General features: G+C 45.8%; 1 protein-coding gene across 1 annotated transcript; it reads right to left on the reverse strand.

Annotated features, from left to right (window-relative positions):
* Positions 1-12,095: 12,095 nt before the first annotated feature.
* On the reverse strand, positions 12,096-456,100 carry LOC145352298 (regulator of G-protein signaling 6-like). The gene is made up of 18 exons (XM_080202050.1): positions 456,028-456,100; positions 455,327-455,434; positions 121,102-121,201; positions 54,254-54,304; positions 51,424-51,530; positions 48,887-48,938; positions 46,684-46,748; positions 46,435-46,511; positions 41,746-41,827; positions 39,797-39,871; positions 36,848-36,946; positions 35,825-35,886; positions 31,233-31,343; positions 29,742-29,867; positions 24,404-24,590; positions 19,071-19,160; positions 15,169-15,222; positions 12,096-13,139 (listed from the first exon to the last, which is right to left on the reverse strand). Exons 2-18 carry the CDS (start codon positions 455,408-455,410, stop codon positions 13,092-13,094), a joined length of 1,470 nt encoding a protein of 489 aa, XP_080058176.1. The 5' UTR covers positions 455,411-455,434; positions 456,028-456,100; the 3' UTR covers positions 12,096-13,091.
* Positions 456,101-576,716: the final 120,616 nt, after the last annotated feature.

Here is a 576,716-nt window from a genome sequence, read left to right on the forward strand (position 1 = left end):
TGAGGAGAACATGAGGTGGCACAGTGGCACAGTGATTAGCTCTACTGCCTCACAGCACCAAGGTTTCCTAGGTTCGATTCCTGGCTTGGGTGACTGTCCGTGTGGAGTTTGCACATTCTCAGTCTAGTTTTCCTCCGGGTGCTCCAGTTTCCTCCCACAGTCCAAACACGTGTTGGCTAGGTATGTTAGCCATGCTAAATTCTCCCTCAGTGTACTCAAACAGGTGCCAGAGTGTGGCAACTAGGGGGTTTTCACAGTAACTTCATTACAGTGTAAGCCTACTCGTGGCTAATAAATAAACTTTTTACTTTAACTTTAACATGGACAGACAGTGACCCACACCAGGAATTGAACCTGGGTCCTTGGCGCTGTGAGGCAGCAGTGCTAACCACCGTGCCACCCACTGAGACACTAAGGGGCAATTTAGCATGGCCAATCCACCTAACCTGAACATCTCTGAAAATTCCTTTCATTCAAATTGGCAAAATGACAAAACCTCCCTTTCCTCCTGCCCATTGCAAAGTCTTTAAGATAACAGCACAAAATGCCAGCTTAGGCTTCACAAACTGTAGGCCATGAGCTGAGCCACATTAGCAGATATTAGAGCAGGTGCCTGGAAGCTCGATCAAAGAGGTTAAGGAACATCAGAAAGGACGTGAGACACTTGAAGAGTTGGAGAGATGAACGCCTGGAGCCAAGAGTCTGCGACACCCACCGAGAGACAACCAGAGGCAACAGCTGCCAATGGCAGAGTGATGGCAATCGGTGATGCGCCCAAAGGCCAGATTCGGAGAACTACTGGGATAGCGGAGACTCATCCGAGCCTTACACAACCAACACACCTTCCATCGCCTCATATTGTGGCCTTCTTCAATTTTTCCCTCTGCAGTGGTTAAGATCCCAGCCATAGCATTAATTCCAGTTCTGAGCAGCACACTCACAAAGAACCCATGAGGTGGAGATGCCGGTGTTGGACTGGGGTGGGCACAGTAAGAAGTCTCACAACACCCAGGTTAAAGTCCAACAGGTTTATTTGGAATCATGAACCTTGGGAGCCCTGCTCCTTCATTAAGTGAGTGTAGAAACTTAATGTCTGTGTTGATATGTGCAATCTTGTTGGAGATCCTCTCCACTTTGAGCTGGCAGTCTGTGGTGTGGCCATGATGTGGGGATGCTGGCATATCACTGGGTTGGGCACAGTAAGAAGTCTCACAACACCAGGTTAAAGTCCAACAGGTTTATTTGGTAGCACGAGCTTTTGGAGCGGTGTTCCTTCCTCAATCACTTGATGAAGGGGCAGCACTCTGAAAGCTTGTGGTTCCAAATAAAACTTTAACTGCGTGTTGTGAGACTTCTTACCCTGTCCAATGCCAGCATCTCCACATCATGGCTACACCGCAAACTGCCGGCTCAAAGTGGAGAGGGTCTCCAAGAAGGTTGCGCATATTGACATTAAGTTCACTTGACGAAGGAATAGCGCTCCGAAAGTTCGTGGTTCCAAATAAACCTGTTGGACTTTAACCTGGTGTTATGTGCCCACAAAGAATCCATTAGCCTTGGAGGGGGTGGGAGGGTGGGGAGAGGGGGTGGTGTGCAAATTCATTAGAATGATTACGGGGCTTAAAGAGTTAAGACAAGAGAGTAGACTTGGCTTTTTTCCCTCTAGATTATGAAAGATTAAGGGGTGGACTAATTGAAGCGATTAAGGTGATTAAAGGATTTGATAGGGCGTCTCCGACTGGCAACATTCGCTCCAGTCACCAGCTGTCTCAACAGTGGAAAGTTCTGGCATGCAAATTCTTTTCCAGACAAACAGGAGGGGGTCCACCCAACGGGAGAAAAGGGAGTTGTGCCTGGATCTGGATGGGATGGGGACAGGAAACCGGCTGAGGAGCCAAGCAAGGAGAAATCTCATCATCATTACCACGGGATTGGCAATAGAGGGGCGAGGGGTGAGGGTGGCAATGCACTGGCTTTACATGGTCTAACCAAATGTAGATCATCAGTTGTGTTCACGGGCCTAGGGAACGCACCAAGAGGACTCAGTGAATCCTGCGGAGTGCCCAATGCCCTGGCACAAAGGGGAGTACAGGGTGGTTGACATGAGGTGGGGGGGGGGAGGGAGGGAAGGAGGCAACTTGTCAGCAAATCTCCTTTGTTCAGGCCACTGTTGTCCCAGGAAACTCAGCCAGCGGGATTAGACAGACAACGCATTCCACTCTCAGATTCAGAAAGACTATGTCGTTGCCATGGTGACCAGAAAATATGCGGGAAGCAGAGGAGAGAATAGGCCAAGGCACAAAGGAAAATCACCACGCACAGAATGATGGGCACACAATAAGCACTCACCAGCAATAGGGATCAGACAGTTGCCACATCTTGCCAATACAGGGTCACATCTGCATTAGTAATAACAGGAGAAAGTGTAGGAGGAAGAGGAGATGAATGTATGAAACACAATGTTACAGGAGATCTATATATACTGAAAATTGTGTTACTGGTGAAAGATTGGGTGTATCAGACAATGCATTACAGAGGGGAGTGTGTATACTGAACAGTGTGTTACGCACAGGGAGAGCTGTATATAATGAACAGTGTGTTACACACAGGAGGGAGAGCTGTGTATACTGAACAGTGTGTTACGCACAGGGAGAGCTGTGTGTACTGAACAGTGTGTTACGCACAGGGAGAGCTGTGTGTACTGAACAGTGTGTTACGCACAGGGAGAGCTGTATATAATGAACAGTGTGTTACACACAGGAGGGAGAGCTGTGTATACTGAACAGTGTGTTACGCACAGGGAGAGCTGTGTGTACTGAACAGTGTGTTACGCACAGGGAGAGCTGTGTGTACTGAACAGTGTGTTACACACAGGGAGAGCTGTGTATACTGAACAGTGTGTTACACAGGGAGATGTAAAGAGTCATATGATGTGTTGGTGGATTTGAAGCTCTGGGCACCATTTTTTGGGACAATGGTTGCGAAGAACAAAGTCAGCTCAAGGCCAGGAAAGAAGTTATGCCGTTTATAGAAAAGGATGTTGTAGAGCTTTATTTCAAGGCTTTATTTTACATAGCTGGATTCAGCACTGAGGGAGTGGAATTCTCACTCGGACCCCGTTATCCAGCCCTGCTCTGTTTCATACTACCATATTTGGCTCCAATATGTTTTCTGGGTCAGGGCAGTGGTGTGTGGAGTCTACCCTTCCTGTATCATTCAACTCTCAGAGTGGCAGTGTAGCAAACTGCCTTTGAATGAATCTATATACCAAGTTCCATCTGAGGTGGAGATATTAGATCCCGTGGGGTATTTCACAGCAGAGTAGAAAGCGTTCCTAATAGCTAATATTCGTCTCTCTGCATCACTAAAACTCTTGATCCGATCTCTTTTATCACTTGTGGGAGCTTATTGAGTGCAGATTGGCTGTCAGTGTTCCCGACATAACCAGAGTAACTAAAATTCAGAAGTAGTGTATTAACTGTGAAGTGCTTTGGCAGATCGTGGAAGGCCCCAGAGAAATGCAAGATTTCTCTTTCTTGCTACGCTTAGAATGTTATGTTGCTGTTTCTTGCCCCAGTTGTGGATGAAGATCCTTGCAATTTCACAGTGGCACAGTGGTTAGCCTCACCGCGCCACAGACCGGGTTCATATCCAGCTTGGGTCACTGTCTGTGTGGAGTTTGCACATTCTCCCTGTGTCTGTGTGGGTTTCCTCCACGTGCTCTTGTTTCCTCTCACGGTGTAAAGTTCATAGAATTCTACAGTGCAGAAGGAGGTCATGTGGCCCATCGAGTCTCCACTGACTACAATCCCGCCCAGGCCCTATCCCCATAACCCCATGCATTTAACCTAGCTAGTCACCCTGACATTAAGGGACAATTTAGCACGGCCAACCCTCCCAACCCGTACATCTTTGAACTGTGGGAGGAAACCGGAGCACCCGGAAGAAACCCACACAGACACAGAAAGAATGTACAAACTTCGCACAGACAGTGACCTGAGGCCAGAATTGAACCCAGGTCCTTAACACTGTAAGGCAGCAGTGCTAACCACTGTGCCACCATGCCGTCCAAAAGATATGCTGGTTAGGCGCATTGACCATGCTAAATTCTCCTTCAGTGTATCTGAATAGGCCTTGGGTGTGTTTCCCCATAACCGCTGATTCCCTTCTTAATCAAGAACTTCTTTATCTCTGCCTTAAAGACACTCAATGACCTGGCCTCCATAGCCTTCTGCGGCAAAGAGTTCCACAAATTCACCCTGTGGCTGAAGAAATTCCTCCTCATCTCTGTTTTAAAGGATTGTCCCTTTAGCCTGAGGTTGTGCCCCTCTGGTTCTAGTTTTGCCTATTAGTGGAAACATCCTCTCCACATCCACTCTATCCAGGCTTCACAGTATCCTGTAAGTTTCAATAAGATTCCCCCCTCATCCTTCTAAACTCCAATGAGTGCAGACTCAGAGTCCTCAACCGTTCCTCATACAACAAGCTCTTCATTCCAGGGATCATTCTTGTGAACCTCCTCTGGATCCTTTCCAAGGCCAGTGCATTCTTCCTTAGATACAGGGCCTAAAACTGCTCACAATACTCCAAGTGGGATCTAACCAGAGCCTGTCACTTGAAGCTAGTGACAGATGCAGGGTCTTGATTATATTGGGGTTCGCAGAACTCACAGCTATTCTTCTTGAGTTAAGGCTCCATTGGGTTGTGTTGTCTGTGGCAGGGCAGCTGCCCAGCGGCTGAGATCAATTGAATTCGGGAAGCCCAGGCAAGCTTTAATTGAAACAGCAGGCAGGCTTAATTTTAGGTGTGCAAGGTACAGGCTGCCAGCAGCCTGTGGAGATCCCCAAGATGTCACGTGGTGGTCAAGTGACCATCCGCTTAAAGGGGCCACAGTAATTCCCCAAATGCACAGCACATTGTAAAAACAGTCAGAGCCAAGTACAATCCCGCCTCCATCTGACACCCTCTCGCACACTTCCCACTTCCAGTGAGCAATGGTCAGATAACTCTCCTTAACTCAAATCAACCACGAACAATCCCGGTGACTCTATGGGTCTTGAGGCTGACAGCAACTCACTCAGTACAGACATAGAATCCCTACAGTGCAGGAGGAGGCCATTCAGCCCTTTGAGTCTGCACCAACCATAATCCCAGCTAGGCCCTATCCCCCTAACGGCACGGTAGCACGGTGGTTAGCACCGCTGCTTCACAGCTCCAGGGTCCTGGGTTCGATTCCTGGCTCAGGTCACTGTCTGTGTGGAGTTTGCACATTCTCCTCGGGTCTGCATGGGTTTCCTCCGGATGCTCCGGTTTTCTCCCACAGTCCAAAGATGTGTGGGTTAGGTTGATTGGCCGTGCTAAGAAATTGCCCCTTAGTGTCCAGGGTAGCGGGATTAGTGGGTATAATATGTAGGGATATGGGGGTAGGGCCTGGGTGGGATTGTGTCCAGTGCAAACTCGATGGGCCGAAGGGCCTCTTTCTGCACTGTAGGGTTCTATGATCTATATCTAACCACTCGTACTTATCCTGCTAATCCCCGTGGCACTAAGGAACAATTTAGCATGGCCAATCAACCTAACCCACATATCTTTGGACTGTGGGAGGAAACCGGAGCACCTGGAGGAAACCCACGCAAACATGGGGAGAATGTGCAAACTCTACACAGACAGTGACCCAAGGCCGGAATTGAACCCGGGTCCCTGGCCCTGTGAGGCAGCAGTGCTAACCACCGTGCCACCCCAGGACCATTCACCCCTATGACCATTCTGCTCTTGTGCAACACTGGGTGCTACACTTACCCATTGAACCAACACAGGGAGAAGTTGATGGATCACACTGGAGGGTTCTCTCCTCCTCTCACTTGAGCTAACATTACAGAGGGACCCAGCCTGTTCCAATGGGCTTGATGAGAACAGCAAACACACCATATATTGCCATTTTCAGTCATGTTTATTCATAAAAAAAATCACAGAGTGATACAGCAATTGCTCAGATTTTGGTGCATTCAACTAAATTACCAAACAATCAGAAAGCTTTGAAGTGCCAAACTTTTGCAATCTTTCCATCCATCAGTAAACTGTTATTCCAGAAATCTGGAAGAGCTCCTGTACATATTTTACATGCATAGTTTTGTGCTCGCGTTTTTGTGCTTTCAAATGGAGTGATAAGCCCACTGGGGAGGTAATGTCATGAACGAACGCTACATTAACTTGCGGTATTTCTGAATCCAGGAATAGAGACAGAGCACTGCTTCAGTGTAAGGCTCAGCTGAAGAGCTTTGTCTGTCCTCATGGATAAGAGGCCCACCATTAGTGTGACTGGAGTTCCCTCTCACAACGCCCGTGCCTTCTCTTTTCTCTGGGTTTGTTCATAATGGAAACTGTAATGAGGGCCCGTCAGGTAGGCCTCTTGGAGTATGAGCTCTCTGATTGAGGTCACGATTGCCTGCCCAATCTGGGACTCTCAGCTGTGTTGTGTACATATTGAGGAATGTCAGGGCTACCGGCACTCCAGATTCTGCCTTTGTACCTGAAGTGCTCTTAGGAGTGGAATCGAGTTTGTAAGTCAAGGGAATCTGGTGACGGTCCAAGAGATCCTTAGACACCTGTGAGGGTCCTCCAGAACAGGCTTTCAGGCCTAGTGCGCCTGCTCCGCCAACCTGATTTTTCCTGCCCTCGCTTGCCAACAAAAATCTGTCAATGTCAGTCTTGAAAATTTCAGGTGACCCCCCCCTTCCCTGCCACCACCCTCACATCCACAGCCTTTGAGGGAGAGATTCCAACTCCTCTTTGTGGGTGGGGAAAGGTGCCTAAAATATAAGACATGACCATCCTAACTTGTGGGGTTCGATTTTAACTCTGTAAAGACGGATGGAATTTAGATTGAGTTAAATTCTCCCCCTCACTGATTGGCAGTTGTAATCATTTTCCTCTTCTTCGTTCAACGTATCAAATCATTCAATTTTTCTCTCAAGTCCCCGTTGGTCTCTCTGAGGCTGAACATGACTCCCAATGTTCTGAGTCTATAGTAGCTAAACAATAGCATCCTGGGATCTTTCTACCTAGTGGGAAACCCTGGTCTCTATGTCTCTTTGGCAGCCTGGAATTCTCTGGAGAGAGGGGTCCGGTAGGTGGGGGATTGCGGTGAGTCTTGCTTGATATTGCCCATGGCGTCTGAATGAACTTTTCCACTATACCACTTATTGCTAGTTTCATCCCACCCGGACCAGTTCACTGACTCACAGAAGTCCTACAGTGCAGAAGGAGGCCATTCAGCCCATCGAGCCTGCACCAACAACAATCCCACCCAGGCCCTAGCCCCGTAACCGCATATATTTACCCGGCTAATCCCCCATCCTGGGACACTAAAGGGTAACTTAGCATGGCCAATCCTCTAAACCTGCACAGTGGGAGGAAACTGGAGCACCCGGAGGAAACCCATGCAGATACAGGAAGAATGCGCAGATTCCGCACAGTCACCCGAGGCCGGAGTCTAACCCGGGTCCCTGGCGCTGTGAGGTAGCAGTGCTAACCACTGTGTCACCGTGCTGCCCATAATGTGCAACCAGTGCCCAGTTATTGAGAGACTAAGGGCTGATTGAGACAGTTGAGTACAACAGAGTGAGTTGAACGCTTGCTTCATGAAGGCAAAATTGAGAGGAGGACCAATTCACCTTTGCCGAAGTGTTTTAATCAGGTTTTCTTTGGAGTTAGTCTCTGCTGACAAACTGCCCAACCCCTTTTCAAGACCAGAGTTACCTCTTGGCTTTAACTCAACGTTCCGCCATCTTGCTGCTTCTGACTGAACGTCCAACACCTTCAAACACTCATTTTACTACAGGTCCTAGAATCTAAATTTCTGAAGAAGTTATCACTTCAGAAGAAGGGTGAGATTCTCTGGTCTCCCAGCCGTGTTCACACCCCCACCTCTTTCCCAGTGGGAGGTGGAGCGTTGTTTGCCCGCGGCGGGGTTCTCCAGACCCGCCACTGTCAATGGGAATTCCATCTGCCATCACCCCACACCGGCGGGTAACCCACGGATTGTGGGTGGTGAGGGGGCAGGGGCGCTGCTGGAGGGGATGGAGAATCCCGCCGGCATGAACTGCTGGAGAATCCCAGCTCGTGTACTTCTCTTTGGCTGGAATTTTGTTTGTTTAAATTTGCGGAAAAGTGTTTAGATGATGGAAATTTTCCTGACTATAGTTACAATGACACCTGTAGCTCGGAGCTAAGGTGCACAGAATCGCTACAGTGCAGGAAAAGGCCATTCGGCCCACTGAGTCTGAACCATCACAATCCCTCCCAGCCCCTATCCCCATAACCCCACGCATTTACCCTGCTAATCCCCCTAACACTAAACAGCAATTTAGCACAGCCAGTCAACCTCAGCCACACATCTTTGGACTGTGGGAGGAAACCAGTGCATCCAGAGGAAACCCATGCAGACACGGGGAGAACTCCACACAGACAGTAACCCAAGCCGGGAATCGAACTCGGATTCCTAGTGCTCTGAGGCAGCAGTGCTAACCACTGTGCCACCATACCAGCCCAAGGGCATGATTCAATATATCGAGATAGGTTTCCCTACATTACACTGTCTGCCTTGCTGCCTCCTCATGGTTACAATGCACAATGAATGTCCTAGACAGAAAATGTGCTAAAAAATATGATGACAGGTTATCTCTATAACATGCTTAACTGCGACAATGATCATAGGACAGACCGTTGACATAATTTTAACTGGAATTGCTAATTGTGCATTGAACTGTACAACTCTGTCTCCTGTCCCCCTGTTAAATTGACACAAACAAGCAAGATAAAACAAATAAGTTTTTCTCCAGTTTTGTTATAAATATGTACATGCTTCAATTTATAATATGTTTTTACAAGTTTTTCTACATATATACGCATGTGGAAATTTTGCTGCCATGTGATTTTCAAGAACGCAACCAATGATGAAACTTTCTTCCTGGCCTGTCAGTGAGACTGAGAGCACCTAGCTCCCTCCGTTATATAAGATGCTGCACCGTGACAATACTTCCTTCCTAATTTACCGAAACGTAGTCGTTCATAATTCGATGATGTTCTCTGCTGGACCGGTATTGCGTTGGGTGTCATGAGAACGCATTCGCCTCTTCAAATATCGGCGATGATGCTTCAGTTTAAATCCCCGAGGGCACCAAACAGCAATGCAGCTCTCCCTCGGTACTCTGCTGGAGCATTAGCCCAGACTGTGTGAAGAAAATTTGAGCTGATAGGTGGGCTCCTCAGTCTATCATTCTTGGGAGAAGTGCACAGCACCAGAAGGGCAGTTAATATATTTCAAGATAGCTTCTACTTTCCCCGTTACAGCCAATCTCGAAGGCAAAGCTTGAATTATAATATCAAACCTGGGGTTCAAAAGTCCTCTTCTAAAGAGCTGGAATCACCTTGAGTGTATTTCCCAAATATCTCATCGACTGTACCAAACTAGTGGTAGGTGTAAAACCAAATATTTTATCTTTCATAGAATCATAGAACCCTACAGCGCAGAAGGAGGCCATTTGGTCAATTTAGGGTGTACTGACTACCTGACAGAGCATCTAACCCAGGCCTGTCCTCTTTGTTGTCTTTGAGTTTTGTGATTGATACAGTGAATCATCTACAATCATGCAAAAGTAGAATTTATTTGATTTAATTCATTGGGCTGGCACGGTGGCACAGTGGCTAGCACTGCAGTCTCACAATGCTAGGAACTCGGGTTCAATTCCAGCTTTGGCTTCACTGTGTGGGATTGATGGGCAGCTATATTTAACAAGAGAGATAAAGCAAGTCCAGAGAGCTATCAACCATTTGGCTTAATACTGATGATAGGATAGATAATGGAACCTTTACTTAAAGTTGCAATTGGAAAACATCCAGAAAATATAAGGAGTTTATAACTATCAGAGCTCTAAGATGTGGGCAGCACAGTGGCATAGTGGATAGCAATGCTGCTTCACAGCGTCAGAGACCCAGGATCAATTCCGGCCTTAGGTCACTGTCTGTGTGGAGCTTGCACTTTCTCCTCCTATCTGCGTGTTTCCTCTGGTTTACTCCCACACTCCCAAGATGTGCAGGTTAGGTGGTTTGCCCATGTTAAATTGTCCATTAGTGTCAGGGCAGGGTAGCAGAGTAAATACATGAGGTTACAGGGATAGGGCCCTGTGAGATTGTTACCAGTGTAGGCTCGAAGGGCCAATGAAGTTACTGCGAAAATCCCCTAGTTGTCACACTCCGGCCCCTGTTCGGGCACACTGAGGGAGAATTTAGCATGGCCAATGCACCTAACCAGCACGTCTTTCGGACTGTGGGAGGAAACCGGAGCACCCGGAGGAAACCCATGCAGAGACGGGGAGAATGTGCAGACTCTGCACAGACAGTGACCCAAGCTGAGGATCAAACCTGGGTCCTTGGTGCTGTGAGGCAGCAATGCTAACCACTGTGCTACCATGCCGCTCACACTGAAACTGAAGAATAAGAGGTACTTCAAGTTCTTGGGCAATTAAGGCAAAGATGACATATTGGCTGGAATTCTACCACCACGCCCAACACGGAATTGGAATGGGTGAGGGTCCAACAATGGAAATCTCCCACCTAAGCGAGCCCGTAAAATCCAGCCCATGGGAATATGAAGGTGTAAGGAAAGAAATTGATAAGAAAAACTGAGGGCGGCACGGTGGCATGGTGGCTCGCACCGCTGCCTTATAGCGCCAGGGACCCAAGTTCAATTCCTGCCTTGGGTCACTGTCTGTGTGGAGTTTGTACATCCTCCCCGTGTCTGCGTGGGTTTCCTCCGGGTACTCTGGTTTCCTCCCACAGTCTGAAAGACATGCTGATTAGGTGCTAAGTTCTCCGGCTGTGTACCCGAACAGACGCCAGAGTGTGGTGACTGGGGTATTTTCACAGTGACTTCATTGCAGTGTTAATGTAAGCCTAAATGTGACACTAATAAATAAATTTTAAACAATGAGGAACTGAAAAAAATGAAATTATCAAGGAACATAAAAATAAATAGAGAAATACTTGACAAGGACTAAAACGACAGGATAGGGATACAGCCACAAAGGTATTCACAGATAAGGACAGGGAAAAATGATCAAAACATTGAATGCCTCTTCATTTAACTCTGGGAAGGATCGGGGGGCTGGGGTGCAACATCATTAGCTGATATAAAGAGAGTAAAGGGAGAGATCATTAATAAACTACTTAAACTGAGAGAGGATAAAACTCCAGATTCAGATGGAGGCCACCATTGCATATTGAAAGAAGTTAGGGATGGCAGGTCTGTCATATGAGGAGAGATTAAATTGGTTGGGATTATTTTCATTGAAGTTTATAAGAGTGAGAGAGGACCTCATAGAAATGTCTAAAATTCCAACCGGGTTAGACAGGGTAGATTCAGAAAGAACATTCCCGATTGTGGGGGAATCTAGAACTAGCGGTCATAGTTTGAGGATATGGATAAATTGAGGTGAGGAGAAATTTCTTCACCCAGAGGGTGGTGAATGTGTGGAATTCGCTACCACAGAAAGTAGTTGAGGCCAGAACGTTGTCTGATTTCAAGAAGAAATTAGACATAACTCTTGGGGCTAAAGGGATCAAGGGATATGGTGGGGAAGAGGGGATTTAATAATTAGCCATGATCAATTTGATTGGCAGAGCAGACTCAAAGTGCCAAATGACCACCCCCAGCTTCTGGTTTCTATGTTTCTAAATAAATAAATTCATTAGAAAATTGTATAGCACTAAAGGATTGGTGGACTGCTAATACAATTCCTACACTTAACAAGAGAGATAAAACATGTCCCGAGAACTATAGACCATTTGGCTTAATATTGATGGTCAGAAAGATAGTGGAACATTTACTGGAAGTTGTAATTGGAAAACATCTAGAAAATATAAAGAGCTTGTAACTATTGGAGCTCTAAGATGTGGGCAGCATGGTGGCATAATGGTTAGCGCTGTTGCCTCACAGCGCCAGAGACCAGAGTTCAATTCCAGCCTCGGGTCATTGTCTGCGTGCAGTTTGCACGTTCTCCCACTGTCTAAGTGGACTTCCTCTGGGTGCTCCAGTTTCTTCCCACAGATGTGCAGGTTAGGTGGATTAGCCATGCTAAATTGATCCCTCGTCAGGGGGATTAGCAGGGTAAATATGTGGGGTTGTGGCAATAGGGCCTGGGCGGGATTGTGGTTGGTGAAGACTCGATGGGCCGAGTGGCCTCCTCCTGCACTGTGGGGATTCTATGATTCTATGTAGCAACGTGAATATGAACTACTATCGCAGAAGCTCGTAACAATGAGGTTATGCTGCCACGTAGCTGGTTGGTGCTTGCGGGTACAATGTGTAAGTGGCTCTCTGATGAATCCTGAGGCTGAGGGTCGATTCGTGCAATGGTTCTGCCTGCCTTCTCTCCCTGCCCACGCCCTCATCCGTTTAGAGTTTGCTTTAAAGCCAGCCAACGTTGAACTAAAGGTCCTTTCAGCCCTGGGGCTAGCGTCAGTGCTTGTTCCCTTTTGGCTGACAGAAGGTGTGTTAATTACCTGATTCCTTGAGATGCTTAAAGACGGAGGAAGGAAGTGCAACAGTTGAGTTGAAGGGTAAAGCAGCCAGCAGTCTACCTGTTGAGAGATACTGTCTGCCTTGAAGAGGAGACCGCAGTAGAAGGAAATGCCCCAAGTGGTCAGGCCAGCATGCAGTTCATAAATCTCTTGCTAACGTGTATTGCTTAACTAAACAGCGACTGGGTACAAAGTGGACCCATGAATTTATGAGTGTTTCACAATCCCCACTATTCAGATGGTCGAAAACTATTTCACTGACAGACAGCCGTTCCATTTCTCATCTCCATGCCTCCGCTGCTCTTGAATAATAAAAGGGAGGTTTTCTTTTTCAATGACATTTGCGGTAACTCAAATTCATTCTGCACAGAGGAGAGGTTAAAATGTTCAATGATGATCCTTGTGACTAATTGTACAGTGTGGCCCTTCACAGTGGCTCCCTCAGATGGTGACTCCCAGGAGTGCAGGTATAAGCCCCTTCTCGTTCTGCAGCAGGCAGCCCTGGATGAGTGTCAGGAGGACTGCATGAGACCAAGACGTTTAGCAGTCAGCGACTTACCCTGCAAAAGACAAGGTCACGTTTCAAAACATTTAACACAAAGTATTAAGATTCATTTATCACCAATGGATACACTAATGGGAACATAGAAATTAGGAGCAGAAGTAGGCAATTCAGGCCTTCGAGCCTGCTCCGCCATTCAATTATAGAGTCATAGAGGTTCACAGCATGGAAACAGACCCAACTTGTTCATGTCACCCAGCTTTTACCACTAAGCTATTCCCAATTGCCCACATTCCGGGGAAAAATGTCCCAGTCTATCCAGCCTTTCCGTATAACTCAAACCATCATGTCCCAATAGCATCTTAATAAATCTTTTCCGCACTCTTTCTAGTTTAATAATATCCTCTCTATAACAGGGCGACCAGGGCTGTATGCAGTATTCCAAGTGTGGCCTTACCAATATCTTGTACAACTTCAATCAGATCATGGCTGATCTCTCCGTGGTCTCAAATCCACCTCCCCACCTGTTCCCCATATCCCCTTATCCCTTTTCAAAACTAGAAACGCATCTATCTCTTCCTTGAAATGATTCAACGATTGAGACTCCACCGTGCGACAGGGCAGCAAGTTCCACACATTCACCATCCTCTGAGAGTAGTAGTTTCTCCTCATCTCAGTTTTAAATTTACCGTCTCGCAACCGATACCTGTATTAACCATTGATATCGGTAGAGGTGTCAGAGGAGGTCGTAGAGAGGGGCACAATGACAATATTTAAAATACATTTGGATACGTACATGGATGGGAAAGGTTTAGAGGGTTTTGGGCCAAATGGAGGCAAATGGCACTAGTTCAGCTGAAGAAACTTGGTCAGCATGGATGAGTTGGGCCGAAGGGCCTACTTCAATGCTGTGTAGTTCTATGACTCTATTCAATGTTGCACATGAATATTTCATACCATCCTCACTTCCATCATCTACCGCACTACAACTACAGTTTCTTCTCTTGTAATTTTGGGTTGTCTTGGGGAAGGGTTTTTTTCTGTAATAAGGGAGGGTTGCATTTCTGTTAAAATTTACCCTATTGCAGGAATTCTACCACCCCGCCCGCCACGGGTATCGGAGCAGCCAGGGTGGGGGAACAATGGGAGGGTCCATTGACCGCAGGCAGGATTTTCTGGTCTCGGGTTGAGCGAGACCATCTTGAAATGCTGTCACATTTTCGGTGCCGGCTCGGTGGGCTGAATGGCCTCTTTCTGCCACTGTAGGAGTTCTATGTTTCTAGTCTATGATTCCATACATGGGACACTAAGGGACAATTTTGCATAGCCAATCCACTTAAACTGCACGTCTTTGGACTGTGGGAGGAAACTGGAGCACTCGGAGGAAACCCACACAGACATGGGGACAACGTGCAAACTCCACACGGACAGTGACCCAAGCCAGGAATCGAACCCAGGTCCCTGGCGCTGTAAGGCAGTTGTCCTAACCACTGTGTCACCGTGCCTGAAGATTAGCCATGTTTGTACAGAATAGCGGAGCAGGCTTGGCGGACCAATTGACCTATTCCAATTGCTATTACTTTCTTCTCCTGATGAAGGGCAGCGCTCCAAAAGCTCATGATTCCAAATAAACCTGTTGGACTTTAACCTGGTGTTGTGAGACTTCTTACTGTGTCCACCCCAGCATAATACACGCATCCTCACATCATTTCTTCTCCTGAAAGTGCTAATGCTTCTAAGAGTCTGTGTTTACTAAGGATGCTGTCCCAAGCAGCCTACCTTCATGTGTAGGGCTAGACTGTGGGTGCCGCTGTTTGACAATGACGCTATTTGCCTTTAGCTTGGAGTGTAGAGTTTTGACAGCAATTACCTAATTCCGTGTACACAAGGTACTTACAGTCGTGCCTGGCCCAGTTCCACATCGAGTGGAATGTCCGGTATCCATCACATTAGTCAAGCATGGTGTTTTACAAAGAATATCATTGACACCTTATTTACCCGGCATTCAGCTTCTCCCGCTCGGGGGATGTTTATTGGCCTGTTGGCACGCGTTTCGCATCGACAGGGCTGCGAAGCTCTCAACTTACCACACTGCGAGTGAACTTTTCCAACGAGGTTCTGCGGCCCTGCTCGTTCTCAGGCTGGAGAGGGGATGTGGAGAAAATAAAGCAGAAAGAATCACGACAGGAAAACCAACGTGATGGGAAGCAAAACGATGCAGAAATGATGAACAGAGGGGAAGTTAGGCCTGAGGTGCACAGAGCTCCAGGGGAGTGGTGACACTAATTGCCGTTTCAAATGACGGGGGGTTTGAGCTGCTTTGAGGGATCCTGTGTATGTTTAGTTAGTCCTGTTTGCTTTAGTCTATGTAAAGACTTCATTTTAAGATATTTCTATCTAACTCTGCTAAACTTAACAATTGTAGCTAACTTGACCCCGTGTAGAATCGGAAGGTTAAAGGTTAGCTAAAAGTTGACTGCATTCCTAAAGGGTACACAATGCAGGCAAACATGTTTTTCAGAACAGCAGCTGCGAGGATTGTTTTTCTAGATGGGAGACAGACTGTGAGAAACATTTCCAATAATGAGATAAGGGTTGAAATATAGTTTGGCTTTAGTGTGTGTGTTTTTCAGCGTTTGTTTTTGAGATCCGTTCAGTGTGATCAGTGCAGGGCTGGCAGTGGAAGCCAGTCTCCAAGTTCACTTTTGCTTTTCACTCCTGTCATGTAAATTTTAAGTTCTGTTCAATAAAAGAAAACCATTTTAAAACTTGTATCAGTGCTGTCCCCTCGTCTATTCAAACGAATGAATGGACCCAAGATGCTTAAAGCCCCACTGGAATAACATAGCACAGCAAAAGAAAATGTCTCCTCTCAGCTAAAGAGGGCGTATCTTATTAACTTATCAGTTTCACAATAGGCTTACATTAACAATGCAATGAAGTGACTGTGAAAATCCCCTAGTCACTACACTGTTCGGGTGCACTGAGGGAGAATTTAGCACAGCCAGCGTACCTAACCAGCATGCCTTTGGGATTGTGGGAGGAAAGCAGAACAGCCGGAGGAAACCTACGCAGACACGGGGAGAACATGCAGACTCTGTACAGACAAGTGACCCAAGCTGGGAATCGAACCTGGGTCCCTGGCACTGTGAGCCAGCAGTGCTAACCACTGTGCCGCCATGCCACCCTACTGTGCCAGAACTAGACACATTTCTGTGCGTTGAGGAAGGGTAAGATGAGCCTTCGTATCTCTCCCTGATTGGCAACCAGTCACAAGTTGGAAGTGCACACACGGCTATTGTGTGATGCCTCCTGCAGTCGAACAACCTGCTGACTCTCGAGCCTCACCCATGAATAAAAATCAATTGGAAATCGGGCTAGGTGTCTGGCTCCTGGGTGAAATAAAAAGTTGCCCTCACTGAGGGAGGAGGGCAGAAAATAAAAGATTGAAGCACCTACTTAATTAAAAATTCCTGGCTATGATAATTCCCGATGCCCTCACTTTGTGGGGAAAATGGAAGTGTTTTTTAATTGCTGCTTGCTCTGCAGACCCGAGAGTTAATGTCCAGCTCTACTCACCAGATGGTGGTAAGCTGCTTATAGAGAGCAGGCAGACAGAGTTCTGTATCCCGACCTCTCATTTTCTTTTATTTCACTGCTGATCTCTCAGGACTTGTACCCCCCCACGGGGTGGTCTCCCCATGACAGCTACATCAAAGTTCCTCTGGGATAATGCCCAAAAGCCGATGAGCCCACTCCACAGCAGAACAGCTACAAATGTGCCCAGTGCAGTCTCACAGCTCAAGCTGAGGACCATTAAGGACCTAATCCACCAGATTCTACCTTAGAATCATCGAATCCCTACAATGCAGAAGGAGACCATTTGGCCCATCGAGTCTGCACTGACTGCGATAAAGCATTTTACCCAAGCCCTATTCCTGTAACCCCACATATTTACCCCACTAATTCCCCTAACATATCCCATCTTGAGACCACAAAGAATAATTTAACATGGTCAATCCACCTAACCTACACCTTTTGGGACACTAAGGGGCAAGTTAGCAATCCACCTAACTTACACATCTTTGTACTGTGGGAGGAAACCGGAGCACCCGGAGGAAACCCACACAGACACAGGGAGAATGTGCAAACTCCGCACTGGTGGACAGTCATCTAAGACCAGAATTGAACCTGGGTCCCTGGCGTTCTGAGGCAGCAGTGCTAACCACTGTGCCACCATGCTCAAATGAATTTTTAATTTTCCTATTGTTTCATGCCCCTGTGTCCTAACTCTTGCCGAGGTGCCGTTCCACAAGCCCTCGCACTCTCACCCATGTATCATTTCTTCTTTACTCTTGTCTGGGACATGGGCATCACTGGAAAATCCAGCATTTATTGCCCATCCCTAATTGCCCCGGAACCGTGTGGCTTGCTGGGCTGTTGCAGGGGACAGTTAAGAGTCAACCACATTGCTGTATACCAGGAGTCACAAGCAGGCCAGACCAGGTAAGGAGGGCAGATTTCCTTCCCTAAAGGAGATGTGTGAACCAGATGGGTTTTTACAACAATCGTTTCATGGTCACCATTACTGATGCCTTGCAATTTTTTGAACATTTCAGATTTTATTGATTGAATATAAATTCCATTAGTTGCCATATTGGGATTTGATTCCATGTTCCCAGGGCATTGGCCTAAACCTCTAGATTACAAGCCCAGTGACATTAGCATTATTGGTTTTCCCTTTCTCTTAAGGAATCTTTGAATACCTGTGATGAGCTTGGTGGGGGATGAACAGATCTGAGGTTTTGGGCCTTAGTAATGCATCAGCATGGCCGGTATCCATTCTGCCGGTGGAGTCAGCCCACTATTGGCTGGCGGTGGGATCTTCTGTTCTCGCTGAGAGATCCTGTATTTGCTTAGCTCTGTTTGCTTCAGTTGACACAAATACTTCATTTTAAGATATTTCTTAACTAACTAACTCTGCTAAGCTTAACAAGCGTAGCTGGCTTCTCTACACATAGAATCAGAAGACATGATCGGTTAGGTAAATATTGACTGCATTCCCGAAGGGTACACGATGCAGGCAAACAACAGCATTACGGCATCTACAAGGATTGTTTTTATGGACGGAGACAGTCTGCGAAGGATACTTCCAATAATGAGATCAGGGTTGAAATATAGTTTGGATTTTAGAATGTTTCAGTTCAGTGCTTTCAAGTTCAGTACAGGGCCTGGCTGAGAAGCCAATCTTCACTTTTCTTTTGCATCTGTCATGTTAATTTTTTTAAAAGTTCCGTTCATTAAAGGAAAAGTCATACCAACTGTTGTCCTCTTGTCTCTTCAAATGAATGAATGGACGCAACACCGACAATATTTGTGGGGTTTTGCATGCCCCGTGCCCTCCAGTGCCAGGAAATGCACTGTCAAGGGCTCACCATCGGTGGGACTGGAAGATCTCGCTGGCCGGAAAGGTTGGAAAATTTCAGTCCCAGGTCCGGACAGCTGACAATGAACTTTACTGGGCAGCAAACCAAAACTGGGAAGGCGATGGCCTGGTGATATTATCACTAGTCAATTAATCTAGAAACTCAGCTCATGTTCTGGGGACCCGGGTTCGAATCCCACCATGGCAGATGGTGGAATCTGAATCCAATAGAAAAAAATAGCTGGAATTAAGAAGCACAAAACCATTGTCAATTGTGGGAAAAACCCATCTGGTTCACTAACGTCCTTTAGGGAAAGAAACCTGGTGTCCTCACCCGGTCTGGCCTATATGTGACTCCAGAGCTACTGCGGTGTGGTTGACCTTTAACTGCCCTGTGAAATGGCCAAGCAAGACACACAGTTCAAAGTTAACGAGGGATGGGCAATAAATGCTGGCCCAGCCAGCGACACCCATGTCCCATGGGTAAATAAAAAAAGAAATCACAAAAAGAGATTCTCAAATATTACTTGGCAATATCAGTAGGTCAGGAATCTGGGACATTACCTTCTTTTTAGCTTGTAAAAGCTCCTGATACCCATTGGAACGCAGGAAACGAGCGTAGCTGTCACTTTTCATCAGCTTATAGATGTGTTCCTGAAAAGCAAGGTGAATGCAATTTTAGCTGTTTCCCCATCACTCACTGTTGATGACATTGTTGCTCACCTAGGACATCTCTCAGCATATACCCACTGTGGAGGCAAACTCACCCGATCTTATCAGTGCGACGTCTGAGACATTTTAGTTCATAGGATAGAATCCCGACAGTGCAGAAAGAGGCCATTCAGCCCATCGAGCCTGCACTAACAACAGTCCCATCCAGGCCCTATCCCCATAACCCCACATATTTACCCTGCTAGACACCCTGAAACTAAGAGGCAGTTTAGCATGGCCAATCCACCCTAACCCATACATCTTCGGCTGTGGGAGGATACCAGAGTACCCGGAGGAAACCTATGCAGACATGGGGAGAATGTGCAGTCACCTGAGGGTGGAATCGAACCCGGGTCCCTGGCTCTGTCAGGCAGCAGTGCTGACCACTGTGCCACCCGTACTGTCCACTCATTGCGATAGCCGTCTACCTAAAGTTAGGGTGAAGGAAGTCACGGGGGCCAGGTTTGGACAGGTTAGAGTTGTATGGAAAAAGCACCAAGGTAAATCGGGGGTGGGCAGAGGGAGGTGAGGGGTCATTAAAATGTTGGAGGGGGTGCCCTCAATGACAGGAGAGGGTCCCGGTTACCATGCACTGGCTACACACAAAACAGACCGCGAGAAGGAACAGGATCTTCCAGTCCTGTCAATGGTGACACCCCCCCCAACCCACCCTCCCCCACCCCCCCACCACTCTGACACTGTGAGCCCCCCTCATCCCCGCACATTGGTTACCCCTCTCGCACTGTGGTTATGCCCCCCTGCATTGTGGGATTCCCCCCCTCGCACTGTAGGTTCCCCCCCCACTGTGGTTACCCTCTCCTGCACTGTGGGATTCCCCTCCCCTCCACACTGTGGATCTCCCCCCCATGGCCGCACTGTGGGTCCCCCACCACACACAATGGGCTCCCCCTACCCCATTCTTCAACCCCCTGCACTGTGGGTTCCCCCTCTCTGCACTGTGTCTCCCCCCTCCCCCCGCCCCACTGTGGGTCCCCCCCCCCCACCCCGCATTGTGGGTCCACTCCCCCGCCATGTGGGTTCCTCCCCTGCACTTTGAGTTCCTCCCCACCTGCCCTGTGGGTCCCCCTCCTACCGCATTGTGGATGCCCCCTGCACTGTGGGATCCCCCGCTCCGCACCATGGGTTCCCCCCCCCGCACTCTGGGCTCCAACCCCTTGCCGCCCTACACTGTGGGTTCCCCGATGGGGGAGGGTGCAAACAATGGAAAGCTTCACTGACAGCAGTGGGATCTACAAATCCTGCTGGTGTCCAATGGCAGATCACCTCTGCTGTGGCAAAATACATCATGCGGGCAGGCAGGGGGTGGGCGGCGGGGTGGGGGTGGGTGGCGGGGTGGGGGGTTGTTCGGGGCTGGGGGAGGTCGGGGGGGTTGGAGGGCTGTGGGGGAGGTGGCAGTGCAGGGCTCGGGGGAGGGAAAGTCTAGTTGAAGATGGCAGTATTGGGCAGACACAGGGGTAGGAAGTCTTTGCTTGACAAGCTGAATTCCTGTTTCATTAAGATTCTTCCCATGGCATGCTTACCAGCATAACCTAGAGCAGTGGGGACTGTAATCCCTCAATCTGTTTCAGCAGAGAGCAGCAGTATCACATCTTTTGCATTGGTGAACCCAAATGATTTCATTTCTAACTAACTCTGTTACAGAAGCATGTGATCATAGGATAGAATCCCTACAGTGCAAAGAAGCCATTCGGCCCATCGAGTCTGCACTGTCCACAATCCCATCTGGGCCCCAACCCCTCAACTGCATGTATTTACACTAGCTAGTTCCCCTGACATTAAAGGGCAAATTAGTATGGCCAATCCAGCTAACCTGCACATCTTTGGAGGAAACGGGAGCATGCGGAAGAAAGCCACGCTGACACGGGGAGAATGTGCAAATTCCATACAGACAGTGACCCAAGCCGGGAATCGAACTCGGGTCCTTGGTGCTGTGAGGCAGCAGTGCTAACCACTGTGTCACTGCGCTACCCACACACTATTGGGGTGCTGTGGAAGACTCTGAGAACAGCGGCAGCACTGAAGGAGCCTTTGTGTTCAGGCCAGTTTCCTACATGAGCAACTCAGCCAGTCCCACTCCAACCATGCTGCCACCCCACCTGCCCCATCCCCCCACCCCACCCCCACCCCACCCCACCCCACAAGTTCCCCCCTACACCACCCTTTTCCCAACTGGTCTAATTGATAGGACACATATTTAGTACCTTATGTCTTGTGGCAAGCAATTTATCACAATCAATGTTCAATGTTACCTGAAGATTACATTAACCCAGACAGTAAGAGAGTTAACAGGAGTCACAGTCTTCTCAAGGAAACAGTTCTCAAGCCTTTCACAGGAATAACTGGGCTTGAAAAAAATGCCTCAGCTGTAGCAGAGGGTAGATTATCCTGGCTTCAGGTGTCTCAAGAATGGCCACATTAATACGTGGAATTGTGCCAACACTCAAATATTTCTATTCATTCAGAGTACATATACAATTCTTCCTTTCTGGTTGTATCACAGCTTGGTCTGGCTCCTGCTCTGACCAAGACCACAAGGAACTACAAAGAGTTGTGAATGAAACCCAGTTGATCACTCAAGCCAGCCTTCCGTTCATTGACACCATTTACACTTCCCATTGGCTCGGAAAAGCAGCCAGCACAATCAAGGACCCCACGCACCCTGGACATTCTCTCTTCCACCTTCTTCCATTGGGAAAAAAATACAAAAATCTGAGATCACGTACCAACTGACTCAAGAACAGCTTCTTCCCTGTTGCCATCAGAGTTTTGAATGGGCCCACTTCCCATTAAGTTGATCTTTCTCTACACCCTAGTTATGGCTGTAATACTACATTTTGCACTCTCTCATTTCTTTCTCCCTTGTGTACTCTATGAATGGTATGCTTTGTCTTTACAGTGTGTAATGAACAATACTTACCACCGTATCTCTTTACATGACAATAATAAATCAAATCAAATCAATTCAACTCACGTTCAGTTGTTATACATTCTATTTTCACTTTGATATACTCCAATGTCGATGATGCAATGCCAATAGTAACATTCAGGCAACTGCATGGGTTGATGGTGGTGGAGTGGGGGATGAGGGTGGGGTGGGGGATGCACACAGGGGATAAGGGAATAGTTGACTGAGACTTCCATTTGATTTGATTTATTATTGTCACATCTATTAACATACAGTGAAAAGTATACAGACAAAGCATACCGTTCATAGAGAAGGAAAGGAGAGAAGGCAGAATGTAGTGTTACGGTCATAGGTAGGGTGTAGAGAAAGATCAACTTAATGCGAGATAGGTCCATTCAAAAGTCTGACAGCAGCAAGGGAGAAGCTGTTCTTGAGTCGGTTGGTTCGTGACCTCAGACTTTTGTATCTTTTTCCCGACAGAAGACGATGGAAGAGAGAATGTCTTGGGTGCATGGGGTCCTTAATTATGCTGGCTGCTTTTCCGAGGCAGTGGGAAGTATAGACAGAGTCAATGGATGGGAGGCTGGTTTGCGTGATGGATTGGGCTACATTCATGACCCTTTGTAGTTTTGGCGAATCAGTTGAGTAAAATCTCTGTGTTGTATGCAGTTTTCTCCCCTCAAGTAAGTCCCTGTTGGTTTATCATAGAATCACAGAATGTCGACAGTACGGGAACAGGCCATTCTGCCTATCAAACCTGCATCAAGAACAATCCCACCCAAGCCCTACTCCCATGACCCCCACATATTTACCCTGCTAATCCCTGCTGTCACAAAAGGGCAATTTAGCATGGCCAATCCATCGAATCTTTGGAGTGTGGGAGGAAACCTGAGGAAACTCACATAGACACGAGGCGACTCCAAGCGGTGCCAGATACTGGGCCTCCCTTCCTACCAAACAGATCCACCCCCCACAGAGCAGCTCAGTTGTACACTGTAGTTAACTTAGAATCATAGAATCCCTACAGTGCAGAAGAGGCCATTCAGTCCATTGAGTCTGCACCGACTCTCTGATGGAGTATCTTTCCCCACCCCCCCACCCCCTCCCCACCCTCTACACCTCCCCCAGCCCCTACCCCCACTCCCTTACCCCCAACCCCCCCACCCCCACTCCCCCAACCCCCATTCCCTACCCCCACATCTTTGGACACTAAAGGGCAATTTAGTATGGCCAGTCTGCCTAACCTGCACATCTTGGGACATTAAAGGACAATTTACCACGTCCTATCTGCCTAACCTGCACATCTTGGGACATTAAAGGACAATTTACCACGTCCTATCTGCCTAACCTGCACATCTTGGGACATTAAAGGACAATTTACCATGTCCTATCTGCCTAACCTGTACATCTTTGGACACTAGGCACAATTTAACATGGCCAATCCACGTAACCTGCATATGTTTGGACACTAAGGGACAAATTAGCTTGCTAATCCACCTAACCTACACATCTTTGGACACTAAAGGACAATTTAGCATGGCCAATCTGCCTAACCTGTACATCTTGGGACACTAGGGGCAATTTAACATGGCCAATCCACCTAACCTGCACATCTTTGGGCACTAAAGGGCAACTTAGCATGGCCAATCCACCTAACCTACACATCTTTGGACAGTAAAGGGCAATTTAGCATAGCCAATCTACCTAACCTACACACCTTTGGAGGCTAAAGGGTAATTTAATATGGCCAATCCAGCTAACCTGCACATCATTGGACATTAAAGGGCAGTTTAGGATGGCCATCCACCTAACTTGCAGCATGAATATCACACACTGTCTGAGCCAACACTCACAACAGGGTGCAGTGTCTAAATGACTCATCATGCGAGCAGCCCCATCCCTTGCCCATCCCTCTCACCTGATTCCCCCCAACCTCTTGATCATCCTGCCACTGTGCACCCATCCCTAGGCCCTGCCCAAGTGCCCCAACCCCATTATCCTGCCTCCTTGATCATGGCACTCCTATGCGTTCCTCCTCCTGCCTCTTTGGCACTTTACCAAGTGCCTCTCCCCCTCAGTGTGCCACACCCTGAGTCCACCATCCCCTATACTGGACAGCAAAACAGACTGGAGGGATTGAGTGTCCAAAGGTAAACTCTCAGACATGACCAGCTCTAACCATCTATCAGGCTGCCAGAACTTAAAAAATAACCCTATGTTTGTTTTGCCATGAGTGACTGAAAAATGAACTTGAACAAACCTGCGCATCCTCAAACGTGTACCTCCCGGGATCCTTGACATTCTGGCTGGTTATTTCGTATGAATGGGAATCTAGGTTGATGGCACTAGGTGCCCCTGGGGCAAGGAACTCCTGCCAAGTTTCTTGAACCTTGTCCGGGACTTCCAGAAGTGGACGCTTCTTCAGATCCTCTGCAGCCAACCAGAACCTGCAGAGGGAAGGAAAGGACATGGATTGAAACTGGGCGAAAAAGATAATTATCTAAAGCAGTTGGTGAATCCAATCTTTTGCTAACAGACAAGCAACCTCAACATGTTAGTTTATTTACAAGTGTCACAAGGAGGATTACATTAACACTGACACTGAAGTTCTCTCTAGAGCAAGTCCACCATCAGTCCACACACTGTTGATGAGAGTGCAGACCCAAGGGGGGCAGGTCATGTCATCCGTATGTCAGACGAACACATACTCAAGCAGCTCCTTTTTGGGGAACTCTCTGCTGGAAGGCGCTCGCATAGAGGACAGAAGAAACATTTCAAAGACACATCCAAAGCCTCCCTGAAGTCGCTTGACATGGACACCACCACCTGGGAAACGCTGGCACAAAACCGCCCTACCTGGCGCTGCCTCATCCACAAAGGCCATCAAGTTTACAAAGCAAGGTATATTGCTGAAGCACAACTTAAGCGCGAGCTGCGCAAGTCCAGTGCCACCAGCGCAACAACTACAGTGTCTACACAAGTCTGTCCAATATGTGCCAGGACATTCCGTGCCTGAATTGGCCTGATCAGTCATCTTCGGACACACTGCAACCAGCCTCAAAATGATATCAAGGTCCTCACTGATGATGGTGGACGAACAACACATTAACACTGCAATGAAGTTACTACGAAAATCCCCTAGTTGCCACATTCCTGTTCGGGAACACTGGGGGAGAATTTGAGAATGGCCAATGCACCCAACCCACACATCTTTTGGACTGTGGGAAGTATAGGTGGCACAGAGGCACAGTGGCCGCCTCAGAACGCCAGGGACCCATGTTCATTGTCTGCGCAGAGTCTGTACATTCTCCCTGTGTCTGCATGGGTTTCCTCTGGGTGCTCCAGTTTCCTCCCACAGTCTGAAAGACGTGCTGGTTAGGTGCATTGGCCATGTTAAATTCTCCCTCCATGTACCCAAACAGGCGCTGGAGTGTGGCGACTGGGGAATTTTCACAGTAATTTCATTGCAGTGTTAATGTAAGCCTACTTGCGACTAATAAATAAACTTTAAAACAGGAGCGCCTAGAGGAAACCCACGCAGGCACAGGGAGAATGTGCAGACTCTGTATAGATAATGACCCAAGCTGGGAATCGAACCCAGGTCCTTAGCGCTAAGGCAGCAGTGCTAATCACTGTGTCACTGTGCTACCGTGACAACAAGAGGTTACAGCTTTGAAGAAAGGCGTGAGGATGAAAAAGTTTTCAATAGGTCGGAGAATGGGGTGTTAAAAATAGAAAACAATTTCGATCTAACAAGGACACTCTGAACACAGTTCCCTGGTCTTGTTGAAGGAATCTTGGTAAAGTCAAGACTTTGCTTGGGTTACTCAAATTGTAAATGAAGGTAAGACTGCCCTCAAGTGGTCACAAATCTTTTGGCAGATTGACAGAAATATTTTAACATGAATTTCCCCAAGTTCTCCAGTGCTCTATGTACACCAGCAGTGTGGTGGGAACGCTGTCAGCGTGGGTTGATGTGGGCTGCGCCGTAGTGCAGGAAGGATTGGAATATACAGTGGCAGAGTGTCAAATGAGACTCATGACCCTGCAAGGATCTTCTTAATGTTAGGACTGGGATCTTGCTGGCTTGGCACAGCGGTCAGTTGGTGTTGCGAGAGGGTAAGATAGGGCGAGAGGTGAAAAATCAGGTTGGCACCTGGTTTCTCGCCTTTCACGAGCTTGCCGGCCCTGTTTTGCTGGCTGGTTTCAATATTAACAATGTCATGAACAGGCCCGGGATGTGATAGCCCAGCCTCACTTATCTAAGTCCCCTCACCAGCTACATCCTGTGCCAATCAGCAATGTGACAAGGCAGCAGTTGGCTTTCTTCCGGGTCAAGGACCCCTGGAAGGCAGATTCCGCCTGCTGAGAGCTTCTGGCCAAACAGAAACTGGCAACTGCCCCCCCCCATACATCAGCAGCACCACCCCCGGCTTGTGGATGGAATCAGGAACAAGTGACTGATGGCAGGGTGGGGGGATCGTGGCATGGGGGACGCAGGGGAGGGCCGGCATCTAGAACAGGGTGGCATGGTGGCATAGTGGCTAGCCCTGCTGTCAAAGACCTGAGATCGATTCCAGGCTTGGGTCAATGACTGCGTGGTGTCTGCACATTCTCCCTATGTCTGCATGGATTTCCTCTGGGTGGTTTGGTTTCCTCCCACAGTTCGAAAAATGTGCTGGTTTGGTGGATTGGTCATGCTAAGTTGCCCCTTAGTATTTAAAGATGTGCAGGATAGGTGGATTTCATCGTGCTAAATGTGTGGGGTGTTGGTGATAGAGCATGGATGGGATGCTCTAAGAGACAGTCAGTGTAGACTCGATGGGCTGAAGGGCCCCTCTTCTGTGAGTACTCGATGGTTCTATGACAGATGATCATTTGATTTTTTTTATTTGTTCATGGGGTGTGCCCGAATATCTTTCGTGCTCTGACATGGTTTTGAACCTGATTAAATATCCCCCGGTACCAAACTTGCCATGGGGGAGGGCACAAGAATGTGCCCTCCATCTGCAGACTTAGTACTTGCAGTTTTGGTTCCAAAGTCTAAATCATCAATATAATTGTTTCTCAGTTATTTAACAACACAAACCAAGCCCCCATCTGTCTGCAACACAAACCTTTAATCATCATAACATTCGAGTAATTACACTGGGTAATTACACCTTGTGAACATAATAGGCAGAGACAAAGGAGCAGTGATGTTGTTGCTGGGCTCGTAATCCAGAGACCCAGGGTAGTGATCCGGGGACCCGGGTTCGAATCCCACCACCACAGATGGTGAAATTTGAATTCAATACAAAATCTGGAATTAAAAAACTAATGATAACCATGAAACTATTGTTGATTGAAGGAAAAACCCATCTGGTTCACTAATGTCCTTTAGGGAAGGAAATCTTGCCGTCTTATCTGGATTACATGTGACTCCAGGGCCACAGCAATGTGGTTGACTCTTAAATACCCTCAGGGACAGGAATAAATGCCTGTCATCGCTCACAACCCGTGAACAAATTAAAAAAAGAATGAGTAGGGTCTGTGTGGATTTTTGCCGCATTCACTGATTGCTGACATAGTTACTGTAAAGTTTATTTATTAGTGCCACAAGTAGGCTTACATTAACACTGCAATGAAGTTACTGTGGAAATCCCCTCGTCGCCAATGCAGTGACATTACTGTGAAAATCTTCTAGTCACCACACTCCAGCACCTGTTCGGGTACACTGAGGGAGAAACTAGCACAGCCAATGCACCTAACCAGCACATCTTACGGACTGGGAGGCAACCGGGGCATCCCGAGGAAACCCATGCAGACACGGGGAGAACGTGCAGACTCCACAAAGGCAGTGACCCAAGCCAGGAATCAAACCCAGGGCCCTGGCACGGTGAGGTAGCGGTGCTAACCACTGTGCCACCGAGCCCCATGGGGTTGATGCTGACAATGAACCAATGGGGTTTTTATTGAGTAAGAAGCAGGGAAGATTCGCAGCTTGACTGAAGTATTCAGCAGAAAATTCAGGCAGATCCGTGCTGTACACTCCTGCTGGACTCATCACGAAAGCGATTGGTTGGAATTGTCATTGATGTTCACAATATAGAATTTGCAGCCCTCTTCACAGTTTGTTACATCAAGGCCCCAGACTGAAATTTAAACCTGGTAAAGTATCTTGAAGTGTACACTTGTCTTTTCAAGCAATGGATGAAAGAAGCTTATTGCAGTTATTAAATATTGAACACCATGCCTCTGTAACAGCACGAATGACAATTTTGGGTTTGGCAGCAGCCACATACTCTCATCAATTCAATGCTGATTCTTTCATCTCAGCGGTTTATCAAATAAATCCCCTCCCCTCTCAAAAAATATAATGATCGGCTTAGTCTGGAAGCTCGGGGGTTAGTTCACATTTCCATCAACGGCAGCGCACAATGTTAAAGGACACTGGGGGTAGAATAGAGGCGAGGGAAGGTATGGAGGTGAGGGAAGGTATGGAGATGAGGGAAGGTATGGAGATGAGGAAAGTATGAAGGTGAGGGAAGGTATGGAGGTGAGGGGAGATATGGAGGTGAGGAAAGGTATGGAGGTGAGGGAAGATATGGAGATGAGGGAAGTATGAAGGTGAGGGAAGGTATGGAGGTGAGGGAAGATATGGAGGTGAGGGAAGTATGAAGGTGAGGGAAGGTATGGAGGTGAGGGGAGATATGGAGGTGAGGAAAGGTATGGAGGTGAGGGAAGATATGGAGATGAGGCAAGGCATGGAGATGAAGGATGGTGATGAGGGAAGGTATGGAGATGAGGGAAGATTTGGAAATGAGGGAAGGCGTGGAGGTGAGGGAAGGTATGGAGATGTAGTGGACCAGGATGTCATGGAGGAAGCTGTATTAATGGAGAAGATGAGGCAAAGATGTGTTTTGTGGGGGCAGAACCATGATTGGGTCTCCCTTGTCCTCACTTTCCATCCCACCACCCTCCACATTCACAAGGATCACCCTCCACCATTTCCACAAACTCCGACATAATGGCACCACAACCAGTCCATTTTGGCACTTATTCCCCACAGGAGCACTCATCCTAATGTATATTTCAACACCCATTTATTTCTGCTTTCTAATATACCTAACATATTCTGAAATGTAGATATTTTCCTTACATCTGATTGAGAATTCCACAGTTTCAAAACCCCCTGCGTTAATAAAAAAACTCTCTCGTACTCTGTGTTAAATATTTTAGATTTCATCTTTTATTTTTTTAACCCACTGGGATGTTTGCATTCCCAAACTGATGTTGGGTGCAGCACAGTGGTTAGCAGTGCTATCTCACAGTGCTAGGGACCCGGGTTTGATTCCCGGCTTGCGTCAGTCAGTGTCTGTATGAAGTTTGCACATTCTCCTTGCGTCTGTTGTGGGTTTCCTTTGGGTGCTCCAGTTTCCTCCCACACCCTGGTTAGGTGCATTGGCCATGCTAAACTCCCTCCTCAGTGTACCTGAACAGGCGTCGGAGTGTAGCGACTAGGGGGCTTTCACAGTAACTTCATTGCCGTGTTAATGTAAGCCTACTTGTGACACTGATAGATAAACTTTACTTTAACGCAGAGATGAACACCTTACCTTAGATTCTCAGAGCTGAATTCAGATTCTAGAAACTTCAGAAATTGCTCCCGACCCGCAGGATCCTTTAGCATCTCATCGAAGGAGAATCCCCATCTCTTCACGCGCTGCTGGTTCAGCTCTTTGCTTAACACACACAAGAAAGAGGGGAGAGAAATTCTTTATTGCAACAGGAACTGTATCATTACATTGGGCGGGATTTTCTGCCCTCTTCCCCTATTATGGCATGTTTTCCATGGAGATACCTTGGCCACCAGTGGGACCTCCTGTTTGTGTTACACTTCATTGGACCATCGCAGAAGGCCAAAGATGGATAGGTGGGTTATGAGGGCAAGGTTCTGAGTTAAAATGGCACGCAACAGGAAGCTTAGCATCATGCTTGCAGACTGAGCGAAGATGTTCCATAAAGTGGTCACCCAGTGTCGGGTCCATTCATTCCTTGGAATAGACAAGGACAGTACTGGTACAATGAAACCAAATGAGAAAATGTTGGGAAATCTCAGCAGGTCTGGCAGCATCTGTAAGGAAAGAAAAGCGCTGATGTTTTGAATCCAGATCTGAGATTTTCCAGCGTTTTCTCTTCTGATTTCAGATTTCAGCATCCACAGTAATTTGATTTTAACTGGGACAAAAAATTTCTTTCATTGAACAGAACTTAAAGAAAATTAAACCATTGCAGAAGCAGAGAGAGAGAGAGCAAACATCAAGATTGCCCGTGAAGCCAGTCCCTGCACTGTAATGGACAAGATCGCAAAAAACAAACTGTCCACTGATCACACACTGAAACCAAAACATATCTTAACTTTTATCTTGTTGCTGGAAATGTTTTTTGCAAGCTCTCTCTGTCTAGAGAAAACAGGTTTCGTGGCCGTGTTATCAACATTTGTTTTGCTTGCTGTGTACTTGTCAGGAAAGCGGTCAATTTTCAGCTAACCCAGCATGCCTTCTGAGTTTTAAAATGTAGTGAATTTAGCTTTGTAAGTTAGTAGTGTTAGTTACCCCCGGCATTTAAATATAATCGCAGGGACACACATGTCTTAAAATGAAGTCTTTGCATAATTAAGCAAACAGAGTTAAGCACACACAGGATCCCTCACCCGATGTTTAGTCTCCCCAGTGTAGAGGATACTACATTGGGAGCAGCGAATGCAGTAGGCCAAATTGTAGGAGGTGTAAATAAAATGCTGCTTCCTCTGAAAGGAGGCCAATGGTGACTCTCACACACCAGAGGTACTGCAGAGGCAGAGGGTGCAATCGATAGGAATCCCTGTTGACAGAGATGGGACTGAAAGATCCCATCACCGGCCAATATCTTCTTCCACAGAACTGCCGCGGAGATGGGGCGGCAGTGACCCGAGTCCAGAATTGAACCCTGGTCCCTGGCACTGTGAGGCAGCAGTGCTAACCACCGTGCCGCCATAACTGGTATCATGCACGTTCCACTTAATCGCCAGTTTCTTTCAACAGCAAACAACAGGCTTCCTTTCTTACCTGGCTTCCATATCCCAGAACGTGGTGTCCTCACTGATCCAGGGGTTCGGTGGTTCCTGTGGTGTCAACAGTGGATCATATTCCAGATACTGCTCTGCGTAACCAACCAAGCTGGAAAGCAGAGCACCGACAAGTGTAAGGACAAGGGCTCAAGGCTGCAGCTGTTGCATGGCCAATCCACCTAAACCAGTACGTCTTTCAGACTGTGGGAGGAAACTGGAGCACCCGGAGGAAACCCACACAGATACGGGGAGGATGTACAAACTCCAACACAGACAGTGACCCAGCCGGGAATCAAACCCGGGTCCCCTGTTCGGGTACACCGAAGGAGAATTTAGCCCAGCCAATCCACCTAACCAGTACGTCTTTCAGACTGTGGGAGGAAACCGGAGCACCTGGAGGAAACCCATGCAGACACGGGACAGCAATGCTAACCCCTGTGCCAACTGAAAACAGGAAATATCCAGCAGGTCTGGCCTTATCTACGGAGAGTGAAACAAAACTAATACTTCAAGTCATTGAGTTTTTGACAGAACTGGAAGAAGTTAAAGATATAACATTTAACTTTAAACACGTACAGGACCAGGAAAGGAAGTAATAAAAGGAACGGCCAGTGATTTGGATTAAAAACAGCAATGCTTTAATTACTCTAATGGTTTAATGAATCTAGAAGCTGTTAGTTATGGGGTGGTGCAATGGCACAGTGGTTAGCACTGCTGTTTCACAGCATCAGGGACCCGGGTCCAATTCCTGGCTTGGGTCACTGTCTGTGTGGTGTTGGCACATTCTCCTCAGCCATAATTTTATTGCCCTGTCCACCAGGAATTGGAGTGGGTGAGAGGAAGATCATGGAAAGGTCTGTTGACCATGGATAGGATTTTATGGTTTCAGGATGGGCGAGGCTGGAAAATTCCACCCTCTGTGTCTGTGTGGGTTTCCTCTGGGTGCTCCGGTTTCCTCCCACAGTCTGCAAGATGTGCAGGTTAGGGTGCATTGACCATGCTAAATTCTCCCTCAGTGTACCCGAACAGGCACCGGTGTGTGGTGACTAGGGGATTTTCACAGTAACTTCATTGCAGTGTTAATGTAAGCCAACTTGTGATTAATAAATAAACTTTAAACTGGTTAAAAATCACGTGTCGCTCATTTAAGGCAGAGATGCGGAGAACTATTTTCTCCCAGAGGACCAGGTACGTCTCTGGAAATCTCCTCCTGGAAAGAGGACATTCTTGATTAACAAGGTCAGGATGAGGGTGAAAGGTTATCAGGAAGAGGCAGGAACGTGGGATTGAGTTAGGTTAAATCGGCCATGATCTTATTGAACGGTGGAGGAGGCTCAAGGGGCTGAGTGGCCTACTCCTGAACGTCATTTGTATCTTTGGTGGAATTTATCCGTCCTGCCTACCACAGGAATCGTGGCGGGCAGGGGCAGACTATGCAAATGTCCTTTAATTTCAAGCAGGCATTTCCGGGCTTGGGGCAAGTGTGGCCAAAAAGTTAGCTGATGGGCAGAAGGCAGAGAGTGGGGATAAAGGGGTCTTTTTCAGGACAGTAGCCAGTGATTAGTGGTGTGCCTCAGAGATCAGTGCTAGGACCACAACTTTTCACTATATACATTAACAGTTCGGAAAAGGAACTGGAGGCACTGTTGCTAAGTTTGCAGATGATACAAAGATATGTAGAGGGACAGGTAAAATTGAGGATGCAGGGGGACTTCAGAAGGGCTTGGGCAGGTTGGGAGAATGGGCAAAGAAGTGGCAGATGGATTACAATGTGGAAAAGTGTGAGGTTATGCACTTTGGGAGGAGGAATGGAGGGACAGACGATTTTCTAAATGGAGAAATGCTTAGGAAATCAGAAACACAAAGGGATTTGGGAGTCCTTGTTCAAGATTCTCTTCAGGTTAATGTGCAGGTTTAGGTGGCATTTAGAAGGCAAATGCAATGTTAGCATTCACGTAGAATACAAGAGCAGGGATGTACTTCTGAGGCAGTATAAGGTTCTGGTCAGACCCCATCTGGAATATTGTGAGCAGTTTTGGGCCCCATACCTAAGGAAGGATGTGCTGGCCTTGGAAAGGGTGCACAGGAGATTCACAAGAATGATCCCTGGAACGAAGAGCTTGTCGTATGAGGAACAGTTGAGGACTCTGGGTCTATACTTGTTGGCGTTTAGAAGGATGAGGGAGGATCTTATTGAAACTTACAGGATACTGCGAGGCCTGGATAGCGTGGAGAGGATGTTTCCACTAGTAGGAAAAACTAGAACCAAAGGGGCACAACCTGGTTCTGGTTCAGAGGGGGACAATCCTTTAAAACAAAGATGAAGAGGACTTTCTTCAGCCAGAGAGTGGTGAATTTGTGAAACTCTTTGCCGCAGAAGGCGTGGAGGCCAGGTCATTGAGTGTCTTTAAGACAGGTTCTTGATTAATAAGGGGTTATGGGGAAAAGGCAAGAGAATGGGGATGAGAAAAATATCAGCCATGATTGAATGGCAGAGCAGACTCGATGGGCAGAGTGGCCTAATTCTGCTCCTATGTCTTATGGTCTAAATGGTACTTTGTGCAATCTCCTCTTCACTGGGGAGACCAAACACAGATTGGATGACCAATTTGTTGAACAGGGGAGGGTTAGGGTAGGGCACAGTTGGTTGTGAATTAAATTATTTTAAGAATGACTATCATCACATTTACCTTGATGGAAAACATATTGTGTGAATGTACTATTTTGTAGAGGCAAGACACTTCATTAGGACACTTAAGTTAGTGACCCATTTGAGGAGGCCCTGAATTTAACTTATCTGCTGCTGGCCAAGATGTCCCAGGCTCAGGAAAAATGGCAACGAAATGAAGAGTGGAATTTATTGGAAGGCGATGGCCTAGTGGTATTATCGTTAGACTATTAATCCAGAAACTCAGCTAATGTTCTGGCGACCCAGGTTCGAATCCCACCACGGCATGTGGTGGAATTTGAATTCAATAAAAAATATCTGGAATTAAGAATCTACTGATGACCATGAAACCATTGTCGAATGTCGGAAAAACCCAGCTGGTTCACTAATGCCCCTTAGGGAAGGAAATCTGCTGCCCTTACCTGGTCTGGCCTACATGTGACTCCAGAGCCACAGCAGTGTGGTTGACTCTTAACTGCCCTCTGAAGAAGGGTGACCAGGGATAGGCAATAAATGCTGGCCAGTCAATGATACCTCTGTCCCACAGCTGATTTAAAAAAAATTAATATAGCCCACTAGAGGGGGCATGGGACCAAGAAAATAGAAAAGGAATATGCACATCACATTCCGGTGTCAGGAAAACTATGCTCAGTAAGTCACTCAGACAGTTCCAGTGGGTGGTGACCAAAGTTCCATATCAGACGTCCACATTAACATCTAGAAGGAAAGCATGAATTGTCTCCATCTTTCATTTGATGGGGGTCTCATAGAATACCAGGCCAACTAACAAGTGTTAAAATGTTTTCAATCATAAGAGAAGCCTGTCAGTCTTCAAATACACACGTAGAATCCATAGCATAGAAAGAGGCCATTCAGCCCAATTGATCCATGCTAGTATTCATGCTTCACATGAACCTCTTCCTATCTCACGTCATCTCATCTCACCTACTCTTCCTACCATGATCTCCCTCATGCATTTATCCAACTTTCCATTAAATGCTCTTAGTCTACCCATGCTTTTTGTTTCTTTATTCATTCGTGAGACATGGGCATCGCTGGTTGGCCAGCAATTTTTTCACACAGAGGATAGTGAGTGTCTGGAACAAGCTGTCAGAGTTAGTAGTAGAGGCAGGTACAATTTTGTCTTTTAAAAAGGGTTTAGACAGTTACATGTGTAAGATGAGGATAGAGGGATCTGGGCCAAACAGGGCAACTGGGAATAGCTTAGGGCTTAAAAAAAAGGGGGCACAGACAAGTTGGGCCAAAGGCCCTGTTCCATGTTGGAAACATCTATGACTCTACCCTTAGTTGCCCTTGTTGGAAAGGCAGTTGAGAGTTAACCACATTGCTGTAGCTCCAGAGTCACATGTAGACCAGACCAGGTAAGGACGGCAAATTTCCTTCTCTAAAGGACATTGGTGAACCAGATGAGTTTTTCCTGAAGATCGATAATGGTTTCATGGTCATCAGTAGATTCTTAATTCCAGATATTCTTTACTGAATTCAAATTCAGCCATCCGCTGTGGCGGGATTCAACCCCGGGTTTCTGGATTAATAGCCTCGCAATAATACCACTGAGCCATCACCTCTCTGCTAGCACCTTCCACATTCTCACTGGACAATGATGTTTTTCCTGAATTTCATGTTGGATTTATTGTGGCCACCTTATATCCATGTCCAATCACTTTGGACTTGCCCACCAATTGAAACCTTTTACTTATATCGACCCTATTAAACACCTTCATAATTTTTAAAGACCTCCAATAGTTACTGCTCCATCTTCTCACTTCTAGAGGAAACAGGGCAAGTTTGTTCAATCTTTCCTGATTTTTTCAATACCTTCATGGCATCAGCCTTCCCCACAAATGTAAAAATGTTGAACAGAAAATCCACCTTAGCTCATTACTGAATGAATCCCTTACCCTTCCGCAACTTTGGACATTTTCAAACAATGTCTCTCAAGCTGGATATTTAATAAGGTTATCTGAAAATAGAAGGAGATAATGTTTAAGATATGTATAAGATCAGCTGTAGCTGCATGCTTGCTCAATCGATTTATCCAACATACTGTGCATACATTAAATCTGTCCTGGTCCCTCCATACCAACGCTATTGTTAAGAAAGCCCTTACTTTCTCGGGAGACTAAGGAAATTTGGCATGTCAATGACAACTCTCACCGACTTTTACAGATGCATTCTTTCCAGATGTATCACAGCTTGGTATGGCTCCTGCCCTGCCCAAGACCACAAGAAACTACAAAGGGTCGTGAACGTAGCCCAGTTCATTATGCAAACCAGTCTCCAATCCATTGACTCTGGCCGACATTTTACGATGTCGCGAGGCTCATAAAATCCCGCCTGAGGCAAACGGAGAATTCTGGACTCTGCCTACACTTCTCGCTGCCTCAGAAAAGCAGCCAGCATAATCAAGGAACCCACGGACCCCGGACATTCTCTCTTCCATCTTCTTCCACTGGGAAAAAGACACAAAAGCCTGAGATCACGTACCAGCTGACTCAAGAACAGCTTCTTCCCTGCTGCCATCAGACTTTTGAATGCACTTACCTCGCATTAAGTTGATCTTTCTCTACACCCTAGCTATGACTGTAACACTACATCCTGCACCCTCTCCTTTCCTTCTCCCCTATGTACTCTATGAACAGTACGCTTAATATGTATAGCACGTAAGAAACAATGCTTCTCATTGTATGTTAATACACGTGACAATAATAAATTAAACCAAAGTCCAGCAATGTAAGCATCACATTCAAAATGCATGTCACAGTTCACAACATTCTACAGGATCATGATCAGAGCCATAGTTGGCAGATAAGTAAGCAAAGACAATTCAATGATTAAGTTATGAAGTGACAAGGTTTACAATGCAATATTATGCGATGAAGCACAATGAAGTATGCAATAAAGTGCCTTTAGTCTTACGTTACCTGTTTCTTCAGCTCTTCTTTTGCAGGTTGCTTTGTTACTGGTGTTATTGTATGTACAGGACTGTGTGTCTGTGATTCTTCTGAAATCCCGTACACTGACTGATTACAAAAAAAAAGCCACTTCAGAAATGCACCATCAATCTCTATTTCCTGTTCAAATTCTGCCACAGTACATGCACCATGCGGTCTAAACATGCACCTGAAAATGTAGGGTACTACCCTGCAGGAAGTCTACCACGATTGGTGTTTCTCTAAAGCACATCAGGCGAGATTTTCCGTCCCGCTCCATCGGCACACTTGCTGGTGGCGGAGACATGGCGGGACGTTCTGGTCCTGCCAATGTCAACGGCAGTTTGTGTTGTCCGCCTGCCACTATGCCAGGGAGCCTACCATTGGGTTTTGCCATCAGCGGGACTGGAGGATCCTGCTGGTGGGATGGGCTGGAAAACTCAGACCATCATCACAAAAAAAATGGGCGGGGTTTTCCGACTGTGCATGCCTGAAGACTGGAAATTTCCACTTGAGGTCTGCCAAATATTCTGTCCTGCCCGCTGCGCTTCCCTGGCGGGTGGGATGAGAGATTTCAGGCCAAGGTATCTTATCATGAGTCACTTACAGTGAATTATTGATGAAGTTTATTGTGGGTGGCATGGTGGCAGAGTGGTTAGCACTGGGTTTGATTCCCAGCTTGGGTCACTGTCTGTGTGGAGTTTGCACATTCTCTACGTGTCTGCATGGGTTTCCTCTGGACGCTCTGGTTTCCTCCCACAGCGCAGAGGTGCACGGGTTAGGTTGATTGGCCGTGTTAAAATTGACCCTTAGCATCTGAGTAAATGTGTGGGGTTACAGGAACAGGGCTTGGATGGGATTGTGGTCAGTCCAGACTTGATGGGCCGAATGGCCTCCTTCTGTACTGCATGGTTTCTATTAGGACAATTTTTGTCAAATTAAAGGCAGCAGTGCTGACTGACCAGTTCACCTTTAATTGTTTGTCTTTGGCAGAGGGAGGAACGTTGGCCCGGACTGAGAGAAAATGCCTCGTACCATCATGGTCCATCAGAAGAAGCAGATGGGAGTTTCGTTTGGCACCTCATCTGAGTGTTGGCTTTAGTATTCAGTCCAGCATGCAATGCCAACCTGGAGTGTGTGCTCAAGCCCAGCACAGCTGAACAGCTAAACCAGCCAACATGCAATCCATACACCCAATCCCTCCAGCCCAGATGGAGAGTCTGGCATGCAGAGATATCGTGGGTGCAAAATAGATGCACATTATTGGAACACCAGTTGTTGACATGGCAATGCACCATGTCTCTGACAGTGCCACCTTGTCCCAGGCTATTCCTGATTCAAAGGTAAGGCATTAGCCATCCTGATTTGTGGTTATTGAACTTGCACTGTTCTTTTCTAACCCCAACAAATGTGAGTCAGGTGGGTCAAAGTATAGAATCCCTACTGTGCAGAAAGAGACCATTTTGCCCACTGAGTCTACGCCAACTCTCCAAAAATACATCTTACCCAGGCCCTTCTCTCTGTCCATAACCCTGTGCATTTACCCTGCTAGTCCTCCTAACCTGTACATCTTGGGACACTAAGGGGCAATTTAACACCACCTAACCTGCACATCTTTGGCATGTGGGAGGAAACCAGAGCCCCAGAAGGAAAACCCATGCAAACACAGGGAGGACGTGCAAGCTCCACACCGACAGTGACCCAAGGCCGGAATTGAACCCAAGTCCCTGGTGCTGTGAGGCAGCAGTGCTAATTAGTGCCATTGTGCCTCCAGTGATTCACCCTAGTCTTCTTGCCATATGACTCACTTCTGAGCTAGCCAAGGCTTTGTCAATTGTAATATAAGTAGGCCGAGGCTTTTATGCTGGATCCAAAAACCAAAGTTACCTGAGATCTAAAATGCAATTGGCCCCGAAGCTTTCGGGTAAAGGATAATCGAACTGTATCCACGTGTATACAGGTAGTTCCAATTGCTGGAGACTGGAAAACGATGAGCAGTGGGGATACCTTGTCAATTCAGGAGGATGCTGAAGCAACATTTTAATGCTAATTCAGCAGAAACTGGGGACTGAGTTATGGACCTTATGCCTGGTATTTTACGGCCACTCCCCCGCCCAGGCCAATGGACAATGCCATTCTGTGAGCCTCGCCCAATCCCCCCGATTCTAGGGCGGGCAAGGTGGTAAAATTCTGCCCGATATGTCTGAATGACATTACAGTATGACAGGCAGTGCATTGACTCTGCCTACACTTCCCGCTGCCTCAGAAAAGTAGCCAGAATAATTAAGGACCCCACGCACCCCGGACATTCTCTCTTCCATCGGGAAAAACATACAAGGTCTGAGGTCACGTAGCAACTGACTCAAGAATAGCTTCTTCCCTGCTACCATCAGACTTTTGAATGGACCTACCTTGCATTAAGTTGATCTTTCTCTGCACCCTAGCTATGCCTGTAACACTACATTCTGCACTCTCTTCTTTCCTTCTCTATGAACAGTATGCTTTGTCTGTGTAGCACACAAGAAACAATGCTTTTCACTGTATCCCAATACGTGTGACAATAATAAATCTCATCAAATAAAAAATTACCAGCTAAGAGCCTTTTATTTGTTTCAAAAAAATGAAAACAAGTTTTCTGAGATGAATTGATCTTATTGTTTGGCCGGCTCTTTCGTTATAGTTGTTCTATTTACATTTTAATTCCCGGAATAAAAGGCTGCTGTCTGTTTTCATAGAATCATACAATCCCTGCAGTGGAGAAAGAGGCCATTCAGCCCATCAAGTCCGCACCAATCCCACCCCAGACCCATCATCATTCTCTTTCACCATCAACCAGAATTCAATCCAGAGGTGCCACGGCAGTGATTTGTTTTGTGAGATTTCTGCCATATATCGAGTATTTCCGCAAGAACGGATTAAAGGGAGGATGCTTGTACGCACCTTCTTCACTTTGTTGGGGTTTTTCATCCTGCGACACTTCCTGATGTCCATTTCCGTGGTGTTCACACAGCCAGGCTGCAGGGAGGACGAGATAGAAAGATTTTAAAGAGAGACCGTGAGAATCTCGATGGCTTACTAATCTAATCCACCACTGCTCGTGACAAGAGTTTATTTCCAATTGTTAGCCTGGGCAATTTACTCTTCTACGTACCTGAGACACAATATCATGGGTGAACCCCAGTCCCTCCCTCAATAGCCATTATTCATATGTGAGACTTGACAATGAGTGCTAGCTGGTGGCACAGTGGTTAGCACTGCTGCCTCGCAGTGCTGGGGACCTGGGTTCAATTCCAGCCTTGGATGACTGTGTAGAGTTTACACGTTCTCTGTCTGGGGTGCTCCGGTTTCCTCCCATACCTACAGTTTAGGTGAACTGGCCATGTTTGTCCAAAGATCCATATTCCAATTCCCACGACTGAGAAAAACGCTGAGGGGAGGTCAGAGAATCTCACTCCAAAGTAATTTTCTACACTTGTGTTGCTTATTTTATTTATTTAGTAGTCACAAGTAGGCTTACATTAACACTGCAGTGAAGTTAATGTGAAAATCCCATAGTTGCCACACTCCGGCACCTGTTTGGGCCAACACACCTAACCAGCACATCTTTCAGGCTGTGGGAGGAAACTGGAGCACCCAGAGGAAACCCACATGGACACGGGGAGAATGTGCAAGCTCCACACAGACAGTGGCTGAAGCCAGGAATCGAGCCTGGGTCCCTGGTGCTGTGAGGCAGCAGCGCTAAACCACTGTGGCACCTTACTGCCCCCGCATATGTGAAGATGTATTCAGTCATTTTTGAATAAAATGGTTTATAAAACATCATGGCAAATGTGTGAATATATAGAATTCACTTTGCTGGAGAGCAAGTGAATTCTTTTAACATGTTACTTTTACCCAAGTTGTTTTGGTAATTGTAGATTTGAACTTTGATTTCTTGTTCTTCCTGAGGTTCAAATATTTTGTGCTATGTTTCTGTCTCCTCCCTGAATCTGTTATGTATCATCTCAGCGTGGCCTATTCCAGCTCAGAAATCACCAGAGTATAAATCTGTTGAGTTCTATAAAGGGTTCCAGCCTCGGGTCACCAGAGGATGCTCTGTGTCAGAGCGCCTATTTCTGCTTTTTTTCTCTTTCCTGACCCGGCACGCTTTTTCAAACTTTTTTCTAACTGTGCATGCGCAGTTCAGAGCTCCGATCCTTCCGGCAGCACTAAGTCCTGCCCATAGCGCGAATCGGACTGTAGTCGGTAAAAAGCGAATGGGTGCGCTGCAAAGAGGATTCCGAGCTCGGATCTGTATTACACCCAAATCTGGCCCTTAGACTCCAAATGGTAAAATCGGGCCCTTAGTGCCAGGGGGATTAGCAGGGTAAATGTTTGGTGTTATGGGAATAGGGCCTGGGTGGGATTGTGTTTGGTGCAGATTCGATGGGCTGAATAGCCTCCTGCACTGTTAAAAAAAAGAGATTAAAAGAACTCAGGCACAAAAACCGTCGTTTCAACAAAAGCAATTGAGAAATCATGAATCTAGCATCCAGTCTGCACCGAGGCAATCCACCCCAGGCCGTATCCCCGTGACCCCACTAATCCCTCTAACCTATGCATCCCGGGACACTAAGGGTCAATTTACCATGACCAATCAAACCCAGGTCTCTGCCACTATGAGGCAGCTGTGCCAACTGCTGTGCCACCATGCCATCCTAAACCTGGGTACCTTTTTTTTCATGGGACATGGGCATCGCTGGCTGGCCAGCATTCATTGCCCACCCCTAGTTATCTGGGGGCTGTTGGTTATTCAGCCGCACTGCAGTGGCTCTGGAGACACATGTAGGTCTGACCGGGTAAGAACGGCATATCAAACATGTCTGTGCTTACGGTCGAACGATACTCACAACGGGTCGATGAACATCCCAAAAAGCTCTTTCTTGGCTGTCCAGAATCTTCCGTTCTGTCTTGTCCTTTTTCCTGTCAATTCTAAAAGAAGATGATATCAACTTCCAAAGACACACTGAATTCACAGAGCTGTTAACGTTCTCATACCATGCATTGCAAAGAGTCTGCAAGCTGCAATAGTGTTTCTTCTTATCAATGCATTTTTTGCCCTTTACAATGCAGGCTGTGTACATTGCAATCCAACACTTTCTATGCAATGCAAAGAACGAGCAATCCCAATGTTCTTTTGCACTGTTCAACTGGCACCCACTGACTTAATTTACTAACTCAAAGAGAACATTGCTTCCTTAACACCGGAGGACTGTGTAATCAGTCCTCAGAGGCAGAAGTCCATTCACCAAAATCAACTTTTTTTACAAGTCTGACAACAGCATACAGAACACTTTCAGTTTGGAGTCTACACTAGGAGTCCCAGAGGAACTGACACGCCTGGCTAAATACAAAGTAAGAGGCTCCCTGGTTAGCCCATCAATTTGGCCCTTAATCAGGAAGCTTATATTCCAACAGGACAACCTCAATAGCCTAATTGAAGTCACTACGGACTGTCAAGTCCAACACTGAATGTCAGCAGCACTGGAATGGGTCAAGGCAATGGCTTTGCACTCCAGTTTTGCTGGCTGCTTTACTAATCCTGTGAGCTAACTGAAAACTTCAGCTAATAGCAAGACTAGTTTTCTTATATCGATGGGCTGGAGGGTCCTTTGTTCACTATAAGATTCTCAATTCTATGATAAAACCAGAAACTCTTTGATCCAAAATCAGATGGCACACTTTTTGACGTAGTTTCCAAGCAAGATGAATGCATTATTCATTGATTCCTACAAAAGCAAATGGTGTTCCTCTGCTTAGACCCCTTCTGTAGGGGAGCGTAACCCAATATGGAGCTAAAGCCTAAAGGTTGAGTTTGGACAGATTTCAGGAAAGAAGATTTTGGGAATCCCACACATGTTGAAAGCCTGGATATTTCCCTCAAAGGGAAAATGTAATTACAGAGGATGGCCCTGGTTAAAAAAACTGGCACAGCACAACACAAATGTGCGGGTTAGGTTGATTGGTCATGTTAAACAAAAATTGCCCTTAGTGTCCTGAGATGCATAGGTTAGAGGTATTAGTGGGTAAATCTGTAGGGATGTGGGGGTGAGGCCTGGGTAGGATTGTGGTCGGTGCAGACTCGATGGGCCGAATGGCCTCTTTCTGCACTGTAGGGTTTCTATGATCTATGATTTATAACACAGCCGTATTAGACTGTCTGGTCTTCTGCACATTTTATAATACAAGCTTAAATATTCCAATTCCAATGCTCTTCCCGCATCTAGTGATGCACTAAGGTAGACTTTCACTTCCATAGTTAGATATTCCTGGGACAGGTTGCTAGTCTATCACCAGGGTCTTCTAACTCGAGGGACGCCATTCCACATCAAACATGGCTGATCAGGAGTCCCGCCCACTTTTATTTAAAAGGTTTGCAGGTTGCTTTAAGAGCTGAGTACACGATTTGATGCTGATGTCATTAGGGTGTTGCTTCAGCCTGCTATATTACTTTCAACTTGCACTTGGTGCAGTGCAGAGACCAGCTGTTCAATAAATAGGGTGTTGTTACTTTGAATCCACATGTGTTATCTATGGGGGTGATTCTCCCAGCTCGCTGCACTGCTCTAACAGTACAGTAGGCTGGGAGATATCAGCAGAGTCCGTTCAGTGGGCTCGCCACTGGGCGCCATGGCGTCCACAAGTCTCCAGTTGCTCAAAAATGATTTAAATTGCTGTTTGAATCTGATTAGTGGGCCCATGGAAACCAAGGAGGTTGCGGGTAAGGGGGGCTGACCCCCCTCAGCATTGCCAGCCTGGCAATATCAGCTTGGCCCCCTGGCAATGCCCAAGGGGAAAGATGGCAATGCCCAGGGGGCACCTTGACACAGCCCACTGGGCATTGGGCAATGCCAAGGAGGTGGGGCCTGCTGGGGCAGAAGGGCCTGTCCCACTGCCATTCCAGACATGGGATCAGTGGCAGAGGGAGGGTGGACAATGATTGTGTCTGCCGGGGGTTTGGGGCAGTGGAAGGGGGGATCGGGGCAGCAGGACGAGTGTGTGGGAGGTGTTGAAGTGGGCTAGGGGGGACTATTGGGACTGGCCAGGAGACATCCAGAAGGTCAACGATCGGGGGATTGGGGGGGGGGGTTGCTGGGTCCCGGGTCTGGCCAGTGATTAGGAGGCCGGCAGTACGGGACTACTGCGCAAGCGCCGATCTTGATGCTGACAGATCAGCACATGCGCAGTGGCCCACTCAGCTGGTCTCTCCAGCAGGAATTGGCCCCACTCCCAGATTTACATTGTGAATCTTGCTAGGGCACCCTGCAGTGTGGGAGATTCATTTTGAAAATCCCGCTGAAGAAAGCAGCAGGATTCACTCCAGTTTTTCTACAAATTCTAGAATTTTTCTGGGAGAATTCCGGCCCAGGTCTTATCTTTTTGTGAAGAGCCCACAAGCCCTTACATCATTTGGACAACACAGCTCTCTTAGATGTGAGCAATAGAAGGCACAATATGGCCCCTCCTGGTAACTTTCCATCCATCTAAATAGTTCAAGTTGAGACATGGAAAACCCAGAAGAAAATAATATATATATTTATCAAGTTAGCATCAGGAATAAATCGCAGTCTCTATAAATATCACATCTCACAGGAGATGCCTCCCTTTCAAATGCAATAGGGATACATACATTATAAGTACGTACTGTACTTGTCACAAACAGCAGACAAGATAATAAAACATAATTTATGCTTATGTTAATATTTAAGTTAAGTATCTTAAATATTGAAGCAAGTTTTTTACTCAGAGTGCCTGCTAGGGGAAATAATGGAAGCAGATAGGATGGTCATTTTTAAGGGGCATTTGGACAAATATGTGAATAGGATGGGAATAGAGGGATACAGTCCCCAGAAGGGTAGGAGGTTTTAATTCAGTCGGGCAGCGTGGTCAGTGCAGGCTTGGAGAACTGAAGGGCCTGTTCCCGTGCTATAATTTTCTTTGTTCTTTAAGAAAGGGTTCATCTCATTTAGCGTCTGGTAGAAGCTCAGATCTAGGGCGGTGCTAAAAATATTTACCTACAGCTTTAAAATGACTTTTTCCAATAACGTTTTGAAAATGCCCATCATTTTCCAAATATCGCTTTGCATAATTCATCACTAAATTGTAACTATACAATCCTGAAAAAGAAAGGACAGCTCAATTACTTTGTTTAGATGTATAAACAGGAAAGGAATTAAAAACCTGCCAATCTAGGGGCTTAAAACAATATTATTTTCTCAGAGTTACGCAGGCAATGCGCGGAGGAGACGGAGCAAGCCCTTAATCCATCTGCTTACTTACTCCAAAAACCGATTCGAATTGAATCCAATTAAGAACAGTGTGACAGTGGTTAGCACTGCTGCCTCACAATGCCAAGGTATCAGGCCTTGGCTAACTGTGTGGAGTTTGCACGTGGGTGGATTTGTACAGTGACTCTAGTAAAAATTTCAAACCTGACTTCAATCCATTCGCTTCTAGTGTTTTGCCAGAACAGGGGAGGGTGGTTGACAACACAGCCACTCGCAGATGGCACCTTGACAGGTAACAAGTGAGTATAGAAACAGGAGGTTAAAATAGATGAATGTGTGGTTGGAGAAAAGGTGCAGGAGGGAGAGCTTCACATTTTTGGGATACTGGAGGAACAGTGCTTAGCACTGCTGACTCACAGCACCAGCGACCCAGATTTAATTCCATCTCAAGTGGCTAGAATCATAGAATTTCTACAGTGCAGAAGGAGGCCATTTGGCCCATCGAGCTTGCACCAACCACAATCCCACCCAAGCCTTATCCCCACATATTTACCCTGATAGTCCCCCAGACACTAAGGGGAAATTTAACATGGCCAGTCCACGTAACCTGCATATCTTTGGGCTGTGGGAGAAAACCAGAGCAACTGGAGGAAACCCACGCAGACACGGGGAGAATGTGCAAACTCCACACAGGCAGTGACCTGAGGCTGGAATTGAACTTGTGTCCCTGGTGCTGTGAGGCAGCAGTGCTAACCACTGTGCTGTCGTACCGCCCCTACCTGTGTGGAGTTGCACGTTCTCCCCATGTCTGCGTGGGTTTCTTCCGGATGCACTGGTTTCTTCCCACACTCCAAAGATATGTAGGTTAGAGGGATTGGCCATGTTAAATTGCCTCTAAAGCCGGATTTTCCTGGCACATCTGCCCCGATTCCGGGGGCGGGTGAGTCTCGGGGAATGGCATTATCTGTTGGCCTTGGGCAGGATCGTATGGAACCTGAGCAGATGTGCTGGTAAAATTCTGCCCTTAGTGTCCCAAGATGTGTAGGTTAGGGGGAGGGGAGGTTAGTGGGGTAAGTACATGGGAATAAGGGCTGGGTGAGATGACCAGTTGGAGAGTCAGTGAAGACTCGATGGGCTGAATGGCCTCCTTCTGGACTGTAGGAATTTTATGATGAAATATTACAATCCTGTTCCAGAATGTGATCTGTTAAGCCACGTGAGATCACCCCCACACACACAGACAGAAAGCAAAGTCCCACTCTTTCCTATGGTTTCTCTTTTTATACAGTGGTAAGGTTATCGGTTACGTACTTCACTTGGGCTTCCGCTTGCAAAAAGATGAACTCCCATTTTCGTGCAAATGCTCTTTGCAACCTGGCCAAATTCTCCTGCAGAAGGAATAGCTTTGTGTTAAAACAGAAAACAGGTTTCTGCTTTCCTTTCTAAAAATCATTGAGCTACGATCGTGCGAGCACAGACTCGAATCCATGTTGCATCTTTCAAAATGACAAGTGCGGTATTACAATGGTGTGCCATTGATTAGAAAATTAGTATACCTACGGCTTCATAATCCGCAAGTTCCAATCTTGCTTTATTCTGCATTGTCCGCTTGCACAGGTAGATGGCTGTGATAGTGAGAAAAAGATCAAGTGATTAACTCCACTGTTCAAATACTCTCCCTTTCCAAGCAATGAATGGGCTTTTCACTTTAGCAATAGTGATGACAAGATCAGTATGTGGGGAAGTGGTGGTGTAGTGGTATATTAACACTGCAATAAAATTACTGTGAAAATCCCTGAGTTGCCACGCTCCAGCGCCTGTTCGGGAACACTGAGGGAGAATTTACCATGGCTAATGCACCTAACCAGCACATCTTTCCGACTGTGGGAGGAAACCGGAGCACCCAGAGGAAACCCACGCAGACATGGGAAGAACGTGTAGACTCTGCACAGGCTGGAATCAAACTCGATCAAAGACCCAATGCCACGCGCAAGGGTTCAAATCCCACCGCGGCACACGGTGAAATTTGAATTCAATTTGGACTGACAGTGAAAGGTGCTGCATGGTGGCACAGTGGGTAGCACTGCTGCCTCACAGCATCTGGGACCCAGGTTTGATTCCCGGCTTGGGTCACTGTCTGTGTGGAGTCTGCACATTCTACCCATGTGTGTATGGGTTTTCTCCGGGTGCTCTGTTTTCCTCCCACAGTCCGAAAGACATGTTGGTTCGGTGCATTGTCCATGCTAAATTCTCCCTCAGTGTATCCATACAGGCCCCGGAGTGTGGCGTCTAGGGGATTTTCACAGTAACTTCATTGCGGTATTAGTGTAAGCCTAGTTGCGACTAATAAATAAACTTTACTTATAAACCATTGTTGATTATCGGAAAAAGCCACCTGGTTCATAAATGTCCTCGAGGGAAGGAAATCTGCTGTCCTTACCTGGTCTGGCCTACATGTGACTCTAGAACCACAGCAATGTGGTTGACGTTTAAATACCCTCTCAAATGGTCAGGCGAGTCCACTTATTCAAGGGCAAATGGGGATGGGCAACAAAAGTTGGCCTTATCAGTGGTGCCAACATCCCATGAATGAGCCAAGCGGCCTCCTTCTGTACTGCATGGATTCTATGAATTAAAAAAAGATGCATATTCCTGTTCCTTCTCATCCACTCGAACCAAGATAGTCGGGTGGTTAACAGTGAGGCTGAGTGTCTTAGGCTATAAGAAGATATAGAGGGATTGGCCAAATGGGCAGGTAAGTGGCAGATGGAATTTACCCCTGCAAAAGTGTGAGGTGGTACACTTTGGAAGGAGTAATTTGACAAGGACGTACTCAATGAATGGTAGGACACTAGGAAGTTCTGTGGAACAAAGGACTTTGGCCTGTTTGTCCACAGATCTCTGAAAATGGAAGGGCATGTTAGTAGTGTGGTGAAAAGGGCATGTGGGACACTTGCCTTTATCGATTGAGGCATAGATTACATAAGCACAGAAGGCACTTAGAGTTGTACAGAATTTAGTGAGGCCACTGTGTGCAGTTCTGGTCACCACATTATCGTAAGGATGTGATCACACTGTAGGGGATAAAGGAAGCCAGTGTCCCTTCACCAGATTCCTTTTACTTTACAAACCTATCTCCACTCCTAAGGGTGCTTTGGGTATAAAGTCAGAATCCAGAGTGCCAGTAGTACTATTGCCTCACAGCGCACGGGACTGGGGTTTGATTCGCAACTTGGATCACTGTCTGTGTGGAATCTGTACATTCTCCCCGTGACTACATGGTTTTCCTCCGGGTGCTCCAGTTTCCTCCCACAGTCCAAAAGTGCTGGTTACATGCATTGGCTGTGCTAAATTCTCCCTCAGTGTACCCAAAGAGATGCAGAGTGTGGCGACTAGGGGATTTTCACAGTAACTTCATTGCAGTGTTAATGTAAGCCTACTTCTGACACTAATAAGTAAACTTGGTAGCCCTGACATTCCTCCTTATACACTTGGGTGAGACTCCCTGATTGGGCAGGCAATCATTACCTCAATCAAGGAGCTCATACTCCAAGAGGCCAACCTCATGGGCCTCGTAAAGGCCACAACACCCAACTGTGCAGAAATTAGACAAGATGAATGGAATATAATAGAGTCAGTGGGAACCTTGCTGCCCTATATCCACTCTGCTTGTGCCTGACTAAACAATATGCAAGGAGTTAATACACTGAGATGTTACGTACTTTATCAGCACTGTGGCAAAGGAAATGAGAGATTCACTTACCATAGTCTGTGTTTTCTGGCTCCCAGCAGTTCGATGGCCAAAAATATGGAGCCTGTAATAAAGATTTATTTGTTACTTTACTGAATCTGGCAACAGTCCAGGCATTCGAGGTGGCACGGTGGCACAATGGTTAGCACTGCTGCCTCACATTGCCAGGGACCCGGGTTCAATTCTAGCTTTGGGTCACTGTCTGTGGAGTTTGCACGTTCTCCCCGTGTCTGCATGGCTTTTCTCCAGGTGCTCCGGTTTCCTCCCACATTCCAAAGATACGCGGGTTAGGTACATTGACCGTGCTACATTGACCCTTCATGTGCCAGCGTGTGTAAATGCCCTCCAAGAGCAACTAGGGATGGGCAATAAATGCTGGCCAGCCAGTGATGCCCATATCTCATTAATGAATGAAAGGAAAATCTTTCCTTACACTATATCAAATTGCACAATAAAGACAAGGGCAGTTGTTTCAAATTTTCCTTTGAAGATTTGGAATAACCCAACATTAACCATTAGCCGTACTGTCCTTGAATCATAGAATCCCTACAGTGCAGAAGGGACCCATCTAGTCTGCATCGACCACAATCCCATTGAGGCCCGATCTCCATAACCCCACATACTTATCCTACTAATCCCCCTTACACTGAGGGCGAATTTATCATGGCCAATACACCTAACCCACACATCTTTGGAATGTGGGAGGAAACCAGAAGAAACCTACACAGACATGGGGAGAGCATGCAGACTCCACACAACTAGTGACCCAAGCCGGGAATCGAACCAAAGTCTTTGGCGCTGTGAGGCAGCAGTGCGCGACTGTGTTGTCCCCAAATTGAGTCTGAATCAGTTAGTTCACAACCCTGAAGTCTAGTTTGACTCTGAGCTGAGCTTCCAACTTTGGATTCACGCTATTACTAAGACTGCTTACTTCTGACTATGTAACTGTCTCCACCCCACTGATACTGAAAGCCCTCATTCATGACCTGCTATCTCTAGACTCGACTATTCCTATCCTTTTCTTGTCAATATCCAATTTTACTCACTTCATAAAATCTTTACTGTCTGAACCCTACTGCATGTAAGATGCAGCCAAGAATGGGGGTGAAAGAATGGCTAATTTCAAATGACCACATTTCCAACAGTCTGAAACATCCTTGATTGGATTTGACAAGTTATCAATCTCCTATAATTAGCAGCTATCAACCTTCCACCATATCTCATGTAGGGCAGCACAGTGGTTAGCACTACTGCTTCACAGCACCAGGGACACAGGTTCGATTCCGGCCTCGGGTCACTGTCTGTGTGGAGTTTTTACATTCTCCCCGTGTCTGTGTGGTTTTCCTCTGGGTGTTCTGGTTTCCTCCCACAGTCCAAAGATGTGCAAGTTAGGTGGATTGGCCGTGCTAAATTGATCCTTCATGTGACAGCGTGTGTGGGTTAGGAGGATTAGCAGGGTAAATATCTGGGGTTACTGGGATAGGGCCTGGATAAGATGCTCTATTGGAGAGTCAGTGCAGATTTGAAGGGCTGAATGGAGATACAGTGGAGATTCTATAAAGAATGTGAACCAAGGTAAGGTATGAAACAATATAAGAAGTTCTGCTTGGTGACCTGGGGCCATTTAAATTATCATTGCATGGGTTTGCTTGATCTCCTAAAGTGTCTTTATAGCAGTCCTTGTGGGCCAGAAGGAGAAGAAGTGTTACCCAATAAACTGGGTTTCCTCCGGGTGCTCCGATTTCCTCCCATAGTCCAAAGATGTACGGGTTAGGCTGATTGGCCATGCTAAATTGCCCCTTAGTATCCTGAGATGCGAAGGTTAGGGGGATTAGTGGGTAAATATGTTGGGATATGGGGATAAGGCTTGGGTGGGATTGTGGTCAGTGCAGACTTGATGGGCCAGATGGACTCTTTCTGCACTGTAGGATTTCTATGATTTCTATAAACTAACCCCTTCTACCACTGCAAACAGCCCAACCCCAGTATTACCTCTACAATTTACTCCCAGATCACACCTCACTATCATCAACCTTCCCCCAACCTTGAACATTGCTGAAAAAGAGACATGTTGCTGAAGTTTTTCATCTTGCACTCATCAGGACAAATCCAAAAATGCCAAATTTCGAATGATCACACCTACTTGTACTGCAGGAGAAAAGGGTTGTGATTGGTTGACAAGTCAATTCTGATTGGTTGAGGTGTTGCCATGCAGAAAGAAACAGGGTACAATAGGCTCCCCATGCACCTCCTAAAGAGAGGAGCAAGACTTGCACATTCTGACCCCCTGATCCTTCCGTGATACCCAATTCCATCATCTCGTCCCTCTCAAGGTCTGGTGCAGAAGCTCTTGACACTGATTCTTTGACAGATGGGTCAAATGGAATTCCCAGTTACCTGAACCCTGCCCTATTTTCCTGGTAGATTCATTATAGTCACTTTGGAGGAACGCAGGAAAGGTGTTAAACAATGGCAGGTTATCTTCTTAAGTTTTAAGTGTCTTGTGTAAAGGTTTTCCGGTTCTGGCAAAGAAGACATTGTTGACTCACCTGAAACCTGTAAAATGTCCCATCATCCTTTAACGTCAGCACATGATCTGAGATAGGAAACAGGTATCCTTGAGCGGCAATGAGGCTCCCCAAGTGTATCGCTTCACCTATGAATAGGGGGAGAAAAACATTACAAATGGAGTTATTTTTCTGTTACCAAATCCATTTAAAGTTTTCCCCATCTCCCGTACCTATTTATTTGGTTTGAAAGTACCTCATCATTTCTTTTGTATCCATTTATGGGACATGGGCATTGCTGGCTGGCTAGCATTTTTGTCAATTGGTTCACTAATATTCTTCATAGAATCATAAAAACCCTCCAGTGCAGAAAGAGGCTACTTGGCCCATGGAGTCTGCATTGACCACAATCCCACCCAGGCCCCATCCCCATATCCCTATCATTTATTGCCCATCCCTAGTTGCCCAAAGCCAGTTGAGAGTCAACCACATTGCTGTGGCTCTGGAGTCACATGTAGGCCAGACCGGGCAAGGACAGCAGATTTCCTTCCCTAAAGGACATTAGTGAACCATTGCAATCAGCAATGGTTTCACAGTTATCATTAAGTTTAAGTTTATTTATTAGTGCTACAAGTAGGCTTACATTGCCACTGCAATGAAGTTACTGTGAAAATCCCCTAGTCATCACTCCCTGTTGAGGTACGCTGAGGGAGAATTTCGTATGGCCAAGGCACCTAACTAGCACGTTTTTTTGGACTGTGGGAGGAAACCAGAGTAGCCGGAGCAAACCCATGCAGGCATGGGGAGAATGTGCAGGCTCTGCACAGACAGTGGCCCAAGCCGGGAATCAAACCCAGATCCCTGACGCTGTAAGGCAGCAGTGCTCACCACTGTGCCACCGTGCTTAATTCTAGATATTTTTTATTGAATTCATATTCCACCAACTACTGTGGCGGGATTCGAAGCCGGATCCCCAGAACATTAACTGAGTTTCTGGATTAATAGTCTAACAGATAATACCATCAGACTTTTGAATGGAGCTACCTTGTTTTAAGTTGGTTTATCTCTACACCCTAGCTATGACTGTAACACTACATTCTGCACTCTCTCATTTCCTCCTTGATGAACGGTACAGCATGCAAGAAACAATACCTTTCACTGTATGTTAATACATGTGACAATAACAAATCAAATCAAATCAAACTAGGCCATCACCTCCTCGCTGTTCCATTCTATGCTATGTGTACTGATATCTTTCATGAGTGAAATACACCAGATGGACATGGAGATACAGAGTTATCAGAACAATTCTTGCTGGGAGCAAGAGTAAATTCTGTTGTCTTTTTTCAGTTAATTTTTTCTCCCTCTGAAGACTGACCATGATGGGTCCAAACTGTTATCCCTTGGTTACTGAACCAAGGCAGTGAGCCGCTAAGGTTGAGCAGGGTGAGAGAGATAAAAGCAAAAGTGACTATTATGTGACTATGGGTTATCCTAGCGGAAACTTACAACACAGGCAGCTAAAGGATTATGAGGTGTTAGGCCAAAATGGAATACCATTTGTGGCTTGATTCACTCGAATGGAGATGCAAAGGTGAGTCGGAGTATGGCCGGTGCACTTATAGGGGAAAAAAATAAATTTTCTTTCGACTGTAACAGTTGGGGTCGGACTCTCCGACCTTTCCCGTGGCTGGGATTCTCCAGTCCCGCTGCAGTGAATGGAGTTTTGGCTGAGTGACAAATTCTCCTGACACTAGCATTACGAGACTGGAAATTCTTTCTGCAGTACCAGATCGAAAGAGACAACCTAGGCAGTGGGAGGTTGGAGACAGGAAGTGAGGTAGGAACATCCATTAAACTGCAAGACCCACTGCAGTAACTCACGAAGCCTCCTTAGACAGCACGTTCCAAATCTAGCACTATGTGCCGCTACTGGGGGTATCCCTAAGAACTGACTCTACAGACAGATATTGGTTTTATTTGCAGGTCTCATTCTCTCCACACTCCAACTCCTACTGCCCTCCCAGGACAGTCTCCAGCAGATCACCAGACAACCAGAATTACATGACTCATTCCCTTAAAGGAAGGTTCACCCCCCCACCCCTCTATCCCCACCATATATAACAATAACCACGACCATCTAGAAAGCAGCAGATATCTGGGAACACCACTACCTGCAAGTTCCCCTTCAAGCCACTCACTTCCCGACTTGGAAATATATCGGCCGTTCCTTCACTGTCACTGGGTCAAAATATGGAACTCCCTCCCTAACAGCACTGTGGTGTATCAGGGAATGCAACAGCTCAAGATGGTGGTTCAACACCACCTTCACCAGGGCAATTAGGGATGGACAATAAGTCAGTGATAAACACATCCCATGAATGAATTAGCTATTCTGATTCGCCAAGTCTGAACTCAGCTTTTGAATTGGTTTAATCTTAGAATCATAGAATTTTTACTGTGCAGAAGGAAGCCATTTGGCCCATCGTGCCTGCACCGACAACAATCCCACCCAGGCCCACTCCCCGTAACCCCATATATTTCCCCTGCTAATCCCCCTGACTCAAATGGACAATTTATCATGGCCAATCCACCAAACTCGCACATCTTTGGAGTGTGGGAGGAAACCAGAGCACCTGGAGGAGAACGTGCAGACTCTGCACACAGACAGTGACCCAAGGGTGGAATTGAACCCGGGTCCCTGGCGCTGTGAGGCAGCAGTGCTAACCACTGTGCCACCGTGCCGCCCCCTTGTCACAGCATTGAGGTGCTTGGTGAAAGTGTTTGCAAGTTGGCCTGGGGGAAGTAGGGTGTTAGTGCAGAATTCTGCCTTCCCATAATTAAACCCATAACCATCACACACTTCTTTTACCTTGATCTTCAATGTTCAGGCTTTTCATTAGCCACTGCACAATGTCAGCACCTGCAAGGGAAATGTAATGAAAAGAAATGATTGAGGCCAGAACCCAAAGCAGCCGAACGGTTATTTTTAACAAGTCTGTCACAGTGAACGATCTGGGAGCATTGGTAAAAATTATTCTTATGCTCAGTCTGAGTCTAAGGCCAAGTTCTGAGTTAGAAAGTAACACCGACACAATTTAAATCAAAACCAAACACATCTGCCTGCTTAAACCCATGCTCGCTGCAGGAGAATGGTATCCTTGCAGTGTTACAGAGAGAGAACAGTTTCTGTATTACAAACACATCCACCATTGCTGTTTTAAAGTTTATTTATTCATGTCACAAGTAGGCTTACATTAACACTGCAATGAAGTTACTGTGAAAATCCCCTAGTCGCCACACTCCTGTTCGGGTACACTGAGAGAGATTTTAGCACAGCCAGTGCACCTAACCTGCACATCCTTCGGATTGTGGGAGGAAATCGGAGCTCCCGGAGGAAACCCACACAGACACAGGGAGAATGTGCAGACTCAAGCTGGGAATCGAACCCGTGTCCCTGGCGCGATGAGGCAGTAGTGCTAACCACTGTGCCACTGTACCACTCACAAAAGACTTGTTTAGGATCTTGTTTTAAATCAATGTCCATGGCTTAACGTTGAGCTGTGAAGGAAATGATGATAGGAAACATTCGAGGTTTCACAGAATTTTTAAAAAACATTTTTCAAGAAATATGAATCAGGAATGTTTCAATTACTAGGGGGTATAGGTTTAAGGTGTGAGAGGCAAGCTTAAAGGAGATGTATGAGGCAGATTTTTTATGATGTAGAGATGCCGGCGTTGGACTGGGGTAAACACAGTAAGAAGTCTCACAACACCAGGTTTAAGCCCAACCAGTTTATTTGATAGTAATCCCACAAGCTTTCAGAAACGGTATTCCTTCGTTAGGTATGTGGAAGGTTCTGATCAGAGAAAGGCATATAAAGTCACACACAGTTTACAGAATACTGATTAGAATGCGAGTCTTTACAACTAACTTGCTATTCAAGTCTTAAAGATGCAGACAATGTGAGTGGAGATAGCATTAGCATAGGTTAAAGAGATGTGTATTGTCTCTAGACAGGACAGTAAGTGAGATTTTACAAGCCCAGGCAATTCATGGGGGTTACAGGTAGTGTGACCTGGGGTTCATGTCACCCTCCAGTGTGCTGGGACCCATGCAATCTTTGTCCCTTGCCCTGACTGTAGGGTACTTGTACTCAGTATCTCACCACTTGCAGAGCCCACCTATCGTTATTCTCCCCTTTTCTGAGGTTGGGTCTCTCCACTGGGCACAATACCTGTTAACAAGCCCCTTCCTCACTCCCTCCAACACCTGGAGGGCTGATGGCAAAGGGCTGGTCACTCCCAGGCCTACCACTGGTGGAAAACTAGCTGCTTTTGAACTTTAGGGGGGCACAGTAGCACAGTGGTTAGCACTGCTGTCTCAATTCTGACCCTGGGTCATTGTGTGGCGTTTGCACATTCTCCCTGTGTCTGCATGGGTTTCCTCTGGGTGCTCTGGTTTCCTCCCACAGTCCAGAGATGTGCGGGTAACTGGATTGATCATGCTAAATTGCACTTTAGTGTTACATATGTAGGTTAGGGGGATTAGTGGGATAAAAGTGTGGGCTACAGCAAAGGGTCTGGGTGGCATGTTCTATCGCAGAGTCCCCCACAGTGCTGGTTAGGTGCATTGACCCGAACAGGCGTCGGAGTGCGGCGACTTGGAGAATTTCACAGTAACTTCATTGCAGTGTTAATGTAAGCCTTGTGACTAATAAATAAACTATACTTTAGAGTTGATGGGCCAAATGACCTCCTTCTGCACTGTGGGGATCCGATGATTCTAAGTAATTGGCAACAACTATTTGCCATTTCTGAGAAGCTAATTAAAATGGAGCGACTCCCCATTAATTCTTGGTTATTGGACGTCAACAATTGTCCCCATTTAAATAATATATGAGAAAAACATGCATTTCTCATTTTCATGTAGCATTATACTTTATTCTAATTTCATATGGCTTCATGAATCATAGGCCATCTGGTTTGCAGTTTATTCCATCTTGATATTCATTAGTTCTTTCATGGAATTTCTCTTTCCAGTCATGCCATATTTCATCGTTTGGGTTACGTTCAATTCTTTCCCCCATCTGTTTCCTGATATTATCAGCCTCCTCCGGCCTAGTCCTCAGCCAGACCTCCTGCAGGGTGAGAGTTAATCAAACGGCCGGCTGCCCTTTCGTTGGGGGTTTCAACTTATCGGTGTAGGTACGGCGATGATCCAAAGATCAGAGCGATGCTAGGCACGGGTCTACAACAATGTGCAATTTGTAGAGAAAGCAATGATTCATCCACAAATCAGAACTTAGGACTTCTCCCAGTCAGGAATGGAGAAAGCAGCAATAAAGAAGCAAAATTATTCCAGTTTGGCAGGCGATTTTTGACTTGGCTGTTGTCTTATTGTTTATTTAATTTATTCCTGTTGTGTTCCTTCTCCCTTACTTAAAATTTATTTATTAGCGTCACAAGTAGGCTTACATTAACACTGCAATGAACTTACTGTGAAAATTCCCTACTCGCCACACTCCTGTTCGGAAATGCTGAGGGAGAATTTAACCTTGCCAATTCACTTAACTTGCACATCTTTGGAGTGTTGGAGGAAACTGGAGCATCCGGACGAAACCCACGCAGACACGGGGAGAACGTGTGGATTCCGCACAGACAGTGGCCCAAGTGGGAATCGAACCCGGGTTCCTGGCGCTGTGAGACAGCAGTGTTAACCACTGTGCCACCAAGCATCAGCATACCTGAAAGCTCACCATTTATTCAACCCAAGTTTCCTTTTGTTTCAATCCATAGTCTGATTTCTCCTCTTATGAAGGTTGTTCATCTCCTGCAGGGATTCAGATCATCACAGCTGGCTGTCCACTGAGCTGCGATTTCAGTTTGCTCACCCAGACATGCATCTGATGTTCGCCTCACTCAACGGGTGGGATTTTACAGCCTCACTCGCCCCAAAACCGTAAAATAAAGAGAGACTGCCACCTCCAGTCACAGCAATCAGATTTATCCATCTATTCACCCTCCAGGATGGTAAACCATTCTCACCTAGAGTCACATAGTCATACAACGTGTAAACAGGTCCTTCGGCCCAACTTATCCATGCAGATCAGGTTCCCTGAACTGAACTAGTCCCATTTGCCTGCATTTGGCCCATATCCCTCAAAACCTTTCCCATCCATGTACCTGTCCAAATGTCTTTTAAATGCTCTAATTGTGCCTGCCTCTACAACCTCTTCTGGCAGCTCATTCCATACACGCACACCTTCTGCATTAAAAACTGCCCCTCAAGGCCCTTTTAAATCTTTCCCCTCTCAGTTTAAACCTTTTCACTCTAGTTTTGGTCTCCCCGACCCTGGGGAAATACCTTGTCTATTCACCTTATCTTTGCCCCTATGATTTTATAAACCTCTATAAAGTCTCCCTTATAATCCTACACTCCAGGGAAAAAAGTCCCAGCCTCTCCTCATAATTCAGGCCTTCCAGTCCCAGTAACATCCTTGTACTCTTTCCAGTTTAATAACATTCTTCCTACAGCAGGGTGACCAGAATTGTACGCAGTTCTCCAAATGTGGCCTTACCAATGTCTTGAGCAGTTGCAACATGATGTCCCATCTTCTGTACTCAGTGCTCTGACCAATGAGAGTAAATGTGTCAAACGCCTTCTTCTACCTGTGACACTTTCAAGGAACTGTGCACCTGCACCCCTAGGTCTCTCTGTTTGACAACACTCCTCAGGACCCCACCATTAATTGTATAATCACGGGGTCATCTGCTTTTCCTGTCTAGGTAACTTATGTATCTTAATTAACCTGTCGCTATGTAATAAACCTATCTAATGAATTACTCTAAAATCGCTTATGAATGTGACCCCCCCCGCCTCCCTCCCTTTGTTGGACAATCTCAAATCTCACAAATCCTGACTGATAGCAGAATGAAATATCAGGCATGCTGGTGTTCAAATGGAACCAGTAACAACTTTGTATTGGATGTAATGTGACCAATGGTAATAAGCTGTAAGAGTCAGCTGACCCAGTAAACCATGGAACCAATTACAGAATGATGTGAAGGTCAGCTGACCAGCTGACTCACTATAAATAAGAATCTGTTGGGAATTGTGAGGAATTTCGAATGGGCGAGGGCCCAAGTTTGGAGTAATGAAGTTTCTTAATTCGACACTTTCTTTGATTTATAAGTTGGAGCGAGTTTTGTTGTCTGCATTCAAAGAGTTCTTTCCGATGGAACAGTTGGCATGGGATTCTCCAACCTCGCCCATGGCTGGGATTTTCCAGTCCCGTTGCTGTGAATGGTGATGTGGCTGGGCACCAAACTTTCCATCCTCCCTGGCAGCGGCAGCAGGGCATGCGAGATCAGAGAATCTCCAGCTATTGTGTAATGGATGGGCAGCAACATTTGGCCCACTGGGCCGAATGGCCTCCTTCTGCACTGTGGGGATTCTATGGATTCTACATATTAATTCTATCTGCATTGTCTCCACTCTGGGGACTTGTTTGCCCAAGTCATGAACTGTCAGACAGCACCTGTCCAATATTTTAAGCAGTAAGGTGCCTCATTGATTCCCTAAGGAATTCTGTTCCCTATCCCCTCTCACTGATGGATATTTGCCAAGTGGAAAATTAAACAGGGAGATCTCTGGGGCCTTGATGCAGGGGACAGATCAAGTGGATCAAACATCTTACATAGAATGATTGAAATGCATTTTGATCGGAACATACAAGCTGCCAAGCCTCGAATAACAAGGCAAAGTGATAACTAATAAATAATACATTACATCATAGATTTGTGCAGGCAGATTTAAATACCTTAGTTCAATCTAAGGTATTCCCTTGGTGCTATTTCAGTCCAAGATCATTTCCACTCAGTACATTCGGAAACATTAGAGATCTTTTTTTACCTTCAATGATACCCTGGAGGTTGGGTACATTATCTTACTGGAAGCTGACAGGGCAATTTAGCTGAGACCTTCAAGTTTTTAGGTATCCAGATCACCTGCACTAGCCCCTCTATGTCGACATTATAGCTAAGAAAGCCCATCAACGCCTCTACTCTCTCAGAAGACTAAGGAAATTTGGTATGTCCACTATATGACCCTCATCAACTTTTATAGATACACCATAGAAAGCATTCTTTCTGCTTCTATCGCAGCTTGGTCTCTATCCAAGACCACAAGAAACTACAAAAGGTCATGAACAAAGCCCAGTACATCACTCAAACCAACCTCCTTCCTATTGACTATCTACACTTCCCGCTGCCTCAGAAAAGCAGCCAGTATAATTAGGGACCCCATGCACCCTTGACATTCTCTCTTCTACCTTCTTCCATCAGGAAAAGGATACAAAATTCTGAGGACAGGCACCAACCGACTCAAAAACAGCTTCTTTGCTGCTGCCATCAGACTTTTGAATGGATCTAACTCACATTAAATTGATCTTGCTCTACACTCTAGCTATGACTGTAACATTACAGTGTGCAGTCTCTCCTTTCCTTCCCTATGAAAGGCATGCCTTGCATAGTGTACAAGCAACATGCTTTTCACTGTACACCAATACATGTGGCAATAATAAATCAAATCAAAATTTGTTGAAATCAATTGCAGAAAATGCTGGCAATGGATGGCAATTTTTGTCACATTAGCAAAGAGAAGGGGTGGCTTAACATTCTGAGATTAGCACTGAGCCGGAGTTGAGTTCAGGCAAACATTGGCCAACTTTCTCCTGATGGTCGTTGCAGAGGTTCCGCAGCAATCCAGGAACTTTTGTCTTTTTCAGACCGATAGAATTTGCAGGTTTTTAAAAATTTTTTTGTGGGAGCAATTCATTTAATATGAGGGAACAGCGGGAAGGGTAAGCTGGGGAGACAAAACATATTAAAGAAGCTCAGTAATACGCTGGAGCGTAATTTTGATGCAGAGCAAGAGAGAAATGGTCACTTTCTCAAGAACCTGAGTAGGCCTTTGGGATAATTAAATCTTTCTGGAATTGGCATGACAACACAAAGAAATCCAGGCGTTTTAGCACCAAATTTGAGAGGTTTCCTGAGAATTCGATCGTTCTTGGATTGCAAAAAGAACGATGAGACTTTCTCAAGGAATTAAAGCTTCCACTTCCGTCAAGTGAAAAAGGAAGACATTGGTTATTCTTTTTCCCACCTCCAGGTCAGCTGAGATGAAAGCAAATGGACCTCAGAGCCAGACGCTCCTGGCTTCTGGCTCCCAATCCAGAACTTTCAAGCATCATCTTGGTTGATATTTCAGTGCAGAACTCAGGGGATGTTGTGTGGTTAGTGTTTTGTTATGTGGTCAGGGGTTAGAAGCAGTTTCGTGGCTGTCTAGTCTTCCAAAAGTACACTACTCACATCTATGATCTCTTTAACCCGACCTATTAAGGGCGGCACAGTAGCACAGTGGTTAGCACTGCTGCTTCACAGCTCCAGGGACCTGGGTTCGATTCCCACACTGTCTGTGTGAAGTTTGCACATTCTCCTCGGGTCTGCGTGGGTTTCCTCCGGGTGCTCCAGTTTCCACCCACAGTCCAAAGATGTGCAGGTTAGGTTGATAGGCCATGCTAAAATTGCCCCTTAGTGTCCTGAGATGTGTAGCTTAGAAGGATTACTGGGTAAAATATGTAGGGATGTGGGGGTAGGACCTGGGTGGGATTGTGCAGACTTGATGGGCCAAATGGCCTCTTTCAGTACTGTAGGGATTCTATTCAATGATTAAGGGAGGCACAGTGGTTAGCACTGCCGCCCTACAGTGCCAGGGACCCAGGTTCAATTCCAATCTTGGATGACTATCTGTGTGGAGATTGCATGTTCTCCCCATGTCTGCATGGGTTTTTGTCTGGCTGCTCTGATTTCCTCCCACATTCCAAGGATGGACATGTTAAGTGGATTGGCCATTCTAAATTGGTGTCACAAGACGTGTAAGTTTGGGGGGTAAGCTGGTTGCATTGGCCATGCCAAATTCTCCCTCAGCGTACCCGAACAGGTGCCAGAGTGTAGGGGCTAGGAAATTTTCATGGTAACTTCATTTCAATGTTAATGTAAGCCTACTTGTGACTAATAAATAAACTTTAAGTGCATGGAGTTAGTGGAAAAGACCTGGGTGGCATGTTCTGTCAGAGAATTGGTGCAGACTTGATGGGTTGAATGATCTTCTGCACTGTTGGCATTCTATGACTCTAAGTAATTAATCGTTTCTGGGATTAGCAGGGTAAATACATGGGGTTACGGGGATAAGGCCTGCGTGGGATTGAAGACTCGCTGGGCCGAATGGCCTTCTTATTCATTGTAGGGATTCTTCTGTGGTATTTGCTTGCAGCAAGCATTTACACATTTGGACCTTCACACAAAGAAAGAGTTTCTATTCTCTTCAAGGGGGCGAGATTTGCGGTGGCTGGAGACAATGCATCATTCCTCTAGTCCTGTCACTCGCTGTCAATTGGAATTCCCATTGTACCACCATCACCATAGGGAAATCCTGGCCTGCAGTACAGATGGGACCAGAAAATCCCACTGGCATGAACGGCTGGAGAATCCCAGCCAAGAGCTCACTCTCTCAGTCATGTGATCTAATATTATTATATCAGCATCAGGGGCAATTAAGGATGGGTAATAAATGCTGGCCTGGGTCCCTTATTGTTAAACTGCATCCCCTGTTCATAGCCTCTCCCACAATGAAAGCATCCTCTGGGTATCTATCCTATCAAATCCCCTCAGGATCTTATAAGTTTCAATAAAATCACCTTGCATTCTTATTAGAGTCATAGAAACCCTACAGTGCAGGCAGAGGCCATTTGGCCCATTGAGTATGCACCGACCAGGCCCTACCCCCATATCACTACACATTTTACCCACTAATCCCTCTAACCTATGCATCTCAGCATATTAAGGGGCAATTTTAGCATGGCCAATCAACCTAACCCGCACATCTTTGGACTGTGGGAGGACACCAGAGTACCCGGAGGAAACCTACGCAGACACGAGGAGAATGTGCAAACTCCACACAGGCAGTGACCTGAGTCGGGAATCGAACCCAGGTCCCTGGAGCTGTAAAGCAGCAGTACTAACCACTGTGCTACCGTGCCGCCCATAACAGCGGAGCCATTTTCCAGATGAGGCAATGAATTAAAGATTTGAACGTTAGGCACCAAATAACATGGCCATGGTGGGAGTGCCCACTTGTGCCTGCCAATCATATGAGGGTTATGCTGCCATGCCTTCATCGGGCACACCCTGCCATAGTTAGTGAAACATGGGTTAGGGTTAGAAGAGAAAAATAATGGATCAGGTATCATAGAATCCCTACAGTGCAAAGCAGGCCATTCGGCCCATCGAGCCTGCATCTACAACAATCCCACCCAGGCCCTATCCCCATAACCCTATGCATTTACCCTGCTAATCCCCCTGACACTTAGGATCAATTTTGCATGGCCAATACACCTAACCCGCACATCTTCGGAGTGTGGGAGGAAACTGGTGCGCCCAGAGGTAACTCATGCAGACACGGGGAGAATGTGCAAACTCCACAGGGACAGTCACCCAAGGCCTGGTTTGAACCCAGATCCTTGGAGGTGTGAGCCCCTTAGTTTCCCAAGATTTATATCTTAGATGGAATTAGCCATATCATAGAATCTACAGTGCAGAAGGAGCCCATTGAGCCCGCACTGACAACAATCCCACCTAGGTCCAATCCCTATAACTCCACATATTTACAGTCCAAATCCCCTGACACTAAGGGGCAATTTAGCATGGCCAATCAACCTAACCCGCACGTCTTTGTAGTGTGGGAGGAAACCTGAGCACCTGGAAGAAACCCACACAGACATGGGGAGAATGTGCAAACTCCACAGAGTTACCCAAGGCCTGATTTGAACCCGGATCCCTGGAGCTGAGGGCCCTTTAGTCTCCCAAGAGTTATAGGTTAAATGGGATTAGCCATAATAAGTGTGTGTAGGATTACATGGATAGGGCAGGGGAGAGATCCTGGGGAAAATACTCTGTCAGAGAATCGGTACAGATGCGATGGGCTGAATGGCCCCTTCTGCACTATAGGGATTCTATGAATCATAGAGTCATAGAGGGATAGAGGATGGAAACAGGCCCTTTGGCCCAACTTGTCCATGCTGCCTTTTTTATAAGCACTAAGCTAGTCCCAATAACTCTACTCTATGTGACTATTTAAACACACGGTCCCTGCCTCATTTGTCACCACTCTCTGGATGCAATCAGTGATGACCTGCAAAACATCCCTCAGGGAGATGAATTATTCATTCTGTGAACCACTTTTGCTTTAAGAGTAGTAGAGTTGGCGTAAATATTCAGCTCTGGGGCACAAAGGCGAAGTGATTAAATTCTCAGTCGATGGTGGTGCTAGTCAAAATGTAATCATATTACGATGTGATAAATTTTGGACCACGTTTCAAGATACCTCACTAATTGCACAGCACCTTTCAAAGCAAGAGGTGCATAAACTCAAGGGGTTTATTTTGGTGGAAAGGTGAAAACAGCTGCTTATAATGAGTACTTGTAGTAATAAGAATAATTCCGTGGTCTTTGATAACATACAGGCAGTACATACAGGTTTTGTTCCCTAGTAAGAAAGATATAGAGAGGAACAAAGTTTAGAGAGGATATAGGATGAGTTAAGAGTTAAACATAATAAAGAGACAGCAAGTGGAATAAGAAGAGGGAAAGGGATTCAACTGTAAGGGGGAAAAAAAGACAGAAAAGTATAAATAAACACAAAGAGTAAATGTGAAAATGATACAAAAGTCTGAGGTCACATACCAACCAATTCAAAAACAGTTTCTTCCCTGCCGCCATCAGACTTTTCATACAATCAAAGAATCCTACAGTGCAGAAGAGGTTATTCGGCCCATCGAGTCTGCACCGATCATAGTCCCACTCAGGCACTTTCCCCATAATACCATGCATTTACCTTGGCTAGTCCCCCCTGATTCTAAGAATCAATTTAGCATACACAATCAACCTAACCCACACATCTTTGAAGTGTGGGAGGAAGCCGGAGCACCCGGAGGAAACCCATGCGGACACGGGGAGAATGTGCAAACTCCACACAGACAGTGACCCAAGCCGGGAATCGAACCCGGGTCCCTGGCGCTGTGAAGCAGCAATGTTAACCGTGTCACCATGCCACCCTACAGGACCTTCTTTATATTAAGTTGATCTTCCTCTACACCCTAGCTATGAGTGTAACACTACGTTCGGCACTCTCTCGTTTCCTTCTCGATGAACGGCGTGCTTTGTCTGTATAGTGCGCAAGAAACAATACTTTTCAGTGTATACCAATACATGTGACAATAATAAATCAAATCAAAATGTAATTCTGAACTTTTGTGTTGGCTTTTGCAAAGTTACTGAGTGAAAGGTAGGACAACGCTAAGGATGGAATTCATAGAATCCTACAGTGCAGAAAGAGGCCCATCGGCCCATCGAGTCTGCACTGAACACAATCCCACGCAGGCCATACCCCCATATCCCTACATATTTTACCCACTAATCCCTCTAACCGACGCATCTCAGGACACTAAGGGGCAATTTTTTAACCATAGGGCAATCAACCGAACCCACACATCTTTGGACTGTGGGAGAAAACCGGAGCACCTGGAGGAAACCCACGCAGACACGAGGGGAATGTGCAAACTCCACACAGACAGTGACCCGAACCAGGAATCAAACCCAGGACCCTGGAGCTGTGAAGCAGCGGTGCTAACCACTGTGCTACCGTGCCGCCCAATTCTCCAGCCATTCACATCCCACCATCACTGCCAGCGAGGATGGAGAATCTGATGCTCAGCCAACTCTCCGTTCACTGCAGCGGGACAGGAGAATCCCGGATGCAAGTGAGGTTGGAGAAGCTGACCCTAAATCTATGATGAAAGGAAGTTGGATGGGCTTGGGTTGTTTTCATTGGAGCAGAGGGGACTATGGAGCGATCTGATCGAGGTGTACAAGATTATGAGGGGCAGGGACAGAGCGGATAAGAAGCTACTGTTCCCTTTAGTTGAAGGGTTAGTCATGACGGGACAGTGATTCAAGGTGAGAGGCAGGAGGTTTATGAATCATGGAATCATAGAACCCTACAGTGTAGAAAGAGGCCCTTCGGCCCATCGAGACTGCACTGAACACAATCCCACCCAGGCCCTACCCCAATATCCCTACATATTATACCCACTAATCCCTCTAACTTACACATTCCTATGCACTAAGGGGCAATTTCTTAGCATGGTCAATCAGCCTAACCGGCACATCTTTGGACTGTGGGAGGAAACCGGAGTACCCGGAGGAAACCCACACAGACACGAGGAGAATGTGCAAATTCCACACAGACAGTGACCCGAGCTGGGAAGCGAACCCAGGACTCTGGAGCTGTGAAGCAGCAGTGCTAACCACTGTGCTACCGTACCCCCAGATGTGGATAAAAACCTCTTATACCCAGAGAATGGCGATGGTCTGGAATGCGCTGCCTGGGAGGGCGGTAGAGGCCTCACATTGTTTAAAAAGCATCTGGACGAGCACTTGGCACACTATAACGTTCAGGGCCATGGGCCAAGTGCTGGCAAATGGGATTAGGTGGGGGTTCAGGTTTTTCTCATGTGCAGGCGCAGGCTCGATGGGCTGAAGGGTCTCTTCAGCACCGTATGAGTCTATGAATGTCCATGAATACTGAGCCATCAGCTCTGGTCATCTTGCACAAGAGCAGTGGAATGCATGGTATGTACGTGATGACACTCTTTTCCCCCTTTCCTGTAGTGTTGAAACAGCTTTGCATTCAAATAATGGATGCCTTCCAATACTAAGAAGGGTGTGGAAGGCAACCGACCAAAAGAAAGAAACATTTCTCGAGCAACCTGTAACAACTTTAATCAGGCAATTGAGGTGGGCCTGTTAGAATATGAATAAAGGCCAATCAGGGAGCCTCTTGCTTTGTACTTAACCAGGCGTGTCAGTTCCTCTGGGACTGTAGACTGCTAACTGATAGCACTCTGTATGCTGCTGTCCGACTTGTGAATGAAGGGATTTTGGTAGAGGAACTTTGTGCCTCTGCGGGCTTTTTACGGAACCATTCGCTAGCCACTGGAGTGAGCTTCCACAGCTTCATTGGCCCTTTTCTGGGCCCTCATAGATCAGCTCAAACAAAGACCATAATTTTCACTCCATTAACAGATCCCTCTACCACAATGGCTATAATGATGTGACATTAGCAATTGGGGTTCAGTTCAGTGGGTGATACTCACAGTGAAGGTAAACCTGTTTTCAGCTTTGGACAATGTTGGAGCAGATCTGTTGTCCAACAGATCAGAACTCATTGCTTATCCCTTTTACCCTGAACATTGCTGGATTTGCAAGTGGTCATATCCCAAGACATATTTATTTGTCTAATTCTCGAGTAGATGCAAAGATTTAACAGGACAATGCTGGTGTCTGAATACGATAGCAGACTCAACTGGATGGCTGGAGCTTTCTCCTGGTTTGTCAGAGTGTCGGAGGGAAAATTGCCGTGTTTCTCGCCAGATGCCCAGCTCAGATTTCAGATCTTCAGCCACTCAGACAAAAATAAATCAGGGATGTGGTTTACGCTGGTGGGGCGGGGCCTGATAGAGTCAGCAAGGCTGTCTCCACGGAGATCAGGGTGCCATCTTCGAAGGGCGCCTCGATCAGTGCTGAAGTTGAACCTCCCACCCCACCATGGGCACAGTGGATCACCACCACCCCCCCCATCACCCACAAACATCAGGGTAACCCCCCACCCTGATGGCGCAAAGGTGCTGAGGGCTCTCTCCCACTCTTCAATATCACACAAGATATCCCCTTCACTGATAGGTTCTCCCCATTCACTGCCAAGTTGGGGGTGGGGGGAGATAGAAAATCGCGCCCTGAGAATTCATGCCCTCTACTTTACCAAGGGGGTCCTGCAAAGCTGCACCTCCTTCAGCGGCTTTAATATTTATTCCGGGTTGTGGTTGTTACCCTTGGTCTGCAGTGAGGCTCCATGTTAACCGTACTTCATAGCGAGGGGGATTGAATATAAAAGTAGGGAGGTCTTGCTGCAGCTGTATAGGGCATTGGTGAGGCCGCAGCTGGAGTACTGTGTGCAGTTTTGGGCGCCGCACCTGCGCAAGGATATTTTAGCCCTGGAGGGAGTGCAGAGGAGGTTTACTAGGCTGATACCGGAGTTGAGGGGATTGAGCTATGAGGAGAGGCTGAATAAACTGGGCTTGTACTCGTTAGAGTTTAGAAGAATGAGAGGAGATCTCATTGAGACATATAAGATGATGAATGGGATGGATAGGATAGAGGTGGAGAGACTCTTCCCGCTCAAAAAAGACAGTAGGACTAGGGGGCACAGCCTCAAGATAAAGGGGAGGCGGTTTAGAACGGAGTTGAGGAGGAACTTCTTCACTCAAAGGGTGGTGAATCTCTGGAATTCTCTGCCCGTTGAAGTGGTGGAGGCTGCCTCGCTAAATATTTTTAAGAAGTGGGTTGATGGGTTCTTGATAAGAGAGGGGATTAAGGGTTATGGGGAGAGGGCGGGAAAGTGGAACTGAGCCACGACAGATCAGCCATGATCTTATTGAATGGCGGGGCAGGCTCGAAGGGCTAGATGGCCTACTCCTGCTCCTATTTCTTATGTTCTTATGTTCTTATGTACTCCTCTGATGCACTCTGCTGTTTTTGAAAATGTTATTCCTAATGCACACGATCACTTTCATGCGATTCAGTGGCATCGATTAACCGATTTCACCTCAGTGACGTGCTCTGTTCCTTTGATTGAAGGGAGAGCGGTGCAAAGGCTAAAATCCTGTCTGTTCACTAATTAACCTTTCCGCCACCCTTCCCAAACCCTCCAGGGACCGGTTGCTATTGGCTCAGTCTCCCTCCGACGCTTTGCCGCATGTTAGATTTGGAGTAAGCTGCTCGCTCCTGATCATTTACACATCATTACCAACATGTTGAGAACTAGAATCATAGCATCAGTGCAGAAGGAGACCATTCGGCCCATCGAAGCTGCACCTACCACAATCCCATTCAAGCCCTATTCCTGTAACCCTTCATGTTTACCCTGCTGATCCTCTGACACTAGGATAAATTTAGCACGGCCAACCAGCCTCACCCACACATCCTTGGAGTGTGAGGGGAAACCGGAGCACTCAGAGGAAACCCACGCAGACACGGGGAGAACGTGCAAACTCAGACAGCTGGGGGGAGTTCTCTCTCAGGCAGAATCATCAAGCAGCCCTGCAGCAAGCTTGTAAGAACTGGAGCTCTGCCCCAAGGCATGGCACGGTGGCACAGTGGTTAGCACTGCTGCCTCACAGTGCCAGGAACCCAGGTTCGATTCCTGGCTTGGGTCACTGTCTGTGTGGAGTTTGCACATTCTCCCTGTGTCTGCGTGGGTTTCCTCCACGTGCTCCAGTTTCCTCCCACACTCCAAAGGTGTGCGGGTTAGGTTGATTGGCCATGGTAAATTAACATTGGTGTCAGGGGATTCACAGGGTAAATATGAGGGTTTACGGGAGTAGGGCTTGGGTGAGATTGTGGTTGATGCAGTATTGAGTGGCCTCCTCCTGCACTGTAGGGAATTGCTGTGCTGCATTTCCCTGTAGCTGATTTCTCTTGATCAATAACACCTTCTGCTTCTTTCGAAGCCTGAAATGTCTCGCTATCTCCCAAGGGGTGCCAAGCTGGTACACTAATGTCCTCAATGATGACTGCAGATCTTTATTATTCCATTAAAAATATCGGTATTTATCTCTGTTGAGTCTATGTATGGTTTACTTCATTCAAGCAAAGACTTCATTTTAAGGTATTTCTGCCTATGTACAACTACACTTAAATGTTAAGCTTAAAAAATTAACTAACTCAGCCATAACCTGACCACGTTTGGTGTGGACTCAGAAAGCACGTTGGATTTGTTAAAATTGGCTGCATTACAGTGCTGTAGGCAACAGCTTTTCATGGCTGCAGCTGCGAGGATTGTTTTGGTAGGCAGAGACAGCATGTGCCAAACAGTTTCAATAATAAAGATAGCAAATCACATATATTGTAGCTTCAGCTCAATGTGTGCGACCTTGCTTTTCTTTATGTGGGATGTGGGCATCGCTGGCTGGCCCAGCGTTTATTGCCCACCCCTGAGGGCATTTAACAGTCAAACACATTGCTGTGGCTCTGGAGTCACATGTAGACCAGGCCAGGTAAGAACAGCAGATTTCCTTCCCTAAAGCACATTAGTGAACCAGATGGGATTTTCCAACAATTGATTCACATCCATCATTGGATTTTGAATTCCAGATTTTTATTGAATTCAAATTTCAATTTGAAGGGGTAGCACAGTACCACAATGGTTAGCAGTGCTGCTCCACAGCTCCAGGGACCTGGGTTCGATTCCCGACTTGGGTCACTGTCTGTGTGAAGTTTGCACATTCTCCTCGTGTCTGCGTGGGTTTCCTCCGGGTGCTCTGGTTTCCTCCCACTGTCCAAAGATGTGCGGGTTAGGTTGATTGGCCATGCTAAAAATTGCCCCTTAGTGTCCTGAGATGTGTAGGTTAGAGGGATTTAATGGGTAAATATGGGGGTAGGGCCTGGGTGGGATTATGGTTGGTGAAGACTCGATGGGCCAAATGGCCTGTTTATGCACTGTAGAATTTCTATGATTTACCATCTGCCATGGCTGGATTCGAACCCAGGCCCCCAGCACATTAACCCTGGGTTGTAGGAATGCTAGTCCAGCAACAATACCTCTACACCACTGCCTCCCTAAACTTTCAGTTTAGTTTAATCTCTTTTGGGAGTTCTGATTTGATCAGTACAGGAACTGGCAGGAAAAGTCAGTTCTCTCTCTCTCTCTGGTTTCTTTCTCTTTCTGTTTGCTTTTGTAATGAATTAATTTTAAGTTCTGTGCAATAAAAGAAATTCTTTGCACCAGTGCCATCTCCGTCTATTCAGAGGAATGAATGGACCCTGCAATTTCCTAGTAGCTCGCTTGAAAAGCACACCGCTCAGAGTTGGGTTAAGTCATACCGATCGGAAAGGTTCCAGTGCTGAGTCTCCACTTTGTGCTGAGTTAGCTGCTTTACGCTTTGGGCAATGGGTTCCGCTCCGACTGGTTTTCTGCCTTTGGCAAGAAAAAAACCAAACACAGCCAGAGCTACTGTTCCTGTTTATTTCTCAGCAGTCATCCCCCACCCCCCTACAAAGTGCACGGGCAGGCACCAAGTGAGACCACCCCCTGTCCATTGCCGCTCATAGACTAGATTCACACAAACAACTCGCCAGAGAACTGGGCAGCTACAGTAAAAGGATTCAGCTTGGAATGGAATGAGTTGCAGAGGTGTATAAAGAGGAACCGTGAAACATAGCAACAGGAGTAGGCCATTTGGCCCCTCAAGCCTATTCAATAGGATCATGTCCATTTACTTGCCCTTTTCCCGTAACCCTTGATTCCCTTACTGATCAAGAATCTATCTATCTCAGCCTTAAATATAAACAAGGACTCTGTCCCCCACAGCTCCCAGGGGCGAGGAGTTCCAAAGATTCGCCAACCCTCTGAGTGAAGAAATTCCTCCTCATCTTAAATTGTTGCCCTTTTATTCTGAGACTGTGCCCTCTTATCTGAGACTCTCCCATGAGGGGTAAAATCCTTCAGCATTTACCCTGTCAAGCCTCTTAAGAATTCTTGGGTGCGATCTTACCAACCATTCATGCCACATTCCTGCTGCAGCACAGCTGGAGAAGATGGCGGCCAACCCAATCTCTGTTCACTGCGGCGGGATGGGAAAATCCCACCAGGGTGAAGGGTGATAAGATTCTGGCTTATATGTTTCAGTGAGATCACCTCTCATTCTTCTAAATGGCAGTGTGTAGAGTCCCAACCTGTGTAACTTTTCCTCAGAAGACAATCCCTCCACACTGGGGATCATCCCATCAACCGTCTCTGAACTGCCTCCAACGATATAACATCTTTCCTTAGATATGGGGTCCAAAACTGTTCAATCATCCTGTCCCTTCTCATCGGCAAATAGTTTCGTCCCTAGCTTTAGTTCAACTTAACACCAATTCCTCTGGTATCCAATGTGATCACTGCATATGTAAATCAGACACAGATGAGGCAAATCTATGTCTTCATCAGCTGAGACCTTTTAATCAGATGGACACCTAGACCGTCAGGGGCGGCACAGTAGCACAGTGGTTAGCACTGCTGCCTCACAGCACCGGGAATCCAGGGTTCGATTCCCAGCTTGGGTCACTGTTTGTGCTGAGTTTGCACATTCTCCCCATGTCTGCATGGGTTTCCTCTGGATTCCTCCTACAGTCTGAAAGACGTGCTGGTTAGATGCACTGGCCATGCTAAATTGTCCCTTAGTACACCTGAACAGTTGCTGGAATGTGGCGACTAGGGGTTTCGCAGTAACTTCATTGCAGTGTTAACGTAAGACTTACCTGTGGCTAATGAATAAACTTTTACTCTACTGTAACTAAATTGCCCCTTGGTGTCCTGAGATGTTCAGGTTACGTGGATTGGCTGTGCTAAAATCCCCTTTGGTGTCCAAAGATGTGTAAGTTAGGTGGATTGGCCATGCTAAGTTACACCTTAGTGTCAAGGGATTAGCAGGGCAAGTGAGGGTGGTGGGTGGGATCGTGGTCGGTGCAGACTCGATGGGCCGAATGGCCTTCTTCTGTACTGTAGGGATTCTATGATTCTAGGACCTCAGGGCAGCCCATTCCACTGAGAAGGCATTTGTAGGCCCTGACACACTCTGTGACCTTGTCAGTAGTAAGTAGAAAGTCCTGCAGGGTACACAATCCTCAGTGTTAAAGAGCTGTAGCCTAGCTCCATTGCAATGTGTTGTGAAGAGATTCCCCCGCTGGAGGATGTGTGAAATATTTTAGCCGCTACACCACGACAGGCTGTTGTGTCGCGAACAGTTCCTGCAATTAAAAAATATTCTTTGACAAGATCTGTTGTCACAGTGCGGTCCTGAGATCCCAAATCGCCTCTGAGAGTTTGTTTATCCAGCCTTTATTTAGATTTTGGACCACGAGGTGAATATCAGCTGATTGCCACAAACATGGCGAGCATCAAGTTCCTTCTGGACAACGTTTCTCATAGAATCCCTACAGAGCAGGAGAGGCCATTCAGCCCATTGCGTCTGTACTGACTCCCTGACAGTGTAACTTACACAGCCTGTGTCTCCCGCCCTATCCCTGTGACTCCGTGCATTGAACACGGCTAATCCATCTATCCGACGCATCGTGGGACACACTCGGAGCAATCACCTATTCACGCCACGCTCCCGCTGTGGTGAATATGGAAAATTTGGCAACAAGCCAAATTTCCGTTTACTGCAGCAGGATGGGAAAATCCTGCTGCCATGATCGGTTAGCAAATTCTACCGAAAGGGCATTTGAGCATTTGATTTGATTTATTATTGCCACATGCATTAACATACAGTGAAAAGTATTGTTTCTTGCGCGCTATACAGACAAAGCATACCGTTCATAGAGTACACAGGGGAGAAGGATTTGATTTGATTTATTATTGTCACATGTATTGGGATGCAGTGAAAAGCATTGCTTCTTGCGTGCTATACAGACAAAGCATACCATTCATAGAGTACATCGGAGAGAAGGATTTGATTTATTATTGTCATATGTATTGGGATACAGTGAGAAGTATTGTTTCTTGCAAACTATACAGACAAAGCACACTGTTCATAGAGAAGGAAATGAGAGAGTGCAGAATGTAGTGTTACAGTCATAGCTAGGGTGTAGAGAAAAGTCAACTTAATGCGAGGTAGGTCCATTCAAGTCTGACAGCAGCAGGGAAGAAGCTGTTCTTGAGTCAGTTGGTACGTGACCTCAGACTTGTGTATCTTTTTCCCAAAGGAAGAAGGTGGGAGAGAGAATGTCCTGGGTGTGTGGGGTCCTTAATTATGCTGGCTGCTTTGCCAAGACAGGAGAAGCGTAGACAGAGTCAATGGATGTGAGGTTGGCTTGAGTGATAGATTGGGCTACATATCCTTCTCTCCTACGTGCTCTATGAACGGTATGCTTTTGTAGTTTAAAAAAAGTAAAGGTAAAAGTAAAGTTTATTTATTAGTGTCACAAATAGGCTTACATTAACACTGCAATGAAGTTACTGTGAAAATCCCTTAGTCAGCACACTCTGGCACCTGTTCGGGTACACTGAGGGAGCGTTTAGCCTGGCCAGTGCACCTAACCAGCACACCTTTCAGACTGTGGGAGGAAACCGGAGCACCCGGAGGAAACCCACACGGACACAGGGAGAACGTGCAGACTCCGCACAGGCAGTGACCCAAGCCGGGAATCAAACTCGGGTCCCTGTCACTGTGAGGCAGCAATGCTAACGATCGTGTTACCTATAGTGGGAAAGGGAGCGGGAAAAGTGGTGGGGTAGAATAGAAGACTGGGGAGAGGTTGGGGAAAAGGGGATCTGGACAGATGTATCCCTGGATATGAGACAAAGGCGAGTGTTAATGGTGCTATTTCGACATGAAGAGTGTTAATAGTGGTGGGAAGTGAGCTATCAGATTGTGGATCTAGTTGGCTGGGATATTTTGGTGAACAGCTTGCCAATGTTCGGGATACTTTTTACGGTCAATGTTCATTTCACTGATTTAGCAAGTGTCAGAGTGCTGTCTGTACCCGTGCCATGACAGTCCCACACCAATGGGACTTAGTCACTTCTCCGTGAAATGATTATATTTAGCTCTCCACCTGTCATTGGAAGTGGAGAGGAGATGAAGGAAAAGGTAAATCAGAAAGCTAACACCTCACAATTAGACCAATGAAGGATTTCAGAAATAAGCTTCCCCCACACCACCGAACCCTCTCAATAATCATTGTAAAAATTACACATTTTTAAAATTGCTGAGGGAATCACAGGATTCCACACATACTGGGAAATCGTCTCAGTCTCTGTCCCTGGCAAAGTCAATAACAGCAGTGTTTGTGTTTCACTGCAGGCAGTGTTGTGGCAGTGATTTTCTTCCCCTCCAATGTTAAATGTCACGGAACATTAATTTATTTGTTGGCATCGCTCTGCTCCCTCTCTGGCTTCCCTCAAGCCTCCCTCAGTCCACATCTCAACATTACCCACCCACCCACAGGGTGGCGCGGTGGCACAACGGTTAGCATTGCTGCCCCACGCGCTGGGGCCCCGGGTTCGATTCCCGGCGTGGGTCGCCGTCGGTGTGAAGTTTGCACATTCTCCCTGTGTCTGCATGGGTTTCCTCCCACGGTCCAAAAGACTTGCTGGTTAGGTGAATTAGCCATGCTAAATTGCCCCTTAGTGTCGGGGGAACCAGCTAGGGTAAATGAATGGGGATAGGGGCTGGGTGAGATTGTGTTCGATGCAGGCTCAATGGGCTGAATGGCCTCCTTCAGCACTGTAGGATTCTCTTTCTTCCACTTCCAATCTTACCTTCAATTTCTCCTTCAGTTGTTGCCAAGACACGGTTGTCAGACCCTTGTTTCCAAAGGCCATCCCTGACAATCTTTTTCAAACGGTTCTTCACAGCCCTTTTGTTTCCTGGGTGAATGATCCCCTTGCTCTAACCCACTCGCTTGCCTTTCTGTCCATCCAATTGATTATCAGCACCCTCCTCCACTCGTAGAGTCATAGAGATACACAGCACTGAAACAGGCCCTTCGGCCCAACTTGTCCATGCTGGCCAGGTTTCCGAACTCGTCCCATTTGCCTGCGTTTGGCCCATATCCTTCTAAACCTGTCCCATCCGCGTACCTGTCCAAATATATTTTAAATGATGTAATTGTACCCACCTCTACCACTTCCTCTGAAGCTCATTCCATACTCGCACCAACCTCTGTGTGAAAAAGTTGCCCTTCAGGTCCCTTTTAAATCTTTCCCCTCTCACCTTAAACCTATGCCCTCTAGTATTGGATTCCCTCACCCTGGGGAAAAGACCTTGTCTATTCACCTTACCTATATGCCCCTCAAGATTTTATAAAACTCTATAAGATCACCCCTCATCCTCCTACGTTCCAGGGTAAAAAAGAGTCCCAGCCTATCCAGCCTCTCCTTATAATCCAAACCTTCCAGTCCCAGTAACATCCTTGTAAACCTTTTTTTGCACCCACTCATCTCTTTTGTTTAGAATCCAGCTCTGCATATCCATGGAATTCAAGACTCCCCACTCGAGACTGGACCACGCATTTTGTTTGCAGCTTCCCTGTTGATGCTTTTGGATTTCCAGGTACTATTTGAATGGCTGGTCATGCCTTTTCCCAGAGCCAATATGGATTTAATTTATTCATCGAGCCAAGGTAATTGTCACGTAGCATTAGCAGCCAAAAACATCAGTGGCTCAGTTGTCGAGTTTAAAGTTAAATGTGCTTGTAGTTACAGACTATGGCCACTGAGTGTCACCATGGACCTGCTGTAGTCATCCACCCTTTAAGATTTTCAAAGTTACTTTTGAACTTTTTTGTCAATATTTTGCCCCTCCCAGCCCTGATTCATTCCCACCAGTTACTCCTTCTTTCCCACTCTCATCTAGAGCTCCACTTGATGCCCTCGCTCTGTTAAGAAAGCCCATTAATGCCTCTACTTTCTCAGAAGACTAAGGAAATTTGGCATGTCAGCTGCGACTCTCACCAATTTTTACAGATGCACCATTGAAAGCATCCTTTCTGGTTGTATCACAGCTTGGTATGGGCTCCTGCTCTGCCCAACGCCATAAGGAACTACAAAAGGTTGTAAATGCAGCCTAGTCCATCACGTAAACCAGCCTCCCATCCATTGACTCTGTCTACATTTCCCGCTGCCTTGGGAAAAGCAGCCAGTATAATTAAGGACCCCACGCACCCCAGACATTCTCTCTTCCACCTTCTTTCATTGGGAAAAAGATACAAAAGTCTGAGGTCATGTACCAACCAACTCAAGAACAGCTTCTTCCCTGCTGCTGTCAGACTTTTGAATGGATGTACCTCGCACTAAGCTGATCTTTCTCTGCACCTTAGCTATAGCTGTAACACTACATTCTAAACTCTCTCCTTTCCTTCTCCTCTGTGTACTTTATGAACAGTATGTTTTGTCTGTATAGTGCACAAGAAACAATACTTTCACTGTATCCCAAAATGTGACAATAATAAATCAAATCAAAGCAAAATCAAATCCTACTCTCAATTCTGACAGACTAATCACAGAACCTAGCATGGTAGCACAGTGGTTATCACTGCTGCCTCACACCCGGTTTCAATTTCCGGCCTGGGTCATTATCTGTGCGGAGTCTGCACGTTTCCCCTGTATCTGCGTGGGTTTCTTCCCATACTCCAAAGATGTGCAGCTTAGGTGGATTGGCCAGTTTAAATTAGCCCTTAGTGTCAGGGGAACTAGCAAGGTGGGGTTACAGGGATAGAGCCTGGCTGGGATGGTGGTCAGTACAGACATGACGGGCTGAATGGCCTCCTTCTGCACTGTAGGGATTCTATGAAGGGAGGAAGGTCAGACATCGCCAGTGATTAAGTTTGAGGCCTACTTACAGCTATAAAGAGACCACAAGGTAAGTAGAAGTAAATCAAACAGGAAGGGTTTATTCTGCATCGTAATAATGGCTCAGCTGGCAAAAGACTGAATGAGCAAACTCCACCCAAGGGAGGTTTGTATCCTGGGTCATCTGACCCATTCTCTTAAAGGGGAATGCATCCAACTACATACATACACGAACCATTGAATAACCACTCTTATCATAGTCCCATAGAGCAGCCAAGATTGACATCCCATTCTCCAGCTTAATCATTCATTCCTTCCACCATCCACATAAAGTGGCACCCTGTGTGCTATCTTGAAGATGCACTGTAATGATTCACCAAGGCACCTTCCACAGCACTTACCAAACCTGTGACCACTTCCAAGGACAGCAAGATACCTGGGAACACCAGCACCTGGAGGTTCCCCTCCATGCCACTCACCATCCTGACTTGGAAATATCGTTCACTGTTGCTGGGTCAAAATCCCTCCCTGACAGCACTGTGGGTGTACCTACACCACAGGGATTGCAGCGATTCAAGAACCAGCTCACCACCACCTTCTGGAGAGCAATGAAGGCTGGGCAATAATTGCTGGGCCGAACTAACCATGTCCACGTCGCAAACTGAATTAAAGATGCCCCATTCAGCATCCAAGAACGGATCAAAGCCTCATTCCCATTCCTACATCAGAGCTCCTCGTCCAGTTATCGATCTCAAAATCAGCCGCATTGCCAATTTAGAAACCACAATTTGCAAAAGCAAGTAGGCAGCGATCGCTGAAAACTGTGCTGTTTGGCTTGAGTAGAATCATTGGCCCAGATTTTCAACACGAGAAACAGCCTCACCAGTGAGACATTAATGAGAGAGGGACTCGGAAATCCAAATCCCGCCCTCGAATATAAAACTTCCTCTTTTTGCAGGGACAGGTATGGAGATTTTGCACGTCTGCAGCATAGAAAGGGCATTTAAATCATCAGCTGCCTCCACTGAAGTGGGATTTTGGTGAAATCGGTAGTGTGTAGATTTGGCCAAGATGAAGCTGGTCAGAACTTAGTGGATTTATCTGGATACCCCTTGCAGCGGTAAGGTACTCCTTTGGTTATCACCACCTTTTGGAGAGGTAAAGCCCCCTTTGGGAACGTGAACGTGATTGTGTGCAAAACTGTCAGAACTGTCAAAGAACTGTCAAAGCTGTCAAAGAATTGTCAAAGGATAGCAGATGAATTGGCATGGAGGGTGTAAGCGAAAAGGATGGTCGCTGGGATGTTGGCAAAGATTACCACTAAATTAGCACGGGAGCTGTATAAAGAGCCTTGGGATGTGGGAGGCATAGGAAGTGTGAGTGACCATAGGAAATTGGGAGAGCAACAGGGATTGGAATGGAAGCATGTGGGGCAATGAGGGGGAGATGGTGGGAGGCATGGGGGGGCATAGGTTGGCATGAGTTATCACTAAATTGGCATAGGAGCTATAAAGGACCATGGGTATGTGGAAGGCACAGAGATGTGAGGGGTCATGGGGGAGAGTGGGTAGTGGGGGTGTAAGTTGAAATGAAAGTATGTAGACGTACGTTGGCACAGAAGGGGCATGAGGAGTATGTGGAGAGGAGAGGGCTGCTTTATTTTGGTTTTAATCTTTATTTTGTTGCATTCAGGGGAGTGCCAGAGATTAGAGGCAAGTCTTCTGGCCTGTCTGTCTCTGCATCCGTCAACCTCCACACTCAGTTCCAGGGCCAGTGAGCCCGACTTCTAAAACAGTCCCTACTCCCTCCAACCACCCCAACCCCACCCCCACCCCCAACACCACCAAACCCCCACAGCACCATCTGCCCCTGAAATTCTGGTTTTTGAAACATAGATAAGAATTTTTCCACTTGATCCAGGAGTAGAAATCCGGGGCCCCTTTATCTATAATTCGTTCCTGACATTTGTCTGCAAAGCTTTTGTTCCGGCTTCTCAATGTTGTTTATGATGTTCTTCCATGATTAGTTCATTCTTGACGGAGTTATGATTTTGGCTCTGTTGTGGTAAATCCCTCCTGCCACAGAGTGCCGCCTCCGGGTGTTAGAGCAAGTGACTCACCCCATCTCTGAGCTCTGCTCAGTAAGGAGCTTGTCCGAGGGCACACAGACTGGGTACACACTCCGGAGAGAGTGCGGCTTGGATGTTTTTTATATCACACTGAAACATCCAAAAACGCACAAATAGTTAATTCCGTTTGGAACATTATGGGGCGGGATTTTCCAGCAGTGTTCACCTCGAAACTGGAAATCCGAGGTCAACGGACTTTCACATGGTCCGTGTCCTGCCTGCTACAGGTGGGTGGGAAGGGAAAATCCCCTCCAACGACTGCTCACACGTTGTGGAAATACAACATCCACTGTGTCCGCCCACAGCACACGCACAGACTGCAACAAGACTATCTTCTGGTGGCCTCACAGCGCCGGGGACCCAGGTTCAATTCCTGGCTCGGGTCACTGCCTGCGCGGAGTCTGCACGTTCTCCCCGTGTCGGCGTGGGTTTCCTCCGGGTGATCCTGTTTCCTCCCACAGTCTGAAGATCTGCGGGTTAGGTGGATTGGCCGGGCTAAATTGATCCTGGTGTCAGGGGGACTAGCTAGGGTGAACGCATGGGGTTATGGGGATAGGTGGGATTGTGTTCAGTGCAGACCCGATGGGCTGAATGGCCTCCTTTTGCATTGTAGGATTCTATGATTCGATTCTATGATAACTGATAAAGGGATGTGGTCAAAACACCATGAGAATGCTTTGGAGGTTTACTCACAGGATGGTACTTCCAAAGATGCACTGAGTGCCCTAATGGGCTGCCAATTTAAATTACAAGCTTGGCCTGTTGGGTGGCACTCCCTACCTGATGCCCCTGAGGCAGGAGTTTTCCCTCGAGGAGGTTCCTGACTGGTTAACTGCCCGAGCAGAATCAAACATCACGCTCACCTTCAGACCACCCACTCACACTTTGTTCAATTTGGCCCAGTGCATTCGCAGCTCACGGTGCGCTCTCCCCTACACTGGGGGGGGGGCCAAATGCAGATTGAGTGACCTCTCCAAGGGACGCTTCTGCCCCCTCACCCGAGACTGACCCCTCGCGAGGGGTGACGGGTGCACGACACCGCATGACCCTCCCGCTCACATGTTTGCCCTCCGCTGGTGACAGGGTTCCAGTGAAGCTCAACACAAGCTCGAGGATCAGCATCTCGCCTTCCGATCAGGCACCTTACCACCATCTGCAGTCAAGCCACGTGCTCTATCCCCCATTTTAAATCTGTTTTCATGCCAGTTTAAATCTTTGTCCTTCACGGTTTCTGCTTTCAGACAGAGCTGTTCATTATTCTGCTGTGAACACTCACTCAGGGCCAATAGAACATGGAACAGTACAGCACAGGAACAGACCCCTTTCGGTCCACGAACTGTGCCAAACAGGACGCCAAATTTAACTAACCCCTTCCGCCTGCCTTTGGTTCATATCCCCCTAGGGCACACTGGTTAGCACTGCTGCCTCACAGCGCAAGAGACCCGGGTTTGATTTCCGTCTTAAGTCACCGTCTATGCAGAGTCCGCATGTTCTCCCCGTGTCTGCGTGGGTTTCCTCTTGCTGCTTCAGTTTCCTCCCACAGTCCGAAAGATGCGCTGGTTAGGTGGATTGGCCGTGCTGAATTCTCCCTCAGTGTACTAAGAGGAGAGGTTGGAGGAACTTGGTTTGTTCTCACGGGAGCAACGGAGGTTGAGGGGAGACCTGATAGAAGTCGACAAGAGGCATGGACAGATTGGATAGTCAGAAGTTTTTCCTCAGGGTGGAAGAGTCAATTATTAGGGGCATAGGTTTGAGGTGCGAGGGACGAGGTTTAAAAGAGATGTATGAGGCAGATTTTTTACACAGAGAGCGGTGGGTGCCTGGAACTCGTTGCTGGGGGAGGTAGTGGAAGCGGATACGGTAGTGACTTTTAAGGGGCGTCTTGACAAGTACATGAATGAGATGGGAATAGAGGGATATGGTTCCCGGAAGCATAGGAGGTTTTAGTTAAGTCGGGCAGTGTGGTCGGTGCAGGCTTGGAGGGCCGAAGGCCCTGTTCCTGTGCTATAATTTTCTTTGTTCTTTGTACCCGAACAGGCGCCAGAGTGTGGCAACTAGGGGATTTTCACAGTAACTTCATTGCAGTGTTAATGTAAGCCTACCTGTGACACTAATATTTAAACTTAACTCCCACTCGTGTGCTTATCTAAATGCCCCCATTGTATCTGTTTCGTTTTCTCTGACGCAAAGTCTTAACTCCATTCCTCTCTCAGTGGACGCTGCCAGATTTGGTGAGGATTTCTGCTTTAATTCCACAAGTTCTTACGCCGGCACTCAACAACTCAATTCAGTCGCTCGAGCCCAGTCCATGGCTGGAAGCTATTTTTATTGCGATTAATGAGATCAGTGTTAAATAGGCTCCAGTGCCTAATGAGTCCTTGTGATAACAGTTAACCATATTTTGAAAGGAATGTGTCAGAATGTACAAAGCTTCTCTCCCCACTCCGTTCATCATTCAATTTGTGCCTTGTACCCACCACAGAAATCAGGAAGTGAAAATTTAATCATCTAATCTCTTCTAACTGGCTCATCATTCACAAATAGGCAGTGGTCTTTGCCACTGGCGCTCATCCATGTAAATAACCAAGGGAAAGCCAGGGTGGGAAAAGGCCATTCGGTCCATTATAGCAGAATCCTGGAGTATTGTTCCTCCCCCATTGTAGCATTCAGCAATATTTTGAACAGCACGGAATATTTCTGCCACTTTTGACATGTTATTCCAAATCTTTAGCTTGGTGTGTGTCTACTTCATCCTTCATGAAGGGTGGCACAGTGGTTAACACTGCAGCCTCACAGCGCCAGTGTCCCAGGTTCAATTCCAACCTCAGGTGACTGTCTGCGTGGAGTGTCCCCGTGTCTGCGTGGGTTTCCTCCCACAGTCCCAAGATGTGTAGCTTAGATGGATTGGCCATGCTAAATTGTCTCTTAGTGTCCCAAGATGTGTAGCTTAGATGGATTGGCCATGCTAAATTGTCTCTTAGTGTCCCAAGATGTGTAGCTTAATGGATTGGCCATGCTAAATTGTCTCTTAGTGTCCCAAGATGTGTAGCTTAGATGGATTGGCCATGCTAAATTGTCTCTTAGTGTCCCAAGATGTGTAGCTTAGATGGATTGGCCATGCTAAATTGCCCCTTAGTGGCAAGGATGTGTAGGTTAGGTGGATTGGCCATGCTAAATTGCCCCTTAATGTCCAAAGATATGCAGGTTAGGTGGATTGGCCATGCTAAATCGCCCCTTAGTGTCCAAAGATGTGCAGGTTAGGTGGATTGGCCATGCTAAATCGCCCCTTAGTGTTCAAAGGTGTGCAGGTTAGATGGATTGGCCATGCTAAATTGCCCCTTAGTGTCCCAAGATGTGTAAGTTAGGTGGATTGGCCATGCTAACTTGCGCCTTAGTGTCTCAAGATGTGTAAGTTAGGTGGATTGGCCATGCTAAATTGCCCCTTGGTGTCCCAAGATGTGTAAGTTAGGTGGATTGGCCATGCTAAATTGCTCCTTAGTGTCTCAAGATGTGTAAGTTAGGTGGATTGGCCATGCTAAATTGCACCTTAGTGTCTCAAGATGTGTAAGTTAGGTAGATTGGCCATGCTAAATTGCCCCTTGGTGTCCCAAGATGTGTAAGTTAGGTGGATTGGCCATGCTAAATTGCTCCTTAGTGTCCAAAAATGTGCAGGTTAGATGGATTGGTCAAGCTAAATTGTCCCTTAGCACCCCAAGATGTGCAATTAGATGGATTGGCCATGCTAAATTGTCCCTTAGCATCCCAAGATGTGCAGGTTAGTTGGGTTGGCCATGGTAAATGTGTGGGGTTTTGTGATAGAGTGGGGGAAAGGCTAAGGTAAGATACTCTGTCCGAGAGTCGGTGCAGATTTGATGGGCCAAAAGGCCTCTTCTGCTCTTAAAGGATTCTATGATAAGGCGCTTTGCAGCTCATGAAATTCTTTTGAAGATCTTTTTTATTTATTCGTGGAACATAGGTGTCGCTGGCTGACCAGCATTTATTGTCCAACCCTAGTTGCTGAGGACAGCTGCAAGTCAACAACATCGCTGTGGCTCTGGAGTCACATGTAGGCCGGACCAGATAAGGATGGCAGATTTCCTTCCTATTGTGGTTGCCATGTAGGCAATGCGCACAGCAGGATCCCGCAGACAACAGTGCGGTAACAAACAGATCTTCTGCTTCCATGGTGTTGGTTAAGAGATGAACATTGGCCAAGCCAGCAAGATGGCTCCAACTGCTCGTCTTCAACACAGTGCCAGGGGATCGCTCACCCCAACCAGAGAGGCAAGGCAGGGTCTTGGTGTAACATCGCGGGCCCCTCCCCAGACTATGCTGCACTGCAGTGCACTGTCAAACCATTTTCTTGCGTTCAGGCCCTCAGGGTGAGATTTGGACATACATTCTTCCGATTCGGAGTTAAGAGCATGCCCAAACTAAGTCACGGGAGACAAGTATATACGAGATAAAGACTACAATTGTGAATATCGTCTTCCATTTACTTCAGTGGCCTATGGCTTCGAGCTGGTTGACAGGGTGGCCCCAAACAAACCCCAGCAGAAATAGCCAGACTCACCATTCATTCACCTTGCTGCTCGTGGGATCTTGCTGTGCCCAACAGGGATGTCACATCTTCCATGTACTGCGTTTCACAGTATTCTATTGTGTGTGAAACACTTCCAAGAGAGGTGATAACCCAGAAGGGAAAAAAAGCAGTCCAGACCAGTATTATCATCTGCCGGTTTTACTGGTGTCGCATTTTAGAATCAGAGAATCCCTACGGTGCAGAAGGAGGCCATTCAGCCCAACGAGTCTGTACTGATCACAATCCCAACCAGGCCCTATCACCACAATCCCATGTATTTACCCTCGCTGGTCCCCTCGCACTAAGGGGCAATTTAACATGGCCAATCTTTGGAATGTGGGAGGAAAGCGGAGTAACCAGGAGGAAACACCTGCAAGACACGGGGAGAAGGTGCAGACACCAGACAGACATTATCCAAACCAGGAATCGAACCTGGGTCCCTGACGCTGTGAGGCAGCAGTGCTAACCACTGTGCCACCGTGCCGCCCACCTCAGTGCAAGACCAGTTTGGATCAGTATTCTCATTTCCCCATTTTGCTGGTGTTCCATTTTAAAGTATACAAGACCAGTTCAGGCCAGTATTTCTATTTCCCCGTTTACTGTTCTTTTTCCTTGCAGGAAAATACAATATAAATGTGACTTCGTTTGCCTAACTCTGTCTGCAATTTGCCCAAGGACATAAATAATTTATGTGGCTCCTAGAGAAAAAAATTGTGCCTAAACCTAATGCTTCTCAGTCTTTTGGCTAAGATCAAGTGTAGCTTTAGGTCCTGCACTTGATAGAAGTCAATGGGGTTACACTGAGGCTTCACTTGAAGCAATTTTTTAAACTGGGATCTGGACCTTTTGGCTAAAATGCAAATGAGATCACGCACTGGAGGGGGCGCAATGCCTGCTCCAATCAGCTTAGGTCACATAGATCAAGCCCCAAAGCAGGAAGGGGGCAACCTGAATTGTCAGCTTGGATCGGGAATGTCTCACTGGTAGGGACTTTGATTGGATTTTGGTTGCACTGAATTTGATATAAACAAAACAAACAAAAAAAAATTTCACCTAAACCACCTTTCTGTCTGTTTTTAAACCTGATGGATTGTTGGCACAATCACCCTGTAATTGAAAATGAACCAAGCTCTTCAGTATTCTCATGTGCTAGCACGCAACAGCACCTTCCACCAGTAAAAATAAATCCAATTTTAATGCTGGCAGCTCATCTCTCTCTTGAGAAAAGAACATTGACCACAATCATCATTAAATATCTGCTTTCAAATGTTGCTCTTCAAGTTTCACAGAAACATAGAAAAACTACAGCGCAACACAGGCCCTTCAGCCCACAAAGTTGGGCCGAACATGTCCCTACCTTAGAGATTACTAGGCTTACCTATAACCCTCTATCTTACTAAGTTCCATGTACTTATCTAAAAGTCTCTTAAAAGACTCTATCGAATTTGCCTCCACCGCCGTTGCCGGCAGCAGACTCCACACACCCACCACTCTCTGAGTGAAAAACTTACCCCTGATATCTCCTCTGTACCTACTCCCCAGCACCTTAAACCTGTGTCCTCTTGTGGCAGCCATTTCAGCCCTGGGAAAAAAGCCTCTGACTATCCATTCGATCAATACCTCTCAACATCTTATACACCTCTATCAGGTCACCTCTCATCCTTCGTCTCTCCAAGGAGAAAAGACCGAGCTCCCTCAACCTATCCTCATAAGGCATCGTCCCCAATCCAGGCAACATCCTTGTAAATCTCCTCTGCACCCTTTCAATGGCTTCCACATCCTTCCTGTAATGAGGCAACCAGAACTGAGCACAGTACTCCAAGTGGGGTCTGACCAGCGTTCTATATAGCTGCAACATTATCTCTCGACTCCTTTCGTTTTATGTATATGTTTCACTTATACTTTCACGCTACTTTATCAATTTCCTCATTCATGCATCTTACCCCACTGAGTATCACGCTCGCAGTATCACAAAAATCACCCTCAGAAGATCATAGCAAATACATTTGGGCCATATTGGAGTGGCACTGTGGTTTGCGCTGCACAGCATTTAATTGGCGGGTTACATTTGGCCTATTTCTAAGTTTAAACTTTATTTATTTGTCACAAGTAGGTTTACATTAACACTGCAATGAAGTTACTGTGAAAATCCCCCACACTCCGGCGCCAGTTCAAGTACACTGAGGAAGAATTTAGCATGGCCAATGCACCTAGTCTTTCAGACTGTGGGTGGAAACTGGAGCACCCGAAGGAAACCCATGCAGACATGGGAAGAACATGCAGACTTCGCACAAACCCAAGCCTGGAATCGAACCTGGGTCCCTGGCGCTGTGAGAAAGCAGTGCAAACCACAGTGCCACCTCAATATAGCCCAAAAGTGTTTGCTAAGGTCTTCTGAAAGAGTTACCCATTTTATCCCTCTCTGTTAACCAAAATAAAGACGTATGGAATTGGACACAATCTATTGGTTTAGATCGAGATTTGCCAATAGGATAGGAGTCAAAGAGTAAGGATAATGGTCATTGACTCAAATTGGGACTGAGGCCTTAGCTTTTCCCCGTATTTACATTGATGGGCTGAATGGTCTCCTTCTGTACTGTGGGGATTCTAGGATTCAATGATTCATGATGCTCTGATTAGGATGAAGGAAAAGAAAACAATCCATCTAAGTTTGCTAAAAATCTAAGTTAGTGAACAACATGGATGGGTGCGGAAATGATACATTGATAGATGAAATGAGTGGGGGAAGCAGTGGTAGATGAAGTCCAACGTGGGGAAGTCAAAGGCCATCCTCAGTGGGCCACCAGATCATTAGAATATTTCTAATATTGAGAAGTGAGGAACCGTGCAACAATCAAGATACTTAATTGTCCAAGGTAAAAGAAATCATTCTCAAATCACCACAACTAGTGGACAGGCACAAAACAGATCATCAGAAAGGCTCATGGGATCACAGAATCATAGAAACCCTATAGTACAGAAAGAGGCCATTCGGCCCATTGAGTCTAAACCAACCACAACCCCACCCAGGTCTTATTCCCATAACTCCAGACATTTACCCTCCAATCTCCCTGACACTAATGTCAATTTAGCATGGCCAATCAACCTAACCCGCACATCTTTGGACTGTGGGAGGAAACAGGAGCACCTGGAGGAAACCAACGCAGACACGGGGAGAATGTGCAGACTCCACACAGACAGTGACCCAAGGCTGGAATCAAACCCAGGTTCCTGGCGCTGTGAGGCAGCAGTGCTAACCACGATCATTGGTATTTATTTCAAAGAGTTGGAAGTTATGTTGATATTTGTATGACGCTCTGATTTAATGCTATCTGGAGTACTACAGATCTGGGCAGCATATCTTAGGAAGACTGTTCTTGACTTCAGGAGGCTGATACCAGAGTTAAATGGATTAAATTATAAAGAGGTATTACACATAGGACCCTTGAACAACGGATTAAGAGATGATCCATTTGAGGGGATTATGGTGATTAAAGGATTTGAAAGTGGAGATACAGAGGGGATCTCTTTCACCTGGTGTGGGAGGAACTAGAACAAGGCAGATAACCTGTGATTGAAGCTATATGATATACGGGTGATATTTGACAGATTTTCTTCACTCACAGGGGAATTCGAAGCGGTTCCCCATGGAGAAACACAGGAAATCAGGGACGTTGACTTAACTTGTACGACCAAGGCAGAAAGTGCTGGAAAAACTCTGCAGGTCTGGCAGCTACTGTGGAGAGGGAAACAGAGTAACTGGGTGGTATTTTACAACCTCGCTTGGGTGAGGTCCATTAAATTTTGCCCGAGGCCAACACAGAATTACGTCCTGTGAATCGTGCCCACCCTGGCCCCAGGGCGGGCTTGCTGGCAACATTCCGGCAAATGGGTGCAATCTTACCAGAAAATGGCAGGTTGTTGTTTCCGGCAAGAAAACAGGTGCGTTTCTCTCCAAATATTACCACACTCTATCACAGAAAAACTCAACAAAGAGTGTTTCACACTCTCAATGCAGAGGGGCGACCTCTCGGCATGCAGGCAAACCGCCATTTCTAAAGGCGTCCCAATCAGAGCTCCAATAAATGTCCCCCATCACGGACGTCTCAGAGGCTCCTCCCATCCCACTGGTTGGAGCCAAATTTGCCCCCCCCCCACCCCCAATGGGTGCCGACATTCACTTTGACACTCTGACTCTGCCTCCACGTTCATTGGTCCCACCCCCCCCCCCCGCTTTATCATCGGCCCTTACCCCCAATTACACCCCACCCCATGATCATTGGCCCCTTCCCCCAACATAGTTGGAACCAGCACCCACCCCCACTTCCCCCTTGCACCCGCCCGCCCCCGCCGCAGTCACAGCTGGCACCACCCCCCCCCGCACCCCCACCCTCCCCCCCCCACCCCCCCCGATGTGATCAGTGGCCCATTAATCACCCGTGATCATCGACCATCTCCCCCATGACCATCGGTCCCCTCTCCCCTTTCTCCACATCATCAGCCCCTTCACACCATCCCCTCCCAAAGTCAGACCCAGCACCCATATACCGTCCCCAGCTCTGAAACGACCACTGCCAGCATCCCGAGCTCTCCCATCTGCTCCGGCACACCACCCCAAATAAATGCCCCCTCCTGCCCAAGGGGCTCTCCCTGGGACCCATCTCTGATACTGCCCCCTGACACAGGTTGGCAAAACCAGGTGGGCATGGGCACGACAGTTTCACGTTTGGGTGAACCTGTTGTAAACCTCGCCAATGTGATGTCACGGAGGTGGTGAATATCTGCCAAGGTAATGTGTTAACCTGATGATGTCTCCAGCAAGGGGCAGGGAAGATTCAAAATCCTAAACTCACTGATAAAATTTTGACTTGTTTGATTTATTACTGTCATCTATATTAGTATACAATGAAAAGTATTGTTTCTTGCAGGCTATATAGACAAAGCATACCATTCTTGGAGAAGGAAAGGAGAGGGTGCAGAATATAGTGTTACAGTCATAGCGAGGGTACAGAGAAAAATCAACTTAATGCGAGGTAGGTCCATTTAAAAGTCTGACAGCAGCAGGGAAGAAGCTGTTCTTGAGTCAGTTGGTACGTGACCTCAGACTTTTGTATCTTTTTCCTGAAGGAAGAAGGTGGAAGAGAGAGTGTCTGGGGTACATGGGGTCCTTAATTACGCTGGCTGCTTTGCCAAGGCAGTAGGATGTGTAGGCAGAGTCAATGGATGGGAGGCTGGTTTGCGTGATGGATTGGGCTACATTCATCACCTTTTGTAGTTCCTTGTGGTCTTGGGCAGAGCAGGAGCCCATACCAAGCTGTGATATACCCAGAAAGAATACTTCCTATGGTGCATCCATAAAGGTTGGTGAGATGCCAAATTTCTTTAGTCTTCTGAGAAAGTAGAGGTGTTGGTGGGCTTTCTTAACTACAGTGTTGGCATGGCAGGGACCAGAAACAGGTTGTTGGTGATCTGGATATCTAAAAATCTGATGCTCTCGACCATTTTCTACTTCGTCCCCATTGACGTGGACAGGGACACGTTCTCCTTTATGTTTCCTGAAGTCAATGACTATCTCCTTCGAGATCTGCGATGACCGGATCTTGAGCCCCCACCAGCATTCGCACGGAGAGCAGGAATGGGCTCAAGATCGCCCCCTTCTGAGCCCGTATGACTCTTCTTCAGAACTGTCATTAACTCGGTTTCTCGCCACAGTAATTGCCAGACCTGCAGAATTGTTCCATCGTTTTCAGTTTTTATTTCAGATTTCCAGAATATTTTGCTTATATTTTTATCTTATTTTATCTCTGGCTGTTAAATTCTGAGCAATTTTGATTCAGACCGATCACCAGGGGCAATGTAAAGCATTGCAGCATTTTTAACACATCTAACATTTGGCTGGGCTCCAAACAGAACTATCAAAACTGGCACTTAAAAAAGAACAAGTCGAGGATGATTCAATATTCTTTTGCCCATTTTGGTGAGTGGCAGTTTCATTTGAGCCACTCAAATGAACAGGCAAAGCCCATCACCCTGTGGGTTTCAATATCATTACCGAATCCTCCACTATCAACATCCTGCAGGTTACCATTGACCAGAATCTGAACTGGACCAGTTCACTATGGCGACAAGGTCAGAGGTTGGGAATTCGATGATGACTATCTCATCCTGAATTCCCAAAGCCTGTCCACCATTTACATAGGGACGAATCAGGAGTGTGATGGAATGCTCTCCCTTTGAGTGCAACTCCGACACACAAGAAACTCGGCACTGTCTGGGACAAAGCAGCCCACTTGATTGGCACCCCATCCACATACATTCACTCTTTTCACCACTGACGCAAGTGGCAGCAATGTGTACCATCTAAAAGATGCACTGTAGCAAATCATCTGAACTTAACCTGGACAATTTTATGGTTCAGGTCAGAAACTCAAAAGGGTTTTAACATAGAACATAGAACACTACAGCACAAACAGGCCCTTCGGCCCACAAGTTGCACTGATCACATCTATACCTACCAAGCCATAGAACTATCTGTAACTCCCAATCCCATTAGATCCCATATACTCATCCAGAAGTCTCTTAAAAGACCCCAGTGAGTTCGCCTCTACCACCACCGACGGCAGCCAATTCCACTCACTCACCACCCTCTGAGTGAAAAACTTTCCCCCAACATCTCCTCTGTACTTGCTTCCCAGCACCTTAAACCTGTGTCCTCTCGTAGCGACCATTTCAGCCCTGGGAAATAGCCTCCGAGAATCCACCCTATCTATTCCTCTCAACATTTTGTAAACCTCTATCAGGTCGCCACTCAACCTTCATCTCTCCAGGGAGAAGAGTCCCAGCTCCCTCAACCTATCTTCATAAGGCATGTCTCCCAATCCAGGCAACATCCTTGTTAATCTCCTCTGCACCCTCTCAATAGCCTCCACATCCTTCCTGTAGGAAGGCGACCAGAACTGCACACAGTACTCCAAGTGGGGTCTGACAAGGGTCCTATAAAGTTGCAGCATTACCTCCCTACTCCTAAACTCAATCCCTCGATTAATGAAGGCCAGTACACCATATGCCTTGTTGACCATATCCTCCACCTGCGAGGCCGATTTAAGAGTCCTATGGACCTGGACCCCAAGATCCTTCTGCTCTTCAACCCAGCGAAGACTCCCACCCTTGATATTGTACTCCTGCATCCTGTTGGTCCTGCCAAAATGGACCACTACACATTTATCCGCGTTGAAGTCCATCTGCCACTTCTCCGCCCAGTCTTGCATCCTATCTATGTCACACTGCAACTTCTGACACCCCGTCAGACTATCCACAACACCACCAACCTTTGTATCGTGACGAACTTACTAACTCATCCCTCTACCTCCTCATCTACGTCATTTATGAAAATGACCAACAACAAGGGTCCTAGAACAGATCCCTGGGGCACTCCACTGGTGACTGACCTCCGTGCAGAAAAAGACCCATCCACAACCACCTTGTTGAAGTCCATGTAAACCACGTTCACTGCTTTTCCTTTGTCAATGTGTTCAGTCACATTTTCAAAGAACTCAACTAGGCTCGTAAGGCGCAACCTGCCCTTGACAAAGCCGTGCTGACTATTCCTGATCATTCTAAACCTCATAAATCTTGTCCCTCAGAATCATCTCCAGCAACTTACCAACCACTGAGGTTAGACTCACTGGTCGGTAGTTTCCTGGGCTATCCCTGTTCCCTTTCTTGAAAATAGGAACCACATCCGCAATCCTCCAATCCTCCGGAACCTCTCCCGTCTCCATCGATGATGCGAAGATCATCGCCAGGGGCTCTGCAATCACTTCCCTCACCTCCCACAATAACCTGGGGTACATCCCATCTGGTCGCAGCAGCTTATCTATCTTGATAGAATGTAAAAGTTCCAACACTTTTTATGAAGTTTATGAAGTTTTTATGAAGTTTTATACACTTTTTATGAAGTTTTATGAAGCCTGCCTGGATCATAAGTTTTGTATCTTGAATTTGGCTAGGATAAGCAATGATATGTTCCACTTTAGGTATGATACCAATGACCCACTAGGGAGCTTTTATCAAACAAAGCTTATTTAAGAATATAGTTAACATGTATACTAAGAAAATTGGCAAGAACCTTTATCCGTTACAAACAAGGAACAAACCAACCATTATTATGTATAACCCTTAATGGATATCTCTAAAATGTTCCAGTCAAAACTAAAACCTTCCATAGACAAAACCCTTTAAACAAGTTCGATACAACAAAGTCTACTGCTCATGTGATATGGGAATTGATTTCTTTTGTTGAAGTCTGCAGTTCTCTGGATTCACTCTGAACAGTCTGAAGGAAAACAGCTTCTCAGAACCCCAGGGAGAGACACTCTGGTCAAGCCACCAACCACAAAATCTTTATGGCAGGAAGGCAAGACCTTGCTTTCAGATAACCAGCAGAATTTCCAAAATAAACAGGGAGAGAGGAAACACTTACTTTCAGCTGACTGTCCCTTTTAAAAACCAAACTGTAGCTCAGAACTGAAAACAAAAGAGCTTCTGTCGCCTGACCTGCCAGCCAGACTCCCCCAACCCCCCAACAATGCAGAGTTATAAAAATTCCCAACGTAAAAATAACTCCCATCCAAGCCACAGCGAAGGCTGTGAACTGATTAAACGCTGACTGTGAGAGCTGCAGAGATCATGATTTAAAAAAAACCTTTTCTTAAAGGTACACTAATGTCACAACAGGCTTTGGCTCCATAGGCAGCACTTTCCAAGCCCATGACTGCTACCACCTAGAATGACAAGGGTAGCAGGTACATGGGAATAGCACCATCTGCAAGTTTCCCATCCAAGCCAATCACCATTCTGACTTGGGACTTAATTCCATCACTGCCACAATCCTGGAACTCCCTCCCTAACAGTGCACCCGCTACACCATGTGGACTGCAGCAGTTCAAGAAGGCAGCTCACCACCAGCTTGTCAGGGTAATTAGGGATGAGCAATAGATGTTTCTCTGGCCAGTGATCAGCACGTCCCTAAAACGAATAGAATAAGTGTTGGTACAACTGACCCCAGAATTGGAAAAGGGGACTGAGGAGCTTTACTCCTTGCGTGAGTGTGCAAGAATTCATTTTTATCGAGGAACGTTTGGGACGTGAAAACACGGTTAAAACCAATTTACATGTTTTTGGCCAGTGTTGAATTACTTAATAAGCATTTACAGATTTTCCCCCCCCCGTAAACAAGATTGTAATTGAAAACATTTGCTGACACAAGTAAAATGTTGAATGACGGAAACAAAGAGTATGCAAATCATGAAAATCGCATGGAACATAGTGGTCAAAACTGCTAAGTTTAAGTTTGAATTTTAAATTTATTTATTAATGTCACAAGTAGGCTCACAATAACACTGCAATGAAGTTACTGTGAAAATCCCCTCATCACCACACTGTGGCACCTGTTTGGGTACAATGAGGGAGAATTTAAGTTTTTGAATTTATTTATTAATGTCACTAGGAGGCTCATATTAACACTGCGATGAAGTTGCTGTGAAAATCTCCTATTCACCACACTCCAGCGCCTGTTCGAGTACACTGAGGAAGAATTTAGCATGGCCAACGCACCTAACCAGCCCATCTTTCGAACAGATAGAGGAAACCGAAGCACCCGGAGGAAACCCACGCAGACATGGGGAGAACATGCAGACTCCACACAGGCAGTGGCCCAAACCGGGAATCACACCAGGGTCCCTGGCAGTGTGAGGCAGCAGTGCTAACCACTGTGCTACCTTATGCTATGTGTCGTACCTGCTTTTCAAGGCAGAAATTGTCGCAAATCATTCTAAGCTAGCAATAGCATGGCCTGCGCTCAACGTGGACAGGCTTTGATTCCACGATTGAGTAGCTGTGAGCAGTTTTCATTGACAAATTTGCTGCTGGTAATTGGTGTAGGTGTGTGAGGAAGAACGGAAGTTTTCTTCCTGCACGCTCCAATCACCACCGATTTCATTGTTGTGCCCGAACTGCTTATACCCAGCCCTGACAGAAAGCAACTTGTTCATGCCAAAACTCATGGGAGAGCCCCAGTTCGTGTTTGGGTAAAAATAGAAGTTCCATTAAAAATCCAGACGACCGCAGACTCTTCAATATGAGGAGGCAATGGCCGAGTGGTATGACGCAAGACTATTAATTCCGAAGCTCAGCTCCTGTTCTGGGGACGTGGGTTCGAATCCTGTCACAGTGGAATTTTAATTCAATATAAAAAGAAATGTGGAATTAAGAACCTACTGATGACCATGGATCCATGATCGATTGTTGGAAAAACTCGTCTGATTCATTAATGTCCTTAAGGGAGGGAAATCTGCCATCCTTACCCTGGTTCTGTCCTACATGTGACTCCAGAGCCACAGCAATGTGTTTGACTCTCAACTGCACTCCAAGGGCAACTAGGGATGGGCAATAAATGCTGGCCAGCCAGCGACGCTCATGTATCATGAACGAATAAATAAAAGTTGGCCAAGCCCCATACCATTTAACCACCTTATCCACACTCTCGTGCATTAATTGCATACGCACCAGAAATTGCCAGGTGGGTTTTTAAAATGGAGAATAAAGACAAATAAAGCATATTCCAGTGAACTTCGGGCCTTGTGGTTCAGGCTGATGATGCAGTACTTCAGGCCTTGTGTTTTAGGCTGATGATGCAGTACTTCAGGCCTTGTGTTTTAGGCTGATGATGCAGTACTTTGGGCCTTGTGTTTTAGGCTGATGATGCAATGCTTCAGCTTAGACTCATTTCTTGGCTATTGCGTTGGAACTTGCATTTCAAATTTGGAATTTGAAAGCAAAATTTGCACCTTTTGAAAAATTAATAAAATCTTTCGGGAATCAAAGGAGATGGGATTATAAAATCAAAAGGTTTTTAATGCCAGTTTGGTCAATCATCACATCATCATGAGTTCCACATTTCACAGAATCATAGAATCCTACAGAGCAGAAGGAGGCCATTCAGCCCATCGAGTCTGCACTGTCAACAATCCCACCCAGGCCCTATCCCCATAACCCCGTGTCTTTACCCCAATAATCGCCCTAACCTACATATCTTGGGACACTAAGGGTCAATTTAGCATGGCCAATTTTCTTTTAGGTTTAGTTTTGTTTTATTTATTAGTGTCACAAGGAGGCTTACATTAGCACTGTAACAAATCTCCGAGTTGCCACACTCCAGCATGTGTTCAGGTACACCGAGGGAGAATTTAGCATGGCCAATGCACCTAACCAGCATGTCTTTCGGACTGTGAGAGGAAACTGGAGCAGCCGGAGGAAACCCACACCGACACAAGGAGAATGTGCAAACTCCACACAGACAGTGATCCAAGCCGGGAATTGAACCTGGATCCCTGGCACTATGAGGCAGCAGTGCTAACCACTGCGCCACCATGCCGCCCACATTTATGTCTGGATTTCACTGGTCAAAGATGCTGGATTAAATTATTGCTTATTCCATTGTAAATGAAGTATCTCCTTTCCATCCCCAATTCAGAGCAACGTGAAATTTTATTGCTGTGATGGCACGGTGGCACAGTGGTTAGTGCTGCTGCCTCACAGCGCCAGGGACCCAGGTCTGATTCCCAGTTTGGGTCACTGTCTGTGCAGAGTTTGCACATTCTCCCCATGTCTGCGTGGGTTTCCTCTGGGTGCTCCAGTTTCCTTCCACAGTCTGAAAGACATGCTGGTTCGGTGCATGGGCCATGCTAAATTCTCCCTCAGTGTACCCGAACAGGCGCTGGAGGCTGGCGACTAGGGGATTTTCACAGTAACTTCATTGCAGTGTTAATGTAAGCCTACTTGTGACACCAATAAATAAATATTAACTTTAAACTGAAGTAGGAGAGCTGGGCTGGGGATTTTGGGCTGCTGCTGACATGAAACTGCTTGATACGGACATGGAGTGCGCTTTTCCAGCTGCATTCACCCTGGATCTGGAAAATCCCACCTGAGGGCAACAGACCTTTCCGTGGTCCGCTCCTCACCTGGTACGATTTCTGTGGCAAGCAGGATGGGAAAATTTGCCCCACCAGCCCCTAAAAATATTGGCATGCTCTATTCTTTCGAAACACCAACAAGAAATAAAATACCCCTCATCATTAAAATTTTAAGATGTCAGTGTTAGCACGGGAGCTGCACTGAGCGTAGTCTGCCACTATCTGATACATACTCACAAACCGCTCAGGAGATGAAACAGTGAGGGGGATAAGACCCAGTCTAGTAATTATGGAGGTGAATCATTACCATATTAATAGCTGTGTCCAGTAAAAGGGTTAAACCACAGAAAAGCCTGCACACAGTTTAACAGCACAGACATGCATGTCAGGGTCGTAAGCTGCTGGTTCCAAACAAAGGACACTATCTGAATTACAGACCTTACAGGTAAGCAGAAGAGGAGGAAGGCGTCTTAGTCTGGGAGAGGCCATTAAAGCAGACATTTGGAACGGGAAGCTTGATTTGTGTTCTAACATTCAGACACACCTGGGGCGTCCAAAGAGTGTTGGAACAATAACCTACTGATGCAATTAAAGCCTCACGCTGACTGACTGAATATTATAATTAAACAGGCATTAGGTGATTGCAATTGCTATCAATATATGTACCTTATGAATGACATAATCTTAATCAATAATTGTGAGTGGATAGAGATAACTCCTGTACCTTGATTGGTATATGTTCATTACTTGATCTCTAATTTGAAACTATAACTGCTTACGTATTTCTGAATTCTCTACTCTGGCTGGCCTTGATGACCTAAGGTGGAGTCTTATAGCCATACCGTCATAGATTCATAGATCACAGAACCTCTATAGTGCAGAAGGAAGCCAATTCAGCCATTGAGTCTGTACTGACCACACTCCCACCTAGGCCCTATTTCAGTAACCCCACATATTTACCCTGCTAATCCACTGACACTAGGATCAATTTACCATGGCCAATCAACCTAACCTGCACATCTTTGGACTGTGGGAGGAAACCGGAGTACCCATGCAGAGATGGGGAGAACGTGGAAACTCCACACAGACTTGAGCTGGCATTGAACCAGGTCCCTGCTGCTGAGAGGCAGCAATGCTAACCATTGTGCCGTCCTTGAATAAATCATTTTGAATCACTCTGCCTTTTTCTGGCTACCTGAGGGGAATGGTAGTTATAACTACATTAACAAGTGAAAGATTAAAGAAACCCTACAACAGTCAGTATTTTAAATGCCATGTTAAAACTCAGAGCTGTGATTTGCTTTGTGCAGTAGAGGGATGATAATGTTTATGGCCATTCCTGTGTTCCTCTGAACTGTGTGTTGGTGTCCTTTATATTGATAGGGTTGGGGTGGGGTGTGGTGAGCCTAGGCCCATAGATGTTCGCCATACACCTATCACTCAATTATGGAATGATGCAATGTTTCCAGAGTTCAGATGCTGGAACAAGGAATCACTGCATTATTTACTCCTTCCATCCACTTACCATGTGTTTCTGGGCTTGTCATCCTCATTGTTAGCTCTGCAGATGTCAGAGTTACAAATCAATTATTTCCAAATAAGTAACATTTTTACTAAAAAGAAAGAGGCATACTGTGGAAGCTTTTCATCTTGTATTCATTGGTGGCACAGAGGCACAGTGGTTAGCACCGCTGCCCCACAGCAGGACCCAGGTTCGATTCAGGCCTTGGAAGACTGCCTGTGTCTACCTGGGTTTCCTCTGGGTGCCCTGGTTTCCTCCCACGCTTCAAAAATGTGCAGGCTAGGTGGACTGGCCGTGCTAAATTGCCCCTTAGTGTCCAAAGATGTATTTCTGGTCGATTAGCCATCATAAATGTGTGGGGTTACTGGGATAGAGAAGGGGAGTGGACCTGGTAAGATGCTCTTTTAGAGAGTGAGTGAAGACTCAATGGGCCAAATAGCCTCCATCTGCACTTTAGGGATTCTATGGCCAGTTTCACAAAAATACTGAATATAAGTTAAGACTTTATTCCCTGGGTTGCAGAAGAATGAGGGGAGATTTGATAGAGGTGTATAAGATTTTGATGGGTATAGATAGAATGAATGCAACCAGGCTTTTTCCACAGAGGCTAGGGGAGAAAAAAACCAAAGGGCATGGGTTAAAGGTGAAAGGAAAAAGTTTAAAGGGAATATTAAGGGGGGCTTCTTCAAGCAGAGAGTAGTGGGAGTGTGGAATGAGCTGCCAGATAAATGTGGTAAATGTGGGGTCACTTTTAACATTTAAGAAAAACTTGGACAGGTACATGGATGAGAGGGGTGTGGAGGGATATGGTCCAACTGCAGGTCAGTGGGACTAGGCAAAGTATGGTTCAGCACAGACAAGAAGGGCCAAAGGGCCTGTTTCTGAGCTGTAAATTTTCTATGGTTCTATCAAAGGGAACAACAATGTATTCTGCAAGAGAAGAGAGTGCTGATTGGTTGGCAAGTGGATTCTGATTAGTAGGGGCATTGCCATGGAAAATGCACCAGGGTATAGTTAACTGCCAATCAATGTGTTCAACACCTCCACCTAAGCATAGGAATTTTTTCCCATAGAGTTATTCCAATTGCATCATTAAACTTAACAAAACATTTTATACCTTTCCTTGGGTTTCTCCTATTTCGCCAATTTCATTTAATGTTTATTTCTACTCACTCTTTTTTTTAATGTTTTCATGACATTTCTTTCGAGGAATGAAGGTGTCCTATTTAATTGTCAAACCAATGCCAACTGTTTGGAGATGTTGATGAAATCCAGCAGAATCCTTGGCATGTTACCATGGAAACCCACCTACATCCTTCCAACTCACCCAGGAACAGTTCCATTCAGGAGCCAGCCAGTTGGCATGCACAGGGATTCTTGATTTGATTTGATTTGATTAGTATACACTGAAAAGTATTGTTTCTTGCACACTACACAGACAAAGCATTCCATTTATAGAGAAGGAAAGGAGGGAGTGCAGAATGTAGTGTTACAGTCATAGCTAGGGTATAGAGAAAGATCAACTTAATATGAGGTAGGTCCATTCGAAAGCCTGACGCAGCAGGGAAGAAGCTGTTCTTGAGTCAGTTGGTACGTGACCTCAGACTTTTGTACCTTTTTTCCAATGGAAGAAGGTGGAAGAGAGAATGTCTGGGATATGTGGAGTCCTTGCTTATGCTGGCAGTGGGAAATGTAGACAGAGTCAATGGATGGGAGGCTGGTTTACGTGATGGACTGGGCTACGTTCAAAACCCTTTGTAATTTCTTGCGTTCTTGGTCAGAGCAGGAGTCATACCAAGCTGTGATACAACCAGAAAGGGTGCTTTCAATGGTGCATCTGTAAAAGTTGGTGAGAGTTGTAGTGAACATGCCAAATTTCCTTAGTCTTCTGAGAAAGTAGAGGCGTTGGTGGACTTTCTTTATTATAGCATCAGTGTGGAGGGACCAGGACAGATTGTTGGTGATCTGGACACCTAGAGACTTGAAGCTTTTAGCTCTTGATTGTCTTAGTAATGAGGGCAACCCTCATTGTAATTAGCATAGGAACCATCGCCCGCATGAGAATGATGTGTCCCAGCTTACTCAACCTCATTGTGTTACCTTAACTCCCATTTGTAGTTAAACAGATAAAATAATAATTTGCAAAGCTGCTTTCACTCTTACTGACAAAGCACAGCGAGGCATACTTCATTGTCGAATAGCATTGCCGAAATTTTCCAACTGTTCACGCCAATGGGATCTTCTGATCCCACTAACGGTGCCCCCCCGCTGCCCCACTGCTGTGGGTTCCCAGCGGTAAGTGTGCATTCAACGGGAAACCCCATTGGTGGTGGTGGTGGGACCAGCCGATCCCTGCCTTAGCCAATAGTGGAAATCCTGCCCTTTGAGACTAAGTAGAAACAACACCAACTTGCATTTGTCTGGCATCTTAAATCTAACAAGTACATTCCCCTGGGTACTTTGCAAACATTCTCATGTCAAGTGTAACACCAAGCACACAGAAGGTCACATAGTTAATAGTTTCCTCAGATACGTAGGTCTTAAGCAGGGCCTTAAAGGAGGAAGGAAAGTGACGTTTTTTTGTGTGAATGCACAGGTAAGTCCTGTGTTTTGAGCTTAAATCTCTGCCCTAAGCTCAGGTTCAGAGACACTCTCAGGGGACCGTGGGCAGCAGGGAATCACCCCCATGGGAAGTTTAAACTTCCTTGGGAATTCCCACACATGTCTGCAAGTCAGGAATTCCACAGAGTCCCCGATGAGTTTCTCCCAACGTGCGCCCAATCTCTGACATTCCGGACAGAGGAGGATTTGAGCCAATTTCTACTGGCAGTAGTGCTATGTGGATATGGGAGCTGTGTCCAAAGTACAGCCTGTAGACCGACAAATGGATTTTTCATTAGGCCAGAGTAAAATGATACATAAGAACATAAGAAATAGGAGCAGGAGTAGGCCATCTAGCCCTTCGAGCCTGCCCCGCCATTCAATAAGATCATGGCTGATCTGTCGCTGCTCAGTTCCACTTTCCCGCCCTCTCCCCATAACCCTTAATCCCCTCTCTTATCAAAAACCCATCAACCCGCGTCTTAAAAATATTTAGCGAGGCAGCCTCCACCACTTCAACGGGCAGAGAATTCCAGAGATTCACCACCCTTTGAGTGAAGAAGTTCCTCCTCAACTCTGTTCTAAACCGCCCCCCTTTTATCTTGAGGCTGTGCCCCCTAGTCCTACTGTCTTTTTTGAGCGGGAAGAGTCTCTCCACCTCTATCCTATCCATCCCATTCATCATCTTATATGTCTCAATGATGACAGCTCACTTTGAGAAACATTGAGGATATTGCCAGAATTTGGGCCAATCTTATTTACTATTTATTTGTGTCACAAGTAGGCTTACGTTAACTGCAATTACTGTGAAAATCCCCTAGGTGTCACACTCCAGCGCCTGTTTGGGGGGTAAACTGAGGGAGAATTTAGCATGGCCAATGCACCTAACCAGCACGGCTTTCGAACGGTGGGAGGAAACCAAAGGAAACCCATGCAGACACAGGGAGAACGTGCAGTCTCTGCATAGACAGTGACCCAAGCCAGGAATCGAACCCGGGTCACTGGTGCTGTGAGGCAGCAGTGCTAACCACCGCGCCGCATGATGTCTAATATACTTGCATTCGGGCTGCTTTGTGTTGACACGTGATGGCTGAAATTCTCTGGCTGTTCACGCCAGCGGGTCTCTCTGGTCTTGTCGGCAGCGTACCCCCGGCCTGCGGATTTCCTGATGGTGTGGGGTACCTTCAATAGGAAATCCCATTGACAGCAACAGAACCAGTGAACCTCATCACTAGCAAACAGCACGCTGCTTTCCAAGGCAGCCAAGAACCATGCGATTGGGAGGCCAGGGTACCTCACCCGATATCTTTGCTCCATCAGAGATCAGGCAGGTGTTAGATCTTAGATTGTCCTTCACAGTGTGGGTGAAGGGAGTTATGCAATCAGTTTCTGCTTCTAGACTTCATGATAAGAGTTACCTCAAATTCTACCAGAGGTACCAGAGGATTGGAGAGTCGTTAACCTTGTTTCTCTGTTTAAGAAGGGCAGAAGAAACAATCCAGGAAATTACAGGCCTGTGAGCCTTACATCAGTGGTGGGGAAATTATTGGAAAAGATTCTGAGGGACAGGATGTACTCACATCAGGACGACAATAGGCTTATTAGCAATAGGCAGTATGGTTTTGTCATGTCTCACAAACGTGATTGAGTTCTTTGAGGAAGTGACAAGAAAAATTGACCTCGGCAGGGCAGTGGATGTTGTTTACATGGAGATAAGAACATAAGAAATAGGAGCAGGAGTAGGCCATCTAGCCCTTCGAGCCTGCCCCGCCATTCAATAAGATCGTGGCTGATCTGAAGTGGATCAGTTCCACTTTCCCGCTTTCTCCCCATAACCCTTAATTCCCCTGTCTATCAGAAATCTATCTACCCGTGACTTAAATATATTTAGCGAGGCAGCCTCCACCGCTTCAATGGGCAGAGAATTCCAGAGATTCACCACCCTTTGAGTGAAGGAGTTCCTCCTCAACTCTGTTCTAAACTGCCCCCCTCCTTATTTTGAGGCTGTGCCCTCTAATTCTGGTTTCCTTTCTAAGCAGAAAGAATCTCTCTACCTCTACCCTATCTAGTCCCTTCGTAATCTTGTAAGTCTCTATAAGATCCCCCCTCAGCTTTCTAAACTCCAACGAGTAAAGGACTTCAGTAAAGCCTTCGATAAGGTTCCTCATGGCAGACTGATACAGACGGTGAAATCATCTGGGGTCCAAGGTGTGCTGGTAAGATGGATACAAAACTGACTTCAGCATAGAAAGCAGAGAGTGGCAGTGGAAGGGTGCTTTTCTAACTGGAGCTCTGTGAGAACTGGTGTTCCACAAGGATCAGTGCTGGAGCCCTTCTTGTTTGTAATATATACAAATGATTGCAGGAAAATGTAAATGGTCTGATTAGTAAATTTTCACTGATAAAAAAATTGAGGGAGTAGCGGATGGTGAGGAGGATTGTCAGAGGATACGGCAGGGTATAAAATGGCTGGAGAACTGGGTCGAATGATGGCAGATGGAATTTAACCTGGACAAATGTGAGGTGATGTGATTTGGAAGGTCTACTGCAGATGGAAAGTATACAGTAAATGGGAGAGCCCTTAGAAATATTAGCATACAGAGGGATCTAGGTGTGCAGATCCACAGTCCCCTGAAGGTGGCAACTCAGGTGGACAAGGTAGGCAAGCAGGTATATAGAATGCTGGTCTTCATCGGTCGGGTTGTTGAATACAGGAATTGGAAAATCATGTTGCAGCTGTATAAGACTTTGGTTCGGCCACATTTGGAGTATTGTGTACAATTCTGATTGCCGCACAACCAGAAGGATGTTAATGCATTGGAAAGGGGGCAGAAGGGATTTACCGGGATGTTGCCTGGTTTGGAAGAAATGGACTAAGAAGAAAGCTTGAACAAACTTGGATTGTTTTCATTGGAATGTCAAAGGATGAGGTAGGGAACCTGATAGAAGTCCAGAAGATTGTGACAGGCTTGGATAGAAGTGGATAGTCAGAGTTTGTTTCCTGGGGTCAAAGGGTCAATTACTCAGGGGCATGGGTTGAAAGTGAGAGAGGGAAAGTTTAAAAGAGATGTAAGGGGCAAGTTTTTCACACAGAGGGTGGTGAATGCTTTGAATGCACTGCCAGAGAGGTCATGGAAGCAGATTCTATAACAATTTTCAAGAGGCATCTGGATAGATATATAAATAGGCAGGGAATTGAGGGATATGGACCACATAGAGGCAAGAAAATATTAGATTCGATCAATCAGACCACAATCAGTAAGGATAGGCAACAAACACCTCCTCCACAATCATCCTCAACACCAATGCCCCACAACGCTGTGTCCTCATCCCCTTACTACACTCCTTATACACATATAACTGTATTCCCCTCCAACTCAATTTTCAAGTTTGCTGAAGACATCACCATAGTGGGTCACATCTCAAACAATGAAGAGACAGAGTACAGGAATGAGATAGAGAATCTGGTGAACTGGTGTGATGACAATAATCTCTCCCTCAATGTCAACAAAATGAGGGAGATAATCATCAACTTCAGGAAGCATAGTGGAAATTGTCGAGAGCTTCAAATTTTTAGGTCAAGTTTTCAAATCACCGACAACCTGTCCTGATTCCCTCCATGCCAACATTAGTCTTCTGAGAAAATAAAGGCATTGGTTGGCTCTTAAGAAAGCCCACCAATGCCTGTACTTTCTCAGAAGACTAAGGAAATTTGGATGTCAGCTATGACTCTCACCAACTTGTGCACCATAGAAAGCATTCTTTCTGGGTGTATCACAGCTTGGTAAGGCTCCTGCTCTGTCCAAGACCCCAAGAAACTACAAAAGGTTGTGAACGTAGCCTAATCCATCACACAAACCAGCCTTCCAACCATTGACTCTGTCTACAAACCCCACTGACTCGGAAAAGCAACCAGCATAATTAAGGACTCCGGACACCCTGGACGTACTCTCCTCACCTTGGGAAAAAGATACGAAAGTCTGAGATCAAGTACCAACTGATTCAAGAACAGCTTCTTCTCTGTTGCCATCATACATTTGAATGGACCTAACTTGCGCTAAATTAATCCTTCTCTACATCCTAGCTATGACTGTAACATACATTCTGCACTGTCTTTTTTCCTTCTCTATGAACAGTATGCTTTGTCTGCCTAGTACACAAGAAATGATACTTTTCACTATATGTTAATACAAGTGACAATAATAAATCAAATCAATTCTGTGTTGGCACAGACTTGGTGGGCCAAAGGGTCTGTCCCGTGCCGTACTGATCTTTGTTCTTTGAATGAAACACGAGAGGTGAAACTAAGCTGTCCAGGCACAGAACTCCAGGGGTGCGACAACTGAACCTCCTCCCCTCGAACGAGCTGCCAGTTGAGGAGGCGACGAGAACCAGGAGGAGGTGAGAGGGGGGAGGAAAAGGGTGAAAAGTTTACCCTGGTTCACAATCAAACACATGTAAACGCATCCTTTGAAGCTGGCACAGGTTGGCAGAGATCTGCTCAGCAGCAGCAACAGACCAGAGCTATCAATACCGACCACTCAACAACACAGTGCCAAGTTAGAATGACTGACCTCACCAGAACAGCCAAGATAAGAGGAGCTACCAAGATTGCAAGTCCTAAGCATGACGAGCACTTACAAAATCCTTTCATCTTACATGTTGAATTGCTTACTATCTATACACTGGATAAAACAAAGTGTTCTTAAGCTCCATACCCTCAACTGGAAGCCTGCCTCCCCTCACTACCTCACATTTGAAAGCCATCTGGAATAGGAGGCTGCCAATTTCTAATCTGCTTAAAACCCGATTTAGTCCAAGTTAATTATTCAGCAGCTTGTCATTGTTTATTAATAATGTACCTCTAATGTACCTTTAATAGCCACAACCTGAATAAGGCCAGGGTTTTGAAACATACTCCTCTTATAGGGGTGTTGTCAGTAAAGAACGCTCTTCCTTAACACAGCAGATAAAGCTCTTCATCGACTTAGTCACTGAAAATAAGAGGTTTTATTAAAACAGATGTTGCATAAGGAGCACTGACACATACCGATAGAACAGAATCATAGAATCCCTACAGTGCAGAAGGAAGCCATTTGGCCCATTGAATCTGCTCCGACAACAATCCCACCCAGGCCCTATTCTCGCAACATCACATATTTACTCTACTAATCCCCCTGACACTAGGGTCAATTTTAGCATGGTCAATCAACCTAACCCACACATCTTTGGACTGTGGGGGCAAACCGGTACACTCGGAGAAAACCCACACAGACAAGGGGAGAACACGCAAAGATGTGCCGGTTAGGTTGCTTTGATCCACACAGGCACCGGAATGTGGCAACTAAGTTAAAGTTTATTTCTTCGTCACAAGTAAGGCTTACATTAACACTGCAGTGAAGTTACTGTGAAATTCTCCTAGTCGCCACAGTCTGGCACCTGTTCGGGCCAACGCACCTCACCAGCACATTTTTCAGATTGTAGCAGGAAACCCACACAGACACAGGGAGAATGTGCAAACTCCACACAGACAGCGATCCGAGCTGGAAATCGAACCTGGATCCCTGTCGCTGTGAAGCAGCACCACTAACCACTGTGCTACAGTGCTAATTAGGGGAGCTTCACAGTAACTTAACTGCAGTGTTAATGTAAGCCTTACTTGTGATTAAAAATAAACCTCAAAGCTCAACACAGACAATTACCCAGGCCAGGCTTTGAACCCAGGTTGCTGGTGCTATGAAGCAGCAGTGCTAACCACTGTGCCACCATGCTGCTTTTGTAAAAATTGGAGCTTAAATCCAGTGCTCCTTAGACCGCATGGCCACACTACCACATTACAGACTAATAACTGATCCACCATGCAAACCAACCTTCCATCCATTGACTCTATCTATACTTCCTGCTGCCTCAGCAAAGCAGCCACCATAATTAAGGACTCCACGCATCCCGGACACTTTCTCTTCCACCTTCTTCCATAGTGAAAAAGATACAAAAGTCTGAGGTCATGTACCAACCGACTCAAGAACAGCTTCTTCCCTGCTGCTATCAGACTTTTGAATGAACCTACCTTGCATTGTTGATCTTTCTCTACACCCTAGCTATGACTGTAACACTACATTCTTCACTCCTTCTCTGTGAACGGTATGCTTTGTCTGTATAGCATGCAAGAAACAATACTTTTCGCTGTTATGTTAATACATGTGACAATAATCAAATTAAATCAAATCAATTTTCTTATCACCTTTCTTGCCTGTGTTAATTTTTCTCTCCCAACATTTGGTGCACCACATTAGGAGTTTGGTAGTGATCCAGAACATGATCCGTGGCGGACATTGTTCTCCTTAACTCAGGAGGATTGAACCCAGTTGAAATGGCTCTACATGTAGCCTGTTAAGATTAGTTCACTCAGCACAAACTTGGCTTCACACCTCTGGCCCGATTTGATCAACGTGGCTCAACAACACCCTCGATAATCTCATTTAACCAATACTGAGGCAGCTGGATTGGTCAAATTCAGAACAGCAATTCTGTCTTCTTTGATCCACAACAGATGACCCACACCTCTCTGCTTCATTGTCCAGTCTACTGGTAATCCCCTTCCCCCATCTTCTCCTAAGTGTCATGAATGTACAACTTTCTATTCCTTCATTCAAATCATCGACAGTTAAAAGTCTGAGGCCTGGGTACAGATTCCCAAGAACACCATTCCTCCAATCCGATAACATTGCCACATTCTGTTCCCTCTCTCCCAAGCTGAAGAATCCAGCCTCAGACACCATAAAGTAGCCTTCCTGTCTAGAATATGTCAACAACAAGTCTTCATTAACAACTCACAACCATGTACATATTTACAATGGAATTTAAAGGTGTGGAGCTGACCCCACTCTAAGCCTCAAAACAATTGTGACTATCTACCAGACTGACCCTCAGTCCAAGTGGAGAGGGTCACCACGAAGATCACAAATAGCGACACAGAAATCAAGTTTCTACAAAGATGCAAGAAAGCAGACAAGATACCGAAAGGACTACAGATCATGAACCCACTCAGGTCAAGCTATAACACAGACTACGCTGAGAGACTTTGCCGTCACACCTCTCTCACCCACCTCTTACACCAGCTCTACAGCAAACACCATATCCTGAAAACCAAGATAGAGTCCATATCCTCAACTTGCACTCGAGACGCAGACCAGCTGCAAAACACTGCCAAGCAGACGAGACAAAGGAACTACACCATCTACAAGGAGTGTTCTCTTCCTGTTGGGGAACACTTCAGCAGTCACGGACATTCAGCCCCTGATCTTTGGGTAAGCGTTCTCCAAGGCGGCCTTCACGACACACAACGCACTGAGCAGAAACTGAAAGCCAAGTTCCGCACACATGAGGACGGCCTCAACCGGGATCTTGGGTTCAAGTCACACCATCTGTAACACCCACAACTTGCCTGGGCTTGCAAAATCTCACTAACTGTCCTGTCTGGAGACAATACACATCTCTTTAACCTCTGTTTAACCCTCTCTCCATTCACATTGTCTGTACCTGTAAAGACTTGATTACTTGTAAAGACTCGCATTCCAACCATTATCTTGTAAATTGAGTTTGTGTCTTTATATGTCCTGTTTGTGAACACGACTCCCACTCACCTGATGAAGGAGTAGTGCTCTGAAAGCTTGTAGCTTGTGCTACCAAATAAACTTGTTGGACTTTAACCTGGTGTTGTGAGACTTTTTACTATCTCATTCAGTACCATGTAGAAGGAGGCCATTCATCCCATTGGGTTTGCAGCCATTCTCCAAAAGAGCATCTTACCCAGGCCCTTCATTTCGCCCTATCCCCAAAACCTTGTGCATTTACTATGGCTAATCCACAAAGCCTGCACACCTCTGGACACTAAAGGGCAAGTTTTCATGACTAATCCACCAAATCTACACACTCTAACCTCAGCGTGGGTTAGGTGGATTAATCATGAAAACACTAAGGGGCAATTTAGAATGGCCAATCCACCTAACCCACGCATCTTTGTATACTAAGAGGCAATTTAGCATGGCCAATCCACGTAACCCACATATCTCTGGTTTTCATGGCTAATCCACCAAATCTACACACTCTTGGACACTAAGGGGCAATTTAGCATGGCCAATTTACCTAACCTGCATATCTTTGTATACTAAGGGGCAATTTAGAATGGCCAATCCACCTAACTTGCATATCTTTGTATACTAAGAGGCAATTTAGCTTGACCAATCCACCTAACCCACACATCTTTGTATACTAAGAGGCAATTTAGCATGGCCAATCCACGTAACCCACATATCTCTGGTTTTCATGGCTAATCCACCAAATCTACACACTCTTGGACACTAAGGGGCAATTTAGCATGGCCAATTTACCTAACCTGCATATCTTTGTATACTAAGGGGCAATTTAGAATGGCCAATCCACCTAACTTGCATATCTTTGTATACTAAGAGGCAATTTAGCTTGACCAATCCACCTAACCCACACATCTTTGGACACTGCGGGGCAATTTCACATGGCCAATCCATCTAACCTATATATCTTGAGAAACTTAGGGGCAAATTAGCGTGACCAATCCTGTGAGGAAACCGGATCACCCGAAGGAAACACACGCAGTCACCCAAGGCTGGAATTGAACCTGGATCCTTGGTTGTGAGGCAGCTGTGTTAACCTCTGTGCCACCACAATGTGAAAAGTCTGACAACACCAGGTTTTAGTCCAACCTATTTATTTGATAATATACTCACAAGCTTTCGGGGTTAGCCCCTTCGTCAGGTGAATGGAGAGTTCTGGCCTCAGACAGAGCATATAAAGCACAGACAGTTTAGAGATTACTGATTAGAATGCGAATCCTTACACCTAACCTGCTGTTCAAGACCTGAAGTGGCTGATAATGTGAGTGGAAGGAGCACTGATCACAGTTTAAAGAGATGTGTATTGTCTCCAGACAGTACAGTAAGTGAGGTTTTGCAAACCCAGGCAAGTCACGGGGGTTACATCGTATCGGGCAATGGAACTCTGTGTGAGAACCTCTCCGGCTACGTCGAGGGCATCCTGAAACCCATTGTACAAAGAGCCCCCAGCTTTTGTCGCGACACTACGGACTTCCTACTGAAACTCAGCACACACGGAGCAGTTGAACCAGGGACACTCCTCGTCACAATGGATGTCTCAGCGCTCTACACCAACATCCCCCACGACGATGGCATTGCTGCGACTGCCTCAGTACTCAATACAGACAACTGCCAGTTTCCAGATGCAATTTTACAACTCATCCGTTTTATCCTGGACCACAATGTCTTCACCTTCAACAACCAGTTTTTCATCCAGACACATGGAACAGCCATGGGGACCAAATTTGCACCTCAATATGCCAACATCTTCATGCACAGGTTCGAACAAGACTTCTTCACTGCACAGAATCTTCAACCGATGCTGTACACTAGATACATCGATGACATTTTCTTCCTTTGGCCTCATGGTGAACAATCACTGAAACAACTATATGATGATATCAACAAATTCCACCCCACCATCAGACTCACCATGGACTATTCCCCAGAATCAGTTGCATTCTTGGGCACACGCATCTCCATTAAGGACGGTCACCTCAGCACCTCACTGTACCGCAAGCCCACAGACAATCTCACAATGCTCCACTTCTCCAGTTTCCACCCTAAACATGTTAAAGAAGCCATTCCCTATGGACAAGCCCTCCGTATACACAGGATTTGCTCAGATGAGGAGGATCGTGACAGACACCTCCAGACCCTGAAAGATGCCCTCATAAGAACAGGATATGGTGCTCGACTCATAGATCGGCAGTTCCGATGCGCCACAGCAAAAAACCGCACCGATCTCCTCAGAAGGCAAACACGGGACACAGTGGACAGAGTACCCTTCGTCGTCCAGTACTTCCCCGGAGCGGAGAAGCTACGACATCTTCTCCGGAGTCTTCAACATATCATTGATGAAGACGAACATCTCGCCAGGGCTATCCCCACACCCCCACTTCTTGCTTTCAGACAACCACACAACCTCAAACAGACCATTGTTCGCAGCAAACTACCCAGCCTTCAGGAGAACAGTGACCACAATACCACACAACCCTGCCACAGCAACCTCTGCAAGACATGCCAGATCATCGACATGGATACCATCATCACACGTGAGAATACCATCCACCAGGTACATGGTAAATACTCTTGCAACTCGGCCAACATTGTCTACCTGATACGTTGCAAGAAAGGATGTCCCGAAGCATGGTACATTGGGGAGACCATGCAGACGCTACGACAACGGATGAATGAACATCGCTCGACAGTCACCAGGCAAGACTGTTCCCTTCCTGTTGGCGAACACTTCAGTGGTCACGGGCATTCAGCCTCTGACCTGCGGGTAAGCATTCTCCAAGGCGGCCTTCACGACACACGACAGCGCAGAGTCGCTGAACAGAGACTGATAGCCAAGTTCCGCACACATGAGGACGGTCTCAACAGGGATCTTGGGTTCATGTCGCACTATCTGTAACCCCCATGACTTGCCTGGGTTTGCAAAACCTCACTTACTGTACTGTCTGGAGACAATACACATCTCTTTAAACTGTGATCAGTGCTCCTTCCACTCACATTATCAGCCACTTCAGGTCTTGAACAGCAGGTTAGGTGTAAGGATTTGCATTCTAATCAGTAATCTCTAAACTGTCTGTGCTTTATATGCTCTGTCTGAGGCCAGAACTCTCCATTCACCTGACGAAGGGGCTAACCCCGAAAGCTTGTGAGTTTATTATCAAATAAATAGGTTGGACTAAAACCTGGTGTTGTCAGACTTTTCACTCTGTTTACGCCAGTCCAACGCCGGCACACCCACACCATGACCACCACAATGTCCCAGGGCCACAAGGCCTCTGTAATTTCGGCGTCCCACTTGTCAAATGGAGATTGCACTGTAGCAGTATGGCTACAGGAAGCAAGACAATTCCCAACATTTCGAATCAATGATCCGTCATTCAGCTCTCTGCATGGACAAACACCACAAATCAGTCAAGCAACATTTAATTAAACCCCGAGGCTGGCACTATTTGGAATATAAAAGAACTCAGAAAGCAAATTTTTGAAAAAAAAAGTCTCCGGACAACATTTGCAGTGGCTGTCATTGCATCGCTCTGCCTAGTAGCGCATGTATCTACCGCGCACCAGGTGCTTGGCTTTGTGACATCAATTTATTTCTTGCTAGAAGCACATTTATATGCTGCTTGCTTAAGGAGACTTGTTCTCCCATAAAATAGGCAACTAATTTCCAGCTGCTCCAGGGAAGAATAAATCTACTGACAGGTCAAGCATCCAGGTGGAAAATTGAGCCAAGCAACGTCATTGTATCAAAGGCAAGCTGGCATTGTAACAGGTTATCGCTTCACATTATTGTTTTTCTCTTATTTTCGGAATATATGTGATTTTCTATTTTGTAAATAATTTTTGCAGATTAAAAAAATGGACTTGGATGAGTTTGACCCAAGAGCTTGACTGATAGAATCCGACAGTGCAGACGGAGGCCATTCGGCCCATCGAGCCTGCACCGACAATTATCCCACCCAGACCGTTATCTCCATAACCCCCACCCAGCCAATCTCCCGGTACTAAGGGGCAAATTTAGCTTGGCCAATCAACCTAACTCACACATCTTTGGACTCTAATGAAAGGAATTAAGAAGTAGGAAGAGTGCAGAAGGAGGCATTAGGCCCATCGAGTCTGCACCAACTCTCTAACAGAGTATCTTACCCCTCCCCATGTATATATCATGGTTAATCCCCTAATCTATACATCTTGTGACACTAAAGGATCATTTATCATGGCCAATCCACCTAACCTGCACATCTCTAGACAGTGGGAGGAAACAGGAGCATCCAGATGAAACCAATGCTGACACGGGGAGAATGTCCGCACAGACAGTCACTCAAGGCCTGAATCAAACCTGGGTCCCAGGCACTGTGAGGCAGCAATGCTAACCACTGTGCCACTGTGCTATTGTTTGGGGAGGACCAGTTATATTTTAAAGTTTGAAGGCATTCTAGCATCTCTGGTCTAACGGGAGCTCCTCAGGGTGCTCCTATTCCACTTGCCAGCGCTGGGTCACACCAGAGAACAACAGCAACTCTAAGCACTTGACAGCTTTCAGTTCTGTGAGGGCCATGAAAGGGGGCAGTCCATCAAATTTGGGCAGAGCTCAGTCTAGACAGGCATAGATCACTTCAGTAATTCTGAATCCGACTAGCAGTCGGGGAAATATGGTGATCCGTAATTCGGAGGACATGGGTGTCACTGGCTGGCCAGCATTTATTGCCCATCCATAGTTGCCCAAGGGCAGTTGAGAGTCAACCACATTGCTTTGACTCTGGAGTCACGTGTAGCCCAGACCAGGTAAGGATGGCAGATTTCCTTCTCTAAAGGGCATTAGTGAACCAGATGGATTTTTCCAACAATCAATTCATGGTCATCAGTAGATTCTTAATTTCAGATTTTTTTATTGATTCAAATTCCATTGTCTGCCATGGCCGGATTCGAACCTGGGTCTCCAGAACATTAGCTGAGTTTCTGGATTAATAATTCAGCATTAACACATCAGAGAACCCTACAGTGCAGAAAGAGGCCCTTCGGCCCATCAAGTCTGTGCCACAGCCCCACCCAGGCCCTACCCCCATATATTATACTCACTAATCCCTCTAACCTACGCATCCCTAGACACTAAGGGGCAATTTCATAGTATGGCCAATCAACTTAACCCGCACATCTTTGGACTGTGGGAGGAAACCGGAGCACCCGGAGAGAACCCACGCAGATACAAGGAAAACATGCAAACTCCACACAGACAGTGACCCGAGCCAGGAATCGAACCCAGGACCCTGGAGCTGTGAAGCAGCAGTGCTAACCACTGCGCTACCGTGCTGCCCATACCACGAAGCATTTTTCTTAATCAACAAGATCAAAGCATTACCTTATTTTGTAAGTGGCTCCAAATCCTTCATTTGTTGTTGGCGTGAAGGGTTAAGCTCTGTTGCAATTGTGTACTGGTGTCATCAGTCAAAAGATATCCGTGCTTTGTCTACTGACACCATGGAGGATTAAGTGTTGTGAATGACACTTTGTCCAGAATATCACTTGACTAATAATGTCTCAGCTCTTGGCTGCCACATTAGATGTTAAAGTGACCTTGGGACAATACTCAACATTATTTAATGAACATGTGAGATTTAGTTCGATTTCATTGTGATTTATATTCATTTCTCTGATATTCCTTTGTAACGATAAATGAGCTGAATTGAGAAGCCTGCATTAGCAATGGTGTTGTCAAGATTCAAGTTGATGGTCACGTATTTGTTTGGATGCATGCCAATGTGGTAAGGTGGCACAGTGGTCAGCACTGCTGCCTCACAGTGCCAGGGACCTAGGTTCAACTCCTAGCTTGGGTCACTCTCTGTGCGGAGTTTGCACGTTCTTATGAAGAGAGATTGAATAGATTGGGCCTGTACTCGTTAGAATTTAGAAGGCTGAGGGGGGATCTTATAGAGACTTACAAAATAATGAAGGGGCTAGATAGGGTAGAGGTAGAGAGATTCTTCCAGCTCAGAAAGGATAACAGAACTAGGGGGCACAACCTCAAAATAAGTTGTGGGGGGGAAGTTTAGAATGGAGTTGAGGAGGAACTTCTTCACTCAAAGGGTGGTGAATCTCTGGAATTTTCTGCCCATTGAAGTGGTGGAGGCTACCTCGTTGAATATATTTAAGTCACGGGTAGATAGGTTTCTGATAGACAAGGGAATTAAGAGTTATGGGGAGAGAGCGGGAAAGTGGAACTGATCCACTTCAGATCAGCCATGATCTTATTGAATGGCGGGGCAGGCTTGAAGGGCTAGATGGCCTACTCCTGCTCCTATTTCTTATGTTCTTATGTTCTTCCAGTGCTTGTGTGGGTTTCCTCCAAGTGCTCCGGTTTCCTCCCATTGCCCAAAGATTTGCAGGTTAAATGGATTGGCCATACTCAATTGCGTCCTAGTGTCAGGGGGGCAAGCTAGGGTAAATAGGGTTATGGGAATAGGGCCTGGGCGGATTGTGGTCGGTGCAGATTTGATGGGCCAAATAGTGTCCTTCTGCACTGTAGGGTTTCTATGATTCAATGCAAAAGGTTCAATGTCCAACACTTCCGTTCTTCACACCCCATCTATTGCATCGCTAATGCTGTTGTTTGCCTCCTCTTTCGAGGCTCCCATTCCCTATCAATATGTAGCTTTATCTGTGCTTAATAATGCGATTATTCTAACAGTTTCCATCCTTGAAGTGGGTGGCAAGAGTTCTGAAGATTCCCAGGTCAGCCTGCCCTCATTACACATTCTTGGCTGACAACCCAGAAATCCAGTAGGACTAAAACACCTAAACTCCCCGGGAAACATTGCTTGATTCACAGCTCTCTGATCTCCTCTGTCAACTGCACAATGTTTATTCACACAAGGTAAAGATGTTTCAAGTGCTTGCAATCTTTTTCAAAGAAAGTTGAAAATTATTAATGAAGACTGTTTGGCTTATAAGTTTTATTTACACATCTTATTGTTACTGTAGGATACGTGGGTTCTATACCGTGCATAATGGGTGAATGGGCATGGAGATGCAATAGCTTGGCATGGGGGCATTAGAACATAAGAACATAAGAAATAGGAGCAGGAGTAGGCCATCTGGCCCTTCGAGCCTGCCCCGCCATTCAATAAGATCATGGCTGATCTGTCGTGGCTCAGTTCCACATTCCCGCCCTCTCCCCATAACCCTTAGGGGCCATGGTAGCTAGATGGGGGGCATGGCGTGGTATGGATGGGACATGAAGGGGATATTTTGCACTTAGCTTTTGAAGGGTCCCTCTTGAAGAATGTGGTCCACGAAACCTCTGTGACACCATGTACCACAAGACTTCCAAAAATCTGAACCAACTCTCTGAAAGTTGCAGAAGGCCATCGCTGAAATGGAATCGGCCAGATTGGGAGTGCAGGGTACGTGACCCGAACCAACACGCACCCTTAACAGGCTCTCCTGCAAATCAGAAACCCTGGGAATGGGGCTGGGAATCACAGAATTAGCTGCCATTTCTACCACTCCACAGAGTATTCAGGGTGGTGCTGAGAGAATGGTACAAACTTGGCTCATTGGCTGAGATGTGGCACTATATTGTAATGATATTCGAGGAAGGTTAAGAAACTCATTGGCCAACGAAAAAATTGCTGGAAATCAATGTCACCAATGGCTGGTGAACAATTATTTATTGCCATGTGTAGAGAACAAAGTGACTGCTATATTTAACTATCTTGCAACAGGCTCTGCCTTTCAAGGTAACGTATCGATTGTGAATTGTGTTGAGATATTGTAAAGAAACTTCATAAAGACAGGTCTTTTATATTTTGTTTCTTCTTAAAATTGTTAATGTGCACCAGTGTAGATTCATAGGTAAGGTTTTTATTTATACATTTGTGGGACATGGCGTCACTGGCTAGCCAGCATTTATTACCCATCCCTAGTTGCCCTTGGAGGGCAGTTGAGAGTCAACCACATTGCTGTGGCTCTGGAATCACATGTAGGCCAGACCAGGCAAGGATGGCAGATTTCCTTCCCTAGAGGGCATTAGTGAACCAGATGGATTTTTCTGACAATCGACAATGGTTTCATGGTCATCAGTAGATTCTTAATTCCAGATATTTCTTGTTGAATTTAAATTCCACCAACTGCTGTGAGCGGGATTCGAACCTGGTTCTCCAGAATACTAGCTGAGTTTCTGGATTAATGGTCTAGCAATAATACCACAAGGCCACTGCCTCCCCAAGCGAATAATGCTCATGTATTAGCCTTCGTACTAAATGCTACTAAACCAGTCAGCTGTGATAAAAAATGTAGCCAACCCTGTCCTCACATCTTCCTGACACCTCCCTGCAGAAGCCAACTGATTAATTGCAGAATCCAGTGCTAATTTATTATTTCCCGGGGGAGACGCACAGTGGCCAATTGTAACATCTCTGCTGTCACCTGAGTTGAGGTCAGCCAACTCAGTGCAAACTGGGATTAAAACTGCATCGCTCATGCTTTACATTATTCAGCACCAAGGGGAAATGCATATGTGGCACTATCCCAACATAAAAGCTTGCTGCCAGCTTTTAAGCCTTACTGAAAATACACAAAGCAATGAACAACCCAGTATCCCACTATGAAAATCGATAACGCAACACTCAATATCATTCACATGATAGCATATCCTGCGTGTTATAATGCTGGAATACCACACTTATTGCAATCATCCGAAATCACGCACGTTACAATCTTTCCTCGGCACACCCTTGTGAAAGTTCATCAATATATTTTAACCCAAACCACCATTTAAATGAATTATCTTGGTTATAAAATAATAAGTGGAGGATAGAACTGAAGGACAGAACCTTCTCTGTTTCTATAAGTTACGGGGAGAAAGCAGGATCAGGCTATTGAGTTGGATAATCCGCCACGATCGTGTTGAATGGCGGAGCAGGCTGGAAGGGCCAAATAGCCTCCTCCTGCTCCTGTCTTTTATGTTTCTGTGAGAGAGAGAGTAAAGCCTACGGCACCAGGGACTGAGTTTGATTCTATCCTCGGGTCACTGACTGTGTGGGGCTTGCACGTCCTCCCTGTGTCTGCGTGGGTTTCTTCCAGGTGCTCCGGTTTCCTCCCGCAGTCCAAAGATGTGCCAATTAGATGGATTGGCAATGCTAAATTGCCCCTTGGTGTCCAAAATTGTGTCAGGTAGGGGGATTAGTGGGGTAAATACGTGGGATTATGAGAATAGAGTGGGGGGGATGGTGGAACTATGTATGATGCTCAGTTGGAGAGTCAGTGCAGACTTGATGGGCCAAATGACCTCCTTCTGCACTGTTGGGGTTCTGGTTTGGGGTTTAAAAGATTTGCAAAAGACAACCCGCTTTTCTCCCTCAACTTCTATTCTGTGATCCCAGTGAGTATGTTACTACGGCTTGCTTTGCTGTATTTCTGCTCCACACCCATCATTGCTTTTCAATAGGGTTTATCACTAAGAAATGAGATCTGATCTGCACCACCTGAGAGGAAAGTTATTTGAACAGCACACAGATGGTACAGCAGTCGGTGAGCTAGGTCTAGTTAGCTCTCCAAGCCATGACGCTCACCTTATTTCACTGCTCTCAGCCACTTATTCAAGCAGATAACCTTGCAACATATTTATGGCTACAACTGATCAATGAACATAGCTTTGTACATGTTTAGAGTCATGGCATCATAGAATCCCTACAGTAGAGAAAGAGGCCATTCAGCCCATCAAGTCTGCACTGAACACTATCCCACCCAGGCCCTATCCCCATAACCCCTCATATTTACCCTAGCTAGATTCCCTGACACTAGGGTGAATTTGGCATGGCCAATCAACCTAACCCGCACAACTTCGAAAAGAAGAAGGATGTATTATCTGGACATGCTATTTTGTTGAAGTGATATTGGAAATCTGATTTTATTGAATGTTTAGCTTATTTATTAGTCTCACATTAACCCTGTAATGAAGTTACTATGAAAATTCCACGCTCCGGTGCCTGTTCAGATACGCTGAGGCAGAATTTAGCATGATCAATGCATCGAACCAGCACGTCTTTCAGACTGTGGGAGGAAACTGGAGCATCTGGAGGAAACCCACGCAGACACGGGGAGAATGTACAGACTCTGCACAGACAGTGACCCAAGCCAGGAATTGAACCAGGGTCCCTGGCGCTGTGAGGCAGCAGTACTAACCACTGTGCCACATTGCAAGGGACAATCAAAAGCAATGAACAACCCAGTATCCCACTATGAGTGGCTTTGAGTGACCAGCTTGGTGCCTTCTTGGTGCATTTTGTGTTAATTCAGGTGACGAATGTCAATGCTGCAATATGAAACCCATCTTTCACAGAATAGCTATTAGAAAATTGAAGCAGGAGTAAACCATTCAGCCCTTTGAGTCTGCTCTTCCATTCATGTGGATCATGGCTGACAATCAAATCCAATATCCCGATCCTGCCATAGAGACAGAGAGGAATACCCAGTGTCAGCAACAAACATTCTTGTCTCAGGTATGGTTTGACCACAGCAGTGGGCAGTGAGTGCCAACTGCACTGCAAGCTGTTCTTGTGATTTCCCAGAGTGAAATTATCCAAGTTGCGATCAGTTTTGGGCCATTGGGTCTGTACCTACAAGTGCTGTAATTTAGCTCTGACGAAGGGTCATCTAGACTCGAAACGTTGGCTCTATTCTCTCCCCACAGATGCTGTCGGACCTGCTGAGATTTTCCAGCATTTTCTGCTTTTGTTTCAGATTTCAGTATCCACATTTTATTTTTGCTTTTATCTTAGCGTTTTAGTCGGAATGGTCCAAATTAATTTCACATCAAGTCCAACACACGTTTGAATGAAACCAGGTACCAAAATGAATAGATGAGTGTGTTAAGTCACACCACCAACCATTGCAAATGGAAGGAATCAAACTTAGTCAGTCGTTGTTAATCAAAATCCATGCGTGAGGACAGAGCACTGGGGCAAACATAGAGAGATGATTTTAAACTAGCCCATCCAGCAGTCTTCCATATAAAGTAATATTGAGCAGGTTACATCTTGTCAGAAATTATCCATTTCTAATGGATGGGTTAATTTCAAATTACCCTTGTGCACTTTATCCTCCAAAAGCACGAAGATTTCTAATGTTCTCCAGTGACTAGCGGAGAGCCATAAAAGTAAGCACACATGAAACTATAAGGCAGTAATGAAGGAACAGTATAACCTTCAGTTGATTATCATTGCTTTATTCAGTTATGAATTCTGAGGCCAAACAGTTTTATTTACAGAGATACTCAGGTTCAAAACAATTGCCACATGTCTCACCTCGCTTTCTGTCACGACGTATGCCAAAATACAAATCATATTTGATTATCCATGTTAAATATTCATAGCACTTCTCCCACACATGTCCCAACCCACTTCATGTTGGAAGGGTAGCATGGTGGTGCCTCACAGCACCAGGGGCCTGGGTTCAATTTGGGTCACTGTCTGTGTGGCGTTTGCACATTCTCCCCGTGTCTACGTAGGTTTCCTCCCACACTCCAAAGATGTGCGGGTTAGGTAGATTGGCCATGATAAATTGCCCCCTGGTGTCAGGGACACTGGGTGGGGGGGAGGTAAATGTTGTCTGAGTCTCTCAATGCTGCAGAGTAAAGGAGACCTGCTTCTTCATAAAGCACCTTTATTTCTTTGATCTGACTCCACACTACAATCTCCACCAAGTAACAGTGCCATCTTTGGTCCCTTTACAACCTGGTTTAACAAAGAGAATGAAGATTGATGGTTATCAGTGAGTAAATGAGGGGCAGGAGGTATTGTTGGAGCACATGGCAGAGTGGAACCTGGGACATCTTTGAGCACACAAAACAGTTCTATTATCCAAGTTGAACTCCAGTACACCCGAGAACAAATGTCAGTGAGTACTGTAGAAACACAGCTATACACAGATGTGTTTCACTGCAGGCCCTGGGGTTGGATTTTATGCCACCTCCTAGGGTAGGGTAGGACTGCGGTGGGGGAGGTTGGGGGGGGGAGAGTGGATTTTTGAGGCCAGAAGGGGAAGTGGGTATGAGTGTGAACAAAATGGTGTCTAATCTTGGAAAGATTCTTAGGTTCACAGAATCATAGAATGCCTACAGGAGGCCATTTGGCCCATCGAGCCTGCACCGACAACAATCTCATCCAGGCCCATATCCCCACGTATTTGCCCTGCTAACCCCGCAGACACTAAGGCTCTATTTAGCATGACTAATCGACCTAACCTGCATATCTTTTGGACTGTGGGAGGAAACCGGGGCACCTGGAGGAAGCATATGCCACACAGGCAGTGACCCCAGGCCGGAACTGAACCTGGGTCCTTGAAGGTGTGAGGCAGCGGTGCTAACCATTCTGTCACATGTGCAAACTCCACACAGACAGCGACCCCAGTTGGGAATCAAATCCGGGTCCCTAGTGCTGGGAGGCATCAGTGCTAACCACTGTGCCACCCTTCCAAGTCAAACGCCATCCTATAAACATACACCCCTTCTTTGACTTGGCACAAAAGCAAGTATACTCATGTCACGTGATGTCGGGTTCTGCAGCTTTTTAACACTTGCAGTGAATTGGTCATTTGGAATGTTGGATTACAACTGAGACTTCCCAATCCTAGAATTTTCAGTACACTTCGAGGGACAGAGTGAGAGAGAGAGCCAGAGGCACTGCTTGGCTGTAGCTTCTAGCTAGCAACCCACACACAACAGGATTTTCAACACCAGGGAGAGGGAAACAATAAACAATGTTTCCTGTCCACATTCCAGTTTCTGAGCCAAACTAAACCCTTGGACTTTGCTGCGGACAACAAAAAACTGTCCCTCAGACATCACCTGACCCGTCAATCATTCACCACCAACAATTCAAAAGGGTCATCAAACCCCCAGGACACTGCATTAGGCCATATTAAAAATACAGATGGCTTCAATTATCCTGCTTCAGCAACAATATAATGATACCAGTTACAGACAGCAGGATGCCAAAACAAAAATGCAAGGGCTACTTGAGAAAATATAGAAACATAGAAGATAGGAGCAGGAGGAGGCCATTCGGCCCTTAGAGCCTGCTCTGCCATTCATCACGATCATGATCGTCCAACTCAATATCCTAATTCTGCTTTCTCCCCATAACCTCTGATCCTCTTTGCCCCAAGTGCTGTATCCAGCCGCCTCTTGTTTTGGCATCAACTACTTCCTGTGGTAATGAATTCCACAGGCTCATCACTCTTTGGGTGAAGAAATGTCTCCTCATTGCCATCCTAAATGGTCTACCCCAAATCCTCAGACTGTGACCTCTGGTTCTGGACTCCCCCAGCATCAGGAACATCCTCCCTGTATCTACTCTGTCTGGTCCTGTCAGAATTTTATAAGTCTCTATGAGATCCTCCCCTCATTCGTCTGAACTCCAGCGAAGACAATCCTAATTTAGTCAATCCCTCCTCGTACACCAGACCTGCCATCCCTGGAATCAGCCTGGTAAACCTTCGCTGCACTCCCTCGAGAGCAAGAACATCCTTCCTCAGAAAAGGAGGCCAAAACTACACACAACAGGCCTCACCAATGCCCTGTATAATTGCAACAACACATGCCTGCAAACGCTGCAGAGAATATGATTAAAATACATTTCTTAAAGGTACAGTGCCATCACAGAAACACCAGTGGTGTTTGTTATGTAAGAGTGGGGGCACCAAGTTTGGGGAGATTTGGTCCACAGATTCAACTGAAATATCAACTTGCCTGTGATGACGCTGGGAATCTTTGACAGGAAGCTCTTCACCGTACGGATCGGCACCCCGCCTGCTTTGTCATCCTGCATCCGCATAATGATGTTTTCAATCTGTCAGGGAAAGAAACAACAGTGTTTATTACTTACTTTTTTCCAGTCATCTTTCTTTCCTGTGCTCATCAAGACAAGAGACATCCTGGCGAACTGTCTCAATGTCTAATCTCCAGAACAAAGCTTGTTATCAAAGAACCAATGATAACATGCGGTGAGGGTCAGCTGACCAGGCAGCCAATGTAACCAATGGTAAAACGATGTGGTGGTCAGCTGACCTGGTGTAAATAGAAAGCAGATGGGGACTGTGGGAAACGTTTAAGTTTAGGTTTATTTATTAATGTCACAAGTAGGCTTACATTAACACTGCAATGAACTTTGCAGAATTACAGAATACTAAGTGCAGAAGAGGTCCTTCAGCCCATCGAGTCTGCACTCACGAGAGGCCCTGACCTGCCCACCCAATCCCACTTGCCAGCACTTGCCCCATAGCCTTGAATGTTATGGCGTGTCAAGTACTCATCCAAGTTACTATGAAAATCCCCTAGTCGACACTCTCTGGCGCCTGTTCGGATACACTGAGGGAGAATTTAGCATGGCCAATGCACCCAACCAGCACGTCTTTCAGACTGTGGGCAGAAACCGGAGCACCTGGATATTGTACAAACTCCACACAGACAGTGACCAAGTCGGAATTGAACCCGGGACCCTGACGCTTGTGAGGCAAGCAGTGCTAACCACTCTGCCACTGTGCCATCCCTGGGTCATTTGTGATTTGGCTTAGTTTGTGAAGTTAGTTAGTTCATTTGCCTGCTGCTGAAGCATCCTTACCGCCAGATGGATGAAGCTCTCTTTTTGCGAAGCAGAATCCCACTTCAGGTAAGGCGCCATTTTCATTTCTGCCACATTGAATAATGTTCAAATTGTGCTTTTTGTGTCGATGCCACTCACAGGCCGGGAGGAGATGGCCCAGACCAATGCCACTTTTAGTCCTTCACAACTGTAGTGATGCCAGCTATGTCTCAGCGGGTAGCACACCTCCTTCTGTATCACCAAGTTCAGGTGTCAAGCCTCAACCCAGCGCTCCAGCACACAACAAACATCAATGCTGACGCCCCAGCGCAGTACTGAGGGAGTGCTGCACTGTCGGAGGTCCTGTCTCTCAGATGAGACATAAACCAAGGCCCTCTCTGCCAACTCAGGTGGATGATGATGTGGAGAAGATCCCATGGCATTCTCTTGAGTGAATGCTTTATGAGTGGCACAGTGGTTAGCATTGCTGCCTCACAGCATCTGGGACCCGGTTCGATTCCCGGCTTGGGTCACTGTCTGTGAGGAGTCTGCACGTTCTCCTTCAGGTGCTCCGGTTCCCTCCCACAATCCAAACGATGTGCTGGTTAGGTGCATTGGCCATGCTAAATTCTCACTCAGTGTACTCGAATAGGCATAGTAACTTCATTGCAGTGTTAATGTAAGCCTACTTGTGACACTAATAAATAAAGAAAAGCAGGGGGAATCAGAGAGTTGCCCTGGGCAACATTTATCCCTCAACCTTTGTCACCATCTGGTCATGGTCACATTGCTGTTTGTGGGATCTTGCTGTGCACAAAGAGACAGATGTGTCCCCCACATTACAACAGTGACTGTACTTTAAGGTATTCCATTGGTTGCAAAATGATTCAAAGCAGCCAGTGGAAAGTGCTATAAAAATGCAAATATTTCTATTATGTGAGCGAGTGCGCATATATGAGCAGAATAAATTGCAGAAGTTATTTCTTTAACAAGATTACTGTATCCACCTTTATTACTATTTAAATTCTCGTTTCAGGAGCAATAATTTAACAGATTATTGATTCTCTAACTCCCAGCCAGAAGGTTTCTATGACTAACCGTGTCTGCTGGGTGTATTTGCAATTAGGTGTATTAGTCTTCAACATGACAAGCCAGCAGAGTAGGGAGAAATTTCCTTCGCCTTGGCAGGATTCGAACCCAGGTGTCAGAGTGAAAGGGAAGCTATCTTATCAACTGAACCACTTAGCCCCGGCCATTGAACTGACACCACCTTGCGGTGAAAATTCCAAATACACACAGCCATTTCAAAACTGCAGTGTTGTAAGGCCACAATAAAACCATAAGACATAGGAACAGGAATAGGCTCTTCAGCCCATCGAGGGTGCTCCACGAGATCATGACTGATCTGATATGCTCCTCAACTCCAACTTTCCTGTCTTACTCCATAACAATTGTGGGTTGATTCAGAGGAATACAACAAGAAGCCACGAGCATTCCAAACTAAATCACAGTGACACTCAGAAAATGGCCCAGAGCAACTCAAAAGGCTTTCGTTTAACCCACAACTGCAGGTGATGCTGACGTTATTGAAACTCTTTGATCTTCAAATCTGTTTCTTTTTAAAGACAGAATTCAAGCGAGCTAGTCCAGTACCAACACTCTTTTTGGTATAGCCCAGTAGCCACAGAGCCAACAAGAATGGACCTTTCCCAATGATCCAATAGCTTTGTCCCATACCCACAGAACCAATGGGAGTGGAGCTAGTCCCGTACCCACAGAACCAATAGGAGTAGAACTCACCTCATATCCGCAGAACCAATGGCAACAGAGCTCTATTGTACCCACAGAACCAACAGGAACAGAGCTTGACTGTACCCACAGAACCAATGGGGACAGAGCTCAACATTACCCACAGAACCAATGGGAACAGGGCTCAACCGTACCACAGAACCAAGGGGGACAGAGCTCAACCATAGCCACAGAACCAATGGGGACAGTGCTCGACCATACCCACAGAACCAATGAGGACAGAGCTCGACCATACCCACAGAACTAATGGGGACAGAGCTCAACCATACCCACAGAACCAATGGGAACAGAGCTTGACCGTGCCCACAGAACCAATGAGAACAGAGCTCGACTTTGTCCACAGAACCAAAGGGAACTGAGCTTGACCATGCCTATAGGTCCAATGGGAACAGAGCTCACTCTGTACCACAGGACCAATGGGGACAGAGCTTGACCGTGCTCACAGGACCAATGAGAACAGAGCTCGACTTTGTCCACAGAACCAAAGGGAACAGAGCTCAACTTTGTCCACAGAACCAAAGGGAACAGAGCTCAACTTTGTCCACAGAACCAAAGGGAACAGAGCTCGACTTTGTCCACAGAACCAAAGGGAACAGAGCTCAACTGTACCCACAGAACCAAAGGGAACTGAGCTTGACCATGCCTATAGGTCCAATGGGAACAGAGCTCACTCCGTACCACAGGACCAATGGGGACAGAGCTTGACCATGCTCACAGGACCAATGGGAATAGCGCTCACTCTATACCACAGAACCAATTGGAATAAAACTCATCCCTCAGAACCAATAAGGGTGGAGCTCCCCCACTATCCATGGAACAAGTGGTTAAAAGGCCAATGGTTTCAGAGGAGCAATTAGATCTTTAAAATGAAGACACTGCCATTGAAATTAGCATTCAATCAGGCCACATCAATCTAGGACACATCACTATTGCTGGAGTGAATCTCAAGGAAAACTTTCCCTGCTGATTGTGGTCTTCAATAAAATGTCAGCTGAAAACATGTTTAGTTTATAGCCAAAGCTGTAATTTAATTGTATTAATCATTTGCAACAGAACTACCGTAAAAGCCATGGGCATCTGTACTTTTTTCACCATTGTCCTGCCAGGGGAAGTGTGTGCCCTGTCCTGGAATACCATACTGGTGACTAACGAGTAGTGGGCAACAGATATATCACTTGGAGTAAATGGGATCAAAGGTTATGGGGAAAAAGCAGGATTAGGCTATTGAGTTGGATGATCAGCCGTGATCATAATGAATGGCGGAGCAGGTTCGAAGGGCCAGGTGGCCTCCTCCTGCTCCTATTTTCTATGTCTATTTCTATGAATTTCTAGTTAACATTATAGTATGGATATTTGTTCACAGTTAACACACTGGAATTGCCTTTATTTACCTTCTGCTAAATTCCAGTGCCAATCTACTGATGAGATGTGTAATAATACAGGGAGGAAGGCCTGTGTCAACATGCACCATAAGAATAAAAATCCCCGGAGCCTTTTGTATCCCCGACTTTTGTTTATGCTTAATTGGAATTTAATGTTAAACAGATGTCACAGGAGGATAGATTTGAAGAGGGTGCCAATTTCAGCGTTCGATTCTTTGACAGAAAATTACTTGCCATAAGAATCAACAGATGTTGCCACAAAAGCAAAGTGTCAGCGCTTCAGTATAAATGGTCAGCACTCAAGCAAATCTACCCTGTTAAACAGCATCCTACTCGCAAAGATTAGTTTAAACACTACTCGTACTGCAAGTGCTCCTGTGCAATCATCGCTTCGAAGAACATTGAGTCTTAACTCTGCGAGGAAACAGGGCAGTGATGTGTGTGTTGGCACTAAACTCCTGAAAGAACAATACTGATTGAGGTGCACTATATACGGATTTGCAGATGCCTTCAATAACGCGAGTGTGAAATTGGCAGATAGATAAGAGACAGAGGATTAGGGTTAACAAGTGTTGCTTGACAGGTGGAAGGGATGTCATGCTAACTAAAACACCCCAGCCCAGGCAAATCATCTAGTAAATCAGATGATTTGATGCACAATTTACACAATCAATAATCATAACGATACAGTGGGCTAGATTAAATTGCGTTCTTCGATATATTTGATAAAGAGGCCAGTAGGTCACATTTTCCTTGGGTTGGGCCAGGGGTAGGAGGGGTGGGGTTCCAGTTTTGGGGCTGAATTAGAAGTTGCCCCCAGAAAGAGGTTGTTGGGTGTAGAGGTGGACAAGACCTAGGGCCTGTTCTGGCACTTTGATGAGTTCACCTTTGTAATTAATTATTAAATGAAAGACAGCATTCCCTCAGTTCTCACCACTCACACTCACTCACCTATCCTTCACCATTCCCTCACTCAACTCAATAGCTCCTCATATCTTCCTATGCCATCCACCTGCTAGGGCCCTTCATACTCCCCATGCTGCCACTCAACCCAATGGCCTTTTATAGCTCCTATGCCAACTAAGCATCAATTCATGCCAACCCATTCCCCTACATCCACTACCCTTTGTCCTTACCCTCTCCATGCCAACTCACCTAGTATCCACCATGGGCAAACCTCATCACCCATGCTGGCATAAAAGAAAGTGTCTTGTGATGGTGTCACAATTTTAATAACATTAACATTTGATTAAAAAAAGAGTCTAGAAATTTGGGTTAGGCTGATTGGGAATGCAAAGCAACAAATGTGCTCCCTGTCCCCACCAAAGCAGGTCGTCTGGCGACCAGATCATTTCGAAATTGTCTCTGCTGTGTTACGTCCTCCTTGTGACCAATGCTTTCTGACTGCCTGTTAAGCTGAGTGCCAGGTATACGTCCCTCAGTGACAGATCTCTCTTTGTAACTTGTCAGAAAGTAAGGGCCAACAAGATCTCATGCCAAGTATGTGCATCTCCTCACGACCATGGCTGGAATTTTACCATCCCGCCTGCCACAGGAATTGGAGCGGGCGAAGGGCAGATCATGGAAAGGTTGGCCTTGGGCAGGATGTTTTGGTTTGGGGGCGAGTGAGGCTGGAAAATCTCATCCAATAAGCGGTGCACTGTTTGTTGATTTGATTTATTATTGCCACTGGTATTAACATATATTGAAAAGCATTCTTTCTTGCGCGCTATACAAAGCATACCATTCATAGAGAAGGAAAGGAGAGAGTGCAGAATGTAGTGTTCCAGTCATAGCTAGAGTGAGAGAAAGATCAACTTAATGCAAGGTAGGTCCATTCAAAAGTTTGACAGGAGCAGGGAAGAAGCTGTTCTTGAGTTGGTTGATGTGTGACCTTAGACTTTTGTATCTATTGTATCTCGGGGTCCTTGTGCATGAGTCGCAAAAACCCAGCTTGCAGGTGCAGCAGGTGGTCAGGAAGGCGAATGGGATGCTGGCCTTCATAGCGAGGGGGATTGAATATAAAAGTAGGGAGGTCTTGCTGCAGCTGTATAGGGCATTGGTGAGGCCGCAGCTGGAGTACTGTGTGCAGTTTTGGGCGCCGCACTTACGCAAGGATATTTTGGCCCTGGAGGGAGTGCAGAGGATGTTTACTAGGCTGATACCGGAGTTGAGGGGATTGAGCTATGAGGAGAGGCTGAATAAACTAGGCTTGTACTCGTTAGAGTTTAGAAGAATGAGGGGAGATCTCATTGAGACGTATAAGATGATGAATGGGATGGATAGGATAGAGGTGGAGAGACTCTTCCCGCTCAAAAAAGACAGTAGGACTAGGGGGCACAGCCTCAAGATAAAGGGGAGGCGGTTTAGAACGGAGTTGAGGAGGAACTTCTTCACTCAAAGGGTGGTGAATCTCTGGAATTCTCTGCCCGTTGAAGTGGTGGAGGCTGCCTCGCTAAATATTTTTAAGAAGCGGGTTGATGGGTTCTTGATAAGAGAGGGGATTAAGGGTTATGGGGAGAGGGCGGGAAAGTGGAACTGAGCCACGACAGATCAGCCATGATCTTATTGAATGGCGGGGCAGGCTCGAAGGGCTAGATGGCCTACTCCTGCTCCTATTTCCTATTTCTTATTTCCCAATGGAAGAAGGTGGAAGAGAGAATGTCTGGGATGTGTGGGGACCATAATTATGCTGGCTGTTTTTCCGAGGCAGCGGGAAGTGTAGACAGATTTTACCATTTTGATTCTAAGTGCTGAATGTGGGCGTGATTCGGATCTGACTTGGAAACCTGCTCTCAGGCGCCCCCATACGCACTCAGCCTGAGAAAAAAGGACGCAAATCTGAATCGTGGTGTGGGCAGGGCTTATCCCACCCAAAATGCTCTGATTGGAGCTCTGAACTGCGCGTGCACAGTGAGAAAAAACAAATTGAAAAACGCTCCCCTGCCACAAAAAGCGGATAAAGTGGCCCTGAAGCGATGGCCCCCACAGACATCGCCCCCATCCCCACAACAGAACTATCCCCCTTACCCACTCACTCCACCATTACTCAGGCCAATCATGACCCCCTGACCCCTTTCCCCCCCACCAATCACCTGCAGAGTGGCAGTGAACCCCCCCCCTGCCCCCCTCCCGCCAAAGAACGATTGGGCCTCTCTCCTACTTCCCCCCCCACCGACCCACCCCCCAAAAATAAATACATCTGGCCCTACTCCTCTCCACCAAAGAATGATGGGGCCTCCCTCCTCCTCCCCCCTCCCCAACGAGAGAATAATCAGGCCTCTCTCCTCGCCCCCACCCATGTCCCACCAGAAAATGATCTGGCCTCCCTCCTTCCCAGAGATTCCCTTCTAACCCCTCCCAACCAGAGAACGACCAGGCTCTCACCCCTGCTAGCCGCCCCCACCTCACTAGAGAATGATCTGCCTGCCTCCGCCCCAACCCCTCCCCCCCGATCTGAGTCAGAGAACCACTGAAAGCTCTGAACTTACCTCTTCAGAAGCTGAACCTTTGCCGAGCATGTCTGTTTCGTGCTGAATTTGGACGGGCGAACATGATGGTAAAGGGGGAAATGCCGGTAAATTTGGGTGTCCAACTCATTAAGTCAACTTAAATGCATATAAATGCATTTGAATTGACGTTGCACCCGTTTCAGGCACGATATCGATTGCTGTCAGTTTTGGGCCTTGGCAAAGTGGGAATCTGCGTGGACGCAGGCGCAGATCGCACGATTCACCTCACGCCCGATTTTACCAAATTCTCACGCCCAAAAACGGCCACGTCACCAGGATAAAATCGGGCCCAACGTCAATGGATGGGAGGCTGGTTTGCGTGATGGATCGGGCTACATTCACAAACTTTTGTTGTTTATCAAACAAAGTGACAAATATCTGATACATGGGGTGTGATCTTACCACCCTACCCGTTCATTGCCACGTTCCCGCTGCAGCGAGGTCGGAGAATTTGGTGGCCTGCCAAAACCCCACTCGCTGCGGTGGGATGGGGAAAATGGAATGGCGGTACGGTTCTGGCTACGGTCTTTGTAGCAACACCAAAGCTAGCTTGGGAGTGTCGTAACTAACTGTCATCTCAGAGCTTCTTCCTCAAACATATCTGGAAATGTCACACTTTGAAATAAAGCATTTCACTTAGCTCTTTGTTCCAAATTCTTCCTCTGGGAAAAAAGAATGGTCAAGAAGTCACAATACATGACAGTGATGAATGAAAATACTTATTGCAAAGTAGACGTATCTTGCTTGATCTAATTATAGTGGAAAAATTGCAGTCTCAGAACAGCTAAGAAAATCCAGCAACCTGTGGTTATGGGTTGGCCAATCTGCCCCCTGGGTCCACTGTGATAGACACAGCTTGCTACTATTAACCACTTTAAGCACATCCCTTGTGGATGTGGTAGAGAGATTCTCCCCGCTTAGAAAGGATAGCAGGACTAGAGGGCACAGCCTCAAGATAAGGGAGGGTGGGCAGTTTAGATCGGAGTTGAGGAGGAACCTCTTCACTCAAAGGGTGGTGAATCTTTGGAATTCTCTGCCCGTTGAAGTGGTGGAGGCTGCCTTGCTAAATATTTTTAAGACGCGGGTTGATAGGTTTTTGATAGACAAGGGAATTAAGGGTTATGGGGAGAGGGCAGGAATGTGGAACTGAGACACGACAGATCAGCCATGATCTTATTGAATGGCGGGGCAGGCTCGAAGGGTTAGATGGCCTACTCCTGCTCCTATTTCTAATGTTCTTGTGTACCTGCAACTGAAATCTCAAACCAATAATTTGCCTGGTGTTGACAGCCATCTAATAGGGATGGCACGGTGGCACAGTGGTTCGCACTGCTGCCTCACAGTGCCAGGGACCCAGGTTCGATTCCTAGCTTGGGTCACTGTCTGTGTGGAGTCTGCACCTTCTCCCCATGTCTATGTGGGTTTCCTCCAGGTGCTCCGGTTTCCTCCCACACTCCAAAGACGTGCTGGTTAGGTGCTAAATTCTCCCTCAGTGTACCCAGAGTGTGGCGACTAGGGGATTTTCACAGTAACTTCATTGTAGTTTTAATATAAGCCTACTTGTGACTAATAAATAAACTTCTAAAAAAATGTTAACATCTTCAAGGGGTGGTTTGGATCCTGCAGGCCAGTTGCATCGATCTCCCTGGGTTACTGTTCCGTTGTTGGCAGGGATGTGTACAGCTCAATATGTAGAAACAGGAATAAAGTGAATTACTGCAGATGCTGGAATCTGAAACCAAAAGAGAAAATGCTGGAAAATCTCAGCAGGTCTGACAGCATCTGTAAGGAGAGAATGAAGGCGCCAGCCAGCTAGGAGGTAAGGGAGCATGCGGTTGTAATGTCCTAACTGTGTTAGCAGTGATGAAGTGGAAAGGATCGAGAGCTTCAGGCTTTTAGGTGTCCACATCACCAACAATCTGAACTGGTCCCCCCATGCCAACACTATAGTTAAGAAAGCTCACCAATGCCTCTACTTTCTCAGAAGACTAAGGAAATTTGGCATGTCAGCTACGACTCTCACCAACTTTTACAGATGCACCATTGAAAGCATTCTTTCTGGTTGTATCACAGCTTGGTATAGCTCTTGCTCTGCCCAAGACCGCAAGGAACTACAAAAGGTTGTGAATGTAGCCCAATCCATCATTCAAATCAGCCTCCCATCCATTGACTCTGTCTATACTTCCCGCTGCCTTGGAAAAGCAGCCAGTATAATTAAGGACGCCACGCACTCCAGACATTCTCTCTTCCACTTTCTTCCATCGGGAAAGAGATACAAAAGTCTGAAGTCACATAACAACCAACTCAAGAACAGCTTCTTCCCTGCTGCTGTCAGACTTTTGAATGGACTTACCTTGCATTAAGTTGACCTTTCTCTACACCCTAGCTATGACTGTAACTACATTCTGCACTCTCTCCTTTCCTTCGCTATGAATGGTATGTTTTGTCTGTATAGCGCGCAAGGAACAACACTTTTCACTGTGTGTTAATACATGTGACAATAATAAATCAAATCAAATCAAGGTTGTGAGTTTTTACACAGAAAGAAAAGAGGTTGGCACACTTAGATTCAAACTAACGCATAACAGGTTTTATTGAGGAGCTGTTCTCCACAAAACTGAAAGTAAAACAACAGCTTGTGGCAACACCTTAATGATATCACCATTAAATTCTGTGATCAGTTCTTAAAGCAACTTACAACCCTTTTAAATATATAACAGCAATTAAGGGCAACTGCCTGATTTTTCAGTTGTCTCAGCTGACTGGGAAGTTTGTAACTATCAGTCCAGCCCAAGGTTTAGCAGCTCCCTGGATCCAAGGGAAGAGCAAGTCCCAAGAGACTGAGAGGACAGAGGGAGCACTACCTCCAGCTTCCTGCTTTACTACTGGGCTAGAGAAATCACACTGATTGCAAAGGCCTAATATCCAAACTTAGTAAGCTTCCTGAGAAACTTGACTGAAGAGTCTCAAATCAAAAAACAGTGATGTTTTTATTGTGTGTGGTGTTTGGGAATGACAGGTCAATGGTCAATCAATCAGGTTTGATGAAAAAGTATCTCCTAGAATAGTTTCACTCTGATTGGCAACCATATTAGACAGCTCACTAATAGAATCATAGAAAACCCGCAGTGCACAAGAAGGCCATTCAGCCCTTTGGCTGAAATTTTACCATCCCATCCACCATGGGAATCGGAGCAGGTGAGGAATGGACCATGTTAAAGTCCGTTGACCTGGGGGGGATTTTCTGGCTTTGGGGTGAGCAGTGCCGTAAAATCCTGCCCGTTGAGTCTGTACCACCTCTCCAACAGAGCAGCCCACCCAGACTCTAACCCCATAACCCCACGTACCTTCCCTGCTAATCCACCTGACCTATGACACAAAGGGCAACTTAGCACCTAACCCGCACATCTTTGGGCTGTTGGAGGAAACCCAGAGCACCTGGAGGAAACTCACGCAGACACGGAGAGAATGTACAAACTCCACACAGGCAGTGACCCAAGCCAGGAATGGAACCTAGGTCTCTGGCACTGTGAAGTAGCCAGTGTGCCGCCCAGTGAGAACACCGTCACTTTCTGTTTTATTATTCCAAACCCATTTGCAATCCAACTAGCCTTTCAACATTAATTTTATGATCTTTAATTGACTTTAGAAGTTTTAACTGCAGTATTCAGAACCCAGGTTAGGTTGCATCCCTTGGTTAGCCCCTGCCTGTTAGTTTAAATGAATCCTCAAGGGATTCCTGCAAATCTAGTGGGTACACAGTTCATTGCTCTCCATTGTTTAAGTGTTTTGATTTTAATGCCAATACAGAATAATAGATTAAAGTACAGTATTCTTACAATTGCAATGTCCTTCTTCATTCAGCACAGATGGTAAAGTTAACCTTGCGCCAATCTATCTGAAAGGGAGATTGGCACGAGGTTGATTTTCTTTGTGGTGGTCCCTGGTGCATTAAGTTTCATTCACTATCATTTGTGCCTCAAACAGCAAACAGCAAAAGAGCATTTTCATTCAAAGCAGTAAGTCAAGTAACACCTTACAAGTGCCTGGGCAGCACGGTGGCACGGTGGTTAGCACTGCTGCCTCACAGCGCCAGGGACCTGGGTTCAGTTCCCTGCTTGGGTCACTGTCTGTGTGGAGTTTGCATGTTCTCCCCATGCCTGCGTGGGTTTCCTCCAGGTGCTCCGGTTTCCTCCCACGGCCCGAAAGTTGTGCTGGTTAGGTGCATTGACCATGCTAAGTTTTCCGTCAGCGTACCTGAACAGGCACTGGAATGTGGCGACTAGGGGGTTTATACAGTATCTTCATTGCAATGTTAATGTAAGTCTACTTGTGACTAATAAATAAACTTTAAACTTAAACATAGATAGCAAGATTACTGAATTACAAAGACTCTGAACTAACACTGCTGCTGAAACTGGTTCACAGCTTCCTTGTCTCCATGTTCAGTGCAGATGTGACCCACTTGCTAAGGAGTAGATGGCAAACTACCTTGGCTGAGATGGAACAATATCACTCATGGTAAAGTAACAAGTCTAAGGACAGGGAAAGTCCAATTTGGTGGCACAGGGGTTAACACTGCTGCCTTTCAGTGCCAGGGATCCGGGTTCAATTCTGGCCTTTGGTGACTGTCTGTGTGGAGTTTCCTCCCACAGTCCGAAAGATGTGTAGATTAGGTGGATTGGTCATGTTAAATTGCCCCTAAGTGTCCAAAGATGTGCGGGGTAGGTGGATTGGCCATGGTAAATTGCCCCTTAGTGTTCAAAGATGTGCAGATTAGGTGGATTGACCATGCTAAATTGCCCCTTTCGTGTCCAAACTTGTGCAGGTTAGGGGAATTGGCCATGCTGAGTTGCCCTTTACAGTCGAAAGATGTGTAGGTTAGGTGGATTGGCCATGGTAAATGTGTGGGGTTATGGGGATAGGGCGGAGGAGAGGGCCAGAATCGGAAGCTCTTTCAGGGAATCGATGACCAAATGGCCTCTTTCTACACTGTGTCACATTCTGTGGTTTGACCCATCTGGCTCACACATTCCTCATTGATTTTGAGTCGATAACTGTACAGTACCTCAACCCATCATCTCTGCAGCATCTCAAACCCTCACATAATAGACCTGTCAGAAAAAGTGAAGATTACAGGACTCGGGGGACAGTGGCAGCATGAATATAAGATGGGCTAAGGGACAGAAAGCAGACAGCTGTGGTGAATGACTTATTTTTCAGACAAGGGAGTATGTAGCAGTGATTGCCAGAGATAAAGTCAGAAACAGGAGACATAATAGAAAGTAAATGGTGGAATTTTAAAGGAACGGAGTTGCATGTTAAAAAGACGTACAGGATCCATGGCTGTTTTTAATATTCGGGTTTGGGGCGTGTGGTGAAGGCTGGGCGATGTTACACTGGAAGTAGATCATTTGTTACTGTCAGTGACCTCTTCATGCTGGCAACTCCTTATCCTTTTAACTCCATGTTTGGCATTGACTGTATGGGGGTGGATGTGACAAGAACATGCATGGCACAATCGCAACTCCAGGAGCTCAAAGGCCAATCCAAAGATGCAATTTGGAGGAGTTCGGAGTTGGAAGCAAAAGGAGATAAGAAGGGGAATTTTCCCATCCCACCCACCCCGGGAATTGTAGCTGGGGGGGGATCCATGCAAATTGGCTATGGTAAATTGCCCCTTTCGTGTCCAAAGATGTGCAGGCTAGGTGGATTGGCTGTGCTAAATTGCCCTTGTCTGTTCACCTTGGATGGGATTTTCCGGTTTGGGGGGAGAGCATGGTCAGAATATCCTACCCACTGTATGACAATGTATCCAAGATGTTCGAAGGCTGTGTCCTGCTTCAAGCCACCTCCATTAATGTACAGATGGGGGTGGAGAGGAACTGAAGACACATACTCTTCAGGAAGGGACGGTGGCACAGTGGTTAGCACTGCTGCCTCACAGCGTCAGGGACCAGGGTTCAATTCCCGGCTTGGGTCACTATCTGTGTGGCGTCTGCATGTTCTCCCCGTGTCTGAGTGGTTTTCCTCCGGACGCTCCAAGTTTCCTCCCACAGTCCAAAGATCATGGAATCCTACAAAGCAGAAGGAGGCCATTCAGCCCACTGAGTCTGCACCCACCACACAACGACACCCTGGCCCTATCCCCATAGATGCATTTACCCTAGATAGTCTCCCTGACATGAAAGGGCAATTTAGCATGGCCAATCTGCCTAACCTACACATTTTTGGATTGTCGAAGGAAATCAGAGCACCTGGAGGAAATCCACACGGTGTTGTCTGGGTTAGATGGATTGGCTATGTTAAATTGCCCCTTAGTGTCCCAAGATGAATAGGTTCGATGGATTAGCCATGCGAAATGTATGGGATTATGGGGATAGAGCAGGGCAGAGTACCTGGGCAAGATACTCTATCAGTGAGTCAGTGTAGTCTCAATGGGCTGAATGGCCTCTTCTGCGCTGTAGGGCTCCTATGATGACAGTTAAGGAGAGGGAGAGAACAGGAGATATTGCTCCACAGGTTTCCAAATTAATAACTGCAGAGGAGGAAAAGCCGAAAATCTTCAGCGCAGGCTTGGTGGGCTGTAGGCCCTGTTCCTGTGCTGTACTGTTCTTTGTATTAGTAGCGTTTCAGTGCCCCTCACCACTGGAGGTTGGGGGTGGGGGGTGAGGGATAGGATTTTCAATTACCTGTTGATGCAATTAAATATCAGAACCTCAAGAGTGATAGAAGACTCAGTCATTTAGATTTGATGCCAATAAGGAATTAAATATGATCATCTTCTAATGGTAAATTGTTTCACACATTTAAGTTTTAGAGTCACGAGTAGGCTTACATTAACACTGCGAATCCCCTACTCTGGATCAGACTCTGCATGTGCGGTATCCATACAGATAATGACCCAAGCCAGGAATCAAACCCGGGTCACTGCCACTGTGAGGCAGCAGTGCGAACCACCGTGCCACCATGTTGATAGTTTTAACTTGTGGAATTTCACTTTGCCGGAGCCTTCACACGCGGACCTTGTGGAAGACGAATCCTGAGCGGGACTGATTCCTTCTGAGGGTGCACCCTGCATCAATTCAGATGCCCACACATCAATGCAAGGCTAATTGTATTCTCACCTGATGGTTCACACTTCACACGTGATTGTGGGAGGGCCCAGACCTCTCCAAGTTCCGCTCACCCCCCCGGTCCATCATTCAAACCAGCCTCCCATCCATTGACTTGGTCTACACCTCCCACTGCCTTGGAAAAGCAGCCAGCATAATCAAGAACCCCAGGCACCCCGGACATTCTCTCTTCCACCTTCTCCCATCGAGAAAAAGGTACAAAAATCTGAGGACACATCCCAACTGACTCAAGAACAGCTTCTTCCCTGCTGCCATTAGACTTTTGAACAGACCTACCTCGCATTAAGTTGATCATTCTCCACACCCAAACAATGATTGTGACACTACGTTCTGCATTCTCCTTTCCTGCTCTATGAATGGTGTGCTTTGCCTATATAGTACGCAAGAAACAATACTTTTCACTGTATACTAATACATGTGACAACAATAAATCAAACCAAATCAATTTACTACGGTCAATCCATCTAACCTAATAAATCAAATGAAATCAAATCAAATTAGACAGGGATATTCAATCCCTGGAGCTCTTGATAAAGAGTAATAATTGAGGAGAAGCAGCAGTAAGTGTGTGCTGGATCGATGGGGCCTCCAAACTCACTAACCACAGCTGCCGAGGGAACTGAACAGTTCACTTCAAGCATGAAGGGGTTTGATAATGGCTGGGCATGGTAGCAATGTCTTCTGGCATTGGCTGGAGCGATTAATTCCATGGAAAGTTAAGCGTGACAATCAGATGAGTTTACGTAGCCCTGGATCATGGCCTGCATGGTAATGTGTTTGTTGCCTTAAACAGGACAACATATGTGTGAGCCATGGCCCTTTCACTGCTCCCATTTCACCCGAGTGACCTCCAGCACTGTGACTGTGAAGAAGAGTCATCTACACTCAAAGGGGAAAGTTTCCCCTCCCAGGGGTGGGGGGGCGGGGGATCTCGAGCAGGATTGAGGCGAATGCAGCCGGAAAATTTGATTCGATTTGATTTATTATTGTCTCATGTATTAGCATACAGTGAAAACCCCGCACAGACTGTGATTCTCCCTCCATTGATGCTGCCGGGTCTGCTGAGTTTCTCCAGCATTTTCTGTTTTCATCTCACATGGAACAGAGAACAAGGAGCAGTACAGCACAGGAACAGGCCCTTCAAGCCTGTGCCAATCATGATGTCTGCCTGAGATAATACCATATACACTTATGGAGTCCATATCCTCCCATTCCCATCCTAGTCGTGTGTTCACCTAGTTGCTCCTTAAATGCTGCTATCATACCTACTTCCACCACCTCCCCAGGCAGCACGTTCCGCACATTCACCACCCTCTGTATAAAAAACTTACCTCGCACATCTCCTCTAAACTTTTCCCTATGCACCTTAAACCCATGTTCCCTACTCTTTGCCTTTTCTACCCTACTGATTATCCTGTGTCTTACCCTATCCTATGCTATCCTACCCTATCCGATGTCATGTCACGTAGAACTACTACAGAACTTTGTCTCGTTCGGTTCTTCTTTCAAAGTTTATCTTGCAGTTACTCATTCAGGTAAATGTGCTTGCTTAAGATGAACTGGTTCAGGGTCATAAGGCCACGTGAAGACCTGACTTCCCTCAGCACAGCAGACCCAGTGGTAATTGTGTTTAAGGAAATATAATTTTACACAGGGGGTCTCAAACAGGCTGGATTCCCCCCACTATCAACATCCTGGGGGTTACCATTGACCAGAAACTGAACTGGACTAGCCATATAAATACTGTAGCTAGAAGTGATCAGAGGCTGGGAATCTTGAGAGGACAAACTACTGCCTAACCCCCAAAGCCTGTCCATCATCTACAAGGTGTAAGTCAGGAGTATGATGGACTACTCTCCCCTTGCCTGGGTGAGTGCAGCTCCAACAACACTCAAGAGGCTCAACATCATCCAGGACACAGCAGCCCACTTGATTGGCATCCACAAACATTCACTCCCCCCAACACCGATATGCAGTAGCAGCAGTATGCACCATCTTACAAGATGCACTGCAGGAACTCACCAAGATTCCTTGGGCAGCACCTTCCAAATCCAAGATCATCTGGAAGATCAGGAACAGCAGTTACCTGGAAACACTACCACTTGGAGGTTCCCCTCCAAGTCACTCACCAAGCTGACTTGGAAATATGCTGCCATTCCTTCACTGTCACTGGGTCAAAATCCTGGAACTCCCCCCCTAACTGCATTGTGTGTGTACCCACATCTCAGGTTCAAGAGGGCAGCTCACCACCACCCTCTGGAGGGTATTTAAGAATGGGCAATAAATGCCAGTCTAGCCAGTGATGCCCACGATTTGTAAATGAACAAAAAATTCTAACCACTCCAAAATTCAGCTCACTTATTCAACAAAGTAAGAAAGTTGGTTCTTGATAAATACATAATTTAAAGAGAAAACTTCATTCTAGATTTTGCAATGGTAACGAACAAGATAATAACCAAATATTACATAGTCTATTCTCACAATTAGTATCCTACTTGCTCATTTTTCACTCTTACTAAGCCATTTGTTACAATCTCATCAATTTTTACAGATGCACCACAGAAGGCATTCTTTCCAGTTGTATCACAGCTTGGTATGGCTCCTGCTCTGACCAAGAGAGCAAGAAACTACAAAGGGTAATGAACGAAGCCCAGACCATCATGCAAACCAGCCTCCCATCCACTGACTTTGTCTACACTTCCCACTGCCTCAGAAAAGCAGCCAGCATAATCAAGGACCCCACGCACCCCAGACATTCTCTCTTCCACCTTCTTCCATCAGGAAAAAGATACAAAAGTCTGAGCTCACATACCAACTCGCTCAAGACCAACTTCTTCCCTGCTGCCATCAGACTCCTGAATGGACCCACTTTATATTAAGTTGATCTTTCTGTACACCCCAGCTATGGCTGTAACACTACATTCTGCACCCTCGCCTTTCCTTCTCCCCTGTGTACTCTATGAATGGTATGCTTTGTCTGTATAGTGTGCAAGAAACAATACCTTTCGGTATTCCAATACATGTGACCATAATAAATCAAATCAAGAAAGTTATAATCTCTGGAATTCATCTACCTAATAACTCAGACTGGCTGCAGGGAAATATTCACCAATGAGACAAAGATTAACTTTGTTTTGTGCTCTGACTAATTTAACAACTGTATGTTGGGTTGCTCACTGGGCTTTCCCATTAACATTCTGGAAAGCAACTGCTACATTTTACCACCAAGGTAACAATGCGGAAATGCATGAGAGAACATTATAATTGCTCTTTTTCTATACAACAACTTGATAAATCACAAAGAAAGGCAGATTTGGGGCAAGCACCATGATATGAAAAACAAACAGAGGAAAAGTGTTCAATGGGTTCTACTTAAATTTGAAACGGAAACATTATTGTATAAAACTCTGGTTAAAACAGAACTAGAGGGCAGGGCCTCAAAATAAGGGGGGGAGGACTGCAGTTTAGATCGGAGTTGAGGAAGAACTTCTTCACTCAAACGGTGGTGAATCTCTGGAATTCTCTGCCCATTGAAGTGGTGGAGGCTGCCTCATTGAATATATTTAAGTCACGGGTAGATAGATTTCTGATAGACAAGGGAATTAAGGGTTATGGGGAGAAAGCGGGAAAGTGGAACTGATACACTGCAGATCAGCCATGATCTTATTGAATGGCGGGGCAGGCTCGAAGGGTTAGATGGCCTACTCCTGCTCCTATTTCTTATGTTCTTAAAGATTCTGGTTGTGTGCGTGCAATTGGAGGTGGCCAGGAGGTTGGGGAAAATTGAAGGATTGTGGGTTGGGAGGGTGTTGTCTGAAGGTTGGAGACCTCAAGACTGTGATGAGGGATAATAACCTTTTTCTTTCATTCTGTATTGCTTAAAGGGCAGAACGGTGGTTAACACATCATTCAAATAATAGTCAATCAAACCAATGAACACCACGGGCACTGTTTTGGTAAAGGCCTAACAAGAGATAACCTCTTCTCACCTCACAACCAGGTAAACAAGAGGCATCAACATCTGTATCTGTGCCATCCTGCAATTTTGGTTGCCTAAAGTAGCCAACACCAGCGCTGATTGCTTCCAGGAAAGCTTTGTTTTGAAAGTTTATTAGTGTCACAAGTATGGCTTACATTAACACTGCAGTGAAATTACTGCAAAAATTCCCTAGTCGCCACACTGCTGCCTCACAGCGCCAGGCACCCTGGTTCGATTCCCGGCTTCGGTCACTGTCTGTGCGGAGTTTGCACATTCTCCCCGTGTCTGCATGGGTTTCCTCCAGGTGCTCCGGTTTCCTCTCACAGTCTGAAAGACGTGCTCGTTAGATGGATTGGCCATGCTAAATTCTCCGTTATGTACCCGATCAGGGGCCAGAGTGAGTTGACTAGGTGATTTTCACAGTAACTTCATTGCAGTGTTAATGTAAGTCTACTTTTGACAATAATAAGTAAACTTTAAAGAAACAGTTTTCCTGGAGGCAATTAGCACTGGTGTTGTCTACTTCAGGCAATAAAAATTGCAGGATAGAACAGACACAGACGTTGATGTCTCTCATTTGCCTGGTTCTGAGGTGAGTAGAGGTTACTTCTTGTTTGGCCTTTACCAAAATGGTGTCCGTGGAGTTCATTGGTTTGATTGATCAGTATTTGAGTTACGTTATTCTGTTCTCTAGTTCTTGTAACTCTGTTGGATTGCTTAAGCCTGCAGGGGGTTTGGAGGGGAACTTGGTGGTGGCGTTTCCATGTATCTGCCGCCCTTGTCCTTCTAAGTGGAGTGGTCATGGGTTGCCTGTTGGTCAGCAGTTGCAGGGCACATTTTAAATATTTGGGAGAAAAATATCAATTTTGCGGGACTGTGACAAAATAGGCCACATGAAATCAAATTTTATTTATTTATTCCTTTATTTATTCATTTATGGGACATAAGTGTTTCTGGCTGGCCAGCATTTATTGCCCATCCCTAGTTGCCCTTGAGAAGGTGGTGGTGAGCTGTCTTCTTGATTGATTGATACAACTGAGTAGCTCGCTAGGCTATTTCAGAGGGCATTGAGAGTCAACCACATTCTGGAGTCACGTGTAGACCAGACCAGGTGAGGACGACAGATTTCCTTCCCTAAAGGACATTAGTGAATCAGTTGGGCTTTTCTGACAATCGACAATGGTTTCATAGTTATCAGTAGATTCTTAATTCCAGATATTTTATTGAATTCAAATTCCACCATCTGCCGTGGTGGGATTTGAATCCGGGTCCCCAGAACGTGAGCTGAGTCTCTGGGTTAATAGTCTAATGATAATACCACTCAGCCACTGCCTCCCTTGAACCTGCACAGTATTCAGTTTTTTCACATCATCAATTACTTCCAGCTGAAAGGAATGGTCCATTGGAAGAGTCCTGGGCTATCCTCCCTCCTATGCCCACCCACGTAATAATCGGAACACAGTTGGACTCCAGCAAGGAATATGCGTACTATTTTCATCCCAGTCCCATTTAGATGCTTTGTCGTGGTGGCACAGTGGTTAGCACTGCTGCCTCACAGCTCCAGGGGCCTAAGTTCAGTTTCCGGCCTCGGGTCACTGTCTGTGCAGAGTTTGCACGTTCTCCCCATGTCTGCGTGGGTTCCCTCCGGGTGCTCCGGTTTCCTCCCACAGTCCAAAGGTGTGCGGGTTAGGTGCATTGGCCTTGCTAAATTGACCCTCAGCGTCCCGGGATGCATAGATTAGCAGGATTAACAGGTGGGTTACGGACATAAGGCCTAGGTGGGATTGTTGTCAGTGCAGACTCGATGGGCCAAATGGCCTCCTTCTGCACTGTGGGGTGTCTATGATTCCAGTAGCCGCACAGTGTGAGTCATTTAGTGGTTGCAGTGAATATGACCATTTTAATGACTGCAGTGAATCTTACACACCAAAGTAGAAGGTCTCCAACCTTGAACATGAATAACTCTTGGGGACACCACTACCTGGAGCTTCCTCTCCAAGCCACTCACCACCCTGACTCAGAAATACACCGCTGTTCCTTCACTGTTATTGGGTCAAAATCTTGGAACTCCCTCTCTAACAGCAGTGTGGGTGTACCTACACTTTAGGGATTGCAGCGGTTCAAGAAGGCAGCTCACCACCACCTTCTGAGGGTAACAAAAAGATTTATTTATTTATGAGTCACAAGTAAGGCTTACATTAACACGGCAATGGAGTTATTGTGAAATTCCCCTAGTCGCCACACTCCAGCACTCGTTCGGGTCAGGCTGTGGGGGGAAACCTACGCAGACAACGTGCAGACTCCACACAGACAGTGACCCAAGCTGGGAATTGAACCCGGGTCCCTGACGCTGTGGGACAGCAGTGCTAACCACTGTGCCGCCATACCGCTCACTAATGGATGGGCAATAAATGATGGTGCCCCCAACACACAAATGTATAAAAAGGAATTTTAAAAAGGTAAAAATGGTTTATTTGTTATAAAGACAGAATACTGCACGATGCCAGGCTGATTGATGCCTAACTGAAATAAGTTATCTGACATAACGTGAGACCAGGAGTGTGCATTATTTTGATGTGGTAGGCACTGTGCACACACTGCATCTCTGGGGCAGTGGATTTGTGTACATCCCAGTGTCAACCCTCATATGTACCACTGGGGCTAGGTGTATGTCCAGTAAAAAGTCTCACAACACCAGGTTAAAGTCCAACCAGTTTATTTGATAGTAATCCCACAAGCTTTTGGAAACGATGTTCCTTCGTCAGCTGTATGGAAAATTCACACTTACACACCGTCCACAACCTGACGAAGGAACACCGTTTCCGAAAGCTTGTGGGATTACCATCAAATAAACCTGTTGGACTCTAACCTGGGTGTTGTGAGACTTCTTACTGTGTTTACCCCAGTCCAATGCTGGCATCTCTGCAGCTTGGTGTCTGTCCACAGCGCCAGAGGAGACGGTGTAGAATAGCAGGCTGGTTGAATGAGGAGCTGGTATTATTGTACAAAGCTGTGATTATCTGAAATAATAGAGATTGTACGATTCGGTGACGGTCCATGAACAAATGCTCTCTAGGACAGAATTTTTTTGCCGGAATTTGTGCAACAGTTTCAGCCTTTTGCATGGCGGGTTGTGTGCAGAGAGATCTCCCTTCACTCTCAGTAAAGGTCACCTTGAAGAAGGGATTAAGCTCTTCACAGTAAACATCTCAAGTGGCCATACAGTGCGGGCCACTTTGTGGACACAGTTGATAATAATCACGCTAATCACTGCAGTGATTCTTAAACATCAAAGAGGGGGGATAGGAATGATCTGCTCCTTCTTTGGGCCTCTGTTACTTAGATTGCTGGCTCTGGACTACAGGGATTCGGTTGCGAAGATAAGACGGCAAACACTGGCAAGACGGCATGTTAGGACTGATAGACGTCAATGTGCACACACTCCTGTGGCATTTTTGTTTCTGCATTCTAAATATGACTGTAACATTACATTCTGCACTCTCTCCTTTCCTTCTCTATGAACAGTACGCTTTGTATAACATGCAAAAAATAATATTTTTCATTGTATACAAACATGTGACAATAATAAATCAAATCAAACCGAAATCCCTGGACATTTTCTTTCTCGCTGACTTACACTGCCTTCCCATCAGGCCTTGATTTCTTCCTTATTTACATATCCCTCCCAGGCCTCACCCCTCCCGAGCTCAGCCCGACACACCTCCGAGTTAGCTGCACTCCTCCAGTTCTGGCCTTCTTAGCATCGATCGTGGGCTCCATCTGCCTAGACAGAATGTTCTGGAATTCCTTCCCCCAATCTCTCCACCTCTCAACTTCCCCTTCCTCCCTTAAGATGCTCATTGATCCTTGCGGTCATATGTCCATGTATCTCCTTGCATGCCTTGATGTCGAGCTTTGCTTGGTGACACCTCTTTAATCATAGAATCACTACAATACAGAAAGAGGCCATTCGGCCCATCAAGCCTGCACCGACAACAATTCCACCCAGGCCCCATCTCCGTAACATCATGTACTTACCCTGCTAATCCCCCTGACGTTATGAGGCAATTTACCATGGCCAATTAGCCTAACCTGCACATCTTGGGACACTAAGGGGAAATTTAGCATGGCCAGTTCATTGGATTGTGGGAGGAAACCAGAGCACCCAGGAGAAACCCACGCAGACATGGGGAGAACGTGCAAACTCCACACAGACAGTGACCAGAGGCTGGAATTGAACCCGGGTCCCTGGCGCTGCGAAAGAGCAGAGCTAACCACTGTGCCACCAGGCAGCCCTATTTTTACCATGTCAAAGGCGCTATATGAATGTAGGTAATGAGCTAGAAAGAAGGCGAGTGGGTGGCAGGTTGGGGGAGTGGGGAAAGGAACATTTCCCTCTGCCCTGGGCATTCAGAAAAAAACCTTCGGCTCATTCCATGATCCTATGGGAATCAAGCCAGCACTCTCACAGGACCACATGGCAGCCACAGTGGGATTCTTACACTATGTGATTAAAAATGAGCCATCGTAGCAGAGACACAGCCTGAGATCCTAGCTTTAATTTCCTCTTTATTACACCCTGCTGTAATTAAATTGAACAGTTCTCTCCTCACACTGTGACTCCCCAGAGCTGTCACTTCTTCTCCTCTCCCGTGTTAAATTATTAACAGATACTTTCAATTTTTATCTAATTTGCAGATTGAAGTAATATTTGACTTCATGCAAGCATCCTCAACGGTTCAGTTATAAATTAAGCTGCCATGTTGACCAAGAAACTCAGGCTGCCTCGGAAAAACAGCCAGCATAATTAAGGACTCCACGCACCCCAGACATTCTCTCTTCCACCTCCTTCCATTGGGGAGAAAGATACAAAAGTCTGAGGTTATGTACCAACCAACTCAGGAACAGCTTCTTCCCTGCAGCCACACAGACAGATATAGGGCAAGGAGTCTGAGAACACAATGCCAATAGTAAGGTTAGGTCTATTGGTAGCGTGTTTGAGTTGGACATCATCTATGCACGTGTTTGTCTCTATCATGTAGATGAGAACGAGACCTAGATCTTTTAACGTTTATTATCTTATTCGTGTCACAAGTAGGCTTACATTAACACTGCAATGAAGTTACTGTGAAAATCCCCCAATCGCCACACTCTGGGTGCCTGTCGGGGTACACTGAGGGAGAATTTAGCACGGCCAATGCACCTAACCAGCACATCTTTCACACTGTGGGAGGAAACCAGAGCAACCAGAGGAAACCCACGCAGACATGGGGAGAATGTTCAGACTCTGCACAGACAGTGACCCCAAGCCAGGAGTCGAACCTGGGTCACTGGCGCTGTGAGGCAGCAGTGCTAAACCGCCCTTATTCACAGCACAAAGGTTGAAATTCAGAAGACAAAAGATTGGTCTGCGCTGCCCTTGTTTTGGGAATCTCAGATATAATCCTGGCATTTGACAGACAGAGCAGTTGAGATTAATCACCCTAGGTTTCGGAAGGAGCAAGTAAAGCAAGGTTTGAGCTTCTAATGATGATGATAAGACTGAGAAATTTTTGTTTTCCAGTGGAAAAAATTATTAAAAAGGGGGAAGCAATATAAATTTGTCAACCAAACTGAAGCTGCAGCTTTAGAAATACGAAGAGTGGGTTTTAATAGATCTATTATTTCTCTAAATATACTGCTGACATTTACTTTACATGACAGGTAAACTATTTATCTTTTTCCCTCAGGATTTGTCCTATTTTTCCCTTCCTTCTTGGAAAGTTCTGACTCGCATGTTTTTATGGTTCTGGCAGGTTCCCGCTGATTCACACAAGATTTCATGCTTCATTCATATAGGGTGGGATTTTCCATCTCCCCCGTGGCATATTTTCCAGCAGGATGGCCAGCTGTTGGCTGGCGGCGGGATCTTCCAGTCCCACCAATGTCTACAGGGTTTTGTGTGCCCCGTGACTTCCGGCACTGGGGAATACACAGTGGCGGGTATGGAAGATCCCGCTGATGGGAAGGGCTGGAAAATTTTGGCTATAGTAAGCGTTGGCAAGCTATTTACTCCGGATGCATGGTAGCTAACTTCAATCCTACCATAACCTAATGATCACTTAGGAACAGAGCAACATGGGAGCAGGTGGTGGCCATTCAGCCCATCAAGCCTGCTCCACCATTCAATTGGATCGTGGTTGATCAACTATGTCAACACCACTTGCCTATGCTGTCCCCAGGTCCCTCGATATCACAGAATACTACACTGCAGAAGAGGCCATTAGGCCCATTGGGTCCACCCCAACGAATTAAAGGCCCTGATCTGCCACCTAACCCCACTTGCCAGCATTTGGCCCATAGCCTTGCATGTTATGGTGTGCCAAGTACTCATCCAAGTACTTATCGAGGGCCGAAGGGCCTGTACTGCGCTGTAATGTTCTACTTTTTAAAGGATATGAGGCATCCTGCCTCCACCATCCTTCCAGACAGTGTATTCCAGACCATCACCACCCTCTGGGTAAAAAAAGTTTATCCTCAAATCCCCCCTAAACCTCCCACCCCTCACTTTTATCTTGTGTTCCCTCATAATTGACCCTTCAACTAAGGGGAGCACCTACTCTCTATCCACCTTATCCATATCCCTCATAATTTTGAACACCTCAATCGGGTTGTCCCTCAGTCTTTTCTGCTCCGGAGAAAACAACCCAAGTCTCTCTAACCTATCTTTATAACTTAGATGTTTAATCCAGGCCCTTCTGTGCCCCTTCCAGTGCGATCACTTCCTTCCTATAAAGTGATGACCAGAACTGCACACAGCACTCCAGCTGAGGCCTCACCAAAGTTCTATACAATTCCATCATGACCTCTCTGCTTCTTTTGTAATCAATAGCCTGATTGATAAAGGCGAGTGAATCATTAGTACTAATTTCTGTCTCGAACATGCTCAGTGATTGAGCTTCTGCAGAGCTCTTTGACAGAGAGTCCTACCCTCTGAGTGAAGAAATTCCTCCTCATCTCCTGACCGCTGATGAGGTAGTAATGGGTTGGATTGGATTTATTCTGCAGGCAGGACAGACCAGGGCTGAGTGTTGTAGCAGTACTGGAACAGCTAGGCTAGGGGGTGAGGCTTTCTCTGAAGCACAAGTCTTCAGCAGCTTCAGCACCACAACCAGATAATATCTGGGCAGCAAGGTGGCACAGTGGTTAGCACTGCTGCCTCACAGCGCCAGGGATTCCCCGCTTGGGTGACCGCCTGTGTGGTGTTTGCACAATCTCTCTACATCTGCATGGGTTTCCTCCGGGTGCTCCGGTTTCCTCCCACAGTCGGAAAGAAGTGCTGGCTAGGTGGATTGTCCATGCTAAATTGGGCCTTAAGCCTTGGTAAATGTGCAGGCTCACGGGGATAGGGCAAGGGAAAGAGCCTGGGTAAAATACTGCGTCAGAAAGTCATGCAGACTTGATGGGCCAAATGGCCTCCTTATGCACTGTAGGGATTCTATTCTATGATTCTTTCCTGCACTCCTCATTAACCAATTGTTTGGCTTCACGGTGTGACAGATAGAGTGACAGATAGATGTTGGACCAGAGGGTTACAAGCTGTGGTGAAGTACCATTCTGCTTTTGCGACACGGTGGCACAGTGGTTAGCACTGCTGCCTCACTGCACCAGGGACCCAGGTTCAATTCCTGCATTGGGTCACTGTGTGGAGTTTGCACGTTCTCCCTGTGTCTGCATGGGTTTCCTCCGGGTGCTCCAGTTTCCTCCCCCTGTTTGAAAGATGTGCTGGTTGGGTACATTTGCCACACTAAATTCTCCCTCAGTGTGCTCTGTGTGTTCTCAAACAGGTGCCAGAGTGAGGTAACTAGGGGATTTTCGCAGTAACTTCATTATAGTGTTAATGTAAGCCTACTTGTGACTCTAATAAATAAACTTTATTTGTTTATAAAATAATTTTTGTAAACTGCTAAACTGAGGGAGTTAATGTTTTCTAATGGAGTTTGAATTCAATAAAAATATCTATTGTTTGGAGTCTGGCCCCTTATAGAATCATAGGATCCCTACATTGCAGAAGGAGATCATTCGGCCCATCGAGTCCACACCACCAACAATCCCACCCAGGCCCTATCCCCATAATCCCAAATATTTATCCTGCTAGCCCCCCTGACACAAAGGGGCAATTTAGCATGGCCAATCCACCTAACCTGCACATCTTTGGGAGGAAACTGAAGCACCCAGAGGAAACCCACGCAGACACAGGGAGAACTGTGAGGCAGCCGTTCTAACTACTGTGACACCATGCTGCCCATAAGCACAGGCCTGGTGAGCTGAACGGCCAGTTTGAAAAAAAGTGCTGGTCAGGTGCATTGGCCGTGCTAAATTCTCCCTCAGTGTACCCGAGCAGGCGCCAGAGTGTGGCGACTATGGGATTTTCACAGTAACTTCATTGCAGTGTTAACGTAAGCATACTTGTGACTAATAAATAAGCTTTAAACTATGATTCTATAATTCTGTGATCTACAGGTTCTGGGGAATGAGCCTGGGCAGGTGGTTGACGTTGAAGTAGGAGAGCAGGTGGCTAACAGTGACCACAACTCTGTCTGGTTTAAGATATTAATGGATTAAGATGAAGCCTGTCCTAAGGGGAGGGTGTTAAACTGGGGGAGGGCTAGATACAACCGGATTAGGCAGGATCTTAAAGATACGGTCTGGGGTAAGCTGCTTGATGGCAGGTCGACGCTGGGTATGTGGGAGTCTCTCAAGGGAAAACTAAAATCTTTGCAGGAAAGGCACGTGCCGGTCAAGAGGAAGGATGGGAAGGGTAGGATTAGAGAGCCGTGGGTAACTAGGGATATTGAGGACCTGGTCAGGAGGAAGAGAGAGGCGTACATTAGATCTAGGCATTTGAGGACAGAGATAGCGTTAGAAGAATACAGAGAATGTAGGAGAGAACTTAAAAGGGGCATCAGAAAGGCAAAAAGGGGCCACGAAATGGCTTTGGCGGGTAGGATTAAAGAAAATCCTAAGGCATTTTACTCCTATGTTAGAAATAAAAGGATGGTTAGAGGGAAGATTGGTCCTCTCAGGGACAGAGGAGGGGAACTATGCTTGGAGCCTGGGGGAATGGGGGAGATCCTGAATGAATACTTTGCGTCGGTATTCACGCAGGAGAGGGGCCTGATGTCTGGTGCTGTGCTTGAGGAGTTTGAGGATCCGTTGAGGGATATAGTCATCACAAGGGAAGAGGTGTTGGGACTTTTAGACAGTATAAAGACGGATAAATCTCCGGGGCCTGATGGCATCTATCCCAGGCTGTTAAGGGAGGTGAGGGATGAAATTGCTGGGCCTTTGACGCAAATCTTTGTCTCTTCTTTGGACACAGGTGAGGTCCCAGAGGATTGGCGCATTGCAAATGTAGTACCATTGTTTAAGAAGGGTCAGAGGGATAACCCAGGGAATTATAGGCCGGTGAGCTTGACTTCAGTTATAGGCAAGCTAATGGAGAGGATCCTCAAGGATAGGATGTATGAACATCTGGAGCGCTGCAATCTGATCAGGGATACGCAGCATGGCTTCGTTACAGGGAGATCGTGCCTTACGAATCTAGTGGAATTTTTTGAAGAGGTGACAAAAACGGTTGACGAAGGACAAGCCGTTGATGTTGTCTATATGGATTTCAGTAAGGCGTTTGACGAGGTCCCTCATGGTAGGCTGATAGAAAAGGTGAAGGCTCATGGGATACAAGGCCAGGTATGTAGATGGGTGGAGAACTGGCTTGGGAGGAGGAGACAGCGAGTAGTAGTGGAAGGCTCCTTTTCCAATTGGAGGCCTGTCACCAGTGGTGTGCCGCAGGGCTCGGTACTTGGACCTCTTCTATTTGTGGTATATATTAATGACTTGGAAGAGGGGGTAGGTGGTGTGATCAGCAAATTTGCTGATGACACCAAGATGGTTGGATTGGCGGGTACTGAGGAGCAGTGCCTGGCAATGCAACAGGACATAGACAGGCTGGTAGATTGGGCAGATAGATGGCAAATGGAATTTAATCCGGAGAAATGCGAGGTGATGCACTTTGGCCGGAATAATGTGGAGGGGAGTTATACGATAAAAGGTAGAACTATCCGGAGTATAGATACGCAGAGAGACCTGGGGGTGCAAGTGCACAAGTCCCTGAAGGTGTCGGTACAGGTGCAGAATGTGATGAGGAAAGCGTATGGTATGTTAGCCTTCATAGGAAGAGGTATAGAATATAAGAGTAGGAGTCTGATGTTGCAGTTGTATAGAACGTTGGTTAGGCCTCACTTGGAGTACTGCGTCCAGTTCTGGTCGCCGTACTACCGGAAGGATGTAGAGATCCTGGAGAGAGTGCAGAGGAGATTTACCAGGATGTTGCCTGGTATGGAAGGGCTGTCTTACGAGGAAAGATTGAATGAACTTGGGCTGTTTTCCCTTGAGAGACGTCGGCTGAGGGGGGATCTAATAGAGGTTTATAAGATTATGAAGGGGATAGATAGAGTAAATGGTGGTAAGCTTTTTCCGCTACAAGAAATGGATAGAACGAGGGGTCACGGGCTTAGGGTGAGGGGGGCTAGGTATAAGACAAATATTAGAGGGCAGTTTTTCACGCAAAGGGTAGTGGGGGTGTGGAATGCACTGCCGAGTAAGGTGGTGGAAGCAGGCACGCTAGGGTTGTTTAAGAGTCACTTAGACAGCCATATGAGCGGGCTACATATAGGGGGATATAGTAGGCCTTACTGAACATTGTAGGCTTGGGAATACGTTTTGCCTCAGGAATGTTAGTCTTTGCCTGTTTAATAATGAATTTTTTTTGTCTCCACAGGCATTTAAGTCCAGCAAGGGGCATGCAGGCGGCAGGTTGTAGTGGGCTGCTCTTGGATGTTGCTTCGGGTGTTGCCTATTGCTTCATGTCGTTAGTGTGCTTAAACTGGACCACCTCGAGGGCAACATGACAGTTCAGAGACTATCTCTGTTGCTGTGCGGACACATGGATTTGGGCCTGTGTCTGTGGGAGTTTGCACGTTCTCCCCGTGGTTGCGTGGGTTTCCTCCGGGTGCTCCGGTTTCCTCCCACATCCCCCAAAGATGTGCTTATAGGCTGATTGATTGGGTACTAAATTGTCCCTAAATTGGACCTCCCTGATCCTCGCACGTTAGGCGTAGACTAAAATCATGAATAGGTCACTGAGATAGTAGGACGGCGGCGCGGGCTCGTTGGGCCGAAGGGCCTGTTTCCCGTGCTGTGTTGTTCTTTGTTCTTTGTTCTTTGTTCTTTTGTACAGCCCTAATGGATGCCCAGTTCTGAGCTGCCAGATCTGTTCAGAATCTATCTTATTTTTTGCAATGATGTTGCTGGAGGGTGTTCTCAGTGCATCGCCAGGACTTTACCTCCAAAAAGACTGTACTGGGAGCAGTAACCATTGCTCACTGATGGATAGATACAACTACAACAGATAGATTGTGAGAATGTGGTTAAGTACACTTTTTCATTTGTGTTTCCTACATTATAACAGTGATTACAATGAGATCACCTCTCATTTTTCTAAATTCCAATGTGTAGAGTCCCAATCTGTTTACCCTTTCCTCATAAGACAATCCCTCCATACCGGGGATCCCCCTAATGAACCTTCTCTGAACTGCCTCCAATGAAAAAATATCTTTCCTGAAGTAAGCAGACCAAATCTGCTCACAGTGCTCCAGATGTGGTCACACCAGTACCTTGTGCAACTGTAAATAAGATTTAACTATTCTTAAACACCTACCCCTTGAAATAAGGGCCAGCATTCCATTGGCCTCCCTGATTATCTGCTGCACCCACGTGCTAGCTTTCAAAGAAGATCAAAGAATGAAGAACAGCATAGGGCAGGAGCACGCCCTTTGGCCCTCCAAGCTTGCACCGTGCACAAGTACCTCCAAGTCTCTTAAAAGTTTATTTATTAGTCACAAGTAGTCTTACATTAACACTGCAATGAAGTTATTGTGAAAATCCCCAAGTCGCCACACTTCGGTGCCTGTTCTGATACACTGAGGGAGAATTTAGCACGGCCAGTGCACCTAACCAGCACATCTTCTGGATGGTGGGGGGAAGCCGGAGCACCTAGAGGAAACCTATGCAGACATGGAGAGAATGTGCAAACTCCACACAGACGATGAACCAAGCTGGGAATTGAACCCAGATCTCTGGCACTGTGAGGCAGCTGTGCTAACCACTGTGTCACCGTGCAGCTTTGTGCAATTTTTCTCTATTTAAAAAATTCTCTGGTCTTTTGTTCTCCCTTCCAAAATGAACAACATCACATTCTCCCACATTATACTCCATTGCCAACTTTTTGCCCACTTACTTAACCTATCAATCTCTCTTTGCAAATGGTTTGTATCCCTCTCGCAACTTGCCTTCTGCCTATTTTTGTGTTGTTTGCAATTTTAGCTACAGTACATTTGCTTTCTTTCTCCAAGTCATTAATATATCATTTATACAGTTGTAGTCCCAACACTGACCCCTGTGGAACCCCACTGGTTACAAGTCACCAGCCTTTCTGTTGGTTCTCTCATCACCTGCCCAAGAGCTCAAACTGGAAGAGCATTCTGTGCCTCTTGCTGCCCTCAATGCTTCTTCCAAAGGATGTTCAACGTGGCGGAGTGTGGAGTTATCAGCTGAAGGGATATGCTAGATGGTAATCAGCAAGAGGTTTCCTTGCCCATGATTGGCCTGATGCCTTGTTCCCATGTCAGCTTTGGACTCAATGGATCCCTCAGACCATGTATTACATGGTGTGGCAGGAGTGGCACAGTGGCTAACACTGCTGCCTCACAGTGCCAGGGACCCGGGTTCAAGTCAGGCCTTGGGTCACTATCTGTGTGGAGTCTGCACATTCTCCCTGTGGATGATGGGTTTCCTCTGGGTGTTCCAGTTTCTTCCCACAGTCCAAAGATGTATGGATGAGGTTGATTGGCCATGATAAATTGACCCTAATGTCAGGGGATTGGTGGGGTGAATGTGTGAGATTGTAGGAATAGAGCCTGGGTGGAACTGTGATCGGTGCAGACTTGATGGGTTGACTGCCCTCCCTCTGTGTTGCAGGGATTCTGTGCTTCTATTCTCTTGTGTACCTGTGCTGCAGACTATGTCCAGGAAGGTGATAGTGATTCCTGGCAAGTTGGCTGTAAGATATGATTCTGTGGTGTGGTTAGACTAGATCAGGCTGTCTATTGATTAGTTGGTGGGACAACCCTCCCAGTTTTGACACAAGTTCCCAGATGTTAGTGAAGAGGGATTTGCAGGGTCCATTGGGCAGGATTTGTCTTTGCTGAGCCCAATTCCAATGCTGAGATCCATAGCGGGTGGCCCATCTGGTTTGACTCATTCTACATTTATGTTCTGGTTCTATCACCCAGTTCGGGGGGCAGTTAAAAATCAACCACATGGTTGTGGGTCTGTAGCAACACATTGGCTGGGATGGACAAGGAAAGCCGATTTCCTTCCTTGTCAGGGATGAGTGAACCAGATGAGTTTTTATGACAACCCAAAAGTTTCTAGATCACCATTAACAATGCTATCTTTTCATCCCAGTTAATTAAGCTGCATTTAAATTCTCCAGTTGTCCTGGCGGGATTGAATTGCTGTATCTGAATCATTAGTTTTGATCTCTAGATTGCTACAGAAGTAATATAACCACAATGCTACCCTTCCCAAGTATTACCATTGTTAAAATGAATCTAATTACAGGATTCCTCGGGAGAGTAGCAAGTGCAATGTAAAGCTGGAGTGCTCCCTTCCAACACATCCCCAAAAGTTATTAAAAATAAAAAACAAGTTGTAATCAATGTGCCAGTGGAACAATTCCGCAGTGGCACGGTGGCACAGTGGTTAGCACTGCTGCCGCACAGCACCAGGGACCCAGGTTCAATTCCAGCCTTGGGCCACTGTCAGTGTGCAGTCTGCACATTCTCCCCATGTCTGCATGGGTTTCCTTCCAGTGCTCTGGTTTCCTCCCACAGTCTGAAAGACGAGCTGCTTATGTGCATTGGCCCTGCTAAATTCTCTCTCAGTGTGCCCGAACAGGTGCCGGAGTGTGGCAACTAGGGGATTTTCACAGTAATTTCAGTGCAGTGTTAATGTAAGCCTGCTTGTGACAACAGTAAACAAACTTTAAACTCCACTATCCAATACAAGCCAGACTACGGGAATTATTAAATAGTAGAACATCTTTAAATAGCTTAAGTGAGCATAATTACTTACAACACAAAGGGTGGCACGGTGGCACAGTGATTAGCACTGATGTCTCACAGCGCCAGGGACCCATGTTCGATTCCAGTCTTGGTTGACTGACTGTGTGGAGTTTGCACATTCTCCCTGCATCTGCGTGGGTTTCCTTCGGGTGCTCCAAAGATGAGCAGGTTAGGTAGACGGGCCATGCTAAATTGCCCCTTAGTGTCAGGATGGGAGGTGGATAAAGGTGTGGGGTTATGGGGACAGGTGGGATTGTTGTCGGTACAGGCTCACTGGGCCAAATGGCCTCATTTATGGGCAGTACACTGGCACAGTGGTTAGCACTGCTGCCTCACAGCGCTAGGGACTCGGGTTCGATTCCCAGCTTGGGTTATCGTCTGTGTGGAGTTTGCACATTCTCCCCATGTTTGCGTGGGTTTCCTCTGGATGCTCCGGTTTCCTCCCACAGTTTGAAAGACGTGCTGGTTAGGTGCATTGGTCATGCTAAATTCTCCCTCAGTGTACCCGAACAGGCGCCGGAGTGTAGCGACTAGGGGATTTTTACAGTAACTGCATTGCAGTGTTAATGTAACCCAGCTTGCAGGTGCAGCAGGTGGTCAGGAAGGCGAATGGGATGCTGGCCTTCATGGCGAGGGGGATTGAATATAAAAGTAGGGAGGTCTTGCTGCAGCTGTATAGGGCATTGGTGAGGCCGCAGCTGGAGTACTGTGTGCAGTTTTGGGCGCCGCACCTGCGCAAGGATATTTTGGCCCTGGAGGGAGTGCAGAGGAGGTTTACTAGGCTGATACCGGAGTTGAGGGGATTGAGCTATGAGGAGAGGCTGAATAAACTAGGCTTGTACTCGTTAGAGTTTAGAAGAATGAGGGGAGATCTCATTGAGACGTATAAGATGATGAATGGGATGGATAGGATAGAGGTGGAGAGACTCTTCCCGCTCAAAAAAGACAGTAGGACTAGGGGGCACAGCCTCAAGATAAAGGGGAGGCGGTTTAGAACGGAGTTGAGGAGGAACTTCTTCACTCAAAGGGTGGTGAATCTCTGGAATTCTCTGCCCGTTGAAGTGGTGGAGGCTGCCTCGCTAAATATTTTTAAGAAGCGGGTTGATGGGTTTTTGATAAGAGAGGGGATTAAGGGTTATGGGGAGAGGGCGGGAAAGTGGAACTGAGCCACGACAGATCAGCCATGATCTTATTGAATGGCGGGGCAGGCTCGAAGGGCCAGATGGCCTACTCCTGCTCCTATTTCTTATGTTCTTATGTTCTTATGTTCTTATGTACTTGTGACACTAACAAATAAATTTAAAACTAAAGATAAACTTCTGCACTGTAGGGATTCTATGGTGATCAGTAGTTGCTGTGGACATATCGATACCTGAACTTTGTAGAGATACAACATTGCTTTTGAATTGAAAGTGGCCAACACATATCCAGAATTGAAAGCTCGTCTCCATAATGGTGATCAGGAAGCAATCATCGACTGCTTTAAAAACCCATCTGGTTCACTAATGTCCTTTAGAGAAGGAAATCTGCCATCCTTACCTGGTCTGGCCTACGTGCGACTCTGAATCCACAGCAATGTAGTTGACTCTGAATTGCCCTCTGAAATGGCCCAGCAAGCCTTTCTGTGCAAGGGCAAATAGACCGGGGCAATAAATGTTGGCCAGACATCTCATGAACCCCCCAATAAAGAAAGAAAAACATGCATGTTTCATTCAAAATGTTCTGGCACATCTTGTTCTCCACTGGCTCGCTCCCTCCACTGCCCTGAACCCTCACCTCTGTTCTGCCACCGCCTCAAGCTCTAACTGCAGCCCTCTCCTGAGTACCCTATCTGGTAGTCATGACTGCCACTCCCTCACCCGAACCCTTGCCATGTGGTGCTCCCATCTCTGGTTGTTAGCGGTCCACAGCCAGTGGTGATGGTCAGTTATTCCAGGATGCTGAAAACAACACTGGATCTCACTGGATTGCGTGGCAATCCCAATGACTTTCACACCGCAATCAACTTTTGCAATATCTGAATGGAGAAATTTATATAAGTGTATACAAAAATGTTTTCAGTCTGGGAAGTAATGGTTTTTTTTTAAAATTCATTTGAGAAACATGCGCATCACTGGCTGGCCAGCATTTATTGCCCATCCCTAGCTGTCCAATGGCAGTTGAAAGTCAACCACTCTGGAGTCATATGTGGGCCAGACCAGGTAAAGACCACAGATTTCCTGTTCTAAAGGATGTTAGTGAACCTGATAGATTTTTCCAACAATCATTTCATGGTCATCAGTAGACTCTTAATTCCAATTTTTTTTTCATTGAATTCAAATTCCCCCATTTGCCCAAAGTGGGATTTGACCTCGTGCCTCTAGGACAGTAGTTGAGCTCCTGGATTAATAGTCTAGCGATTATACCACTAGGCCACCACCTCCCCGCATAAAGCAAAGTGTAACCTTAAAAGTAGAGTTTGTTGTCAGTTGGGTTATTTCTACTGGAGCTAACATGGCACTCCTAATCCAGCTGTCAGGATCCCAACCCAAGTCCCAATTTCTGCTGCTCATGTCTGCAGGAGTTTATCCTCAGGAATGGGCAATAAATGGCCAAAGATGTCCTCATTCAGGGAATGAGATAAAAGATTGATCCCAGTGTTAAATCAAGCAATCTTTTCAATGCATGCTTGTCAGTAACTCAGTTAGACCTATCAGTCAGAAGTGATTGAGTTGCCGGTCCCTACGGCAACTTGAAGAATATCATTGCATTCCACTTTTCATGTTCTCTAAACCACAAGCTCAGAATAAGCTCATGTGAATTAAGTTGTCTGTCAATGCCAACACTTTTATAGGGCGGCACTATGGCACAGTGGTTAGCAATACTGCCTCACCTGGGTTCGATTCCCAGCTAGAGTCTGTGTGGTGTCTGCATGTTCTCTCCATGTCTGCGTGGGCTTCCTCCGGGTGCTCCGGTTTCCTCCCACAGTCCGCGCTAGTTAGGTGTATTGGCCATGCTAAATTCTCTCTCAGTGTATCCGAACAGTTACCGGAGGGTGGCGACTAGGGGATTTTCGCAGTAACTTCATTGCAGTGTTAATGTAAGCTGACTTGTGACAATAATAAATAAACTAAGGTTCAGCTGGCTCGGTTGGCAGCACACTTGGCTTTCAATTAGAAGGTTGCAAGTTCATGTCCAACCCCAGATTATGGGCAGAATTTACCCATCCTACCCACCACGAGGATCATAGCGAGCAGGGGCAAAGGTCCGTTAACTTCAGACAGGGTTTTCCAGTCTTAGGAGCGAGTGCAGCTGTGAAGTCCCACCCTATGAGTATATACTCTAGGCTGACATATCGGTAAAGATGGTGAGAATGCCACACTTTTGTATGGCCCTCCTTGTGGTGATGCAGTAATATTGTCACACGTGATGGATCGTGCAAACATTTTATGCTGTAATTTATTATTTTCTGTAATATGTCTGTGCGGCACAGTGGTACAGTGGTTAGCACTGCTGCCTCACACCGCCAGGGACTCGGGTTCAATTCCAACCTGGGGTGACTGTTCATGTGGAATTTACACCTTCTCCCTGTCTCTCCATGGGTTTCCTCTGGGTGCTCCAGTTTCCTCCCACAGTGTGAAAGATGTACAGGCTCGACGGATTGGCCATGGGAAATGTGTGGGGTTTTGAGGATGGGGAGGGAACTGCCTGAATAAGACACTGAGTAGGTGCAGGCTCAATGGGCCGAATGACCTCCTTCTGTACTATAGGGACGCATTGGTTCTATTTGTCAGAGAGCCCAAGACTAGAGGCCCGAAGGGGATTAGGTGGACATGGTGAAATGCAAATCAGGTAGAGAACAAATGCCAGCACTAACCTTTTGTGCAGCGCTCATTTCCAAGCAGCGCTATGCTTGGATTCTCTGTGTGCGTTTCCTCAATGATATGAATGAATAAGGCCATACAGGTAATGGATTGTGGTGCTGTGTGCCTCTGGGAAATTTACATCATTATGAAGTGTCCCTACTTAAACAGATCCCTCCCCCAGTGATGAATGCAAGGAAGCCATACAGTGCAGAAGAGGCCCTTCGTCCCATCGAGTTTTCAACAACCCATTAGAAACACCTGAACCCCCACCTAATCCCACCTAATTTCTCAGAAGACTAAGGAAACTTGGTATGTCCACTACGAGTCTCACTAACCCTTACAGATGCATCATGGAAAGCATTCTTTCTGGTTGTATCACAGCTTGGTATGGCTCCTGCTCTGCTCAAGACGGCAAGAAACTACAAAGGGTTGTGAATGTAATCTAATCCATCACGCAAACCAGCCTCCCATCCATTGACTCTGTCTACACTTCCTGCTGCCTCAGTAAAGCAGCCAGCATAATTAAGGACCCCACGCACCATGGACATTCTCTCTTCCACCTTGTTCCATCAGGAAAAAGATATAAATATCTGAAGATACATACCAACTGACTTAAAAGCAGCTTCTTCCCTGTTGCCATCAGAATATTGAATGGACTTACCTCGCCTTAAGTTGATCTTTCTCTACACCCGAGCTATGACTGTAATACTACATCCTGCACGCTCTCATTCTGCACTCTCTCACTGTATACTAATACATGTGACAATAATAAATCAAATCAAATCAAATCCAATCCTTTACTAAACCTTTATCAATCATTGACAGTTAGACGACTACTCAGAACCCAATTCCATAATTAGCCTCCTTGTCTCCTAAACCCTCAAGGTTTACGATTCTAGAACTCTCTACCAAATAGCACGGTGCACATCCTCACCACACAGACTGCAGCGACCCACCGCCATCCTCTGCCCAAAACCACAAGAAACTATAAAGGGTCATGAACATAGCCCAATGCACCACACAAGTCACTTCCCATCCATTGACTCTGTCTACACTTCTCACTGCCTCAGAAAAGCAGCCAGCATAATCAAGGACCCCACACAATGACTCAAGCTGGGACTCGAACCTCGGTCCCTCACGCTGTGAGGCAGCAATGCTAACCATTGTGCCACCATGCCGCCTCTAGTGTGGGACTAGACATGATGGGTTTTAGTGAATAGGAGAGATTGTAATGTTTGTTTTCTTCAGTACAGATTGATGGGAGTTTTAACAGAGCTGTTCAAAATTTTGATTTGATTTGATTTATTATTGTCACATGTATGAGTATACAGTGAAAAGTATTGTTTCTCACGTGCTCTACAGACAAAACATACTGTACATAGAGAAGAAAATGACAGACTCTTGAATGTAGCTAGGGTGTAGAGAAAGGTCCACTTATTATGGTAGGACCATTCAAAAGTCTGACAGCAATAGGGAAGAAGCTGTTCTTGAGTTGGTTGGCATGCGACCTCAGACTTTTGTATCTTTTTCCCAATGGAAGAAGGTGGAGGAGAGAATGTCCGGGGTGCATGGGGTCCTTAGTTATGCCCGCTGCTTTCCTGAGCTTCTACCTTCTACCACCTTTACCACAGGCATGGCATGGCGGCAATGTGTACCATCTACAAGATGCACTGCAAGACTCGTCACGGTTCCTACAACAGCACCAGCCAACCCCATGACTACCACTGCCAAGAAGGACAAGGCCTGGGAACAGAACAATCAGCCAGTTGCCCTCACAGTCTCATACCAAACTGACGTGGAAGGATATCACCGCTTCTTCGCTGTCACGGGGTTAAAATCCAGCAACAACCTCCCGAGCGGCACCGTGTACCTCCACTACATGGACTGCAACGGCTTAAAATGGCAACTCACCACCGCTTTCTCAGGCGCAACTAGGGATGGGCACTGAAGGTTAGTCTTGGCAGCAATGCACAAATCCCATGAACAAATAGCAAAGTCCAGCCTGGAACATTGTCAATAGAAAGTGGCAGTGGAACATGAATCTTTCAGCAAAGCCCAGAATAATGAGGGGAAATAGCCTTGGTCCTGGGAAAGGCAGATGTCTATCTGTAATCAGCACCACAGGAGCATGATGCTGAGAAGTCAGCCATGTTCAAAGCTACACTCCATGAAACCACGATCCCAATGAGACTTCTAACCCTCGGACATCCGGCATTTTTCACCTTTCCTCATTAAAAGCATCACAGTTTGCACAGAATGATTGGATTTCAGAGCAGCTGTTCCAAAATGAAAGTGATAATTTCCCTTCATAAATTATGCATACCGTGCGTATAGTATCTCCAGGAGTTGGCTGTGAAGGAACCCGTGCTTTTATTCCATAAAAGGAAAATAAAATATAACCGCGAGCCTGTGGTGAACACAACCGTGACTAAAAGGTCAATGGACCCACTCAAGGTCTTACTTTATACAGGGCTCATTATCCAACTCCACCTGGTTGGCTAATTAGCCAATCCCCAGGGAACTCGTATTCAACGATCCCAACTAGGAGGTCAATTAGTGATTCTCCATGCAGATCATGGGGATTATCTCAGTGCAGAACATACAAATCCTGCAATAGACAGGATAAGGGGAGAACTTGTGAGATATTAAATTGGCAACCTGATTGACATCGCTCCCAATTTTTATTCCTGGTGACTAACTTCAATGGGAATAGTGGGGGGGGAGGCCAGCGCTGATTCACTATTGTCCCTTTACAAAATGTCAAAATTACTCCCAATGTCTTCAGGTGGCATGGTGACACAGTGGTTAACACTGCTACCTCTTAGCGCCAGGAACCTGAGTTTGATTCCTGGCTCGGGTCACTGTCTGTATGGAGTTTGTACATTGGCCCTGTGTCTGGATGGGTTGCTCCCACAGTCCAAAGATCATAGATCATAGACTCCTTACAGTGCAGAAGGAGGCCAGTTGGTCTATCGAGTCTGTACCGACAACAATCCCACCTGGACCCTATCCCCAAAACACCACATATTTACCCAGCTAATCCCTCTAACATGCACATCATGGGCCACTAAGGGTAACTTCATATGGCCAATCAACCTAACCTGCAAATCTTTGGTCTGTGGGAGGAAATGGGAGCACCCAGAGGAAACCCACGCAGACACAGGAAAATGTGCAGACCTCACACAGACAGTAACCAAACCGGGAATCGAATCCGGGTCCGTGGCATTTTGAGGCAGCCGTGCTAACTACTGTGCTATCGTGCTGAGTCACTGTCTATGTGGAGTCTGTACCTTCTTCCCGTGTTTGCGTGGGTTTCTGCTGGTGCTCCCGTTTCTCCCAGAGTCCAAAGATGTGCGGGTTAGGTGGATTGGCCAAGCTAAATTGTCCCTCAGTGTCAGGGGGACGAGCTAGGGTAAATGCATGGGTTATGGGGATAGGGCCTGGATGGGACTCTTGTCAGTGCAGACTTGAAGGTCTGAATGGCCTCCTTCTGGACGATAGCGTCCTATGATTCTTTTGGATTGTGGGAGGAAACCCACGCAGACACGGGGAGAACATGCAGACTTCGCACAGACAGTGACCCGAGGCTGGAATTGAACCCAGGTCCCTGGCACTGTAAGGCAGCAGTGCGAACCACTGTGCCACCCTATGTATTTGTACCGCACCCTTCCTGAGCTCCGAATGCACCAAAGTATTTCAAATTGGCCTTGCCAAATTACCCCTTAGTGTCGGAGGACTAGTAGGATAAATAGTTGGGGTTACGGGACCTGGGTGGGATTGTTGTTGGTACAGAATCGATGGACCAAATGGTCTCCTTCTGCACTGTAGAGATTCTATGAATATTTTGTTGGAAAGTGCACCTTGAACTTTCTTTTGTTGTTTGCTCTTTGTTCTGTACACATTGAATTGAAGACGAGTCGAACACAAGGCTGACTGGAGGTACACAGCTTGCAGTTTCTTTTACAGAAAGGAATTTTACTCAACACATATTTTTGAAGTGGACCCAGCTTTGATTCTGTATTGTACAGCTGGACACAGGATGTGTTCTGCAGAATTGTGATGTGGCATCACTGTAGGATTTAAAAATAACTTCAGAGTGTCATGAAAAAGAATTACGGAACTAGCCCAGAGGTGTCAACACTCCCTGACGATCCCCTAGACTACGATTTTTAATTCCCGCTCGCACATTATCCTGGCCCCTAATGGCCCACTGAAAATCCATTCAGGGAGGAGGGGAGAAGGGGGACGGAGGAGGGCAGATGGGGGAATGGGTGGGGGGAGAAGGAGGATGGCAGGGAGAAGAGGGAGTGGGGGAAGAAGTGGGGAAGGAAGAGGCAGAAGGGAGAGAAGGAGAGGGAAAGGGGAGAAGGGAAGGGGAAGGGGCAAAGGGAAGGGGTAGAAAGGGGGGAAAGAAAGGGAAGACAGGGAGCTGAAGGGGGAGAATGGAGAGAAGGGGAGGGGAAGAGAGGAAGGAGGGGAAGAACATCTCAGCCCATTGAGGCCGTGTCTGCTCTCCTTAAACCAATCAAATCAGTTCCACTCCCTCGCTCCATCCCCATTGCCGCGCAAGTTTACTTTCTTCAAGCTTCCATTCAATTTTCTTTTGAAATCATTGATTCCATCTGCTTTCACCACTAAAGTCAGCTGCAAATTCCAAGTCATTGCCACTTGCAGTGTAAACAGGTTCTTCCAGCTTTCCTTCTGTGCCTACATCCACACCCATAGTCCTTGGAGAGGGAGCAGCCTCTGTCTGCTGGTATAGAAGGGATCTTCCACAATAGTGGGGACCACAGGAGCAGCAGTGCCTCATCCCTACCCAAAATATTCTTTTAATTTCAAAAAGCTCTCTTTTAAAGATTCATATCGTAGAATCCCTACGGTGCAGAAGGAAGCCTTTCAGCCCATTGGGTCTGTACTGACCTTCGGAAAGAGTATCCCACCCAAACCATCGCCTCTGCCCTAATCCATAAACGCATGCATTTGCCATAGGGAATCTACCTAATTTACTCATCATTTGACACTAAAGCAGCACGGTGGCACAGTGGTTAGCACTGCTGCCTCACAGCACCAGGGACCAAGGTTTGATTCCTGGTTTGGGTCATTGTCTGCGTGGACTCTGCATGCTCTCCCCATGTCTGCGTGGGTTTCCTCCGGGTGCTCTAGTTTCCTTCCACAGTCCAAAAAACGTGCTGGTTAAGTGCATTATTCATGCTAAATTCTCCCTCAGTGAATCCGAACAGACACCGGAGTGTGGTGACTAGGGGATTTTCTTCATTGCAATGTTAATGCAAGCCTACTTGTGACACTAATATATAATAATAAATAGCATAGCCAATCCCCCTAACCTGTGCACCTTTCGACTGTGGGAGGAAACTGGAGCATCTCGAGGAAACCAATGCAGACATGGGGACAACATGCAAACTCCAGACAGACAGACAGACGCCCGAGGCTGGGATTGAACCCGTGTCCCTGGCGCTGCGAGGCAGCATTGCTAACCACTGTGCCACCGTGCTGCTTTAACGATTGTTAATTAGTTCATTTCTTTCTCGTTTACTCGAAAGAGTATAAAGAAAGGCTGCCCACTGACCACTCCGTTGGCCTATGTCTATCCTGTTGAAGGTGATTGGTATCCTCCTCACTGTCTGCCCCATGTTTGAATCAGGGGCAAGTTTTTAATATTTCCTGTGTATTCCAGTATCCGAGTCTTTATACGTACCAGAACACTGTGATTCATGCACTGAACCTTGGGGAGCACCACTATTTATCATCCTCTACTACGAAAAATAACCATTAACCACAACTTGCTCATTGCTGTGTTTGAAACGGAAATTGGCACTGCCCTTTCTATTCCACAAGCCTCAATTTTGTTAACCAGCCTTTTGTATTAAAAAAAAGTTCCTTAAAATCCGTTTTGGTGACATCCACCGCATTCCCTTTACCCACCTTCTCCGTCGCTTCATCAAATTTCCAATTCAGTTAGTCAAACACGTTCTGCTTTTTACAAATCCATGCTGGCTATCTTTAAGTGAACTCAAGTTTCCTCAAGCACCTATTGATTTTTTTTCCCCTGATCACTGGTTTCAAATCCATAATTACGAGGATTGTCTTATATATTAGGTCTTTTAAGAGACTTTTGTATAAGTACATGGGGCTTAGTAAGATAGAGGGTTATAGGTAAGCCTAGTGAGTAGGGATATGTTCGGCGCAACTTGTGGGCCAAAGTGCTGTAGTTTTTCTATGTTCTATATTCTATACCCTATCTTGATTCAGAGTGTCATGAGGGCGTAAAGTATGTCACTCTCTAATCCTTTGGCACCTCTCCTGTACTTGGGGAAGGTTGGAAGTATATGCCAAGACCTCCCACTATCTCCACTCCCACTTCTTTAACAAGCAGAGATGCAAGCCATGCGGACCAGCTGGTTTATCCATTCTCTGTATAGCCAGTCTTTGGTACACAGCCTTCCCTTCAATATTTATCCCATCCTGGTATGTAAGCATATTTTTGAATGTTATTAGCTATTCATAGAGGAGGGACAAGGTTGGGATTTTGAATAAGGGGATTAAAGCCAATTAATTTAATTTCAGTGCAACAAATAAAGACCCCATGCACCCCGGACATTCTCTCTTCCACCTTCTTCCTTTAGGAAAAACGCACAAAAGTCTGAAGTCATGTGCCAACCAGCTCAAGAACAGCTTCTTCCCTGCTGCTGTCAGACTTTTGAATGGAATAACCTCGCATTAAGTTGATCTTTCTCTGCACCCCAGCTATGACTGTAACACTACATTCTGCACTCTCTTGTTTCCTTCTCTATGAACGGTATGTTTTGTCTGTATAGCACGCAAGAAACAATACTAGAAATCCTACAGTACAGAAAGAGGCCATTTGGCTCATCGAGTCTGCACTGACCACAATCCTATCCAGGCCCTACCTCCATATCTCTACATATTCACCCATTAATTCCTCTAACCTACGCATCTCAGGACACTAAGGGCAATTCTAGCATGGCCAATCAACCTAACCCGCACATCTTTGGACTGTGGGAGGAAACTGGAGCACCCGGAGGGAACCCATGCAGACACGAGGAGAATGTGCAAACTCCACACAGACAGCGACCCGAGCCGGGAATCGAACCCAGGTCCCTGGAGCTGTGAAGCAGCAGTGCTAACCACTGTGCTACCGTGCCACCCAACTTTTCACTTAATGGTAACACGTGATAATAATAAATCAAATCAAATCAAAATAACTTTCAGTGTATTTATTAGTGTCAGAGTAAGCTTACACTGCAATGAAGTTACTGTGAAAATCCCTCAATTGCCACATTCCAGTGCTTGTTTGGGTACACTGAGGGAGAATTTAAGTTTATTTATTAGTATCACAAGTAGGCTTACATGAACACAAGATGCACGTCTGCCCAACTGTCCCACTTCCCCACCAACCCTCTGATTTTCATTCTCCCAACTTACACATTTGCAACTCTCACACTCCCTTTCCGCTTGGGAGTTGAAAGATATGCAGGTTAGGTTGAATGGCCGTGATAAATTATCCCTTGGTGATAGGGGGACTAGCAGGGTAAATATGTGAGGTTATGGGGATAGGGTCTAGGTGGGATTACTGACGGTGCAGGCTCGATGGGCCGAATGGCCTCCTTCTGCATTGTGGGGATTCTAAGAATCTATGAAAACTTGCGCCCCCTGTCAACTCTTGCCTGTTCCGGCTTTCCTGACTCACCACAACCCAACTTCTGCCCCTCCCCAACTCTTGCTCCTTCCTGACCTGTGCCCACCTGATTCACACCTACCTAATCGATACTCGACCGATTCATATCTCGATATAGAGTCTGCATCATTTTTAATTCCATTAAAGTCAACGAGGCATAAAACCGGGGTGGGGGGGGGGAGGGGAGGTAATAAATGAGGTGACTGACCCGTTGGCATAGGGCTAAATATTACCCCAACATTTTATTTTGCGAGGATAGAACACCACAGCACAGAGCAAGAAATAATAATTGTGATTCTGAAAGTGACTGGCTGACGAATGTAAATGCCTCTACATTATTTTTCTGGGAGTGGGACGCTCTTTAACTGCAGTGGAGGATTTGATTGACATTCGAGTTCAGCATAATATTTACATACGATATTTATTGCAGCAGTCACAATGTTCCTGTCACTGCCTGCTTCACTCACATGGAAACAAGTGGGGTCTCTAGACAATCAGTCAGGCGCAGAAGAACATACAGCTTCCACTGTCAGCTGAAGAGACACAAGTCTCAAAGCATTGCACTCCACTGACATGAGGCCAACCCAGTGCCAAGCCTCACTGATCTGTCACTGAATTGAACTGTCAGTGGGAAAAGGACAACAGAAAGACATGTTTTGTTAACTTTATTTTGTTAGTGACACATGTAGGCTTACATTAACACTGCAATGAAGTTATTGTGAAAATCCCCTAGTCCGCCTCACTCCAGTTTGGGTACACTGAGGGAGAACTTAGCATGGACAATGCATCTAACCAGCACGTCTTTCCGACTGTGGGAGGAAACCGGAGCACCCCGAGGAAACACATGCAGAACAGGGAGAACATGCAGACTCTGCACAGTCAGTGACCCAAGCCGGTAATCGAATCCGGGTCCTTAAGGCCATGAGGCAGCAGTGCTAACCACCGTGCTGCTCCAGCCATGGGCAACAAAAGGTTCATTTTATCAGTGTCACAAGTGGGCTTACATTAACACTGCATTGAGGTTACTGTGAAAATCCCCCAGTCGCCACACTCTGGCACCTGTTCGGGTACACTGAGGAAGAATTTAGCATAGCCAATACACCTAACCAGCACTTGTCGCCAAACAGGCCACCTAAGATGGTGATTTACAAAGCATGCTGGGACAGTCCCATCCATTGACTCTGTCTACACTTCCTGCTGCTTTGGGAGGACAGCCAACATAATCAAGGATCCCACACACCCCGGACATTCTCTCTTCCACTTTCTTCCATCGGGAATAAGGTACAAAAGTCTGAGGTTATGTATCTCAAGAACACCTTCTTCCCGGCTACTGTCAGACTTTTGAATGGACTTACCTTGCATTAGTTGATCTTTCTCTGCACCCTAGCTATGACTGCAACACTACATTCTGCACTCTCTCCTTTCCTTCTCTATGTATGGTACGTTTTGTCTGTATAGCACGCAAGAAACAATACTTTTCACTGTATACTAATACACGTGATAATAATAAATCAGATCAAATCAGTTGGCCAAGTATAGAAATGGACAGGCTTTAAATGAATATTGGACAGAGAGAAACAGGTTGCAGCTCCAGACTACAGAATACACTGGAAATAGGCCATCTCCAAGACAATGGACACTTTCTGGTCAAACATACTTAGTTACTAGTCAAAGGGATGACCTAACCCCTTATTTGGGAGGGGGGTATGTGACCTACATGCCTCCAGCAGCCGTTGAATACACACCCAGAGATCGGGATGGCAGTACCTAATTGGGTCCCATCGATCAGGGTGATCAAGCCCTGAATGATCTATTGGAAATAATCAAGAGATCACCCAAAGGGTGCGAAACCAATGGAGGGATAAAAGGTGATGCACAATGGAAGGAAGAGCAGGAGGATAAGGAAGAGACAAGAACTGAACAATGGTGACCACCACCAGCAACTGCCAACATGAGAAGTGCCACCACACCAACGACAGGAAGGAAGACCACAGCTAGAGTATCAGACCAGACTAAAGGACCAGATAACACTGAGATTATAGGGACCAACACATGGATAAAGGCCAATATCTGCCAGGGTACTCACCAGTGACACAAAAGCCAAGTCAAGGTCTTGTATTCTGTAAAATAACTTATATTGAGTGTGTGGTTGATAAACATTAATTGTGTGTTGGAATGAATATTATTGTATTAATAAGAAGTTGCTTTGCAGTTCCTTGTCCACTATGTAAGAGTTAAAGCACACTGTGCGACAGGCACAACACACATCTTTCAGATTGTGGGAGGAAACTAGAGCACTTGGAGGAAACCCACGCAGACACAGGGAGAACATGCAAACCCCACATAGACAGTTACCCAACCCGGGAATCGAACCCCAGTCCCTGGCACTGTGAGGCAGCAGTGCTAAACCACTGTGCCACTGTGCCGCCCGTGTATCGGTACTGCAGCCTCCCTGAGCTCAGAATGAACCAAAGTGTTTCAGAATGATCACAGTAATCTGGACCTTCCCGTCAGCAGTGAGGACATGGTGCTCATCACTGACTATGGTTAAAACTGCGACCTTAACTTTGCACAGTGAAGCATTAGGGACTTTGTGTCCCAGCTGCAAGACAAAGCCATCAGTGAGAGAGCCATGGACAGTGGAGATGGTGTTGGGGGTGGTGGGGATTTGAGATGAGGGTGGGGATGGTATTGATTTGATTTGATTTGATTTATTATTGTCACATACATTGGTATACAGGGAAAAGTATTGTTTCTTGCACGTCACACAGACAGAGCACACCGTTCATAGAGTACATAGGGGAGAAGGAAAGGAGAGTGCACAGAATATAGTGCTACAGTCACAACTAGAGTGCAGAGCATTGTTAGAGAGTTTAAAAGAATTAAGCGTACAGTCTTAAAAGCATAGAACAAGAGTAAAAGATTAATGGTTTTGCCGGGGACAGCTCGCAAGACATTGCCTGATTCTGGCTCCATCTAAAATTGATGCAGGAGTGCCAATGTCACACTGCCTTTGAGTTTAGCAGCACAAGGGATGCCCCATTAGATCCAGCAGCTTTGCAGTGTTTTGATAAGGATTTTAAAGTGCTTGAATATATTTTCTTTTTCACTATTTTTAATCATTAAAAGGCTTTTTGAAATAATTCCTCAGAGGCCAGTGTCCCCTCACCAGATTCCCTTTAATTACAAACTCAATTCCACTGTCTACAGGTACAAATGATGTGGAGATGCCGGCGTTGGACTGGGGTAAACACAATAAGAAGTCTGGCAATACCAGGTTTAAGTCCAACCGATTTATTTGATAGTAAACTCAGAAGCTTTCGGGGTTTGTCCCTTCGTCAGGTGAATGGAGAGTTCTGGCCTCAGGCAGGGCATATAACAGCACAGACAGTTTACAGATTACTGATTAGAATGTGAGTCTTTACGACTAACCTGCTATTCAAGTCTTAAAGATGCCGACAATGTGAGTGGAAAGAGCATTAAGCACAGGTTAAAGAGATGTGTGTTGTCTCCAGACAGTACAGTAAGTGAGGTTTTGCAAACCCAGGCAAGTCATGGGGGTTGCAGATCGTGCGACATGAACCCAATATTTCTGTTGAGGCCGTCCTCATGTGTGCCATGTTGGACCATGTTGAGATCATAACACTTTTCATTGTTGCTGTGAGTTTGCACAACCTTAATGTAAGTAAATTCTGAGAAAATTCTTGACACAAGTTGCTTCAAATGAAATAAATGGTAACGTACATTAAGCCTTTGAGTGCTTTGATTTGAAGGGACCAGTAGTGAGCAAGGGTGGTTCTGGCAAAGTGGTATTATCACTGGACTACTAATCCAGAGGCCTAGGGTAATGCTCCAAGGTTCAAATCTCGCCATGGCAGATGGTGGAATTTGAATTCAATAAAAAATATCTTGAATTAACAATCTACTGATGACCATAGTTGATTGTCAGAAAAAACCCATCGAGTTCATTCATGTCCTTTAGGGAAGGAAATCTGCCGTCTTAAGAACATAAGAACATAAGAAATAGGAGCAGGAGTAGGCCATCTGGCCCTTCGAGCCTGCCCCGCCATTCAATAAGATCATGGCTGATCTGTCGTGGCTCAGTTCCACTTTCCCGCCCTCTCCCCATAACCCTTAATCCCCTCTCTTATCAAAAACCCATCAACCCGCTTCTTGAAAATATTTAGCGAGGCAGCCTCCACCACTTCAACGGGCAGAGAATTCCAGAGATTCACCGCCCTTTGAGTGAAGAAGTTCCTCCTCAACTCCGTTCTAAAACGCCCCCCCTTTATCTTGAGGCTGTGCCCCCTAGTCCTACTGTCCTTTCTGAGCGGGAAGAGTCTCTCCACCTCTATCCTATCCATCCCATTCATCATCTTATACGTCTCAATGAGATCTCCCCTCATTCTTCTAAACTCCAACGAGTACAAGCCTAGTTTATTCAGCCTCTCCTCATAGCTCAATCCCCTCAACTCCGGTATCAGCCTAGTAAACCTCCTCTGCACTCCCTCCAAGGCCAAAATATCTTTGCGCAGGTGCGGCGCCCAAAACTGCACACAGTACTCCATCACCTGGTCTGGCCTACATGTGACTCCAGCTCCAAAGCCACAGACAGTAATGTGGTTGACTCTTAATTGCCCTCAGGGATGGGCAATAAATGCTGGCCTGGCCAACAATGCCCACACCCCATGAATGAATTAAAAAAGAGGGCCATTTACAAGTGGGGTGCGAGTGAGTGAGTTTTGGGAAGGTGAAAAGGGCTGAGGTGAAGAATCTCAGGGTTGGGGTGGAGGGTGATGGTGAGAGATTGAGTGGAGGGTTAGAGTGGGGGATTGTTTGGGAATGGGTGTGGTTGTCGGGGGCGGGGGGGTTGATGTTTGGGTTGGTGAGATAGGTATTAATGGTTGAGCAAACATACTTAAATTCTCCCTCAGTGTACCCGAACTGGCGCCGGAGTGTGGGATTTTCACAGTAACTTCATTGCAGTGTTAATGCAATCCTACCTGTGACACTAATAAATAAAGTTAAACTAAAACTTATTGCACTGAAATTAAATTAATTGGCTTTAATCTCCTCATGCCGACCCCCAACCCTATCCCTCCTTTATGAATAGCTAATAATCACTCAAAAATATACTCACATACCAGGACTTGTCCATTGAGACACTTCCGATTCCCACCTGCAGTGTGTTCAGAGAGCTTTCGGCACCCTGGTGATTATTCACTCTGCACCCACAGAGTATTAGCTGGAAGGCTGACTCATTAGGAAGTTAAAAATAGCCTAGATGCTGATGATCACAGCCGGGTAAACAGATTCGAACAGAGGTATCATCAACATTTGAACTGCTTTCCTTTGGTCGGTCAGGCATTGCTCACAGACCTCCAGATTGAACTGGTGAAGTTAGGTTTGGTTTGCTATGAAGTCCCTGTAGCAACATGTCCCAGCTCCCCTAAATCCAGGACGGGGACTGCAAGGCTGAGGCACTCCTCCCTGTTTAAGCAGCTAAAACAAGACATGAGAATGCAAAGTACTGGCAAATATCCCTGATTTACAACGCCAGGCTCTTCTTTTCCATTTAAGGCACTGCCATAAAATCATAGAACCCTACAATGCAGAAGGAGGCCATTTGGCCCATCGAGCCTGTACAACCACAATCCCACCCAGACCCTATCCCCATGCACTTACCCTAGCTAGTCTCCCAAACACTAAAGATCAATTTAGCAAGGCCAATTCACCTAACCCCCACATTTTCGGACTGTGGGAGGAAACCCACGCAGACCTGGGGAGAATGTGCAAACTCCACACAGACAGTGACCCAAGCCAGGGATTGAACCCAGGTCTCTGGCACTGAGAGGCAGCAGTGCTAACCACTGTGCCACAGCACCACCCTGTCCTTTGGAATCAATGAGAGAATTGGTGAACAAAAGCCAATGTCCTCCTTGAAACCAACTCCATAACATTCAGGAAAAGCTCCTGCAAAATCAGCTTCGACCAACTGCCAGAAAGCATCTCCCTGGTCAGCTAAAGTTTAAAGTTAATATATTATTGTTATGAGTAGGCTTGCATTAACATTGCAATGAAGTTACTGTGGCAATCCCTTAGTTGCCAACTTCCAGCGCCTGTTTGGGTATACTAAAGGAGAATTTAGCATGGTCAATCCACCTAATCGCCATACCTTTGGAGTGTGGGAGGAAACCGGAGCACCCGGAGGAAACCAGCGCAGGCATGGGGAGAACATGCAGACTCCAGACAGTCAGTGACCCAAGCCGGAAATCAAATCCGGGTCCGTGATGCTGTGAAGCAGCAGTGCTAATCATTGTGCTACCGTGTCATGTCTTGTGAGGTTGTGTTGAAGTGAGAAAAAGAATTGTCCATTAAAAGGGCCACCCCTCCAAACCCCATCGCTGAACCAAGCTGGCTATCATCAACTAGACCATGAAATGTTGCGTGTAGGGATTGGAATGCAGCCTGCCACAAAGGCTTTTCTTATTCCAGTTTCCCAACACCAATCAAGTCACCTTGGAATCAATTGAAGATTCCCCGCTGTCCCTGCCCTATCATAAAGAATCATTATTTATGTTCTAATATATCCATCTCACTTCAAACATGACCCTATTTTCCTTCTGCAAATGTTGACTGAGTTTCATGCATTTCTTTTTGGTTTCAGTGTGCACTGAGTCCTTTCCAGACCTGGTAGCAAACCAACACAAACTTGACAATTGTCCATTTTAGTGTGAAGAATAAAAAAGAAGCGTATTCTCTAAATGGTAAGAGATTGTCGAGCTCTGGGGTGCAGAGGGATCTGGGTGGCCTAGTGCATGAATCACAAAAGGCTAGTCATAGGATCATTGAATCTACAGCATGGAGACAGGCCCTTTGGCCCAAACTGGTCCATGCCAACCAAAAAGCCCATCCAAGCTAACCCCATTTGGCCCATATCCCTCTAAGTCTTCCCTATCCATGTATCTGTCCAAATGCCTTTGCACGGGATGCTGTATACAGGTACAGCAAGTAATTCAGAAAGCTTTTGTGAGGGGAATTGAATATAGAAGTTGGAAGATTTTGCTTCAGTTATACAGGTCATTAGTGAGACCACATCTGGAATACTGTGGACTGAATTAGTCTTCCTTATCTAAGGAAAGGTATAAATGCATTAGAAGCAATTCAGAGAAGGTTTACTAGATTAATACCAGGAATAGGGGTGGGTTGTCTTATGAGGAAAGGCTGGGGAGGTTAGGTTTGTATCCACTAGAGTTTAGAAAAGTAAGAGGTAACTTGATTGAAACTTTTAAGGCCTTGAGGGGTATTAACAGGGTGGATGTGCAGAGGATGTTTTCTCTTGTGAGACAATCTAGAACTAGGGGGATTGCTGTTTAAAAATAAGTGGTCGCTTATTTAAGACAGGGATAAGGAGAAACTTTCTCTCTCAGAGGGTGGTGAGTCTCTGAAACTCTCTTCCTCAAAAGGCAGTGGAAGCAGAATCTTGGAATATTTTTGAGGCAGAGCTGGATAGATCCTTGATTACAAAAAAACAGAAAATGCTGAAAAATCTCAGCAGGTCCATCAGCACCTGTGGGGAGAGAATAGAGTCAACGTTTCGAGTCTGGATGACCTTTGGTCAGAGCTGATTCTTGATTAATAAGGGGGTGAAAGGTTATTGGGGGTATGTGAGGTTGGAGTTAAAACCAGATCAGCCATGATCTTATTGTATGGCGGAGCAAGCCCGAGGGGCTGAATGGCAAACAATGGTGGAGTAAGAAGCTGAAGCAAGTATTTAGCTTCTGTGTAGCACCCAACACTAGCTTCAGACATGGATAAAAATCCATTCTTGTTTGTCATAGAATCAAATAGTGCAAAAGGAATCCATTCGGCCCATCAAGTCTGCACCAACTTTTATGCAGGCTTATCCTGTAAACTCATGTATTTACCCCACTAATTCCCTTAACCTATACACCTTGAGGCACTAAAGGGCAATTTAGCATGGCCAATCAGCCTAACCTGCGCATTTTCGGACTGTAGGAGGAAACCGGAGAACCCGGAGGAAATCCATGCAGACACGAGGAGAACTGTGGCAGCACAGTGGCACAGCGGATAGGCACATTGGCCATGTTAAATTCTCCCTCAGTGTACCCAAACACGCATTGGAGTGTGGTGGGGGGGTGATGTTCACATTACAGTGCAGTGCTAATGTAAGCCTACTTGTAAATAAAGTATAAAATAAACCAATATTTTATGCCCTTAGCTGAGGCAGGCTCACACTTTGGGGTCTCTTTCCGACGCCTCCCATGACATCGTATCCCACCCCCTGGTGACTTGTTGATGGCCCATCAAGTGAGGGTGTGGCTTTTACCTGTCCAGCCCTCCTTGTCTCTGGCCTGGGAAGGTCAATTCACCCCTGTAACTGCTCTTCTTAAAAGCCTAAGCTCAGGGATGTGCTGGTGGCTGACTGGCTACCTGTTCTGGCCTCTGCTCTTACTCTCTCCTGTCCCGTCGCCCGGCCCACCTCACTCTCAGCCCTGGCCTCTGCTCTCACTCTCTCCTGCCCCGTCGCCCGGCCCACCTCACTCTCAGCCCTGGCCTCTGCTCTCACTCTCTCCTGCCCCGTCGCCCGGCCCACCTCACTCTCAGCCCTGGCCTCAGGCCGAGTTGCCCCTTGGCTCCCCAAAAAACCATGCCATTTCAGGGCTAACAGGCTCTGATTCGTGTTCCCACAACCATGGTGCGGGGTGTGGGGGCGGTGGGGGGGGGTGGTTGGCGGTGGGTGCGGGGTGTGGCAAGATTAGCGATTCAACTTTACATGTTATTCAACCAGCACGCTCAGATCAGGACATGAACACATTAGTAGAGTGAGGAAAATTGGATAGGGTGGTGGAGGGAGCACTATTGGAGCTAATTACACCTTAATTACTAGATCTACAAATTGTACTGTAACGTTTACGATATACGACCAGCACAGACATCAGATGAATGCACGGCAAGGAGTTATCATCACAACAAAATGAGTTTAAAAGAGATGTGATAGGCTGCGCTGAGCTCAAAGCCAAGTACACGCACCTCAGAAACAAGTGGTGCCAGCTGTAGATGAGCATTCTCACCTCTGAATCAAAATTCTGAGTTCAAGTCCTGCTAAAGGAGATTTGGTTGAGATACTGAGGGGGCCCTGGACTGCTGGAATTGCTGTATTCTCAGACAGAATCATAGAATCCTACAGTGCAGAAGGATGCCATTCAGCCCATTGAGTCTGCACTGACTACATTCCCACCAAGGCCCTATCCACATAACCCCATGCATTTACCTTAGCTAGTTCCCCTGACACTTGGATCAATTTAGCATGATCAATCCATCTAATCTGCACATCTTTGGAGTGTTGGAGGAAATCGGAGCACCCGGAGGAAACCCACGCAGGCACGGGGAGAACATGCAGGCAGAGGAGATGTTAAACTGAGGCTCCATTTGCCCGCTTGGGCTGGGGTGTAATAGCTTCTGTTGCACTATTCCGAAGTGAAGGGAGTGACCCACAGTATGGTAGCACAGTGGTTAGCACTGCTGCCTCAATACATCAGGGACCCAGGTTCGATACCCAGCTCGGGTCACTGTCTGTGTGGAGTCTGCATATTCTCCCCATATCTGCACAGGTTTCTACCAGGTGCTCCAGTTTTCTCCTGCAGTCCAAAAGCCACGCTGGGTAGGTGCATTGGCTGTGCTGAATTCTCCCTCAGTGTACCCGAACAAGTGCCAGAGTGTGGCGACTAGGGGATTTTCACAGTAACTTCATTGCAGTGTTAATGTCAACCTACTCATGATACCAATAAATAAACTTAAAGCAGTGTCCTAGTCAACATTTATCCCTCAGTTAATATCACTAAAAGCATTGGGAGGCATTTCCTGTCCCGCCTACCTGCCTCAATACCAGAAATTCCTGCCTGAAGTCAATGGACATTTTGTCAATCCAACAAATTTTCCAGTCCCGCCCACAATGATTCTTGCAGGAGGCACAACTGGAAAATTCTGCTCACTGTTATTTATCACATTACTTTCTCAGGGAGCTTGCTGGTGGGCAAACTGGCTGCAACTCTTCAGGTACTGCCAAAATATTTCATTGGTATTCTGCAGCACTGCTGGGCATCCTAAGGACATCAGTGGTGTTATTGTAATCCAAGTCTTGTTCATTTTGGAATCCCTTTTGAAATAGAAAAAAATCACTATGTTTTTCCTTCAAGGGTATATTGCCTTCAGTTGGGAAATGTTTCCTTTTGTCCTTTGCGCTATTTTCACTGGCTCCAATCACATTGTGATTTGTTACTCCCAAGATTCATAGAATCATTGACCGGAATTTTACCGGTACGTTCGCCCGAGGCTCGTAAGATCGCGTCCAAGACCAATGGTGAATGCTGTTCTGCGAGCCTCGCCTGCCCTGATTTCAGGGCAGGCATGCCAGTAAAATCAGGGCCATAGAATTCCTTCAGTGCGGAAGGAGGCCATTTGGCCCACCAAGTCTGCACTGAACCTCTGTCAGAACATTCTACCAAGGCCCCATCCCCGTAACCCCATGTATTTACCTCACTAATCCCCGAACCCACAAATAATGGGGCACTAAAGGGCAATTTAGCACTGCCAATCCATCTGCACATGTTTCAGACTGTGGGAGTACCCAGAGCAGACATGGGGAGAGCATGCAAACTCCGCACACACACTGACCCAAGGCTGGGAATTGAACCCAAGTCCCTGGAGCTGTGCAGCAGCAATGCTAACCACTGTGCCACTGTGCCACCATTGCAAAGATGGAATTAAAAGATATTCCATCAACTCCACGTCAGATTTAGGATGGCATGATTCTACACACTGATTCTATACATGTAACACCAAGAGACAATTTAGCATGGCCAATCCATCTAACTTGCACATCTTTGGACTGGGGGAGGAAACTGGAGCACCCGGAGGAAACCCACACAGACATGGGGAGAATGTGCAGACTCCACACAGACAGTGACCCAAAGCTGGAATCGAACCTGGGCTCCTGGCACTGTGAGGCAGCAATGCTAACCACTGTGCCACCGTGTCTACACCAATATGAAGCACACTTTGCAGTAGGAGTGTTGATACCTGGGCTATATCAATCCCCTCACTCTAATCGTATGCCTCATTTCTCCTGCTTCAGCAGCCCAGTGCTAGCCACACGTCAGGAGCATTGCAGAGAAAAACAGCCGCAATAAAGCATTCGTTCTTTCAATTAATTCTCGTCCTATTTTCAATTTTAAAGATCAATTGTTTCCTCCTCCTCACCATCCCACGCCAGTCAACTTCACTGCCTCAGTGTCAAGGATGTCAGTGCACTGCTGTCTGCTTCCCACTTTAAGGAGAGATGAATGGATTCTGATTAATATTTTAAAAAGAGGTTTAGTCACCTCTCCGGGAACTAAATGTCATTGGAAAAAGGTGCAGATTTTCCTTAATGAAAAGACCTATAGTTAACAGGTGGGCAATTTTTTTTCCCCTTTTTTCTTACATGTGATGCATCATTTGTACCTCTTCCTTAATACCCCTTGAACTGAGAGTCTCGCTCGGTCATCCCAGGGGAGAGTTAAGACCCAACCACGTTGCCGTGGATCGCGATTCACAGCAAGTCTTGGCCAGACTGGGTAAAGGCAGCTGACTTTTTTTTGAATTCATTCATGGGACATGGGCATCGCTGGCTGGGCCAGCATTTATTGCCCATCCCTAGCTACCATTGGAGGCAGTTGAGAGTGACCTACATTGCTGTGGCTCTGTAGACCAGACCGGGTAAGGTCGGCAGATTTCCTTCCCTAAAGGACATTAGTGAACCAGATGGGTTTTTCTGACAATGGTTTCATGGTCAATCAGTAGATTTTTAATTCCAGATATTTTTTATTAGATTCAAATTGCACCAGCTGCCTTGGCAGGATTCGAACCCAGGTCCCCAGAATATTAGCTGAGTTTCTGGATTAATAGAATAGTGACAATACCACTAGGCCATCTGCCTCCCCACTGCCTTTCCTAAAGGACATTAATGAACTAAATGGGCTTTTGCATGATAGTTTCATGCTCACCATGAGAGTAACACAGTGGCACCATGGTCACCACTGCTGCCTTACAGCGCTAGGGACCTGGGTTCAATTCCAACCTCGGCTGGTTGTCTGTGTGGAGTTTGCACATTCTCCCCATGTCTACCTGGGTTTCCTCCGAGTGCTTCAGTTTCCTCCAATGATATGCAAGTTGGGCGGATTGGCCATGCTAAATTGCCCCTTCGTATCCCAAGGAGTGTAGGTTAGGTGGATTGGCCATACCAAATTGTCCCTTTGTACCCCAAGGGGTGTAGGTTAGGTGGATTGGCCGTGCTAAATTGTCCCTTTGTGTCCAAAGATATGTAGGTTAGGAGGATTGGCCATGTTAAATTGCCCCTTAGTGTCCCAAGATGTGTAGCTTAGGGAGATTAGCGGGCTAAATATGTGAGGTTGCGGGGATGGAGCCTGGGTAAGATGCTCTGTTGGAGAGTCAGTACAGACTTGATGAGCCAAATGGCCTCCTTCTGCACTGTAGGGATTCAATGATTACTGAGGCTAGCTTTAACTCCAGCTTTATTTCACCAAATGCCATAGTGGGATTTGAACCCATAATATCGGGCTTCCTGCCGGGGTAAATGGGGCAGTTAATCCTGCCCGATGTGCGTCAAGAAAGCCTGAGTTAACCATCCAAGGTGGGTGTCCATTAGTGATCATGTGATCATTCCTCCTGTGGACGGGTTCTTGAACAAAGGACATCCGACTATAGTCCGCACGCAAGAATTGGTTATTCCTGGTGGCCGGGTCTGGCTCTCAGATGGAAGAAAAAGCGGGACAGTGTCAACTGATACAAATCAGGAATACACCACTGTTGTCTCCTTTCCGTCCTTGGGAGTGGTCTAAAATGCCATGGCAATGTAGATTTTGCTCATCCATTTCAGAGTTACATGTCATTAGCCAGAATTGATGCACACTCAAAGTGGCCAGAAGTTGCTATCCTGAGATCCACTGCACCTGACCTAACCATTGAAAAACCTGATGAAACTTTTGCAAGATTTGATAAACCGGAACAGATTGTTAGCGATAACGGATAACAATTTACTTTGACCACATTTGAACACCATTTATTTTGAGGATTGTTTCAAAACAAATGGTATTCAGCATATAAAAACAACTCTTTATCACTCACCAACCATTGGATTCACTGAAAAATTTGTACAATCCTTGAAATATTCTTTAAAATCTCCAAAAGAGCAAGATTCATGAACACATCATCTGAATAGCTTTTTTGGCATCATACATAAACACTATTCTTGGATTTGATTTGATTTATTGTCATAGGATACAGTAAAAAGTATTGTTTCTTGCATGCTATACACACAAAGCATACCGTTCATAGAGAAGGAAATGAGAGAGTGCAGAATGTAGCGCTACGGACATGTCTAGAGTGTAGAGTAAGATCAACTTAGATCCATTCAAAAGTCTGACAGCAGCAGGGAAGAAGCTGTTCTTGAGTCGGTTAGTACGTAACCTTCGACTTTTATATCTTTCTCCCAATGGAAGAAGGTGGAAGAGAGAATGTCTGGGATACATGGAGTCTTTAATTATGCAGACTGCTTTGCCGAGGCAGTGGGAAGTGTGGACACAGCCCACACTGGACTCTGGGTGGGAGGTTGGTTTGTGTGATGGACTGGGCTACATTCACGACCTTTTGTAGTTCCTTGTGGTCCTGGGTAGAGCAGGATCCATACCAAACTGTGATACAACCAGAGAGAATGCTTACTGTAGTGTGCCTGTGTATCTACTCATGAGCTAGCCAAAGTTCACCTGCATTATTATTGTTTATGATTGATTTGTTAATACCTCCAGAAACTGCAGAGATTGTAGAGAGTCAACAATAATCTCAACTTGCGAAATGAGAAGTGAGGGCAAAGCAACCACTTTAATGTCCTAACAATGGGTTGTGGGATTAACCAAAAGAAAAGGCATGGTTTGCACATGTAGATTTAAACTGCTCACCTCATTTCAACATGGAGATCGAGTGCCAGCGCATAATTATGCCACGAGTGAGAAATAGGTACCAGCTACAATAGTCACACAAACAAGTCTAATTTCTTCCACAGTTCACACCGAAGATGAGTGAGTTTGGCGACGCTATGTTGGCAAATTATTGTCATCTGAAAATGATTTCTCAGAATCATCTCCAGTTAGAATCATAGAATCCCTGCAGTGCAGCAGGAGGCCATTCAGCCTATTGAAAACACCAACAGCAACCCACCCAGGACCTATCTCCATGTATTTACCCTGTTAGTCCTCTTGACACTGACAGGCAATTTCAAGAGGCCAATCCACCTAAACTGCTCATCTTTGGAGAGTGGGAGGAAACCAGGTCACCTGGAGGAAACCCACACAGACACAGGGAGAACCTGCAAGCTCCACACAGACAGTCACCCGAGGCCTGAATTAAACCCAGGTCTGTGGCACTGTGTGGCAGCAGCGCCAACCACTGTGCCATCATGCTGCCCTCAAGATATATTAGCTTGTTTAGTTCCCAGTGTTGTGAATACTACTACGGAAGACTTAACTGAACTGGGTTGTCTAATGATCGTGTCTCTGCTGCTATACCATGCAAGAATGATGCAGAATTAGTTACAAGAGAGGAAGTGTCAACTGAAGTTCTGAATCGTCCTTCCAGGGTCAAGGGAAATCAAATTCCAGAATATCGTACGCAAACAAAAAGAGGCAACGTCTTCCTGATCAACCTTCTGAGTGATTGTATGTAACGATTAATAATGCTAAGTACTGTGTCTAGACTATTATTGATCTGAAGTATAACATCATGGTAATTTGTTAAAAAGGCAACAGAATTAAAGGGGGAGGGATGTGATATATTTAAGTGGTTGCAGATTGCTAAAAGAGCTGACCACATGATTTAGATACAGCTACAGAATCGTACAGCGCAGAAGGAGACTATTCAGCCCATCAAGTTTGCACTGATCACAATCCTATCCAGGCCCTATCCCCATAATCCCATGCATTTACCCTAGCTAGATCCCCTGACATTAAGGGGCAATTTAGCATGGCCAATCCACCTAACCCACACAGCTTTGGACTGTGGGAGGAAACTAGAGCACCCAGGGGAAACCCACACAGACACGGGGAGAATGTGCAAACTCCACACAGACAGTGATCCAAGCCAAGAATTGAACCCAGGTCCCTGGCGCTGTGAGGCAGCAGTGCTCGCCACTGTGCCACTGTGCCATCCAATAGTCATAGAATTATGGAATCCCTTCAGTATAGAAGGGGCCATTTGGCTGATCAACTCTGCACTGACTCTCTAACAGAACATCGAACCCAGGCCCTCTTCCCCGCCCTATTCCCATAACCCCACACATTTTCCATGGCTAAATAATCTAACCTACATTTCTTGGGACACTAAGGGGCAATTTAGCATGGCTAATCCATCTAACCTGCACATCTTTGGACTGTGGGAGCACCTGGAGGAAATCCACGCAGATACGGGGAGAATGTGCAAACTCCACACAGACAGTGACCTGAGACGGGAATCAAATTGGGTCCCTGGTCCTGTGAGGCAGCGGTGCTAATCATTGTGCCACTGTGCGGCCCAAATCTATTGTTGGTAGTCTGAATCTGCATAAACAAACCATGTATTTCTACCCGATAATTCTGCTTCTCTCTCCACAGATGCTGCCAGACCTGCTGAATACTCCCAGCCGAAGACACAGGACTCAGACATATTTGACAAGGAGAAGTCAGTTTCCTTGCTGTGGCGGCACAGTGGCACAGTGGTTAGCACTGCTGCCTCACAGTGCCAGGGACCTGAGTTCAACTTCAGCCTTGGGCTACTGTCCATGTGGAGTTTGCGCATTCTCTCTGTTTCTGTGGGGTTTCCTTTAGATGCTCCGTTTTTTCCCACAGTCCAAAGATTAGATGGATTGGCCATGCTAAATTGCTCCTTGGTATCAGGGGCATTAGTAAGTGAAAGACATGGAGTTAGAGCCAGAGTGAGGTAGTTATTGGTGCATGCTGTATGGGCCAAATGGCCTCCCTCTGTACTGTAGGAATTCTATGATTCTATTACCAGGAAGATGCAGCCTTTAGAGCGAGGGAACTTCATTTGCAGTCACTCTTTCCCCCAGGTCAATCATGTCCACTCTCTTTCAATGGACGGGTGTATTTCTGTGACCTCAGTGTTGCTATGTGAGTGACAAGTCGCGTCTCCGTATGCCTCATCTACTTCGAGTGACTCATCACTGCAGTCATCACTGGCTCTTTTCAAAGCAGGTCAATACAGAGCATGCAAAACAACAAACGGCCCAGAAGGGCATCTGCTATCATCCACTCGCTAACTTCCTCCAAAATGTCTTGTTCCACAGGGGTGGTTCAGAACCCATTCTGCAACATATATTTCAGACACTCCAAGTTAGAAGCAAGGCTTGGGTATTAGACAAATATAACAACTGATTCCTTTTAACTCAGGTACAATAACTTCTTGATGCTCTGATGGAAACTAAATTTAACTCTTCCTCAAACAAGACTCCATAATTTTTTTTTAAGTTTATTTATTAGTGTCTCAAGTCGGCTTACATTAACGCTGCAATGAAGTTACTGTGAAAATCCCTGAGTTGCCACATTCCAGAGCCTGCTCGGGTACACTGAGGGAGTAGTTAGCACGGCCAATGCACCTAACCAGCACGTCTTTCGGACTGAGGGAGAAAACCCATGCAGACATGGGGAGAACGTGCAAACTCCACACGGACAGTGACCCAAGCCGGGAATCAAACCCGGGTCCCTGGTACAATAAGGTTTCAACACTAACCATGTGATGTTAGCTAAAAAAACTAGTGAACCGAACCTAGTGAAAGAATATCTCGATTTGAAAGTTGATTTAATGTATTGTTTGCATCACAAACGTGTAGGGAGTAGGTTTTGTGCTGTGGTATTAATGCTATTTGAGGTGGCTTGCTGGGCCTGTTGCCAGCCTAGAAACAATAATGACTGGACTTGAGATCTTGGAATCGTCATAGAATCCCTATGGCACAAGAGCCCTATCAGCCCATTGCATCAGTACTGACTACAATCCCATTCAACCCCTATTACCATAACCCCACATGTTTACCCTGCAAGCCTCTCTGACACTAAGGACCAATTTAGCACAGTCAGTCATCCCAACCTGCACATCTTTGGACTGTAGGAGGCAACAGGAGCACCCGGAGGACTGGGAATAGAGGGATACAAACGGATGGTCTAGTTAGGAACTCATGATCAATGTAGGCTTGGAAGGCTGAAGGGCTTGCTCCTGTGCTGTATTGTCCTTTGTTCTTCGTTCAGACACAGGGAGAACGTGCAAATGCCACTCAGGCAATGACCCAAGCTGGGGAATTGAACCTGGGTCCCTGGCGCTGCAGTGCTGATCGCTGTACGACCCTGTCGCCCTGGTATTCCTATTTTTTATAAGGATGGATTTTTCGACCTTCCCTGACCTGCCTAAATGAGGGGTGCCAACACAATGAGTGTGGATTTGTTTGCAGAAAGGAAGAATTTTGAGTCTCCAACTTGCTGCCCCCATTCGTGGCCATTCTACCCTCCTGACCATCCCGCGCTGACAATCAGCTGAGGGGGAGAGGTCATCAGACAGCCAGTGTCTTTCCTAACCCTCTGCTTGCCATGTGTCTATCAGTATCACCACGCTCACTGGCATTGTAAAGTTTGATTTGAACTCAGGTTCATGAGTGTCTAAGCTAAGTGTGCCTGCCCATCCATTTAATCACATTGCTAAAAATATTTTGTACCAAGAGCTATGCAAAGACACGATCCCCACAAAAAACAATAGGACTTACAGGTGGCACAGTGGCTGGCACTGCTGCCTCACAGCGTCAGGGACCCAGGTTCAATTCTTGGCCTCGGATGACTGTCTGTGTGGAGTTTGCACTTTCTCTCCATATTTGTGTGCTGTAAGCTGCAAGTGTGGCTCTTTCCTGTATTATTATCAAAGGGTTTTTATTGCTGGAGGCCTGGCCTCGGTGGAATTATTACACAGACCAGAATAAGAAATTTTTACATTTAGATGTTTTCAGTTTTCATATTTCTGGACACGTTTTTCCAGTGGAACAGTGGTTAGTACTGCTGCCTCACAGCACCAGGAACCCAGGTTTAATTCTGGCCTCAGTTCACTGAGTGTGTGGAGTTTGCACGTTCTCCCCGTGTTTGCATGGATTTCCCTCCGGGTGCTCCAGTTTCCACCCACAGTCAAAAGACGTGCGGGTTAGGTGGATTGGCCAGGCTAAATTCTCTCTCAGTGTACCTGAACAGGCACCTGAATGTGGTGACGAGGGGATTTTCACAGTAACTTCATTGCAGTGTTAATGTAAGTCTACTTGTGGCATTGATAAATTTACTTTAGCATCTGATTCCAGTTAAAAGAATTGTAATGTTCTTTTGTAAGCCTACTTGTGACACTCGTAAATAAACTTTAAAACTTAAACCTTATTTGGTCTTACTGAAAAGGATATGAAGAGAGACTTTTATGTTCACCATGGTTCAGGTAGTACCATACTTGCCTCTGGGTTGTCTGGTATCACACCAGGGGTTTGTGTGCGTGAACATACGCCATTTATTGGTAACACACAACTCTATACATATCTCCAAAAGTACATGACACATCTCGGTGCTATGTCCATGCTGACTTCCCTCAGATTCTCTCCATACAGTTTACCATCATGTCATTCTCTATACCATAGGATGGAATTCTCTCATTCTGAGACTAAGTAGGTGCTGAGTATCTCCGGTCAAGTCTCTCCCACTGGTGAGGATAGGGGGATCCCGTTCTGGATTCTGTGCTTGGAAGCTCATTAATTATGCATAAATGAGTTCCTCTCTGACCCGTCGGGTGGGCAGTCAGATGATTCGTCCACCCGCCATCAGCTGCCAGGTTCAAAGGTCCCGGCGCTATATTTAAACACCACTCCAGGACCTCCATATCACACTCTCCAACCACCATTCCTCCCCGGGGTCCATCACCTACGTGGTGTCCATGCCCCATTCTAACTCTACCCACTGCATATGGAGTCTTTCTGCATCCCCTTCCAAGTAAACAATGTGGTATCTCTTTGACTCCCTCGTTCGTGAGTTTTTCACACAGCCTTGTCGGGGTCCAGTCCCTTCCCTTGGTCTTCCCCCTATCTTCCATTGTTCATCATCTTCATCCACCTCCTTGCCCCTCTGCCCTCCATTGTGAGCTCTCGCCTGCACCCCACCCCTCCTTACACAACTCTTCCTCCACACTGGCCCCCCTTTGCATTCATCAGCAAACCCCCACCCTTTGGGTTCTAGACCAATGTAGTTCCACGCTGGCATGACACAAGATGCCTGTTGGAATGCCAGCAGGCAACTGTTTCAAGGAGCATTCAGGAGATGCCAATGAATGCCAATGGCGCTCATGCCAGCAGCCAGCGGCAAGACAGGTCCCATTAGCCCATCACTGGGAGAATTGCAGCGTGAGTTTATGCCGGCGAGTTTCCAACATTGGATTTTCCAGTCCCGTCCAACCTGTCGAAGACGGAATGGGAGAATTCTGTCCATAATGTGAGTGGTACCATTTATCCACTGAGGGAGTGCTGCACTGTCAGTGGTGCCATTTTAACATGAAAGTGCACCTTTAACAAGTTTGTTTCTCTTTTATTTAATTGATCGGAAGAGTGTAAAGTAAGACCTTCAGGACACTAAAGGCAGGATTTTTTTCTCTCTCTGCGGCGTGTTTCGTGGTGGTGGTAAGCGGCACGGCGTTCGTTGGCGACAGGATCTTTTGGTCCCACCGTTATCAACAGGTTTTCTTATTGAATGCACCCCCTCATCAATGGGAAACTCATGGCGGGGGCGTGCCGTCAGCGGGACTGTATGATCCTGTCAAGGCAAGTGCCAGCAAGATTTTAGTGAATAGGCAGGGGGTGGGCATATTTTTAAAATTTCCTTCAAAAGTGCAGAAGGAGGCCATTCAGCCCATCTAGTCTGCACCGACCCTCTGACAGATAATCTTACCCAGCCTTTTCCCCACAACACCATGTATTTCCCCGCTAGGGGATTTGCACTGTAACTTCATTGCAGTGTTAATCTAAGCCTACTTGTGACATTAATAAAATTTTAATCTTTAAAATCCCCCCACTAATGTGCACATCTTTGGACACGAAGGGTGGAATCTTACTGGCATGTCCACACAAGGTTTGTGTGATCCGGCTCGAGGCCGATGGAGAATGCTGTTCTCCGAACCTCGCCCACCTCTGGAATCGGGGTGAGCATGCCAGTCAAATTCTGGCCTAAGGGGCAATTTAGCACGGCCAACCCATCTAACTTGCACATCCTCAGACTGTGGGAGGAAACCGGAGCACCCGGAGGAAACCCATGCAGACATGTGGAGAATGTACAAACTCCACACAGAGAGTGACCCAAGGCTGGAATTGAACCCAGGTCCCTGGACATAGAACATAGAACAGTACAGCACATTCCAGGCCCTTTGGCCCTCAATGTTGTGCCAAGCTATGTCCAAATCCAAGATCAAGCTATCCCACTCCCTATAATTCTGGTGTGCTCCATGTGCCTATCCAATAACCGCTTGAAAGTTCCTAAAGTGTCCGACTCCACTATCACAGCAGGCAGTCTATTCCACACCCCAATCACTCTCTGAGTGAAGAATCTACCTCGGATATCCCTCCTATATCTCCCACCATGAACCTTATAGCTATGTCCCCTAGTAACAGCTACATCCACCCGAGGAAATAGTCTCTGCAAATAGTCCCTGGCGCTGTGACACAGCAGTGCTAACCACTGTGCCACCCTGCATATGTACTGTTGCATTCTATAAATAAACTGACACTTGAAAAAAAGATGTGTGGTTAGTTTTACACCACACCATCTGGCTTGAGACCCAGTTAACACAGATGCTGACGTTAAGCCAGGATAAGATCCATTTGCAAGCCTAGGCTGAAAGGAATTAGTTATTAGATTTCCAAAATCGAACCTCTAAATTATTATAAGACCATAAGACATAGGAGTAGAATGAGGCCACTCGGCCCATTGAGTTTGCTCTGCCATTCAATCATGGCTGATATTTTTCTCATCCTCATTCTCTGCCTTTTCCCCATAACCTTTGACCCCCTTATTAATCAAGAACATATCCATCTCTGTCTTAAAGACACTCAATGACCTGGCCTCCACAGCCTTCTGCGGCAAAGAGTTCCACTGATTCACCACTCTCAGGCCGAAGAAATTCCTCTTCATCTCTGTTTTAAAGCATTGTCCCTTTAACCTGAGGTTGTGCCCTCTGGTTCTAGTTTTTTCTACTAATGGAAACATGCTCTCCACTTCCACTCTATCCAGGCCTCGCAGTATCCTGTAAGTTTCAATAAGATCCCCCCTCATCCTTCTAAACTCCAACAACCGCAGATCCAGAGTCCTCAACCATTCCTCATAAGAGAAGCTCTTCATTCCAGGGATCATTCTTACAAAGCTTCACTTTGCAAAATGACATAACCCTGGGGAATTTCAACTGGTAGAAATGGCGTTGGAACCCTGAAACTCTTTCTGGTCAGTTTCTCCGGTTCCAAGATGACCCAGGTGTCAGCAACTTAAGCAAATGTTACAAATTGAGATTCTCAGCTGTCGGGCCATTTTGACAGTCGGTTCCCCCGCTGTTGGTAAGCATGCCACTTTTCCCTGCTTGTTTGTTATTCATTCATAAGGACGAGCCTTTCTCTGAACACCTTCACAGTTTATAAAATTAGATTCCAAAATATCTTTTAAATGAATATTATCCTAACATGCTCATCATCCTGTAACCTCTGACTCACTTAAACTGTCTTTGAAAAAGACATCAAAAAGAATTCTACAAACAAGCATGCATGCATCAGGAGAGTGTAATTTACTTAAAATAAGACCCTGTGAGTTATTCTGACAGGTTCACTCAAGTCTTTCATTTTGTGCAAAACTACCAATCTCCTTTATATTGTAGAATTTGATTTCTTTTTTACCGAACTGTTTATACCATGATACTTTACAGTTTAGTTCTATCTATCACAGCTTTCATGTTTTAGCCTTCACGAATATATTTATCCACTACCCCATCACTCAGCGTTACAGGGAATTACCACGATTCCAGCATGACCTTGAGATGCAGTGGGTAGCATCCTTGCCTCTGAGACACAAAATTTAAGTCTCATCCCAGGACTTGATGGTCAAGGGAGGTGAGCTCATAACGCAGTCATATTCCTTCATGGGACATTGCCGTCACTGGCTGGCCAGCATTTATTGCCCATCTCTAGTTGCCCTAGGAGGGCAGTTGAGAGTCAATCATATTGCTGCAGCTCTGAAGTCACATGTTTTCTCTATTATTGTCACAAGTAAGCTTACATTAACACTGCAATGAAGTTACAGTGGAAAATCTCCTAATTGCCGCACTCCGGTGCCTGTTCGGGTACACTGAGAGAGAATTTAGTACAGCCAGTGCACCTTACCAGTAAGTCTTTTGGATTGCGGGAGGAAACCGGAGTACCCGAAGGAAACCCAGGCAGACACAGGGAGAACATGCAAAGTCCACACAGACAGGGATCCAGGGTGAGGTAGCCAAATGGATACAAAATAGGCCTGATGGCAGAAGAGGGTGGTTGTAGAGGGTTATTTTTCAAACTGGAGGTCTGTGACCAGTGGTGTGTCTCAGGGATTGGTGCTGGATCCACTGTTATTTGTCATTTATATGAATGATTTGGATGAGAATATAGGGGGCATGGTTAGTACGTTTGCAAATGATACCAACATTGGTAGTATAGTGGACAGTGAAGAAGGTTAACTTGGATTATAATGGGATCTTGATCAATTGAGCCAGTGGGCTAACGAATGGCAGATGGAGTTTAATTTAGATAAATGCGAGATGATGCATTTTGGTAGATCGAACCAGGGCAGCACTTACTCAGTTAATGGTAAGGCGTTAGGGAGAGTTACAGGTTTCCTTAGATACAGAGCCCAAAATTGCTCACAATATTCCAAATGTGGTCTGAACAGAGCCCAATAAAGATTCAGCAATACATCGCTGCTTTTGTATTCTCGTTCTCTCGAAATGAGTGTATTATTAGTGTTATTATCGTTATGCACACTCCAATCCTTTCAAACAGGGAAGCCACAAACAATAGTCTCCTGGAATGATAAAGATCTTATCTAAAGTCTGTGACCATCCTCGCTCTATCTTTATCAGATTAGAGTAATAAAAGGGTCCAAACGCCCTCCAACAGTTTTCATTGCCTCTGGAACAATACAACATTTTCCTACAATCCTGCAGTTTCAGTGGCAAAACCTTCCACTCAATGATAATGCAGTCGTCCTTCTAATTAACAACGTGAACAGGAATAACTCAAATTTCTTTTGGGGCAATTTTAGAGCATAGTGGTTAGCACAGCTGCCTTACAGCTCCAGGAACTGGGTTCAATTCCACCCTTGGGTCACTGTCGGTGTGGAGTTTGCATGTTCTCCCCATGGTCACATGGGTTTCCTCCGGGTGCTCCAGTTTCCTCCCGAACTCCAAAGAGGTGTAGGTTAGATGGATTGGCCTTGCTAAATTGTCCCTTATTGTCAGGGAGGTTTGCAGGGTGAATACATGAGGTTAAGGGAATAGGGCCTGGAGGGGATTGTTGTTGGCTCATGCTCGATGGGCCGAATGGCCTCCTTCTGCACTGTAGGGATTCTAACTTCACACTGACTGATCAAGTTTTGCAATTCCATTCAAACATCCATTTCAACTTATACTCTGTTTCTCTGAAATGTTTTTAAACAAGCATGGTTAAAATGGACAAATTGGTTTTAAAGATGTAAAAGTTTAAGTTGAATTATCTAGATGATGTTGGCCAAACTTGCTGTGCTGGGGCAGCACGGTGGCACAGTGGTTAGCACTGCTGTCTCACAGCATCAGGGACCTGGGTTCAATTCCTGACTTGGGTCACTGTCCGTGTAGATTTTGCACATTCTCTCTGTGCGTTTCCTCCCACAGTCTGAAGGATGTGCTGTTTAGGTGTAACGGCCATTCTCCCTCAGTGTACCCGAACAGGCACTGGAATGTGGCAACTAGGAGATTTTCACAGTAACTTTATTGCAGTGTTAGTGTAAGCCTACTAGTGACATGAATAAATAATGACCGGAATTTTACCCTCCCACCCGCAATGGGAATCGGAGAGGGTGAGGAACGGACGAATAGAAGGTCTGTTGATCTCAGACGGGATTTTATGGTTTTGGGATGAGCGGGGCAGTACAATCCTGCCCATTGTAATGGCATCTGCCAGGATCGTACAAAGTGTGTCTTGTGCCAGGGATCAGCAGGGAATCCTGGCTGCCTTTCTATCTGTGGTTTATACTTAAATGACAATCTTCTGAGAGGGAGAGACAGGTTCTTATTATGGGAGGAAACCTGCACTTTTTGCTGACCATGTCAAAATACTGTTTTTCAGCACAACCGCTCTAGAATATAAAAGCAAGGAATTACCACAAAGTGCTAGTCGAACACATTTGGAGCAAAGAGGAGGCGATGGTGGTGTGGTATTGTTGCTGGACTAGTAATCTCAGGGTAATGTTCTGAGAATCTGCACTCAAATCCCACCACTGCAAATGGTGGAATTTGAAATCAATAAAAATTAAAAGTCAAGATGAAGTCATTGTTGCAAAACCCCATCTGATTCCCTAACATCCTTTAGGGAAGGAAATCTGCCGTCCTTACCCAGTCTGGCCTACATGCGACTCCAGACTCACAGTAATGTGGTTGACTCTGAATTGTCCTTTGCCAGCAATGTTCACATCCAATGAGTAAAATATTTGGTGCCTGACCTTAAGATAGACTTTGCAATGACTGATCATTTAGCTGATGCCTGAATGAAGACTGTAACTGGAACAGATCAGGGAAACTGATCTTGAGATGAGGTGAAAATTGTTATTTGCAATGCATTATTCATGCTAAAGTATTTACTCTGGAAAGTACAAAACACCACTTGGGGACCAAGCATACAGACTGAAATTTACTGGCCTTGCCTGTGGCTGGGATTCTCCAGTCCCGCTGCTGTGAATGAAGATTCGGCTGAGCGCCAAACTCTCTGTTCTCGCTGGCAGCTGCAGCAGGGTAAACAACATCGGAAATTCTGACCATCGCATCCTCAAAGATAAACCACGAGATGTTTTTCAGACTGAAGTCTTTAAACCAACAGGGCACAAAGAAAACTAGAGAGATTTGATGGCTGTCTGGTTGTAACTTTTGGGAAAGATTTGCAGACTTAGCAGGAGAGGGGCTACATCTTTTTTTTGTTATTCATTCATGGGATATGGGTGTAGCTGGCTGGCCAGCATTTATTGCCCATCCCTAATTGCCCTTGAGAAGGTGGTGGTGAGCTGCCTTCTTGAATCGCTGCAGTCCATGTTCTGTGGGTTGACCCACAATGCCATTAGGGAAGGGATTCCGGGATTTTGACCCAGCGACTGCGAAAGAATGGCGATATATTTCCAAGTCAGGATGGTGAGTGGTTTGGAGGAGAACTTGTCAGTGGTGGTGGTTCCATGGTCAATCTGATTAACTTAATCATGAGTCTTGATCAACTCTGAGCTTCCCCCCACTCCCGCCATTCTTCATTTTGTCAACCAATATTTTCAGCGTTAATGTAGACTATGTAGCTGACATTCTTGCCAAGCATAATGAACTGTTCTTTGCGAGATAGGAACAAGCGTGATTTCATTCTGGATGCAAAGATACTGAGCTTTGCCAAAATCCTTTGCGATGGCTGGCTTTGTGTTATAAGACAATGCAGCTACATTGCTAATTTTAGTCTTCATTGAAATGTCACTCACAGAAGTTCAAGGTCTCATTCTGCAGCAACTGCATCAGCATTCCCACAAAGTTCAATGAAGACTTTTCTAAAAGTCATTGAAAGATTTCACCTGGGATGGAAGTCCATTTTCAGCTCTTTGCCATAAAGACCAAGATTGGCATAAGTTTAGAAGAGAATTTGATCAATGGAGCTGGTTTTCAATGTTTGATACAAAACATGATGCTTGAGTCATCACATTGACCCTTGACAATACTCTTCCCCTTTGGGTGGGCCAGTGCAAAGTGGGGTTTTCTACATTTATTTGCGTCAAGGGCAAGTTTAGAAGAAGTTTGAATGTGGAAACAAGTTTCTATTTGAAACTCCAAAAAATTCTAAGGAGGATCCCACAAATTGTACAGTGGGAAATATAGGAACGTGGGGTGAAATATAACCAAAAGTTGACAATGTTGGTTCTGGCATGAAGAACGGAGTGTTTCCTGTTGACGGTGCTGGCCTGATTTCAGGTTGAATCTTATGCCTCATTAGCTGTCACTTTTATTCCCACAAGTTTCACGCCACTCCACTTTTCTACAATTCGCTGTGGAACTAGTCAGCTTTGCACCGGTTTTTTGTCCGAGACTGACACTTTTGATAAGACTCTGCCCGACATGTCTGCCAGGCTTATCCCACTCACTCAGATAAGCGCAAGTCATCAAGTGTCATCGCTGGCTGGCCACCATTCATTGCCCATCCCTAGTTGCCCTTGTTCAGAGGAGAGTTAAGAGTCAACCACGTTGCTGTGGTTTGGGAGTCACATATTGGTGAGGCAATTTTGGTAGATTTTCTTCTCTAAAGGACATTAGTGGACATTGTTTTTCTGACAATCAAAAACAGTTTCATTGTCATCAGTAAATTCTTAATTACAGATGTTTTTATTAAAGTTAAATTCCACCGTCTGCCATAGACATAAGAACATAAGAAGTAGGAGCAGGAGTAGGCCATCTAGCCCTTCGAGCCTGCCCCGCCATTCAATAAGATCATGGCTGATCTGAAGTGGATCCGTTCCACTTTCCCGCTTTCTCCCCATAACCCTTAATTCCCTTGTCTATCAGAAATCTATCTACCCGTGACTTAAACATATTTAGCAAGGTAGCCTCCACTACTTCAACGGGCAGAGAATTCCAGAGATTCACCACTTTGAGTGAAGAAATTCCTCCTCAACTCCAATCTAAACTGCCCCCCCCTCCTTATCTTGAGGCTGTGCCCTCTAGTCCTGCTATCCTTTCTATGCGGGAAAAATCTCTCTACCTCTACCCTATCCATCCCTTTCATTATCTTATACGTCTCTATAAGATCCCCTCTCATCCTTCTAAACTCCAACGAGTACAGACCCAGTCTATTTAATCTCTCTTCATAGTCCAACCCCCTCATCTCCGGATGTCATATACGTCTAGCGATAGTACCACTGGACCATCGGCTCCCCCAGATGATAAGGGTAGTTTGTTCTGAGTATCTGAATGGACAGTCCATGAGTATAAACATTTCAAGATTTCCCCAGCTTGTGGGTGGCACTTGCATTGAGAAAATTCTCAGAGATTGAAAGAAACAGATTAAAGATATTCATCAAGAAAACAAGCAACTCCGAGTAGATTGCAATAAAATTTAAAAATGAGCGAAGTTGATCTTTCCATATTTGAGATAACAGAAATATTTGGGAGTATTTGTTGGTTTAAGAGTTTGGAGCGCTCCACAGGAATTGAAATACAAGGGGTACAAAAATGGGATCGTGCACTGGAATTCTACCACCTTGCCCACCACGGAATCGGAGCGGGCGAGGAGCGGACAACGGATCCATTGACCTCGGACAGGAATTTCCGATCTCGCTCGAGCGGGGCTGTAAAATCCTGCTATAGTATCATCATTGCGGTTGCGAAACTAACCAGTGCTCAGAATTCACAATGATTCGCGAGCTGCATCTTATGTTTCATGGAGCTAATGTACAAATCTTCAAAGGCAGAGAACATTCTAAAACCTCCGGGGACCATTTTAGATTTACTATATTAGAAATAACTTCATCAAAGGGAAGTTTCAAATGAAATAGGGCAGCTTTCAAAACAAAACTATCCTTTTACAGCTTCCCAAACATTAACCCTCAAGCACACCATCCTCTTAAAATGTTGGTAGGTGACGCATTCAGGGGTTATTGCTAAGCATGTTTAAAAGCAGCTTTGATTTATCTTCAGCTGACAAGCTATTAATCTGTGGCCAGGGACTGTAAACAATGGATGTGTCACTGGAAACAGTGGTAATGTATCTCCCAGCCCATCAAATAGCAGCAGGGTTTGGTTAACGGTGACGTGGATGTCAATAACTCTAAAGATCAATATTATGTAGTAGAGTTGTGTAGTTATCAGCGGAGCTGCACTCCCCATGGAAACGTGAATGGTATAGAACAACAAGTGCCTGACTGAGAAGTCAACCAAGCCTGTGACCCCAGCACACTCTGACAGCATTGAGATCTGCGCAACTTGGGGTGGGCAGCACGGTGACACAGTGGTTAATGTTGCTACCTCACAGAGCCAGGGTCTGAGTTCAATTCCCGTCTTGGGTCACTGTCTGTGCGAGTTTGCATGTTCTCCCCATGTCTGCTTTTCTGAAGCAGCGGGAAGTGTAGACAGTGTCAATGAGTGAGAGGCTGTGTTGCATGACGGATTGGGCTTCATTCACGACCTTTTGTTGCTTCTTGCAGTCTTGGACAGAGCAGGAACCATGCAAAGCTGTGATACAAACAGAAATAATGCCTTCTATGTTGCATCTGTAATGGTTGGTCAAAGTCGTAGCTGACATGCCAAATTTCCTTAGTCTCCTGAGAAATGTCTGTGCGGAGTTTGCATGTTCTCCCCGTGTCTGCATGGATTTCCTTGGGTGCTCCACTTTCCTCCCACAGTCTGAAAGACTTGCTAGTTAGGTGCATTGGCCATGCTAAATTCTCCCTCAGTGTACCCAAACAGGAGCCCGAGTGAGGCGACAAGGGGATTTTCACAGTAACTTCATTGCAATGTTAATGTAAGCCTGCTTGTGAATAAATAAAAAACTTAAAAAGAAAACCTCAGCTGGACAGGAGAAAAGGCTGAACAGTTTCCACCTCTGCCGTCTCAGACGTATCCTTGGCATCCTAGTTGGACAAAGTCACCAGCTCAGGAGTCGGGGAGGGTGCTAACTCCACTGGTACACACTCATTACTAAACCAGTTGTATCTGCAATGGCTGGGCCAACTGTTGGCAGCCTTCGTACTCCAAAGATCACCTGGTGAAATGACTGCTGGATTATGACCTGCTGGACACTGCTTATCCCCCCCCACCCACAATAATCACACTTGCGAGGCATTAGACATCAGCCCAGACACAGGTATGGCCGCAGGGCTGACTACAACAATAATTACAGCAACAACAACAACAATATCAGCTGTAAGAGCAATTGTGCTGAGAGTGGAGCATGCTGGGAATGTTGGCCAAGTTATGATTAAACACAGGTACTGGTTAGAAAGCTACAGTGAGTCATGACCTGGACAGTGAGCTGTGAACTAACACTTCCTGTGTTGACCAAATAAGGATACTTGTTTGGATTATGTTAGAATGCTGGAAGATTGGAACAGTCTGGGGAACCTTTGCCTCCTGTGATAACTCGAGAACAACCATCGCAAGTGTGCCCTGAAGAAACATCTTCAGAGAAGATAAGGGAACCACGAGGAAGAATCTACATCAGGAATGGACTTGGCCACTTCATTCGGAACCAGGGGGCAGCATGGTGGCACGGTGATTAGCATTGCTGCTTCACAACGCCAGGGACCCGGGTTCGATTCCTGGCTTGGGTGACTGTCTGTGTGGAGTCTGCACGTTCTCCTTGTATCTGCATAGATTCCCTCCGGGTGCTTAGGTTTCCTCCCACAGTCTGAAAGATGTGCTGGTTGTGTGCACTGGCCATGCTAAATTCTCTCTCAGTGTACCCGAATAGGTGCCGGAGTGTGGCGACTAGGGGATTTTCACAGTAACATCATTGTAGTGTTAATATAAGCCTACTTGAGACATCAATAAATAAACTTTAACTTTAGTATCTGTTTTCAGTTAAAAGAATTAAAGTTTTGGTTAAGAGTTAATGTTGAGAGTTAAAGTTAAGAGTTGAAGTATAGGAGTTAAAATGTTGCAACTGGTGTAAGTTTGAGACCTAAATTGTTGAATAAATTAAGGTTTGTTTAAGTGAATCTGAGTCGACTCCTGTCCTTTGGTTTGTTAGACTAAACTAAGCAGCTGGAAAGAGAGTTAAACCTGGATAACACAGGGGTCTCTGCAGGCTGACAGTTTGGAGGGATGTCAAAAGTAGAAGGAGAAAGAGAAATCTCGGCTGCCTGAGAAAGGCCCCAATATTAGCAGGCGGGATTTTCTGGCTGTGCTCCCACAAGACCGGAATATCCTACCTGAGGTCAACAGGCATTTGCATGGTCTGTCCCGGCCCGCTACAACTCCCATGGCAGGTAGGGCAGGAAAATTCACCCCATTGTGTTAGCTCAGGAATTAAAAAAGACAAAATTCTTCAGGCCAAATCTCTGACGATACTCAACAGAATTGTGCTCACTGAAATCCTGCCTCACAGGTGTATAGTGAATGGGAGTAAAAGATTTGGCATGTGGAAGCATTGGACTAACATCATAGATTAGATTTGATGTAATTCTGATAGCCAGGGGTAAATGTTAACCTATAATATGGATGTAATGACAGCATAATTGTATTAATTTGCCTTATTTAAGAGTTAAGATGCCCAAATTAGATTTACTGAAATGTGCTTGAATGCATGGCTCTCATTCTGAACAATTTTGTTCATCATAAAACCAAACACATTCATTATGGTGTACCTAACTTTTCTAATGGATCGCAAGCCAAGACATCCTTGGAGGTTACCACTGACCAGAAACTCAACTGGCCACATAAACACAGTGGCTACAACAGCAGGTCAGAGGCTAGTGCCACTTCCTGACTCCCCAAAGTCTATCCACCATCTACAAGGCATATGTCAGGAGTGTGATGGAATACTCCCTGCTTGCCTGGATGAGTGCAGCTCCAACAACACTCAAGAAGCTTGACACCATCCAAGACAAAGCAGCTCACTTGATTGGCACCCCTTCCACAAACGTCCACTCACTCCATCACCAACACTTACTGGCAGCAGTGTGTACTATCTACAAAATGCACTGCAGCAACTCACCAAAGATCCTTAGACAGCACCTTCCAAATGCACGACCATTGCCAGCTAGAAGGACAGGGCAGCAGTTACATGGGAACACCACCACCGACAAGTGCCTCTCTAAGCCACTCATCACCCTGACTTGGAAATATATCACCATTCCTTCGCACTCGCTGGATCAAAATCCTGGAATTCACTCACTAACGGCATTGGGGATCAGCCCACAGTACGTGAGCTGCAGCGATTCAAAAAGACAACTCATCACCACCTTCGCAAGGGCAACTAGGGATGGGCAATAAATGCTGGCCAGCCAGCAACACCGATATCCCACAAATGAATAAAGAAAAACCTCAATTTGGGTGGCAAGGTAACACAACGGTTAGCACTGTTGCTTCACAGCTCCAGGAACTTGGATTCGAATCCCAGCTTGGGTCACTGTCTGTGTGGAGTTTGCACATTCTCCTTGTGTCTGTGTGGGTCTCCTCTGGGTGCTCTGGTTTTCTCCCACAGTCCAAAGATGTGCAGGGTAGGTTGATTGGCCGCTCTAAATTGCCACTTAGTGTCCCGGGATGCACAGGTTAGAGGGATTAGTGGGTAAAATCTATGGGGATAGGGCCTGGATGGGATTGTGGTTGGTGCAGACTCGATGGGCTGAATGGCCTCTTCCTGCACTGTAGGATTCTATGATTCTAGCAGTATACCTACTTCAAGGATGCTTTATGTAAGATGTTCAATTTTCAATTCTAAAGTTAACCAGGAGGGATTATGTGATATACTGTATTCTGTCTCAAGCCCCATTAAGTGCAGACAATCATCCTGACTCCAACTGAAGCAGCTTTCCTCTAGGAATCTTGAAGAAATCATCTTTTACACCTTGTGTTCATTCTCTTTCTCAGCAAAAGTCACATTCAAATCTATTTGAAAAGATGGATCTCGCTTCTAAACCTGTGGCCATGGCCATGATTCGATAGAAATCTATTTCTCGCTTTCAAACACTGAGCATTGGAAGATAACAGCAGTAATTGTACCATCAGATACAAAGACATGGAACTACAATGTAGCGTCAGTGTCATTTTGGATTCTGAGAGCTGAAATAAAAAGCACCACCAACATGGAATGAACAATCGAGCACTTTCACAACATCGCAAATAAGTTAAAAGCAGATTACAAATCACTTGATTGCCCATTTGAATTAGCAAATAAACTGTTGAGACATGTTTTACAGGTTTGAATGAGTGCACGGGGGGGGGCACAGTGGTTAGCACTGCTGCCTCACAGCGCCAGGGACCTGGGTTCGATTCTGGCCTGGGGGGTCACAATTCTCCCCGTGTCTGTGTGGGTTTTCTCCAGATGGTCCAGTTTCCTCCCACAGCCCAAAGATGTGCAGGTTAGGTTGATGGGCCATGCTAACTTGACCCCAGTGTCAGGGGGGTTAGCAGGGTAAATGAGGGTTACGGGAATAGGACCTGGGTGGGATTATGGTCGGTGCAGACTTGATGGGGCGGATGACCACCTTCTGCACTGCAGGATTCCATTTTAATCTTGAAATACAAAGAACAAAGAAAAGTACAGCACAGGAACAGACCTCCAAGCCCGTGCTAATCATGATGCCCTAACTAAACTAAAAGACTTTCTGCCCTTACTCGGTCCATATCCCGTGATTCCCTCCCCTATTCATTTATCCATCCAGATGCCTCTTAAATATTGCTAACGTACCTGCTTCCACAAGCTCCTCTGGCACCAGGAACCCACCACTGCGTGAAAAACTTCCCCTGCACATCTCCCTTAAACTTTCCCCCCCTCACCTTGCACAGTTCATATTTTTCTTAATTAATTTGTGGGACATGCTGGCTAGCCAGCATTTATTGCCTATCCCTAATTGCCGTTGGAGGGCAGTTAGAGATAGGCAACCCTATTGCTGTGGGCCTGGAGTCACATGTGGGCCAGCAGATATCCTTCCCTAAAGCACACTAGTGAACCAAATGGGTTTTTCCAACAATCAACAATGGTTTCACGGTCATCAGTAGGCTCTTAATTAAATATTTTATTTTTATTGAATTCAAATTCCACCAACTGCTACGGTGGGATTTGAACCCGGATACTCAGGACGTTAGTTAAGTTACTGGATTAATAGTCCAGCAATAAGGAGGCGAGGAGATGGCATAGTGGTATTATTGCCAGACTATTAACTCAGCTAATGTCATGGGCATCCAGGTTCGAATCATGTTATGGCAGGTAGTGGAATTTATATTTTAAGAAATCTGGAATTAAGAATCTGTTGATGATCATGAAGCCATTGCCAATTGTAGGAAAAACCCATATGGTTCACTAATGTCTTTTAGGGAAGGCAATCTGCCATCCTTACCCAGTCTGGCCTACATGTGACTCCAGAGCCAAAGCAAGGTGTTGACTCTCAACTGGCCTCCAAGGAAAATTAGGGATAGGCAATAAATGCTGTCTGGTCAGCAATGCCCATGTCCCAAGAATGAAAAAAAAACCACTAGGCCATCACATCCCAAATTTGGGGCAGGATTTTCCGCCACTCCCACAACATGTTTTCCAGTGGGAACACCAATGGCTGCTGGCAGGATCTTCCAGTCTCGCCGATACCTGCTGAATTTTGCATAGTTCTCCTGTCGGGGGACCTGCTGCAAGGGTGGGGTGGGGTGGGGGGTGGGTTGGTGTCGCCCCCGGCGGGTCTGGTAGATCCCGCTGGGGCTGGAAAATCTCACCCTTGCGGTTCAAGGGCCGTTTTACCTTTAAGAAAGCTCGGCGGGCTAAAGCATGATGGAGCCTCAATTCTCCGCTGACTGGAATGATAAGAGGGATGGTGCATTAGCATAAAGCTGATTGGAAATTGGAGCTGAAGGGATAATCATCTCAAAGGCAGCTTCAGGATTGATGCTCACAGGTGCGAGGATTTGGCATCATTTTCACAGCGCGTAGAAGTCAAACCGTTCAACTCCTGGTGTGTAAAAGATCTGCTTATGTGCAAGGTGTTCGAGAATCTCAATTCCTCCACCTCCATTTTTTTAACGCCGTCCTCACTCATTTTAAGGTGAGGGTCGATACGAAAATTACAATTATTTGAAAAAGGGGACAAAAACAGTTTAATTTCCATCTAACTCCTGAGCAACATCCATTCAAACACCATCGAACATTCCCAATGAGCTGATCAAGACGCTGCTTTTAAATTTCATGATGTGGTAGTGCAGTCTTCTTGGTCTGATTTGCAATTCGTACGCGAACAACATTGGCAGCATTAGTAAGTGCCAAATTACAAATTACTGCTGCCACCTTTTACATTTGGATCTCTCTAGCTTTCCTTCCCAAAAATTATTCAGGCTGTTAAATCTCATAGCATTCTCCTGGGTGAGTTTAAATTGACCCTACCTTTGGGAATCTCTATCCTTGCCTTAAGATTTAAGAAGTCTATAAGACCATAGGAGCAAAGTTAGGCCACTCGGCCCATCGAGTCTGCTCTACCATTTAATCATGGTTGATATTTTTCTGGTACTGGGTTTAGAATAATAAAATCCCTACAGTGCAGAACGAGACCATTTGGCCCTTTGAGTCTGCACCAACAACAGGTCCTATCCCCATAAACCCAAGTATTTACTGTGCTTATCCCCCCAGACTATTGAACGTGGCTAATCCACCCTAACCCACACATCTTTGGAGGAAACCCACGTAGGTACGGGGAGAACATGCAGACTCCACACCGACAGTGACCTAAGCTGGGCATTGAACCTGGATCCTTGGCACTGTGTGGCAGCAGTGCTAACCAATGTCCCACTGTGCTGCCCACACATGGGTAAATGAACAGCACACCCTATAGGGGAGGCAGTGACATAGTGGTATTGTCATTGGACTGGTAATACAAAGATCCTGGGTGATGCTCTGGGGACCCGGTTCGAATCCCACCATGGCAGATGGTGAAATTTGAATTGAATAAAAATCTGGAATTAAAAGTCTAAAGATGACCGTGAAACCATTGTTGATTGTTGTAAAAACCCATCTGGATACTACGGTGGCACAGTGGTTAGCACTGCTGCCTCACAGCACCAGGGACCTGGGGTTCAATTCCCAGCTTAGGTTACTGAGTGTGTGGAGTTTGCACATTCTCCCCATGTCTGCGTGGGTTTCCTCTGGATGCTCCATTTCCTCCCACAGTCTGAAAGGCGTGCTGCATAGGTGCATTGATCCGATTGAGCACTAGAGAGTGGCGACTAAGGGAATTTCACTGTAACTTCATTGCAGTGTTAATGTAAGCCTTACTTATGACAAGTAAATAAATTTTGACTTTTAAAATCCTAGTCCATATTATATTTCAACCAACACAGCGGCAAATTTGGAAATATGGATTTCTATCCCATCATTAATAAAACAATGAATATTTAAGGTTTGACACAGATTCTTGTGGGACACTAGTAGTCATGTTGGAGTGTCTGTCTATTACTCTCTGTCTCCTGCTGCTCAACCAGTTTCCTAACCAGACCAATAACTTATCTTAAATTCCCTGACCTCAAATCCATGCCTGAGGGTGGCATGGCAGCACAGTGGTTAGCACTGCTGCCTTACAGCGCCAGGGACACGAGTTCAATTCTTGGCTCGGGTCACTGTCTGTGTGGAGTTGCACATTCTCCCCATGTCTGTGTGGGTTTCCTCCAGGCACTCCAGTTTCCTCCCACACTCCAAAGATATATGGGTTAGGTGCACTGACCCAAACAGGTGCTAAAGTGTGATAACTAGGGGAATTTCACAGTCACTTCATTGCAGTGTTAATGTAAGCCTTACTAATAAATAAACTTTAACTTTTAAAATCCTAGCCCACGTTTCACTTTAGTCTTTGAAAGCAGGAGAACACCACCTCGGATTTTATTTCATGTCAAAAAAATGAAGCCAATTATTATAACATGAACAGTACAGCACAGTACAGGCCCTTCAGCCTTCAATGTTGTGCCAAGCTATGTCTAAACCCAAGATCAAGCTATCCAACTACCTATAATTCTGGTGTGTTCCACGTGCCTATCCAATAACCGCTTGAAAGTTCCTAAAGTGTCCGACTCCACTATCACAGCAGGCAGTCTATTCCACACCCCAACCACTCTCTGAGGGAATAATCTACCTCGGACATCCCTCCTATATCTCCCACCATGAACCTTATAGTTATGCCTCCTAGTAACAGCTACAAATTGTTGAAATAATGAAGAAGAGAGCAATCTATCATGATATAATAGTTATAGATTTACTGCAAAATGTCCTTTATCTAACTCAACTGACAAAAAGATTGCAAGTGAGCTAGATCTTGGGTGATAAATTATAAAATATACACCCCTGTCAGGGATATCAATCTGTTTCTTGTTCAAACTGATCAATAAATAACCAGCTGCTTTCTTTCCACACAAAAAAAACTCTTTTTTTACACAAAGTGTTCCAGGACTTTGTGCAATTTGAAAAATAACTTCCTCAAATTCAAAAACGAACCGTCAGAAGCAAATGGACGCGATAGAGAAGTCTATATATTTGCAAAACTGTGGGCTGGACTCCCCCTCAAACCTGTTACCAGGGGAACGGGAAGAACAAAAGTCTTTCTGACGCATTAAAACCAGCTTAACGCAAGGCTTTGGCCCCAGTTTGCTATTAAATTCCCTGAGCACAATAACTGAGCGTAAAAGGGCCAGCCACTGAATCAAACGTTGGCCCAAAATAGGTGTTCGTAGCAGTGACATTAGCAGGCAAAGGTGCAACACAATTTGGTGGCATTATTTGTCTGCTGGCTTCAGAGGAAGGACTAACCTACCCGCTGCAGAAGTGACTGACCCAAAATTGCTGCTCTGCTTAGCTGAAAATAATGCAACATAACATTTCAGAAGTATGGAGATCGAAGCCTGGAGATATTAGTATTGCCGTCAGCTTACCAGATGACGATAAAGTCAGGGTGGTGTAAAATAGATTTTGCCTGATCATCATCTGACTACCACTTAACACACAGAGACTATAACGACAACATATTAGCCCTGTCAGAGATCACTGATCAATTACTACTGTAGAGGTAAAATCACTGAATTTGATTTGATTTGATTTATTATAATCACATGTACTGGGATACAGTGAAAAGTATTGTTTCTTGCACGCTGTACAGACACAACATACTGTTCATAGAGAAGGAAAGGAGAGAGTGCAGAATGTAGTGTTCCAGTCATAGCTTGGGTGTAGAGAAAGATCAACTTAATGCAAGATTCAAAAATTTGACAGCAGCCGGGAAGAAGCTGTTTTTGAGTCGATTGGTACATGGCCTCAGGCTTTTGTATCTTTTTCCTGATGGAAGAAGGTGAAAGGGGGTATGTCCAGGATGCATGGGGTCTTTGATTAAGCTGGCTGCTTTGCCGAGATGGCAGGAAGTGTAGACAGAGTCAGTGGATGGGAGGCTGGTTTGTATGATGGACTGGGCTACATTCATGACCCTTTGTAGTTCCTTGCAGTCTTGGGCAGAGCAGGAACCATACCAAGCTGTGATATAACCTGAAAGAATGCTTTCTATGATGCATCTGTAAAAGTTGGTGAGGGTTGGAGCAGTAAAACCCCAAAAATGTCAATCTTAATTGGAAAGCAATCTAACAGAAACATTGGGGGTGACAATTCCTTTGCAATCTATTTGCTACCACACCAGAAAATGCCAGAAAATCTCAGCAGGTCTGACAGCATCTGGACAGCCTGGTGGCACAGTGAATAACACTGCAACTTCACAGCGTCAGGGACCTGGGTTCAAGTGCCGGCTTGGGTCACAGTCTGTGCGGAGTCTGCACGTTCTCCCCATGTCTGCGTGGGTTTCCTCTGGGTGCTCCGGTTTCCTCCCACAGCCCAAAAGATATACTGGTTAGGTGCATTTGCAATGCTAAATTCTCCCTCAGTGCACCCGAACAGGAGTGTGGCGACTAGGGGATTCTCACAGTAACTTCATTAACGTAAGCCTACTTGTGAGAATAATAAATAAACTTGAAACTTTACGTGTGGAGAGAGAATTGAGCTAAAGCTTTGAGTCTTGATGCTCAGGGAATTTGAGGGTGCACAAGCTCAAAGTGAGGGGTGAGAGGTTTAGGGGGGGATTTGAGGAAAATCTTTTTTACCCAGAGGGTGGTGATGGCCTGGAATGTGCTGCCTGGGAGAGTGGTGGAGGCAGAATGCCTCACATCCTTTAAAAAGTATCTGGATGAGCACTGGGCACAGCATAACATTCAAGGTTATGGGTCACATTCTGGCAAGTGGAATTAGATGGGTACGTCAGGGCCTTTCATGCATCGGAGTGGACTCGATGGGCTGAATGGCCTCTTCTGCATTGTAGTATTCTGTGACCCTTTGTCAGACCTCAACGATGAAGAGTTATCCAGACGTGAAACATTCTCTCTATTCTCTCTTCACAGATGCTGTCAGACCTGCTGAGGTTTTCCAGCATTTTCTGTTTTCTTTCAGGCTCCAGCATCCGCAGTAATTTGCTTAAATCTATCTGGTCGGTGACTAGCCCAAGGTTCTTTATTGCAGCACACAGCAGCATTTGGACACAAGATCCATGAATGTCTGGCTGCCTCCCTAAATTACTACTGAAGTAAGACAAGACGTCTAATCCTCTCAGTGGCATTCCATTGCTCAACAATGCAAACATCAAAATTGATTGCAAATTGTGCGGCAGTCACAGTTCGTGGAACCTCTGAGCACTTAAACATCCTTCCCAATGGACTGAAGTACTTGGGAAAGCAGCTGATTAGAATATAATTCAGCGTGTGTCATTACTCAAAATAAAGACGTAAAAATATGGACAAAGCTATTTTGGTTTCCAGCGCTCTCTATTGTGCAGAAGCATCACTACGGTTGGTTTCCATTTGGCAGTAACTCAATGCTGGGTGCGTTAGCGCTAGCAAGGCCAACTTGCAATGGTGGTGAGGATGAGGCCAACTTGCAATGGTGTTGAGGAACCTTGGGGGTCTTTAGACTTGTCGGCTAAAGGGAGAAAATACCAGCCGGTAAGCCATCGAAGAATGGTTGAGAAAACTTGCAAAGGACAAAGGTTGGAGCAATGTGGTGGCACTGTGGTTAACACTGCTGCCTCATAGTGCCAGGGACCCGGGTTCGATTCCCAGCTTGGGTCACTGTCTGTGTGGAGTTTGAACATTCTCCCCATGTCTATGTGGGTTTCCTCTGGGTGCTCTGGTTTCCTCCCACAGTCCAAAGATGTGGGGGTTAGGTGCATTGGCCGTGCTAAATTGCCCCTTAGTATCAGGCGGAGTAGCAGGGTAAATGTATGGGGTTATGGGGATCGGGCCTGAGTGGGATTGTTGTCGGTAAAGGTTCAATGGGCCGAATGGCCTCCTGCTGCACGGTAGGATTCTATGATTCTAATCTATACAAGGCATTCTGGGGGGAGAATTTTATCCACTCCTCCCGCACACCCCACCCCCATTATTCCATCCAGCCCTCCTCTCCCCCTCCCCCACTCCTGCCAAAAAGGGGAGGGTTCAATTTCGATGGAAGGGTTAAAAAGATAACCAGGAATCCAACCCACCCCAAAGCTACCACTCCCAAATTAAATGGAAGTGGGTCAAGGGGCAGGTGACCAATGCACTCACAGGAGAAAGCAACATCATTACGATAACGTTCATTGTGATTCTATTTTGAGTTACAGTTGGTTGGGTTTCCCTGGCCTCACATAGTCCAACAACGTGAAAGGAGGTGATAGGGATGGAATCCATGAGGTAAGTGCCTTTACCACACTGCTTGTGGGTCAAGAGGAGTGATCGTGCTTCCTCCAGGCCCAACAAGCTACCTAGTAAACTCTTCTCCCCTACAATTACCCCTCCCGTATCCCCCCATCGCAATTAGTCCATCCACTGACCGACATCTGCTTATAGCCAGCACTGACCCATGAGCCTCGCTCCGGCTGGGATTTACCTGTGCCACTGAAAGTTAATGGAGTTTTGGCTGGAATGCCAAATTTTCCATTCTCTCTCGCAACGGATCCTGCCACAGACCACACAGGGGCGGCACAGTGGCACAGTGGTTAGCATTAATGCCTCACAACGCCGAGGACCCAGGTTCGATTCCCGGCCTGGGTGACTGCCTGCATGGAGTTTACACATTCTCCAGCGTTGGTTTCCTCTGAGTGCTCCAGTTTCCTTCCACACTCCAAAGATATGTGGGTTAGTTGGACTGGCCATAATAAATTGCCCCTTAATGTTGTGTTGAATGCTACCCTGCTCATCATTAGTGGAAAACTATGCTCAGCACCACTCCCTTGGCTCCCTGTCTGGCAAACATCACTCCTCCACACATCCGGCAACTCATAACAACACACAAAATGGTAGAAGAAGTTTACAAAACCACCCCCCCCCCCCCACCCCCCCCGCCGCCTTCCCCCTCCGCCACTTCCATTAGCCACTTCATGTTGATCTGGTCAGCCCACCCGAGCTGTGACTCCCATTCCGAACTGGAAAATCTCTCCCACACAGGATTCCAATGCAAATTCCAGCCGGAAAAATAAACGGGAATCATTGGACGTGACAAACAGCTACCTGGTCTCAAACCCAACCTCAACATCTGCCTGGTAAACACAACACACAACAATGCAGAATCGCTGAGCAAAAACTGATAGCCAAGTTCCGCACACAAGAGGACGGCCTCAACCGGGATCTTGGGTTCTTGTCACACTATCTGTAACCCCCACAAATTGCCTGGGCTTGTAAAATCTCACTAACTGTCCTGGCTGGAGACAATACACATCTCTTTAACCTGTGCTTAACCCTCTCTCCACTCACATTGTCTGTACCTTTAAGACTTGATTACCTGTAAAGACTCGCAGCCCAACCTCTATTTTGTAAATGGAGTTTGTGACTATATATGCCTTGTTTGTGAACACAGCTCTTCATTCACCTGAAGAAGGAGCCACACTCTGAAAGCTTGGACGTTGGACTTTAACCTGGTGTTGTGAGACTTCTTACTGGTTTCAACCTTCTGAGGAAAGAGAGGTCTACCCTGAACAGGTTCAAAACTGGCCACAGCCCCTGCTTGGCCAACCTGCATAATTGGGGCATTAGTGCCTGTGGGAGAGAGCAAACCACGCACCACGTCTTAGAGAAACGCCCATTCCATAGATTCAGTGGAGGCCGATCCACTAACTTTATTGGAAGTTGTGGAATTTTTCTTTTCTCTCTGGTGTCTTTTATTTCAGGAATTTGGTCAAGGGGATACTGCAATGTCCCGGGAAGGCATGGTGGCACGGTGGTTAGCAGTGCAGCCTTGCAGCACCAGGGACCCAGGTTCAATTCTCAACACAGCAAGACCGGAAACAAACTCCTGGGCTTAGAGACTTCTGTGTTCACTAAATAAAATGTCTTGCCTAGGTGGCCTTTACTGTGTAGATTGTATGAGTATAAGCGGGTAGAACAGCACATTGACACAGTGGTTAGCACTGCTGCCTCACAGCGCCAGGGACCCAGGCTCAATTCCCAGCTTGGGTCAATGTCTGTGTGAAGTTTGCATGTTCTCCCTGTGGCTGCGTGCATTTTCTCCGGGTGCTCCGGTTTCCTCCCACAATCCGAAAGATGTACTGATTAGGTGTTAAATTCTCCCTCAGTGTACCCGAACTAGGGGATTTTCATTGCAGTGTTAAAAAAAGCCGACCTGTGACACTAATGAATGAACTTAAACTTAGTATTTTCCCATCAAAATCTGTTGTCTTCACGCATGTTTTATCGAGCGATTCAATTCTCTTCAATAGCAGCCTCAAGATTGGTACGGACACAGGATTGACGGCAGCCATTATGTTTGCGTTCCATCGTATCTGACAGAGGTAATTAAAAAAAGCCATTCAAACTGATAGATGGGGAACAAAACGCTTTGTAGCTTATCTAAATCGGACAAGGCACAAAGAACAGATGACAGGAATAAGTACAAGTGAAAAACCCTGGCCTATTTTCTTGTCTTCCCTAAATTATTGCTTGCTGCAGTTCCTACAGCTTATTATCACAGCTGGCAGCTTTGTCCCACTTCATTGTGGCAACCACAATAAATTGTTGGGAAGGGAAATAGACTTTAGCTTGTACTTGCATTGGGACTAATTAAAATCAAAAGTCCATGACAAAAGCTTTAGATCACATCAGTTCAAGTAAATGTCACGAATGTAAACGGCTATAAATTCGATGAAGTCAGCGAGTAGGTTCAGGAATGTGCCCCCGCAGCCGATCGAAGTGAGTCAGGCAGATAAACGTTTGCACTGCCTGCCCATCGCTAGGACTGTGTCCAGTGCCGAATGCACCACCCATTGACTCAGCAGGGGGCCCCAGGTGCGTGCATGGCCAGTGTTTTTGCAGCTAGTCTGCATTTCTTAAAGGCAGCCTCACCCTACGTAAAGGAAGGAGTGAGGGGATGGGCTGGGGGTGGGAGAGGGCGCCATTATGCCTACAGTGATGTTGAAACGGCTACTGAAGGTCTTTCATGGTAGGAACCAGACCACCGATGGAGCAGCAAGCCAAACAGACTACTCCCCAGGTTATTTGCTGCAGTTTAATCTGGAACATTGAACTTTATTGGAAGTTGTGGAATTTTCTTTTGGTGTCTTTTATTTCAGGAATTCAGTCAAGAGGATACTGCGATGGTCCAAGGTGTCATGGTGGCACAGTGGTTAGCACTGCTGTGTTACAGCACCTGAGAATAGAGGGTTCAATCCTGGCCTCGGGTCTATGCGGAGTTTGCACATTCTTCCTGTGTCTGCGTGAGTTTTCTCCCATGGTCCAAAGAGTACAGGTGCATTGGCCATGCTAAATTGCCCTTTAGTGTCCCAAGATATGTAGGTTACGGGGTTTAGCCATGGGAAATGTGTGGGATTTCAGGGATAAGGGTAAGGGAGAGGGCCTGGGAAAATACCCTCTCTGAGAGTCGGTGCAGAATTTGAATCTCCACAGGTCTCCTTGGAAGAATCCAGCATCCATCCAATCCGCCTACAACACAGTGCATGGTATTTCCATGAACCTGGCAATAGTAAGGGAAGGGGCAGCACAGTGACACAGTGGTTAGCACTGCTGCCCAAACTACTCTTCAATGTTGACTTGATATGTACTTCAGTCTGTCACCCTGGCAGTGCATTCCACAGCCTCCCAATCCTCACTTTCTTTGTCTGAGCTGTGCTAAATCACCTACATTTAATGTTAAATACGTTCCCTTATTCCATTTGTCTACAAAATAATGAGGGGCGTAGATAAGATAGATAGTCGACATCTTTTCCCAAAAGGTAGGGGAGTCTAAAACTAGAGGGCATAGGTTTGAGGCGAGAGGGGAGAGATACAAAAGGGTCCAGAGAGGTGATTTTTTTCACACAGAGGATGATGAGGGTCTGGAACGAGCTGCCGGAGATGATAGTAGAGGTGGGTACAATTTTGTCTTTTAAAAAACATTTAGACAGTTACATGGGTAAGATGGGATAGAGGGATATGGGCCAAATGCAGACAATTGGGGTTAACTTAGTGGTAAAAACTGGCTGGCATGGACAAGTTGGGCCAAAGGACCTGTTTCCATGATGTAAACCTCTATGACTCTACTTGCCAGTGTCATGTCATACAACAACTGACACAGCTTCTTAACACAATGTTACGTTCAATGTGCAGGCAGTGACCATAGAGGCTAACTTCAATTCAGGGTTTTCTGCACAAGTAGTTCTGGACTATTGGCTTATCATGAAATGTGATGCGGTCATTATTTCAAAGCTTAAATTTTAAAGTTTAGAAAAAATTAAAGTTTATTTATTAGTGTCACAAGTAGGCTCACATTAACACTGCAATGAAGTTACTGTGAAAATCCCCTAGTCGCCACACTCCAGCACCTGTTCGGGTACACCGAGGGAGAATTTAGCACGGCCAATGCACCTAACCAGCACGTCTTTTGGACTGTGGGAAGAAACAGGAGCATCCAGAGGAAACCAATGCAGACACAGGGAGAACGTGCAGAATCCACACTGCCAGTGACCCAAGCCAGGAATTGAACCGGGGCTCCTGGCGCTGTGAGGCAGCAGTGCTCACCACTGTGCCACTGTGCCTGCCCTTAAGGAAGAACAAGATGGGAGGAGCTGAACATCAAATGGTGCACTAAGACAACAAAAGCAAACTATGGAGGGACAAAGAAAAACATAGAAACAAATGGCCTGAAATGTATATGTAATATAGAGATAACTGCTGCTGAGTCTATACAGTGAATCCAACTAGGTTAATGAGCTTCTTAACGGGACCATTAACCTGAAGAGATAATTTGCTGCATTATTCTCCCAACACTTTTTAAAAGTCAAGTATTAATTTAATAAATCATATTTCAGACACTTTAAGAAATGAAGCCAGTTTGTGAAATCTGTTGCACAGTGCATAACCATCTGCGGCGCTTCCTGTTAGTCAAGCATAGACTCTGACACAACAGTGAATTTACAGTGATAATATCACTCAGTAATGCTTCAAGAGAAAATGCAGGCAGCACAGTGGTTAGCACTGCTGCCTCACAGCGCCAGGGAAAGGGGTTCAATTCTGGCCTTGGCCAACTGTCTGTGTGGAGTTTACATGTTCCATGGAATCCCTACAGTGCAGAAGGAGGCCATTTGGCCCATTGAGACTGCACTGACTTTCTGACAGGGCAGCTTCCCCAGATCCTTTCCCTGTCACTCTATATATTTACCCCACTAATTCCCCTAACCTACACATCTTTGGACATTAAGGATATCAATCCACCAATAGCGTGGCCAATCCACCTAACCAGCGTGTCTTTCAGACTGTGGGAGAAAACTGGATCACTCACAGGAAACCCACACAGATATGGGGAGAACACGTAACTTCCACACAGTTACCCGAGGCCAGAATTGAACCCGTGTCCCTGGCGCTGTGAGGCAGCAATGCTAACCACTGTTTTCCCCGTGTCTGTCTGGGTGTCCTCTGGGAAGAGGAGGATTATAGCAGGGGTCAGAGGTCAGGGCTGGGGACCAGGGTTGAAGTCAGAACCAGGGAATCAGGGGAAATTGGTGGAGGAGAGGGTTCCAGTCGGGTCCAAGATGGGGTTGGGAATCAGATAGAGGGAATTAAACAACCTTCTTTCTTACTATCCATGAGTAAAAGACAGGTTAACTCATCTGATGGGTGGCAGACTTTTGATTGGAAATTTGGATATGTCTCTTGTCCACAAAACTGAGGCCCTCATTGTGTGAGGAGCATCCAATAAACAACTGCCGTATGGGCCGATTCTTTAGAAAGAATCATTCCTGGCCAAGGTTTAATGATGAAGGACCATTCAGAAACATTACAGGTTCTAAAGAAAACATTGCCCTTTGACCCCCATGCTTTAACCCTTTCTCTTCAAAAGATCGAGTCTATTATTGTGCTCAATGCCCTTAGCCTCTTGGAATTCAAGATGGCGCCAGAACGTGGCAGCTTCTTGCAAGCTGTGCCCTGCATATCCTCTAATTCTATATTTTACTCTCATTGTCTGCTTCTAAAACTCTATACTAAACTCATTCTGCACCCTCTCCTTTCATAGAATCGCTACAGTAAAGAAGAAGGGCATTTGGCCCATCGAGACTGTGCCGACCACAATCTCACCCTGGCCCTATTCCTGTAACCTCACATAATTCCTCTGCTAATCCCCTGTCATTGGGGTCAATTTAGCACAACAATCAACCTAACCTGCACATCTTTGGACTGCGGGAGGAAACCGGAGCACCCGGGGGAAACCCACACAGACACCAGGAGAATGTGCAAACTCCACACAGACAGTGACCTGAGGCCAGACTTGAACCTGGGTCCCTGGCACTGTGACGCGGCAGTGCTAAGCAGTGTGTCACCGTGCTGCCCATCGTTCATTCTCTATGAATAGTATGCTTTGTCTGTATAGTGTGCAAGAAACAATACTTTTCACTGTATGCTAATACAATAATAAATCAAATAAAAAAGTACATTAACTAAGTGCCCAAATGTCTGAAAAATGGGCATTTGATTCAGATACCTGTTTTTTTGTGTTTATTCAATTACAGGATGTGGCTGGCAAGGCCAGCATTTATTGCCCATCCCTAATTGCCCTTCAGAAGGTGGTGGTGAGCTGCCTTCTTGAACTGCTGTAGTCCCAGAGGTGTAGGCCCACACTGCTGTTAGCGAGGGAGTTCCAGGATTTTAACCCAGCGTCAATATAGTTACAGATCAGGATGGTGTGTGACTTAGAGGGGAACTTGCAGGTGGTGGCGTTCCTAGGTATCTGCTGTCCTCGTCCTCCAAGGTGGAATCGTGGGTTTGGAAGGTGCTGCCTGAGGAAGCCTTAGTGTGTTGCTGCAGTGCATGGTGTAGATGGAACTCAGTGATGACACTGTGCATTGGTAGTGGAGGGAGTGAATGGAAGGGGTACCAATCAAACTTTGTCTATGGGTTACATGCACTGTGGAGGTGAAGACACTCCACAGAAGACACTGTGGAGGTTGCTGGCATGAAACAGATCAGCTAAGAAAACTATGACAGTGTCCCAAAACTCCGCGTAGCTTTTCTTTTATTTTGAAACTCTGTCTAGTTTTGGTAGAAGTATTAGTGTCAGTAAGGCTTACATTAACACTGCAATGAAGTTACTGTGAAAATCCCTAGCCGGCGCCTGTTCGGGTACACTGAGGGAGAATTTAGCATGGTCACTGCACCTAACCAGCACGTCTTTCGGACAGTGGGGGGAAACCGGAGCACCCGAAGGAAACCCACGCAGATACAGGGAGAAGGTGCAGTTTCTGCACAGACAGTGACCCAAGCCAGGAATCGAACCCGGATCCTGGCGCTGCGAGGCAGCAGTGCCAACCACTGTGCTGCTCGCACCCATCATGTGTAGCCACTCCAGCTCACTTTAATCTTAGTTCTATTGTTCCATTAGCTCTTAATCTCTGGCTAAATCAGAGATGAGCAGGCACTTTCTTTAATCACCTCGCTCACTGTCAAAGCGGTTTTCTCTGAAGCTAACGAGAGAGGTCCAAAGTGCTGGGTGTTTTATTTTAAATGAGGAGGCAGCGATATGGCGCACGAGGCAGTGTTGTTGCGGTCAGCGATCAGAGTCAATGTGCTACTAACAGCAACTCAACAGCACAGCACAACATGTCAGTAAATAACATCAAAGTCAAAGGGACAAACTGGGTGATTGAATACAACATGAAAGGAAGCGCATTAATAAATAAGATGGAAATTGAAACGGCAGCCAGAGCAAGAGGCTCAAAATTATAACAAGACTGAGCAGGGGAGAAACAGAAAGAATGAGGTGATTGGGAAAAATTATTTTTTCTTTTTAAATATCGCAGGAAATTTCTGAGCGTCAACACAGCCCAGTGTCAAATAGTTCAAGCACAATCTGACCCTTTCAACCATAACCAGTGGAAATATTTTCTCTCACTCAATACCATTTCTTTTATTCATTTGTGGGGCACAGGCATTGCACAGCGTTTATTGCCCATCCCTAGCTGCCCTTAGAGGCAGTCGTAGGCCAGATTTTTCCTGGCACGCCTGCCCCGATTCCAGGGACGGACGGGGCGACATTCTCCACTGGCCTTGGGTGGGATTGTACGAATCTCGCGCGCACATGCCGGTAAAATTCCACCCATAGAATCTCCACAATGCAGAAGGAGGCCATTCAGCCCATCACACGTGCACCGACGCACAATCCCACCCAGGCCCTATCTCCATAACTCCACATGTTTACCTTGCTAATCCCCCCTGACACTAAGGTCAATTTAGCATGGCCAATCAACCTAACCCGCACATCTTTGCCAACCACATTGCTGTGCTTCAGGAGTCACATGTAGGCCAGACCAGGTAAGGACGGCAGATTTCCTTCCCTAAAGGCCATTAGTGAACCAAATTGATTTTTCTGACAATTGACAATGGTTTCATGATCATCAGTAGGTTCTAACTTCTAGATTTCTTTTTATTGAATTCAAACTCCACCATCTGCTGTGACAGGATTCGAACCTGGGTCCCCAAAACATTAGCTGAGTTTCTGAATGAATAGTCTAGCAATAAACCATAGGCCATCACCTGCCCCTTATCTTTATTTCATGTTGCCCTTAATTGGCAATCATTCTGGCCAAAATGCTGTGAATTTGGCAAGTTAGGGTAATCACAAGACCACAAAACAAAACTATCCCTAATTTGTCTTAAATTGCACACATCAGCTAATACATTGATGCACCATTCTGTAGATTGCCAATCATTATATCATTTGTTGTTGTTCTTGGCTCTAATACTTACTGCGCCAAATAGTACCTTGAGGACACAAACTGCTGGGTTTTAAATGTCAGACTTAATGAGCAATGTGGCTGTGTGCTGGAACTCAGATCTATCACTCCGTGACTTTTTTAAGTCAGCCACTGGGACCTGGGTTCAATTCCGGCTTTGGGTCACTGTCTGTGTGGAGTTGCACTTTTGCCCCGTGTCCACGTGGGTTTGCTCTGGGTGCTCTGGTTTCCTCCCATACTCTGAAAGACGTGCAGATTAGGTTGAATGGACATGCTAAATTGCCCCAGGTGGGCTACCAGGGTAAATACATTCAAGGATTTTGAAGAGGAAAGGGAGTTTGGAGATGGGAAAAGTGTCAAGGCTGGTGAGGTTTTTTTTTGGAGGAGAGAGGTAATGATGGCAGATTTAATGGAGAGAGAGAGAAAGAGAGAGAATGGTTTATAATAGAGCACTACAGGTATAGGTGCTGTGCAGAATCATACCATCCTACATTCGGCCCATCAAACCTGCACCGACCACAATCCCACCCAGGTCCTATCCCCATAGCTCCATGCACTTATCCAAGATAGTTCCCTTGACACCAAGGAGCAATTTAGCATGGCCAATCCACCTGTACCGCATATCTTCTGAGTGTGAGAGGAAACTGAAGCACCTGGAAGAAACCCACGCAGACACAGGGAGTACATGCAAACTCCGCATACAATCATTAACCCAAGCCAGGACTCGAACCTGGGTCCCCGGTGCTATGAGGCAGCAGTGTTAAGCACTGTGCCACCAAGCTACTTTTGAGAACCACTGTGACAAGTTATCACTTCCCAAAGCTGGTGCCAACCTTCCCACAATTCCCTGCAATCAGGTTTCTGCCCATGCTACAACACCAAGTTGATATAGACCATAGGTACATAGATACATCAAAGAAACATAGACACTGAATGCAGAACCCCTTCTATATGTGAGAGGTGGTGGAGTAGCAGTGTCTTCACTTCAACACTTTAGCTTTGAGAAATTGGGCCATAGCGCACAAGAGTAAAGTGATAATGATAAATTTATATAACATACCAGTTAAAGTATAGTTAGAGTGCTGCTTCAATTCTTGGCATCTATTATTGATGGGATATTGAAGTCACAGGCGGCCGCAAGTATAGGTTCCCCCGACTGATGGGAAGCTACAGAGATGGGAGGTGATACTGGGGCAATTTTTACAGGGTAAATAAGACCACAGGAGAATTGGTAATGGTTTCTGAAACTATAAAAGGTTTCAATAAATAAGGACCATCTCCATTGGTTAGGGGATATCAACTAAGAATTGTCATCGGGAATTACGGAAACCGTTCTTTGCATGGATGGGTGTTACAGCATTGAGTACTAGCCACGTGAAATTATCCAATATTCTACTTATCTCAGCCTGTGATGTATTCAATGACTCAGCCTTTTTGAGGCTGTGAATTCCAAGGTGTTAAATTCTTTACTACGAGGGGTATCTTCAAGAACTCACAGACAGGGAACACAGGTATTTACTGCAGGTCCTACTCACTCCACACTCCAAAATGACAATTCCCCCTCTCGGTGTGGTTCCTAGGCAGATCAGCCCAAACCCAGGGTCACCTGACCTGTTCCCTTAAAGGGGCTGAACCCCAACATACATGACACAAAGGTTCCCCCCTTAAGCGAAGAAATTCCTTTTTGCCACTCAAGTGGATAGAGTCGTGAAGAAGGCTTATAGTGTGTTAGCGTTTATTAACAGAGGGTTTGATTTTAAGAGCCGTGGGGTTATGCTGCAACTGTACAGGACCTTGGTGCGACCACATTGGGAATATTGTGTGCAGTTCTGGTCACCTCGCTATAAGAAGGATGTGGAAGCATTGGAGAGAGTGCAGAGGAGATATACCAGGATGCTGCCTGGTTTGGAGGGCAAGTCTTGTGAGGAAAGATTGGGGGAGCTGGGGCTTTTCTCTTTAGTGTGGAGGAGGATGAGAGGTGACTTAATAGAGGTTTATAAGATGACGAGGGGGATAGATAGAGTGGACACTCAGAGATTATTTCCTCAGGTGGATGTAGCTGTTACTAGGGGGCATAACTATAAGGTTCATGGTGGGAGATATAGGAGGGATGCCCGAGGTAGATTCTTCACTCAGAGAGTGGTTGGGGTGTGGAATGCACTGCCTGCTGTGATAGTGGAGTCGGACACTTTAGGAACTTTCAAGCAGTTATTGGAAAGGCACATGGAGCACACCAGAATGATAGGGAGTGGGATAGCTTGATCTTGGGTTCGGACATAGCTTGGCACAACATCGAGGGCCAAAGGGCCTGTACTGTGCTGTACTGTTCTATGATCTAGGTACATCTCAGCCCCAAATGGCTGACCCAATATCCTGAGACTGTCGCCAAAGTTCAACCGTTCTGGCCACCATAGAATCGGAGCAGGCGAGGGGCAGACAATGGAAATTTCTGTTGACTTTGAGCGGGAATTTCCAGTCTCCAGAACAATCAGAGTCAGGAACAAAATGCTGCCCCAGTCAGTGAACCTCACATCCATGAAAGAGTAACAAAAAACGCTTTGTGAGGGGTGCAGAAATGATGATAAGAATGGTTCCAGGGATGAGGGATTTCAGTTATACAAAGATTTAAAGTTTATTTATTAGTGTCAAGAGTAGGGTTATATTAACACTGCAATGAAGTTACTGTGAAGATCCCTGAGTCACCACACTCCGGTGCTTGTTCGGGTACACTGACGGAGAATTTAGCACAGCCAATGCACCTAACCAGCCTGTCTTTCGGACTGTGGGAGGAAACCGGAGCACCCGGAGGAAGCCAGAGCAGACACAGAGAGAACATGCAGACTCCACAGAGGTAGTGACCCAAGCAGGGAATCGAACCCATGTCCCTGGCACTCTAAGGCAGCAGCAATAACCACTATGCCACCGTGGAGCCCACAAGAATGGGTTGGAGAAGCTAATGTTGTCCTCTGTGGAGAGGTAAAAGTTGTGAGATCTGATAGAGCTGTTCAAAATAACGAGGGGTCTAGACAGATTGAGGTAGATTGTGAGAAACTGTTTCCATCTGCGAAGAATCGAGAGACAGAGGGCACAGATTTAAGGTGATTGGCAAAAGATTGGTTGGCACAGTGGCACAGTGGTTAGCACTGCTGCCTCACAGTGCCAGGGTCCCGTGTTCAATTCTGGCTTTGGGTCACTGTCTATGGGTGTGGAGTTTGCACATTCTCCCCGTGTCTGTGTGGGTTTCCTCCGGGTGCCCCGGTTTCCTCCCATACTCCAAAGATGTGCGGGTTAGGATAATTGGCCATGATAAATTAATCCTAGTATCAGGGGACTCGTAGGGTAAATATGTGGGGTTACAGGGCCTGGGTGGGATTGTAGTGAGTGCAGACTCGATGGGCCGAATGTCCCCCATCTGCACTTGTGCCCATCATATAATTCCAAGCCTTGGTGCAATGCTACCTCTCTGTCATTGAATCAAGTTCAGTGAATTGGTTTTTGTGCACTTTGCCAAGAGAGAAGTGATAAGATAGAAGCAGGAAGGTTGCTTTCACCGTTAGAACTAGGGGGCATGGCCTCAACATAAGGGGGAGCAGATTTAGGATTGGGTTGAAGAGGAACCTCTTCACCCAAAGGATTGTGAACCTGTGGAATTCCCTGCCCAGTGAAGCAGTTGAGGTTACCTCATTGAATGTTTTTAAGGCAAGAATAGATAAATTTTGTAGGGATTCTATGAATCACTGGAAACATGAGGTAAAACATTCTTACTGAGTGATCTGGAAGGCCCTGCTCTTGGGGAAAAGGTTGGGGGAGTAGCAGCAGCTGAACTGCTCTTTGGGAGGGCCAGCACCACTCACGCGGGCCAAATGGCCTCCTTCTGCACTTGTGACCATTATATAATTCCAAGCCTTGGCGCAACGCTACCTCTCCGTCATTGAATCAAGTTCAGCCAATGGGTTTCTGTGCACTTTGCCAAGCGAGAAGTGAATGACACAGAAGTAATGAAACAAAATCAGTAGGAACAAAAAAACGCAGCAAAATCAACAGCTCCCAGTCTCCGCAGTAACACACACTGAATTATCCTAGCGGAAGTGCCACTCCAAAGCAGCCATCAGACAGTGTACACAGGGGAGAAGGCTGTCAGCAAACGTCCTTCATCTAACCTTCCATCCTTCCTTGTACAGAGGAGCAGATTTAGCAACAAGGATGAGGTTTTGCAGCTCAGTCCATGTGTCAGAGAAAGGATGTACTGGCACTGGAGGAGATACAGACAAGATTCATTAGGTTGATTGAGGAATTGAGGGGTCTGGCTTATGAGACTGAGTACACTAGGATTATAATCATTGAAATTCAGAAGGATGGGGGGAATTCAGAAGAATGAGGTGAGATCTTATAGAAACATCTAAGATTATGAAGGGGGTAGATAGGATAGAAGCAGGAAGGTTGATTTCAACGGCAGGTGAAACTAGAACTAGGGGGCATGGCCTCAACATAAGATTTAGGATTGGGTTGAGGAGGAACTTCTTCACACAAAGGGTTGTGAATCTCTGCCCAGTGAAGCAGTTGAGGCTGCCTCATCGAACGTTTTTTAAGGCAAGGATAGATAAATCTTTGAACGGCAAAGGTGGGCAGGCGGGTAAATGGAGCTGAGTCCATGAAAAGATCGGCCATGACCTTATTGAATGGCGGAGTAGGTTCGAAGGGCCAGATGGCCTACTCCTGCTCCTAGTTCTTATGTTCATCTCCCTGTGTGGAATATTACCGCAGAGACTGCAGCCTCACCAAAGGGGGGTCCTGCTGCACCAGGCAACAGGGAAAAGGTCAACTCTCATGCCCAGACAAATTAGTTTGGTAATTTATTCGAAGGCTGCAGCTCACAGGGGAGAGGGCTCTAAGAATCCTGCCCTGCCACAGGCATCAGCAACATAAATAAATCCTGCCTCCACTTCTCTCGAGAAAGTCGGCAGCTCCCACGACAGCAGAAGGTGCTAATCGCTTCTGAAATTCCACAAATTAATTGCAGAAAGCTCCAATGAAACCTTGGCCAACTTTGACAGGATTATCAAAATAAATAGTTAAGTGTCACTCCTGAGGGAAAAAGCCTTTTTATGTCATCATCACCCCTGACTGGATGTGAACCATCCATGAGGAATTCAGAATCTGAGGCTGGAACCAACTGTTTTTGAACTCGCAAGGAAATTTTAGTCACAAGAACTTATTAGCAACATTTACAGATTGGCAAATATGCCACTAACCATGTATGTCAGTAGATTAAAAGCTTATTAGTGTCACAAGTAGGCTTACATTAACGCTGCAATGTAGTTATTGTGAAAATCCCCCAGTTGTCACACTCCGGCACCTGAGGGAGAATTTAGCATGGCCAATGCATCTAACCAGCACATCCCCTAGCCGCCACACTGTTTGGGTACACTGAGGGAGGATTTAGCACGGCCAACGCACCTAACCAGCATATCTTTCAGAGGAAATTGGAGCACCTGGAGGAAGCCCATGCAGGCATGGGGAGAACGTGCACAGACACTGACCCAAGCCAGGAATCAAACCCAGGTCCCTGGCACTGTGAGGCAGCAGTGTTAATCACTGTACCACCGTGCTAGCTGTAGTGTCTGCTTTTCAGTGCAGATGGGGGGGGGGGTTTCACAGTAACTTCATTGCAGTGTTAATGTAAGCCTACTTGTGACACAAATAATAATAATAAATAAACTTTAAAAACAGTTATTTTGCAGCTGCAATACACTGTAGACCCTAACTAAGCATCCAAGCTTGACATGGTGTTTCCTGTACTCAAGCCCTCCGAGCCCCTACACTTGTTGCCAGCTTTAATGTTAGGGAAAATATTTTCCGCCTCCTCAGCATTCCAAATTTTTTTTTGTGCTGAGGTTGAAATTACTTTCTAAGTTCAAAGCCAAAGTCCTCAGTTACAATCAGCTCCTTGCCTAGGTCACATCACTACTTGATTACATTGCAAGTAGCACTGGCAAGTTGCCTTTCCCAGATTAAGGGGAAAGGGATAGAAACTGTGGCAGTAAATGGATGGGATTACACTCTGCCTGATACACTCCACACTCAACGTTCAATTCTAATACAATGAGAGTGACTGTCAGGCAGCCTGCAGAATGAGCAGCCAAGCTGAGTTACATCAAAACATAGAAACTAGAAGTAGGAGTAGGCCATATGGCCCTTCGAGCCTGCTTCACTATTCATTACAATCATGGCTGATCATCAAATTCAATATCCTGACCCCCCCTCCTTCCCCCATAACCCTTGATCCCTTTAGCCCCAAGAGCGATATCTATCTAATTCCTTCTTGAAATCACACAACATTTTGGCCTCAGCTACTTTTTGTGGTAGTGAATTCCACACACTAACCGGGATTCAAACCCAGACCTCCAGGACATGAGCTGAGTTTAATAGCCTAGCAATAATACCACTAGATCATGGTTTCCTCAGCACTTATATTCTACCCTATGTGCAGTACTTTGCATTTCTCAGTCTTCATTTTCTTCAGCCCTGTTCTGAACACGGATTGGGCGGGATTTTCCCCCTTCCCCTTCGGTGGCATCTTCCAGTCCCGCCGGAGGCCCATCCTCACATGGGTTTCAAGCAGCGTGGGATGGATTCAATGGAAAATCTCATTGACAGTGGCGAGGTCAGGAGATCCAATCATTGGCCAATGGGGGGCCACGTCCTGTCACCGAGAAATGCAATATTGGCAGTAGTCGTGGTGGTTGGGGGGGGTGATGGGGCGCGGTGAGGCGAGGGGGTGGGCACAGAGAATCCTGCCCTACTTTGCCCAACCAATCGTGGACTTCCGGAGCAGTCTCCTCTGATTCAACTGTCAATCCTAATTTGATACGAGATGCAAATTAGACCAATTTGATTTCGATGTTTAAGTCCAATGAGGCACTGATGTAAAAGTAGTAGTGGTTCAAACTCTGATTCCCGGGCCAGCGGGATGGACGTCCTCCAACAAGTACCCAATTGTTTTCCACACTTCAGCTAGCTTGTGACTGGAAAAGGGATTGAAAGGTTAATGGAATCATTGGAAGAAACCTAGTCGGAGGCCTGGGTAAGTAATCCAGTGACCGGAACATTATTAGGTTAGCAAATTGTAATAGAGTGGCCCTTTAAGGGAGATGGCATTTTCTGGGGGCTACATAATTGGCAAGGACCCTGTGGATCACCCCAGTGGATCACCCCAGCCTCCCAGGCATTGGCACCATCTACACTTCCTGCTGCCTCAGGAAAGAAGCCAGCAAAATCAAGGACCCCACAAACTCTCTTCCCCCTTCTTCCATTGAGAAAAAGATGCAAAAGTCTGAGGTCACGTCCCAACCCATTCAAGAACAGCTCCTTCCCCGCTGCTGTCAGGCTTTTGAATGGACCTATCACATATGAAGCTGATCATATTAAGAGGTTTACCAGGATGTTGCCTGGTTTGGGGAAAATGGACTATGAAGAGAGGTTGAACAAACTTGGATTGTTTTCATTAGAGCATCAGAGGATGAGGGGGTGGGGCCTGATAGAGATTTAGAAGATTGTGACAGGCTTGGATAGAGTGGACAGTCAGAGTCTTTTTCACAGGATCGAAGGGTCAATTACTCGTGGGCATAGGGTGGAAATGAGAGGGAGAAAGTTTAAAAGAGAGCTAAGAGGCAGGTTTTTCACACACAAGGTGATGCCACGCACTGCCAGGGGAGGTGGAAGCAGATACTATTACAATGTTCAAGAGTCATCTGGATAGATACATGAATAGGGAGGCAATAGATGGCTATGGCCCACACAGAGGCAAGAAAATATTCGATTAGAGAGGTAATTGTGTCAGCACAGACTTGGTGGGCCGAAGGGCCTGTTCATGTGCTGTACTATTCTTTTGTTCTTTCTCTTCACCCTGTTGGTAACCGCAACAACATATCCTGCGCTCTCTCCTTTCCTTCTCCCCTGTGTGCTCTATGAATGGTATGTTTTGTCCGTATAGCACTCAGGAAATAATACTCTCACTGTATCGCAATACGTGTGACAATCTTTTGTTCTCACGAAGGAGGTTGAGGAGCGACGTGATAGAAGTCTGCAAGATTGTGAGAGGCACGGACAGAGTGGACAGTCAGAAGCTTTTTCCCAGGGTGGGAGAGACAATTACTAGGGGGCACAGGTTTAAGGTGTGAGAGCGAAGGTTTAAAAGAGATGTATGAGGCAGATTTTTTACACAGAGAGTGATGGGTGCCTGGAACTCACTGGCGGGGGAGATAGTGGAAGAAGATACGGTAGTGACTTTTAAGAGGCGTCTGGACAAATGCATGAATAGGATGGGAATAGAGGGATACGGCTCCTGGAGGGGTAGGGGATTTTAGTTTGGTCGGGCAGCATAGTTGATGCAGGCTTGGAGGGCCAATGGGGCTGTTCCTGTGCTTTGTTCTTTGCTCTTTAATAAATCAATTCAAATCAATGGGAACCTGTGCCAGAGCAGTTGCACTGCATTTTAGTTTGAACTTGTATATATGTTATTCTTTATTTGGCAATAAACGTTGTTGATTCACGGCACATCCAGTCACTCTCGATCTATTACACAAATCCAAGTCAAAACACCAACCAGGAAAAGGGAAGCTGTGAGCCTGTTAATCAAGTGATCAAACTCTTAACTGATTCCTGAATAGGGCAAATTAATCGGGGTACTATTCTCTGGAATTAGATAGATCGAGCGGTAAGACGGATACACACTCCTCCGAGGGCAGCCTCAACTGATACCAGTTCAAGCAAATTGGAGACATTTGCTTATAATCTCGTAAGAGGCAATTAATCTACTCAGCATTTTGACTCCGAAAGCTGATGCTTCCCTTTTCCATTGGGGAAAGTTTAATGGTTTGCTACTTTTGTTGGATCTGATTCGATGTAATGAAGTGAAACATTGCTCCTTAGCAGGGGGCTTGGAAGGTAAGTGTTTGCTTCAAGGAAAGCAATTACTTTTCGCACACGTTTGAATGACATTGTATGAGATTAGTAGATTTTTTTACAGAGTGAGGCAACTCGCACAGCAACCATTTTACCATAGCCTACACTAATCATAGGCAAACATCGACATCCACAGGGACGACACAGCAAGAGTACAGAATAATCCAAATGCCCACTCTTCATCACACGTTACTGAAGTTTTCTCCACTGAAGATCCAGCATTGAATGGATGTGAATTTATAGCAAATAAAATGACTGATCATTCTTGGAGGTGGTACACCCTGTTGACATCATGTTAACTACGATACCCGCCAACTTTTACAGATGCATCATAGAAAGCATCCTTTCTGGTTGTATCACAGCTTGGTATGGCTCCTGCTCTGCCCAAGACTGCAAAAAACTACAAAGGGCCATGAACAAAGCCCAGTCCATCACACAAACCAGCCTCCCATCTATTGACAAGCGTCATCTGGATTCGAAACATCAGCTCTTTTCTCTCCTTACAGATGCTGCCAGACCTGCTGAGATTTTCCAGCACTTTCTCTTTTGGTTTCAGATTCCAGCATCCGCAGTAATTTGCTTTTATCCCAACTATTGATTCCATCTACACTGCTGGCTGCCTTGGAAAAGCAGCCAGCATAATCAAGGACCCCACACACCCTGGACATTCTCTCTTCCACCTTCTTCCATCGGGAAAAAGATACAGAAGTCTGAGGTCATGTTCCAACCGACTCAAGAACAGCTTCTTCCCTGCTGCTGTCAGGCTTTTGAATGAACCTACCTTGCATTAAGTTGATTTTTCTCTACACTCTAGCTATGACGGTAACAGTGCATTCTGCACCCTCTCCTTTCCTTCTTTATGAACGGTATGTTTTGTCAGTGTTGCGCGCAAGAAACAATACTTTTCACCGAATCCCAATACATGTGACAATAATAAATCAAATCAACTCAAATCAAATCATATCATCAGTCTCATCAGCTCGTTTCTTGTGTAGTTTAATGGCTCCATTTTCCACAGATTCAGAGTGACAACTGGAGGGAAACAGGGCTGTTTCTCACCCCTTCGCCAACTCAGGAATTGGAAAGCTTTGCAATCTATCAAGACTAAAGGTAAAGATACAAATATGTTGCATTCTGATGAGAGAACTCCTCTCTGTTAATGATGCCACACTGGTTGTCCACATGGAAGTCCAGCCACAAAGACCCAAGGACTGTCTCTCTCCCCACCTGGAGACTTCTCTCTGATGATAACTGTCAAGAAAACCAGGTCATAGGACAAGATGCTGCATCTCTGCCCCTAATCACACCCAATAATATCTCACTGGCAAAGCTAGCAAATTCTGTTACCTTGGGTTCACAGTGGCAATCTGTCACTTGATGCACAGCTTGGTACACACATGGGGAAACCACCTTTGCCTGACTCTTGAAACAAGCATGGGATGACATAAAGATGACTTCAATAAAGGCCTCTGTTCTTCGCACCCTGCTGCGTGACTGTGACTGCCGGTCTTTCTGCATGGGGAGGTAATGAGAGCCAGACGGCCCGTAGGACGCCCAAAGCAGTGCTTCAGGTATGCTTGCAAGAGTGAAATGAAAGGCCCAGGCATTGACCATTCGGAGCTGGGAGTCACAGGCTAGCGAGTGAGGAAAATGGCTACAGTTCCTGTGGGTTACCATGGTTACCGATGACCAACAAGTGCCAATGCCATAAATGACAACCACAATACTCTTGGTAGCTAAACTTGGTAAGGGTGGAAGAGTCAATTACGAGGGCACATAAATTTAAGGCGGCAAGGGGCAAGATTTAAAGGAGATGTGCGAGGCAAGTTTTTTTACACAGAGGGTGGTGGGTGTCTGGAGCTCGCTGCCGGAGGAGGCAGTGGAAGCAGATACGATAGTGATTTTTAAGGTGCATCTGGGCACATACATGAATAGAATGGGAATGGAGGGATATGGTCCCCGGAAGGGTAGGGGGATTTAGTTCAGTTGGGCAGCATGGTCGGTGCAGGCTTGGAGGGCCGAAGGGCCCTGTTCCTGTGCTGTAATTTTCTTTGTTCTTTGAGTTAAACATGTGGCGATGTGGGGGACCTGCCTGTCAAGGATTCACATTTTTGTCCACCTGCAGATGAACACACTATATCTGTATCGGAAATGTCTGCAACATGCCCATCATCTCTCAATTTTTCTTGCACTGAGTGCATAAGATTTTGAATTCGAACTCACCCAAAAAACAGGTGAGAAATATCCTGGACTTATAATTCTTTTGGTGAGATTTTCCCCTCAATGCCTCTATAGTACATTATGATCTATACTATATATAAACCATGGTCTTTTGCACATCACTATTTTTATCCTGGACAGTCAGATTTATTAAATTCAAATTAATATTAATAATTTTGTACTAACATGACCATTTCTGTCATAGCAATTAAACCTTCCAAATTTTGCAAAACAATAGTGGCTTCAAGAGCTTTAACATCAAAATAATGAGATGGACGGTCTTCACCCTGTTGACAATAAATTCTATGGCCAGACAAGTGAAAAATCTAATTCCAGCAATGAGTAATGAGATTAAATAAAGCATTGTGACAAATTGATGCCAAACACTGTGGTGAAATTTTTGCCTTGGGGTAAATTATATTTGAGAAAGCAAGAGAAAGTAGTAGATTTGTGCACTACAATAAGATATCACAGCTCAATTAGACGTTCAGTGAGGAGTGTAGGAGAGAATGTCGAGGTAGCTTAACTTAAAATTAAGTGCTAACCCAGCGAAGCTACACACAGAACAATATGCACGCCGAACAGTGGAAGCGGCACTCAGCTCACAGAGATAAGCAATCCCACAATCAAAGAGCTCTGCACAGCACGGTAGCACAGCGGTTAGCACTGCTGCCTCACAGTGCCAGGGGCGTAGGTTCAATTCCTGGCTCGGGGCACTGTCTGTGTGGAGTTTGCGTATTCTTCCCATGTCTGTGTGGGTTTGCTCCGGTTTCCTCCCACGCTCCAAAGATGTGCAGTTTAGGTGGATTGGACATGTTTAATTGCCCTTTACTTTCAGGGGGGGCTCGCTCAGGTAAATGCATGGGGTTATGAGGATAGAGCTTGGGTGGGATTGTGGTTGGTGAAAATGGGCCAAATGACCTCCTTCTGCACTGCACGATTCTATAATTCTAATCTTGCCACATCCAGTCCATAAACGGTGGTGGGCATTTAACTAATCAACTGGAGAAAGAAACCCCACAGATAATCCCATCTTCAATGAGAAGGGAGTCCATAGCTGTGTCAGTATTTGATTTGGTTTGATTTATTATTGTCATATGCATTGGGATACAATGAAAAGTATTGTTTCTCGTGCGCTATACAGACGAAGCATACTGTTGATAGAGTATGTAGGGGAGAAGGAAAGAAGACGGTGCAAAATATAGTATTTCAGTCACAGCTGGTGTGTAGAGAAAGATCGACTTAACATAAGGTGTTCCGGTTTCCTCCTGCAGTCGAAAGCTGTGTGGGTTACATGGATTGGACATGTTAAATTGACCCTTGGTGACCACCAGAGTAAATATGTGTGGTTATGGGGCTAGGGTCTGGGTGGGATTGTTGTCGGTGCAGGCTCAATGGGCCGAATGGCCTCCTTCAGCACTGACTTTTTTTTAATTTGATTTATTATTGTCACGTATTAATAGTGAAAATCGTTGTTTCTTGCACACTATACAGACAGAGTATACCGTTCACAGAAAAGGAGTGGGTGTAGAATATAGTGTTACAGTCACAGCTAGGGTATAGAGAAACCCTTGTGTGGGGTTATGGAAATAGGACTTGGGATTGCTATTGCTATTGATTGAGATTGCTATTGGTGCAGGTTCAATGGGCCAAATGGCCTTCTTCTGCACTGTAGGGATTCTACGATCAACTTAATATAAGTTAGGTCCAGTCAAAAGTCTGACAGCAGCAGGGAAGAAGCTGTTCTTGAGTCGGTTGGGTATGTGAGTTCAGAATTTTGTATCTTTTTCCTGACGAAAGAAGTTAAAAGAGAGAATGTCCAGGATGTGTGAGGTCTTTAATTATGCTGGCTGCTTTACAAGGCAGCAGGATGTAGATGGCATCAATGGATGGGAGACTGATTTGCGTGATGAATTGGGCTACATTCACGACCCTTTGTAGTTTCTTGTGTTCTTGGACAGAGCAGGAGCCATACCAAGCTGTGATACAACCAAAAAGGATGCTTTTTATGGTGCATCTGTAAAAGTTGGTGAGAGTCGTAGTGGACATGCCAGATTTCCTTAGTCTTCTGAGAAAGTAGGGATTCTAAGATTCTGTGAACTATGCCCTCTGAAATGGCCCAGCAAGCTGCTCGGGCACGAGACGCTGTGCCAGGCAGAGATGGTGGCATCTCATGAAGGGGGAATTAAAGAAATATCAATTTGCCAACAGCGCAAACAAGTAAGTAATGAGATCATAGGCGGAGAAAGGAGGCAAGTGCAGAGACAAGTCGGTTTGCATTTGCTGCCTTCAGACTATCTGTGGTGACGTTCACTGACAATTCCAGCCCACGATAATACTTGGGACTTGGCTAATCGTGACTCAAAAGCAGGGCATTATGCCAGGCTTGCTCAGAAGTAACAGCTTGATCAATGGAGTCAGCACTGATTGGCATGAGTTCGGGCAATATATATTTTCTTTGTGTGAAATTGTTTTAACAGAGGTTGTTTCAAGTCACTGTTCGATGGAATCACTCACCGGAGGATCCGACCAATGAATAAACGCAGACTGTAATGAAGTTGGCTGCACGATGGCCATCCTGTCTAAATTCAGAGATACATTCTGACTGGCCTGGTTAATTTAGGGAAATTGACGCTGGATGTTGGGGAGAGGTCATCTCATGAAAACCATCTCGCAATTCAACAGATGGAAGTTCATTCGTAACCTTTCACCCACTTCCTAGAAAGGTAATCAAAAGCAAGATGAAAACAGTCATTCAATAAATTTCCTTATTTTCTCCTGTCAATTGCAATTACATTCATTTTTCTGAGTAAACAAAATGTGCTATTTCCACCACAGTAGTTCCTGGTCTAAGAGAAGAAGATATTCTCACAAAGGGGTAGCACGGTGGCACAGTGGTTAGCACTGATGCCTCACAGCGCCAGGGACCCGGGTTCAATTCCAGCCTCAGGTGGCTGTCTGTATGGAATCTCCCTCTGTGTCTGCGTGGGTTTCCTCCGGGTGCTCCGGTTTCCTCCCACAGTCCAAAGATATGCAGGTTAGATTGATTGACTGTGCTAAATTGCGTCTTACTGTCAGGGGGATTAGAGGGGTAAATATGTGGGGTTACAGAGATGGGACCTGGGTGGGATTGTTGTCAGTGCAGGCTTGATGGGCCGAATGGCCTCCGATGGGCCGAATGGCCTCCTTCTGCACTGTAGGGATTCTATGATTCTAAAACATCAGCCTCCACAGTGAACAAAGATGGATAATTTCCTCTGTCGGAATAAGAAAGGGTTTAAAATCAAAATGTCAACCTATCTTTTCTTTTCTCCCCAGAGGGCTGTTATTTCTTCACTTATTTTCTGATTTCCAGTATTTGCAATTTTGCTTCTCATTTTCTGGTTATCGATTGTAAATGATTTCTTCATCAACTTGTGGTGACAGGTATCACCTTCAGTTTGAATATAGCTTTTTTTAAAGTTTCAAGTTTATTTATTAGTGTCACGAGTAGGCTTGCATTAAGACTAACCCAATCCAAGACAAACAAAATTCCAGCACTTTGTGGCATGTAACGGCTAAGAACATCCAACGTCCAGACAGCCCAGAATAATAAACATCTCAGGAATTGATGCCTCCAATGCCAACCGCAGAAGGCTTGTGTCACAAGTACATTAACACTGCAATAAAGTGACTGTGAAAATCCCCCAGTCAGTGCTCGGGTACACTGTGTGCTACCATACACCAGGTGGCACAATGGTAGCACTGCTGCCTCATAGCGCCAAGATCTGGGTTCGATTCGTGGCTCGGGTCACTGTTTGTGTGGAGCCTGCACATTCTCCCTGTGTCTGTGTGAGTTTCCTCCAGGTGATCCGGCTTCCTCCCACAGTCCAAAGATGTGGGTGTTAGGTGGATTAGCCATGCTGAATTACCCCTTAGTGTCAGGGGGACTAGCTAGGGCAAATGCATGGCTTTGTGGGGGTGGGGTCTGGGTGGGATTGTGGTCAGTGCAAACTTTATGGGCCAATGGCCTCCTTCTGCTCCATAGGGATTCTAGGTCTCTATGATTCTACACTGACAGAGATTTTAGCATGGCCAATGCGCCTAACCAGCATGTCGTTTGGACTGTGGGAGGAAACCGGAGCACCCAAGGGAAACACGTGCAGACATGGGGAGAATGTGCAAATTCTACGTAGTCACCCAAGGCTGGAATTGAACCTGGGTTCCCGGCACTGTGAGGCAGCAGTGCTAGCCACTGTGCCATTATGCCGCCCCAGAAACTCCAGGTTGGAGTTCAACGTCTGGACTTGTTGGCCACAGAAGGAGAGTTCAAAGTGATCCAACTCAACGAGCCGATAATTAACTCAGTATTCTTTCCATCACTCCCCCTCACTATTCCCCCACAGGTAAAAACATTGCGGCTCTGAAGGTGTGCAAGACAGAAAGAGAAGGGGAGTGTGGATAAGATCATTTACCAAGGCTGGGAATGCTGAGAGCCTGTGCTGACTTTAGAACAATCCTGAAATTGGATAAACCTGTCACTTAATTCAGACTAATACGCATGTTTAGATAAGAAATTTGAATTTGCGTTTCTATAGCGCCTTTCACATGATAAGAACATCCAGTGAGGTTTACAGACAATAAAATACTTTTGTCACGTAGCCACTGCAGTGATGGAGAGGCACTTGGGTACACAGGACAATCTGACAATGGTACAAAACTTGGAAATATTGTGAACAGTAAGAAAGGTAGTATAGATTTCAAAAGGACATAGGTTGGTGGAATAGGGGACACATGGCAGATAACACTGAATGCAGAGCAGTGTGAAGTGATTCATCCTGGGAGAAAAATGGTAATAAAAAATGGATGGCATGATTCTCAAAGGGGGGGCAGGAACGGGGAAATCTGGGGGTGTATGTGCACAAGTTGTTGAAGGTCACAGAGCAGGTTGGGTAAATGATTAAACAGGGTACGATCCTGTATGAGCCTGGACTTGAAACACAGGGTACAGAAGCAACGTTTAAAGAGAAAATGCTGGAAAATTTCATCTGTAAGGAGAGAAGAGCTGATGTTTCGAGTCCAAATGACCCTTTATCAAATCGCTTTGACACCTGGTCATCTAAACTCGAAATTTCAGCGCTTTTCTCACCTTACAGATGCTGCCAGACCTGCTGAGATTTTCCAGCATTTTCTCTTTTGGTTTCAGATTCCAGCACCCGCAGTAATTTGCTTTTATCCACTTCTAAAAAGCACTCATTCAGCTTTAACTGGCATATTAGGGTGAAGTTTCCTGTCCCACCCACTACAGGAATCACAGCAGACAGGGAAATAGTTCTGGGGGGAGTGGGGGGGGTGGGGTGGCGGTTGCGGACCATGGTAAGGTTTGTTGATCTCGAATGGGATTTTTCGGTCTTGGGGCAAGCGTGGCCAGAAAATCCCACCCTCTGTGTTTTCAAGAAAGAATTGGATATAGCTCTTGGGGCTAAAGGGTTCAAAGGATATAAAGGTCCACAAACAATGGGAGGTGTAAATTCCACAAATGTTATTTCTTGTTATATTCATTCAAGATGGGAACTCCATCCATAGTCATTCCATTAGGGACTTCCTAGACTGCAGTAACTTACAAGCCTCTGCAAAAATTTCAAAAATATCCTAACCCTCAGCTTCGCATCCTTAACATCCATTAAAGAAATGCTGTACTGATTACAGTCTACGTTTAATGTTAATATGATTTGTCTTTACTGGGCATTATCGAAGCTAAAACTGGCATTGAACAAACATGTTCAGAATGGGTAGCACAAGCTACATTTTTAAAATTCATTTGCAGGGCATGGGCATCGCTGGCTGGCCAGTATTTATTGCCCATCCCTAGCTGCCCTTCAGAAGGTGGCAGTGAGATGTCTTCTTGAATCATTGCAGTCCATGTGGTGTAGGTACACCAATAGTGTAGTGAAGGAGGGAGTTCCAGGATTTTGACCCAGCGACAATGCAGGAATGATGATATAAGTCAGGATGGAGAATGACTTGGAGAGGGGCTCAAGGCTGTGATGTTCCCCAATATCTGCTGCTCTTGTCCTTCTAGAGGATTTGGAAGATGCTGCCTAAGGAGCCTTGATGAGTTGTTCCAACACACCTTGTAGATGGTACACACGACTACCACTGTTTGTCGGTGATAAAGTGATTGAATGTTTGTGGAAGGCATAGCAATCAAGTGGGCTGCTTTGTCCTGGATAGTGTCATTGAATGTTCTTGAAGCTACACTCATCCAGGCAAATGGAGAGTATTCCATCACACTCCTGACCTATGCCTTGTAGATGGTGGACAAGCTTTGGAGAGTCAAGATGGGGAGTTACTCACAAGGAGATTCCTGGCCTCTGATCTACTCTCATAGCCACAGGGCAGAATTTTCCCATTCCGCTCACCTTGGGTGGGGTTTTCTGGTCTTGGGGCAGGCACGGCCAAGCAATCCTGCCCAATGTATTTATAATGCTGGTCCAGGTTAGCTTCTGGTCAATGGTAACCTCAGTAAGAAGTCTCACAACACCAGGTTAAAGTCCAACAGGTTTATTTGGTAGCATAAGCCACTAGCTTTCGGAGCGCTGCCCCTTCATCAGGTGAGTGGGATTTCAGTTCACAAATAGGGCATATAAAGACACAAACTCAATTTACAAAATAATGGTTGGGATGCGAGTCTTTACAGATAATCAAGTCTTAAAGGTACAGACAATGTGAATGATGACAGGGTTAAGCACAAGTTAAAGAGGAGTGAATTGTCTGAAGCCAGGACAGTTAGTGAGATTTTGCAAGCCCAGGGAAGTCATGGGGGTTACATGAACCGTGCAAAGATCCGTTGACCTTGGGCAGGACAGTCCCACCCCACAGAGTCTCCAAACCACAGCTACTTCACTTGATTTAAAATAAAACTTATTCAACTGCACTTAAGTTTAAAACTCGGAATACGGGGGTGAGGTATAGATAGAAACAGGAAGTGTTGAGGTGATAAAAATAGGCAATCCGAATGAGGTATAGGAGGTGTTGTTTGTGGCTCAGGTTTTACGCTTAGACACTGCGAATATTTCACACTTTTGTCTGTAAGCTGCTAACTTTTACGGAGCTATTTTAATTCCATGAATGAATGTAATGGAAGATAATCACTGTTCAGGTTTCAACATTCACCCAGTTGAAACTGTCCAACAGTACGCATTTCCCAAGGATGTTGTTCTCAATGACCTTTCACCTTTCTGGGTGTGGCAGGAAGCTCTTAAAAAAAGGGCAAGATACCATCATTGCCAAGATAATGGTCGATTGATGGTATCTTGCCCTTTGAGCAGTGTCTAAGTATAGAACCTGGGCCACAAACAACGCCCCCACATTTAGCAACCTTAGGACAGTTTGATACTGCATTACATACCAAAATGTAGTTGATATTATCACCGCAGTAACTCCAATGGCATAGTTGTGTTACGCACAAGCAGAAGATTTTTCCTTCCCTCACTTTCGCTCCTCTTCTCAGGGTATAATTTGCATTTGATGGCTCAACCTTTCAACGTCTCACCCAAGTTGGTGCGTTCCATTTGTGAGGTCTTTATCCCCAGAATAATTCAGGTAAAAAGAACAACATCGGAACTCTTCATTGCATTCCGTGATTTGAGCAAACAACATGACTCAGTAAATAGTTTGAAGTTTATTTATTAGTGACACAAATCGGCTTGCATTCACACTGCAATGAAGTTACTGTGGAAATCCCCTAGTCGCCACACTCCAGTGCCTGTTTGGGTACACTGAGGGAGAATTTAGCACAGATAAAGCACCTAACCAGCAGGTCTTTCAGACTGTAGGAGGAAATCAAAGCACCCGGAGGACACCCGCGCAAACATGGGGAGAACGTGCAGACATTGCACAGACAATGACTCAAGCCAGGAATCGAACTGGGGTCTCTGGCACTGTGAGGCAGCAATACTAACAACTGTGCTGCCGCGAGCTGCGTTGATGTGAGCAGTCTAACTGATTCACAAGAAGTGAACTCTTCTACATTCGTTCAATAAGGAATTCAGAGAATAGCGATTAAAATGAGCACCTCATGACCGTGTGGTATAGTTAAGTTAAATAGCATAGACGCATTTAAGGGGAAGTGAGATACACAGGGGAGAAAGGAAGGAAAAGGTTATGCTAATAATGTTTGAAGAAATAGGGCGAGTGGGTTTTTTTGATTTGATTTATTATTGTCACATGTATTGGGATACAGTGAAAACTATCATTTCCTGCATGCTATGCAGACAAAACATACCATTCATAGAGTAGAAGGGAAGGACAGGGTGTAGGATATAATTTGTGTGGAGATTAGACAATTTGACACAAGCCGGGAATTGAACTCAGGTCCTTGTTGGTGTGAGACGGCAGCGCTAACCACTGTGCCACCCTGCTGGTGAGACTTGGTTGATTGTGCTCCAAAGATCTGGATGCCCAAGAAACTTCATCACAATCCTACAACTGGTTCAAAATCCAGACTGGTATCAAGCGAAGTAATAGACCCCGTATCATTTACAATCTACCTGACAGTGACTAATCACATTATCCAAGATCAACCAACCTCTGGCATCAGAATAGAATGTGGCCTAGATGGAAAACACTTCCATCTCAGTCACTTCCATGCCAAAACTAAACTGACCACCAATGGTGGGCTTGATCTACAGTTTGCAGATTGCTGTATTGTCGTTGCTCGCTCAGCACCAGACTTGCAGGTCACCCTCGATCTCTACAATCCTACAAAATACTTGGTCTTAAATATTGCCAAAACAAAACCCATATGAATCCACACCTGGTCAGTCAAACATTCTACCACGTAAGCGTTCTGGAATGTATTAAGCGCTTCCTATATCTTCACAGCTATCTCTCTTAAAAGGCAATTGCTGACAAGGAGATCCAACACTGGATTAGCAGTGTCAGCCTCAATCTTCTACAAGCAATGGCAGCGACTGTTTGACAACAAAGACCTCCTCAAGTCAACAAAAATCCAAGTGCACAAAGCAGTTGTTGTCACCGCATCTTTCTCGTGTACTGAGACTGGCTCGATACCAGCAACACATAACAACATGAGAGAACTTCCATCAACTATACATCCACCGCATCCTAGAATCCCGGCAGTGCAGAAGGAGGCCATTCGGCCCATCATGTTTGCACCGACCACAATCCCACCCAGGACCTGGCCCTATAGTGCCAGACCCTATTAGTCCTATTAGTCCCTATATGACCCTATTAATCTCCCTGACACTAAAAGGGCAATTAACCATGGCCAATCCACCTACCGTGCACATCTTTGGAGTGTGGGAGGAAACCAGAGCACCCGGAGGAAACCCATGCAGACACAGGGAGAACATGCAAACACCACACAGGCAGTGACCAGAGCTGGGAATTGAACCTGGGTCCAGGCGCTGTGAGGCAGCTGTGTTAACTACTGTGCCACCATGTCGCCCTGTCCTCTGGAATCAATGAGAGAATTGGTGAACAAATGTGAATGTCCTTCTTGAAACCAACTCCATAACATTCAGGAAAAGCTCCTGCAAAATCATCTTCGACCAACTGCCAGTAAGCATCTCCCTGGTCAGCTGAAGTATAAGTATTATTGTCACAAGTAGACTTACATTAACACTGCAATGAAGTTACTGTGAAAATCCCCTAGTCACTACACGCCAGCACCTGTTCGGGTACACTGAGGGAGGATTTAGCATGGCCAATCCACCTAACCAGCACATCTTTCAGACTGTGGGAGGAAACCAGAGCACCCGGAGGAAACCCACGCAGACACAGGGAGAATGTGCAGACCACACAGGCAGTGACCTGAGGAGGGAATTGAGCCCAGGTCCCTGGCACCGTGAGGCAGCAGTGCTAACCACTGTGCCGCCCCATCTAATTCACTGAACAAAAAAAAAGCATCAAAGATTCTCTGAAGCGCTTCTTGAAATGTGGCAACATTGACATCAGTGACTAGGAGGAGCTTGCTACCGAGTACTTAAAATGGCGACAATTTGTCTATTGCGCTCTGTCACGCTAGACTCACAACATCTGAAGCGATGAGGCAGAGGGCTGGCAAAGAAAGGAAGCAAATCCCACACTCCAGACCCCACCACCCCATGGGACATCCTGCTGTAGATGCTCAAAGATCCATCGGTGACAACCGACCTGTTCAGTCACATGACAGCCCACAGCAGAAACTCGACAGCCCTGAGTAGACATCATCCTCGAGTCAAGGGCAGCCATCGCCAAAAGAGAATCGGCAAACTCCGCACCAATCATCTCTCGAGCAGTGAACCTGATCTCACCCTGCTTATCTCACATGCACATGCAATCTCATAAAGCATTTCCAACTGCTAACCAGTCGTGGAAACACTGACCAATTTTACCCACCCTATTGCGCGAGAATGTTGAGGCTCACTACCACTCTGGTAGCAACAAGCAACTGAGCACAGGTTAATGCTGTAAGTTCAGATTTTCCCTATTCTTTGTTGTTCAGTATGGCATCATTTACCCTACAAGATGATAGTCATAAAATCCCTCCATAGGCTACCTGTAATCATCATCACATCACAGGATCACTGTCTTTACCTAAGACTGATGTGGAGATCAGGCGTTGGACTGGGGTGGACACGGTAAAAAGTCTCACAACACCAGGTTAAAGTCCAACAGGTTTATCTGAAATCATGAGTTTTTGGAGCGCTGCCCCTTCACCATGAAGGAGCAGTGCTCCAAAAGCTTGTGATTCCAAATAAACCTGTTGGACTTTAACCTGGTGTTGTGAGATTTCTTACTTTACTAAGATGACTATACAATTGGCAGATCAGAGACTATTTTTGGATAGCCAGAGTACAATTTGAAATAAGAACTCTAAGTTTTTGCAGAAATTATTACCATTGCGGTAATTATTAACGCAAGGTGATGGCCTAGTGGTATAATCACTTGACTATTAATCCAGAAACTCAGCTAATGTTCTGGCGATCTGGGTTCGAATCCCGCCATGGTAGATGATAGAATTTGAATTCAATCAAAGAATATCGGGAATTAAGAAACTACTGATGATCATGAAACCATTGTTGGAAAAACCCATCTGGTTCATTAATGCCCTTTAGGGAAGGAAATCTGCTGTCCTTACCTGATCTGGCTGACATGTGTCTCCAGAGCCACAACACTGTGGCTGACTCTCAGTTGCCCTCAGGCAACTAGGGATGGGCAATAAATGCTGGCCAGCCAGTGATGCCCATGCCCCATGAATAATTTTTTTTGAAAATTACAACTTTGCCATGTTACATAGTACCATCTGATCAACTGCGACATTTTTACAATTGAATAAAAGCCTTTAATCCTTAATAGCCAATACTTCCGAGCTGGAGAAATAGTTTCATGTCATTTATTGTGATTGTATGAGAGATCGAATTATCTATAAGACACCTTTGCATTATTTAATCACCGTTGCTTATTTAAGATGGGAGTCAATAGAGAATACAGATTAGGTGGAGGGGAAATGAGACTGATGGTTCGGGCGACACAGTGGCACACTGTTGCCTCACAGCGCCAGGGACCCCGGTTCAATTCTGGCCTCGTTTGTCATTGATTTTTTGAATTCAAATAAATCTGTTGGACTTTAACCTGGTATTGTGAGACTTACTGTGCTTACCCCAGTCCGATGCCAGATCTGTTTGCATGGAGTTTGCACGTTCTCCTTGTGTCTGCGTGGGTTTCCTCCGGATGCTCCAGGTTCCTTCCGCAGTCCAAAGATGTGTGGATTAGGTTGATTGGCCATGATAAATTGCTCCTTAGTGGCAGGGGAATTAGCGGGGCAAATGCATGGGGTTACTGGGATGGGATCTGGATGGGATTATTGTCTGTGCAGGCTCGATGGGCTGAATGGCCTTCTTCTGCACTGCAAATATTCTATGGCTTCTAACTAATTTAAGATCACTTACTATCCTCCACCCACCCAAATTATGTGGCAAAACTCTGACCCTGTTATTGTACAATAAGATTGGAGGATGTTGAAATTAACAGAGTAAGAATGGTAGTTTGAATAGAATGAGTAGTCAATAGCAAACCAAAAATAAAGAAAAATAAAGAGAGGGAAAATATTGGAAAAAGGAAGGAGAGAAGCAAATAGGATATGTATAAAAAAAAGGCATTTTATATTTAAAATTGGACATCTATTAAAAAAACTCTAACAATGATTAATACCTGACAGAATGATTTGCCATGATTTTAATGATTAATTTTTAGTGCCAAAGAGGTTGACTGGCAATAATTAAGCATTATCACTTTTGTTCATATTGATAAGACATAACTTTCTGTGCTGAGTTTAGTATGTGCCAACCATGCAGTGACAGCAACTTTCTATCAGTCAATGGATTTGAATAGTGAAGCAGATAGTGAGGCTGTGTTTGAACAAAGCTAACAGTGGAACAGAGCAATTCAGAAAGCAATCTTCTGGATGTTGACATTTAACCATGGATTTTGTCCTTGCTTGAAGCTTCTTTCACAGAATTGCTATGGCTCAGATAGACCCGTCGGCCCTGATTCTACTGGGATGCCCAGAATGAGGGCAGGCAAGGCTCACAAAACGGGATTCTCCCTTGGCCTCAGGCGCGATTTAATGAGCCTCGGGCAGGCATCTCGGTAAAATTCCAGCCATCGTGATCGCTCTTGTTCTCCAAACGAGCATCATGACTTCCCCTGTCTTTTCAACATATCCCTGCACATTGTTGTTGCAACACTTAATGCTTAACTGGTGAGTGCCACTTGCCAGATCAATACTTTGACAGCAATATTCAACCCAATTCTTTACTCAAAGGGTAGTAAGGGCGTGGAATGCCCTGCCTGCAGCAGTTGTGGACTCGCCAACTTTAAGGGCATTCAGATGGTCATTGGATATTATCAGTATCCGTTTCCTCTTCTTCCTCCCCTTGTATTTTCCTGTTAAATGTATCCATTCCATTTAACTCAAATACTCCACGTGGTATTGAGATGCTTATTTTAATCGCTATCTTTGAATTCTCTGAATTCCTTATTGAATGAATATGCAAGGGTTCACTTCTTGTGAATCAGTTCGACAGCTTATGTTGACGCAACTCATGGTGGCACAGTGGTTAGCACTGCTGCCTCGTAGCATCAGGGACCCAGGTTCGATTCCCGGTTTAGGTCACTGTCTGTGCGGAGTTTGCGCGTTGTCCCCTTGTCTGTGTATGTTCCTCCTGGTATGTGCCCGGTTTCCTTCCACAAACCAAAAGACGTGCTGGTCAGGTGCATCGGCCATGCTAAATTCTCCCTCAGTGTACCCGAACAGGCGCCGGAGTTTGGCAACTGAGGGATTTTTCCCAGTAACTTCACCGCAGTATTGATATAACTTATTTGTAACAATAATAAATAAGCTTGAAATCTGTAATCTTTGCGAAGCTGAGGGCATTTAGGTTTGGCCCAGTGCTCCTTCAGGCCTTTCTCGGTAGATGGTCCAATTCCCCACAGGCCTTCCCTTGAACCTTTCTTAATGACTTCACATCATTTTTCTTAGCCTTCCTCACTAGGTGACGATAATAAATAAACTTCAAGCTTTAAAGGTGCGGTTTGTACACGACTGTTTGAAAGAGATTTCACTTGTTGTCGAAGTGGCTATACAAACGCTGCTCCAATTATATAAACTCAGGTCAAAAGTGCTACTGAGTTACAGGAACAACTCTGCGACAGAATCACCGCAAAGACTTTGTTTTTCTGCCCAAACTAAAATCGTAGCAATTTCCCATTTAGCTGACAATTTTTTTCAAGCAACGTGGTGGGCTCCCCAGGCTGCTTAATTAAAAAAAAACCTCACTGACAATGAAACGGTTCTTAAAAAGTTGGTGATGGAATTGCAAAACTGCGCCAATTAAAGCTCAGAGTGACAGCTCAATTGGGATTTGCAACGCAAGTGTAGACACAGAAAGTGTGAGATCAATTCACATCATCCCACACGTTCACATTTCAATATTCTAACCACCAAACGGAGACAGCAAACCTTCCTGCTGGTGCTCCCTCAGTTTCCACAAGTGCCACCTCCAGTTCTAAAGTTATGGGGTTTTAATGGGACGAGTTTGAATAATTGAACAGCCAGAGCTGTCTTAACACGAAATGTCTTGCCAAAATACGACTCAAATACTGACGCATTCAGCATTCTGTTTTACCACTTCCATCCGCGTGACAGTCAGGGCAGGAATCCATTATTTATAGACTGTGCAAAGTTACGGAGTGTAAGTTGCACCTTAATGTTATGTCGTTTCCGCTGTTACATCTATACTCACAGGTTAAGGGGAGGACGAGATCGAAGGGTGGCAGGGTGACACAGTGGTTAGCACTGCTGCCTCACCACGCCAGAGACCTGGGTTCAATTTCCGGCTTGGCTCACTGTCTGTGCAAAGCCTGCATGTTCTCCCCATGTCTGCGTGGGTTTCTTCTGAGTGCTCCGGTTTCCTCCCAGAGTCCGAAAGATGTGCTGGCTAGTTGCATTGGTCATGCTAAATTCTCTCTCAGTGTACCCAAACAGGCACTGGAGTGTGGCGACTAGGGGATGTTCACAGTAACTGCATTGCAATGTTAATATAAGAATCATAGAATCCTACAGTGCAGAAAAAGGCCCTTCGGCCCATCGAGTCTGTGTCATCCATAATCCCACCCAGATCCTACCCCCATATCCCAAAACATTTACCCGCCAGTTCAAGTAAGCCTACTTGTGAGATTAATAAATAAACTTTAAAAATGATTTGCAGGTTAGGTGGATTAGCCATGCTAAATCCTCCCTCAGTGTACCCGAACAGGCACCAGAGTGTGACAACTAAGGATTTGCACAGTAAATTCATTGCAGAGTTAATGTAAGCCTACTTGTGACACTAATAAATAAACTTTAAAAATGATTTGCAGGTTAGATGGATTGGCCATGCTAAATTACCCCTTAGCGTCAGGGGAATGAAGTAAATATGTGGTGTTAGAAGGACAGGGCATGGGTGTGATTGATGTCAGTGCAGGTGTGATGGGCTGAATGGCCTCCTTCTACACTGTTCTACGATTCTAAATAGCTTTGGAGGTTTCAAAGAGAGGAAGACTGCAATTTTGTGCTGCTGTCCTGTTTAGAGCTGACTAAGTTGCTCGGATTCCACAGGAGTCTCTGGAAATTGTAGACTAATTTACATGACATTCCTGCAAACAACCCACCATCAAATCATAGTGGGTATTAAGTAAGTGTACATTAATTTTCTTTGAACAATTAGTTGCTTTGAAGAAAATTGAACATGGGTGGGTGAAAAGGCTGTGTGACGTACAATACTCATCCAATGATGTGAGAAAGTCTTTGATGGGATGGTTTGTCACGACAGCATGCCACAAGGACGGACATGTTCAGGGATCAATGGCGGGAGTGTGGGGGCAGGGAGGCTGGAGGTCATGTGACGACACATCCAGAAATATGCCCAACTAGAGCTGCCAATCCAAAGTTGAAGGGGTAAGGGAACCTTTGGTTACTGTTGCTGAACTGGGGACAGTAAGAAGTCTCGCAACACCAGGTTAAAGTCCAATAGGTTTATTTGATAGTAAATGCCACAAGCTTTCGGAACGCTGTTCCTTTGTCAGGTGAGGTTGCCTTGAATTGTTGATTCAAGGCAACCTCACACAAGTGGTCAAGATCAGTAAATGAATGTTCAATTACCCTATCCCACCAACTAAACCTCTAGTTTCACACACAGCTCCATGCACAGAGGCCCCATCACTCACCCACTGACAATCTCTGCTCATTAGGATTCATCTGGCCCTCATACACTTAGCAATTCACACCCACATTTCACACATATTACTCACACTGCCACGACACAGATGTCATCACACTCACTCACATGCCTTCACTTGCTGGACCCGGCAGCACGGTGACTGCTGTCTCAAAGCGCCAGGCACCCGGGTTCGATTCCGGCCTCGGGTCACTGACTGTGTGGAGTTTGCATATTCTCCCTTGTGTCCGCATGAGTTTCCTCCTGGTTTCTTCCCACAGTCTGAAAGACATGCTGGCTAGGTGTATTGGCCATGCTAAATCCTCCCTCGGTGTACCTGAACAGGTGCCAGAGCGTGGCAACTAGGGGATTCTCATAGTAGCTTCATTGCACTGTTAATGTGACAATAAATAAACTAAGTGGCAGACAAGTGGGTACAGATCACAGTTGTGTGCTTTTTTGTCCATGACTATCATTGGAACCATTTCAACTGAGGCTATGTGGTTGTTACAACCAAAGACAATACACTGATACTAAATCCTCCCTCTCACATCCCAATCCCCCCCACTTTCCCCCATTAGTCCCAATCCTACAACCTCTTCTGATTTAGAAGCTACAGATAGTGCAGGAATACATCTGCGACTTTCCCCTCACCTATCTCCACTCTTATATCTTTCAGATTCCCGAGAACGCCATTCTGGTCAGACAGTGGTGAAGGAGCGATGAGTAAATTAGTAAGAAGACAGTGAGATATCATTACTCAGTCTCATACACACAGCCACTGCGCCTAACTTATAGAATACATTGGAGGCAGGATCTGCACAAGAACGAGAGGTGATTATTGAAACAGGTAAGATGCTGAGGGGACTGGCTAAGGAGGAGGCTGAAAGGATGTTTATCCTTTTGGGTGAGACTGGGACGCAGTTTAAAAATAGGGGGTCTGCCATTTAAGACAGAGATTAGGATAGCATTTTTCTCTCTCGGAGTATCATGAGGCTGTGGAACTCTACTCACCAGAGGGTGATAGAGACAGGGGTAACTAAATATTTTTATCACAGAAGCATACAGCTACATGAATAACAAGTGAGTCAAAGGCAAATGAGCTAGGCAGGAAAGTGGCATTGAGATCACAATCTGATCAGCCATAAATATATTGATTGGCCAAACAGGTTTGAGGAGCTGAATGGCCTACTCCTGCTAATTCTTTTAAATTCATTCATGGGATATCGGTGACACTGGCTGGCCAGCATTTATTGCCCATCCTTAGTTGCCCAAGGGCAGTTGAGAGTCAACCACATTGCTGTGGCTCTGGAGTCACATTTATTTATTTTATCACTTATTTTATTTATTATTAGTGTCACAAGTAGACTGACATTAACACTGCAATGAAGTTAATGTGAAAACCGCCTGGTCACCACACTCCAGCGCCTATTCGGGTACGCTGAAGGAGAATTTAGCATGGCCAGTACACCTAACTAGCACGTCGTTCAGACACTGGGAGGACACCAGAGCACCCATAAGAAACCCATGCAGATATGGGGAGAACGTACAAACTCCACACAGACAGTGACTCAAGCAGGGAATCGAACCTGGCGCTGTGAAGCAGGAGTGCTTATCCACTATGCCACTGTGTCAGTAGGACATGTAGGCCAGACTAGGCAAGCAAAGCAGATTTCCTCCCAAAAAGGGCATTAGTGATCGAGATGTGTTTTTCCAACAATCGGCAATGGTTTCATGGTCACCAGTAGATTTTGAATTCTAAATATTTTTTATTGAATTCAAATTCCACCAGGATTTACCGCAGCAGGGTTTGAACCTGAGTCCCCAGGACATTAGCTGAGTTTCTGGATTATTAGTCAAGCAATAATACCATTAGGCCATTGCCTTGTATGTGACTCTGCAGTATTGTAGGTGGCAGGAGAGGATTTGTTAATCCTACCTTACAAAGCCAGGGACCCAACACTGCAATGAAGTTACTGTGAAAATCCCCTAGTCGCCACACTCGGGTACACTGAGGGAGAATTTAGCCAACGCACCGAACCAGCACATCTCTTGGAGTGTGGGAGGAAACCGGAGGTCCCGAAGGAGACCCATACAGACACGGAGAGAACATGCAGACTCCACACAGATGTGACCCAAGCTAGGGATCGAACCTGGGTCCCTGGCACTGTGAGGCAGCAGCGCTAACCACTGTGCCATCCTACCGCTCTCAGTGAGGGGATGTTGCAGTGTGGGCTGTCATGGGGAGAACTGTGCAGGTGTGTCAGCAGTAAGGAGTAGGGGACTGCCCCTCAGCGCGTCTGACCCCAACCACACCTCCCCTAATATTCCCCCCCCTTCCCCCACCCATCCCAGTTCCTGATTTCAAGTCCATTGATCAGGCATTGATTGACTTTGATTGTGGCCCTCCCTCCCTCCGATGTAGGTGATGCACCTTTCCAGCTGTCAGGGGCACTGCGTAGCGACAGACCCGCCTGCAACTTGATACCAGCAGTGGGCAGATGTGGCCTTTAAGTGGTCATTAATTGACCACCTATGGGCCTCAATAGAGGGAAAGTCAACCACGGGCCTCCCCACCCAGAACGTAATTCTGACAGAGACTGGAAAGTGGTGGAGGTGTTTGGTGTGCCACCGTCCCCCTTTAATTCTCCCCGTGCCTGCGTGGGTTTCCTTTGGGTGCTCCAGTTTCCTCCTACAGTCCAAAGATGTGCGGGTTAAGTGGATTGGCCATGCTAAATTGTCCCTTAGTGTCAGGGGTATTGGATGGGAAATATGTGGGGTTACTGGGTGGGATTGCAGTTGGTGCAGACTCAATGGGCTGAATGGCCTCCTTCTGCACTGTAGGGATTCTATGAGAGCAGAACATTCTGCCCACGGGCATTTTACCATCCTGCTCGCCTCGGGAATCGGAGCAGGCGAATGCCAGAGCATGGTAAGGTCTGTTGACCTCGGGTGGGTGTTCATGGTTTCGGGATGAGCGAGGCTGGAAAATTTTGCCCACGGGATGGTCTCTATCATTCACATCGCCTTCAGGCAAACAAGATATTTCCAACACTGCGTCCCTTAGCAGCTGTCACTGTCTGTGTAAGCCTGGATTGCCGGAGATAACGGCGATAAGTTGATGAAGGAAGGCTGGGGCCAACACTCGGTGCCCACGTAATCACAGTGCTGCCATCAAAGTGGCCAGCGACCCATTAAACTGAGGCACCTTCTGGCTGCTTCCAAGCTCAAATCCCAGGGAACGTTTGCGGCTCAGTACACACCGAGATCAGGAATTCATACCCTGGAGAGGAACAGATTGGCTGTTACTGAGCGCGTGTGTAATTACAATCCACAGCTCAGCCTCATTATCAGCATGAGCGCCGCGCTGAGCGGCTGAAATTTAATTAAAAGCGATATTAAGAAATGTCAGGAGGTGCAAGCCTGTGCAAGATGGGGAGCGAAATGGTGCTGGGCAGATTCTCATTTGTCTCAGTGGGTTCCCCTGGTCCCGTTGGAATTGGCAGCATTTTATTTTGGGGAAACAGCCAGGAAACATTTACAGCTAAGCATACTTAATCTCACTCTTCAGCGTCCAACAGACTGTAAATAAAAATCAGGAGTGAGACACCGTTATCTCCTGTGTGCACATGCACTGCCGTTCCTTTCTTCAATGCTGGGCAATCTCATAGAATCTACTGAAGGAGGCCATTTGGCCCATCGAGTCTGCACTGACCACAATCCCACCCCGAGACAATACACATCTCTTTGACCTATGCTAATGCTATCTCCACTCACATTGTCTGCATCTTTAAGACTTGAATAGCAGGTTAGCTGTAAAGACTTGCATTCTAATCAGTATTTTGTAAACTGTGTGTAACTTTATATGCCCTTCTCTGATCAGAACCTTCCACACACCTGACGAAGAAACACTGTTTCCAAAAGTTTGTGGGATTACTATCAAATAAACTGGTTGGACATTAACCTGGTGTTGTGAGACTTCTTACTGTGACCACAATACCACCCAAGCCCTATCCCCATAACCCCATGCATTTACCCAAGCTAGTCTTCCTGACACTAAGGGACAATTTAGCATAGCCAATCCACCTAACCCGTACATCGTTGGACTGTGGGAGGAAACTGGAGCACCTGGAGGAAACCCACGCAGACACGGGGAGAATGTGCAAACTCCACACAGACAGTGACCCAAGCCAGGAATCGAACCCAGGTCCCTGGTGCTGTGAAGCAGCAGTGCTAAACACTGTGCCACATCTCGTTCTGTCTTTTTGACTGATTATATCTACATTCAGAATCACTTTGTAGTCGGCCAACCCCACGGAGTGTAGGCTGCAGCAGGAGCAGAATGAATGGAAAGGGTTAAACAGAGAGCCTGACTATTGTATCCACGCGCACTGTGGACAGACATGACAAATTCCCATATCCCAGGCAGCACTAACACAATCACACCCCAGGTGAGATCTGTCTGAGTTTACAGGAACAATAAGAGAATTGATATCTTAGCAAGGCTCCACAATGTCTAGAGGAGTTACTGTGTCTCTGGAAATCTAATCAAGTACCAAGGAGATGCGGACAAGTAACACCCATCAAAATCGGTTTGACAAACACAACACTTTGATATTGTAAACAGGTAGACAATACGGCTGCGATTCTCCCGAAAGTGCTGGATTGGTGCGAAAACTGTTCTAGATCAGGATTGTTTTGTCAGTTCAGTTTCTCACCTGAATCTCCCCACTCTGTGCACTGTCGTGAATCTCATTAAAAACTCAGGGGGTGGAGCCTATTCGCGCTGAACTCTGACGGGTCTGGAACTCGGCGCAGACACAGTGGCCCCGATCTGTCAGTCTTCCCGTTTGCTGGCCAGCCCAATTACTGGCCAGACCGGGACCCCCGCAGTTCTGCCCCTCCATACCTCCACCCCCACCACCACCCACCCCACCCCCGGCTCCCCATAGGCCAATCACAGCTTCCACAGCAATCCCTGGGCCAGCCCTCACCCCACCCTGTCCTGGAGTGCCCTGAAATGCAGCCCAAACCGGTGGCAATTCCACCCCAAACCCTCGCCCTGGCAGAACCCCTCCCCTGCTGACACCGACCCCCCCCCCCCACCCACCCAGGGTCAAACCCCTGCCAGGAGCAGCCTCCCCCAGCAGACCACTCACCCCAGCCCACCCCAATCACTGCTCTCCCTCCCTTCCAGACCGATCGTCATGCAGAGTGGCTGCGGAAGCCCCCCCCCCCCCCCCCCAGTCATCACCCCTCAGCCCCACCCACTGTAGGCCATGCCCCCTTGGCATTGCCCGATGCCTGATGGGCAGTGTCAAGGTGCCCCCTGAGCATTCCAACTTTTTCCCTTGGGCAGTGCCGGGGGCACATGCTGAGGGGCACTACCCCCCCTACCACCCGACCCCCTGGGGGGGCCCTGATTACCCCCCCCCTTCATTCCACTGGGGTCTCCTGCTAGTTCCCTGAACGTGGAGAATTACTTTAGATCCCGCTGAAATGAAGTGCTCCTGGTGGGTGGCAGTTTCAGTCAGGACCTGAAAGTTCCCAATAATTAACTGCAAAGCATGTTTAAAATATATTTTAAAAAAATTCAATTGACTTACCTGCCTTCCTGTTGGTTTGTAGTGTGGTCTAGCTGGCGACTGTTCTCCAGCTCTGGGGGATGCGCATGCGTTCCCGGCGCTAGCGCAATTCCCGGTTCAAGGCCTGTGATGCACACCTCCCACTGTGACCCCCCCAGAAATGTTGCATGTCGCGATGGGAGAATCACAGCCTACAGGCCCAGAAACCGATTAAAGTTAAAGTACACAGGACAATTGACCAACGCAATGTGATTGAAACAGAACTTTACCAAATTTAAAATAACAATTTGATGACCTAATCGAAATGTTGCACTTTGTAATGTGAAAAAGTATAAGAGTATGTAAGCACCTATGATTACGAGAGTAGCTCGGAAGCAAGCTGGAATTACAGCTCCGAGTTCTGCTCTCCCTCACACATGTTGAATAAAGTTGTTTTTGTTGAAGTTGTACACAGTCTCTGAAGAGTCAGTTCGTTCGTTCCCTCCAACACACTTCTATCTATCTGTATGGAGTTTGCACATTCTCCCCGTGTCTGCATGGGCTTCCTCCAGGTGCTATGGTTTTTTCCTACAGTCCAAAGATGTGCAGGTTAGGTTGATTGGACATGCTAAATTGCCCCTCATGGGGCTAGCTTAGGTAAATGCATTCAGGTTAGGACCCAGGTGGGATTGTGGTTGGTGCAGACTTGGTGAGCCGAGTGGCCTCCTTCTGCACTGTAGGCGTCTATGAATCTATGGGAATTATCCTCAGAATCGATAAGTCCCCTGGACCTGATGGAATGCATCCTAAATTCTTACAGGACGAAGCTACAGAGATAGTGGATACACTGGTAATAATCTTCCAAGAATCCTTAAGTTCTGAGAAAGTCCCAGAAGATTGGGAAACTGCTTTATTGAAAAAAGGGGGGGAGAGAGACAAAAATACAGGTAGCTGTCGTTGGGAAAATATTAGAGTCCATTGTAAAGGAGGTAATAACAGAGCATTTAGAAATAATCAAGCAAAATCAACATGGCTTCATGGAGGGGAAATCATGCCTGATAAACTGATTAGAATTCTTTGAGATGGTAACTAGCCAAGTAGATAAAGGGGAACCAGTGGATGTAATGTATTTGGATTTCCAAGAAGCATTTGATAAGCTACTGCACAATAATCTACTTAATAAGATGGCCCATGGTTTTGGGACTGGCTAATAAACATAGATAGAGGATTGGCTAAAAAGGCAGAGTTGGGATAAGAGGGGCATTTCAGATGGCAACCTATAACTTGTGGCATGCCACAGATGTCAGCATTGACACCATAATTATTTACTCATGACTTGGATGAGGGAAGTGCTAAGTTTGCAGATCTGAAATACTGTGAACGGTTTTGGACCACTTATCTAAGAAAAGATATATCGGTATTGGACGCAGTCCAAAGAAGGTTCATTAAAGAGATCCTGGATGTGGAGTGATTTTGTTATGAGGAGAGGTTGAGTGGGTTGGGCCTGTACCCATTGGAGTTTAGAAGAATGAGAGACAACTTTATTGAGACATATCGGATTTTCAGGGGGTTTGACAGGGTCAATGCTGAGAGATTGTTTCCCCTTGTGGGAGAGTCCAGGACCAGTGGGTATAATCTCAGAGCAAGGGGTCACTCATTTAAGACAGAGATGAGGAGGAATTTCTTCTCTCAGAGGGTGGAGAATCTGTGGAATTCTTTACCTCAGAGAACTGCAGAAGCTGGATGATTAATATATTCACGATTGAGATAGATTTTTAATCAGCAAGGGAATCGAGGGTTATGGGGATAAGGCAGGAAAGGGAAGTTGAAAGATATCACATCAGATCGAGCACGATCTCACTGAATGGTGGGCGGAGCAGACTCGATGGGCCAAATGGCCTACTTCTTCTCTTACATTTTATAGTGTCTTGGCAAATATTCTTCCCTCAATCAATATCGCAAAAGCAGATTATCTAGTCAAAATCACATTGCTATTTCTGGGAGTTTACTCCACTGAAAGTGTCTTGATTTCCTGCCCTATCACAATGAGAACATTTCAATGCATTTTCAATTCATAGAATCCTACAGTGCAGAAGGAGGTCATTTAACACATCGGGTTTGCACCGACCACAATCCCACCTAGGCCCTATCCCCATAACTCCATATATTTACCCTAGCTGGTCCCCCTGACACTAAGGGGCAATTTAGCATGGTCAATCAATCTAACCCACACATCTTTTGGACTGTGGGAGGAAACACACGCAGACACAGGGAGAATGTGCAAACTACACACAGACAATGTCCCAAGGCCGGAATTGAACCTGGGTCCCTGGAGCTGTAAGGCAGCAGTGCTAACCACTGTGCCACCATGCCGCCCAAATTACTGTGAACAGTACTTCATGAGCTGTCAGGTGTTCTGGGACTTCCTGTAATTGAGAGAGACTCAATATAAATGCAAGCCTTTCCTTTTTGTTCCTTCATTTACTGGTGCACCATACATTTTCTGTGTTATGATAGTTGCTAGCAAGAGAATGTGCAAACTCCACACAGACAGTGACTCGAGCCGGGAATCGAACCCAGGTCCCTGGAGCTGTGAAGCAGCAGTGCTAACCACTGTGCTGCTGTGCCACCCTGAACGTGAAATTAGAATCTTGGAGAAACTACTTCATTTCTGTCATTCTAATATTCTGTCTGAGTGCCTGAAATTACACCGACCCTTTCCATCAAATCATCAAGTCATGTTCAGCATCACTTACCTCTCAATCAATTATCCACTTTCCCAGGCAGTAATAGCCCTGACAACCTTTACTAAGAAATATGCACACACACACCACATATTTCTCACCCTGATATGGCTCATCACTTCCCACTCGTACGAGCTCAATGACCTGCTTGTTATTCCCTCTTCTTGTCAAACTCATTTCTGACAGGCATCCATATCAGGTTCCTTGTTCATAAATGTACAGTGCTGTTACCCAGACAGAATGCAGAGGTATCCTACTTCTCATCGCCATGAGGATACAGGAACACCTTCCTGTTGATGTCCCTCTTGCAATCACTATCCCAAATTTAACTTCTTTTTCCCTTCAACCATCTAAGTCAGAGAGTGGACCATGTGAGTAAACCTAATACCCTGATAGTTAGGGGTGGTATGGTGGCACAGTGGTTAGCACTGCTGCCTCACAGCTCCAGGGGTCTGGATTCAATTCTGGCCTTGGGCAACAGTGTGGAGTTTGCATGTTCTCCCTGTGTCTGCATGAGTTTCCTTTGGGTGCTCTGGTTTCTTCCCACAGTCCAAAGATGTGCAGGTTAGATGGATGGGCCATGCTAAATTGCCCCTTAGTGTCCCAGGATGCGTAGGTTAGAAGGGTTTGATATGTGGGGTTACGGGGATAGGGATTGGGTGGGATTGTTGTCAGTGCAGACTGGGTGGGCCGAATGGCCTCCTTTTGCACTGTAGGGTTTTTATGATTTCTATGAGTTGGTGCAGACTTGATGGGCCAAATGGCCTCCTTCTGCAGTGTAGGGATTGGCTTAGAACCACGAGAGGTTTATCACATTTGAGTTGTTCCTCAATGTTATTGCACATCGAAGACAAACTTTCACCCCAGTCAGAGGCTTCTTCACTGTCAATGCAAGACCCATTTACAAACCTGTTTAATTTATCTCACCTTCGTTACAGGGCAGTTCACATGGCAAATCTTGCAACTCACAAGGCAACCTCTCAACTACAGCACTTGCTTCAATGAAAGTCAGAAATATAGGTCCTTGAGATTGCATAGAGATTCACCAGAATAGTTCCATGGATAAGGAATCTTGCAAGGTCAGGCTGGAGCGGCTTGTTTTCACAGAATTATAGAATCCTACAGTGCAGAAGGAGGCCATTCGGTCCATCGAACCTGCACCAACCACAATCCTACCCAGGCCCTATCACCAAAACCCCGTATATTTACCCTAACTAGTCCTCCTGACACTAAGGGGCAATTTTAGCATGGCTAATCCACCTAACCCACACATCCTTGGACTGTGGGAGGAAACTTGAGCATCTGGGGGAAACCCACACAGACATGGGGAGAATGTGCAGACTCGTCACAGACAATGACCCAAGCCAGGAATTAAACCTGGGTCCCTGGCGCAGTGGGGCAGCAGTGCTAACCACTGTGAGACTGTGCCACCATAAGCTGTGCCCCCGAGTCACTGTGCCATCAGTTAATGGGAACAGCTTTTCTTTGTGTGTCTTATCAACGTCTATCATGATTCTCATCCAATCCTCTTCATGGTTTCCTTGAAGCAAAGGAGATCTGATAGGTGGAATGGGCGGGTTGTCTTCTGAGGAAAGGTTGGACAGGTTAGATTTGTATCCATTGGAGTTTAGAAGAATAAGAGGTGACTGAACTGAAACCTTTAAGACCCTGAGGGGTATTGATAGGGTCGATGTAAAGAGAATAGAAACATAGAAAAATAGAAGATAGGAGCAGGAGGAGGCCATTTGGCCCTGCGAGCCTGCTCCACTATTCATTATGATCATGACTGATCATCCAGTCAACAGCCTAATCCTGCTTTCTCCCCATAACCTTGAATCCCATTCACCCCAAGTACTATATCTAGGCAACATTGAATGTATTCAATGTTTTGGCATCGACTACTTCCCGTAGTAATGAATTCCACAAGCTCACCCTTTGGGTGAAGAAATGTCTCCTCACTCCCATCCTAAATGTATCCTCACTCCTATCCATACCCTGAATTGTCAGATTGTGACCCTTGGTTCTGGACCTCCACACCATTGGGAATATCTTCCCTGCATCTGCCCTGATAGAATTTTATAAGTCTCTATGAGATTCCCCCCTCACTTGTCTGAACTCCAGTGAAAACAATCCTAACCTAGTCAATCTCTCCTCATTGTGGTATTTTTTCTTCTCAGAGAATCTAGAACTGTGAGCCACTGTATTAAAACAAAAGGTGTCACTCATTCAAGGTAGATGGGGAGAATTTTTTTTCTCCTCAGAGGATTGTATAACACTGGAATTGTCTTTGACTCAAGAACAGCTTCTTCTCTGCTGCCACCAGACTTTTGAATGGATTGATTATACATGGAGCTGATATTTGTCTTCACTCTATTTGTAATTGCAACACTATATTCTGCTGCCTCTCCTTGCCTTACCCCCTATGTAATCTGTGAACGGTATTCTTTTCTCTGTATTTTTAAACTTTTAAAGTTTAAAGTTGACTTATTAGTGTCACAAGTAGGTTAACATTAACACTGCAATGAAGTTACTGTGAAACTCCCTTAGCGCGCAAGAAACAATATTTTTCACAATACATGTGACAATAATAAATCAAATAAAAAGACAGTGGAAGCAGAATCTTTAAATATTCTTGAGGCAGAGCTAGGTAGATTCTTGAGGAACAAGTGTGGGCGGGGGGTGGAAGGTTATCGGGGGATAGGCAGGAATGTGGGGTCGAAGTTGCAATCAGATCAGCCATGATCTTATTGAATGGTGTAGCAGGCTCGAGAGGCTGAGTGGCCTACTCCTGCTCCTGGTTTGTATACATATTCACTTATATGTTCGCATGATAGAAGTGTACAAGATTATGACAGACATTGTTAAGACACAAAGCAAAGCTGCTCCCATTAGCTGATGGCACAATGACTCGGGGACACAGCTGGATGCAACGGATCTTATTGAAGAAGGCTGCGCAAGATGTCAATCCAAGTAGAAAAGTTAATTGCCACTTTCTCTTTCTTCTAGGAATCTTTACAAACTCTCGGCATTTTGTCTTGGCTCACTGTATAAACACAGTGGCTTCAAGAGCAGGTCAGAGGCTAGGAATACTGCGGCGAGTAACTTCCCTGCTGACTCTGCAAAGCCTCTGCAAAGAGTGTAATGGATGTTCTCCACTTGCCTGGATGGGTGCAGTTCCAACAACACTCAAGACGTTTGACACCATCCAGGAAAAGCAGCCCTGCTTGATTGGCACCCCATCTACAAACATCCACTCTCTCCACCGGTAACAGCAGTGTGTTCTATCTACAAGATGCACTGCAGCAATTCACCAAAGATCCTTAGACAGCACTTTCCAAACCCACGACCACTTCAGTCTAGAAGGACAAGGGCAGCAGAAACATGGGAACACCAACAACAAGTTCCCCTCCAAGCCACTCACCATCCTGACTTGGAAATATGTCACTGTTCCTTCGCAATCTCTGGGTCAAAATCCTGGAATTCCCTCCCTAGCAGCACTGTGGATAACCCACAGAACATGGACTGCAGCAATTCAAGAAGGCAGCTCACCACCACCTTCTCAAGGGGCAACTAGGGACGGGCAATAAATGCTGGCCAGCCAGCAATGCCCATGTCTCACAAATAAAAAAACAGACACCTCTGACAGCCATATCAACTGTACAGAGCCATAAGGCACATCAAGGAATGTGATATTTGTCACAAAGACTGTTGCTGATATGAAAACATAGAAACCTGGAAATGAGAAGCAGGAGTAGGCCATTTGGCCCTTCGAGCTTGCTCCACCATTCATTATGATCACGGCTGATCATTAAATTTAACATCTTGATCCCCATTTCCCTGCTCTGGGGTTGATAACATATCATTAAGGACTTGCACCTATTGGAATTCAAGGGTGTTCCTCAGATTCCACAACTGAAAAGGCTAAACACATGGAACCCTCAATCTTGCAGAACGTAGCAACAGGTCGCATAGGAATATGGAGACTGGAGTCAGTCAGAACGGGAATATGGAGACTGGAGTCAGTCAGAGCGGGAATATGGAGACTGGAGTCAGTCAGAGCGGGAATATGCAGACTGGAATCAGTCAGAACGGGAATATGGAGACTGGAGTCAGTCAGAGCAGGAATATGGAGATTGGAGTCAGTCAGAGCGGGAATATGGAGACTGGAGTCAGTCAGAACGGGAATATGGAGACTGGACTCAGTCAGAACGGGAATATGGAGACTGGAGTCAGTCAGAACGGGAATATGGAGACTGGAGTCAGTCAGAGCGGGAATATGCAGACTGGAGTCAGTCAGAACGGGAATATGCAGACTGGAGTCAGTCAGAGCGGGAATATGGAGACTGGAGTCAGTCAGAACGGGAATATGCAGACTGGAGTCAGTCAGAGCGGGAATATGGAGACTGGAGTCAGTCAGAACGGGAATATGGAGACTGGAGTCAGTCAGAACGGGAATATGGAGACTGGAGTCAGTCAGAACGGGAATATGGAGACTGGAGTCAGTCAGAACGGGAATATGGAGACTGGAGTCAGTCAGAACGGGAATATGGAGACTGGAGTCAGTCAGAGTAGGAATATGGAGACTGGAGTCAGTCAGAACGGGAATATGGAGACTGGAGTCAGTCAGAGTGGGAATATGCAGACTGGAGTCAGTCAGAACGGGAATATGGAGACTGGAGTCAGTCAGAGCGGGAATATGGAGACTGGACTCAGTCAGAGCTGGAAGCAACAGGTTTATGGGAGAAGCAGTAATGGAACAGGAAGTAATTTGCAGTGAAACTAATCTCAGGCAGTTTCTGCCAATGAGTTCCCAGACTTGGAAACTGATTGGCTCTTTCCAGAATGTGTACGGTGCTTTGGAATGGGATAGCCTGCAAGCATTATCTGTGCTTTACAGAACGGAAGCTCATGCTGGAGTGTATGAGTCACTTCCAGGACTGCTGTCAGTGAATAATCCATTTGATCATGGCCTCAGCGCTGACCCAGGGAGAAAGAATAATGCAAGAGATTAGAGGTTCAATGTTTATGTTGGGAGTCAGGCTGGAAAATCTGCATGCGGGTTATCCCATGGAGATAACAAGGCGTAGTTGGGCACTCCCAGCACTAAGGGCTGGCAGTGTTCAATAATGGGGCTGTCATACATGAAGCTATTTCCAAGGGGGAGATGTGTGGATTTGGTGAATTGACCATGCTAAATGGCCCCTCAGGAGACTAACTAGGGTAAATACATGGAGCTACGGGGATAGGGCCTGGGTAGGAATGTGATCGGCGCAGACTCGATTGATCAAAAGGCCTCTTTCTGCACTGTAGGGATTCTACGATTCTACGAAAACCCATCGCGTCTAGCCTCTTGACTTTAATCACCCATGAACGACCCAGAGACAAATTGCCACAATATCAGTAGTCGTGCCAGCAGTCTGACTCACAGCATCAGGGACCCGGGTTCGATTCCCAGCTTGGGTCACTGTCTATGTGGAGTCTGCACATTCTCCCTGTGTCTGCGTGGGTTTCCTCCGAGTGCTCCAGTTTCCTCCCACAATCCGGTGCTGGTTAGATGCATTCACCACGCTAAATTCTCCCTCAGTGTACCCGAACAGGGGTGTGGCGAACTAGGGGATTTACACAGTAACTTCATTGCAGTGTTAATGTCAGCCCACTTGTGATACTAATAAATAAACTTTCAACCCAACATGAGTCACAACTATCCAGGGAACATTCTGGAACCTCCCGCAGCTATTTATTTTCACAGTGCAGAAGGAGGCCATTTGAGCCTGCACCAACAATAATCCCACCCAGGCTACATCCCCGTAACCCCACATATTTACACTGTTAGTCCCTTGACACTAAGGGGCAATTTGGCACAGTCAATCCACCTAACATGCACATCTTTGAACTGTGGGAGGAAATTGGAGCATCCGGAGGAAACCCATGCAGACACGGGGAGAATGTGCAGACTCCACACAGACAGTGACCCAAACCAGGAATCGAATCCGGGTCCCTGGTGCTGTGAGGCAGCAGTGCAAACCATGGTGTCACCGTGCCACCCATTTCTTTGCCTACCAGAGTTTTATTGTATTTGACATCCTGTGCCATAGTTAAAACAAAAATGTGCAAAGAAAACTACTCAAAAAACACTAAGGAAGATTTGGGAAATAGTTAAACAACTGGAACTGGGTTTAACTGTGACCTGGGACACATTACTGGTGCAAATGATGATTAAATAGGCTGCACAGTGATTCAGGGCGAAGATTGCTGATTTGACGACAAATACTCAGCAATGACTATGCTGGGTGGACTTTTCATGTTAATTAAGCTATTTGCCCATCACAGCCTGTTGGAACTGCAGCTGCTAATTCATCAACAACAGCAACCCTTTTTACATTTCACACAACGCTACCAATCCAGATAAAAACACAAAACACTGGAAACTGAAAGAAACAGGGTTCACATTTCATGCTGGCGTGACTTTTCCTCAGAGCTAAAGAGAGGGCAAAATGAGATGGACTTTATACTGGTTAAGAAGGGGTGGAGCAGGTGGAGTGAAATAGGCCAGGGTCAAGTGGGAGCTGAGAAGAGATTTGACGAGGATGTATTGGAACACAGGACAATGGGAATGTGAATGCTAAAGGATGCCAAGAGTGACATGAAGATAGACCAAATTGAAACGTTTGTGATACTCCTTTCAGGTAAAACAATGTCTCATTTGCATCTCCTTCCATTCGGTCTATTGCATCTGCTGTTCCCACTGTGGCCTTCTCCACACTGGGGAGACTGAACACAGGCTGGGTGTCTGCTTTGTAGAATATCTTCATTCAATCCACAAACATGACCCCCTCCACCTTCCTGTCGCTTGCCATTTCAACTCACCATTACACTCTCATGCCAACGTGTCCATCCTTAGCCTGCTTTTGTGTTCCAGCGAAGCCCAACGCACACTAAAAGAACAGCACCTCGCCCTCCGATTCGATACATTACAGCCTCCTGGACTTAACACTGAGTTCAACAACTTCAAGACCATCAACTCCCTCCTCCACAATGACCCCTATTTTCATAGCCCCCCTCCAACCCCCTCCCCCACACAGGACCATCTGCCACTTTTTCCTATGTTTTGTTTTCACAGAGCACTGACCTTTACTCTACTATTAACACTTTCTGCTACCTTATCTTTATGCTGCCATCAGCACCTTCTTTAGTCTTTAACATGACCAGATTTTTAAAATGTATTTATTATTAGGTTTACATTAACACTGCAATGAAGTTACTGTGAAAATCCTCTAGTTGCCACATGGGTACACTGAAGGAGAATTTAGCAAGGTCAATCCATCTAACCTGCACACCTTTGGACTGTGGGAAGAAACTAGAGCACTGGCAGGAAACCCGTGCAGACATGGGGAGAATGTGCAGACCCCACACAGTGACCCGAACCTGGGTTCCTGGCACTGTGAAGGAGCAGTGCTAATCACTGAGCCAATTTGTCTTCCGTTCCATGACATCTTTGTCCAAATCTTTTCTAAGTTTCTACCTATCCCTAAGTCTCTATTCTGCTTCACTCCCACTTAATCAGTATAAAATCCATTACATTTCTCCCGCTCTTTAGCTCTGAGAAACAGTGATATGGACTTGAAATGTTACCTCTGTTTCAGTCTCCACCGATGCTGAGAAACCTGCTAGGTTTATCCAACGTTCCCTGTTCTAACTTCAGATTTCAAGCATCCGCAAATATTTTACTACCAATCTCAATATATTTTTGAGGCTGGACCATATCATTCACACAGACCTATCTAAGCATCAGCATCATGTTTCATCATGGGCATGATATGCCCAGGTTATGGGCACAGTGATTAGCACTGCTGCCTGACAGTGCCAGGGATCCAGGTTCAATTCCGGCCTTGGGTGACTGTCGATGTGGAACTTGCATATTCTCCCCTTGTCTGCGTGTGTTTCCTCCATGTGCCCCAAATTCCCCAAAAATGTGTAGATTTGGTGGATAGCCTGGGCTAAATTGCCCCTTGGTGTCCCAAGTTGGGGGAATTAGTGGGGTAAATATGTGGACAGTATGGGTAAGATGTTCTGTTAGAGAGTCAGTGCAGACTCAATGGGCAGAATGGCCTTCTTCTGCACTGTGAGGATTCTATGGCTAGTTCCATCCTTGCGAGTGCGCGAGCCTTAAATCTTCTTACAGGCTCTGTTTGTGGTTTTGACACGGTATCTGCTCAACAAGTATCCCTGGTCTCCCAGGACCCATCCATGTAGTCTGAAAACCCATTAACTAAAAGAGGCATCGCTGACTGCCATCAAATAAATGTGTCTTGACAACTTTCAGACTATCTCCTATTCAACTGTACACAATCAACTATGTCACGTAACCTTTACATTAATTGAATAAAAGCCCTTCCTATTTATAAACGCCACAATAAATGATCATATGGCCAATTGAGAGTGCAATCTAAGCTCTGAAATCCTGCATCGTGAAAATATGAAGCGTTCTCTCCCATTAGGGTTAGCGTCCCTTTCCAGTGAATGATTCATTTGTCTTAGTGGATCAGGGGGAGACTTATGAGGTGTCCTCAAGGCATGAAAGAGATCATAAACTGTTGAATCAAACTGTACATTTTTGCCTATTTAAGGAATGGACTTTGCTGAACCAGAAAATGGCTGCCACGGGTTGCGTGATTCAAAGGTTGGCTACAGTTTCGGTAAATTTCCAGCAGCAGTTTCAGGACAAAACCTCAATCTTTATCCCTGTGAAATCTCACACCTCTCCCTGTGAGGACACATTACAATCAAGCAGGACCTGCACATCTGTCTCCCTAGCCTGGTCCCATAACTGTTTACATCCGTTGAGGTGTTAAAAGACACCATTTATCTCCTAAGGTGAACAATGGATTTTGGCCAGAGGCATAGAAACCTGTAACTGGCTTATTAATAATGTCACATGAACTAAGCTTCTGGCCCTTCAGAAAGTTTTAATATTATATTTCCAAACTCACAACTCAGTCTACTGTTTAAACTCCAGCCTGCAAATATCAAAGCAGGACTCCAGTTTGACCACCAGCCTGCTTCATGTCTAAGCCTCCTGTTTTCCTGAAAGATTCCTGCCATTGCCGACAAAGCAAACCATATTGCTACATTAGCATTAACTTGAAAGGAATTCGGAAAAATCCTGCTTCAGTTAGCTGAACTGTAGCTCCTCCATGAAGGAACCATCACTGGACTCAGACACTCTGGTCTGTAACAATCACATGAAATGAAATTCACATCTGCAGTGCTTTGCTCTTTCAGGTATTCACAGTGTGATGACACTGTGCCTTTAAGAAATGTATTTGTGTTATGTTTCTTGTGCAGGAATTTGTTTAAAGCAGTTAATTCTATTTATTGGTGCTGTTTTGTCTGTAACTGGCAACCCCTTTTGATACTGTTGAAGCATAAAAGTTCCTAATTACTGGAATGTTTGTTTTAATCTGGACTAATGCAGTTCAGATATTTTAATGTTTTTCCCTGGGTTTTTGCAGACTAGGGCTTGATTAGGTTGATTGACAGGAAAAATCATGTGACTGGGCGGGACTAAGCTGACACAGAGAAATCAAGTCAGTTGCTGCTGGGAATTATTAGAGAGAACTGCCTCTCTTTCTCTCTCTGAATTTGGAGACTGGAATCTGCCAGGAAATAATTACTCTGGAGGCTGCTGTACGAGCGTCAGAAGACATGTATCTTTCTGCAGCTGTCCAGAGGGGTCAAAAGGCTGGAACTGTATCATTCACGTGGGCATATCTGTTTTTTGTGCTGACTGATTCTGAAGGATATAAGTCTTTGGAGATATTGCTTAAATTGGAACTATAGAGAAAGCTATCTGTTAAGAATTATATCTTGTCATGTTTAAATATTTCAACTGGTAAATGTTATGCTCATTATTTTAGTTATATTTTAATTGTGCCATTAAATAAACTTTGTTTTAATAAAAACTTCCCAGTGGGTCAATCAAATCATACCTGGATTGAATCACCTTATGCTTACCCTAATGCCAAAATTAAAAAAAAAAGTGATCTAGGCTAACTTCATAACCTAACTTGGAGTTTCTGATCTGTTTCCTAACGATAAAGTTTAAAGTTTATTTATTAGTGTCACAAGTAGGCTTACACTAACACTGCAATGAAGTTACTGTGAAATTGCCCTAGTCACCAGACTCCAGCACCTGTTCGGGTTCACCGAGGGAAATTTAGCATGGCCAATGCACCTAACCAGCGGTTTCCTCCCCCTTTTAGACTGGGGGAGGAAACCAGAGCACCTGTTGGAAACCCATGCAGAAACGGGGAGAACATGCAGACTCCGTACAGTCACCCAAGCCGGGAATCAAACCCAGCATTCTCCCTGACCCCACGATTTCACAGGGACCCTCATTCCAGTGACAAGGGGACCCTGTATTCCACCCGCGACACATTTTATTTTCCCCTGTGTGAGTCAATGAGAGAGATTGCCAGCTTCGAGATCTGTTATTGTTGAATTGTGAGCAAATATGTGCTTTGCTTTCGTTTAATTCCAGAGGCAATACCCTATATTACACTGAAAAGCTTGACAGCGTCAGCAAGCTCCAACACAATGGGGTGTGGGCGATTTGAGCTTAATTCCCACTAATAGAAGGATACTGCCCTAAATCCAAGAAGCATTTCAATTGTCAACGCAACATTCCATCTCAGTACCGCTATCATGTTATTTTCTGCTGTCACATTTCCCACATTGATTAGCCCTTTCTGATTTTCAAAATTGTCTACAAAGCCATCTCTGTAAACCTGGCGATGGTACAAGAAACGATCCAATGATGAAGCAGCATCAGTAATAGCAATGCTCTTCAATCTGGGGATAAGTCTTTCCTGTCATCACTTTGACGGACACAGTTTACCTTTTCTTTCGCCAGATCTTGATGTTTGGCACAAAGCAGTACCTCGTGTCTGACTCATGTCTGAAAAATCACGTACAGGACATCTTCCCCCGGCTGTTAAATATCCCAACCTCCCCGCCTAACACGTTAACCATACATAAGAGCACTTCAATTCTACATGCTAAAATCAATGAGGATTAGCAGAGAGTGTGCTCCCACATACATTGTTCAGACAACATCATTTAATAAACAGTCTACAATTTTCTTTTATTCATTCATGGGACATGGGCGTCGTTGGCTGGGCCAGCATTTATTGCCCATCCCTAGTTGCCCAAGGGTATTTGAGAATCAACCACATTGCTGTGGCTCTGGAGTCACATGTAGACCAGACCAGGTGAGGATGGCAGATTTCCCTCCCTAAAGGACATTAGTGAACCAGATGGGTTTTTCCAACAATTGACAAAAGTTTCATAGTCATCAGTAGATTCTTAATTCCAGATATTTTATATTGAATTCAAATTCCACCATCTGCCGTGATGGGATTTGAACCTGGATCCCCTGGACCTTAGCTGAGTTATAGATTAATAAATATACCACTAGGCCATCACTTCCCCCCAATTTGTGCTGCGGAATATGTCTGGTTAAAAGCATTGGCCTGAATTTTTAAGATGGCAGATGCTCGTGACAGGAAGCAAATCCCCCCTAACTCAACTGACCCGTGGTCAATTTATATGCTTTAGGCAGGACTCCCCCCCACATCCCCCCACCTTGCCCACTGACACCCAGGGGGATGCCCTTCCTAGAGAGGTGCCGGCCAATCTGATTGGCTGGCGGCTTTCCCATCCCTGCAGCAACAGCGCTGCAGAGGCCAGAAGAAGAACTGCAGCGGGAGGGCTGAGACCAAAACCGGAATTTTCACTGCTGCTCCCAGGGAGGACGGGGAATTTGACGCTCAGCCAAATCTCTATTTGCCGCATCAGAACCAGAGAATCCTACTGGTGTGAACATCCAGAACATTCCATCCCGGAAACCGGAGGAAACGGTGAAATATTGGGGATTTCAGGGAAGGGCTTGGGGGGGAGGTGAAAGGCTTGTTGTGGGGTCGAGAGGTGGGGGAGGGAATCGGGATTCTTGGTGTGGGTGGGGGGATGTGGGTAAGAAAGGCTTCTTCCACAGAGCTTCAATTCTCTGGTGAAACTTGATGATGAACAGTCCATGGGTGACCAGCAATTGGCCATTTAGGGGCATAGCTATAGGGTTCATAGTGGGAGATATAGGAGGGATGTCCGAGGTAGATTCTTCACTCAGAGAGTGGTTGGGGTGTGGAATGCACTGCCTGCTGTGATAGTGGAGTCAGACACTATAGGAACTTTCAAGCAGTTATTGGATAGGCATATGGAACACATAATGATAGGGAGTGGGATAGCTTGATCTTGGGTTCAGACATAGCTCGCCACAACATTGAGGGCCGAAGGGCCTGTACTGTACTGTACTGTTCTATGTTCTAACTGGGGAAAATGTGGGCTTCCCACCTGAGGCCTTTCCCGCCCTGGTGTAAAATCCAACGAGATTGGGATGGGTGAGTGAAACCTAGAGGGAATTTTAAATCCCCCCCCCCCAACCCTCCTCACCCCATACCCTCTCCCCCAGCTTTGGGGAGTGTAAACTTCAGACCATTAAGTTTTACGTGACTTTTCTTTCCTCGAGCACCGTGTAAAGGATAGAAGAATGCGTAGGGAGACTGGAGACCTTTCTCCAAGAGTGAGAGTCATTATTTGGTACTGATCGCAAGATAATTGCAGATTGAGAAGGGTTATTTAGCTCATCTTAATTCACAAATTCAGGAAGACCCTCAATGGACTCGCAGGGCAGGGAGAGTAGGAAACATCAAGGGCATTGAAAGGGGGGAGGGGGTGAACAGGGTCCCATGGGTGTTGGTTGGGCAGGGTGGAAATAGAGATATAGATGTCATTAGGCTTTAAGGGGACCTTCTAATGAGGGCCCCCCACTGACTTCCCACCCAACATCAAGCTTTGTTTTCTTCTGGCCTTACTCCCTCCAAACTGTTACCCGCACACCAGCCTAAAAGTGAGGCCGGGCAGGAGGAGGCCCTTCAGTGGCCATTATGTGGGGAAGGGATTGTCTTCATGTCTGAATACCTGCCCACTTCAGTGTAAAATCGCAACAGGTCCAGGAGAGTATCTTAGCAATTTCGTGCTCTCCCCCACTCCCACTACTCTCTGTCCCCCCACCCCACTGCTCCTCCAACCACCTCAGAACCCACTGGGGGTGATGTAGTGGGGGACAGCATTAAATTCTGGTCTATAGCCAGACAGAGGCATAGATAGGGTGGATAGTCAGAGGGTTTATCCCAAGAATGGAAATTTCAGTTACAAGAGGGCACGGGTTCAAGGTGAGTGGGGGAAAGTTTAAGGGAAATGTACAGGGGAATGTTTTAACATAAGAACATAAGAAATAGGAGCAGGAGTAGGCCATCTAGCCCTTTGAGCCTGCCCTGACATTCAATAAGATCATGGCTGATCTGTCGTGGCTCAGTTCCACATTCCCGCCCTCTCCCCATAACCCTTAATCCCCTCTCTTATCAAAAACCCATCAACCCGCGTCTTAAAAATATTTAGCGAGGTAGGCTCCACCACTTCAACGGGCAGAGAATTCCAGAGATTCACCACCCTTTGAGTGAAGAAGTTCCTCCTCAATTCCATTCTAAACCGCCCCCACTTTATCTTGAGGCTGTGCCCCCTAGTCCTACTATCCTTTCTGAGCGGGAAGAGTCTCTCCACCTCTATCCTATCCATCCCATTCATCATCTTATACGTCTCAATGAGATCTCCCCTTCATTCTTCTAAACTCTAACGAGGACAAGCCTAGTTTACTCAGCCTCTCCTCATAGCTCAACCCCCTCAACTCCGGTATCAGCCTAGTAAACCTCCTCTGCACTCCCTCCAAGGCCACAATATCCTTGCGTAAGTACGGCGCCCAAAACTGCACACAGTACTCCAGCTGCGGCCTCACCAATGCCCTATACAGATACAGGTGGTGGGTACTTGGAATGTGCTGCCAGAGGAGGTGGTGGAAGCAGACACGTTCATAACATTTAAGAGGCATCTGGATGGGTACAGTGGCACAGTGGTTAGCATTGCTGCCTCACAGCGCCAGGGACCTGGGTTCAATTCCTGGCTTAGGTCACTGTATGTGTGGAGTCTGCACATTCTCCCCATGTCTTGCGTGTCCTCTGGGTGCTCTGGTTTCCTCCCACAGTCCAAAGATATGCCGGCTGTGTTGATTTGCCATGCTAAATTAACCCTTAGTGTCAGGGGCACTAGCAGGGTAAATAGGGATACGATCTGGGTGGGATTGTGGTAGGTGCAGATTAGATGGGCCAAATGGCCTCCTTCTGCACTATAGAAATTCTATGGTAGTAGGGAGGGGTTACGGACCGAGTAAGGGCTGAAGGTTTTTTTTTCAGTTTAGTTAGGGCATCATTATCAGCATAAGCTTGGAGGGCCGAAGGGCCTGTTCCTTGCTGTTATTTCTACACTCTTTGTTCTATTTGCTGATCACTCTTTTTGACCAGACTTTTCTGAGATCTGTTTGAAATTCGCTCTTGGTAACTTGAGTCCATTTTCTCTCGGCAGTTTAACAATGTTAATGTGTTGAAACTTGCAGGGTACTGTGAGGCCTGGGTAGAGTGGATGTGGGGAGGATGTTTCCACTAGTAGGAAAAGCTAGAACCAGGGGGCACAACCTCAGGCTAAAGGGACGATCCTTTAAAACAGAGATGAGGAGGAATTTCTTCAGCCAGAGAGTGGTGAATCTGCGGAACTCTTTGCCACAGAAAGCTGCGGAGGCCAAGTCATTGAGTGTCTTTAAGACAGAGATGGATATGTTCTTGATTAATAAGGGGATCAGGGGTTATGGGGAAAAGGCAGGAGAACGGGGATGAGAAAAATATCAGCCATGATTGAATGGCAGAGCAGACTCAATGGGCTGAGCAGCCTAATTCCGTTCCTATGTCTTATATCAAGGACTTTCTTACTTAACTCTTTAAAAAAAATCGTCTCTGCAGAGCAAGGCCAGCAAAAGCTGGAATGTCGGAACTGATTATAACTGATGACTGTTGTACAATTCTAAGCAGAGCAGACAAGGAGTCCCATGGATACATGTTTAGAAAAATGACAGCAGTGAGATGCCAAGGCTCTCCAGATTGGTTGTCAGCTAGTGTACTTTGTGACAAGCCAGTTTTCCAGCTGAATTCTTCATCTGTCTGTCCGGGTCAGTTATCCTGGAACATCACAAGGAGCTAGTGTGATTTTATTTTTGCTTCAATGTGGAACTTATTCTTCTGCCCTTGACTCAATGCCAATGGAGTCAGACACAGTGGGAGAATAGGGGAAGGTATATCCAAAAGAGGAAACGCTGGGAAATCTCAGCAGGTCTCGCAGCAGCTGTAAGGAGAGAAAAGAACTGATGTTTCGAACCCAGATGACCCTTTGTCAAAGCTTTGCAAGGTGGGTGCAATGACATAAGGTCATCTGGACTCGAAATGCCAGCTCTTTTCTCTCCTTACAGATGCTGCCAGACCCACTGAGATTTTCCAGCATTTTCTCTTTTGGTTTCAGATTCCAGCATCCGCAGTAATTTGCTTTTATTGAGGGGAAGGTGTAGGTTGAATGGCTGCAGCCAAAAGGGTTCAGGCAATATTGGAATAGTAGAGGGGGAAGCATAAAAAGAAGCAAGAGGATCTGAAATTGAGTTTGTTCTAGTAACAGCTGTAACAACTGACTATCAGGCCAGGGATTGAATTTAAACAAAGCAATGAATTTGTAATTGGAAAGGTGAATGCTTTTCTTGAGGGTCAACAGTGTAGAAGGAGGCTGTTTTGGCATGTCATGTCTGTGCTTGCTCTGTCTACTCCCTGGTTCTATCCAAAGATTCTTTTCTTGTTATAGAGTCATAGAGTCAAAGAAGTTTACAGCATGGGTTTACAGCCCAACTTGTCCATGCCACCCTTTTTTTATACCCCTAAACTAATCCCAATTGCACACATTTGGCCCATATCCCTCCATATCCATCTTACCCATGTAACTATCTAAATCTTTTTAAAAGTTAAAATTGTACCCACCTCTACTACTGCCTCTGGCAGCTTGTTCCAAATATTCACCACCCTCTGTGTAAACCAATTGCCCCTCTGGGCACTTTTATATCTCTCCCCTCTCACCTTAAACCTATGCCCTCTAGGTTTAGACTCCCCTGCCTTTGGGGAAAGATATTGACTATCTCGCTGATCTGTGCCCCTCATTATTTTATAGACCCCTATAAGATCACCCCTCAGCCTTCCACACTCCAGACAAAAAAGTCCCAGTCTATCCAGCCTCTCCTTACAACTCAATCCATCAAGTCCCGGTAGCATCCTAGTAAATCTTTTCTACACTCTTTCCAGTTTAATAGTATCCTTTCTATAATAGGGTGACAGAACTATACAGTATTCCAAGTGTGGCCTTACCAATGTCTTATACAACTTCAACAAGATGTCCCAACTCCTGTATTCAATGTTCTGACCGATGAAACCAAGCATGCTGAATGTCTTCTTCACTACTCTGTCCACCTGTGACTCCACTTTCAAGAAGCTATGAACCTGTACCCTGAGATCTTTTTGTTCTGTAACTCTCCCCAACGCCCTACCATTAACTGAATAAGTCCTGCCCTGGTTCAGTCTATCAAAATGCATCATCTTGTATTTGTTTAAATTAAACTCCATCTGCCATTTGTCAGCCCACTGGCCCAACTGATCAAGATCCCGTTGCAATTGGAGATAACTTTCTTCACTGTCCACAATGCCACCAATCTTGGTGTCATCTGCAAACTTACTAACCATGCCTCCCATATTCTCATCCAAATCTTTTATATTGATGACAAATAACAGTGGACCCAGCACTGATTCTTGAGGCACACCACTGGTCACAGGCCTCCAGTTGGAAGGCCAACCCTCAATTACCCTGTGGCTTCTGTCAAGAAGCTAATTTTGTATCCATTTAGATACCTCACCTTGGATCCTGTGAGATTTAACCTTATGCAACAACCTACCACGCGATACCTTGTCAAAGGCCTTGCTAAAGTCCACGCAGACAACATCAACTGCATTGCCCTCCCCTAACTTCTTGGTTACCCCTTAAAAAACTCAATCAAATTTGTGAGTCATGATTTTCCACTCACAAAGCCATGGTGATGTCCCTAATCAGTCCTTGCATCTCCAAATGCCTATAGATCCTGTCTCTCAAAATACCTTCTAATAACTTACCCATCACAGATGTGAGGCTCACTGGCCTGTAGTTCTCAGACAAGACAATAAACAGACATTAAATCTGCATCCAGCATCGTTTCATGCAGTGAATTCCGGATAGAAGCTCAGGACAACAAAACTGTAACTCTTTCCCATTAGATTTCTTGGCCAACTCTCTTAAAACTGTTACTGACTAACGGGTGGCACAGTGAGACAGTGGTTAGCACTGCTGCTTCACAGCACCAGGAACCTGGGTTCAATTCCTGGCTTGGGTCACTGTCTGTGTGGAGTTGCACGTTCTCCCCATGTCTGCATGGGTTTCCTCCAGATGCTCCAGTTTCCTCCCACAGTTCAAAAGACATGCTGTTAGGTGCATTGGCTGCGCTAAATTCTTCCTCAGTGTATCCAAACAGGCACTGGGGTGTGTCAAGTAGGGGATTTTTACAGTAAGTTCATTGCAGTAAGCCTGCTTGTGACAATAATAAATGAACTTAACTTTAAACTTTACTGACTCTCCGACATTGAGAAATACTATATACTTTATCAAACTTCCTCAGGCATTTGAATTCCTTTATTAAATCACCCGCCCCTTCCACTGACAAGGAAGTCAAGGGATAGGGGGCAAAATGGACCAAGCCTGCTCCTGTTTCCTATATTTTCACCTTCTCAGTTCTAGGGACAGGATTCTCTGGTTCCTCTGGGAAACAGAAGTCACCCACTCCCAGAACCACCCCAGTGAATCTCCTCAGAACCTTCCCTGAAACATGATGTTCAGAATCGGACACAGCTCTACAAGAACACTCAAGATCTTCAACACCATCCAGGACAGGGCAGCCTGCTTGATATGCATTCCATCCACTCCGACCTCCACAGAAGCACAGTGGCAGCAGTGTGTACCATCAAGATCTGCTGCAGCAACTCACCGAGGTTCCTGTCATGGTTGTCCCTTTAAGGATCAACCTGCAGAGTCACATGACCCGAGGAACCAATCAGGGAGCAGGATAGGGAATCTCCCTGGTAAATCTAGCCTTCAATACCTCGAGTCACCTCGGGAGCTGAATGCAGCCTCGAGGCCGCCAGCCTCTGGAATGTTTTCACCAGTAAATAAATGAGTTGTGTTTTCCCCAAACTGGTGACCGAGCATCTTTTCAGCTCCCTGATGGCATCTTCTCAACCCATGACCTCAACCATCTGGAAAGGGAAAGACAGCAAATGCAAGGGAATTTCATCACCTGCAAGTTCCCCTCTAGCATCCTGGCCTGGAAATCTATCTCCGTTCCTTCACTGTCGCTGGGTCAAGATTCTGGAAATCATTCCCTAACGGCTTCTTCTCAAGGGCAATTCAGGATGGGTAATAAATGGTGGGCCTAGCCAACAATGCCCACACCTCATGAAAGAAAAAGATAAACAATGTTCTATCAGAGTTTTAACCAATGATTTATAACCCTTTACCTTCAACCTCCTTGTTTATAAAACCAAAGATCCCATAAAACCTCCTCAACAGCCTTAACAGTTTGCTTTGCCATCTTCGAGGATCTGTTTCTGTGAACCTCTGTGTCTCTGTTCCTGTGCCCCCTTTAAAATAATGGCTGGCACGGTGGCACAGAGGTTAGCACTGCTGCCTGGCAGTGCCAGGGACCTGGGTTCAATTCCCGGCTTGGGTCTCTGCGGAGTCAGCATGTTCTCCCAGTGTCTGTGTGGGTTTCCTCCAGGTGCTCTGGTTTCTCCTACGGTCTAAAAGTGTGCGGGTTAGGTAGATTGGCCGTGCAAAATTGCCCCTTAGTTGCAGGGGAACTAGCTGGGGTAAATGTATGGGGGTAGAAGCCCTGGGTGGGATTGTGATTGGTGCAGGCTCAATGGGCCAAATGGCCTCCCTTTGCACTGTAGGGATTCTATGAATTCTCCTTTCAAACTCAATGGGCCAAATGGCCTCCTTCTGCACTGTAGGGATTCTATGATTTCCTCTTTCTGACTCAATGGGCTGAATAGCCTTTTGCAGTACAGGGTTTCGATGAAAGCCGTACCATTTAGTTTATATTGCCCGTCACTTTTCATTCCAATGTAATTCATTTCAAACTCCTCAACACTAAATTCCATTTGCATCTATCCATTTCACCAGTTTGACCATGTCTGCCTAAGCCTGTTACTATTCTCCTCACTATTTGACACAGTTCCAGGCTTTGCTTCATCTGCAATCCTTGAAATCATGAATTTCCTATCCAAGTCCAGTTCACTGATACATTTTGTTACAATTCCCATGGAGGAACTGTCAACAAAAATTACCAAATGACCCCAAAAGGAGGGATTATCAACAAGATTCACTTCTTTGTAACTTCTATTGAAATCACAATCAGAATCCCAGGCAGGCAGTGTGTCAGACCATCGCCCAGTGTCATCTGGATTGCCTGTATCCCAGTCTGTTGCCAGATCCCTCAGAGTCACACAGCTAAAGGTAACCCAGCACAAATGTCCCCAGTACTGCCCTCATACAATAGGGTCTCCCACCCAGGAGTACCATAAGAATGTAAGATACAGGAGCAGAAATAGGCCATTCAGCCCATTGAGTCTGCTCCACCATTCAGGGTGGCATGGTGGCACAGTGGTTAGCACTGCTGCTTCACAGCTCTAGGGATCTGGGTTCAGTTCCCAGTTTGGGTGACATCCTGTATAGGGTTTGCACATTCTCCCCGTGTCTGCGTGGGTTTCCTCCGGGTGCTCCGGTTTCCTCCCAATGTCCAAAAGATGTGCGGGTTAGGTTGATTGGCCATGCTAAATTGACCCACTGTCCAAAGATGCATTGGCTAGGGGGATTGGCCATGCCTTATTGTCCCTTAATGTCCAAAAATGTGTTGGCTAGGTGGATTGGCCATGCTAAATTGTCCTTTAGTGTCTAAAGATGTGTAGGTCAGAGGGACACTAAGAGGCCTCCTTTCGCACTATAGGGATTCTATAATTTAATCATGACTGATAAGTTTCTCAACCCCATTTTCCTGCCTTCTCCCCGTAACCTTTGATCCCCTTGCCAATTATCAACCTATTTATCTCTGTCTCAAATACACTCAATAACCTGGCCTCCACAGCCTTTTGTAGCAATGAATTCCACAGATTCACCACCCTCTCGCTGAAGAAATACCTCCTTATCTTGGTTATAATGGGTCATCCCTTTACACTGAGGCTGTACCCTCGGATTCTAGTCTCTCCTGCTAATGGAAACATCTTCCCCGCGTCCACTCTATCCAGGCCTTTCAGCATTCTGTAAATCTGAACGAGATCCCACCCCATCCTTCTAAAGTCCACCGATTACTGACCTCGAGTCTTCAGATGCTCCTCATACATCAAGCACACATCCGCACTGAGATGCTGTCTCACCAGATGTAGGAAAAGTACAACAGAGATACTACTGGATTTTATTATTCCAACTGAGTCTTAACCAATGATTTATAAATGTTTACCTTGAATCTCCTTGCCTTTGCACATTATTCCCTTATTTATAACACTGAAAATCCCATAAAACCTTTTTCACAGCCTTAACAATTTGTTCTGCTATCTTCAAGGATTTGTTGGGTGAACATCAACAATAGGCAAATTTGTCAAGTTAATAACGAAAATCAGTCTTTCATGGCCATTGAATTGTGGTTTTGTTAAGAAATGTATTCATTAAGTCTTCAATGCATGGTTTGATTTGGATGTCTCATGTGGCGATTTAATTTGTTTGGGAAGAAGGACCTGGATATTAAGGAGGAATAGTGTTGTGGGTTTCTGCATGAGAGATGTTCTAACTGTGTTGCCACTCGATTCAGGCAGAGGCCTGGACAGCAAAATGACGACGGGGCCTTCTGAGGGGCAATTACGATGGTCAGTAAATTTTCAATATCTCGAACGACCTGTTAAAACCAGGCACAGGCAATGAAAAAATAACCATTCAATTGTTAAAGGGGAACAAATCTTCAAGTAATTCACTGACATTTTTGATTTGATAAGCTCTAAATGAGTTGTTGGTCAGGGAGGGATGTAACGACTTCATCTCGTGACACTGCACATTGCAGCAAAGGGAAGTAATAGTCGATAGGTATTATCGCTACTCTACTAATCTAGAAACTCAGCTAATGTTCTGGGGACCCAGGTTCGAATCCCACCACGGCAGATGGTGGAATTTGAATTCAATAAAAAATATCAGGAATTAAGAATCTATTGATGACTATGTATCGATTGTTGGAATAGCCCATTTGGTTCACTCATGTCCTTTATGGAAGGGAATCTGCCATCCTTACCCGGTCTGGCCTACTTGTGACTCCAGCCTCACATCCTTTAAAGTATCTGGATGAGCACTTGGCACCTCGTAACACTCAGGGCTACGGGCCAAGTGCTGGCAGATGGGGTTAGGTGAGAGTTCAGGTGTTTCTAATGTGTCGGTGTGGACTTAATGGGCTGAAGGGCTTCTCCTGCACTGTATGATTCTATGAGAGTCACAGTAATGTGGTTGACTCTCAACTTTTTTTTATCATTCACTCATGGGACATGGGCAACACTGGTTGACCAGTATTAATTACCCATCCCTAGTTGCCCTGACAGGGCATTTGAGAGTCAACCACACTGCTGTGGCTCTGTAGGCCAGGCTAGGTAAGGGTGGCAGATTTCCTTCCCTAAAGGACATTAGTGAACCCGATGGGTTTTTCCAATAATCGGCAATGGTTTCATGGTCATCAATAGATTTTTAATTCCATCCGTTTCCATCTGGTTCCATCATATGTCATGGTGGGGTCCTCAAAACATTAACTGAGTTTCTGGGGTTAATAATCTAGCAATAATTCCACTGGGCTATCACCCTCCAAGGCAACTAGGAATGAGCAATAAATGCTGGCCCAGCCTGAGATGCCCATGTCCCACGAATGAATAAAACAAAAACAGGCATCTAAGAAGGCTGATTGGTCTAATCCAGGTGGTCAATAGAATCATACAGTGCAGAAAGAGGCCATTTGGCCCATCGAGTCTGCACCGACCACAATCCCACCCAGGCCCTACTCCCAAATCCCTACATATTTTACCCACTAATCCCTCCAACCTATGCATCTCAGGATTTTAGCATAGCCAATCAACCTAACCCACACATCTTTGGACTGTGGGAGGAAACGGGAACACCTGGAGGAAACCCACGCAGACATGAGGAGAATGTGCAAACTCCACACAGCCAGTGACCCGAGCCAGGAATCAAACCCAGGACCCTGGAGCTACAGAGCAGCAGTGCTAACCACTGTGCCACTGTGCCGCCCCTTTCAGAACCAGAGCAAGCCTTAGCCACATTCTACAAACTGTTTGAATAAGAAAACAGAACAGAACTTCCTTTATTTCGAAAGAATGCAAATCCTTGAACTTCTCTAAAGATAATGGCGCAGGAAGACAAACTGCTGAAATAAATTGTGGATAATGGTTTTACTTCTGAAGCACTGAACTGGAACTTGTAATTACCCTTTGGAGCATGAATAGCTACTCTACCTGTTCCCTGATTACAATGTCTAATTACAGGGTAGGACACAAAGCAAAAAAAAAGTTTAAATAACTCAGTCTAATCACACATTTTAAAATGTTAGCTTCTGTGACAATTGCATTATTTCTGTGGGTGCTGGAATTCTAAAATGGTTGACACGTAAACTGCCCACCATCACAACAAATCAAAGCTGTGCTGTGATAATATTAACTCCTTCCCTATCTGGCTATATTCACAGGAGATCTGTTTCTGGCTGCTGTCAAATTACGCTTGAGGGTTCTTAATTATTTGTTTTTAAAAACAAGCGTAACCCAATCCCAGTCAAACAAAATTCCAATGCTTTGCGGCACGTAGCGGATAAGAACATCCAACCTCCAGAGAGCTCGGAATAATTAACATCTCAGGAATTGATGCCTCTAATGCCAACTGCATAAGGTTTATGGTTTGTCTACCAGTGTCACAATTGGCTTACATTAACATTGCAATGAAGTTATTGTGCAAATCCCCACACTCTGGCACCTGTTCGGGTACACTCAGGGAGAATTTAGCACCTAACCAGCACATCTATCAGACTGTGGGAGGAAACCAGAGCACCTAGAGGAAAGCCACGCGGAGACGGGGAGAACGTGCAACACTCCACACAGACAGTGACCCAAGCCAGGAATTGAACTCGGGTCCTTAGTGCTGTGAGGCAGCAGTGCTAACCACTATGCCACCGTGCCACCCAAGGCTCCCCTTGTGCTTAACTTCACACAGGTCTGTTTGTCTGCTTCCGCTCCACATCCTTCAAATTCTTTAACAGATTACAAAGATAATTAAGCCAGTCAAGTGCTCCTGTCAAAGGAGCAAAGTAGCAAACCAAATCAGAAACTGAGTGTAACACTAGCTTATTGCAATTCCTCCTCTCTGCCATGTATACTGTAAGATCAGCATTTATCACCTGGGCCAGTTCATTTTATTATAGTCATTGCCAAAGCAAACTATACTTTACACTCATTACTGGTGTCAAATTGGAAGGTTTTGTCCTCCAGAAAGGATTTTTTTTTATGTACTCTATGTTGTTAACGATGTCTGTGGGAATGATAGATTTCCGAGCATTCAGGCTTCCTTCTTCTGATATTTCATGCTTTTCCAAAGGCGGATAGGGCAGCAGAAGGGAGGTGTGGGGTTGAGTGCAATCCAGACAAATGTTACTCTCCAGCCAAGTTTAATCCCACTTGCTTGGCAGATACCAAGCGAGCTAGCGAACATTACAAACTGGCTGGGTTCCTGCCTGTTACTTTACCTGCTCCTGTGATAACGCCACTTGTTTACTGAAAGCCATTAACACACCTGACCTCTCTCCCTACTGCCGAGGACTCTGGTTCTGTGTGTAGGTGACAGTGCTGAACTGGGAACCTCATTTAGCTGCACTTGAACCTCTCATGTCAAAATCAGTTGACAAAATGCCACTCTAACTCATCAGCTTGCCACTGCTCCATGCTCTGTGGGAAATGCTGGTCCCCACTCAACTCCACTCCATTGCCCCCACTCCATGGAACCCCAATCCCCCAAAACTTCTGGTGTCCATCTGTCCCAATGATCGACCATACCCATTTCCCCCATTCCAGTCTCCTTGTCTTAACCTCCACTCTGCAGTATCATAGCATCCCTACAGTGCAGAAGAAGGCCATTCAGCCCATCAAGTCTGTACTGACCACAATCCCACCCAGGCCCTATTCCCGTAGCCCCATGCATTTACTATTCTAATTCCCCTGACACTAGGGTCAATTTAGGATGGCCAATCCACCTAACCCCTATATCTTTGTACGGTGTGAGGAGATCGGAGCACCCAAAGGAAACCCACGCAGACACGGGGAGAACGTGCAAACTCCACACAGACATGATCCTTGGCCGGAATTGAACGAGGGGCCCTGGCACTGTGAGGCAGCAGTGTTAGCCACTGTGGCACCATACCGTCCTAATTTGGAGTCTCCCCTAACCAAGGATTCCTAACTGTAATGACCCCAATAAAGCCCATGATGCAGACATTTTAGAGTATGAGCTCCCTGATTGAGGTAATGATTACCTGCCCAATTAGAGAGTCTTACTCATGTGTACAATGAGGAGTGTCAGGGCTGCTGACACTCCGGATTCTGACTGTGTACCTGAAGCACTCATAAGAATGACGATGATTTTGTAAATAAAGGGAACCTGGTGAAGGGACACTGGCCTCTGAAGAGTTATGTCACCGAGGTTGCTGATTGCTGACTCTCCAGCCCTATGCTGATTACATTCCACACCCAGCCTCAGTCAGGAACCATCACTGAGTGGAGGCTTTAACAGCACATTACCGAGACTAAGTGGGAGCTGCGAGTGCACAGTGGTGAGAATATGATCTTCTAGGGCTGCTAGGGACACAGTTCAGGAGAGACAATCCTGATTCTGGCTTCCTGTTCCCAGTTAAAACACAAAGGAAACTTCCTCACCCTGTGATGGTGTTAGATGAAGAGATTGGTTTCTTACGCTTAAGTTGCTTAACTTTGGTTCACAACAACAACTCTGTTTTAAGAAATTGAACTCTACATTACAGTGAGCAGAACATTGGCTTACTATTAAAACTTTTCAATAACCAGCAGTGCACCTCTGCATCCATCATCCCAAGGATGATATCCAAATATAAGCTAATGTGACGCACTTATAAAATCCCTACAGTATAAAAGGAGGCTATTCTACTCATTGAGTGTGCATCTTTGCTAGGCAATATGATCCTGCTTATTTACCATGGCCAATCCACCTAATCTATATATCTTTGGACATTAAGGGGCAATGTAGCGTGGCCAATCCACCCAACTTACATATCTTCACACATTAAGGCACAATTTAGCGTGGCCAATCCATCTAATCTACATTTCTTCACACATTAAGGCACAATTTAGCGTGGCCAATCCACCTAACCTACATATCTTCGGATAGTAAGAGGAAATTTATCATGGCCCATTCCATCTAAACTGCACATCTTTTAAATGTGGGAGGAAACCGGAGCACCCGGAGGAAATCAGTGTAGACACAGAGAGAATGTGCAAACTCTACACTGTCATCCCGAGGCCGGAATTGAACCCAGGTCCCTGGCGCTGTGAGGCAGCAGCGCTAACCACTGCACCACCCATGCTCACCCACAAATAAATTCCCTTGTGAATTTTTCAAACCAATTAAAAGAAAAAGCCGACCCTTCTAATTACCCAGATCAATGGTGGCATCGTAAGCTGGCTTGGATCACTGTCTGTGCGGAGTCTGCACATTCTCTCCATGTCTGCGCGGGTTTCCTCTGGGTGCTCCAGTTTCCTCCCACAGTCCGAAAGACTTGCTGCTTAGGTACATCGGCCGTGCTTAACCCTCCCTCAGCATACCCGAACAGGAGTGTGGCAATACAGGATTTTCACAGTAACTTCATTGCAGTGTTAATGTAAGCCTACTTGTGACATTAGTAAATAAACTTTAAACTGCAGGTCGCCTGTACAATCATCCAAGAGTTCCACAGCCTCAGACATACCCTCCAGCGTCAATTCATTTGAACAGTACGAGCAGAGGGATTCAGCTTAAGAATTCATATATTACTGTTGCCAATTTTTACTGGCACTCTGGCTCCAAAAGGCTCAGAGCACTCGGGACAAGTAATAATTTGCTGAGTGGAATAATAGACAAAACTGTGCAGCTAAGTGTACAGATTTGCCACAAGATTCCCCTCTGCTCTGTAATTATTTTTAATCACTAATAAAATGATTAAATGTGTGTCTGCCTTTACATTTTTAAGTCATTAGAGATGGTGAAAGCAGGATAACTTGTCCCACCAATCTGAGTTTAAAAAATTTACCCTTGGGAGACACAGCAGATTAAAACAGGAAGTTTGCTGGCCCCATCAGGAAACTTTACAGATTCTCTTTGCCATCCGATGTGTACTGAGCTGCTGTTCTTTTGGGTGAAATCAAAGTTTAAGGTTTGTCTAAAAGCAAAATACTGCAGATGCTGGAATCTGAGGCAATAACAGAAAGTGCAGGAAAATCTCAGCAGGTTTGAGAGCGTCTGCGGAGAGAGAATAGAACCTCAAGAGCCTCAACGCTACAAGTCTGGATGACTCTTTGTTGTTGTTTAAAGTTTATTTATTCATGTCACAAGCAGGCTTACATCAACACTGCAGTGAAATTACTATGAAAACCCCCTAGTCACTACACTCCAACGCCTGTTCGGGTACACTGAGGGAGAATTTAGCACAGATGATGCAGCTAACCAGCATATTTTTTGAACAGGCTCCTCAACCCACCAAGCTTATGGGCAGCATGGTGGCACAATCGTTAGCACTCCGGCTTCACGGTGACAGGGACCCAGGTTCAATCCTGGCCTCAGGTCACTGTCTGTGTGGAGTATGCACACTCTCCCCGTGCCTGTGTGGGTTTCCTCCGGGTGCTCCAGTTTCCTTCCATTGTCCAAAGGTTTGGCCATGCTAAATTTCCCCTTAGTGTTGGGGGATTAGATTAGGGTAAGTATGTGGAGTTATGGGGATAGGGCCTGGGTGGGATTGTTGTTAGTGTTTGCTCGATGGGCCAAATAGCCTCCTTCTGCATTGTAGGGATTCTGTGTCCCTATAAGGGACCAGACTGCGAACAATAGGTATTTTTTTATTAAACTTAAATCCCACCAGCTGCCATGGTGGAATTACAACCCGGGTTCCCAGGACATTCACTGAGTTTCTGGATTAATAGTTTCGCGATAATACCCACGATCCTGTTGCCTCCACTCTTGAGGCAATAGACCTGCTGAAATTCTCCAATGAAACCCAACATATACTGGAGGTGCAGCACCTCACTTTCAGGTCACGCCCCTTACCGCCGTCCAGACTCAACACTGAGTTCAACAATATGAGACTGTGACCTTTCTCCTCCATCTAAACCTACAGAACAGAACAGAATAGAATCCCTACAGTGCACAAGGAGGCCATTTGGCCCATCAAGTCAGTACCGACTGCAATCCCACCCAGGCCCTATTCCCTGTAACACCACATATTTGCTCAGCTGATCCCCCTGACACTAAGGGGCAATTTTAGCACAGCCAATCAACCTAACCCGCACATCTTTGGACTGTGAGAGGAAACTGGAGCACCCATGCAGTCACAGGGAGAACGTGCAAACCCCACACAGACAATGACCTGAGGTCGGAATTGAATCCAGGTCCCTGTGAGACAGCAATGCTAACCACTGTGCCACTGTGCCACCCAAAATATATCCCAAACATTTCTTGTTCCTGCGCAAGAATCCTCTCTCTCCCCCTCCCCCACTGGGCCATCCGTCACTTGTTCTTAAGTTTAGCTGCATCTTTGTTTCAATCTCTCTCGGTTGTCACTAATCACGGACCTTCTACTCTGCTCCAACTGTTCCATCCCCTCTTACTCAGTACACAATTCAGCACATTTATCCTTCTCTGAAAAAGGGTCATCTGGACTCGAAACGTTCTCTCCCTGCGGACGCTGCCAGACCTGCTGAGTTTCTCCCAACGTTCTCTGTTTTTGTTTCAGATTTTAGCACCCGCATTATTTGGCTTTTATCCAAATATCGTCTGCTGCTACATCACTAACCTTCCTTCTGATGCAAGGTCAGAAATGGGGATGTTTGCTGATGGCTGCACACTGCTCAGTCCCACTCACAACTCCTCAAAGAGGCAGCTGTCCGTGCTGGCAGGCCGCAAGACCTGGACAACATTCAACCCTGAGATGATGAGCAACAATGGTGCCAATCCAGTGCCAGGGCATGAACATCCCCCGACATGAGAGAATCTAACCTTAACGTTCAAATTCCAGGCCACCACTCATCAGAAACTTAGCCAGACCAGCCACGTACAAAGAACGATACAGCACAGGAACAGGTCCTTCAAGCCTGTGCTTATGGGCAGCATGGTGTCACAGTGGTTAGAACAGCATCACAGACAGCGCCCGAGGCCAGAATCGAACCTTGGTCCCACGCATTGTGAGGCAGCACTGCTAACCACTATGGCACTGTGTCGCCCTTGAATTTTGAACTCACTAAACAATATCTGGAATTAAATATCTACTGGTGATCATGAAAGCATTGTCGATGGTCGGAATAACCCAACTGGTTCATGAATGTCCTTAAGGGAAGGAAATCTGCCATCTTTACCCGGTCTGGCCTGCATGCGACTCCAGAGCCACAGCAACATGGGTTGTCTCCCAACTGCCCTCCAAGGGCAACTAGGGATGGGCAATAAAAGCTGGCCAGCCAGCGACGCCCATGTCCCATGAATGAATTTAAAAAAAGCTATCGCCATTTCTTCATCGGCACTGGGTCAGGATTCTGGGACTCCCGACTGAACAACAATCAGGAGTACATTTCTAGAAAATGGCTCACCTCCCACCTTCCCAAGAACAGTTTGAGGACCAGAATAAATGCTGGTCTTGCCAATCATGCCCACCTCCTGTGAATGGGTAAAAGAAAAAGCTACCAAAATGGGCAGTATGAAACAGCACTTAGTGATAGAGTTAATGTGAAAAACAGGTTGCCACAGGTTGTTATATCAACATCACAAGCATTCCTCCATTAAGAAATACAATTTCTCCCTACATCTGCCCTCGTTTGTTCATATATCCGACAGCTGAATATCTCAACAATTATTGGATTTTGTTTTTCGTTAATCCACAAGTGTACACTCCAGTTATTTTTTTTTAATTTGCCTTGGAGTCTGTGTAGATGTTCATTCATGGTGCAAAATATAAAGAGGTTTCAATGTCGCTGGGCATGGTGACATCAAGTCACTGAGGCAGCGTAGATCAGGGAAACGGAGACTAGAGAGGTAGAGGCAGATGTGGAGGGGGTGGTGGGGCAGCGCTGGTGATCGGCTGTGTGGGGATTGAGGAGAGGAGCTCAGTGTCCCTGGTCTGTTCAGCTCCAGACTGCAGTTTTGGATTGAAGGCCCCATACTTGCAACATAAAGGATCTAAGGAAGGTTCCAGAGCATTGCACAGTGATGTTTTTGCTTTCCCCAATCAGTGGGTGAAGCTGTACTTCCTTTAAAGTTTATTTGTTAGTCACAATTAAGGCTTACATTAACACTGCAATGAAGTTACTGTGAAATTACCCTAATCGCCACATTCCAGAACCTGTTCGGGTCGATGCACCGAACCAGCACATCTTTCGGACTGTGGGCGGAAATCGGAGCATCCGGAGGAAACCCATACAGACACGGGGAGAATGTGCAAACTACACACAGACAGCGATCTAAGGCGGGAATCGAACCTGGGTCCCGGGCGCTGTGAGGCAGCAGTGCTAATCATTGTGCCACCGTGCCAGCCATTCCTGCTCACCACATTGGGGTGGTTGGTATGGTGGCACACAGTGATTAGCACTGCTGTCTCACAGCACCAGGGACCCAGCTCATTGTCTGTATGGAATTTGCACGTTACCCTTGCGTGGGTTTCCTCCAGGTGCTCTGGTTTCCTCCCACAATCCAAAGATATGCAAGTCAGGTTGATTGGCCATGCTAAACTGCCCATAGTATCAGGGGAATTAATAAGATAAATATGTAGGGCTACAGGGATAGGGCCTGGGTGAGGTTGTTGTCAGTGTAGGCTCGATGGGCTGAATGGCCTTCTTCTATGGGGTGGTGGGGAGCATTATAGGCTGGTTAGAGCCCAAAACATGGATTCTGAGCATCTGGATTTACAGATCAGCGGTTCTTTTTTCCTATTCCAGTGTTAAAACTGTCCAAACATATTCAATATATGATTCTGGAATGGATATCAAAGGGCAGAGAATGATGTAAGAGACTTCCCGTCTGCACTCAAACCCCAAGCCAGAAATGAGAAAGCATTATGACAGCAGATCAATGATCCAAGCTCATTGCTACTCACAGCACACATTAATCCCCAGAGAATTCCTGCCCTCTTTTCACCTTGGGAACTGTCGAGTGACTCCCATTGTGGCTCAAGTTTGTTTCAGCACCAGAATGAAGCTAGAATAACTTCACCACTTGAATGGGGCTAAAGGTACTCCAGATGGACTGATAGTCGAGATGAGTTAAAACTTTTCATGATGTTCAGCTAGACATTTGTGTCAATTAATTCTTAGAGTCCCAGAGATTTACAGCATGGAAACAGATCCTTCGGCCCAACTTGTCCATGCCACCCCTTTGTTTTTAACCACAAAGCTCGTCCCAGTTGCCCGCGTTTGGCCCATTTTCCTCTAACATCAAAAGCATTTTTTTTTGTGCTGAAATGGAAATCAGGATCCTAAATTAAACCCAGTAGGGAATTCAGATGAAATTTCTTTGCCCAAGGAGTGGTGAGAATGTGGAACTTGCTAGCACAGGGAGTAGTTGTAAGCAAACAGTATAGATTCATTTAAGGGGGATCTAGACAAGTGTTCGAGGGAGGTGAGGGACAGAGGTGGGGGATTTTGATGAGAAAATAAACGAGGAGACTGATTTGATTTATTATTGTTACATGTACTGGGATACAGTGAAAAGTATTGTTCCTTGCACACTATAAAGGCAAAACATATCATTCACAGAGTCCATAGGGAGAAGGCAAGGAGAGGGTGCAGAAAGTAGTGTTAACAGTCATAGCTGGGGTGAAGAGAAAGATCAGCTTAGCAAAAGGTAGGCCCATTCTAAACTCTGAAGCTGTTCTTGAGTTGGTTGGTCCGTGATTTCAGACTTTTGTATCTTTTTCTCAATGAAAGAAGGTGGAAGAGGGTATGTCTGGTGTGCGTGGGGTCCTTGATTATATTGGCTGCTCTACCAAGGCAGTGGGAAATGTAGATGGAGTTAATGGGTGCGAGACCGGTTTGTTTGATGGATTGGGCTACGTTCACAACCCTTTGTAGTTTCTTGCTGTCTCGGTCAGAGCTCGAGCAATACATAAGAACATAAGAAATAGGAGCAGGAGTAGGCCATCTAGCCCTTCGATCCTGCCCCACCATTCAATAAGATCATGGCTGATCTGTTGTGGCTCAGTTCCACTTTCCCGCCCTCTCCCCATAACCCTTAATCCCCTCTCTTATCAAAAACCCATCAACCCGCGTCTTAAAAATATTGAGCGAGGCAGCCTCCACCACTTCAACGGGCAGAGAATTCCAGAGATTCACCACCCTTTGAGTGAAGAAGTTCCTCCTCAACTCTGTTCTAAACCAGCCCCCCTTTATCTTGAGGCTGTGCCCCCTAGTCCTACTGTCCTTTCTGAGCGGGAAGAGTCTCTCCACCTCTATCCTATCCATCCCATTCATCATCTCAATGAGATCTCCCCTCATTCTTCTAAACTCTAACGAGTACAAGCCTAGTTTATTCAGCCTCTCCTCATAGCTATACTAAGCTATGATACATCTGGAAAGGATGATTTCTACGGCGCATCTGTAAAATTTGGTGGGAGGCGTAGCAAACATGCCAAATTTCCTTAACCTCCTGAGAAAGTAGAGGCTTGATAGGAATGTAAGTGCCAGCAGGGCTGATTGGGCTGAGTGGCCTGCTTCGTGACAAATATGTTGTGCGAATACTTTCCTGAGATATTTTTTGTGTGTCACTGTTGAACTGTATAACATTCGGAAGAAGGAATAAAGGTCTTATTTTGTCATCATGTCAGTTTGAGCACTAATTTCTCAATGATTGTAAGCGGATCAAATTATTTCAAGTAACACAGATAGCCTCCTGTCCTCTGGGTGTGTGTGCTGAGGGTTGGGGTCTAGTTTTCACGGCTTTCAACATTGATGTTCACAATTGACACCGAATGTCGCTGTCATGTCAGCAGCAGCCTAGACTGATGCAAAATATATTTGTCTGTTCATGCTGGAGGGAGGCAAAAAACATCAAACAAGTGTAATTATAAAATAATTCCCTCATCACAGTCAACAATCAAACGTGGTTAAGTGTAGTCATTAATTTATTCATCCTGTTAATTGTATTATTCAAAGCTTCACCTATGATGATTCCAGGCAACCATCATCAGTGTCTAACCCTATTCTACACAGCGAAACAGTCACCTGGACAAATTATGAGTAGCTGTAGTAATTACAAAGTACTTGAACTCATTATCATTAAAGCCCTCATAAAAAGCCCACAGCAACCACATCTACCTACATTTATGTCGCGAGTGCAGTAAAAAGGGACATGTCCTGTCTTTAGAACATAAGAAATAGGAGCAGGAGTAGGCCATCTAGCCCTTCGAGCCTGCCCCGCCATTCAATAAGATCATGGCTGATCTGAAGTGTATCAGTTCCACTTTCCTGCTTTCTCCCCATAACCCTTAATTCCCTTGCCTATCAGAAACCTATCTACCCGTGACTTAAATATATCCAACGAGGTAGCCTCCACCACTTCAATGGGCAGAGAATTCCAGAGATTCGCCACCCTTTGAGTGAAGAAGTTCCTCCTCGACTCTGTCCTAACTCCGTCTTCCCCACAACCCCCGCCACTCTGGTCTACTGTGAAAGAGGTGGGGCCTGAGGGGGGATCTAATGGGAGAGGGTAGGCCCATTATGGGGATGGGGCCTAAGGGGAGGTGGGAGAGTGGGGCGAGTTTGTTTCAGCAAAAGAATGAAGCTAGAATAACTCCACCACTTGAATGAGGCTAACAATACTCCAGAAGGACTGATAGTAGAAATGAGTTAAAACTTTTCATGATGTTCAGCTAGACTTTTGTGTCAATTAATTCTTAGAGTCACAGAGGTTTACAGCATGGAAACAGACCCTTGGGGAACTACAGCAATCAACCAGGCTGGGGATCAGGTTTTGGGTGGTAATTGGTCAGGCTGGGAACGTTGCATTTCTGGGAAAGCCGAGCTTGGAAGGCCCAGAGGGAATGCGGAGCGGCATTGACTCATGGACCGGAGCAGCAACCCAATGATAATTGCTGACCCTGGAAGATCGACCATTGGTATGGTTGACTACCCGGGTAGCAGAAGTGCCTCAATAGCTTATTTTATTCATTCATGGAGCATGGGCATCACTGGCCGGCCAGCATTTATTACCCATCCCTAATTACCCGAGGGCAGTTGAGAGTCAACCACATTGCTGTGGCTCTGGAGTCACATGTAGGCCAGACCACTTAAGGGTGGCAGATTTCCTTCCCTGAAGGACATTAGTGAACCAGATGGGTTTTTCTGACAATTGATAATGGTTTCATGGTCACCAGTAGATTTTTAATTCTGGATTGTTTTTTACTGAATTCAAATCCCACCATTTGCCAGGGCTGTCACCATCGCCGGGACTGGAAGATCCCATGGGTGAGAAGGATTTGAAAATTCTGTCCCAGATGAGATCTATTTTACAAGGTAAACAGCACATTATTACAAAGGAAACAATGGCTGAAATTCTCCGATGTCCGCACGCCAGTGAGAATGGAAAATTGGTGCTCAGCCAAATCCCCATTCAGAGCAGCAGGACTGGAGAATCCCAGCCATGGCGAGGTTGGAGGATCCTGTCCAACATCGAAAGCAGTTCTGCTGAGTTCCTAACGACGTTATTGCAGCATTATCAGCTTGCACAGATAGGTTTTGACAATAACCTATCAAACTAATTACATGGTGTTAATTTAGCAAATGAGATGCTGCCAAAATGGAGACACTTCACAAAGTAACCTGTACATCTTGGAATTGACGCCCATAACTGATTTTACTTAGGAAACGCAGGGGATAAAATGAGACGAACTGTTGATATTCGAGAAAGGAATGTAGGAGAATATTTGTGCTTGAAGAGATGAAGAACTTCACTGCACCATACTTGTACCCACTCCCGTTCCACTCGACAGGGGAATCGCAGCAAGCCATGCAAACATCCATTGGCTTCCAGTTTTGGGGCGAGCGCGGCCAAAGAATCTCGCCCTGTAAGTCCCACAAATACATCATCCATCACCAATCGCATCCGATGCTGTGAGTTGTTTATTTCTTGTAGTTAGAATATCAATTCCCGTCCAATTCGATTTTCAAGTTTGCTGACGACACCACCGTAGTGGGTCGGATCTCAAACAATGACGAGCCAGAGTACAGGAATGGGACAGAGAATCTGGTAAACTGGCACGGTGACAATAATCTCCCTCTCAACAAGACGAAAGAGATTGTCATCAACTTCAGGAAGTGTAAAGGAGAACGTGCCCCCTGTCTACATCAATGGGGACAAATAGAAAGGATCGAGAGCTTCAAGGTTTTAGGTGTCCAGATTACCAACAACCCGTCCTGGTTCTTCTATGCCAACACTACAGTTAAGAAAGCCCACCAACACTTCTACTTTCTCAGAAGACTAAGAAAATTCAGCATGTCAGTTGTGACTCTCATCAACTTTTACTGATGCGCCATAGAAAGCATTCTTTCTGATTGTATCACAGCTTGGTATGGGCTCCTGCTCTGCCCAAGACCTCAAGGAACTACAAAAGGTCATGAATGTAGCCCAATCCATCACCAGCCTCCTATCCATTGACTGGCTACACTTCTCGCTGCCTCGTCAAAGCAGCCAGCATAAATAAGGACCCCCCGCTTCCCAGACATTCTCTCTTCCACTTCCTTCCATTGGGAAAAAGATACAAAAATCTGAGGTCACATACCAACCGACACAAGAACAGCTTCTTCTCTGCCGCCATCAGACTTTTGAATGGATCTACCTTGAACTAAGTTGATCTTTCTCTACACCCCAGCTATGACTGTACACTACATTCTGCACCCTCTCCCTTCCTTCTCTATTAACGGTATGCTTTATCTGTATAGCGCCCAAGAAACAATACTTTTCACTGTACACTAACACATGGGACAATAATAAATCAAATCAAAACGAAAATCAGAAGGTGAAATAATTACTTGATGCACAGTTTCTGCATGGATAGAAACTTCACTTGGCAAAGGACACAGTTAGAGTTCCAACTCAAATCAGGTTTATTGAGAAACTCCTTACTCTGGTAAAATGTTTCTTTTAAGGTAAAAATCGGATTAATGTAATTCACTGCCACAAAATTTATTCTAAAACTGAGATTCTTTAAATTCAAATTGTGGTGAATTTTTGGAAAGTTGTCTGGAGGTGAAAGACGATGGGGACTGAACTGGAACAGGCCCCAAAAGTAGGCACAGGAATTTCACATTCAAAACTACCGGCTTAGATGCCAACACTGCATGTCTCTCAGAGGTAGGGTCTGGATGTGTTGAGACAGCAAGTAGGCAAGGCAGCATCGACCCCTAGAGGGCAAAATCACATATAAGTTCTGCCGCAGAAGATTCGAGTGAATTCACTGAAGGGGCTGCGAACAGTTCAGTGCCAATGGGTATGTACAATAAATGTCTGGTGCATTAGTAGTCTTCAGTGGAGGAGTGCCATACCAGCTTGGCACAGTGGTTCTTGCAGGACTAGGACCCTATACTTCACATGCTCACCTCCATTTGCACGTTACAAATATAGAAAGTACAAAGCTCTTACGGAATAATAGCCAACTAACCTGCAAGTGCTTGATAAATAATGCCTTTATCCATCGGTGGCACAGTGGTTAGCACTGCTGCCTCACAGCACCAGGGACCCCGGTTCAATTCCAGCCTTGGGTGACTATGTGGAGTTTGGACGTTCTCCTTGTGTCTGTGTGGGTTTCCTCCAAATGTTCCAGTTTCCTCCCGCACTCCAAAGATGCGCAGGTTAGGTGGATTAGCCATGCTAAATTGCCCCTCAGTGTCCCAAGATGTGTAGGTTACAGGGAGCAGTGTGTTAAATACACGGGGCTACAGGGATAGGGTTTTTGGGTGGGCCTGGGTAAGATGCACTGACAGAGAGTTGATGCAATATCGATGGGCTGAATGGCCTTCCTCTACACTGTAGGGATTCTATGATGGCTTCAGTAGCACAGGCTTTGTGGGGTGTTTGGAGCGGGGAGAGGGGGTCAATGTTGGGACTACAAATTTTCACGATATAATTAACAATTTGGAAGAAGGAACTGAAGGCACTGTTGCTAAGTTTGCAGATGATACAAAGATTTGTAGAGGGACAGGTAGTATTGAGGAAGCAGGGGGACTGCCGGAGGACTTGGGCAGGTTAGAAGAGTGGGCAAAGAAATGGCAGATGGAATACAGTGTGGAAAAGTGTGAGGTTATGCAGTTTGGAAAGAGGAATGGAGGCATGGACTATTTTCTAAATGAGGAAACGCTTAGGAAAACAGAAACACTGGGACTTGAGAGTCCTTGTTCAAGATTCTGTTAATGTGCAGGTTCAGTTGGCAATTAGGAAGGCAAATGCAATGATAGCATTCATGTCGAGAGGGCTAGAATACAAGAGCAAGGATGTACTTCTGAGGCTGTACAAGGCTCTGGGTCAAACCTCATTTGGAGTATTGTGATCAGTTTTGGGCCCCGTATCTAAGGAAGGGTGTACTGGCCTTGGAAAGGGTCCAGAGGAGGTTCACATAAATGATCCCTGGAATGAAGAGCTTGTCGTATGAGGGGCAGTTGAGAATTCTGGGCCTGTACTTGTTGGAGTTTAGAAAGAGGAAGGGAGATTTTATTGAAACTTACAGGATACTGCGAGGCCTGGATAGAATGGACGTGGAGAGGATGTTTCCACTTCTTTGTTCTCACTGGAATGACAGAGACTGAGGGGCAACTTGATAGAAGTCTACAAGATTATGAGAGGCATGGACAGAATGGATAGTCAGAAACTTTTCCCCAGTGTGGAAGAGTCAATTACTAGGGGGCAAAGGATTAAGGTGCAAAGGGCAAGGTTTAAAGGAGATGTACGAGGTAGGTTTTTCTACACAGAGGGTGGTGAGTGCCTGGAACTCACTGCTGGGGAAGGTAGTGGAAGCAGATACGATTGTGACTTCTAAGGGGCATCCTGACAAATACATGAATGAGATGGGACTGGAGGGATATGGTCCACGGAAGGGTTGGGGTTTTAGTTCAGTCGGGCAGTATGGTCAGTGCAGGCTTGGAGGACTGAAGAGCCTGTTTCTGTGCTGTAATTTTCTTTGTTCTTTGTCAGAGTAGGAAAAACTAGAACCAGAGCACACCTCAAGCTAAAGGGATGATCCTTTAAAACAGAGTTGAGGGGAAATTTCTTCAGCCAGAGAACGGTGAATCTATGGAACTATTTGCCACAAAAGGCTGTGAAGGACAGGTCATTGAGTGTCTTTAAGACAGATATAGATAGGTTCCTGATTAATAAGGGGATCAGGGGTTATGGGGAAAAGGCAGGAGAATGGGAATGAGAAAAATATCAGCCATGGTTGAATGGCAGAGCAGACTTGATGGGCCGAGTGGCCTAATTCTGCTCGTAGGTCTTATGGTCCCGGCTACTGCTGATCACATATTCGCATGTGTGAGGTTAAGAGAGGGCATTTACTGAAGCGTCGAGTTCCAAAATGGCACCACTGCCTTCAAATCAGCATTACAAACTGATTCATATCATGGTCTGTCCACGAGGTCTCCAGTTTAGAAAGGCACAGGCTTGGTGGGCCGAAGGGCCTGGTCTTCATTGTTCTTTACATGCTCACAACACATACGCTAATGTCACCACTAATAATGGTACAATTCCTACCTTCCCTCCCCTGCCCCTCTGACCTCCTCCCCCTCCTCCGCCCTTCTGCCCACATCCCTTCCCCAAGTACACCGCTGATGACATTTTAGGGGTTTCAGGACACTCACAGCAGCCAGGAAATAAGCACTAATGGGCTCTATATCCCACCTACCCCTTATTTGTCACAATCACAGACCTGAACTGCAAGGGACGTTTATGTGGCTTAATTTACAAGACTCAGCATCGGATTCTCCTCTCCCTAATTAATAATATGTTACTGTGGGTGGCAAATCCACTTGCCAAATTAATTCATTGTACATTTCTCAGTCCCTCCATTAACTGGAAATTTAAATTACATCAAGGCTCTTCTAGGATGTTCGAATTGGATGTACAAGCATGCTAAACATGAAATGCAGCCAAGCAAGTAAATATATAATGTGTTGGGACAAAATAATGTTCTTAGATTAACTCTCCTCCCCACTGTCATTTGAACAAGTAACAAGGTGCCATCCAACTGAGCACACAGTGAGCAAGGTCTGAGAGGAGACAAGCCAAAAAAGGAGCTCAATAGTAATGGAGAAATAATAATCTAAACTTATCAAACTTCTCTGACCCACAACCATTTCTTTGTTTTTGGAATGCAATTGTTATAGTTTTGCAACCAAACTCCAAGTTGGCATTGTAAGTGTCTTAATCTCCTTCGGCATTGCGCCTTTTCTAAAGACTTTCCTCATTGGTGGCACGGTGACACAGTGGTTAGCGCTGCTGCCTCACAGCGCCAGGGTTTGATTCCCGGCTTGGGTCACTGTCTGTGCGGAGTCTGCACGTTCTCCCCGTGCCTGCGTGGGTTTCCTTGGCTGCTCCTGTTACCCCCCCACAGTCCGAAAGATATGCTGGTTAGGTGCATTGGCCACGCTAAATTCTCCCTCAATGTACCCAAACAGGCGCCAGAATGTGGCGGCTAGGGGATTTTCACAGTAACTACATTGCTGTGTTAATGCAAGCCTACTTCTATTAATGACACTAATAAATAAATTTTAATAGTGACTTCCACAAATAACCTACCCACAACCTCTCTGACAACCATATAATTTCTGACCTCTCTTCCTTCTCCAAAGTCATCATCCCTCCCCTCTCTCCCACAATTTCATTTGAATCGTGGACTCATACAGTGCAGAAGAAGCCCTTCAGCCCATTTAGTCTGTGCTAACTCATAAGAAAAACCTGAACTTCCACCTAATCCCATTTACCAGCATTTGACCCATAGCCCTGAATATTATGACATGCCAAGTGCTCATCCAGGTACTTTTTAAAGGATATGAGGTAATCTGCCTCTGCCACCCTCCCAGGCAGCGCATTCCAGACCTCTGGGTAAAAAAGCTTTTCCCCTCGACCCCACTAAACCTCCTGCCCCTCATCCTGAATCTTTGTTCCCTGGTAACTGACCCTTCAACTAAGGGGAACAGCTGCTCCTTATCCACTCTGTCCATGCCCCTCATAATCTCGTACACCTCGATCAGATTGCCCCTCAATCTCCTTCGCTCCAGAGAAAACAACCCAAGCCTATCCCACATCTCTTTAGAATTTGAACGCTCCATCCCAGGCAGCATCCTGGTGACTCTCCTCTGCACCCCCCTCCAGTGCAATTTGAATGCCTCCAATCCAGTTGATCTCCAACCACAATGCCACACAGCTCTAACCAAAGTCATGAATGGCATTCCCTGCGAAGGTGACCATGGTTCTCCCCTTTTAGATCTCTTTCCCGGCCTGATATGATGCGAGGTAAGCAGTGGAGACTTCATGGGCAGATTTAAGATGAGGTGTAGTGGGAGTTGTGTTTAGTTCCCCAGTAGCAGCTTAGTAATGACAGGTTGTGTAGCCGCAGAGATTAGACCAAGCGTGTAGCAAAGGCAGTATGATGTAATAAGGGATTTTAACTTCCATATAGATTGGGTAAGTAGCCTCACACAAATCAGAAACGTAGGGAATTTCTGGAATGCACTCAGGATAATTTTCCATTGCAATATCTCCCAGACCTACAAGGAGGTGCAACATACCAGATTTAGCAATGAGTAATGAGCCCCTTTTAGTTAACACCTATCATGCGTGGGAGGCACAGTGATACAGTGGTTAGCACGGCAGCCTCACAGCACCAGGGACCCAGGATCGATTCTGGCCTCGGCTCACTGTCTGTGTGGAATCATAGAGTCATGGAATCCCTACAGTGCAGAAAGAGGCCATTCAGGCCATCGAGTCTGCAGTGACAATAATCCTATCCAAGCCCGATCCCCACAACCCTACATATTTACCCCACTAATTCCTCTAATCTACGCATCCCGGAATACTACTGGGCAATTTAGTCAATTACCTAACCCACACACCTTTGGAGTTTACACATTCTCCCTGTGTCTGCATGGGTTTCCTCCAGGTGCTCCGGTTTCCTCCCACAGTCCAAAGATGTACGGGTTAGGTTGATTGGCCATGATAAATGGCCCCTTAATATCATGGGGATAGGGCTTGGATGGGATTGTGGTTGGTGCAGACACAATGGGCCGAATGGCCTCTTTCTGCACTGTAGGGATTCTACAAATGCATGAACATTTACTGTACAGTAATGATAATATGATTGAGTTCAACATAATCTTAGAAAGGATGAAAGAGCTACTTAGATTCCAAATTTAGCCAATTGATTTCAATAGGATGGGGCAGAAACTGTCTACATTAGACTGTGCAAAACTTCTTATGTTTCCATATTCTGAGCATGGGTAAAATGACAATCAGATTAGTGGAAGGTGTTCAAAAAGGAATTTAATGTGATGCAGAATTAATTCAAATCTCTAATGGGGTAAGCGTTCTATTTGCCAAAAAGGGCACCATGGATAATGAAACAGGTAATATAAACCTAGAAGGACAAGCACGGCGGCACAGTGATTAACACAGCTGCCTCGCAGCGCCAGGGATCTGGATTCAATTCCCAGCTTGAGTCAATGTCTGTGTGGAGTTTGCATGATCTCCCCATGCCTGCTTGGGTTTCCTCCAGATGCTCTGGTTTCCTCCCGCAGTCCGAAAGATGCGCTGGTAAGGTACACTGGTCATGCTAAATTCTCCCTCGGTGTACCTGACCGGGAGTGTGGCAACTATGGGATTTTCACAGTAACTTCATTGCAATGTTAATGTAAGCCGACTTGTGACACGAATAAATAAACTTTAAGTTTTCAAAAAGTGTAAAGTAACAACATAGATCCTGGCAAGTGGGAAATCTACAAAGAACAACAGCACATGGTAAAACAAATAGAAAGGATTACAAAAAGGTAATATGGAGAAAAAAACGAGCAAAATCAACACAAAGGGGGTGATTTCTGTGGCCTGCTGCACTGCCCGAGTAGCACAGTGGGCCAGATGATATCAGCAGAGGGGCTGCGGGGGGTCTGTAGCAGGATTCACGACCAGCGTCCAGCTGATTGCGAGTCTCCCAAGCTCTTCTTGTTTCGTAAACAGTGTCACACCAGAAATTGACACAAGGCTGATTAACATATTGAAATTCACATTTCAATATGATTCGTGAGCCCGAGAAGGTATTCTCCAGGCTCACTCATGTCTCCCCCTGTGCCGGGTGAGGTTCCCACTAGCAGGAATTAAAGCTGGTCTCTATCAAAGTGTGGAGGAGCCACGGAGGCCAACGATCGGGAGTGGGGTGGTCTTGGAAAGCCGGTGGTCGGAAGGCAGGGCCTGGGAAGCAATCGGGAGGCCAGCGATCGGAAGGCCAGCAAGGGGGCCCAGCGCGCATGCGCGGATCTCCCCACTGACAGATCAGCGCATGCGCAGTGGCCCCCTCAGCACTCTGATGCCAACCTGCCCCCGCCACCCCCCCCCTCCCCACACACACACACACACACCACACACACATTGGCATGAATCCCCCCTCAGACTCTGTAAAGCACCGAATCCTGGAAACTCATTCAACCAAGTACGTCCAAGAAATCTCCCATTTTCCTCTCCGTTCAGCACTTTAGTTTTTATTTTAGGAGAATCCCTCCCAAAGCTTTCCATTCTGGAAAAAAAAGTGTCCAGTCAATGAAATGGCAAACACGTTGTCTAATTACTTTGCATCAACATTTAGAATAGAGGAAGCCATAAACCTGTCAAACACCCAGGGAAACTAATACTGATTCGAAGACAGTGACTCACCAAAATTAACATCAGCAAAATAACAGTAATGAAAATAGTGCTAAAGAGTGACAGGAGCCCAGTCTAGATAGTTTCCATACCAGAGATTTGAATGAAGTAAGATTGTAGACCTCAACTGTAATCTTCCAAAGTTCCCTCAATTCGCAAACAGTTCCCTCAGGTTGAAGAACTGTATTTGTCACTCCGCCATTGTGAGGAAGTTAAACCAAGGAATTATAGATCAAAGAACAAAGAACAGTACAGCACAGGAAATAGGCCCTTCGGCCCTCCAAGCCTGCTTCACGCATTGGTCCAACGAGCCCATTCGTTTGTATCCCTGCATTCCCAGGCTGCTCATGTGACTATCCAGGTAATTCTTAAACGATGCCAGCGTGTCTGCCTCCACCACCCTACTTGGCAATTAACCTGTTGTCGGGAAATTAGTGTTTAATAAGATACTGAATATCTAAAAGATATTCAGCTAATTAAAGAGATCCAGCATGGATTTGGTAACGGGCAAGTCACGTCTGACAAATGGGTTTCTTTGAAAAGGTAACTCAAATCGTGGGCTGAGGAATTTCTATCCGTATAAATTACATGAATTTCCCTGAGGCCTCTGATCATCTCTTGTTGATGTGTCAGCCAAAGTTTTAATGTTTATTTATTAGTGTCATAAGTTAAATTAACACAGCAATGAAGTCACTGTGAAAATCCCCTGGTCACCATACTCCGGCACCTGTTCAGGTAGATTAAAGGAGAATTTAAGTTTTTAACTTTATTTATTAGTGTCACCAGTAGGTTTACATTAACACTGCAGTGAAGTTACTGTGAAAACCCACTTGTCACCACGCTCTGGCACCTGTTTGGGTACACTGAAGGAGAATGTAGCACGGCCAATGCACCCTAACCATCTTTTGGGCTGTGGGAGGAAACCGGAGCACCCGGAGGAAACCCACACAGACACAGGGAGAACGTGCAGACTCCACACAGACAGTACCCAAGCCAGGAGTCAAACCTAGATCCCTAGCGCTGTAAGGCAGCAATGCTAACCACTGTGCCATTCCCAGGCATGGCCAGAGAATCAAAGCGAAATTATTGATCTGGTTAGGAAATTGGTTGAGCAGCAGGAGACACAGAGTAATGGACAGGCACTCTAACATGACTACGAGCATCCTACAAGAATCTGTGTTGAAGCTTAAATATTCATTGTTTTATTAATGATGGGATAGAAATCCATATTTCCAAATTTGCCACCGTGGTGGTAGAAATGGAATGTCAAAAGAGATGTTCAAAGGTTAAGTGATTGGGTAAAGCTGTGGCGAAGGGATTTCAGTGCCAGCTAATATAAGGTCAATCCTTTTAGATAAAGTCCTCGGAGAATTTTCCGAATAAATGGTGTTTGTGTGCTAGTGATATCTTGACAAGTATGTCAAGTCCCCGATATACTTCAAAACTCCTGTGCAGACATCCAGCCACAAGTGAAGAGTGAAAGGCTCTGTAAATGCTCTGCAACAACTCACTCTCAGCCCCACCTGGGCCACTAGCACCAAACTAATGGGAAGGAAATGGGACTCATGGAAGGCTATTTTCACAAAGGTCCCTTGGCTAATGTGGTTATGTGACCCTCCGTATGAGGCACAGTGTGCTGATCAGGGAGTCCAACGTATGCCTACTGCAGTAAATACACGAGGACCTCAATGAATGGAAGTGCACGAGACATCATTTCGTAGAACACAATGCAACATCTTGCTTAAGGAAAGAGGACATGGTGGCATTGGAGGCAGTTCAGAGGAGGTTCACCAGATTAATTCTGGGGATGAAAGGATTGACATATGAGAGATTAAACAGTTCAGGCTTGTACTCACTGGTGCTGATCGGTGTGGTGAGGCGGTAAGATTGCGAAAGAGGCGACAAACTGGGTTGGTGCTGGTTTTGCACCTCTCGCCATGATTACGGCACTGAATTGCTGGCATGATCAGCCTCGCATGAGGCGGATTTATTTAAATTGTAATTTTAATATTGTTAGTGACCTGGGATGCTAGTGTCCAGGCTCACTTGCCCTAATGACCTCGCTGGTGGAGGTGAAGTTCACAAAATCCCCAGCAATGGAGTCCAGACGTGATGGCCTCACCAGAGGCACTGGAGGCCATTGAAACCCCTGGGTTGTCAGGGGAAGGGGGGGGCAGTTCTCCACTATGCAGTGCCAACTTGGCATTGCCAACCTGGGACCCTGGCAGTGCCAGCCTTGCACCCAGGCAGTGCCCACTGGGCACTGGGCAGTTCCAAGAGAAGGGGCCTAAGGGGAAGCAGTGGGACCTGAAGGGGAAGCTGCGAGTGGGGCGCTGTGCACATTGCAATTGGGGATCACCAGGGCAGTGATGGACTGGGGATGGGGAGGTGAATGGGATCACAGTCAGCCTGACGGGTATGAATGGGGGATGCAATCAGTGGGGGTGTGTAAATGGGGCCGCAATCAGCCTAGGGGAGGGGCTTGTGATTGGGATGGTGGTCTTGCGATCAGTGAAAGGTATTGGGGAGCATCAGATTCCCAGTGCATTGAGAGGTCATGCGCATGCACATTGGCATCCTTTAGCAGTCAGCAGCTGACTTCCAGAGGAAATAAACTCCATCCACTCCCCCTAATGGCGTGAATCACACTTCGCGTCATTTTTTCTCTAAGTGGCATAAGATTTGAATTTTTCTCTCTGCATAAAAGATTTACTGGGATGCTACTAGGACTTGATGGTTTAAGTTATAAGTAGATGGATAGACTGGGACTTATTTCCCTGGAGTACAGGAGGTTTAGGGGTGATCTTATCGAGGGCTATAAAATAATGAGGGGCATAGATCAGCTAGATGGTCAACATCTTTTTCCAAAGGTAGGGGAGTCTAAAACTGGAGGGCATAGGTGAGAGGAGAGAGATAGAAAAGGGCCGAGAGGGGCAATTTTTTCACACAGAGGGTGATGTGTGTCTGGAATAAGTTGCCAGAGATAGTAGTAGAGGCGGGTACAATTTTGTCTTTTAGAAAGCGTTTAGACAGTTACATGGGTAAGATGGGGATAGAGGGATATGGGCCAAATGCAGGAAATTGGGACTGGCTTAGAGGTTAAAAAAAAAGGGCAGCAATGACAAAATGGGCAAAGGGCCTGTTTCCATGCTGTAAATGTGACTCTAATTAAGCCAAGTGATTAAGCTGAAATAGCCAAAGATACAACTGCCAGTGGTGGGACAAAGCGATGAGATGATGTACAAGAAGCCAGAGTCAGATAAACGGAAGACAAAGAATTCAGGACTTTGGGGACAGGCCGTAGCAATGGGACAGGTTTCGAAGACAGGGAGATTATGAAGAGATTGAAACACAAGGATGAGACTCATAAATTTGAGAAAATGGGGTAGCAGTAAGGTATTGAATTGGCAGCAAATCCCCATTTGGAGTATTGTGAGCAGCTTTGGGCCATATATCTAAGGATGTGCTAGCCTTGAAAAGGGTCCAGAAGAGTTCACAAGAATGATCCCTGGATTGAAGAGCTTGTCGTATGAGGAACAGTCTGTACTCGTTGGAGTTTAGAAGGATGAGGGGGGATCTTATTGAAACTTACAGGATACTACAAGGCCTGGATAGAGTGGACATGGAGAGGATGTTTCCATTAGTAGAAAAAACTAGAACCAGAGGGCACAACCTCAGGCTAAAGGGACAATCCTTTAAAAAAGTAATGAGGAGGAATTTCTTGAGCCAGAGAGTGGCGAATCTGTGGAACTCTTTGCCATCGAAGGCTGTGGAGGCCAGGTCATTGAGTGTCTTTAAGACAAAGACAGATAGGTTTGATTAATAAGGGGATCAGGGGTTATGGGGAAAAGGCAGGACATTGGGGATGAGAGAAATATCAGCCATGACTGAATGACAGAGCAGACTCAATGGGCCGAGTGGCCTAATTCTTCTCCTATGCCTTACGGTCTTATGGATGAGCTAAAGTTCATGGAGAATGGATGATAGGAGGCTGGCCAGCCAACAGAACACCAAAATTGTCAAGTCAAGAGATAACAAGGGCACGATTGCAGATTTCAGTCACTGATGTATTAAGTGTGGAGGAAGTAGGGCAGCACGGTAGCACAGTGGTTAGCATGACTGCTTCACAGTTCCAGGGTCCTGGGTTCGATTCCCGGCTCGGGTCACTGCCTGTGTGGAGTTTGCACATTCTCCTCGTGTCTGCATGGGTTTCCTCCGGGTGCTCCGGTTTCCTCCCACAGTCCAAAGATGTGTGGGTTAGGTTGATTGGCCGTGCTAAGAAATTGCCCCTTAGTATCCAGGGATGTGTAGGTTAGAGGGATTAGTGGGTTTAATATGTAGGGATAGCGGGGTAGGGCCTGGGTGGGATTGTGTTCGGTGCAGACTCGATGGGCTGAAGGGCCTCTTTCTGCACTGTAGGGTTCTAAGATCTAAGATAGTGGTGTACCGGCAGGAGAAGGCTATGGAGTGATGGAGACTGAAAGCTCAACTCATAGTTAAATAAAATGCCAAGACAACAAACGGCCTGGTGTAGTCTGAGACGATGGCAGAGGACAGGATGGAGTTGAAAGAAATGGTGGAATGTTTATGAAAGTTGCGAGAACAGAGGAATTGGTGCTCAGACAAAGCTCCATTCATCACAGAGGGACTGGAGAATGCCATAGCCATGGGTAAGGTCAGAGGTTTCCGACAACTGACTTTGCCACCTATATCTGCATTGCTTGATTAAAGTTTATTTATGAGTCACAAGTGAGGCTTATATTAACACTGCAAAATTTCCCTTGTTGCCACATTCTGGCACCTGTTCGGGTAAATGCACTTACCCAGCACGTCTTTCAGACTGTGGGAGGAAACCGGAGCACCCGGAGGAAACCCACACAGACACGGGGAGAACGTGCAAACTCCACACGGACAATAAGCTAAGCTGGGAATTGAACCTGTGTCCCTGGCGCTGTGAGGCAGCAGTGCTAACCACTGTGCCACCGTGCTGCCCCGTTAATGTTAATTAAAGATAAAGTGGACCCTAACATCAGAGCAGTAGCAAATTTACAGAAATTAGTAGCCGTGTGTATCACTTCCTTTCCCTGGGAGAAGCAAGTGCCCCACTTCCTGGTCAGAATGAAGATGCTTCCAAGTGCACTGAGTGTAGTTTTATAGTATTCTAGTCATCACAAGACCAAGTCGATTCCTGGATTCTAAAACTGTAATTAAGTGCTTTCTCCGCTTTTCCACTCTTTAATTATTGATTAACTACATCTTTAGGATTCTGACATTTGACATCAAAACTGCACTGAACGTACAGAAAAATGGCCGTGTAAGAGGATTTATTGACCCGAAAACATTCCAGTCCTACCATCAAATCTGTCCAAGATGCTGATGGTAAGTTGAGTTTACAGGTCCGTATGCTAAAAAACTGTCTTCGTGCCCTGCAGCTGGTGTTGAAATAACAAACAAAAGACAACAGACACTTGGAAGAAATATTTGGTGTTAAGCCCAGAAACCGTCCTCTTTTGTGAAGTACTTGATTCTCTCCCCCCCACTCCCAACTAAAATGGAACATTTTCCCCTATCTCAGTGGGGCTGGCTGCCCTGTAGGATAAAGAAACAAAACGGATAAGTCCTTATCTCAACAGATAGCTGTCGCTGGGAGTGATCCAAGATGTTGTCTCTGGATACAATAGGCTACATGGTCCTCGCCTGGGTTTGTAGCGCGTATTTTGTTTCCTCTGTACATTGGATTTTCTCCCAGTTCTGAGAAAAGTAAGACGTCTCACAACACCAGGTTAAAGTCCAACAGGTTTATTTGGTAGCACGAGCTTTTGGAGCACAGCTCCTTCATCAGGTGAGTCAAATTCTGAGAACGAAATGTTTGAGGGAGACTGGAAGCAGATACAATCCAAATCTTCAAAGCAGCGTAACAGGAGCAAGGGACAATTCAATCTTGTGGGGCAGGGAGGGGTACCCTTCAATCATCAAAGGACAGTTGGCCTTCGAAGAGTGACCCCTCCTTTGCCTTCCACCCTTTGAGCAGGTAAGAGGAAATAAACTGCCAGCTGCCACCCAACTGCCCAAGCTCAATAATTTACGGCATGGGTGGCACATCATCAGGATCGGGTGACTTGATAATAAACCTAATCGCCCCTTGATTATTTATTTAAATGTGGCGGCACCTCCCCTCTCCCTCCCTCTTATAATGAGAGAGCTCGGGGGCGGTGGTGGGGTGAGCCAGTGCCCTATTTGTGCCTCTCCCCATGGAAACATGCCCGCTGGGGGCACACAGAATTATCTTAGATAGCGTTGTTGCAAAACATGCACTCTCTTTCAAATCAAGAGGGCAGTGTTTGTTATCCAAAATAGTCTTGTCTTTCTCAGTAATGCACTGCTGTGCGTTGGCTTTAGTGCATTATCTGCCACCTCTTTTGAAGCTTCATTATCTTCTGTTCCACACCTTGCAAGCACTTGTGTGGTTAAGCTGCACATCTTTGAATGGTCACATCTGTCGGGCTGCTTCAGGGCCTGAATTTGACAGCAATCATCTCTTGACCACCCTTGTCACGAACTTCAGTCTCCTTCAAGATTAACCTCTGCATCAAAGCTCCGGAAAGCCAAGGAAAAATCTCCCCCGTTTTTGTTGCCTCACAGCGCCAGTGACCCGGGTTCGATTCCCAGCCCGGGTCACTGTCTGTGCGGAGTCTGCATGTTTTCCCCACATTATCGTGAATTTCCTCTGGCTGCTTTGGTCTCCTATCACAGTCCAAAAGACATGTTGGTTAGGTGCATTGGCCATGCCCTCAGTGTACCCGAACAGGCGCTGGAGTGTGGCAACTGGGAGATTTTCACAGTAACTGCATTGCAGTGTTAATGTAAGCCTACTTGTGACACCGATAAATAAACTTTTTAGAAAATTAAGGAATAAGAGACCTTAGGGTTGTTGTCCTCATTGTCACTCTTAATCATGGTAGGAGTCTCTGCTAGAAGTGCATCTCTGGAATTCTCTGCCCGTTGAAGTGGTGGAGGCTGCCTCGCTAAATATTTTTAAGACGCGGGTTGATGGGTTTTTGATAGGAGAGGGGATTAAAGGTTATGGGGAGAGGGCGGGAAAGTGGAACTGAGCAGCGACAGATCAGCCATGATCTTATTGAATGGCAGGGCAGGCTCGAAGGGCTGGATGGCCTACTCCTGCTCCTATTTCTTATGTTCTTATGTTCATCAGGGTAACTTGTGGGCTGTTCTCATGCATCTGCTGCCCTCGTCCTTCTAGGCAGTAGAAGTTACAAGTTCAGAAGGTGCTGCCAAAGGAGCCTTGGTGAGCTTTTGCAGTGCATCCTGTAGAGGGTACATACTGCCGCCTCTGTGTTTCGGTGATGGAGGGTTGGATTTATACCGTCCTCGGGACATGAATATGGTTACTCTTCAAATAACTGATGCACAGTATGGTCCGAAATCAAGCCGTGAGATTTCCAATCCTACTGAGTTTCTCAGCATCAATTCCAGTCTCCCTAAAATGTTGTCCCAAAATACTTGTGATTAAATTAAATATCAGGCTGGATACGCCCTTATTATTCACAAATTCTTCTAATCCTTCTAGATTTGCCAATTCTTTTCTAGCTATTGCCAGTATGGAACACAAGGTTACAAGAAAATACTCCAGCCCTCTGCTAAGATGTAAACTTCTCATTTTATCACACAGTATATTTGGAAAGATCCTTATTAACAAATGTCTGCCCTTGTTAAATAGAAGTCACTTTTCTGGTAAAGCTGCTTGACATTATGGGCCTGAAATTGGGTTCGAATTGGAAGGTGAGGCGTGGTGGCACAGTGGTTAGCACAGCTGCCTCATAGTGCCAAGAATCTGAGTTCAATTCCAGCCTCGGATCACAGTCTGTGTGGAGTTTGCACATTCTCCACCACCCCCACCCCCAATATCTGCATGGGTTTCCTCCAGGTCCTCTTGTTTCCCTCCACAATCCAAAGATGTGCAGTGTAGATGGATTGATCATAGTAAATGTAGAAGGTTATAGGGTGGGATGGTGCATTCTTTCAGAGAGTTGGTGCCGACTTGATGGGCAGAATGGCCTCTTCTGGCACTGTAAGGATTCTATGGTTCAATCTGATCTCTCAGGAATCACAGAGAGATCGATGGATTTTTCAAGTGTGACAGTGTGAGTTGAGGAGGAACTTATTCATCCAAAGGGTTGTGAATCTGTGGAATTCCCTGCCCAGTGAAGCAGTTGAGGCTACCTCATGGAATGTTTTTAAGGCAAGGATGGGTAGATTTTTGAACAGTAAAAGAATTAAGGGTTATGGTGAACGGCAGGGTAAGTGGAACTAAGTTCACAAAAAGATCAGCCGTGATTTTATTGAATGGGGGAGCAGGCCTGAGGAGCCAGGTGGCCTACTCCTGCTCCTGGTTCTTACATTCTTATTTTTATATTAGCTCAAAATCAGATAAAAAGCAATAAAAATAAATGAAAAAAATTCAAATTCTGACCTTCAAAATCTTTACTATATGTGCATAGTGGATGATGTAACTTCAAGCTTGCGCTATTTTCATTCATATTGAGTGCTATTCTTTAAATAAGCCTCCGAACATAATTGCTTTTAGACTCAGGTTGCAAATAAAAGCGAATAAAAATTGCTGCAGATGAAAACACATCAAATAAACAACTTTGAATCGCAGCAGTTCCACATGTCACAGCCACAGCGTTTTAAAAAGGTGAAGAAGCAGAGTAGTTGTGTGAAAAAAACACCTCCTCCTGCAACGGAACACAGGAAGGTCGGGGGAGGAATTAATAATAGCGACAGGGGTCTCACCCATCGGGTGGAGGACTGATGGAAGCCCGGTGTAGCTTCTCTCCAGAAGACCTGAGGCCGTTATGAGGTAATCAAACACTGTTTCTTTATTTGAACATGGGATGGGGGGGTTGCTGCTAGGCCAGACCGGGTAAGGATGGCAGATTTCCTTCCCTAAAGTGAACCAGATGGGTTTTTACCACAATCAACAATGATTTCATGGTCATCAGTAGATTCTTAATTCCAGGTTTTTTTTTACTGAGTTCAAATTCCACCACCTGCAGTGATGGGATTCGAACCGGATCCCCAGAACATGAGCTGAGTTTCTGGATTGATAGTCTAGCAATAATATCACATGGCCCTCGCCTCCTCTCTTCATGTAACCATGTAGTACTCAGAAGAGTATGTGAAGAAACCTTGATAACTGAGGCTTTTATCCTGGGATGCCCCACTGTTAAGTCAAAAGTTTAGAGAACAAAGGCTACTGTGAACAAAGATTTCACAGTAGCATCTATCTGCTGTGGTGGGATTTGAACCTACGAGATTTGAACTCCAGATTATTAGTCCAGTTATAATATCACTGCGCCACCACCTCCCCTGGACTGTATAGGGTCTCCTTCTTATTTAAGACCCCAATAGGGTGGAAATCCAGCCCTCCATCACTGTGGCAGAGTGGCACTAGCTGTGTAACATCTACAAGATGCACTGCAGCAGCTCACCAAGGCTCCTTCGACAGCACCTTCCAAACCCGTGACCTCTAACCTTGAGGGAGACAAGGGAAGCAGATACGTTGGAACACCCACCCACCTGAAAGCTCCTCTCCAAGCCCCCACATGGAACCATAGCACTATTCCCTCGCTGTCGTTGGGTCAAAACCCTGGAACTCCCTACCTAACAGCACCATGGGTGTACCTACACCACATGGGCTGTAGCAGTTCCAGGTGACAGCTCACCCCACCTTCTCCGGGGAAACCATGGATGGATAATAAGTGCTGGTCTAGCCAACAATACCTGCATCCTGTGGATGACTAAATAGTAAGTAAGTGGCTACATAAGGGCTTCAATGAACTTTCCCCCGAGCAGTAAGCTGTCCTTCACTCTTCCCACCCTGAGTTTGATGGGGCAAGTCTGGAAGGTGGTAGACTCCCAACCCCACACAGTCCAGTCAAATAGCAGCCCACCTTGGAACTCGCCCCAGATGCGAGTTGGGGAATGGGGAATCAGCATTAAATCCTACCCTAGTTTAAATGTGTATTATGCGCTGTGCCTAAAAAAATAATTCAATATTATCTCAGACTGGGGGTATGGATATCTTCCCAACTTTAATGACCGGAGCACTATTGTTAAAGTTTATTTATTAGTGTCATGAGTAGGCTTACATTTACACTGCAATGAAGTTCCTGTGAAAATCCCCTTGTCGCCATACTCCGGTGCCTGTTCGGGTACACTGAGGGAGAATTTAGTGCGGCCAATGCACCTAATCAACATGTCTTTCGGACTGTGGGGAGGAAACTGGAGCACCCAGGGGGAACCCACGCAGACATGGGGAGAAGGTGCAGACTCCGCACAGGCAGTGGCCCAAGCTGGGAATCGAACCCGGGTCACTGGCGCTGTGAGGCAGCAGTGCTAACCGCTGTGCCACCAAGATCAAGGCCACTTTTTCAGAGTTCACCAGCCAGTATCAATATTGTAAAAATATCATTGCTAAACAGACAATTGCCTCCTTTGTTCTTTCTCGACTTTGTACACAGACTTACCGACATGAAGCAGTAGGCCCTAAACAGACTCAGAAATGAAACTGCTGGTTCCAAAAGGCTCTTCAGGTTCAACTTCAATAGAATCCAATTTCCACTGCATTTGTATTATCTGATAACCACTATCCTCGATAAGGTATTATCTCATCTTTCCTTTTCTCTTAAAAGGCCTCTCGGAAATCAGTAGCCACTTCAATTACACTCTGACTCTGAGCGAGGCTCAGCAGACCTTGGTAAAAGTTGGCTTTTTGAGACATTCTTGTTACTCAGGCTGAAATAAGGGGACTGCACCTCCAAACAACATGCAGCCAGAACTGATGGGCTGATTTCTTTCTCCTTTTGCTACGATGGGACACAGGTGAGCTCCATCCGAGACTCCTGGCTAACAACCAGCACCAGGGCATTCCAATTCTCCAAGACTTTCTCACTGCTGTAGGGCAGCAACATGGGGCTTACTGTAAAAACTCACTGCCCTTCTCCTCTTAGCTTTTAACTTACCAGCTGACCAGCATTTATTGCCCATCCCTAATTGCCTTTGAAGGGCAGTTGAAAGTCACCTGTCATTGGGGCATCCCAGGAAAAAAGCCTCCAGTTTTGAAGGTTTCTTCAGGTGCCCTTCTGGGTACATGAAGACAGGGCGCAATGGTCCAGAGATACCATTGCTAGACTGTTAATCCAGAAACTCAGCTAATGTTCTGGGCACCCATGTTCAAATCCCACCAAGACAGATGGTGGAATTTGAAGTCAATAAAAAATATCTGGAATTATGAATCTACAGATGACCATGAAACAATTGTCGATTGTCAGAAAAACCCATCTGGTTCACTAATGTCCTGTGGGGAAGGAAATCTGCCATCTTCACCCGGCCTGGCACACGTCACTCTAGAGCCATAGCAACGTGGTCGACTCTCAACTGCTCTCCAAGGGAACTAGGGATGGGCAATAAATGCTGGCCCAGCCAGTGACAGAATGAATAAATGGAAAGTGAGTAGAAGGGAGACAACACAAGAGATTCAACATACTAGTGAACAAGTCGAGGTGCATGGCAGTTATAATAATAATTAATTTGGCTGACTTTTCTAATTGGTGCTCGAGCCAAAAGCCCTTTGGGAGTCTGGAATCTCAAAGCAATGGAATTAGAGCTCCTCTTTCTTCCAATTCTCAGAAAGGTAAGTAGGACTTGCTCAATCATTCATTACAGCTTGGGCCACTGCCTGTGCGGAGTCTGCACGTTCTCCCCATGTCTGCGTGGGTTCCCTCTGGAATATGCTCCAATATGAACATGCGCGTAGGAACTTCAGTGGAACTACAAAAGGTCGTGAATATAGCCCAATCCATCACGCAAATCAGCCTCCCATCCATTGACTCTGTTTACTCTTCCTGCTACCTTGGCAAAGCCGCCAACATAACCAAGGACCCCACGCACCCAAGACATTCTCTCTTCCATCATCTTCCTTCTGGAAAAGGATACAAAAGTCTGAGATCACGTACCAACTAACTCAAGAACAGCCTCTTCCCTGCTGCCATCTGACTTTTGAATGGACCTACCTCACACTAAGTTGATCTTTCTCTCTACCCTAGCTATGACTATAACACTACATTCTGCACTCTCTATCTTTCCATCTCTATGAACGTATGCTTTGTCTGTATGGCACGCAAGAAACAACACTTTTCACTGTATGTTGATACATGTGACAATAATAAATCAGATCAAATTAATTTTTATTTCAAATCCTATTTACTGGCCTATTTTATAACTTCTGTCAGCTGAAGGGATATACGCAGGCTAAACAGCAGAAGCAACATGCTATAAGCTGGGCTTGTTCAACCCCAGGCCCACAGGCCAGATGCGGCCCACCAAGCCTCTGCCTCTGGTCGATGGAGCCAGTGTTCAAACAATGGGTAAGTTCAGTGAAAGATTCTGCAAGGAGCACTGGGTGAAGAGGAGGCAAAGTCAGACACAAATGCCAAGTCTATCGCTTTTCTGGCTCAGCTGGTCCTTGACTAGCAGTAGGGTGGGTAGAGGCTGCCTACCCATCCTTTAGTTCCAAGTTTATTTATTAGTGTCACATGTAGGCTTACATTAACACTGCAATGAAGTTACTGTGAAAATCCCCTAGTTGCCACATTCCGGCACCTGTTCGGGTACACGGAGGGAGAATTTAGTACGACCAATGCACCTAACTAGCATACCTATCGGACTGTGGGAGGAAACAGGAGCACCCGGAGGAAACCCATACAGACACGCGGAGAATGTACAAACTGCACAGACAGTGACCCAAGCCAGGAATTGAACCAGGTCCCTAGCACCGTGAGGCAGCCATGCTAACCATTGTGCCACCATGCCGCCCATAGGGGTATTATCTCTAGACCATTAATCCAGAAGCTGAGGTAATGTTCTGGGAACCTGGATTGAAATCCTGCCAAGGCAGATGGTGGAATTAGAATTCAAGAGATGTAACTAGAATTAAGTATTGATTGATGAACTGAGCCCTGGTCCCTGGCGCTGTGAGGCAGCAATGCTAACCACTGTGCCACTGTGCCATCCTAAGGTGTTTATGAAGAGGACTTGCAGGGTTAACTTGGCAGGATATCCAGCGCTAATGTTGATGTGGGGTGCCCCAACTGACTTTATTCTTGGTAGCTTCATGGAACTGTGGACCCAGCTGAACAGCTGGCTTGGCCATTTCAGAGGGCAGTGGAGAATCAGCCACATGGCTGTAATTGTAAGCCCAGAAGCCAGGCGCAGAGCTGGCTATTTTATTCAAGTGTTGAAATTGTGCACTTGGGAACATTTGGAATCTGATAAAACTATGGGTGTGTGTGTGCATGAGTGTGTGTGTGTGTGGCTGTGTGTGTGGATGTGTGTAAGTGTATGTGTGTGTGGGAGTGTGTGTGGGTGTGTGTGTGGGTGTGTGTGTGTGCGTGTGTGAGTGTGTGTGTGTGGGAGTGTGTGTGGGTGTGTGTGTGGGTGTGTGTGTGGGTGGGTATGGGGGTGTGTGTGTGTGTGTTTGTGTGTGTGTGTGTACGTGGGTAGGTGTGTGCGTGTGTGTGTGTATGTGGGTAGGTGTGTGTGTGGGTGGGTGTATGTGGGTGTGTGTAGGTATGTGTGTGCGCGTGTGTGTGTGTGGGTGTGGGTGTATGTGTGTGTGTGAGTGTATGTATGTATATGTGTGTAGGTATGTGTGTGCGCGTGCGCACGTGTGTGTGTGTATGTGTGTGTTTGTGTGTGGGTGTATGTGTGTCTGGGTGTGTGTGGGTGTGTGAAGTCTGTAAAGTGCCTGGGAGGTTCAGCAGTTTGCCCAAGCACGGTGTAAAGCTGGACTCATGCCTGATTGGAATTATATCAGATGATGCCACGCACTGAGGTAAGCGCACCAGCCTCCGTGTAACATGAGGCAGTAATCTCACCAAGAAGTGTTTGTTTTGATCGTCTGGTGAGCTGAAAGCTTGAGTGCTTGCTACAAGACCAAATGGTGTGAAACCACTTACATGGCAATAAAAGGCTGTACAGCTGCAATTTCAACACACAGCACTTGCTTTTAGCAAGAGCTGAAATATTGTAGTTTAGCCTTTCTCAATGCAAATGCCACCCGCGACCACCTTCCCAATATCATAGCGTACCTATCCACTTCATTGTCTGTGTGGAGTTTGCATGTTCTCCCCATGTCTGCGTGGGTTTCCTCCGGGTGCTCTGGTTTCATCCCACACTCCAAAGATGTGCGGGTTAGGCTGATTGACCATGCTAAATTGCCCCTTAATATCAAGGCAACTAGCAGAGTAAATGTGAAGGGTTATGGGAATAGGGCCTGGGTGGGATTATGTTCGATGCAGACGCAATGGGTCAAATGGCCTCCGTCTGCACTGTAGGGATTCTATGACACGTGTCAGAATTGGGAGAGCTGTCCCTCAGACTGATGAAGTAACAGTTGGCCATAGTTGTATCTTTCAGCTAATATCCCAGACTCCTCCATCAGCATCCTGCGTGTGTCCAGCCCCGCCAACAGGACCAACCCGCCAGAGGTGCTGGAAGTGAGGCACTTCACTGAGAGGGCATGACAGCTGGGGGACATCAATATTGACTCCTGGTGCCATGAAGCCTCATGGCATCGGGTCAAACATGCGCCCACGTTGCCACTTACCATTTCACAAAAGAAAATCCTCTTCTGTGCTGTGTGGCATTACCACTGTGCTAAACGGCATTGATTCATAACAGATCTAGCAGCTCAAAGCCTGGTGTCACTGAGGCGCTGTGGGTAATCATCAGCAGCAGAACTGTATTTCACCCCAGTCTGGAAGCTCATGGCCTGGTATATCCCCACATTACTCAGGCTGCAAAGCTGGTGGACTAACCCTGGTTCAGTGAGGAGTGTATAAGAAAGTTTAAAGTTTGTGCTGTAATTTTCTTTGTTCTTTATTTGTTGGTGTCACAAGTAGACTTACATTTACACTGCAATGAAGTTATTGTGAAAATGACCAAGTGGCCACACTCCGGCACCTGTCTGGGTACATTGAGGGAGAATTTAATATGGCCAATGCACCCTAACTAGCACGTCTTTTGGACTGTGGGAGGAAACCAGAGCACCCGGAGAAAATGATACGGGGAGAACGTGCAGACTGTGCACAGACAGTGACCCAAACCAGGAATCGAACCCGGGTCCCTGGTGCTAACCACTGTGCCACCCTGCTGCCCTAAGACCATGTCAGGAGCAGCACCAGGCTTACACAGCAAGTGGGCCAATCTGGTGAATCTCCAGCACTCATAAACAGTGAAAGCAGCGTGTTATAGCCTGAGCTTAATAATCCCACAACCAACATATCAGGTCAAAGCGCAGTGTCATGTACCCCCCAATAACCTGCTCACAGATGTTCATTTTGCATTCCACGGGTACCACTTGGCTCCAAGCCTCATTGCACCTGTAACGTACCACTTGAATAGAATAGAATAGAATATTCAGCACATGAATAAAAAAGAGACAACGCTTTACATCAAGGCCACTGTTGACTAAGTGTTCAGCCAAGCGTCCTCATACCTAGTACATTATGAATCAATGGGGAAACTCTCCACTGACATGAGTAACACAAAGAAAGGTTATGGTCATTGGAACTTAGTCACTACTACATTGCTTGAGGAGTTCCTCAAAGCGCTATCCAAGGTCCATCCATCTTCACCTGCTTCTTCATTGGCCTTCCCACCATCATAAAGTGAGAGTCCTGGGTTCAATTCCTGGCTCGGGTCACTGTCTGTGTGGAGTTTGCACATTCTTCTCGTGTCTGCATGGGTTTCCTCTGGGTACTCCGGTTTCTTCCCACAGTCCAAAGATGTGTGGGTTAAGTTGATTGGCCATGCTGAGAAATTGCCCCTTAGTGTCCAGGGATGCGTAGGTTAGAGGGATTAGTGGGTATAATATGTAGGGATATTGGGATAGGGCCTGGGTGGGATTGTGTTCGGTGCAGACTCGATGGGCCTCTTTCTGCACTGTAGGGTTCTATGATTCTATGATTCTATCTGAGAACGCCCTCCCTAACAGCACTGTGGGTGTACCTACATCACACAGACTGCAGCGATTCAATTAATTTGGCCCATCACCACCGTTCTCAATGGTAATTTGGAATGGGTAAAAAAACCATGATTCACTAACATCCCCAAATAAAGAAGTTAGAGCCATACACAGCAGCCGTTTGTGGTGCTTGAATAGAACATTATTCATGGAATCCCTATAGTGCAGAAGGAGGCCATTCTTCACTGACCACGATCCCATCCAGGCCCTATCCCCATGCATTTACCCTAGCTAGTCCCCCCTGGCACTGAGGGGCAATTTTGCATGTCCTACCCACATATCCCTAGAATATGGGAGGAAACCGGAGCACCCGGAGAAAACCCACGCAGACAAGGGGAGAAAGTGCAAACTCCACACAGGCAGTGACCCACGTTGGGAATTGAACCTGGATCCCTGGCTCTGTGAGGCAGCAGCGCCAACCACTGTGCCAACATGCCACTTGAGTGGATTGTGATGTTGCCAATCCTTTAAGTCTGAGGAGTGTTACAATAGTATTTGTCGGAGATGTAATGTAAACCGTATTAAAAATTATTTGCTGGAGTGGCACGGTGGTTAGCACTGCTGCCAACACAGTGCCAGGGACCCAGCGCCAGGTGCAATTCCGACCTTGGGTGACTTTCTGCGTAGCGTTTGCCCATTCTCTGCATGATCTCTGGGTGCTCCGGTTTCCCCGCACAGTCCAAAGATGTGCAGGTTAGGTGGATTGGCCATGCTAACTTGTCCCTTAATGCGCCAAGATGTGCAAGTTAGATGGATTAGTCATGGTAAATGTGTGGGGTTAGGGGATAGAGCCTTTTAAGATGCTCTGTCGGAGAGTCAAAGCAGACTTGATGGACAGGGTGGCCTTATTTTGTGCCTTATTAACCAAGAACGTATCAATCTCTGTCTTAAAGACACTCAATGACTTGGCTTCCACTGCCATTCCACTGAATGAGGGGAGATCTCATTGAGACATATAAGATGATGAATGGGATGGATAGGATAGAGGTGGAGAGACTCTTCCCGCTCAGAAAGGACAGTAGGACTAGGGGGCACAGCCTCAAGATAGAGGGGGGGGGGGGGGGTGGTTTAGAACGGAGTTGAGGAGGAACTTCTTCACTCAAAGGGTGGTGAATCTCTGGAATTCTCTGCCCATTGAAGTGGTGGAGGCTGCCTCGCTAAATATATTTAAGACATGGGTTGATGGGTTTTTGATAAGAGAGGGGATTAAGGGTTATGGGGAGAGGGCGGGAATGTGGAACTGAGCAGCGACAGATCAGCCATGATCTTATTGAATGGCGGGGCAGGCTCGAAGGGCTAGATGGCCTACTCCTGCTCCTATTTCTTATGTTCTTATGCCTTCTGCAGCAAAGGGTTTCACAGTTTCGCCACCCTCTGGCTGAAGAAATTCCTCCTCATCTTTGTTTTAAAGGATCGTCCATTTAGTCTAACATTGTGCTCTCTGACTCTAGCTTTTCCTACTAGTGGAAACATCCTCTCCATGTCCACTCTATCCAGGCCTCACAGTATCCTGTAAGTTTCAATAAGATTCCCCCCTCATCCTTCTAAACTCCAATGAGAACAAACCCAGAATCCTCAATCGTTCCTCATATGACAAGCTCTTCATTCCAGGGATCATTCTTGTGAACCTCCTCTGGATCCTTTACAAGCCCAGCACATTATTCCTTAGATTTGGGGCCTAAAACTGCTCATAATATTCCAAATGGGGTCTGACCAGAGCTTTACACAGCCTCAGAAGTATATCCCTGCTTTTGTATTCTAGCCTCTCAACATAATGTTAACATTGCATTTGCCTTCCTAACTGCCGACTGAACCTTGAACAATGACTCCCAAATCCCTTTGTATTTCTGATTTCCTCAGCATTTTCCCATTTAGAAAATAGTCTATGCCTCCATTTCTCCTTCCAAAGTGCATAACCTCACACTTTTCCACATTGTAATCCATCTGCCACTTCTTTGCCCACTCTCTTAATCTGTGCAAGACCTTCTGCAGTCCCCCCACTTCCTCAATGGTACCTGTCCCTCTACATATCTTTGCATCATCTGCAAACTTAGCAACAATGCCTTCAGTTTCTTCCTCCAAATCATTAGTGTATATTTTGAAAAGTTATGGTCCAGCACTGACCCCTGAGGCACACCACTAATCACCGGCTGCCATCCTGAAAAAGACCCCTTTATCCCCACTCTCTGCCTTCTGCCAGTCAGGCAATCCTCTATACATGGCAGGATCTTACCTTTAACACCAAGGGCACTTAACTTGTTTAACAGTCTCCTATGCAGCATCTTGTCAAAGGCCTTCTGGAAAATTAAATAAATCACATCCACTGGTTCTCCTTTATCTAACTTCCTTGTTACCTCCTCAAAGAACTCTAACAGATTTGTCAGACATGAGCTTCCCTTGACAAAGCCGTGCTGACTCAGTCCTACTTTATCATGCACTTCCAAGTACTCCGCAATCTCATCTTTAATAATGGACTCTAAAATCTTGCCAATGACCAAAGTCAGTCAAACCTGCCGAGAGTTTCCCACCTGCTACCTCCCTTCCTTCTTAAACAGTGGCGTTATATTAGCTACTTTCCAGTCCTCTGGGACTCTCCCTGTCTCCAGTGATTCCTGAAAGATCACCACAATGCCTCCACAATTTCCTCAGCTATCTCTTTTAGAACTCTGAGGTATAATCCATTCAGTCCAGGTGATTTATCCACCTTCAGACCTTTCAGTTTCCCCAGAATCTTCTTAGCGATGACCCATTGCATTCACCTGTACCCTCTGATTCTCTGGAGCTTGGAATCCCACTGGTATCTTCCACTGTGAAGACTGAGGCAAAGTAACTATTCAGTTCCTCTGCTATTTCTTTGTTTCCTATTATTACTTCTCCAGCCTTATTTTTCAGTGGTCCAATGTCTATTTTTGCCCGTCTCTTACCTTTTATATATTGAAAAAAACTCTTCCTATCTTCTTTTATGTTACTAGCTAGCTTACACTTATATTTCTTCTCCCCCCCATCTTATTGCTTTTTTAGTTATCCTCTGCTCACTTTTATAGGCTTCCTAATCCTCTGGCTTCTGACTAATCCTCGCCACTTTGAATGCTTTTTCTTTTGCTTTTAAGCTGTCCTTGACTTCCCTCGTCAGCCATGGATACCTCACCCTCCCCTCAGCATGTTTCCTCCTCGTTGGGATGAATTTCTGTTGTGCTTCCCAAATAACTCCCAAAAACTCCTGCCATTGCCATTCCACTACCTTCCCTGATAAGCTCCCTTTCCAATCAATTCTGGCCAGCTCCTCTCTCATGTCTTTGTAGTTATTTTTATTGAATTCTAATACATCTGATTCCAGCTTCTCCCTCTCAAACTGCAGGGCAAATTCTGTCATAATGTGATCACTGCTCCCTAAGGGTTCCTTCACCTTAAATTCCCTAATCAAGTCTGCCTCATTACACATCACCAAATCCAGAATTGCCTGTTCTCTATCACAAGCTGCTCCAAAAAAAATTTTAGACATTCCACATTCATTCAACATTTAGTCACATCAAATGATTTAGTTGTAGCAAAGATGGCTTATGAATATGATGTGATAATTTTTTTCAATGTAAACCTAGACGTAAGCATAACAATCCTGGCAATGGTAAGAGCCTGTATCAGGAATTGGTAATCAAATTGATTTGAAAGCAAATGAAACTGCAAGTTCACAACAGGAGCTGTAACATTCAGGCAGTGTACTGGATGGATTTGTAAAGCTGGCCTTTTACATCCTTGTACACGATCCACCAAGACGTCAAGCGCAGTTTCAGTTAAAAAGGCTGCAGTCATTCTTTATGCTTGTTGATGGCTGTCGACTGAGCCAAACCCCTCTGTGCTCCAGCACTGCCTGAAGCTCTCACAGATGCACCATGGAAAGCATTCTTTCTGGTTGTATCACAGCTTGGTACGGCTAACGCTCTGCCCAAGACTGCAAGAAACTACAAAAGGTCATGAATGAAACCCAGCCCACAATGCAAGCCAGCCTCCCATCCGATGACTCTGTCTACATTTCCCACTGCCTTGGAAAAGCAACCAGCATAATTAAGGACATCACGCACCCCAGACATTCTCTCTTCCACCTTCTTCCATTGGGAAAAAGTTACAAAAGCCTGAGGTCACTTACCAACCAACTCAAAAACAGCTTCTTCCCTGCTGCTGTCAGAATTTTGAATGGACTTACCTTGTATTAAGTTGTTCTTTCTCTAAAACCTAGCTATGGCTGTAACACTACATTCTGCACTTTTTACTTTCCTTCTATGTGATCAGTATGCTTTGTCTGTATAGTGCGTGAGAAATAATACTTATTCCGTATACCCCAATATATGTGACAATAATAAATCAAATCAAGTCAAAGATACATTAATGCCACAGCAAAAACAAATGTCATTATCTCTAACAGGATGCTGTTTTTACCCTTTCTATTCAATTTCTCCCTGTGTCTAAAAGTGGGATATTGGGCAGAGTTTTCCTGTCCTGCCAGCTACAGGAATCATGGCGGGTGGGGTCAGGGGGGTGCCCATGCAAAAACCCGTGGATCTCTGGTGGGATTTTCTAGCCTTGAGGCAAGCGGGACAGGAAAATCCCATCCACTGTACGCAGACTCAGTTTCACTCCTCATTTCCATCAAGGAATTCAATTTACATTTTGCACAAAAATGACAAACAGTCACCATGAGCACACCAGCAGTACATAGGTAAGTCTTGCACCCCACCCCCCCCGACCCCCACCACTCCTGGCGCTACGGGACAGGGCCAGTCAGTGCCAGGTAGGCAGTGTCAATAGCAGGCACTTTGGGAGGCCCCAGTGGCTGGGGAATGGGGTGGTGGGAAGGACTAACGCCTGCGAAGATGGAGGGTGGTGCCTGTGAGGAAGGAGATAGTGCATGTTGGAATAAATGGGGTTATGGAGATAGGACGTGGGGAAGATGCCCTTTCACGGGGCTGGTGCAGACTCGATGGGCTGAATGGCCTCCATCTGCACTGTAGGGATCCTATGATACTGAGGATTCTATGTTTTTTCATTAATTTAACGTATAGCACAGAAAGATATCAAAAAATGAGACCTCAAGCTTCTTAAAGTACTTGGCTATAGAGGTGGGATATACCACAGGTACATTATACAGCGGACACCCACCTTGAGAATCCACTCAGATAACTTGGGTGACTCGAGCTTTAGTTGCACTCATCTGCTTTAGTTGTTTGTCTCAGTTGCCAGCAGTATCTAATCTTAGCAGTACTGTACCCTTGTTGAAGATTACATTCTAAATCAGAACGGCAATTTATCTGAGAGTCAGATTTACAAGATAAATGCAACATAAGAACATAAGAACATAACAAATAAGAAATAGGAGCAGGAGTAGGCCATCTGGCCCTTCGAGCCTGCCCCGCCATTCAATAAGATCATGGCTGATCTGTCGTGGCTCAGTTCCACTTTCCCGCCCTCTCCCCATAACCCTTAATCCCCTCTCTTATCAAAAACCCATCAACCCGCTTCTTGAAAATATTTAGAGGGGCAGCCTCCACCACTTCAACGGGTAGAGAATTCCAGAGATTCACCACCCTTTGAGTGAAGAAGTTCCTCCTCAACTCCGTTCTAAAACGCCCCCCCTTTATCTTGAGGCTGTGCCCCCTAGTCCTACTGTCTTTTTTGAGCGGGAAGAGTCTCTCCACCTGTATCCTATCCATCCCATTCATCATCTTATACGTCTCAATGAGATCTCCCCTCATTCTTCTAAACTCCATATTGGAACATATTGGAAGATAGCATCAATTTTACAAAAGCGTGCCGTCCATGTAGAATGTTTGTTGGGAAATCAGAGGCATTGTCCTCATGATTTTTTTTGCCATAAAAATCTGTTCTTTGATTAGCTCTAAATTTTGAATTAAAATTTTTACCACTTTCTCTCTAGAGCGTGTGCAAAATACGATGGGATGGATTTTGCTCTGACTTTTCTTTTCCCATTTGTGCAGAGATGTGCATGCCCTAGTCTTTATCTCTTAGTATAAGCAAGGCTGAGACCCTGTTATTTATCAGAATCATGCCCTACTACTTGCTGTGTATGGTGGGGCTTTTTCTCAAATGCACCAGACAATCAGTGTCCACTCCAATATTCAGAAACATGATTTATTCAATTAACCAATGTTGGAACCTGTGGCAAACAGCACTTTCTTCTTCTTGAACAGTTTACTTAGAATATTTTTCGGTCTCCTTAGAATCATAGAATCCCCACACTGCAAAAGGACACCATTTGGCCCATTGCAACTGCACCAAGAACAATTCCAATCAGGCCCCATCCCTGTAACCCCATGTATTTATCCTGCTAACTATTCCCCCCTTGACATTAAGGGCCAATTAGCATGGTCAATCCACTCTAACCTGCACATCTTTGGAGTGAGGGGGAAACCGATTTGATTTCCAGTTTGTGCGGTTAGCACTAATGCCTCACAGCACCAGGGACCCGGGTTCGATTCCCGGCTTGGGTCACTGTGCAGAGTTTGCATGTTCCCCCCATGTCTGTGTGGGTTTCCTCCAGGTGTTCCAGTTTCCTCCCACAGTCTGAAAGATGTGGTGGTTAGGTACATTGGCCATGCTAAATTCTCCCTCAGTGTACCCGAACAGGCACTGGAGTGTGGGATTTTCACAATAACTTCATTACAGAGTTAATTCCAGCCTACTTGAGGCACTGATGAATAAACATAACTAACTGGACAAGGTTTTTAATTGGTCTTTTATGCAATCAGTTTAAGTTCTCACCTTAACAGTAATTTCCGCGGTGACTCCATTAGTGAAGATAATAACAATGCCACTTGTGGAGAAGCATTGATATCAATGTCCAAGTTTAACTGCATATATACGGGCCTTCATATATAACCTCAGCCTGTAGGGAAATCGAACCCAAACTGGTGACATCATTCTGCATCACAAACCAGTCTTCCAGCCAACTGAGCTATTGCTGTACAGCTCTGAGCTTGTCACAAATCAGCACCACAAATAATGTTCTGAGGATTCAGGGTAGACCATTTAGGACAGAGGTGAGGAGACATTTCTTCACTCAAAGAGTGATGAGCCTGTGGAATTCATTACCACAGGAAGTGGCTGATGCCATAACATTGAATGTACATAGAACATAGAACATTACGGCACAGTACAGGCCCTTCGGCCCTCGATGTTGCGCCGGCCAGTGGAACCAATCTAACGACCCTCTAACCTAAACTATTCCAATGTTATCCATATGCCTATCCACTGACTATTTGAACGCCCTGTATTCAAGAGGCAGCTAGATATAGCACTTGGGATGAATGGGATCACAGGTTATGGGGAAAAAGTTGGACTGAGTTGGATGATCAGCCATGATCATGATGAATGTTGGAGCAGGCACAAAGGGCCAAATGGCCTCCTCCTGCTTCTATGTCTCTGTTTCTTTGCTGGTAATTCATAAATTCTACTCTTAGACACTCGAAAATAATTAAAATGTCTAAAATGAAGGTTGTAGCTTGAATTAAACAACCACGCTCCTTGTTGTAGCCAGTCATAACACTGAGCATTGACAGTCATTGTGAAGGGACATTTATAAATTAATAGTGTTGCTCAGAACAATCGATACTGATTCTGACGAGTGCACTGGGAACTGAAACTGACAACTGCACAACAAAGCTTACTCCCCCGGTCAGCTACTTTATCGTAAAGTTTTAAAATCATTTCTTTCAGTATATTTATTTAAATGAAGGGGATAGAGGTGGTGCAGAACGAGGAAACATGTTTTCAACAGGAAGTAAGCACGCTACCAATGTCAGTGGCATCAGGAATATTGTTTAAATATACGTGCAGGACGCACGTTGAATTCACCACCGCTTTTGAACTTCAGAGAAATGTGTTGCTTCTGTTCTAATGCCCGGGGCCATTCCTCTGGAATGAGTCACAGACATACCAGGAAGTGGCTCCAAGGGAAATCCGATAGATTAGCATCTAAGGTTTGCCTTGATTACATTAAATGATAAAAAAGTTCAGTCCAACCAACTCATGTTGATATTGATCCTCCATAGAGTCAGTTGATATAATCCAAACTTGTATAATCGTTGAAGTTTATTTATATTTGTCATAAGCAGGCTTACATTAACACTGCAATGAAGTTACGGTGAAAAACCCCTAGTCGCCACACTCTGGCACCTGTTCGGGTACACCGAGGGAGAATTTAGCACGGTCAATGCACCTAACCAGCATGCCCTTTGGACTGGGGGAGGAAACCAGAGCATCCGGAGGAAACCCACACAGACACAGGGAGAACGTGCAGACTCTGCACACACAGTGACGTAAGCCGGGGATCGAAACCTTGGATCCTGGGGCTGTGAGGCAGCTGTGCTAACCATCGTGCCACCGACGCGCATCAGTGGAACCCAACCCAAGAGACCTGTTGAAAGGCCCCAGACTCCAGTCTTACAGCTTGAAGTCGACAGATGTCATTTTCCTTGGCTGGTTGGAGGCACCTTAAGGTGTCTTGGCGTCACACTACTAACATGGCAAATATCCCACCCTAGCAAATGAGAAAAAGGGTCTATGCTTTGGTTCTTGGGGGAATGGGAATATTGCTCCACCTCAGTATTACATGTGATGCAAAACACTTTGAATTCAACATTAACATCAATAACTCCTGTGTTAATTTGGTGTTTGCATCATAATAATTGAAAATTGTACAGGTTGCCATCCAGTCCTGGTCATCGGTATCCATAACATTTGTCAGTACAGTTGAACCACTGGAGTAAAAGTAAAAGCCACTCCTATTTGCTTTCTGTGACTGGATTGATGGTTTTTATAATTGGCATTTTGATGTGTTATCCTGAACAAGGAAACAGCACAGCTCTTAATGGCACTCCTCTCTTCCCAATAAGAAATAATGTTTACATCACACTGTTAGATTTTAATGGACACAAACTTCACAAAAGGTTCACTTATGTCTCGACGAAAAGAATTTTAAAAAACTGTACTAGTTTGTAACCAAAGAGAACGATGAACAGTATAGCACAGGAACAGGCCCTTCGGCCCACCAAGCCTGTGCCAACACATGATGTCTTTCTAAACGAAAGATGTTTTGTTTCTACGCAGTCCGTATCCTCTATTCCCTGCCTATTTACGTATCTATCAAGATGCCTCTTAAATGTTGCCATTGCATCTGCTTCTACCACCTCCTCTGGCTGTGCATTCCAGATGCTAACCTCTCTCTGTGTGAAAAACTTACCTCTCAGATCTCCTCATGGCTGATCTATCTAACCTACACATCCTGGGACACTGAGGAGCAACTGACCATGACCAATCTACCTAACCCGCACATCTTTGCAGTGTAGGAGAAAACCGGAGCACCCAGAGGAAACCCACGCAGATATCTGAGCCTTTTGGTTGTCGTTCAGTAAAGGAGACACGAGAACAACTTTTTCATAAACTACTTTATTTCTTTGACCCAACTCCATACACAATTCTCCTTCAACAAACAGTGCCACTTGTGTCCCTTCTATATATCAGTGGCTTCCACAGAATAATTGACGGCAAGTTAGGATTGATGTTAATCCATTCCTAACTGCAGGCATGGGGAGAACGTGTAAGCTCCACACAGTCACCCGAGGCCGGAATTGAACCTGTGTCCCTAGAGCTGTGAGGCAGCCGTGCTAACCACTGTGCCACTGTGTCGCCCTGTGTCCTGTAGTGGGATGTGAATGCACAGCCTTCTGACTCAGTGGCAAAAGTGCTACCTACGATGCTGCAACTGATATCAGTAAGAAGCTTAAAATATCGTGTTGTATAACCCATACAGCAGCCTCCAGAGAAAAAAGGCAGGAATTTCTGGCTGAGCTTGTCCCAAAACTGGAAAATCGCACCCGATGTGAACGGACCTTTCCATGGTCTGCCCCTCACCCTCAGGCAGAGTGGGAAAATTCCCACGGCAGGCAGAATGGGAAGATTCGCCAGGAACAGTTATTTCCTGAGAGATCTCAGTCTCCAAATCCAGAGAGAGGAAGAGAGGCACTTCTCCCGAACAATTCCAAGCAGGAACTGACCTGATTTCTCTGCGAAAGCTTTGCCCTACTTCCTGTCAATCAAAACCCCACTTTGAAAAACTCCAGGGGAAAACACTAAAATAGCAGATCTGCATTACCCAGATTAAAACAAACAGTGCAGCCATTTGGAGCTATTATGCTTTTGCAGCATCAACACGTTGACTGCCAGTTACAGACAAACCGGCACCGGTTAATTGAACTGACGGCTAAAAAAAAACCCTACACAAGAAACGTGACACAAACACCTTACTTAAAGGCACAGTATCATCACAATGGTTATGTAACTTGATAAATAATCCAGATGGCTAAACAAGTGATCTAAAGACATGAGTTCAAATCCCAATGTGGTAACTGAGGAATTTAAATGCAATTAATCAAAATAAATCTGGAATTGAAAACTTCGCATCAGTAACAGTGATTATGGAACTACCATCTGGCTGATGTAAAAATACAGCTGGCTCACTTTAGGGAAGGAAATCTGCCATCCTGACATGGTTTGGTTTATGTAACTCCACATCCACAGTAGGCGATGGCCTAGTGGTATTGTCACTAGACTACCAATCCAGAAACTCAGCTAATGTCCCAGGGACCCAGGTTCGAATCCCACCCGTGGCAGATGGTGGAATTTGAATTCAATAAAAAATATCTGGAATTAAAGCAAGTATCTGGAATCTACCGGTGACCATGATTGTCAATTGTCAGAAAAATCCATCTAGTTCACTAATGTTCTTTAGAGAAGGGAATCTGCCCTCCCTACTTGGACTGGCCTACATGTGATACCAGTGCCACAGCAATGCGGTTGATTCTCAACTGTCCTTGGGCAACTAGGGATTGGCAATCAAATCCAGAAACCCAGTTAATGTTCTGGGAACCTGGGTTCGAATCCTGCTATGGCAGATGGTGCAATTTGAATTCAATTTTTAAAAAATCTGGAATTAAAAATCCACTGATGATAAGATATTTTAATTAAGTGGATCAAGAATAACCAGGTGAAATTAGACTCACCCCAATCACAATGTTCACGAACTGCTTTTATGACAATGTGGGAAGCCGAAGGCCCAGTGGTATTATCGCTAGACTATCAATCCAGAAACTCAATTAATGCTCTAGGGGCCCGGATTCGAATCCTGCCACGGCAGATGGTGGTGTTTGAATTCAATAAAAAATATCTGGAATTAAAGCAAGTATCTGGAATCTACTGCTGACCATGATTGTCGATTGTCGGAAAAACCCATCTGGTTCACTAATGCCCTTTAGGGAAGGAAATCTGCTTCCCTTACTTGGTCTGGCCTACATGTGACTCCAGAGCCACAGCAATGTGGTTGACTCTCAACTGCCTCCAAGGGCAACGAGGGATAGGCAATAAATGCTGGCCAGCCAGCAACGCCCATGTATGAATTTTTAAAGAAAAATATCAATTAATTCTTGGATTTTGGATTCTATTAAAGATAGTTTATATATGCTAATATGGGGCCATTCAATACCAGTGCCTAGTCCACCCACACTTCATAGAATCATAGAATCCCTACCGTGCAGAAGGAAGCCATTCGGCCCATCAAACCTGCACTGACCACAATCCCACCCAGGCCCTATCCCCATGATCCCACTTCCTAATTCCCCCGACACTAAGAGTCAATTTAACATGGCCAATTAATCTAACCCACACATCTTTGGAGTGTGGGAAGAAACTGGAGCACCCAGAGGAAACCCATGCAGACACGGGGAGAACGTACAGGTTCCACACAGACAGTGACCCAAGCTGGGAATTGAACCTGGGACCTTGGCGCTGTGAGGCAGCAGTGCTAACCCACTGTGCCACCGTGCTGCCCCTATTTCTCGTCATGTGACTGCATTGTTCTATCTCCACGTGTGCTTGAAGTCTTGTTCTGATTCTGAAGGGGAGTATTGGGTAGCGGGTGAGGGTGGAGTTGAAACAAAACGTCGAGAGAGGCTCGTTGTATTCAATGTTCTGTTTGCAAAGTGCTCGATGAACCCATCCAAGAGATGCACAATCACGTGCTATGTTATAAGATCCAGGTGGCTAGCTGGGGCATTTTAAATTGAACTGATTCTGTGAAGCACCATGTAATTCACCAAGAGGGACAGCTAATTGCCAACGACCGAGAGATTGTGCGAAAGCATGTCGATATCGCACCGAAGCGGAAACCACAGGAGATCAGAAGAGAATGTTTTCCCACATGAGGTCGCAGCCCTTCTCTGTCAGACCCAGGCTGTCACACGTTGCACCTCTACAAGCCACAATAAACCACATGAAGTTCAGGTTCTGTGGCAATGAAGTTTTGATGTGGATGTGCCGGCGTTGGACTGGGGTAAACACAGTAAAATGTCTGACAACACCAGGTTTCAGTCCAACCGATTTAGTTGATAGTAAATTCACTAGCTTTCAGGTTAGCCCCTTCGTGACGAAGGGGCTAACCCGAAAGCTAGTGAATTTACCATTAAATAAATCGGTTGGACTGAAACCTGGTGTTGTCAGACTTTTTGCAATGAAGTTTGACAACAATTTCCTTCCAGCAAGAAGACTGAATGTGCTTTTTAGATTTTTTGCGCAAACCAGAAAAGCAGGAGGCTAATCAAAGAACGAAGAAAGAACAAAGAAAATTACAACACAGGAACAGACCCTTCGGCTCTCCAAGCCTGCACCAACCATGCTGCCCATCTGAACTAAAACCCCTTACCCTTCCCGGCACCATATCCTTCCATTCCCATCCTATTCATGTATTTGTCCAGACGTCCCTTAAAAGTCACTATCGTATCTGCTTCCACTACCTCCCCCGACAAGTTCAAGGCACTTACCACCCTCTGTGTAAAAATCTTGCCTCGTACATCAATATAATTTTAAGAGAGAGTTGTGCCAAGGCAGAGTGTGCACAGATTTAACCTTCTGACCATGCTTTTCCATATCTGCTGCAAGAACTGCATCCAGGTTTGAGTCTAAGTGAAATTCAAGCATCCAGCAGGTAAATGAATAGATTCTAATTAGTCCCTCGCAGCTGCAGCATTCAATTAATATATGAGTTGACAATTATGTAAAAAAAAATCTAAATACCTTCAACCAAATGCAGTTCAATTATGACAATGCTATTTTGATAAGGTAGAGATAGATGCCAGCCTGGACATCATTACAGTGACATCTGTCACTCTGACCTTTCGCTGAACTGGTGGGAAATTTGCAGCAGTAAACATGTCAGAGAAAATTCAAACATTGCTCCGGGAAAGACATAACGGCTTGCCCTGATGTGGTTTGATTTGATTTGATTTATTATTGTCACATGTATTAACATACAGTGAAAAGTATTGTTTCTTGCGTGCTATACAGACAGAACATACCGTTCATAGTGAAGGAAAGGAGAGATTGCAGAATGTAGTGTTACAGTCATAGCTAGGGTGTAGAGAAAGATCAACTTAATGGGAGGTAGGTCCATTCAAAAGTCTGACGGCAGCAGGGAAGGAGCTGATCTGGAGTCGGTTGGTACGTGACCTCAAACTTTTGAATCATTTTCCTGATGGAAGAAGGTGGAAAGGAGTATGTCTGGGGTACGTGGGGTCCTTAATTATACTGGTTGTTTTGCCGAGGCAGCAGGAACTGTAGACAGAGTCAATGGATGGGAGGCTGGTTTGCGTGATGGATTGGGCTACATTCATAATCTATTGTAGTTTCCTGCGGTCTTGGGCAGAGCAGGAGCCATACCAAATTGTGATATAACCAGAAAGAATGCTTCCTATAGTGCATCTGTAAAAGTTTATTTGATGTGCCAAATTTCCATAGTCTTCTGAGAATGTAGAGGTGTTGGTGGGCTTTCCTAACTATAGTGTCAGTGTAGGAGGACCAGGGCAGGTTGGTCATCTGGACACCTAAAAACGTGAAGCTCTCCACCATTTCGACTTCATCCCCGTTGCTGTAGACCAGGGCAGGTCCTCCTTTACACTTCCTAAGGTCAATAACAATCTTCTTCATTTTGTTGACATTGAGAGAGAGATTATTGTCACTGTACCAATTCACCAGATTCTCTATCTCATTCCTGTACTCTGTCTCACACGTATGTTGTGTGTGGAATGTTGCAAAGTGATTGTAAATGTATTTAATTGGACTTGAATTCACTGGAGCTGACAATAGGGCAATCCTACTGTTCTATGTAACCTGGGAAAGAGATATATTTCAGCTATACCTCACTACTCTTTCTCTCGACTGCACTGTAACTGAATGATCAGATCACTTCTTTAACATCCAGTACAGGATGAGCAGAAATTTACTCAAATTAAATGTGAGGAAAACTGGTTTTGGTCAGTGCTCCTACCTACCCAGTCTACAATATTTGACTTCAAAGTAGACTTCAGACCACGGGGGGTAATCTTACCAAAAAAATTCAAAGTGCCAAACGAACGTGAAAATGGGAGAGAATCGCACTTATTTTTTCAGCAAGCTTTCAGACACAATCTTATGCCACTTAACGTAAAAAAAGAGGCAAAGTGTGATTCACGCCAGTAGAGGGAGTGGATCACACTGGCAACCAGGGCTGGGAACATCACATGACGTGAGAAGTCAGGCACGAGCCGTTTTTCACCTCTTTCGCAATATTACCAGCTTGCAATGCCGATCGATTGGCGTGATGAGCCAGAAAGATTGCACCCCCCCACCCCCCCATAAATTATTGCCATCTCTATAACTAACTTTCTCCACCTGTGTGACATCACCCAACTTCGTTGGGGCAGCCCGGTGGCACAATGGTTAGCACTTCTGCCTCACAGCGCCAGGGACCCAGGTTCAATTCCTGGCTTGGGTTAATGTCAGTGTGGAGTTTGCACGTTCTCCCCGTGTCTGTGTGGGTTTCCTCCGAGTGCTCCAGTTTCCTCTTACAGTCCAAAGATGTGCGAGTTAGGTGGATTTGTCATGTTAAATTGTCCATTAATGTCAGGGGAATTAACAGAGTAAATACACAGGATGACAGGGATAGAGCCTGGTTTGGATCATTGTCGGGGCAGTCTCAATGGGCCAAATGGCCTTCTTCTGCACTGTAGGGTTTCTATGATTCTATGAAGCCATGAACCATGTACTACAGATCAGCTTCATTCCAAGGAGTGGCCTGGACATACTTCAGTTGGGAGATTTATGAAGTTCCACATCTCTGCAGTGTTGAGAAGTGAGAACTTTAAGAGATCACAAAGGCTCTCCCAGTCTGGAGCAGGCAAATCCATAGCTGAAATAATATTTACTCACTGTATGACATTGTTAGAGATGCAACATTTTTAATAATATAGACAATACCAGATAGATCTATATCCCTCTGGAAATAAAACCTAGTACTTGGTTTGCTTGTGTTTTAAGTGTTTAAATCATTATCTTTACTTTTCTTGGGGGGAGGCGATGGCCGAGTGGTATTATCACTAGACTGTGAATCCAGAAATCTCAGCTAATGTTCTGGAGAGCTGGGTTCGAATCCTGGCTTGGCAGATAGTGGAATTTGAACCTAATAAAAAATATTGGGGATTAAAAATCTATTGATGACCAGTCGATCGTCGGAACAACCCATCTGGTTCATTAATGTCCTTAAGAGAAGGAAATCTGCCATCCTGACCCAGTCTGACCTATATGTGACTCCAGATCCGCAGCAATGTGGTTGACTCTCAACTGCCCTTCAAGGGCAGCAAGGGATGGGCAATAAATGCTGGCCGGCCAACGATGTGGATATGCCGGCGTTGGACTCTGTCAGACTTTCTACTGGGCCAACAATGCCCATGTCCCACAAATGAATTTAAAGAGAAACAGCTTTAACATTCAGTGTCAACTTGCTGATTTGGTGACTTTATTTGCATCTTTGAAATAATTTTCTGTGTCCCTGAACACAGAGCTTCGAAGAGGTGTGGTTCCTTCTGCAATGCATTCTGAAGCCCTTCCTCTGTATTGAAGCCAACACAACAGAATTCTCTGAGTAATCCAGTCTCTTTGCCAAATGGAAGAAAATATTTCTTGTCTGGCCCAGACTGTCCAAATTATTTCTTTGATTACTTCGCTGGCCAGATGATGACACAAAAATCTCCAAGCTCTTTCTGGAAGGAGTTGCCGCCACCTTGTAACGCCTTTGATTATCTCTGGCACAATTTTTAGTGATCAGTATACTTGGAGAAATTTCTTTACTTTTATACCTCAACCAGACATGCACCTTTCAGGTAAATAGTATTCTTCCCATCAGAGTGCATTAACCTGTATTCTTTTTTATTTGTTCATGGGACATGGGCGTCGCTGGCTGGGTCAGCATTTATTGCCCATCCCTAGTTGCCCTTGGGAGGGCAGTTGAGAATCAACCACATTGCTGTGGCTCTGGGGTCACATGTAGGCCAGATCAGACAAGGACAGCAAGTTTCCTTCCCTAAAGGACATTAGTGAACCAAATGAGTTTTTCCGACAATCGACAATGGTTTCACAGTCATCAGTAGATTTTTAATCATGGTGGCACAGTGGTTAGCACTGCTGCCGCACAGCGACAGGGACCTAGGTTCGATTCTGGCCTCGGGTCACTGTATGTATGGAAACTGCACATTCTCCCCATGTCTACTTGGGTTTCCTCTGGGTGCTTCGGTTTCCTCCCACAGTCCAATGTGCCGGTTAGATTGACTGGCTATGTTGTATTGTCCCTTTGTGTCCTGGAATGTGTGGGTTAGGGTGATTAGCAGGATAAATATGTGGGGTTAAAGGGATAGTGGCTGGCTTCACTTGTTATTGGTGTAGGCTCAATGGGCTGAATGGCCTCCTTCTGCAATTTAGGGATTCTATCAATAGATTCTTCATATAATTTTTATTGAATTCAAATTCCACCAACTGCCGTGGCAAGATTTGAACCCAGGTCCTCAGAACATTCGCTGAGTTTCTGCATTAATAATCTTGTGATAATACCAGTAGGTCATTGTTTATTTGTGAAATATTTGCCCGTTCTGCATGTTTTTTTCAATATCCTCCTGCAGCTAAGTCCTACTCGGTTGTCAATGCCCCATTCACCACATCCAAGTAGAAATTGGATTAGATATTGTCCGATAACAAAGTGATGTTGAAGCTACCCACGTTCTTGAACTTTGAGAGGAGAAATTGTAGTCACAGGTTCTATGTTGTGTCACATACTGGCGGGCAGTGTCTGATTCACCTGCCCTGCCATCAAATCAGTGGCTCAATGAGCGAGGTGCCATTTCTAAATGCTGCCGTAGCGCACAGCTAGCAAAGCAGAAAACAATCTTCACCAAGGGACAACCTCCCCTGGCACCAAGTTGGCATCCAAACAGCACTACCCTGGCATGACCTTCCCCCCCCCCCGAGCCCTGCACTCACCTCCAAGATCCACCGGGAGTAATGCTTGCCAGGTCAACATGTGGATGGAATTTCTTGGTATGGGGATATGATTCCGACCTGATATTTATGTGTAAATTTATTGCAATGGGGATCCCAACAAAATGCGCCTGCCAATGATGGCGGGGGGAAGGGCAGAGGGGGTGCAGGAAGAGACAATGGCTCCTGCTTTTATATCATTGTGAAAAGCGTCTTCATGCGATGCTTTCCGATAGGATACATTACCAGGGGTGGGCAATAAATGCTGGCCAGCCAGCGACGCCCAAGTCCCGCGAACGAATTTAAAGAAAATTCCCACTCCTGTCGCCAAACCCACCCATTGCAAACGGAAACATCTTGATTCCAAAGGATTACTGAGGATCCAAAAGCAAAATGCACGGGTAAAAATACGAAAGGATTGGGAAGGCAGGCCGAATGTATAAGAGATTGAAAGCAAAACCTAAAAACACTGAAGAGTTGAGGATGATGAGCTTGAACACCGAGAGGAATTAAAACTGGACGGCTGCCTATTGTGGAGAAACAGGCAAGGGAAACATTTCTAACTTTTTTCACTGCCAAAATATTTTACATGAGGTAACATGAGGCTCATTGCAACCATAAGGTTAAGTAGTTTATATGCGTTACATTCCAATTTTAATAAAGCGAGACCTAACGCTATTAATGAGCTTGAAGTAACTTCAGGATTTTACCCTTTGATATTTTCATAGAATCCTTACAGTGCAGAAGAAGGCCATTTGGCCCATCGAACTGCACCAATCACAGTCCCATCCAGGCCATATTCTTATAACTTCACATATTTACCCTGCTTATCCCCCGACACTAGTGTCAATCAACCTATCTGCACATCTTTGGACTGTGTGAGGAAACCAGAGCACCCAGAGGAAACCCACGCAGACACATGGAGAGCGTGCAAACTTCACACAGGCAATAACCTAAGCTGGGAATCGAACCCAGGTCCCTGGCGCTGAGAGAACATAAGAACATAAGAAATAGGAGCAGGAGTAGGCCATCTAGCCCTTCGAGCCTGCCCCGCCATTCAATAAGATCATGGCTGATCTGTCGTGGCTCAGTTCCACTTTCCCGCCCTCTCCCCATAACCCTCAATCCCTTCTCTTATCAAAAACCCATCAACCCGCTTCTTAAAAATATTTAGCGAGGCAGCCTCCACCACTTCAACGGGCAGAGAATTCCAGAGATTCACCACCCTTTGAGTGAAGAAGTTCCTCCTCAACTCCGTTCTAAACCGCCTCCCCTTTATCTTGAGGCTGTGCCCCCTAGTCCTACTGTCTTTTTTGAGCGGGAAGAGTCTCTCCACCTCTATCCTATCCATCCCATTCATCATCTTATACGTCTCAATGAGATCTCCCCTCATTCTTCTAAACTCTAACGAGTACAAGCCTAGTTTATTCAGCCTCTCCTCATAGCTCAATCCCCTCAACTCCGGTATCAGCCTAGTAAACCTCCTCTGCACTCCCTCCAGGGCCAAAATATCCTTGCGCAGGTGCGGCGCCCAAAACTGCACACAGTACTCCAGCTGCGGCCTCACCAATGCCCTATACAGCTGCAGCAAGACCTCCCTACTTTTATATTCAATCCCCTCGCTATGAAGGCCAGCATCCCATTCGCCTTCCTGACCACCTGCTGCACCTGCAAGCTGGGTTTTTGCGACTCATGCACAAGGACCCCGAGGTCCCTCTGCACCGTCGCCTGCTGCAGTTTTTCGCCACGTAAGTAATAGTCCTTCCTACCATTCTTCCTACCAAAGTGGACCACCTCACACTTGCCAACATTAAATTCCATTTGCCATTTCCTGGCCCATTCGCCCAGCCTATCTAGATCCTTCTGCAGACTCTCCACACCCTCCGCACAATTTGCCGTTCCCCCAATCTTGGTGTCATCAGCAAATTTCGACACCCTGCACTCGGTTCCCTCCTCCAGATCATCTATATAAATGGTAAATAGCTGAGGCCCCAGCACTGACCCCTGGGGCACCCCACTAGTCACCATCCGCCAATCCGAATAGCACCCATTGACCCCCACTCTCTGCCTCCTATTTGACAACCAATCCTCTATCCACGCTAACACCCTACCCCCAACTCCATGTCCCCTGACCTTCTGCAATAACCTCTTGTGAGGTACCTTGTCAAACGCCTTCTGAAAATCCAGAAAGACCACATCCACCGGCTCTCCTCTATCCACTGCCCTAGACACATCCTCATAGAACTCCAGTAAATTTGTCAGACACGACTTCCCTTTAATGAAACCGTGTTGCGTCCGCCCTATCAAGCAATTCCCTTCAAGATGCCTCGCAATTTCCTGCTTAATGACAGATTCTAACATTTTACCTACCACAGACGTTAAACTAACCGGCCTATAATTCCCCGCCTTTTGCCTGGCACCCTTCTTAAACAACGGCGTAACATTAGCCGTTTTCCAATCTTCCGGCACTTCCCCAGAATCCAGCGACGTCTGGAAAATAACCACCAAGGCATCCACTATCACCTCCGCCATTTCTTTCAGAACCCTCGGATGCATTCCATCCGGTCCTGGGGACTTGTCCACAATCAGCCCCTCCAGTCTGTCGAGCACCACCTCTCTAGTAACAGTAATGTCATTAAGACCCTCCATTCCTACCACCTTTCCATCGCTAACACCCGGCAAATTATTCACGTCCTCCTCCGTGAAGACAGAAACAAAAAAGTTATTCAAGACCTTCGCCATATCCCCATCCCCTACCACTAGCTCCCCTTTCTCATCCTCTAAAGGACCAACGTTCACCCTAGCCAGCCTCTTCCTTTTTATATATTTATAAAAACTCTTGCTATCCTTTTTTATATTAAGTGCTAGCCCAGCCTCATAGCTTTTCCTACCCTCCTTTATCAACTTCTTTGTCAATCTTTGTTGACATTTAAACCTTTCCCAATCCTCTTCTCGCCCACTGCTCTTAGCTACTCTAAATTCCTCCGCTTTTAATTTAACACTTTCCTTCACCTCCTTCGTTATCCACGGCTTATTACCTCTCTTCCTACTGTCCTTTTTAACCATCGGAATAAATTTCTGCTGAGCACCAAGAAAGATCTCCTTAAAGATCCTCCACTGCTCCTCAGCAGACCTACCTTCCAACACATTCCCCCAGTCCACATTCGCTAATTCTTCTCTCATCCTACCATACTCCCCTCTATTCAAACAAAGGACGCGCGTCCGGGAACCCACTTTCTCCTCCTCCATCTGCACCAGAAACTCCACCATACAATGATCACTCTCTCCAAGAGGATCCTTCACCGCAAGGTCCCTAATTCTACCCGCCTCATTACATAGCACCAGATCCAAGATAGCTTGCTCCCTCGTCGGCTCCAACACACACTGTTCCAGGAAATTATCCCAGCAGCATTCCAAGAACTCCTCCTCGAGCCCACCTCGTCCAACATGGGTCGACCAATCAATATGTAGATTGAAATCTCCCATAACTACTGCCGTCCCATTCCTGCACGCCGCACTTATTTGCGTGTTAACAGCCCGCCCCACCTCCAGATCATTATTCGGGGGCCTATAGACGACACCCACCAGCGTCTTCCTCCCTTTGCTGTTCCTAATCTCCACCCACAACGATTCCACGTTCTGCTCTTTGGCTCCGATATCATCCCTTGCTACCACCTTGATACTATCCTTAATCAGCAGAGCTACGCCACCCCCTCTTTCCTCCTGCCTGTCCTTCCTAAACACTTGATAGCCCTGTACATTCATCTCCCAGTCCCTGTCACCTTGCAGCCACGTCTCTGTAATGGCCACCAGATCGTATCCATTTGTGTCGATCTGCGCCACCAGCTCATCCACTTTATTCCGAATGCTTCGTGCATTCAGATAAAGCGCTTTCGTCCCAGCCTTCACCTGGACCCTATTTGCCGTAACGCCACCAATTGGGACATCCTCGGCCTCTTCCCTTACCTGTACCCTATCCTTAACTTTAGACCTCGTAGCGTCACCTACCCTCGCACCCTCCCCCCCCCCCCCAATTAGTTTAAAGCCCTGTCTACAGTCCTCTTTACTCGATTCGCCAACACTCTGGTCCCAGCACGATTCAGACCAACCCCATCCCGCCCGAACAAGTCCCACCTACCCCAATACTGGTGCCAATGCCCCATAAATTCGAACCCATTCCTCCCACACCAATCCCTGAGCCACCCATTCACTTCCTTTATCCTGTCAACCCTACGCCCGTCTGCACTCAGTTCAGGCAGTAGCCCAGAGACGACCACCTTGTCGGTTCTACTTTTTAATTCCATTCCCAGCTTCTCATACTCCCTCCGCAGATCCTCAGTCCGCACTTTGCCTACGTCGCCGGCACCCACATGTACTACAACGACCGGGTTCTCACCCTCCCACTCCAGGTTCCTCTGCAGCCCAGCTGTGACATCCTGTACCCGAGCACCAGGCAGACAACACACCCTTCTGTGCACTTTGTCATTGTGACAAAGGACAGTGTCAATACTCTTCACCCCACTATCTCCAATCACTACTACGTTCCTTTTCCCCTTCTCTTTGCCTATGTCCTGCTGCATCACTGTACCGTGTGCAGTTTGCTCACCAACCTCACCTGCCTCGTCCTCTTCCAGAGTGGAAGCAAGAACCTCAAACCTGTTATGCAGATTAAGAGGCTGAGGCCTCCGCTCCTCACCCCCCTTCCTCCTCCTCCCAGCAGCCCCCTTTTGTCCCTGACCCTTAGATTTAGCCAGTCTAGGGGCACCCTCTCTCCCCCTGATGAGCCTCAGTGTCTGTAGCTCAGAGGCCAGCTCGTCCACCTTGAGCTGGAGCTCCTCCAGCAACCTGCACTTACTGCAGACATGGTCACTGGGAAGGACCCTGGGGTCCACCAGTTCCCACATCATACACAAACCACACATCACATGCCCCTCCATTATTCACTGTAATTTTTTATGGGAAAAAAATTTTTTTTCCTTGTTTCTTGCTGTAGTAGTTTTGAAAAAATTTTTTTCATTGTTTTTTTCAAACAAACTCACCTGGCCTTTTTTCCTCCAAGCCCTTTTTGATATTAAGCCCTATTAACTCACTCTGCTTCCCCCTCACTCCGCTGCCCGCTCAGACGCTGCCCGCTGTCTACACCAGGCCTCCTTTTAAACCTGGCGCTGATTTAAAGCAGGCTGGTCCACAAATGCCTTTTCACCACACCCTCAGAATTCTTAAAGCAGTAAATACAATAAATAAATGCTTTAAACAGTTCTACAAAGAGTAAAGTGCTTTAAACTTATAGTGCTAACCACTGTGCCACCATGTCCTTCATCATTAATTCTCTAAGCTTGCTTAGCTTCCATTTACAGAATGTGTCCATTTTTAGACACTCTGTCCTGCAATAAGAAGTCTCACAGCACAGATTAAAGTCCAACGTGTTTATTTACAATCACGAGCTTTTGGAGCGCTGCCCCTTCATCGGGTGATCCTTGTTACTGTGGCCGTCCCAGTCCAACACTGGCATCTCCACACTACTCTGTCCTACGGTATTCACCTTCAGTACTCCAATCTGCTAATTCTGACATCCCTTATCCCTTCACATCTAATATAGACAGGCCTCTAGCTCAAATCCCTCTGAGTGTTAAATTAGATAAGACATAAAATATAGGAGCAAGATCGGTCCATCGAGTCTGCTCCACCATTCAATTATGCTTGATAAGTTTCTCAATCTCATTCTCCCGCTTTTCCCCAGTAACCCTTGATCCCCTTATCAACCAAGAACTTATTTATCTCTGTCTTAAATACAGTCAATGACCTGGCCTCCTCTGTGGCAATGAATTCCACAGATTCACCACCCTCTGGCTCAAGAAATTCCTCCTTATCTTAGCTCTAAAGGTTGTCCCTTTACTCTGAGGCTGTGCATTCGGATCCTAGTCTCTCCGACTAATGGAAACATCTTCCGGGCCTTTCAGTGTTCTGTAAGTTTCAATGAGGTTCCGTACCCCCGCCCTCCCCCCTCCCCTGCAATCCTTCTAAACACCGTCGAGTGCAATTTAAAAACTGTGTTGAAAATTCATCGCTTCCAGCTTTAACGGAGTGATTTTCTGCAAATGAAGAAAATGAACCGACTGAGAGGATAGTTTTAATGGATTCCTTGAGCATGAAATGATGCATTAGACCTTTGCAGAGGCACAGTCACTCACTCAAGTTACTTTGTAGAAGGAAAAGGAAGCCAAAAGACTTCACAATTCCTCCCACTTAAATTGGATAAGCAGATTAATTGCACAGACTCCAAAGTACCCATTTGCTTCCCGTGGTTTCTTGTGTAAACTCAACCGACTTAATTTAATGAATACTTTTTTTTTAAGTTAAGTTGGCTCAGTTCACATTATTTTCGCAAGTTCTAAGAAAAAAAATAAATGATTGTATGACTGAAATATCCTCGATTTGAAGATGCTACTCGAAAAGAAAATGTTGTCACCACTGGAGTCATTTTATTGCATTTTAGAACCCTGATCATTCTTCTTCATTTGTTAAAGAAAAACCACCTCATTAAAGATTTAATTAGCTGTGGGAAACAAATGGGTACATTTCCTTCCACGTTGTATAATATTTTTGTTACAAAGCAATGAATAAGGGAACATGAGTTAAGTCTCAATGAATTCACATCAGTCCTCACTATTGCACCCACCATCCCCACCTCATTCGAGAATTTTCCTTCCATCTCCTCTTCCTGTCGTCACTGAACATAGAACGTAGAACACTACAGCACAAACAGGCCCTTCGGCCTACAACTTGGGCCGATCACATCCATACCTACCAAGCCATAGAACTATCTGTAACTCCCAATCCCATTAAATCCCATATACTCATCCAGAAGTCTCTTAAAAGACCCCAGTGAGTTTGCCTCTACCACCACTGATGGCAGCCAATTCCACTCACTCACCACCCTCTGAGTGAAAATCTTACCCCTAACATCTCCTCTGTACTTTGCTTCCCAGCCCCTTAAACCTGTGTCCTCTCGTAGCGACCATTTCAGCCCTGGGAAATAGCCTCCGAGAATCCACCCGATCTATACCTCTCAACATTTTATAAACCTCTATCAGGTCACCTCTCAACCTTTGTCTCTCCAGGGAGAAGAGACCTAGCTCCCTCAACCTATCTTCATAAGGCATGCCTCCCAATCCAGGCAACATCCTTGTAAACCTCCTCTGCACCCTCTCAATAGCCTCCACATCCTTCCTGTAGTGAGAGGACCAGAATTGTGCACAGTACTCCAAGCGGGGTCTGACAAGGGTCTTATAAAGTTGCAGCATTACCTCCCGACTCCGAAACTCAATCCCTCGATTAATGAAGGCCAGTACACCATACACCTTCTTAACCACATCTTCCACCTGCGAAGCCGATTTAAGAGTTCTATGGGCCCAGACCCCAAGATCTTTCCGCTCCTCAACACTGCTAAGACTCCTACCCTTGATATTGTATCTCATATCTCATAGATGGAGGCAACTGGCAATGCCTTAGAATGCCTCTCCTAAACTACTGGGCGGCATGGTGAGATGGTGGTTAGCACAGCAGCCTCAAGGATCCAGGTTCAATTCTGGCCTTGGGTGTCTGGAGTTTGCACATTCTCCCCCGTCTCTGAGTGGGTTTCCTCTGGGTGCTCCAGTTTCCTCCCACAGTCCAAGGATATGCAGGTTAGGTGGATTGGCCATCCTACATTGCCCCCACCAAGGATTTCAAGGAGGCAAGGGATGGATTTCAATGGGAAATCCCGTTGACAATGGACGGGCCAGAAGATCTCGGAGCTGGGCAATGGTGGGCCACCATACTTTTTCCCCAGTCTCTAGATTCCATCCCCGCTCCTTAAAAAACCACTTTAATTGCAACTATTGTCAATGTCCTAGCTTTCCTCTGTTTCTGTACATCTTTGCCCCAATGATAAGTTCTTATGTTTGCTGAAAAAAAAACCTCGAATCAGGATCCCGTCACACTCAGCATTGAGATTCGACTGGTCGAAACCATCAACAATTATGATGTGGAGTTGCTGGCGTTGGACTGGGGTGGGCACAGTAAGTAATGTTAGGAGCGGCACGGTAGCACAGTGGTTAGCACTGCTGCTTCACAGCTCCAGGGTCCTGGGTTCGATTCCCAGCTTGGGTCACTGTCTGTGTGGAGTTTGCACATTCTCCTCGTGTCTGCGTGGGTTTCCTCTGAGTGTTCCGGTTTCCTCTCACAGTCCAAAGATGTGCAGGTTAGGTTGATTGGCCACACTAAAATTTCCCTTAGATGCATAGGTTAGAGGGATTAGTGGGTAAATATGTAGGGATATGGGGGTAGGGCCTGGGTGGGATTGTGGTCGGTGCAGACTCGAATGGCCTCTTTCTGTGCTGTCGGATTTCTATGTTTAGTCTCCCCACACCAGGTTAAAATCCAACAGGTTTATTTGGAATCATGAGCTTTCGGAGCGCTGCTCCTTCATCAGGTGAGTGGAGAGTTGTGTTCACAAACAGGGCATATATAGACACAGGCTCAATTACAAGATAATTGTTGGAATGCATATCTTAACAGGTAATCAAGTCTTTACAGGTACAGACAATGCGAGCAGAGAGTGGGATAATGACAGGTTAAAGAAATGTGTATTGTCTTCAGCCAGGACAGTTGGTGAGATTTTGCAAGCCCAGGCAAGTCATGGGGGTTACAGATAGTGTGACATGAACCCAAGATCACGGTTGAGGCCGTCCTCATGTGTGCGGAACTTGGCTATCAGTTTCTTGTTCAGCGATTCTGCGTTGTTATGTGTCATGAAGGCCACCTTGGAGAATGCTTACCCAAAGATCAGAGGCGGAATGCCTGTGACCGCTGAAGTGTTCCCCAACAGGAAGAGAACACTCCTGCCTGATAATTCCACTTCAGTCGACCAGAGAGCTCCTTCAATATCTCTGCACAGCACAGTTCACCATCACTTGTTGCATTGTAGAGGCTACATTGATGCCATCTGTTTCACGTGCATTGCTGCACTGTTACTTCCAGCCTTCCCAACTCAGCTCCCTTCTCTCCATCATCCCTTGATGCCACCATCCAGAAACACTAGGGTCACCAAACACATGCTCACTGACAATACTCAACTTTATCTGTACGTAGGTGGCACAATGGACAGTGGTTAGCACTGCTGCCTCACAGCTCCAGGGACCCGGATTCAATTCCGGCTCAGGTGGCTGTGTGTGCAAAGTTTGCACATTCTCCCCGTGTCTGCGTGGATTTCTTCCGAGCGCTCCAATTTCCTTCCACAGCCCAAAGATGTGCGGATTAGGTTGATTGGTCATGCTAAGTTGACCCTTAGTGTCAGGGGTATTAGCAGGGTAAATGTGTGGGGTTACGAGGATAGGGCCTGATTAGGTCGGTGCAGACTCGATGGGCTGAATGGCCTCCTTCTCCACTATAGGGATTTTTATGATTCTATGAAGATTAAGGGAGCTCAAGTAATGGATTTATTTATTGACAACACCTTTTCCACAATGTAAGTAACCACAGGACTTTCGTACTAAGATTCACTTTCTGTGATCGATGAAAACTGAACACCATTCACCAGAGAGAGAAAGTGCAGAGGTTATAATTTTCATTTTCATGGAATATTGCACTTGTCAAGAAAATGTTTTCTAACCATTCAGAGCCTGTTCCATTGTCCCTCCAAGCCACACACCAACCTGAGTTAGAACAATACAATTGATTACAGGGGGGCACAGGTTCAAAGTGAGGTGGGGGGGGTGGAGTTTAAGGGAGATATGTAGGGGAAGTTTTTCACGCAGAGAGTGTTGGGTGCCTGGAACGCGCTGCCACAGGAGGTGGTGGAAGCAGGCACATTAGTAACATTTAAGAGGCTTCTGTATGGGTACATCAACAGGGAGGGAATAGAGAGACCAAGTAAGGAAAGGAATGTTTTTTTAGTTTAGTTAGGGCTTCATGATCAGAATGGACTTGCTGTGGTTGTATCAGCATCAAAGACTAATCATCTGTATTCCACATTCTCTTCAACTGTGTCACATATTAACCCCAGGATGAGCCAAAGCCACGAAATGTCACTGAACAAATCAACTTCTGAGTTCTGAAGAAGAGCTGCATTGAACTTGAAACACTAACTCTGATCCCCTCTCCGTGGATGTTCAGTTCTCCTGGCACTTACCGTCTTCTATTTCATCACCTCCCACCAAACAATATTCAGCCTCGTCTCAATCCAAGCCATCCCAAAGATGACATTTCAGCTTAAGCTGAGAGGTGTAGAGCTCTGTTCCAAACTCTAATTCCTGCTCCAAAACCAATGCAGTCCAAAAATGTGTAGGTGGAATAGTGGGATTAAAACATGGGATTATGGGGATAGATGCTCTGCTGGAGAGTCAGTGCAGACCCGATGGGCTGAATGGCCTCCTTCTATACCATGTTATCGCTATTATTGCTAGACTATTAATCCAGAAATTCAGCAAATGTTCTGGGGACCCAGGTTCGAACACAGCAGATGGTTGAATTTGAATTCAATCAAAAAAGCTTTTGGAATTAAGAATCTACTGGTGACCATGAAACCATCACCGATTGTCGGAAAACCCCATCTGGTTCACTAATGTCCTTTAGGGAAGGAAATCTGCCATCCTTACCTGCTCTGGCCTACAGAGCCACAGCAATGTGGTTGACTCTCAACTGCCCTCCAAGGGCAACTTGGGATGGGCAATAAATGCTGGCCCAGCCAGCAACGTCCATGTCCCACGAATGAGCTAAAAAAAAATGGAGGCCGGGATTCTCCTGCTGACAGTGCATCCCTATCCATGGGTTTCCTGCCAGCATGGGGGTGACATCAATGGGAATTCCCATTGATAGTGGCGAGATCAGATATCCCACCGCAAGCAAACAATGCGCCACCTCTCACCAGCAGGAAAGAGGAGGGTGGGAGACTGTATCACTCCATTCCCATCCTACTCATGTATTCATCTAGTTGCCCCTGAAACGCCGCTGTCATTCCTGCTCCCACCACCTCCCCAGACGGTGCATTCCAGACACTCATCACCCTCTGTGCAAAAAGCTTGTCTCGCGCATCTCCTCTAAACTTTTCCCCATGTACCTTAAACCCAAGTCCCCTAGTACTTGACTTTTCAACCCTAGGAAACAGCATCCAACCGTCCACTCATAAGCTTGTAAATCTCTATCAGGCCACCCCTCAACCTCTGTCGTTGCAGTGAGTTTATCCTCATAGCAAATACCCTCTGGATCAGGCAACGTCCTGGTAAACCTCTTCTGTACCCTCTCCAAAGCATCCACATCCTTCTGGAAGTGTGGCAACCAGAAAAAAAGGGCAGAAAATAATATGGATTCATAGAATCCCTACAGTGCAGAAAGAGGCCTGTTAGCTCATCAGATCAAACGAGGCCTAACTAAGGTTCTGTACAGCTGCAGCACGACTTGCCAATTTTTATACTCAATGCCCGGCCAATGAAGGCAAACATGTCGTATTTGCTTTCTTGATTGCCTCGTTGTTTGGAGATGTGTATCTGCACTGCAACATCTCAACTTCACCCCTGCATTTTCCTGTGAGTGTGCTCAGTGCATTCCCAAGTGACTCTTCTCCATTTTGCTGAACCGCAAGCCAGCGTCACCCGTGGGAATGTTTGACCTCTGCGGGGATGCCCCGAGGACATCGCTGAAGCATTTCCGCTGTCCTCCTGGGAACCTCCTGCCATGATTTTCCTCTCACTCCTGATAAGCCAAGCGTCCCAACAATGACAAGCTATTCATTCGAACGTGCTGTTGTCATGGCTCATTTTATCTTTCTGCGTGTTTTACAATGTTAGCGCATCTATTATGGGGCCCTCATTAATGTACGTCGTTTCCATTTACTTTAGCCGGCACAGAAATCCCGCAAACCATGTCACAAATTGGTGTTGTCCGGAAGCATTAGTGAAGCTGAAAGTGGTTCAATGAATCTAAGGAAAAGATTTATGTGCACAAGATATGCTGACTGATAATGGACGAAGTGAAGGCTGGCACTGCAGAACTCCTCCCAGCCCTGGCAAGCTATTAAGAAATGAATTTACAGGGGCTATTTACCTCAAGGTATTAATGTTGAGTGCAGTGTGCACTTTGTCTGAATTAAATTTGTTACGTAAGGCAACAGAAAAGTCCAGATCCGAAGGTTTGTCACAAATTAAATGTGTCAGTTCATTGACCCATGTAAACAAAGAAAGACACATTCTACCCATTAGGTTACCAACTAAATCAGTGGGTCCCATGCAATGTGGTTCACGGGTAGGAGCTGGAGCATTGCGATGTTTAAAATCATGGAACCATAGAACCCTACAGTGCAGAAAGAGGCCCTTCGGCCCATCGAGTCTGCACCGAAACCAATCCCACCCAGGCCCTACCCCCATATCCCTACATATTCACCCACTAATCCCTCTAACCTAAGCATCTCAGGACGCTAAGGGGCAATTTAAGCATGGCCAATCAACCTAACCCGCACATCTTTGGAGTGTGGGAGGAAACTGGAGCACCCGGAGGAAACCCACACAGACGCTAGGAGAATGTGCAAACTCCACACTGACAGTGACCCGAGCCAGGAATCGAACCCAGGTTCCTGGGGCTGTGAAGCAGCAGTGCTAACCACTGTGCTACCGTGCCACCCAAAATGTCACTTAATGAACATCAAATTAAGCTGCCTTTCTTTCAGGCAGTGGCGGGATTTGAATCGACGTGGCCTTACAGAGCGCAGTTCCAATCCAGGGCCTTATACCACCCAGCCACACTACCTCTCGGATATATCTATTAACGATGCAAAGCAACTAGCACAATTAAGGACCTCATGCGCCCCCAGCATTCTCCCATGAATGTAGCCCAGTCAATCATGCAAACCAGCCTCCCATCCATTGACTTGATGCGTTTCGCTGCCTCGGCAAAGCAGCCAGCATAATTAAGGACCCCAGGTACCCCAGACACTCTCTCTTCCATCTTCTTCCATCAGAAAAATTATACAAAAAGTCTACGGTCACGTTCCAACTGACTCAAGAACAGCTTCTTCCCTGCTGCCGTCCGACTTTTGAATGGGCTAACCTTGAACTAAGTTGCTCTTTATACCCTAGCTATGACTGTAACACTACATTCTGCACTCTCTCATTTCCTTCTCCATGAATGGTATGCTCTGTCTGTACAGAGGCTAGAAACAATGCTTTTCACTGTATGCTAATACATGTGACAATAATAAATCAAATCAAATCAAATCAAAAATTTAGATATTTAACCTATTTAACCTGGGTGGCATGGCACCGCAGTGGCTAACACTGCCACCTCACAGCTCCAGGGACCTGGTTTCAATTCTGGCCTTGAGTGACTGTCTGTGTGGAGTTTGCATGTTCCCCCGGATGTCTGCATGGGTTTTCTCTTTCCAATTTCCTCCCACACTCCAAAGGTGTGCAGGTTAGGTGGATTAGTGGGGTAAATACGTGGGGTTACGGAGATAGATGCTCTGCTGGAGAGTCACTGCAGACCCGATGGGCCAAATGGTTTTCTTCTATACCATATTATCACTAGTCTATTAATTCAGCTAATGTTCTGGGGACCCAGGTTCAAATCCCACCACAGCAGATGTTGGAATTTGAATTCAATAAAAAAAGGCCTGGAAGTAAGAAGCTACTGTTGAAACCACTGTCGATTGACCTGGGTTCAATTGTGGCCTTGGGTGACTGTATGGAGTTTGCACGTTCTCCTTGTGTCTGTGTGGGTTTCCTCCGGGTGCTCCAGTTTCCACCCAAAGATGTGCAGACTATGCTAAATTGCACCTCAGTGTGAGGGGGATTAGCAGGGTAAATACATGGAGTTGCGGGGTGAGGGTCTGGGTGAGTCAGTGCAGACTCAATGGGCTGAATGGCCTCCTTCCACACTGTAGGATTCTATGATTCTATTTCTTATGGGCCTAATTTTCACCACTTTCCGCGGCAGTCCAAATAGGCAAATAAAAATAATTTACAGTGGCTTATAAAAGTTCCCAACAATCTAACAACAACTGTAACCATTGTAAATTCCTAACTCCAGGTCAAAAGAGCTGTTGTGAAGCAACTGTCTTTCGCTGTGTATTTTTAAAAGAAGGTACAAAGCACAAGGTGGGGCCCTGGTATTCTGATAATACAGGACCTGGCAAAGGTCACCACCATCTTTGTGGCTTAACAATAGTCCGCTCGTCATGTGACAGTGCATCATTTAATGCAGTAAACACAAGAACTAAAAGTGATCACAACGCCATCTATTCAACTATGGGGCAGGCAGCTCTTTGTTTTAGCTAAAGGGATTAACAAGATGCTCTCATCAAGCCAAAACAGATGTCCTGCCTCTCACACAAATGAGTAGAGTGCTGTATTCATTTCATTGCCAATGCGATGCTTGCTATGGAGGCCATACAGCCCAAAGACTGGTGGATCATATCAAACAGCACATCTCAGCTGCTGTTTGCAGACTGTACCCAACCAGTCCAAAATTGCAAAACTCAAAGCACCGTGTCCAATAATAGATGTGATTTTGTGATCGGACAACATTTGCTTTGTAATCCTCAGTTGCTAAAAGTTATGCTGATCACCAATTTAAGACCGTCATTCAGGCTTGCATGGACTGGAAGCTACATTTATGAATACACAGGGCCCTGTTCTTTACAGACAGAAAAAACAGGCACACACATTGCAGCTGTTTCAGCTGAGCAAAATAAGTGACAGCCATTCATCAATTCATTCCTCAGGGCAATGCATTGACTAGAATCAAGCATCTAATTTAAATTTCATACAATGCTTAGCAGTTAACTTTCAGTCACCATCAACTGGTACATTCTCCATGGCAAAATATCTCTACCAATCAGAGTGCACCTGCCAACCCGAGCCATCACTTTCTTCTCATGCAATATAAACTTGTTGATTTTCCTTCCATTGTATTCTTGCAAATGTCTTGATGAGTGCAAGATGAGAAGCTGCAACAAAAAAGTCTCATTTTTTTTCAGCAATACTAAAAGCAGATGTTCAACTTTGGTGAAAATTGGGTAGGTGAGTTATCACAACACGGGAACACACTAAGAGCAGGAAAAGACCATTGGGTCCCTTACTCCACATGTGATGAGATCATAGCTAATCTGATTGTGGCCGTAACTCTGTTCTTCTGTCTCCATTAGCATACAGGGAAAAGTATTGTATCTTGCGCACCATACAGACAAAGCATACTGTTCATAGAGAAGAAAACGGGAGAGTGCAGAATGTAGTGTTACAGTTATAGCTAGGGTGTAGAGAAAGATCAACTTAATGCAAGGGAAGTCCATTCAAAGGTCTGACAGCAGCAGGGAAGAGTCGGTTGGCATATGACCTCAGATTTTTGTATCTTCTTCCTGGAAAAGAAGGTGGAAGAGAGAATGTTTGGGGTGTGTGGGGTCCTTAATTATACTAGCTGCTTTTCCGAGGCAGCAAGAAGTGTAACAGAGTCAATGGATGGGAGGCTGCTTTGAATGATGGATTGGGCTACACTCATAACCTTTTGTAGCTCCTTGCAGTCTTGGACAGAGCATGTAACATGTAGCAGTAAGGATAGTCCAATAGCAAGCAATAAAAGAACGAAATTCACAACACTTATTTTTCTACTGCTACACTAATTTGTGCCACAATATTTGGTGATGGGCAATGCCCTCTTGAGCAAAATTCCTTCGGGATGCCAGCAGTTCTAGAAGCACACCAATACCAGCCTTGAGAAGAGGTGTCAAGAACATTTAAATAAAACACTTGGGTGACTGATGCCTTGAGGATGTTTTGTACAAAACAGTGGCCTTGTAGTCAACCTGAGGAAACGTGTGTGATGACTCAGAAAGGACAGTTTTAAATCTTCAGAAGGAGTTTAAATCTAGGTTATCCCAAGAACTTTAATTCAATCAGACTGATTTTGATACCAATGTCTCAACAATTCCAATATATGGACTCCACATTGACACTTACCTTATTTGAATCCAAATCCTGCGAGGTTAGCAGTCTGAACGTTAAGAAATGGAACTTTTATTTAAAATAAGGATACTTCTGGGCAGACAGTCAAGCATTTCTCCGAGATCCCCTCACATAAAACTTAAATTGTTTAGCAGCCTCAGTGAGGTATCCGATATTTCACACAGCACAAGTATGTTCCCTTGGAATTGAGTTTTCATTACAGGAAAGTGGGTGGGATTTTACACTCCGGACACTAAGTGTGGCAGCAGGCGTGATTAGAGGCAAGTTTCCTATTCTCAAGCCCAACTTTCTGCTTGGAGCCTCATAGAATTCCTACAGTGCAGAAGGAGGCCATTCAGCCCATCGAGTCTTTACCGACCACAATCCCTCCCAGGCCCTATCCCTGCAACCCCATATATTTGTTGGAATGTAACTGGTGACAACTTTGCATTGGATATAATGTGACCAATGGGAACATAAGGTAAAGGTCAGCTGACCCAGCAAACCATGGAACCAATCACAGAGTGATGTAATAGTCAGCTGACCAGCTGAAGCATGATAAGTAATAATAATAAATATGTAGAATTGTGGGGAGCTCGGATTGGCCCCGGGGGAAGGTCCCAAGTTTAGAGTAATGATTTTTTTTTATTAAACCCTTCCTTTGATTTATAAGTTGTATTTTCATTTGCTGCATTTTGAAGAGTTCCTTCTGAAGAAACATATTTACCCTGTTAATCCCCTGATACTATGGTCAATTTGGCATGGCCAATCAACCTAACCCGCACATCTATGGACTGTGAGAGGAAACCGGAGCACCCAGAGGAAACCCACGCAGACACAGATAGAATGTGCAGACTCCACACAGACAGTGACCTGAGACCGGAATTGAACCGAGGTCTCTGGCACTGTGAGACAGCAGCGCTAACCACTGTGCCACTGAGCTGCCCCACTGATTGAACCTCATTGATTATCGATTTACAAACTGCTCGCTGAATCATGGAGGAGCCGGCACTGATTCGTTTGCTCACCATCACCTCATGGGGTCAAAGTTCATGGTGCCACATTTGAACGCCAACAGAACACAGGCAGTAATCTCTGGAGCCCAGGTCAGAAGATCCAAAGAAGGCCCCAAGGAATGTTTGTTTGTGGTCTGATGTGAAGATTAATAAAAGAACACAAGGTAAGTGGGAGTAAATTAACTGGAACTGTTTATTAACACTTCTTTATCCCAGCACCAGACTGTCCAGGCAAGCTCCACTCAGGGGGTAGAGTTTGAGTCCTGGCTCACCTGAACCATTCTCTTCAAAGGGCATACCCCAACAGAAACATGAAGAGTGGGACAGGGTTTAGCCTATGTTCACAGGAGGTTTTAATTCAGAGTGTCCAACAGCACCGGAAGGTTTGCTCACCAAGGATACATCCAGCCTACCAACCCCACCATGCGAGTCTGGGAAGCATTAACAAAGGAGGCCAGTTCCATGGGGCATGTGCCAGAGAAATGCCATTCAGCGCAGGAAGAGGGTGAATGATCTCATCTGCACCATCAGGGTAAGTTATAGAATAGAATCACAAAATCATAGCATCCCAATGGTGCAGAAGGAGGCCACTGGCCCATCAACTCTGCATCGATTTTCCAAAACAACATCCCAGCCAGATCCCATCCCCATAACCACACATCTTTACCCTGCTAACTGCTACCCCCCAACCCCACCCCTCCCCCCCCACCCCCCCAAACCCCTGGCCATCTCAGAGGAGAGCGTTGAGGAGTCATATTGGAGACCTGTCATGTACACCCTGCACTAACGCAGAGACACACACCCCAGTGGGTTATAGTTCAAGATGAGGCTTGAGGTCACATTCTAGGGGCCACTGCGCTGTCAGAGATGGTGACAGCCCAGGTCTCTGGTACTCGAAGGGCTGCTGGAGAACGCTGACTCCTAGTCACATGGAAGCGGCCATCGCTAACATGCTGGAGGCGCACAGACAGGCAACAGAACATGAGGTAGAGTTGCAAGAGGCAGCCAACAGACTAGGGCAAAGGATAGAGGAGCCCACCCGTGTTCTGTCTGACACTGTGGGTGAAATTCTCCCATCCCACCCACCACGGGAATCGTAGCAGGCGTGGGGCGGACCATGCAAAGGTCCGTTGACCTTGTGTGGGATTTTCCGGGCAAGCATGTATCTTAGTTAGGCCCTCTCCCTATCTCCATAATCCCACACGTTTCCCATGGCTAATCCATCCAAGCTACACATCTTTGGACACTAAGGAGCAATTTAGCACGGCCAATCCCCCGATCCTGGATATCTTCGAACACTAAGGAACAATTTAGCATGGCCAATCCACTTAATCTGTACATCTTTGGACACTAAGGAGCAATTTAGCATGGCCAATCCCCCGAACCTGGATATCTTTGGACACTAAGGAGCAATTTAGCATGGCCAATCCACCTAACCCGCACATCTTTGGACTGTGGGAGGAAACTGGAGCCCCCGGTGGAAATCCTCGCAGACATGGGGAGAATGTGCAAACTCCACATAGACAGTGACCCAAGGCCAGAATCAAACCCAGGTCTCTGGACCTGCAAGGCAGCAATGCTAACCACTGCATTACCGTGCTGCACATATAGTAATGTGAACCCCTGAAAGCTCAAATATTACAGCCAAGTTCTTGAGTTCGCTGTTCACAACTTTTTCTGTCTAAAAACTCTCTGATGTGACCAAGTATAGCTTTGTCTCTAAATTAAGGGCGGTCCAAGGTGAAAGATGTTTTGTGTTTATTAACTCCTTTGGATTTCCATTCAAGAAGAAGGCATGAGGCTCGACTGCTTTCCCAGCTAGTTACAGCATGAAATGGTCTTAAGTCAAACTCAGGCCAAGCGCAGCATTGAGAGTCCTCTCTGCCTTGGGTATATTTTACTGACAAGATACTTCAAGCATAATCTCTGCTAATCTCTTTCCCCCACATTGCCAACATTGCAAGATTTCTCTTGTTCTGAATTGGCACGTAATCAAAATAATCAATTCAGAAAAAAGTATTGGTGTGGCACTGGACCTTAAGAACTGAACTTTATCTGCGCAAATTCATTTCATCTGGGAACTTTGCCCATCAGTGACATTGCCAATCCTTCAATGTTGGTCTGGAGCCTACAGGAATTGAAAATCAATCTCCACGACTTGCCATCGCAGAGAAAAATCTTCAAGGGCATTGACAAAAAAGATCGAACTTCTTCACCATCTTCTTCTCAACATTTTTCTTATCGGTTACAAACATATTGCAAATGAGGGAAAGCGGGCTGACGGTCAAATATCATCCATTCAATCATAAATCCACACAGTGCAGAAGAAGGCCATTTGGCCCATCAAACCTGCACTGAGGACCCAGGTTCAAATCCCACCATGGCTGATGGTGGAATTGGAATTCAATGCAAATCTGGAATTACGAATCTACTGGTGACCATGGAACCATTGTCAATTGTTGGAAAAATACATCTGGTTCACTCATGTCCTTTAGGGAAGGACCTAACCCGGTCTGACCTACACGTGCCTCCAGAGCCACAACAACGTGGCTGACTCTCAACTGCTCTCCAAGGGCAACTAGGAATGGGCAATAAATGATGGCTAGCCAGTGACACCCATGTCCATGAATGAATAAAAAAAACAATTCCACTCATGCCCCATCCCCGTAACCCCACATATTTACCCTGCTAATCTCCCTAATGCTGAGGGGCAATTTTGCCAATGGGATAATGAATCTTTTTTGCTTTTCCATTGATGTAGGAAGGGCAATGCATCACTGGGACCGATGTGCTGGCTGACTAATGGCAAAGCCAATGGGGCAAGTCATGTGATGAAACTTCCAGGAATACATTTAATCAGAGCTCATAAACTTTACATGCTAGACAGTGGAGACCTTCCTCCGATCCGTCTGGTGATCTGATCACCTAAAAACTGGAGGCTCTCGGTCCTTTCTATTTCATTCCCTAGCGCATTTCCTAGTTTCAGCCAGACACACTGCTATCAAAGAGATATGTTTTAACTAGGATAACTTGGCCTAAACTCGTTGGGTGTTGTGACTCCCCTCCCCTTTCACCCCATTGGCTGAAAACCTGGGAACATTCGACGAAGGAAAGAGAAGGCTAAAAACAGCCATATTCATGACAAACTTCACCAAACCTATTGTGACCTGGGATGATGCAAGAGGACGTGTGAGATCTACCTTCGTGCTAAGAGGACCTTGACTTCATTTGTATCTATGAGCTCAGTGAATCGAATCCAACAGCCGGATCGATTCCATCAGACCGGGAAATGTTTACTTCTCAGGCAATTAGTCTGGTTTGGGGAAAATTAACTTAATCTATTCTGTAAGAATTGTTTCTTTAATCTGCGAGTGTTTGTAAGAAAGCTAAGTTTGAACAACAGCCCATTGCCCGTCTCATAAAGTAAAAGCAATTGAGTAAATGTGTAATAAACTGGTCAACGTGTTTGTGTAGGAGGGCGAGATTCTCCGGCCTCCCAGCTGCGTGTTTCCTTTGGGTAAGAGGTGGCACATTGTTTGCTAGCAGCAGAGTTCCCTGGTCCTTCCACTCTCAATGGGAATTCCCGTTGACATCATGCCTACACCGGCGGGAGTCCCACGAGAGTGGGGGGGACACTGCCGACAGGTCCAGAGAGTCAAGCTGCTGTGGACAGCCGGAGAATTATGGCCAGAGTATTTCACAGATAACAGACTCCACAGGTCTTGGTGGTCTTGCCAAGGACCCAACATAGATCTGATACCATCAGCAGCCAAAAGGGTGAAATCAGAGCCTGTCTGAACCTTCAAACTGCAACTGTGGCCTGGCTCTGAAATCACTTTTATTTTGAAGCCCTAAGTGCAGTTCCCGCAGACACCTTTATTCCTACCTGCATTGCTTCTCTCTCAGAGACATTCCATATGGACATGTGGAAATAGAGAGCGGCGAACAGCAGCTTCAGAATTTAGGGAATCGCTACCCTTGACAAGAATATGTACCAGGAATCGCCGGCAGACAGATCCCAGAACATAATTACCACCTAACCTGCACATCTTTGGACACTAAGGGACAACGTAGCATGGCCAAAGCACCTAAGCTACACATCTATGGACACTAAGGGACAACTTAGCATGGTTAATCCACCAAAAGTTTATTTCCCTGGATAGGGGACAGTCTTTATTTACGGCACTGCAGTTGTTTTCAGAAGGTTGAGAAATTGATCATGTAGGAGTGAGATGATGATAGATTGCTTCATCCAGATGGGTGTGGATTCTCCATCGTTGAGTGTTTAATGCTGCGACAAATAGACTTTTGACATATCAAGGAAACTAAGGGATATAGGGAGTGGGCTGGAGTTTGGAGATGAGGCAGAATGATTGAACTTTATCATGTAAATGTCAGAGCTGATGTGAGGGATGGCATGCAGTACTCCTGCTCCTGATTCTTATGTTCAAAAGAATCGAAACCACAGACGAATGTGTTTTAAAGTCGAAAGCCGTTCTCTCATTTTACTGCTTTGACAAAGGGTCATCCAGACTCAAAACACTGGCTCTTTCCTCTCTTCACAGATACTGCCAGACCTGCTGAGATTTTCCAGCATTTTCTCTTTTGGTTTCAGATTCCAGCATCCGCAGTAATTTGCTTCTTTCCCTGTTTTTAATCGGTTCTTTACTTACTGCACTGCAGTTGTTTTCAGAAGGTTTTATGATCGGGATATTAGAATTGTAGGAAACGCTCTAGCACAGGCTTTCTCAGCCTGGGGCCTGTGGGCCGGACGTGGCCCTCTGCCTGCCCCCACACTCTCTGGGGTCCAGCACCTTGTTGGATTTTGCCATTGAGGGCTTCGTGGGATTGAAGCACAGCATCGAGCCTGATCATCCAATGGCAGACTAGTTTCTCCATACCTTGCCTAGTGATTGGCTCATCAGTTGGCCTATCAGCAGCCAATGCAGGGAGGAAGCAGCCAGGGATTGGATAAGTTAAACGCAGTCAGTTGCCGGGTAAGGGTGAATCCCCAGTTGCAGTGTGGGAGCTCGGAGCAGCTGGAAAAGGGTGGGGGGTGTTCACTGGCATCAGGCGATCCTCCTCCCCACCCCACCCCACTCCACTTTAATTTATTCTGAGGCAGCGGCATTGAACCAATTTCAGGAGGTCTCAGGCAGGCCTCGGAGAGTCAATGTTCACAGAGTCCCCACGTTGCTGAAGGAGGCCATTCGGCCCATCGTGCCTGCACCGACCACAATCCCACCCAGGCCACAACCCCATGTATTTACCCTGTTAATCCCCTGACACTAGGGGCAATTTAGCACGGCCGATCAGCCTAACCCGCACAGCTTCGGACTGTGGGAGGAAACCGGAGCACCAGGAGGAAACCCATTGCAGACACGGGGAGAACATGCAGACTCCACAGAGACGGTGACCTGAGGCTGGAATTGAACCCGGGTCTCTGGTGCTGTGAGGCAGCAGTGCTAATCACTGTGTCACCCCATTCCATGGCTGGTTCAGAATCATTCTTGGAATGATGGGCCAGGGAGAATAGGGTGTCCTGGTGAGTGTGTAGGGCTAGCTATGCATGTGTGAGTGTGTTGTAATGAGTGTGTGTGTGTGTGTGGGGGCGGGGGTGCAGTGAGAGTGCGTGTGGTTGTGTTTGTGTGCATATGTGGCTGTGAGAGTGTATGTGTGTGTGGCAGTGAATGAGTGTGAGTGTGTGTGAGTGTGAGCATCAGTGTGATAGTGTGTGTGTGTGGCAGTGAATGTGTGTGAGTGTGAGTGTGTGTGAGTGTGAGCATCAGTGTGATAGTGTGTGTGTGTGTGGCAGTGAATATGTGTGTGAGTGTGAGTGTGTGTGAGTGTGAGCGTCAGTGTGATAGTGTGTGTGTGTGGCAGTGAATATGTGTGTGAGTGTGAGTGTGTGTGAGTGTGAGCGTCAGTGTGATAGTGTGTGTGTGGCAGTGAATATGTGTGTGAGTGTGTATGTGTGAGGTGTGAGCGTGCACGTGTGAATGAATGTGCACGCGTGTGTTTGTGTGTGTGTGTGTGTGGAGTGGGAGTGTGTGTGAATTTGTGTGTGTGTGAATTTGTGTGTGTGTGTGAATTTGTGTGTGTGTGTGAATTTGTGTGTGTGTGAATTTGTGTGTGTGTGTGAATTTGTGTGTGTGTGTGTGAATTTGTGTGTGTGTGTGAATTTGTGTGTGTGTGTGTGAATTTGTGTGTGTGTGAATTTGTGTGTGTGTGTGAATTTGTGTGTGTGTGTGTGTGTGAATTTGTGTGTGTGTGTGTGTGTGTGTGTGCAAGTGAGTGAGCGAATATGCGTGCATGCGTGTGTGTGCGAGAATGTGCTTTACTCTCAGCCTCAGGTTTCTCATTCTCTCTCAGCACCCCACACCAATACACACTCACCGCCCCCCACACACAGTGAGTGAGGGTCAGTGAGGGGTGAATTGAGTATGTGCATACTCTGACACTCTGACCTGGTCATTTTATTGAATCTTTACTGTACTAAATTAACCTGCTGACCTCGCTGTGCCCTTGCTCTGGAATTGTTTCCTAATATCGCAACTTGTTTGATATTCAGTTTAATGCTGTGTCAACTGTTCTTTGCTCATTGGCCCATTGAGTAAGAAAAACATCTGAATGTGGTTCCCCGAGCGAGAAGGCTGGACAAGCCTGCTCCAACATGACTCAGTTTTAGAAATCAATGTGTAATTGTAAATAGCGGGAAGTAATGTGATGAGAGTGGACAAGGTAGAGCTCACTCAATCTCTCACTTAATCCCCAAGCAATGGCAGATCACAATTCGTACAATAAACATCAACAAGGCACCAGCTCTCTCATTCACCATCACAGTTTGACCGTACAGGAGCTCATTTTTCTACATTATATCTCCCACCTAGCAATATTTTCGAAATGGAGATGAACACTCAGTCTCTTGAATTGATTAAAATTACTTAGATGTTATTCTTCAAAAGAATGGGGTTTGCAGCATAACTTCAAACATTCATTGGGGCAGCACGGTGGCACAGGGGTTAGCATTGCGCCGGGGACCTGGGTTCCATTCCCAGCTTGGGTCACTGTCTGTGTGGCGCTTGCACATTTTCCCCATGTCTGCGTGGGTTTCCTCCAGTTTCCTCCCACAGTCCGAAAGACATGTTGGTTAGGTGCATTGGCCACGCTAAATTCTCCCTCCGTGTACCCAAACAGGCGCCAGAGTGTGGCGACTAGGGGATTTTCACAGTAACTTCATTGCAGTATTAAGATGCGTGTAAGCCTACTTGTGACACTAATAAATAAACTTAAAACTTTAAATTGATTAAGCATGCAGTGATGACTATTGGCAATTAGTAAGCACGCACTTTATAACAACACTTGTGACAAAACTCTGCGAGCTTTAGCTTGGAAATTGGAAACATGGGCAGGATTTTAAGGTTTTCCAGAATGTTGTCTTGGACGAGAAAAGCAGAGGGCAGCCTGCCAACTGTCTGACCCACTTTACCCGCTAAGTTTTCAAGCACAAAAAAATGGATGGGGTGGAGCACATGACACGCACCAGAATTCCACTGTCCTGCCCATCATGAAATCGGAGCAGGTAAGGGGCGAGCAACAGAAATAACCATTGACCTCAGGCAGGAATTTCTGGTCTCGCTCGAGCAGAGTTGTAAAATCCTGCCCACCATGTTGGCAGGGCAGGCTCTGATTAAGAGCTCCTCGCCTCTGGGGACGTACAGCCTCCAGGGGGAAAGGGCCATGCTTGGGTAGTACCAAGGCAGTGCCACCTTACACACACATCCTACAGTGCCGCCTTACACCCTACAGACGTGTTATATACACCACACCGCTGGGACCGTGAGGGGAGCAGGGTAAGGGTGCTAATGTCGAGTGGGGAAGACCACTGATGATATTTCAATGTATCGTACTGAGGTTCCTGATCTTCCATGGTGGGGACCCCGTTACATTATTGGGAGGGGGCAGAGACAGTGGGGAAGTCCCACCAATATGCTCCATTGAATTCTCTGTCTCCCAGTGGCTTTCCTACCTGCCAAAAACAGGGGTGAAAAATCCCACCCACTACCTGAGCTGGGTGCACTTGGCTGGACAAATCTCCAAATTCAAAACTATTTATCCCACCAGCCAATGATTTTTCACCCACATTTCACAGTTGGTTATTGACTATACGAATTCTCCATAGCATTATCCAACATGCAACAAACATAGAACAGTACAGCACAGGAATAGACCCTTCAGCCCTCCAAGCCTGTGCCAATCATGATGCCTGCCTAAACTAATACCATATGCACTTACGCAGTCCCATCCCATTCCCATCCTATTCATGCATTTGTCTAGTTGCCCCTTAAATGCCGCAATTGTACCTGCTCCCACCACCTCCGTGGACTGCGCACTCCAGACATTCACCACCCTCTGTGTAAAAAAAACTTGCCCCGCACATCTCCTCTAAACTTTTCCCCATGCACCTTAAAGCCTTAGTACTTGACTTTTCTACCCTAGGAAAGAGCATCTGACTATCTACTCTGTCTATGCCACATATTATCTTGTAAAGAACTATCAGGTCGCCTCCTCAATCTTTGTCGTTCCAGTGAGAACAGACTGAGTTTATTCAACCTCTCCTCGTAGCTAATACCCTCCAGACCTGGCAACATCCTGGTAAATCTCTTCTGTACCCTCTCCAAAGCCTCCACATCCTCCTCATTCTGACTCAACACTGATTTCATTGTTTCGCTCTTGGAGAGTTTGATTCCTAGCGACCAAGTTGACTCTCAGTCTCAAACTTTCCATATTTATGATCTTTTTTGGAAAGGAGCCTCGTTAAGGCCTTCCTCACAGAGGCAGCTTTTCTCTGCCACTGCTTATGCTGCCTTCTGGGAATGATTCCTAATGAAGTTTTACTATCCAAACTGACACAATTGCTTCTGACTGCATTTTACATTCAGAGAATAAAGCAAGCCTGTCTCATGAATGCAATTGTATTCTTCTAAAAAATCTCACAGGCACAATCTAAATATTTACATAACTACAACAGGAAAAGAATTTTTGGTTTAGCAATTTCATTAATCTTTGATCTTAGCTGAGCTATGCTTTGTTGTGAGATGTTAATAAAGTTCTGAAGTCAAAAATGCCTTCAGTGAAGGGGCCCCATTTTATTCTCATTTATCACATGGGCATCACTGGCAAGGTCAATATTTATCAGTGGCCAGTGGCCCTTGAGAAGTTGGTACTCCGCCACTTTCTGGGAACGCTGCGAATTGTACGTATAAAGACTTCAATCAAGCCACTGAGATTGGCCTATTGGAGTGTGAATTGATTCAGGATCCAATTGATGGACGAATCAGGGAGTCTTTGCCTTGTATGTAACTGGGCGTGTCAGTTCCTCTGGCACCCCAGAGGTAGACTGCTAACTCTGTGCATTGCTGTTATAGTTCGTAAATAAAGTCTTAAGTCTTTAGAGATACAAGTTTCTTCACCAAAATCCCTTTATTTACAACTCTAACAGCTGAATACAGAGTGCTATCAATTAGCACTCTACCTTTGGGGGTGTCAGAGGAACTGACACGCCCGTCTAAGTGCAAGCAAAGACTCCCTGATTGGCCCATTAATTGGATCCTTAATCAGGGAGTTCATATTCCAATAGGCCAACCTCAGCGGCCTGATTGAAGTCATTATCGTGTGGTTTAGGTAGACCCACAGTTCTGTTAGGGACTGAGTTCAAGTACTGTGACCCAGAAACAATGGAGGATCATTGACTGAAGTTGCTCATCAGAATGGTGTGAGCCTGGAAGGTGATTAGGACACCGTGTGTCTGATGCTCTTCACCTTATAGATGGTAGAGATAGGAAGGTGCTGTCGAAAGAATCTTAGTGAGCTGTTATCAGTGCATCGTGTAGATGGTACACACTGTGGCAGCGTGGTGGTGGAGGAAGTTGGAGGGTGAGGTGCAATTGTGCAGTTTGTCTTGGATGGTGTCGAGCTCCTTGAGTGTCACTGGAATAACACACATCCAGGCAAATTGGGAGCATTCCATCACACTCCTGACTTGTGCCATGTGGATGGGGGGCAGCCTTTGAGGTGCGTTGCTCCTCACAGAATGCCAAGCCTCTGACACGCTATTGTAAGCACAATATTTATGTGGTTGGTCCAGTTGCATTTCAAGTCTAACCCTCAGGTTGTTGATGGCAAGGGAACTGATGATGGCAAAGCCATTGAGTATCAAAGGGAGGTGGTTAGACTCTCTCTTACTGAAATGATCATTGTCTGGAAGCTTGGTGGCTTCAATCCTAGTTTCTCTGATCACCAAAGTCTGATTCTTATCCTGGTCTTGTTGCGTTTGGGTACGGACTTCTTCAATATCTGAGGGATTTTGGAATGGTGCTGAATACTGTGACATTATCAGTGCCCTATTTCTGACCTCATTGTGGGAGGAAAACACACCCCCAGTTGCACCTCATCCACCAACTTCCTCCAAAAATATGGTTAGGCCTCAGAAACTACTCTGAGGAACTCCCTCAGTGATACATTGAGATTGAGATGATTGGTTTCCAATCACAACCACCTTCCTTGCTATTAGGTATGACTCCAACTGCTGGACAGTTTTCCCTCTGATTCCCGTTGATTCCGGTTTTTGCAAGGGCTCCTTGCTGCCACACTCGGCCAAAAGCTGCCTTGATCTCATGGGCAGTCACTCTCACCCTACCCTCTCCTCAGCTCTTTTGCCCAAGTTCTTTGGTCTGGACCAATAACGAGGTCGGGAGCTGAATGGCTCTGGCAGAACCCAGACTGAGAATCTGCGAGTAGGTTGTTGATGAGTAGCTACGGTGACACCTTCCACCACTATGCAGTTGGGACTGAGAATCAGATGATGGGGGCAATAATTTGCAAGATTGAATTTGTCCTGCATTTTGTGGACAGGACATGCCTGTACTGGAACAGTATGGTGACATTGTGGTTAGCGCTGCTACCTCACAGCACCAGAGACCGGGATTCAATTCCCGGCTTGGGTCACTGTCTGTGCAGAGTCTGCACATTCTCCACACGTCTGCGCGCATTCCCTCCGGGTGCTCCAGTTTCCTCCCACAATCAAATGATGTGCGGGTTAGGTGGATTTGCCATGCTAAATTGCCCCTTAGTGTTAGGGGGACTAGTCAGAGTAAATGCATGGGGTTCTGAGGATAGGGAGTGGATGGGGTTGTGATCAGCACAGATTTGATGGGCCGATTGGCCTCCTTCTGCACTGTAGGATTCTGTGCACAGCTTGGCAAGGGACACTGCAATTTCTGGAACGTGTCTTCAACACTAGAATTGGGATCGTATCAGGACTCTTGGCCTTTGCTGGGTCCTGTAAGCTCAAATATTTCTTAACATCATGTGGAATGGATCAAATCATTTATTCATTTATGAAGCCGCATTGTGGCAAAGCGGTTAGCACTGCTGCCTCACAGTGCCAGGGACCCAAGTTCAATTCCAGCCTCGGATCACTGTCTGTGGAGTTTGCACATTCTCCCTGTGTCTGCGTGGGTTTCCTCTGGGTGCTCCAGTTTCCTCCCACAGTCCAAAGATGTGCAGGTTAGGTTGATTGGCCATGCTAAATCACATCTTTTCGTTAGGGGGATTGGTGGGGTAAATATGCGGGGTTATGGGGATAGGACCTGGACAGGATTATGGTCGGCGCAGACTCGATGGACCAAATGGCCTCCTTTTGCATTGTAGAGATTCTATGATTCTACGAAATCAGCTGGAGACTGGCATCTTTGGGACATCATGAAGTCTTCATTGGAACTAAGTCTGTCTGTCTTTTAATAGCAATGGCAAATAATTAAACATGGATGCAGAAAATGGACACCTCAAGGTGGAAACAGATCATTCCCTCAGCATTTCTGGTTGATGATGATTGTGAATGTTTCACCCTTGTCTTGCGCATTCATGTTTTGTTACTGGCATTTATTATTAAAAGAAAGACAGACTTAGTTCTCATGAAGATCTTATGATGTCCCAAAGCACAGTGCAGCCAATGAAGTATCTTTGAAACGCTGACACCATTATATCATAGGAAACACAGCAGACAACTTGCAGACAAGATCCCAGCGATAGCAATGAGATGACCAGCAGATTGTTTGTCTGAGGTGTTGGTCAAGGAATAAACCTTGGTCAGAAAACCAGAGAGATTTACCTGAAAAGAGTGGATGGAGCCTCATTCAACAACCTATCCAAAAGACTGTACTGAAATAATTATATGTTCTGGTTTCTGTGACTGGGCTTAAGGCCTCCAATCTTCAAACTCTGAAATAAGTGTGCTATCCACTCATTAGGGGAGGCAATGGTATGATGGCTAGATAATTAATCAAGAAACTCAGTTAATGTTCTGGAGAGGCAGGTTCGAATCCCACCATGGCAGATGGTGGAATTTGAATTCAATAAAAAATATCTGGAATTAAGAATCTACTGATGACCATGAAACTATTGTCAGAAAAACTTATCTGGTTCACTAAAGGGAAGGAAATCTGCCGTCGTTACCTGGTCTGGCCTACATGTGACTCCAGACTATAGCAATGTGGTTGATTCTCAACTGCCCTCCAAGGGCAACTGGGGATGGGCAATAAATGCTGGCACAGCCAGCAATGCCCATGTCCCATGAATGAATTTTTAAAAAGTCAAGGGACAACTCCTTGGTTGAGCGTGACTGGAGCACGTTGATGCCATGGGTTCTGATAATTGACCTGAATCAATAACTATTTCTCTCCCTACAGATACTTCCTGACCTGTTGAGTATTTCTTGCATTTACTGTTTTCATTTCAGACACCCACCATATTTTTGAGTGTAGATTATGCTGACCATCGATTTAGTACCTGGCTCTCAGTAGATCAGTTGGCAATTTTAACCTGTGCATCCAGCAAATATTCAGGGGTAGGATTACGATAATTCGCACCCAGATAAAATATTATCATCACTGCAAGCAGGATTGGGCCTTTTGTACTTCCATCTGCAAATCCTCTCCTCTTCCGACATACTGAATGCAAAGTCCTGTGGCCACCAGGATGGCCATTGTTCAGCTGTAACTAGTCATGGAGTCAGCAGACTATTCGACTACAAAAGCTGTCATATCTTAAGTTAATTCTATCCTTGTTTGATGGCCACCATTTGCACGCTTCCATCTTGCTGCTTCCATGTGCTGCTGGATAGTGAACAATAGTGGGATCTCTATCTTCAACAAAATCCAAAGATGTGAGGCTTAGGTCGAATGGTCATGCTAATTTGAGCCTTAGTGTCCCAGGATGCAAAGGTTAGAGGGACTAGTGGGGTAAATATGTGGGGTTACTGGGATAGGGCCTAAGTGGGATTGTTGTCAATGCAGACTCAATGGGCCGAATGGCCTCCTTCTGCACTGCAGTGATTCTATGAAACACAGAAAAAGCTGGGAAATCCCAGCAGATCTGACAGCATCTGTGGACTAAGAATAGAGCCAACATTTTGCATCTTCATTCGTGGGACACGGGCTCCACTGGCTGGCCAGCATTTATTGCCCATCCCTAGTTGCTCTTGAAGGCCAGTTGAGAGTCAACCACATTGCTGTGGCTCTGGAGTCACATGTAGGCCAGACTGGATAAAGGCGGCAGATTTACTTCCCTAAAAGACATTAGTAAACCAAATGGGTTTTTCTGACAATCAACAGTGGTTTCATGGTCATCATTAGATTCTTACTTCCAGATATTTTTTCTTGATTTCAAATTCCACCATCTGCCGTGGTGGGATTCGAACCCGGGTCCCCAGAACATTAGCTGAATTGGATTAATAGGCTGGAGACAATGGCCAGGATTTTATGACCTCACTTGTGTGAGGCTCCTGAAATCCCACCTGAGGCCAACGGGGAATTCCATCCTGCGAGCCTTGCCCGCCCAGAAGCCAATATCACTATTACCACTAACAGTGGTTAGCCACTGCTATCTCACAGTGCGGGAGACCTGGGTTCGATTGGATCACTGTCTATGCAGAGTCTGCACATTCTCCCCATGTCTGCGTGGGTTTACTCTGGATGATTCGATTTCCCCCCACAATCTGAAAGACTTGCTGGCTAGACATGCTAAATTCTCCCTCTGTGTACACAAACAGGCGCCAGAGTGTGGCAACTAGGGGATTTTCACAGTAAATTCATTGCAGTGTTAATATAAGCTTACTTGTGACACTAATAAATAAACTTTAATAACATTCGGCCATCGCCTTCCCAAACTCATTGCTTCTACTCTCTCTCTCTCCGCAGATGCTGTCAGACCTGCTGAGATTTTTAAGCATTGTCTGCTTTTGTTTCAGATTCCAGCATCTGCAGTATTTTACCTTTATCCCTGCCTAACTCGTTACCTCTGAACCCCAGGGTTTCGAAGCCAATGCGGCACTCCCACCTGAAGTCACTCCGAGATCAGACGTAGTTTCGTGTAGACAAATTTATCAAACACAGGAACTTTCTATATCAAGTGAACTGAGAAACCCAAGCAAGACAGCCCTCCAACAGAATGCACGCGGCAAAATAACATTAAAAGCTATGTCAGCATAAAGGATTAAATCCTGCATATATAAGCGGATGCTGAAATTCATCCGCACTGGCTTAACTAATGCAGAAGTTAGAAGCAGGAAATATTTATGCTGCATTGATATCATGTGATACAGTGTGTTTTAACAAATCTGCATTTTAAATCCAAAAATCATTAAAAAAGAAACTAATTGTAATAATTAACTGCAGGATAAACACAAACTATATTTACTTTTCCCAGGGTGTAAGTGCCTAACACCCAGTCTTCACACATTTTTCTGGAATGCATATTAACCGTGATAACAGAGCAAGAGATAGATTATGGCAAGTGTGAGGCTGGTGGCATTTATTTGCATTGCTGTCTGATTCTTTTGAGAGACAGTGAGAAGTGTCACAACGACAGTTTAAAGTCCAACAGGTTTATTTGGAATCATGAGCTTTCAGAGCGCTGCTCCTTCATCAGTTGAGTCTGAAGCAGCAGCCCTCTGAAGTTGGGCTTTAGCCTGATACTTCTTACTGTGCCCACCCCAGTCCAACACCATCATCTCCACATCATGGCTGTCGGTGAGGAGAACTGAGCTCAGCAGGGGGCTAGGAAAATTAGCAGCACCCTCATTGTGGAGTGGCTGTCTCTGCATATACATGAAATAGTCAGCGCAGACAAAGTGGATGTTTCACTATATCTACCAACAGGACACAGCTGAATATCCTTGTTAACAGCACTGAAACTATGATTAAGGTATGATTATGTGGCTATTGTCTGAATGGACATTCCATCCATCTACCACTAAAGATTATGACATTACCGATAGGACACAATTAAACAGCTATTGTCTCGGGCCTACCTCCTTGTATCATATGTAAATAGTTTACTGATGTGCGTGTCTAGAAATAATTATCTTTACTCCAATTTGTAAGAAATGTCCTATAAAAATGGCTGACTGTACACAACTGAGCAGAGCAGACTGAAGAAGCCTTAGGAATTCTTCCATTCTCTTCTCCTTATCGATAAGAAGGCAATAAAGGATCCATCACTCGTAAACGCTGTGTCTAAATATCTTTTTAGCTCCGACATGGCTACCTTCTGAAGGAGATGAGGAACAGGTTTTTGTTTTTGTTTGTTTGTGGGATGTGGGCACCGCTGGCTGGGCCAACATTTATTGCCCATCCCTGAGGGCAGTTAGGTGTCAACCATATTGCTGTGGCTCTAGAGTCACATGTAGCCCAGACCTGGCAAGAGTGGCAAATTCCCTTCCATAAAAGACATTAGTGAACCAGATGGGTTTTTACGATAATCAACAATGGTTTTATGGTCATCAGTAGACTTTTAATTCCAGATTTTTTATTGAAAGCAAATTTCATCATCTGTCGTGGTGGGATTCGAACCGGGCCCCCAGAGCATTACCCTGGGTCTCTGGATTACAGGTCCAGCAATAACACTACCATGCCACCGTCTCCTCTTTAGGTTTGTAGCCTAAGAAACAGCAGCAGCACCTTGAACCTTCTCTGCCATTCGATAAGATCATGGCCAACCTGATTGCGACCTCAACTCCACGACTCTGCCTGGAGTCCCTCGTCAATCAAATATCTGTCTAACTCAGCTCTGAGTAACTCCAACGCCCCAACCTCCACTGGGACAGGGACCCTACAACACTGAAAACCCCCTCTGTGAAAAGAAAATCCTCCTCATTTCTGTCCTAATTGGGAGTGCCCTAATTTTGAAACTATGCCCTTTTGTTCCAGGATCTGCCCCCCACCCCACTGCCCCCCCTCCGCCCCCCACCCTCCCCTCCATGAGGAACCCTCTAAATCATTCAGGTACATGGATTCTGATCTTAACCTCATCCAATGGAAGAATTTAAAAATTTAAAATTCCACCTCTTGGCTCCTAACCGGTTCACATGCTGGCTGCTTAAACTTTTACAAATACAACTCAGACTGTTAACCAGACAAGGGCAGAAAACACTGGAAAATCTCAGCAGGTCAATGTGAAGTTTGCACATTCTCCCTGTCTCTGCGTGGATTTCCTCCAGGTGCTCCGGTTTCCCCCCACTGTCCAAAGATGTGCGGGTAAGGTGCATTGACCATGATAAATTGCCCCTTAAATTCCTCGAATGTTTAGGTTAAAGAGATTAGCAGGGTAAATATATGGGGTTATGGGGATAGGGGCTAGGTGGGATTGTTGTTGGTGTAGACTCGATGGGCCAAATGGCCTCCTTCTGCTCTGTAGGAATTCTATGATTCTATGATAAGGTCTGACAGCATCTATGGAGGGAGAATAAGTCAACGGTTTTGGATGTCCAGACTTGAAACATTGGCTCTATTCTCTCTCCACAGATGCTATCAGACCTGCTGAAATTTTCCAACATTTTCTGTTTTTGTTTCAGATTCCAAAGATTTTGCTTTAACCATAGACTAGGCTCCAGTTAAAGGCAGGCTGCATCTAACTGCAAAACTCAAAGCATGGTAGCTTCATTGATGCCACAACATTACACAGCATGCTACAGTGCAGAGGGATCTGGGGGTCCTTGTGCATGAATCGCAAAAACCCAGTCTGCAGGTGCAGCAGGTGATCAAGAAGGCGAATGGGATGTTGGCCTTTATAGCGAGGGGGATAGAATATAAACGCAGGGAGGTCTTGCTGCAACTGTACAGGGCACTGATGAGGCCGCAGCTGGAGAACTGTGTGCAGTTTTGGTCACCGCATTTGCTAAAAGATATATTAGCCTTGGAGAGAGTACAGAGAAGGTTCACCAGGCTGATACTGGAGATGAGGGGGTTAGCCTATGAAGAGAGATTGAATAGACTGGGTCTGTACTTGTTAGAGTTTAGAAGGCTGAAGGGGGATCTTATAGAGACTTACAAGATAATGAAGGGGATAGATAGGGTAGAGGTAGAGAGATTCTTTCTGCTTAAGAAGGATAAGAGAACTAGAGGGCACAGCCTCAAGATAAGGGGGGGGGCAGTTTAGATCAGAGTTGAGGAGGAACTTCTTCACTCAAAGGGTGGTGAATCTCTGGAATTCTCTGCCCGTTGAAGTGGTGGAGGCTACCTCGCTAAATATATTTAAGTCACGGGTAGATAGGTTTCTGATAGGGGAATTAAGGGTTATGGGGAGAAAGCGGAAAAGTGGAACTGATCCACTTCAGATCAGCCATGATCTTATTGAATGGCGGGGCAGACTCGAAGGGCTAGATGGCCTACTCCTGCTCTTATTTCTGATGTACTTAATCAGTGGGAATCCTGCTCCATTGAGGCCTAACAGCAGAAAGATCTCAAGAATTAAGGACCTGCTCCTTTCTCTGTACTGCGAGTGGGCCTGGAGCAATGGGAGTGCTCTCCACTCCTCAAGGTCACTCAAGGAGTCTCTCAGCCCCCTCATTCCCATCCTCCCCCTGCTCTCCCTGCTGCCCTAGGGTAAATACGTGGGGCGACAGGGATGGGTGGGATCACGGTTAGCGCAGACTCGTAGGGCCGAATTGCCCTCTTCTGCACTATAGGGATTCTACGATTCGGTGCAAACAGTTACTTGCAGCTGGCACTCTGTGTTTGTGGAAAATGTTGTCAAAGATATGATGTGTTCTCAGTGTCTGTCAAGCGCAAATTTAGGCTGTGGCACTTGGGTGAGTTTCTAAGCCTCCGTGCTTCTCTCCCTCCCTCTCTCGCTTCCTCCTTCCCTCCCTCCCTCTCTCCCCTTCCCTCCCTCCCTCCCCAGCAGATGGCTTTGTAAACTCTCCACTCCAGAGGCCTTTGCCACGGTGTGGTTAACAGTCAAGTGAAATCTTGTTTAGCTGCACAGAGATCTGAATGAGCTAATGCTGCACTTAAACTCCTTCTGCATCAATAAATAAAATAGGTCTGGGACCGCACTTTGTTTGGGCAAACAGGATAAATTCAGCCTTCCTCTGAGTGTTGTAAATTGGGTTAAATTAGAATTTAGGCCGATGATGAAATAATTGGAATGGCTCATCGGCGACCAAGACCCTCAACCTGGAAGAGGAATTCATGTTATCGTGGAGGAATGGGGATAACCTCTTGCACCACCAGGCTTGTCAGTTTGATGGAATAAATTTCTGGCTGCGGTATTCATCCGTTTGGACATGTTTTAACTCGGCTGACTGGATGTAGCCAGCCAATCGGAAACCCGGGTGAGAGCCACCGAGGGTTGTTGTCACCCTCGGCTTTCAGGGTTTGGAGGAACAGAAAGAATCGCAGCAAGGCGAAAAATCCGAGTGTCGGACTACCTGGGCTTTCCGAGAAGATGAAGCAGGAGCGTCGCCTCCATCTGTAAATGGGGTGGGGGGGGGGGTATTGTTTTATTCACTCCTCTCCTCATACGTGGAAGGGAAACGCAGCCTGTCAGTGGCAGCCGTCCACATTAGAGGAAGCTTTTGCATTTTACATGTGTGTTTGTCAAAAGCGTCAGGCCTGAAATTGGAGCCTCAGCTGTTGACCACTCAGTGAACCACATCGCAAAACAAAAATGCAAATAGCTCAAAAGAATTGTTAAACTGCCGATCAAAGAATGGTTTATTAATTTGTGACATGCGGGCACACTGGAAAGGCATCATTCATTGCCTACACTAAGGGCTAATTTATTGTGTCATTTATTGCTGACACTGAGGGGCAATTTAGCACGGCTAATCGACTGAACCGGCACATCTTTGGACTGTGGGAGGAAACCGGGGCACCCAGAGGAAACCCATGCAGACACGGGGAGAATGTGCAGACTCCAAACAGAGAGTGACCCAAGCTAGGGATCAAATCCGTGTCCCTGGCACTGCGAGGCAGCAGTGCTAACCACTGAGCCATTATGCTCCTACTGCGGCAATAAAGCCAGCACAAGGCTGGATTTAAAGGGAAAAGTTGATCCCCATTTTCTGCCCCTTATGGGGGAAGGGAGTGGGGGTTGCTGCCTTGTTGCATTTTAGCCAAGTGGTTGGTCACATTCCATAAGAGCGTGCTGCGTGACTTCCCGCAACGCTGCCACCTGGTGTGCTGGCGAGACCATTGCCTCCTCTTCGATTCTTGTGAGAGCCCAAATATTTCAACAGCACCCAAGATGGAGACGCTCGTGTGAGTAGGAAGGATGGAGTCGATTTCCCCACTCTGTCACTCGAGCGGGGAGGGGGGTAGGGTGCACCGTGGCAGATCTGTGACGCCCCCTCACACTAGGACCCATCTGATTTTTCAATCTGCTAATTTTAATGGGATGAAAATCCAGGCGGATTCCTCACCAGGCGGGCAATCCTACCCACCAGCTTACCCCTCAAGATGCAAATCGGGAGCACAGAGCAGGGTGGAGTGTGCGGGGAGGGGTGGCGGAGGGATTTAATGGAGCCCACAAGAGTGGGAAATGTGGCGTGTGGGGTGACTTAATTCAGCGGGATGCAAAATTTCCATTCTCGGCGTGAGATAAGGGGTGGGGTCGTACAACCCCACTCATCTCGAAACCCGCCCGAGGTCAATGGGCAGTGCCATTGCCCGCCCCTCGCCCCCTCCGATTCCGTGGTGGGCAGGGTGGTAAAACTCTGGCCAAGGGGGTCAAGCTTCATGTGAGCCTATGGTGGATTTTTACTTGTGGTACTGATTAGTGGGAAGCCTTTTTTTGAAAAAAAATTCAAGATAAAGTCAGCGAAGCAGGAAGATCTCACGTTTCCCAGTTGGCGTTTGCATAAAGGCGACGTGTACGACTTAGTGTGGAAACCGGAGCCCTCAGAGGAAACCCACGCAGACACAGGGAGAACGTGCAGACTGCGCATAGACAGTGACCCAAGCCAGGAATCGAACCAGGTCCCTGGTGCTGTGAGGCAGCAGTGCCACCCCAATGTTTCACTCACTGAAAAGCCTTGCCCGCTGCAGGATTACACGTCTTTTCCCGTGCGCGCCACTGATAATTTAATTGCACCCACATGGGAGCGCTAGAAGAAAAGAGAGAGAGAGAGAGGGGGAGTGGAAGTGCACACATTTCCTGTTTGCAGCGGAGAACAGCAATGCTGGTGACCAAATCCTTCCCTCCATGAGGAAATCATCCATGACTTCAAGGGATGTGTAACATGTCACAGTCTTACATGTACCACTAAAAAATGGTGGGGTCATGATTGCACTATACATGTTCTTCTTCAATTCATTCATGGGATGTGGGCTGGGCCAACATCCATTGCCCATCCCTAACTGCCTTTCAACGGAGTGGCTTCCTCGGCAGTTTCAGAGGGCGCTCAAGAGTCAACCACATTCAGATTGCCATGAATCTGGAGTCATGTGTAGGTCAGACTGGGTAACAATGACAGATTAAAGGGCATTAGTAAACCAGGCGAGTTTTTTTTGAGAATCGACCTGGTCACCACTTTTAATTCCAGATTTTTTGAATTTAAAATTCCACCGCCCACATCACACCGACAGAATGACACATCGTGGGGCCGGAAGGGTTGGCTGGATGGCTGGCACGTGGCTGGTGTCAGCAATGTGGGTTCAATTCCCGCTTTTGCCTGACCCACACTTGGTGTGGCGCAGGCTTGATGAGCCAAGTGGCCTCCTTCGTAACAATTCTACAATTCTGAGTTGCACCCCTCGAGCTACAAAACTAATTGCCTCTCTCTAATTCAGTCTCCTGTGTGACCGTGACTGGGTGGCACGCTGGCACGGTGATTATCACTGCTGCCTCACAGTGCTGGAGACTCAGGTTCGATTCCCAGCTTGGGTCATTGCCTGCATGGAGTCTGCACGTTCTCCTCATGTGGGTTTCCTCCAAGTGCTCCAAATTCATCCTAAAGTCCAAAAGACACGCTGGTTAGGTGCATCAGCTATGCTAAATTCTCCCTCCGTGTACCCGAACAGTTGCCAGAGTGTAGTGACTAGTTAATTTTCACAGTAACTTCATTGCAGTGTTAATGTAAGCCTACTTGTGACACTAATAAATAAACTTAAATTCTCCCTCAGTGTACCTGAATAGGCATTGGAGTGCGGTGAGTGAGGAATTTTCACAGTAATTTCATTGCAGTGTCAATCTAAGCCTACTTGTGACACTAATAAACTTTAAAACTTTAAGAAGGATAGGCCGATCACAATGCAACGGGAAGCCAATGATTACAAAATTGGTTAGGCTGACTGGCCAGATTAAATTGCCCCTTGGTGTCAGGGGGACTAGCAGGGTAAATACCAACTTTTACAGATGTACCATAGAAAGCATTCTTTTTGGTTGTATCACAGCTCCTGCTCTGCCCAAGACTGCAAGGAACTACAAAAGGTCGTGAATGTAGCCCAATCCATCATGCAAACCAGCCTCCCATCCACTGACTCCATCTACACTTCCCGCTGCCTCTGAAAAGCAGCCGTCAAAAGTAAGAGCCACACACACCCCGGACATTCTCTCTTCCATCTTCTTCCGTCGGGAAAAAAGATACAAAAGCCTGAGGTCATGTACCAACCAAGTCAAGAACAGCTTCTTCCCTGCTGCCATCAGACTTTTGAATGGACTTACCTTGCATTAAGTTTATCTTTCTCTACACTCTAGCTATGACTACATTCTGCACTCTCTCCTTCTCTTCTCTATGAACGGTATGCTTTATCTATACAGCACGCAATAAACAATACTTTTCGCCGTATGTTAATACATGTGACAGTAATAAATCAAATCAAATCAAAATATGTGGAGTTACGAGGGGATAGGCTCTGGGTGGGATTGTGGTTGGTGCAGGCTAGTTGGGCCAAATGGCCTCTTGCTGCACTGTAGGGATTCTATGAATATGCCTTCATATATATAAGGCATTCCCAGGTCCTCTGAACAACCTGGAATTAGGTTTCTTTTATTAATATTTTCAGCCGTAGCCAAAGATATACAAACACAAGATGGAGAATCAAAGAAAGCCTATATTTCATTCTTCTGTGCTTACACACTGTCAGCAAAAATTTTAAAATGGAAAAGAGAGGGGTAACATCAAGGAAATTACATGGTGCCTTTTTTTATATTTAAGTAGGGCTTACGGGCATTGCTGTTGCACTAGGTGATGAGATGGAATAGCTAAACATGCTGTCAGAATATCTTCAAATAGATCCCTTTGGGAGTATCTGAGCTTTAGGCAAAAAAAAAGATAGAAGTTAATTTCAAAACCTGCGGAAAAAAAGAAAAAGGCTTGGGAATTCTCCAAATTCAGTCTGTTCCTCTAATTAAAGCGAAAGGTGACAGCACACTTTCCCTGGTTTGTCTGATGATATTGCATCTGTAATGGAGAATAAAGAAAAATACTCCAGAAAATGTCACAACACCAACGCACAACTGTCGCGTTTTTGGAGAGCACCATTTCGATAGATCATCACAGACACAAAATTTGTAAATGAAGTTACAGAGACAGTCACTTAAAAGGCAGCAAGGAAGTACCGTTCTGTAAAGGGTGGGTCGATTTGAACTGGGACTATAATCAAGGCGCAGCAGGTAGCAAGGGTTTCCCTCCGACTGCGGTGCAGTGACCCCTGCCAGGCCGTGGGCTCAGGTGGACAACAGCTGAGGTAAGGATCCTCCGTAATGTCCTCTTGACTGTTTGGGAGCCCGCTGTTCACTGTCAGGTTCATGCAGTGAAGAGTGACCACTTGACTGAAAGCCCACTGAGGCCACTTGCTCTGACTTGGAAATCTATCGGCCGTTCCTTCGCAGTCGTTGGGTCAAGAACCGAGAATTGCCTCCCTCACGGCATTGTGGATCAACCCACGGCACGTGGACTGCAACGTTTCAAGAAGGCCGCTCACCACCACCTTCTCAAGGATAGCAAGGGACGGGTGATAAATGCTGGCCTAGCCAGCGACGATGTGGAGATGCCGGCGTTGGACTGGGGTAAACACAGTAAGAAGTCTGACGACACCAGGTTTAAGTCCAACCGATTTATTTGATAGTAAACTCACAAGCTTTCGAGGTTTCCCTCTTCGTCAGGTGGATGGAGAGATCTGGCCTCAGGCACACCCACGTCCCACAAATGAATTAAAAGAAAATCCTGGAACTAGTACCTCATCATCATGGTATCCAACAGTGGTGGGCATTCGTTCCATACATGCTCCATTATGGATTGTCAAGTGGTGGGCATTTGCACCAAACATACTCCAGCGTGGATCATCAAAGTGGCATGGGGGTGGGGAAAAGGGGGGTGGTGGACATTTGTTCCACACGTATTCAAGCATGGATCATCAGTTGGGGGGGGGGTGCGGGTGAAGGAAGAGAAACCATTCATTTCCCAATTGTTCCCCTTATGGTACGTTGATCATGTATGTAAACATTTGCAAAACATGGAAGGATACAAAGCACAGTTTTGGAATGCAGTTAATATTCCATTGCAGAAGGGTTGTTTAATATAGCCCTTGTAGGATGGCACAGTGGCACAGTGGTTAGCAATGCTGCCTCACAGTATCAGAGACCCGGTTTGGGTTACTGATTCTGCACATTTTCTCATCTCTGCATGGATTTCCTCTGGGTGCTCCGGTTTCCTCCCACACTCCGAAAGACATTGGCCGAGCTAAATTCTCTCTCAGTCTACCCGAACGTGCCCGAGAGTGTGGCAACTAGGGGATTTTCACAGTAGCTTCTTTGCAGTGTTAATGTAAGCCTACTAGTGACACTAATAAAATCTTGCTGACTAGCTGCAGATGTGGCTATAGCAGCAGTAATTTTAGCCCCGTGCATTAAATTTGTGCACACATTTGCCATGCACTTTTGGGGATTGAGAATGCTTGCTTAGCGACAGAGCCTATGGTTCACTGTTCATTTATTAACCTGAAATACAGTTATCCCTGTGTTAATGAACAATTAGCCAGAAGTGCCAAGTGGATGATTCATCCTGCCTTCCTCCTGAAATCCACAGCCTCACCGATGCCAGCTTTCAAGCCGATTTAATTCGGGTGATATCAAGAAATGGATGAACAGGCTGGGTACAGCAAAGACAATGAGCCTTGGCAATACGGTGGCACAATGGTTAGCACTGCTGTCTCACAATGCCAGAGACACGAGTTCAATTCCAACCTTAGGTGACTGTGTCGAGTTTGCACATTCTCCCCATGTCTGCGTGGGTTTCCTCCGGGTGCTCCGGTTTCCTCCCACAGTCAAAAAATGTGTGGTTAGGTGGATTAGCCATGCTAAATTGCCCCTTAGTGTTAGAGGGATTGGCATACGGGAATGGGGCCTGGATGGGATTGTGGTGGGTGCAGATTCGATGGGCCGAATGGCCTTCTTCCACACCGTAGGGATTCCATGATTCTGTAGCACCTTTTGTCACTTCAGGGCAAGCCGAGAAACTTCACACTGTCGACTCTTTGCTAACTGACGGCAGCCCAGACTGACTGCGTCCGACCGTCTGCCCGACTGATTCCCGGGCTGTCTGACCCCAACTCACCCCAGCCCAGATTGTGTGCTTGACTGACCCCGGCCTAGACTGTCTGCTCAGCTGAGCCTGGCCTGGACTGTCTGCTCGACTCACCCCAGCCCAGACTGTCTGCTCGACTCACACCAGCCCAGACTGTCTGCTTGACTCACCCTGGCCCAGACTGTCTGCTCGACTCACACCAGCCCAGACTGTCTGCTCGACTCACCCCAGCCCAGACTGTCTGCTTGAATCATCCCGGCCCAGACTGTCTGCTTGACTGACCCCGGCCCAGACTGTCTGCTTGAATCACCCCGGCCCAGACTGTCTGCTTGAATCACCCTGGCCCAGACTGTCTGCTTGACTGACCCCGGCATTACCGTTGCTGAATTCCAAACCATCAAGAGTCTGGGTGTCACCATTAACAAGAAACGGAACTAAACCAGCCAGGTAAATACTGTGGCTACAAGAGCAGGTCGGAGGCTGGTAATTCTGTGGCAAGTAACTCACCTCCTGACTCACCAAAACCTGTCCAACATCTATAAGGCACAAGAGCGATTGAATGCTCCCCACTTGCTTGGATGGGTGCAGCTCCAACAACACTCAAGAAGCTCCACCAGGACAAGGCAGGCTGCTTGATTGGCACCCCATTCATCACCTCAAACATTCAGTTCCTTCATCTGGGATAGCATGGCAGCAGTGGGCACCGTCTATAAGATGCAGCAACTCACCAAGGGTCCTTCAACTGCTCCTTCCAAACCCGCAACCTCTACCACCAAGAAGGATAAGGGCAGCAGGTGCATGGGAACACCACCACTGCAAGTTCCTCTCACGTACCATCTGTCATGAGGCTATACCTCCTTGTTTTTTTTTTCAAAATATGGGGCAAGATTCTCCAGTCTCCCAGGCAGTATTTCCCGCTGGAGGTGCAAACGGTGGGATTCTCTGGTCCCAGTTATAAGATTATGTGAGGAGAGGCTGGATAGACTGGGACTTTTTTCCTCTGGAGCGTAGGAAGCTGAAGAGTGATCTTATAGAGGTCTATAAAATAATGAAGGGCATCGATCGTCAATATCTTTTCCCAAAGTTAGGGGAGTCTAAAACGAGAGGGCATAGGTTTAAGGTGAGAGGGGAGAGATACAAAAGGGTCCAGAGAGGCAATTTTTTCACACAGAGGTTGGTGAGTGTCTGGAACAAGCTGCCAGAGGTAGTGGTAGAAGCGGGTACAATTTTGTCTTTTAAAAAGCATTTAGACAGTTACATGGGGAAGATGGGCATAGAGAGATATAGGCCAAATGCGGGCAATTGGGTTTAGCTTAGGGGTTTTAAAAAAGGGCGGCATGGACAAGTTGGGCCAAAGGGCCTGTTTCCATTTCGTAAGTCTCTATGACTCTATGACTCCTGCTGCTGCCAACGGGAATTTCCATTGACGTCACCCCACACTGATAAAAAACCTGTGGGCAGGGGTGCCCTGCCAGCGGGACTGGAAAATCCCACCAGCATGAATGGCCGCAGATTTCTGGCCATGATTTTTCAACTGGCTGGAAATTTTGCCTTTTGAACCAGGACTGAAAAACTGTTTAAACATAAAGGCCACGTCCAGAGCAAAGGTGACAAACAAACAAATCATCCTTCAGGAAGTGTAAAGGGAGAGAGAAAGAGAGAGAGAGAGACTCTTCCTATAATTCAGAAACCCATCAAAACTCGTAAATTTCTTAAGAAAGAGACATTCAAAATGCAAAGTGCTAGATATTGAAAGAATGGCTGCCACAGACAGACAAGCCCATCCAAAACCTCTTGGGCACACAATTGATAAAATATTTCAAGGCAATACTATCAAGCCAAAGAGAGACTGCAAATAACACAGACAGTGACAGGAAAGACTTCAGCAGAGTAAACAGGTTGAAAGCTGTTCTCTCTCAATCCCTTTCATTTGGAATAAGAGTGTACTTCGTTGTGAGAAGCCAGCTGTACCAGAGACCTGCCAGCAAAGTGGGATCTCATAATCATTGCAACATCTTCTACATCTCACAGGATGCAAGGAATTAGCTAACTGAAATTAGCCACAACATTTAAACTCTACACTTCCAAGGACAATCAAAGGACACTTGACAATATGTCAGAGTGAGTGTGTGTGTGTGTGTGTGTGTGTGTGCATGTGCATGCATATATGTGTGTGTGTGCATGTGTACCTGTGCACATGCGCATGTGAGTGTGTGTGTATGTGTGTGTGTACAGGCGTGTGTGTGTGCACATGTGAGTGTGTGTGTGTGTACTGGCGTGTGTGTGCGCACGTGTGTGTGTGTGTGTGTGTGGTTAAATGCATTCAGATTTGGAAAAGGCATATCTTGTGAAAAAGAAACTAAAACCTTTATTTTGGCCAACCAGAGGCTGAATAGAGGGGACTCAGTTCACCCGTTCTCACCTCATCGGAACACTTTCTGCTTTGGAACTGCATCACCGTTCCTTCACTATCACTGGGTCAAACTCCTCGAACACCTTCTTTATAACTACACCACATGGACTGCAATGACCACCTTCTCAAGGGCTAATAGGGATGGGCAATAAATGCCAAACTTGCCAGTGGTGTGCACCTCCCATGAAAGATTATTTTAACGACAGGGTAATGGATTGGGTAATTCGGCATTAGATAGAGCTCTTGTTAAGAATGTTCAAAGAAAAATTGGCAACATTAAATTATCACTTGATGCTGTAGTAACAACATTTGAAATGAGTGAGAATTTGAAAGGTAATGGACGTGTATGGATGTGATTGTTAAGACCAGTCAGAAGATGTTCTGTTAGGGAGGGAGTTCCAAGATTTTGACCCAGTGACAATGAAGGGGCAGTGAGATATTTCCAAGTCAGGATGGTGAGTGACTTGGAGGTGGTGGTGTTCTCTTATAGCCGCTGCCCTTGTCCTTCTAGATGGAAGTGATCGTGGGTGTGGAAAGTGCTGCCTAAGGATCTTTGGTGAATTGCTGCAGTGTATCGTGTGGATAGTACACACTGCTGCTATTGTTCATTGAAAGGACAGAATCTTTAAGATAGGGTGCCAATCTAGTAAGCTGCTTTGTCCTGGATGGCGTTGTTGGAGCTGCACTCATTCAGGCAAGTGGGTGTATTCCATCACACTCCTGACTTGTCCCTTATAGAGGGTGGACAAGCTTTGGGGAATCAGGAGGGTAGTTACTTGTCACAGGATTTCTAGCCTCTGAACTTCTGTTACAGGCACAATATTTATATGACCAGTCCGGTTCAGTTTCTGGCCAACGGTAACCCCCAGGATGTTGTTAGTGGAGTTTCTGGGATGGTAATGCCATTGAATGTCAAGGGGGCAACAATTCGATTCTTTCTTGTTGAAGATGGTCATTGCCTGGCATTTGTGTGGCATGAATGTTATTTGCCACTTGTCAGCCTAGGCCTAGATATTGTCCAGGCATTGCTGCATTTGGAGATGAACCGCTTTAGTATCTGAGGAGTCATGAATGCTGCTGATGAACACTCTCAGTTCTGTCCTTATGACAGAAGGAAGGTCATTGATAAAGCAGCTGAAGATGGTTGGGTTGAGGTCAACGTAAATCATTCGCCCTTTTCACACTCTTCTGAAGACATTGAACCATGGTTGGACACATTTCCAGAGATACTGGTTGTAGTAACTCAAGGCAACTCAATGTGACTGTAAACAACTTGAAAGATTTATTGACTGAAAAGACCTATATACAACTAAGTGTTTAACAGCACATCTATACAACTCCCGATAATGCCCTGACTCCAACTGAAACCATCTCCAGAGATGCGCCCCCTTGCTCGTTCCCAGCTCATGCACTCATTGGATCTGGCCTAGTCATGTGACCTGCAAAAGATCATCCATTAAAGTACCCTCTCGGGTCTTTGGCCCAAGTATAGAATCACCGAATCCCTACAATGCAGGAGGCCATTTGGCCCATCAAGTCTGCTCCAACAACAATCCCACCCAGGCCCCATCCCCATAACCCCAAGTATTTACCCTAGCTCGTCCCCGTGACATTAAGGGACAATTTAGCATGGCCAATCAACCTAACCGCACTTCTTTGGACTTTTGAGAGCACTTGGAGGAAATCCACGCAGACATGGGGGGAACGTGCAAACTCCACACAGTCCCCAGAAGCCGGAATTGAACCCTGGTCCCTGGAGATCTGAGGCAGCAGTGCTAACCACTGTAGCAAAGTAGTCCATAGTCTGAATAAAGGATGGCAAGAAGGATTGTGGAAAATGGGCATGGGATCCATTCACAAACAGCAGCTGCTCCCAATTGTACTTGGTCACTCTCCAGAATAAATTGCAATTCATCAATACTGCCTGCAAAATCTACAGATTCCACATTTACTGGGAGACCAATGAGTAAATGTAGTTCAAACCTACTGATGCATACTTGCTTTGATGAAATCTAAGGGAATTGCTTTGCTAAGTGCTGGAAAGTCAATTGCCAATCTTCAGACAACTAAGACAGTTAACTCAATGTTTGTACAATCAGTAGGCTCTGTTCCTGCCTAAACTGCTCCCAGTTATCTCAGGGAAGCCTGTGCCAAAATCAGCTATAAACCATCATCAGTGAGAAAGACCAAGTTTATCTCATCTGAAGTCATAAAAAAAGGTTCAAGGAAGGAAACTGGGGAATTAGACCATCTACTGAAGAAAGCCTGAAGGAGCTCTGGACAAAAACTAAATTCCCTCAGCTTAGCAGTTTGCAAAGGTTACAGATTTAAAGTTTATGTATTAGTATCAGAAGTAGGCTTACATTAACGCTGCAATGAAGTCACTGTGAAAATCCCCAAGTCACCACACTCTGGAGTCCATTCATTTAAGCTTTTTAGTTTACTTTCTCGTTTCACAAGTAGGTTTATATTAACACTGCAATGAAGTTACTGTGAAAATCCCCCAGTCACCACACTTCGGCCCTGTTTAGGTGCACTGAGGGAGAGTTTAGCACAACCAATGCGCCTAACCAGCATGTCTTTCGGACTTTGGGAGGAAACCAGAGCACCCAGAGGTAAACCCACGCAGACATGGGGAGAATGTGCAGATTCCACACTGACAGTGAACCAAGTTGGAAATCAATCCCTGCCGCTGTGCTAACCACTGTGCCACCGTGCCGTGTTATACTCAGGAATAACTGTTAAATGGAGAGAATTGCATTTTGTTTTAAATGTTCCCTGGGTGTGAGCTAAACCCACAAGGTCACACCTAATTGATCCCATGCCCATTTTCCACAATTCCTGTTGCCTTAAGGGTTCTTCTTCAACACTGTAACCCTTGGAGTGATGAGTGTCCCTAACAGTGCCATTTGGTTGGGAATTCTAAGACTTTGAGCCAGCAAAGAGACAGCGTTGTATAACCAAAATAAGATGGTGGGAGATTTGGAGATGGTGGAATTCCCAATACATGCCCCCGTCTACATCAGTGAGGTTGAAGTAGAAATGGTCGAGGGCTTTAAGTTTTTAGGTGTCCATTCACCAGCAAATTATCCTGGTCCCCACATGCTGACACTATAATTAAGAAAGCCCACCAGCGCCTCTACTTTCTCAGAAGTCTAAGGAAATTTGGCACGTCCACTATAACTCTCACCAACTTTTTACAGATTCACCATAGAAAGCATTCCTTCTGGTTCTTCTGCAGCTTGGTATGGCTCCTGCTCTGCCCAAGACTGCAAAATACTACAAAGAGTCTTGAATGTAGCCCAGTCCATCACGCAAACCAGCCTTCCATCCATTTACTCCGTCTATACTTCCCGCTGCCTCGGCAAAGCAGCCAGCACAATCAAGGACCTCACACACATTCTCTCTTCCACCTTCTTCCAGCGGGAAAAAGATACAAAAGTCTGCGTACTAATCAACTCAAGAACAGCTTCCTCCCTGCTGCCAATAGACTTTTAAATGGACCTCCCTCACATTAAGTTGATCTTTCTCGACACTATGACTGTAGCACCACTTTCTGTGCTCTCCCCTTTCCTTCTCTATGTACGGTATGCTTTCTCCGTACAGCGCAATACTTTTGACAGTAATAAATCAAATCAAATTACTTCTGAGAAGCCCAGCAAGGGACAGAAAGAGACCATAAAAGAGGAAGGTGTAGTCCAAGGTAATTTGCTGCAATATATCCTGCGTGTATCCCAGGCTCAGTGCAAGATGGTGGAGGGGTTACAGGGCACTGAGTCCCATTGACCTATTGGGGGCCACCAAGCAAACAGCCTTGTGGGTAGAAAAACCGTGCTGAAACATTGAGATGATGCCCCGATTCTGCCAGACTGGGTCCAGTGCCCACGCTGGCACCGAAAGAGGAGAGTTTCCCACTGGCGTTGGCATTGTCCATCCGGTGGGATTCACCAACCTGAAATATGCTACCGAGGCCATTTTGAGGAACTCGTTGGCCATCCCCGCAATTCCAGCCTTTTCTAAAAGGCGCTCTAATCCCTGTGCTCAGAGACACTGCCCCCCACCAAAAAAAAATGATGTGGTGCCCCCCGCACCCCTCCCCACCCCGGCCCTCTTGACCACTGACCAGAAGAGCACCACCAACGCCACACCAAAGAGGGCCACCTTCTTTCCCCTCACCCATCAATAATGGGTGACTCACCCTCCCCCACCACACATCACGCAGCACAAGGGTGACCCAACCCCACCACATTCTTCACAGCCCCCCCTTCCCCTCAGATATCCTACTCATCCCCCTCCCTGTCAGAGCTCTCTCTCAGCCCCTGTTCCCCTTAGACACCCTACTCAGCGCCCCCCCTTCCCTGTCAGGTCTCTCACTCAGCCCCCTGCCCCCTCAGACAGCCACTCAGACCTCACTGCAGGCCACACACCTTGGCAGTGCACCGTTCTGTTGGCACAGTGGTACTGTGGACCTGGCACCTTGGGCCCCAAGGAGGGGTTAAGGAAGTAGGTCCAGAGGTCATTTGCTCCTCTGCCACTGCCAGGCTATGGAGGAAGTGCCCCTCAAGGATCCTAGACATTGGATGGACCTAGACTGGGGGCAGGAGGTTGACCTCACCACTTGCCCCTGGGATGGGAGTCTCATGGCTGGACTGCCCCTTTGAGCTTTGGCAGGCCTGAAATCACCCCTGGCATAGTGCTTTCAGACAGCCCTGTGATCAATATCAGCATTCCTGCCCATCAGCTATGCAAATTCTGAAGTGGCCAGGTCACTTTAACCTCCATGCCCCCCTGCCATCCGGCAGGATTTTAAATCATTGCAGCACTCCATTCTACAGCAGAGATTTTCCTTTTTCCCTGTCAGAAGCTGCAGGTGTGAACAGACCCCTTTGAAGTCCTCAGACAGAGAGGAGGGGCGGGATTTTATGGCCTTGCTTGTCCCGAAACTGTAAAATCCCACCCGAGGTCAACAGACCTTCCCATTATCCGCCCCTCACCCGCTCCAATTCCCATGGCGAGTGAGGCAATAAAATTCCAGCTGAAATGTAAATTTCACCCAGGATGAGGGTTGTGTTTCACACTGCTGTGGTTTGATTTGAATTTCTGAAGCTTCCTTAAAAGCTGAAACCTTTGAAACCCTCTCCATTCCATTGGAAGCCTTCGATCTCTGCCAACTTCAACATGCAGTGCTTTGAAATAGACTTCCATTGGCCATTTAATGGAATCCGAATCATGTTCCAATCAGATGTGCTTATTTACATTTCCCTTCACACTTGAACACATCATATTGTTCCTAACCGCAATGTTTACAAAGATCCTAAGCCTGATTGACAGCTGTGGTTTCTTCAAAAGGAGTAAGTCGTTTAACTTCTTCTTTGAGGGGGAATGGGGATGAGGGACAGTCTGAGGGGAAAGGGGGCTGAAGGTAGGTCAGGTCAGGTCAACCTCATGCCTGCGTGGTGTGCTGGAGAGGATGCCTCTCTTTGTTGAGGAATTGGTGATGCTCCTTGGACTCTTGGGGTTCAACATGTCAGGTCCATGGTGGCGAGAACTTGTACCATTCTGTGCAGACCCCACTGGGGAGGTCAGCGAATAGCAGGGGTTGAATTGGGCTTCAAGCCAGCTAATGGGAGGTTAAATAGTGCATTTGAAGATCGGGGCTGGCTTGGTAGACTGGGAACGTCGACAGGGGTTTGGCACCTGGTGCAAAACCCGTTTTTCAGCTGACGCCCAATTCTCTGAGCCATCGCAATTCTCATCGGGAGCCAGCACGCCCTGAGAACCCCCCTATATTTAACACAATGTGCTTGTAACAACTCATATGAAATATTTCATTTTGAGATACATGTATCTCTGTAAAAACTATTTTCTCCCATTGCAACAAAGTCCATATTGTAACAGTGCAAACGAAACAAAGTTTATTCATTAGTGTCACAAGTAGGCTTACATTCGCACTGCAATGAAGTTACTGTGAAAATCCCCTAGTTGCCACACTCTGCCGCCTGTTGAGGAGGGAGAACTGAGGGAGAATTTAGCATTGCCAGTACGCCTAATCGGCATGTCATTCGGACTGTGGGAGGAAACCAGAGTGCCTGGAAAAAACCCATGCAGACATGGGAAGAATGTACAGATGTTACACAGATAGTGACCCAAGCCGAGAATCAAACTCGGGTCCCTGGCACGGTGAGGCAGCAGTGCTAACCACTGTGCTGCCCCAAGGTTATCAACAATGCTTTTTTTTTTAAGTGCAAGTGTTTTGCTGGTTTGCTTCAGTCGGCTGAAAATATCACATTCGGAGAATGATTTTACTTGTCTTGTTCCAATATAGGAGGCCTGTTTATTTTTCATCATTCCCCAAAAGACACAGAGTAACTGGAGCAAGTGATTAGTGACGCTAAGCATTGCCATGAAATTCTATGCTCATGAACCGTTGTGTGATGCGCTAGCCATTAACTGCAAACTTGCATACTAAAACCAGGAGGCACTGAAGAAGATGCTTTGTCAACGCATGAGAGCAATGTTAAACCCATTAAGTGCAATAATCATTCGGTAATTGGTGGAGAACCTTTTGCGGGGAGAAGCATCTGACCGTATGTGTGGTTAATTTGTGCGGAAATTGAAAATGCAACATTCTACTTTACACTTCATGGCCATTGGAACAAACAATAAGATTTCACAGTGAAATTACGGCTGAGTGCTCAAAGTCGGAAATCTGTTCTTGTAGTATCCGCAGAGGCTGGAAAGGCACCTACACAGCACAATGGAAGTTGGAAATAAACTGATACACGATGATCAAAGGAAACCATTCCAAATAGCACTGACTGCTCATTAGTTTAAGTGTTCTTTGCCACACTTAAATCAGATCACATTTGTAAGTAGTTACTGAGTTAGCCAATTATGGAGTTAGGTTGATTATTAATTACAACATGGAATCAAAGGAGACAGAGGCCGGAGACCAGCATCTCTGTCGCGCTACACTGATCACAGTATCTTAATATCCATAAATGCAGATAAAGGCCCATTAAGTCTGCACTGATCACAATCCCACCCAAGCCCTATTCCCGTAACCCCACATATTTACCCTGCTAATCCCCTGGCACTGGAGTCAATTTAGCATGGCCAATCAATCTAGCTCACACATCTTTGGACTGTGGGAGGAAACCGGAGCACCCGGAGGAAACCCACGCAGACACTGGGAGAATGTGCAAACTCCACACAGGTACTGACCCGAGGCTGGAATCGAACCTGGGACCCTGGCACTGTGAGGTAGCAATGCTAACCACTGTGCCATCGTGCTACCCCATATTTGGAGTTGTTCTCTTATAAAGCAAGATTATATGGGCAGCACGGCAGCACAGTGGTTAGCACTGCTGCCTCACAGTGGCAGTGATCCAGGTTCAATTTCAGCCTTTGGTCACTGTCTGTGTGGAGTTTGCATGTTCTCCCCATGCCTGCGTGGGTTTCCTCCGGGTTTCTTCCCTCACTCGAAAGATACCCGATTTTGGCCATGCTAAATTGTCCCAAGTTGTGTAGGTCATGGGGATTAGCTGGGTAAATATGTAGGGTTACAAACATAGGGCCTGGGTAAGATAAAAAAAGGTGGGTCGGTGCAGACTTGATGGGCCAAATGGCCTCCTTCTGCACTGTAGGGATTTTATGATGATTCTATATGCATACATACCCCCACCAGACAGCGTTTTCCTGTCCTTCCCACCAACAGGGTCTTCCAGTCCTGCTGTGGGCAACCCCCTGTGGCAGCTTCCCCAACAGTGGGACAAGCGAGCCATGCAAAACGCATCAGCGGGACTGGAAGATCCTGCCAGCAGTCAATGGTGAGCTGACTTCACCACCGGTAAACACGGGGCTGTAAAATCTGACGCAATGTTACAAAGCTCTCTATCTGTCACAAATATATTTCTTCTAACATTGCTGTACCAGTACAATTGCCATTACATTTTTCAACATAATGAATGTTCACTATCAACTTTCATTCATAGATATTGTAAAATATCTGAAGACGTTTCAATATAAAAGATTCCCTTGATGCTAATCTTCCCTCTCATGGAGGCCCGCCATCTTGGATCTCCATTTGCACCCCAGCTGGTTTATCTATGCACATGTCAGTCCATCTGGAGTTACTCCATTAAGATATCAGTGCCCTGGCTGCCAACTAGCTTGTAGCCAAGCCAGGAAAGGTCACTGCTGTCTGCATGTTGCTATGTTTCATGCAGGCAGACATTCCTGCCTCAGGCATCTCTCCAGCTCCAGTGTGACATATCTCATTTCTCACAAAATAGCAGCATAGTAACAGGAGTAGGCTAGTCTGCTGCCCTATCAGACCATTGTTCAATCCATATCTCAATTCTGTTTCCCTGCCTTTGATTTATATCCTTAATATCTATGAAATCCAGACATGAAATTTACTGTTGACTGAACGTGCATTGTCTGTCGATGGGCTGGGGGGAAAAATGGAGGAAGAGCAGTTTTGCAATAACAGCAACCTTTCCCATCTATTAGATAGGACAATCCATGTAGTGCCAAACTTTTCTTGGTGTACGGAGTCACGCCCAGGAAGAATGGAGCTGAGATTGACTTCAATGATAACCTTGCAGTCAAAGGAATCATAGACTCCCTACACTGCAGAAGGAAGCCATTCGGCCCATCGAGTCTGCACCGACAACAATTCCACCCAGGTCCTATCCCGGCAACCATGTGCATTTACCCTGCTAATCCCCTATAGACTAACGGTCTATTTGCACGGCCAATCCACCTAACCCGCACATCTTTGGAGTGTGGGAGGAAATCGGAGCACCCAGAGGAAACCCACACAGACACGGGGGTGAATGTGCAAACTCCACACTGACAGTGATCCAAGGCCAGAATTGAACCCAGGTCCCTGGTGCTGTCAAGCAACAGTGCTAACCATTGTGCCACCATGCCACCCAAGACTGCTTCATCCTGTCATTTTTTTGTTGGCTGTGAGCACAGATTCTAAGAGGGGAAGGTTTCAAAAGCAGGAAAATGCTGGAAAATCTCAGCAGGTCAGCATCTTTGGAGAAAGAATGGAACCAATGTTTCAAGTCTAGATGACCCTTTGTCAGGCTCTGGCTAAGGATCATCTAGACTCGAAACATTGGCTCGATTCTCTCCCCACAGATGCTGCCTGACTTGCTGAGATTTTCCAGCATTTTGCTGTTTTTGATTCCGATTCCAGCATCCGCAGTATTTTGCCTTTATCCAGATGAATGTTGTTTGTTGGTCTTCCCACACCGAATGGTGTACAAGGCTGACACATAGCCAGATTCTCCCTGGACCAGGTTGCTTGTCTGTCACTGGGAGCTTATAACTTGAAGGATGCCACTCCACATCAAGCAATCTGACCAGGACTCTCCCAATCTCACTGCCAGCTACTGGTGAGTGTTGGAAAGATTTTGCAGGTTGTTACTCAAACTGTTTGGCTGTGTTATAAACACTCCTTCCTTGCCTATCCAAACCTGGGATGGGACTCAAACACGGGGATTCTGGCTCAGAGGCAGAGACGCTACCCATTGTGCCACGAGACTGTCTCAGAGGTGATTGCAAAGTATTCTAATACGCCACTAACACCATGCGAACTTTGTGATTTAGAAGATATGCTCCAAGTGCATTAACACATATTGGGCAAAGCCTGTTCTGTTCCCTGGGACGTCATGGTGGCACAGTGGTTAGCATTGCTGCATTACAGTGCCATGGACCCGGGTTCGATTCCCCGGTGTGGAGTTTGCACATTGTCCCTGGTTCTGCATGGGTTTCCTCCAGGTGCCCTGGTTTCCTCCCACAGTCTGAAAGATGTGCTGGTTAGATGCTTTGGCCATGCTAAATTCTCCCTCAGTGCACCCGAACAGGCACCAGAGTGTGGCGACTAATGGATTTTCAGTGATTTTATTGCAGTGTTAATGTAAGTCTATTTGTAACAATAATAAATAAACTTAAAGTTCAGAATTAGAAAGTCCTGAAGCAATCAATATCAGATATTTCATCACCGAACTTTAGTCATCTTTTTCAGATCCATTTTGGGATGTGAGCATCACTGGCTGGCCAGCATTCATTGCCCATCCCTAGTTGCCCCTGATTGATACAACTGAGTGACCTTCTGGGCCATTTCAGAAGGCAGTTAAAAGTCAACCACATTGCTGTGGGTCTGGAGTCACATGTAGGCCAGACCGGGTAAGGACGGCAGATTTCCTTCCCTAAAGGGCATGAGTGAACCAAAAGGGTTTTTCCAACAATCAACAATGGCTTCATGGCCATCAGTAGATTCTTAATTCCAGATATTTTTTATTGAATTCAAACTCTGCAAGGTGCTGGGTTTCCAGGACATTAGTTGAGTTTCAGGCTTAATAGTCTAGCGATAATTCCACTAGGCCATCGCTTCCCCTCAGAGACTGATATGATGCTTTGGGAGATGGCCCCATTTATTATCAATGCACAGACAACTAAAGCACACTACCCTGCTGCTTAGATAATTATGGCTTCCCAGTTGGCAAGTATGTTTTGGGTCATTAAAACATGGGAATATGCAGAACTCTGCAGGCGGCCTGAAGACAGAGGGAATCCTTGGAGGACCTCATTACAAACATAGATCTCAACAACGTAATCAATTCTTGAAGGAATAACATGAACCTGAAAAGGTCGTGAAGAATGTCAACAAGTAATGGTCACAATCTCGTACTCATATTCTCCAGGTAATAGACTAGCAAGAGATTTTTTATAATTCATTCATGAGAGATGAGCGTCGCTGGCTGGCCAACATTTATTGCCCATCCCTAATTACCCTTGTTCAGAGGGCAATTAAGAGTCAACCTGTGGCTCTGGAGTCACATGTAGGCCAGGCCGGGTAAGGATGGCAGATTTCCTTCCCGAAAGGGCATTAGTGAACCGGATGGGTTTTTCCAACAATCGACAATGGTTTCATGGTCATCAGTAGATTCTTAATTCCAGTGTTTTTAACTGAATTCAAATTCCACCAACTGCCGTGGTGGGATTCGAACCCAGGTCCCCAGAACATTAGCTGCGTTTCTGGACTCGTTGTCTAGCAATAATGCCACTCGGCCATCACCTCCCCTAAGCTCCATCACTGTCACAAGTCCCAGTCAGACTTTTCCTGTGACTATTTGGTCACTTTTTGCAGGGAATGGAAAGAATTAAACTGACCCAGCTGACACAGGAAGAGTAAATGGGAGATTCAGTCGATGTTTCGAGATTCTCTGGCCTCCCCTCAGTGATTTCCTTGGCAGTGGTTTGCCATTTGCTGGCGGTGGTTCCCCTGGTCCCACAATGGGATTTTCCACTGAAGCCACCCCACACTGCTGGGAAACCCACGGCAGAGGGTGCATCACTGACAGGACCAGACAATCCTGCCGGGAGAATTCTGGCCGATAGATCTATATTCATCAATGGGCTCACTCCTGGTCATCACATTATCAGATACCATCCAGGTTCTGCATGGCATTGTTGAGTAAAGACTGAGGGCAGAATTTTACAAAAAAAAATTCTAAGTATTGGACAAGCAAGAAAATGGGAGAGTTTCTGTCTCATTTTTTGGGTGAGTTTGAAAATGTGATCTTATGGCACTTAATGCAAAAGAGAAGTGCCAAGGTGTGATTCTCGCCAGTAGATGGAGTGGGGGTGAGGTTTTGCTTGCCAGGAAGCTGACTGATGAGCTCTAGGGGCACTATTGCACAGGCGTCCTGATCTCCCCGTATACTGGGAGATCTCCTGCAGCTTACCCCATCTCCCATGCCCACCCCAGGCACATTGGGAAACCCCCATAGATATTGTCACATTTTCCAGACCCACCCCCTCCACGACAGGGCCAATGGAATTCAGCGCTGAGAAAGCAATCATTGTACAACTCACAGAAAGACTCTGAGGAAAGAGGAAACATTTGTCACATGGTACAAACTCTAACTAACCATCTCACAAGGGCAGGCTTTTGATCCCTTGCCACAGCAGCGATTCTTTTTCTCTCTTTACTCTTTCACTAGATGTGAGCATCACTGGCAGGGGCTAACATCCCTAACTGTAAACTGACCAGCTTGCTAGGCTGTTTCAAAGGCAACCACATTGCTGTGGCTCTGGAGTCACATGTAGGCCAGACCAAGTAAGGACGGCAGATTTCCTTCCCTAAAGGACATTACTGAACCAGATGGGTTTTTCAGACAATGGTTTCATGGTTATCACTAAATTCTTAATTCAGATAACTTTTTATTGAATTCAAATTCCACCATCTGCCGTGACGGGATTCGAACCCAAGTCCTAGAACATTAGCCAAATTTCTAAATTAATCGTCTAGCGATTAATCAATGACAGTTGTCATGGTCACCATCACTGAACCTGCCATATAATCCAGATGTGTTGATTGGATTTGAATTCATTTCCCAGAATGGGGGTGGGGTGGGTGGTTCCACACACCTGACGAAGGAACACTCTTTCTGAGAGCTTGTGGGATTACTATCAAATAAACTGGTTGGGCTTTAACCTGTTGTTGTGAGACTTCTTACTCTATTCTATCTCCACAGACGCTGTCAAATCTGCTGAGTTTCTCCAGCATTTTCTGCTTTTGTTTCAGATTCCAGCATCCGCAGCCTTTACATTAGCCTGGAGCTTTGGATTACTAGGTTAGGGTGGAAATTTCCCATCCTGCCCGCCACAGGAACCGTAGCGGGCGGGACAGAGAATTTGATGGACCATACAAAGGTCCATTGACCTTGGGCAGGAATTTCTTGCCTTGGGACGAGCGTAGCTGGAAAATCCCACCCCTAGTGACATTACCATCACCTCCCCCCTAACAGGCTTTGTAGGTCACTTCCAGATCATTGGGGACGAACTTCTTCACAATTTTATGGATCTGCAGGGGTGCATAAACAGTGGAGGAAGTTACACTAGGCTAGGTGAAAGGCACCCCCGCGCGTTCTTTTGCACTTTGTGAAAGACCCTCCATTCTCAGTGACCTCATTTGCCCTTGTCAAAATGACAGCCAATGGGATTGCAGCTTGCAGTTTCCTTGGCAACACTTAAATGGAGGTCACTGAGACACAGGGGATACCAGGATCAGCTGTTACGGATTAAACTGAGGAGCGTTTCTGTCACAGAAGTGGCTAGGGATTTGTCAACTAATTTCTGCAGCTGGAGAATAATATATATATAATGTAGTTTCTTTTCTCCAAACCAAAATTGTTTTGTCATCTGGGCTCAGGTTCAGACCAATGGCCAGTCTTTAAGTCCTCCCCACACATGTGTCCCCCACAGTGAAGATTTGGAGCATATATGGAGTTGTGGCATGTCTGTCAGACGTGAGTCAATTCCTGGCACTCTTGCCTCGGAGTCAGAATGTTCTAGGCTCAAGTTCCTCTCCAGAGAATTACACACAAAAAAAAATCTAGCTGACAGTCAGAGGCGCTCTGTTTCAGATGAGGTGTTAAAACCAAGGCCCCATCTGCTCTCTGACAGCGCTTGTAAAAAGATCCCATGGCTAACTTTGAAGAAGAGCAGAGGACATGTCCCCAGTGTCTCTCAGACAACAACAGAACAACATATGGGGCTAGATTTTGTGGGATCATGCTCGACACAGACTGGAAAATCCCACCTGAGGTCAATGGACATTCCCGTTGTCCACCCCTCATCCATTCCGAATCTCTGGTGGGCAGGACGGTAGAATTCCAGCGACGATCTGGCTATTAACACACTGCTGTTTGTGGGAGCCGCTAGCAGTCTGACAACCCCATTGTTAAAGTCCAACAAGTTTATTTGGTAGCACAAGCTTTCAGAGTCTTGCTCCTTCATCAGGTGAGTGGAGAGTTGGGTTCACAAACAGGGCTTATATAGACACAGACTCAATTGCGAGATAATGGTTGGAATGCGATGGGATGAATGGCCTCCTTCTGCACTGTGGGGATTCTATCTTGATAAATCTCATTTAAAAAGTGGTGGTAAATATCTCGTCAAAATTGTTGCTGGAAGCAACGTCATTAGTAGAACATTTCAAGTCTGGGCTAAATAATATGGTTATAGAGATTTCAGTACATTTTTGGGAGAACTGTGAGCACTATCTTGTTGGAGAATCCTATCTCTATTTGATTATCTCAACAACAACTTTGCACACAGAAAGTACCTTTAACATAACATTCTAAAGTGCTTCACTGAAACATAAAATTTGACATACAAAGCAATATTAAAGCAGATGACCAAAACTCTGGTGAAAGAGATAGGTTTTAAGGAGCCTCTTAAATAAGATGCAGAGAGGTTTAGGGAGAGAGATTTGTCTGAGGTTACCATTGACAAGAATTAGCCCTACAAATACGATGACAACAAGAGCAGATCAGAGGCCAGGAATCCTGCAGTGAGTAACGCACCTCCTGACTCCCCAAAGCCACAATGGAAGCCACAATATCCACATGGTACAAGTCAGGAGTGTGACGGAATACTCCCCACTTGCCTGGATGGGTGCAGTTCCAACAATATTCAAGAAGCTCAACACCATCCAGGACAAAGTAGCCCACTTGATTGGCACCCCATCCACAAACAGCCACTCCCTCTACCACTGTAGTAGCCGTGTGTACCATCTACAAACTGCCCTGCAGGAACTCATTAACGTTCCTACGACATCATCTTCCAACCCTTCAACCTTTACCAACTAGAAGGACAAAGGTAGAAGACACATTGGAACACCAACACCTGCAAGTTCCCCTCCAAGTTACTCACCATCCTAACTTGGAAATATATCACCGCTCCTTCAATATCGCAGGATCAAAATCCTGGAATTCCCTCCCTAAAAGCACTGTGGCTGTATTTACATCACATGGTCTACAATGGTACAAGTGCACCATCACCTGGTTTCCAATAGGGGTACCATAAGCATAGACATGGGTCAAGGGTGGAGGAGGAAAAACACATTGTTAAGATGGCGGTGCGGGCTCATTGGGCCGAAGGGCCTGTTTCCCGTGCTGTGTTGTTCTTTGTTCTCAAGGGCAATTCGGGATGGGCAATGAACACTGGCTAGCTGGTGATGCTCACATCCCATAAAGGAATAAAAAATAAATCATCTGAAGCTTTCGGATGGTTTAAAGTGGAGGACAACTTCCTGGGCAATGTTTCCTGTGCATCTTTGGGGTACCACTCACACACAACATCCCGGAACTTGGAAGTTACGATCCATTGAATTTGTTTGATAACTCTCCCAATTTCCCATTGTGCATTGCCTATTAGCTATTGCTTTGTGCTTGTTTTAGACAAGAACACAGGGCTTAACAGCATTGACCTCTGAGCTCTCCTTGAGAACACAGAGTGCTGGGTGTCCATGCCAGCAAGCTTGCCAGGAATAGTTTAGGCGCCAGCTGGATGGATATGACACTGGCAACACCCTCGCCCTGGGTCTGCTAATCAATCTGCATGAAATTACCCCAAGGAGCGAGATTTAAAGTTTATTTATTAATGTCACAAGTCAGCTTACATTAACACTGCACTGAAGTTACTGTGAAACTCCCCTAGTTGCCACACTCTGGCACCTGTTTGGGTACACGGATGGAGAATTTAGCACGGCCAATGCACCTAACCAGCACGTCTTTCGAACAGTGGGAGGAAACCGGAGCACCCGGAGGAAACCCACACAGACGTGGGGGAGAACATGCAGACACCTCATAGATAGTCACCCAAGCTGGGAATCGGTCCCAAGTCCCTGACACTGTGAGGCAGCATTGCTAACCATAGTGCCACCGTGCCAGCCCCCACAGATGCCACAGATGTAAAAATTAAGATACTAACAGACTTTCCTGAAAGATGTTTGTTAATGGGCCAGATAATTCATTAGTTTACTTCCTGCATCCTGCAAGGTTGCATATATTAGCAACCTCAAAGGGGATTGCATCATTAACATTGTCTGAAACATCACGTTCCCACTGAAGTGACAGTACCTTTGATGAGTCAGTCATAGAACTGCATAATGCCACCAAAAGAGCAAAGGGGGAACAAAACAGAATGAGGAAACAAAGGAACTGAAATAATGGGCGAGAACCAATAAAATGCCAACAGGGCAGAAGAAGGCCATTCAGCCCATCGAGCCAGCACCGACAACAATCCCACCCAGCCCTATCCCTGTAACCCCATGTATTTACCCTGCAAATGCTAATGGAATTAACAGAGCTTTTTTGAGATGGACCAGTGTAAACACAAAACAAGGCAAAACTGTGCCCACAATGGTCTAGATCAGTGAATGCAACCCAGGCGAGTGAGTGGGCTACATGAGTGGCCCTCCTCCATCTCAGTGGGCCGCGAGATTGAAATCAGACTTGTTCACTAACTGTGACCCCATGAATAAGATCAAATACATTTAACACACGTTGAATTTTTCATAACAAGTTTTAGAAAATGTTCAATCATTCATATATTAATAGAACTCTCATCAACGTCAAATGGTAAACACAAAAGAAATATTGACACTTTGGACACAGACGGAGTGCACGGCTCCCACAGTCAATGCTGTGAGCAACCAGCATGAACATCACTTCACTCGTCCTTGCTTTACATATGAATCTCTTCAGTCACACCAGTAGGAAGAAACTACGCAGATGGAAATCAGCGGAATATCGCAAACCTGCGCACGGACAACGGTCAACAAAATGTCTCATTGGCCGCACTCAGAACCCAGATGCCCCTCCTGTGCCCACCCAGGCTGCAGGTTGCCCACTCCTGATGTCAAACTTCCCCTCAAAGGGAAGACACCACTAACATTTCTGGAGACATTAAAGAATCAGCTTAAGTAGATTTCTTGAAGCAAAGTGAAGATGGAAAAGAATTTCAGCATAATTATTAATTAGGGTGGCACCGTGGTTACTGCCTTACAGTGCCAGGGATCCGGGTACAATTCCCAGCTTGGGTCACTGTTTGTGTGGAGTTTGCACATTCTCCCCGTGTCTGTGTGGGTTTCCTCTGGATGCTCCGATTTCTTCCCACAGTCTGAAGGTGTATAGGATTGGCCATGGGAAATGTGTGGGATTACAGGGATAGGGTGAGGCAAAGATTCTGGGTAAAATACTCTGTCAGAGCATTGGTGCAGACCTGATGGACAGAATGGCCATTGTACGGATTGCATTGTATGGATTCTATGACTCTATGAAAATTCCTGTGAATAATATTTACATTCTATGAGAGAAGACAAGTAACATTCTATTAAATGAGCTGTTTGTTCTGTTCCTTATTTCACCTGCCACTAAATCTCCCAAAAATGTTCACAATGTGAACCGGAGTTCAGACGAATAAGGGGGGAATCTCATAGAAAATTATAAAATTCTAACAGGACTAGAAGGACAGATGCAGGGAAGATGTTCCCAATGTTAGGGGAGTCCTGAACCAGGGGTCACAGTGTCAGGATTCAGGGTAGGACATTTAGGATGGAGGTGAGGAGACATTTCTTCACCCAAAGAATGGGAGGTGCCTGTGAAATTCAATACCAGTAGTTGATGCCAAAATATTGAATGTATTCCAAAGTCAGCCAGATATAGTAGTTGGGGCAAATGGGATCAAAGGTTATGGGGAAAAAGCAGGATTAGGCTATTGAGTTGGATGATCAGCCGTGATCGTAATGAATGATGGAGCAGGTTGGAAGGGTTAAATGGCCTCCTCCTGCTCGTACCTTCTACGTTTCTATATTTCTATGTTTGGGAGGGTAAACTTTGAGGTTATGGGGATAGGACAGAGCCTGGGTGGGACTGTTGTAGGTGCAGGCTCGATGGGCTTCTTTCTGCACTGTAACCTCTATGATGTTCCTCCTTTACAGCGTCTGTTTATGGAGCTCTTGGATGGAAACTTGAGATATTAAATGTGCAATTAGTCAAAAAGACACCATTTTGCTCTGCACCTACAGCCTTTCTATTGTGTGTGTTTCATCAGATTAAATGAAGCTGCCATACAGATTCTGTGCACACCGATAACTGCCTCAGTCTATTGCCCATTGCTGTGTTCCTTTCACTGTTAGATCATTCCTGGATTGCGCTCCCTCCAGTGAAGTCAATACGCAGCATGCACCATGATAAGGGATGGGTTGAAAAGAGCTTTGCAATCCAGTTAGAACCATATAAATTTCCACTGCGTAGCAGCCAAAAGCCGGCTTGAAGACTTGGCCCAAACCTTTCAACGCGCGGGAAAGATATTAGTTTCAGGGTTTTACTTGTCATGCCATGGTGGGCGTTGCCCATTAGTTCTCTCTGCTATTTGACATAACGGCCCAGGTTTTGCAGTCAATGGCAGACAAATGTGGTTAGTCATTCATTACACTCAAAGTTACCCACAGATATCCTGCGGCCTTTTGCGTTGGAGATTGCTTTCGAACATAGGAGCAGGAGTAGGCCACTACTGAACCCGGGTCCCCGTGTGACTGCAGTGTGAATCGCTGTGCTACCCATTAGCTCCTTCAGAGAACAGACTGAGGAATCTTTACTGAAGCATGCAACGTCGGAACCAGGCAGTTTCAGAATAGTTAATGCAATGATAAATCAGGTATGCCAAGTGTGAGTGAGACAAGGTTCTCTCCCAGTTAAACATTACTTCCCTGCAAATGCTGAAGCCAGACTTACTGTAGAGCCCAGAATGTCAAAAAGATTCACTATTCCCCAAGGTGCTCCTCCATAGCTTGCCGGAGGCATAGAATAATTTGGTGGACTTCATACATTTGCAATGCTAAAAATGGACAACAGGCCGAGTGGTACAGCTATAGCAAGGAAGACAAAATTGACAAAAGTAGATAAGCAGCCAGCAAAAATGCAACACCCGCACAATTAAATGAATTCCACCCCTCCGCCTCCCTATCAGGCTACCACTGGGGTCTGCCCGGCACTGCCACTTGGTACAGGTTAGCACTGCTAGGTTGGAATGGGCATGGTGCCAACCTCTGCTGGGGGGCATTGCCAACCCACTGCCTGGGTGAACCATGCCGGTGTGACTTCACGTCAGCATTGTTTGAATGTACAGCGGGAGGATACTATTTGGTGCAGGGAGGCCTTCAATCATATGTGAATATATTAAAATAAATGTTAATCAGGTTCATGTCTATTAGGTGGATGGCGAGATTCCAGGCTTTGTTGGATCTTGAGTCCTGCCAGCATTCCCGTGGATGGCAAACGCAAGGCTCAAGATCCCACACCATAACTCCACCCGCATCATTTATAATGGTGATTGCATTGTTAGACACACGAGTGAAGCAGCGCTGAATGAGATGTCTGCACACACCACGGGCAGCAGTACTGGTGAGAGTGGGAAAAAGGCCCATTCCCACCGTACACTTCATAGAATCCTACAGTGCACAAGGAGGCCATTCGGCCCATCAAATCTACACCAACCACAATCCCACCCAGGCCCAATTGCCATGACCCCATACATTTACCCTAGCTAGTCCCCCTGAGAGTAAGAGGCAAGTTAACATGGCCAATCCACCTAACCTGCACATCTTTGGACTGTGGGCGGAAAGCAGAGCACCCAGAGGAAACCCACGCAGAAACGAGGAGAACATGCAAACTCCACACAGAATATTCCCCGGATGATCCTCGCGCCTTCATTTCCCTAATTGGCAGGTGGCTTGTGTTCACGGGCTGGCCTCTTCCCCACCCACTCCGGAATCCCACCAATTTCCAGATCCACTGACAGCATCCCCTGTTTCATGACTAAATTCCATGCTACAAATGTTACATGAGCCAGCAGAGACGGGTTATACAATGGGCTGTGAACCATACTTAGAATCACAGAATCCCTACAGTCCACAAGAGGCTATTGCAACCATTGTGTCTGCACCAATTCCCTGACAGAGCATTCAGTCAGGCCCTCTCCCTGTAACCCCACACATTTACCACGGCTAATCCAACTAACCTGTACATCTTTGGACACTATGGGGCAATGTGCCATGGCCAATCCATGTAAACTGCTCATCCTTGGACACTAAGGTGCAATTTAGCATGGCCAATCCACCTAACCTGCACATCTTTGGACACTGCTCCAGTCTTGTTAAAATGTTGTAAGTAATTAAGTGTTACATTGCAGAAGCTTTTAGACAATGTTATCATAATTTTAGACTTCCATGTCATGTGAGTCCAGTAGAAACAGAGTACAACACAGCTTTTACTTTTTCTGACTAATTTGACATCTTGCTGACCAGAAAATAAAAGTAAGAGAAAAAAAAGTGTTGAAGCCCTTCCCCAGAAATCTGCCATTATTTCCTTTGTGCCAACATCCTCTTACGCCCCTGGTACACAGTGACATTGGATGTTCCTGTCCATCACTTTTGTAAAACCTTTCATTGAAAACTCAATAGAATCACCTTGTAGCCTTCAGCACATACAGTACATATATTATTTATAGAAGTACACATGAGTGGATGTGCTAGAGTGATTTCTGGGCTATTTTCTCACTGTTCAGGTGACAGTTCATCCATTTAGGCTTTGCTCATGTGATTTATAGTACCATCTGAACTGTTCTATCAAACCACTACCTTGTAATCACATCAAAAAAACCACAGTGGGAATGACCTTTACATTTATAGAAAACATTTTAGTTCTTTGTGAGAAAGATCAGAGATGATTGTTCTCTGTATTAACAATCTAAATCAATAATACGATTACTGATTTGATTTGATTTATTACTGTCACATGTATTAGTATGCAGTGAGAAGTATTGTTTCTTGTGCACTGTACAAACAAAGAACACCATTCATGGAGAAGGAAAGGAGAGGGTGTAGAATGTAATGTTACAGTTGTAGCTAGGGCATAGCAAAAGATCACCTTAATACAAAGTAGGTCCACTCTAAAGTCTGATGGCAGCAGAGAAAAAGCTGTTCTTGAATCAGTTGGTACGTGTTCTCAGAGTTTTGTGTCTTTTTCCTGATGGAAGAAGATGAAAGAGAGTGTGTCTGGGATGCGTGAAGTTCTTGATTATGCTGGCTGCTCTCCTGAGGCAGCAGGAAGTGTAAACAGAGTCCATGGATGGGAGGCTGGTTTGCATGATGGATTGGGCTACATTCACAACGCTTTGTATTTTTTTGTAGTCTTGTTCAAAGCAGGTGCCGTCCCAAGCTGTAATACATCCATTAAGGATGATTTCTATGGTACATCTGTAAAAATGAATGAGAATCATAGCGAAAATGCCGAATTTCCTTAGCCTCCTGAGAAAGTAGAGGCATTGGTGGGCTTTCTTAACTACAGTGTCAGCATGGAGGGACCAGGACAGATTATTGATGATCTGGACACCCATGTCTTTGAAACTCTCGTCCAATTCCACTTCATCCCCATTGATATAAGTGCACGTTCTCCACTATGCTTCTTGAAATCGATGACTATCTCCTTCATCTTACTGACATTGAGGAAGATATTATTGTCATCGCACAATTTCCAATTACAGTCTTGTAGTTAATCTCTTGTATCAATGCTTCTCACCTTCCACCAATTTGCTCCTTGCCCCACAGGTGAATTAATTCAGCAAAGCCAAGGGTCGATCCTAATCAGTACAACGTAACTAGTCAAAGTGGTGAGCTATCAGGGAGCCACTGCACGTAGGAGAAATCCTCCGTGAGATTACTGTCTATCCACCACGCTCAAAAAATGCATTTCAAAATTATTTTCATTAAGCAAGCCTTAAAAACAAATCATCTGAATCATCGCCAATTATCTCTGAGTGCAAATGCTCACAAAAGGTGAACATTAGGAACAGAAAACGCAGGAGAAGAAAGTGACTTCCCTGTGCCCAAAAAATACATTCACGAATTTCTTTCCTTCAGAAGTTCAGATGGTCTATTCAACTCTCCCCATTCCTAACATGTTTCATTCCAGAGTTTCAGTAAGGGGAGGTCAAAGTGATTTTTTTTCAGTTGGCTATTGAACTAATTCCAAATACAATAATCAGTGACCCCTAGTCTCAGGAGTGTGATGGAATACTTCCCACTTGCCTGGATGGGTGCAGTTCCAACAACATAGCACGATGGCACAGTGGTTAGCACTGCTACCTCACAGCGCCAGGGACCCTGGTTCTATTCCAGCCTCAGGTCTGTGTAGAACCATAGAACCCTACAGCACAGAAAGAGGCCCTTCGGCTCATCGAGTCTGCACCGAACACAATCCCACCCAGGCCCTACCCTCATATCCCTACATATTTACCCACTAATCCCTCTAACCTACACATCCCTGGACACTAAGGGACAATTTCTTAGCATGGCCAATCAACCTAACCCGCACATCTTTGGACTGTGGGAGGAAACCAGAGGAAACCCACGCAGACACGATGAGAATGTGCAAACTCCACACAGGCAGTGACCCAGGCCGGGAATCGAACCCAGGACCCTGGAGCTGTGAAGCAGCAGTGCTAACCACTGTGCTACCACGCCGCCCAAATTCTCCCCGTGTCTGTGTGGGTTTCCTTTGGGTGCTCCGGTTTCCTCCCACAATCCAAAGATGTGCAGGTTAGGTGGATTGGCCGTGCTAAATTAGACCCTGGTGTCAGGGGGAACTAGCAGGGTAAATATGTGGGGTTATGGGAATATAGCCTGGGTGGAATTGTGGTTGGTGCAGATTCGATGGGCCGAGTGACCTCTTTCTGCACTATAGGGATTCTGTGAACAGAGAAGAAGCTTGACAACATCCAGGACAAAGCAGCCCACTTAATTGGCACCCCAAATATCCACTCCCTCCACCACTGACACTCAGTTGCAGGCAGCGTGCACTATCTACAAGACGCACTGCTCCAGGAAGTATCCTCACAATTCGAGCAAATCCAGGATCGTTCACAAGCAGAGCTGTCGAAACTGGACAAATCACAGCTATTGATTGCTCATTGCCCAGCCCGACATGTGGCACAAGGTGGCAACAGAAACATGGCAAGCTTTGCTGTGTCACATGAACCTCAGGAGATAGACAAGTGATATGAATGCCTGCTGCCCTTCTCCTCTATTCCATCCTCTTATCGTCGTTCTGTCAACTTACTCCATTCTGACCTGTGATTTTTCTCTCAGTTGCGAGTGGATTCCACAAATAAACAGCAGCTTCATACAAGCTGAGGGCTGCAACTGTTCGGTGGGGAGGTGGGAGGAGACTGCTAGCTTCTGTATGAGGCTGCTGTTTGAGGCAAGACACTTGATAGATCTGTGCACGAGGCTGCTTGGATTGATGGTAATATTTAATATTTGTATTTAGTATGTTAAATAAGCAAGTGACACCATGAGGTACAGCGAATTCCTCATGATGAGCTGCCAATCTCAATGATTTCCTGTAGGGAAGGAAAGGAGTGGGAAATCAGAGCAAGAATCAACCAGGGATTTCTCAAGGGCGACCTCACAGCTATTTATTTATTAGTCACAAGTAGGCTTACATTAACACTGTAATGAGGTTACTGTGAAAATCCCCTAGTCGCCACACTCCAGTGCCTGTTCAGGTACACTGAGGGAGAATTTAGCACAGCCAACACACCTAACTAGCACATCTTTCGGGCTGTGGGAAGAAATCAGAGAAAACCCACACAGACACGGGGAGAATGTGCAAACTCCACACAGAGACCCAAGCCGGGAATCCAACCCAGGTCCCTGGCACTGTGAGGCAGCAGTGCTAACCACCGTGCCACCCTGCTGCCAATTTTACAGTAACATTGTAATGAAGTAGTTTCTGACGTAGACAGTAACGCACAAACAGAGATGGGGATCAACATTCTCAGAGAAGGTGAAGATAGCCAAGGTCCTGCTTTGGAAAGATGTTGTCAAGAAGAAGCCAATGCCATCTGCGGGCACAGCTGGTATGGGAGATCATCCGGTAAATAAGATCGGTGCCCATTTTCAAGCATGATCCCAAAACGCATCAGTCCATTTATTAGTTGACTCTTTGTACTCTCATGGTGATCAAGGCTCCTGTTTGGATGCCATTGCTCTACCTTTACCCCAAAATCATTCCCCAGATATGATGGCTGGAATTCTCCCATCCTGCCCACCACTGCAATTGTGATGGGCGGACAATGTAAAACCCCATTGACAGTTGGGTGGGAATTTCTGCCTTTTAGACCAGTGCAGCCGGAGATTTCCGTCTCTTATCCATGTGCCTTCCCATTGTGGTGCACAACTATACCTGAATTATACTTTGTACTTGCTCTGCAGCAATCTCATAGAATCATAGAATCCCTACAGTGCAGAGAGAGGCTATTCAGCCCATCGAGCCTGCACCGACCACAATCCCATCCAGGTTCTATCCCCCATAACCCTATGTATTTATCCTAGCTAGTCCTCTAACACTGACGGCCAATTTAGCATGGCCAATCCACCTAACCTGCGCATCTTTGGACTGCGGGAGGAAACCCGAGCACCCGGAGGAAACCTACGCAGATACAGGGAGAATGTGCAGACTCCACATATACAGTGACCCAAGCTGGGAATCGAACCCGGATCCCTGGCACTGTGAGGCAGCAGTGCTAACCACTGCGCCACCATGCTGCCCTTTAGCAAACTCATTTCGCACTCGGGGTTAGCAACACCAAAGAAACTAGAGGATAAAATTCTGAAATTATTCGTGGTGAATAATTTGCAAATTCATCTTGTCAATATTTCAATGCATCCTTCAACACTGGATAGATGGTGGGGGGGTTCTCCAACCTCCCAGCTGCATGTTTCTCAGCAGCCGGAGCTGACGTGCTCCTCACTGGTGCCGGGATTTTCCAGTCCTGCCGCTGTCAATGGGACTTCCCATTGCCATGCCACCAGGAAACCCACAGGAGTTGGTGCATTGTGGGCGAGACTGGAGAATCCTGCCAGCGTGAGTGGCTGGAGAATTCTCCAGGATGAGTTTAAATCGTGTCAGGGTCTGGTATAGTTAACCATGGCCAATGAAAAATGGAAGATTACGGGTGACTTTAAAGTCTCTCACATCACGACACAGTGACACAGTGGTTAGCACCGCTGCCTCACAGCACCAGTGACTGAGGTTCAATCCTGGCCTTGTCAATGTCTGTGCGGAGTTGGTATATTCTCCCTATTTGTACAAATCCAGAGTTCGTAGAATCAGCACAGTGCAGAAGAGGCCATTCTGCCCATCAAATCCACACTGACTCTCTGATCCAATATTTGTTTTATTCAGCCCCTATTCCCTCCCCTATCCCTGTAACCGCACACAATTATCATGGCTAATCAACCTAATTTACACATCTTGGGCCATGAAGGGGCAATTTAGCATGGCCAATCAGGCTAACCTACACATCTTTGCACTGTGAGAGGAAACCAGAGCACGTGGAGGAAACCCACACAGATACGAGGAGAATGTGCAAACTCCACACAGACCCAAGGCTGCAATTGAATCCAAGTTTCTGGACTTGTGAGGCAGCAGTGTTAACCACTGTGACACCATGCTACCCAGCAGTGCAGGTTAGGTGTGTTGACCACACTAAATTTCCCATTAGTGTCCTGAGATGTACAGGTTAATCGGAGAAAATGCATGGAGTTATGGGAATAGGATGAGGGGAGGGCTTGGGTGGGCTAAATCAATGGTCAGCTGGTCTCTTTCTGTATTGGGATGGCACAGTAGTACAGTGGTTAGCACTGCTGCCTCAGCGCCAAGGACCCAGGTTCAATTCCCAGCTTGGGTCACTGTCTGTGTGGAGCTTGCACACTCTCCCCGTATCTGCATGGGTTTCCTCCGGGTGCCCCAGTTTCCTCCTAAACTCCAAAGACATGCGGGCTAGGTTGATTAGCCATGCTAAATTGCCACTTAGTGTCAGGGGGACTAGCTGGTTAAGGACGTGGGGTTACGGGATAGGGATTGGGTGGGATTGTGGTTGGTGCAGACTCGATGGGCCAAATGATCTCCTCAGCACTGTAGGGATTCAATGGATTCATTGAAAGGAAACAATCTGATTCATTTTTCCAACATATAATTGTATTTGAAGTGCTTAAACTCAAATTGCAAGCATAATGAAAATAAGTCACTCCATCCAAAAAGCAAAGGCTAAGAAAGCATAATAAGTGAGTAAAAAGTGCCTCTCTATCACTCTGCAAATGAAGCCACAAATTGGCAGCGCACAGTCTGATCAAACAGATAAAAATTTGGTTTGATTTAATTCAACTTGATTTGATTTATTATTGTCATGTATTAACGGAGTGAAAAGTTTAGTTTCTTGCACACTATAAGACAAAGCATACCGTACATAGAGAATGAAACGAGAGAGTGCAGAATGTGGTGTTACAGTTACACACAGTCATAGGTGTACAAAGAGCGTAGTAGGGGGCTGAGAATACAGCCTTGTGGGGCATGGTGTTGAGGATGATCGTGGAGGAGGTGTTGTTGCCTATCCTTACTGATTGTGGTCTGTGAGTTAGGAAGTTCAGGATCCAGTCGCAGAGGGAGATGCCAAGGTCCAGGCCATGGAGTTTAGAGATGAGTTTTGTGGAAATAATGGTGTGGAAGGCTGAGCTGTAGGCAATAAATAGGAATCTGAAATAGGTGCCTTTGTTATTTAGGTGCTCCAGGGTTGAGTGCAGGGCCAGAGAGATGGCGTCTGCTATCGACTTGTTGTGGCCATGGGCAAACTATACTGGATCCAGGCAGTCTGGAAGGCTGGAACTGATTTGTGCCATAACTAGCCTTTCGAAGCATTTCATAATGATGGATATCAGAGCCATCAGCCGATAGTCAGTAAGGCAAGAGTTTCAATGGTTTAAATTTTCTCCCTGTAAGTTTGATATAAACTTTTTCTTTTCTCTCTACTTTTTATTTACGTCAATCTTTTCACTGAAATTAGCAATGGAAGGACATGCGACCTTTATCTGGCAGCACATGCTTTTTCTCATGAACAAAGGGACCCATTACTCTATTTGTGTTCAGCTTCTGTATTGATCAAGATGAATTCAGTCAGTATTGATCTGATTTTATTTGATTTTTATTTGATTTACTATTGTGACACGTATCGGTATACAGTGAACAGTATTGTTTCTTACATGTTATACAGACAAAGCATACCGTTCATAGAGAAGGAAAGAAGAGAGTGCAGAATGTAGTGTTACAGTCATAGCTAGGGTGTAGAGAAAGATCAACTTAGCGTGACGGAGGTACATTCAAAAGTCTGATGGCAGGAGGGAAGAAGCTGTTCTTGACACGGTTGACACGTGACCTCAGACTTTGGTATCTTTTTCCTGACGGAAGAAAGTGGAAGAGAGAATGTCCGGGGTGCGTGAGGTCCTTAATTATGCTGGCCGCTTTGCCGAGGCAGCAGGAAGTGTAGACAGAGTCAATGAATGGGAGGCTAGTTTGCATGATGGATTGGGCTACATTCACAATCTTTTGTAGTTTCTTGTGGTCTTGGGCAGAGCAGGGGATAGACTTTCCCTAGCTTAGCTTTACCTCCATTATTCCCATATTCAAAGGGGCAAGGGGCATCCTGACTTGGAAATGTATTGCCGTTCCTTCGCAGTCGCTGGGTCAAAATCCTGGACTCCCTACCTAATGGAACTGTGAGTCAACTCACATCACGTGGACTGCAGCTTTCAAGAAGGCAGCTCACCAGCCAGGCCCATGTCCCACAAATTAAATAAAATCATAAACTGGGAAACTTTATAATCTACATAGATTACTACTAATGGCTACAAAAACAGCAGAGAGTTCATATTTGGGCAATCACTTTAGAAAGAGAGTAATCACTCATTGTTAACGTACTGTAATTCTTTGACAAGAATTCTCGGGTGAAAATCATTTTATTTGGGCTTGCTGTACAGTTGAGAGGAATACGGGGGCAGCACGGTGGCACAGTGGTTAGCACTGTTGCCTCACAACACCAAGGACACAGGTTCGATTCCCAGCTTGAATCTCTGTCTGTGTGGAGTCAGCACATTCTTCCTGTGTCAGCGTGGGTTTCCTCCGAGTACTCCAGTTTCCTCCCACAGTCTGAAAGGTGTGCTGGTTAGGTGCATTGTCCATGCTAAATTCACCCTCAGTGTAGCCAGACAGGCACCAGAGTGTGGCGTCTAGGGGATTTTTGCAGTAATTCCCTCGCAATGTTGATTTAAGCCTACTTGTGACACTAATAAATGAAATTTATGAAGGATTGGTTTATCACAGTGCAACAGAAAGTCGATGGTACAAAACTGACTAAAATTCGATCAACAAGTGATGATTTCTTGTATTGGCAATTACCACAGGATTGATGACACTTGTTAGAGGTGCAGACGGTGGCAATATTAACAAGTTATGTGGCAAGGTGACCGGTGCAGGAGCTATTGATGGCTGTCGAAGGAATGAGGGCAAATTCAGTTGATGGGCTCCCAGACGGATTTAAATATAGATGGAAATTAAATCAGAAACAAAAACAAAACACAAAATCTATTCAGAGTGGACGAGTGACCATTGGCAGTGGAGACTGCTCATTGAAACTGTGTGAGATTCCTGGCAGCAGGCTGATCACGATGTAACATCATCTCAAAGCTACCTGATGCCACAGCAAAACGAATTATTATTGATGTGGAGATTGCAGTGTTGGGCTGCGTTGGGCAAAATAAGTAGTCTCACAACACCAGGTTAATTTTTAAACCTGTTGGATTTTAACCAGATGTTGTGAGATTTCTTTACCAGTTATTATTGGTCAGGTATAATTAGCTGACAATACAACATTTGGGTGGGTGGCACCGTGGCACAGTGGGTTAGTTCTGCTGCCTCACAGCACCAGAGGCCAGGGTTCGGTTCTCAACTTGGGTCACTGTCTGTGCAGAGTCTGCACGTTCGGCCCCGGGTCTGCGTGGGTTTCCTCCGGGTGCTCTGGTTTCCTCCCACAGTCTGAACGATGTGCTGGTTAGGTGTATTGGCCATGCTAAATTCTCCCTCAGTGTACCCCAACAGGAATCGGAGTGTGACACCTCGGGTATTTTCACAGTAACTTCATTGCAGTGTCAATGTAAGCCTACTTATGACTCTGATAAATAAATTTTGATGGATTATTATAAATGACAAGAACATGAATTGCACTCAAGATAGTGTAGAGAACAACACGGATATGAAGAGCTCCATAAAGACAGAATCTCAGAACTTTATTTGATTTGAGTTCCTTGACAGAAAGAAACAAAGAGGAATGGCTTGAGTGCTTAAAATCCTGAAGGGCAGAAATATCAAAGATGTGAACAGGTTATTCAACTAAAACTGTGATCACAGAACCAGATAAGAAGGTGACTATGTTAAGCAAGAATAAAAATGTAAGATTTTTTTCTCTGCAGGGAGCTAGGTGGAGTAAACACAAGACACTTAAAGATATCACATCAAATAACACCTTCACCTAAAGCAGGAAATGCTGACAATACATAACAAGTCAATCAGCACTTCGAAGTGAAAAAATAGCTTAACACTTTGTTTTTCAGTTTCTTTAAAGTTTTAAGTTATTAGTGTCACAAGTAGCCTTACGTTAACACTGCAATGAAGTTACTGCGAAAATCCTAGTCGCCACACTCTGGCACCTGTTTGGGTACACTGAGGGAGAACTTAGCACGGCTAATGCACCCAACCAGCACGTCTTTGGAGTGTGGGAGGAAGCAGGAGCATCCAGACAAAACCCACGCAGACACGGGGAGAGCATGCAGACTCCACACAGACAGTGGCCCAAGCCGGCAATTGAACCCAGGTCTCTATCACTGTGAGGCAACAGTGCTTGTCTTTGCAGAACTTAGTTTTTATTCCCCCTTTTTATATGTTATTAAAGTATCTGGTTATGAATGCAATCAATCACAATAACTTCACTGCCTGGATGAGTGCAGCTCCAATTATATTCACAATGGGGTGCCAATTAAGTGGTGTGCCAGGACAAAGTAGCCCACTTGATTGGCATCCCCTCCACTACCTTAACCATTCACTTCATCTGGCTGGCTGAAGTGTATACCACCTACAAGATGCACTGTAGCAACCCATCAAGCCATCTTTGACTGCACATTCCAAACCCTTCTACTACATTGAAAGACAAGGACAGCAGACCCATGACCCACAAGTTCCCCTTCAAGCCACGTGCCATCTTGATGCGGAACTACATCCCTGTTCCTGCATTGTGGCTGGGTCCAAATTCTGCCACACTCTTCCCAACAGCGCTGTGGGTGTACCTACAGCACATGATCTGCAGCGGTTCAAGAAGGCGGCTCACCACCACCTTCTCAAGGGTAATTAGGGATAGGCAACACAGACTGGCCTCATCAGAGACAGCCACATATTGAGGGGAAAAATGCTTTCCAGCAGAAATTAGTTAATATGTTATTGAAGCGTGGCTGATTGAATATCTGGTTGCGAATGCAACCTATCAGAATTTGCAGGAGATTAATGATGAACCCCTGTGTGAAATACTCTGGTTCCGGTTCTGCGAGAACAAACTAATGTATAACATGAGATTAATATCCTGGAGTGCAAACTCAGTTGGCAAAGGGTGCAGGGAGCGATTTCAGAATGTCATTTTCTTGGAAATTTTATTCGGTTCCCTCAGGAAATTAAATAAATTGAGGAAAAATCATACGAGTGTCAACTGAATACAAAGCAAGAGAGAAAGAATTCAAATCAGAGGCCTCTATTCAGGATGCTTACCCAGCGAAAGCATGCTTTTAATCTACGGAATAGGTTAGAACCCAGGGCGATATTTGCTTTTAAAATATAGAAGGTCGTTACATTGTCGGGACTTAGAAGCTCGCCTGGATTTTTTTTGAAACAGTTATAAATTCACCTTAGTTTGTCTACAAGGAAAGGAAACCATATGATTTTAGCGAATGGCACGGCAGCACGGTGGTTAGCAGTGCTCCCTCACAGTGCCAGGGACCCAGGTTCAATTCCAGCCTTGGGTAACGTTCTTACTCCCTATCGACGTGGGTTTCCTCCGAGTGCTTTGGTTTCCTCTCACAGTCCAAAGATGTGCAGGTTAGGTGGATTGGCCATGATAAATTGCCCCTTATTGTCCAAAGATGTGCAGGTTGGGTGGATTGTCCATGCTAAATTGACACTTGATGTGCAGTTTAGGTGGATTGGCCATGCTAAATTGCCTCTTTGTGTCCAAAGATGTGCAGTTTAGGTAGATTGGCCATGCTAAATTGCCCTTTTGCGTCCAAGGATGTGCAGTTTAGGCAGATTGGCCATGCTAAATTTCTCTTGAGTGTCCAAAAATGTGCAGGTTAGGTGGATTAACCATGGTAAATGTGTAGGTTACAGGGTAGGGCCTGGGTAAGGTACTTGATGGACTGAATGGCCTTCTTCTGCACTGTAGAGATTACTATGGAAATTAGCAGCATGTCCTTGAAAGGGAAGAACTGTTTATTCAAGCCGTTATTATTTTGATCGATGGAGAAAGAAACTGGTTTAAAGGCAAAAGCTAATGATTTACTGGAAATCACACAACTGAGATCATTTTAAAGTTTTGAACTTTCTAAAAACATTCCGGTGGGACTGAACTAAGAAATGAAAAGCTGTCCAGCTCTTATTCACGTTGTCTTGCCCGAAATGAAATGATTATCAGGATCCAGCTAGGAATTCTCACCTCAGTGGAGCTTGTCTGCTTTTGGAAACCCAAGACGCTAAGATGGGAAAGATTGATCTGGTTTTATTTTCATTCAGGCTGAAACTCCATTGGTGAGAACCACCTGGCATTTACTGAGAATAGCACTCTGTCTTCACACAAGACGGGATCCAGTTTTACATCATGGAAAACCTGTAAACTTTATCCTTTCTTTATAAAGTCTATTCTTCAACCGTCTATCTCTGCAGAGGTCCTGGGAGTGATCTTACCAAAAATATTCTAATGAGCCTGGGAAGACGAGAGTTTCAGATCTGTCTTTTAGGCGAGTTTGAAAATGCAATCATACGCCACTTGGTGCAAAAAAAGATGCACAATCTGTTTCCTGCCAGTAGGGGGAGGGGGAAGGGCCTAAGCTCTTCAGAAAGCTAGCTGCTCGCACCAGAGGGCGCAATTACACAAGTGCAGATCTCTCTGTTCTGTGCAACAGAACAAAGAGAGGCATGTCAAGCACCCCTTCCCTTCCTGGATATCGTGCCTCCCACCCCAATCACTGGCCCCCGGCCTATCGTTCCCCCGCCCCTGGCCCAATCGATTTAAATATTGCCCTTTTCGAGTGCAAGTATGATTGGCATTCCACTCCCTATCTTAATCATTCACTCCTTCCTGCACCTACATTGGCTGAAGTGTGCACCATCTACAAGATACTGCAGCAACTCACCAAGTCACCTTTGACAGCCCCTTCCAAACCCTTCGCTAGCTTGAAGGACAAGGACAGCAGACCCATAAGGACACCCACAGATTCCCCTTCCACCTATGCACCATCCTGATTTGGAATGATATCCTTGTTCCTGCATTGCCCCTGAGCTCAAATTCTGCAACACCCTTCCTAACTGCACTGTGGGTGTACCTACAGCACATGATCTGCAGCAGTTCAAGAAGGCAGCTCACCACCAGCTTCTCAGGAGTAATTAGGGATGGACAACAAATATTGGCCTCGTCAGAGACACCTATAACTCATTAAAGCACCAGGGACCCATGCTCGATTCCCAGATTGGGTCATTGTCTGTGTGGAGTTTACACATTTTTCCCGTGTGTGCGTGGGTTTCCTCCAGGTGCTCTGGTTTCCTCCCAGAGGTGCGCGGGGTTAGGTGGATTGACCAGGCTAAATTGCCCTTAGTGCCAGGAGGACTAGCTAAGGTAACTATATGGGGTTATGGCAATAGGGTCTGGGTGGGATTGTGGTTGGGGAAGACTCAATGGGCCAAATGGCCTCCTTCTGTACCGTATGATTCTTTGATTCTATAAATCAAAATCCACTGATTTATGCCTGGCACTGTTGGTATTGATAAGAATTTTGCATAGTAACCTACTTAACACAAGGGACCTAAATGGCTGGATTTGCAATAGCCAGTGGAGTTTGATAGTCAGCTCTGTGATATTTATATTTAGCTGGTTATCAAGCAGCAACAGTAAAGAAAAGAAAGACATTGGGCCAGATTTTCGAGGAGTTATGAAGACTTCAGAAACCTTTAAAAATGGCAGGTAGGACTGGCTGTGGGAGTCCCAGCCCCATATCAGACAGATCGCACTCTTGTTGTGGGAGATGCTGGCATTGGACTGGGGTAAACACAGCAAGAAGTCTCACAACACCAGCTTAAAGTCCAACAGGTTTATTTGATAGCAAAAGCCACTAGCTTTCGAAGCACTCCTCCTTCACTCACCTGACGAAGGGGCAGCGCTCTGAAAGCTAGTGGCGTTTGCTACCAAATAAACCTGTTGGACTTTAACCGGGTGTTGTGAGACTTCTTACTGTGATCGCATTCTTGCCAGCAGCAGGGATTGGGAAGGGTGTGAGTCAAACAGGCGCTGAACCCCTCAATAGGGGCTTCTGATTTCAGTTGGCAGTTCTTATCAGTTTGATAGTAATGAATGTATTCACTTTTTATGCTCATTTATGAGTGCTTTTAATGGTTGCAAAGAGTATCCGGAATCTCTGCCAGAGGGCCGCTAGCCTCCCCCAGAAGATGTCCCAGGACAAGATCCAAAGGGAAACTTTCCCTCTCCAATGGGTTAGTCAAAGAGTTATTCCTCCCACATTCCCAAAGATGTGCAGGTTTGGTGGATTGGCCATGCTAAATTGCCCCTGGGTGTCCAGGGTATGGGGTTACAGGGATAGGGCCTGGGTGGAATTGTGGTCAGTGCAGACTCGATGGGCCAAATGGCCTCCTTCTGCATTTCTATGATTTCTACCTCTGCCTATCTCCAACATATAAAATATACAAGACAGGTGATTATGCTCAGGCCAGCCTTCACCAGGTCTAATCTGTATACATTGATGACCATCAAACACATAAGAATGAATGCGCCTCTGCCTCCATTCACACCCTCACAAAACTAGGAAATCACATGTTCAAGGGTAGGTCTTATGGTTTTCATCTACTCGTGGCAATTTCCCCCTGACATAGAGGCGCTCCCCATTATTCAAATATGGGCCATGAAAATGAGTGCCACCTCTCATTGAGGCTGCATGGTGGCACAGTGGTCAAGATGGCATGGTGGCGCAGTGGTTAGCACTGCTGTCTCACAGCACCAGGAACCCGGGTTCAATTTCAGCCTTGCGTCGCTGTCTGTGTGGAGTTTGCACATTCTCCCCGTGTCTGTGTAGGTTTCCTCCAGGTGCTCCAGTTTCCTCCCACAGTCCAAAGATTTCCGGTTTTCCTTAATTGGCCATGCTCTATTGCCCCTGAGCGTCCGGGAGACGTGGGTTTACGGGGATGAGTCTGGGTGAGATTGTTGTCAGCACTCAATGGGCCAAATGGCCTCCATCTGTACTGTAGGGATGCTATGATTTCTATCTCTGCATATCTCCAAGATATTAAATATACAAGGCAGGTTATTATGTTCCTGCTGACAGCACTGTTTAAACAACTTAACTATTTATGACATTATTGAATTCAAGATAGATTATGGACATGAAATTAAGTCCTGTGTTCAAATCATTCCTAATACAAAAAGTGAATCTGCAAATTCAATTCTTTATTTTAATGACCTTCTTTCCAAAAGAAGTTACATAACTAACATGATGAAAGGCAGCAATGCTTCACATTTGATGACCCAAAATAAGGTATTTTAAAAGAAAACAAGTTAACATGCTGTCTTAACACAAAGGTTCAAAAGTCAATCAATTGAGTTCCACGTTATTTCTCCACAATAATGTATTAGTTTTATGCAACACTGAGATTGTTTCAGAGTGAAATCTCTGAAAAAGGCCAAGATTTTCCAGTCACGTTCGCTTTGAAACTGGAAAATCCCGCCCTGGATCAATGGACCTTTCCATGGTCCACCCCTTGCCTATTCCAATTCCTACAGTGGGCATAAAAGGGAAAATCTGCTCTGAAGAACCTGATTTTTTCATTTTACCCTCTCCAATTACCTTGAAACCACCTCAGTTTAGATAACTGTTAAAGGAGAGTGTTTATACACCAGTTTGTGGGCGGTGCCCACAAACTAGATGCCCAGGTTCAATTCCCTTGGTGACTGTCTGACAGAGCCTGCACATTCTCCCCATGTCTGCGTGGGTTTCCTGTGGGTGCTCCAGTTTCTTCCCACAGTCCAAAGATGTCCAGGTTAGGTGCATTGGCCATGATAAATTTCCCCTCAGTGTCCTGGGATGCGTAGGTTAGAGGGATTACCGGGATAAATATGTACGAGGATAGGGTCTGGGTGGGATTGTTGTCAGTGCAGAATTGATGGGCTGAATGGCCTCCTTCTGCACTGCAATGGCGTCTATGACACTCTACAGAGGAAATGACAACAAATTGTCAATTGTAACGCATCGCTACAGGTAGGCTTCACAGGTGAAGATTTCAGAAACCTCTACGTGGGAAGACATGGCAACCAAACTTCAGAAGTGAAGAATCTTCAATGGCTGGAGGAGCTACAAATTGTACTCAGTACCTCTGGCTGAAGAAGTGTGTGGAGGGGGGGAGTTGGAGGGAATGAGGCATGAACAGGGCAGGGTGGAGAAGGGCTGAGCAAGGGAACTAAGCATATCAAAGATCTGGCTCATAGTCTCTTTGCAAGAACTCCTTCTGGAAAAGTTCAAGCGTGGCCATCAGGTAAGTCAAGGATTTGCTTTGATCTTCATGAAGGAAGTGTCTGGAGACATACACATATGCAAAAATGGAATTAGTACCTACATGGGGGAAATGTTCATGCATAGAGTCATAGTCTTATAGAGATGTACAGCATGGAAACAGGCCCTTCGACCCAACTTGTCCATTCTGCGTTTTTTTTTAATGACTAAAGCTTGACCCAATTGCCTGCGTTTGGCCCATATCCCTTTACACCCATCTTACCCATATAACCGTCTAAACACTTTTTCAAATTGTACCCTCCTCTGCTACTACCTCTGGCAGCTTGTTCCAGACACTCACCACCTCCTATGTGAAAAAATTGCCCCTCTGGACTTTTTTCTATATTGCCCCTCTCACCTTAAACCTATGCCCTCTAGTTTTAGACTCCCCACAAGATTCTTAATTCCAGATTTTCTTTTTTTAATTGTGTTCAAGTCCCACTATCTGCCATGGCAGGATTCAAACCCGGGTCCCCCTTCCTATAACTGTGGCTGCACTTTAACAGTATTTCTTTGGGCGGCCAAATATTTCTTTGGTGTTACCACCAGACTATTAATCCAGAAACTCAGCAAATGTCCTGGGGACCTAGGTTCGTATCCTGCCGTGGCAGATGGTAGAATCTGAATTCAATAAAAGATGCTTGGTGTTAATAATCTACCGATGACCATGAAACCATTGTCGATTGTCGGAAAAACTAATGTCCTTTCGGGAAGGAAATCTGCCGTCCCTACCCAGTCTGGCCTACATGTGAGTCCAGAGCCACAGCAATGTGGTTGACTCTCAACTACCCTTGGGCAACTAGGGATGGGCAATAAATGCTGACCAGTCAGTGATGCCCATGTTCCACGAATGAATAAAAAAATGAGCTGCATGTCGTCTGGAAGTTATGAAAAGAGTTACATAAATGCAATACCTAACTGTCTGAGAGGAATTTTCCCATCATGGGACTTGTAGTGGGCGTTGGGGGGGGTGGTGGACCATATGTTGATCTCCTGCAGGGTTTTCCAGTTTTGGGGTGAGCACGGACAGAAACTCCCGCCCCCTGTCTGCTTTGGGTTTAAGTCCTCTGCGATCATTCATTATTTTCCTGTCAAAATTGGCCACGTTTGGACGATGTTTGCAAGTGGGTGGCTGGATACCTCAGCTGACATGCTTGACATTGAGGAGTCAAAGCAGCAAGGTGCATGGGAATTTGGCCACCGCATGTTCCCCGCTCCAAGCCATTCTAATTCAGAAATAAACTACTGTTCCTTCATTATCACAGAGCCAAAATCCTGGAACATCCTTCTATCTGGGTCACTAATGTCCTTTAGTGAAGGAAATCTGCCGTCCTTACCTGGTCTGGCCTACATGTTCCTTCAGAGTGATGGCACGGTGGTTGACTCTCAATTGCCCTCGGGCAACTAGGGATGGGCCAGCCATGCCCCACGGATGGATTTTTAAAAAGCATATAACCAGTTAGCAGAGCTTTTACCAATCCTGGGCAAAAAATATGATTGTAAATTTAGCTTTATTGAAAAGGAAAAAAATGCCGGATAACAAATGACATTTTGTCTGTAATATTTTGCTAGTAATTGCTTTGGATTAGCGCCAACTCCAGAATAACATAGACAGGTTGGCAAAGATGCGTCTTTGGAGAGACTTGCTAGCTTTAGCTCTCAGACTGTGAAGAATGATGGAGTGCACTGTGAAATTGATACACTGGTGGTGCCATCATTACAAAGTCACCTCAATGTCATTCACAGCTGAAATGCTATATTAGGCCATTGCTTCATTAAAAATCCTGATGAGGAAGGAGAACAGTCTTAAGACCCGCTGAACATCCTAATCTTCCCCTGGGTTCTTTGAAGTTTCGTCAAACTAAATTGTTTCTTTCCTCGAGGAAGTTCTTCCCTCCTGACGGAGTTGGGTCTGAGCTGATTTACAATTCCAGGGAATGCAGTCACTCCCTGCTTTTTAAGTCTATTTATTAGTGTCAGAAGTAGGATTGCATTAACACTGCAATGAGGTTACTGTGAAAATCCCCTAGTCGCCACATCCCAGCACCTGTTCGGGTACACTGAGGGAGAATTTAGCATGGACAATGCAGCTAACTAGCACGTCTTTCAGAAGGAAACCCACGCAGACATGGGGGGAGCATGCAGACTCCACACAGACAGTGATCCATGCCGGGAATCGAACCTGGGTCCCTGATGCTGTGAGGCAGCAGTGCTAACCACTGTGTCGCCAGTACCTCACCCAAGTGACCGTTACTCATTTACAAAGCCAGTAATTGAGTCATGACAGAATGTCCTAACAGAGGAGGTTTTGCAGCCAATTCAATCTTCCACTTAAAGACAGAGAGGAGGAGGAACTTCTTCTCTCACTGGCCTTAGTGTTTGGAATTCTCTCCCTCAGCAAACAGTTGAGGTTGTGTCATTGAATATATTCGAGACTGAGATATACGACTTTTGGATTGACAAGGGAGTCATGAGTTATGAGGGACAGGAAGGAAAGGGGTGTTAAGGCCACAGTCATGATCATATTGGCTAGTAGAATATGCTCAAGTCACATGTATTGGGATGTAATGAAAAGTATTGTTTCTTGCGCAGTATACAAAGCATACCATTCATAGAGTACATAGATTTGATCAAGGTGCTGAATGGCCTTCTCCTATTTTTTATGTTATGTTGTTATGCAAGGTCTAGTCCAAGGTATCTAGTTCAAGTCCAAAGATGGTCAGGTTAGGCATATTGGCCGTGCTAAATTGCCCCTTAGTGTTCCAAGATGCACGGTTAGGGGGATTAGCAGGGACGGGCGGCATGATTGCACCAAGTTAAGTTTATTTATTAGTCACAAGTAAGGCTTACATTAACACTGCAATGAAGTTACTGTGAAATTCCTCTAGTCACCAGAGTCTGGCACCTGTTTGGGCCAATTTACCTAACCAGCACGTCTTTCAGAATGTGGGAGGAAATTGGAGCACCCAGAGGAAACCCATGCAGACACGGGGAGAATGTGCAGGTTCCACAAGACACGAATCGAACCCAGGTTCCTAGTACTATGAAACAGCAGTGTCGTGCTAACCGCTGTGCCACCCTGCCATCCACAGTGGTTATCACTGCTGCCTCACAGCACCAGGGATCCGAGTTTAATTCCGGTCTTAGGTGACTGTCTGTGTGGAGTTTGCACATTCTTCCCATGTCTGTGTGGGTTTCCTTCCGATGGTCCAGCTTCCTCCCACAGTCCAAAGATGTGCAAGTTAGACGGATTGGCCATGCTAAATTGCCCTTCAATATCTGAAGATGTGTAGATCAGGGGGATTAGCGGGGTAAATATATGGGGTTATAGGAAAGGGTCTGGATGGGATTCTGTTTCGGAGAGTCAGTGTGGACTTGATCAAATCTCTTTCTGCACTGTAGGGATTCTATGATTCCAGGATGGTATTGCTCAATGGTGATTGTCACATTTGTAATAAGGTTTACTTGATAATAAAGGCAATCTTCAGAGTTGCAAAAGTTACTCTTGACTGTTCAGCTCATGAAGTACGTGTAATTGACAAAGGGCCAAATACTTCCAGGTTGGGAGTAAAGAGTGAAGGTATTTCCTGCACATACCTCTGGATATTAAGTTGGAGCAAGCATAGATAAAACTCCTTCCTCAAAGCAAAAGATTAAAGAAAACAGAAATGCTGTCAATTAAAATGTCAAGTAATTTAAATTCTGCTTCCTCAGCTACATTTAAAATCAGTGGAAGATAAAAGGGGAAGAGTTCATCGATTCACTTAGCTTCTCCAGGGAAATGCACTTGTTTAAGAAAAGTTTCTGCAGCAGCCTAGCCTTCACTGACTCCAGCTGAAACATTGCTAGTGTTTCTACTGGTAGTTACGTGGTGGTTCCGAAACGCCAATTGGACAATTCTGTCATGCACATTCTGACAGGGAGGTCACAGATCTGTAGTGTTGGGTGGGGTTTCCAGCTCTCCATTTCTTGACCACACAGCCCCTGCCCTCCCCAAGGCAATTCTTCCGGTGATGAAGGCAGCCCACATTGGGCCAATGGGGCGGGATCTTCCAGTCCCGCCGCTGTCTATGGGATTTTGTCTGTCCCACGTCCTCTGCCACCAAAGAAAACGCCAAGGCCGGTGGGGAGGGGGAGGGGTGTCGTCACCATCAGCGGGACTGGAAAATCCCACTGGTGGGAAGGACTGGAAAATTTTGGCCATTAAGTCTGTTTTTGATTGTGGTTGGTACAGACTTGAAGGGCCGAATGGGTCTCCTACTGTATTGTAGAATTCTATGATTCTCTCTCCACAGCTGCTGCCAGACCAGCTAAATATTTCCAGCCTTTTCAGCTTCTACTACTACCCCGTCCTCTGAATGAAACTCTGAATTATAAAAATTAATGTCTTAGCTGACTGATGTTTTTACTAATTGCAATGGTATTATACCCTTTCCCAAATGCTTTTACCACAAGTTGTATACATAATGTAATAACTTTAATGAGGCCTAAGAGGTGGACCTCTTCGAATACGAGCTCCCTGATTAAGGCAGTAATGACTTGTTGAATCAAGGGGTGTACGTAATATGGAGTGTCAGCTCCCAGCTCTCGGGTTTATACTCTGTCCGAGGAAATATCTGTCTGAGTTTTGCATCCTATTAAATAAATCTAAATTTGGTGAAGGGACACTGGCCCCAGAGGAATTATTTCACATAATCATCAACGTATTGCAAATAAGACATTACAAGGTGTTTTGAATGGACGGTGAACTATTTAGACCATAAGATCATAAGATCTAGGAGGAGAATTAGGCCATTCAGCCCATCGAGTCTGTTCCGCCATTCAATCATGGCCGATAAATTTCTCAACCCCATCCTCCTGCCTTTTCCACATAACTTTTAATCTCCTCACCAATCAACCTATCCATCTCTGTCTTAAATATATTCAATGACTCAGCCTCCACCGCCTTCTGTGGCAACAAATTCCACAGATTCACCACCCTCTGGCTGAAGAAATTCCTCCTCATCTTGGTTCTAAATGGTTGTCCCTTTATTGTGAGGCTGTACCCCCCAATCCTCGTCTCTCCGACTGTTAGAAACATCTTCCTCACGTCCATCTATCCAGGCCATTAGGTGTTCTGTAAATTTACATAGAACATTACAGCACAGTACTGGCCCTTCAGGCCTCAATGTTGTGCCGAGCTATGTCCAAACCCAAGATCAAGCTATCCCACTCCTTATCATTCTGGTGTGCTCCATGTGCCTATCCAATAACCGCTTGAAAGTTCCTAAAGTGTCCAGCTCCACTATCACGGCAGGTAATGTATTCCAACCACTCTCTGAGTGGAGAATCTACTTGGACATCCCTCCTATATCTCCCACCATGAACCTTATAGTTATGCCCCCTAGTAACAGCTACATCCACCCGAGGAAATAGTCTCTGCACGTCCACTCTTTCTATCCCCCTCATCATCTTATAAACCTCAACCCTTTTAAACTTATAAATTTCAATGAGATCCCCCCTCCTCATCATTGTAAACTCCTTCAAGTACAGACCCAGAGCCCTCAGCTGCCTCTCATGCATCAAGATTGAGATTTGTACAAAAAAACAAGATTGCCAGTGCTTGCATGCAAGGTTTTTGTCAGTTGGCCGCGAGTTCGGTAATTAAATTTAGGATACGCTTGCAAAATTGCAATCGAAGAATTCCTCACTGCCGCAGCTTGATACTCACTGCTCTATTCCCAGTACCTGCTCGAGTGACGGTTCTGATGCTGAGTACAAGTCAAACGCTTTCTCAGACAGAAAGACAGAGGATTTGGGGAAGGTGGTTGCTTCAGTCCACCGTCTTAGGCCTCCCAACAAGCAGAACAGATCTGCTTTAATGGAGACTAGAAAATGAACCTGCCCTCTCTGCCTTACTGAGAATGAGACTCGTGGAACCGGTTTACCATTGAACGAGAAGGATTAGTCGCGACACTTGATGAGGTTTTGTCAGATTTGCCATTTTGGCGTGATCAATTATTCAAAATCAAGCATATCCAGCTAGATTATTTTAAAACCTGTGTTCATTAGTTTGACTTGCTCGCACATTTCTTTGGCTTCTTGGTTTGCAGTCTCTCCAATCTAAAATTCCCCCAACGTTAAATTGCACTTTATTATCTTCTACTTCATTCTGAATTTCTAATTAGTGCTCGATAATGATAAAGGGCAAAATGTATTTGAAACGATTCCCCTGGCTCCGTATTCCAGCGTTTTTGCAACCGGCTGATCATTCATCTAGACCTGTTCCTGGCTGAATATGTAGTGAATCCTTGGTAGCATTAGGAATTAAACCTTCAATATATTTGAATGCCCAATAACTACTGTGGCCTCCAGCATGACTCCTTGTCCTTATTGAGCAAAATTATATGCTGTGTAAAGCAGAGGAGATGGTCTAGTGGTATTATCTCTTGACTATTAATCAAGCTAATGCTCTGGGGGCCTGGGTTCAAATCCCGTCACAGCATAAGATTGCATTCAATAACAAATCGCACAATAACAAAGCGCACAAGGAACAATACTTTTCACTATATACTAATACATGTGACAATAATAAACCAAATCAAATCAAACTCCCCTGAATCATAGAATGCTAGAATCCCTACAATGCAGAAGGAGACCATTCGGCCCATCAAGTCTGCACAGGCAGCAATCCCTATCCCCGTAACTCCACATATTTACACTACTAAGCCTCTGATAGTAAAGGGCAACTCAGAATTGGCAAAATACCTAACCCGCACATCTTTGGACTGTGGGAGAAAACGGAGCACCCGGAGGAAACCCATGCAGACATGGGGAGAATGTGCAAACTCCACACAGTCACCCAAGGGCGGAATTGAACCCAGGTCCCTGGCATTCAGAGGCAGCAATGCTAACCATTGTGCCATCGTGCCACCCTAACTGCTTTCATGTGACACCAGACGTGAGCACAGCCAAATCATAGAATCATAGAAGTCCTACAGTGCAGAAGGAGGCCATTCGGCCCATCAAGCCTACATAGACAACAACCCGACCCAGGCCCTATCCCCATATTTACACCAGTAATGCCTCTAACCTATGCGTCTCGGGACACTAAGGGGCAAGTTAGCATGGCCAACGCACCTAAACCGTACATGTTTGGACTGTGGGAGGATACCAGAGCATCCAGAGGAAACCCACGCGGACATGGGGAGAACATGCAAACTTCACACAGACAGCAACTCAAAGCCAGGAATCGAACCTGGGCCTCTGGCACTGTGAGGTAACAGTGCTAACCACTGTACCACAGTGCCGCCCATTCAGCTGCTATTCCCCGTGCTCTGGACTCCCTAAATGCTCACACTGGCAATGAGATTCCCTCTTCCACGTTCTTCCATCGGGGAAAAGATACAAAAATCTGAGGTCACGTACCAACCAACTCAAGAACAGCTTCTTCCCTGCTGCCATCAGACTTTTGAATAGACCTACCTCACATTAAAGTTGATCTTTCTCTGCACCCTAGCTATGACTGTAACACTACATTCTGCACTCTCTCCTTTCCTTCTCTATGAACGGTATGCTCCGTCTGTATAGTGCACAATACTTTTCATTGTACGTTAATACATGTGACAATAATAAATCAAATCAAATCAGAAAGAAGGAGCCTAATTTACTGGTCCATGCATTGCAATCTCACACCACTCCTGTCCCCTGCCACCCACCGCTCCCCACATCTCCCTAATTCAGCAGATCCCCCTTCTACCCCCTGCCTCTGCATCTTTATTCAACTGTAAGAATTGAAATTAGTAAGCCAGAGACACAGTCTGCAGGCAATAGTAATGTGCCCTGCTTCTGTGTTGTCAGCGTTTGTTTGTGTAAGTAAATTTGCGTAGCTTGTCAAGGCAGGCATCTGAACTGTGTGTGTTGTGAAACATCAAAGTAATATTGAAACTTCAGTCGTGAGATTTGTGTGTCATGAAATATATATCTTAACTGCAAACATGTTCACTTAATTCGCTGATGCGAAGAAGTCATGCTGTAAGATGGTAGATAATTTGTGGTTTAAAAATATTTGGAGGAATAAAATTCCAGGGAAATATTTCAGCTGTACGCAATTTGTACATACTTCATTTGATGAGTGCCAAACCAGCTATGAAATCTGGAATGAAAAGCACTTGGGACACACTATCTAACACTTGGGAGTATTTGTGCCAGTGAATGGAGTTAATGAGAGGGAACACTCTAACAGTCCAAAACAAAACAGCAATTTGCATTTCAATGGGGCCTTTAATATAGTGAACTGCCGCCACAATGTGCTTCACAGGAGTTTTATCAAACCACGTTTGAGATTGAGCCAAAAGTATTGGGGGTAATATTAGGAAAGGTGATCAAAACTTTCCACAAAGAAGCTTCAAGGAGTAGTTTAATGGGGGGAAGAGAGGCAGTAGGTTTACAATCCATACAATCGTTACAGTGCAGGAGGAGCCCATTTGGCCCATTGAGTCTGTACCGACTCTCTAAAAGAGCATCTTATCAATTCTTGCAATCCCATGCCTTTCCATTGGCCAATCCAGCTAACCTGCACATCTTTGGACATTAAAGGGCAATTTAGCATGGCTAATCCACCTAACCTGCACATCTTTAGACACTAAGGGGGAATTTAGCATGGCCAATCCACCTAACCTGCACACCTTTGGACACTAAGGGGCAACTTAGCATGGCCAATCTACATGACCTGCACATCTTTGGACACTAAGGGGCAACTTAGCATGGCCAATCTACCTGACCTGCACATCTTTGGACACTAAGGGGCAATTTAGCATAGCCAATTCACCTAGCCTACACATCTTTGGACACCAAAGGGCAATTTAGCCTGGCCAATCCACTTAATATGCAAATCTTTGGACACTGAAGGGCAATTTCCCATGGCTAATCCACCTAAACTGCACATCTTTGGACTCTAAGGGGCAACTTAGCACGGCCAATCCACCTAACCTGCACATCTTTGGAGTGCAGAAGGAAACCGGAGCATCCAGAAGAAACCCATTTAGACATAGGAGAAAGTGCAAACTCCATTTAGACAGTCACCCGAAGCTGGGGTCGAACCCAGGTTTCTGGTACTCTGAGGCAGCAGTGCTAACCACTATTGAGAAACTTAACAGCCATAATTGAATGGTGGAGCAGATGTGATGGGCTAGTTCTGCTCCTACGGCTTCTGGTCTTCTGGAAATGTCAGCCACCTGCTTTAGGGAGAGTGAAGACACCAGCAAAACAAGCGAGGCAGATGTGTGAATGTTGTTGGTGAATGTTGTTACTGAACTCTGGTGGTTTGTAGTTTTCGCAGCTTGACTCATTGTTATAATCTGCTTAGTCTCGGCCACACTTGCACATGGACCATAGCAGAAATAACTGGCTGACTGAAAGGATTACGTAAATAGGTGCTTCACTGAACTATTGATGGAATCGGCTGCTGGGGTTTGTAGTGAAGACAAATTCTTAGTTACACGACATGAATGTCATGCTGCCGTGGCTTTTAATTTGTCACTGCTCACATCCTGAGCTTCACCCGTCCCTGTGACAGTTTCTGTGTGGTGGTGGGCTAAAAGACAAGCATATTTATTTTGTGGTGTTTGCTTCAGAAAAAATAAAGTTATGCTTTGCTTTTCCTGGGTGGTATAATCTGTCAATACAAATTAATGTAGAACAGACCAGGAAAAACCAGGACCGTCCTGGGCTCCGTCGCCGGTCTGTGTCATGTCATGGAATCCCTACAGTGAAGAAGAGGCATTTTGGCCCATCCAGTTTGTACTGACCCTTCCAAAGAGTACCCTAAATCTGGAGTGGCACGGTGGCATTGGGACAGCATGGTGACGCATTGGTTAGCACTGCTACCTCACAGTGCCAGGGATGCAGGTTCGATTCCCGGCTTGGGTCACTGTCTGTGTGGAGTCTGCAAGTTCTCCCCATGTCTGCGTGGGTTTCCTCCAGGTCTCTGGTTTCCTCCCATAGTCTGAAAGACGTGCTAGTTAGGTGCATTGACCTGAACAGGTGTTGGTGTGTGGCAACCAGGAGAGTTTCACAGTAACTTCATTGCAGTGTTAATGTAAGCCTTAATTGTGACTAATAAATAAACTTTAAACTAGCTAGGTCCAATCCCCCATTTTAGCCCCAAAACCTCGCACATTGGTTATAACCAATCCACCTGACCTGCACATCTTTGGACACTACGGGGCATTTCAGTGTGGCCAATCATTAACCTGTGCATCTTTGGGCTGTGGGAGAAAACCAGAGAACCCAGAGGAAACCCCATGCAGGCACAGGGAGAACATGCAAACTCCACACTGTCACCCAAGGCCAGAATCGAACCTGGGTCCCTGGCACGGTGAGGCAGCAGTGCTAACCACTGTGCTACCATGCTACCCAGTTCTGCGGAGCTGTTAGGCAGGATACAATAAAGGCTAGCTTTTCACACAGTTGAGTCTATTCTATAGGCCTTTAAACTTGGCAGCCTGGGAAAGGAAGTTCCACCCCCATTTCCATTTTTGTTAGCAGGGGGCGTGGCATGAATCGCAGACAGGAAACATAAACATTCCTGGGCCATTTGGAATTAATGCCAAGTTCAAATGCCAGGCTTCATTTTCCCTGTTTCAATGTCTTTATTTACAATGCAGGAGGCTTAAACATGATAGAAAGGCAGTTAAGATCTATTTAAGTATCATGATCCAAAGTCTTTTAAATCCTCAGCCTTTCAAAATTTAATTAAAATCTGGCTGAAGCTTTCAATAAAAGAAAATCCACTGCTGGAATTCATTGATTGACAGGCCATCTAGTGCAGCTTAAAAAAAATTAGCCATCTGTTGACTTTGTTTCAATAGGCATCATTGTTAACATTTCCTAAGGGCTGTTTTTACAGCAGGGTTCAAGTTTCAAAATCTCTAAAGCCATTTATTTCAGCAAAGAAGTCAAGTTTACATTTCAATTGACCATTTTAAGAGGCTATTCAAGGATTAGCTGTCATTGATTTGGTTACTGAATAAAATTTTATTTGTTTTTACAACAGATCAACCATTGAGGAGATTTAAAATTTTTGGATGTGTTTCATGAATGAGAAACAATGGGGAACTCCCAAAAGTGCTGAATTGGTGAGAGAATTGGTGTAAATCAAGACTGTTTTTTCTGTTCAACTTCAGTCCCCAATATCTGCACTCTGTGCCATGCATGAGGTCACAATTGTAAATATTATTAAATGCTCAGGGGGCGGGGCCTATTCAGGCTGGAGTCTGATAGTTCCTGGCCTCTGCGCATGGCTGGCCACCCTGGGACCCTCACATTGCTGTCCCCCCAACACCCCCTCTCCATGGCCCGATCACGGCCCACACAGCATTCCCAGGCCGCCTCAACCATTCCCCCATCCCCTCCATCCCAGAGCGTCCCGATCTCCAGCACCCCCCTCAGCAGTGACAATCCCCCTCAACCCCCCCCCCCGCCCCACAACCCGGCAGACCCCACCCCCCCCCCCCAAACGGGATAAATCACTTATCTCTCTTCCCGCCGGTTTCCAGCGCAGTCCTGACTGCGCCTGCTCTCCGGCTCTAGGAGACGCGTATACGTCAGGAACGCAAGTGTGAATCCCACAAAATGGCTGACGCGCGATTCTCCCATCCTGACGCATCAAAAAACGTGTGGGTCAGCTGCGAGAATCGCCCCCAATGTGTACAATAGAGAGTTTGAAGTGTAATTTTTTTCTTCACTACGTAGCGCCCCAGATTTTCCCATAGTGGATAAGAACATAAGAAATAGGAGCAGGAGTAGGCCATCTAGCCCTTCGAGCCTGCCCCGCCATTCAATAAGATCATGGCTGATCTGTCGTGGCTCAGTTCCACTTTCCCGCTTGCTCCCCATAACCCTTAATTCCCTTGTCTATCAGAAACCTACCTACCCGTGACTTAAATATATTCAACGAGGTAGCCTCCACCACTTCAACGGGCAGAGAATTCCAGAGATTCACTACCCTCTGAGAGAAGAGGTTCCTCCTCAACTCTGTTCTAAACTGACCGCCCCCCCCCCTTATTTTGAGGCTGCGCCTTCTGGTTCTGAGTGTCTCTGGAAGTGTCAATGTGGAATGGGAATGGCATGGTGATAGGTAAGGGTGAGTGGGGAGGCCTAGACGGCCAAAGAGTCTTTATACAACTGGATCAAAGTCTCAAAGAAGTGAGATGGGCATTCTAATCAGCCTGCCACAGCACTTTGTTCGCTCGATGGCCACCTTCAAATTGCCTCTGGAGGCAGCAGAATCCATTTGATCATACCGCTCCCCCCCCCCCCCCCCCCCACCCCAATCCTCTTTGGGTGGCACTGCTGCCTCATAGCACCAGGGACCTGCTTGGGTCACTGTCTGTGTGGAGTTTGCACATTCTCCCCATGTCTGCGTGGGTTTCCTCCAGGTGCTTTGGTTTTCTCCCACAGTCCAAGGATGTGTGGGTTAGGTGGATTGGCCGTGCTAAATTCCCCCTTAGTGTCAGGGGGGTTGGGAGGGTAAATAGATGGGGTGGTGGGGATAGGGCTCGGGTGGGATTGCCGTCGGTGAGGGCTCGATGTGCCAAACGGCCTCTTTCTGCAATATTATGAGTGAAAATAGTGAATGGGGGTGGGGGTTGTTTCCATGGAGGCAGGTCTGCTGAGTCAAAGAGTTTCTAGATTCAAGCTGCCCATCTCAATGACAATAATTGGCTCATGTCCCCTGTGGTTAAAGATGGCAGGGGATACATCAGGGGTTGGGGGGAGGATGGTCATAGAAACATAGAAAAACTACAGCACAAACAGGCCCTTTGGCCCACAAGTTGCGCTGAACATGTCCGTACCTACTAGGCATACCTATAACCCTCCACCTTACTAAGTTCCACGTACTTATCCAAAAATCTCTTAAAAGGCCCAATCGATGGTTGGCAAGATTCAAGATATAAAGGAATAAACCACCAGAGTTTGAATTCTTCATTGCTATCCAGCAATCCAGGCATTTGCCAACATCTGGTGTGGCAGCAGAAAGCTCATCAAAACAAAGGTTCATTAACGTGGGACAATATTTACAATCCAGGCTTCCTGAACAGTCTCTAGTGTTCTCAGAACTGAGCTTAATCACCATTCGGAATTCCTAGAATTCCCATGTATCTTGTCCTTCCAGATGGAAATGGTTGTGGGTTTGGGAGTGTGGGTGCTCACCTCTTTAACCCATGTTAAAGCTATCTCCACTCACATTGTCTGCATCTTTAAGGCTTGAATAGCAGGTTAGCTGCAAAGATTTGCATTCTAATCAGTATTCTGTAAACTGTGTGTGTCTTTATATGCCCTTCTCTGATCAGAACCTTCCACACACCGGACAAAGGAACACCGTTTCCGAAAGCTTGTGGGATTACCATCAAATAAACTGGTTGGACTTAAACCTGGTGTTGTGAGACTTCTTATTGTGTGGCTGCTACCAGGAAAGTTAAAATAGGCTTACCAAGTCATACATTTCTCCATAACTTTTCATTAAAATTCACTTCCATTAGAGTGAAAAGCAGCAATAAAATTAACATATTCTTCAGGATAAAGCGAGTCTCTGGATCAAAAGGGTGCCCGAAAGGTTCATTTTAATTACAGCCTGGAAGAATCTATAACACGTTCAAAATATGAATGCTACTTTGTATTATTAAATATTTTCAATGTAAGTAAGCGGGCCTGTTTCCAAAGTAGTTTTACAGATTTCCTGTGAAATTAAGGACTTAAAGAGTCATAGAGGTTTAGGCCCAACTTGTCCATGCTGCCCAGATTTTACCATTAAACTCGTGCAAATTGCTCACATTTGATCCATATCCCTCTCTACCCATCTTACCCATGTAACCGTCTAAATGCTTTTTAAAAGACAAAATTGTACCTGTCTCTACTACTATCTCTGGCAGCTTGTTCCAGACACTCACCACCCTCTGTGTGAAAAAATTGTCCCTCTGGACACTTTTATATCCCTCCCCTCTCACCTAAAGCCTATGCCCTCTAGTTTTAGATTACCTTTGGGAAAAGATATTGACTACCTAACTGATCTATGCCCCTCATAATTTTATCGTCCTCTACAAGATCACCTCCTATGCCCAGGGAAAAAAAAGTCCCAGTCTATCCAGCCTCTCCCCAAACCATCAAGTCCCGGTAGCAACCTGATAAATCTTTGCTGCATTCTTTCTAGTTTAATGATATCCTTAATGTATAGTAATAATAACATTCTTGACGGTGTGACTAGCAGACCTCACCAGATTGAGGGTTGACCTGATAGAGGTCTTTAAACACAATGGAAATGTAGGTAGAGAATAAGTGGCCAAGGTCATCAGCCCTTCTCACCAATGGAATTCTCTAGAAGATCCCGCCAGTGTCAATGGTCAGTTGTGTTGTTTGTCAGCTGTGCCGTTGGGGAATTCTCTGCGGGAGGGTTCGGTGGGGGGGACGGGTGTCACCTTCATCTTTCTTTATACTTTAACTCCTTTCCCCGGACCTTGCCGCCTGCTCCTGAGGTAGACACTGATTAGAATCACAGCATCATAGAATCCCTACAGTGGAGAAGGAGGCCATTCGGCCCATCGAGTCTACACCAACCACAATTCCACCCAGGCCCCATCCCAGCAAATCCCATATTTACCCGACTTGTCTTAAGCACAGCCAGTCCACCAAATCTGCACATCTTTTGGAGTGTGGGAGGAAAGCAGAGCACCTGGAGGAAACCCACAGAAACATGGGGAGAACATGCAAACTCCACACAGAAAGTGACCTGAGGCCGGAAGTGAACTTGGGTCCCTGGCACTGTGGGGCATTAGTGCTAACCACTGTGCCACTGTCCCACCCTCACGGAATTCCTTCAAGCCACAGCTGATCTTGTTTCTGACTGGGGCAGAGATTGTCTTGTAGAGGAGGTAGGTACCTGGTGACATTAACAAGGGCAAAATCAATGGCTGGGGATCGGAATCTCCGAGAATTTTTGTCTTGCCCCTCCAAATTGTCCTGAGCTTTCAGCTAAATCTGCTTTCATGGAATCATAGTATCCTTATGGTGCAGAAGGAGGCCATTCAGCCCATCAGGTCTGCACTGAATGTCCAATAGAGCATCTTACCCAGATCTTATCCATGTTACCCCATGTATTTACCCCAATAATCCCCCTAACCTACACATCTTGGAACACCAACGGGCAATTTAGCATGGCAAATCGGCCCACCCTGCACATCGTTGGAGTGTGGGAAGAAATTGGAGCATCCGGAGGAAACCCACGCAGACATAGGGAGAACATGCAAACTCTGCACAATCACCCAAGGCCAGAATCAAACCCAGGTCCCTGGCACTATGAGGCAGCACTGTTAACCACTGTGCCACCGTACTGCTTGTTCCTTGCCTCTCCCAGGAGCGCACATGGTTTTAGGTGTGTTGGGCTCTTATACGTTGTGACACTCAAGGGATTATGTTGTGTGAGACATGACAGATGAGCTGACTGCTATTTTCCTCAGTCACTGTTCCACGTTTGGGTTTGCCTCTCACTCTATTGATTCTTTCATGATTGCCAACTAGTAATTGCCACTTCCATCACAACAGAGCTGGCATCATCCAGAGGGGTTGGTACGGGTGTGTTATTTCTGCATGGGAGGACGGAGCTGCCATCAGATTTGGAGAAAAAACATCAGTCAAAGGGGAAACGTCATCACTTCATGCACCATCCATTTGCTGGAGGTTAGCTCTCCGCAAAAGCTTGCAAATTTGTAATTCCACACACCCATTTTCCCATGGAATGCAATCTACAACTCGCAGATTAGCAGCGTTCCGAAAATAGGGGCACAATTTATATCTCGGATTTTGCAGATGGACTCTTTCAAAATTCATGAGGAGTCATGAGGTGGACCATTAGGGAGTAATGAATAACTGGCACTGATTATACAGAAGGTATTGCATCCAGGGATTTCAATGACATTTCAAATTGCAACTGTTTACATCAGTCACCTGAATCTAAATGGGATTAACTTCAAATCACTCGAGGTTACACACACACATGCGCACACACACATGCGCACACACACATGCGCGCACACACACACACACACACACACACACGCACACATACACACACACAAACACACGCACTCACCCACACACATGCGCACACACACACGCACACACATCACATACACACACTCATACACACACACAAACACACACATTCAGACATTCACACACACACACACAAACACACACATTCAGACATTCACACACACACACTCACACACACACAGACACACACACTCACAAACACAAACACAAATACACACACGCACACAAATACACACACACACTCACAGACACACACACATACAGAAACACGCACACACAAACACAAACACACACACACTCACAGACACACATATGTGCACACACACAAACACATACACGCACACACACAAACACAAACACACACACACTCTCACACACACACACTCTCACAGACACACACACGTGCACACACACAAACACATACACAAACACACACACACACTCACACAAATACACACACACAAACACACTCACACACACAAATACACACACACACACACACAAACACATCACATACACACAAACACACACTCACACACATGCATACACACACACAAAACACACGCACATACACACACACTCACACACACACACGTGTGCACACACACACATACATACACACACAAAACACACACACACATACATACACACACAAAAACACACCTGCATACACACAGACACACATACACATGCACACACACACACTCACACACTATGATGGGATTTTCCCGCCTCGCTTGCCCCAAGACCAGAAAGTCCCACTGAGGTCAACGGAATATCGCATGGTCCTGTTCTGTCCTGCCCAATTTCAGTGGTGGACGGGAGAGGAAAATTCCACCCTAATTGTTTAAGTAAAATTGTATTCCGGTGTTTTTACATGAGCGCTTTCATGATTGACTTCTGTAATTGAATTCCTTTTTCTCTGGAAATCAGTATGTTACATTCCACAAATAGGTGACTGGCTAAATTGCCTCTCCTGTGCCCTATATTCCCATTTTGATTCTAAGGTGTTGGGCGGACTTGAAACTGGAAGTGTTTCAGATCTGACTTTTAGATCCGTTCTCAGGCCCCCCATCCGCAGTCTGCCTGAAAAATATCAGCGATTCCGAATCGTCCTGCACAAGCCTGTGGCGGGGCTCATCGCCCCCGAAACCCTGCAGCTCCGATCATTGCCTCCAACTGCACATGCGTAGTAAAAAAAAGATAGAATGCGGCTCCCCTGCCACATTCCTCTTGGGCCGGATAATACCTCCCCCGACCCCCACAGACATCACCCCACCCCCCACAACATTACTGACCCCATCACCCACCCACCGCTCTGCCACCCAGACCGATCGTAGGCCCCTCCCCCTTCCCCCCACCAATCTCCAGCAGAGTGGCAGTGGACCCCCTTTCCCCTCCGCTGACCTCAGATAGCGTGGCAGCGGACTCCCCTCCCCCCCAACGCCCCCTCCCACCCCCCCCCCCCCCCCCCCCCCCACCCCCCATTGATCTCAGAGAGCCATCGGACACTCGACACCTACCTCCTCACTAACTGGAGCACCCAAATCGGACTTTTGTGGGCCGTGCCGATTCTGGACGGGCAAATGTGGTGGTAAAGGGGGAAGTGCCGGTAAGGTTGGCCATGTAGCCCGTTGAGTCCATTTAAATGCACGCAAGTGCCCAGGCATGGTCTTGATTGCAGCCATTTTCGGGCCTTGGTAAAGGGGGAACTGGCATGGAAGTGGGCACGCATCGCACTACTCGCCTCACACCCAACTTTACCAAGTTTTCGCATCCGAAAATGGGTGCAGCTTGATGGTAAAATCGGGCCCTTAGGGTCGGGGGCTTTTAGGAGGGTAAATTTATGGGGTTGCGGGAATAGGGCCTGGGTGGGATTGTTGTCAGTGCAGACACACTGGGCTGAATGGCCTCCTTCTGCAATGTAGATTCTACGATTCACCTGGTGGAAATCCACAAGGAGGCAAGGGAAGAATGTGCAAACTCCACATGGACAGAAGGCTGGAATTGAACCCGGGTCCCTGGAGCTGTGAGGCAGCAGCACGAGCGCATCAAGAATTTGATTCAAGGTCACTCACGTAAGTGACCCTATCTCATCTATGACAGGGGTCACTGTCCTGTCGAAACAGGAATAAGACCAGAGATATTCATGGGAAATCTTTCAAGATCCAATTGAATGATCAATCTGTGTGGAATACGCCAATGAGCTGGAGACATTGGCATTCTGCAGATGGGCGGAAACTGTCCGGGGTTCGAGGATACTGGGGAGGACATACAAATGGACAAGCCCAAAGAGAGGACACAACTGTTCGAACAAGTGAGCAATTCAGGAGATCTGTCTAATAAATATTACAAAAAGAAAGTGGAGCAGGCCACTCTCTCCATTGGGACAGAATGGACTCCAAGGTCCGTATAAAGGTCCAAGATAATTTGGTCTCCCTCCATGCTCTGAGCCATAGTGCAGGCTACTGGGTACACTCCAAAACTCCTGCTCTCAGCCCGTCTGTGTGTTATAATCCAGGTCTGAAACTCCAGGGTATTTTATGACTCCCATCTAAACATATGTTTTGCACTTTGAATTTGGCATTCGGGCGAGCATAAGATGCTTCACTGCAGGTATGATTTAAATGACTTCATAGGGAGCTTTTCTCAAACACAGTTTATTTAAGAACACAGTTAACACGTGGAAAGAAAATTAGCAATAACTTTCACCGATTACAAATGAGAGAGAAAAGAAACAATCATGATATTGTATGTGGGTGCTCTGATTTCCTCCCACAGACCAAAGACATGCAGGCTAGGTTGATTGACCATGCTAAACTGGGAGACTAGCTGGGCAAATATGTGGGGTTATGGGGATAGAGCCTGGGTGGAATTGTTGTCAATGCAGACTCAATGGGCTGAATGGCCTCCTTCTGCACTGTTGGGATTCTATGAGGCCCAGACTAAAAATAAGCAAAACCCCATTTAAACCATTTCAGCAGCAGTAAAAAGCCATTGAATCAGGCAGCCGGTGCCACAATGAATAAAACCGAGCTGTTTATTACTGCAGAGAACATGATTTAAAAAATACATTTCTTTATGGCAGAGTAACATCACAAGTGAGTAACCTGGGGCCTCAAGCTCTGCCACCTGGTCCTCAGTAGCTGAGCTAGTGTATGACCCAGCTCTCTGGCAATCTGGTACTTGCAAACCCATCACCAGTGATTCGCAAAGTGAAGATTGCAAAAATATAGGTGATGCCAGTGTCGGTTTCTATACACCCCTACCTGTGTCTTTTTGCTGTCAACGTGTAGAAAAGCAAAGCAATAGAAAAATCCCTCTTGAGCTTACTGAAGAAAATGGTTACCCAAATCATTCTGATTCAACCTCTGCTTTACCAGAACATAATGAGGTAATTAAGTATTAAAAATCTCTCGAGTTAATTGGAGCGTTATAATGGGCACAACTCTTTTCTGATCGAGTTGATAAATTTCCTACGCTGCGTAGCTTTGAGACTAGCTCGAATGGACAAAAAGGAAGCCTTTGTGAAAGAATTTTTAATAGCTTCGTGTCCTTTATTCTTGCTCACTGACACATGGGCCAGATAACCAGGTTAGTCAAAAATAAAGTGAGTGAAATGGATTCTCACTGCAAAGGAACGTCTACACGATACTACTGCATACCAGAAGTAATTTGGTCTCTGAAGGGCTTTGAGATGCTGCACGTTAATGAGGCTCCATACAATGTGAGCATTATTTGTTGCTCTATTTTCCAGTCATATTCCCGTTAGGCAAACAGGAAACGGGGGAAGGGGAAGTGGCTGCATGGGAGCCTCGGGAATAGCATTAGGAAGAAAATTGACTTGAAAGTTACAACGTCTTTGGAATACTGATGGTAACTTCTGCAGAGACCAATGTTAAAACACAGAAGAACATACTAACCCTACTTTGTCAACGTGAATTACATTAAGAGGTGCTAACCTGGTTACTAACTATGAGACATGGATCACAATCCTCTGTGGTGCGCATATATGTCAGCATATGTTGGGATGAGCACATGTCCCAAAAGGTCACACCATGTGAACATTGCACTTGTTATTTCAGAACACGTTACCACAGACACAAGGAAATCAGTCTCCTCAAGAAACTCCTATTCCTGCTCAGTGCATTTGACTGTTAATGACTATACCCCTTAGTGATTATTATAGCCCTTAGTCATTTCAATAGTATACAACAAGAGACACAATCTTACCAGCCATTCACGGCACTCTCCCACTGCAGCAAGGTCGGATACTTTGCCATCCAGCCAAATCTCCGTTTGCAGCGGTGAGATGGGAAAATCTCTCCAGTGTGAACGGTGACACGATTCCAACCGAGACCTTCCTTTTCAAAAGTCTTTTGATGTCCAATTCAAGTCCCAGAGGCGGGAATCAAACCCGGGTCCCTGGCACTGTGAGGCAGCAGTGCCAACCACTGTGCCACCGTGACACTTTGGGTCCCTGGCACTGTGAGGCAACAGTGCCAGGCAGTGTGCTGCTGTGTCGCCCGGGGTCGCTGGTGCCGTGAGATAGCAGTGCCAACCACTGTGCCACCGTGGGCGTCTGGTGCTGTGAGGCAGCAGTGCCAACCATTATGCCACTGTGCCACCTTGGGTCCTTGGCGCTGTGAGGTAGCAGTGCCAGCCACTGTGCTGCCATGCTGCCTGGGGTCCCTGGTGCTCTGAGGCAGCAGTGCTAACACTGTGCTGCCATGCTGCCTGGGGTCCCTGGTGCTGTGAGGCAGCAGTGCCAATCACTGTGCTGTCATGCTGCCTGGGGTCCCTGGTGCTCTGAGGCAGCAGTGCCAATCACTGTGCTGTCATGCTGCCCTGGGTATCTGGTGCTGTGAGGCAGCAGTGTAATGACTGTGCCATCCTGATGCCCTTATGCTGCTAATACATCAGGTGAATAGTGAAGTAAAGGAAGCCCTTGCCACTCAAAAGCAATGCGGTAATCAGCAGGAATCTATAAGATGAGGTGGGTCTAAGCACTGATCCCCTAAACTTAGGAGAGTTGTAACGATTGCAAATCACAAAGGCTCAAGTGAGAGGGAATCTCATAGAAACTTATAAAATTCGAACAGGGTTAGACAGGGTAGATCCAGAAAGAATGTTCCCAATGGCGGGGAATCCTGAACTAGGGCTCATTGTTTGAGGATAAGGGGTAAACCTTCTTGGACTGGGGTGGGAAGAAATTTCTTCACCCAGAGGGTGGCGAATGTGTGGAAGGTAATTGAGGCCAAAACGTTGTGATTTCAAGGAGAAATTAGATATAGCTCTTGGGGCAAAAGAGATCAAGGGATATGGGAGGAAGGGCGAACCAGGATATTAATTTTAATGATCAGCCATGATCAAAATGAATGGCGGAGCATTTTGAAGGGCTGAATGGCCTCCTCCTGCCCCTATTTTCTACTTTTCCACGTTTCTCCACCTGCCTTGCTGTTTCGGAATAATAATGGGTGACGTGAATTTTTTTAGCTCTGGTAATTACGAGTCGCCCGGTATAACTGATATTCCCTGTGTCAGTGGTGAGGGGACAGAGACAAAGGGCTGCAGTGATTGTAACTGCAGCAGCTCCTAATTGGGGCATTTCATTACAAAGGAGTGGGGAAACAGAGGCCTTGCACCTTCTCAATGGAAGCAAAGCCTCCTTCGACAGAGCTCGGCAGAGAAATGCACATACATTGTCCTGCGTCTATATGTTACTGTCACGATAGAGGTTCCTGTCAGCTTGTTGGCAACTATTTACTCTCCCTGCTGTGTCGTTACCCTCTCATAGAGTGGATTTGACAGTAGGGATTTTATTGTAGAATGTTATAGCACAAAAGGAGGCCATTTGGCCCATCGTACCTATAATGACTCTTTGGAAAATCTATTGTCTTTTGATTACCAATCCTTCTACCACTGGTACCTTCTGCCCGTAGAAATAGTTTCTTAAAGTTTATTTATTAAAGTTTTTTACTTGTCACAAGTATTCTTATATTAACACTGCAATGAAGTTACTGTGAAAATCCCCCAGTCGCCACCTGTTTGGGTACACTAAGAGGGAATTTAGAATGGCCAATACAGCTAATCAGCATGATTTTTGGGTTGTGTGGGAAGGAACCAGACCACCCCGAGGAAACCCACGGGGAGAAGGTGCAAACTCCTCACAGACAGTCACCTGAGCCGGGAATTGAACCCAGATCTCTGGTGCCGTAAGGCGGCAGCACTAACCACTGTGCCACCGTGCTGTCTTATTATTTATGTTTTTTGAACTCTTCCACTGAATCTTCTCCGAACCAGTTCTCTGCTGTAAGGGGACCGTTACTCAAGAACTTTCAAAGCTGCTGTGATGACTTCAACAAGTCCCATGAGGTGGAGTATGAGCTCCCTGATTGAGGCCATAGTTGCCTGCCCAATCAGGGAGTTTCATCTGTATCTAAATATGGAGATATCAGGTCCACTGATACTCCAGGTTCTGTCTTTGTACCTGAAGTGCTCTGAGGAGAAGAATAGAGATTTGATTTGATTTGATTTATTATTGTCACCTGTATTAGTATACAGTGAAAAGTATTATTTCTGATATGCTATACAGACAAAACATACTGTTCATAGAACATAAGAACATAAGAAATAGGAGCAGGAGTAGGCCATCTAGCCCTTCAAGCCTGCCCCACCATTCAATAAGATCATGGCTGATCTGTCGTGTCTCAGTTCCACATTCCCGCCCTCTCCCCATAACCCTTAATCCCCTCTCTTATCAAAAACCCATCAACCCGCGTCTTAAAAATATTTAGCGAGGCAGCCTCCACCACTTCAACGGGCAGAGAATTCCAGAGATTCACCACCCTTTGAGTGAAGAAGTTCCTCCTCAACTCTGTTCTAAACCGCCCCCCCCTTTATCTTGAGGCTGTGCCCCCTAGTCCTACTGTCTTTTCTGAGCGGGAAGAGTCTCTCCACCTCTATCCTATCCATCCCATTCATCATCTTATACGTCTCAATGAGATCTCCCCTCATTCTTCTAAACTCTAATGTGTACAAGCCTAGTTTATTCAGCCTCTCCTCATAGTTCAACCCCCTCAACTCCGGTATCAGCCTAGTAAACCTCCTCTGCACTCCCTCCAAGGCCAAAATATCCTTGCATAAGTGCAGCGCCCAAAACTGCACACAGTACTCCAGCTGCGGCCTCACCAATGCCCTATACAGCTGCAGCAAGACCTCCCTACTTTTATATTCAATCCCCCTCGCTATGAAGGAAAAGAGAGTGCAGAATGATGTGTTGCAGTCATAGCTAGGGTGCAGAGAAACATCAACTTAGTGCGAGGTAGGTCCATTCAAAAGTCTGACAGCAGCTGGGAAGAAGCTGTTCTTGACTCGGTTGGTATGTGATCTCTTTGGTATCTTTTTCCCCAATGGAAGAAGGTGGAAAAGAGAATGTCCGGAATGCATGGGGTTCTTAATTATCCTGACTGCTTTGCCAAGACAGCAGGAATTGTAGACGGAATCAATGGATGGGAGGCTGGCTTGCATGATGGATTGGGCTACATTCACGACCTTCTGTAGTTTCTTGCGGTCTTGGGCAGGGCAGGGGCCCATACCAAGTTGTGGAGCCATACCAAGTTATGCTTTCTGTGGTGCATCTCTAAAAGTTGGTGAGCTTTGTAAAGTCGTGGAGTTTGTAAATAAAGGGGATCTGGTGCGGGGAGACCGGCCTCTAAGGAGTTATGCATCACCTATTTGTTCTACACAACCAGCATTTTCATATCAGCAACATAGCAACGAAAACACGCAACGCTAAAACCATAGACCATATCTCCCAAAATCTTCCAGCTTCTTCCCAGAAGGGGCTATGGGTCCTTTTAAATACCAATTCCAAAATAGCTGCCTCCTGTCTAGAAATTAGCAGCAGCACTACAAGAATTAACTGGTATAAAGGTCCCAACTATTTTGATCCACACACTTATTAGGCACACTTTTCAGGAGAGAGTCCAATGCCCAACAGTTGAAAATTCACCCCTTTTGAGTTGTGAATTCAAACCATCCGGAAGCTGGTAGGATCGTCTGAAAGATTCAATTCTCAAGTGACTTCCCAAGTGTATCATCATGAAATACCAGTATTTCCCTTCCCTAAGATTCTCTCCAGCTATAAAATACCTCAACTTATTGGGTAAAGTTAATTATTTTGGCTTTTAGTCAAAGTAAATAAATACAATTGTAACAAGCTTCACAAATTGGGATGATTACTTCCTATTAATTATGTCTTGATGGTTAATTTGCAGGATAGGACAGAGTGCAGAATGTCACCATGATACAAATTGGACCAAAGTAGGTCTTGTCAATGAACCTGAGTGCCTCACTCTCTTCAGGTCTGTCCTATGAGGAGAGGCAAAGTTGGTTAGGATTGTATTAATTGGAGTTTAAAAGAGTGAGGGGGATCTCAGAGGAACTTATGAAATTCCAAAAGAGTTGGACAGGATGGATTCAGAAAGGATGTTCCTAATGGTGGGGAGAGTCCAGAGCTCAGCTTCACAGTTTGAGGATAAGGGGTAAACCTTTTAGAACTGAGGTGAGGAGAAATTTCTTCACCCAGAGAGTGGTGAATGTGTGGAATTCACTACTATGTAGTTGAAGCCAGGACGTTGTGAGATTTGAAGAGGGAATTAGATATAGCTCTTGGGGCTAAAGGGATCATGGATATGGGGGGAGGGGGGATCGGGATATTGAATTTGGCCATCAGCTATGATCGTAATGAATGGCGGAGTAGGCTCGTAAGGCTGAATGGCCTACTCCTGCTCCTATCTTCTATATTTCTGTGTACCAGTTGCTGATAACAATACAACATGACATAAAGGGCAGGATGTTATGGCCTTGCTCATCCCAAAACCATAAAAATCCTGCCTGAGGTCAATGGACATTTCCATTGTCCGCCCCGCACCCGCTCTGATTCCGTGACGGCTGGGGTGGTAGAATTCCGGCCAAAGCGTTTCCGTGACATTATAATAACCCACCAAACGTTCCAATTCTCTTTATTATTTAACCAGCCATCACCTTAAACATACCAGTTATGATGACATTTAGGAACAAGCTCTTGCCAACTACACTTCCGTGCTTTCCTCCAGGAATAGTTTCCATTTCAGCGGAGATGGCATCAGTCAGCGCTGTCAGTCTTGGTGAGTGCAGTCAGTACAATTTCTGTGTAATGTTCTAATTAAGTATCTCAAGTGGAAGGACAAAGCCCACGGTGCAAGGTACAATCCAGTTTGCAGGGAAGTGCAGCGTTGAGATGCCACGGCAATCGAGTTTAAAAGGCCCTGTGAGAGGAAGAACTGTCGATGGCAAGGGCTATGACAAAAATTAAACATTTATCCACAGCATCTTGTATTAATTACACTCTCCCCCCCTTGCCATGGGACCTACAGAACGGCAAACAGGTTAAATTTAAAAACATAGAAACATAAGGGCTATAGCAGGAGGAGGCCATCCAGCCCTTTGAACCCGCTCAGACATTCATTTTGATCATCGAATTCAATATCCTGATTCCCTCCCCGTCCCCCCATATCCCTTAATCCCTTTAGCCCCTAGGGCTATATCTAATTTCTTCTTGAAAGCACAGGGTGTTTTGACCTCAGCTACTTTGTGCGGGAGTGAATTCCACACATTCCCCACCCTCTAGGTGAAGAAAGTTCTCCTCACCTCAGTCCTAAAAGGTTTACCCCTTTTCCTCATACTATGACCCCTAATTTTGGCCTCAGTGACTGCCCTTGATAAAGTCTAGGTGTTATACAGTAACAGGAGACAGGCCTGAAATTCTCCCATCTCACTCACCATGAAAAGTTCCAGTGGACCATTTAAAGGTCCATAGAAACATAGAAGCAGGAGTAGGCCATTTGGCCCTTTGAGCCTGTACTGCCATTCATTTTGATCACGGCTGATCATCAAATTCAATATCCTGATTCCCCTATTCCCTCCATATTACTTGATCCCTTTAGCACCAAGAGCTATATCTAATTCCTTCTTGAGCTTAGGTAGCAATTTCTGGTCTTGGGGTCTAAGTGGCTGGAGCTATCCACTCAGTTATTCTCCCATTTGGGACCAAGTCCCATGGTGGGAGTGGGAATGGGGAGGCTGGCAGGAAACCTCTTGGCTCCAGCCTCATTAATTCCGCACCTGGAGTTTTTGCGCCGTATTGTGTGGGGCAGAGATGATGGCACGGGTCCCACCAGCACCTCTGGGTGCCATGTTGAACAGATGCCCAACATCATTGACCCACCATTGAAGAAAGAAGATGGAGCTGCTAAAACAAAATAAGCTTCCAGGAGACCTCATGGGGACGCGAAGGCCTTGTGGTATTATCGCTAGACTATCAATCCAGAAACTCAGTCAATGCTCTGGGGACCCACGTTCAAATCCCACCATGACAGATGGTGGAATTTGAATTCAATTTTTTTAAAAATCTAGAATTAAGAATCTACTGATGACCATGAAACCATTGTCGGGAAAATCTATCTGGTTCACTAACGTCCTTCAGGAGAAGAAATCTGCCGTCCTTACCTGTTCTGGCCTACATGTGACACCAGAGTCACAGTAATGTGGTTGAGTCTTAATTGTCCTCAGGGATGGACAATAAATGCTGGTCCAGCCAGCGTTGCCCATGTCCCACGAATGAATATAAAAACAAATTCTGAGGCTGGAAGATGGACACTGAATCTGGAAGATCCCACAATGTGGAGATGCCAGTGTTGGACTGGGGTAAACACAGTAAGACTGTGAGACTTCTTACTATGTTCCCACATCCACTGTGGCATTCCAAGCCAGCTGGTGGCCTCCATCCTGAACTCTGGAGACGACTCGCGACCAATTATTTAGAAACATAGAAGATAGGAGCAGGAGGAGGCCATCTGGCCCTTCGAGCTTGCTCCGCCATTCATTACGATCATGATAGCCTGAATTAGCTTAATCTCAGGCGCTTGCCTGGATTGGGGCATGAAGATCGTGGCTTCAGACTTTTCCGATGTTTAACGAGGAAATTTGGGCAGCACGGTAGCACAGTGGTTAGCACTGCTGCCTCACAGCACTAGAGCTGCAGGTTCGATTCCCAGCTTGGGTCACTGTCTGTGAGGAGTCTGCACATTCTCCCTGTATCTGCATGGGTTTCCTCCGGGTGCTCCGGCTTTCTCCCACGATCCGAAAGACGTGCTGGTTAGGTGCACATTGGCCATGCTAAATCCTCCCTCAGTGTAACCGAACAAGCGCAGGCGACTGGGAATTTTCACAGTAACTTCATTGCAGTGTTAGTCTAAGCCTACTTGTGACATTAATAAACTTTAAATTTCTGCTGAACCAGTACTGAATATCAGATATGCAGTCAGAGCATTCAGCCACAACGGAGGAGATGAGAGTGACGGTGATGGAGGGGTGGGTGTGAGGGGGGCAGGGGGAGTAGAGCTGGGTATCATCAGTATCCACTGTGCCGTTGGGATGTTGGCGAGGGGCAGATGTGAAATAAAAGGAGGCCAATGATCAACTATTGGGGACACAGACAAGAGCAGGAAGAGGAGGCATTGCGAGTTAGATAGAGAAAAAAGAAACCAGGTGAAAACAGCTGGATGACAATGAATCATAAAAACCCTATAGTGTAGAAGGCCATTCAGCCCATCGGGTCTGAACCAACAACAATCCCACTGAGGCTCTATCCCCATAACCCCACACATTTACCCCACTAATCCCTCTAACCGACACATCTCAGGACACTAAGGCTCAATTTAGCATGGCCAACCAACATATCTTTGGACTGTGGGAGGAAACTGGAGCACTCAGAGCAAACCCACCCAGACACAGGGAGCATGTGCAAACTCCACACGGACAGTGACCCAAGTGGGAATCGAACCCAAGTCCCCAGAGGCGATAGTGTTAACCACTGTGCTACCATGCAGTATTAGTGCTGGATAACAGTATGAAAGAATGCAAGAGATTACTCTGATCAGCGAATACCCTTTGGAAATCTGGGGCTTTCTGACGGATCCATACAATCGTAAAATTCATTTGATTTCTTTTGTTCTGGATCGACCTTCAGAAAGAAACTAGTTAAGGAGATTATGGGCGGCACGGTGTCACAGTGGTTAGCACTGCTGCCTCACAGCGCAAGGTTCAATTCCAGCCTCAGGTCACTGTCTGAGTAGGGTTTGCACATTCTCCTCATGTCTGCGTGGGTTTCTTCCGGGTGCTCCAGTTTCCTCCCACACTCAACAGACGTGTGGGTTAGAGGATTGGTCATACTAAATTCAACCTTAGTGTCAGGGGACTAGCAGGGTAAATACGTGGGGCTACAGGGGATAGGGCCTGGGTGGGATTGTGGTCGGTGCAGACTCGATGGGCCGAGTGGCCTCTTTATGTACTGCAGGGATTGTATGATTCTGAGAGCTTGGGCCAACTTGTCCTAAATCAACAATCCTGGGGAGCCAGGAATTTCCACAGAAAGCTAACAGTGAACTTTCACATAAAGATATGATCAGGGATCATGTTTCTGGGCCAGATTTACACTGAGCTTTCGTGCAAGGGAAGCAATTGTCAGGTTTTGACATCATAACATAACCCATTACGGCCCAGGATCATCCTGGTGCATTTGTATTCCTGTACAACTGCAGTGCATCCTTATCACAATTCACTTACCTACTTCCGGCTCGCTTACAGTGTAGCCCAGTCTAAGAAAGTGTCACCTTTAGGAGTTGAGCAGATGATGTCATACTGGGATATGGACTGGAAAACCTGAATTAACAATGTAACTGATTAACTTTGGCTGCAACTTGTGACTGCAGTTATGTCGGTGATGCTGTGGGATTATACGAAGGATACGGCGGGATTGAAGTTGGATTAGTCACTGTTGATTTTGCCAGCTCGATCTTTATCAGACCGCAAGTAGGAAAGTGAAAGAATAGTTAAAGTTTGTTCACCCATGAAGCAAACACTTAAACAGAAATGCATTCTTAGGGCAGGATATATGCAACAAAATGACCAAAAAGCCGATTCCTCTCTCACGGAGACACTTACGGGAAGGATTTTTAAAATCCAATTATGGGATGCGGGCATCGATGGCGAGGCCAGCATTTATTGCCCATCCCTTGTTGCCCTGAGAAGGTGGTGGTGAGCTGCCTTCTTGAAATACAGCAATCCCACAATGGCACAGTGGTTAGCACTGCTGTCTCACGTCACCAAGGACCCAGGTTCAATTCGTGGCTTGGGTCACTGCCTACGTAGAGTCTGCATATTTTCCCTGTGTCTGCATGGGTTTCCTCCGTGTGCTCCTGTTTCCTCCCACAGTCTGAAAGATGTGCTAGTTAGGTCCATTGCCTGTGCTAAATCCTCCCTCATTTGTACCTGATCAGGAGTGTGGCGACTTGGGGATTTTCATTGTGGTGTTAATGTAAGCCTACTTGTGGCTAATAAATAGACTTTACCCTGTGATGTGGAGATGTTGACGTTGGACTGGGGTAAGCACAGTTAGAAGTCTGACAACACCAGGTTTAAGTTCAACCAATTTATTTGATAATGAACTCACAAGCTTTCAGGGTTTGCCCCTTAGTCAGGTGAATGGAGAGTTCTGGCCTCAGACAGAGCATATAACAGCACAGACAGTTTACAGATTACTGATTAGAATGCGAGTCTTTACAACTAACCTGCTATTCAAGTCTTAGAGATGCAGACAATGTGAGTGGAAAGAGCATGAGGCATAAGTTAAAGAGGTGTGTATTGTCTCCAGACAGTACAGCAAGTGAGGTTTTGCAAACCCAGGCAAGTCACGGGGATTACAGATAGTGCGACATGAACTCAAGATCCCTGTTGAGACCGTCCTCATGTGTGCGGAACTTGGCTATCAGTCTCTGCTCAGCGACTCTGCGCTGTCAAGTGTTGTGAAGGCCGCCTTGGAGAATGCTTACCCGAAGGGCAGAGGCCGTAGCACTGGAATCCTGGGTCCGGGAATTTCAGAATTTTGACCCAGTGACAGTGAAGCAATGGCTGACATACTTCCAAGTCAGGATGGTGAGTGGCTTGGAAGGGAATCTCCAGGTGGTGGTTGTTCTCAGGTGTCCGCTGCTGTTGTCCTTCAGGGTGGTAGTGGTTGTGGGTTTGGAAGGTGCTGCTAAAGGAGCTTTGGTGAGTTCCAAGGTGGAAGCTCGTCCAGGGATTTCATTGTGGTCAGGGGAACAGACTTGAAGCATCTTTCTGGTGCTCATCCACCATATGGGGTTTGTGGGCATCTTGTAACAGTGAAAGGGCATTTTGAAACAGTTTGTATGGACACTGGCCATGAGGGATGACATTGTGCTTGACCACTCACAGAGTTCACCATACAAGGAGGAACCAACCCCTGATGGCTACAAGTTTTGAATATATGTGCAGAGGGGAATAAGAAAGATGTGCCTTCCCTTTGCCTGCTGCTCTACATCTAGACATTATCAACATATCAGTAATTAGATTTGCCCTCCCAAGTACCCAATCAGCACAATCAAGGATGAGGATATTATGAGTATCGTTCAGGGAATGTGTAACCCTTTAGTGCCTTGATTGAGTTAGAGGCATAATACCCTGGTAAAAGAGACCAATAATTGTTCTGGGGGTTAACAAGGCCGGAGACTGTGGGGAAGATTCCACTTTGTTGATATCATCCAAACAACTGAATGTAAAATCCTTTGATCCCATAGCTTAAGCCAAGACAGGGCTCTGGATGAAAGAGATCAGTTGTCCTGAACTTTAAAGGGTAAAACACAAACTGGATTTGGAGGATTCAGTTCCTCTAGGATATTTATATAACGAGGTCTCCATTGAATTGAAAGGGCTCTGTTTATGAGTTTTGCTTTCCATTGATGTGTCCTGCTTGGTATTATTAGCACTGCTGCTTCACAGCTCCAGGGACCCAGATTCGATTCCAGCCTTGCGTGAAGTTTGTATGTTCTCCCGGTGTCGGCGTGTGTTTCCCCCAGGTGCTCCGGTTTCTTCCTGCACTATAAGGGTTGTGGATTGGGTTGATGGGCCATGCTAAATTGCCCCTCAAGGGAATAGCAATGCAAATATGTGGGATTACGGGGATAAGTGGGGTTGTTGCCAGTGCAGGCTCGATGGGCGGAATGGCCTACTTCTGCACTGTAGGGATTTTATGAAGAGGAAACATCCTCTCTACATCTATTAGGTGGATATTAGGTGGTTAAAGGTGTAGCATAAAGGGTTATCTGAATGGATGCACTAATCTATCATTCAGATGATGATTTGTCACTGACATTAACCAGTCATGGGCTCGACACTCTGTACAGCAGCTAGGCAGCTCTCAGGGGAGATGTGTCTTCTGGGTAACCCATCCTGTACAAATTGTAAACAGTGTAAATAAACTGGTATGAAGTAAATACCCTGGTGTGCCTATCACTGGTCATCACAAGAGTTCAGGCCTAGCATGTTCCTCAAACAAAACGCATAATAGTTATCTTGGATTAGCCATTAGCCTTGCCAATGGGAGTGACCCTCGGAGCTGCACACAATGAACGCAATGGAAGTAAAAGAAAAGACACTGGGCGGGATTTCCGGCCATATTTGTCCCGAAACCAGAAAATCCGGCCTGAGGTCAGTGGGCCTCACCCACTCCGATCCCCATGGTGGACAGGACAGTAACATTCACCCCCACTGTCCCACTGTTTTGAAAGAATTAGTGAGAATGAGTCACTGAGACACCGCCTGATTTTAACATAGTAAGGATGCAATGAGGAACAAAGCAACTTTAACTGTAGACTGACCATGCCTAGAAAATTAGCCTCTCTGCACCATGGTCAAACAGCATTAATATAATTCATTAAGCTAAGTAACTTAGGCACTTAAGCTTAAGTAAGAGATAATCAAGTAACTCAAACTCATTAATATCAAAGCAAAATTTTTTAAACTTTATTCCAATCCAATCCAATCAAATCAAATCCAATTCAGAGTCCCAACATGTTGAGACATTCCCGATCCAAGCTGATAAGACAGGGCTCTCACCTCCCGTCTTGGGCTTGACCTACATGATCTAAGCTGATTGGAGCAGGTGTAGCTCCTCCTCCAAGGCTTGATCTCATTTGCATCTTAGCCAAAAAGGCCGAGATACCGCTTTAAAAAATTGCTTCAAATGAAGCTAAAATGTAACCCAATGACTTCAACCAAGCACAGCACGTCAACACTACACCTGATCTTAGCCAAATATAAAAGCAAAATACTGCTGACGCTGGAATCTGAAACAAAAATCTCAGCAGGTCTGACCGCATCTGTGGGGACAGAATAGAGCCAAAGGTTCACGTCTAGATGACCCTTTGTCAGAGCAAAGAGCAAACAGAATCACGAGGGTGTCGTGGGGAGAGTAACGGCATGGTGGTACTGTGGTTAGCACTGAAGCCTCACAACGGCAGGGACCTGGGTTCAATTCCAGCCTTGGATGACTGTCTGTGTGGAGTTTGCGCATTTTCCTCGTGTCTGCGTGGGTTTCCTCCGGGTGTCCCAGTTTCCTCCCACACTCCAAAGATGTTGGGGTTAGGTTGATTGGCCATGCTAAATCGACCTTTAGTGTCAGGGGGATTAGCATAGGTGGAGTTATGGGGAAAGGGGCTGGGTGGGATTGTGGTGAGTACAGACCTGATGGGCACAGTGGGGATTCTATGAAAAACAGAAAATGCTGGGAAATCTCAGCAGGTCTGACAACATCTGTGGGGAGAGAGAATAGAGCCAACATTTCAAGTCAAGGTGACCCTTTGTCAGAGCAAAGAGAATGAGCAGAGAGTTATACCACGAGGGTGTGGGGTGGGATGGGGACAGGGGGAGAGTGGTGCTGGAATAGGAACAGAATGAAATAAAATGAATGGAATTGAGGTGAAGGTGGAGGAGAGAGTCTGTGCTCTGAAGTTGGTGAACTCAGTGGAAGGTTGTAAAGTTCCCAATTGGAAGATGAGGTGCTGTTTCTCCAGTTTGTGTTGGGGTTCGCTAGAACATTGCAAAAGGCCAAGGATGGACATGTGGGCAGGAGAACAGAGCGGTGTGTTGAAGTGGCAAGCGACAGGAAGGTCTGTGTCCTGTTTGCATGGGAAGGTGCTGTGGGCAGGGGGTGAGATGTTGGGTGTGATGGAGGAGTGGACCAGGGTGTCCCGGAGAGAACAGTCCCTGTGAAATACTGACAGAGGTGAGGGGAAGACGTGAATACAAAAAAATGAATGCATAAGAATATGGGTTAGGTAATTACTTCAAAAATTGAGCTCACAACTTCTGAAAGAAACCAAAGGTTAAAAATAATTGTGCAGGTGAATGTTACATTTCCCCACATTTTTAGGGAATATTGCATTATTCTGTACTGAAGGCTGTGCTCCTGTGTGTAAATGATTTAATTAAGCCTGAAAAAGGTTACAAGAGACAGGTTGTCTTGGAGGTTTAAGATATGGAAGGGCAAATGTGCTCGATGCATGAATTTGTAATGAGCCTTTCCTGGTGGAGCATTTTATAAATAATTAGGCTAAGGTTTCAAAATTTAGGAATTACCTAGGGCCCGCTTTTTCAGCTGTTTAATTACAAAGGGTGTACAACTTGCAAAGGTTTCATAGGCAAAAGAAAGTAAGTGAATTGTATCTGACTTGAAAGTGAGGAAGATATGAGAATTCTTTACAATTTGGAAAAGTTGAGGTCAAAAAAGTGCTGAGGACCACAGAACTGTAGGTGAAGGGGGAAAAGTATATTTAAGGACACGCGTTGAGCTGATTTGATGCTGGCTGTGTGAGGAAGATCTAGAAACAACTCTGGGGCTGAGAGAAGATGCCGTTTGCATCAGACAAGCCTGAAAAGTGTTGGGTTGCAAAAAGCAGTCTTGGATTTCCATAGCAGAGTAGGAGTGAGTTTTGAGTGTTTGCGTGGCATGCCTTAATGGAAGCTATAACAGCTTTGCCTTAGGTAATAACACTGGGTTTTCATTGTTAACTGTGTGCCTGTGTGTGTGTGGTGGGGGGGCCGCTGCCATGGAGGGATTGAGGCTGCGGGGGCGGGGAGAGGGGGAAGGGAGATAGGGACTGCCAGGGGGGCAAGATCGGGGCAGGCTGGCCCGGGCACATCCAGGAGGCCAGTAATCGAGGGGTGGGGTGGGGGGGGAGGGTCGCATGGCCAGTGATGCAGGGTCACGGGACTGACCAGTGACTGAGCTGGCCAGCAATTGGGAGGCTGGCAATGCGGGGCCACTGCATGAACACCGATCATCACTATGGCAGATTGGCGCATGTGCAGTGGCGCACTCAGCACTATGCTGCCGGCCTCTCGAGCGGGAATAGACCCTGCTCACGGCTTTTTCATCACAATTCACACTAGGGCACTCCATGGTGCACATGGTGGGAGGTTCACTTTGAAAGTTCTGCTGAAAAAAGCAGAGGGATTTACTGCAGTTTTACATAAATTCGGCACTTGGAATTTGTTTGGGAGAATTCCCCACAACAAGGTTCCACCCTGTTATGTTAAGAAGTCAACAGACAGTTGCTAAGAAAGACAGAATCGATTGAATCTATACTGAATCAGAATCTATTGTGCTTGGAAACGCACGCACTGGGGTCAAGCAGTTGCAAATAAATCATTTCTGCTGAACGAAGAGTTTGAGACAATTTTAAAATGTCCTGGTGCAAATTTTCCCAAAGAAAATTGATGCCTAAATGCTAAATGAGAGTTCAGGATAACAATGCATCATATCAAATTAATATTCTCAGGAAGCAAGGAAATTTATAAGCAAATAAATAACATTGTAAATCCTGTGAATGGGTTTTTCAAAATAATAATGAACCGAATATTGCTATTTTAAAAAGTGAGGAGTATTATTTTTTACACAAAGGATTCTTCAGTGAAATAGAAAGGAAATGTTGCCACCGTTCACACCAGTGGGATTTTCCCTTCCCGCTGCAATCAACAGAGATTTGACTGGACGCCAAATTCTCCAACCTCGCTGTAACAGGAGTGTGGCGCCAACGACTGGTAAGATCATACCCAAAGATTGAGGAAGTTTTTGACAGACATTTTTATTTCTGACTGGCATTGGGAAAACAACATGCCTTTGTTCAGCATCCTCGATGTTTAAAATAATCCAAAAGGGCTTAGCAAATAACAAGCAAAAGCAAAATGAAGAGCTTCAAGTTAGGCCTCTCTGGCATGGGCCAATCCTTAACTTGTGGTGAGGCTTCCCAGAATCCTTTGACTCAGACTGATTTGAAGTGCCAGCCAACACAGCCATAAGGCCATAAGATATAGAAGATGCATTAGGCCATTCAGCCCATCATGTCTGCTCCACCATTCAGTCATGGCTGATATGATTCTCATCCCCGTTCTGCTGCCTTCTCCCCGTAACCCTTGATCCCCTTATTGATCAAGAACCCATCTGACTCTGTCTTAAAGGCACTCAATGACCTGGCCTCCGCAGCCCTTTGTAGCAATAAGTTCCTTGAGTTCTAGTCTCTCCCACGAATGGAAACATCCCCTCCACGTCCCATACCTAGGCCACTCAGCCTATTCCAGAACCAGCTCCCACTCACGAGTTCCCCTGGGTTGGCAATAAAAACGGCATTATTACTTAAAATCTACCCTTTTCTCTATAGCAGTGTAACTACCCCATCCTCCCCAGTATACTCCTTCACTTAAGAATAGTTATTTCAGACTGCTAAGTCACCGAATGCAATTATTACAATATACTGTTTTATACCTTTGCACAACAGAGGGATAAATCAAGTCATAAATGCTGACCAGTGTTACAAATATTGCACTGCACCACACAAATGAATGGTAATCTTCGCAGTAAATTCCAGATAGATTCAGCTCCACTTTATAAAGCAATCTTTAGAGAGCCAATTACACATTCTCCGAATATACTGTTTGACAATGGCAGCAGTATGTTGGAATTCAAGATCTTAGGGTAGCACAGTGGCAAGCACTGCTGCCTCACAGCACTGGAGACCCAATATCGATTCCCAGCTTGGGTCACTATCTCTGCATATTTTCCAAGTGTCTGCATGGGTTTCCTCCAGGTGCCCCGGTTTCCTCCCACAGTCCGAAAGACGTGCTGGTGAGATGCACTGGCCGTGCTAAATTCTCCCTCAGTGTACCCGAACAGGCGCCGGAGTGTGGCGACTAGGGGATTTTCACAGTAACTTCACTCCAGTGTTAATGTAAGCCTACTTGTGACACTGATAAGTAAAAAACTATTTATTCTACAAGTATTACTGACATTTTTTTAACAAAAATATGAGTTAAAGCAAATAGCATCAGCGATACCCTGGAGAATTTGAGGTCCCACTGATCTTTGATCGTTTTTGATTCACTGCAGGAAGTCATGCAGAAATGGCTAATCAATACTTTTCACAGAATGAGATAGATGAATTCTGTTTCCACCAGTACAAACTATTGGCTGGGTAAAATATGAACAAAAACAATAATATGATGAAGATCCCCATGCACGACTCACCAATTTTTACTGATTCACAATAGAAAGCATCCTTTCCGGATGTATCACAGCTTGATATGGCTCCTGCTCTGTCCACTACAAAGAGTTGTGAACAAAGCCCAGTCGATCACACAAACCAGCCTCCCATCCGTTGATTCCGTCTACACTTCCTGCTGCCTCAGAAAAGCAACCAGCAAAATCAAGGACCCCACGTACCCCAAACATTTTCTCTTCCACCTTCTTCCATTAGGAAAAAGATACAAAGTTTGAGGTCACGTACCAACCAACTCAAGAACAGCTGCTGCCATCAGACTTTTGAATGGACCTACCTCACATTAAGTTGATCTTTCTCTACACCCTAGCCATGACTGCAACACTACATTCTTCACTGCACTCTCTCATTTCCTTCTCTATGAATAGTGTACTCTGTCTGTACAGCGTGCAAGAAACAATACTTTTCACTGTATGCTAATATACGTGACAATAATAAATCAAATCAAATGTGACAATAATAAATAAAATAAAATAATCTTAAATAACCAAAGAATGCAAAGGGCAACATGGCATTTGTACAGCTCCAATGCATGTTGAACTGCCTTGCCTCTGACCTTTCCCACTATGGATATATCTGACTTCATTCATAGGGAAATTGGCATCGCTGGCTGGCCAGCATTTTTTGCCCATTCCTAGTTGCCTGAGGGCAGTTGAGAGTCAACCACGTTGCGTCACATGTGGCCCAGACCAGGTAAGGATGGCAGATTTCCTTCCCTAAAGGACATTAGTGAACCAGGTGGGTTTTTTCTGACAATTGACAACAGTTTCATGGTCATCAATAGATTCTCAATTCCAGATATTGTTTGTTGAATTCAAATTCCACCATCTGCCATGGTGGGATTAGAACTCGGGTTCTCAGGACATTAGTTGAGTTTCTGGATTAATAATATAGTGACAATACCACCAGGCCATCGCCTCCCCTCTACCTTGAGTATAGAGCAAGCAGTTGTGTTCAAACTGTGAGATATCAGAGGACTAGTTATTCTGGGATTTGTATCAAGGTCACCAAAAAATATTTTTAAGCATTTTGGCTCAGACAGTAACCTCCTTCCCTCGAGACCAGAAGGCTTGTGGGTTGGAGGCCTGCACCAAAGCTTGAGCACGTAGCACCGCAGAGAGGGAGCAGGATTGTTGACAATGCCAGCCTTTGAATGAGATATTAAGCTGAGGCCTTGCTTATCTGCTCTGGTTCATTCACATTGATGTTAAACATGCCCATGGTTTACTAGAACAAGAGAAGGGGGTTCACTCGAAAAATACTTGATCAACATTCCCACATCCAATGTCACTAAAAAAAACAGTAAGAAGTCTCACAACACCTCGTGACAAACACGAGGGGTTACTGGTTCAAGGTGAGGTTTAACTCAGATATGAGTGGGACGTATTTTACGCAGAGGGTGGTGGGGGCCTGGAATGCACTGCCAAGCAGGGTGGTGCAGGCGGACACACTGGGATCGTTTAAGACTTATCTGGATGGTCACATGAGCAGACTGGGAATGGAGGAATACAAAAGAATGGTCTAGTTGGACCAATAAGCAATGCAGGCTTGGAGGGTCGAAGGGCCTGTTTCCTGTGCTGTATTGTTCTTTGTTAACACCAAGTTAAAGTCCAACAAGTTTATTTGGAATCATGAGCTGTTGAAGGAACAGTGCTCCAAAAGATCTTGATTCCAAATAAACCTGGTGGACTTTAAGCTGGTGTTGTGAGACTTCTCACTGTGTCCACCTCAGTCCAATGCCAGCATCTCCACATCATGACTGAAAAAACAGACCATCTGCTGAAGGTCACCATTCATCTCATCACAGTTTGTATAGATGTGAATATAGAGGTTTTTTTGAAGTTTATTTATTAGTGTCACAAGTGGGCTTACATTAACACTGCAATTGAGTTACTGTGAAAATCCTCTCATCGCCACCTGTTCAGGTACACAGATGGAGAATTTAGCATGGCCAAATTTAGCATACCCAGCATGCCTTTCAGACCACCGTCATCCCCTTCTGATTCTAGAGGTAAATATCAGACTGGTTCCTAATAACCAGACATAGGAAATATAGGTGGATGCCCTTATCCCTTCAGATGGCAACTCAGGATAAGAGAGGGCAAGACCTTTCATTGAAATTGCACATTCCATAACATACTAAATTGTTTTGCAGATATTTAAGTACTTTAGAAGTGTACCCATTTTTGTAATGTAGGAAACAGAGCAGTCAAATTTCCACAGGCTTGTCTTTCCCTGAAGCCATCAGCCTTCTAAATGGTCCTATTACATATAAGCTGATCTCTCTCTTCACCCTTTCTGTAACTTCAACACTATGTTCTGCACCCTCTTTTTTCCTTCTCCTCTAAAGTTTATTTATTAGTCACAAGTAGGCTTACATTAACACCACACTGAAGTTACTGTGAAAACCCCCAACTCACCACACTCTGGCACCTGTTTGGGTACATTGCAGGAGAATGTAGCATGGCCAATGCACCCAACCAGCACGTCTTTCGGGCTGTGGGAGGATTGCGGAACACTCGGAGGAAACCCACGCAGACACGGGAAGAATGTGCAGACTCCGCACAGACAGTGACCCAAGCCAGGAATCGAACCCGGGTCCCTGGCACCCAGGTTCTAACCAGTGTGCCAAATGGTTACTTGCTTATGTAACAATGGCTGCTGTAGTCCAAAGAAAAAATGTATTCACTGCGTAAATGCCTTTGAGATGCTTCGGTGACGTGGCCAGAATAGCATTAAATTCTAGCATTTCTCATCTGCTGCAGAAGAGAGAGGTGTCTGGTACTCTGTCAATGAACTGGCTTCAAATGCAGTGAGAACCCAACCCATTCCTTCTCTGAGGGCCTGTTGGACTTTAACCTGGCGTTGTGAGACTTCTTACTTTCTCTGAGGAAAGCAGAGCAGTACATTGAGATCATGGGCTGAGAAACAAGAAAATATCCCAAAGTACAGTAACACCCAGATAGTCCTTTCACACTTGTATTTTATCCCTTTGTCAATAGTCGGATAAATCTTCCACTAAGACTCTCTTGATTTATAACTACAATTGTGAATGAAAATGGTTCAAATCAAAAATTATTTCATATTAAACACAATCTCCAATTAAACTATAGTAGTCTTTAAGTTAAAATAAACTTAAATTCACATTGACTGGTGTCGGATGTGTCTCCCAGGTTGGAGCATTCAGTCAATTAACTAACATGATCAAAGAAAATTCTGGATTCAATACCATGGCAACAGTAAAAGTTTATTTATTAGAGGCACAAATTGGCATACATTAACACTGCAATGAAGTTACTGTGAAAATCCCCCAGTCACCACACTCTGGCGCCTGTTCGGGTACACTGAGGGAGAATCGAGCATGGCCAACGCACCTAACCAGCACACCTTTGGGAGGAAACTGGAGCACCTGGAGGAAACCCACACAGACACGGGGAGAACATGCAAACTCCACACAATTAGTGACTTGAGGCCCGAATTGACCCCAAATCCCTGGTGCTGTGAGGCAGCAGTGCTAACCACTCTGCCACTGTGCCGCCCCACTTCTTCCTGACCACTATGGGAATTGTAGCGGGTGAGGGGCAGATGCACAGGCCTGTCGCCCTCAGGCGGGGTTTTCTGGCCTTGGGGCAAGCGTGGCCACATAATTCCACCCCAGTTCCATGCTCACCAGGTTTGTGTGCCGTGTACACGTGGCGGGGGAAGGGATTGAAAACCGCGGGCAGGAATTTTCCGGCACCTTCTGAGCCCAATCGCAAAAGCTAAATAGGAGTCAGATGCCTGCACTGAGTGGGAAACTGTCATTCATACAATCATAGAATCCCTGCAGCGCAGAGGAGGCCATTCAGCCCATCAAGTCTGCACCGACTCTCAGGCAGAGTGTCTTTCTCAGGTCCTTTACTCTGTCCTATCCCCATGACCCCTCACATTGTACCCTTACTAATCCATCCAACCTACACATCTTGGGACACTAAGGGGCAATTTAGCATGGCCAATTCACCTAAACTGCAAATCTTTGGACTGCGCTTTTCCCCAAATTGTCCAATTAAGTGGGCTAATCAACCAATTAAAGATAAGGGGGAGGCAGTGGCATAGTGGTGTTGTTGTGGGGCTAGTAATCCAGAAACCCAGGGTAATCCTCTGGGGACCCAGGTTCACATCCCACCACAGCAGAAGGTGAAATTGGAATTCAATAAAAGATCTGGAATTAAAAGTCTGATGACCATGTAACTACAGTCGGTTGTCGTAAAATTACTAACGTCCTTTTGGGAAGGAAATCTGTGATTCTTACTCGGTCTGGCCTACATGTGACTCCAGAGCCACAGCAATGTGGTTGACTCTCAAATACCCTCAGGGATGGGGCCATAAATATTGGCCTAGCCTGCGACACCCACATTCCATAAGCAAATAAAAGACAGGCTCTCAAAGCAGAAGGGCCAATTGGAGATCTTGTACTTTGGCCGTTGGTGCTGAATGTCACAAGAGGAAAGTGAGGGTGCTTCAAAATGGAAATGCCTGCTCTCCAACATGGTGAAATTTGAAGTTGATAGAATCAGTAGCTTGGCTGGAGGGGCCTCTAAGCCTCTCAGGAGCACTGGCCTTCTGCTTTGCCACTGGGAGGCTGCCTCAAGGCAATTGTGCCATCCCTCATCACCTGGAGGCCAACCAGTAAATCTCAGTTGGCCTCCATTGACAAGCCTTCAGGGGCCCTTGAATGGGTTAGTTGGCTGCCCAAGACTTAGACAGTTAAAAGGTCAGTCCCAGGGTTCTAACTTCTGTCAAGAAAGCCATGATGGAATGACAGATGGGTGTCAAATCAGGACAGTGTTGAATTTGGCCTTGACCATCAGCCACCTCCTCTCCACTCCCTGCCTATGGCCATCGGTGAAGGAAGGCCACTGAGGTAAGGCTAGTGGAGGGCATCTGACTTCTGTCGAACTTGTGGTGGTACACCCTTCAGCTGAGAGTGGCAAAAATCTATTTCCATCACCAGAAAGTAAGTGATAACTTGTGTAAAGTTAGCCTATAGTCAGCAAAGGAGTCTCATCAAGAACTCTCCAAAATTGTACATCCTCAGAATAAGCTTTACTCTTTCTTATTAGTGTTACAAGTAGGCTTATACTAACGCTGCAATGAAGTTACTGTGAAAATCCCCTAGTCGCCACACTCCAGCGCTCATTCAGGCACACTGAGGGAGAATTTAGCATGGCCAGTGCATCCAGCACATCTTTCAGATTGTGGGAGGAAACCCACGCAGAAAAGCATTCAGACTATGGACACATACACAGTGACCCAAGCCAGGAATTGAACCCAGGTCCCTGGCACTGTGAGGCAGCAGTGCTAACCACTGTGCCACTATGGCACCCTGTTACTATATGAATGTTACTACATTAAAGGCAGAAGGTGACTCTTAATTCTATAAACAGATTCAGATTCAGAGATGAGCGAGAGCTTGAGCGAGATTTTGAATGGTGCTGTGTTGCTTAAGGAGCATTTCTAGTATCGTTTATTTTTAGTTTCAACATAAAAAAAATTAGTTCATTAGTAAAAGTGATCACGCCTGTCAAAACTCCGATTCACAGTATAGTTGACACTCCTGGCAATCCATTCTCAGCAAGCTACTTGGAGAGGAGAGCAGAATTAATTCAGATCAGAACAATCCAGAATTATAATTTGTAATGTGAGCATGAACAAGGATTCTGATTAATCCTTGGGAGATTGTCACAAAATCACCAAGTAATGAAGAATGTTCATTACCTCTGAAATAAGAAATTTACAATTCTGTTACTCAACGCTGGTAATTATGGTGTTGCTGCCGGGAATGATGTAGCGATGGACACAGCCAGGCAACTTTTATCAAATCTAATTGAAAGAATTATATTTCATCAATAAACAATTAGATGTTTTCATGTAATCTCCAAGCTAAATGCTTCCTGAAATTTGTCGGATCTGCTCAGGCCATAGTATAGTGTCAGCCAGTGACCCAAACTGGGTGTAAATAAAACATGATGTATGAGGAGAGATTGACTAGGTTAGGATTGTTTTCGCTGGAGTTCAGACGAATGAAAGGGGGCATTTCATAGACACTTATAAAATTATAACAGGACTAGGTAAGGTAGATGCAGTAAGGATGTTCCTGATGGTGGGGGAGTCCAGAACCCACGGTCACATTCAGAGGATCCGGGATAGGCCACTTAGGACAGAGGTGAGGAGACATTTCTTCGCCCAAGAGTGGTGAGCCTGTGGAATTCATTACCACAGGATGATGCCAAAGCATTGAATGTATTCAAGAGAAATGGAATGAATGGGATCAAAGTTATGGGGAAAAGCAGGATTAGACTACTGAGTTGGACAATCAGCCATGGTTGTAATGAATGGTGGAGTAGGCTCGAAGGGCCAAATGGCCTCGTCCTGCTGCTACCTTCTATGTTTCTATGTTCCTTTGTAACAGCAAGCATTAGCAAACTCTTGTGTCTCAGGTGCAATCACCTACAAGCAATACATTATTCTCAAGTCTCAAGAGCTCACGTACCAACAGACTCAAGAGCAGCTTCTTCCCTGCTGCCATCAGGCTTTTGAATGGATCTACCGCATAATGAGTTAATGTTTCTCTGCACCCTATCTATGACTGCAACATTACATTCTGTGCCCTCTCCTTTCTTTCTCCCCTATATACTCAATGAAAGGTATGTCCGCCCGCAAGAAACAACATTTTTCACTGTATACTGATACATGTGGCAATAATAAATCAAATCAAATCAGTTTCAAACAATAGCATGCACAAATCCACGCACAATCTCAGAATCCCCTTGCTTTATTGCAATGAGCCAGCAGAGGAAGTGAATTACTTAGCAAACGTCTCAGTTAAGAAAGCCTTTGGGAGTTGCAGTTTATCTTAACTTCTAAGCAGGAAGCTTGAATTCCCCACGCTTAAAAACAGCAAACAATAGCAAATCCTGCAACAAGACAAACCGAGATGACAGCGGAGAAGGTTGCATTTTCTACAAGAGCAAAATAGTGTCAAATTTTCTTTGACTCTCTTCTTGTGAAGCTCCTTAAGCCGTTTTACTAAATTAAAGGCACAGTATAAACACGCATTGTTCGCCTTGCAGGAGGGAAGGAAATTAAATTGCAGAAAGTAAAATTCAATCTGATGCCTTTGCACTGGAATACAACAGCCCTTCAACGATCCTGCACATATTGAAGGCACTTTTCCAGGCCCTTGGAGTGGGATCTTTCACCCCCGCTTCTCCCCCCCCTCAACCCCCTCCTGACTGCCAGGCACAGTGGGTGACAAGGGCGATAATATAATGCCGCAAAGTTTGTGTGCAGGTTGCCTGACTCCACCCCACCTCTGTGTCATTCTTGCGGGGCTAGGATTAGGGAGAGACACTGGGCTTCCTGCTCGCACATGACCAAGAAGAAATCCAACTTACTCAAGCCCAACCCAAGTCCAATTAGAGGAAGCTGGCTGAAATTTTCAAATCAGCTTCCAAACTCCTTCAGGCAGTGAGGGCCAGGTGCCTGGGGGCAGGTTTGGGGGATAGTCAGCGCTCCAGGAAGGCCTGGAGGCCTTGCCTGCCTGACTGGTGGAGGAACAACCTCAGATCGCTTTGTAGAGTGGCATGGCTGCACAGTGGTTGCCTCAAGGTGCCAGGGACCCGGGTTCAATTCCAGCCTCGGGCCACTCTTTGTGTGACGTTTGTACATTCTCCCTGTGTCTGCGTGGGTTTCCTCCAGATGCTCCACTTCCCTCCCACAATCTAAAGATGTGTGAGTTAGGTTGATTGGCCATGCTAAATTGACCCTTAGTGTCAGGGGGATTAGCAAGGTGGGTGCTTGGGTTAAGGGGATAGGGCCTGGGTGGGATTGTTGTCAGTGCAAACTCGATGGGCCAAATGGCTTCCTTCTGCACTGTAGGGATTCTAGACATAACACCATAAGGCTCTGACCACCAGAGATCCCCACAACCCCTTCCTGGCAGTGGTGACCTGACTACTGAATCTGTTCTTTTACTTCAAAGATAGCACCTCCATTTTGAAGCCTCCTCTCTCTTCCTTACCCTCCATTCCAGTCTGCAGTTCCTTACACTCTGGCGCCTATTCGGGTACTCTGAGGGAGAATTCATCTTGGCCAATGCACCTAACCAGGCATCTTTCGCACTGTGGAAGGAAGCCAGAGCACCCAGAGGAAACCCACACAGACATTGGGAGAACGTGCAAACTCCACACAGACAGTGATCCAAGCCAGGAATCGAATCCGGGTCCCTGGCGCTGTGAGGCAGCGGTGCTAACCACTGTGCCAATGTGCTGCCTACAGCTGGCTATAAATTAATAAGTGAGTTGAGGCAGACGTGTTAGCGACATTTAAGGCTTATATAGATAGACATATGAACAGATGGGGAATAGAGGGATACAGGTGATCGGGCAATGTGGTCGGGCAATGTGATCGGCACAGGTTTGGAGGGCCGAAGGGCCTGTTCCTGTGCTGTACTGTTCTTTGCTCTTTGTGCAGATCATGATCATCAGAAACTTCCAAGTTTTGCGAGTTGACATCTTCGAAAGAATTCAGATGGCTGTCTGTGTTACACTGCCTTTTCATTATATAGGGCAGAAAAGGGTTGGCAGTCAGATTAGCCGCTGCTATCATGAGTAATTCTACAAACGATTAAAGGTTGACGAACGCAATTCTGTCGCTCCATTGAGATTCCCCCACCCCCACTCCCCACTCCCCCCCATCCCCCCAGCCATTTAAAGGTTGGATGAGTAGGTATGACTGTCAACTTGAATCATTTGAGTAAGTGTTACTCATTCCACCATATAACTTAGTCGTTTGAGGGTTTCAGGTTTCCTAGTTCTTAAATTGGGAGCAACTGTAAAAACAATAAATTGGTCTTGTCCTCAAACAGTACAGTTACACATTACTCACAGAGCAGTCACAATTATCAATACCCATTGAAATAGCCACACATTGATCACTTTTTCACACTGTGTCATTTGAAATTAAAGTCCTAATCACTGCCAACGCATCTGTTTGCCTGTTGCATTTAGATTTCAGCAGCATCGCAGCCAGGAACATTTGCTTCATCAAACAGCTTACATCTCTCTTGTAGCCAACTTGTTCTTGAATAATAAGTCTATGGTGAAAGTTAAAATCTCCAAAAAGACTCTTCAATTTGGCCTGCCGTGTTTGCCGAAGAAGCACTTCAACCACTCCCCGCCTTCTCCCTGTAGTCCTATCCGACCATACAATACTTGCAGTGCTGAAGGAGGCCATTCAGCCCATTGAGTCTGCACCAACTCTCCAAAACAACATCTATCCCCGCAACCCCCATGCATTTACCACGGCTTATCCACCTCATTTACACATCCCTGACAATTTCACATGGTCAATCCACCCAAACCACACATCTTCGGGTTGTGGGAGAAAACCAGAGCTCCCAGAGGAAACCCACACAGACATGGGGAGAAAATGCAAACTCCATCCACAATGGCCCAAGGCCAGAATAGAACCCAGGTCCCTGATGCTGCAAGGCAGCTGTGCTAACGGCTGTGCCACCACCCCTTTCACTCTCTCTTTTCCTAATAATCTAATTCCCTCCTCAGTGCCTTAATTGAATCTGCACCCAACACATTCTCAGGCAGTGCATTCCAACTCCTAACCACACAAAAATGTTTTTCCTTATGTTGTGATTGCTCCTTTTGCGAAATACCTAAACTCTGTGCCCGTTCATTCTCAATCCTCTCCGAGTGAAACTGTTCCTTGCAATCTACTCTGGCGAGACGTTTTGTGGCTTTGAATACCTCTATTGAATCTCCACTTAGCCTTCACTTCTCCAAGGAAAACAATTCCAACTTCTTCAGCCTATTTATATGACTGGAGTTCCTTTGAGCTTGAAATCATTTTGTGTGTCTCTACCCTGCACTCTCTCTAATGCCTTCAAGTACATCCTAACGTGTGGTGCCCAGAGCTGGAAATGATGCTCTAGCTGAGGTATAGTGATGGCCTGGATGTATTTTCACTAGACTATTACTCCAAGAGCTCGGCTAATGCTCTGGGGACCTGGGTTCAAGTCTTGCCATGGCTGATGGTGGAATTTAAATTTAATAAAAAATAACTGGAATTAAGAATCTACTGATGACAGTGAAACTGTTGTCAAAAAAACCCATCTCATTCCTTAGTGCCCTTTAGGGAAGGAAATCTGTCTGGCCTTCATGTGATTCCAGAGCCACAGCAATGCAGTTGACTCTCAACTGTCCTCCAAGGGCAACTAAAAATGGGCAATAAATATTGGCCAGCAGCGAAGCCCATGTCCCAAGAATGAATAATAAAAAATTGGCTACAAATTTAACACAACCTCCTTGCATTTGTACTCTGTGCCCCTAGATACCTAGGATGCTGTATGCTTTATTAACCCCTGAGTCAATCTGTCCTGTCATCATCATTGATTTACGCTGATGTACACCCAGGTCTCTCTACTTCTGTGCCTTCTTTAGAATTGTACCCCTTACTTTGTGTCATCTGTCTGATTAAAATTAATCACTTCATGTTTTTTCTGCATTAAATTTCACCTGTCACTTGTCCACCCATTCCATCAGCCTTTTGAAGTTCTACATTGTTCTTCTCACAGTTCATAATACTTACTAGTTTTATATCATCCACAAATTTTTGAAGTCATGCCTTGCACACCAGACTAGGTCATTAATATATCAGGAAGAGCAGACACCCTAACACCAATCCCCTGGGGAACTCCACTTTAGACCTTCCTTCATGGTGGCACAGTGGTTAGTACTGCTGTCTCACAGCCCCAGGGATCCCAGGTTCAATTCCAGTCTTGGGTTACTGTCTGTGCGGAGTCTGCACATTCTCTCCATGTCTGTGTGGATTTCTTCTGGATGCTCCAGCTTCCCCCCATAGTCTGAAAGATGTGCTGGTTAGGTGCATTAGCCATGCTAAAATTCTCCCAAACAGGCGCCAGAGTGCAGCAGCAAGGGGATTTTAATCAGTAACCTCATTGCAGTGTTAATGTAAGCTGACTTGTGACACTAGTATAAAAAAGTTCTGAGAAACATCCATTGATTACCACTCTCTGTTTTCTGCCGGTCAACCCATTTTGTATCCTTGTTGCTACTATCCCTTTTATTCTATGGGCTGTAATGCTGTTAGGTCTGTTGTGTGGCACTTTACCAAATGCCTTTTAGCAGCCCATCTCCAGTTCACACTAACTGCATCACTCTCAACAACCCTCTCTGCTATCTCATCAAAAACATTCAAGCAAGTTAGGTAAACACAAACATTTTAACAAATCGCTGCAGGCTTTAACTAACGAAGCTGCATCCGTCCGTGTGACCAGTAATCTTATTCCAAATTATATTTTCTATAATCTTCCCCAGCACAAGGTCCAACTGACTGGCCTGTAGTTGCTGGGTGTAACTTTTTTGAACAATGGTGTAATGTTTACAATCAGACTCAGGAAGACATGAAAACTCTAGCCAGTGCCTCTGCAATTTCCACTCACTTTTCCCTCAGAATCCCTTGGATGCATTTCCTCAGCTCCCAGCACCTTATAAAGTTTAAGTACAGGCATCCTATCCAATACACCATCCCTATCAACTCTAAACCCTCCAACTGTCTGAATTACCTCCTTTCGCACTATGGCCGGGGTAACACCTTTTTCCTTGGTAAAGAAGGTGCAAAGTATTCATGTAATAACTCAGCCAAACCCCCCGCTTCCATGCTTAAATCAATTAGTCCCATCCCTCTGTTTACCAGCCTTTTGATTTGATTTGATTTATTATTGTCACATGTATTAACATACAGTGAAAAGTGTTATTTCTTGTGCGCTATACAGACAAAACATACCGTTCACAGAGAAGGAAACAAGAGAGTGCAGAATGTAGTGTTACAGTCATAGCTAGAGTGTAGAGAAAGATCAACTTAATGTCAGGTAGGTCCGTTCAAAGGTTTGACAGCAGCAAGGAAGAAGCTGTTCTTGAGTCGATCATTACGTGACCTCATACTTTTATATCTTTTTCCCGAAGGAAGAATGTGTTAGAGAGAATGTCTGGGGTGCATTGGGTCCTTAATTATGCCGGCTGTTTTGCCAAGGCAGCAGGAAGTGTAGGCAGAGTCAATGAATGGGAGGCTGGTTTGCATGATGGATTGGGCTACATTCACAACCTTTTGTAATTCCTTGTGGTCTTGGGCAGAGCAGGAGCCATACCAAGCTGTGACACAACCAGAAAAAATACTTTCTATGGTACATCTATAAAGGTTGGTGAGAGCCATAGCTGACATGCCAAATTTCCTTAGTCTTCTGATTTATCTTTACTTTTGGATATCGTCTTAGGGTAGTTGTCCACCTCGCTCATTGCTTCTCCATTCCCCTCTGAATCTCCTATATTCGTAGAATCCCTACAGTGCAGAATGTGGCTATGTGGCCCATCAGGTCTGCACTGATTCTCCTAAAGGGCATTTCACCTAAGGTCCTCCCCTCCACCAAATCCCTGTAAGCCCCTGCACTTACCATGGCTAATCCACCTGACCTATACAAGGCAACCAACTGATTCAAGAACAGCTTCTCCCCTGCTGCAATCAGACTTTTGAATGGACCTACAATATAATAAGCCTCTTCACCTTATCTGTAAGTGCAACATTATATTCTGCACCCTCTCCTTGCCTTCTTCCCTATGCAATTTATGACTGGTACGCTTTGTCTGTATAGCGCGCAAGAAATAATACTTTTCCCAGTACATGTGACAATAATAAATCAAAGCAAATCTTTGGACATTTTAGTCTGGTTTTCAGGCACAACTTCTGTCTTAAGTGCACTTTTTTCTTCTCATTATTAATCTCTATATATTTTTGCCATCCAGGGAGTTCTGGATTTGTTTATCTTTCCCTCTTGATGGGAATATACCTTGGCTGTGCCTGAAATATCACACCGCCCACTGTGGAATTAGTCTCATCTGCCAACCTTCATTTCCAATCGATCTCTGTCCACAGGGCCTTACAGGTGCTGTTATTCCATCCAGTCATTAATATGAGCAAACAAAATCAGTGCAAAGGTAAACCAGAGTGATACATTTCAAACTAATAACCTTTTTCCAGCTCACGTCAGCAAACTGGAGAAAAAAAATAATGACACTTCAAAGAAATGCGACAGAGTGCACTGGGAAGATTATTATTGATGTTAATAATGTTGGCTGTGCCACAGTATTGTCCTATTTCTGCCTTGGAAAGATACAACATACTGAACTGTGATACAGGAAAAGTCAATAATACTGAGATTTCCACTGGGTAAATAATTTGCCCTTTGTCCGAATCAAAATAAACACTGTAATTGTTTAATTAGTCTTAAATGCAATAATATTTGTATTGGTACAGTCCCTTACGTATCAAGCTGAAATGTCTTTAAGTGCATTGACTGCCTTTTGTGGGCAAACACGGGAGTTGTGCGTTGCACCCACAAGAAGCTTATACTCTGTAACTTGTCAGCTAAGTCAGATAGTGTGGCCAGAACGTCCAGCCCTCCCGCGAAAGATTTGTTAACACTGTTGAAAGTCCACCTGAACACAAAACAGGCAGAGAGCTTCCCATCCTCAACAGCACAGCTGGACAAGGATCTCTGGGTTCCAGCTAGCAAGGACTACAAGTTTCCTCTTACACCACAGTAAGGTAGGCACGTTCCTACAACGCCGACTTGAAGAGTTCACACAATCCACTCAAAGGACAAACAATTGATCAGCCTTTGCTCGAATCCCCTCTCCAACGAGGGGGCAAAAAGACAACATCCTGGATTTCAAACAGTTAAAACGCACGCCCTACCTTCCTGTACACCAGCATATTGGGAGAACTGTCTTCGGCCTCAGTGGCCCCACACACAGCTTGCTCTGACGGTCCTTGGGCCATGTCAGGACTTTTTCCCCGCAGCTTCTGAATGGGGTTGGAGGAGGAAAATGAAATCTGTGACAATCCCTTCACACCAGGCGGCTGGCAGACAAAGTGTGTTGATGTTTTGAGATGTTGGGGTGGAGGGGGCGGGGTGGTTGGGGGGGGGGGGGAGGGAGGGAGGCTGGAATAAACACAGTCTCGCAGATCTACTCCAAGGAGAATTAATGAGCGCTTGGCTCCCGAATGAATGACAACGGGCAGGAGCACAGGAAGAGATAAAGGGAATCAAAATTTTAGGGAGACAGTGCTCGCTGGCGGCGAGATTCCAAATCTGCAACATCTTATTCTGTAAATACAGTTTCCCTCTACTTGACGCACTGGCTGCAAACTATTTTTAACTCCAAAATAGGATGGGGAGTGGGGGGATGAGAAATAATTCTACAGAGGGCATTATTTAAAAAGCTGTGCATATATGTCACACATCCCCATTCAAAACACTTACTCCAAAGTAACCACCCCAAAGCAGATGAGGATGTCTAAGGATATTGTGCATAAATAAATGTACAGATGCATACACACAAACACACACATATTTTATCCCTCCCTCTACCTCATCTGCTCTACGGCTAACGTACCTTGGCAACCGAGGATGACTTTCCCCTTCTCTGAGCGGCGAATAGGAGATTCAGACAGCGATGAGCATATTTTAACTGGTGGCGTGGAGGCAATTCTGCTCAGATAGATTGTTTTGTTTCAAGCATTCAGTGGGTGTTGTGGGAGGGTGGGGGGTGGGAGGGTTCCGCCACTACCAGGAGGATGGAGACACTGAGGCAGGGCTCCAGGTGAGTGGAGTGAGAGAGAGAGAGTGAGATAATGTGGGAGAGGTGCCGCTTAATTCAGAGTGCTTGGACACTCACTCATTCATTCACTCACTCACTCGTCACTTCCAACCCAACCAACCTGCAACAGATACAGATGCAGCGGCACCAACAGCGCCCACTGACGCTTTCAACTCCCCTACACGCTCATTAAATCGGCTGAAGTTTATTTTTTTTTCAATCCTTCCCCCTTATATAAAAATGTTGCCAGTAAGCATTCGCGCTATAACACCAACGCGTGCCCCCCACAGCAGTTAATTTTGGCCATCTTTTAGACCCTCCCCTCCCCACAGGGCGAATTTTATTTTTTAAGTTTGACTTATTATTGTCACATGTATTAGTATACTGTGAAAAGTATTGTTTCTTGGGCTATACAGACAAAGCATAAAGTACACAGGGAGCAGGAAAGGCCAGGGTGCAGAATATAGTGTGATTTGCTTTTGATTGGATTTATTATTGTCACATGTTTCTTGTGCACAAAGCAAAGCATACCATTCATAGAGTACACAGGAGAGAAGAATCATAGAAACCCTACAGTGCAGAAAGAGGCCCTTCGGCCCATCGAGTCTACACCGAACACAATCCCACCCAGGCCCTACCCCCATATCATACCGACTAATCCCACTAACCTACGCATCCCTGGACACTAAGGGGCAATATCTTAGCATGGCCAATCAAACTAACCCGCACATCTTTGGACTGTGGGAGGAAACCGGATCACCCGGAAGGAACCCAGGCAGACACGAGGAGATTGTGCAAACTCCACACCGACAGTGACCCGAGCTGGGAATCCAACCCAGGACCCTGGAACTGCGTAGCAGCAGTGCTAACCAGTGTGCTACCATGCCGCCCAAGAAGGAAGGGAGAAGGTGCAGAATATATCATGATTAGATTTTGATTTATTATTGTCACATGTATTATTATGCAGTGAAAAGTATTGTTTCTTGCGTGCTCTGCAGACAAAGCATACCATACATAGAGTACACAGGGGAGAAGGAAAGGAGAGGGTGCAGAATGTAGTATAACAGTTACAGATGGGGGGGTGAAATTATCCAGCCGTGCTCACCCCAAAACCGGAAAATCCTGCCCCAGGTTAATGGACCTTTCCATGGTCCACCCCACACCCACTTTGATTCCAGGGGCAGGCAGAACGGGAAACTTTGCTCCCAGGGTGTAGAGAAAGATCGGCTTAATGTTGATTATAAGACAGTGAGAGGGCTAATACAGTTTGCACACAAACTTGCAACATGCATAATTGATGCATCAAATGATTTTTCATAGAATCACAGAATCCCTGCAGTGCAGAAGGAGGCCATTCGGCCCATTGAGTCTGCACCAACAATAATCCCACTCCACACATCCTGATACACCAAGGGGCAATTAGCATGGCCGTGCACCTAACCTGCACATCTTTGAACTGTGGGAGGAAACCGGAGCACCTGGAGAAGCCCCCACAGACACGGGGAGAATGTGTAAACTGTCTGTGACCCAAGCCGGGAATCGAACCCAGATCCTGGCGCTGTGAGGCAGCAGTGCTAATCACTGTGCCACCGTACCGCCCAGTGTTTGTTTGCAATTCCAGATTTAGATGCTATTTGCAGCTCCGCCAGAGAGATGTGGTGAGAATTCAGACAGTGACCACATCTGATTTGCTATCAGATACAATTAGATGCTGTAGCTCCCAGTTTAAAGTTTGTGTGTGTGTGTGTCTGTGTGTGTGTGTCTGTGTGTATGTGTGTGTGTGTGTCTATCTGTGTGTGCATGTGTATGTATGTGTGCGTATGCATGTGTATGCATTCTGTATGCGTGTGTGCATTTGTGTGTGTCTGTGTGTGTGTGTATGTATGTGTGTATGCATGTGTGTGTGTGCATGTGTCTGTGTGTCTTTTCTGTATTTATCCAGGTACCTCTTGAACGTTGTTATAGAATCTGCTTCTACCACCTCCTCTGGCAGCGCATTCCAGACATTCACCATCTTCTGTGAGAAAAAGCTGCCCCTTACATCTCTTTTAAACTTTCTCCCTCTCACTGTCAAACTATGTCCCCCAGGTAATTGATTCTTCAACCCTGGGAAAAGAAACTCTAATTTATAAAATCTCATTTAATACATGTAAATCTCATCAAGTACTTAATCCCTTAGAAAAACAAACATTTGCATTCAACCCTGTATCACATCACCCCACCACACTTACAGACCTGCACTGTGATAATGAAAGGTTGTGGAAGCAGTCAATGAGTAATAATGCCATATTGAGAGCACTTGTGATGATATCAACAAAATCTATTGGAACTTCAAACACAGTTTTTTTTTCAACTCTGACACAGGCAGGCTCTTTTGTAAATATTTAAGGGCTGGTCACTTAAATGACTTGCAGCTTGTCCGCTCCACAGTTCTTATCCACCTTTTACAAGCAGTTACATCTGTTATAAAAATGTCATCACACATAATGTGTGATAAGGCCCTTACCTAACAAGAACCTAGCAAGTGTTGTTTTGAACTCAGTAATGAGTTATAAGTGACTCCGCTCAAGTATTCTCAATGTGTGACTCGCATCCAGCCCTCAATTCTCGACTGGCAAAGAACTGTCAGAAATGAGAGTGGGACAACCGGATCAGGGTTTCCTGTGCCATTTTGGACCATAGAGTTTCCACAAGTCCACAGAAAAATCCTGGCCTAGGTTTTCAAATTTAGATACCTAAATGTGCTACCCTGCAGCCATCAGGCATTTGAATGGTCCTATTATATATAAGCTGATGTCTCTCCCTTAACCCTATTCTGCACCCTGTCCTTTCCTTCTCCCCAGAAGTTTATTTATTGGTGTCACAAATAGGCTTACATTAACACAGCAATTAAGTTACTGTGAAAATCCCCTAGTTGCCACACTCTGGTGCTGTTCGGGTACACTGATGGAGAATTTCGCACAGCCAGTCCATGTAACCAGCACATCTTTCGGACTGTGGGAGGAAACTGGAACACCCGGAGGAAACCCATGCAGACACGAGGAGAATGTGCAGGCTTCACACTGACAGTGACTGAAGCCAGGAATCGAACTCAGGTCCCTGGTACTGTGAGGCAGCAGAGCTAACCAATCTACCACCGTACTGCCCCTATGTACTCTATGAACAGTGTGCTTTGTTGGTATAGCTCACAAGAAACAATACTTTTCAGTGTATACCAATACATGTGACAAGAATAAATCAATTCAATTTAATTCATTTCAATTCAATTGATTACAATTCATTTCATTTCCATTCATTTCAATTCAATTCATTTCAATTCAATTCATTTCAATTCAATTCAATTCAATGCATTTCAATTCATTTCAATTCAATTCATTCAATTAAATTCACTACAATTCAATTCATTTCAATTCAATTCACTACAATTCAATTTAATTAATTTCACTTCAATTCATTTCAATTCAATTCAATTCAATTCATTTCAATTCAATTCATTTCATTTCATTTCAATTCACTACAATTCAATTCATTTCATTTAATTTCAATTTGTTTCTTTCAATTTAATTCACTTCAATTAATTTCACTTTAATTCAATTCAATTCATTTCAATTCAGTTCACTACAATTCAATTACATTTATTTCAATACAAACTGTGTTGAGATGACTGACTGGTTGTTGCAAAAGGCTTTGATATCACTGGACCAGGAAGGAGAAGATGGAAGAGAAAATAAGACATCCACTGCTGCTGGGAGGCTTGGCAAGGATAGAACCAACTGGGCACAATGGCTGTCATGGCTGAATAGCTTGCTTACACCAACCATCAAGACTCACATGCCCCAGTGACCACGTCAGCAAGGGACAACATGTCTGCTGGCCTCCATGGAGCATCAGAGCCTCCAGAGTGCATCAGTGCCAACAAAAGGGAAAAGAAAGAAAACTGAGCCAAAACAGATTTTCTGCCATTTCTGGGAACAGGTAATTAATAATCAAACAGTGTCAGCAAATGGGAAGTAATCAGAAGAAAGTGTTAGGAATACAGGTCCCTCCCAGGCTAAATGTTTTGCAAATCTATTCCTTCATCGCACACACAGTTGAAAAAGATATTCCAAAGTGTCAGAACGCACTGCCGAATGATTCATTTTGACAGTTGTCATAGAAATGAAACATTATCTGCTTGACATTGTGCTTTGCTGTCGTCTCTCAAGTGGCTCAGACGATCATGTTGGTTAGGAATGCTAAAATGATTTGCGAAAAGTAAATAAGAGGCCGATGTTTACTTAGAAAGCATGAAAGGCACCGCTTTGCGTTCGAAGCTCCCGCATTCTGCAAAACCCCCAAAACGACGGCTCACGACATCTCTCAGACTCTGCAGAACTTGCCAACATATAAACGCCACAGTAAACATTCTGTCCAGACAAAAGCACGACATGACTAATAGAAGCCATATGATTCATCCTGGATTGATTTACAGACTCAATTTAAAAAAAAACACTCCAGCTATGATAACGTGACAACGCAGAATCCTCCCATTGGGAGGGGGAAAGCCATAATCACCAATTTGAAGGCAACAGACAGCGGGGAAAACATTGTCTCCCCTTGATTATTTTTTTTCAGCCCTCTTCAACAATGCTCTGGTTAAATCACCGAGCAACTGAACCATAGAAACCAGGTCATGGACTTATAATCCAATGGGGGGAGCGAGAGGACAATTGGTCTGGGGTTAAAGAAGCCAGAGTTGCCACTTCTAACTGTTACAGAGTCATAGAGCAATACAGCGCAGACCCTTCATCTCAACTGGTCCATTCCGACCATGGTGTTCTCCCAGCTTGGCCCAATTTCCCATGTTTGGCCCATATCATAGAATCAGAGAATCCCTACAGTGCAGAAGGAGACCATTCGGATCACTAAGTTTGCACCACCGCAATCCCAGGCCCTATCCGCGTAATCCCACATATTTACCCTGTTAATCCCCTGACGCTTGGGTCAATTTAGCATGGCCAATCAACCTAAACCACCCATCTTTGGACTGTGGAAGGAAACTGGAGCACCTGAGGAAACCCACGCAGACACGGGGAGAATGTGCAGACTCTGCACAGACAGTGACCTGAGCCAGCAATCGAACCCGGGTCTCTGGTGCTGTGAGGCAGCAGTGCTAACCATTATGTCACCATGCCACCCCTCCCAGCCTTTCCCATCTATATAGATCTCCAAATACTTTTTAAACATTGCTACTGTACCTGCTTCAACCACTTGCTCTGGTAGCTCATTCCATTGACGCCCCACCCTCTATGTGAAGAAGTTGCCTCTTTTAACTCTTTTAAATCCCAGTGGGCCTTGAATCACAGAATCTCTACAGTGCAGAAGCAGGCCATTTGACCAATCACGTCTGCACTGACTCTCCAACAGCGCATCTTATCCAGGCCCTATTCCCGTAACCCCATCCGCTAATCCCCTTATCCTACATATCTTGGGATACTAAAGGGCAATTTAGCATGGAAAATCCACCTAACCTGCCCTTCATTGGACTTTTTCCCAACTTCCCCAACTTGTTCACCTAAAGCCAATGATTCTATCTGAAGTCCAATTCTCATCTTAAGCCTATTCCCCCCCCCAAGTTTTTAATTCGCCTTCCCTGGGAAAAAGACTACACGCGTTCACTCTCTCTATGCCTCTCATGATTTTATACACCTCAGCAAGATCACCCCTCATTCTCCTACATTCCAAGGACTATCTAAAGATACTTTCAGGAAATTTGGGTGTAGACATGACTGGGTTTAAATGTGATTGTCCCATGGAATTGAATAATCCACCAGCCATCACTAACCAGGTCTACACGGGAAAGATGACCACAAGGTACAGAAAGCAATCAGAACGTATGGAATTGGACTTCAGATAGAATCATTGGCTTTAGGTGAACAAGTTGGGGAAGTTGGAGAAAAGCCCAATGATGGGCAAGTTAGATGGATTTTCCATGCTAAATTGCCCTTTAGTATCCCAAAATATGTAGATTAAGGGGATTAGTGGATGAATACTTGGGGTTACGTGAATAGGGCATGGATAAGATGCCCTGTTGGGAGGTGCGATTGGTCAAATGGCCTGCGTCTGCACTGTGGAGATTCTATAATTAATGCCCACCAGGTAGCTTCCATTCCCCCTATTCTGGACTTCCTTCACTTGATTTTTCATGAGATGGATACAGGCAATTACATTTAGAAGATAAAACAAAATCAATTTGCATTTGTTTAACAGATTTAATGTAGGAAAATGTGCCAAGACACAAGGTATAAGAAGCAGAGACCTTGACCAGAGGAAAGATAAGAAAACCTTGGTCAAAGACATTAATGTTAAGGTAGGAAATACATATTAACAAAAGTATTATAATTATGAAAGAATGGATTTGAATAAATAAAGTGGTGTCCACCTCACTGGATTCAACAGCCATCCCTTCCACTTCTGGTTATACCAGTGGTTCCCATAAACATTAATGTTAATAAACTAGGTACATAGGGCTGGATTTTACAACCTCACTCAAATGAGACCGGAGATTCCCACCCGAGGTCAATGAACAATTCCATTGCCCGTCCTTCACCTGCACCAATCTGTGGCAGGCAAGATGATAGAATCATAGAATCCCTACGGTGCACAAGGAGGCCATTCAACCCATCGAGCCTGCACTGATAACAGTCCCACCAAGGCCCTATCCCCGTAACCCCATGCATTTACCCTGCTAATCCCCCTGACACTCAGGGAGAATTTAGCCTGGCCAATCCACCTAACCAACACACCTTTGGACTGTGGGACGAAACCAGAGCACCCAGAGGAAACCCATGCAGACACAGGGAGAATGTGCAAACTCCACACAGACAGTGACCGGAGACCGGAATTGAACCCAAGTCTCTGGTGCTGTGAGGCAGTAGTGCTAACTACTGTGCCACCATGCCACCCTGCCTAGGCAATATCCTCCAGTCCTGCGCTTTTGAGCATCTTCAATTTTGATCCTTCCACTGTTGGCAGCTATGCATTGGGCTCCCAAGACCGTCTGTCGGAGTTCTGGAATTCCCTCCGGAAGTCTCTCTGCCTATCTCTTTTTAACTAAATTTTCTATCCTTCACCCCAGTGTCACTGGATGAGGTGCATTGTAAAATTTTGTTCCACAATGCCCCTACAAAGTGCTTGGGATATTTTACTTTATACATTCAAGATGTGTCCCATATTTATAGTCTTTTCAATCCCACCAATATCCACTCCAGAAACATACGTATGACTCTTTTTTTATGATTTATTTACTGATGTTGAAAACGCTGTTCTGAATTTCAGTTCCCCTTGGATTTGAAGAAAATTTAATTCACTGAGTTGAATACAGAATGTGTGTCTCACTCCAGTTTGATTTGCCAACAATCCAAAGCCCATATCTCAAATGCCTTTAACTCCAGCCACGCTGTGGTGATTTATCTACTGAGTAGTTGATCAATCACCAACACAGGCTTAGACAGGAGGGATAAAGCAGCACCACTGAACTCCTGCTGTTCAATGTGGAAAAGTACAAGAACATAATCAATGTATACCCCTTGCTACGGATGGCACGCTGGCACAGTGGTCAGCACAGCTGCCTCACAGCGCCAGAGTCCCAGGTTTGATTCCCAGCTTGGGGCACTGCCTGAGTGAAATCTGCACATTCTTTCCGTGTCTGCGTGGGTTTCCTCCAGATGCTCCAGTTTCCTCCCACAAGTCCGAAAGATTTGCTGGTTCAGTGCTAAATTCTCCCACAGTGTACCCGAACAGATGCCAGAATGTGGCAACTAGGGGATTTTCACAGTAACTTCATTGCAGTGTTAATGTAAGCCTTACTTGTGACATTAATAAAGAAACTTCTAAAAATTTTAAATGTTCAGGTAATATCTATTCATTAGAGGTCTGCAATTTATTATTTAAAAAATCACTGTCCAATTATATGATCACTTCTGGATTCCACTCAATGGGAGAACTTCCTTCTCAGTTCCACATTCTAAGCTGCACCTACACAGGCAGCAATCCTTTCCCTCCACGTTAAATGAAATTTGACTTGTAGAAGCTTCAACCTGACAGTATTTCCGAGATGCCACCCTGCCCTCTGCAGTAAATAGTCGCTAAATGCAGTAAAAATGTGTCTGCAGTGCAAAAAAAACCCAAAATGCAATTGATTTATCAGGACAAATGGTCCATTTGATACTATATTAATGACCAGCCCCTTTGGGTTTTACTACCACTTTGGTTTAAAGTGTGAGCTATACGTACAAAATAAAGTCATAGGGTGTGATCTGACCAGCCGTTCACACCCCGCTGCCGCTGCAAGCGAGGACGAAAAATTGGGCGCTCGACCAAGTCTCCATTCACTGCAGTGGGACCGGAGAATCCCACCGGTGTGAATGGCTGGAGATTTCCACCCCTATGGTGGGATTTGCCAGCCTCGCTTGCCCCTCAACCAAAAAAGCCCACCCAAGGTCAAAGGATCTTTCTGTGGTCCGTCCCTCGCCTGCTCCAATTCCCGTGGCAACAGAATGGTAAAATTCACTTCCTAACATCTCAAGGTTGCCTTTTCCTCTCAAACTGTAAGCCTAGAGCAATTCAACTTCCCCATCTTATAGCCAGATGCCAACACCCTCCCATTAAATCTCCACAGTGTATACAAAGACCATTCAGTCTGTACTGACTCACCAAAGGAGCCTTGCTCGATCTCCATGCACATTTACAATGGCAAATTCTGTAGCCTGCACATCTTTAGACGCTGAGGAGCAATTTAACATGGCCAATCCACTTAACCTGCACGTCTTTGGATTGTGGGAGGAAACTGGAGCACCCGGAGGAAACCCACGCAGACACAGAGAGAAAGCGCCAACTCCATACAGTCACCCAAGGCCGGAATTGAACCCGGATCCCTGACACTGTAAGGCAGCACTGTTAACCACTGCACCACCATGCCACCTTTGTTTGGTGCTTTGGTCTGGCCAGCACAATTGTCACTGATGAAAACTAAAAAAAGCTGCGACTTGCTCCTTACTGCCCTGTAAGGGGCAAACTTTTATTCCTTCCACTTTGTTTACCTGGGGCTTTATGACCCCACACACTACAGTATATCCCAGGTATTTGCTTTCTGATAACAATGTGACTCTTTTCGGGTGTACCATGAGCTAAGATATTCTGAGCTGTCTAACAGAGACTTGCATTATGTAACTGTGAACTCCTGTCAATGCTAACAGTAAACTAACTCCTCAAACATCGATCAATTAAAATATTCAGCATTACATCTTTCCCCTTTTTAACTAAAGATGGTGAGTGAGATTCTCCGGCCTCCCAGCTGCACGTTTCCCACCAGCGGGAGGAGGTGTGTTGTTTATTAATGGCAGGATTCTCCAGTCCCGCTGCTGTCAGTGGGAATTCCCATTGACATCACCCCACACTGGCAGGAAACCCACGGGTGGGAGTGCATTGCAGGTAGGACTGGAGAACCCGCTGGCGTGAACAGCCAGAGAATTCCATCTCTTGTTTTTAGTTAAAACATTCTAAGCAACAAACATAAATACACCAAATCATCGGTTCGATTTCCATGTGTCTGCTTTCTCTAAGTACAGAAATAATAAGGTCTCTTCGACCAATGATTAGATCGATGAAGTTGGTATTGTGGCTTTTTGTGATCAACTTCATGAGGTATACGATCACCATCATTCATATAACTATATCCTCAGCACGGTGGCACAGTGATTAGTGCTGCTGACTCACAGCGCCAGGGACCTGGGTTTGATTCCTGGCTTGGGTCACTGTCTGTGGGGAGTTTGCACGTTCTCACCGTGTCTGCGTGGGTTTCCCCCACATGCTCCAATTTCCTCCCACAGTCCGAAAGATGTGCAGGTTAGGTGGATTGGCTATGCTAATTTTTTCTTCACTGTCAGAGGGACTATATAGGGTAAATGCATGGGGTTATGGGGATAGGGTCTGGATGAGATTGTGGTTGGTGCAGACTCGATGGGCCAAATGGCCTCCTTCTGCACTGTATGATTCTATGATCTATGATAATTAACGTGATCAAAATATATGCATCTGCATGTGTTCAAACATCTCACCTTTCTCTTGGTGCCATCACCCAAACAGCAATAGAACTGAGAAACTTCTTCATTGGCTTTGGGCCTGATAGAGATGATGCAGGTTTGTGGTCACAATTTAATTCATACCCAGTGTTCAACCAAAAGTAGTGATTTCCTTGTGCCTATTCATTTGTTAATGTTCATATCTTAGTCAATTGTGTTGTGTATTGCAAAGGATGGCACAGTGGAACAGTGGTTATCACCGTTCCACTCCTGCCATTAAGATGGGTGGATAGTCATTGAGAAAGCAACTGAGGAAGGTTGTATTGAAAAGCTCTGATATTGTGTCCTGATAGTTGGGCTTCGAGTGGCACAGTGAATAGCACTGCTGCCTCACAGCACCAGCAACCTGAGTTCAATTCTGGCCTGGAGTCACTGTCTCTGTAGAGTTCGTACATTCTCCCCATGTCTGCATGGGTTTTCTCCAGGTGCTCTGATTTCCTCCCACACTCCAAAAGTGTGTGGGTTAGGTGGATTGGCCATGGTTAGCTCTCCCTTAATGTTAGAGGGATTAGCGAGGGTAAATGCATGGGGTTACGGGGATAGGCCTGGGTGGGATTAGTGTAGGTGCAGGCTCGATGGGCCAAATGGCCTCCTTCTGCACTGTAGGGATTCTATCGTCATACTTCAAACACAATGAGAGAATAAAGTACTCAAAATATTCATGAAAAATGAATACAGCAATTAAAAGCTTTGCCTGGTTCTTTTCCTTTACTGTACTAGATGTGTATATTGGAAGAACATTTTTATGGACACTGTGATTACTTTATCAAAAAGATAAACACAACTCGAGAACCAAAAAGAAACTCTGGGTGGAATTCTCCAGTCTCACACGTCCCACTACCGCTGCCAGTAAGAAGAGAGAATTTGGCGCTCAGCCAAATCCCCGTTCACAGCAGCGGGACTGGAGGATCTCAGTGGTGGGCAAGGTCGGAGAATTCCAGCCTCACGCTGTGAAAAATACAGCAACTAAAACAGAATTGGCACAACAAGTAAGATTCGGGAATGTTGATTAGCTCAACAAAATAGGAAATGGCAAAGAACAGTTGTGATCCAAACATCAATACTAAATATAGACCAATTACAAGAAAATGACGTTGAGCCTTAGATTTGTCATAGCACAGAAGAAGAACCACTTGACCCATTGCATCCCTATGTTGGCTCTCCTAAGAGCAATTTATGAACAGCCACCCCTTGTCTCCCCCCACACATTCTCCCTTTGCAAATATGTAGGAAGTGTAGAAGATTTTACAGGACAGAAGGAGGTCGTTCTGCCCACCATAACTGCGCCGGCCAAAAAGTTAAAGATGTTTATCAATGTTATGCTTGGGACGACACAGTGGCACCGTGGTTAGTACTGCTGCCTCACAGCTCCAGGGACACAGATTCAATTCAAATCTCGGGTCACTGTCTGAGTGGAGTTTGCATATTGTCCCCTGTGTCTGCGTGCGTTTCCTCCAGATGCTCTGGTTTCCTCCCATACTCCAAAGATCTGCAAGGTGGATTGGCCATGCAAAATTATCCCTTAGTGCCCAAGATGTGTGGGCTAGAGGGCTTGGTGGGGTAAATATGTGGAGTTACAGGGATAGGGCCTGGGTGGAATGCTCTGTCGGAGAGTCAGTGCAGACCTAATGGGCCAAATGGCTTCCTCCTGCACTGTAGGGATTCTATGATTCTTAATAACACACTGAGTTCTAGTGCAGATGCATATATTGGCACCTTCCTGTGTCACAAGCTCACAATCCAGAGGGACGTTTGCCATGATGAACATGGAATTCCCTGTGCAACGTGACATCTTAGTTTATGTTAGCAGTGAAAATGCCTGAGACTCATAGTGTTGTCCTCGGTCTCTTTGGTTCAACACAGTGGGGATGTAAAAATATTGAAATCATGCACACTACAACCATTGGTTTGCTTGATACCTGTAAAAATTTAAAAAATCAGAAATTCACAAATAACCACATCATTATACAGCACACCAGTCTTATTCTCCAGTGAGACAGACTGGTAATTACAAATATGTTTCATCGTGTCTGTAGTTAGCCTTCTGTGTAGAATCCAAATTAAGGCTAGCTTGTTTTCTATAAAACAACTTGACAAACTGTAAAATATAATAATGTCTGTTAATATAAAACACAGCTGCATCTTCCTCCTAGCTGTTGGCATAGCTGTAAAGTAAGCATGGTTTTGGAATAGTTTGCTGAGTGGAAGATATACTTTGGGGAGGGCATACAGATATAGATAAAGTGAGTAGGCAACAGGATGCAGATGGAATATAATAGAGGCAGGTATGAAGTTATTCACTTTGATCGCAAAAGTAGAAGAGCAGGATTTTTTAAAAAATGTTGTTAAATGTGTAAGTTGACACTTTTGATTTGATTTATTATTGCCATGCATATTAGTATACAATGAAAAGTATTTTTACTTGCATGCTATACAGAGAAAGCATACCATTCATAGAGAAGGAAAGGAGAGAGTACGGAATGTAGTCTTACAGTCATAACTAGGGTGTAGAGAAAGATCAACTTAATGTGAGGTAGATCCATTCAAAAGTCTGATGGCAGCAGGAAAGAAGCTGTTCTTGAGTTAGTTGGGTGATCTCAGACTTTTGTATCTTTTTCCCGATGGAAGAAGATGGAAGAGAGAATGTCCAGTGTGCATGGGGTCCTTAATTGTGCTGGCTGTTTTGCTGAGGCAGTAGGAGGTGTAGACAGAGTCAATGGATGGGAGACTGGTTTATGTGATGGATTGGGCTACATTCACAACATATTATAGTTTCTCGCAATCTTCAGCAGAGCAGGAACCATACCAAGCTGTGATACAACCAGGAAGAATGCTCTCTATGGTGCTTCTGTCAAAGTTGGTGAGAGCCGCATCTGACACGTCAAATTTCTTTCGTCTTCTGAGAAAGTAGAGGCGTTGGTGGGCTTTCTTAACTATAGTGTCGGCGTGGGACGACCAGGGCAGGTTGTTGGTGATCTGGACATCTAAAAGCCTAAAGCTCTTGGCCATTCATTCCTGACATTCAAAGAGATTTGAGTGTGCCTGTACAAGGAACACAGAAAGTAGCCATGCTGATGCAGCAAGCAGTGAGGAAGGCAAATGGCAGAGTGGGCTTCATTGCAAGGAGATTAGAATACAAGACTTGCTATAGTTGTACAGGATTTTGGTGAGACACATCTAGAATACTGCACAGTTTTGCTCTCTATATTTAAGGAAGGATGTATGTGCATTGGAGGTGGTACAGCGAAGGTTCACTAAATTGGGCCCATTTCCTCAGGCATTTCAAAGAATGAGAGGCAATCTTATTGAAAGCTACAAAGCTCTGAAGGAGCTTGATAGGATGGACACTGAAAGATTGTTTCCGCTGGTCAGGGAATCTATAACACAGAGGAAGAGTGTCAGGATAAGCTGCCAATGTTTTAGGAATGTTTTACTTCCACTCAACAGATTGTGATTCTTTAGAATTCTCTGCCCCAGATGATTGTGGGTGCTCCATCGTTGAAAACATTTAGACAGATTTTTGATCTGTCAGGGGATTAAGGGACACAGGAAGCAGCTGGAAAATAGAGTTGAAGCCCCAAGATCAGCCATGACTGTATTGAATGGCGGAGGAGGCTCAATAAACTACATGGTCTCCTATCACTCCTATGTCATGTCTCTTTGTTGCCTGTGTCAGCTATGTGTGAGCTAGCAACAGTCTAACCTCAAATTCACGAGGGTTGTGGGTTCAAGTTCCATTCCAGAGACGTGAGCACATAGTCCAGGTTGAGAGAGTGCTGCATTGTCAGAGGTGCCACATTTTGGATGTTAAATATCTGCCTTCCCAGGGAGGTATAAAAGATCACGTGGTGTTATCTGATGCCCAACAGAGCAGTTTTCCAAGTGCCCTGAGTCAATATCTATCATTCAGTAACATCACAAACCAAATATCTGGTCATTAATACTGCTTTTGTGTCCTTCCTATGCGCAGATTGGCTGCTGTATTTCCCTACATTGTGTTGCAAAGTAGAGTAGTTGTAGATTGCTGTTTGTCAAATTGTAAAATGCCAGGGAAAAAGCATGGCATGGTCCCCTTAAAAAGGTGGAGCTTTTTCTGTGCTCAGAAAGTTAAAAAAAATGCAAGTACATACAGAGTGCCCAAATTGAAACATCTGTGTCAGAAGACCAAGCAGCAAGCTTTCAGGTATTTGAATTATTTGAATTCAGCCCGTCAATTTGAATTAGGCACTTATTTACCAAGAACCTATTAAATTTAAATCGGATGGTTTTGGCAACCTAAGACCAATCTTACTGTGGGGGATATTGATATGTCATCACAAGTATAAAAGGAAGGGGGCGGTGGGACAGAAAATATGGACAACTGCCACAGCTCACAACTTTTAGCTCAAAGTCTCAACTGGATAGCAAAGAAGAAAGAAGAATCAATAGATAAGGCACAGAATACTCCAGAAGACACAAAACCTGGTTGTAATTTAGAGAGTGACTAAAGTTCTATATTTTTTTTGTTAATAAGTGGGAATTGTATTCCCACTTATTAACCCGGATTCAATTCCGGCCTCAGGTCACTGTCTGTGTGGAGTTTGCACATTCTCCCCGTGTCTGCGTGGGGTTCCTCCAGGTGCTCCAGTTTCGTCTCACAATCCGAAGATATGCGGGTTAGGTGGATTGGCCATGCTAAATTGACCCTCGTGTCAGGGGGACTGGCAGGGTAAATGCGCGGGGTTATGAGGATAGGGCCTTGGTGGGATTGTGATCGGTGCAGACTCATTGGGCCAAGTGGCCTCCTTCTGGGAGATTCTGTGATGTATGACTGCCTCTGATGAAGAAGAAACCTTTGCCTTGGCTTCACCAACCAACTTGGAATCCATTAAGAGTAAGAGCTTTCAGGTTGCATTCTTCATTACAGCAGAACTGAAGAGGTTCCATTCTCTAATCAACATTGGGAGTTCTTAGTGCTGAGATTCATATAAAAAGTTTCACTCCTCAGCCCTGACATACTTTAAGCTGATAAGCACTACTTTTAATGAATTTTCACATCTCCATTGAAGTGAAAATGTATATTTTCACATTGACTAAAATAATACATCCTTCTCCGAATTCTCAGTGGACAGAAGCTGAGCTGAAGCGATTCCAGTAATAATTTGCATAAGTGCCGAATTCAGCAAGATTCCCTTCAATGTTGCCTGGAGAAGAACCAAGGATTCTACTATTCCTGAATGCTGTCTGGTGACCCTTTCTGGAAGTGAGCTCATCGAACCATCATAGAATCCCTGTAGTGCAGAAGGAGGCCATTTGGCCCATTGAGTCTGTACCGACCACAATCCCACCCAGATCCTATCCCCATAACCCCATGCATTTACCCTACCTAATCCCCCTGACACTAAGGGGCAATTTAGCATGGCCAATCAACCTAACTCGCACATCTTTGGACTTTGGGAAGAAACTGGAGCAGCTTTTATTATACATCACCCATCTCCAGTCTGGAAAGACTTCTGCCGGCTGCAGAGACGCCATGCTGATTCCTATCATATTTCTGACCCCAGAGTTTTTAACGTGTCTTACCCAGGCCCTCTCTTCCACCCGATCCCTGTAACCCTATACATTTAGCATGGCCAATCTATTTAACTTTTATAATAAAGACTTCGAGGACAGTCCTGAATCACAGCAGCTCAAAATACTGATATCCCTAAATTAACAAATTGAATTTCTATTGAATAAAATAAATGGTGCACTGATGATGGAAAAGAGGAAACTAATGTTGTCAAATTGTATCATTAGAGCACGCTCATATAATTTATATCGGCCACTTAGGGGAAAACAATGGAACTCTTGGAAGGAGAGATAAGATTATGGTGATACTTGCGTGATATATCCAATGATTAATTTAGCATTATGCTGTGATATGATTAATTCTAATACCCTCCTAATTGATCCTTCTAGGACAATGCTTAGTACAAAGGAATACTTTCAAGCATTTCTTTTGGAATCTATTTTGTCTTGCAATAAATCTCTGCATTGACCACATTGCTCTGTGTATTGTCCCAAGCTGAGTTAGGCTTGCTGGTTTCTTTCGAGTGGGCATCAACATTCTGTTTCAATTATCTCCCAGCTACTGCCTGTCATTGATTCCTATAATAGAATCCAGCAGTGCAGAAGGAGGCCATTCAGCCCATCGAGTCTGCACTGACCACAATCCTGCCCAGGCCCTATCCTCGTAACCCCAGGCATTTACCCAAGCTAATCCCCCTGGCACTAAGGGACAGTTTAGCATGGCCAATCCACCTAACCCATGCATCTTTGGACTGTTGGGGGAAACCAGAGCACACGAAGGAAACCTATGCAGACACGGGGAGAGTGTGCAAACTCCATGCAGACAGTGTTAACCACTGCGCCAGTGTGCCATCCTGTAGTTGAATGTTAATGTACCACAACGCCATTTGTGGCAAAAAAAGAAAATGCTGGAAAATCTCAGCTGGTCTGACAGCATTTGTGGAGATGCCGACCCCTTGAAGGTCATCCTGACTCAAAGCATTCTCTCTCCACAGATGCTGTCAGACCAGCTGAGATTTTCCAGCACTTCCTGCTTTTGCGTCAGATTCCAACATCCGCAATATTTTGCCAACATCTTTTGGCAGGCGGGAGGAGGGGGGTTCGTGGGGGATTGCTGTGTGGTGATTGTCTCTTTAAGGGCAACACAGCAGAGTAAGGGTCACCTGGCTTTGGGGAGCAATTGGGACTCAGTGTGGGGAATCACTCCAGGGAGCGGAGCCCTCTGAGGCAGGAGAACTGCAGGGAGCCATGAGGCTGCTGTTCTTTGCTGCTTAATAAATATCTTTTGTGTTGACAGACAAAGCTTAGGAAAGTGCATTGTCACACACAGTAAAACTGAAGCCAGGGAGGACTCTTCACCGGAGTGTGGCATGGTAGCACAGTGGTTAGCACTGCTGCTTCACAGCTCCAGGGTCCTGGGTTCAATTCCCAGCTTGGGTCACTGTCTGCGTGGAGTTTGCACATTCTCCTCGTGTGTGCGTGGGTTTCCTGTGGGTGCTTCAGTTTCTTCCCACAGTCTAAAGATGTGCGGGTTAGGTTGATTGGCCATGCTAAGATGTTGCCCCTTAGTGTCCAGAAATGTGTAGGTTAGAGGGATTAGTGAGTGGGATATGGGGATAGGGCCTAGGTGGGATCGTGTTCGGTGCAGACTCGATGGGCCGAAGGGCCTCTTTCTGCACTGTAGGGTTCTATGGTTCTATTTGGAGTCCTACCTCACACAAAGGAAGATGGCTGTGGTATTGGAGATCAATCATTTCAGTCCCAGTGTCCTAGGCCCAATCCTCTCCTGTAGTTACTAGAGGCAGTACTCAAGGCGGATACAATTCTGTCTTTTAAGAAGCATTTAGACAGTTACATGGATATAGAGGGATACGGGCCAAATGTGGGCAACTGGGACAAGCTTAGTGATAAAAAGTGGACAGCATGGACAAGTTGGAGTCTTAATCTGTTGTGTTGACCTTAAAAGGAACAATCACCACACAGCTCCGGCCACCCCTGCTCTCTCCCTCCCCACCCACCCACCCAATCCCACAAAAGACATTGGCAAAATATTGCGGATGCTGGAATCTGAAGCACAAACAGGAAATGCTGGAAAATCTCAGCAGGTCAAGAAGGCCCTGTTTCCATGCTGTGAACTTCTACGACTCTATAACTGCATCAATGACCTTCCCTTCATCAAAGGATTGGGAGTGAGGAGTTTCTCCACAGGCTGCACATGGTTTTCTGTTCTATTCACCTCAGGTACTGAAGCAGTCCATATCCAAATGTAGCAAGACCTGGAAGAGTCAGGCTTGGGCTGATAAGTGGCAAGTAACACTCTTCCCGTTGCCTTGGAAAAGCAGCCAGCGTAATCCCATAGAACCCGGACATTCTCTCTTCCACCATCTTTCATCGGGAAAAAGATACAAAAGTCTGAGGCTACGTGCCAACCAACTCAAGAACAACTTCTTCCCTGCTACCACCAGACTTTTGAATCAACCTACCTTGCATTAAGTTGATCTTTCTCTACACCCTAGCTATGACTGTAACACTACATTCTGCACTCTCTCCTTTCCTTCTCTAAGAACAGTATGCTTTGTTTGTACAGCGCACAAGGAGCAATACTTTTCGCTGCATGTTAATTCATTTGACAATAATAAATCAAATTAAGTTGATCTTTCTCCATACCCAAGCAATGACTATAACATATATTCTGCACCTTATCTTTTCCTTCTCCCCTACGTACTCTGTGAATACAGTAAGAAGTCTCACAGCACCAGATTGAAGTCCAACAGGTTTATTTAGAATCACAACACACCTGATAAAGGGGCAGCGCTCTGAAAGCTCGTGATTCCAAATAAACCCTATTGGACTTTAACCTGGTATTGTGAGACTTCTTACTGTGCCCACCCCAGTCCAACGCTGGCATCGCCACGCCATACTCTATGAAGAGTATGCTTTGTCTGTATAGCACGCAGGAAACAATACTTTTCACCGTATACCAATACATGTGACGATGCTTGATTGTCAGGTTGGTGGAAAATCGTTATAGTCAAGTACCCCAGAGGTCTATGTTGGGACCCTTGCTCTTCCTAATGTATATTCATGACCCAGACAGTAGTGTTCAGGAAATTATTTCAAAGTTTACACATGATATGGTGATTGGAAATATTGTCAACTGTGTTACATATGCGGGGTGTAGCCATTTTAAGAGGATGGGTCAGTCAAATCAAATCAAAATAACCTTATACATGGTACTTCAATATTCTACCAATTTAGTTAAGTCCAGCGCAGTGAAGAAACATGCTGTAAAGCACTTTATTATTAAAAGAAGAGGAACTCAAGAACAACACATCAAAATGGTTTCATACAAAAATATTGCAACAGTCAAGTTCGTCTATAAAATAAACATATGCTGCTTCAGATTTTGCTGAAATAGTCTTCAGGAATCATTCAAGAGGAAGTTCTTAAAGAACATCTCACAAATGGGAGCAAACAACTTCTTGGATATTGTGGTAGATCAGAATTTACTGTTAAAAATTGACAGTGTAAGATTCAGCTGACTGATTCATCTGCTGTGCGCTAGAGGTGAAAATGTTAATCAAAAGTTGTGTTTGTTATTTGACCTTCTATTTTCCTCTATCAATCACTCCTGTGCTCTGATTTTCGGTTAATCCCTGGATAACACAGTCTTAAGAGCAAAATTGGCTCCGGGATTTGTTGCACAACTGATCTATAAGATTTATATCTTAATTATATTGACCAGTATAACTTTGGCACCCACTCTGCATTCAATTATTCATGGCCTTACTGTAGAGAACACATGCAGTTGACAACTTTAATTTAGTCCAGTAGTGAACCATTGCTTGCAAGCCGAACTATTTCGTACTTCTTGGAAGTTTTGCTTTTGTTGACCACAAAACACAAATGAATACCCATGCAACCTAAACTAATTGTTAAGTGTTATATATTTAACAGGTTGCATGATTGCTTTAAGTGCTGATCACATTATTTGATGGTGATGTCATTAGGGTGTTGCACAGGCTGCTGTTTTAGTTTCAATTTGTACTCCGTAAAGGCAAGATCTCCTAGAATAAATCTGTCAGTTTGAGTCTACATGTGCATGTCACATATTTTGTTTTTGTGTAAAACCCACAATCCCTAACATAGTTAGGACATTGCATTAAGCAGAAAAAGAATAATCTGTTACTCCAAAGATTAGTACAACGTGGATTTGCACCCACACTTCCTTATTAATTAATTTTTCATCTGTTATCCTTCCAATGAATGGGAGTGAATATAAAATTGGGTAACATCTTCTGATGATGAAGGCACCATATGGTGCAGAACAACACAGGTACACATTTAAGATTAGATCATCTGCAAGGTTGATGGATTTGCCCTGCTAAATTGCCCTTTAGTGTCCCAAAATGTGTAGGTTAGATGGATTAGCCATGGTGAAAGTACACGGTTACGGGGATAGGGTGGGGGAGCAGGCCTGATAAGACACTCAGGGAGTTGGTGCAGATTTGATGGGCCAAATGGCCTCTTTTGTAGAGATTCTATGATTCTATGTCCTTGAATGCTGCGTATCACAGAGTGAGGACAGAAGGAAAAGTGCTTTAACAATGGAAAATATTCTTGTCACAAAATAAACTTCAAAACAACTTGTCCTTCTCAGTCATGTGTCTTCTCTAATAGCCCCGGAAAATCACTAAAATGAACCAGTACTTGCGTTGTGTGACAATGTTGAATTTAGAAAGCTCTGTGACCTACATTCATCTTCATGTGGAATGAATACTGTGATACAGAACGAGGTAAGATGCCTGTCTGAAATAGAAGATTGTTTATAACAAGCGAGTTCACGGAAATTTAATTTGCGGTAAGTTCACAAAAATTATTCCATGCATTTTCCTCCTGAATATAATGATAGTGTCCCTCACGCCCAGTACATGTCACCTCAGACTGCAATACATTAATCTATTTCGTGCTCCCATTCAGGTAGAAACAGTCACCATTATATGGGGGATGATTAACTTTCAACATTTACCATTTAAAATAGTCCAATAACCTCTTATGGGTTGGCGTGAGAACCTATGTCACAATGACCTATTTTAATTCATAGAATTCCTACAGTGCAGAAGAGGCCATTTGGCCTATTGAACCTGCTCTGACAGCAATCTCACCCTGGCCCCATCCCTGTAATCTCACTTATTTATCCTCCTAATCCCCCTAAGGGGCAATTTAACATGGTTAATCTACCATCTATCATATACCATCTACCATGGGAGGAAACTGGAGCACCCTGAAGAAACCCACACAGACATTGGGAGAACGTGCAAACTCCACTTAGACAGTGGCCCAAGCTGGGAATTGAACCCGGGTCCCTGGTGCTGTGAGGCAGCAGTGCTGACCACTGTGCCACCATGCCGCCCATAACATATCAGGTGATGTGTACGGGATTAATCTGATATCAATGTGATTGTAGAATCATACAAGTGTCACAGCAGGGAATGTGGCCATTCAGCCCATCATGCCTATACTAGCTCTTTGAATAAATGAACCCCAGTCCGTCACTCAAACCAGCCTCCCATCCATTGACACTGTACACATTTCCTGCTGCCTCGGAAAAGCAGCTAGCGCAATCAAGAACCCCACCCGCCCCACTCTCTTCCATCGTCTTCTGTCAGGAAAATGGTGCAAAAGTCTAAGGTCATGTATCAACTGACTCGAATACAGTTTCTTCCCTGCTGCCATCAGACTTTTGAATAGGCCCACCTTATTTTAAGTTGATCTTTCTCTACACCCTAGCTATGACTGTAGCACTACATTCTGCACCCTCTCCTTTCCTTCCCTATGAATGGTATGCTTTGTCTGTATAGCACGCAAGAAGCAATGTTTTTCACTGTAGGTTAATACATGTGACAATAATAATTCAAATCAAATCAGATCTATCCAATTAGTCCCACTTCACTTCCCTTTCTACACAGGACTGCAAGTGAATGAATGCAGCTCTCTCAATGAATGTTACCACTGAATCTGCTTCCACTGCCCTTTCAGGCAAAGTAATCCAAATCATAAGGAGCTTTCTTCATATTTTCTCTTGTTCTTTGCCTTCTTATTAAATCTGTGCCCTCTGGTTACAAGCACGTAAGAACATAAGAACATAAGAACATAAGAAATAGGAGCAGGAGTAGGCCATCTAGCCCTTCGAGCCTGCCCCGCCAATAAATAAGATCATGGCTGATCTGTCGTGGCTCAGTTCCACTTTCCCGCCCTCTCCCCATAACCCTTAATCCCCTCTCTTATCAAAAACCCATAAAATATTTAGCGAGGCAGCCTCCACCACTTCAACGGGCAGAGAATTCCAGAGATTCACCACCCTTTAAGTGAAGAAGTTCCTCCTCAACTCCGTTCTAAACCGCCCCCCCTTTATCTTGAGGCTGTGCCCCCTAGTCCTACTGTCTTTTTTGAGCGGGAAGAGTCTCTCCACCTCTATCCTATCCATCCCATTCATCATCTTATACGTCTCAATGAGATCTCCCCTCATTCTTCTAAACTCTAACGAGTACAAGCCTAGTTTATTCAGCCTCTCCTCATAGCTCAACCCCCTCAACTCCGGAATCAGCCTAGTAAACCTCCTCTGCACTCCCTCCGAGGCCAAAATATCTTTGCGCAGGTGTGGCGCCCAAAACTGCACACAGTACTCCAGCTGCGGCCTCACCAATGCCCTATACAGCTGCAGCAAGACCTCCCTACTTTTATATTCAATCCCCCTCGCTATGAAGGCCAGCATCCCATTCGCCTTCCTGACCACCTGCTGCACCTGCAAGCTGGGTTTTTGCGACTCATGCACAAGCACCCCGAGGTCCCTCTGCACCGTCGCCTGCTGCAGCTTTTCGCCACGTAAGTAATAGTCCTTCCTACCATTATTCCTACCAAAGTGGACCACCTCACACTTGCCAACATTAAATTCCATTTGCCATTTCCTGGCCCATTCGCCCAGCCTATCTAGATCCTTCTGCAGACTCTCCACACCCTCCGCACAATTTGCCGTTCCTCCCATCTTGGTGTCATCAGCAAATTTCGACACCCTACACTCGGTTCCCTCCTCCAGATCATCTATATAAATGGTAAAAAGCTGAGGCCCCAGCACCGACCCCTGGGGCATTCCACTAGTCATGATCCGCCAATCCGAATAGCACCCGTTGACCCCCACTCTCTGCCTCCTATTTGACAACCAATCCTCTATCCACGCTAACACCCTACCCCCAACTCCATGTCCCTCGACCTTCTGCAATAACCTCTTGTGAGGTACTTTGTCAAACGCCTTCTGAAAATCCAGAAAGACCACATCCACCGGCTCTCCTCTATCCACTGCCCTAGACACATCCTCATAGAACTCCAGTAAATTTGTCAGACACGACTTCCCTTTAATGAAACCGTGCTGCGTCTGCCCTATCAAGCAATTCCCTTCAAGATGCCTCGCTATTTCCTCCTTTATGACGGATTCTAACATTTTACCTACCACAGACGTTAAACTAACCGGCCTATAATTCCCCGCCTTTTGCCTGGCACCCTTCTTAAACAACGGCGTAACATTAGCCATTTTCCAATCTTCCGGCACTTCCCCGGAATCCAGCGACGTCTGGAAAATAACCACCAAGGCATCCACTATCACCTCCGCCATTTCTTTCAGCACCCTCGGATGCATTCCATCCGGTCCTGGGGACTTGTCCACAATCAGCCCCTCCAGTCTGTTGAGCACCGCCTCTCTAGTAACAGTAATGTCATTGAGACCCTCCAGTCCTACCACCTTTCCATCGCTAACACCCGGCAAATTATTCACGTCCTCCTCCATGAAGACAGACACAAAGAGGTTATTCAATACCTTAGCCATATCCTCATCCCCTACCACTAGGTCCCCTTTCTCATCCTCTAAAGGACCAACGTTCACCCTAGCCAGCCTCTTCCTTTTTATATATTTATAAAAACTCTTGCTATCCTTTTTTATATTAAGCACTAGCCCAGCTTCATAGTTTCTCCTACCCTTCTTTATCAACTTCTTTGTCAATCTTTGTTGACATTTAAACCTCTCCCAATCCTCTTCTCGCCCGCTACTCTTAGCTACTCTAAATTCCTCCGCTTTTAATTTAACACTTTCCTTCACCTCCTTCGTTACCCACGGCTTATTACCTCTCCTCCTACGGTCCTTTTTGACCATCGGAATAAACTTCTTCCGCTCAATACAATTTCTTCTGGCCTAGTGCATCAGAATCCCTTGATTTGAACACCTCTAGTTACATTTCCTCTTCATCAGCTCTGGGGAACAGCCCCAACTTCTCTAGCCTTTCCCAAGTTATTGGCTAACCTCATCCCTGGTACAACTTCAGTAGAACTCCTCTATTCCTGATCTAAAGCATTGGCATCCTCCCTAAAGCACGGCGAGCAGAATTGGACATATTACTCCAACTGCCACCTGAATAGTGACGTAGAATCATAGAATCATAAAATCCCTACAATGCAGAAGGTGGCCATTCAGCCCATTAAGCCTGCACTGACAACAATCCCACCCAGGCCCTATCCCCTGTACCGTACCTATTTAACCTGCTAATCCCCTGATACTAAGGGGCAATTTAGCATGGACAATCCACCTAACCTGCACATCTTGGCATACCAACAGGCAATTTAGCATGGCCAATTCACCGAACATGCTCATCTTGGCATACCAACGGGCAATTTAGCATGGCCAATTCACCGAACATGCTCATCTTGGCATACCAACGGGCAATTTAGCATGGCCAATTCACCGAACATGCTCATCTTGGCATACCAACAGGCAATTTAGCATGGACAATCCACTGAACATGCACACCTTGGGACACTAAAGGGGCAATTTAGCATGGTCAATCCACCTAACTTGCACATCCTGGTAAACTAAGGGGCAATTTAGCATGGACAATCCACTGAAAGCATAAATTTCTGGCTTTTGTGTTCCATAGCTCTGACATTCAATTAAAATGGCTGGCGATGGAGATGAACAGACATAATTATGGCCTTATTTTGTTCCAATTCCCACCTGATGGCCGCGCAACTTGAGATCCTGGCCTGCAGCAAAGAGGATTAGTCAGTCGAAAGAGGCTGAGGACCTTGGGGATTGGCCCCGGTAATGGGAAAGGGGTAAAGTCAATCATCGATTGGAACCAGGAAATAAGGTGGGACACATAAATGCCCCAATTCTTCCCACTATGTATGGAGGACGCCTTCCGCATACTTAGAATTTAACCCATCTCTAATACTCTCCTGCTTGGCATGGGGGCTTATCATCATGGTTTACTCCTCTGTTAATAAAGCCATGGATCCCATCAAGTTTTTTTTAACAACCTTATCTACTTGCCCTACCACAGCAAGGCTCTCTTCCCTTGCACCCACTTTAGAATTGTACCATTTGTTTCAGACAGACTTGGTAATTTTTCCCCATTAAATTTAATCTACCGCACAGCCCATTTCACAAGTTTCATTGAATCATAGACTCCTTACAGTGCAGAAGAGGCCATTCGGCCCATCGAGTGTGCACTGACTTTCTGACAGAGTATCTTACCCAGGCCCCCTACCAGCCCTACCCCTGTAACTCTACACATTTACCATGGCTAATCCACCTAACTTACACATCTTGGGACACTAAGAGACAATTTAGCATGGCCAATCCACCTAACCTACACATCTTGGTGAATTAAGGGGCAATTTAGCATGGTGAATCCATCAAACATGCATATCTTGGGACACTAAGAGACGATTTAGCATAGCAAATCCACCTAACCTGCACATCTTGGTGAACTAAGGGGCAATTTAGCATGGTGAATCCATCAAACATGCACATCTTGGGACACTAAGAGACAATTTAGCATGGCAAATCCACCTAACCTGCACATCTTGGCACACCAAGGGCCAATTTAGCATGGCCAATCCACCTAACTGACATATCTTTGGACTGTTGTCTTTTCTAAGGTTTCTTACCATCTTCCTGACTGGATAATGTTAATATCATCCGCAAACTTTGAAATTATGCTCAGTATACCAAGTCCTGGTTCATAGGTCATGAGAAAAAAAAGCAGTGGTCCCACTACCAATGCCCACCCCCATCACCGCTCCCTCCCACCATGCCCCAGAGGGGTGGGGGGGTTCACTACTGTATCATTGCTCTCAGTTTGAAAAGCCTGCCCCTTAGTCAATTTTGTATCCAGCTTGCCACTTAGCCTTTAATCTCACTGAATTCAATTTTGCTAGCAAATCTATTGTGTAGTGTTTTATCAAACACCCTTTGAAAGCTCCAGAACTCTGACGAAGGGTAATCCAGACTCGAAACATTAGCTTCATTCTCTCCCCACAGATGCTGTCAGGCCTGCTGAGATTTTCCAGCATTCTCTGTTTTTGCATCAGATTCCAGCGTCCGCAGTATTTTGCTTTTACCTTTCAAAAATCCACTTATGCAATGTCAATAACATCACCATCATCGACCCTTTGCTTTATTCCATCAAAGATTTTGATCAAGTTGGTCATCCAAGCATTGTCTTAGAGTCATAGAGGTTTACAGCATGGAAACAGGCCCCCCGGGCCCAGTTTGTCTATGCCACCCTTTCTTTCAAACCACTAAGGTAATCCCAGTTGCCCACATTTGGCCCATATCCGACTTTACCCATTTTACCCATTTAACTCTCTAAATGCTTTTCAAAAGACAAAATTGTACCAGCCTCTACTACTACCTCTAGCAGCTCGTTCCAGACACTCACCACCCTCTGTGTGAGAAAAGTGCCCCTCTGGACCCTTTTGTATCTCTCCCTTCTAACATTAACACACACACACACATACACACACACAATAGGTGACGGCCAAGTGGCATTAATCCGGAAACTCAGCTAATGTCCTGGGGACCTGGGTTTAAATTCCGCCCATGGCAAATGATGGAACTTGAATTCAATTTTGAAAATTTGGAATTAAACATCTACTGATGGCCATGAAACCATTGTCAGAAAAACCTATCTGGTCACTAATGTCCTTTATGGAAGGAAATCTGCCATCCTTACACGGCCTGGCCTACACATGACTCCAGAGCCACAGCAATGCCACTCAGTTGTCAAGAAGGCAGCCCACTCATCACCTTCTCAAGGACAACTAGGCATGGGCAAGAATTGTTGACCCATGCCCATGAATGAATAAAAAAAAGAGACAATCCAACAAATCCTGACTCATGGTCAGGTCGTTGGTTTCATAGAATCTCTACAGTGCAGAAGGAGGCCATTCAGCCCATCAAGTCTGCACTGACCATAATCTCACCCATGCCCTTTTCCCATAACCCCATATATTGACCCTGTTAACCCACCTGACACTAGGGTCAATTTATCATGGCCAATCAACCTAACCTATACTTTGTGGACTGTGGGAGGAAACAGGAGTACCCAGAGGAAACCCACATAGACAGAGGGAGAACATGCAACCTCCACACAAAACAGTGACCTGAGGCCGGAATTGAACCTGTGTCCCTGGTGCTGTGAGGCAGCAGTGCTAACCACTGTGGTTCTGATATGATAAAGGGCCAGGGTGCACATTTAATGGTGTTCTGACCCTGAAAGGAAAATCCTATGTTCTCATCGCTATTGTCCTACTTTGGGAATCAGCTGCCGTCAGTGTAACAATTTCCAGGGACGCGATCTACATGAGAGTCGTTATATTATTTTTTCCTACTTCTCCGAAAGTACAAATTCAGTACCGACCTGATTTGAAACCATTTATCATTTGACCTTCATTCAGATAGACTTGTGATAGATAGTCGGCTGGTGGTATTAAATCCTAATCCCACTGGAACTCCGAGCAAGAACTATTTACTGCAAGTGCAGAAAAGGACCTTCTTACCACACTGGATTCGAAGCCCTTTCTAATACTCAGCTCAGACGAAGCTTTTAACTCTCCCGCAGTAAAACCCTCACCACCGTGTTAAAGCTCTATTGACGTTTTAAGGTCAAGACTTAATGACAAGAGAGATATTTTCCATCTGGAAACAAGTGTGCGTAAAAGTCACCGACATTTGGAAACAGGTGCTCCCAAATTGTTGAGGCAAATTTAATTTGAGTAGCACTTTGATTTTTGCTGCAAGACTTCCTCAAGTGTTTGAAGTTTAAAAGTGCTGGCAACACTAATCTAAGGGGGTGGTACTCAGTTAGATCCTGGTTGTTTTTAAGCTGTTTGGCCTTTTAATAAAAAGCCTTGGAAGTAAGATTTCACTCTTAAGTGCAACAGTTCTTGAATTTCTCCCTCCTACTTCCCCTCACCCACACATTATTACCTTGACACATTTTGCTGTCTCAAGGATCTTATGTAATATAAATTTAATTCTCTAAAACAAATCCCGTTGGTGAGATTCCAACCTGAGGTGGAGGGATGCAAAAATTATTGTCACCCCCCAAGTGAAATAATTCCCTATGCACAGTGGCACAGTGGTTAGCACTGCTGCCTCACAGCACCAGGGACCCGGGTTCAATTCCCGGCTTGAGTCACTGTCTGTATGGAGTTTGCATGTTCTCCCCGTGTCTGCGTGGGTTTCCTCTGAGTGCTTCAGTTTCCTATCATAGTGCGAAAGATGTGCTGGTTAGGTACATTAGCCATGTTAAATTCCCCCTCAGTATCCCTGGACAGGCACTGGAGTGTGGCAACTAGGGGATTTTCACAGTAACTTCATTGTAGTATTAATGTAAGGACAATGTGACTAATAAATAAACTTTAAAATTTAAAAGCTGTCATCTAACTCCTCCTTGGAGGTTAAAAGGGTTCAGTTGCCATTTGAAGAAGTCATTTGAGGTTCTCAGTCTCAGGGTAAGATTCCAGAGATAAGTGGGCTAGGTGGATTGGCCATGCTAAATTTCCTCTTAGTGTCCCAAACTGCCTAAGTTAAATGGATTAGACATGGAAAATGTTAAGGGTTAGGAGGATAGAATGCTGGAGAGAACCTGAGTAAGATACTCTGTCAGACATTTGGTGCAGACTCGATGGGCCGAATGGCCTCTTTCCCGGCTATAACGATTCAATGATTTCACCAACCCCGGATGGTCCTCCAGCCACCACCATGGCATGTCATACGGCAGTGGAGATGGTTTGCCACCGGTCTCACCACGATGGCTGCAGCATTTTTCATAGTACGTCCACCCCATCGCACGTAGTCTGTCTCAGGGGGAGCGGCAAATCCAATATCAGGCCAACATCTGACTCATTGCATTCCCCAGACCCATTTTAAAAATCGAACTTAAAAATTTAAAAAACACGGCACAGGGAGAACAGCTGAGTTAGCAGATCCATGAAGCACTTTTAAGAGCATGCAGTTTAGGACTCCAGCCAACCTAACATTTCCCCAAAAGGTTGACCAATCTCATTTAGCTTGAGACTGAAATCCGAAGTCTGACCACATTTCAGTCAGAGATCAACACAGCCGAACGCGATGATGTGAGAATTCGGGACGAGATTTGGAAATAATGCGGAGGGCAATTGGAGTTCAAGCTTAAGTTCCAGTGAGTGAAGCCTGGCTGCTGGACTAGAGTCATTGAGGTCATAGAGCACGGAAACAAGTCCTTCAGCCCAACCGATCCATGCTGACCATGATGCGCCCCAGCTAGTCCCATTTACCCACATTTGGCCCACATCCCTCTACTCCTTTCCCTTCATGGGCAGCACAGTGGCATAGTGGTTAGCGCTGCTGCCTCACAGTGCCAGGGACCCAGGTTCGATTCCCAGCTTGGGTAACTGTGTGTATGGAGTTTGCACATTCCCCCCGTGTCTGCGTGGGCTCCCTTCTGGTGCTCCGGTTTCCTCCCACAGTCCAAAGATGTGGGGGTTAGGTGGATTGGCCGTGCTAAATTGCCCCTTAGTGTCAGGGAAACTAGCTAGTGTAAATGCATGGGGTGATGGGGTTTGGGCCTGGGTGGGATTGCGGTCGGTGCAGACTTGACGGGCCAAGTGGCCTCCTTCTACACTGTAGGGTTCTATGATTCAAATAGACAGCCTGTTTTTGAGGATTGGGAAGGGAAAGCCAGGAGCAGAAGGCTGCATTTGGGACTCCGAGGGGAGAATGGGGTTAGGACCTGGGTGGGATTGTTATTGGTGCAGGTTCATGGGCCGAATGGTCTCCTTCTCTACAGTAGGGCTTCTATAACTCTAAGATTCCAGTTCTGTTAATTGGATCGACTCTTTATAAATAACACTATTGAAGATTAAGCATACCTTTAAAATCAATAAGCTTAGATATGTTTCATTTTAAAAAATTTCATTGCTTGATCTCAGAATGACGTCGGTACTGACTTTTCTCCAGAAATAATTCTGGAATGAGGTGACTTAATCTTTTATCTGGTCAAGAGAATTTTCGGCAATCGATCAGGAGCTCTTCTGAGGAAATTCTCGAATAATCTGCTGCTCCCGAATTATTTACATTTTCTTTTCTCTCTCTGTTGATTTATGTTTAACATTCCCCCTCTCCTAGGACCATAGGATATGGGAGCAGAATTAGCCCTATTGGCCCATAGCATCTGCTCCACCAATCAACCATGGCTGATAGGTTTCTCAACCCCATTCTCCCGCCTTTTCCCCATAACCTTTGACCCCCCTTACCAATCAAGAACCTGTCGATCTCTGTCTTAAATACATTCAGTACAAAGTCTCACAACACCAGGTTAAAGTCCAACAGGTTATTTGGTGGCACGAGCTTTCGGAGCACTGCTCCTTCATCGGGTGAGTGGTGAGGGGCCCATTCACCTGATGAAGAAGCAGTTTTCTGAAAGCTCGTGTGACCAAATAACCTGTTGGACTTTAACCTGGTGTTGTGAGACTTCTTACTGTGCCCACCCCAATCCAACGTCAGCATCTCCACATCTTAAATACACTCAATGGCCTGGTCTCCACGGTCTTCTGTAGCAATGAACTCCATAGATTCACCACCCACTGACTGAAGAAATTCCTCCTTATCTTGGTTCTAAAGATCATCCCTTTATTCTGAGGCTTTCCCCATGGATCCTAGTCTCACCTAATAATGGAAAACATATTCCCCACTTCCACTCTATCCAGACCTTTCAGTATTCTATAAATTTCAATGAGATCCCCCCTCCTCTTTCTAAACAGTATCAATTACACACCCAAAGTCCCCTACTATTTAACCTGAGGTATTACACCTGAGCTCAGCGTCAATCACTTTCATTTACGGTGTGCTCTGTTGGCAGTGCACTTGTGTCTAAACTGCACGGTTTTAGAGTTCAAATCCTCATCCTCAGGGTTTGAGGGCAAAAAAAAATAAGTGGTGCCTGCATCTCCTGCAGTATAGAGGGAGTTTAACAAAGCCAATGCTCAGAATGGACCGGGCAAACCCAAATCCATTCCTTGCTAGCTCTGAAAACCAAGTTTAAAATCCATTTGAATCGAATCGAATTCATGGGTCGCCACAAACAAGACAAGCAAGATCCAAGCTCACAAGATGAGGCATTGCACCCCATCTTGGGTTGGATCTGACGCTTGATCTTGGCCTACAGGGGCAGTACGGAGGGAGCACTGCCTGAGAATAGTGCCATCTTTTGGATGAGATGTCAAGCAATCTACGTTGATGGATGTATAAGATCCCACGGCACCATTTCAAAGAGGCGCAGGGGAGCTCTCCCCAGTGTCCTGGCCAATATTTATCCCTCAATCAACAGCACTCAAAACAGATTATCATCATACTCCCAACTGTGGGAGTGCATAGATTATCTGCCGAGTTTCAACATTATAACCAAGCCTACGCTTCAAAAAATACTTTACAGGCTGTAAAGTGTCTTGAGATGTCTGGTAATTGGGGAAAGTGCTATATAAATGCAAATTTGTTTTACTTTTTTTCTTTAGGGATTCTCCTATTTCCAAAACCAATATTAAACTTACCTTAGTATTTCAGTCTGTGTTGAATTCTGTACTTAAAAATCAAATCAATTCTTCTCCACAGAACTATAGAATCCCTTCAGTACAGAAAGAGTCCATTCAGTCCATTGAGTCTGCACCAACTCTCTGAAAGAGCATCCCACCCTGACACTCCCCTCCATCCTGTGAATAACTTGCATAATATGACTGGTGACAAAAGAAATAAAGATTTAGTTTGTTTGGCAACTTCTCACACACACTACTTTGCCTCTTTGGAGAGCTAGTGGGGAAGCATTGGAAGGATTAGCAAGCTGATCTGGACAATATCCAGGCTTGGGCTGACAAGTGGCAAGTAACATTCACACTACACAATGACCATCACCAATAAGAGATACTCCACCCATCGCCCCTTGATATTCAATAGTGTAACCATCACTGAATCCGCCACTGTCAACATCCTTGGTGTTACCATTGACCAGAAACACAACTAGACTCACCACGCGAACACACAAGCTACAAGAGCAAGCCAGAGGCTAGGAATCCCACAGGGAATAACTCACCTCCTGACTCCCCAAAGCCTGTCCACCATCTGCAAGGCACAAGTCAGGAGTGTGATGGAATACTCCCTACTTGCCTGGATGGGTGCAGCTCCAACAACATTCAAGAAGCTTGGCACCATCTAAGGCAAAGTAATCCACTTGATTGGCACCACACCTACAATCTCACTGGTGCTCAGTTGCAGCAGTGTGTACGATCTACAAGATGCACTGTGGCAATTCACCAAAAATCCCTAGACCGCACTTTCCAAACCCACGGTCACATCCATCTAGAAGGATACAGGGCAGCAGATACATGGGAACACCACCACCTGCCAGTTCCCCCCAAGCCACTCACCATCCTGACTTGGAAATATGTCACCATTCCTTCACAGTCACTTGATCAAAATCCTGGAATTCCCTCCCTAACAGCATTGTAGATAACCCTCAGAACGTGGACTGCAGCGATTCAAGAAGGCAGCTCACCACCACCTTCTCGAGGGGAAACTAGGGATGGGCAATAAATGCTGGCCAGCCAGCGACGCCCATGTCCCACCAATGAATAAAAAAAATGTTTATCAACTCACTGAAGCTCATCATGACCAATCCTGAGACCAACAAGTCCTGGAGTAGGATTTAAACCCAGAGCATCTGGATCAGAGGCAGGAACACAACCTCAAGGCTACCATTTATAACAACGGTAAAAAATAAACAGTGAGATTTAAGAAGAAGTAACAAGGAGGAAGGTACTTCCTGGCCTAGTGTTTGTTGTCAGGTAACAAGCTTGATAAATACAAAGGAAATGTTATTGACAGGATAATAAGACATCCAGCAATGGAAGTAGTGCAGAGGGCAATTGGAGTTCAAGGTTAAATTCCAATGAGTGAGTCTGGGTGCTGAACTAGAGTCATTGAGCACAGAAACAAGCCCTTTGGCCCAACTGGTCCATGCTGGCCATGGTGCCCAACCCAGTTAGTCCCAATTACCCATGTTTGGCCCATATCCCTCTAATCCTTTCCCATCATCGGTGGCATGGTGGCACAGTGGTTAGCATTGCTGCCTCACAGCGCCAGGGACCCAGGTTTGATTCCTGGGTTGGGTCACTGTCTGTGTGGACTCTGCACGTTCCCCTCGTGTCTGAAGAAATTAGGTGTAGCTCTTAGGGCTAAAGTGATCAAGGGATATGGGGGGAACCAGCATATTCGATGATCAGCCATGCTCACAATGAATGGCAGGATAGGCTTGAAGGGCCAAATGGCCTACTCCTGCTTCGAGAATCTATGTTTCTATATAAAAATTACTATGTAAACGCTAAGAAAAATTAGCAATGACTTTTACCAACTACTACAAACACAACTATAACCTTAACAGCTATGCTTACTGTTCCAAGCTAAATAATCCCCGCAAACATACACCCCATTCCAGGCTTGGCACTGTTGGCAAGTATGCTGACATGATGCTGGATTTTGCAGCTTTCCAATCCCTGCTGGGAATTACTCCTTCGGATGTTGAATAAAAAATGCTGAGGTTTCTTCCATCCCAGAACGTTTTGCCCACCTTGAGACACAGAGAGCTATCGCTTGCCTCTGGCTTCTAGCTGCACCTCACACAGCAGAATCTTCACTCCGAAGAGAGACAGCGAACACTGCTTTCAGTCTGCAGTCCCACTGAAAGTAAAGCCTTTGGATTCCTCCTCTACAAAACAAACTGTTCCCAAGGTACCAAGGTCAGGTGGATTGACCCTGCTAAATTGCCCCTACAGGGATGTGTAGGACGGTCCATGGCAAATGCATGAGGTTACAGAATTGGTTGGGGGGAGGGAGGGTGCGTAGCTGGGTAAGATGCTCTCTTGGAAGCTGGTCCAAACTCGATGGGCCTAATGGCCTCCTCCTGCAATGTGCCACCATGCCACAGCAATGATTGATTGTGTCAACATTGCCCACAAGCTAAAAACGTTTCGTAAAATGACACTTCTCCTGCCACCTAAAATCAGCCTATTCAGCCCAGAGTGAAAGTCAGTCTGGACTCCGTTTGTTTGATACAGTTAACTGAGCCCTAGACAGGAAGCCTGCAGTTTCTCTTTACACAAATGGAATTTTAGTTTTCCATTGAGCGCTGCTGCTCCACAGCGCCAGGGATCCAGGTTCAATTCCCGGCTCGGGTCACTGTCTGTGTGGAGTTTGCACATTCTCCCTGTGTCTGCGTGGGTTTCCTCCCACAGTCCAAAGATGTGCAAGTTAGGTTGATTGGCGATGCTAAATTGCCCCTTAGTGTCGGGGGTCTAGCTAGGGTAAATATGTGGGTTTGCGGGAATGGGGCCTGGGTGGGATTGTGGGTGGTGCTGACTTGATGGGCTGAATGGCCTCCTTCTGCACTGTAACAATCCTGTGAATAGCTGGAAGATTGTTAAACAGTCAGTGAGTGATCGCTTAACATGTCAGTTGGCGGATTAATAATAAAACATAGCAAAAGATCATAGGTTCTGATTTCAACTTTAAATACTTGTGTATAAGTACGCACCCACATACATCCTTGAATTAAGGTGAGATTTTCTGCCTTCCCTCAATGTGTTTTCCCAACAACAGACGGAGCTTGCTATTGGTAAATACTGGCAGGATCTTCCAGTCCTGCCAATGTCTATGGCGATTGAGCATAGCTCACACATCCCAACACTGGAGAAACCTGCCACCTGGGGGTGGCGGGTCACCTTCATGCCACCAATGGGACTGGAAAATGTCACTGACTGGAGGGGCTGGAAAACCTTACAATAATCATTTGCTTTTGTGAATGTTTTTCAGTTCATCCCTTTCAATGGACTGGGACTCATAACATTTGGGAGACTTGGCTAGTACCATGAGGTCACTGTTCTTGATGATCAGAAATCACTCTGAGCCGTTCATTCAAAGGCAATATAATCAAAGTGCGTGATTCTCATTTCGACAGTAAGCTTCATGATCAATGCAAATGCTTAATCTTTCCTGGATGGCATATCAAAACAGTAAAGACGGTGATAAGATTGGAAATGTCACTCATAACACCAGCATTCTTCAATTCTGTGAATACTTTGCACTCTGTTGGGAATTAGATATACCATTATGGATATTTGGGAGTAAGCACTATGGCTTGGATTTAATCAAGGGGGCTCTAAACTGCATTATAGCCACCAAGAGTGGATCAGAAATGGTTTCTGGATGTAATGTGAAACTCAACATTAAATTATAACATTATTTGCATGATCTATCGTCTTACTTTCCTGCAGTAGCTAAAGGACATCAGACATTACTCAGCCCAGACTATAATTTCTTCCTTAGCATCTCACCCTCAATCTCTTTTACTGGTTTCATGATCGCTCAATTTCCAACTCCATTTCTGCCTCAGATTATGAAATACTCCCGCAGGAATCATTGGCTCCTGTGTTAATGGAGCCGGGTGTGGGAAAGGCAGCATGTTAAAGTAGTAGACGCATATAAAAATACTGCAGTTTTGTTTGATTATCATTCAGGGATCAGTATTGTCTACCAATGGAAGCAGAAGATTGCATTGGAACAGAGGAGTTGCAAGCGGAAATAGGCAATTTAGCCCTTCGAGCCGGTTTCATTGATCTCTTCTTCATCCCAGATTCACCTCTCTACCTGTTCCCCATATCCCTTTAACCATAATAGAGGTTGTGGATTTTAAACAAAAAAGAAAAAGACACGGCTTGCACGCGTGGATTCAAAGTAACACACAACAGGTTTATTCTCATAAGAAACATAGGAACAAAGGAATTCGGAGCAGACATAGACAATTCAGCCCTTCGAGTCTGATCCACTATTCAATCAGATCATGACTGGTCTCTTCCTGATTGCAAATCCACCTCATATTCCTCATATCCATTTAACCCTTCTTTTTTTACCTATCTCCTTCTTGAAACTATTCAACAGTTCGCACTCCACCACATTATGGGGCAGCGAGTTCCACAAATTCACCAGCCTCTGCGAGACGTAGCTCCTCCTCACCTCAGTTTTAAATCTACCGCCTCTCAAATTATACCTGTGACCTCTTGTCCTAGATTGTCCCACAAGGGGAAAGATTTGGTCTACATTTATCTTATCAATCCCTTTTAGAATTTTATACACTTCGATCAGATCCCCTCTCGTCCTGCTACACTCCAATGAGTGTAAGCCCAAACTGTTTAATCGCTCCTCATACGTCAACCCTTTCATGCCCAGAATCAATCTGGTGATCCTCCTCTGAACTGCCTCCAATGTCACCACATCCTTCCTGTTAGCTCCACAAGTTAAAGGGAAGGCAGAGTGAGGTTGCATTATACCAACTTATACAGATGCACCATAGAAAGCATTCTTTCTGGTTGTATCACAGCTTGGTATGGCCCCTGGACCACAAGAAACCACAAAGGATTGAGAAAGAAGCCCAGTCCGTCACACAAACGACACAAACCAGCCTCCCATCCATTGACTCTGTCTACATGCCCGCTGCCTCGGAGAAGCAGCCAGCATAATCAAAGACCCCACACATCTCGTACATACTCTCTTCCACCATCTCTTGGTAAAAGATGCAAAACTCTGAGGACATGTACCAACCGACTCAAAAACAGCTTCTTCTTTGCTGCTCTGCTTTCCTTCTCTATGAACAGTATGCTTTGTCTGTATAGTGCGCAAGAGACAATACTTTCACTGCATACTAATACATGTGACAATAATAAATCAACAATTTTGGCATATCATATTTACAAGTTAAGTTAAGATAGAATTAGAAGGTATGTTAGGCACAGCTTGCAAGAAATCACCTCGGTCCAGTGCCCAACTTGAGTAGTTCATACCCTAGGTGAGCAGCTGCATACCGTAGCTATGACTGGAACACTACATTCTGCACTCTTTCCTTTCCTTCTCTATGAACGGTATGCTTTGTCTGTATAGAGCACAAGAAACAATACTTTTCACTGTATACTAATACATGTGACAACAATAAATCAAAACCAAATCAAATCAGTCCCAAACTGAAGTCTTGCTGAACAGAAGCATGGGGTCACAATATGGTTGTTGTAGACTCCCCGCTTGCCCCCTGAATCTTACACTTGCTGTGTTTGGTCCTGCTCCAGTTTTACTCAGTCTCTCTTAAAATGGAGCAGATTTTTGACGGTCCATGGAAAAAGTGACCTTTGACCAGCCTGATGGTCCTCTTGTTTTCCATGTACTGAGAAGCCAAGGCAAATGCCTAAGCCTCTGAGTGCAGACATAACTGCACCTTCAAAGACTGGGAGAGAAGACTTGCAATGCAGAATTAAGAGACTAGGTAAATTAGACATAAAAATTGCACTCTCTTCTCACACAATATAAATGGTTGCTCCTTTTACAATTTGGTATCCTTGCAACTCGTTCTGATGAGTACCAGATGAAAAGCTTCGACAGCATGTCTCTTTTTTCAGCAATACTCAAATTAGACAGTAATGGTGTAAGCAATGTCAAGCTTAGACTCCTCTTTTAAAGTTAAAGTTTATTTATTAGTCATAGGTAGGCTTACATTAACACTGCAATGAAGTTACTGTGAAAATCCCCTAGTTGCCACACTCTGCCATCTGTTCAGATACACTGAGGGAGAATTTAGCATGGCCAATGCACCTAACCAGCACGTCTTTGACAGTCATGGCAAGGGGGAGAGCTGGCTGGTGGTGATTTAACCTACAGAATATCACACTTCAGGTGAGGGGCAAGGTTGAGAAGGTGGGGCCTGCATGAATAACTTCAGTCAATGTGGGAATTGAACCCGTGCTGTTGGCATAGTTCTGCATTGCAAACCAGCCAAGTGAGCTAGATGGCCCCCAGCAGGGAGTTAGTGAGTTAAGCACTCACTGAATTAGCAAGCATTCTCTATCTCAAAGAAATCTACTGCAGTCAGACAAGGGGTGAAAAAAGAGAGGAGCCACTCTACCCCTTTTCACCTGGTTGTTGTACCTTTAAGGGTAGGAGTACGTCGCTGTGTATATTACTGGCAGGGAAATGATCTATACCCTCTGTGTTCCAGTTTAGTTTCACTTTAGGAGGCACGGTGACACAGTGGTTAGCTCTGCTGCCTCACAACTCCAGGGACCCGGGTACAATTCCAGCCTCAGTTCACTGTCAGTGTAGAGTCTACACGTTCTCTGCCTGGGTTTCCTCCGGGTGCTCTGGTTTCCTCCCACACTCCAAAGACATGCGGGTTAGGTGGATTGACCATGGTAAATGGACCGTAGTGTCAGAGGGACTAGCAGGGTAAATATATGGTGTTACAGGGATCGGACTTGGATGGGATTGTTGTCAGTGCCAGCTTGATAGACTGAATGGCCTCATTCTGTACTGTAGTGATTCGATGATTCTATAGTTTGGTGTCGGCAGCAGATCTCACAGAGTTTACGGTGATCCAAGATTTACTACTGTGTAAGACTGTTCTCATGTGGCCAGTCTTAATAAACGAACCCACAATATGTTTCTGTGACCCTTCTGAGTGATTGCTCCCTCGTCTCTTGTATAGCAAATAAACTCAAGGGCTTGTATTATTATAGGAACACAACAGTCATAAGACTCACAATCAAAAAACACAACACCCAAACAATGCAACTGAGAAATACTGAGTCAACTTCACTGAGCATGGTAGCACAGTGGTTAGCACTGCTGCCTCACAGCCCTAGGAACCTGGGTTCGATTCCCGGCTTGGGTCACTGTCTGTGTGGAGTTTGCACATTCTCCCCATGCCTGCATGGGTTTCCTCAGAGTGCTCCAGTTTCTTCCCACTGTCCAAAGATGTGCAGGGTAGATGGATTGGCCATGCTAAATTGCCCCTTAGTGTCCCGGGATATGTAGGTTAGAGGATTAGCGGGTACATGTGTGAGCTTGTAGGGATAGGGCCTGGGCTAGGATTGTTGGTGTAGACTCGATGGGCTGAATAGCCTTCTTTTGCACTGCAGGGGCTCTATGATTCTACAATTTACAAACTTCCCTCTAACCACCAGAAACCTTGCTAAAAACATTGCCATTTGTGCGAATGTATATTCCTGTTACCCCAACACAGATGCTCCTTCACCTTTTTATGAGCCAATAAGAAGCTGGGTCTGCACAGGTGAAGAGGCACAACTAGCACAGGGCTAGCAATTTGAGTCAGAAAGTTGTGTGTTCAAGTGGTCAGCACTGCTACATCACAGCTCCAGGGACCAGGGTTCGATCCCCGGCTTGGGTCACTATCTGTGTGGAGTTTGCACATTCTCCCCATGTCTGTGAGAGTTTCTTCCGGCTGCTCCAGTTTCCTCCCACAGTCCATAGATGAGCAGATTAGGTGATTGGCCATGCTAAGCTGCCCCTTAGTGTCCCAAGATGTGTATGATAGGGGGATTAGTAGGGTAAATATGTAGGATAGGGCGTGGATAAGTTGCTCTATCAGAGAGTTGGTACAAACTCGGTGGGCTGTATGGTGTCCTTCTGCACTGTAGGGATTCTATGATTCTAATATCCTGGCAGCATTTTCTCCATTTTCTTCCTTATAACTAAGTTGTCTTTCATCTGCATTTTGAAACATTTAAGATTGATTTTTGTGATGTGGATGCTGTAACTACCCCACCCCCCCCCCCCCGAATACACTGGGCCAATCTTTCCGACTCATCACGCCAGTTGATGGGGCATGGTAAGCCAGTAAGATCAGGCAACAGGCAAAAAATTGGATTTGCATCCAGTTTCTCACCTCTCACGCTGTTACCGGCCCCTTTCAGACAGCAAAATCAGCTTTGTACCCATAAAAAGAGGGCAATGTTTGGGGGTGTGATGTCAAGGGTCAAGGGAGAGAGAGGATTAACGGATCTCCCACTCCTCAGTGCACACATTGTGCACTGGGAGATCAGGGCACATGCGCAATAGTGCACCTAGATATCAGCAGCCAGCTTCCTGGTGTCACTAGGCTCCACCCACTCCCCTTGCTGGCGAGAATCATATCTGGGCTCTTTTATTTCTAAGCATCCTATGCTTGTGTCTGGGAGCTCGCCCAGAAAATGAACACAGTTCTCTCCCGTCTTCATGCTCTTTCAGTGCTTTATTTTGGTGAGATTGCCTCCAATATGTTTATTTTCAGGATAAATTAAGAAAGCAAGATGTAGAAGCAGGAGCAAGGAAAACGGTCCCTCCAGACTGCTCCAGCTATCAACAAGATGGCCGAACATTTACGTCGGTTCCACTTTCACCCACTGTGGTGGCATGGTGGCACGGTGGTTAGCATTGTTGCCTCACAGTGCCAGGGACCCGGGTTCGGTTCCCAGCTTGGGTCACTGTCTGTGCGGAATCTGCACTTTCTCCCTCTGTCTGCGTGGCTTTCCTCCCGGTGCTCCAGTTTCCTTCCACAGTCCAAAAGAGGTGCTGGTTAGGAGGATTGGCCTTGCTAAATTCTCCCTCAGCATACCCGAACAGGTGCCAGAGTGTGGCAATGAAGGGATTTTCACAGTAATTACGTTGCAGCTTTAGTGTAAGCCTACTTGTGTCTAATAAATGAACTTTAACTGTGTCCACCAGCCTTGATTTGTGATACATATCAATCTCTGTCTTCAATACATATTACCCTGCATACGCAACTCTTTGGGTTATAGAACATAGAACATAGAACACTACAGCACAAACAGGCCCTTCGGCCCACAAGTTGCACCGATCACATCTATACCTACCAGGCCATAGAACTATCTGTAACTCCCAATCCCATTAAATCCCATGTACTCGTCCAGAAGTCTTTTAAAAGACCCCAGCGAGTTCGCCTCTACCACCACCGACGGCAGCCAACTCCACTCACTCACCACCCTCCGAGTAAAAAACTTACCCCTGACATCTCCTCTGTACTTGCTCCCCAGCACCTTAAACCTGTGTCCTCTCGTAGCGACCATTTCAGCCCTGGGGAATAGCCTCCGAGAATCCACCCTATCTATTCCTCTCAACATTTTGTAAACCTCTATCAGGTCGCCTCTCGACCTTCACCTCTCCAGGGAGAAGAGACCTAGCTCCCTCAACCTATCAGTTATAGAATTCCAAAGATTCTCGTCTCTCAGTTTCCTCAGCTCAGTCCTAACTGGCCTTCCTGAGACCACCCGACCCACCTCTAGACATTTGCGGCCAGAGTAATAGCCTCTCAACATCTTTCCTTTCAAACCCTCTGAGAATTTTATATTATTGCACCGGGATTTGAAAGTACTGCGGCTCGCACACAATAAAATTATGCTGGAACTGCATGTTTTAATGGGCTTTCTTACATTTGCAATTCTGCCCTGTCAGCTTGCCTCGTGATCTGACAGAAATAAATCCCTGTCAGTCCATCGCCTTTAACTTTGACAGTTCTTCTTGGCTGCCATAAGCCCTAAGTTTATCGGGGATTTTTCAAAGCGCAGCTCAGTTTGGTTTTGTAATACCATTTTGAGATTATAATATGAACTGGAAGGTCTCACAATCTGCACTCAGCATTAAATGTCACTTGCAGCATTCTAAATCGTCCCCGATAAATATTCACATCTGAAAATATTCATTGTTTGTCTAAAGCAGCATTGCCAAGGTGACGGAATGTCAGTGAGGGGAAAACCTATCGTTAAAAACATTTCCCAGCAAGATTGTCCATGGGCAGTAATTAGGAAGAGGACTCTGAGAGGTTATTTTCACTGTAGTTCAAGTATATTTTTAAATTGAGTTGTTAATATGTTTTTTCATGACCAGGCGTCGCTTTATCAACAAAGCTTAAGGCTCAAGGAAAACTATCTTCAAGAATAAAACAGAATCCTTTGACACGGGATACAAGTATTTGATCTGATTTATTATTGTCACATGTGTTAACATACAGTGAAAAGTATTGTTTCTTGCGCGCTATACAGCAAAGCATACTGTTCATAGAGAGGAAAGGAAAGAGTGCAGAATGTAGTGTTACAGCCATAGTTAGGGTGTAGAGAAAGATCAACTTAATGCAAGGTAGGTCCATTCAAAAGTCTGACAGCAACAGGGAAGAAGCTGTTCTTGAGTCAGTTGGTATGTGACCTCAGATTTTTGTACTTTTTCCTGACGGAAGAAGGTGGAAGGGAAAATGTCCAGTGTGCGTGGGGTCCTTGATTATGCTGGCTGCTTTTCCGGGGCAGCGGGAAGGGCAGACAGTGTCAATGGATGGGAGGCTGGTTTGCGTGAATGGACTGGGCTTCCTTTATGACACTTGGTAGTTTCTCATGGACTTGGACAGAGCAGGAACCACACCGAGCTGTGATACAGCCAGAGAGTATACTTTCGACGGTGCATGTGAGAGTTGCAGCTGACATGCCAAATTTCCTTAGTGTCCTGAGAAAATGGAGGCGTTGGTGACCACATGGAGAGACAAGGCATTGGTGACCTGGACACCTAGAAACATGAAGCTCCCATTTCTACCTTTTCCACAGAGCATTTGGTCTTCCAAATTCCCCCATCTGCTACTTCAGGAGGGATTTGTTTTTTATTCTTTCGTGGGTTGTGGGTGTCACAGGCTGGGCTAGCATTTGTTTCCCATCCCTGATTGCCCATTTCAGAGAGCAGTTAAGAGCCAACCACATTGTTGTGGCTCTGGAGTCACGTGTAGGTCAGACCGGGTAAGGACGGCAGATTTCCTTCCCTAAGGGACATGAGGGAACCAGATGGGTTTTTATGACAATTGAGAACGGTTTCACAGTCATTGTTAATTTTTTGGATTCCAGATTTTTATTGAATTCAAATTTCAACATCTGCCAAGGTGGGATTTGATCAGGGTCCCCAGAACATGAAGCTGGGGTCTCTGGATTACAAGTTCGGCAATAATACCATGACGCCATTGATAGTCCATCTACAATATAGATCAATGAGTTTAATATAAACACATTTAACAATTGTTCACTGGCATCCCATGGCTTTATTGTAGGGCTTTTGTGCTGATACATAGCACATATATAACACCTTCCCCTGTGAATATCAGTCCCAAAGCTAATTGCTTCGAATGCTATTAGTGCCTGAATGTTGATCTTCAGTGAATCCCAATGTAATTATTAACTGAAAGGAAACACTGTATTCATATAATACAGGTAGAAGTAAAACGCAGAGGAGTATCTGCACTGAGGTCATGCAATCATAGAGTCATAGAATCTCTACAGTACGGAAGCAGACTATACTCTCCAACAGAGCGTCCCACTCATCCCTGTAACCCTACATATTTACCCCGCTCATCTAAGCCACATCCCTGTTACCAGCACGGTGGCACAGTGGTTAGCACTCACAGTCCCAGGGACCCAGGTTCGCTTCCTGGCTTGGATCACTGTCCATGTGGTGTTTGCACATTCTCCCCATGTCTGCATGGGTTTCCTCCAGGTGTTCTGGTTTCCTTCCACAGTCTGAAAGATGTGCTGGTTAGGTGGATTGACCATGCTAAATTCTCCCTTAGTGTACCCGAACAGGTGCAGGAGTGTAGCGACTTGGGGATTTTCACAGTAACTTCATTGCAGTGTTAGTGTAAGCCTTACTTGTGACTAATAAATAAACTTTATTCTACATATTTACCCCATTAATGCTCCTAACATACACATCTTGGACACTAAGGAGCAATTTAGCATGGTGAAACCACCTACCCTGCGCATCTTTGGGCTGTGGGAGGAAACTGGAGCACCCGGACGAAACCCACGCAGACACATGGAAAACATGCAGACTCCACTCAGACAGTGACCCAAGCCGGGAATCGAACCCAGATCCCTGGTTCTGTGAGGCAACAGGGCTAACCACTGTGCCACCGTGCCACCCCAGTGGGCGCAGACTTTCCCTCTAGAGCCAACCATCTGAGAGAGAACATTAAAACCATCAAATATCTCATGTTGTTCTTTCATTATTTTAATTAATATTGTAGAAATGCTGCAAGACTTAATAATTAATCCATCTGATTTACTGTATATTGATTAAAATTCCCCTTCAGCTTGTTTTGGAGATCTATATGATCCATTTGACTATTATCAAACTTTAAGCCCCTGGTCTGCACTAAGCCCAAAAGCAGTCGTGAGACTCTCCCTGAATCGCCAGATCCAGAGCACAGGTTCCTCACACCCCACCACCTCCATGGAAAGATAACAAGACCACACATACCCAATTCCCAATCCTAAAGGTGGATGAAATCATTCACATGGATATCAGAGTTGAAAGCTGCATATCGGAACTGTCCTGGCTGAAGAAAACATACACCTGTTTAAGAACATAAGAACATAAGAACATAAGAAATAGGAGCAGGAGTAGGCCATCTAGCCCTTCGAGCCTGCCCCGCCATTCAATAAGATCATGGCTGATCTGTTGTGGCTCAGTTCCACTTTCCCGCCCTCTCCCCATAACCCTTAATCCCCTCTCTTATCAACCCCTCTCTTAACCTGTGCTTAACCCTCTCTCCACTCACATTGTCTGTACCTTTAAGACTTGATTACTTGTAAAGACTCGCATTCCAATCATTATCTTGTAAATAGAGTTTGTGTCTTGTTTTACCCTGAACACAAGTCCTCACTCATCTGATGAAAGAGCTTGAGACTCTGACAGCTAGTGCTGCCAAATAAACCTGTTGGACTTTAACCTGGTGTTATGAGACTTCTTATCGGAATGTGTGACAGCTGAGTAAAAATAGAGATGGTGTGAGATGTTCAGAACAATCTTTATTTTGGATAGGCACTCTTCCTCGAATGGAATGCTTACTCGTAAGTTTAATTTCTTTTGTTGTCACTAGTAGGCTTACATTAACGCTGCAATGAAGTGACTGTGAAAATCCCCTAGTCGCCACACTCTGCACCTGTTCGGGTATGCTGAGGGAGAATTTAGCATGGGAGTGCTAAGTGGGAGGAAATCCACACAGGTAATGTGCAGACTCCACAGAGACGGTGGTTCAAGCCGGGAATCGAACCCAGGTTCCCGATGCCGTGAGGCAGCAGTGCGAACCACTGTGCCACCGTGCCGCCCATAAATATGCAACAGACAGCCTGGAAAAGCACCAATGGATGATGTGCAACAGTTATTTCCCAGTCGGGTAGCAGGAATATTGAAGGAAAATAATTCATTGAAGAAACAGATTACCCACAAATAACTAAAGGAAGTGAGGAGTTTAAGAAAAAGAAGAAAGTGTAACAGGTGGAAAAAAAGAAGGCTGGAATCCTCCGACCGAGAGCACGCTTCCTGGTGGTGGGAGGTGTTGTGCTGTTTGCTAGAAATGGGGTTCTCCATTTCCGCTGGTGTAAATGGGATTTCCCATTGGTGCTATCTCACAACACATCAAAACCCACAGGTAGCAGTGCGCTGCTGGCAGGACTGGAGAATCTCGCCGGCCTGAACAGTCAGAGAGTTCCAGCCTTCACTAGCGACTGGGATTCTCCAGTCTCGCTGCAATGAATGGAGATTTGGCTGAGCACCAAATTCTCCGTTCTCGCTGGCTGCCGTAGCGGGGCACTGATATTGGAGAATTCCAACCGAAAAGCTTGGGTGGCATGATGGTACAGTGGTTAGCACTGCTGCCTCACAACTTCAGGGACCTGGGTTCGATTCCTGACTTGGGTCAAAGAACAAAGAACAAAAGAACTGTCTGTGCAGAGTCTGCACACGTTCTCGTGTCTGCGTGGGTTTCCTCTGGGTGCTCTGGTTTCCTCCCAGAGAACAAAGATGTGTGGGTTAGGTGGATTGGCCATGCCAAATTGTCCCTTGGTGTCCTAGGATGTGTCGGTTAGAGGGATTGGTTGGATAGAGTCTTGGTGGGATTGTTGTTGGTGCAGACTCAATGGGCCAAATGGCTTCCATCTGTATTATAGGAATTCCATGAATTGGACATGACTTGATAATAGATTTGAATATGAAAAGGAGGACTAAAGCCTGGAGGTAACTACTAAAGTCAAAAAAGGTGACTGACTAGTTATATGGTGTTCTGGGAGTTTTCTCCCTGCACTTAATCTAAACTGGAGAAGGAATTTGAAAAAAAAATCCATTAAAATACATCAAGATTTTTTTAAACAAGAAAATCATTTTTCCAAACCGTACTGTGGAAGGTTTCACATCATTATCAAAGTGTGAACAAATAATAAATTCTGAAGTCAACCTTGAGGTTTTAATTGAAGCTTGAAGTTACTCACCTTTCTTGATGTTTAATTGAACCTTTGGCAGTATTATGCATGAACCTTAATCCCCAGCAATGAATAATGTCATGACAGCACTATGCTTCATAGCTTGTCCAGAGCATACTAGTGAAAGGTAGAGACTGTTACTGCTATGCAGTGGGTGAATGGCATGTCCTAAAATTGGACAAAGTGCACTCGATCCCTTATTATGAAAGCAAAACACTGCGGATGCTGAAAATCTGAAATAAAAACAGAAAATGTTGCATAAACTCAGCAGATCTGGCAGTATCTCTGGAGAGAGAAACATGGTTAAAGTTTTAAATCCATTGACCCTTCTCTAAAACCAAAAAGAGATAGAAATGTGATGAATTATATACCGGGAGAGGGTTTTTATTTCATTCATTTGTGGGACAGGGGCATCGCTGGCTGGCCAGCATTTATTGTCCATCCCTAATTCTCCTTTGGGCTAAGTGGCTTGTGTGGCCATTTCAGAGGGCAATTGAGAGTCAACCACTCTGCAATAGTTCTGGAGTCACATATGGGTCAGACCAGGTAAGGATAGCAGATTTCTTTCCTAAGGACATTAGTGAATAAGATGGGTTTTTCTGGCAATGGTTCCATGGTCATTGGTAGAAACTTAATTCCAGATCTTTTTTATTGAATTCAATCAAATTCCACCACCTGCCGTGGCTGGATTCAAAGTTTCCAGATTAACAGTCTAACAATAATATCACAAGGCCATCAGCTTCCTAAGGGGTAGGAAAGCCAGTGATAGGTTGGCGCTAAGGAGAGATTGGCAAAGGTGTCATGGGCGTGAGACAAAGGGCCAAAGAGAAAATGGTGCCACTGAGTACAGAAGAGCGTTAGTAGGACTTCTGCATCTCTTTCCCATCAGAAGAAGGTGGAAGAGAGAACGTCCAGGATGCGTAAAGTCCTTGACTATGCTGGGTTCTTTCCCGAGGCAGCAGGAAGTGTAGACAGAGTTAATGGAGGGGAGGCTGGTTTGCCTACTGGACTGGGCTTTGTTCATGACCCTTCGTAGTTTCTTGCGCTCTGGGTCAGAGCAGGAGCCATGCCAAACTGTGATACAACCAGAAAGAGTGCTTTCTTTCTGGTTGAAGCAAAAATGTTTGTGGGTCACGGGATCCTCTGGGGGCCTATCAAGAGGAATTGCTCAAACCCAGAACCTCGTGAGTGTTAGGATGCAGGCCCTGATGGGAGAGAACCCTTCATGGGAGCCCAGGAGTCAGTAAGGTAGTCCTGTTCCTGCATTGTGCTTGTTTGTATATAGTCTAATCTTCCCTTCAATCACTGTTCCTCGAGATACCTCACGCTACGACACACGGCGAATCAGAAGATGATGTTCTTCTAATGTGTCTTGGACTTCACTGGAGCATTGCGGCAGGCTGAAGATGGACATGTGAGTAATAATCCATTGTTATATCATCCGATTACCAGCCAAAATCCCAGATACTGAGGGCAAGTCGAAGAAGCGAAATAATTCCTGAGTTTAAACCATTTCTCTCTAAAATCCTGAATAATCACCCAGTTCTGTTCCAAATTCAGCCTTTCTGATTTCAGGGAATCTTCAGTTACTCCCAATTAGAATTCCACTTCTAATGGGCTCCATGACTGAATTATTGAATTAACTAACAGATGTCCAGAATTATTTCTAACTCACTACAGGTCTCATAAAAATGGTGACATAAGACAATGCTATTCCTGATTAATTCTTGTGAATACGACATTCACACAATGTCACACCTTGAGAAGTATTTTAGACTGAGAATTATGAAGGAACACCCACCCACGCTATTTATTACAAAGGCAGAGTTCCTTCACTGGTTCGTTGATTTTTTTGCTGATGACACCATCAGATCTCAAGCAATAATGAAATGGAGTACAGGAAAGAGATTGAAAAATCTGGTGAACAATAATTTCTCCCTCAGTGTCAGTAAAATGACAAAGATAGTCATCAACTTCAGGAAGCATAGGGGAAGACATGGCTCTGTCTACGTCAATGGTAATGAAGTGGAGCTGGGTCAGAGCTTCAAGTTTCTAGGTGTCCAAATCACCAACAACCTGTCCTGGTCCCTCCATGCCAATGCTGTAGTTAGGAGAACCCACCAACATCTTTACTTTCTCAGGAGGCTAAAGAAATTCAGCATGCTCATTGCAAGTGTCACCAATTTTTACAGATGAACAACAGAAAGCATCCTATCCTGAAGTATCACAGCTTAGCATGACTCCTGCTCTGACCAAGAACACAAGAAGCTACAAAGGGTTGTGAACACAGCCCGGTCGATCACACAAACCAGCCTCCCATCCATTGACTCTGCCTAAGCTTCCTGCTGCCTTGGAAAAGCAACCAGCATAATCAAGGACTCCATACATCCCAGACATTCTTTCTTCCACCTTCTTCCGTCGGGAATAAGATGCAAAGGTCTGAAAACACATACCACCCGACTCAAGAACAGTTTCTTCCCTGCTGCCATCAGACTTTTGAATGGACCTACGTTATATTACGTTATCTTTCTCTACACCCTAGCTATGACTGTAACACTACATTCTGCACTCTCTCATTTTCTTCTCCCCTGTGTACTCGATGGACAGTATGTTTTGACTGTATTGCATGCAAGCAACAATGGGTCCCTTGCGCTGTGAGGCAGCAGTGCTAACCTATCATTTGGGTTAGAACCATAGAATCCCTGCAGTGAAGAAGGAGGCCATTAGGCCATCGAGTCTACACAGAACACAATCCTACCCAAGATCTATCTCCGCAAGCCCACACATTTCCCCTGACACTGGGGTCAACTTAGCATGGTCAATCAACCTAACCCACATATATAAATATAAAAGTAGGGAGGTCTTGCTGCAGCTGTATAGGGCACTGGTGAGGCCGCAGCTGGAGTACTGTGTGCAGTTTTGGTCGCCGCACCTACGCAAGGATATTTTGGCCTTGGAGGGAGTGCAGAAGAGGTTCACTAGGCTGATACTGGAGTTGAGGGGGTTGAACTATGAGGAGAGGCTGAATAAACTAGGCTTGTACTCGTTAGAGTTTAGAAGAATGAGGGGAGATCTCATTGAGACATATAAGATGATGAATGGGATGGATAGGATAGAGGTGGAGAGACTCTTCCCGCTCAGAAAGGACAGTAGGACTAGAGGGCGCAGCCTCAAGATAAAGGGGGGTCAGTTTAGAATGGAGTTGAGGAGGAACTTCTTCACTCAAAGGCTGGTGAATCTCTGGAATTCTCTGCCCATTGAAGTAGTGGGGGCTACCTCGCTAAATATTTTTAAGACGCGGGTTGATGGGTTTTTGATAAGTGAGGGGATTAAGGGTTATGGGGAGAGGGCGGGAATGTGGAACTGAGCCACAACAGATCAGCCATGATCTTATTGAATGGCGGGGCAGGCTCGAGGGGCTAGATGGCCTACTCCTGCTCCCATTTCTTATGTTATGTTCTTACATATCTTTGGATTGTAGGAAGAAACCGGAGCATCCGGAGGGGAGCCACACAGGTATGGGGAGAATGTGCAAACTCCACATAGACAGCAACCCGAGGCCGGAATTGAACCCGGGTCCCTGGCATTGTGAGGCAGCAGTGCTAACCACTGTGCCGCTGTGCTGCCCGTAGACAATGTCAACTGTACTGCGCTCATCTACCTTCAAAAAACTCAATCAAACTCATGAGATCTGATTTTCCACTGACTAAGCCATGGTGACTGTCTCCAATTAGTCCTTGCCACTCTAAGTGCCTATGGATCCTGTCTCTCAGAATATCTTCTAACAATATATCCATTACAGATGTTAGGCTCATCGGCATTTGCTCTCAGGCTTTTCCCTGCAGCCCTTCTTACACAAAGGCACAATATTTGCTGCCCTCCAATCTTCAAGCACCTCACTTGTGGCTGTTGATAATTCAGATGTAAGGCAACATATGACCTGAAGGGGGACACACAGAATTTGTTCAATGTGACCCACAACTCTAACCGGAGCACCTGTTACTATAAGTCCATAAGACCATAAGCCATAGAAGCAGAATTAGGCCACTCGGTCCATCGAGTCTGCTCTGCCATTCAATCATGGCTGATATTTTTCTCATCCCCATTCTCCTGCCTTTTCCCCATAACCCCAATCCCTTTATTAATCAAGAACCTCTCTATCTCTGTCTTAAAGACACTCAATGACCTGGCCTCCGCAGCCTTCTGCAGCAAAGATCCACCACTCTCTGGCCTCCTCATCTCTGTTTTAAAAAATCATCCCTTCAGCCTGAGATTGTGCCCTCTGGTTCTAATTTTTCCTATTTGTGGAAACATCCTCTCCATGTCCACTCTATCGAGGCCTCGCAGTTTCCTATAAGTTTCAATAAGTCCCTCCCTCATCCTTCTAAACTCCAATGAGTACAGACCCAGAGTCCTCAACTATTCCTCATACGACAAGCTCTTCATTCCAAGGATCATTTTTGTGAGCCTCTTCTGGACCTTTTCCAAGGCCAGCGCATTCTTCCTTAGTTATGGGGCCCAAAACTGCTCACAATGCTCCAAATGGGGTCTGACCAGAGCTTTATACAGCCTCAGCAGTACATCCCTGCTGTTGTATTACTGAATGAATTAAGGAATTCATGGTGTCTGGAGGAAGGGCAACACAGATATGAATAAGAAAATCTGTTCATGTTTAAGTCCCATTAAAAGCAGCCACACTGTGAACAATGATATTAAAATCTATTTTGGATCTCGCAATAGAGCAATTGTGCAGTGAGGTGGGGATTTGTTCCTGATTATCTTGGAAACCCTGCTGAAACTTGGAACAATTGCTAATCACAAAATGTATTAAACAAACTGATACTTTAATGGACTTCCCACGTTTTATACAAGACACTGTCGCCTTGTGTTCTGTCATATTTACCTGGTAACAATTCTGCCAAATTTAATATTAATGCTTCTGTGTTTGTTCGTTTGTAAATTAAACAGATAATAACTTCATAGAATCCCCTACAACGCAGAAGGAGGCCATTTGGCCCATACCGATCACAACCCCACAAAGGCTCTATCCGCATTTACCCTAGCTAGTCCCCCTGACATTAAGGGGCAAGGACTGTGGGAGGAAACCCACACAGACATGGGGAGAATGTGCAGACTCCGCACAGAAGCTAGGAATTGAACCTGGGTTCCTAGAGCTGTGAGGCAGCAGTGTTAGCCACTGGGCCACCCAGTTGACCTGCTTTGATTTGATTTGATTTATTATTGTCATGTGTATTAGTATAGAGTGAACTACTCAGCTTAGGGTATGGGACTACTCAAGATGAGGAGTGAGGCGGCTTCTTGCAAGCTGTGCCCAGCATACCTTCTAATTCTATCTTTAACTTAACCTGAAAATATGATGTGTCAAAATTGCGAGCAACATAATGATAATTAGTTAATAAGCCTCACTATTATTAATTAATGAAACATACAGCAATTTCTGGAGTAAAATAGATGTGCCACAATCTGTGGTTCTTCCCAAAACCGTTAAAAGTTCCTTCTTGCCGTGATGGTCCTTGTTAAACGTAACGGCTTTTGTTGGATTTAAGATCTCAGTAAGAATCTCTTCCACCACAATTACTTAGGGCGGGTAGTCAATATTGCAGAGGATCCTCATAATGGCACTATTCATGGTTCCCTACTTAGCACTGACTTGGAGGCTTGAGAAAGGAACAATGCAGCCTTGCTGAATCTCTTTATAATGGAGAGAATTATTCAAGGAACAAAGAACAGAGAAAAGAACAGGAACAGGCCCTTCGGCCCTCCAAGCCTGTGCCGATCATGATGCCCTAACTAAACTAAAAACAAATTTTCTGCCCTGACTCGGTCTGTATCCCTCTAATCTCTCCCTATTCATCTAGCCACAGGAGCCTCTTAAATGTTGCCAATGTGCCTGCCTCCACCATCTCTTCTGACAGCACATTCCAGGCATCCACCACTCTCTGCGTGAAAACTCCCCCCCCCCCCGAACATCTCCCTTAAACTCTCCCCCTTGTAATTGACACTTCCACCCTAGAAAAAGCCTCTGACTATCCACTCTATCTATGCCTCTCATAATTTTGTAGACCTCTATCAGGTCTCCCCTCAGCCTCTATCTTTCCAGTGAGAACAATCTTGGTTTATTCAGCCTCTCCTCATAGTCATCGCCCTCGAGACCAGGTGAAGGAGAACCTGGCAACATCCTGGTGAACCTTCTTTGCGCTCTCTCCAAAACTTCCACATCCTTCTGGTAGCGTGGTGACCAGAACTGCACGCAATACTCCAAATGCAGCCTTAACAAGGTTTTATCAAGAGGGCTGTCATATATTTCATCTCTCTCAGAGATGGATACTGATCAAGACCTTGGACTCCTCGTGCAAGTCGCTGAAAGTAAGCGCGCAGGTACAGCAGACAGTAAAGGAGGCAAATGGTAAGTTGGCCTTCATAGCGAGAGAATTTGAGTATAGGGATTGGGATGTTTTGCTGCCATTGTATAGGGTGTTGGTAAGGCCACACCTGGAATATTGTGCACAGTTTTGGTATCCTTATCTGAGGAAGGGTGTCCTTGCGATAGAATGAGTACAGCGAAGGTTTACCAGGCTGATCCCTGGGATGGCAGGGCTGTCGTACGAGGAGGGATAAAATCGAAAGGCTGACTCCTGCTTTTAGTTTCTATGGTTCTCAGTGATCTTCAGCGCGAGTCTTGCCTCCACACTTCTCCAAATGTCAGTCGGTAATCACTTTCAGGATGAGGAACAGTTTTGACACATTAAGAGAGGATCCCTCATTCAAATACAAATTACAGGCATTTCTTTCCAAGACATACAGTTTGAGATACATTATTTGTGTAATCTGAGACATGATGAGTGATAAATGTAGCGTGCTTAAGAGGAAAAAGGTGATTTACAACTGCCTACGCACTCTATCGCTGGGATTTTCCTGAAGTCATTTCTGAGTTCATTGCAGACTAGCTGACAGATTGGTTGTTACTTACTGTGGGCGGCACAGGTGGCACAGTGGTTAGCACTGCTGCCTCACAGTGCCGGGGTTCAAGTTCCTGGTTTGGGTCATTGTCTGTGTGGAGTCTGCATGTTCTCCCTGTGTCTGCGTGGGTTTCCTCCGGGTGCTCTGGTTTCCTCTCACGCTTTAGATGTATTGGCCATTTAAATTGCCCCTTACTGTCAGGGAGACTAGTTTGGATAAATGCATGGGATTATGGGAATAGCACCTGGATAGGATTGTGGTCCTTGCAAACTCGACAGGCCGAATGGCCTCCTTCTGTTCTGTAAGGTTCTATGGTTATAAAACTCCATTATCTTTATATAGGGCGACTACCAGGATGGTCGAAAGTGAACTGGATGGGGCTATGGGACATAGCCTTCATTCACCTGGGCATTTCTACATGCTTCTAAAAATTTTAAAGTTTATTTATTAGTCACAAGTAGGCTTGCATTAACACTGCAATGAAGTTACTGTGAAAATCCCCTCGTCACCACACTCTGGCACCTGTTCGGGTACACTGAGGGAGAATTTAGCATGGCCAATGCACCCTAACCAGCACGTCTTTCAGACTGTGGGAGGAAACCCACACAGACACGGGGAGAATGTGCAAACTCCACACAGAGAGTGACCCAAGGTCAGATTCGAATGCAGGTTCTTGATGCTATGAAGCAGCAGTACTAACCACTGTGCTACCCTTGAATAAAGTTTATTTATTTATTAGTCACAGGTAAGCTTACATTAACACTGTAATGAAGTTACTGTGAAAATCCCCTAGCTGCCACATTCCGGCGCCTGTTCAAGTACACTGAGGGAGAATTTAGCATGGCTAATGCACCTAACCAGCACATCGTTCGGACTGTTGGAGGAAACCAGAGCACCCGAAGCAAACCCGCACAGACATGGGGAGAATGTGCAGAGTCCACACAGAATGTGACCCAAGCCGGGAATTGAACCTGGGTCCCTGACGCTGTGAGACAGCAGTGCTAACCACCGTATCGCCGTGCCACTCCACTTCAAAATGTAACATTCTTCACAGATTGCAACTAAGCCTCAATTCACTCCCTTGTATGTGCAGAGATAAAAGATACTGAAATATAACGTTGGCTACCCTCCGTGTAAATTTTCAAATGCTCAACTAAAATTGTGTTCGAAATGCAATTTACATAAATTACCCAAATCCTTCTGAAATTACCGTAGACATATATATATGGATAATACTGCACTCCATTAAAGAGATCCCAGAAAATACACGTGGAATTCTAATAAAGCAGATTCCAATATTCACACCATTGCATAGTGGTTTCTCAGCTTTGTGGAAACCTAGGATTACAATATAATGTAGGCAAACTGCCTTCAGACCAGCTGACACTGGCTATGTTGCAGTCTCACATTGAACTTTGACATTAAACTTAGGATTATCACAGGGGCAAGCTACATATTTTGTAAAGGTGTAGAGAATTATGAGGGACATAGATGTGTGGATAGAAAGGAACCTTTCCCCCATAGCAGAGGGGCCAATAACCAGGGGACATGGATTTTAAGGTATGGGGCAAGAGATTTAGAGGGGATTTGAGGAGACGCCTTTCCATTCAGCTGGTGGTGGGAATCCAGAATTTGCTGTTTCAAAGAGTTGTGTTATGTATATTGGGGCATGCCCCTTTAAGAGAACGGGTCAGACGACCCGGGTCTCAAGCCTTGGGTGGAGCTTGCCTAACCAGTCTTGTGCTGACTGCGCTAGGACAAAGACGTGTTAATAAACAGTTCCAGTTAGTTAACTACCACTCACCTCGAGGCCTATTATTAGTCTCAATATCGAGACCAGTACGGTGGTTAGGACTGCTACCTCACAGTGCCAGGGACCCGGGTTCAATTCCAGCCTCGGGTCACTGTCTGTGCGAAGTCTGCACGTTCTTCCCATGTCTGCATGGGTTTCCTCCGGGTGCTCCGGTTTCCTCCCACAGTCCAAAGATATCCCAGTTAGGTGGATTGGCCGTGCTAAATTGCCCCTTAATGTCAGGGGGACTAGCTAGGGTAAATAGATGGAGTCTCAGGGATAGGGGCTGGGTGGGATTGTGAGTGGTGCAGACTTGATGGGCCAACTGGCCTCCTTTTGCACTGTAGGGATTCTATGATCAGACCTCAAACACAGTAGCAACCCTCACAACATTAAAGAAACATCCAGATGATACTTGAAATGCCATAGCCTACAAGTGCTGGAAAATGTGATTAGAAAAGATAGGTGGCATAGATATGATGGGCTGAAGGGCCTCTTTTTGTGCTGTAGACTCTATAAGCAGCTGTGCTGTCATTAAATTTCTAATCTGTGAACACAAAACCAGTTCCTCTATTGGCATTTTTATGTAACAAATGTGAATGTCACCAGTGACTCATGAATACAGTTCTAAGCATGTGTTGAAGTCCACTTGAGTTGAGTAGAGCTCTGTCTGTCTCTGAGTAAAGATTATTGAGGGTTGGTTAATCACCTCAACGAGGCCCAGGAGATGGACCTCTTGGAGTATGAGCTCCCCAAATTAGGTCACAATTGCTTGCCCAATCAGGGAATCTCACTTGTGTGTATATATTGGGGAGTGTCAGCATGACTGACCCTGGATTCTGACTCCATACCTGAAGCTCTGTGTGTTTTTTTAAATTTATTTATTAGTGTCACAAATAGGTTTATATTAACACTGAAATGAAGCTACAGTGAAAATTCCCCTAGTCACCACACTCTGGTACCTGTTTGGGTACACTGAGGGAGAATTTAGCATAGCCAATGCACCTAACCAGCATGTCTTTCAGACTATGGGAGGAAACTGGAGTAAACGCAACAGACATGTTGGGGGGGGGGCTAACTCCGCACAGACAATTACTCAAGCCAGGAATTGAACTAATGTCCCTGGCACTGCGAGACAGCACTGCTAACCACTGTTCCACTGTGCCAAGTGGAACTGAGTTTGTAAATAAAAGGAATCTGGTATAGGGACACCGGTCTCTGGGGAGTTCTTTCTGATGATCAGTTTAATTCAGTAATGCCCCAGTAATATTGGCCTTGGAGGGGGTTCAAAGGAGATTCACCATGAACCCAGAAATGAAGGGTTTGTCATGTTAGGAGTGGTTGAGGCAACTGGGTCTGTACTCAACGGAATTTAGAAGAATGAGGGGGATCTTATTGAAACTTGCAGAATACTGAGAGGTCGAGATAGAGTGGACATAGGGAAGATCTTTCTCTAATGGGAGACACTAGAACTCAAGGATGAAGGGATGCTCCTTAAAACAAAGATGAGAAGGAATTCCTTCAGGCAGAGAGTGGTGAATCTGTGGAGCTCATGGCCGCAGAGGGCTGTGGAGGCCAGGTTTTTGAGTGTCTTTAAGACAGAGGAGATAGGTTCTTGATTAATAAGGAGATCAGGGGTTATGGGGAGAAGGCAGGAGAATGGGGATGGGAAACATATCAGCCATGATTGAATGGCGAACCAAACTCAATGGGCCAAATGGCCTAATCCAAAATGATATGGTCCAATCATTACTTCTGTAAGAGGGGATATGAACCTTGAATGGCAGCTGCAGTGAAATAGGAGAATCAGAATGGATAAATCCCATAGTCCCAGCTTCACTTTGCTCTGGTTACATGTTGAACGCAGTGTATTACAGTCAACAGAGGGCAGCTTGCAGCTCTGTTCTCATATTGAGGCAGAAATCAAACTTCTCTTCCATCATATCCCGAAGGACAGAACTTACAACCACTCATTCCAGGCTAGCAGTGACTGCCTGGTGCAGAGTTGCCGACTCTAGTTGGACATACTCTTGGAGGTTTCGGAGCATGCAACGTTTTCATTTAAAACATAAAAATAAAGTGAAGTTCATTTATTAGTGTCATAAGTAGTCTTACATTAACACTGCAATGAAGTTACTTTGAGAATCCCCTAGTCGCCAAGCTCCAGCACCTGTTCAGGTACACTGAGGAAGAATTTGGCATGGACAATACACCTAACCAGCACATCTTGGGACTGTGGGAGGAAACTGGAGCACTCAGAGGAAACCCACGCAGACACGGGGAGAACATGCAAGCTCCACACAGAGACTGACCCAAGCTGGGAATCAAACCCAGGTCCCTGGTGCTGTGAGCAGCACTGTGCCACCGTGGAAACTGAAAAGCGATCAGAACTTCTCGGGCCATGATTTGAATAACTGGTTGCATGAGTTTTAGCAAAGAAGAGTTCACATTGTGGGCCATGGAAAATCTAATCCAGCGTGTGTTTCTCATTAGTATTCTTCTGTCTTGTTTTCCTTAATTATGTTATTCATTTAGAATTATCTCATATTCAAATCTTGTGTTTTGATGTTTCAGCAAAGCATTTGTAGAATTTTGTAAAGTTTAATGGAAAACATTTATTAACAAAAATGTTGTAAATACAAAACTTTGAAACCATGTTAAAATTTAACTAAACATTTAATTTTAGAAGCTGAAGAATGACATTTCATTGAATAACCCATATTTTCCAAATTTCTTGCAATAAAAGGGTTTTTTTTCATTTTAACACAACTATGAATTTTTTTTCGATAAACAAAGAGGTAGGGGAGGGGCAGAGGGAGGGATGTAAGGAGGGAAGGGAAGGGAAGGGAGGGGAGGGGGGAAGGAGGGAAGGGGGAAGGAGGGGAGGCAAAAGGGAGGGTTTGGGCATATAAATGATCCATTTTACATGTAGCCTGACTCTTCTTTAATGATTTCTGCCCCTATGTCAAAGACTTAAAATAACTTGATTTTAAGAAGTAAGAAATCTCATAACACCAGGTTAAAGTCCAACAAGTTTATTTGGAATCGCAAGCTTTTGGAGCGCTGCTCCTTCATCAGGTGAGTGAAGGTAGGTTCACAAGCATGGCATATATAGGCAAAGGCAAAATTGCAAGATAATTACAGACTGGAATGTGAAGAGTGGTTGGAATGCGAGTCTTTACAGGTACGAACAGTATGTGTAGAGAGAGGGATAATTGTAGGTTAGGGAGGTGTGAATTGTCTCAGGTGGGATTTTGCAAACCCAAGCAGTATGTTGGGGTTTACAACTAGTGTGACATGAATCCAAGATCCCGGTTGAGGCTGTCCTCATGTTTGCGGAACTTGGCTATCAGTTTCTGCTCGGCGATTTTGCGCTGTCATGTGTCTTGAAGGCCACCTTGGAGAACGCTTACCCAAAGATCGGAGGCTGAATGCCCTTGACTGCTGAAGTGTTCCGCAACTGGAAGGAACACTCCTGCATGGCGATTGTTGCATGGTGTCCATTCATTCATTGTCGTAGCGTCTGCATGGTCCCACCAATGTACCACACTTCAGGACATCCTTTCCTGCAGTATAGGAGGGAGATATCATTGGCCAAGTTGCATGAGTATGTACCGTGTACCTGGTGGATGGTGTTCCCAAGTGTGCAAGCACCTCATGATTTTAAGAAGCCAAGCTAAACGTGTGATGTACCAGTGGTGATGATAGACAACTCCAGGTTTTCAATTGTCACTGGATTCTGCAATACCTGTCAGGCAGATAGTTCACATCAGCTTACAATTTAGATAATTCTAAATGAATAACAAAATGAATATGTCATCATAAGGATTACACTTTCCTAAAGCATTTGGAATACCAAGTTGCATATTTCCCCTTCTATCGAAAGAGGCTTTGAAGGATCAGCATTGCATCAAGGAGACTCTTAAAATTGGGATAAACTGCTTAAAATACATAGCAAAACCCAACTGAACGTTAGCTGAAACTTACTACAGACATTTCAAATCCACTTTGTTACATGCAAATGTATTTTTAATGAATTGACAGTGTATCATGACATAGCTGTAAAAAAAATCCTTCTTTTACTTTCTGTGCATTCCATATATTTTAACTATCTTTTAACCACTTTTTAAGCTACTCAAAGAATGTCTGCTGCCTTTACTCACTGCAGCTAGTACAGGAGAACATGTGTACATCAATAGGTGTAAATACTCATCTATATCAAGGGAAGGAAGCGAAATTCATAAATTCATAAGATATAGGAGCAGAATTAGGCCATTCGGCCCATCAAGTTCATTCCGCCATTTGCTCCTAGTTGATATGCTCCTCATCCCCATTTTCCTGACTTCTCCCAATAACTCTTCAACCCATTACCAATTAAAAATCTGTCTCACTCCTCCTTAAAATTTACTCACTGTCCCAGCATCCACTTTGGGGTAGCGATTCCCACAGATTCACAACCTTTTGGGAGAAGTAGTTTTTCCTCAACTCTGTTTTAAATTTGCTGCCGCTTATCCTAAGACTATGACCTCTCGTCTTAGAAGAGGAAGCATCTGCTCCACGTCTATTTTATTCAGACTTTTGATCATCTTGTTTATCTCGATTTAATCTCCTCTCATTCGTCTAAATTCCAGAGAGTATCGACCTAAACTGTTCAATCTCTCTTCATACGACAAATCCCACATCTCTGAGATCAATCTAGTGACCCTCCTCTGAACTGCCTCCAATGTCACTACATCTTTCCTCAAATAAGGGGACCATAACTGTGCACAATACTCTAGGTGCCTTGTACAGTTGCAACAATAATTCCTTACCTTTATATTCTACTCTTTTAGCTATAAATGTCAACATTCCATTCACTTTCTTTATTATCTGCTGTACCTGCATGCTAGCTTCCTGTGACTCAACAAGTTAGCACTGTCCTGTCACCTTTCCTTGAAGGACTTCAGCACAGCCTGACAGCCACAAAAACCCAACCAGAGGTTTGAACTCGGCGCACCTTCAGCATGCATGTCCGTATTGTCCCGATGCACATGTGCAGCATACAATCTCTATATGCCAGGATTCTGTACGGAATTCAGGCCCTGTGGTTCTTTCTCATGCGTCAAGTGTATTGAGTCTAGAAATGCACTGCCTGGGAGTGGGGTGGATTAAATCAAAGCTTTCAGAAGACAATTAGATCAATAAAACAGAAGAGCGTGCAAGTTCAAGGGGAAAGGGTGAGAGAAATGGGCACTGAGTCAATTGCTCATTCGGAAAGCAGTTGTGGATGTGATGGGCCAAATGGCCTCCTGAGATTTCTAGATGGTTTTAGGGCAGGATTGAAAAGGATTGTATGAATGACAAATAGGAGAGAAGACTATGGATGAGAGGTGCAGGGAGGGATTTTCCAGCTGCGCTCGCCCCCAGAAGGGCCTGTTTCCCATGCTGTGTTGTTCTTTGTTCTTTGTTCAGACTGGAAAGTCCTGCCTTAGGTTAATGGACCTTTGCAAAATCCATCCCCCTGCACGCTAATATTTCCTTGGTGGGCAGGAGGGGAAAATTTCCCACAGAGAGCTGGGGAGGACAGGATGATAGGGACAGGGAGGCGATTGTTAAGCACCTCCTCTGCCATGTCGAACCTATTTGCTCCCTCTGTTTGATGGATAAATTATCCGGACATACTCTCTCTTCCATCTTCTTCAATCGGGAAAAAGATACAAAAGTCTGAGGACACGGACTGACCGACTCAAGAGTAGTTTCTTCCCAGCTGCTGTCAGACTTTTGAATGGACCTACTTTGCATTAAGTTGATCTTTCTCTATACCCTAGCTATGACTGTAACACTATATTCTGCATTCTTTCTGTATGAACGGTATGCTGTGTCTGTATAGCACGCAAGAAACAATACTTTTTACTGTATACTAATACATGTGACAATAATAAATCAAATCAAAAAGATAAATTTGTGGGACAGTGCATTTGAATAAAGAATATGTATCCCCATATTTGCATTCTATGTGTTAAAATGTTAGCTAATGTCCCTCATTTAGACGCTTTCTTTGTAGAACCCATAACTGGACTGCTTTCCACAAGAAGGAATCAAAAGTCTATAAGGTCCCTGCACACATTATTCAGTGCCCAGTGTTTGTGTTTGGTCAATATTCAGAATCATCAAGGGATTTATTTTGGGAAAAGCTATGTCTGAAATATGCAATTATTAATGGAGTGATTCTTCTCAAATCTATATGTTTTCACAAGCACAGGTACCAAAAACTCTTTTCAAAACCTCTTACTTATTTGCTTATGGCATACCATAATCACTGGCAATATGGTATCACTGGCAAATCCAACCTTCTGTTGCCCATCTTTGAGAATATGGTCGCCTTCTTAAACTGCTGCTGGCCATTCTGGTGTAGGTACATCCACAGTGCTGTTGGGGGAGGGGAGGATTCTGACCCTGTGACAGTGAAGGAACAGCGATATATTTTCAAGTCAAGGATGTTGTGGCTTGGAGGGGAAACACCAAACATTCAATTTCCCACAGCACAAGGGGAGAGAGAAGGTGAAGGCTTATTGATATTGTCACTAGACTATTAATCCAGAAAATAAAAGCAAAATACTGTGTGGATGCTGGAATCTGAAACAAAAAAGAGAAAATGTTAGAAAATCTCAGCAGGTCTGACAGCATCTGTGGAGAGAGAATAGAGGCAATGGGCAGAATTTTACCAGCATGCCCACCCCGATTCTGGGGGAGGGTGAGGCTCGGAGAACGGCATTCTCCGTTAGTCTCGGGCGGGATCGTACGAACCTCGGGCAATTAAGATTCTGCCCAATGTTTCAAGTCTTAATGGCCCGTCGTCCAAAGGGTCATCCAGACCTTACTAATGGAAACATCTTCCCCACATCCACTCTATCCAGACCTTTCATTATTCTGTAAGTTTCAATGAGATCCCCCAATCCTTCCAAATCCATTGAGCAGACACAGAGTCCTCAGACACTCCTCCAATGTCGAGCCCTAGTCCAGTGGCAGTTCCACTGCACCATCACATCACAGGAGCAAGAGGCAAAAATATTACAAGAGGAAATATCATGCAATAGTGTCCTAGACATTGACAAACCAGGTTAATAGCCCCAACTGAGCAAACTGTGAGAAGAGAGGACTGACAAACTCATAACACTCCAAGCGCAGTCCAACCAAGATTCGATACAAACTTAACACGAGCTTCCTACTTTCCAACTCTATTCCTCTAGGAATGGCAGCACGGTGGCACATTGGTTAGCACTGCTGCCTCACAGTGCCAGGGACCTGGTTCGATTCCTGGCTTGGGTCACTGTCTGTGGAGTCTGCACATTCTCCCAGTGTTTGCATGGGTTTCCTCCGGGTGCTCCAGTTTCCTCCCACTGTCCGAAAGACGTGCTGGCTAGGTGCATTGGCTGTGCTAGATTCTCTCTCAGTGTACCCGAATAGGGGAGTCTCACAGTAACTTCATTGCAGTGTTAATGTAAGCCTGCTTGTATCATCAATAAATAAATTTTAAAATGAACACCAGTTCATTTTTATGTGTTTAATTATTTGTGGACATGTAATCCCAGATCCTAGATTGCATTCAGAAGGAAAAGCTTCAAAATTGCTAAGGGATAATGAGTTTAATTTAATGAGAATTTGTGTTGTGGGAGGTTTAGTTTTATGTTTTTCATTCAAATATAAAGGGTGAGTGGTAGTAGGCTTCATGTTTAATTCATAAACACTTGCTGATGCACAACTGCAATAATGTTGCCCTAAGACAGGGGTTCCCAAAGGGTGCGGCGAGAGAGGATGGCAAGTGTGTCAGTAAGGTTCAAGGACAATCAAAGAAACATTTAAACATTCATGTATAGAAACCCGTAAAAATCATAGAAATCCTACAGTACAGAAAAAAGCCATTCAGCCCATCGAGTCTGCACCAACCACAATCCCACCCAGGCCCTACCTCCATATCCTGACATATTTTAGCCACTAATCCCTCTAACCTACACATCTCAGGACACACAGGGGCCATTTAAGCATGGCCAATTAACCTAACCCGCACATCTTTGGACTGTGGGAGGAAACCAGAGCACCCAAGGAAACCCACGCAGACACAAGGAGAATGTGCAAACTCCACACAGAAAGTGGCCCGAGCCAGGAATCGAACCCAGGTCCCTGGAGCTGTGAAGTAGCCGTGCTAACCACTGTGCTACGGTCCAGATTTCATGCCATCTCTCTTTGTGTTAAGTGCAGTGTAGTACAATATAGTGTGTTATTATTGCACTTATTTATAAGATTTCTGAAAGTATGAAGAATTCTAAATTTGCCATTCAAGTTGATGAATTGGCCGACATTAGTGGAACAGCACAGTTGCTTGCCGATATCAGATTCATTCACAATGACAAAATAATCACACAGTTTCTATTTTGCAAGGAACTTGAAAAACATGCCAGAGGACAAGATATTTTCCAAACCTTGTCTGAGTATTTGGAAAAAGTTGAGATTTCATGGGATTCTTGTATTGGAATTTGTACGGATGGAGCGCCATGTACGGTAGGGAGTGTGAGAGGCTTGGCAGCACTCATCAAAGAGAAAAATCCAGATGTAATATCAACTCAACAAGATATTAATCACCAGGACCCTCGTAGCTGATTTGAAATTGGTTCTAGATCAGATTGTGTGCATTGTGAACTTCTTCAAAGCAAAACCACTAAAGGCGCGGTTATCTGCTCAACTCTGCAAAGCAATACCTAATTCTGCACTCAGGGGTTCGCTGGATGTCCCATGGAAAAGTTTTAAATCAAGTGTTGGAACTGAAGAATGAATTAAGAGAATTTTTGGAACAAGAAGGGAACCCATTATACCACCAACTGGATGACAATGACTGGTGTGCAAAAGCTAGCATATTTGGCTGATATCTTATCCCAGTTGAATGTGCTCAATGCCAGTATGCAAGGCCACGATGACAATATTCTCACAACTACAGATAAACTGACTGCATTCAAAAAAGCTTCAGCTCTGGCTCAGAAGAGCGATGCTACATAACCTCGAAATGCTCCCATTGGTAAAAAGTTTTACAACAAGCATTGAATCGTACGGCCTCATACAGGAACGTTTTGCAACACTGGTAGAAAAGATTGATCATTACTTCCCATCGTTGTGTACAGAAAAATTCAAATGGGTTAGAGACCCCTTTGCGAATGCCAACTGTTCGGGTCTGACATTGGGTGAGGAGGAGGAAATGGCCTGCATTTTGAGTGATCGCACCTTGAAAATGAAACACGGGAGTATGCCACTGGACTCTTTTTGGATGTACAACCAGGACCAGTCTCTACTCATCTCTTCAAGCTATTCTTCTACAGTTCTTCACGACAGGGATTTTCAACTCTGATAAATATCAAAGACCAGAAAAGACAAAGGCTTTTTTGTGTTGACAAGGAGATGAGAGTTTTTTGTCTCAAATTAGGCCTAATATGAATGATATTACCTGACAAAAACAAGCTCACACCTCTCATTGAGTTTGTATACATCCTTCAGGTTACATATGTAAGAGGCTCGTCTGTAAGTATATTTTGGGGATGAATTATGTTTTTATGTAGCTGCAACCTTTTATACTTTCTGGATGTCCCATGATCATATTATAAAGTAGTTGTGTTCTATGTTATGAATCAAGCACTGCTAGGAGGTTTTTTTTTGTTTTTGAATGTATCTCTTAGTAAAAATTTCGGCGTGGCGTAAGCAAATTTTTATTCTGAAAGTGTGGCCCAGTGAGAAAAGTTTGGGAACCACTGTCCTAAGACTACATAAAATGCTTAGAGTCATAGAGTCATAGAGGTTTACAGCATAGAAACAGGCCCTTCAGCCCAACTTGTCCACACCGCCCTTTTTTTTAAAACCCCTAAGCTAATCCCAATTGCCTGTGTTTGGCCCCTATCCCCCTATATCCATCGTACTCATGTAACTATCTAAATGCTTTTTAAAAGATAAAATTGTACCTGCCTCTATTACTACCTCTGGCAGCTTGTTCCAGACACTCACTACCGTCTGTGTGAAAAAATTGCCCCTCTGGGGACTTCTGTATCCGTCCCCTCTCACTTTAAACCAATGCATCTAGTTTTAGACGCCCCTGTGTTTGGGAAAAGATAATGACTATCTACCTTGTCTATGCCCCTCATTATTTTATAGACCTCTATAAGGTCACCCCTCAGCCTCCTACGCTCCAGAGAGAAAAGTCCCAGTCTATTCAGCCTTTCCTTATAACTCAAACCATCAAGTCCTGGTAACATCCTAGTAAATCTTTTCTGCACTTTTTCTAGTTTAATAATATCCTTTCTTTAATAGGGTGACCAGAATTGCCTGCAGTATTCCAAGTGTGGTCTTACCAATGTCTTGTACAACTTCAACAAGACGTCCCAACTCCTGTATTTAATGTTCTGACCAATGAAAGCAAGCATGCCGAATGCCTTCTTCACCACTCTGTCCATTTGTGACTCCACTTTCAAGATGTTATAAACATGTACCTCTAGATCTCTTTGTCCTGTAACTCTCCCCAATGCCCCCACCATGAATTGAGTAAGTCCTGCCCTGGTTCAATCTACCAGAATGTATCACCTCGCATTTGTCTAAATTAAACTCCATCTGCCATTCGTCAGCCCACTGGCCCAGTTGATCAAGATCCTGTTGCAATCCGAGATAACTTTCTTCCCGGTCCACTTTGCCACCAATCTTGGTGTCATCTGCAAACTTACTAACCATGCCCCCTATACTCTCATCCAAATCATTAATATAAATGACAAATAACAGTGGGCCCAGCACTGATTGCTGAGGCACACTGCTGGTCACAAGCCTCCAGTTTGAAAAACAACCCTCTACAACCACCCTCTGGCTTCTGTCAAGAAACCAGTTTTGTATCCAATTAGATACCTCACCCTGGGAGCATGAACAACGTTGGACTGGGGTAAACACAGTAAGAAGTCTCACAACACCGGGTTAGAGTCCAACCAGTTTATTTGATAGTTGTGGGTTTACTATCAAATAAACTAGTTGGACTCTAACCTGGTGTTGTGAGACTTCTAACTGAGCATGAACAACAGCAGAGCTGTAATAACATTATGCTGTATTGCATGGCCCTACAATCAAGGACACCGCAGTGTAAATTCCTGCTTTATTCCTATCAGTACTGTGCGTATCGAGAGAGGGAATTCAGGCACCACTAACAAACTCTCCAAAAATGCCAGCTGTGTTCAGATACAAGAATGAAGTTAGATGAAATTCAGCCCCCAAGCCCTTGCAGAACTAATTAGGACTTTCCAAATCTAATAGAAGTAAATTTGGATATTCCTGATTTTACAGAGAGTTTTAATACAGGAATTGGAGAGTTCTCAGAATAAAACATTCTTATGTTTCTTCCTTAATGTAGAAGATCCCGCTGTAATTGCTTCAGAATAAATGCTACACTCGTACATGAGCTAATTATCTCCGTTTCACAACGGGTTATCACATCAAAGTCTAAGTGACGAGCCTCAAATGAGCAGATAGTTGCTAGGATACATGGTTCATCTTTTAAGCTTGGAGGGCAGTAGGGATGTCATTGCCTTACATTAGGTTAGAAGATAACTCCCCACCATTTCTAGAATTTGGCCTAATTTCCACTCTGTGTCCTCTACTAGAGTTTTCCCAGGCTTTTTCAGTTCACAGGGGGTCAACAACTGAAGAACCCCCACAAGTTTTGGGTGCTGTAGTGTTGTCACCACGTATAAACTGAGGTTAGAAAGAATTGGCCACAATATAATGTTGGAATTTGCGGGGTGGCACGGTGGTTAGCACTACTGCTCCAGGGTGCCAGGGACCCGGGTTCGATTCCCAGCTTGTGTAACTGTCCGTGCGGAGTCTGCACGTTGACTGTGTGGGTTTCCTCCTGGTGCTCCGGTTTCCTCCTACAGTTTGAAAGACATGCTGGTCAGGTGCATTGGCCATGCTAAATTCTCCCTCAGAGTACCTGAACAGGCACCAGAGTGGGGCGACTAAGGGATTTTCACAGTGCCAGGGACCCAGGTTCGATTCCCAACTTCGCACATTCTTCCCGTGTCTGTGTGGGTTTCCTCCGGGTGCTCCGGTTTCCTCCCACAGTCCGAAGATGTGAGGGTTAGATGGATTAGCCATGTTAAATTTCCCCATAGTGTCAGGGGGACTAGCAGGGTAATTAGGTTATGGGGATAGGGCCTGGGTGGGATTATGGTGAGGGTTGACTGGATGGGCTGAATGGCCTCCTTCTGCACTCTGGGGTTTCTATGATTCTATTCAACGGGTAAGAATCACAGCTTAGCATTTTCAACTGGTAATAATGCTCCTCAGCTCCAGCTTAAGATAGCATGGCTCTGCCCACATTGGGCACGATTCTTCCACCCCCCTGCACTGGGCGAGTAGTGTAGCAAGACAGGAAATATGCACGGATGTGGAAAAACACGAAACACACCAGCATCGGGTCTTCCGTGATCATCCCTTTCTCTCCAGTGATTTGCACCACTCCCAGAATGGACACGATGTCAAGTTAAATGATTTTGGGCAGAATCTTCCTGTCCCGCTGCCACCACGGGAATAGCGGGCGGAGGGCGGGTCAGGCAAAATTCCATTGACCTCGGGCAGGAATTTCTGCCCTTGGGGCAAGAACTGCCAGAAAAGCCTGGCCGTCGACTTAGTTATTATCAGCAAGTTCGGCTCAGCCCTCTTCTCGCTCCCATACCTCCCCCATCCCCACTGACACCCCCGCCCCCTGGCATGACATCATGTCAACATCATTTACAGCTGGTCTCTAGAAGTCTGGGCCAGGCGTAGCAGTAGTGAAAGGGAGCGAGGGAGCAGGTTCCATTGAGCAACAGCCCCTGGAGTATGGGAGGTGGGGAGGGCACCCAGGTACTGTAAAGCTGCTGTGTGAGATGGGAAGCCTTGCATGGAAGCTGGGGGTTGGGGGCCCCGTGCCGATCTAGGGGTCCACAGGTCAGGAATCACCACTGACTTCTAAGTTGCTAAATTGTCCCTTGATGTCCAAAGATGTGCACGTTAGGTGGATTGGCCATGCTATATGTGGCGGCACGGTGGCACAGTGCTTAGCACTGCTGCCTCACTGCGCCAGGGACCTGGGTTCGATTCCCAGCCTGGGTCACTGTCCGTGTGGAGTTTGCACATTCTCGTCATGTCTGTGTGGGTTTCCTCCAGGTGCTCGGGTTTCTTCCCAGTCTGGAGGATGTGCTGGTTGGGTGCATCAGCCATGCTAAATTCTCCCTCAGTGTATCCAAACAGGCTCCAGAATTTGGCAACTAGAGGATTTTCACTGTAACTTCATTGCAGTGTTAATGTAAGCCTACTTGTGACACTAATAAATAAATAAATGCTCTTTAGTATCCAAAGATGTGCAGGTTAGGTGGATTGGCTATGCTAAATTGCCCCTTAGTGTCTGAAGATCTGCATATTAGGTAGATTGGCCATGCTAAATTGCCCCTTAGTGTCCAAAGGTCTGCATGTGAGGTGGATTGGCCATGCTAAGTTGTCATTTAGTATCCAAAGATCAGGGAGAATCATTGAATCATACAGCACAGAAGAGGCCATTTGGCCCATCAAGTCTGCACTGATACACTAGCAACTCCTGAACTCCCATCTAATCCTATCTGCCAGCACTTGGCCCATAACCCTGAATGTTATGATGTGCCAAATGCTCATAGCGGGCACATTGCCCTTGCAGTATAGAGACCCCCAAGGGATGTCACATGAGGTCCATCACCAACCCTGTGGTGTTTTATACATTGGGTCACAACTGCCCAGTAATTCACTACATCTTGTTCCCGTATCCAATCACGAATTAATGTGAATCTCAGTTCAGGTTTCCAAACCAATTAATGATGAATGTTATGACCCCAGACCAGTTGCACAGTCAGTCACTTGCGCTAAACCTTTAATTGGCTCAGCTTGGAGGGAATGGGGAAAAGTACTGTTTTTGTATTAATCAATAAAATCCAATAAAGCAAAGTCTGCTTCGGTTCATTTTACTTCATAATAGTTAGTTTCAGCTTTGAGCTGTCATAAGAAGGGAAAAATAATAATTATGCCTCCATGTTTTCTGCAAAATGGCATATACGGGAAGGTTGCTGTTTCAAAAAAGGAGAAAAAAAGAGACAAAATAATTAACTGAAAAATAATTATTGTGGAAACGGTTCACTTCTTTTCAGTTGAGGTTAGGCGGGTTGGCCACGTTAAATTGCCCCTTGGTGCACAAAGATGTGCAGTTAAGGTGGATTGCCATAGTAAATTGTCCTTTACTGTCCAACAACGTGCAGGTTAGGCGTATTGGCCATGCTAAATCGCCCCTTAGTGTTCAAAGATGTGCAGGTTAGGTGTATTGGCCATGCTAAATCGCCCCTTAGTGTTCAAAGATGTGCAGGTTAGGTGGGTTGGCCATGATAAATTGCCCCTTAGTGTCCAAAAATATGCAGGTTAGGTGGGTTAGCCATGATAAATTGCCCCCTAGTATCTAAAGATCATAGAATCATAGAGTCATAGAATCACCCAGCACAGAAGAGGCCATTTGGCCCATCAAGTCTGCGCCAACACTGGAAACATCTGAATTCCCACCTGATCCCATCTGCTAGCATTTGGTCCATAACCCTGAATGTTATGATGTGCCAAGTACTCTTCAAGATATTGTTTAAAAGACGTGTGGTAACACACTTCCTTCGCCCTCCCAGGAAGCGCATTCCAGAAAGTCACCACACTCCGGATAAAAAAGCTTTTCCTTGCGTTCCCCAAACCTCCTGCCCCTCAACTTGACTCTAAGTCACCCCGTGACTGACCCTTCAGCTAAGAGGAACAGCTGCTCCTTATTCATTCTGTCCATGCCCCTCATAATCTTGTACAGGGTTGCCCTCGATCAGATTGCCCCCAGTCTTCTTTGCTCCAACAAAAACAAGCCAAGCTTACCTGGCCTATCTTCATAACTTAAATGTTCCATCCCAGTCAGCAACCTAGTGAATCTCCTCTCCACTCCCCCCAAGTGCAATCATATCATTTCTATAATGTGATGACCAGAACTGCACACAGTACTCCAGCTGTGGAGTCGCCAAAGTTCTATACAACTCCATCATGACTAGCTGCTTTAATAATCTATGCCTCGATTGATAAAGACAAGTATCCCATATGCCTTTTTCACCACCCTACTAACATGTCTTCAAAGACCTCTGGGCAAACACATCAAGGTCAAAAGCAAATTACTGCGGATGCTGGAATCTGAAACCAAAAGAGAAAATGCTGGAAAATCTCAGCAGGTCTGGCAGCATCTGTAAGGAGAGAAAAGAGCTGATGTTTCGAGTCCAGATGACCCTTTGTCAAAGCTAAAAGGCATAGAAAGTGGGAGGTATTTATTCTGCAGTCATTTATACTCATGACTCATCTTTCATTCCCTCACCCTGCAGTATAAATATCTCCCACTTTCTGCACCTTTTAGCTTTAACAAAGGATCACCTGGACTAGAAACGTCAGCTCGTTTTTCTCCTTACAGATGTTGCTAGACCTGCTGAGATTTCACATCATTTTCTCTTCTGAGGGACACACCAAGGTCTCTTTGTTTCACAGGACTTTCTAGTGTCCTTCCACTCATTGAATAATTTCTTGTCAATTTACTCCCTGCAAAGTGTATCACCTCACACTTTTCAGGGTCAAATTCCATCTGCCACTTACCTGCCCATTTGACCATTCCGTCGATATTTTCTAGCCCAAAACACTCCGCCTCACCAACCGGCCAACCTTTGTATCATCTGCAAACTTACTAATCCCACCCCCCCCCACATTGTCACCTAAGTCACTTATGTGAGTTATGAATAATAGGGGCGGGGCGGGGGGGCCAACACAGATCCCTGTGGTACGCCACAGAACACTATCTTCCCATCACTAAAGTAGCCTCCTGTCATCACTCTCTATCAAATTGCCCTGTATCCCGTGTGAATTTACCTTCTTTACAAGTCTCCCATGTGGGACTTTGCCAAAGGCTTTGCCGAAATCCATATAAACTACATCGACTGCACTATCCTCGTCTACATACCTGGTCACCTCCTCAAAAAATTCAGTCAAATTTGTTAGGCATGACCTCCCTCAGACGAAGCCATGCCAACTATCCCTGATCAAGCCTTGCCTCTCCAAATGGAGATAGATGCTCTCCTTCAGAGGTTTCTCCATAAGTTTCCCTACTAATGACATGACACTCACTGGTCTGTAAATCCCTGGTTTATCTCTACAACCTCTCTTAAATAGTGGTTCAGTTACCAAACTAACATAATCAAACGCAGAGCAATTAAATTATTGCAAACCACAGTTGGGGTTCCACAATCACCAGTGATCTGTAACTTGATGCTGAAGGGCAGCACAGTGGCACAGTGGTTAGCACTGCTGCCTCACAGTGCCAGAGACCTGGGTTCGATTCCTGGCTTGGGTCATTGTCTGTGTGGAGTTTGCATGTTCTCCCCGTGTCTGCGTGGGTTTCCTCCGGGTGCCCCAGTTTCCTCCCACAGCCCAAAGGTGTGCAGGTTAGGTGCATTGGCGACACTAAATTGCCCCTTAGTGCACCCGAACAGGCGTTGGGGTGTGACAACCGGGCAATTTTTACAGAAACTTCATTGCAGTGTTAATGTAAGCCTTACTTGTGACTAATAAATAAACTTTAAAAAAACTTGAAGTCAGGATGCTGTTCAAGAAAATGTGGAATAACAAACCTGACATGAGAAAACCAAACTGCAAACCTCCATCCTCAGAGTCCACCTTTACAATAACAATAGAGAACAATATGCTGGGTGGGAGAAAGGGTTGAGGAGTTGCCACTTTGCTGTCCCAGACATAACCCCAGCATCTTCTGGCAGGACAAGGTCACTACGCAGAGGTCCTAGAGCAGACTAATACCAGCAACATACACCCATTGTTAAACCAACATGTCCCTGCTGGCTGGACCACATTTATCAGATGGATGATGACCATAGATCTTCTGTACATTGTACTATAAGATGTAGGAGCAGAAGTATGCCATTCAGCCCATCAGGTCTGTTCCACCATTCATGACTGATCTGATGTGATAATCCCCAACTCCACTTTCCCGTCTTATCCCCATACCCCTGGATTCACTTACTGAATGGAAATTTGTCTATCTCAACCTTAAACATACTCAATGACCCAGCCTCTGCAGACCTTTGCAATAAACAATCTCACACGTTCACTCCCCTCTGAGAGAAGAAATTCTTCCTCATCTCTGTCTCAAATGGGTGACTCCTTATCCTGAGATTATGCCCTCTGGCCCTAGATTCTCCAACAAGGGGAAACAACCAGTCAGCACCTACCTCACAAGGCCACTGAGAATCTGATGTGTCTCAATAAGGTCACTTCTCATTCTTCTAAACTCCAACGAGTACCCAACCCACTCAACCTCTCCTCATAAGAAAATCCCTCCATAGCCAGGATCAACTGAGACAACCTTCTCTGGACCGCCTCCAATGCAATATATCTTTATCAGTATAACTAACCATTCAATCACAATCTGTAGAACTGCCACAAGGACACCAGCAATTGTGACATGAATATGGCAGACATTGACACAGACAATGGGGAGTTCAATTTAGATAAATGCGAGGTGATGCATTTTGGTAGATTGAACCAGGGCAGGATTTACTCAGTAAATGGTAGGGTGTTGGGGAGAGTTAGAGAACAAAGAGACCTTGGGGTACATGTTGATCGCTCCTTGAAAGTGGAGTCAGAGGTGGACAGGGTGGTGAAGAAGGCATTTGGCATACTTGGTTCATTGGTCAGAACACTGAATACAGGAGATGGCACATCTTGTTGAAGTTGTACAAGACATTGGTAAGGCCACACTTGGAATACTGTTACAGTTCTGGTCACCTATTATAGAAAGGATATTATTAAACTGGAAAGAGTGCGGAAAATGGGTGGCACAGTGGTTAGCACTGCTGCCTCACAGTGTCAGAGACATGGGTTCAATTCCAGCCTCAGGTCACTGTCTGTGTGGCGTTTGCACATTGTCCCCATGTTTGCATGGGTTTCCTCTGAGCGCTCAAGTTTCCTCCCACTGTCCAAAGATGTGCAGGTTAGGTTGATTAGCCATGGTAAATTGACCCTTGTGTTGGGGGATTAGTAGGGTAAATGTAGGGAGTTGCGGGAATAGGGCCTGGGTGGGTTTATGATCAGTTCAAAGTCAATGGGCCGAATGGTCTCCTTCTGCACTATAGTGATTCTATGAAAAGATTTACTAAATGCTACTGGGACTCGAGTTATAAGGAGATGCTGGATAGACTGGGACATTTTTCTCTAGAGCGTAGGAGACTTAGGGGTGATCTTATTGGAGTCTATAAGATGGCACGATGGCACAGTGGTTAGCACTGCTGCCTCTCAGCACCATGGATCTGGATTCAATTCCCAGCTTGGGTCACTGTTTATGTGGAGTCTGCACATTCTCCCCATGTCAGCGTGGGTTTCCTCTGGGTGTGCTCCAGTTTCCGCCCACAGTCTGAAAGACGTGCTGGTTAGGTGCATTGACACAAACAGATGACATAGTGCGGCAACAAGGGGAATTTCACAGTACTTTCATTGCAGTGTTAATGTCAGCCTTACTTGTGACTAATAAATAAACTTTAACTTAACTTTAATGATGGCCATAGATCAGTTAGATAGTCAATATCTTTTCCCAAAGTTAGGGGAGTCTAAAACTAGAGGGTATATATTTAAGATGAGAGGGGAGAGATACAAAAGTGCCCAGAGGGGCAATTTTTTCACACAGAGGGTGGTGAGTAGATGGAACAAGCTGCCAGATGTAGTAGTAGAGTTAGGTACAATTCTGTCTTTTAAAAAATCATTTAGACAGTTACATGGGTAAAATGGGTATAGAGGGATATGGGCCAAATGGAGGCAATGGGGATTAGCCTAGTCTTTTAAAAAAAAAGGATAGCATTGATAAGTTGGGCTGAAGGGCCTGTTTCCATGCTATAAATCTCTATGACTCTCTGAGACAGGTCGCGATGACCATGACGTCTGGGGCCTGACTCTTTGTAAGGGCATTGAAAGAGTCGAGGTGAAAGGGAAAGGTTTGAGAAGTGGGCCTAGACCAAACAGGGGCCAACAACTCGTTCACCTTCTCAGCCCACTGTGTTCCCCCGCAGCGACTGTGGCAGACTCAGCCACGCCAGAGTGTTTGGTGAGCCATGCACCAGGCAATGTTTAACACAGGGCAGGATATCCCGTCTGAACATGGCCCGAGTCCAAAAATTCCTATCTGAGGCTCAACAGGCATTTAAATGGTCCACCGAATGTTCTGCCCTGCCCTGTGGCAAGCATGACGGGAGAATGTCAGCCACAGAGTTGACGAGCACAGGTAGATCATTGTCCCGCAAGAAGGCTGGTCAAGAAGATTGTCGATGTACACACCAGTTGCACTTGCCATACACACAGTGGGTATTACCCATTCGTGGATAAGTAACCCAGAATCTTTAAAATCACCATCTAAGTTCCAAATCAATTGTCGGCCCCAGAACTTTTTCAGTTGATTCGATTTGTTGTTGTCACATGTATTGGAAAAGCATCGGGCGGCATTTTACAGCTACACTCGCTCCAAAACCATCAAATCCTGCCCGAGATCAATGGACCTTTCCACGGTCTGCTCCTTGCCCGCTCCAGTTCCTGTAAGCCGGTGGGACAGTAAAATTCTGGCCATTGTTTTGTGTGTGCTACACAGACAAAGCGTACCGTGCACTGGGAGGAGGAAAGGAGGGGGTGCGGAATGTAGTGTTACAGCTATAGCTAGGGTGTAAAGAAAGATCAACTTAATATATGGTAGACCCCATTCAAAAGTCTGATGGCAGCAGGGAAGAAGCTGTTCTTGGGTCAATTGGTGACCTCATAACTTTGTATCTTTTTCCCGACGGGAGAAGGTGGAAGAAAGTACGGGCAGGATCTTACAGCCTTGCTTGAGCGAGACTGGAAATTCCTGCCCTAGGTTAAGGAATATTTCTATTGTCCGCTCCTCTGATTCCGTGACAGACGGACAGACATGTGTCTGGGATAGGTGGGGTCCTTGATTGTGCTGGCAGTTATGCTGTCTCTTGTACTTTGACTCATTCGAGATTGTACTTTGCTTTCATTCAGCCTTTCCAGTAGCCATACCAACTTAACAAGTGAAGTGTTCGGCTCGAAGGTTCACTGGGTTGGGAATGTGGTGAGTTGTCGCTACTGATAATTGCTGAGTCTTCAATCTCACAAGCTCCTGGTTCCTCTCCTATTGATTTTGCTATTAGTCCAACACTTAAAAACAATGCAGCTCCAAGTCCTCCGACTCTGATTGACTATCGATTACCCGGAGAGTAACTAGTGTCAACATCTTTTCAATCTACTCAAGCTGCGACCATTGATTCTTTCTTAAACACAACCGATCCACGGGTGCTGCCGCAGAAGGTTACCATTTGTGAGCAAATTGCTAAGGCTTCCTGCAAAGACAACAAAATGATTAATGATTCTCATGTTGGTCACAGAGCACAGGAGAACAAGAGCCAGGCAAACTGGGCTTGGGGAAAAGGCTTATTTTCAGAGCGAATATCTTTTTAAAATAAGGGTCTGGATCGCATAGTACGAAAGGTGTTTGTTTCACAATGCTGTGATCAGTGACTGAGGAAGGGACGCCCAAGTTGTATTTGTGCCGTTGCTGACAGCTTTCAAAAAGAGACTTGGATTCCCATTCACAGGAATTGCGCAAGATTTCAACTTTTAAGACTCAACGGGTGCTATTCGGATTGGCGGATGGTGACTAGTGGAGTGCCCCAGGGGTCGGTGCTGGGGCCTCAGCTTTTTACCATTTATATAGATGATCTGGAGGAGGGAACCGAGTGTAGGGTGTCGAAATTTGCTGATGACACCAAGATTGGGGGAACGGCAAATTGTGCGGAGGGTGTGGAGAGTCTGCAGAAGGATCTAGATAGGCTGGGCGAATGGGCCAGGAAATGGCAAATGGAATTTAATGTTGGCAAGTGTGAGGTGGTCCACTTTGGTAGGAAGAATGGTAGGAAGGACTATTACTTACGGGGCGAAAAACTGCAGCAGGCGACGGTGCAGAGGGACCTCAGGGTCCTTGTGCATGAGTCGCAAAAACCCAGCTTGCAGGTGCAGCAGGTGGTCAGGAAGGCGAATGGGATGCTGGCCTTCATAGCGAGGGGGATTGAATATAAAAGTAGGGAGGTCTTGCTGCAGCTGTATAGGGCATTGGTGAGGCCGCAGCTGGAGTACTGTGTGCAGTTTTGGGCGCCGCACCTGCGCAAAGATATTTTGGCCTTGGAGGGAGTGCAGAGGAGGTTTACTAGGCTGATACCGGAGTTGAGGGGGTTGAGCTATGAGGAGAGGCTGAATAAACTGGGCTTGTACTCGTTAGAGTTTAGAAGAACGAGGGGAGACCTCATTGATACGTATAAGATGATGAATGGGATGGATAGGATAGAAGTGGAGAGACTCTTCCCGCTCAAAAAAGACAGTAGGACTAGGGGGCACAGCCTCAAGATAAAAGTTTAGAACGGTTTAGAACGGAGTTGAGGAGGAACTTCTTCACTCAAAGGGTGGTGAATCTCTGGAATTCTCTGCCCGTTGAAGTGGTGGAGGCTGCCTTGCTAAATATTTTTAAGACGCAGGTTGATGGGTTTTTGATAGGAGAGATTAAGGGTTATGGGGAGAGGGCGGGAAAGTGGAACTGAGCAGCGACAGATCAGCCATGATCTTATTGAATGGTGGGGCAGGCTCGAAGGGCTGGATGGCCTACTCCTGCTCCTATTTCTTATGTTCTTATGTTCTTAAATAAGCTAAAGTCACCATCAACCAAATATTGCTTCACAAAAAATTTAATACCTTAATCTAAAGAGAAAACATCTCCTATTAAAGTTTTAACACAATCAAAGCCTCCATGCCACATTTATATGTTGTGGCATGATCTCCATAGAAATGCAACTTTTACAGTAACAAGTCAAAAGTCACTACCAGCTCCAACAGCTCTGCTTCTCTCTGAGGCAAAACATTCAGTTGCAACCAAAGGTCCGTCCCATCAGCCTTCTAAGAAATCTTGAGCTGACGTCCAACTGCACAACTTACTCTGGTGATTTCTTGGTCTTGCCAGGATGTATCTTCCAGTGTTCCTAAATTTCCATGAGTTCTGTTGCTTTGATCAGAGACCATCTTCCCTCCCACACTCTGTCTGCCAGTGACTGTGAGTCAGATTTTCTCCCTTTGAAGGCAGCAGCAGCCAATGTCCTTCTCTCTCTGGGACTTGTCTTCTGTCTGTACACAGCCTCTGAGGCAGAAAGCCTGCCTGAAACCAAGCCAACTATCCAATCCTTTGTTTCCAAGTGTTAAACCTAGCATGTGGATTTCAATAACACTTGGCCTGGACCCCCGTTTCCATGGTAACCACAGACTTATCACCCGGTAGAATTAGCATGGATACAGTGGTTAGCACTGCAGCCTTGTAGCGCCAGAGATACAGGTTCAATTCCTGGCTTGGGCCACTGTCTGTGCAGAGTCTGCATGTTCTTCCCATGTCTCTGTGGATTTCCTCCAAATGCCCATGTTTCCTCATACAGTCCAAAAGACTGGTTAGGTGCATTGGGCGTGCTAAATTCTCCCTCAGTGTACTCGAATAGGTGCCGGAGTGTGAAGATTTTCACAGTAACTTCATTGCAGTGTTAATCTAAACCTACTTGTGACAATAATAAATAAACTTTAAAACTTCTATCTTGAACTAAAAGAGACTGTTTAACATATAACCATTTTATAAAGCCCAGCATCTGCATTGGGGAAGCTAGGTCATGGAAGCTGATGCTTTCTCAGTGCTGCTTGTTCTTCTAGTGTGGCAAACCACATTCCTGTCCACATCCATCAAGGAGAAATTCTGGAGCAAATTAGAATTAAAGTTTCATACGAGAGAATAAAATTGGGGTAAATGAGATAAGCTTATGGCAAATATTTTAAATCTTCCTCGTTTACATTATGCAGGACAGGTCATTTGTGAAAGTCAAGGAATTTTCCCCTTTGTTTTTTCTGACACATCACTTTCAGACACCTGAGGAGAACAAAATAGCCAATAAACAGTCTACAAAATTCGCACATTTACCAACAGCTGAATTGGACAAATTGTAACCGCTTCCTTGTAATCCTAAAGCACCAATATCAGCAAACTAAACTATTATGGTGCCGGATTCCCAGAATTAGGAATATATAATCATTCTGATGTTTATCATTCAACTTCACAAAAACTAAATGACATTGTTTGACAAGAAATGGTGACGTGATGGGAAAACCAAGATGGCAGTGATCAGTCATTGCAATGCCAAATTGGCTGGATTACCACCCAAAATTTTTGTCCAAGCCTATTGTGCAATTTATCTTTATGAACGTATATTCAGTATTTCTGTCAGTATCAAAGGCAGAGAAGTTGGACAGTCTCCCACTTCTGTTTCAAACGCTATGTTAGGTCTTATGCCCACCACTGTGTCTGGTCGGGTATTTCATCGGAGAAATATGTTCACGTAACCACTTGTAACTGAGCTACGCAGATTTGGCTTAATTTTCCCGGGGATTAGACATGCCACAAAGCTACTCTTTGTGTGGCCTCCATGGCTTTATTCACTCAGGTGGAGATGCCGGCGTTGGACTGGGGTAAACACAGTAAAAAGTCTGACAACACCAGGTTTAAGTCCAACCGATTTATTTGATAGTACACTCACTAGCTTTCGGGGTTAGTCCCTTCGTCAGGTGAATCACCTGAAAGTTGATCTAAAGAGAAAACATCTCCTATTAAAGTTTTAACACAATCAAAGCCTCCATGCCACCGTTATATGTTGTGGCTTGATCTCCATAGAAATGCAACTTTTACAGTAACAAGTCAAAAGTCACTACCAGTGTGGACAAAAGTTGTCAGACTTTTTACTGTGTTTATTCACTGAGGTCACTGAAAAATGCCACAGGAGCCATGAAGTTCGTGATTCATTGCTTGTCCCAATGAATCAAAGTGAGTTTTTTTTTTATTTATGCAACACCAGCATTGCTGACTGGCCAGCATTTATCATCCATCCCTCAATGCCCTTGGAAGACGGTTGAGAATCAAACACATTCACATGTAGACCAGACCAGGTAAGGACAGCAGATTCCATCCCTAAAATGTATTAGTGAACCAGATGCATTTTTCCAACAATCGGCAATGGTTTCACGGTCATCATTAGATTCTCAATTCCATATGATATTTTTTACTGGATTCAATTACACAATCTGCTGTGGCAGGATTCAAACCTGGGTCCCCAGAACATTAGCTGAGCTTCTGGATTAATATTCTAGCAATAATACCACTAGGTCATCACCTCCCCAGCACCATTAATATAATTAAAAATAGCCCTGGATGAATGAATTTCTCCTTCGTGTCCTAACTCTCTACTTTGATTACTTTGCAAGTCAGATGGACGTATTTCCAAAACTAAATTATCTTTGTTCATTATTAATTTCTGTATTCTTTTATTCAGCTTTTAAAAATTAAGCAATACTCGATGTACATTCTCTGATGTGAAGTTGGGTCATGGGTTTGGATTATTATTCCACTGATATTCCTTTCCTACCAATCTACTGTGGCCAAGGCTTGTTCACCAATGTGTTGTGAAGTCAGAGAGGTTTACAGCATTGAAACACCACCTTTGGTCCAACTCACCCATGCCGCTCTTTTTTTTAACCACTAAGCCTGTCCCAACTGCCCGAGTTTGGCCCATATCCCTCTACACCCATCTTACCCATGTAACTTCCTAAATGCTTTTTAAAAGACAAAATTGTACCCACCTCTACTACTACCCCTGGCAGCTCGTTCTAGACACTCACCACCCTCTATGTGAAAGAATTGCCCCTCTGGATCCTTTCGTACCTCTCGCCTCTCACTTAAACCTACGCCCTCTAGTTTTGGACTCCCCTACCTTTGGGAAAAAATAGATTCCTACAATCCCTGCAGTGCAGAAGGAAGCCATTCGGCCCATTGAGTCTACACCAACCATAATCCCACCCAGGCCCTATTCCCATAACCTCATATTTATCCTGCTAATCCCCCTGACACTAGGGACAATTTAGCATGGCCAATCAGCCTAACCTGCACATCTTTGGGTTATGGGAGGAAACCTGAGCACCCGGAGGAAACCCACACAGACACAGGGAGAATGTGACTCGAGGCCAGAATTGAACCCAGGTCCCTGGCACCGTGAGGCAGCAGTGCTAACACTGTGCCACCTCATATTGACTGTCTAGCTGATCTATCTCCCTTATTATTTTATAGGTCTCTATAAGATTACCCTTCAGCCTCCTGCGCTCCAGGGAAAAAAATAGTCCCAGTCTATCCAGCCTCTCCTTTTAAATCTTTCCCCTCTCACCTTACGCCTATGTTCTCCAGTTTTCAATTCTGCTTCCCTGGAAAAAGAGCATTTTTTTCTGTTCATCCTATCTCTGCCCCTCATGATTTCTACAGCTCAATAAGGTCACCCCTCATTCTCCTATGATCCAAGGAATAAAGTCCTAACCTGGCCAACCTCTCCCTATAACTCAGGCCCACTAGTTCTGGCAGTATCCTTGTAAATGCTGTTGGTCTCAATTCATAATTCTGATTGAATTGCTTTGATTTGGTTTATTATTGTCACACGTAATAGGAAACAGTGAAAAGTACTGTTTCTTGCGCACTGTGTAGACAAAGCATAGGGAAGGAAATGAGAGAGTGCAGAATGTAGTGTTACAGTCATAGCTAGGGTGTAGAGAAAAGATCAACTTAATGTGAGGCAAGTCCATTAAAAAGTTTGACCACAGCAAGGAAGAAGCTGTTCTTGAGTCGGTTGGTAGGTGTCAAAAAAGAACAACAAAGAACAAAGAACAACACAGCACGGGAAACAGGCCCTTCGGCCCAACGAGCCCGCGCCGCCGTCCTACTATCTCAGTGACCTATTCATGATTTTAGTCTACGTCTAACGTGCGAGGATCAGGGAGGTCCAATTTAGGGACAATTTTAGTACCCAATCAATCAGCCTAAAAGCACATCTTTGGGGGATGTGGGAGGAAACCGGAGCACCCGGAGGAAACCCACGCAACCACGGGGAGAACGTGCAAACTCCCACAGACACAGGCCCAAATCCATGTGTCCGCACAGCAACAGAGATAGTCTCTGAGCTGTCATGTTGCCCTCGAGATGGTCCAGTTTAAGCACACTAACGACATGAAGCAATAGGCAACTCCCGAAGCAACATTCAAGAGCAGCCCACTACAACCTGCTGCCTGCATGCCCCTTGCTGGACTTAAATGCCTGTGGAGACAAAAAAATTCATTATTAAACAGGCAAAGACTAACATTCCTGAGGCAAAATGTATTCCCAAGCCTACAATGTTCAGTAAGGCCTACTATATCCCCCTATATGTAGCCCGCTCATATGGCTGTCTAAGTGACTCTTAAACAACCCTAGCGTGCCTGCTTCCACCACCTTACTCGGCAGTGCATTCCACACCCCCACTACCCTTTGCGTGAAAAACTGCCCTCTAATATTTGTCTTATACCTAGCCCCCCTCACCCTAAGCCCGTGACCCCTCGTTCTATCCATTTCTTGTAGCGGAAAAAGCTTACCACCATTTACTCTATCTATCCCCTTCATAATCTTATAAACCTCTATTAGATCCCCCCTCAGCCGACGTCTCTCAAGGGAAAACAGCCCAAGTTCATCCAATCTTTCCTCGTAAGACAGCCCTTCCATACCAGGCAACATCCTGGTAAATCTCCTCTGCACTCTCTCCAGGATCTCTACATCCTTCCGGTAGTACGGCGACCAGAACTGGACACAGTACTCCAAGTGAGGCCTAACCAACGTTCTATACAACTGCAACATCAAACTCCTACTCTTATATTCTATACCTCTTCCTATGAAGGCTAACATACCATACGCTTTCCTCATCACATTCTGCACCTGTACCGACACCTTCAGGGACTTATGCACTTGCACCCCCAGGTCTCTCTGCGTATCTATACTCCGGATAGTTCTACCTTTTATCGTATAACTCCCCTCCACATTATTCCGGCCAAAGTGCATCACCTCGCATTTCTCCGGATTAAATTCCATTTGCCATCTATCTGCCCAATCTACCAGCCTGTCTATGTCCTGTTGCATTGCCAGGCACTGCTCCTCAGTACCCGCCAATCCAACCATCTTGGTGTCATCAGCAAATTTGCTGATCACACCACCTACCCCCTCTTCCAAGTCATTAATATATACCACAAATAGAAGAGGTCCAAGTACCGAGCCCTGCGGCACACCACTGGTGACAGGCCTCCAATTGGAAAAGGAGCCTTCCACTACTACTCGCTGTCTCCTCCTCCCAAGCCAGTTCTCCACCCATCTACATACCTGGCCTTGTATCCCATGAGCCTTCACCTTTTCTATCAGCCTACCATGAGGGACCTTGTCAAACGCCTTACTGAAATCCATATAGACAACATCAACGGCTTGTCCTTCGTCAACCGTTTTTGTCACCTCTTCAAAAAATTCCACTAGATTCGTAAGGCACGACCTCCCTGTAACGAAGCCATGCTGCGTATCCCTGATCAGATTGCAGCGCTCCAGATGTTCATACATCCTATCCTTGAGGATCCTCTCCATTAGCTTGCCTATAACTGAAGTCAAGCTCACCGGCCTATAATTCCCTGGGTTATCCCGCTGACCCTTCTTAAACAACGGTACTACATTTGCAATGCGCCAATCCTCTGGGACCTCACCTGTGTCCAAAGAAGAGACAAAGATTTGCGTCAGAGGCCCAGCAATTTCATCCCTCACCTCCCTTAACAGCCTGGGATAGATGCCATCAGGCCCTGGAGATTTATCCGTCTTTATACTGTCTAAGAGTCCCAACACTTCTTCCCTCGTGATGACTATATCCCTCAACGGATCCTCAAACTCCTCAAGCACAGCACCAGACATCAGGCCCCTCTCCTGCGTGAATACCGACGCAAAGTATTCATTCAGGATCTCCCCCATTCCCCCAGGCTCCAAGCATAGTTCCCCTCCTCTGTCCCTGAGAGGGCCAATCTTCCCTCTAACCATCCTTTTATTTCTAACATAGGAGTAAAATGCCTTAGGATTTTCTTTAATCCTACCCGCCAAAGCCATTTCATGGCCCCTTTTTGCCTTTCTGATGCCCCTTTTAAGTTCTCTCCTACATTCTCTGTATTCTTCTAACGCTATCTCTGTCCTCAAATGCCTAGATCTAATGTACGCCTCCCTCTTCCTCCTGACCAGGTCCTCAATATCCCTAGTTACCCACGGCTCTCTAATCCTACCCTTCCCATCCTTCCTCTTGACCGGCACGTGCCTTTCCTGCAAAGATTTTAGTTTTCCCTTGAGAGACTCCCACATACCCAGCGTCGACCTGCCATCAAGCAGCTTACCCCAGTCCGTATCTTTAAGATCCTGCCTAATCCGGTTGTATCTAGCCCTCCCCCAGTTTAACACCCTCCCCTTAGGACAGGCTTCATCTTTATCCATTAATATCTTAAACCAGACAGAGTTGTGGTCACTGTTAGCCACCTGCTCTCCTACTTCAACGTCAACCACCTGCCCAGGCTCATTCCCCAGAACCAAGTCCAGTATAGCCCCCTCCCTGGTCGGGCTATCCACATACTGCTCCAGGGATCCTTCCATTACACACTGTACAAATTCCTCCCCGTCAGCACCCTCTGATCTCGGCACCTTCCAGTCTACCCCGGGGAGATTAAAATCTCCCACTACCACCACCCTATTCTTCCTGCACTTATCTAGAATGTCCCTGCTTATCCCTTCTTCCACAGCCCTCAGGCTGTTGGGCGGTCTGTAGTACACACCCAACATAGTAACATCTCCCTTCCTATTCCTCAACTCCACCCATAGCGACTCGATTCCTATATCCTCTATTCCTCCCTCCCTCTGCACTGCTATGATGCAATCCTTAACTAACAACGCCACTCCCCCACCTCTCTGTGACCCTCCCCTATCACGCCTGAAGCACTTATACCCGGGAACATTCAACTGCCAGTCCTGCCCTTCCTTTAACCAAGTCTCTGTCACCGCCACCACTTCCAACTTCCTTTCGAACATTATTGCCTTCAGTTCATCTGTTTTGCCAGTCACACTCCTAGCATTGAAACACATGCACCGAAGACACTCAGAAACAATTCGATCCTTCTTCCTACCCTCTGGGCTTACCCTATCCCCAATCCCAGTTCCGTCCACATCCCCACCCCCCCTCCATATTAGTTTAAACACTGCCGAAACACTCCAGCTAACCTTCCAGCTAAGATATTCACACCCTTCCCAGTTAACTGTACCCCATCCCTCTTATATATTTGCCCCTCTTTCATAAAGACTTCCCAATGGTCTACGAATCTAAAACCCTCTGCCCTACACCAATCCTTCAACCACGCATTGAGTTGGAGTATCTCATTATTTCTAGCCCTGCTAGCCACAGGCACTGGCAGCAGCCCAGAGAACGCCACCCTGGAGGCCCTACATTTCAGCCTAGCCCCCAACTCCCTGAACTGCCTACGTATGTCCCCCCTGCACTTTGTTCCTACATCCTTCTCTCCTATGTGCACTATCACATCAGACTTTTGTACCTTTTTCCCACCGGAAGGCGGTGGAAGAGAGAATGTCCAGGGTACATGGGGTCCTTGATTACGCTGGCTGCTTTTAAAGTTAAAGTTTACTTATTAGTTACAAATAAGGCTTACATTAACACTGCAATGAAGTTACTGTGAAAATCTCCTAGTCGCCACACTATGGCGCCTGTTTGGGTCAACGCACCTAACCAGCATGTCTTCCAGACTGTGGGAGGAAACCAGAGCACCCGGAGGAAACCCACGCTGATGGTGACCCAAGCCAGGAATCGAATCTGGGTCCCTGGTGCTGTGAGGCAGCAATGCTAATCACAATGCCTCCCCACCACCACCATCCCCCTCCCCCTTTCTGAGGCAGCAATAAGTATAGGCAGTGTCAATGGATGGGAGGCTGGTTGGAGTGATGGACTGGACTTTGCTCATGACCCTTTGTAGTTTCTTGTGGTTTTAGACAAAGCAAGAGCCATACCAAGCTGGGACACAACCGGAAAGAATGCTTTCTATGGTGAATCTGGCGAGATTCATAGCAGTCATGCCAAATTTCCTATTGAATTGAGTGACTGTAAACTTTGTAGACTCCCAGAAGACCAGGCCCTGGGTGCGGGGGGGCTGGTCAAATAAGGCCAAATTAAATCCTGTTTCCTCAGACTCAAAGCGATTGTGTTCATATGCTGAGTGAGAAAAGGAAACCAACCTCTTGAAGGGTGAAGGTGGTCTATTGGGTGGCAAACGTGAGTGAGTCAAATTCAGGGAAGTAGCTTAGATACCCCACAGAGCCTAGAATAATGGGGGCAATTTCACGAGCATGTTCGCCCCAAGCATAAAATGGTGACGCGAGCACAAAATCTCATGAGAATTCAGGAAACCGAATTGTCATTAGTGTGATCTCATTCCCCAATTTTCCCCGCCTCTCACCGATGATGTAACCATGTAGGCTGGAGCTTCATTTAAATGGATTTGAATACCTTTTTTCAGATTATTGACGGGCCTCCCCACCACACGGCACCCCCCCCCCCCCCCCCCCGCAAATCCCCAACTTGGCTGCAGCAAGAGCGTGGCACCAACGGCCGGTAAGATTCCGCCTGAGATGTTCAGCACTTTGCTGGATGCTCTTCCTTGGATTAAGGTGGTCTTGGCCCAAGGATCACCAGGTGTCACTTGGGACGCTGCACTTTATCATCAAGGAGGCTTTGAGGATGTCCTTGAAGTGTCGGGTTGGTTCGCCCCTTCTCTAATTACCAAGCTGAAAGAGGCACTGACAAGAGACTCGGAGCAGGTTCAAAGCTATGATGGCGCATGGCGGCCATGGCACCCTCTGAGTCAATCCCACCGCTAGCCGTTCCCCAAGATAGCACACGTGCTTAACAACTCGGTGCCGTACAATCAGATTCTTGGCAAGAGCATTCTGCACCCTGACAGATTTACAAATCAGACCATCTGGCTCCCAAAACACTCATCTCCATTTCAAAGGATGCACAGTTTGATTGGACCTCAGCCAAAACACTGACTGAGGCCTTCAAAGCTTTCACAGCCAGGCCAGGATTTCTGTTGCAATTGATCACGAATGTCTACATTTGGAAGCCTGATGATTTACGTTAATTATTTCTCTCATAGCGTGTTGATGGGGAAGGGAAACCGTCTCCTTCAGCTGTCTGATGAACTGTTTATCTGTACGAGGTCTCATGCTGAGACAAAAGAGATCCTTCCAAACACAGCGGCCGTGTTTGCTGTTTTCCAAACAAGCTGCAAATTCGAACACAACGTTCCAGCTTTATTACTTCAGGCTGAATATCTTCAGATATCTGTCACAGCTAGAATGGCTTCTTTAATACGTTGAAGGGATGCGCATCCTCGGAGCAAATAACCTTCTTGTGCCTTGATTTTGATCTCTTTTCCAGCATTAATAAAGATCGCAGACAAGTTCAGAAGGAAAGTAAACATTAGCTAAATTTTCACCATTGTTCATGCCAAGGACCGCGTTTCACTTTTGAGTAGTAAATATTATGTACAATAATATTAAAATATTATGTACAAGGTCTAGTTAGGAATTAATAAGGGATCACGAGGTAGATAAGTGTGATCTAATCTAACTGTTTGTTTGGTCAGAACAGTGGGCACACAGTGGTTAGCACTGCTACTCCACAGCACCAGGGTTTGATTCCTGGGCTTGGGTCACTGTCTGTGTGGAATGTCCAATTTTTTTAGCTTTATTTGTGTTACAAGTTATTACAATGAAGTTACTGTGAAAATCTCCCAGTCACCACACTCTGGTGTCTGTTCAGGTACACCAAGGTAGAATTTAGCATGGTCAATGCACTTAACCAGCATGTCTTTGGGGAGGAAAGGGTGGCACCCAGAAGAAACCCACACAGATATGGGGAAAATGTGCAGACTCCCAAGCTGGGAATTGAACCTGGGTCCCTGGCATTGTGAGGCAGCAGTGCTAACCACTATGCCACCAACTTTTACAGATGCACCATAGAAAGCATTCTTTCTGGTTGTATCACACCTTGGTATGGCACCTGCTCTGCCCAAGACTGCAAGAAACTACAAAAGGTCGTGAATAAAGTCCAATCCATCACACAAACCAGCTTCCCATCCATTGACTCTGACTACATTTCTCACTGCCTCAGTCAAGCAGCCAGCATAATTAAGGACCCCACACACCCCGGACATTCTCTCTTCCACTTTCTTCCATTGAGAAAAGGATACAAAAGTCTGAGGTCACGTACCAACCGACTCAAGAACAGCTTCTTCCCTGCCGCTGTCAGACTTTTGAATAGACCTACCTCGCACTAAGTTGATCTTTCTCTACACGCTAGCTATGACTGTAACACTACATTCTACACTCTCTCGTATCCTTCTCTATGAACAATATGCTTTGTCTGTATAGCGCACAAGAAACAATACTTTTCACAGTATACATGTGACAATAAATCAAATCAAATTCAAACCATACCACCCACGTGTCTGGGTGGATTTCCTCCAGGTAACCCGGTCACCTCCCACAGTCTGAAAGATGTGCTGGTTAGGTGCATTGGGCGTTCTAAACTCTCCCTCAGTGTACCCAAACAGACACCGGAGTGTGACAACTGGGGGATTCTCACAGTAACTACATTGCAGTGTTAACGCAAGCCTACTTGTGACACTAATAAAGAAACTTTCACATAATGTCGTGACAGTGGTATGGTTAGTCCAAGACTGATTTGGCAAGCTCCGCCCACTGCAGAGCTTGAACCCCTAAGTCACCTGACCCATTATCTTAAAGGACACAACATACATAACCAAAGAGGGGGGGTAAACAGAGGTGACCCCTAAATTAGCATGGAGACACTTTCCCTGTCAAATAAAGGGTGGGACCTCAAAGCTGGAGAGCCTATGGGGGGTCTTCTGGTCTGAGAGGGCCTGAGTCTGTTTTCTATTTTAAGTAATAAAAAAAAGTTGCAAAGTTCTCTCAGTTTTACAGCAGACAGGGCAGCATTGTGGAGGTGGAGAGGGGAAAATGCACTGAAGGGCAACCTTTGGCACAGCCCATGGGGGCACTGAAAATCACCCCAGCCTGCCTTCCTCCTAGCAGTTAAACTTTTCCCTACTTCACGTTGTTTTGCAGCTTTCATTTAAACACCTTCCAAGCATTCCAGTTTAATGAGACAAACAAGGACAGTAATTAAATTATTTCTTTATTTAACACTTCTAAAACCAATTCAAACACAAATATTTGCAACTCATTAACTCTTCGCTGAATTTTAATTCTAACTGAACATCAACTTTAACTAAACATCAACTTTAACTACTTACCTGGAAATAGGTACTGCCAAGTTTAGGAAAATCTTAGCCAAGAAATAAGCTCGATGTAGAATCTATCTTCTCCTTCTCTGAAGCATCCTTCAGGGCACAGTTCTTCTTGCAATGGTTAGTCTCTTCAAGTTATCGCTGGCAAACAAAGGACTCACATGTCTCTTTATCCACAATTCTCCACATGCTTCTGGAAGATTCTCTGCCATTCAACCAATGAATTGATCAAAAACATCCAATTGCATCGTTCAATTAGTCCAATCAAATGCAGCCGGAATAATGTCATCGGTTAATGTAAACAACTTCCCTTATCTGTGGTGCTTCAGATCACAGCTCCCAGACCAGAGCCACCTTACCACCTGCAACTGGTTTTCATTTATAAGTTGACCAAAATTCCCAGCATGCTTAGCCCTCAGCCAGAATAGCCATTTTAAAGCCACTATTCCATTATTGTTGTCAAATGTTCAAAGGAGCTGTTCTTTCTCCATCCACAGTATCGGGAGACTGGAGGCCAACTGGGTCAAGGTTCTAAATAACTCAAACTGGCTACCTGCTTCATTAGGATAAGGTTGGGTCTAAGAGGTGGGAGCAATGGGAGTCATGAACACAACTCAGAAAAAGTTGACAGCCCAGGGAAGTACTGACACAATTCTGGGGCCTCAACTACCTCTGCTCTGGATCTTCGCAGGAAAATCCAGCTCCAATAAGTTACTTTGCCTGTAGAATTCATGTTAATCCATGATTGCAAGGATTTGCTTTAGAAAGGGTTCTAGTTTAGTTGTGAGCTGTATCACTGGCAGGGAGCAGGAAGACTCTAATTACAATTCCACAATCACCACCGACGCTCAGTAGCAGCATTGTGTACTATCTACAAGATGCACAACAGCAATTCACCAAAGATCCTTAGACAGCACCTTCCAAACCCATGACCACTTCCAACTAGAAGGACAAGGGCAGCAGATACATGGGGACACCACCATCTGTAAGTTCTCCTCCGAGCCACTCACCTTCCTGACTTGGAAATATATCGCCATTCCTTCGCAGTCACTAGGTCAAAATCCTGGAATTCTCTCCCTAGCAGCATTGTGAGTCAACCCACAGGACATGGACTGCAGCAATTCAAGAAGGCAGCTCACCACCACCTTCTTTCCAAGGGCAACTAGGGATGGGCAATAAATGCTGGCCAGCCAGCGATGCCCATGTCCCACAGATATAAAAAATAAGTGTGACACCACACCTTGTAGTAAGCTATAGATAGTAGCATCAAATTGGTTAGCAGGTTCAGAGCAGAACAGAGGTCCATACCATAAGATTGTACACAATCCATTCCCAGTTTGAGCTGAATTAACAAGAAAGAGAAGAATGAAGACAAAGTGTCTTCTCCCAGTTGGAAGGTATCTTGGATGAAGCCGCGTAGGCCTCAGGTGCAACCTCAAAGTCAAAAGTGGACTGACGCTCACTGCTGTCCAGTCAAATCCAAGCATGAATCAAGAAGGGTGGCATGGTGGCACAGTGGTTAGCACTGCTGCCTCCCAGCATCAGGGACCCGGGTTCAATTCCCGGCTTGGGTCACTGTCTGTGTGGAGTCTGCATGTTTTCCCCATGTCTGCGTGGGTTTCCTTCAGGTGCTCTGGTTTCCTCCCACAGTCCAAAAGACTTGCTGGTTAGATGCATTGGCCATGCTAAATTCTCCCTCAGTGTACCCAAATAGGTGCCGGAGTGTGGTAACAAGGGGATTTTCACAGTAACTTCATTGCAGTGTTAATGTAAGCCAACTTGTTGCAATCAGGCCATTGGGATTGACCTATTGGAATATGAACTTCTTGATCAAGGAGGCAATTAATGAGCCAATCAGGGAGTCTTTGCCTTGTATTTAACTGGGTGTGTTGGTTCCTCTGACACCTCCTCAGGTAGACGGCGAACGCTTTGTGTAAATAAAGGGGTTTTGGTGAAGGGACTTCTACCTCTGAAGACTTATTACACATGTGACACCAATAAATAAACTTAAATTGAATGGAAAGAATGTTTTTGTATCTTTGTACCCGGGTCCCTGGTGCTGTGAGGTAGCAGTGCTAACCACTGTGCCACTGTGCAATGGGGCATGGCTGGCAAGGTCAGCATTTGTTACCCATCCCTAATTGCCCTTCAACTGAGTGACTCCCCAGGCCTGTTCATAGTGCCATCAAGAGTCAGCAGCATTGCTGTGGGTTGGGCAGACCCACACCAGATGATTAAGAATGGCAGATTTCCTTCCCTGAAGGACATTAACCAGGCACATTCTTTATTCACATTAACAAAAATCGATGATAGCTGTCATGGTCACCATTATTGATAATTGGCTTTCAATTCCAGATTTTATTAATTGAATTTAAATTATGTGGTGCGATCAGAACCCACGCCCCCAGAGGGTTAGTCAGCCTGAGCTTCTGGATTGCTTTTCCAGCGAAATTACTTTCCCACCACACTATCATATCACCTCCATTCTCCCTCAAGCCCTTCCCCCTCCTCCCCTCTTCCCAGGGTGGCACAGTGGTTAGCACTGCCACCTCACAGTGCCAGGGACCCGCGTTCAATTCCGGCCTCAGGTCACAGTCCGTGCAGAGTTTGCACATTCTCCCCGTGTCTGCGTGGGTTTCCTCCGGGTGCTCCAGTTTCCTCCAACAGCCCGAAGGATGTGCGGGTTAGGTTGATTGGCCATGCTAAATTGACCCGGGGTGTCATGGGGGACTAGCAGGGTAAATATGTGGGGTTGCGGGAATAGGGCGTGGGTGGGATTGTGATCAGTGCAGACTCGATGGGCCGAGTGACCTCCTTTGGGGATTCTATGATTCCCCCCAAAAACCTATTTGTGGTTGACTTTCACACTTTACAACATCACCTGAAACTTTCCATTGCTTTTCTGCCTGTTTACTGAGAGATGGCCATTATCTGTGATAATTCCAAGTCTTCATTTACAACAATTAGAGTGAAGTTGTATAAGAAACACCGTCAGTTAAGATACTTAAAGGACTTATTGATCCAAGACTCATTTGCATTATTTTCCAGACGCACTGTCCACCATTGATAAAATCTTATTACAACCTTTTAAATAGATTATTTCGATGCATCAGCGAACCTTGAACATAGAGATGCACTCAGGTCCGATCCCTCTTACTGCTCCCAGAGCTTTTAAACCATCAATTACTTCCTGCTTGCTAAGGAGTTTACACTTAACAAGATGCAACTGCCAAAGATGTTTCTGAAGTGCAGGAATTTGAAGCACAGCAAAGATTAGAGAAATGGAAAAGAATTACAAGAGATAAATAATGCATTAAGTCGCAATAATTAATGCTGGGCCCAGAGTCAAAACCAAAGCAGCCCTTAAAGATTTTCTGCCCACTTGAATATTTTAATGTCCTGCATTCCTTCTGCTGTCGGGCGTACGCTGAAGACACTTGTGCAAGGACGTAGTGGCTTTGGAGGAAATACGGAAAAGGTTTATTTACCAAGATGTTGCCTGGTATGGAGAGTATTAGCTATGAGGAGAGCTCGAATGAACTGAATCATAGAAACCCTATAGTGCAGAAAGAGGCCCTTCAGCCCATCGAGTCTGCACCGAACACAATCCCACCCAGGCCCTACCCCCATATCCCTACATATTATACCCACTAATCCCTCTAACCTACACATCCCTGGACGCTAAGGGACAATTTCTCAGCATGGCCAATCAACCTAACTCGCACATCTTTGGACTGTGGGGGGGAAACTGGAGTACCCGGAGGAAACCCACGCAGACACGAGGAGAATGTGCAAACTCCACACAGTGACCTGAGTTGGGAATCGAACCCAGGACGCTGGAGCTGTGAGGCAGCAGTGCTAACCACTGTGCTACGGTGCCACCCTACAAACTGGGATTACTCTCACTGGAATGACAGAGGCTGAGGTAGTGGGGGTGATGTGGTGAGGGGGTGGGGGGGGGGCGGGGGGGCGACCTATAAGACCATAAGACATAGGAACAGAATTAGGCCACTCGGCCCATCAAGTCTGCTCTGCCATTCAATCATGGCTGATACTTTTCTCATCCCCATTCTCCCATAACCCCTGATCCCCTTATTAATCAAGAACCTACTTATCTCTGTCTTAAAGACATGCAGTGACCTGGCCTCCACTGCCTTCTGCAGCAAAGTGTTCCACAGATTCACCACTCTCTGGCTGAAGAAATTCCTCCTCATCTCTGTTTTAAAGGATTGTCCTCTCTGGTTCTAGTTTTTCCTACTCGTGGAAACATCCTCTCTATGTCCGCCTGAGAGAAATGTATAAAATTATGAGGGGTATAGATAGGGTGAACGGCTGGAAGCTTTTTCCCAGGGCAGAAACGATAACTACAAGGGGGCACAAGTTCAAGTTAAGTCGATGGGGTGGGGGAATATGTTTAGTGGTGATGTCTGGAGGAAGTTTTTTACAGTAAGAAGTCTCACAACACCACCAGGTTAAAGTCCAACAAGTTTATTTGGCAGCACTAGCTTTCAGAGCCTCAAGCTCCTTCTTCAGGTGAGTGAGGACTTGTGATCACAAACAGGGCATATAAAGACACAAACTCAGTTTACAAGATAATGATTGAAACGTGAGTCTTTACAGGTAATCAAGTCTTAAAGGTACAGACAATGTGAGCAGAGAGAGGGTTACACACAGGTTAAAGAGATGTGCATTGCCTCCAGCCAGGACAGTAAGTGAGATTTTGCAAGCCCAGGCAAGTCATGGGGGTTACAGATAGTGCGACATGAACCCAAGATCCCGGTTGAGGCCGTCCTCATGTGTGCGGAACTTGGCTATCAGTCTCTGCTCAGCGACTCTGCGCTGTCGTGTATCATGAAGGCTGCCTTGGAGAACGCTTACCCAAAGGTCAGAGGCTGAATGCCCATGACCGCTGAAGTGTTCCTCAACAGGAAGGGAACAGTCTGGCCTGGTGATTGCCGAGTGATGTTCATTCATTTGTTGTAGTGTCTGCATGGTCTCCCCAATGTGCCTTGGGACATCCTTTCCTGCAACGTATCAGGTAGACGCTGTTGGCAGAGTTGCAAGAGTATGTACCGTGTACCTGGTGGATGGTATTCTCATGTGAGATGATGGTATCCGTGTCAATGATCCGGCATGTCTTGCAGAGGTTGCTGTGGCAGGGTTGTGTGGTGTCGTGGTCACTGTTCTCCTGAAGGCTGGGTAGTTTGCTGCGGACAATGGTCTATTTGAGGTTGTGCAGTTGTTTGAAGGCAAGAAGTGGGGGTGTGGGGATGGCCCTGGGGAGATGTTCATCTTCATCAATGATGTGTTGAAGACTCCGGAGAAGATGTCGTAGCTTCTCTGCTCCGGGGAAGTACTGGAAGACGAAGTGTGCTCTGTCCACCGTGATCTGTGTTTGTCTTCTGAGGAGGTTGGTGCGGTTTTTCGCTGTGGCACATCGGAACTGTTGATCGATGAGTCGAACACCATATCCTGTTCTTATGAGGTCATCTCTCAGCGTCTGTAGATGTCTGTTGCGATCCTCCTCGTCTGAGCAGATCCTGTGTATGCGGAGGGCTTGTCCATAGGGAATGGCTTCTTTAACAGTTTAGGGTGGAAGCTGGAGAAGTGTCTTTTACACAGAGGGGATTGGGAGCCTGAAATGCACTGCCAAATGAGGTGGTTGAGGCAGACATATTAGCGACATTTAAGACTTATCTTGATAGGCAAATGAATAGATGGAGAATAGAGGGATACAAGCAGTTGTCTAAATAGGACCATGTGATCGGCACAGCTTGGAGGGCCGAAGGGCCTGGTCCTGTGCTGTATTGTTCTTTATTCTTTGTTACTTGATTTGTCGTACTTAATGGGCCAGTTGCCTGCAGAAGCACTGGCGTTGCTGTCTCTGAATCTGGTGACAGATGGCCCTCTGAGCACTCATTGCAAGATCTTAACAAATGCTATTCAAATTTCTGGAGTTTACTTTTTTGTTTCATGAGAAGTGGGCATTGTTGGCAAGGCCACCATTTGTTGCCCATCCCTTCATTGCTTTCAAACTGAGAGGTTTGCTAGTTAAGAGTCAACCACACCACTATGTATTGCAAACCAATGTCTCGCTGATGATTATGTGGTGACTGTGATGAACTCAATGAGGCCCATGAGGTGGGCCTCTTTGGAGTATGAGCTCCCTGATTGAGACAATCACTACCTCGATCAGGGAGCTCATACTCCATGATGGTCCACATCGTGGGTCTTGTTGAGGTCATTACAGTGACATCATCAGAGGCATTTTGGGAGATCTTCCCTCTCTTCCACTCTGGACTATAAGCAAGCAACAACAATCTAATAAAGCCCCGCAAACTGGTTAAATAACCTACTCTATGGTAACATTTTCATCCTTTTTCTTTGCCATATAAGCTACCAAAGGAAATAGTTCAAGCCAAAATGTTGTCTGATTTCAGGAAGAAATTAGATATAGCTTTTGGGCTAAAGGGATCAAGGGATATGGGGGGAAGGGGGAATCTGGATATTGAATTCAATGATGAATGGGTGGCCTGGTGGCACAACAGTTAGCACTACTACCTCACAGCACCAGGGATGTGGGTTCGATTCTAGTCTTCAGTGACTGTGTGGAGTTTGCATATTCACCCAGTATCTGTGTGGGTTTCCTCTGCGTTCTCTGGTTTTCTTCCACAGTCGGAAAGGCACAGTTGTAAGATGGATTGGCCTATGGAAGTTGTCCCTTGGCATCAGGGGAATTAGCAGGGTAAATGGGCGGCATGTTAGCACAGTGGTTAGCACTGTTGCTTCGCAGCTCCAGGGACCTGGATTCGAATCCCGGCTCAGGTCACTGTCTGTGTGGAGTTTGCACATTCTCCCGGTGTCGGCGTGGGTTTCCTCCGAGTGCTCCGGTTTCCTCCCACAATCCAAAGATGTGCGGGCTAGGTAGATTCGCTGTTCTGAATTGCCCCTTAGTGTCCCAGGATGCAAAGGTTAGAGGGATCAGTGGGTAAATATGTAGGGATATGGGGATAGGGGCCTGGGTAGGATTGTGGTCGGTACAGACTCAATGGGCCGATTGGCCTCTTTCTGCACTGTATGATTCTATGGGGATAGGGGCCTGGGTGGGATTGTGGTCGGTACAGACTCAATGGGCCGATTGGCCTCTTTCTGCACTGTATGATTCTACGGGGATAGGGGCCTGGGTGGGATTGTTGTTGGTGCAGACTCGATGGGCCGAATGGCTTCTTCTGCACTGTAAGGATTCTATGATTCCGTGAAAATGAATGGCAAAGCAGGCTCGAAGGGCCAAATGGCCTACTCCTGCTTATAGTTTCTAAGTTTCTATTTATCTATTCTTCGAGTGACCTTTGTTGTGTGAAAACTGTACGCATAATAACAGGGACTGCACTTCAGATGTAATCAATCGCTGGCAAAAAGACAAATTCTGGGAATCTAAGGGCTGTGATAAGACATTGCATCCATATCGGTTCATGGTTTCTAAAAGTTAAGATCTGTTAAGCGGAGGTGCAGTTCATAAGTGTGTGAGGGAAAGAGGTGTCATGTGTTAGTGTGAAGTGGTGGGGATTGGGCGGTTTGGGGAGGGGGAGGTGACTGCAGAAAGTTGACAGGACAATGAACATTGAAACACAGCAACTTGGAAATACGGAGTAACTCTCATGGAAGTGATTGTCCCATTGGTCCACTCAGAACCCAAAGATCTCATAATTTTCCCCAATTTTGAGATGTATGTACCTATGGAGTATGAAACAAGTGATCCCTTGCGTCTGATTCACCCTCAGAGAAAGAAGGAGACGCAATGGTTAGCACTGCTGTCTCACAACTCCAAGGACCTGGATTCAATTCCGGCCTCGGGTGACTGTCTGTGCGGAGTTTGCCCGTGTTTGTGTGGGTATCTTCTGGGTGCGCTCCGGTTTCCTCTCAGTATTAGATGGGTTGCCCATATTTAATTGTCCTTTGGTGTCCAAAGGTTAGGGGAATCGGTGGGGTAAGTATGCGGAGATAGGGCCTGGATGGAATTGTTGTCGGAGAGTCGGCTCAATGAGCAGAATGGCCTCCTTCTGCAGTGTAGGGGTTCTTGAATTGTAGCTAACCTCAATACCCCATTGTTTTATCATTCAGCATTTCTTGATGGGCAGGCCCCAAGCCTGCAGCTGGAGGTCTTGTGGCACAGGGACAAGTGTCCCTACATCTGGAGCAGAAGTTCCGGCTTCCAGTCCAACTCCATGACTTGCTGGCCACAGAGGGACTGTTCGGGATGCGGTTCAGTCCTTCCCCCATTTTTCCCCCACACCATTCCCCAAAGGGAACAAAGTGTGTTTGTGAAGATGTGTGAACACAGGGGTTACCAAACTGGATCCCGCAGAACCCCAGGATCCCGCATGAGCCCTCCAGGAGTTCCAAAATAGGTCCAGCCTTGAGGGGAGGGGTAGGGCAAGCTGGACCAGGGCCAAGAGAAATGGGAGGGGGCGTGAGTGGGTGCTCCCATTAAATATGAGGGTAAGGCTTGGAAGTATTTATTGAGTAACAGAACTTTTTAATAATAATAAATGTATAAATAGAAGCATTTTTTAAATTTGTTTTTATATCTACTGTGCAATAATAATATTCTTATTAAACTGAACAGTTAAGCTGTTCAGTTTAATAAGAATATTTCTCAGGGGTTTCTTCAGATTGGATCCATGGACAGGGGTTCCCACATATTATGTTCATGGCCAATGCACCGAATCAGCACATCTTTCAGACTGTGGGAGGAAACTGGTTCCTTCCGAACCCCTGAGAGGGGCAAAAAGATTGTTTGGCTGCAAAGGTTTGAGAAATTCTACACTAACATCAAAACCTCTAGCACTGTTTATAAACTGCAGCAGGGCGGCACAGTGCCAGGGACCCGAGTTCGATCCCGGCCTCAGGTCACTGTCTGCGCAGAATCTGCACATTCTGTCCGTCTCTGCGTGGGTTCCCTCCGAGTGCTCTGGTTTCCTCCCACAGTCCAAAGAAGTGCAGGTTAGGTTGATTTAGCCGTGCTCAATTGCCCCTTAGTCTCAGGGGAATTAGCAGGTGTATATGTAGGGTTAGAGGTTAGGGCCTGGGTGGGATAATTGTCAGTATAGGCTCAATGGGCCAAATGGCCTCCTTCTGCACTGTAGGGATGCTATCATAAACAAAAAGAGTTAAATCACCTTCTTTCTCTTAAGCAAGCAATTTATTTGTTAGTGTCACATTAAGCTTACGTTAACACTGCAATGAAGTTACTATGAAAATCCCCTAGTCGCTACACTCTGGCACCTGTTTGGATAACCGAGGAAGAATTTAGCACGGCCAATGCACCTAATCAGCACATCTTTCGGACTGTGGGAGAAAACCGGGGCACCCGGAGGAAACCCACACAGACACGGGGAGAACGTGCAGACTCCACACAGGCAGTGGCCCAAGCCAGGAATTGAACCCGGGCAGTAGTGCTAACCACTGTGCCACCCTCCACGTGTCTGGAAAGGTCTGGGGAACCTCAGAGCTGATGGTGGCTCTATTCTCTCTCCACGGACACTGTCAGACTTGCTGAGATTTTCCAGCATTTTCTGTTTTTATTTCAGATTCCAGCATCCGCAGTATTTTGCCTTGAATTTAAAAAGAATATTTTGTCTCCCCATAATAATCGTTTGCTGCTCTGGAAGAAAGATGTTAGAAAAATACTTCATCTTCCAACAGGAAAATGGAGAATCGTTTTTAAATTAAGATTTAGCCCCCTCCTTTTCAGTCAGAACACATTCCATGTTCATGCTTGTTATAAATGTCAAATTGCTGGAAAACTCCCCAAATAAAGCACCAGCATTAATATTTTCCAAGGGGGATCATACATCTACTCGGGCACCACAGAACATTAATCTCAATGTTCAAAATCTATATTGACTTCAGGCAATTGCAGTTTAGTTCCTGTAATAGAGTGCTTGAAACTGGCGTGGAGTTATAGTCTCAGTTAGTGTTAACATCACGGGGGCGGCACAGTGGTTAGCAGTGCTGCCTCATAGTGTGAGGGGCCCAGGTTCGATTCCCGGCTTGGGTCTCTGTTTGTGTGGACTTGGCACATTCTCCCCACGCCCGCGTGGGTTTCCTCCAGATGCTCCATTTCCCTCCCACACTCTGAAAGACATGCTGGTTAGGTGGATTGGCCGTGCTAAATTCTCCCTCAGTGTACCCGAACAGGTGCCAGAGTGTGGCGACTAGGGATTTTCACACTAGCTTCATTGCAGTGTTAATGTAGGCCTACTTGTGATGCTAATTAATAAACTTTAGCTGTTCACTCAGGTCTCACTGCACTCCCAATGTATGCACTTGTTTCGGTAGGTTGTTTTCACAAGGGCCAGTGCTGAGATGTCGGTCTTTCTCTGTGTGTTTGTACCAAGGATAAAACATTCACTGGCTTGGGTGAAGTCCCCAGAGATCAGTGAATGCAGGAACTAAACAAAGGGCAGGAGGATGGAAATCCAATAGCTAAGTACTTTTCCAGCATAGCTTTGGCCTTGGAAGATCAGATGTGCTTCTCCACTGGCCCACCAAGCAAATCGTAGAATCATTGAATCCCTACAGGAGGCTATTCAGCCCATCGAGCCTGCACCGACAACAGAGCCTGTCCCCATAACCCCACATATTTGCCCTGTTAATCCCCCAGTACTAAGGGGCAATTTAGCATGGCCAATCCACCTAACCCACACATCTTTCAGCCTGTGGGAGGAAACCGGACCACCCGAGGAAGCCCATGCAGACACGAGGAGAATGTGCAAACTCCACACAGACAGTGACCCAAGGCCGGAATAGAACCCGGGTCCCTGGTACTGTGAAGCAGCAATGCTAATCACTGTGCCACCATACCACCACAGTGCCACCATATTTCCTTCGCCAATTGGTCAACTGCACCCTTCTACCCTTCACAGAGCTGCAACCTTGCCTGATGTCCTCTCCCTCCTCGCTATCGCTCCGACCTTTGGCTCCAATCCCACAATTCCCTCCTTGCTCCTGATTGATGGTCAGATATGCACAAATGGGGGTTGTCTCGAGCAGCCTCCTGCCATTGGCTCTCCCACCAGGTGGGCCAACAGGTTGGCCTTCTCTCAGGCAGGAAAAAAAAAGCATAAAAGTAAAACAGCGCCAAGGACCTGGGTTCGATTCCCGGCTCGGGTCACTGTCTGTGCGCAGTCTGCACATTCTCCCTGTGTCTGCGTGGATTTCCTCCGGATGCTCCGGTTTCCTCCCACAGTCTGAAAGATGTGCTGGTTAGGTGCAATTGGTCATGTTAAATTTTCCCTCAGTGTACCCGAACAGGCACCGGAGTGTGGCAACGAGGGGATTTTCACTGTAACTTCATTGCGGCGTTAATGTAAGCCTACTTGTGACACTAATAAGTAAACTTAAACTTTGACGCTAAGCCCTTCAATTCCGGACTCAGGTCACTGTCTGTTTGGAGTTTACACATTCTCCCCATGTCTGCGTGGGTTTCCTCCGGGTGCTCCGGTTTCCTCCCACACTCCAAAGATGTGCGGGTTAGGTTGAATGGCTGTGCTAAACTGCCTCTTAGTGACGGGGGGTTAACAGGGTAAATGTGTGAGATTATGGGGATGGGGCCTAGGTGGGATGGTCGGTGTAGACTCGATGGGTACCACCACCTCAGAAATGCAGCCCACTCCTTCCCCAGTATCGGGTCAGGGAGGGATGTTGGACAGGGATAATCTTTTCCCGTCACCTATCCTCTGCCTGAAGACAACACAGTCGAAAAGGAAAGAATTTTCAGCTCCTGCGTAATGTAATCGTCGACAACTGACAGGTTTCTGTGAGTTTTCAAAGAATGACAAATATTCGTTGCTCATAGGATGAAGATACGGAGCTACGCCCCCGTTTACACCCACACACACATACACACACACACTCTGGAAAACAATGCACGTGCAGAAGGCTTTGTGTTTTCAGATGTCGAGAGTTGCATTTCCCCGGAGCTGGAAACGGAAAATGCTGCAAGCCTCTCCAGCCACTAAAAAAATCATCAATAAATCCGTACAGTGTTGCAGGAGGCCACTTGGCCCATTGAGTCGACACCAACTCTGACAGAATATCTTACACAAGCCCTCTCCCCGTAACCCCATGCATTTACCATGGCTAATCCATCTAACCTAGACATAGGATTATACAGTGTGGAAGGAGGCCGTTCTGCACCGATCACAATCCCACCCAGACCCCATCTCCATAACCCCATGTATTTACCCTATTAGTCCCCCTGACACTTAGGGGCAATTTAGCACAGCCATTCAAATCTAACCCGCACACGTTTGGAGAGTGGGAGGAAATTGGAGTGCCTGGAGGAACCCACGCAGACACGGGGAGAACATGCAGACTCCATACAAAAAATGATCCGAAGTCAGAATTGAACCCCAGTCCCTGGCACTGTGAGGTAGCAGTGCTAACCACTATCCCACTATGCCACCCTTGGGGCACTAAGGGGTAGTTTAGCATGGCCAATCCACCTAACCTAATCTTTGATAGTTTAGAAGGGCAAGTTCACTGTTGTTTTATGTTAAAATTAGGAGGTTTCTTCTCTTATATTCCAGTCAGGAGGCAATACTGGATCCGTGGTGCGATTCCTCAGGTAGAAAGTTCAAACCCAGCTTGAATCTCTGCCTATGTGTGGCTTAAGAGCAGGTGTCCTTAGACAGGGTGTTTTCTTTTCTTTATGTTGAAAACACAGAGAGAGCTTATCAGGGCGGTGATGGCCTCGTGGTATTATCGTTAGACTACCAAACAATTAATGTTCTGGGGAGCTGGGTTCAAATCCAGCCATGGCAGATGGTGGAATCTGAATTCAATTTTAAAAAATCTGGAATTAAACCTACAAAACCATTGACGATTGTCGGAAAAACCCATCTGGTTTACTCATGTCGTTTCAGGAAAGAAATCTGCCATCATTATCTGGTCTGACCTATATGTGACTCCAGAGCCACAGCAGTGTGATTGACTCTAGCAAGCCAATCAGTTCCAGGGCACGAGGGATGGGCAATAAATGCAGGCCCAGCTGCGATGCCCATGTCCACAAGTGAATTTTTAAAAATGGAGTAAATCAAGAGAAAATATCAAGAGTTAAATAGCAGAAGGTGTAGGTTTAAGACAAAGAGCATAAGGGACATTGGCTAGTGTGTTCCCCAGAAACCGTGACTACAGCCATTGGCTGAATGATCAGGGCTTCTGATCCCCTCTCATTCATCTGAACTCCAGCGAAAACAATCCTAACCTAGTCAATCTCTCCTCATACATCAGTCCCACCATCCCCGGAATCAGCCTGGTAAACCTTCACTGCTCTCCCTCAAAGACAAGGACAACCTTCCTCAGAAAAGGAGACCAAAACTGCACACAATACTCCAGGTGTGGCCTCACCAAGGCCCTGTATAGTTGCAGCAACACATCCCTGCTCCTGTACTTGAAACCTCTGGCAATGAAGGCCAACATACCATTTGCCTCCTTTACTGCCTGCTGCTTACCTTCAGTGACTGGTGCACAAGGACACCCAGATCCCTCTCCCAATTTACAGCCATTCAGGTAGTAATGTACCTTTTTGTTTTTGCTTCCAAAGTGAATAGCTTCACACTTAGCCAAATTATACTGTATCTGCCAGTGATTAGCCCAATCACCCAACTTGTCCAGGTCATTCTGAAGGATCTCTGCACCCCCGTCACAGTTCACCCTCCCACCCAACTTAGTATCATCTGTAAATTTTGAGATGTTACATTTTGTTCCCTCATCCAAATCATGAATATATATTGTGAATAGCTGGGGTCCCAGCTCCGATCCCTCTGGCACTCCAGTAGTTACTGCCTGCCAATTTGAAAAGCACCCATTAATTCTTACACTTTGTTTCCCCTCTGCCCACCAATTTTCTATCCATCTCAATACACCTCCTCCAATCCCATGCACTTTGATCTTATGGCCAAGCCAGTTCTGTAACCATCTAGCTAGCTCACCTTTGATCCTGTGAGATTTAACCTTTTGTGCCAGTCTGCCATGAGGGACCTTGTCAAATGCTTTACTAAAATCCATGTAGGTGACATCCATGGCCCTTCCCTCATCAATCATTTTTGTCACCTCCTCAAAAAACTCAACCAAATTTGTGAGGCATGACCTATATTAACCACTGTGCCACAGTGTCACCCTTTGATGCCTCACCGAGAGGGACAAAGGTGCGTTTGGGTGAAATCAGATCGATCATGTTGGCCATCGGAAGGGTCACAGTGTGATGACGAGGAACTAGGGAACTCGCCCCACCCTGCAACCAAACCTATCACCAATCACAATCTACTCTAGCAATTGTAGGGAATTATATAGGTGAGATGCAAGATCCCAATGGATGGATTCTATGGGCCAAGGATTGGCAACATTTATTGCCTCAACTGAGGTGACACAAGCCTCTTAGCTGAGGTATGGACTGACCTCAATTGGGGACAGGCAGGGGAGAGTCTGTAGTTTTGTGTTTGTACGCACAAAATCAAAAAGCAACAATCTCACTCAACAAACCGTGCCAAGAGTTACTACAATGACTGACATCTGAACATGAGGTGGGTGTGGGAGTTAGGCTTTCTTTTCACACAGGGCCTAGCGATGAGACAAAAAGGATGACCTTTCATTTATCGTTCATCTCTCATGTCTGCACAACCTCCCCAGGCCCTGTTACAGCTAATATATCACCTTTGAAATGTAAGCAGTATTTTCTAGGTACATGCAGAAGCCAGTTGGTGCACAGCATGATCCCACAGACACTGCAGAGACAAATGGCTGAACCATCTGTTTTTGGTGATAGATGAATGTTGGCCAGGTGGTATCATAGGATAACTACAACGCAGAAATAGACCATTCGGCCCATCGAGGCTGTACCGACAATAATCCCCACCTAGGCCCTATCCCCATAACCCCATCCTGCTAACCCTCCTGACACTAAAGGGCAATTGAGCGTGGCCAAGCAACCTAACCTGCACATTTGTGGGAGGAATGCATGTATAGTCCTACAGTGCAGAAGGAGACCATTCGGCCCATCAAGTCTTCACCGGCCGCAATCCCACCCAGGCCCTATCCTTGTAACCTCATGCACTTACCATAACTAGTCTCCCTGACACTCAGGGGCAATTTAGCACGGCCAATCCACCTAACCCGCACATCTTTGGGCAATGGGAGGAAACCAGAACACCCGGAGGAAACCCACGCAGACACGGGGGGAATGTGCAAACTCCACACAGACAGTGTCCCAAGCCAGGAACTGAACCCGGGTCTCTGGCGCTGTGAGGCAGCGGTGCTAACCACTGTGCCACCGCGCCGCCCACTTTTATATGCAGGGAAGTTAATTTTTGGGGTCCAAGGTTCACACAAAATTGACCAAAAGGAAAAAAAAATTGGAAATGATTGGTGCCAGTAAAATGGCCACGTGCACCTGACAATTATTGAATTTTACCAAGATTTGAAGGATGAATCTCACCTCACAAACCCCTCAATCTTCACAAACCCCACAAATCTCACATCACAAACCCCTGTCAAGCTGCCAAGGCTGGAAAAGGTCTCAGATCCCAAACACATCATCTGTCAGACAGCAGCCAGCTCCTTCACCAACACTGCCACCTGCAGCCAGTCCAAGGGACTGCACGAGCAGTCACATAAAATGTAAACTATCCCTCGTCACCAGTTCACCTCCGGCATTCCTAGCTGAAGCACCCTTTAACGAAGATATGTCTTTTTTTTTAACTCCGATTCAGTTGATTGGAAGTTTGGCTTTTGTAGAACATTAAATCCGTCCTTTTGTCCAGGTTCAAGCACCTCCGATGAAAGAGCTGACGGCAGCGTTATCAGCAACAACTTACCTTTGTACATTAGGGAGGCAGGGTGACACAGTGGTTAGCACGGCTGCCTCACGGTGTCAGAGACCTGGGTTCGATTCCCAGCTTGCGTCACTGGCTGTGTGGAGACTGCGCGTTCTCCCCGTGTCTGCGTGGGTTTCCTCCAGGTGTTCCAGTTTCCTCCCACAGTCTGAAAGACGTGCGGGTTAGGTGCATTGGCCGTGCTAAATTCTCCCTCCGTGTACCCGAACAGGTGCCGGAGTGTGGCGACTAGGGGATTTTCAGAGTAACTTCATTGCAGTGTTAATGTAAGCCGACATTAATAAGTAAACTTTAAAACTGCTTTAAACAGAGGATGTGCTCCCTCCCCCACCTTCACTCCATTTCCATCTGTTTTATTTCATTCATCCATTTTATCACGCTTTTTCACTTCTACTTTTCCATTTCTCCACTCGAACTCTCCTTTCCACACTATCCTGCCCCTTCAGCATTACTGCCGCATTTCCCAGGCAGTCCTTTAACAACCTGTACCTGTGTTCTACCGTTCACACATTCTAATTGCTTAATGGACACTGTTCGCACCTTCGCAGCCTTCTGTATCCTCACTTACATTCCCTTTGTCCCACTCCACCACCCACCACACTCTCGTAGTATAAATCTCTGCTGGTTCTCTTTGCTCTCAGCTCTGACAAAGGGTCATCCAAAGAGTCAAAACATTGGCTCTATTCTCTCTCCCCACAGATGCTGTCAGACCTGCTGAGATTTCCCAGTATTTTCCGTTTTTGTTTCAGATTCCAGCGTTTGCAGTATTTTGCTTTTAACTTACTTTTATGCAATGCCTTTGAAGCAGAAAAAACATCTCCCACAGGCACAGGCTGCAAACAGATTGGAATATCGAAAAGCAGCATTATCTTGCTCAGTAATAAACATGGGTTCGATTCCCGGCTTGGGTCGCTGTCTGTGCAGAGTCTGCACATTCCCCCCGTGTCTGCGTGGGTTTCATCCGGGTGCTCCAGTTTCCTCCCACAGTCTGAAAGATTCGTTAGGTGCACATTGGCCATGCTAAATTCTCCCTCAGTGTACCCGAACAGACACCAGAGTGCGGCAACTAGGGGATTTTCACCGTAAATTCATTGCAGTGTTAATGTAAGTCTGCTTGTGACACTAATGATTAAAAATTTATTTAAAAAAACATTAAAAATGTCCACTTTTTTTGTTACTCATTAACTTACACCTTGGACCAGACATTGCCCTTGGACTGCAATACTCTCATCCACCAGCAGAGATCAATCCTGAGTCTGAGCTCATTGCCATATTCAACCTTTTTTTTATAATTTAGATGTTCCAACCCAGGCAACCCATTACTGTTATTTATTCATTTGTGGGACATGGGCATCACACGCTGGCCAACATTTATTGCCCATACAGTACAGAAGGAGGTCTTTCCAGCCTACAACAACAATCCTACCCAGTTGCTTGAGGGCATTGCTGTGGCGCTGGAATCACGTGTAGGCCAGACCAGGCAAGGACAACAGATTTCCTTCCCTAAAGGACATCAGTGAACCAGATGGGTCTTTCCAACACTCGGCAATGGTTTCACAGCCATCAGTAGCTTCTTTATTCCAGATTTTTTTTATTGAATTCAAATCTGCTGTGGCGGGATTCGAACTCAGGTCCCCAGAACATTAGGTGAGTTTCTGACTTTATAGTCCAGCGATAATACCATTAGGCCATTACCACCAGTAGGCCACAAACATGGAAGTAAAAGGCACCCATTGTTAAGTACTTATAAATTGTAAATATTGCAAGGAGAATGGAATATAAACACTGGGAAGTTTTATTGCACTTGTACACAGCCTTGTTGAGATCCCATCCACAATATTCTGTCAACATCAAATCCCTAAGGTGCAGAAGGAAGCCATTCAGCCCATCGAGTCTACACCAACTCTCTGACAGAGCAGTTTTATCTAGGCCTGATCCCTGTAACCCCACACATTTACCTCACTAATCCCCCTAACCTATCCATATTAGTCCTGGTCTCTCATTTGAAAAAAGACATAACTGTGTTCAAAGCAGCGAAGAAAGGAATCATAGAATTCCTACAGTACAGAGCAGAAGAACATAAAGAATAGGAGCAGGGGTAGGCCATCTGGCCCCTGGAGCCTGCCCCACCATTCAATAAGATCATGGCTGATCTTACCCTCCCCCCACTCCACTTACCCCCCCCTCGGGATCTGGGGCAGAGTACAGTGCTGTATAAAGCTGTACAGCGTAGTGAAAGGTCCTTGATACTCTGGGGGTGTCAGTTCCTCTGACACCCCCAGAGATAGACTGCTAACTGCTAGCAGTCTGTATACTGCTGTTAGAGTTTGCAAATAAAGAGATTTTGGTGAAGGGACTTATTACAGCACAGATCTTCCATGTAATGGCAACATGGGTGGCACAGTGGTCAGCACTGCTGTTTCATAGTGTCAGGAACCTGGGTTCATTCTCAGCTTGGGTGGTCACTGGCTATGTGGAGTTTGCACATTCTCCCTGTGTCTGCGTGGGTTTCCCCCAGGTGCTCTGGTTTCCTCCCACAGTCTGAAAGACTTGCTGGTTAGGTGCATTGACCTGAACAGGCGCCGGAGTGTGGCAACTAGGGGATTTTCACAGTAACTTCATCGCAGTGTTAAAGTAAGCCTAGGTGCGACACTACTAAATAAATTTTAAAACAATCACCCTCAGATTGTCACTCCGACTGGATTCTGATGCAGTTCCACATTTTTGACGGGGGGCATTTTGAGCCTGGGACCCCCAAAAACGCAGAGTGTGGAGTCCCTCAGAGATCCCCAGCTGTAGCAGGAGCGTGACCGATAAGTTCGCACCCTGAGTGTTTTGTGTACCCCTCACACGGTAAACGTATGAGGAGAGACCTCTCCTGCCGGCTTCAAGTATTGTCACTGGATGTGATTCTGTTAATTACACAGGAAGATCCCAGCTGCTCACTGGGTCTGCGGAAATATTTGAGGAATTATCAGACTGCCCGGCTTGTAAAACCAAATGGGGAAGTGGGACTGGTGTATGAGGAGAGGTTGACTCGGGTTAGGATTGTCTTTGCTGGAGTTCAGACAAATGAGGGGGGGGATCTCATAGAGACTTATAAAATTCTGATGGGACTAGTCAGGGTAGATGCCAGGAGGATATTCCCAATGGTGGGGGAGTCCAGAACCAGTCTGAGGATTCAGGGTAGGCCATTTAGGATGGAGGTGAGGAGACATTTCTTCACCTAAAGAGTGGTGAGCCTGTGGGATTCATTACCACAGGAAGTAGTTGGTGCCGAAACATGGAATGTATTCAAGAGACGGCTGGATATAGCACTTGGGGCAAACGGGATCAAAGGTTAAGGGGAGAAAGCAGGATTAGGTATTGAGTTGGGCCATCAACCATGATCGTAATGAATGGTGGAACAGACTCGAAGGGCTGAGTGGCCTTCATCTGCTCCTATCTTCTATGTTTCTGTGAAATACCAGAAACTTCCAATAGGTCTCATGAATAAGGCAAATAAGAACGGGATAGACAGATTGAGATTTCAGGAGTTAACCTTTTACCAGAGCTTCAAGTCGGCGACATTTATTCATTCTTGGGTTGTGGGCTAATCACTTATTGCCCACCTCTAATTGCCCTTCAGAGGATGGTGGGGAGCTGCCTTCCTGAATCACTCCAGCCCCTGAGGTGTGGGTACACCCACAGTGCTCTTAGGAAGAGCATTCCCAGATTGGGACACAGAGACAGTGAAGGAGCATCCGAGTCAAGGATGGTGAGTGACTTGGAGGGGAGCCTCCAGGTGGTGGAGTTTCCAGGTATCTGCTGCCCTTGTCCTTCTAGATGGAAGTGATCTTGGGTTTGGAAGGTGCTGTCGAAGGAGCCTTGCCACATTCAACTGCTGTCCTCAAGAATTGATTGCAATATTTGTAAATGTGTTTTGTAAGTAAGCTACCTTCAATTAATATTAACCGCAAAAAGATTGCTCTCACTTCCGGCACATTCCCCGGAATTTATTATAGTGGAGCATGATATCCACTGGAGGGCGCTGGCTGCCTTCGTTACCCAATTTCAGAAGGTTTATCAGCAAAAAGAAACAACTTAAAGAACTTTAAAACCATATTCCAGCTATAATTAATCCATTGGCACCTTAATATTTGTTTCATGGGTGAAGATAAGCTGTATAGCTGAGCAGATGTTTGATAGACAGTGCGTGCTGTTAATGGTCTGGGTGAACAGTAACTCTTCACGACTCTCGACACTATCCAGGACTATCCCGGACTCTACATCTGCATTCATGACTAAATTTGGAAGTGTTGCCAACAGCGAGAGATTTGAGTGTGTGGCAGATGAGACTTAACACGGGGAAGTGTCAAACGATGTATTCTGGTCAGAAAAACAAAAGGAAGCAATGTAAAATCATAGAACCCCTACAGTGTAGGAGGAGTCCATTTGGCCCATCAAGACTGCACCAACTCTTTGACAGGGCATCTCAAGCAGGCCCACACCCGTAACCCCACATATTTACCCCACCAATCCACCTAACCGACACATCTATAAACACCGAGGGACAATTTCCCATGGCCAATCCACCTCATCTACACATCTTGGGGAAATGTCTATTATTTATTTATTAGTCACAAGGAGTCTTACATTACCATTGCAATGTGAAAAATCCCCGAGTTGCCACAGTCTGGCGCCTGTTCGGGTACACTGAGGGAGAACTTGGCGTGGCCAATTTAGCATGGCCAATCCATCTAACCTGCACAACGCGTGTGAGTGCCATTGATTACTGATCAGCATTAACCCTTTGTACACTGACTCCCAAAATCGCCCTCCTTATAATCCATCAATGTTCTTTCGAACTCCAAGTACTCCAAATTCCATGTGATTATCCAGTTTCCAGCTTATCCCTAGCAAATTGGAATTTTAAGCACGGTGTATGTGATTTTCTTATGTGTGAAGACTCAGAAGAAACTCAGAGACTATTGTAGACCTTATTTATCTGATGTAGGGCCCTCCCAGCTCACTTGACTCTGCTCAGGTTTAGCCCTGTTTCCTATGAGTTGCTCAGACCCACTCTGGGGATAATATTCTCAATGATGAGAAACACGACCCATTTGCATTGGTAGTTTTCAAAACCTGGACCTGTGCCATCAAGGAACACCACCAAGTTCCCCTCCAAGCTACATACCCTGACTTGGAAAGTTATCGGCCGTTCCTTCATAGTGGCTGGGTTGTGGAGCTCCCTCCCTCACAGCACTGTGGGTGTACCTACACCTCATAGAATCCATACGGCACAGAAAGAGGCCATTTGGCCCATCGAGTCTGCACCAACCACGATCCCACTCACGCCCTACTCCCATATCCCTACATATTTTCCCCACTAATCCACACATCTCAGGGGCAATTTTAGCATGGCCAATCAACCTAACCCGCACATCTTTGGAGTGTGGGAAGAAACTGGAGCACCCGGAGGAAACCCACGCAGACACGAGGAGAATGTGCAGACTCCACACAGACAGTGACCCGAGCCGGGAATCGAACCCTGGTCCCTGGAGCTGTGAAGCAGCAGCGCTAACCACTGTGCCACCGTGCTGCCTCACCGCCACCTTCTCAAGTACTGACCCCGCCAGCAAGGCCCACATCCTGTGAACGAACGATAAAAGTATTACAGGGGTAAAGCCCATCTCCAGTATCGAACAAACCCAGTCGGTCAGGCAGCACGGTGCTGGGATGTGGTAAAAATGTAAGTAGATCTTGTTGTACGTGGGACTGGACAGGGAATTATCCTAAATCTTTCGGATCAACTTTGTATATTTAGTCTGAAAGGCCGGGGTCTGAACTTTGTACGTGCCGTGTGCAAGTGTGATTGGCTCAGCTGGAAGTGGGCGGGACTTCTGCCCCGACGTGAAAGAAAGATTTTTCACTGCCGGCCAATTTAAGGATTGGCCTGTGTGAAACATTCCCCAAAACCGGAGAGGGGCTGCCAGCAGAGGCAGGAGTGTGGTGGGTGCCAGGTGGGTGGTGGGTGTGGGCGAGCATGGCATGGTGTTACTGGCACAGGGTGGAGTAAGGAGAACTCTTCCATCCGTATGGAAGGGAACCCATAATGTCGTTGAGTGCACGTGAGCGGGTGGTGAGGCTTCGAAACTACTCATTCTGAGATGGAGCTCGAATGCCAATGTGTACCAAGGTCATCAGGTGGCGATGGGGCAAACATCTCAGAGGAAGCTAAGGGTCCAGTGGGCAGATGCGAGGCTGGAGGAGAGTTCAAACAATGGGGCACCCTCTCATCTCAAATGAGAAGCTCTTAGCAATAATCTGCGGTGACCCAGCAATGATGGTGCCACCTTGACGCTGTTGTCTCACCAGGCCGCCTAGCGAGGGCACTCAATTTGTGATGCTTGATGCCACTGACTTAATATCTTCCTCTCTCAGAGGTGCCAACCTGCAAAGGCAACTGGGTCCCTGAGGATCCTCCATTGACTCTGGGGGAGGAGACATTGCAGGGAGGTCAGGGTGCACTCACATGAGGAACTGGCAGTGGCAGAGGGCACCAGCTAGACACTAAGATAAAGCTGAGTCCGAGGCAGACGGCCAGCCTCTGGATGGAGTTGTCCATCAAGTGGGAAGTGTTGGAAGTCCAGCGGAACGTGTGGGAAGATCTGACGGAGTTCCCCGAGGGTGTGCATGCCGTGGTCTCTGTCACAGAGGGGTCCACGTGGAGCTCGAACACGGTGTTGACATTGTACACCATGAGTGTGAGAGTTGGACACCTAGTCTCTCTGCCGGGTGCCCATCCATCACTGGCGAACAGGGAGGTGCAAACCCACCTCACGCTGGTGAGCAAGCTGCCTGGCATCTCTGAAGGCTCTTCTCTGGGCACCCCGGGTGAGGATAACAGCCCCACCGCCAAGAAGACTGTGACGACTGTGGGGATGGTACGGGGTAAAACCTCCCATCCTCAGGTCAGAGGATGACCCACGGGGCATCAAGGGCAGCAGGGAGAGCAGCCTGCCCCCCAGATCACTGCCAGCGAGTGGGCCGGGGAGGGGAGGGTGTGGCTGGGTGGGGGGGGTCGAGTGGGGTGTGGGGAGGGGGGGTTGGTCACCAAGACACAGTATCCAGTATAAGTTTCAGACACTGTCAGCACAGAGGGGATTTTCACGGGGGAGATTATTTCTTTTCGTCCGTGCAACGTTTGATTTCTCTGTGACATTTAACGCCCGATTATGTTATATTCAATTGTTGTTACTGCGCACAATGTGTCAGCGTTAATTTTCAGTGACTCTGAATCCTGTCTGGGTGAATCCTGTCTGGGTGAATCCTGTCTGGGTGAATCCTGTCTGGATGAATCCTGTCTGGGTGAATCCTGTCTGGGTGAATCCTGTCTGGGTCCGTGGCACAGAGACAGCAGAAGCTGCCAACTTTGCTGCAGAGGTTGTGACTGGACAGTGAGGATGAGAGAATTGCCTCCTCAGACATGTTTGTGAAGGAGGAATCGCCCTTAGCATCCCGCCCAGCAGAGTACACAATCCCCTACCTGCTGAAATACAGCTGGCACTGCCCCCTGCTCTGAGGACAGCACTGAGCAGAAACATCCCGATAAAGTTGACAGAACAGGAGAGTCCTCACAACAGAGCTAACAAAACTAAGGAAATTTGGCATGTCGGCTACGACTCTCGCCAACTTTTACAGATGCACCACAGAGAGCATTCTTTCTGGTTGTATCACAGCTTGGTATGGGCTCCTGCTCTGCCCAAGACCGTAAGGAACTACAAAACATCGTGAATGTAGCCCAGTCCATCACGCAAACCAGCCTCCCATCCATTAACTCTGTCTACACATCCCACTGCCTTGGGAAAAGCAGCCAGCATAATTAAGGACCCCACGCATCCCGGACATTCTCTCTTCCATTTTCTTCCGTTGGGAAAAAGATACAAAAGTCTGAGGTCACGTACCAACTGATTCAAGAACAGCTTCTTCCCTGCTGCCATCGGACTTCTGAATGGACCTACCTCGCATTGAGTTGATCTTTCTCCACACTCTAGCTATGACTGTAACACTAACACTCTGCACTCTCTCCTTTCCTTCTCTATAAACAGTGTGCTTTGTCTATATAGAATGCAAGAAACAATACTTTTCACTGTATATTAAAACATGCGACAATAATGAATCAAATCAAATCAAAATTGAATCAAATCAGATCAAAATATTTCTGGATAAAGGACAGGAAGAGGTCTGAACTCTCAGCAATAAAGCAGCAACAAATCTCACTTGAATTCCTAATAATTCACACAGCCAGCACTCTCCTTCCCTTTTATTCCACACTCAGATGAGAAATGTGAGGAAAAGGATTCCCCACCCGTCCATTTTGCCTGGGCGGTGAGCCCCAAATCACGTAGGTAACATAAAATCAATTAAACCAATTAGGTTGTTCATCGGCTTGGGACGGCATGATACCACAGTGGTTAGCCCTGCTGCCTCAAGGCGCCAGGGATCCGGGTTCAATTCCTGGCTTGGGTCACTGTCTGTGTGGAGTCTGCACATTATCCCCATGTCTGGGTAGGTTTTCCCCGGGTGCTCCGGTTTCCTCCCACAGTCTGAAAGACGTGCTGGTTAGGGTGCATTGGCCGTGCTAAATTCTCTCTCAGTGTACCCCAACAGGTGCCGGAGTGTGGCAACTAGGCGATTTCCACAATAACTTCATTGCAGTGTTAATGTAAGCCTACATGTGACACTAATAAATAAACTTTAAACTTCAAAGGCCCATTTAATTGTCAGTAGGAGTGCTTCCCGCTCCCAGGCAGTCCACTGACCATAATGTTGTGAGCGAGCGTGATGTTGTCGAGACCAATGTCTCCTCATGCAGTTTTTGGCCCATTGTGGACCTACCTCAGCAACGGAACATTCCGGCAAGTGTTCTGGGACAGAGACGCTGAAGGAAGTAAGGAGCCTCCACCAGAGGGGGCTATAAGACCAACTGGTAGATCTCAGGCAGGAGACCGTCCAAGTTAGGTTCACCTGGAAACCCAGACAGGCCGAACCATCACCAGCGCGGAAGGCTAAAAGGAACACTCATTTTTTATTATTTTCACTGCATTTCTGAGCTTACCCGAAGATGCAATTCAGGATCCAGATGTACGACTAATCTCAAAAAGGCCCCACTGATCACAAACAACGGTAAGAAACTGAATAAAACTGAGGCACAAAATCTAGTGAAAGGATAGGCCCAGAGTGGCCCAGGGGAACACTGCTCCACCGAACCCCCTCCTGGCCCCCCTTCCTCTCCCCATCCCACCCCACAATTGCCTCCTCCTCTAAAAGGGCATGGAGAAAGCAGTGTGGTAATATATGTAATCTGTTATATATTAGGGTCACAGAGGTGGTATAGGGTGAACCTCCAACTTTCCCCCATGGTGGTTAGAAGTAGGGATGAGGCACGTTAAGAATTAATGGTCGGATTTGGCATTTTAAAAGTGTATAGAATGTCAGAGGTGAGGGGGTTTCACAGTTTTGAATTGCCTTGGAATGGACCGTATGATGTAGGAGCAGAATTAGGCCATTCGGCCCATCAAGTCTGCTCCACCATTCAATCATGGCTGTTATGATTCTCTTCCCCATTCTCCTGTCTTCTCCTCGTAATCCTTGATCCCCTTATTAATCAAGAACCTATCTATCTCTGCCTTAATGACCTGGCCTCCACAGCCTTCTGTAGCAAAGAGTTCCACAGATTCACCACTCTCTGGCTGAAAAAATTCCTCCTCTTCCCAGTCTTAAAGGAGCATCCTTTCACTCTGAGGTTGTGCCCTGGATTTCTAGTTTCTCCCACTAGTGGAAACGCAGTCCGGCACAGTCCAAAAATGTGTGGGTTAGGTTGATTGGCCGTGCTAAGAAATTGCCCCTTAGTGTCCAGGGATGCGTAGGTTAGAGGGATTAGTGGGTATAATATGTAGGGATATGGGGGTAGGGCCTGGGTGGGATTGTGTTTGATGCAGATTTGATGGGCCGAAGGGCCTCTTTCTGCACTGAAGGGGTTCTATGATTCTGTGGAAACATCCTCTCCACGTCCACCGAATGGACCACATAGCAGCCTCAGGCAAGGCTAGGGGAGGTGCGGTCTCTGCTTCCTAATCAACACCTCACAGTGCCTCGACATTGCCACACTGTGAGCTTCTGCTCCCTGGACCTAGAATACCTGATGCTAAAATGCTGCCCCTACTATCTTCCGTGGAAGTTCAGCTTTGTTCTCTTGAAAGCAGTTTATATCCCACCTCATGTGGACGTGAAGATCACGCTGGACAAAATATACACTACTACGAATAGCCCTGAGGTGAAACATTAAGGCCTCGTTCATCATGGCCTGGGACTTCAATCAGGCCAAGCTCAAGAGCGTCCTACCAAGTTACCACCAACACGGCTCCTGTTCCACCAGAGGCCCAAACATCCTAGATTATTGCTACACAAATATCAAACATGCCTATCGCTCTATCGCCCGCCCACATTTTGGCAAATCAGATCACAAGGCTGTACTCTCAGCTTACAAGCAAAAACCGAAGCAGGAACATCCATCAAAGAGAGTCGTGCAATGTTGGTTGGAGGAATTGGATGATCTCCAGTGGGACTGCTTGGAGTCAGTGGAATGGTCAGTACTTAAAAACTCTGCGACCAGCCTGAACGAGTACACCACTACGTTAGTAAAACTGACTTCATTAATAAGTGTGTAGAAGACTGTGTGCCAAAGAAGCAAATCCATGTGTTCCCCAGTCAGAAACCATGGATGAACAGGGATATCCATCACCTGCTGAAGTCCAGGTCTGAGTGGTTCAAGTCAGGCCACGCTGACCTATACAAGAAAGCCAGGCACGATCTAAGGAGATCCATCAAAGATGCCAAAAGACAACACCAGACTGAGCTAGAGTCCCAGGTTAGCACACAGACCCTCACCGACCATGGCAAGGTCTACAAGACATAACAGGCTACAAGATGAAGGTGTGTGGAGTCGCCGGCATCAATGCACCCCTCCCTGATGAGCTCAATGCATTCTACGCCCATTTTGAGCAAGAGGTCAGTGAGATACACACTCCATCCTGGAAGGAATTACAAAAGGTCGTGAATGTAGCCCAATCCATCACGCAAACCAGCCTCCCATCCGTTGACTCTGTCTATACTTCCCGTTGTCTTGGGAAAAGCAGCCAGCATAATTAAGAACCTCCACGTACCCCGGACATTCTCTCTTCTATCTTCTCCCTTCAGGGAAAAAGATACAAAAGTCTAAGTCACCTACCAACTAACTCAAGAACAGCTCCTTCCCTGCTGATATCAGACTTTTGAATGGATCTACCTTGTATTAAGTTGATCTTTCTCTGCACTCTAGCTATGACTGTAACACTACATTCTGCACTCTCTCATTTCCTTCTCTATAAACGGTATGCTTTGTCTGTACAGCGCACAAGAAACAATACTCTTCACTGTATTATTATAATAATAAATCAAATCAAATCAAAAATCTGCTGCCCAGCTAAACTGCTCCCCCCCCAACAGCAAACCCAGCCTTAACAAAATAAGATTCACTAAAATAGTGAATTAAACGTTAAAAAACACGCTGGTTCCCACCTCTTTCTTTTTGAGAATAAGGAGGGTTGAGACGTCTCAGTTTCTTGTGGTTGGAAACAATAAGTGTCATTTGTAACTGAGACAAAAGATAATTTCAGGAGCTTTGTGTAAAACCAATGAACCCCCACCTCCTCCGGGCCTCAGTTTTTGTGATTTTGTTGGTGGATTATATAACTGAACTGGCATTCTCGGAGACAGAGAAAAGAGCCGCCAGCTTTTGACTGCCATTGAGAACAGGCGTGGATTAGCCTGCAGCCCTGACCTCTGCCCCTAACCCCAGCTGCAACAAGACATCGAGAAAGAGGTGCATTTACATAGCGCCCGTCACGCGTACAGGATGTCTTCGAATGCTTTACAGCCCACGCAGTCTAATCGCTGCTGTAACGTACGAAACGCCCCAGCCGATGGGGGCACTGCCTACTGGGCGACAATGACCACGTTAAGATGATCCCCGGAAAATAAAACAGACTGGGAAATAAATGAGCGAAATATTGCTGGAATCTGAAACAAGAGCAGAAGGTGCTGGACAAACTCAGCAGGTCTACCAACATCTAAAGGTTAAGTTAGAGAGTCTGTGGACTCAAAACATTAACTGTGTTTCTCTCCTACTAGACGTGGAGTTCTTTCAGCTTCCTCTGTCAGGGCTGAAGAATTAATATTGGCCAGAACACCGAGAACCGCACACCCTGCTCTCCTTCGAGAAAGTGTCCCAGGGTCTTTAATGTGCAAAAGGTCCTCAGTTTAACATCTTGTCCAGTGACACTGACCGGCATTGCAGCCCTCCCTCAACACTGCAATGTTTATTCCTCAGGTCTCTGCAGTGCAACTCCAACCCACAAAGTTGTCATTTTTATAAAGAAAATAAAAGATTTTTATTTTCTGTACCATGATTGTAATAGTATTAGAAGTTCCTCATCCTAGCTAAGTGTTGTAAGCTGTTACTCAGCCTGTTAGTCATGCGTGTCCCAGTGACCCCGAACCTCAAACTGTCAGTGGCGCTCCATTGAATCTCGGACTGTTAGTGAGGCCTAGTGAGCCTCAGCCTGTTGGTGGGACCTGTCCCAGTGACGCTGAAACTTTAGCCTAGTCGTTCCCTGTTCTAGTGACACTGAGCCCCATAATGTCAGTGAGGCCTAGTGATCTGTGAGCCAAGTCTAGCCCAGTGACACCCAGCTTTACTTTAACTCAATTCACAGCAGCACAGTGCCACAATGGTTAACAGAGAGACCTCACAGCCCCAGGGATCTAGGTTTGATTCCCGGTTTGGGTCACTGTCTGCGTGGACTCTGCACGTTTCCCCTCGGGTTTCCTCCGGGTGCTCCGATTTCACCCCACAGTCTGAAAGATGTGCTGGTTAGGTGCATTGGCCGTGCTAAATTCTCCCTCGGTGTACCCGAACAGGCGCCGGAGTGCGGCGACTGGGGGATTTTCACAGTAACTTCATTGCAGTGTGAATGTAAGCTTACATGTGACACTAATAACTAAACTTTAAAACCTTAAAGAATGGGTATTTAGGGATATGGGCCCAATGTGGGCAGTTGGGCCTAGCTTAGTGGTAAAAAGAAAAGGTGGTGAATGTAGCCCAGTCCATCACACAAACCAACCGCCCATCCATTGACTCTGTCTACACTTCCCACTGCCTCGGGAAAGCAGCCAGGACCCCACACACCCCGGACATTCTCTCTTCCACCTTCTTCCTTCGGGAAAAAGATACAAAAGTCTGAGGTCACGTACCAACCGACTCAAGAACAGCTTCTTCCCTGCTGCCATCGGACTTTTGAATGGACTTGCATTAAGCTGATCTTTCCCTACATCCTAGTTATGACTGTAACACTACATTCTATGCTCTCTCATTTCCTTCTCTACGAAAGGTATGTTTTTTCTGTATAAAGCACAAGAAACAATACTTTTCACAATACATGAGACAATAATAAGTCAAACCAAATCAAGTTGGGAGGGAATGGACAAGTTGGGCCGAAGGGCCTGTTTCCATGCTGTAAATTCTAATTGCGACTGGTGCCTGTTCCCAACCCTACACAGAGTCTCATGCGATTACAGCAGATGCCCTAACTTTACAAGATTCTCAGAGGCAATGTGTTTTTAACAAGTTATTGAAATGCCTGACGTTTAGATCCTGAATACTCTGATTGTTGAAGAAGTCAGATCCATTGTGAAATTAACATTACCTGGAATAAGTGCTGGAACTCAGATGACAGCGATGAAGAACACTAAATGCACAAGCTTTTTAAATCTGTAAATAATTTAACAACTATTTCATTTCAAAATTGGGATCTGAGGCCATTACTTCAAAAAAATAATTCTTTAAGTAAATCTCATGACTGAATTGATTAATCTCAAGCTGTCTTGCTCTGCCCATGACTTTCTTGGACTGGGACCAGAGGTTCTGCTGCTTTTTTGGACGGAGAATTTTCATTGGAAAATATGTGTATGTGTGTGTGTGTGTGTGCGCAATGTATATGTGTGTGTGTGTGTGTGTGTGTGCAATGTATGTGTGTGTGTGTGTGCGCAATGTATGTGTGTGTGTGTGTGTGTGTGTGTGCAATGTATGTGTGTGTGTGTGTGCGCAATGTATGTGTGTGTGTGTGCGTGCAATGTATGTGTGTGTGTGCGTGCAATGTATGTGTGTGTGTGTGTGTGTGCGCAATGTATGTGTGTGTGTGTGTGCGCAATGTATATGTGTGTGTGTGTGTGCAATATATGTGTGTGTGTGTGTGCGCAATGTATGTGTGTGTGTGTGCGTGCAATGTATGTGTGTGTGTGTGCGTGCAATGTATGTGTGTGTGTGTGTGTGCGCAATGTATGTGTGTGTGTGTGTGTGCGCAATGTATGTGTGTGTGTGTGCGTGCAATGTATGTGTGTGTGTGTGCGTGCAATGTATGTGTGTGTGTGTGCGTGCAATGTATGTGTGTGTGTGCGTGCAATGTATGTGTGTGTGTGTGTGTGTGTGCAATGTATGTGTGTGTGTGCATGCGGGGGGCAGTGTGTGTGTGTAGGTGTGTGTGTGCGGAGGGGGGTAGCGTGTGTTTGTATGTGTGTGTAGATGTGTGTTTGTGGGGGGAACAATGTGTTTGTGTGTGTGTGTGTTTGGAGAGGGAAATGTGTGTGTGTGTGTGTGTGTGTGTGTGTTTGTGTATGTGAAGGGGGTGGTGGGTGGAGGGGAGAGGGTGCAGTTTGTGTGTGTGTGTGGATGCAGAATGGGACTCTGCTGTGATGGCTCAGTAGTCAAATAGCCTGCACACAATCATTGTGGTGAAATTGGTCTTGGGCTGCAGTGCAAAATGGCCACTGAAGAACTACTTTACACCCTGGCTCGCTGGTGCTTTATTGTCAAGGATTAATAGCATCCCCATTCTTACATTCTGACATGACAAAAGCAGCCACTTCAGCAAGAGTTTGTGGAACAGTTTAAGGGAAGATGGAGTGTAGATTAGCAGTGTGGAGGTGTTGAGCTCCCTGGAGAGAGAACATCTCGTGTCCACTGGCACCATCGAGGTCTTCCATATTTGTTGGGCCCCTCAGGGACTGGACTATTACCGACCCCGTTAATCACATCTGAGTTTGATGCCTAAACTTTCATTCATGATTTGTTTTTATTTACGGCAGTATCCCTTTAAGGGGCAGTATCCCTTTAAGGGGCAGTATCCCTTTAAGGGGCTGCCATTTTTATTTTGTCCTTCCGTCTGCTTAATTTAGTTTAATTTATGGACGGCAGAGTGGCAGAGTGGCTAGCACTGCTCCCTCACAGCATCGGGGACCCAGGTTCAATTGCGGCCTTGGGTCTGTGCGGGGTCTGCACATTCTCCCCATGTCTACATGGGTTTTCTCCCACAGTCCAAAGATGTGCGGGTTAGGTGAATTGGCCATGTTAAATTGCCCCTTAGTGTCGGGGGGGTTAGGAGTGTAAATATGTGGGGTTACAGGAATAGAGCCTGGGTGGGATTGTGGTCAGTGCAAACTCGATGGGCTGAATGGCCTCCTTCTACACTGTAGGGATTCTCTGAATCTATGAATTGGTTTTTCAACAAAACAATTGGAGGTTTTGAGAATGGGTCATGGGCAGATAGGAATGTACATCTAACCCAGTGGCTCCCAAACTTTTATATCTCATACCTCTATACTTTAAAAATAGTTTGAAGAACTCTTCCTATTTTCTCTGTTCTCTTCCTTTATTGGGAGCTTCATTTTTAACCCCTCCCTGTCCTTTACCCTGTGCTTTTTTTAAAACCTTTGTACTTCCCCAGGGTTTTTGCATCCCTTTAAAGCTTTCATATTTTGTGTGGCCACGCATGGGACCTGAACAACGTAAAAAATCTAACCTACGCACATTTACTTTATTCATTTGTGGGACATGGGCATCGCTGGCTGGCCAGCACTTATTGCCCATCCCCAGTTGCTCTTGGAGGGCAGTTGAGAATCAACCACATTGCTGTGGCTCTGGAGTCCCATGTAGGCCAGACCAGGTATGGAAGGCAGATTTCCTTCCCTAAAGGACAT

Source organism: Carcharhinus amblyrhynchos, chromosome 14 (assembly GCF_965287045.1).
Source record: "Carcharhinus amblyrhynchos chromosome 14, sCarAmb.v2.hapA, whole genome shotgun sequence".
NCBI classification, from domain to species: Eukaryota; Metazoa; Chordata; class Chondrichthyes; order Carcharhiniformes; family Carcharhinidae; genus Carcharhinus; species Carcharhinus amblyrhynchos.

Bases quoted from the DNA above. Each gene is read 5' to 3' on its own strand.
- LOC145352298 (XM_080202050.1), bottom strand. From the start codon at position 455,410: ATGGCCCAAGGACCGTCAGAGCAAGCTGTGTGTGGGGCCACTGAGGCC. The intron at 35,887-36,847 runs GTAACGTAAGAC...TTCTATTTTCAG, and splicing joins AAGAAGAGCTGAAGAAACAG to ATAACCTTATTAAATATCCA. The intron at 24,591-29,741 runs GTAAGGTGTTCA...TTCCCTCTGCAG, and splicing joins TTCAGCTCTGAGAATCTAAG to GTTCTGGTTGGCTGCAGAGG.